The sequence below is a fragment of the Lepidochelys olivacea genome (assembly GCF_965140295.1).
Source record: "Lepidochelys olivacea isolate rLepOli2 genome assembly, chromosome: 7".
In the NCBI taxonomy this organism is placed as follows: Eukaryota; Metazoa; Chordata; order Testudines; family Cheloniidae; genus Lepidochelys; species Lepidochelys olivacea.
The window spans coordinates 15,590,075-16,166,790 of record NC_140417.1 but is presented as its reverse complement, the minus strand read 5'-3'; the positions used below and the strand labels follow the sequence as shown (position 1 = coordinate 16,166,790).

The 576,716-nt window shown below is 42.5% G+C and overlaps 4 protein-coding genes and 1 long non-coding RNA gene across 5 annotated transcripts; 1 reads left to right on the top strand and 4 right to left on the bottom strand.

The window, feature by feature from the left end:
- Window positions 1-130,681: 130,681 nt before the first annotated feature.
- Window positions 130,682-159,898, bottom strand: EDEM1 (ER degradation enhancing alpha-mannosidase like protein 1). The gene is made up of 12 exons (XM_084634204.1): window positions 158,082-159,898; window positions 153,000-153,072; window positions 147,133-147,236; window positions 144,513-144,684; window positions 141,608-141,791; window positions 140,788-140,962; window positions 140,023-140,143; window positions 138,914-139,084; window positions 138,168-138,241; window positions 136,836-136,932; window positions 135,174-135,362; window positions 130,682-134,245 (listed from the first exon to the last, which is right to left on the bottom strand). Exons 1-12 carry the CDS (start codon window positions 158,516-158,518, stop codon window positions 134,156-134,158), a joined length of 1,887 nt encoding a protein of 628 aa, XP_084490330.1. The 5' UTR covers window positions 158,519-159,898; the 3' UTR covers window positions 130,682-134,155.
- Window positions 159,899-172,137: 12,239 nt separating this feature from the next.
- On the bottom strand, window positions 172,138-205,785 carry ARL8B (ARF like GTPase 8B). The gene is made up of 7 exons (XM_084634572.1): window positions 205,516-205,785; window positions 185,427-185,507; window positions 182,011-182,084; window positions 181,433-181,526; window positions 176,320-176,387; window positions 175,974-176,044; window positions 172,138-174,149 (listed from the first exon to the last, which is right to left on the bottom strand). Exons 1-7 carry the CDS (start codon window positions 205,771-205,773, stop codon window positions 174,100-174,102), a joined length of 696 nt encoding a protein of 231 aa, XP_084490698.1. The 5' UTR covers window positions 205,774-205,785; the 3' UTR covers window positions 172,138-174,099.
- Window positions 205,786-243,765: 37,980 nt separating this feature from the next.
- BHLHE40 (basic helix-loop-helix family member e40) lies at window positions 243,766-249,710 on the bottom strand. Its single transcript, XM_084634720.1, has 5 exons — window positions 249,539-249,710; window positions 249,271-249,340; window positions 248,496-248,603; window positions 247,323-247,446; window positions 243,766-246,275 (listed from the first exon to the last, which is right to left on the bottom strand). Exons 1-5 carry the CDS (start codon window positions 249,616-249,618, stop codon window positions 245,422-245,424), a joined length of 1,236 nt encoding a protein of 411 aa, XP_084490846.1. The 5' UTR covers window positions 249,619-249,710; the 3' UTR covers window positions 243,766-245,421.
- Window positions 249,711-258,699: 8,989 nt separating this feature from the next.
- On the top strand, window positions 258,700-263,180 carry LOC311524023. The gene is made up of 3 exons (XR_014712467.1): window positions 258,700-258,900; window positions 259,630-259,703; window positions 262,345-263,180. It is a non-coding gene; the product is annotated as an uncharacterized lncRNA (long non-coding RNA).
- Window positions 263,181-317,221: 54,041 nt separating this feature from the next.
- Window positions 317,222-575,953, bottom strand: ITPR1 (inositol 1,4,5-trisphosphate receptor type 1). The gene is made up of 61 exons (XM_084635131.1): window positions 575,802-575,953; window positions 557,136-557,243; window positions 553,247-553,317; window positions 495,883-495,998; window positions 492,538-492,624; window positions 490,109-490,267; window positions 488,527-488,625; window positions 486,724-486,807; window positions 486,483-486,629; window positions 486,123-486,218; window positions 484,392-484,436; window positions 480,742-480,896; window positions 476,950-477,049; window positions 476,328-476,488; window positions 471,421-471,562; window positions 470,762-470,920; window positions 470,344-470,516; window positions 469,958-470,077; window positions 467,582-467,776; window positions 465,447-465,698; window positions 463,692-463,833; window positions 462,089-462,242; window positions 461,550-461,737; window positions 458,983-459,121; window positions 456,916-456,968; window positions 455,650-455,817; window positions 455,384-455,554; window positions 450,373-450,438; window positions 449,612-449,749; window positions 446,240-446,365; window positions 445,687-445,887; window positions 443,061-443,312; window positions 442,082-442,207; window positions 441,289-441,417; window positions 436,510-436,630; window positions 435,565-435,749; window positions 433,064-433,212; window positions 432,172-432,283; window positions 425,423-425,455; window positions 415,633-415,668; window positions 413,913-413,960; window positions 406,924-407,056; window positions 404,683-404,873; window positions 378,605-378,785; window positions 377,716-377,969; window positions 370,950-371,150; window positions 368,337-368,447; window positions 366,990-367,085; window positions 365,855-365,977; window positions 364,516-364,620; window positions 363,458-363,650; window positions 358,694-358,816; window positions 349,074-349,249; window positions 347,619-347,783; window positions 345,133-345,328; window positions 343,606-343,707; window positions 341,638-341,780; window positions 338,248-338,413; window positions 337,131-337,291; window positions 326,186-326,347; window positions 317,222-318,579 (listed from the first exon to the last, which is right to left on the bottom strand). Exons 2-61 carry the CDS (start codon window positions 557,225-557,227, stop codon window positions 318,493-318,495), a joined length of 8,259 nt encoding a protein of 2,752 aa, XP_084491257.1. The 5' UTR covers window positions 557,228-557,243; window positions 575,802-575,953; the 3' UTR covers window positions 317,222-318,492.
- Between the last annotated feature and the right edge of the window lie 763 nt (window positions 575,954-576,716).

The following is a 576,716-nucleotide window of genomic DNA, read 5'->3' as shown; positions in this document are numbered from 1 at the left end:
GATCAGTCTACCAATCGAGGGCACCAACCCTTTGTCAAAACTGCTAATTATTCGCCTCATGGTCATGAATGGTATCTATTCTCTGAATGGGAGGGCAGAATGCTGTTTAGAGACGAAGAACAATAAGTGCCTTTAACCAGAGCAGATTAATGTATCCTCAAGTTCACAGTTTTGTAACGTTAACATATTTTTCCATGTTATTGCTCTTTAATGGGTCCTTCATAGTACCCATCCTCACACTGCTACAGGTATTTGCATATTACTCTAACAAAGTAGTTATATCATCATAAGAAAAGAAACAAACTTAATAATAAAACATACTTCATTCTTGTCTAAAAGAATAAAATAATAGACTTGTCATATTTGGTAATACAGACAGGCCTACCAGAAGTCTGGGAGAGGACACTGAAGCAAACATTTAAGGGTTTGGAGAGAACATAATGACACTTTGGAATCTTCCAGCAACAAAAATCAGCTGAGTGACTGGAATGAAAGCATAAGCATAAGTATTTACATATTGTGGGGATTCCTTCCCTCATCCTCTATATGCTTCTGCGGTAGTATAAGGGGACCAGAACAACCTATTAGGGTACTGTGGGGAGAATTCTCCTGGCACAAGTACTGTGCAAGGATGCCATAAACATGTTTATGTCGGACTCTTTGCAAGCCCCGGCATATGGAGCACACGGGGGGAGGTCTGAGGCAGGAAAAGAAGGTCGGAGTCACAAAGCATACTACCACTGCAGAGAGTATGGGTGGTGGAGCCACCCATTGGCAGCTGGACGCAGATTGCTATAATTTAGGCCACTCCCCTGCATTGCCTATCCTATGCTAAGGAACCATACTAGCCCACAGAACAGCCCAAAGGTGCAAGGTGACAAAGCTCAGGCTATGTCTGTGTGTACTGCACCTCCCAGAGGCACAGCTCAGTCTCATCCACTATATACAGTCCAACCTTACCCTTTACTAGGGGTTGCATTTACTAATAACTCCAATAATTAAACATAAAACTTCAGCCTAAACTCTCTCCACCAAGCCTGGCTGTTCCTTCCTAGGCTCACCCTGTAATCTCCTTTGTGCCAACACTTAGTTCCCCCTGCCTCAGAGTGACAATTCAACCCCTCTCAGGGCTGCACTGTGCAGAATGCTCTGGCCGTGATCCAGCAACACACACAAGCTCACTGTTAATTTCAAACACTTGGTAGTCGCATTAAAGTTAGGCACTTGCTTAAATGCTTTGCTGGATTGGAATCAGCACCTGGCATGATCAGACCTATCTATTCTGGCTGGAGCTAAAGGGATCAATTTATTGGAATGCAAGTGCATTCCAACTCCATGATGAGTTCTAATACCTGACCTAAGGCTCAACACAGGAAACCTGTGTTCCTATGTGTGGACCTGGAACTTGCCTCCCTATTAGAGAAAGTACAAATAGTCCACTATAAACTGTAGCCCAGTGGAATCCTCCTATTTTAAAATCCTTTGCGCTATTTAAGCCTCACATAAACTTCTAACATTAAGTGGCACAGAGACCCTCATGTGGCCCATCTGGGCTGGGGAGAATTTTGTTGCATAAAGCAGAAGTTCAGGATAATCAGAAGTGAAATTTACCAATTGCTGCGCATCGCAACATCCCAGGACTTTCATTCTATAGGACTATATTAATGGAGTTTTACTAAATCCAAGGTTATTCCTACCAGGTTTCACTGGGCACATTATGAAGTAGCCAAGCTCCACTGTGAAATATAACTTCATATTATATGGAGATCTATATGGATTTAATTAACATTACATCACAATTTGATTAAACAAGAACAGAATAAAGACAGTGCTTTTTGATTATCCTAAATCATAGACAATGAGTCATTCTCAAGACAGTAAATGAGAAAGTTTTGCAGCATGATGAGAAAGTGAGTCTCCTATAGTGTGGGTGGAAATGTTTCATTCTTTAGTAGCAGCTACTGAATAAACGGGGAACAGGTCAATTTGAAGGTAGTTGCATTTGTCATTAAGACCAATAAAAGAGTTTGCACAAGGTACAGACTTTAAGGAAAATAATGGGGGGGAAATGTGCTGCAGAAAGACTAAATGGCTGATCCAATGTCCAGTTTCTTTAGGAGTCCTAATTTAAGACTCAAATTAAAACAATTCCATGTAAACCAATATAAAACATTTTTCACTGTTCATTTCAGCTCTGATCTGAGCACTATATTGGCCATAAATGCAAACCTGCGTAAACCTGCAACACCAGTGCCTCATTTAACCTTCATCTAAGATAGGAAAACTTCAACTTTTAGACCATTAAATTAAACTCATTAGTGCCATTGCTGACCAGTGACATTTCCTTTGTCGGCAACCTTTTCATCAGAATGAAAATAAGAACTAAGCAAAGATGTCGTAACAGTCAATGACCACTGCTGACATACCATAATAACAGCTCTTTGGAAGCAGTCTTTTAAAGTTTACAATTCACAAAATATAATTTGCGGCTAATTGGAGCAGATCTGTCCTGGTTTTTGGGGGGGAGGAGGGACTATTTCTAAGTGATGCTCTAAGAGCCAAATTCTTGCATGAATTCACATCCTATGTCATTCAGCTGAGGTCAGCTGGAAGTTACAAGGTACAAGTACTTGCAAAATGTGACTGATTCCTTTCCTATTTCTGTTATCCAAGCCCCTCTCTCAGAAAAAATGAATCAAATATTTATTAGTAATGACTGCAAATCTAAATTAGTGTATGAAGTGATGAAAGATTGATAGTTTGTAGAATTTTCTTTAAAATACTATGTAAATATTTGTATGAACATTTTCATAATGAGATTGTTCTATGCAAATGAGACAGAAAATGCTATAGCGGTGGTTCTCAAACTTTAGCAACCCGAGGACCCTCATTTTGACTTAAATTTTTTTGCCAACCCCCAAGCCCGCTGCTCAGCCTCAGGCCCCACCCCCACCCCACCCCACCCCTGCCCTTCCTCTTCCCTGCCTCTTTCTGCCCTTTCCCCCCCAAGCGTGCCCCATCCCTACTCCTCCCCGCGCCTCCTGCACACCTCTGAACAGCTGTTCCCCAGCGTGCAGGAGGCAATGGAAGGGGGAGGAGCTGATCAGCGGGGCCTGCAGACCCTGTGGGATACCCCAGTTTGAGAAACGCTGTACTATAGCAAGCCTTAAATTCTCAATGATGGTGTTGGGAGGCCAATGGGGCAATGAGATGAGGGAAGTACCTCTTGCACTCTATCCATGACTGATGCATTATACCTCCAGAGACACTTATTACCAGTACGTACTGCACCAAGCGTTCAGGCATCAGACCCCCTTTGTGTTGGTACTATGAGTACATAGAATAAGAAGCCCCACACAGCTTATACTTTGAACACATGGCACTGGAGGAAGCGTGATGAGAAGCAGAACCTATTATGCCTTTTAAAAAACAAACACACACACACACCCCCTAGACTCTGTGCCGCCCTGCTGGCTCTGTCACACCCTCACCCAGACATACCCCTTCGGAGGCATTTAGCAGTGCCAATAACACTAGCCCCTAACCTTTACATTCCCAAATGCAAGCAATCACAGTATGTCTGCTTCTTGCATGTTCGTAAAAGCCACATCCACTCAGTCTGATGCTCTGTCCCTGTTTAGTAGGGCTGGGCTACTTCTGAGCCTTCTACAGCTTTGGCTAACAAAGCTGGTTCTTTTACCTCAGGAAGTAGAAGTTCATGCTTTAAATCCAAAGGTCCCAGTTTCCATCCCTGCTGCCGAGAACCGACTCGGGGGGTTGGCATTACAGATGCATCTTGGGGGAGGGAGGTAGGATGCTCCCTCTCTCGTATAATAGTATTAACTGCTAGCTCTTAGTGCATCAGTGAAGGTAGAGCCATAAATTTGACCCTTTTAGTTGGGCATCTGTTTAATATTAGATGTTTGGTTTCAAAGAAAATATAATCCTCCTAAATTATTCATCTTTATAGCCTAGCACTGGGGATTGTAGAGGGGTTCTGAGGCTAAAGCTTGGATTTCTACATGACAGCATTGTTTTAGGCCTGAATGTTTGTATATATTTGTTGGCTGAAATCAGCCAATCCCAGCAAACAAATATCTATATATAGACAGGAAAAACTATTCATAGGGACTCCCAACCAATAAGGATTCAGTTCCTTTTACCAAAAATACTCAATAGATCATGTTCTGTTATTCTGTGCAGTCAAATTATCCTAAACAGAAACTGATTATTAAAGTAGGTTGTTAATCTCCTGCTGAAAACGCATACACATTTGGCACAGCTGAAGAGGTGCACTGCCCACAACAGAACATTTGTTTTTCCATTTTCAATCTTACTTGGACATAGGATGAAATCTTGGCACCACTGAAGTCACTAGGTGTTTTGCAAAAGCATCCAGTTTATATTTTTTCAATTACTTAAGATTTACCAGTTCCTGCAACTCCACATTAACGTGGTTACACGGGAATTGCCATACTAGATGAGAGCAGTGGTCCGTCTATCTAGTCCAGAAGTGGGCAAACTACAGCCCGTGGGCCACATCTGGCCCATGGGACCATCCTGCCTGGCCCTTGAGCTCCTGGCCAGGGTGGCTGGTCCCCGGCACCTCCCCTGCTGTCCCCCCTCCCCCGCAGCCACACCGCCACACGGGCAGTGAGCTCCTGCCGCTCTGAGCAGCATGGTAAGCGAGTGACAGCGGCACATGGTGGTGCGGGGGTTGGGTAGGTGGTCCTAGGGGGTAGTCAGGAGGTGGGGGGACAGATAGGGGCTGGGGGGGCAGTCAGGGGACAGGGGAGTTGGACAGGGGATGGGATCCCGAGGGTGAGAGGTTTGGGGCAGGGGGTCCTGGGAGAAGGCAGTCAGGGGACAAGGAGCGGAGCGGGGGTTGGATGGGGTGGGGGTTCTGAGATGGGCAGTCAGAGGGCGGGAGCCAGGCTGTTTGGGGGGCACAGCCTTCCCTACCCAGCCCTCCATACAGTTTTGCACCCCGATGTGGCCCTTGAGCCAAAAAGTTTGCCCACCCTGATCTAGTCTGTTTCTGACAGTGATTGGTAGCAGCTGCTTCATAGGAGGGAGCAAGAAATACTTGCAACAAGTACTTATGGACTAACCTGCCCACATGGAAAAAAATTCCTTCCACCCGTATTAGAAGTTGGCTTATGCTCTGAAGCATGAGAGTTGATATCCTTTCCCAAACTTGCATCTACTACAACAACTCTAGATATTTTTGCCTATTTAAATCCAAACTTTGTTTGACTCTTGTTCGACTCTTGGCCTCATCATTGGACCATGAGAATATCCAGAAAAAAAAATCATAATAAAACTTGAAATGATGCAGGGTTTAATTGTTTGAATATCCCCATGAAAGCAACAGTAAAGAGCACATATGCCAGGGTTTAGTAAAGCACCACTACTGCACAGGAGCAATTAAATAAATAATAAAGTGCATCAGATCCCCCTTAAATTCTCATGTCCGTGTTTTTTAATGTCCTTTCATTGTTTATTACCAATATGTATATTTGTAGCATAAACAGCAGCGTCTCCCTTGTCATCAGGCTTTCCTGATTCATTCAGCGATGCCACAGGCGAGTGAGCGCGTCTGGTATAATCATTCTTCTTGTAGCAAGACACGATCTTACAAAGACAGACTTTTGACTAACGTTAAGCAAACTCTTCCAATAGGCCACCCTAACTAATGCACTCTATCAGATCCAGTCTCGGAGGCTGTCAGCAAGGCAGCAGTTCAGTTAGCAGGTCGGGTTCTACAGAATTTGAAAAAGACAGGGGGAAGGGGAGGCGAACTGCTGCACCTTAGCCCCAACGGGGCTCAGATTCCTGTGCAAACTTTCCACAGAGTGTTTGTTTTCATCCCCCTGGCCGTATAGTCCTGCAAAGTGCTGAGCAGCTCTTGAGAGATGCTGAGCACCTTTAGCTGCCATTGACTGCAGTAGGAGTTGAAGATGCTCAGCACCTCATGGCAGTAGGGCCTAAATGAGGCTCTGATCTAGCCGAACACTTAAACATGTGATTAAGTCTCTCTCTAGCCAGCAAAGCACTTAAGCATGGACATGGATGGAAACAGACTAACATTTTCAAAATAAAACAACAATATCACCTACCTTATGCAGCACTTTTCATGAGTAGCTCTCAAAGCACTTGAAAAGGGAGGTCAGTAGCATCATCTCCATTTTACAGATGGAGAAACTGAGGCACACAGAGGTTAAAATGAATTGCCCAAGGTCACCCAGCAGACAAGTGGCCGAGCTGGAAATAAAACCCAGGTCTCCCAAGTCCCAGTCCAGTGCTGTAGCCATTAGACAACACTGCCTCAAAGCACCTAAGTCCCAATATGAAAAGTGACTTAGTCACTTCGGTGCCTAAGTGCTATCAGCTTTCAATAAGACTTAGGCTCTTAAATGCCTAAATCTATTTGGAAAGTGGGACTTAGGCTCTCTTGACAATTTTGCCTTTAAGCACATGCTGAAAGTTACACACATGCCCTTGTGCTTTCTTGAATCGGGGCATTGATCAGGAGGAGCGGGAGGAGGCTGATTATAAAGACGCACACGAACATACCTTGATCATCAAAAGAGTTGGGAAAGGACATGCAGAAAGACTACATAGCATAAGAGGGTTTAAGTACAATGTTTTATAACGTTACTTGAGTGTGGTAGTGGAGCTTTAAATCTGTAAAATCAGCAAACAGATTATCTCATGTAAAATAATCCAATGTGCCAAGGAGACCATAAAATTATACTGTGCTAATCTTCAGCAATTACCAATGGATGCAGCTGACAGAACATTAACAATTGAATCAGACACCAAGATCATCTATTTGTAAAACGAGAAAGTTTTATCTAAGAGAGTCACACTATTAATATTCTCAAAGAAAAATCAGTTTGAAGGGTGGGGTCATAGGTGCCGACTTCCCCGCTTTTCCCTGGGTGCTCGACCTCGCTTCTGCCCCTGGCCCCGCCCCCACATCACCCCTTCCATAGGGCCCCGCCCCACCTCTTCCCACCCCTGCTCTGCCCCCATTCCAACCCCTTCCCCTAAGTCCCTGCCCCTACTCCACCCCCTCCCTACCCCATTCCAACTCCTTCCCCAAATCCCCTCCCGGCCGGGCGGGAAACGCTGGGAGGTAGGTGGAGGAGCGGGGACGTGGCATGCTCAGGGGAGTAGGCCATGGAGGAGTTGCGGCGGGGGGTGAGGGGAGCTTGGCTGCCAGTGGGTGCATTTTTCCCCATGGGTGCTCCAGCCCCAGAGCACTCACGGAGTCGGCGCTTATGGCTCGGGTCTAGGTTGGGAGATGGAGATAGAAAACAACAGATAAAAAGAGAACTCCAGCCTAACAAAGGGGGGAAGGGACGGGGGAGGGAAAAAAAAAAAAAAAAAAACACCTTTCCAGTTCCTCCTCTCCGGAACTCAGAAGATAACTTTGCAAGTGGCTTAATGTCTTTTTCTTTAGGTTTTTTTGTATTTGCATATGAATAAAAAGGAATTTTTAAAAAAATCAAATAAAAGCTTCATGGTTAACAGTCTTTTTATAAAAACAAAGAGTTTGGAGGCACCTTAAAGACTTAACAGATTTATTTGGGCATAAGCTTTCGTGGGTAAAAAACCCGCTTCTTCAGATATGCATTCTTCTTGCATCTGAAGAAGTGGGTTTTTTACCCACGAAAGCTTATGCCCAAATAAATCTGTTAAGTCTTTAAGGTGCCACCGGACTCCTTGTTGTTTTTGTGGACACAGACTAACATGGCTACCCCCTGATACTAGTCTTTTTATAGAAACAAAGGCCCAAGAGGTCTTATTTAAGCAATTATTCTAAGCCAAAGAAGCAGTCATTTCAAATAAATGTATCACAGCCTCCAAATTATCAGTGATGAAATCTTGTGTCATCTAATGATGACAGTGATGATGACTGAAACAGTGATTTAAAATACAACAGTTGTGTAGGGCCTAATTTAAGAAATACAGGTTATTTATTTACACCTCTACAGACTGAAAGAGTGTGATTTGCCTAGGTATATATTTTTAGAATTTTGAAAGTTTATTTCTTAGGCATCAATAAAGGTTATAGAAATTATATTAAATTCTCTTTGTGGTAAACTGCTGACTAATTAATCATTTTAATAGGCAGGAGATTTATAAGCATCACTCTGAATTAAAGAGATAGGATGCTTGTGGGGAAGAAATATAGAATCCAGGAAACAGCTCTCCTTTGGCAGAGAGTCCACCAAGTGAATTTGCTCATTAAGCAACAACACAACCACTCTTTGCTCATTCTGTCTATCCTGGAGGCAGGGGGAGGAGAGGCGGGTTTAATTTTAAGTATTGCTCAGAAAGATCTTTTTCACTGAAGAAAAATTCAGTATTAGGCACCCTTTGGAGAGGATGGGGGAAATTCTAAGAGGTGCAGCACAGAACTTGCAGCCCAGGGGGACATGAGGCTAACATGGATTTTAGCCACTCTTGTGCCCCCCTGATTCTGAGTTGATCTGGAGGGCAGAGCAGCCTCCAGCGTAATCTGCACAGCCCAAGAGGCCTGTGTAAATTACAGCAGCCTATGGGCCGCATGGTCCAGAGTCTCTGCACGGCAAGTACATGAGTACTAATAAGCCATTACGGATGGTGGGGCTAACTCACTTGCTAAGTATGTTTCAACACCATTGTAAATAATCGTTCCACACCTCACAGTAATGCAAATAACTGCAACCCTCACACAATCGTACGGGCCAACCTATGGGCCAGCTTGCATTGTGAGACTAAGGAGCAAGCGGGCATAAGGCAGCCCCTACTTTGCCCTGGTCTACACTAGGACTTTAGGTCGAATTTAGCAGTGTTAAATCGATGTAAACCTGCACCCGTCCACACGATGAAGCCCTTTATTTCAACTTAAAGGGCTCTTAAAATCGATTTCCTTACTCCACCTCTGACAAATGGATTAGCGCTTAAATCGGCCTTGACGGCTCGAATTTGGGGTACTGTGGACACAATTCGACGGTATTGGCCTCCGGGAGCTATCCCAGAGTGCTCCATTGTGACCGCTCTGGACAGCACTCTCAACTCAGATGCACTGACCAGGTAGACAGGAAAAGAACCGCGAACTTTTGAATCTCATTTCCTGTTTGACCAGCGTGGCAAGCTGCAGGTGACCATGCAGAGCTCATCAGCAGAGGTGACCATGATGGAGTCCCAGAATCGCAAAAGAGCTCCCGCATGGACCGAACGGGAGGTACGGGATCTGATCGCTGTTTGGGGAGAGGAATCCGTGCTATCAGAACTCCATTCCAGTTTTCGAAATGCCAAAACCTTTGTCAAAATCTCCCACGGCATGAAGGACAGAGACCATAATAGGGACCCGAAGCAGTGCCGCATGAAACTGAAGGAGCTGAGGAAAGCCTACCAGAAAACCAGAGAGGCGAACGGCCGCTCCGGGTCAGAGCCCCAAACATGCCGCTTCTATGATGAGCTGCATGCCATTTTAGGGGGTTCAGCCACCACTACCCCAGCCGTGTTATTTGACTCCTTCAATGGAGAGGGAGGCAACACGGAAGCAGGTTTTGGGGACGAAGAAGATGATGATGATGAGGTTGTACATAGCTCACAGCAAGCAAGCGGAGAAACCGGTTTTCCCGACAGCCAGGAACTGTTTCTCACCCTGGACCTGGAGCCAGTACCCCCTGAACCCACCCAAGGCTGCTTCCTGGACCCGGCAGGCGGAGAAGGGACCTCCGGTGAGTGTACCTTTTAAAATACTATGGTTTAAAAGCAAGCATGTGAAAGGATTACTTTGCCCTGGCATTCGTGGCTCTCCTGGATGTACTCCCAAAGCCTTTGCAAAAGGTTTCTGGGGAGGGCAGCCTTATTGCGTCCTTCATGGTAGGACACTTTACCACTCCAGGCCAGTAACACGTACTCGGGAATCATTGTACAACAAAGCATTGCAGTGTATGTTTGCTGGCGTTCAAACAACACCCGTTCTTTATCTCTCTGTGTTATCCTCAGAAGAGTGAGATATAATTCATGGTCACCTGGTTGAAATAGAGTGCTTTTCTTCAGGGGACACTCAGAGGAGCCCGTTCCTGCTGGGCTGTTTGCCTGTGGCTAAACAGAAATGTTCCCCGCTGTTAGCCACAGGGAGGTAGGAGGGTTGAGGGAGTAGCCACGCGGTGGGGGGAGGCAAAATGAGACCTTGTAACGAAAGCACATGTGCTATGTATGTAATGTTAACAGCAAGGTATACCCTGAAAGAGTGTAGCCACTGTTTTATAAAATGTGTCTTTTTAAATACCGCTGTCCCTTTTTTTTTTCTCCACCAGCTGCATGTGTTTCAATGATCACAGGATCTTCTCCTTCCCAGAGGCTAGTGAAGATTAGAAAGAAAAAAAAACGCACTCGAGATGAAGTGTTCTCCGAGCTCATGCTGTCCTCCCGCACTGACAGAGCACAGACAAATGCATGGAGGCAAATAATGTCAGAGTGCAGGAAAGCACAAAATGACCGGGAGGAAAGGTGGCATGCTGAAGAGAGTAAGTGGCGGGCTGAAAACAGGGCTGAAGCTCAAATGTGGTGGGATCATGATGAGAGGAGGCAGGATTCAATGCTGAGGCTGCTGGAGGACCAAACCAGTATGCTCCAGTGTATGGCTGAGCTGCAGCAAAGGCAGCTGGAGCACAGACTGCCACTACAGCCCCTGTGTATCCAACTGCCCTCCTCCCCAAGTTTCATAGCCTCCACACCCAGATGCCCAAGAACGCGGTGGGGAGGCCACCAGCCAACCAGCCACTCCGCCACAGAGGATTGCCCCCAAAAACAAAGGCTGGCATTCAATAAATTTTAAGGTTGTAAACTTTTAAAGTGCTGTGTGGCATTTTCCTTCCCTCCTCCACCACCCCTCCTGGGCTACCTTGGTAGTCATCCCCCTATTTGTATGATGAATGAATAAAGAATGCATGAATGTGAAGCAACAATGACTTTATTGTCTCTGCAAGCAGTGATCGAAGGGAGGAGGGGAGGGTGGTTAGCTTACAGGGAAGTAGAGTGAACCAAGGGGCGGGGGGTTTCATCAAGGAGAAACAAACAGAAGTTCACACCGTAGCCTGGACAGTCATGAAACTGGTTTTCAAAGCTTCTCTGATGCGTACCGCGCCCTCCTGTGCTCTTCTAACCGCCCTGGTGTCTGGCTGCGCGTAACCAGCAGCTAGGCGATTTGCCTCAACCTCCCACCCCGCCATAAACGTCTCCCCCTTACTCTCACAGATATTGTGGAGCACACAGCAAGCAGTAATAACAGTTGGAATATTGGTTTCGCTGAGGTCTAAGCGAGTCAGTAAACTGCGCCAGCGCGCCTTTAAACGTCCAAATGCACATTCTACCACCATTCTGCACTTGCTCAGCCTGTAGTTGAACAGCTCCTGACTACTGTCCAGGCTGCCTGTGTATGGCTTCATGAGCCATGGCATTAAGGGGTAGGCTGGGTCCCCAAGGATACATATAGGCATTGCAACATCCCCAACAGTTATTTTCTGGTCTGGGAAGAAAGTCCCTTCCTGCAGCTTTTGAAACAGACCAGAGTTCCTGAAGATGCGAGCGTCATGTACCTTTCCCGGCCATCCCACGTTGATGTTGGTGAAACATCCCTTGTGATCCACCAGAGCTTGCAGCACTATTGAAAAGTACCCCTTGCGGTTTATGTACTCACCGGCTTGGTGCTCCGGCGCCAAGATAGGGATATGGGTTCCGTCTATGGCCCCACCACAGTTAGGGAATCCCATTGCAGCAAAGCCATCCACTATGACCTGCACATTTCCCAGGATCACTACCCTTGATATCAGCAGATCTTTGATTGCGTGGGCTACTTGCATCACAGCAGCCCCAACAGTAGATTTGCCCACTCCAAATTGATTCCCAACTGACCGGTAGCTGTCTGGCGTTGCAAGCTTCCACAGGGCTATCGCCACTTGCTTCTCAACTGTGAGGGATGCTCTCATCTTGGTATTCATGCGCTTCAGGGCAGGGGAAAGCAAGTCACAAAGTTCCATGAAAGTGCCCTTACGCATGCGAAAGTTTCGCAGCCACTGGGAATCGTCCCAGACCTGCAACACTATGCGGTCCCACCAGTCTGTGCTTGTTTCCCGAGCCCAGAATCAGCGTTCCACAGCATGAACCTGCCCCATTAGCACCATGATGCATGCATTGGCAGGGCCCATGCTTTCAGAGAAATCTGTGTCCATGTCCTGATCACTCATGTGACTGCGCTGACGTCGTCTCCTCGCCCGGTATTGCTTTGCCAGGTTCTGGTGCTGCATATACTGCTGGATAATGCGTGTGGTGTTGAATGTGCTCCTAATTGCCAAAGTGAGCTGAGCGGCCTCCATGCTTGCCTTGGTATGGTGTCCACACAGAAAAAAGGCGCGGAACAATTGTCTGCTGTTGCTCTGACGAAGGGAGGGGTGACTGACAACATGGCTTACAGGGTTGGCTTCAGGGAGCTAAAATCAACAAAGGGGGTGGCTTTACATCAAGGAGTATTTCAGGCAGGACTTCACAGAGGGTTCCAATAAGAAATGGTGCACCTAAGTTATTGTTCTTACTGGAACAAGGAGGTTAGTCTGGCCTCTGATTGATACATGGCTAGATTTACCTCGCTGCACCTTCTCTGTGAGTGACTACAGTGTGACCTAGAGGAATGAGTCCCCTCGACAGGGGAGGGGGAGAAGCAAACGAGTACAAAACAAATCTGGTCTATTTCTTGTTTTGATCCACTCCATCTATCTTTTACATCTTTGGCTGGCAGCAGACGGTGCAGAAGGACTGCATGCCATCCACATCTCATGGCTGCCCGGCAGAAGATGATGCAATACGACTGCTAGCCATCCTCATCTCTTGCCTGCCCGGCAGAAGATGGTACAGTACGACTGCTAGCAATCCGTATCGCCTGCCTGCTCACCATAAGACAGTTCAATAGGACTGACTGCAGGACTAAAGAGAATGACCTGGTCAAGTCACTCCAAATTTAGTCCCTGCGCCCATGTCTGCCCAGGCGCTCCCAGCCGACGTGGCCAGGAGCACCTCGGACACGACGATGACGGCTACCAGTCGTATTGCACCATCTGCTGCCACAAGGCAAGGGGTTGCTGCTTCTGTGTAGCAATGCCATACCGCGTCTGCCAGCACCCAGGAGACATACGGTGATGGTTACCTGAGCGGGCTCCATGCTTGCCGTGGTATGGCGTCTGCACAGGTAACTCAGGAAAAAAGGCGCGAAACGATTGTCTGCCCTTGGTTTCACGGAGGGAGGGAGGGAACGGGGGCCTGATGATATGTACCCAGAACCACCCGCAACAATGTTTTAGCCCCATCAGGCATTGGGATCTCAACCCAGAATTCCAATGGGCAGCGGAGACTGCGGGAACTATGGGATAGCTACTCACAGTGCAACGCTCCGCAAGTCGACTCTAGCCTCGGTACTGTGGAAGCACTCTGCCGAGTTAATGCACTTAGAGCATTTTCTGTGGGGACACACACACTCGAATATATAAAAACGATTTCTAAAAAACTGACTTCTATAAATTCGACCTTATTCCGTAGTGTAGACATGCCCTTTGTTTGTATTGGCAACCCGGATTACAGCAGGCAGCAGTGCAGGAGGGGAAAGCAGCCCTCCCCTTGTGCAGATGGGCTGCAAGGATTGGGGATGGGCAAAGCTTTGATTCTATCTCCCAAGATATCTAGCTGGCATATCAGGGAACACATACTGCACTAAGCATGGAATGGGTTGCACCAGAAGCAGCAACAGCAACACACTGCTTCCCTACTCTGGATGGGTCATTAAGTCACAATCTAGCCTTATTCCTAATCCTTACTACACAATATGGCATTAAGGTCCTTAGGACCTGATCCTACACTCAGTGAAGTCTCTCGAGCCTAGTCAGTGAGCTCAGTGGACATTGGATCAGGACCTTAGTACTCAAAGAGCTGTTTTAAAGGGGCCAAAACTTTCCAAGAGCAAAAGTGGTTAACACGCATTGTGAAGAACGTGCTGCCCATTTTCTGTTTTAACGGGATGCATAAAACAGCATGAAAGGCCAGACAAATTACCCCTCGTCATGAACAAGCAGAAATTGCAGTCAGACAATCACTTCAGGCTGACTTCAAAAGGTCAGATCTCTGACAATTCTAAATAATCCCATGTCCTTTGTATTAATAATAGTATTTGTAAACTCACAGCGCTTCCGGTGTGAAATGATATGGTTTTATCCATTTGGCTTTCTCAAGCAATTTATTCCAACCTTTTGCAGTCAACTGATAAATTAGGTGACTGTTAATAGCTCTCATTTTATACACAGAAAAGGCACATTTTGATTAAAGTTTCTCCCCCACACACACTTTTGACAAAATTAGGACAGACATTTCTAACGTAGGGCATTAAAAGGCCTGACCTTCAGCCTACAGAAGTTATGGGAAATAGCTCTATTGTCCTCAATACATTCAAGTTCCCAAATCTCTATATATTGGGGGTCATTTTTCTGCTGTTTTTCAACATACCAAAAATAATGAATGACAAAGAAGGAAACTTGAAATCCCTTTTTATAATCCATGCAGAAATAACCATGTCAAAAAAATTAAGAACCAGCTACAATTGTTCTATTATGAATTCTTAAACTCACTCCCTTAATCTTTGAAACAGACATGACTTTGAAAACAGGCTAACCAAAAAAAAAAATAATCAAATCTTCTACTCTTCCTCATTAACGTACTATAAATTTAAGCCACTAATGAAATCACAAAGATTTATACCAACAGCGGGCTATGTTCCTTATGAGCTGAAGTTGTGATTATGGGGAAGTGTAATAGAGTTTTTGAACTGTTTGTTTCCAATATGTCACATTGCAGAAAGAAAAACTCATTTCTGTGGATTAAAAAAGGTAGTACAATCTGCCAGTAATGACTAGCTTCTAAATACTGCCATTTGCCTACTCTTCAAAATGCTCTTGATTATTCTCCCTCTGTAGAACAGAAAGTTCAAGGTGTCTTCCGACGATAGTTCTCTCACTGTCTTCATACAAATAACTGGCCCAATCCTGCAATGCTTACTCATATAATTAGCCTTTACTGCCACAAAAATGTCCTATTTATATCAATAGGACTATTCATTTGAGTAAGGACCACTCAAGTAAGTAAGAGTTTGCAGGATCTAATTGCATGAGATAGCTTTTCAATTACAAAGATTTCAGAACTGATTTCCTCCTCCCTCCCTCGCACCAATAAGTACAGATGACATGAGAGAGAAGGCATTTAAGAGTAGTAATAATAATAAGTAATAATATTTTGCCATGAAGTTTCTGGTTTCTATGTGTCCTGAAAACATTTTAATATGTAAATATGGCATTTTAATTATTCTGTTTTCTTTCTAAATTTGTTTGTATGAAACATGTTGATTTGACAGCTTGGGAGACCAAAACTCTCAGTTTAACCGTAACACATAAAGCAGCTATGCAAGCATCCCCACAATGCTCGAACAATAGATATCAACCCTGTTCAAATAGGAACGGGGCTGGATTCAAACCAGGGACCTAATGGTTTAAAAAAACAAAACAAAACAGTGCCCTGAGGTATCCAATTGTATCCTATTGTATTATGCAGACAGATTTTCCATTTAGAGATTATTAAACAGTTATTTTACAACTATAGTTTCAGGACTAGAGCCATGATCTAGCCTCAGTGGGGAACCCCAGCAGCACGTCTATAAAGTAGAATACATAACATTTTGTATTTATATTTTAAAAATATTAGTCAAATGTTTGAAGGCAATGGCGGGGTCTGGGTGCTCAGTACTTTTGAAAAATCAGGCCACTTACTCATGAGCCTAACTTTAGACTCCTGTTTCTGAAAATCTTAGCCTTAGAGTTCAAGTAGATTCCTGGACAAATCCATCTGAACTGGGGAATTGACCCATTCCTCATCATGACACTTCTGGTATAGTAGTTTGTGGACATTCTTTGGTCTCTGATGTAAAAGAACTAGTATTTCACATTTTTTAAAAAATGAAGAAATATACCACCCCCATTTTCAGACAGAAATGTATTTACCTGTAATGGGAGAGTTCATGCAATAAAAAGAGACTTTCTTTCATCATCAGGGGTATGAGCAATGTTCTTTCATCCAAAGCAGAGTTCCGTCTAACATTAACCATCACAAATGTGTTCTGGTCACTAACTAAATTATACATTGTGAATAATACACTCAGTTCTGCAGACAAGTTAGCAAAATTGACCTTCCTTTGCCCCTTGGTGTTCACATTGATCGTGCTTTCTCTACTATCATCCAAAGCACGCTTGAGGAGAAATAGAGGAGATAATGGAATAAATGTTCAAAAGTTTATTCCAATCTAATCTATTCTAATCTTTCTCTTGATCCAAGTGGAGTCATGGTTATGCTTTCACCTGCATCTTTGCTCTAGCTCAGTATTTTTCCCTGTATATTGTTATGGAAGTAAATGCCCAAGCTATGCTCACCCTGAAACTAGAATTAGAAAAACCATCCACCCAGCTTTTCAATGTTCTTCTCAGAGCTAGCCTGCAAGGGGTACTAGAGAACTGTATAGACTGAGTCTTCCCATGCATCAAGTTATTAGTAAGGTGGTCCCGCCACCCCCACCCCCACCATCACCACCACACACACACACACAGCAGTTCATATGCTGGACATAAATATAGGACAGTGGAACACAATTAGCACACATGTGCTGCAAAATAACTCCCAAATAAGTTCTAAAATGTTTCCAACTGCTCCAACTCACACCAAATGTAAATGACTGTACCATAAACAGCAAGCAAGCACCATATGGCAAACAACTGCAATACAGTTGCATCCCACATCTTTAGCCTTTAAGTTCAACAACGTGATTAACAAGGGAACCCACTTAGATTTTTCATTGGGCTATGCACGACAATGTAACAGAGCACAAGTACACCAACAGGTAGGCAAGCAACATCAGATAGATGTTGACCAGTTATAACATGAGACTAAAAATTAGTAATGTTATCAATTGACGGTTTAGTCACAGTTTGGCTGAATACATTTTGAATATACATGTTCAGTCAATCAGTCAAATTCCCAGAAGCCAAATATTAGTTGTATGGGCCTCATTCCAGTAGTAAATCACTCTCTCAGCCACACACAACTGAGAGATTTAAAAATACCTCTGAGCTCAAGGAAACAACAAGGTCAATGGACATGAACCAGAATCAAAAGATTTTTGCAGGACTAAAGGTATACGTCATCTGTGTAAAATTAATAATAAAGAAAAAACCTCTGAAAGATAATACAGGGATTCGAGTGAATTATTAATGGAACAGACGAAACTACTATGTAAGTGGCTGTATAAAGAAAGAATCTGAACTCTAAAGCAAAACTCTGATGGAGAAAAAGCTGTTATACTTAACAACAAAAATCAGTTGACACCTCACTGAGGGAGGCTGGGGAAGGGGGTAGTTTGTTTTAGTGCCTTCCCGTAGGTTGTGATCCAACTCCCAGTGACTTGAAGGAGCATCACCAGGGTAATTTTATGACTATGTTCTAAGCAAATTCAGACTTACAAGTCTGTCAGAAATGCCTCCGGGGCAACAAGCTGGCCATTGATTTCACGCAGGAGATGAGGTACAATAGCTATTATTGCGCTTCTGAGAAGCACAATAAGAATAAGTTCTCTTGTAAAACTTATTAGCAATACGCTAGAGCATTGCACAGCAATTGCATGCTCCTCTCACGATGGCCCTGCCAATGCATTTTTAAATTCATATTTAAAAACAGTTATTCACAGGAATGCATCTGTATCGGAAAACCACTCTTTCCAGTCACCTTAATGCTGTGACTCGAAGTGTACTCATTGTAGCTTTTGAACCAATTTCCGACAAATAACTAGCTCAGAATAAGCACCAGTAATAAAACCTTTTGTATATTTGTGTGTCTACATAAACAAATGTTTTCATGCAGCTTTATAATGATGAACATTTCTCTTTTGCATGTGCAGATGTGCTGTTGGTAATCTGCATGCTATGCATGATGGGACATGTTTAAGTACCAGTAGCAGCTATGATAAGACTGACAATCAGTTTCATGAACTCTAATGTCAATATATAAATAATGTAACCTCTGGAGAGATCAGAAGGGTCAGACTAATGATTTCCTGTATTTTATTGCTGATCATTTTCCAACTATTAGACATATAAATAAGAGCACCATAAGTGAAGAAAGGAACCTCATTCTTCCCAGGCTTCCAGGGTGCATGGGAGACAGATTGTCACATTTACAACACTGTCTGTCTGATGTCCAATTTTTCATTTGTATTTCCTTATACACAGAAGACCAGGAACATCTGAGTATTTAGTTCCATACTGCATGCCTGCCTTGTGCAGATAAGTTAGTCTTCAATACAAAATGCATATTTTAATATGTTTAAATAAACATATTAAAATAAATTAGCAAATAAAACTAAGCATTCTATATAATGTGGGAATTAGAACACTAGGGTTTTCTGGGGAAACCACAGTTTTTCAGACACTTTTAAGGGCCTTAAAGAAGCTAGTTCTGCTGGCAAATTTTATAGTGAAACAATAAAGCTAGAGGAATTGGAATATTGCTCCCTATGAGACCATTTGTCTCACTGAGTGATAAATCTGTCACTTTTAAGTAGCTGGGACATTGTTACATTTGGTTAAATGGGTGTACATTATCAGATCCTTAACTTGGTTGTTTCTAGTTAGAGTGCTATTAGCTATAGAGAGATAAGGCAAAAAGCCAGAAACAGTGTGTGTACTTCTGTGTACGTTATCCCAGATTGCAAAAGCAATCGTGTGTGAGTGTGTGTGTTCTGGTTGACAGTAACAGAGTTACTACTGAAGCAGTATTTAGACTGAGAAAATTAATACTTCCTTTTTCAATACTGATTCAAAAACTTAATCACCTGGGGAATACCAGAGCACCAAGGATATGAGCCAATGTATAATTAAACTGTGGAACTTCCTGCCACAGGAAGTCATTGACGCCAAGAATTTAACAAGATTCAGAAGGATATTGGGCATTTACATGGTTATCAAGACTACCTAGAGTAATCATAATTAACAACAAATGTTGTGGAAGATATTATTAAACTTCATGCTTCAGGTTTTAATCCAGTCTTCCACTATTAGAGATCAGGATGAGACTTAACGTAGGGGGCAGATTACCCAACATCTACCTGCTGGGGGGGCAGTTCTTATACCTTCCTCTCAAGCGTCTGGTGGTGATCACAGTCAGACAAGATATTGGACTAGATAGACCTTGGTCTGAGTCAGTGTTGCTCTTTCTAGCCTATATTCTTAACTGGCATTAACCTCTAGCAGATGTTGTGGATATCGACTCGTACATTTAGGGTAATTTATTTTTGGCAGGTAGTGTGTAAAAAAAATCCAAAACAAATGGTTAGCTCTAAAATACCTGCAACATGCCAGTAAAATATTCAGCAATGGAAAATTCTCCCTGTCCCAAAAAGCTGAAGAACATCTGAAGTCGCTACCTTTTTTATTCTTGAATGCCATTCAAGGTCTGCTGTTCTAATTTCTGAAGCAGTGCACCTATAGCCCTAAGCAGATTATTTTCCCAGTGGTTATTAGGTATGTTTTATTCATTATAATGCTGCCAAATGGAAATTATTTTCCCCTGTTAACAGGTGGTATTAATATGAGCCTTCAGAAAAAATCCCAGTCTGTGGAGGAGCCAGAAAGTATTAACTAACAACCAACCTTGCCTCCCACCCCAGAAAACAAACTATTTCGCCAAACAGAAGAGTTGTCACATAGAATAGCTAGTAGTTTGTTTCACTGAAGGAAATAACCATTCCATCCCAAGCTTATGATTCCACCTAACCTTATTATGTATCCTGGCTGGTTATCAAACAACTTCTGATGATCTCAAGGATGCGCCACCACGCATGTGTGCCTTCCCAGTTGTTTTCACGGGTGCATTAGTTGGCTCCTAACCTGAATTTTTTAATTTTATTTTATTTTTGCACTCTTGGCCACTGGGAAGCTGGGAGCCCTGGCTGGGTATGTCTGTGCAGTCCCTGCCAGAGAGCCTCTCAGCTCAGATTGCCAGACTCATAGGCTAGTTGGACTCATGCTAGGACTCGAAAAATAACTGTGTAGACAGCACTGTGAAGTTGCAATGTCAATATCAAACCCCATCAGTACGATTACAGTGCATCTGTTGCTAAAAGAAAGGAATGGTGCTTTAGCATTATTAGTGAGAATAGCAACAGTTATTTCCCAGTAGTGATGCTTTACATACGGTACCTTCTCCAACATTCCGCACAAAGGGCATCAAACTGATTTTAAAAAAGAGAACAAAAGCCTTGCATGTACTTTTATAATACAGGATGTGGTGGGTGAATGGCATAGCATTACTAATAGATGCTGGTGAGAGGGCTCTGCATTTGTGCTGCCAAGGACTGATGCAGCAATCATGGGCACATGTAGTTTTCCTTTTTGGGACTCAGTGTGAGGTCGCTGCTGTTTCAGACAGAACAAGTGTCATTCTCTTGGAGAAGCAGGTAATTATGGGTGCATTTACTGCCAGGAAGTTGTAACTTGAAAAGGCGGGGGGGGGGGAATTGGCGGACTAGTTTTTGAAGACCATAAGCGAGCGCCCATGATGCAAAGGTCAACCTAGCTCCCGTCTGCTTTAATGGCAATTTGTGCATTGCTGTGCTAATCCGGGGTGTGCTTGAAAGATGTTCACTTTCTGGGTGTTAGCCTAGGCTCATTATCTGATATGTTAACAAAAGTCAATCTATGTTAATGATGTTTAGAGGCTATTTAAACCTGGGAAACGAGTGAGCTGCATAAACTTCTTGGAGCTTAAAGGAGGCCTTGGGAGTTCATTTTGCCTGGGATATGGTTATTATCCTGTAAGCAGCAGGCACCCTCAGGTTATATCTATTATCTGGGTGTGAAAATTACTTGTATAATATCCTTTAAGTAATTATCAAAGCCTTGTTTATGTTGATCAAATGTGTTTTGTTTGCACCTGATCCAAAGTCCCATGAAGTTAACTGACTAACTCTCATTGACTTTAGTGGACTTTGGATCTGGCCCTAAATGTGCATGTTCTTGCTGTCCTTAAGGGTAATTGAACATATCAACATGGCACAAATTAAGAGCTTTTTGCATTGGAGTCATATAGTCTTTTTCTGTGCTTTTCTATAATCCCACACCTTTGGTAAAGGAAGGAAGTGGTAAATCTGATGGACTGTACAATGACACATGAATACACTAAAACTTCAGTATCTTCCTAAAATAGTTTGATTTAGGGTATGCTTTGTGTTAAGAGAACTCTAGGGATTGGACACAAAAATGAGTGACGATGGACTCTGAATCATAGAATCATAGAATATCAGGGTTGGAAGGGACCTCAGGAGGTCATCTAGTCCAACGCCCTGCTCAAAGCAGGACCAATCCCCAACTAAATCATCCCAGCCAGGGCTTTGTCAAGCCTGACCTTAAAAACTTCTAAGGAAGGAGATTCCACCACCTCCCTAGGTAACGCATTCCAGTGGTTCACCACTCTCCTACTGAAAAAGGTTTTCCTAATATCTAACCTAAATCTCCCCCACTGCAACTTGAGACCATTACTCCTTGTTCTGTCATCTGCTACCACTGAGAACAGTCTAGAACCATCCTCTCTGGAACCCGCTTCAGGTAGTTGAAAGCAGCTATCAAATCCCCCCTCATTCTTCTCTTCCGCAGACTAAACAATCCCAGTTCCCTCAGCCTCTCCTCATAAGTCATGTGTTCCAGTCCCCTAATCATTTTTGTTGCCCTCTGCTGGACATTTTCCAATTTTTCCACATCCTTCTTGTAGTGTGGGGCCCAAAACTGGACACAGTACTCCAGATGAGGCCTCACCAATGTCAAATAGAAGGGAACGATCACATCCCTCGATCTGCTGGCAATGCCCCTACTTATACATCCCCAAATGCCATTGGCCTTCTTGGCAACAACGGCACACTGTTGATTCTCACACTGCTGCGTAGCCATTCGGTCCCTAGTCTGTAGCGGTGCACTGGATTCTTCCGTCCTAAGTGCAGGACTCTGCACTTGTCCTTGTTGAACCTCATCAGATTTCTTTTGGCCCAATCCTCCAATTGGTCTAGGTCCCTCTGTATCCTATCCCTATCCTCCGGCGTATCTTCCTCTCCTCCCAGTTTAGTGTCAAACTTGCTGAGGGTGCAATCCACACCATCCTCCAGATCATTTATGAAGATATTGAACAAAACCAGCCTGAGGACCGACCCTTGGGGCACTCCACTTGATACCAGCTGCCAACTAGACATGGAGCCAATGATCACTACCCACTGAGCCCGAAGATCTAGCCAACTTTCTATCCACCTTATAGTCCATTCATCCATCCCATACTTCTTTAACTTGTTGGCAAGAATACTGTGGGAGACCATGCCAAAAGCTTTGCTAAAGTCAAGGAACAACACGTCCACCGCTTTCCGCTCATCCACAGAGCCAGTTATCTCGTCATAGAAGGCAATTAGATTAGTCAGGCATGACTTGCCCTTGGTGAATCCATGCTGACTGTTCCTGATCACTTTCCTCTCCTCTAAGTGCTTCAGAATTGATTCCTTGAGGACCTGCTCCATGATTTTTCCAGGGACTGAGGTGAGGCTGACTGGCCTGTAGTTCCCAGGATCCTCCTTCGTCCCCTTTTTTAAGATGGGCACTACATTAGCCTTTTTCCAGTCATCTGGGACTTCCCCCGATCGCCATGAGTTTTCAAAGATAATGGCCAATGGCTCTGCAATCACATCTGCCAATTCCTTTAGCACTCTTGGATGCAGCGCATCTGGCCTCATGGACCTGTGCTCCTCCAGCTTTTCTAAATAGTCCCGAACCACTTCTTTCCCTGGTCACCTCCTCCCCATGCTGTGCTGCCCAGTGCAGTAGTCTGGGAGCTGACCTTGTTCGTGAAGTAAGAGGCAAAAAAAGTATTGAGTACATTAGCTTTTTCCACATCCACTGTCACTAGGTTGCCTCCCTCATTCAGTAAGGGGCCCACACTTTCCTTGACTTTCTTCTTGTTGCTAACATACCTGAAGAAACCCTTCTTGTTACTCTTAACATCTCTTGCTAGCTGCAAGTCCAGGTGTGATTTGGCCTTCCTGATTTCACTCCTGCATGCCCGAGCAATATTTTTATACTCTTCCCTGGTCATTTGTCCAATCTTCCACTTCTTGTAAGCCTCTTTTTTGTGTTTAAGATCAGCAAGGATTTCAATGTGAAGCCAAGCTGGTCGCCTGCCATATTTACTATTCTTTCTACACATCGGGATGGTTTGTCCCTGTAACCGCAATAAGGATTCTTTAAAATACTGCCAGCTCTCCTGGACACCTTTCCCCCTCGTGTTATTCTCCCAGGGGATCCTACCCATCAGTTCCCTGAGGGATTCAAAGTCTGCTTTTCTGAAGTCCAGGGTCCATATTCTGCTGCTCTCCTTTCTTCCCTGTGTCAGGATCCCGAACTCGACCATCTCATGGTCACTGCCTCCCAGGTTCCCATCCACTTTTGCTTCCCCTACTAATTCTTCCTGGTTTGTGAGCAGCAGATCAAGAAGAGCTCTGCCCCTAGGTGGTTCCTCCAGCACTTGCACCAGGAAATTGTCCCCTACACTTTCCAAAAACTTCCTGGATTGTCTGTGCACCGCTGTATTGCTCTCCCAGCAGATATCAGGGTGACTGACGTCTCCCATGAGAACCAGGGCCTGCGATCTAGTAACTTCCGTGAGTTGCCGGAAGAAAGCCTCGTCCACCTCATCCCCCTGGTCCGGTGATCTATAGCAGACTCCCACCACGACATCACCCTTGTTGCTCACACTTCTAAACTTAATCCAGAGACTATCAGGTTTTTCTGCAGTTTCATACTTGAGCTCTGAGCAGTCATACTGCTCCCTTACATATAATGCAACTCCCCGCCCTTTTCTGCCCTGCCTGTCCTTCCTGAACAGTTTATATCCATCCATGACAGTACTCCAGTCATGTGAGTTATCCCACCAAGTCTCTGTTATTCCAATCACATCATAATTCCTTGACTGTGCCAGGACTTCCAGTTCTCCCTGCTTGTTTCCCAAGCTTCTTGCATTTGTGTATAGGCACTTGAGATAACTCGCTGATCGTCCTTCTTTCTCAGTATGAGGCAGGAGCCCTCCCCTCTCACACACTCCTGCTCATGCTTCCTCCCGGTATCCCACTTCCCCACTTACCTGAGGGCTTTGGTCTCCTTCCCCCGGTGAACCTAGTTTAAAGCCCTCCTCACTAGGTTAGCCAGCCTGCTTGCGAAGATGCTCTTCCCTCTCTTCGTTAGCTGGAGCCCGTCTCTGCCTAGCACTCCTCCTTCTTGGAACACCATCCCATGGTCAAAGAATCCAAAGCCTTCTCTCCGACACCACCTGTGTAGCCATTCGTTGACTTCCACGATTCGACGGTCTCTACCCAGGCCTTTTCCTCCCTCGGGGAGGATGGATGGGAACACCACTTGCACCTCCAACTCCTTTATCCTTCTTCCCAGAGCCACGTAGACTGCAGTGATCTGCTCAAGGTCGTTCTTGGCAGTATCTTTGGTGCTCACGTGGGGAGGCAGGAAGGGGTAGCGATCCAAGGGCTTGATGAGTCTCGGCAGTCTCTCCGTCACATCGTGAATCCTAGCTCCTGGCAAGCAGCAGACTTCTCTGTTTTCCCAGTCTGACATTGTTTTGAACAATCTGAGTATGTTACAAGTGCAATACTTGGGATTGTGGTAAGAGATTGGCTCTCTTTGCTCATCAATCTCCTTATCCTAAGTGGTATTTTGTGCTACAGGATCACATTCTACTAAGGAGCTTATTGTCTTCTACTCTCTGTTTGTATAGCATCTATCACATGGGGCCCTGCCCTTGAGGGAAGGGCTCTAGGAATTACCATAATACAAAGAGTAAATAATAAAGTTAATATTGCTATGCCCATACTTATGTCACTAGCAGGTTTTAGATTAAACAGTAATGCCATTTTTAACATAATTCACAGAATAGAAAATACAAGTAGGAGACGGGAAAGGCTGTGGTCTGTTCCAGTACATGTTGGGACACCCCAACTGGATCACTGCTCTTTGCTGTAGGTGGCTGATCCAACATTTTTTTCCCTGCTATCCTTTCCCATATTCAAAAATTACCCAGCTAACTCATGCAGCCTACTAACAGAACCCTGTTAAAACTCAAAATATTCCCCACACTCAGGGGTGAAAGTAACAAAGGACTTACCAGTACTCTGGAATCCTGAGCAGGGGCGTGGCCTTGATGCCGCTACCCCAGGGGCTCCGGCAGCGGGGTTTGGGTGGCGCTTTAAAGGGCCCAGGGCTCTGGCCGCTGCGGGGAGTCCAGGACCCTTTAAAGCGCCAGCCTGGGGAAGCCGGTCCGGTCCAGGTTACTTTCACCTCTGCCCACACTATTATTTCTTTCTAAGGGTTTTGTTCGGGTGTTTCGTTTTGTTCTTACACTTGCACTTGGCTTCAATAATTCCCATTATTTTTGGAGGCAGCATCCCTGTCTGGCAATCAACTGCTGATACACTCCAGCCTGCCTTGGTGAGTCCCTGGACAGGACTGGCCAGCTAATTCTCGAACCCTAAATCCCATCCCTATTGTGCTTACCTTGAGAAAAGTTTGTATTTGTTCTGGAGAAAGGGTTAATGTTCAGAAAGATCGAGTTTCTTTTAACTGTCCCAAGTTTACAGTTAGCTAAATTATTTTTCATGGCATCCTATTTCCTCTCCACAGAAACTGTTACCAACTAACTAAGATAATTACCATGGGGGGGGAGGGGAAATAGAAGAGCGTGAGTGAAAAGAGAGTCATAAAAACTTGCATAGTACAATTGTATTATTGCCAGGAGTAAGAAAAAAAAGACAGTCAGTATGGACAAATAAGATTAACACGCAAGTCCCTGAACATTTAGAACAGTTGTCCTTATACAAAATTCATCAGATATTCCCAAATGTCAGCACCAGACAAATTTCACCATCTGGTCAACAAGATAAAGCCTATTAACAAAAACTTTGCAGATTAGAGGCTCTTGTCCATAAAAACAAGAGGCATGCAGGTGGGGCTATGATTTTCCATCAAGCCTTTCAGACAGCAATCAAGAAGAATTTGATATATTTGATTCAGCAGCCAAACTGATCTCTTTGTGGATTCAGAAAACAGCACAGGGCTGGAATTTAAGGGGAAATGGAAAAGTCATTGTGTAGACAAAGCAAAAACAGCCATGAGGCAACAAAGGATTGAGCTTAATCTTTTATCCAATTTTCCAGACCCACAATTAGCTGCTGATCTACTTTAATATTTCTTTGCTCCATTCCCACATGTGGTGGCATGGCTTTCATATCCCTCTATAGATTTTCAGATGATTTTGGTCATTGCCTCAAGTATGGAAATAAATAGTATCACATCACTTAAGTATTTTCTGTTTATAAAAAGACAGATACAGAAGCTGTCCAGAGACAAAGTCACTGACTGAGAAGGAGAATATCAAGTGGATGAAACTGAATTTGACCATTTCTTCTTTTAGTGGCAAGCAAATGACTTATTAAGCATGGCAGTTAAGTCTTAAGCATCAATTCATCTAGCTAGTTAACAAACAATAATACTCTTATACAGCACTTTTTCATCGGAAGATATTAACATGCTTTACAAAGGAGATCAGTATCACTATCCTCAGTTTACAACCCCAGCTCTCCTGAATTCTACTCCAGTGCTCAGTCTACTAGGCCACACTGCTCTCAGTACGGCTTAAGTATGTGCCAATAAGCTACTAACATGCTTAAAGACAGGCACGTGCTTGATGTACCTACGCTACAGTACCTTGCTAAACTGATGCTTTCATGATCTCCCGTATAGGAAAACAAATAACGGAATGCCACAAACAATAAAAAGAAAGATTCTTAGAACAAAGGTAGGTTGTGATTATTTTTCTTCTAGTAGTTCCCATATACCTTAATATTTCTTGCTTAACTTTTCTATGTCATTATGGAAGTGCTTTTAGAAACTCAGCTACAGCAGTGAAGTTGAGTGAAGCTTGTGTTGAATTTCAGGTCCCGCTGAGCACTGTGGATCCGATAACTCTTTTAAGTGCCAGATCCACAAATGCAATCATTTGGATATGCTAAAATAGGTAACCTGGAGTTTGGTAAGCCTAATAGCACATTGAGGTCTGCCAGGTTTTGCCTTTGTACATACAGGTTGGAAGAAAGCCCTAGATTCATAGATTTTTGAGGCTAGAAGGGATCATTGTGATTATATAATCTGACCTCCTGCATAACACAGAATGGAGAATCTCACCCAGTGATTCCTACATCAAGCCTAACTACCTGAGGGTGAAGGAAAGGCTGTTTACTCAAAAATATATAATTTTTCTGTGAAATTAAGCAAGTGTGAAAAGAATTTCAGTTGATCAAACTTGTTTTCATTTTTGAGTGACAGAGCAAGTGTCAGAATTTCATGCCTTTCTCTCCAAAGCAAGACTTGAAACACTTGCATTCTGGGAAAGACCCTTAAGGACAAGAGACAGTGACTCCTCCTCCTATATCTGGAATTTCTTTAACTTGAAAGCACATACTCTCCTTTTGGGCAAACACCTCTAGATTCTCCTATGAAGCGAGCAACCTACATGGGGACGGGGATGCACACACTTGAGAATGGGGACCCAATTAGTTCTGTTCTGCTGTCTCCTAAGTCTTTGTCCTTCTGAGAATCTAGGTCCTGCCCTGGAAGATGGTACTAAGGCTCTTGGCCCCACAACACTAAGGGGAAGGAATACTATGGAGATATTGTGCTGCAGTGGTTCCCTTATCTGATGCTGAAGGCAAAGGAGAGAGCAGCTGGCTATCCTACTTTCACCCCCTGCTTTGCAGTTGCTCCTCTCTGTCCCAAATCTCTCTGGGGCCTCGCCCAGGGAAATCGTACTGGGGCTTTCACTTCACTGTCAATGGGAGTTTTCCCCATGTGCATAAAAAGCAGGATCTGGCCCTTTCAAAGAATTGTTCAGAACTCTGTATTTATGACAGTTAAGGTAGTATATTAACTATATCAAATAACTTTGTCAGCAAAATTTAGATTGCAAGTAGGGGTCAGATTTGGACTGGCTGGATCACGGGCTAGGCTACAGTCTACAGTGGACATGTCTCCTTCACAATAGGAACCCTCATTGTGACTCAGGGATCCATGGTGCCAACTGGCAGAGGACACAGGTTGTGCACAGGGTTTTACAGGAATCCCTTAGGTCGGATATACACAAAATAGTTCAAAGGGTGGCATATAAGGTCTCTACCAAGAACCAGTAGCCTACTGGTCATCATAATCATTGTGAAATGTACAGACAGTTAGGTTTTAGTATAACCCCTTAAACGTTATGTCCTTAGCGTCTTGGTCTTAAAGTAGGTCACAAGAAGGTATATCACATTCCTCAGCAATGTTCGTTTCAGAGAGGAGATAGTAAACATCTGTATCATTGTCTAGCCATTTGTGGATTGTATGCCTCACAATGTACGCCTACTTGCATACTGAGCTAGGGGCTAAATAGATATCTACAAGAGAAGAAGTCTACAGAATGAAAGATAGCAGGAGGGTGCCTGGTTTGTCAATTAAGACGAAGGATTTTTCTGGTATATCTTGAAATGCAAAGGAACACTCTGGATCCTTCACCTAGGAGGCAAGCTCATGAAAGGAGGGTCACAACCAACCTGATTAAAGCACTGCAGAGATTTTGGTTGACCATGACTCTACAAGACATGGGAGTACCTAATTAATTAAATCTAGGCTCTAGAATGTGGGACGATGTTATTTCACATGTAACCATTTGTTTCCAATACTTCTGCTTGCTACTACTTGAATCTTTACGCTTCATTAAATAAACATATTTGATGTCACTATAAACATACGTAAGTGCTGTGTGTTGATCAGAGCAGTGATCTGAGGTGTAACCGGTGAGCTGGGATATACTGTTTCTTTGGAAGCAGCGCATCTGAATACTACAAGTGCCCAGTGGATGATGGACCAAACACTCCAAGGAGATGCTCGCAGGGCTCAAGTGCTACAGTGTGCCTAATCCTAACCCACAGAGAGATGGTGGGGCCTGCATAGGCTGAGAGGGGAGTACTTGTGCTGCCTGGAGTGGAGTTGGGGAGCTGACCCCCAGCACGTACAGAGAAGGCTTCCTCATGCTAAGGGGAGGTAGTAGCAAGGTGCCTCGCAACCCTGGGTACCTCTGGGAAGCAACATCCCTGCCACTCTCCTAGGACCTGATCCAACTGAAGGCTATGGTCTTTCCATTGACTTTAATGGGAATTGGATTTGGCCACTGGTGCAGAATGCTACTGGCCTCTTCACATCACATGACAGGTAAGTACCCTGTACTTTTGACTGCCTGCCCATAGCAAAAAGAGCAAATTGTGTCCAACCAGACACAAATGCACGACATTTACCAGGGAGACCAGGATGCCTTCAACAACCCAAACTGCAGTTGCACACAAGGTGGTTAAATTACCCAGTTCATTCAGAAAAGAGTGAAAGCTAACATCATTTAATAATGTCTATGAGGTAGTACCATGAATACGTGGAATGAAAAACAAATTATTTAATAAATACTAAATTGGAAGTTATTTATTTTTAAAGGCTGTTGTATGTCAAATTACATGTTCAGAAATAGCATAGATTTAATTAGTACTTCTTATAAAGTAGTAATTCCCTTGATAATGTTGTGAAAACAGAACATCTGGAGACCGTTTCCCCCTCAAAAAAGCCCTAAAAAAAAAATGTATACACCGCTGTCCATTTAAAACAGAATAAGAACACAGTCAATTATCATCATAGTTTAGTAAATACTCACTGAGTGTCCTGTTATTCCAACATTTTATATATAGTTGCCTTTTTTTAATCTGTTTAATACAAGTTTTAAAAAAATCAGACAAGCAAGGTACATTGTAAATCAAATCTATTTTCTCCTGTAATTCGTCATATCAGCAAATATCCATCTGTGCTACTAATAAGATATTCCAGGCTGATATCTGGAACTCTTACTGCAGAAAGTTATTTTGAAATATCCATAATGCAATAACAAAAGTCTGTATCTCTATAGACACACTGCATATATCCTAGTTTCTATATTCTGAAGCATCTTATTAATTTATTTGTTGAATGTCATCAACATACTCAGCACTGGACAACTGAAGACATTAAAATATATATACGAGATGGAAAATGGAAATGGCTACTGGGGTCCTAGAGAAATTATACATCTTGGAGCTTGTTTGTACTTGTTAATATAGGACCTTAACTTTCCAGCACATAATAAACAGATGCTGTAATTTTTATTGATGTGCCTTAGTGTTTGTGGGCATCAGGAAATACATGATGTTTAAAGAGGCATTGGATAGGAGAAAGGTAAGGAATCTGGTACTCTGAGATTTCCTGGCATGGGAGAAGTTGTGGAAATGAGAATTACACCATTAGTGTCATTATCCTCAGTACAACTATTCACTGAATTACTGTGAACAAAAACAAACCAAAAAAAAACAAAAAGATTTTTCAGTATGAAACAAGAAAGTTTACATAAGGAAGAATTTACAATACCAGTCTAACCAAATCTCCATTAGAGACAATCCTGCAATGGCTTTCACATGTCGCTATGGGTGCAGGGAAGAACAATCAGAGGAAATGCTGGACATCTCTTTTCACCAAAAGCATTTGCTGTTGTCTGTATTTTTCCCTATTGCACAAAATTGTTTGAAGAGGAAAAAGTGGTTTGAAAACTGCACATGTTAAAACTCGCAGAATTTTGGAAGTATTCAATAGGGCTGGCTTGGCAGCCTGACAAATGGGCAACATCTAAAGTTCTGAGGTGTTCAGATTATAAATAGACCCAAACCAACACCCTGTCTCTGAAGGCTGAGAAACAAAAAGCCCCTAGTAATATGACCAAGAGGAAACTCCACCCTGACCCTAAATCTGGCAACCAGTTAAACTGCTAAACTTAAAGTGAAGAGACTTATTCAGTTTCATGCTCTGGATGAAATGTAACAGTATGCCAATAATAAATGGCAAGTAACTAGAAGAATGAAAATAGAAAAATCAAACTTTATCAGAAGCAGGTATCTGGAGTAAATCCATTCATATTTACACCAGCGATGAAGTTGATCTGTGATGCCCAGAGTTTGCGACTCAAATGTCTCTTACTGCTTTGTGGGTTCCAAGTGCTCGTATTAGCATCTCAAATTCCAATTCATGACTATATGTCAACAATCATCTAGCCACACTGAGTTCCTTTTTTTGTTTTTCTCTACACTCTGCCTATAATCATCCCCAAGGTCTCTAGAAGTGTAAAGGTTCTTGGCAGGAAAGATAAAAACTATTTATGGTACTAACCTTTCTGATTGATACATAAAAACAGGTATAAAATCAATTTTATTAGGTGAACAAAATGACTTGCAAGGCAATGAAGGGCGCTTGGATCTTTATCAAAATCTTTTGTGGGAACATAATCCTCCAAGGTAAAATTTCTTTGGGTACAACTCGAGGAACAAGGAGTGCATAAATAACTTTGGTGTTAACCTACAATTAAGGCAAGAATCAGCACAGAGATATTAGAAGGAGCTAATCATTAGAATCATAGAATATCAGGGTTGGAAGGGACCTTAGGAGGTCATCTAGTCCAAACCCCTGCTCAAAGCAGGACCAACCCCCAATTTTTGCCCCAGATCCCTAAAATGGCCCCCTCAAAGATTGAACTCACAACCCTGGGTTTAGCAGGCCAATGCTCAAACCACTGAGCTATCCCTGCCCCCCATTTTACATGTTACATGTGTTTGATATGGAGGACAAGCATGGAGAATGGAGGCCAACAAAGACATGCCCATACTGTGAACAACTTAGATCAGTCTACTCAGTCCCTCACTTTTTAAGAGAAATTCAGTTCACATGGAGAGAACAGAAGGCCTCTGCTTAGCGAGCAGTACATCAGGGTCTTTACTTTAGCTCCTCCCAACAAGACTTTAGCAGCAAGTTTAATTTTTTAAGGTCACACCAAAGAAAATATGAAAGTGCAGCAAAATTATTCTTCTCTGAATTACTCTAACTACTGCTACTGCAAAAGACATTTTACTAAGACTTTAGGAAGCAGCTGTTTTCACTGGAATTGTTTTGAGTTTCTCTCTGTTCTAACAACTAGTTAGAAACTTTACACTGATTTAAATAATATCACCGATTATATTTAATAGAGCAGAACACACAGTCCAGCATTCCCTTTTTGCCATGATGTCATGGGATAATGCACTATCCTTTGAATCAAATTTGGGTCGCATCTACCTTATGCTAATATTGGTGGAAACAATTTAGTCATTAGTGAATATACGAACTCTGGACCATATTTTCAGCTGCAGCCTCCAGTATGGTTTAGTGGCAACACCAGCTAATGTCTCCACCTTTTGTGTACAAAACCTATTGTTCAAATGAGTTTTCATCATGAAAATTCTGCCATCTGCAGTTGGAGGTGTTTGAGTCTTTCAGTTGAGCCCAAAGCAGGCATACCCTAAAAAGAGGTCAAGCGAACCTGCAAAATACTCGAAATACATATTGAAATCAATGTAAGGCCTTCTACTGACTTTTATGGAAGTTGGATCAAGCCCTTAGTGACCATCTTGTACCTAGATTTTGTAGTTGCATTTGTATAAGACTTTTGATAACTTCAAAAATTAAAACTTAAATGTTTATTATTATTATAAATTATTTAGTACTCAGTACCTAAAACAGCTATCTAGCCTTCTTGTCTCAGATTGTGGATAGAAATAAAACAAAGTTGAAAGGAATATATAGGAAACAGCCTTAAGTAAAAGAGTAGCTTACATATGATGCATATGCAAGCTGAAGTTCTGTGCTGGCAGAGTTCATGCTTTAAGCAATAAAACATAGGCACAGAGGAGTCTCATATTGAATACTGTACTCTGAAGACCAAAGTCCAATTTATGACATGTGTACATCTTAGTATGGATCTTATTTTCTGCATTTGGTCATGCCAGTTGAGAGAGATGAATGAGCTGAGGCAATGGAGTGAATAGTGGCTTTGTTTCATGAGAGGATATGTTGGATAGTAATCCAGGGAAATGTGCATCATTTTGATCCACAAAGACACCCATACCCAATGATGTTCTGAGAAGTCTTTACAATGCTCCAAAGAACCTATGGCAATGCACAACCTACATTACTGCCAGCCAAAAATGTCTATGAACTGCATTTCTTCTTCTGCCACTGCTAAAAGATTCTTAGCATCCGATGAAGTGAGCTGTAGCTCACGAAAGCTTATGCTCAAATAAATTGGTTAGTCTCTAAGGTGCCACTAGTACTCCTTTTCTTTTAGTTAGCACACACGCTCACCCAACATAACTGACTTGATTAAGGAAACAAGTGGTGTAAACGCATATGCTGTCAAGGAGAAGAAAATATCCACTAAAGAGATGCAAGAAAAGGAGTGGAATTTACCTTCACATTTAACCAAACTTTACATGGTAAAGAGAATCTCTGAGCTCCCACAGAACTACAACAAAACTCTCCAATAGGGTACCAGATGATAACTTCACATTCAGCCAGCAACAACTGCCAAGTTAAGAAGTTCTCATCAGAAATAACTCTCATTCCCTCAAAAGCTGAGGGAATAGACACTGTTTTAAGCAGCTTCTTTCAATTAACTGCTTCATGGGTGCCTTAAACCAATCAGCAGGGTATAAAAACTTTGTTACCTCTAAAAGTTACTCAGAAGTAAAACCTCTAAACTGAAGAAAAAAAAAGTAACAAATGTAAAGTATAGCTGTAATGTAGATTAAAAAATTTTTACTGAAGCATGTTAAATTCTCTAAGTAACTGGAAAAGCCTTTGTCAGAAATTTAATTGCTTCCAGATTGAGTGCTTCATGATTATGAGTGAAAACATACAATCCTCTTTGAGTGTGAGGAGTTTTTACAAACTGAAATCATTTAAAAAGATTTTAGGGTTGGTTTATTTTTTTAAAGGTATCCCTTTAACAACATTTTTAGGAACAATATGTCTGAAATTTCAGGCTGTCACTTTGTCATAAGAAAGCTAGGAACATTTTTTGACAGAAGGCTGCAAAGGCCAGTTATGCTACACAATATTCTTTCTTCTTGATGCCTGTCAAACTCCTTCTAAAAACTGCAGCATTTATACTACAGTACTCATCAGCACATGATATGAAATACAAAGATGGAGGGATGTTTGACGGATCATAAAAATGGTTCGTGAGTTTAGAGATTTCAGAAACCGCCACTCAGAACACCACAAATACATCATTCCTCTTCAGAACTTTTACCCAATTTTAGAAACCTAGCTGTGTGAGAAATATGGTTTTTAGATGCTATCCTACTGGAATTTAGTTATTTCACTAACATTGCTACAGATTAAATCCTTCACTTCCACAGTGGAGAGGTGAGGGGCAAACCAGAAAGAGGACAGAGCCCTGAAAGCCAAGAGAGGATAGGGTGTCAAGGGCGGGGGAGGTCATTGCTATTGGGGGCTGCAGAGGGAAAAAAAAGGGGGATGAGGGAAACTCCTCCCTCCCTCAACTTGGCCAGGAAGAGACTGTTGGAAATCTTGAAGGGCATCTGTGAAGCGGTGTACCTAGCCTTCATAGCCCCCTGCTTCAGGCACTACAGCTCTGCTACACTCCAGCCCGCCCCAGGAAAAGGTAAGGTGAGAGGAAAAGAGCAGCAAAGGAGAGTCCTACAGTCCTAGGGAGGCCTCATTGGAGTCGCCATTTTGGAAACTCCAGAGGCCTGCTTCTCTAAGGGCTAGAAGGGTAGCATCAGCCAGTCAGTGCCCAGAAGGCTCAGATAAAAGGGGCTGCCTGGGCTTAGTAGGTCAGTCCCTCACTGGGACCAGAGGAGGGAACAAGGGGGCTCCTCTCTGGCATAAGCAGCCCACAAGTGCCCAGAGTTTGTGGCTGGCTGAACTTACACAGCCACCTGAAGACACTAGCCCTGCAATGGAGCTGGAGATAAAGGGCCTGGTAGAAAAAGGTCCATGGAAAGAACAGTGAAGGATTGGAGTGGGCAGTATGTGGCTGCTGCGTATAGGGTCCCTGGGCTGGAACCCAGAGTCGTGTGCAGGCTGACTGGCCACAGGTCAAGTGGCATAAACCCCAAGAAGGGGACAGGGCTCATTTGGGATCCTGAACAAAAAGCTGCATTTAAAGGGCCCAGATCTGGGACTCAAGACTTTAGCAAGGGCAAGTAGACCGGTTATTGGACCCCTGGAAGGGGTCATTTGCACTTTGTCACTTCATGGTAGGACCAAGTCACTGAAGACCTACCAGCCTCAGCCAGCCAACAGCCTGCAGAGGGTACCGGGCGTGAGAAGGGGACTGTAACACCACACCCAGCTGCTTGGAGGTGCTCACAATATGAATGCCCCTTTACAGCATCCTAGAGAGGATGCAGACTCCTCCACATACCTAAAATCAGGGGAGGTTCATGGCACAATGAACATGTGCCTCATCTCTGTTCTCGGCAGCCCTCTGCCCTTGGAGCCATTTCCAATTCGTACCAACTGAGTGGCACAATTATAACTGCTTTTAAGATCATTCTTCACCAGCCTCAATGCATAATGTCAAATAAGTCTCCGAGACAAACAGCAGGAACACCCAAGGAAAAGGTTAAGAAGCTTGGAAGTTTGGAGCTCTGTTCCTTTTCCAAGAAAACCTTTGAGTTAATTATCAGAGGGCAGCCATGTTAATCTGTATCCACAAAAACAACAAGGAGTCCGGTGGCACCTCAAAGACTAACAGATTTATTTGGGCATAAGCTTTCGTGGGTAAAAAACTAGTTATCTGAAGAAGTGGTTTTTTACCCACGAAAGCTTATGCCCAAATAAATCTGTTAGTCTTTGAGGTGCCACCAGACTCCTTGTTGTCTTTGAGTTAATAATATTCACACACTATCAAGGAAGACAATTTGTAGTAGAAAGTAGGGTATCCCAATGTAAATACAACCTGAATATTGAACTAAGGTGCAGAATGGTCCCAGAGGAACAGGCAGAGGCTTTGAAGACAGGAGTGTCTGGGTTCTAATCATGGCTTAGCCACTTAGTATGTCCTTGAACTAGCTAATTCAGCCCTGCCCCAGTTTCCTTAACTATAAAAAGATAATAATACCCAACTAAGAGGGCAGAAAGTTAGTATTTTACACAAATTTCCACAAGTATCAATAGAGTGCTTTGTAGTATTATTCAGAGCCATATATATAATTTCAATGACTAATCCTTGTCAAAGATTCCTTTCCGTTTATTTGGATTCTTCAGGATCATCCCTCCCTTGTGAATTAAATGGGTAACACTGAAACAGTTAAGTCTGTCCTCTTCTCCAGGACTAATTTTTCAATTTGAACATTACTTATGCCAGGGCTGAATTTGGTCTACTGAGAAAAGGCTATATTTTGCCACTGATTTGTCCCATATAGTTACAAAACTCTCACAAACTGGATGCATCCCAAAGAGAACAGACACTGATAGCTGCAGCATGTCTGATACTCTGGTCAGAGACAGACAAAAAGTTCCAGCTTTGACCTGGACACTCATTATCACAATTAAAACCAAAGCTTGACTGACAAAGTCTTAAAACAAAACCTACTGGGGCTTATGTACATTATTAAAGACAGGGTTGGGCATAAGATATCTACCTAGCTAGACCTTCACAGGTAACTCAAAAGCATTGCTCAGCTAGATGTAATGGGCCGGTTTTACAAAAGTGCTTAGCACCCACAATCCGTACCGTATTTTCAGAAAAGCCCAGTTTCCATTTAAGTACCAAAAAGCGTGGTTAGATTTTTCAGAAGAGCTCAGTGCAGTGTGTGCTTTAAAACATCTGGCAACAAGTGTCACAATGGGAGGTTGCTGCTAGGTGATGAGCATTCCTCAAAATCTTGCCTTCATTACAGTCACTGAGCATATGGAAATCTGGCCCTGGGCTCTTTTAAAATATGGCCCTATGTCAGGCTTCATTATGAGTCCCTCTTTTTAAAGATTTAAGACTCAAAGCTGATTATATTTAGGAAAATATCAAGACTCCCACTGACTTAAATGGGAGCAGCACAGACCCTTATATGCAGTCAGAGGATAAAAATTCTGTTTGGGCCCATGGCTGACACACAAACTACAGCCTCCTGGCATAGATTTCAAATTGAGGGGTGAAATTCATTCGCCAGTGTTTGAACTGGGTGATGGGAATTAAGATATCACACATTCTATTTTACACCAAAGATACACCTCCATCCAGAAAGCAATAGTGTTCGCTCAGGGAAAACTCCCAAGGACTACATGATTAAGCCCTCATGGTATTAGAGCTTCCCTTGAAAAAGGCATGCATTTATTTCTATTTGGGTCTTGTTAAAAAATAAAAGGTTCCTCTCTTTACTCTAAGCAACTTTGGCATCATTTTAAAATAATAACGCAGCTAAAAAACAACGGCTACCCCCAGCAAAATTAACCACTAGCCCAAATGCTCAGCATGAGGTACTCCCTTCCCCATAAACGTGCCTCGCCTCTTCCCCCCCACACACACTAGGTCCATCCCTCCTTGAAAGACTACTTTAAAAGCTAGGTCTGGTAGTGTGCCCTGAAAGTCAACAAACCCAGGCTATGTCAGAGCCAGGGTGAAAGCTCACAGCACGTGTTCTACCCTCAGCTCTTTTAAATCAAAGGGAATCCACCCCAAGCACGTCTGCTGATCACCACTGCAGCAGTATGGCATGGGGATAGATGCAGTCTCTCAAGCAAGTATGTCCCAAGCCATTTTGTGGGCTGTCCATGGCTGTCTTCACCAGCTGACACCATCTTGCAGCTGTGCAGGGTGTTGCACCAAGCCTGATTCAGTTTCCCCCCATCCTGCCAATCATTTTGTTCTGTGTCTGCTGGTTTCCTGTTATGACATCACCTGGGCTGTTAACAGTCTCTCCCCTTCCGGGGTAATAAAAAGTCTGGTGACCCTAAAGAAGGATTGAGAGTTGCAGGCCCCTGTGGGATCCTGACTCCTTTGCTCCAAAGTCCTTACTCTCCCCTTTTGCTGGGCATGGTAGGGAACCCAGGCTCACTCTGCCGTCTAGATTCCAGCCCATGAAGCAGCTGAAAATGGTTATTTCTGTCCCATTCTGCTTTCCTGGCCTGTTTCCTACCTCACCTCCTCTTTGGGCTTTTCCCAGACTCATGTTCTGATTCTCCCACACTGGAAGTCCAACTTTGTGGGTGGCTTCTTGCTAGTCTGTTGCTGAAGAAATTCACTCCCAATAGTCTCTCTATCAGCCACACCTGTCCTCTGATCTGCAATCTTTTTATCCCTCCAACTGTTACAAGCCCAGCAATTAGCCACAACTGAGGAGACAGTCTCCCTGCTAACCCCATAGTGGCTGGAATAGCATGAGCCTACATACCCCCTGACATGAGCTGAAACCAGTTTATAGTGGTGCATCTTTGGCACACAGAAACATAGGAATTGCCATGCTGAAATCAGACCCCAGGTCCATCCATGCTATCTAGGGGTGCTGGAACAATTTGTATAGCAGGGGTACTGAGCGCTATTGAACCAAACTGTAAACCCTGTATATGATGGAAACCACTTCAAGCCAGGGGGTGCAGCAGCGCTCCCAGTTCCGGCACCTATAACCCTGTCTTCAACAGTGGTCAGCACTAGATGCTGTACAAGAAGGTGCAAGAACCCAACAGACAGATGTGGGATAATCTGCCCCCCAAATAGGTCTCCTCCTAATAATAAAATAATAGTTTGGCTTAAAAGCTGAAGCACATGGTTTAATATCCCTTTTCCAAAATCAGTTGTCGTTAATTATGATGGCTCTGGACGTTCTTGATAGTATGGATTTATTCCTAATTTACCCCAGCAGAATCTGGACCATTGCTTTTGAAAGGCTCTTGGGTTACATATAAAATGAAACAAGTAAATATGTTTGAATCTATTGAAAGTTGATAATTGTTTTGGAGCTAAATACTTTTCTAATAAACTGTCTGCAACACATGGAGAAAAATAAAAATCACTTTTTATGCAGCACTGAGCCTGACTTTAAAATGTTAATTTGTACTAGCTTTATTCATCTCTGAGAACTTAATATGCATGCCTTAATTATTCAGAGAGCTGAATGCCTATAAAAATGTGGGCAAATCATCTAATGGTTATTATAAGTTACTTTTTATTACTGCTTCAATAACTACAAACTTCATCTAGTAACAACAATTATATTAATATAAGCATCCAAAGTTTACTCATTATAATTAAAACTTCTAAACAGCCAGTTTAAGAAGCATGCCATATTTTTATGCTAGGCAATGCTAAGCTTCCTTGTTTTCTCTCCAGACAGTCAGTCTGCTTTACTTAAAACAATGAGGAAAAGAACTCCAAGAACTCTATGAAAGCAATGGTTCTGAGAGAGACATTCATGTTGAGTACCCAGCCCCAGAACTCCCTGAAAATATTCTGAACAATACAGAGTCAACAGAAAAATTGCAAATGACTACTTGGCATGTTGTGAAGTCAGTTTAAAGCCCCAGACAGGGCATGTCAGTATAAAAAGGGGTTAAATGAGCAAAATGGATCAAGTTCTGCTCTCGGTTAAACCCATGCATCCCCATTGGTTATGAATGGACCGAGTTATTCCATTCCTATCAAAGTCAGTGAGAGTCTTTCCATTGGTTTTAAAAGGAATTGGACTGGGACTAATTTTATTTTCATTGCTTCCATTTCTTGTCTTTCTATAACAAACTATTACAAAGAAAACAAAGGTTGTTAGGAGTTGTTAGGCTCAGACCTAGCTTGGATGACTTAGGCAATATGCACACTTCCCTTCTTGCCAATAATTCTTCAGTTCATCTCAATCTTGTTCTACAGCAAGATTACTCTCAGAATTGGAGACCAGAGCCCTTCTCTCAGCAGATTTTATACTAATTTTGCAAACATGAAACCACCAAACTCATGCCACCTGTGATCTAAGCCAGATTCCAACAACTGTATCCAAAGGCAAAAGGCTAGTGTTTCAACTTCACTGCACAACATCCTCCTGCAAGTATTTTATGTACCAAAAATTAGCTCATTCTGTGTAACTGCTCTGCTCGACACATTTTAGCAACAACACACCTAGAGAACTCTGTTCATGAGGCACATATCAGCCTATAGACTTTAAGGGTCAACATGCTTTTTTAGCAACATTTCCTGAAATCCCATTTAAAATGTTTCAAGCATTTGACAAAAATATAATCAAGATCCCAGCAGTGAGCGTTGTTTGGACACTCAGAAATGTGCATAGCTTTCTCTTAATGGCAAGCCTAGGAAAATATTGAGAGATTTGTAAATTTCAGCTTTTATAGCATGTTCCGTCTTACCAAGCACCCACTGAGTGCTGTTAAACTTAACATAATTTTGCTGTGAAATAAAATCAGAGCAGCACTGGATGAACATTAATAATACGTTAATGCAAAATAAAAAATCATTAGGTCACTACCTGAAGATGTACAAGAATCATAATATGTGGCACAAAACATGTATTCTACAGAATTTTTGAGGAGTATCCCTTGATTCCACTACACCTGTTTTAAGTATTTTTCTAGATTAAAAATAGAAACGGGTATGGAAAGAGTAGGGAAAGGATACAGGTAAATATTATGCACTATATATAGCCATGTGAAAACATTAAAACATAAATTAAAAAAATTAGGATATTTCACAATTAAACACAAAACATCTACTAGTGCAGCCATAATATCACACAAAATAAAAAGGCAGACAAAAAAAGTTAACAGTAATATTAACCTGATCAATGCCAACTTTTTCAAGAGCCTAGGTCCATGTCCTGCAAACACTAGGAGGTGTTGGACTTAATACCATGAGCAGTAGGCTGGGAGGGTTGTTTGTTTTTTGTTAAACTAAGACATAAGTCTGAGGTTTGCGGTTAACAATTCACCCAGCTTTATTTTTCAGTCTCCAAACAAGACACAGAAAACTGGAACAGAGTTCCTGTGCTGGCTGGGTCTGTGAGTGTGGACAGGGCCCCGGATCCAGAGTAACCCTTACAAGAAGATCAAGGAGAGGGTGCTTCCTGCCTGGCGAAAGCAAAATGGTTTTAGGGAGTGACTCAGCAGCAGGAGGAGGAGAGCTGCCTCTCTCCCCTCTTCCAGTAATAAACACGTTCTGATATTATGGAACTCATGCCTGTGTTATCATTTCAGGGACACTGCTAACCCCCCAAGGAGGAGACTGCAAGGTCACACAGCAAAATATTTTCTGCTGACCTTTCTCGGTAGTGCACTGTCTTTCAGAGGAGCAAAGTGGTATCAAGATAAACTATTTATGATGAAAGGTTTCAGAGTAACAGCCGTGTTAGTCTGTACTGGCAAAAAGAAAAGGAGTACTAGTGGCACCTTAGAGACTAACCAATTTATTTGAGCATAAGCTTTTGTGAGCTACAGCATCTGATGAAATGAGCTGTAGCTCACGAAAGCTTATGCTCAAATAAATTGGTTAGTCTCTAAGGTGCCACTAGTACTCCTTTTCTATTTATGATGAAAAAGAACTAGGTCCAGAAATTAGGTAACAAACGTTCTGTTATTCTTTGTAGCGGCAGCCTGCCACTGCCCTGTCCTGGGCTTTTTTGCTTCTGCCCTAGCGGGAAGTTTGTCTTAGAAAACTAAAGACTTCATAAACAGTGAAGACATATGAAGCATAGCATTTCTACACTTCTTGAAAGACTTAGGGCTTGTCTACATTACCCACTGCAATGATGGGCAGCGATCAATCCAGCAGGGGTCGATTTATCGCGTCTAGTCTAGATGCGATAAATCGACCGCCAAGTGCGCTCCCGTCAACTCCGGTACTCCACCACGGTGAGAGGCATAGGTGGAGTCGACGGGACAGCGGCAGCCATCAACTTACTGCAGTGAAGGCACCACAATAGCTAACATTATTCACGTAGCTGAAGTTGCATAAATTTAGATCAATCCCCCCTCCCCCATGTAGACCAGGCCTAATTCTATGGCACATCTCTTTTGTAGATCTTTTTCTTAATTTCTGGAATGCATTAAAACACTATTAAGTCAGTTATTGTATTTGTTAAAGTTGTTGGTTTAACAACCCTCCAGGTTACTTTAACACAATGACATCTTGATCAGCATCTGAGGGCACTTCAGCAAACTTTCCAATCTGCTGTATTGCAACCCTCTTTAGTCAAATCCTTGTCCATAACAGATTGTTTGGTCTCCAGGTCAGTAACAGGGCCACTTTGTGAATTGTTTTCAACTTGCATGTCTGCTTTCACTTCATTTGTGTTAGCCATGTTGTCAGGTACCTTGAGCAAATGCTCATGATTCCCTTGTAAGATTTTGTCATAGTCTGTGAGTGATCACCGAGTATGAGCAAAGTGACTCTTCTCAGATCACTATAGCTTTGACTGGCCAGTACCCATCTTGCCAAAAAACAAAGACTTGGTGAGAATTTAACTGTAGAAGATGTCTTGCTCCTTTATTATATTTTGTCTGTACTTTCTCAGTCTTTTCTTCACTATCACAGACTCCTTAGTCATCACTGGTTTTTGTCGCATGTCTGGTAATTATTTATACATTTGTTGTAGAGTAGCTGAACAGGTGACTTTGCAGTAGTGTAGCTCAATAGTTGAGTAGTGCTAACTAGGAACCTTCTCCTGCATCCATTGTTTTTTGAGCAAGTTCTTCGCTATAGGTATTCCACATTCAGGTAATCTGTTCGCTTGAAGATATCTGGGACTAGATGTCTCATGATGAAAGTCGTACATTTCAGCAATGTCTAAGAATTCCCTGTGCTTGAACCATAGTCCCTGTGTCAGTTTTTATTGTTCTTGGAATTCCAGGATGTGCAAATACAGATTTAATGTGCCTGACAACTACTGCTGCTGTGGTATCTTCAAGTGTGACAACATCTGGGAAATTGGTAAAGTAGTCCCATTATAACCAGATGACCACGTCTTCCCAGGTTGAACATGTCAATTCCCACTTGGTTCCATCGAACTGCATGTTGCTTATGTGGTATCATGGATTCTTTGTGCTGGGAATCTCTGTACTTCTGACACATGCCAGACCTGCTCACCATTTTTTCAATGTCACTATTCACCTGTGCCAGAATGCAACTTCTCTAGCTCTCCTTTTTGATTTGATCATTCCTCGGTGCCCTTTGTGTATTCATTTCATTACTTTCCTGCTCATAAGTGTGGGAACCACGATTTGTGTTCCCGTCAAGAGCTCTCCTGAGATCATTGAGAGCTTATTTTTATAGGGGGAATGTGCATGTGGGAAGTGTTGATATTCTCCTCCTTTACTTATCGCTTGTATCACTGCTTGAAGCATTTTATCTTTAGCTGTTTCTGTCTCCAATTCATCTCAGACACCTGGAGATAGGACACATGACACTTATCTTATTCACGTGCATGTTTACTACTTGTTCCAGATCATCAGGATGTGATGATATGCACTTGAGAGTGTGTCTGCCTTTGCTACATGGTATCCAGCTTGGAATTCCAGGGTCACATCACACTACTGAATTTTCAGAAGTAGTCACTGTGTCCATGACAATGCTTTTCCAAATCTCTTTTGGGTATTGCAATCAGTGATTTGTGATCAGTTTCTGCTTTGAAGCTACGACCATAGAGAAAGCCATGAAATCTTGTATATCCATATGTCAGACTTAGAGTCTCTAGTTTTCAATTTGAGCATACATCTTCTGTGTGGCTGTCAGAGCCCTAGATGCATATGGGAACCAGTCCATTCCATGACAATGTAATAGCACTGCTCCCAGTCCTTCTTTCAAGGTATTTGCAGAGAGATTGCTTTTCTATGCGTAAAACAAATTGGAGCTCAGGAGCTGATGTCACAATATGCTTTAAATTGTTGAACTCTCTTTTCATGCTTTACCATCCATGCCCATTTGGTGACCTTGTGGAGGGGATCTCTTGGCTGAGTTGTAAGAGCTGTGTAGTTAGACAGGAATTTGCAGATATAATTCAACATGCCTAGAATCCTTAAAATTCACTTTTTATCTTCTGGTCTTGGCATGTTGAATTATGTCCAGTTTTAATTGTATGTATCTTACTGGGATTGTAAAGAGCTTTCACTGGTTCTTTGAGCAATAACAAGTATTATGGATTGCAGTGGAACCAACAAGGGCTCTTTATACTAAGACACCTGGAGACATCCCAGACTGAAATTCACTTTCCTTAGTTATATTGGAATTGGAAAAGGTTCAGAAAAGGGCAACAAAAATTATTAGGGGTATGAAACGGCTTCCATATGAGGAGAGATTAATAAAACATGGACTTTTCAGCTTGGAAAAAAGAGACAGCTAAGGGGAGATATGATTGAGGTCTATAAAATCATGACTGGTGTAGAGAAAGTCGATAAGGAAGTGTTGTTTACTACTTCTCATAACACAAGAGCTAGGTGTCACCAAATGAAATTAATAATAGCAGGTTTAAAACAAATAAAAGGAAGTATTTCTTCACATAGCACAGTCAACCTGTGCAACTCCTTGCCAGAAGATGTTGTGAAAGCCAAGACCATAACAGGGTTCAAAAATAGATAAATTCATGGAGGATAGGTCCATCAATGGCTATTAGCCAGGATGGGTGGGAATGGTGGCCCTAGCCTCTGTTTGCCAGAAGCTGGGAATGAGCGACAGAGGATGGATCACTTGATGATTATCTGTTCTGTTCATTCCCTCTGGGGCGCCTGGCACTGGCCAATCGGAAGACAAGATACTGGGCTAGATGGACCTTTGGTCTGACCCAGTAGGGCCATTCTTGTGTTCTTATGTTATGTTCTTATCTTTAAGGAAGTCCTCATGAAAGTAAGTTACACTTTTCTCCAATTAGGGAACTGAAACAAAATCATGTGTCCAATTGCAACTAACCAACCTGGATGAGTATCAGACTCATAGCAACCTGTTCTAGATCATTGCCAGAAAGATAATTAACCCAAACATTTGCCAAAGAAAGTCAATGAGTAATTTTGAATAAAGAATAAAACCTAGACAATCACAACAATTGTCTTGCAAGAGATTATATGAGCAGAAAATAGGCACGTAGCAGATGTTTACATAGACCCTCCCTAGGCGTGAGAGCCAGAGCTCCAGCCTGAGCCACAACTTCAAAGGGCTGTCTACACAGCTATTCTTAGAGCACTAATGCAAGCCCTGCTAGCCCAAGCCAGTTGACCCGGGCTGTGTAGACATGGCAAATAACTTAAATTTAGCTTGAGTTATTCATTCTATTCTTGGTTGCAGTTAACAGAATATAATTTAGTTGTACATACTGTTTTCATTCTCTTAAAGAATTAGATTAATATATATGGCTCAATGCAATGCCCACTAAGGTCACTAGGAGCCCTCTCAAAGAATATAACAGGAGTTGAACTAGGCCCATATTGCAATGACTGTGTAGGCAACCAATCCTGCATTTCTTGTGCACCCAAAACACCAGACGGATTCAAAAGTTTTATGTGTACCAGTAACGCAGGATTAGATAACCAGCATTTGCTCACACAACCTCTCCGTGGAGACTGGAACATGTTTTACTGAAAGACAAAGTATGGAGGGGTATTTTTTGTTTTGTTTTTTTAACTCTTTGTGCAAAATGCTGTGGGATTTTTCACTTGCACTTGGACAACTTCCAGAGACAAGCAGAAGGAACCGTGATATGACTCTCACATAGAAGCCAGCTCCAGGAGCAGTTCAACACTTCCCCCTAACACTGTATGGCACTGTCCCAACTGAATAAGACCCCAGTCTTGCTGTGGGGTTTAAGAATAATATGTAATTGTATTGCCTAATAAATCAGATAAGTAAGTAATAAGAATAATATATCTGCTGCTATAATAAGAATTGCTGAGTGAGCAGCATGGACAGTACAATTCTGTAGAAGTGCACTATACATTTTTTTACAATGTATTTGTACTACATAAGTCACAACGTAACAAATGGGATGCATACGCCATTGGTTTCAGTGGGATTTTTCATATTGATGTTGGGCAGGAGGATTCTGCTAATAGGAATATTGTGCTTACTGGTGCATCACGTGATGAGCTTCATTCTGTGAGCAATCTCAAGACCAATTTCATTATACAACAGAGTTTTATAAAAGATTCCTTTTGTACATAGTCAAAAAAAGTCACGTGTCAGATGCTGGCTGAGGGGGGCCATGTATAAAGGCATTGATCAGATGACTAATACAGCTAATTTAAAGAAAGAAACAACATTCTGGGGAGTTCAGTTATTTGGTTTGGAGTACATTCAGCCCTATCCATGGGTGAGGTTAGCCTCATTAAGTTTTGTTACAGTGTGTATGGTAACACCCATTGTTTCATGTTCACTGTGTATATAAATCTCCCCACTGTATTTTCCCCACTGCATGCGTCCGATGAAGTGAGCTGTAGCTCACGAAAGCTTATGCTCAAATAAATTGGTCAGTCTCTAAGGTGCCACAAGTACTCCTTTTCTTTTTGCGGATACAGACTAACACGGCTACTACTCTGAAACCTGTCATTATGCAAGGCACTGAATTTAGCCGTATGGAGTGGAAATCTGTCAACTTAATGAAAAAACTCGTACAGATACAGATAGACATCATCTTCCTTTCCAAATGCAAACAGATGGACATCGTACCAAAAGGACTGAAGGTAAAAAATCCATTACAATCTACATACCACACAGACTATGCTGACAGCTTGTGCCACACGCTCTCAAAGAAACTGCGGAACCACCTGATCAACATCTTCTACAGCAAACAGGGAAAGATTAAGAATGAGCTCTCAAAACTGGATACTCTCATAAAAAAACAACCTTCCACACAAACTTCCTTGTGGCTGGACTTTACAAAAACTAGACAAGCCATTTACAACACACACTTTGCTTCTCTACAAAAGAAAAAGGACATTCAACTCTCTAAACTACTACATGCCACAAGGGGCCACAACAGTGGTTCCCTTAACCCACCCAGCAATATTGTTAATCTATCCAAGTATACTCTTAGCCCAGCAGAAGAATCTGTCCTATCTCGGGGCCTCTCCTTCTGACCCTCCACCCTGCAAAAACATGATACAGTTCTGTGGTGACCTAGAATCCCATTTCGACATCTCCAACTCAAGGAAGATTTCCAACACACCTCTGAACAACATACTAACCCACAGATACCTTCCTACCTAGACTACAAAAAGAAGGATTCTGGGTGGACTCCTCCTGAAGGTCGAAACAACAGACTGGACTTCTACATAGAGTGCTTCCGCTGACGTGCACGGGCTGAAATTGTGGAAAAGCAGCATCACTTGCCCCATAACCTCAGGCGTGCAGAACACAATGCCATCCACAGCCTCAGAAACAGCTCTGACACCATAATCAAAAAGGCTGACAAAGGAGGTGCTGTCGTCATCATGAATAGGTCGAAATATGAACAAGAGGCTGTTAGGCAGCTCTCCAACACCACTTTCTACAAGCCATTACCCTCGGATTCCACTGAGGGTTACCAAAAGAAATTACAGCATTTGCTCAAGATACTCCCTGAAAAAGCACAAGAACAAATCCACACAGACGCACCCCTGGAACCCCGACCTGGGGTATTCTATCTGCTACCCAAGATCCATAAACCTGGAAATCCTGGATGCCCCATCATCTCAGGCATTGGCACCCGACAGCAGGATTGTCTGGCTATGTAGACTCCCTCCTCAGGCCCTACACTACCAGCACTCCCAGCTATCTTCGAGACACTACTGACTTCCTGAGGAAACTACAATCCATCAGTGATCTTCCTGAAAACACCATCCTAGCCACTATGGATGTAGAAGCCCTCTACACCAACCTTCCACACAAAGATGGACCACAAGCCATCAGACAGAGACAAACACCTACAAGTTCTCTATCAAGCGTTCTTACAACTACAGTACCCACCTGCTGAAGTGAAGAAACAGATTGACAGAGCCAGAAAAGTACCCAGAAGTCACCTACTACAGGACAGGCCCAACAAAGAAAATAACAGAACGCCACTAGCCATCACCTTCAGCCCCCAACTAAAACCTCTCCAACGCATCATCAAGGATCTACAACCTATCCTGAAGAACGACCCATCACTCTCACCGATCTTGGGAGACAGGCCAGTCCTTGCTTACATACAGCCGCCCAACCTGAAGCAAATACTCACCAGCAACCACACGCCACACAACAGAACCACTAACCCAGGAACCTATCCTTGCAACAAAGCCTGTTGCCAACTGTGTCCACATATCTATTCAGGGGACACCATCACAGGGCCTAATCACATCAGTCACACTATCAGAGGCTCGTTCACCTGCACATCTACCAATGTGATATATGCCATCATGTGCCAGCAATGCCCCTCTGCCAGGTACGTTGGCCAAACTGGACAGTCTCTATGTAAAAATAAATGGACACAAATCAGATGTCAAGAATTAAAACATTCAAAAACCAGTTGGAGAACACTTCAATCTCTTTGGTCACTCGATTACAGACCTAAAAGTGGCAATTCTTCAACAAAAAAAACTTCAGAACCAGACTCCAACGAGAGACTTCTGAATTGGAATTAATTTGCAAACTGGATACAATTAACTGAGGCTTGAATAAAGACTGGGAGTGGATGGGTCATTACACAAAGTAAAACTATTTCCCCATGTTTATTCCCCCCGTCCCCCGCCTCCCCCCCCCCCCCACTGTTCCTCAGACGTTCTCGTCAACTGCTGGAAATGGCCCACCTTGATTATCGCTACAAAAGGTTTTTTTTTCCCCCCACTCTCCTGCTGGTAATAGCTCACCTTACCTGATCACTCTTGTTACAGTGTGTATTGGAACACCCATTGTTTCATGTTCTCTGTGTATATAAATCTCCCCACTGTATTTTCCACTGAATGCATCCGATGAAGTGAGCTGTAGCTCACGAAAGCTTATGCTCAGATAAGTCTCTAAGGTGCCACAAGTACTTCTTTTCTTTCAAACTTTAGACCTGTGATTAGTCCCCACTGAAGTCACACTTAGAGTTTACACAGGGTTAAGTGCTTTGTTGGATCACTGCCTGTAAATTCCACATTAAGCTTCAAAGTGTTATCAGAGATATTTTATTCAAGAAATCCATGTGATTCCCTTGTGACAGATATGGCAATTTCCTGGAATATCCTTGAAAACCCTCCTTGTATTAAATGTATGTACTATTAGCTGGGATTGTAAACTCTCTGGGGGGGTGGGGATGTGATGTAAGGGGGGTCCAGGAGTTCGAAGGACTATACTGAAAGTATGCCATACAAGAATGGATTTTGAAACAATAAAAGTGTGAAATGGATTTCCTGGGGAATACTTAGGGAGAGGTTAATGCAAATTCCCCACCTCCACTTAGGCAAAAAACTTTTGACGCTACACCCTGAGGAGTGGGTCATTGTCTGCTGATAACCTGTTCCTGGAGACTGGAGATAAAAGGCCTGAGCTGTACAAAGAAATGGCTGAACTTCCCAGGCAGGTTCTGGTGTGGAATATGAGATTTATGAATTTGTAATCCTGGGGAAATCCCAGCTGTAGGCTTTGAAGGACTGACACCTACCAGAGCCCAAGATTGGAATTGGGAGTGACCTCTGCTAAACTCTCTACCATGCATATAACGTAAACAATACATTAGCCATAGCCTCTGGAGAGAAAGCAAAGCACAGACGCTGCTTTTTAGGCAGTCTGGCTTGGGGGATGTCACAGTGTAGGCATGGAACTGTAAAGTCTTAGAAAATCTTAGAAATCTTAGTCTTAGAAATCTCCAGTCAGGAGGAACTGGGACACAGGTCTCTGCTCAACAGAGGTGATGGCTGCGAGATGGAAACCTTTTAGTGAGTACCCTTAAGGGACACAGACGGGGAATACAGGTGCAATTACCCTGAAACTGTGACATCCCTAATGCCTGAAAGATCAGAAGTCATGGAGATTTTGGGGCCACAGACCAACTCAGCATTCAGGATTATAGATAAGGCACAAAATCTAATGTCTCCCGTTCCTGTACTTGGGACTGAAACACAGGGGGAAAGGAAAAGGTGGGTTAAAGCCCAGCCTCTGGTGTAAATCAGGGTAGGGTTAGGTTTGTGCTTTGTTTCCCAAAGTACATTATGGACCTGAGGCAGCAGAGAATAGCCATAGCCTAGTGAATTCTGGCCACGCCCACACTATGTTGGTGGTTGAAACAGGGCTAGTGTAGAAACTTTATGCCAGCTCTATGCTGGCCAAGGAGGCCTCCCAACACAAGAAATGTTATAGAGAGCCCAATTTTTCCATCAATGGAGTATAAATGGGACACAGTGGATCCACTGTGTCCTTTTTTCTCCTTCTAAAAAGGGAACATAAGACACCATCGAAGTGTGTAGTAATGCCCTATTTTTTTTATCCCAGTGCCAACTACCAAGATACACATTCAGCTAAAAACTTTGTTACTTCTCAGTTTCGTTACAATGGCAACCACTCTCTCCAGCAGCGTTCCCTGCCCTCTTCCACCCACCTCCTTAGGGCACGCTGAGAATCCACAGCAGATCAGAAGGTGTTTGTTATAGTTACAGCCCAAGTTCCATGACCCTGCTAAAGGAGAAGAATCAACTGGTTTAGGAAATTTATTTTGAAACATCTTATCAACCTGGGCAGTCTTTGCCAACGGCATCCTGCTTGAGCTTTTGGCTTAATTGCTGTGTTACACAGTGAAACCCTGTAATGGGTCTGGAGATGAAAAAGCAGGTTCAGGCAGCTCATTTGCTTCTCTAATGTGTTTGAAAGGCAAAAAACACTCCTGACAGGGTCATAGAATGTCTAATCAATTTAGCTTCCCTCCTCATCTCTACTGTCTCCTCCATGTGGTCTCCAGAATAGTAATCTAAAAATCACACCACTTACTACTTACACAGCACCTTTATGCCAGAATTTCAAGGCAATTTTTGAACATTAATTAAGCCTCACAAAGTCCCTGCAAGGAACTAGATATTATTGGCCATTTTAAAGATGTGTAAACTAAGACTTAGGTTCAGATTTTTAAAGGCATTTAGATGTTGCTCCACTCAGCCTTGCCATGCCTATCTGATTTAGGAGCCTAGCTCAAAAATGCCTACGTCACATTTGAAAATGAAACTAAGAGCTTGTGTACACGGGGCATTATTCTGGAATAGCTCTTCCTGATTAACTCCAGGTGTGGATGCTCTTATTCCAGACTAAGGTTGCCTTATTCCAGACCAAGGTTGCCTTATTCCAGACCAAGGTTGCCTTATTCCAGACCAAGGTTGCCTTATTCCAGACCAGCCTTAGAGGAAGGCAAGGAGGGTGGTCACACTGAGTGCCAACTTCAGGGCAGATGCCATTCTCTCTGCCACTAAGCCTCATGGTTGCAAGGAAGTGCTTGAAAATATAAATATTAAAAAAGCCAACACCAGAAGACAAAGAGAACACAAACGTGCATTTTTTAAAAGGAATTGGCTTAAAAATAATTATACATGTTGGGGGGGGCTGACTCATGATTTTTGAATGCTGGGTGCTGACTGTACTGACATTAATCGGGTGGCGTGGTGGGCAGCATTATAATTATCCTCTGAGACAATCTATGGCTATGGAACAGGTGTCAGTCCTCATGTTTTTAAGGGCTAATCATTATCTCCCCCAAACACTATTGATCAGGAAAAAAAACTTTTCCCAGGAGTATCAGAGATAATACTATAACTAATCTTACTGCTTACCCCTGACCACCCACCAAGCAGCAGTTTATAGAACTGGACCAAAACCACAAAAGTAGTTTTACCCAAAATTTAAATTTTGCTTTCATTTCAAAGGATTCAAATCGGAAAGATTGTTTAAAAAAAATAAACCTATTTTTTAATTATCAAAAATGTTTTTAAAAATCCAAAAAACCTGGTTTTCGGTAAGTGGAAATTTTAATGGCCATTTTGAGAACATTTCCAGTACTAATTCTGAGTTTTAAAAATTAAAATTTATTTTAAGAGCTGCAGAAAATTTTGCCAAAATGTCAACATTTTTTGCCTGAACTTTCATTTTAGGGATAAAAGGCCAATAAAAAGAAAAACCCTTTCTGGTAGTTATTCCTGGATGTCCCCTGTCCTTCTGTTCCCTTTGGCCTTTCCGGTGTGTTTTGCACAGGGGCGGATGGATGCACAGGGTACATTTGTCCATTCCACGTGCTAATGTTCATTGCCTGCAACATGGTCCAGCCATCCCCTGAATTGTCAAAAAGCTTCACAGACTGCATGCCATGATAGCAAGGAGGAGACTCGGTGCATGGGGCAGGAGCAAGAGCTGAAGGTGACACTAGAGACTGCAGCCTCCTAGCCATGAGCTCAAGTACTCACTCAAACAACTTTTGGTCACCTTCCATGAATCTCTCTGACAATGTCTCCTCATGCTGTGCAGCCTGTCTCTTTCTACCCTTCTTTCCTTGTCCTTTTGATACTCCATGTGATCCTTCTGCAACTCTGTCTGCCAATTAGTTTTATCTACCAGCTCCCCATCAGTTCATCTTAGACTCTTTCTCCTCACTCGCTGTAGGCTGGTCTGCACTCTCAGGCACCGAGTGCTGTGTGTTTGCCCTGTAGAGGCAGAAGGGCGTTGAAAGGAGAAAGAGCAAGCAAATTATGGTCTGACCATGATAAAAAAAAATCACATTTTCCACTCTATGAAAGGGGCTGCTTTAATTCAAGGTGAAAAAAAATGATACTTTTGAATCAATGGGCTATATTTTATTCACACAAAAACCGCACACATCCTTTGGAGCAGCACTGAAAACCAAGCAGACATCATGGTAAGATACATATACAAAATTCAAATGAAATTATTTCTATATCCCCTTTATTCTTTCTGGTGAGGGGGAGATTTATGAGTGATCTAGTCCCTAACGATGATTTTTTCAATCCTGTCAGATAGGGCAAGCTCTGGAAGACTCTGAGTAAAAGTGCAAACTTCTGTTCCAGGCCAGTGGAAGACATCTACCTGTGTATGCTAAGTCTGCCTCACCCCAGAATGTAACAGAGGGTCTGCAGTTCCTATTCCGTGAGAAGTTTGCTTTCATCATCGCTAGCCTCCAATGGGTGAAAGTCTGTGATAAAATCAACAAGAGGCTGATTTAGCATGGAGACATGGTGCACCCTCCTTACAAGCACCCTGCATCCATGCACAGACCTGACTGACTGCCATGGGGACTGTTAACACAGACAGACTGACAACATCTGTTGTAATTTGGACCCATATTAATGCCAGCAATGAACCAAATACGCACTCCGGTTTTGCTTGGGCTCATAACCGGCAGGGTTTTTGGGACTCAGTTTACAAGCAGTCTGGGACAGTGCAGGCACGGCCTATTTATAAGGTGTGCTATATGAGACAGGAGGGTTACATGAGGGTATTAATTGCAAAGCCACAAACCATTCTTATAACAATCAGCAAGTAACTAGTAAAAATTTTATATCTGCTACTTTAACTTTCTCTTTTCACATTTTGAATCCCACATGGTGTCAAGAGGGAGGGGCGCACGAGGGAAATGGCATAGGTTCTGCCCTCAACAGAAGCACAATAAAACCCCAGCTTGTATTAATCACTTAAAAGGCCCGTAAACTGGAAAGCCCTCCCATACATATATTAACTATAAGAAAAAATGGCAGCAGAAACGTACCAGGCTCTGACGCTGGTTCTGCAGCATCCTGCTCTAAGTAGAGACCCAGGATGTGCCGTGCCAGCAGCATAGCCTCTTCGATTACCAGCCTCAGCACCAAGGTCAGTTCTTGCCCTTCATCCAGGGGCTGCCTCTTTTCTGACAGTGCCTGTGACCGGGTGGGGTGTACTATCAGGGTTCCATCCCAACTCAGAAGATTGTCATGTACCACTGTAGGGTCAGTGCTCACTACAGTTTCCAGTATCTGGTTGAATGCTTCATAAGAGACGCAAGAAGATGGGGAGTTAGCATCCTTGACTTTGCAGTATTCGGTCTTCAGCCACTGCATTCGCTCTCTGCATTGTTCTGCTGTCCAGTCGATCCCCCAAACCACCAGCAGCTGGGATATAGTTTTGCAGACAGAATCATTTCCTGTGCTCTTGCTGAAGTTAAACATCATGATTCTCTCACACCAGAGGTTAACCAGAGGTGTTCCTCTAGCAGGCTAACAACGCGCTTGATGCAGGACCTCTTCTTAGTACTGGCCATGCTAATACTCATGAGCATTAATTGTGTTTCCAGTTGAGCAGTCGATGTGGAAATGAAGGGTTAAATGCTGAGCAGCTACATTTGAACCAGGAGGTTGTTTCCAGTTCCTGAGAAGCAAGTGGGAAGTTTGGGGATTTCAGGGCTAGGAAGCACAGCCCATAGGACTGTGGGATAGTGTTGGCAGGCTCTCCAGACCTAAGTCTGGCCACCCAGACTTGAGCAGCATCCTCAGTGCTAAAGGCCTGGGCTTTGACCTGCATCACAGCAGCACTTGGGCTCTGAGCCACTGCCCTAGCAGGGTCTATGGGCCCATGTCCAGAGTGGTATGTGGCCCAAGTAAGACGAATTTCTGTGTGCACAGAACCTGAGTCAGAGCCCGGGCTTAGTGCGCTATGTAGACATACACTTGGCCTCTCTGAGCTTCATTTCCCCCGTGTGAAATGGGATAATAGTGCTTTTCTACCTTACAGGAGTATTGGGAGGATAAATATATTAAATATCGTGAGGTGCTCAGATACTTGCCAGACCCGAACAGCTACCTTATGTGCATTTGTCTTATTAGTCAGGATCACTTTCTTTAATATCTGAGACTTTCCCTGGAAAAGAACATTAATGGGGGTCAAAGCCTGCAGTCCTCACTCAGACAAAACTCCCATTGACTTCACCAGAAGTTAGCCTGAATGCAGATTGCAGGACTTGGTAGTAATACAAAACCAAGGCAGTTGCATTATCTGAGCAGAATGATTGTTTTGCTTCTCATGACATGTGATGGCATGTGTCCTTTCCATCAATCCTCTGATTTATTCCTGCATGTTAGAATGACTCACAGAATGTTTATACAAGTTTGGCTGTATGCTGTGAATAATTATTTCAGAATAATAAAAGTGAGTTAGAGACTACCAAACCCACCCACCCAAACGTGATTCTACACATGCCAGCTTATCTGTCCACTTCCTTCACTGTCCATCTCCTGAGAATACAAGAAGCAGGGCACCACTCTCTAAACACATTAAAGATCATTGTTCAGTAACCTTGCTAGACACCAGTCTGCCTAAATGATCCCTTCCTACATCTTAGAAGAGTGCCACCCCAAATTACAAGACAATGCACTAAGGGGACACGGATGCCATTTTTTACCAGTTCATTTACCATAGAAATCTTTGGACTTCCAAATACCTAATACAAAATCTCTGTAAATTGCATTGAATCAGCTTGATTAAATTGTCCTTTACAGGAAATGAGCAGAATGCTCTCTGTGCCTGTAGTTAGCGTCTCTTGCAGACACTGTCACCAGTAAGTAAGAAAAAACATCAAATAAGGTTTCAATTTCATTTTGCCACCCGTATTTTAGTCTGACGCTACCTCATTTTAGCCCTATCCTTGGTTTTTTTCTTTAAGGCGGTAGCTCCACCTACCGGCTCAAGCAGCTGTGATCTCATTTCACAGAGTGCTTGGGAGCTTTCTGAATGGTGAAAATATTAAAGGGTGAGATCAATCTATGTCAGCTCATATGAAATTCCTGTTGAACATTTTAAATTGCCAGCTTCATCTTCTTTTCAACTAAAAAAAAAATGCACATTTTCCTCCCACAATATTAATAAATAATAATAATAAAAAACTTTAAAAAATATGGCAGGAGGGGTGGGAATCACTCTCCTGGGGGATTAGAAATGTTCAGTGCAATTCCCCATGGGGCAATGATTTCATGATAACCTCACTCCCTCTCATGCACTATTGCTCGGCAGTGGAAATTGCTTTATGAAACTATCACTCAGCTTAAGTTACCAAATTTATTAGCACTCAGTACCACTGTTTAAGATCATTTGGAATAGCGTTTTTCCAGTAATTTAATATTTGCTTCTGACTGGTGGCCGTGAAGGCATGCCAAGCATGCAAAAACAAGCAGCCCTAAGTCACAGCAGAAGCAGGAATGGGCAGCAAATATCTTCAGTTCTCTGTATGGCCTGGGGATTCAACTCATACCAACAGTGCTTGACAAGCAACACTTTTGGCTGTTGGCTGAGACAAATGTAAACTGAGTCACAGTCCTCTCTGTTCTCCTCACTGCCTTTCGGGAAAGTGGTCAGTTCACTTTCTTCCACAGCAAGATGTACAGGAATCAGTCTGTTAAGTAAATGAATAATGAATATTTTTGACTTGGTTTTGTGACATACCTGGACACACTCACTTTAGACACTGAAATAGAAATCAGCAACCTGATGAAAGCAATATGGGTGGGTAGGATATTGTGGGACTGGTAAATGGCACATCCCGTACTGGGACAATTATGTTATGATGATGATTCATATTGCTGTAGTACCTTGGACCCCATTGTGCTAGGAACATTGCCATTCATTTGTGGGGGGGGGGTTAAAAAAACACCAATGGCAGCACCCACCATTTATGACTTCCAACAGCTGGCACCGGCATTTAATATTAAGTACATGGTTATTATTATTCACTGATCACTGTACTATAATGACTATATTATAGTAAAAGAAGGTTCAATACAAAACGCAGAGTACTGTAGGCAAGTACCCAAGAGTGACTTGAGAAAGTTCTAAGAGATAGAGGAGCACTAAATTGCCCTATCATAAAATTATAATTCCGATAGAATGATGGTTTAAGCCATGACCTTCTTTGCCTGTACCAGAGTCAATAATCATTAACCATTGCTAATGAAACAGGTGAGCAATTCCATCACACAATGTTACAGATTTCAATGTTTGATGCCTAGACACAACTTGCTGGTCACATCGGTTTGGGATTAGATAGTACAATGAATGGAAACCTCAGTTACAGCATTAATCAATGTACAGATGTTGAAGACATGAACATTTTTTTTGTTCTTTCTTGCTTAATCAGTCTGTATGAGGGCCCAGACCAGTTGAAGGGAAAGCAATTGCTATGTAGCAGCAATAGTGGTCAATGGCCCTACATTTGCTTTTAATTTTCAAATGAATCCCATCAGTACATCAGAATCAGGAGACTCCACAGAACCACCTCTCTGATTCATTCCAGATTGTTCTCTCCAGACCAAGTCCTGAGGTTCACTTGACATCTATGCAGTCCTTCCTATGGCAAACTCCTACCTACAGCAGGGTCAGGACTATGGACGATGCAAGGACCAGCGGTAAGGACAATGCTCAGATAAGGACATTTATTTTTGGCCCCTATAATTTCTTGAAATTTGCTTTAAATAGTCAATACGTAAGTAGTTGTATAATATATTCAGCTCTACAAGTGGGTTGTGATGTAGCAAACCAAGGTTTAGAAGAGGGAAAATTCCATCTTTTCTCCAGAATCTTTCAGTAGAAGGGTTTTCTTTCTACAGCTCCCATACCAGCCATCAAATGCTCAAGACATAAACGACCCAAATGTCTGTTACCATATAGCTGCTTTGCCCTACTACAGTAGCCACCAGGGAAAATCTTTGTAAAGGGCCTAAGAGAAGCCCAGAGAAAGTGTGCCTGTTGTAAATTCAAATTGTAAAAAAAAAAAAAAAAAGTTTCTTCTCTCCCCGCTTTTTTTTTTTTTTTGTTTGAAATAAAAAATAAATAAAATAAAAAAAATAAAAAATGTTTATGCATGTCAAAAGTTTGAACGAACGGGACTCAGAGACCAAACTCTGCATGGTAATCACCAGCTTTTTTGAGACGGATTACTTGAATTTCATTGACTAGGTCCTTGTCCCCACTCAGCCAGTGAACTCTTTATTCCTAGCATAAAACCCTCCACCTAGCGTCAGTGTTAGCATGTAGAAACACCCACTCTTCCCTATGGCTGTTCAGACTAACATAGTGTACACCCAACTTTTGACCCATGCTAGTCCTTAGAACTCTCTACAAGTTCTGTCAGGGTCTCAAGAGAGTGTACTCCAAAGGCAATTCTCTTCCAGCACTTGATTCTCCACTGGCTTGTGTAGTCATTCATGCCCTATGCAAAGGGATTGTGAAAGAATATCATTCTGATTGTGCAGCATTTTGCACCCACTTTGCACAGTCACACAAGATGCAGGGCATTAGAGAGTGAGGCCCACTATCTTTAAGAAGCACATCAGTTCATTTGGGACTTACTCCACAGTAAATTGCATCTATTGTTATTTGACAATCTCCTTCAATAGATACAAAAATGTGTAACACATCCATATTTAATCATTTCTAGCCCAGACCCATGTGATGCAACTTATTTTATATTAAAATACATAGAACTGCACAGAAGAGACAGGAGTCCTAAGAGAAAGGAATCTAACCTGATGCTTTGGGAATACAAAGGAAATCTAGCTAAGACACCATGTCATCAATTTGCTCACAATCCCTTGATAAGATATGGATGCTCCAATCACCAGATAAGTGCATGTTCTACTGATCTCTCCCTCAGGGGTTTTTCACTGAATTCCTTAGCATGCCATAAATTAGAATACATTCTTCTGCCATACATTGACTCTTGATGGTGGCTCAAGACACATATGTTGAGTGATTCCATTACAGAGGCTCAAATGTAAAGCAGCAGTGAATCAGCCAATCATCAATCTCTGCCAAGTTGCTTAGAAGAGTACTTTTTTTCTAATTTATAGGGACGGTCTCCTAAGTCAAATGGGATGCGTTGTTGCAGAGGAGGAAAAACTGATCTCTACACCACAAGCTTTTACAGGGAGGAACTTGCCCCATTTCTCAGGGACATAAATCACCTACTGTACAATACCAGGCTAAGTGCAGACAGGAATTCCAATACTATGAATGTTGCAATGTTAAACTTTTAAGGATTCAACATTAACCCTTATATGCAGGATTCAGGGACAGTGTTCCCAGGAGAACTTATTTGATCCTCACCGCAGTATTTCCTGGGAGGAAATCAGTCCATAGGAGGACATCCTGCAGTCACAGACGGGCTTAAAGGAAGGAATCTTGTGAGGAAGGGCCACAAAGATTTTGAGTAAGAGTAATTTTGAGTCAGATTTTGAGTAATCTGAAAAGTAGACACACTCTTAGGAATCAGTAACTGCTATTGTAATGTTATCCTAAAAAGAAAATAAAACTGCCAATGATCACCTGAGGGCATAGGTGCTGGAACTAGGGTGCAGCAGGGTGCTGCCGTACCCCCTCGCTTGAAGTGGTTTCCATCAGATACAGGGTTTACAGTTCGGTTCAATGGCTCTCAGCACCCCCACTATAGAGATTGTTCCAGCGCCCCTGCTGAGGTGAGAGCAGACAATATATCAGATGTGAGTTTTCAATATGATTTGAGGCTGTAGATGCAAGGGCATTATGTTGCAAAGCAGGGAGGTCCAGTCCCATGGTTGCAGGCATTGGTGAGACCACACCTCAGGTACAGTGTTCAGCTGTAGGCACCTCATTACCAGAAAGACGCAGATAAGCTGTGGGGAGGTCAGAGAAGAGCCGCTAAAAATGATTAAGTAGCTGGAGGGATTGATATAAAAAGGGAAGATTGAAAGAACTAAATGGGTACAGCTTAGCAAAGCACCAATTAAAGGGGCTGAGTAACCTTCCAGAAATATCTGAAGGACACACACACATGAAAGAGAAGGAGGAGACAGAATGACAGGGCTGGCAAGAAGATGCAACTAGAGTAATTAGATTAAATTAAAAGACAGGAACAGCCCAAGATTTATGAGACTGTGGAAAAATATCCCAAGTGAATAAGCAGAGTTCCAACCAAATCTGGGCAAACTATTCCTAGCAAACAAACAAATATAGTCCTTTCACAAAATTATCTAGTTTTGATTTTTATCCAAACACTTCATGAGAATGATTTTTAGCCTAGAAGTTGTGAACAACTACCTGTTTCCACTATGTGGAGTGACTATTTGCTATTCATTATTCATGGTGTGCGATTGGTCACTTAAGTCACATGGCATAGAGTCTGTACCCTGAAACTTTATAAATGGAGGAGACAAGCATTTCCACCAATTCCAGCCTGAAGTGCTCATGTAAAAGAGTAGAATCTGTAGATTACTGACGTATGTTGTATCTGTGGGAAGACTTTAAAAATCCAGTAAATGATGGTTTGAAATGTTCAAAATGATACCAGCAAGGCCTTGCTTTATCACAGAGCCAGCTCCTAATGCTTCTGGCTTTATCATCAGCCTAGCACAAAAACACAAGCATTTACAAGCATTACAAGAAAAAACAAACAATACAAAAAAGTATCTATGAACCGCTACTTCATAGCTTAATTTCTCAATTTATGTGTCCTTGTCTTCTCTTCTTGGAACACTAAACTTTCTTTTTTTGCATGCTGAGCCCAAACAGAAACTAGGGACTGCAAAAATCCAGGCATGAGAGAAACACAAGAAACTGATTTAAATAATGACAACTCACCAGCCACATTATTCTTTTCTGTGGGATGAAGATGGAGCTTAAATCACATCTAATGGGTGAATAACAAAGCACAACCATACACCTATTCAAATGTAGTTGTTCATGATGTATCCAAGTACTGCAGAGTTATAATCAACGTAAGAGGCATGACGTTAGAAAAGCTAACATTCTTTTTGTAAAAGAACAGCAAAAGAAAGAAAAGCATTAAATCGTGGTAGAATGCAATGAAAAGGTAATGCTGATTTGTTAAATATAATTTCTCCAAAAGTAACTTCAGCCTCTAGCATGGATAGATGGTAATAACCCTCTTTTATGAGAAAGTTCCCAACAATTAATTTCCTTGTCAAAAGTGATCTAATATTTGTTACCCACTATTATTCTCATTTTTCATGTTCCATTTCTGCACATAGCTATGGCCATAAACAACAACAGGGATTTTTATGGTCACGATTCACAGCTCTTCTTTTTTGTTTGTGTGTTTTTATATTGCAAATGTAAACTGCATCGCACTAAATTCACTTGAGAACTACAAAAAACTTCCAAATTCCTGGAATTTGGGCTAGGCTCCTAAACAGTTTTAAGCAAGGGTAGGAAAATAGTTCAGATGATGCAGTAAGAACAAATATGAGCTTTTGCTCAAAACCTGAACAAACAAGAGCAATCCCAATTCCCTGAAATTAAATAGGACCATATCCTCTGGCAGTGTAAATTGGCATAGCTCCAATGAAGGCAACAGATTCTGCAGAATTGCAACAGCTGAAGATCTGGCCCACTGTTTCCATGTGTAAAGCATGCATCATTATAGATCTACTTTTCTGACAGTAAATATCCCAGGGTAATATATTGCCCAACTTCTGCAAACCTGTAGGTATTTAGTTTATTAATTATTTAATATCGTATGTTTAATGATCCTTGGCAATTCATGGCAGTTCAAAGCTTTTAATGGGAATGTATTGGTTTCAATAAAACTTTAATGGGAAAGTTTCTCCAGTCCAGGATGGAATTTCTGGAGAGGGGTGACAGACACACTATAGCCCAGTGGTTATGGCACTGGGATATTTCAGCACCAGGTTCAAATAATGAATGTCTAATTATTTATACAGAGTGGAACAGCTCCAACAGGAGAGTTTTAGAGATACAGACTCCATAGCCTCTAGTCTCCCAGATGAGAGCCCTTGCCATAAGTTTAAGTCCCTGCTCTGTGTCATTTGGAGCACAGTCTTGAAGCATCTCCCCCATGTCCCAGCTAAGTGCTTCAGCCACTTGGCTACTCTGGGGTCTCTTCCTCTTGAAAAATTTTGAAAGGTCTCAGGTATGTCCCAGTGTGGAATGGGAAAACTTTGAAATATTGAAAACTTTCATGGGACAGGAAGACTCTATTCTGCTCAAGTCTAGCCCTGAAATACATCAACAACACAGAGTTAAAAGCCCACAGAAGATAATGTTGATAAGGTCAGTATTATTGTCCACAAAGAAATCCCCGTAGGGTTGTAGCGTGAGAACAATACCATGGAAAAAACACACACTCTTGGACCCAACATCCATCCTGTCCTATTCTTTTCCTTAGCACTGTTCCCTACAACGATGGAACCCTCACCCAACGCAGTAGAGACAAAGATGCTTCCATGGGATGGAGGAGTGGTGTGAGGTGGCTGCCGTTCTTTTCCACTGTCTGTTTTCCATCAGCTTTCGCTCCCCTCAGCTAGGAGCGTATAACCCTGCTGGATTATTGCTGAGGGCACAGCCCTGAGCACAATGTGAAATACATTTTGCATCACCCAAGCAGTAGTCCTGGGAGGCACCAGGACTCAGACTACCCTGAGACACAATCCCTCTTCCACCGACCTATTTGCTCAGAGAAGGTAGTAATTGGCTGCTTGCCTTTATCAACTCACCTCCCTCCTGGTACTGCCTCACCTGTGCTGGCCAGTGGTTAGGAGAGCTGAGCCCAGTTTGTGCCTTTTCTCTACCTATCCCCACCCATTATGAGTGCAAGGTCTGTTTCACCCTTTGCATCCAGACCCAAAGTCCATATAATCCACACAGGGATGCAAGGACGGGCCCTTTACCCCCTCTTACCTCCTTGTTCAAATATGAAATCCAAGTCACAATCCAGCACTTGGGTTCTGTGAAAAGTTAAAATAGTCACCCCTTAAGATGTCAGCATTCGCCAGCAGGTACCACACAGTTTTCCTCTATCCTTTTAATATACAAGAAGGGCACAATCCACTTTAAATGGGAGTTGAGTTAGGATGGGGCCCCAAACTGCATCTCAGATTTCACTGTGTGATAACTGCTGGTATATGTTGCCTTTTTCATAGATTTTATGGCCAGAAGGGACCACTATGGTCCTCTAGGTTGACCTCCTACATAAAGCAGGCCAAAGAACCTCACCCAGTTATTTCTGCCTCAAGCCCATAATTTCTATTTGGCCTACAACATGTCTTTAGAAAACATCCATTCTTGATTTGAAGACTTCAAATAATGGAGAATTTACCACATCCCTCAGTAAATTATTCCAATGATTAATTAGCCTCTCTGTTTTAAAAAGTGCCTTATTTCTAGTCTGAATTTGTGTAGGTTCAGCTTCCAGCCACTGGATCTCGTTGTGCCCTTTTCGCAGGGCGGGCTCTAGGCACCAGCAAAACAAGCAAGTGCTTGGGGTGGCACATTTCTAGGGGCGGCAGTCCGGCGCCGGCCATGCAGCCCCGAGGAAAGTGTCCCCACAGCCCCAGCTCCACCTCTGCTCCGACTCCGCCAGCTCCCCTGAGCGCTCCGCTTCTCCTCCCTCCCTCCCAGGCTTGCCGCCCGTGAAACAGCTGTTCTGTGGGGCAAGCCTGGGAAGGAGGGAGGAGAAGTCGAGCAGCAGCGCGCTCGGGGGAGGTGGTGGTGGGGAGCAGGTAGAGCAGAGGTGAGCTGGGTGGGAAATGTGGCACGCCCGGGGGAAGAGGCAGGGCCGGGGATTTGGGGAAGAGGTTGGGAAGGGGCGGAGAGGCCAAAACATTTTTTGCTTGGGGCGGCAAAAATCCTAGAGCCGGCCCTGTTTTTTTCGGCTAGATTAAAAAGTCATCTACTACTACTTTGCACAGCAACCATTGCACTTAGATAGATGAGCATAAGATGTACACTCCATTTTTGTGGAAAAATTGGTAATGACACATTTCTTTGTCTAACCAGGATTCACTATAAGATTTCGCTGACATAAAAACAAGTTAAGTTCATGTACAAGACCCAAATAAGTACACAGCTAAGCCTTGCTGAATTACACTAACTATTGGGAGACACACTAAAAATTACAGAGTTTTGTAAATGACAGAGTGAGTGATCAAGCCACCAGAGACAAAGACAATGCATCAGAAAATGTACTCTGTTATGGTGACACCATTTTTGTCCCTGTTTATTTAAGTAGAAAAGAAATATTACACAGTGGTACACTTGCTAATGAGCACTCCAATAATCTGCACACCCTATAATTCACAGATAAATCCTAACAGTCTCTCCCCACTTTTCAGCAAGTATTTAATAGCAGAGGGAATTAGTGAGTGAAGTAATAAGATTTCATTACTGTACAAAGTATATTTCAGCACACTTACCAGTTTAGGAGGTTAATTTGATAAAAGTAGTTTAAAATTATTTATGATACCACTCCAGAGTGCATTTTGTGATGCATTATCTCATTGCTTGATCACACACACACCAATTCACAAAACTCTGCGATTTTCACTGTGCCTATAGACCCAGTATTACTACCACTGGCAATGGTGGAAGGAATAACAGACAAAAAGGAAGAAACACATGTGAAGGTCAAAGCCTACTATGACAGGTAAGCTAAAAACTTCCCAGAATTACAACCCAGAGGCCTTGTTGGGATCAAACTATTTCGTAGGGACAAACCATGCATTAGAAAGCAAGCTATATGGTGTTAGCAGCTAAAAGTTTCAGGTTCAAAGGTGGAGGGGTTCTTCTTAAAATTCACAAACACCAGAAGCTCAAGTCCCTACCCAGAAATCCGGTAAAAACAAAATACCTCCCCTGGGCCTACTTAGCAGGCATTGCTTCCCTCTCACAAGCACGGAGTCAAAAGAAGCAAAGAAAGTTAGTTAACGGGAAAAGGAACAGAGCATTAATCCGGAAAAACATATCAACAATAAACCATCCATATGTTTATATGAATAATAAGTAAAACACCCACTCTAGAGTATGTTCAGAAGTAGTTCTTTGCCTCAGTTTCCCCACCTCCTAGTATGAACATCTGACAGACACATATCACTTCAACACACAACTTTCACCATTTTCCTTCCATTGCACCCCACTCACAGTTTGGTGTCAGTGGTTAGTTAAGTCCCAGAATCCAGGAATACATGTGGGCAAGTACATCTCCGCTCCACACATGCTGCCTGGCTTCTGTCAAGAGACTTCTTGCTGCCACCTCTATGTTTTCTCTTGTTGATATGGCGTCTCCTTAGCCAGCCATGCAAGACTGAGGCTTCCATTAGGGTGACTTTTCATTCAGGGCATATATTAAGTTCAGTTCTATTGCCCATTTTTTCACACAGATTAGGATAACAACATTTCATTACCCATACACCAAAATCTGAAACAAAAACTACCAAAATTTTCACACTAGTATTGTGCATAACAAAATATGCAAATAAGGTCTTATTTGGTCTCTTCCCCTGGTTCACTAAGATGGCAGCAGAGAGCTCCTTCCCTCTAGAGCAGTAGTGGGCAACCTGCAGCCCGTCAGGGTAATCTGCTGGCGGGCCACAAGACAGTTTGTTTACATTGACCAGCCGCAGGCACAGCCGCCTGCAGCTCCTAGTGGCCGCGTGCTCAGGACACAAATCCACTCAATCCCCAGAGACAGGGAGCACCATAGATTGTCTACAACTCTCTAGCCATTTTAAAGGTAGAGAAGGCAGAGTAGGTGTAATGTAAACATACTATTGTACAGGTTTTACTGAAATAACTTTACATCATTTTTATTAACATGTGGGTGGACATTAATTAGAGTGCTTTTCTTGTCCCCTCTTGGTGATGTAAAGGTGTGGCCTGAATCTCTAGAGCAGTGGTGGTCAACATGTGGCCTATGGACAGCCCACGGCCTGTCAGGGTACTCCTGGCAGGCTGCAAGATAGCTGGCAGGCCACAAGACAGTTGGTTTATATTGACTGTCCACAGGCACGGCTGCCCGCAGCTCCCAGAGAAACATCACAATTCAAGTTGGAAGCTGACCCAGAAAAAGTTGCATTGCTCAGCTCCAGGATGTAGGATTGGGAAATTTATAACCCGCTAGGGTTCATCCCATAACCTGCTGCTCTTTAATTAAATAAGCCTGATCTTCACTACCAGAATCTGCCTGGCTACAAAGGGGGTAGATCATTATCAGTGGAATACTTGGTAAATCTTGGCCACGTGAACACCACAGATATTATGCAGAAGACCAGTAAACAGAGTGACAATAATCAGATGATCCTTTTGTTTATAAAGGCGGCACAGAAGTGTTCTGCTTTGTGCATAATTTGGGGTGTCAGCTATCAGGGTTCCAACAATTGCCTAATAAAGGTGGTCTCTCCTATAGGTTGACCATATATAACAACATCAGTTACAGAAAGAACTGTAGAAGTAAGGACGTTTTTGATTCATCAAAAAGGAATATTAGCCGCTTTTATGCTAATAGAAATAATACAAACTTTAATAAATAAAAAGATGTAACAGTTTAAACAACAAAAGTCTTTAATCATAAAGTCACTTGCCTTTCAGATATGACAGGTCGACAAGTACATTCGTAGTCCAACCTGCTTTTACCTATCAAAGGAGTAGGTGCTGATCGCTCAGCCTGAATCTTTCAGCAAATACCACTGAGTAAAAAGGGGGGGGGGAGCCCTTTGTGTAAAGCTTTGTAAAAAGCAACTTAAAAGTAATTTGTTTCCAAGGCGGCTTGTTTAACCATGGAGTTCACAAATTAACCCTTTCTATATGTGGTCTATTACTGGGGATGAGGTCATGGAAAGAAGGGACAATCTTTTATGGAACATATCCCCACGATAAGCTTGGGTTTTTTCTTAGATATAACTGTTTTAACCTTCCTTAAACAGTTATGAGAACATTAGCCAAATACCGAGTTCCATATTAAACCAGTTTAGGAATCAACGGAACTCAATAGGTTAGTTCAGGTTAAGCTGCTTGCGGCTGGAAGTTCTTTATTCTCAGCCTTCTCAGCGACTGTTATACTTTAGCTCTAATGCAGCAATGCAAATTGAGCTTTTTGCTCATAAATTATTCATGGGTGATGCCTCAATTTGAAGTCGATGGTGGATTTCTCTATACCTTCCCATCACTGTCTAGACCAAACACTTTCTGACTTGCCACCCCACTGAAGTCGTATGGGGTTGTTGTACAAACCAAAGGAAGTCATAAGTCTCATGAAGACTTCTAACAAGTTAAGACTTGAGAGAAAGAAGCTGAAGAGCTCTGTGTAAGTGCCACAGCTGGTCTCTCTCACCAACAGAAGTTGGTCCTAGAATAGATATTACCTCGCCCACCCGGTCTCCGTTTCCCATTAGCATTCGTTGTGTGACTAAGAATACACCAGCCAAAACTGTATATTCTTGCAGCATCATGCATTGTAACTACCCTCCTTATGACAATACTTCTAACTACAACTGTGCTGTAATTAAAGCCATTGACTATATAGCAGATTGCTAAGTACCATCATTAAAACCACAGTGTTTTATAACTATTGCTATTTATAGTGTTTCCTTGCTATTGAAGCATCAGAATGCCTGGCTAATTAATTCACTCCCCACCTCTGTTTTGTCAAAGGTTTCCTTAGCTACAGCCTTTATTGATATGATGGGGTAGAATTTTTTTAAACTGACCCACAGATTCATGTACTAATATTCCCTTAACAATTATAAGTATCTTCCATGAGCTACAGGGAAAACAGTCTCTGATCAATTATTTTTCATAATGATATCGTACATATTTAAGGGCCAGATTTTGAATCCCTCACTCACATTGGTAAACAGAAATGGAGGACTTGTGGCACCTTAGAGACTAACAAATTTATTTGAGCATAAGCTTTTGTGAGCTACAGCTCACTTCACTTAATGCATCCTTATGCTCAAATAAATTTGTTAGTCTCAGGTGCCACAAGTACTCCTTTTCTTTTTGGGGATACAGACTAACACGGCTGCTACTCTGAAACCTGTCATTGGTCAACAGTTATTTACATCAGTAGTCTGACTGATCATGGGAGTAACTGCTCACCACTGTGATTAAAGGGTTTGTAAGCTGGCATTAAGTCAGATTATTAATGAACTTGGCTCTCCAACTCTATCATGGCAGAGCAAGTTCTGCCACTAAAACCAATGCCTAAGATGTTCACCTTGAGCCATCGTGGGCCTAGTTTTCAGAAGTTCTGAGCACCTGCAGCTCCCTTGAACTTCAACTGGAGGTATGGGTGCTCAGTACTGCATGGAAATTGGGCCCAGCAGATCAAATTAAGACTCTCAGAAATCAGCGCCATGTCAGAAGAAATCAGTTTCTTCTCTCTATTGGATTATGAAGTAACAAATTTTCCTTTGTCCTGTAGTGCATACAATATACTATTAAAATATGCCTGCTCTTGAATTTGTTTACCTTCTGAGAATGGTCAAAAGACAACAGAAGTGCACATAATAAATAATAATATTTTTGCTCTAACATAACACTTTTTATCAAAGTGCTTTACAATTAAATGGCCCTGTAAATCAGGTAAGTAATTGTATGCCCACTTTTCAGATGGATAAACTGAAGTATACAGAGCAACTTCATGGCAGAGCTCCTGACTCCCTGTTATAACTATTTCTCCTAGTATAAAACAAGGATAAACCTCGCTATCTAAGCATTTTTACAGCTGTCCATCACCACAATATCTGAGTGGCGAGGGAATAAACATGGGGAAATAGTTTTACTTTGTGTGATGACACATCCACGCCTAATCTTTATTCAAGCCCAAGTTAATTGTATCCAGTTTGCAAATTAATTCCCATTCAGAAGTCTCTCATTGGAGTCTGTTTCTGAAGTTTTTTTGTTGAAGAATTGCCACTTTTAGGTTTGTAATCGAGTGACCAAAGAGATTGAAGTGTTCTCCGACTGGTTTTTGAATGTCGGAATTCTTGATGTCTGATTTGTGTCCATTTATTCTTTTACATACAGACTGTCCAGTCTGGCCAATGTACCTGGCAGAGGGGCATTGCTGGCACATGATGACATATATCACGTTGGTAGATGTGCAGGTGAACGAGCCTCTGATAGTGTGACTGATGTGATTAGGCCCTAGGATGGTGTCCCCTGAATAGATATGTGGACACAGTTGGCAACAGGCTTTGTTGCAAGGATAGGTTCCTGGGTTAGTGGTGGTGTGTGGTTGCTGGTGAGTATTTGCTTCAGGTTGGGCGGCTGTCTGTAAGCAAGGACTGGCCTGTCTCCCAAGTTCTGTGAGAGCAATGGGTCGTCCTTCAGGATAGGTTGTAGATCCTTGATGATGCGTTGGAGAGGTTTTAGTTGGGGGCTGAAGGTGATGGCTAGTGGCGTTCTGTTATTTTCTTTGCTGGGCCTGTCCTGTAGTAGGTAACCTCTGAGTCCACTTCTGTCTCTGTCAATCTGTTTCTTCACTTCAACAGGTGGGTATTGTAGTTGTAAGAATGCTTGATCGAGATCTTGTAGGTGTTTGTCTCTGTCTGAGGGGTTGGAGCAAATATGGTTGTATCGTAGAGCTTGGCTGCAGACAATGGATCATGTGGTGTGATCTGGATGAAAGCTGGAGGCATATAGGTAGGCATAGTGGTCAGTAGGTCTCCGGTATATGGTGGCGTTTATGTGACCATTGCTTATTAGCACCGTAGTGTCCAGGAAGTGGATCTCTTGTGTGGACTGGTCCAGGCTGAGGTTGATGGTGGGATGGAAATTGTTAAAATCATGGTGGAATTCCTCAAGGGCTTCTTTTCCATGGGTCCAGACGATGAAGATGTCATCAATGTTGCGCAAGTAGAATAGGGGCATTAGGAGATGAGAGCTGAGGAAGCGTTGTTCTAAGTCAGCCATAAAAATGTTGGCATACTGTGGGGCCATGCGGGTACCCATAGCAATGCCACTGATCTGAAGGTATACACTGTCCCCAAATGTGAAATAGTTATGGGTGAGGACAAAGTCCAGCCACCAGGTTTGTCATGACATCATCGGGGATACTGTTCCTGATCTTTGTGTGGAATGTAGGTGTAGAGGGCTTCTACATCCATAGTGGCTAGGATGGTGTTTTCAGGGAGATCACCGATGTATTGTAGTTTCCTCAGGCTTGAATAAAGACTGGGAGTGGATGGGTCATTACACAAAGTAAAACTATTTTCCCCATGTTTATTCCCCACCCCCCACCGTTCCTCAGACGTTCTTGTCAACTGCTGGAAATGGCCCACCTTGATTATCACTACAAAAGCTTTTCTCTCCCCCCACCCCCCGCTCTCCTGCTGGTAATAGCTCACCTTACCTGATCACTGTCATTACAGTGTGTATGGTAACACCCATTGCTTCATGTTCTCTGTGTATATAAATCTCCCCACTATATTTTCCACTGACTGCATCCGATGAAGTGAGCTTATGCTCAAATAAATTTGTTAGTCTCTAAAGTGCCACAAGTCCTCCTTTTCTTTTTGCAGATGAAAATGTTATTTTCACACTCACTTTGCCCAGATGTAAATGAGAATCCAGAGTGCAAGGCATTAAGAATCAGGCTCAAAAACGAAGTTAAAAGGCAAACATATCAGATGAAATTCTGGCTCCATTGAAGTCATTGGCAAAACTCCCATTGACTTCAATGGAGCCAGGATTTCACCCCATGTGTTTTATTTATGGTAAACTGTGCCAACCAGTTACTGGGAGCCAAGTTTTGCAGTTCATACTCAGATTATCAAGTTCAAAAGCAGCTTCAACTAAGGACTGCAGAACTTGGGCCTGATGATTATCGTATCGTTACAAAATAAACACATGGCAGGAAAATTAGAAAATATGAAATGCCTAACACATTTGTCAGCCCAAAATGGTGGTGAATCAGGCTAAATGCTGTGCATCAGTCTGGATGTTAACATTTACAAATATGATTTGGCATATAGAATAACCACAACTGACACCTGACCTTCTGATTACCCATCAGCACATGACAAGTTCAAAATTCAAGTCTCCCTTTCTCACATTAGCAGTAAATTTCCAAGAATGCTTGGATTTCTGCAAAGAAGGAGCATTTCGGAAGCAGTCCATTTTAAACAAGCAGGAGTCTTAGCATTCAGAAAAACAATAGTTCTGTCAGGCAAATTGAATGCCATCAATAGCACTCCATTTTCGATTGTAAAAGTAGTCTCTGAAGAATTCTCCATTTGTATAATGAACAGTCTACTCCAAAATAGTCCCCCTATGGAGGAATGACTAAAGAAGTCAGTCTTTTAAAGTGTTGTTGCCATGGGTTCATCTCTCACATTGGAAATTCTCTAACTGCAGTTGATCCCCTCAGATCACAATGGAATGTACCCTTGTGAGGGGAATGGAAAAGAACAAATCAGAAATCTTCCATAGTTCTGCCCATCCTGGAATGCAGAGTGAAGATTTGTGAGTGACAGAAAAGCGGGAGCGGATGCCTCTTAAATGTTGCTGGTTGTCACTGAGAAACAGGTATAATTTAGCAAAACTGGATCAAGCATCTATCCCCTACCCAGCTGAACAGAGACTCAGCTCCTTAGCTGATGTAAATTAGCGTAACTCTCCCAACTTCATGGAGCTATGCAGACCTGCAGCCGCTGATGATCTGGCCTAGAGGAAGTTGGCCACTGTAAGACAACTGGATCAAAAAGACTTAAAAGAACTATGCCTTTAAGATGTTACAACAATTGTAAAGGAGTTTCTCAAAAGGGACAGTGTCCAGATCACACACAACCACAGCCACAGCTGATGGTCTCAGGAGAATGGAAGGAATGGAAACTGAAGCTCCCTCTTATCCCAAGAATTGTTTTCAGCATGTCATGGTAGAGTCTCATTACTGAGGCAGTGCAAGCAAGATCGCATGGCCACACCTTACAATCACATCTGTTTTGTGATCAGAGGGGAGTAATACCTTATTCCATGAGTAATCCCATTGAAATCAATAACCCTAATCACAGATTAAGATCCTGTTTATTAAGAGTAAGATCCTACTCAGTGAGAGTAAGAGCAACAGAATCTGTCCTACCTTACTATACTGAATCCAATGTACTGTTTAATTTTAGACCATGGGTGGAATCTTCCATCAACAGGACTTATAACCTTAAATATATGACCTCTTGAAATGCCCATCCTAAATTGTTACCGTAAATTGTTTTCAAAAGTGCTTATGTCACTTAAAAACCTAAATCTTACTGAAAGTTAAAGGGACTTAGGGTCCCAGCTCACATAGGTACCCCCCTGGTAGAAGAGAGATAACTTTACAAAAGGAAAAACACAAAAACTAAAATAATTGTCTAAAGAAAAGTTAGCCAGTTTCTTTGTACAGATATAAAAACAAAGCAGACGATAAGAGAGAAAAAGAAAGTCATGAAAAATAAGTCTTCAAGGATTGTGCTGTGACTATAAAAGCAACAGGAATTATTTTGTGTTGACAGTTTTGGATTATTTAGAAAAAATATTGCCACTACTTAAACTAATATCTACAAGAGACGCAACAATAAATATGTTGCCTTTCTAGAGGTTAGAGCATTGCAGGGAGATAATTTTTTTATAAAGTTACTCTGCTTCAGATGTGATTTATGCAACACAACAAAACAAAACAATACAAGTTTTCTTGAAATACACAATAGACTAGAGCCAACCATAGCACTAGTTCTAACAGGAACCAGATGTGGGAAATGCAATACAATAAATAAAAACTAATACTTATCACTTACATAGCTATTACATTTTCAATATGCTTTACAAACATAACTAATTCATGGGTGATTTATAATCCAGAATAATGACTAGCTGTGTTACCCTTGCCCTGTAACCTGGGGTGCCCTTTACAATGCATTGGTGCTTATAGCCTCTAACCTGGACTGCTCACAAACAGCGTCCAACATGTAAGTCACTTCCAGCACGTGTACGTGTGTGTGTGTGTGTACACACCAGCCTGGGTCATGCTACAGGGTGATCCCAGCACACCCCTAGTCCCAGATCTTCCCCCAGAAATGTATGTCCTGTACTGCCCAACCCTCTCCTGGACAGTACAAATATGTTAAGTCTGTTATTCCTTTAAGGAAACAATATGCACACAACTTGTTACCCCAAATAGAGTTACCCAGACACTTTAACTTGAACACAATGGATTAGGTAAAATAGTAAAACAAAAGTTTATTAACTATAAAGGATAGATTTTAAGTGAGTACAAGTAATGAGGCATAAAAGTCAGAAATAGTTACAATAAAATTAAATATAAAGGGCTTACTGGTACCTAACTTAGGGCATGTCTACACTAACCTCTGGAGCAATCGATCCAGCGGCAGTTGATCATGTCTCGTGAAGACGCGATAAATCAATAGCCGCGCATTCTCCCGTCGACGCTGGTACTCCACCGGAGCGAGAAGGGCAGGCGGAGTCTATGGGGAAGCATCAGCAGTCAACCTACCACAGTGAAGACACCGCGGTAAGTAGATATAAGTACACTGACTTTAGCTATGTTATTCACATAGCTGAAGTTGTGTAACTTAGATCGATCCACCCCCGTAGTGTAGACTAGGCCTTAAACTTTATTGGATTCAAAACAGTCTTCTCACCACATGCTTTCAGCAGTCTTACTGACCAAAATCTTGAGATCAGGACCCCTCCCCCGGAGTCCAACAGCTGCTTGCTTTGTCTCTTCAGGCGCAGTGAATGTAATGAGCAGGGAGGAGGAGGGGTCCTTTGGTGTGTTTGTCCCTGCTTTTTATAGTTTCAGTTCCCCCCTTAAAAACCTGGCTCCTAGTTATCAGTTGGAAAGAGAGTCTATCTGGAAGGATATTCCTGGCTGTTTTTTTCACCTGTTTGAACTTCCTTTGCCTTCCTTTCCTGCTTGATGATTTTGTTTACTGCTTAAATGCAAATTAAGAAAGCACACATTCCTTTATTTAGGACAACCTGTTTGCCAACTTCTGTTTGGGCAGGGCTGTGGGGTTGGGAACATGTGTTACCACCACCACCATATAGGGGAATCTTATAACATCACATACAATGTTGCCATACAAATTTTACCAGATTACTACTGACCAGAAAATGATGAGTTTTTAAGATGCTTTATACTGGTACAGTCTTTCCCCTTCCCATATGTGAACGGAGATACTAATAAGTACATTTATAGTGGTATAACCACATCTCCCATTCCTTGGTGGATCTCTCGAGAATCACTCTGCCCTGAGAGGGTGACGTGTACTCGATGTTTGGGGACAGAGTGTATCTCAGGAGAGTGTCTGGGAGCAGAATTTGCCCTCATGCAAACCTCATGTAAGCATGGTAGTGCTAAAGGGCCAGCAAACACATTTCTGAAGAGATAGGTGGGTAACCATCCACTTCCCAGTCTCTTGTAACAATTTTACTTGTCCTTAAGATCATTCTATTACATTCTTTTGCAAAAGCAAGCTTGACCCTTTCTATAGAATTTAGAGTTAATTTATTTCATATTTTAAATTCATAATGTGATCAAAAGGGATAACAGCAAGATGACCTGGAGATGAGCTCAAGACATGAGATATAATCCTTTCCTTAATTAAATTAGTTTTACACTCTATTTATATAGATGATGTGTAAAATTGAGGTCGTGACAATTTGTGGTCATTAGAGCTCCCCTGGCAGTTATTGGAAGAGTAAGGGAGTTAACCTCTCTGTTCTGGACACATTCCAGCTGTGGTAATTATAATCTGCCTATCTAAATCCCCTGCAGTTGCAATTGGATATTATATTCTTCTTCCCTTTCTGTTCTCAACAGCTGTGTATTATTGGTATGTGTTGTTAAATAGTTGTTGCATCTTACCCCAGAGATGGCTGTATTGACCATCACATTCCTAACAATTAATTCTCTATAAAGTTTTTCCTTTATGGGGGTTTTTTTGTGGGGGGCGAGGGTGTCAAAATGAGCAATGAGGTGTATAATTCCAGGTAGTATTTAAAGATAACTCCCTTAAAGGGGTAGGTCTTAGAAAGTAGCTCCAAAGCTCAGTGTTCCAAAGTTCACCTTTGCTTATAGATGGTTGTAGCATCCAACCAATTGCTCATAACCATGGCTTAGAGACATCCATAACTTCTTCTGATGTGTTTATATCTATAACTCAGCATTCAAGTCCATAACATGCCTACAGCTTCTATAATTAATTAACCATTTATTAATCATTCATTAACCCATTATAAGCTTTTTATAAAAGTGGAAACTTAATATAAAATGTGACCAAGAAAGGTAATGTTAGGGAAGCATTTTAACATGTAAAAAAGGAAAGTTGGCATGTTCCCTTATTTGTTACAGAAGGGTCCTATTAATTTAAATACCTATATTTCATAGCATATTATGATTCTGCCTTACATTAGGGTTTGTTAACGATACTTCACTTCTTTACTTTTGCACTCCTAATTACAGAAGAAGGAAGAGTGAGGGACCAGGAATGAAACATGGATTTGCAAACATGTATGCAGAGAATTGTCATCCAGCCAGCCCTGAACTCTCAGAGGGTAAGTTCTAGGCTCTTTCTGAAAGCCACTCCCCTTTATGGTGTCTCAAATTGAGCACCCAAAAAATGTAGGACCTCAAAAATCATAGTAACTTTTGAAAATTTAGCTCAATGGCCAGAACATAAAAGGACAGAGGCGTTCCATGAGGTGCAACATTAACCATAAAATGTGGAATGAATAATAGATATTTGATGCAACACATAGGAATTGATATTGGCTGAACAATCTGGGCTTAATCCTACATACCTACCAGTTTGAACAGTTTACTCTTGTGTTTAATGCTCTGAGAAGTTACAAGTTCATTCTCACCCTTAGCCCAGGGTAGGAGCCAGGTCTTTGGACAAACTAAGGAAACTCCACATGGAAAGTAGGAGAGAGGCTAGAGTAAGAACTAAGGATGAGGCACTTTAAAAAACACAAGTCAATACAGATTTGGAGACTTAGCTGTTTTGTAGAATTCTCACAAATGGAGATCTTGTTCATTTTCATTTTTGACCGTTTACGAAAGGCTGGACTCTGCCTTCCATGGGACCAGATTCTGCCAACCTCTCTCACAGTAAGTTACCCCTTTGAAACCAATGGGATTACTTGCCAAGTGAGGTACTACCGAGAGCAAAAGGAGTTAGAATCTTGCCAGCCTTAGTCATGCTGAGAAGTTCCTTACCCTAGTGAAATCAATGGAATCTCTCGTGGTCTAAAGTGCTTCCCAACATGAATAAAGATACCAGAATCTGGCCGGAAAAGGAAGAGACAGGAATGCAGGAGGGGGAAAAAAATCTGACAAGTGCTAACATGCAAATATACATAGCTATCAAAACACACACACACTCCACAGCTTGCCACTTTGAGTCTTTCATTTACACTTGTTTGATGCTGCTCAGTTGCTTTGGTTAAAGAAAGATTTAGATTTTCCCTCAAAGTGTATTATTTTAAAAAGCCAAAGCATTATAGCATTTGCCTTGGCTGTTTCACAAAAGTAAAAATGAAAAACAAAAACCGCTAGCTTCAGGCCCACATAAAACAGCCCCAGCAGGTAGATCAAGTGTTCTTTTATTTCTGTAATGACAGCCAGAGTCCCATTGTGAACTTGGCAGTATAATCCTCTCTCAATCTAGGCTAAGAAATTGAATTTCCCACTGTAATTATCTCAGGCATCTCTAGGCAGGCTGATGAAATTTGACATATAATCTATATTGCACAGCCAGAACATAAAGTCATTATTTCCAAGCTTAAAAAAAATTTTTTTTAAATGGTCATTTAGCCTGAAGCAGGAAAAAACAAAAAAGTATTTGTATAATGGTGTTTGTGGAGAGGAAAGTAATCACCCCAATTAAAGTTGCTGGCATTAGTTGAATATCATCTGTCAAATATTAGGGAGAGGAGATAGGTGAGATAATATTTTTTTATTGGACCAACTTCTGTTGGGGAAACCGAAATGCTCATCTGTCTCACCAACAGAAGGTGGTCCAATAAAAAAATATAACCTCACCCACCTCTAACATTCTGGGACCAATTCAGCTAGAACAACACTGCATACATCTTTCAAATATATCAGTTATTATAACAAGCTAAATCTGTGCCACAGGTGTCTCAAAGTCCTATCACTTTCCATCCTTTCTGGGCTCCCCTTGTTTAATCACTGGTTTTCCTTTGGTTCTTACATGCATCAAAAATTAGCCTGTAAGCAAGAACTGAGTCCTCCTGGGCATTTGTACAGCACCTAGCACCAATGGGGTCCGTGATCTTGGTTCTGTTTTTTTAATGCTTCTGCAATAATAATTTGGTTATTAATCCTTACATAATCTTGCAATGGCCATTCCATGCCAGCTGAAACAAACAGAACAGTAAACTAGATGATTGCCTAGTACTTATGCAGCCAGTAGCATAAAAAAAAAAAAGAGTTGGTTTCATATAGGACAGACACACCTCTGACCCCACGTGCATTAGCTAGTGCCAGTCACATTGAATTCAGAAACTTAATATTGACAAATGAGGTTACGATTCTTAATCTGGCAACTCACACCTTTCACAGACGGATAGCTTCTAGAATAAGCACTCATAAATGCCCCTGTGACACAGAAGCCCATTGGTGGTTCACTACTCTGGGTCAGCAGCTCTTATTCAGGCCTGACATACTCCGCGTACCCAAACACACTGTTGTCATGATATATACCCAAAAGGTGGCATGCAATACATCACACAAGAATATTATTGATCTGTGATATATGTATGGGAAACCCAAAAGGACTGTCTAGATATGTGCTGCAAATAGGCTCTTAAAATGTATTTGGTAAGCAGTGCTTAAGCCATGTCTGTTCTAGTCAAAAGAATAAGATTCCGCCTGCTTTAATGTGTCTCTAATGTAAGTTAGTCCAGGTGTGAGCAAAGTAAAAGGCTGTCAGAGACCACAAGTCTTGAACCCTGATCCAACAGGCTCTTAGGCACAAGTAAATTCTAAGCTTCTACCTGTGACCCACTGATAGATGTCAGAACTTGAAGCTGAGCTCGGATAGTGGACTCCAATCCTGGGATCTGACTGACAGAACTCCGGGGGTCCTGATTGGTTCCCTGCTTCTATTTAAAATGAGCTCAGGACCAAGAAGTTGTCTATGTGTGACATTCCCCAGGGTGCAACCTGAACTGGGATGCCTTTTATACTGCTTTACTGTCAGAACAGCAACCCCTCCAAGCTCTAGTCACTCACAGTCACTAGCATGTAGAGTCACTCCCAGCTGAATACATGAATGCTCACTCAGCCATCCATGAATAGATACAGGGTGACACTTGCACATCCCTCAGTCCCAGCCTTACCCCCCAGAAATATGCATCTTTTACTGTTCAGTAGCCCACTGGACCATACATGCTCATAATAAGTCCATCATTCCAACAATGGATAATGAATACGCACCAGGATGGAAAGTGATAGGACTTTGAATACACACCAGCCCTGTTGACCTGAGTAGACATATCCCAAACACTTCAATCAAACACACTGGTTTAGATAAACCAATAAAGCAAGTTCATTAACTAGAGAAAGATACATTTTAAGTGATTATAAGTGGTCAGGCCTAAAAGTCAGAATTGGTTACAAAACTAATTAAAAGATAAACATGCAAGCTAATTCTTAAACTTTCCCAAGCTAAGTGATCTTGAAAAACAAGAAAAACAAAAGGTTTTTTTCCTCATCCAACAGCTTACAACAGTCTGTGCTCAATGGAACGCCTTCCAGCTAGGACCCTTTGCCCTGATTCCAAAAGCTTCCTTTATTCTTTCAAGCATTGTTGCTACCGTGAGCCGAGATGGGGGGGAAAGAAGTAATTTGTGTGTTGTGAGTTCTCCATTTTTATACCTTTTTCCCCTCTTTGAGGATTACCTGTAATTGGGGTACAGACAAAACAGTCCCCTGTGTATGTGAGATTTTACATTTCACCTGAAAGATGTTTAACTGTCTTTGAGCCATCTCAGAGATGACAAATAAATTCTTTATTTTCAGTCTCCCCTGCTGGCAAATGTTTGCTTCAGTGTTAATAGTTTTATAATACCTATGGTCAGTCTATGGTTGTCTCTGTGGAGCTAGTCTGTGAGTGTTCCCCAGAATTACAACATATTTCAGTAACAAGCTCCATATACAATGTTGATACACACATTTTAACAGGACAATGATGTTCAGTAGATTATGCATTTTAAAGGATACCTCACAAGGGATACTTTGTACAAAATATCTCACAAGATTATAAAAGTGGTGAATATGCAGTACAGGGTGTCACATAGGGTACAGGATATCACACTGTACAACTGGGTTTCCACTACTTAGGAGTGCTTCCCTTGTGCTTCCTGATTCTGATCTCCTGGTATCTGTCCCAGCCGGACTTCTGCTCTAAGCACTAGTTCAGACCACCCACATCCTGGTCCTGTCAAAGAAGAGCACATTTACATGCAAGATAAACAAAGCCATCTGGAGAGAAAGTGGGGAAAGGGAGATGGAGACTGCACCCCCAGGAAGACTTCCTGCCTCTTGAATTTGGGTCAATGAACTTTGGGAAGACAGCATGGTGTTTACAGTCCAGCAGGAAAGAGAAGTTTGGGGCCTCTTTTTCAAAGATTACATTTCAAAGGTTTACTGGATTATGAAAAGAAAGGGAAAAGAACCCCATAGTTTTCCATCACTGGCCAGATACAAGAGTCCAGAGTTCTTGTACATCTGAGGAAAGTGGATCCTTAAGCCAAGGGGTTTGAAGTCTCTGGGACCTGAATATAGGTGAGAAGCCTGCTTAAGCAAAGATGGTATGGTTGCCAGGTATCCAATTTTCGACCAGAACGCCCAGTCGAAAAGGGACACTGGTGGCACCAGTCAGCGCTGCTGACCGGGCTGTTAAAAGCCCAGTAAGTGGTGCAGCAGGGCAAAAGCAGGCTCCCTGTTTGCCATGGCTCTGCATGGCTCCTGGAAGCAGCGGCATGTCCCCCCAACCCGGCTCCTACACATGGGAGCAGTCGGTGCTCCACACAATGCACCCACCCCAAGCACAGCTCTCCAGCTCCCATTGGCCAGGGCCCACAGCCAATGGGAGCTGCAGGTGTGGCATCTGCAGACAGGGCAGCATGCAGAGCCACCTGGCCACGCCTCCGTGTAGGAGCCGGAGGGGGAACATGCCGCTGCTTCTGGGAGCTGCTTGAGGTAAGCACTGCCCGGAGCCTGCACCCCTGATCCCCTTCTGCACCCCAACCCCCTGCCCCAACCCTGATCCCCCTCCTGCACTCCAAACCCCTCAGTCTCAGCCCAGAGCATCCTCCTACACCCCAAACCTCTCATCCCCAACCCCATCCCAGAGCACGCACCCCCAGCCAGAGCCCTCACCACCACCCCGTGCCCATACCCCTGCCGGAGCCCTGATTCCCCTCCTACCCTCTGAACCCCTCGGTCCCAGCCCAGAGCACCCTCCTGCACCGCAAATCTCTCATCCCCAACCACACACCAGAGCTTGCACCCTCAGCCAGAGCCCTCAGACACACCCCACACAAACCCCAGCACCCAGCCCCAGGCCAGAACCCCTTCCTTCACCCTGAACCCCTCATTTCCAAACCCCTCATTTCAACCCCTCCGAATCCCTCGGCTCCACCCCCAGTCCTCTCCTGCACCCCAAACCCTTCATCCCTTGCCTCACCCCAGAGCCTGCACCCCCAGACAGAGCTCTTACCCGCTCCTGCTCCCGCTGCCTCATCCTGGAGCCCCCTCCTGCACCCTAAACTCATTTCTGACCCCATCCCAGAGCCCACACCCTGAGCCCTCGCCTCCTACCATACTCCAACCCCCTGAGCCAGCCCTGTGAAAATGAGGGAGGGAGGGAGGGTGGGGAGAGTGAGCGACAGAGGGAGAGGGGATGGAGCCTCAGAGGAGGGATGGGGCAAGGGTGTTTGGTTTTGTGCGAGTAGAAAGTTGGGAACCCTAAAATATTGTAACTTGCTGAAGTTAAATTTTAGACTTTAGAAGCAGGTTTTTACTTGATTTGTTTGTAACCAGTTCTATCTTTACTCCTTACATGTGGTATCACTGAAACTGATGACTTTTTGTTTAATAAAACTTGTTTTACTATAAACCAACACAGTGCTGTGATTGAAATATTTTGTCTGTCAAACCATAGTTAAATTAATGAGCTACTGTTTACTATCTCTTTAAAGGAGCAGAAAACTTAACTTCTATAAGTGTTCAGCAAGAGAGCTTGACACTACAGGGCAAATAACTTTGGAGAAATGAGGAACTGGGAGGATTCTGGGATCACTCTGCAAAAGGTAACGGGGCACTGAAAGTCAGGGTGCGACCTGCATGCTTGTATTCTATCTGTTGGTGTCCAGCTGTGAGTCACAACAGCATAGCATTTAAGGCACCCAGGGTTGCAGGGCAGATGGTAACACAATCTCTTCCTGGTCTGGATTGAACCCCAAAGTGTCATAGCCCTACTCCCTGATTTTTGTACACATTTTGACAAACATTTTATCCATAAATTTTGGGTTTTTGTCGCCAACTTTTTTTTTCTTCTTTTTAGCGTGGGGTCAGACAGTCACTGCAAGCAGCTTATCTTTAACCTGGCATATCTCTTAATCACGTCCACACTGGCAAATACACATAGTAATAGGCAATCTGTCCTAGAACAATTCCCAGTGACAACCTGAGTTACAAATGCACTGGAAGCGACTTCCTTTAATTCTGTGTCTGAAGATGTAAGCTTCAAAAGAGTTCTGCTATGATTGTGAATAGCCATGAATTGATGACAGTTATTCGGCTCCTTGAAAGGAACTGACTTTTATTGACCAGATGTTCCAACACTTGAGCTCCCAACTCAGAGCCACAGAAGATAAGGTCTCCGCTCTGGGTGTTACAGCGGGAGATGACAGGACTATTGTGTATGGATTGATACCACAGAGTTTGATCAGGCATTCCTGAACTGTTCAAACCCCTACTGACTCCTATTTTGAACTTCCAGCAGAGTTCACTAGGAGTTTTGCTTGTATAAAGAGTCCAGAATATACACATTAGTAGGTAACCAGCTGAGCATCTTCTTCACAGCCCAGAGATAAAGAAAGTGGTGGCAGTTCTGATGCAATTCCTATTGTCACTAAAGGAAAATTGAAGTGTTTTTTATTCTAGGACAGAGTGCTATTACTATGGAGCACTTCTCCAAGCACCCTGAAATAGTCTACCCAAAAGAGTGGTCTTTTTTCCCTTAGAAAAGTTTGTAACCCATTCTTTCGGGGAATGCTTTCGGAGAGGCACACTTATTCTGTAGAACAAATGGTGCTTAATTTCCCTACTTGGCAGATGTAATACTCTGGTTTATCTCATTCATTGAGATGCTGCTATGGTTTAAAAATGTGTGGGAGAGGGAAGAAAAAAGGGAAAGTTTTTGAAGAATCCCATGCCAGTCTTTTTCTATTCTGTGACCCTATAGGAGAACATCCAAAAGCATCATGAAGTTTTTTATATATTCTGCGATTTTAAAGCAAAGTGTTAACATTCTGTAAATGCCGAGAATATTGTTGAGACTCATCTAAGGAGTATCTCTCTCCACTGCATTGTTCCATATTTTTTTATGGAGCCTGCACTGAATGTCTCTGACTGAAAGATAGGACAAGAATGCTATTTGCACACTCTACACTGATATTACATTTGTATCAGTTCATAGAAGATTGCACCTTGTCCATGGGGCTCAACACAGGTCCCTCCATAAGCTAGATAGAGAAATTGGTCAGAGTTTATATTAAGGTGCTATTTATAAAGAGTTAATAAAAAAATAGATGTTAAACATGTTACAGACATGAATAATATATATTATAGATGGCTATAAGCCCACCAGTGGAAGGTATTACAGACTTTATAAGCAACCTACTAACCTGTTGAAATCTTTAACAAAACTATAGCAATTAATTTATTAGCCCATTATAAATGGTACCTTAACTTAAAGTGTAACCACAAAATAGTTGACCAAAACCACTTTAAAAACATAAAAAGGGGGATAATTAAAAATGAATTCTAATCAACATCAATATATTATCTTCCAATATAAGTTTGTAACAAAAATCAAGAATAAGATGATGAAATTAAAATGAACATACAAATTTTCTCTTGTATATGCCTGATTCCAATCTCACACTGACAGAAAACAGGAGTAACTCCCCAGAAATAAATGGATTTACACCAGTGTAAATGAGATCAGACTCAGGCCCACTGGATTTAAAACAGAGCACATGAACCTGTTAAACAGGACACTACAGAGTGAGAACACGAACAGGAGCCTGAAGAATCTGAAGTGAAGGGAGTGCTAAGAGGTGGTAGCCAGGTGCAAGAGTGATCCAGAAGAGGAATCAGAACAGCACTTATAGACGGTACTAGTGCCATAAAGGGAAGAGGATCCCATCTTGCCGTAAAGGAGGATGCTAAAAGGAAGTGACTATCAAATCGTCATTAAAAGCATGTCAGAGACTGATACAAGATGGAACAGTTTCTAACTACCCTTTTTTTTAATTATTAAGAGAAAGCACAACACAAAAGGTCAGCATCAGAGAGCATGTACCGAGAGTGCTAAGCAATATATAACAATATTGGCCCAATGAACAGTAGCCAAGAAAGAAGCTACAGTATTTCAGCTGTTCATGGCAGTTCAGTAGATACACTGCAGTATCTCTTTGGAAACCAGATATTGCCTCACGTCTTTTTTGTTTCCATGGTACTGCCAGCCAATGGAGCAGCTACATTTATAAATGCATCTGATAATATATTAGCAATTATTTGTAAACAGGGATTTATTCAAGAACAGTCCAGATTCTCAGCTGGTGTTAATCACTCTGGCTTCACTGATTCAGATCAGCTGAGAATCTGGCCTAGTACATACAGGCAGGTGATTGTGTGTGTGTGTGTGTGTGTGTGTGTGTGTGTGACATATGGTTGGTAGAGAACTGCATACATGGATCAAATAGATTGTGATCTATATACATTTATCTACAGTATATTCAATGTTTATGGTCACATGCATTTTTGTCAATTTTTTCCAGCCAAATCATAGGTTTATGAGCAGCCTGACAGATTTATAGACACAAAGACATATTACACATGCACACCCACACAGGCTAATGAACCATTCAGACAGAAAACAAAAAGATCATATCATTTCTAACTGGGCAAATGGCTCAGTATAGAGAAATAATAAACCTGGAGGCAAAGAACAAAGAGGGATGAATATCAGCTAAATTAAATAGGTTCAGATAATTATTGTCCAAAAATCCCCAAAGCCTTCAGCTAAATGAGAGCTTGAGTAAAGGAAGATAAAGTTGAAGGAGCAAACAAGATTCTAAGGTGTAAATACTGGAGCGACACATTATAAATCAAATGAAAACGTTAGATTTCCCCTCTAGTACTTTATCCAGTAGTGTTCACATACATTGAGGAAATAATTGCTTTGGAACACTTCAATGTAGAGCAATCAAAAGCATATTAAATAATGTAAACTACGATAAAATCTGAAGTAACATTGATACAGTTGGAGATACTGCCTCTGGACAAGAGATAACTTCATTAGCCCTTGATTAACATGATCAGTTTTTAAAATGGGGAAGACAGCTGTTTTAAATATAAACAGGAAATAAACTAAGGAAACTGGCTGGCTCAGCAGTAGGGTTGCCTATTGCAGAACAGTAGCTCACACGTGGGAGCAATGTGAGCCGGTGGAGCTGAGATACCCTGCAGCACTATGGGGAAGATGCTGCCTCTTCACTGCACTGGTTCTCTACCATCTAAAAGAGACTCTATAGGGCTCAGAGGGGGCTATTCACTCCGGGCTCACTCTGGCATAGTGAAGCAGGAGCAGGACCTCATTTACCACTCAGTTTCAAAGTTTCTGCCTTCAGCAGACCTTAACTGGCTATCTAGTCCACCACCTAAGATTGATCGTTCCCCATGTGGGAGTGTAGAAGCGACATAAGCATATTTAGGGTTGTTTTGAAAACAGCAGTTAAGGTTGCCACTTTTTTCTACTTTGGTTCAAATACATATAGTTAAACCCTTTTACTGCTCCCCTTTTCTTTTTGTAAATTGGCTGGTTTTATACATATGAAGGCCAACATTTTCAAAGTTAGCCACCTAATTCCCTATTTCACCTAAACAAAGTGGCCCGATTTTCAAAGAGCTAAGCACCCACATCCATAAATGAGAGCTACTGGTGCTTATACCCCTCTCTCTGGAACTTATATAGTCCCCACTGCTGTAGTATCTGAGCATCTCAAAATCATCCATGGATTATACTCTCACAACACCTCTGCAAAGGAAGGAAGCACTATCCCTAGAACCCTGTAAATCTGTGGATATCCACAGACCATGTTTGCAGATTGTGGATCGGATGCTGATACAAATTTTGAATCAGCACATGGCTCGAATTGTCTCCATTGTACAGATAAAGGTATAGAGACACAGGGTACATTAAGTAACTTGGCCAAGTTCACATAGGAAGTCTATGGTGAGCATGAAATCCAGAGTGTCAGTCCAGTGGTCTAACCACTAGATAGTCCTGATTACCTTTGAGAATCAGGCCACTTATTTCAATGGCTAAAATGGTATCGATTTAGATGCCTAACTTTAAGCACTAAGGTCTGAAAATGTTGCCCTAAACGTTTAATATGGACGTGGATATGTACAGCACTAGATTTGTAAAGAACATTGATTTTATTCTCGCTTGCTCTTAGTTGGGAAATACAAAGATATTTTTAAAACGTCGTCCAATTGGAACTATAGTTCTTCCTACTAAGGTACCAGCGCTCCCCAAACATCCTATGGATTTAAAATGTAAGAGTGATCACCTTAGATAAGCTATTACCAACAGGAGAGTGGGTTTCTTGGGGGAGGGGGGGAGAAAACCTGGATTTGTGCTGGAAATGGCCCACCTTGATTATCATACACATTGTAAGGAGAGTGATCACTTTAGATAAGCTATTACCAGCAGGAGAGTAGGGTGGGGGGAGAGAAAACCTTTTGTAGTGATAAACACCCATTTTTTCATGGTTTGTGTGTATAAAAACATCTTCTATATTTTCCACAGTATGCATCCGATGAAGTGAGCTGCAGCTCACAAAACCTTATGCTCAAATAAATTAGTTAGTCTCTAAGGTGCCACAAGTACTCTTTTTCTTTTTACGAATACAGACTAAGACTGCTGTTACTCTGAAACCTGTCAAAATGAACAGTGAAATCCTAATTTGAAGATAGCAAAATCCTGTTATAAAAATAGGTTTGGCTATTTCCCATTTTGTTCATTATATCTGAATGACCAATTCAGATGTAATCCACAAAGAAGGAACTCCTCCAATCTTACGTACACAAAATCTCTTTCTTGCAAGAACTGAGCAAGTATTTTAGTTACTAATTTTTTTATTCAAGAAAAGCACCATAATTAACAGTAAATGTTCTTTTCTTCCATAGACACAAGGTGGTTGAATTTGGTCCAATAAAAGACATTGCCTCATCCATGTTGTCTCTCTAATATCCTGGAACTGACACAGCTACAACACTGCATACAACTGGTCTTCCATACGCAAAAAGAAGCCTCACAAACACAGGGTGCTGTTTGTTGATGGTAACTAACTATATGTGCTATTATAAAACATAGCTCCTTTTGGTTTTTTAGCTTGTTCATCACCTAGGCCCATTTTTCCTGAAGCAGTTCCTCTATGCCAATCGTTAACGTACCACAGGAAGTCAGTCATTCTCTTACAGCCAGCTAAAGATCAAATGAATGAAGAGTAACTTGCACTGCTACGTGTTACAACACTGTCTACCTGCAACTGAATGGCACGCAGAGAGGATCAAACTGGAGAAATTTCCGACTTTCTTTTCAAACAAAGTAAGAGTCAGTTCCTGCCCTGACAAAATCAGTTATGTGGTCATGACAAGTGATGATCACTATGGAACTTTAGCGCCCCCAGGGCCAAGATGGCGTCTGCTCTGCTGGCACCTTTGGCCAAGGGAAGATGCACGCAGGAATAATCCCTTCCACCCCAGAGGCATCTGTTCCAACCCCCGCAGAGTGAACACACACACACAGAAAAGTACAATGGATACAAGAAAGGGAAATATTTATTTACAGAGGGATGAGAGAGAAAAACAACAAGGGGAAATACAGGGGGAGCAGTAGGACAGGGTTGCATTTAAACCAAGGCCCCACAGGCCCAGTGGTAGCACAGTCTGAAAGGGCAGACATCGAGCAATGTGTCTGCACACAGACTTCAGGAGTCCTGAGCAAAGTTTCAATTCAGTGATGAGTCTTGTTGGGTGCTTCTGGTCATCTTTGGCGCCAGTGAACTTTTCCCAACAAACCCCCCCAGTGCCTGTTTTTGCCACTCTCTGCAAAGCCACACAGAGCAACCACCTCCCCAGTTAACTAGCTAGCAGCCTTTCTCCTTATTTTTAATGCAGAGTTACAAGCCCCAGTACTCACAGCCCCATGCAGCTTTGGGCAGCAGTGACACTGGGTCCAGCTTTGGCCTGTTCTTTTTGGGCGATGGCTCCCTGACACAAGTGCTCCTTCTGGCTTCTGTCCTGGGGTGTCCCCGACTGACTGCCCTGTCCTTCCCAGGCGTCAGGCAGGTTTTCTGCTGCTTTTACTGTGGGCTGCAGCCCTTCTTTTTCCTGGGCTCCAGGGCCACACCCTGAAGTTTCCCTCCTTTTTCTCACTGCTCCCCTGTTAGGAAAAAGATTTAAAGGGGCCATGCTTTTTAAACCCCAAAGGGGTTACAATTAAAATAAAATTCCACCATATATGCTATACTAGAAATATGGTGGGACCAATCCACACGCAGGGATTTAAAGCAAAACCCCAATCTTGCAAGCTATACATATGCTTAAGTTTACTGCAGTGGCCCAATTCGAAAGAGTAAAGCATGTTTAGGCACATACAAGTTCGCAGAATCAGAGTCTAAGTTTGGCCCAGTATTTATAAAATCACAAGAAATTTTTTCACCTGATTTGAATGGTCCCTTGCTAAAATATAAGCTTTACCATAGTATTTTCTAGACATATCAAATAGCTTAGTGCACTGTCACCAATCATTTAGATTAAGCAAGTTCTCTGGCTCCATGGAAGGTCTAACTCTAGCTAAGTTTGCCAAAACATAAGCTCCTTCATTGAGCTCCTCATCTGATTTTAAACAATTTCCATAGAAACTGGAAAGGTTCCCTAAACCAACAGAGACTTCCTTACTTCCAGCAATTATCTTAATTGCATTTTAAATGTCACCTGTATAAATTAAAACTGTTTACTGCTAACACTATTATTCTGATTCGTGGCAGTAGCCACCAAAGCTTGCTTTTATTTAAATAAATAAATAAAATTTAAAAAAAAAATCCTTACTAGAAAAGATGCCACCTGGAATATAGACAGGGAATGTTTCCCTCAGAACCCAGTGCTTGCCTTAATATATTACAGCTTTCCTACAAGAGAATGGACTACTTTAAGTGTTTTCACGTTAATCTTGGCAACAACAACTGTCCTGCTGGTAATAGCTTATCTCAAGTGATCATCAGGTGGGCCATTTCCAGCACAAATCCAGGTTTTCTCACCCTCCACCCCCCCACACAAATTCACTCTCCTGCTGGTGATAGCCCATCCAAAGTGACAACTCTTTACACAATGTGCATGATAATCAAGTTGGGCTATTTCCTGCACAAATCCAGGTTCTCTCACATCCCCTCCACCCCCCCACACACAAATTCACTCTCCTGCTGGTGATAGCCCATCCAAAGTGACAACTCTTTACACAATTAATTTAGACTTAAATAGAGACTGGGAGTGGCTAAGTCATTATGCAAGGTAGCCTGTTTCCTCTTGTTTTTTTCTACCCTCCCCCTCAGATGTTCTGGTTTAACTTGGATTTAAACTTGGAGAGTGGTCAGTTTGGATGAGCTATTACCAGCAGGAGAGTGAGTTTGTGTGTGTATGGGGGTGGGGGGGATGTGAGAGAACCTGGATTTGTGCAGGAAATAGCCCAACTTGATTATCATGCACATTGTGTAAAGAGTTGTCACTTTGGATGGGCTATCACCAGCAGGAGAGTGAATTTGTGTGGGGGGGTGGAGGGTGAGAAAACCTGGATTTGTGCTGGAAATGGCCCACCTGATGATCACTTGAGATAAGCTATTACCAGCAGGACAGTGGGGTGGGAGGAGGTATTGTTTCATATTCTCTGTGTATATATAAAGTCTGCTGCAGTTTCCACGGTATGCATCCGATGAAGTGAGCTGTAGCTCACGAAAGCTCATGCTCAAATAAATTGGTTCGTCTCTAAGGTGCCACAAGTACTCCTTTTCTTTTTGCGCATACTGGACACTCTCACACCCCTTCTCTCCCCTCTAGCACCATTCTGGGCACTGATTCAGTACCTGACCTTCAGAGAAAAGCACTTGAACTGCCAGGTACACTTTCTGTAGTATTTAGCTCAAAATGTGTACACTGGAAACAGTGTTTAATGCCATTCACTTCACGGTTACAGCTTTACTTCCTGACAGAGATCAGTGCAATTAACTTATGCCACCTCTGTAGTTTGATATCTCAAAGACAAAATCTATAGTACTGTAAAATCAGTCAGGAAATTTCACACTCTGCTTCATAAACACACTGTGTACAATGTATAAATGTCAATTTCTCATTCAACTACTGTTGAAATACAGCGTTGGCCTGATAATGCTGTATATAAATGGTGACATAGTCATTAAAGTTTAACTGGCACTACAGTGCATTATCAAATTAATTGAGCTGAGGTATTTCTCAGGAAACAAAGATATAATTAACTTTTCCCACATCAGTTTTAATGGTTTAAAATAAAAGTAAAATCCTTACATGTGTTACTCTTAAGTAATTGTTCCTTGTTCTGCTTTCTTATCTAAAAATGGGAAGTTATTCTCCACTCACAGCTTTGTCACTTCTTTCATTTTGCTGTTTTATGAGGCTGGTCCAAAGGCCCACTGAAGTTAATGGGAAAACTCCCACTGGCTCCAGTAAGATTTGCATTAAGCCCTGTATTTGTAGTAGCCTCCCGCTCTCCATGCACTTTCCCTCTCCTCTGTACAACCCTTTTAGGGCCAAATTCAGCCCTGGTGCAATTCCACTAACTTCACTGAGTTAGTGTGATGAATTTGGCCTTTCACAAAGCCATAGTCTGGTGCTCCTCCTCATGGTCTCTGTTCCCCATCTGCTGCTTTGTGGTTTAGACTACTGTCCCATGACTTATTTTTGTCAGTTGTAATGTCCTTTGTAAAGGACGCTGTATGCTTTTGGGGCTCTGTATATCATGATAATGTCCAACACTGTACCGCAGTGATCCGTCCTTAGGTGGGGAAAAAAACTATGAAGCAGACAACAGCCAAAACCTAGGGAACATCTATAGTATCTGATCATGAAGTTGGTTTCTGAAGCACGAAGCACAGCATTCTACATGCAGCAGGAGAACTGAAATTATGCTTGGGACCTGGGCATCCTCTCTTCTTGACATCTCCATAGCTTTTATCACTCCACTGGGGATGATGATGCTCAGCACCTCATAGATCACAGACTGAATTATACTTTAACAATCTCTGTTGCCAACATTTACAATATTTGGTGTGGATTTTTTTCCTCCTTAAAGCCCCAACACCTGAAGTGAAGTGATTACAGGAGAATATCTGCTTTTTCTGTTTTTTTTTTCTAGCGCTCCTTGTTGTGTAGAAAATCTTGAAAATGTGACCTGAATGTAACCTGAAAGAACTACCACCAAATGTATAATTTTTAAAAAATTCTAATGATTTCTAAGTCATGATTTTTTGAGGGGGCGGCCTGGCTCATGTTTTACTACTCTAGTTGTTGAGAGATCCAGGTTCAATTCCCTGCTCTGCCACAGACTTCCTGTGTGACGTGGGCCAAGTCACTTAGTGTCTCTGTGCTTCTGTTTCCCATCTGTAAAATGGAGATAACGCTTCACCTCACCAGCGTGTTATGAAGATAAATTCACTTTGAGATCTACTGATGAGAAGCACTAGGTGGTATTATGACTATTATTATTTTTGAAAACTTGGGGTTGGCAATTGGTTTTTCAGGTCAACAGAGGCCATCACCAACCAGTAGTGTTCTGTTGCTGAAAATTAACTTCATCTGCTCATCTACCCCATCAGAACTTGTTGTACTTAACACGTACAGATGCTTTAGCACTGCCAGGCAAGTGAGGTGGTTTTTTGTTTTGTTTTTAAAAAAGGCAAGCTTTAATCTGATCTAGTTTCCAGTGGGTACTATACTGCCTCACATTTAATTTGAATTTAATGCTTCAGGTGGTAATTTTCCTATTGGATACAGTAAGCTGGACAGTGTTGAGTGTCTAAGTCCTAAAGCAATTGTTCAAGTATTCCTGACAGGATGTTCATGTACTTGGAGGGTACTGATGAATGGAATAGTCCTCTTTAAGTGATGTTTTCATATTACAAGATTCTTAAGGTCTGAGTCAGATCAGACCTTAAATAATATCTCCTTCTGGCCTCCTCTCATGGCCACTTTTAAAAATTTCTGCAGTGAAAGAAAACTGAATGGTTGCATGATGTGTAATGTGATGTGATCTGAAGTCTAGAAAATAGAAATAAAGAGGTGTGATTAATGCATATAAAGCCCACATGTTGGGCTCAATCCAAGGCCCATTTCAATCAGGAGAGATACAACCTTTGACTTCTTTGGGTTTTGGATCAGGTTCATCGGCCCCAGTCCTCCCCAGGGCTCCACTTGAGCAGCAATTGTGCCTGCATGGATTCCTGTGAACTTACAACAGGCCTTCAGGTGGTCACAGGGCCCTGCCTGCATGGAGCTCACTGCAAGATGAGGACCTTGGTATATCCTTAGTATTAATTAGAGCTCACATGTAGTGAGAAATGAAGGGTGCTGAGGACCTCTGAAGGTTTTGACAAACTATGCTGAACTTGGATGGTGGCTTTTCACCAAGTAAACATAACGTAAACATCTGTTGAAAACTTCTCAGTGGGGCTTCTGCTTGGCAACTGCCCCTTCTGCAGCTGAGATTAAATAAATGACAAAGTGATACTAGTGTGGACAACTAAAGGGGGAAGTTGTACCAGGGCACAGTATATGCAGAGAAAGCAGCTGGGATGAGGCAGGCCTTCTGGTAGTGCCTAAACACCTGTAAGTTTCTCAAAGGCTCACCTCCCTGTTTGGCTGCCCCATATCTGATTTCCCTGTTTTCCATGTACTGTCTCTAAACAAAAAGAAAAGGAGGACTTGTGGCACCTTAGAAACTAACACATTTAGTTGAGCATAAGCTTTCGCGAGCTACAGCTCACTTCATCGGATGCATTCAGTGGAAAATACAGTGGGGAGATTTATATACATAGAGAACATGAAACAATGGGTGTTACCATACACACTATAATGAGAGTGATCACTTAAGGTGAGCTATTACCAGCTGGAGAGCGGGGCTGGGGGGCGGGGGGGGGGAGGACAGGACAGAACCTTTGTAGTGATAATCAAGGTGGGCCATTTCCAGCAGTTGACAAGAACGTCTGAGGAACAGTGGGGGGGGGGGAGGGAGGAGGGGGGAATAAACAAGGGGAAATAGTTTTACTTTGTGTAATGACCCATCCACTCCCAGTCTCTATTCAAGCCTAGGTTAATTGTATCCAGTTTGCAAATACAAATTTGCACTGACTGGCTGTGTGACCCTGGGCATGTCACTTAATCTCTCTGCTTTTCTTTCACTTACTGCCCATTGTCAGACCAGTCTATTCAGACTAAGTTCTTCAAGGCAGGGACAGTCTCTCATTATGTGTTTCAGTCCCATTGTACTAGGCACTGTACAGTCTCAACTGGGGTCTTTAGGCATTAGTGTAACAATAATTAATAACAAGGTGCAGAAAACCATAAATCAGGCCCTGTGTTGTTAAAACTTTTAATAAAGATTGAATATTAAGACGAGGGAATATAAAAATTATTCTTAAAATAAGAATCAGTTATGCCAGGGAATGAAAACAGGCTTCTTGAATTTGCCTGCCTCATGGTTACATTAATATGAAGCATTAATCATTTGGGAGGAAAAAATGAGTTCACCTGAGCTGATCTCGAAGTTGAGCTGGAAAGTTGGGCAAACTAATCATTCTGCAAACTTTCTTTCAGAGTGATCATTTTCCTGAACAATTGGCTGCCGGGCACTGGTTAGTCATGAGAACTACAGAAGCTGGCTTATGCTACTATACACGTAACGTTGATGAGAGTGTGTGGGTTTTTTGGGGTGTGTGTATGTGATTTTTTTTTTCATGTGTGTTTTACCTTAGGCCTGGTCTACACTAGAAAAATTAGGTCAGTTTAACTACATCAGTCAGTGGTGTGAAAAATTCACCCCCCCTAAACAGTATAGTTAAGCCGATCTAAATCCCCACAGAGACTGGGCTAGATTAATGGAAGAAATCTTCAATTGAACTAGCTACCACCTCTCGGGGAAGTAGATTACCTGAGCTGATGGGAGAACCCCTCCCGTCAGCATAGGTCAGTGGTTTTCAACTTTTTTTTTTTTCATTTGTGGACCCCTAAAAAATTTTGAATGGAGATGCGGATCCTTTTGGAAATTTTAGACCTAGTCTGCAGATCCCTAGGGGTCTGCGGACCACAGGTTGAAAACCACTGGCGTAGGTAGGTTCTACACTGAAGCGCTACAACGACACAGCTGTAGTGGCTCCGTTGTGCCATTGTAGTTTTAAGTGGGGACAGCCTTCAAAAATATCACATGTCCCCTGGTTTTGCTGGCGGATTCGGTGAGGTCTCTGAGATGCATACTGGAAGCTCTCGGACTCCTTAACTGAAGGATGTGGCTGTCAAATCTTAAACAAAGATGAACTTTCTTTCTTTCCAAATTTTTTACTCCAAAGTCTAATAAATCCCCAAACTTTTTACCTCACGCTTCTAAGCATTTCCAATAACTGCAGCTCCATTGTACAATCTGTATGAGATTTTGTTAATAGCAATTTAAAAGTATATCTAAAGAACTGTTTTCAGAAAACCTGGATTTGTGCTGGAAATGGCCCACCTGATGATCACTTTAGATAAGCTATTACCAGCAGGACAGTGGGGTGGGAGGAGGTATTGTTTCATGGTCTCTGTGTGTATATAAAGTCTGCTGCAGTTTCCACGGTATGCATCCGATGAAGTGAGCTGTAGCTCACGAAAGCTCATGCTCAAATAAATTGGTTAGTCTCTAAGGTGCCACAAGTCCTCCTTTTCTTTTTGCGAATACAGACTAACACAGCTGTTACTCTGAAAAGTGTCCAGTATATCATCTTTCAGATTAGACATTGTAACCATGGACTGTCTTTAATCTGTGTGAACACAATACCTCTCTCAATGGGGGCCAAATCCCAATTTGGTGGCTTTAGGCGCTACCAGAGTAAAATAAATAATAGAGCAAGAGTAGGACTTCATAGTAGGTTTTGTAAAACCTATATTTTTCTTAAATAACCAAAACGTTGAGCCTAATACAAAGTTAACTATCCCTTGAAATATTTTATAACTTAGTTTGCTTAATTTTTTAAAATCAAGCAACCTGTCATCTCTCCCAGCAATAACTCTATTATTCTCACAGCAAACTGTGAAACTGCTATTAACATTAAACACAAGTGGTACTCACACCAGCTGATGGGAATAGGAGTCTCTCTCACTCCTAACACTGCAGCTCCAATCAGTCAAAAAAAATGCTCCTTAGAATTTTTTTTGCAGCCGAAACTCTGCATTGTATCACTCCTTTCAGTATCAATACAGCTAGGAGGTTCCTGTCTTCTGATGCTGATCTTAAATATTGAACAAGTGTTTGTATTGCAGTAGTGCCTAGGTGCCCTACATCCAACCCTGCAAGTGGCCCGTGCTCCATGCTGCAGAGGAAGGAGAAAAACCCCCGAGGTCTCTACCAATCTGACTGGAGGGAAAAATTCCTTCCTGCCTCAAATACGGTGATCAGTTAGACCCCGGGCATGTTGGTAAATCCCACCAGCCAGACACATGGGGAAGAATTCACTGTAATAACTCAGAGCCCTCTCCCCATCTAGTCTCCCATCTCAGGCCATTGGGAATACTTGCTATTGGCAGTCGAAGATGGGCCACATGCCATTGTAGGAAATCTCATCATACCATCCTTTCCATAAACTTATCAAGCTCAGTCTTGAAACCACTTAGGTTTTGTGCCCCACTGCTCCCTTTGGAAGGCTGTTTGGTGATTAGAAACCTTCATCTAATTTCAAGCCTAAACTTGTTGGTGGCCAGTTTATACCCATTTGTTCTAGTGTCAACATTGGCCCGTAACTTAAATAACTCCTCTCCATCCCTGACATTTATCCCCCTAATGTATTTGTAGAGTGCATTCATATCTCCCTTCAGGCTTTGTTTTGTTAAGCTGAACAAGCCGAACTCCTTAAATTTCCTCTCATAAGGTAGGTTCTCCATTCTCTGATCATCCTAGTAGCCCTTCTCGGCACCTGTTCCACTTTGAATTTATCTTTCTTAAACATGGGTGACCAGATTTTCACACAATATTCCAAGTAAAGTCTCACCAGTACCTTGTATAATTCTAATAACACTTCCCTATCTCTACTGGTTTCTACTTCCCTATCTCTACTGTTAGTCTGTATTCGCAAAAAGAAAAAGGAGGACTAGTGGCACCTTAGAGACTAACAAATTTATTTGAGCATAAGCTTTCGTGAGCTACAGCTCACTTCTCACCTGATGCACCCTAGGACTGTATTTCCCCTTTTTCACAGCTGCATCACATTGGTCATCCTGGAATCAAACAATACACCCAGATCTTCTTCCTCCTCCATCGCTTCCAACTGATACGTCCCAGCTTATAGCAGAAATCCTTGTAAAGAATAGCAAAAATACCATGAAAAATATTTTTTAATAAATTCATCTTGTTCCTTTAAGTAAATTCAGTGTCCTAAATTAGCCTTTGAAGGATTGGATTTTTATTGGTAAATGTCAGTAAACAACAGTTTCACTGTACACACAAAAATGGATGAAAAAATGTTCCCATGGATGATAACTGAAATTTACAGATAGGCACAGGAAGTAAAATGCTGCTTGAGAACAGCAGTTTGATTTACGGCTATTTATTTTGTATACTTGGATGTTGACAATCTGTGTTTTAACAGTTATAAAGCTTTAGCTTTTTGAATCTCAATGTCCATGGTCATTAAATGATTGTCTGAGCCCCCTCTAATTTCCCACAGCTGTGAACATGTAAAAATCGATACAAATCAAAAAATGCCTAAAAATAATAATTAAATATTATCCACTGGAAATGATAAAAAATAAAAAATCGAATTCTGCAAGGCCGAACAACAGTTCATACCTTCATTATCGGCCTTAGAATACAAACTGCTCTGAGGAATGGCAACTTTTTATGTTATTACACTGCCCTCTAGAGGCAGTTTCTGGCCACGGACTTTATGCACGGCTGACTACTATTAAACCTACCACAAAGTCCATCAAAATCTTGGTCCTTCCTGTGAATGCAAAGCTTATTGTGATTTCACTGGACCTAGCTGCCCCCACTCAAACATACAGGGAAGTACATGAACAGGGTCATCAATATTTTTACTCGGCAAAAAGTACTTTAAATTCCTTTCCTAATTATCTTGCAAAAACTTTCATTTTTTAGAGCTGTCTTCATCAGCTGTTTCTGTTCTGATTTAGAAAATCATCATGCAGAAGGTGAAACTTTACATTTTGCTTCAGCATTATCCTGGGTAGTTTGAAAAAGTTAACAATTCCAATTATAATCAGAGCTGTTCATTAGTTTTATACCTTTATTATCAGAGCATTTTAAATAATCCATTTTTTAAAAATTGCTTACAGATAGAAACAGGAGTTTCCCTTTTCACTGGAAGTTCCTCAAGCAGATCTATTTTTAAGCATCTGCATCCTGGAAGGACAATGTGTGTATATCTAGGTTTTTTGCACCATGGCATAGTAAACTTGTACTGCTGATGTCCACGCTGTAACTGATCGGCACTTTAACAGAGCATGTCACCCCACAGATCTGTTAACCTGTCCCCTTTCACCAGCACTAAACTCAATTAAACCAGTGTTTGTATTTCCATCACAGTTTCCTAATAAAATTGAACCCCATCTACAAAGGAACACTCAAGATAAACCTAATTCCATCCATCTTAACAATGCCCTAGTTTTCACCCATTCCAACAACTTATCAGTCCCAAGTTTATTACTATTATTATGGTAGCAATTAGAGGTCCCATGCAAAACTGAGGCCCCAGTATGTGAGGCACTGAACAATATCATAGTAAGAAACAGCTCCTGCCCCAATGTGCTTACAGCCTAAATAGACAAGGCAGGACAACTTTCCTTTCTACCACCTATTTTACTAATGAAGAACCAAGTCAGAGAAAGACTTGACAAAGGTCAAACAGAAAAATCTGTGACACAGCCGGGACCTGAATTCAGAATCCAAATGTTCTGAATCCCAGTCCAGCCCCTTAATCATAGGGCCATCCTTCAATAGAGTAAATCATGAGCTTTGTAGCGAGGTAAACAGCTACAATAAACCTGGTATTGCAAATTGGAGATGTTTGCTGGAGTCTCAGAAATTTCTGTGAACCACTTTTGGTATGGGAAGGAGAAGAGAATTGGGTTTGCACCCACCGAGCTTCACTTTGAGATTTTTAAACCCTCAAAACAAAGCTCATCAGCATTTGGGTTAAATTGATCATTGCAAAAATCATGTGTAATTACAAACCTGCACAGATGGTCACCTAAACAATCTGTTCATCAGTTTCCACCTATTAGGAAATAGCTAACCAAAGCATTCACAGGTTGAGGCAAAGAGCGGCGGTCTAGCTAGCCAGTCATAAGGATCAGCAAGTGAGTCAGTGGTGGAGAGGAGCAAGGGAGAAAGCCTTCACTTAGGATTAAAATTCAAAATGTAGTTAGATGCTTTTAGTGGACACATTAATCCACACTATTCAGCTGGATGAGCAGGGGGAACTAACCAAAATTCATTAATATTCATCAGAATTTTAAAGTGCCAAATTTTATCCCAATTCAAATTTCTCATCCACAAACTAGCTCATCATCTTTGAAGTTGTTAGAAATCCGAAGGCCAGATCCTCTGCTTACCAAAAGCGGTATGAACTCCACTCTGAGAGGCAGCATTGCCTAGGGAATAGGGCGCTGTCCTGGGAGTCTCAAGAGCTGGGTTGTATTCCCAGCTCATCTACTTATCTACTGTGTGAACTAGGGCAAGTCACTTCACCTCTGTTTTCCCTCCCATCTTTGCTCTGTCTTGTCCAATTAGACTGTAACCACTTTAGGGCAGGGATTGTCTCTTACTAATGTACGTTCAGTGCCCAGGATGATGGGGACCAAATCTTGGTTGGGGACTCTAGGCGCTACCATGATGCAGATATCAATAATCAACTGGTTTGTACCAGTTGAGGATCAGGCCCCAAACCTGGTTCAAAATCCTAATCCAGATTTTTCCAGTGGTCAATTTACAGGTTGCAGAGGCCTTAACTGATTTCCAGGAAACAAACGGTTAAACTCCTGTTTGGACCTTACACAGGGGTTCAGCTGAAATAGGGCTGGAGGACAGAAGGCTACATCAGGCTCTCATGGGAAATGCAAAAATTCAAGCCAATGAGGTTATTGTATGGTATGTAAAGCCGTGCTAAATTTGGTCAAGTTTAGCTGGTATCTTACTACTAGTAGCTAAAAACCCAATATTAAGACAGTTGGGCCAAAAAAAATAAAAATAAAAATAAATCCACATCTGTGCAGTCACCCTCATGCAACCAGAGAAATGGTGTCGCATGTACATTAGCTGTCGAGTAAGGGCAGTGACTGGCTGGAGTTACCCCACACAGTGGTCTAGGACTCTTGGCATGGCATAAATACATGCCTTGCTGTAGCACAGCTGTAATTCATAAAGTCAAAACGGCTCAGAATTTAAAAATTGATGGTAGCAGACCGTGAAACCCAGTAATAATTCAGCCTGGTACTCTTCTGAACAAAAAGAGTTACAACCAATGCTTGTAACGGTTTCCATCGTTTCACACGGACTCTGACATTCTAAGCTTCAGAGTGACACACAGAGGGGTGACAATCCTGGAATCTGATTATATAAGATTACTGCCTAGTTGAAAGACCATGCCAGTCCCTCTAGTGCTAGTTCAGTGAGGCTTGGATGACCATTTTCTTAAGTTTCTGTTAGAGGGAGTTGAACAGAATGAGAGACTTCTCACTCCGAGTTTTGTTATTAGCTTTGGGTTTGAACCAACCGAAAAGAACACTCACCCCAAACGAAAAAAAACAAGGAGTACTTGTGGCACCTTAGAGACTAACAAATTTATTTGAGCATAAGGTGCCATAAGTACTCCTCGTTCTTTTTGCTAATACAGTCTAACACGGCTACCACTCTGAAACCTGTCACCCCAAACACGAAGTTCTGCCTTATTTCCTGTGAAAGTCCCCTCTCCCCCCTCCCACACAAATAAAACAAAACAGTTTTTAATGGTTTCCATCTGACACCATAAATCAATCCCTGGGTTTATGTAAAACAGGTCGCAGGATTGCATCAGTGTCTACAAATCTTTCAGCCAGACTGCTTTGCCTTGCAGATTTGAGAGGAACCCAAAAGCTAGGTGAGTTTCAGTTGGTTTTAGGCTTAGCTTTAAAAGTTCTAAACCATGGCATGAAGCAGCCAGATTGTCAGGAATGCTGGGAATGACGGTGTGGAGACAGAACAGTAGCAGGCAGTGAGGACTGCTCAGGAAGAGTAAGTCTTCTCACTACCAAAAAAGAGCAACAAATGCCAACTTCCCTCACCCAGGAAGCTAGAGTCAGGAGCCCTGTCTTCCCCAAAATATTCTCCTTTTCCCTCTGCAAAGTGGTCTGAAAAAAGTGTGGAGGTCTATCACTGCTGGAAGCAGTAGCTTTAGTAAAACAATATTTAAAGTGTTCCTCCCAGCCATTCAGATCTTCTTTTGGGGAGGAAGGGCCTGGATCTGCCACCTCCTTCTCTCCACACGCTTTTCTGTCTCTCCAACAGTCCTTCCGCTTGCCCTTTTTAACTTCTTCTGTCAGCTAATGAAATATGAAGCTGAAGCAGCCATGTTTTTGAAGGCACGTGGTGTCTAAAGTTCTGTGCTGCAGCAAATCAGAGTGCCTACAGTTCCATAATGCAGAAACTAATCCCAGATTGCAGCCAGTCCAAGTAAAGGACTTGCATACTAGAAGGCATTAATATTACCCTCTTTCAGAATAATGTGTGTTAATATGCTTCTGTTTATTTTCACTTTCATATGTATAGATATTTAATATGTCATGTAACTTTCACAGTTGCACATTTGTTACTGTTCAGATTATCCCCCTGGGGAATTATATTGCAATATCCAAGTGCCAAAGCAAAGTCCTAAATTGTAATTACAGTATCTGGTTCAATAATACAATAGCTTTGAAATTACAACAGAAAAGTTTAATACGGTAAAGGCCCACTGCTACCCTCATTAAACTCAGTAAGAACAGGATCAAGCCCTAACTTCTCAGTAGCTGAGCAATAACAATGTGCTAATGTCCAAATAGATGTCAAATGTGATCCTGTGGATCACACATTAAAAAAATATTGTCTAATTAAAAAGTGGAAATGGGGAAGGGGTCTGGGTGCTTGCTAGGTTGAATGTTCACAGCTAGGGTTATAGTTTTTCCCTCTGCCCAGCAAAGAGCTTTAGAAGGCTAAACAGACAATTTGCAGAGAAGTATTTGCTCCAGAACTTTCCTAATTTGTACCAACATTTCCTGGTGACGTAACTCAACATAACTGCAGATCCATCCATTTTACAATGAGCTTTGTAAACTCTGAATGCGGTTTCCTAGCACAACATGCCACACATTTTTAAAATTCATTTGGTTGTGAAGCATTGCTACTGCCAGAAAGGACAGGGTTGGTCAGGACCTAGCAAATGTCCCAGGATCACCATTAGCAGAAAATGAATGCAAGTGGTTTAGCACATGAAACCCCATAAATTTAGCCCTAAAGTCTTTGCAGGTGACATCCCAGAAAACAAAAGTTCTGCCTTTAGATTATATTTTGCATTTACGATGCAAAAAATAAAATAAAATAAATAAAAAACTCCCCAAACTCAAATGTAAGTGATATAATTCAAGGATGTAAGATTAATGCAGAGCTAGCTGCTATGTTATAAACTTCATCGTTGGGAGCAAGAGTAAGAAGCAGAAGCGTGAAAGCCAGTGTCTCTGAGGGCGTACACTGGCTTTCTTCTATTGCCCAGTCTCTGGTGAATGGGCAATAGAAGAAAGTGCATAATAATGCTTTCCGATATCTTATCATAGAATAGATAGAATATCAGGGTTGGAAGGGACCTCAGGAGGTCAACTAGTCCAACCCCCTGCTCAAAGCAGGACCAATCCCCAATTTTTACCCCAGATCCCTAAATGGCCCCCTCAAGGACTGAGCTCACAACCCTGGGTTTAGCAGGCCAATGCTCAAACCGCTGAGCTATCCCTCCTCCACAAAAGGATATCAGGGTTGGAAGGGACCTCAGGAGGTCATCTAATCCAACCCCCTGCTCAGAGCAGGACCAATCCCCAATTTTTGCCCCAGATCCCTAAATGGCCCCCTCAAGGATTGAGCTTACAACCCTGGGTTTAGCAGGCCAATGCTCAAACCACTGAGCTATCCCTCTCCCCTAAACCCCAATCTTTGCCCCAGATCTCTAAAATGGCCCCCTCAAAAATTGAACTTATAACCCTGGGTTTAGCAGGCCAATGCTCAAACCGCTGAGCTATCCCTCCTCCACAAAAGGATATCAGGGTTGGAAGGGACCTCAGGAGGTCATCTAATCCAACCCCCTGCTAAGAGCAGGACCAATCCCCAATTTTTGCCCCAGATCCCTAAATGGCCCCCTCAAGGATTGAGCTTACAACCCTGGGTTTAGCAGGCCAATGTTCAAACCACCCAAAGAAGATGATCAGTAAAAAGGTTCCCTGGTCACAGACCTTGGAGAAGTCCTAAATCTAATAAGAAGTTGTAGAATAGCTTTTAAAAATCATAACCTCAAAATTAAAAAAGCAAACCTCCTCTATTGATTAAAAACCCACAAGCTTTATCACCAGATAATTACTTCATGATCTGTTTTTTCAATAGCACAAGCATAGACATTTCTGAATAAGAAATTTTAATTTCAAGATACCACTATAATTTATTGTGCCTGTTACTGTTATATTAGAAAAGCGAATGCAATCTCTCTGCAGGCATGACATTTTTCTACTCCGCTTCAGTTCAATTTATTCCCTAATTTCAACTTAAAACCGATAGTTTTTGAATCTATAGTGCACCCTTGTTTTTATACTGTTCCTCCTTCAGGGGGAAACTGAAAAAAGCAGATAATAAAATAAAAGGTGAAGGGGAATGCTTTGCCAACAGACAGAACTCACAGTAGGGTGTTAGAAGGGAGCTACCGTGGTAATGAATGGGAGCATGCTTGCTGTGCTAAAAGCAATGGCAACCCCATTCCGTATTGAAAGTTACCTAGATAGAAATTGTTCATTCAATGTTTGATGGAAGCCAAAGTTCCCACCAAAGTAATGCTTGAATAAGAGATGTACACTACTATATGCTACGTTCCTGACATTTCAGCAGCTCAGTCCCATTGACTGTTGCCGCAGTTCAAGTCACACTGAATTCTTGCATCAGTAGGTCTACACTGTAATCAGAAGTGTGTAGACAAAGCTAAGCTAGCTTTGATCTAGCTACTCAAGGGTAGTCAACAGGTGGACAGTAGGCCAAATCCGGACCGCCAGATGCTTTTGAATGCACTGTGATGTCTATTTACTTACTTATCAGTATTGTTATTGGTTTTATATTGTTTTTTCTGGAGTCTGGACCTTGACAATCCCTAGACCAAGGGATTTGGACCTTGACAAAAAATAATTGGTTACCCCTGTGCAAGATCAAAGCTAACCTGAGCAATAATAGCAGGGAAGCCACAGCAACGCAGGGAGCAGCTTCTGAAATATGCACCCGGGGTCCTAGGTCAGCTGGGCTAGCCCATGCAGCCACAGCTTCACTGCTGTTGTTACTTGAGCTAGCTTGACATACCCTAAGGGCCTGACCCAATTCCCACTGAAGACAATGGGGGAGGGACTTTCTATCAACTTCACTGGGAGCCGGATCAGGCTGTAATTGGAATGCTAGTTTGGTCCAAATGTAAAACTGCATAGTAGTTGCTGTAGTGACACCCAGGAGGGAATTCATTGCTGCACAGGAACTGAGGCCAACGCAAGGTGCAAGGGGAAGAACTCATGTCCCTGAGCCTGGGATGCTGAGGGGTTCCTGGTGCAGCTGAGAGCACTTGAAGTATTCCCAATTGCTCATTTAAAACTCAGACCATGGGCTACCTAAATGCCCAGAACTGATCTGATTTTCATTCTAAATACATCTTATAAATGGACTAGATGACCTAATGGGGGGGGGGGGAGAGGGTTATACCTCTAATTTGTTTTGTGTGTGTGCACACAAAGATTCACAGGCAAAAATAATACATGAAGATGTGGATAAAGATGGGAGTATGCATCAGTAACCTAAGGGTAAAAATTAAAAAAATTACAGTGATGTTGTGATTATATCAAAAGCAAACATTATAAACTCAGGATATTCAGAGTGAAGGATCTATCTAAAAGAAGATATCCTACCAAACAGCTAAAGCACATAAACAAGATTAACTCTATCATGTAAGGGTACCATGCAATAACCATCCAGTTGTGATTATGGCATTTGTTTGTGGTACCAGATTAGATTAAGCTGTTTTTTAAAACCTCTCTCTTCCCTCTCCCTCCCCCCCCATATTTTGTCTTCTCATAGCGTCTCTACAGGACAAAGCTAAGGTTGTTTGGTGCCTTAATTGTGCATTTCCCTAATTTAAAAGAAAACCAAATATGTTAAGTGTAACCTTCACTTTGTATGCCCTGGATTTAGTAAGCCTTGGTTTTGGGATAATTACATCTTCTCTATTGTCCCTTCACCTCTTTGCCTCAGTTTTCCCATCTATAAAACGACAGCCTGGGTAAGATTATCAGAGTCTGACCCTAGATTTCTGACATTTTTAAAATTCTATGTTGTGTTCTTTGTAAGGTGCTTTGAGATCTATGGATGAAACGTGTTACATCAAATATAAGTATTGTGGTTATTAATGAATAATAATTATTATTCAAGCACGGGTGTAGCTAAAGTATGATATTTATAGACACACATTCGCACCCCAGTTTACCAGCAATATCCTGTGGTGAACATTAACAAATGGAGTTAATTTTCTAAGCGCAATGCTGCTAAAGTAAACAGTATGTGCCCTGGCATTTATGACATACATCTATTCCAGGGCTCTCAAACAAGCGTTATACCATCTACAGATGTGGTATCCCAGACCTGAGCCACCTCTTGCACTGACCCACAGTTATTTTGGCAAATTTAAGGCCTGTGAATCAAAGGACTCACATGAGACATCCGATTTTGAGCAACAAGATATCATCCCATTCACAAACTTGAAACAGCTTTTAACATATTCTGGTGTAGTGTCCCAGTGCTTTCAAATTTTACTGTTTGCTCTGGCATTCTGTGAGGTATAAAACAGCATTTCCCAAAATTAACTTTTTTAGTATCATATTTTTATTGTGATGGTGATCAAATGACTAATTATGAATACTTTTGAGTTGTTTAATCTTTAAATTACAGCCATTTACTTAAAAACAAAAACAAACAAACAAAAACCCCTTAGAGAAGGCTATCTGCAAAGACTGATTGACTGGGGGAATGTCAAGCTGCTTAATAACTTTGTTATTACTCCCATAATTCTTTTTCTCCACACACACACACACACACACACCCATCCCTAAAGGCCTGATCCAAAGTCCAGTGAAGTCAAGGGAAAAACTCTCACTGACTTGAGAGGGCTTTTTCAGGCCCTAAAACTTCATGCATAATTTAAATCAATATTATTTTCCTGCAGCAATCATACAGCACATTGCATCACTAAACTAAACTAAACCTTTTTTTCTTACAGATCAGAAAAACGATCTCACTCTTGCAAGTGGTAGCATTAAATTATGCAATAGCATGCAATTTCAAAAGCATCTCTAACTGAGCTCTGAGGTTTCAAACACTTTCCCACCCCTTTGCCAACAGACATTTTTTGCATTTTCTGAGGACAGTAATCACAGAAAGTAACGAGACAGAAGATGTAACCAGCTTGATACTGTGAAATTCACAGTATTTTTAACTCAGTGCACCGTAAGAACTAAAGCTTTTAGTTTTAACTAAAAGGCTTTATGATTGAAAAGGATCAACAAATAGGACTTTAATAAGCACAACTCTATCTTATCGTGATGATGGGTCAGATTCCAATGCCCTTCATCTTGATAAGTAGCATCTACTTCAGGAGTTGTCCCACTGTCTTCAGTGGAACTGCTCAAAGAATTGGGTGCTACTGTAGTAGTAGGATTTTATGTTTGTATTCGAATAAAGGATAAGGAAGAATAATGTAGCAGGTATTAAATGTACTGGTGTATGATTTGATTATATCCTGCCAGCCACCCTTTTTGAGTAGCAGAAAGGAATGGCCTAATGGGCCATTTGGTAAAGATGCATAAGCCAGAATCTGTGTCTGAGCTGATTTCAAGGCAGTAACAGACCTTTTAGAGTCACCACTTTGTTGTAGGTTTAGCATTTTAAAAGAAGTAAAAACACAATAATTGCTTTTCTCTTGCATTGCAATTTAATGTTTCTTTTCAAGTGTTCTGTGTAAATCAATTCTGTTTTGTGTGTGCATGAGGAACGTATGTGTTAGAAGAGAAGTGTGAAGGCCATCACCGAACCAGATGTTCTAGGGAGGAACTGAAGACCGACGCAAGGGCGCCAGAGGGTTGCAACTATTGAAATGTCAGAGAAGGGCAGATTGACGACTCTAAAGATGAGACAGGCACCTATGAATGGGAACAATATAGTTGTGATCAAAACCAGCATGGGGTAACTCCCTGAGAGACAAGATAAAGAACAACAAGGACAATTAAAGAAAACAAGCACTTGTCAAACAACAATTACAGCATGACGGTGCAAAACTCATTGGTCCCAATGAGGGAAAATCACTATATAAACAGGGGGCCTGGCCATGAACCTTTGGGTTCGTCCTGCAAAGATTTCCCCGGAGCATCGTGTTGTGACCGACAGAACCCGGCTCCTACCTACCCATGGTCAACCTAGCTAGCCACTAAATTGATCTGGACTCTGGAATGGTAACTATAACATCAACTGGCAGGACAGAGTAAGTGAGTGAGTGTGTGTGATCTCAAATGCATATGCTAATTGTTGTATCCTCAAAAAACACAGTGCATTGCCTTTTCCCCTGATAAAGATCCCGTGTGCTTCTTACAAGCATAACACTACCCAGTGTTCAGTTATCAGAAGGTATGTCTGTGCTGCAAAAAAAGGTGTGGCCATAACCCATGTTAGCTAACTCTGGTTAAAATAGCAGTGAAAACAGGGCATCTAGGGTTAGCAGATCAAGTAAAAGCTTCTAGCGGAGCATGGGATTGAACTTGAGCTGCTGACCCGAATTAAAAGTCGAGTTGCTGTGTCTTCACTGCTATTTTAACCAGAATTAGTTAACCCGGGCACAGACGCCAGCTTCCTCTGGGCCCCGGGAGTGCTCAACCCCCCACTCTGCCACCAGCCCTGCCCCCTCCCAACCCCTTTCCCCAAGCCCCTCCCACCCCACCTCTTCCCACCCCCGCTGACCCAGGCTCCACCCCTACCCCCTCAAGCCTCTACCCCTGCCCAGTTCCACCCACTCCTCGCCCCTCCTGCATGCCGTGGAACAGCTGATCACAGCAGGTGGGAGGCACTGGGAGAGAGGGGGAGGAGTTGATTGGCAGGGCCAGCGGCAGATGGGAGGCACTGCGGGGGGGAGCATGCCCTGGAGCACCCATGGAGTCAGCGCCTACAAACAAGGGTTAGCTACCCTGAATTAAGAACAAAACTTTTTTTTTTTGCAGTATAGATTTAAAACTCCATGCTACTGTCAAAAGAAAGAAAGAAAGAGAAAGAAAGAAAGAAAGAAAGAAAGAAAGAAAGAAAGAAAGAAAGAAAAAGAAAGAAAAAGAAAGAAAGAAAGAAAGAAAGAAAAAGAAAGAAAGAAAAAGAAAGAAAGAAAGAAAAAGAAAGAAAGAAAGAAAGAAAGAAAGAAAGAAAAAGAAAGAAAGAAAGAAAGAAAGAAAGAAAAAGAAAGAAAGAAAAAGAAAGAAAGAAAGAAAGAAAGAAAGAAAGAAAGAAAGAAAGAAAGAAAAAGAAAGAAAGAAAGAAAAAGAAAGAAAGAAAGAACTCAGTGCTTGCACAGTTGGAGAAGCAACACAAATGGAAAATTAATGTTATTGTTGTGATCAATACAGATATGGTGACTGGGTTACACCACATCCAAAGACATTGTGAGTGTTTGTTCTGATCACATTTTTATAAAATAGAAGAGAAGAAGGAAGTATGATCCCTGGGGGGTGCATTGTTCCCCAAAGTTTAGTGTATAATAGCTCGTATCTGTGGACGCTAATGATTTCCCATAAGGTGAAGATGATGTGCAAGTATATGGGCTCTGTAAGTCAAGCATTGGTTCATTCCTAGCTGGAGGAGAAAATCTTTAGAATCAATTTTCTCTCTACTGCTTCCAGGAAAATCAGATTACAGACTTACTTGTATCTATTATTGTTAGTGTACTACTCTAAAATGGTCATTCAGGACAGCTGTAGACTGAGACAAAAGCAATGAAGATTTGCTTCATCTAATTATTATACATGATTTGCATTTTAACTCATTTTAAAATAATTAAAAATCAATTTAGAATGGATGGACTTTGCAACTTTCACTCAAAGTAGTAACTCACTCAGAGTTATCCCATTGAAATCAATGGACTGTTGGACCCAATTCAGCAAAGCACTTGGAGATGGATTCACAAAGGGATTTAGGAGCTGTATGATTGAGATTGACCATTTATATCATTAATATTGCCACTGTTAGACAATTGCAACAAATCCTGTACAAAAGTACATAATGAAAGGTGTCAATGGAAAAGTTATGATTTGCTAAGTATGTTTATATCCATATATCATCACTCTGTCGGAAGTTATGAATATTGGCTATGTAGATCTGTATTTCAAAATGTGTTTGCTCCTGGGATAACACCCACAAGGGCACTTACATCCAGTCTGGCCAGCACATTTGTGAATGAACTATTCTAGTTGATGGCCCATTAAAGAACACTTAACTCTCAAAATTTGCCATAGAAGAACCTTGTCCCTGCCCAGTGAGCCTTCCTGTGGACACTTTAGCCAGAATATGGGTAATGGCTGCTCCTATGAGTCATCAAGCCATGTAAGGGCATGTGACTTACTCATGTGACCCTGGACTCCATCTTATGCCTGTAATTTTCCACAGACTGTGCTGTGAGTTTTGCCATGTGCCGGAGGGTCTCTTTTTCAAAGAGAGGATATAAAAGACCTTTAGATCATCTCCATGTTGCCTCTTTCCTGCTCTGATCTCTGGACTTACACTAAAAGGAGTGCATTGACTATGGACTGAGGACCTTCCAATCTTTTGGAAGTTACCAGAGACTTTACAAGCCAGTAGTCTGTACCATCACTGCTACAAACCTGATCCAGGAACTTTGCAATGTTTGTATGCATATGATTTCTTTGACCATTTTAACTTTCTCCTTCTTCTTTTCTCTTATAAATAAACAGTTCAATATTAGATATTATAGGATTGGCAACAAGCATGATTATTAGGTAAGATCGGAGTTATATATTGACCTGGCTATGTGTCTGATCTTTTGATATCAGAAGAACCCTTTGTTTGAGAAGATCAGTTTTCAATAACCACTGATCATCAAGTCTAGTGTCTGGGTGGTGAAACAAGGGCTGGGATGCCTAAGGAGACTGTGTTTTGGACTTCTTGTTAACCAGTGTGGTAAGACAGAAGTATACTTGTGTCTGGCTTGGTATTAGAATAATAGAATAGAACAATAATAACAGAATAATCACCAGTTTGGGGTGAGTCTGCCCTATTTCTCATCCGTTTGTCCTGAATCTGGCATCTTTTTAGCTACAACCCACTGAGGCACGGTGACAGGAACCTAAAGAGGAAGTTAGGTGCCTAGTGGAATTTACGAGAGTACCTGAATGTGTTTGATTGAAATTCAGTGGGTGAGGCATCTAACCTGCTTTCATGTTTTGTAAATCCCACTAGATGCCTAGCTGCATCTTTAGGTGCCTAAATCCCTTTGCACCTCTGGCCCTCAAGGGGCCATGTCTAACTTTGGCCACAACTAAACTAGTCATGTGTTTAACTTTAAACACATGCATGAGGGTTTTGATGGATTCGGGCCTAACCAGCAAACACCTAAAAACTCCCCACATTTTCCAACCATTTTTATAAAGGTTTTGAAACCAGAGGAAGGAAAAATATTCCTCCAAAAAAAAAAAAAAAAACATATCCATCTGTTCTGTAAATCCTCTGGGTTCTTTTAGTTATATGCCCTGGAAACTTGGCCTGGAGTGATTTTGCTGAACTTTTACCATGAAGAATCCCAGTGAAATCCATAGTCTTTGAAAGCAAAAACAAAATAATTAAATCCATTAATCAGAAAACAAAAACAAACCACTGTTTTATCATATCCCCAAGCTAACACATGCAAATTAATGTCTGATAGAATGAATTTCAGTAACAGTTACTTGTAGATCTACAAAGCGAATCTCTTCTCCAGGACCAAAGGGACTTTAGGATTTATGAATTAGACTAAAAGAAAAAAATAAGTTAAAGCTTGCAGACTGTGCAAGATGCTTAGAAAAGTTTGAATTATTTGCTGTGTGTGTTAGCTACTGATCCATTGGCTTAGTTATTACACTCCCAGGGCCTTTAATTTACATCCACTCAATCCCATCGGCTTCAATTTTGCACAAGTATAATTTACATCAGAATATGGTTTCTGTTATCTAACACCTTGCCTCGAGCTACCTTGAGACAGTACATAGGGTGCTATAGCAAAGGCGATCTAAAGCCCATCTAGTGGTGTGGCTGCAACAAAATACTGCAAACCATTGTTTCCTCCTATTTCCCCATACTGGTATTGCTTCTGGCGTGGTTGGCTGAAGCTCAGTCCAGACTGGTCTCATTGGAGACCCTATCTACCTCCAGGCACTATAATGGGAAAGCAAAGAAACTGTATTTTCTTGGGTCTGATGATGGCAATGAAGCCAGTCTCTCTTGCTTTTTCCATGTTCAGTAGCAGGGTTAGCGGAATACAAAATGGCAGAACATTGCATGAACGCACCCTCGCGGCAGAGGAACGACAGCTCAATTCTGCCCTTTGAAGTCAATGAGAGCTTGGCCATTGACTTCAATGAGAGCAGGATCAGACTCCAATTGCTCAGCATCACTACCTGTAAGCTGTGCTGCGAGCTGAAGTTGATGGCAAATCAGAAGAGGATAAAAATTAATCATAATACTGTATTTGGCCAGTGATAATGTGGTTCTTTTTCTACAGTGCTTTTCCCTTAGAGAAGTGTGGAACCCATCTTGGTCCATCAATTTCTTCAGGGAGAAAATTAGCTTCATTGCCCCAAACAGTGTAAAAATGGGCCCTTACCTCTGCTTAAAGGAGGTGACAGTCAGAGGATTAATTAAGGGATAGCATCTGGCCTCCAAACCCAACCCCAAACTGAATTCCAGAGTATGCAAACCAATATGTATTGAGATGGGAACCATCTGGTTGTTGCAGTGGCTATATGAATCTGACCAACCTTCTGGAGTCGTTATAGCGTTCCTGGTCAAATCCCACAAGGGCCACCCAAAATCTGAAGGGTATGGAGACTGCATGAATACCACTTGATTTCTAGGTTAAACTTATAGTGCATACCCTTCTGGTGCTGGCATATTGTATGCAAAATATACATCACACATACATTCTCTGTCTATATAAACATATCCTGTATCTCTCTCATCGGAACGAAATCTTTAGAACTGGAGAATTCACTCAGCACATCCTTTTTGTCCTCCTTTTATTTTCCCTTATTTTTTAAGAAAATCTTCTTGCTTAATGCCAGGATAATTTTTGCTCAGTGGGTGAGGAATGTATGAGTTAAGGGGTTAATTAGTATAGCTGTTTTAAACAGCTAACAACTGAGTTGTATTAAATTAATGTATGTTGTTGGTCAGGTTTTAAAGAATAAGGTAATAAAACCCACCCCAGAAAAACCTGAATGCAAGTTAATGAAATCCATGGATCTACTTATAAAGCGTTAAAATGTTTCTCCCTTTAGTTTTTTTTAAAATCATTAAACTCTGTTCAGGTTCTTTGTATGGTTTCCCCATCAGTAAAGAGCTTTGTTTCTTCATTGCATTGTGCAAACCAAGAACTCTGATATTATCAAACTAGGTCTGACTCTTCCGGCATAATAAATATAATAACAGTAAAATCAATTTGATCTAGGCAGTTTTGTTTTAGCATTAAAAAAAAAATCGGACACGGAATATGCCAGTTTACAGAGTTTATCAGGCCCATTAACAGAGAGGAATTGTATACTACAATGATTGGAGAGTGTTAACACTCAGGGAGGAAGTAGCAGTCTGCTATGTTTTAGAGATGCTTGTCGTTTGTAAATCCCTTTTAATAAGGTAAGGAAGCAAGTGAGCCCTCATCTCTATGCATAGCATGCACTGCTATGATGACGATCACGTTTGAAAACCAACAACATAATTCTTACCTTCATTCCCTGTAGCTGGGATCACTTACAGGCAGCAAGATCCACCCTGGGGAAGGGAGGTGCATTTAGTTCTGTGGGCAAAAGGCTGTGAAATAAATATCTAAGAAACAAAATTGAGGGGGGAAATGAATTGCTTTTGACTGGCTCTAGCATTGAGTTACTTTTGAGCAGTGTTTTTCAGTTACCTTGGGAGCTGCCTTCAGCCTCGGTTAGCAGGAAGGTTACTCGAACGTAGGGCCTTTATGGATGTGGGAAAGTGGATAAGAAAAAAGGTGGGATCTGTAAGGAAACCAAAAATTAAGGTGCATGGTAAATGGACCTGAAAATGGACGTGGCTAGCTTTGCATTGTCTCTCTAGGGTTACTGTGTGCTAGTCCTCAACACTTCACAGGGTAGGGTCATATACTAGAAAATAGTTCAGTAAGCATTTGAACCAAGTTTTAAAACAGATTTGAGACACGGCTACATTATTAGTGTAGCCCAGAATTTAAATCCCACACTTTAAGTTTTCCCTGCTCCTAGAGCCCAGTCCATCTCCTATTAAGTCAATGGAGAGACTCCAACTGACTTCATTGGGAGTTGGATGTAGCCCACTACTGTATTTGCTGCTTCACTTCCTCTGGTCAAGGATGTCTGTGCGTGGCTCACTCTTAAGATTTTAATGACGTAGTGAGCTGGGGATCACTACATAGCAACATAAGGTGTATTCCCAGCCTAAATGGCTTGAAAATGAGGGGGAGAGAGAGAGAGAGAGAGAGACTCTCTCTGAAAGTCTATATAGCATTTGAGAGTCAAAAGTCCTAGTCTGCCTTCTTTCAGAGACGTTTGCTAGAATACGACAGCAGGCTGCCTCCTAACATCAATGGGAGTCCAACGACTAACCTTCACTGAGTGTTTGTCTATGTGGGAAAACTGACCAGCATAGCTAGAGCGCAATAACATTTGGAAATGGAGTAATTATTCCAGAATAAAGTGTCCACACAGGGGAGTTATTACTGGCATAGCTATAACAGCATAATAATAAATAAATAAATAATAATAATTAAATATATACACTACTCAATTTCCTGTATAGACAAGCTTTGAATCCTCTCAGTGGTTCTTGGTCCTTCCTGCCATTCATGCTTGCTTTGCTGAGCCCATATTATGGAGTTGCCCTGGTGCTTTAATATTGCCCCAGCACTCGAGCAACCACATTTACGCCAAGTGAATAAATAAATCAGCCTCCAAAACCTGAAGCAAAACATTTCATCTGCTTTCAAGTCTCCAGGGATTTTGTTAATAAAAAAAAAAAAAGAGGCAATGCATGGGCATATTGAGGAGTGTCTAAGTATTGCGTTGGCTTCCATTCTCTGACTGATAGGTCCTACAAAGAGATCTGCACAGATACTTGTTTTTCTAACTGTTCTACATCCGGAGTATAAATGTGCACTCAGTTAATGAACCACCAGTATCAAATTACAGCACAGGTCAGCCATAAAATTGCAGTTGTATTTTTTTAGGGCCATTGTATGCTAACAGACAAGACCTATTTGTTTTTCTTTACCACAGTATTGAATTCCTAAATTGCTTCCTTGGTTCAAAAAGTTCTGATGCCATTTATGTTGTGCCAGTAGCAAAACAAATTCAGGTACAGTCATCCTCCAAAAATCTAATAATTGTGTGTCAACAGAAGAGGAAGACTGCATTTTTCACATTATAAATAATATATTTTTAATATCATTTTCATTACTCAAGTCCAAAACCTACCATTTGAAAGCCCTCTTCAATTATATTATTCTTTCTTGGGCTTTATTTGCTTGTTTGGTTTATGTTTTGGTACAAAAGAAGTCTGTGAAGTATGCAGAAATCAACATGGTTCTGAAATTCAGAAGACTCTGCATGCTTAGCATGATTACTTACCATCATGCGTTAACCTCTTTAGCCTCAATGAATCTCAAGTTCACAGCACAGAATACTGTTCTTCCCTTTCCCCCTACTGATTGAAATCGTACTATTAATCAATCAGTTCCAGATGTTGGCTTTTTTTAGTTGTTTGGGCAAAACCTGAAGAGCCACACTACCCTTGATCAAAACTTCCTCTACCATGAGATGCTTGATAGTATCACTGCACTCTAATTGTATCTCATATTAATCACCTTTGGAGGTTCAAGAGAACTTTGAAGGTTGCATTCATTCTACCTATGCTTTGATTCCATCAGATCTTCAAGCTAAGTAGGGCCTGGGTCAATACTTAGATGCAAATTTTCTAAGGTAAAGCCCACTTGGTATCATTTGATAGCTTGGACTCTTCCCACGGAGTCAGAACTGAGCCACTATGCCACTAGAATTAACATCTTTTGGAGGAAATGTAAAACTGATGTTGGGAGCTCTTGCAGTCATTAAAGATCTTGTGGCACTCAACATCCATACTCTCTCATGGGAAAAGCACTGTGTCTTGACCAAATTCCAGTTCAGAGAGTTACATTCTGCTATTTTAACTGGAAACAAAACAACACAACACATTATTCACTTCTTATCCTAATTGTTCTGTAAAGCCGAGTGCGATTCAGCAGCTGCATTTCACTGACCGATGACACGATCCCCGTATTTTGTTTTTGTATTACTTTCTTAACTTGGCCAAGTGTTTGGGGAGGCCTGCAGATGAAAGGCACTGTGACCCAGATCCTCAAAAGGTTTTTAAGCACTTATGTAAATTCCAGGACAAAAAACAAACAACCCTAAGTTACAATGGAGTTAAGGGTGAGGGTACATCTCAGAAACTTAAGGGCAAAAGGCATTATAAGGTTGCAACAATTATTCCATAACTAAGCATTACAAATCCAGAACATATTAGCATATGGAAATGTACTGTCAAAGCACTCAGACAACAACATTAACTCTGTTCTGTAGTGATGCTTGTAATAACAAAACGATGATTAAAGCATTTTAAGTTTCATACCAGATGCAAATTAGTTTTAAAGACAGAAAAGTGCAAGTAACTACCATTAAATGAGTCTTAGGCCTGATCTACACTTAAAAAAAAAAACCAAACACACACACACAACTTACTTCAACCTAGCTATTTCACTCAGAAATATGAGAAATCCACCCCTCTTCAAGAGGCAGATAAGCTGACCTAAGCACTGGGATAGACACTGCTAAGGTTGACAGAAGCTGGGCCGCTTTAGCACTTGTAGTGAAGACATACCCATCGATGAAAAAACAATCCCAGCCCTTGTTAAAGTCAATAGCTGTGCCTTTCGGGCTCAACAGAAGGAGCAACCAAGCCCCTTTAATGTAGTAAAAATAGACAATGGCTGGGAGCTACCACCTGAGCCATTAGACTGCATGGCAGGTCAGAACAAAGCCACGTGAACAGGGGGCATTTCCTGGTTAGGCGTCTCAGGCTAGGAGCGCTGAAGGCAGAAAGTTAGGAGAAGCAGTTGTGAGTTTGACCCTTAGAGGAAGCAGAAAAAAAATGGAGCTTCTTAGGCATAGAACTTGCTGGAGGGTTTCAGATTTCCGAGCAAGGAATTGCCTGCTCTTGTTCATTTGTACTGCATTCAGGGAAACGGGACTTGGTGCACATTTTTTGTAAATAAACAAGCTTACGCCAAGCATATACCTGAATCATATCGCCAGCTTCTCATTCTAACAGAAACAGCCCTGCAAGCATGGATTCTCCAGCTAGCTTGCAACCACAGAAACTTTACAGTTCAGTGACCATTGGGCCAAGTAATGAACCAGTGAAAACTCTTAATACATGTGTTCAGTCTTCCTCTGACCCTTGTCTCACTACGACCAATCGAACTGTGGTATGCAAATTAGCAGCCGCAGAATGATCATGACTGTGACAGTCACATCACTCAATGGCCCTACTTAAGTTAACCTGAGCTGTAGACCTGACCCTGTTTGTAGCCTTAATAATCACAGCAATGAGATAAAAATTTCCCTTAACAACTTAATTAAAAACAAATTTATTTAAATATAATCTAGGCACAACATTTCAATTCTGAAGTAGGCTTGAAGTGTCTAAATTATTACATTTTTAAGATAATTTGGGACAAAAAACTGACAGATACTAAATTCCTTAAAGAACCCAGTTTCATTCATTTGAACTCAATTAACAGGTCTGCTTTCAAATTCTCAGAAAAATATGCTCAAAGAGTGACTGCTGTAAGATTGGGGAGAATATGCTATTTTTTTTAATACATAATGAAGAGGCTGAATCTGTGTTTTCAGTACAAAATAGAACTCAGGTTTAACTATAGAGTTGCAAGTGACCAATGCCTCCACAGAAACGTCATCATTAAAGTCAAGTGCTAGTGAGTATATTCAACTTCTGCTCAAAGAAATAAACAACTGAGGAGCAGTACAACCTGCAACTGGGAAAGCTGGAGAGTGAGGGTCATTTTTCATTGGAAATGTGGATAGTCAATGCATTCATGCTTCCACAAAAACATGATTTACACCGAGTTTTCTTAATGAGATATCTGGAGCGGTACGAGCATCCTTCTGACGAATCCAATATGACCGTTAGCAAGGACTTCGCCCAGCTATAGTATAACTTAAAAGAATGATAGCAAACATGGTCATCGCTCATCACCTCCCAAGAGGCTGTATGAGGGGAACCTAGGTAAAAAACATTCCTCAGACAGCAGATCAAATTTATTATTTCTTTTGCTGTAGTATGTGCTCTTTAAACTGAGGTGAAAGTCTCAATGGTTGAACTATTTTATATATAAAATATGGATTTAGTGAAGTAAAATATGGACTTAGTTTTTACTGTAGCTACTTTCACAGGTACATTGTGAGGGTTAATTAGTTAATGTTTGTGTAAACCAAAAAAAGACCTTTGATGAAAAGTGCTAAAGTAACAAATTGTTATTAATAAGGACAAAACTAGTATCCCAATTCAGAAAGGGAAACAGAGGCGGAAAGGTTAAGTCACCTAAAGTCACTCAGAGACTGTGGGGATTCTGCCATTCGGGGAAAGTGAAGCCAACGCAGAAAAAGAAAAATCAGAAAATAAAATCAAACCTAAATTATTTACTGTCAACCCAATTCTATGCTCCATTCCCACCTGCTATCTTTACCGATTGGCTGTGCAGTTTAATTAAGGGTGAACATGGAAGCACCTGCTCCAGTGCCCCTGAATGTATGCTGCACATTCCAGTCTTACCAGCTAGCCTAGCCAAAGTGCCAACAGCTTTATCAAACAGCCAAGCAACCAAAGCAGAGGACTGAGCTGTATTTGCAAAAGTAGTCTTAATTCATAAGCACAGGTGCAGCTAAGTTAGACTGGTATTCATGTGGCACACTATGTCTGTGTTGGTATTAGAACTCAGGAGTTTTTCCATTTTCCAATGTTTGCAATATCTTTTCAATAGCTTGGAAATAGGAAAACGTACATATGTTTACCCAAGGTTTCTTTTCTTTTTCTTTTTTTTTTTTTCTGGTCCCCAGCCTGCTTGCAGTTTTCATGGCAAGCTACAGACTGTGCATGTTAAGAAAGCTCTCCCTCTAGCAGTGACTTTGAGAGAACCATGGAAGGGCAGTGTCGATATGAGGTGCTCGTCTTACCCTTTCTTATTGAGCAGGTGGCAGCTCACCAGAGCAGATGGCATTGGAAGAGTCTATCACACACTTTCATAAACCAACCTAAAGTGGACTGCGAAAACAGCGCAGACTATGCTATAAGCAGACATACTTGGGGCCCCAGTAGGAAAACTGCCATTGACTTCAAAGTGGGGAAAAGCTCAGGCCCTTGGAGGCTAAAAGTATCATTTTTATGTTGTCACCACCCTCATCAGCCCAAGAGACCCTCATTGGGTACCTTCCAACCCCCAAACTGCAATAGGCTTTTGGTCTGACATCTCAGGTGTCCAAGGGGTTCCAAAATGTCAAATTCTTCAGTGCTGAAGCTGCTCTTGTCTCACTTCTTCTAGGGCCCAATCCAACTCCCACTGCAGTAAACAGCAATCTTTCCATTAACTTCAGTGGGCATTGGATTCGGCCCCTAGAGCATATTGCAATGTCCCCCTCTTTGTACAGGTCTTTCCACAATGTGGAGATTTCGACAAGGCTGCGGAGACTTTCTTTCCACCAAAACCTGTCTTTGAAAAGGTCCACAGGCGTACATCATAACTGAGGGAAGCTAACACGCTGCCAGATGACTCTCTTCTCCTCTGGGTGGAGCATAGATACTATGGGGAGAGGCACATGAGAAACACAGAGAGAAAAACAGAAATATATTATTTAAAGTTGACATATGCCTGCTTTATGGAGGGCTGGAGTGAAACATCTCAGAGTGGTAAATGAAGTGCGAGGCTCCAGTTAGTTGTCCTTGTTGGGCTTGACTTAATCATTGTACAGTGTCCTACACATGAATTCCTAAACCATAACCCAGCACATTAGGAGTGTATTCACATTTCAGATTATCTCATATATGTGGGTTGAATTCACTACCTAATGAACAGCTTGTGTTATATCCCTGAGGCATTAATGAAGAGGAGCTGGTTTACTTCAGCAATAGATAAGGTTCTCTTACTGTTTCCATAATACATCCTTTTTAAAAAAATAGGATTTCTTATATGAGAATCATAATAGATTGGCTTCAGGCTGAAACTTGGCCTACAAATTCTCTTCCCACCCCCCACCCCCTAATTTTCACCAAATCATCAAAAAAATCCTCAAGTTATTGAGTTACCACTGAGCAACCTCAATATTCCTTACAGAGATCTGAGGAGTTCCCTGTTATAATCTCATACTCACGCATACATACCTAGCACCTGATATCACCTTGAGGGGCAGGACAGAACTTCTCTAGACCATTAGCTAGCCAGGGCTTGCTGCTAATCTTGGTTTAGCCTCATTGCCTTTGATTCTACTTAAGTAATAGGAATCTATTTCAAGTTAGAGGCGATTTATTTATGTAATTGTTCAGGGACATGTCATTTTGCATCAGGGAAAAATAGTTTATTTCCTTATTTTTTACCCCCTTATTTTCTTTCATAGAAGCAACAACAACAAAAAATCAAAATGTTTTAAAAACAGAACGTGGCTCTAAAGTGGTAACACCCAGGAAATTCAGAGTTAAGATTTAATTACTCCCCCCTCACAAACTTTGCTAGAGCTGTGTGTTGGCCCTTACAATCTCCATTCATGCTCCTCACTCTTTTCATACATAATTACTGGCCACTTCTTTGCCAGGCACTGGGTTTCCTTGAGGTAAATTCTTACATATCCTGAGAAAAGTTACAAGATGGACTTCATCCTGGTAACTTGCTGCTTATAGAGGTCCAAGACAAGGGTGGGGAGTGAGAAAGGTGGTATTAACATACATGCACAAGCCATTACAGCAGCCAGGGGTTACCCACTTACTCAGAAGGAACAATGAGTTAGCAGCCACAATGGCTCCTAGAAGCCACCTTCGGATTCCCCTGAGCAGGATGAAATTCTTGTGGGCTTGGATCTGCTGGTTTTACAGATGATTTACACTGTCAGAGCAATACAAAATAACCAGGATAGGACTCTTAATCTAGCCCAGGCTTTGTGGAACCTCTTCCAATAAACCTTGGTCTAATCTTAGGGGGCGAGTATAGAATTTGTCCCAAACAGCTGCACGTAGATGATTAGTTTAAAAACTTCTCATCTCTACCTCGCCCCAACCTCTTCAACAGAATCTCAGTTCTAGCAATCTCGGGCAGCAGCTACCATATTTTGGTGATCCGGTGAACATAACCCCCCCTCAAAATGTCACTTGCTATAACACCTCTTAATGCCATGCAACATGCTCAGCCCTTAAATGCAGCAAAGAACTCAGATGTACCCATCGTATAATCAGGTGGGAAAGACTGGTTTATAAAGCAAAAAAGTCACCATTAAAAAAAATCTGTTTAGAGAAATTGTATTGATCTGGTTTTGCCTCTGCTAATTTATGAGTTAATTATTGTTATTGTCCTTTGCTCTACAAAGGGTCATATTATTTAATAAAAAGACAAAAGGTCTGTTCCTCTGTGAGAGGGATGGAAAGAATTAAGGACAAATACAAGCCTGGCTGTCACATAGTTATACTACACTGAGCTGTGCAGATGGAGGTAAAATAATAAGAATGTTTGACAGAGAATAATTATTGTGAAGAAAAAAATCAATAGCTATTGTATAATTTGTTTTTCATTTAGATGCATCTCAAAGTATGGGGACTGTTTGTTCTATTAAAAATGCTTATTTTAAATCTCCTTTTGGAGTAAAAATAAAGTCCTCCCCCGCGCCCCAAGCCTGATTTAAAAATCAATCTCTGCTGTAAAAGGAGCAAAAAACTGGAAAGATTTTTCAAACCCTCTGTTTTTTTATTCCACTTGAGGTTAAACAAATGCAGTTCTTTGACACAAACATGGAATGCCACATTGCCACAGCTGCTGTTACATGATGAAGGTAATTGATTCTAGAACATGGTACTTTTCAAGAACTATTAGTGTTAAGAAAACCAAATTACAATAAATGAACATTATGAAAAATTAATGGCATCCAGCTTGCAAGTATTGTAAAACCCTTTGGGCCTTAAGATGGAGATAATTTTTATTATTTAAAAAATAATAAGGAAGATCTTGATTATTTTCTAACTGCTTTTTAAGGTTGTATGCTGGTCTGCTACGGTAGGTAAACGGCTTGTTTTTAATCTATTGTCATATGGCTCCAGAAACGTATAACAATGTTCTCAAAAGATAAGTTTGCAAACAGGTATGTCAATATTTTCTCTCACACACATTATTAGAGTTTTCCATGCAGACTTTAATTGCTCTTTTTGCAGACTGAAATATAGCACTTAATAGCAATAGATTTAGTATGCTTCTTTATTATTTTTTTATTTAAAATGTTGGCTTAAATGACTTTGTTTTAAATATCCTTTCGGTTTATAGTTATAGCTAAGGTTGCAATGTAGAGATGGACTATATCTCAGTGCTGTTCATAATAGGAGACTACACCAAGCTGTTGAAAGGAATGATGCTGACCCATTATTTTATAAAAAATGGGAAAACTATGGAGTTTTCCAGTGCTCTCAGTGTTGGCCTAACTCTTCTCCCATTTAAGTCAATGGAAGGAAGTATGGTCCAATGGTTAGAACGAGGTTTAATTCCCTGCTCCACCATATATTTTCTGCCTGACCTTGGGCAGGTCACGCAATCTCTCAGGCCCAGATAGTCATAGATAGTTAAGTACCTAAGTACCTATGAAGGTCTGGGTCTCAGTTCCCCACATCTGTAAATGGGGATAATAGCATTTCCCTACCTCACAGGGTGATGTTGAGCAAAAATACACGAAGACGACAATGAAGTGCTCAGATATTATGGCAATGGGGGCTAGATAAGGACCTGAGAGAAAGATTTTACAGTGTATGAACTCATTTTGAACAGGTTGGATGGCAAGCCACTGCCCTGCCACAAAGAAAGTTTGAGACTCAAGACAACCAGCAATAGTACCTCAAAGCACTCACGGTGCTGAGAGACCACTTCAGGCACAGGACAATTAAAAAGTACAAATACAAGATCAAAAATCCAAAGGGATCAGATTGAAATGGGTGAGTTGGGAAAGATTCCTACACTGGAGCCAACCGTGTTCAAGTGAGCCACCACACACACCCTGGACAGTTCATTAATGCTTTTATTAAGCTTGGAGTAGTTTTCTAGGTCAGCTCAGGTGGCTTTGAGAGTAGTACCTCACACAAGCCCTTTTGTATGAATGAGGCTGGTATTTCCTCCCAGAGGCAGACATATTGTTTGAAACCCACCCGAGTATTAACCACATTTAGTGACACCGCTGCAGACTCAGTCCATGTCTACACTACAGGCCTTTGTCAGAAACAATAAACCTCTCTAGTGAGTCCAGCTGTGCTTCAGTGGAAGTAGGCCCACTGAAACAAATGGGAGTCCTTCAATTGACTTCCGCAGCCTTTGGATCAGGCCCTGTATTCACCTTGCAGTGATAACTCATGCAGCCACCTGGGCAAGCCATTCAAAAGAGGAGGTGGATGGCACACACCATCACTTGCAAAATTCAGATTGAAATAGCCAGTGATTACTTTCCTGATTTCCTGGGGAAGAATGGAACTGCTGAAATAGCCAGTGATTACTTTCCTGATTTCCTGGGGAAGAAGGTACTGCTGGATCAGAGAAGACACTGCAATTTCACCTGGATCTTGTTTCCATCATGGCACTTTATATGCCAGGAGCTCATGAGGAAACTTGGTGATAAAGGAGTTTGTTTTATTGTATTCGGTTGTATTGCTGCCGATGCAAGAGGGATTACTAGCAATAAGCTACTGAAATGGAAGGCTGAGCTGTATGCTGCTGAAATCCTTATTTAATGTACAGACAGCGGTGAGCTGGAGCCGGTTCGCGCGAACCAGTTGTTAAATTTTGAAGCCGGTTTAGAACCGGTTGTTAAAGGGGTGGGCAAACTCCAGCCCGCGGGACCGTCCCATCTGGCTTGCCTGAGCTCTCAGCTGGGGAGGTTCCCCTGAGAATCCCTTTTTAATTTTTACTCACCCGGCAGCACTTCGGCGGCGGGTCCTTCAGTGCCGCCGAAGACCCGGAGCGACTGAAGGAGCCGGTTCTTCAGCTTTTGGCAGCTCATCAGTGATTACAGATAATTTGTTCTTCTGACATTTTATATATAATTTGATGTAGGTCACATGACATACGTATCGTGGATATAGTCATGGAGGTTGGCCGAGGAAAGCTCAATTCCCCATACATCAGTGCTCCTTAATTTCTAATCCCCTCCCCAGTCATACACACACCATTTAATTCCAGCTCCAGACCCCTGCAGTCTCATAAAAAACATACACAGGTAATCATGAGAAGCCCCTGGATTGAGGCAGATAGTACCACTTGTTGCTAGCAGGGTCCCTTCATTCTAGCTATAACACATTTCTGAAGCCACTAAAGAGAATTAAGGTCACACAGAGAAACAGATTCTCCCCTTCCATATTAAAAGCTGCCATCAGGTGGCTTGAATTGGGTTCACCAAGGCATCTATTAAACAGCAGACGATGACATCTGTCTGGGGCAGTCATAAAGCTGTCTGGACAGTGATCACTTCTATTTCTGGAAGGGATGCCTTTCAGTTTCAGAAATTGTAACAATGAGTCAGAGTGACAGAAATATTACATGTGTTCTCTCTTGAATGAGTCAGACTGACATTTCTAATTTCTCTTTCCTCTAATGGCTGTCAGACCTCAACTCTTTCATTTATGCAGTTACACTAAAACACAACAGCAGCAATCCAAATCTCTCTATTCTCGTCTACAGTTAAATCCCATTAATGTCACAAACTCAGGTCTATCTTTTATGTCAAATGTAAAGGTGGTGTTTGGGATGGATGAAACTCTGAACCAGCAACTCTCCCCCAGCCATTAAATAATCACCTGGGTTCAGATCAGAGAGAATCAGGTCCTATTGACACCACAACGGATGATGCCTTGATGACATCCTCAGGGGCTCCTGGGTCCTGTTAAGGTGGATTAGAAAAAGGAAAAAAGGAAAAAAACCTGACTCCCAGAGAAGTAACTGATCTCAACAATATGGGAGGGGGCTCGGATAATATTGTAAATTCACCAGTGAAGAAAGGTGGTCTGTTGTTGGCACTTGCAGCTCTGGAAATTCCAGGACAGGTGAAATGTTGCCGTACAGCAGTGTACTCTATTGCATCAAACGCCTCAGAGCTCTATTATCTATTAGCAATCCCGGTATAGTTGCAAAACATAATGAAGTATCCTTCACTGCTCATTGTAAATAAATCCATCCTTGGATTAAGCCATGGCCTGTCGGCTCTTTCATATGTCACAAGTGAGGCTTCCTGATGTCTGGATAAAAGTGCACTGGAGATGCCATATGGTTTTATGGACTCCTCGGCTTCAAGCTTGCCCTCTACAGAGCATTGCGATTCTCACATAGGCCTCAGCATATGCAAGGTAGCATTTCAAGTGGCCTCTCTTTAGTTCTGATGAGAACTCCACGGCCGCTTTTGCACAAAATCAGCTGATCTCTCTGGGTGTTGTATTTACAACAATTAAATGCTTGCTTACTTTCACTCAATAATAATTATACTTAACCCTTATGCATGTAATCCTCCCTCCTGCAGCACCAACACAAACCTACCACCTTCAAAGAGGCGAGGAAGCCCTGAATAGCAGGTAATAAAAGGAGTTTCAACTCTTACTGGGCTCTTTATCCTTCCTTTAAGACTGTGCCTTCACTAGTAAAAAAAGTGATAGCAATAGTCCCCGTTTAGCTAAAGAGGATTTGGCTCACCTCAGCTGAGAGGCCTTCGTGATCATATGAGTAATAGGGGAACTGAATCAGCAGGAGAGGAAGACACTACTCATTGGGCCAGAGAATGAGACAGCGAGAGCGACTCTGCAATCCAACGGTTAGGGTGAAGTGCTCTAACCAGTGGGCTAAAATGTCTAAGGTTAGCGGCACCAGCATCGTTACCACCACCTGCTGGCAGGCTTTGAATGGGCCCAGATTCAGTCGGCAACTTCTGAACACATCTACCAGGCTGGGCCCCACAAGGGGTGCAGGTGATTGAATGCCTCTCTTCCCCTACTGTGGATCGCTCTGGGGTTTAGGCATGAGATTGAGGTCTCACTCTAGCTGTCGGAACACCGATGACCGTGCCCAAAGGCAGAAACTTAGGCATTAAGGGAACTTTTTCCCTGAAAATGTAGGCACCAAGTGAATTTAGGCATCTACAGTGTTCAACAGAAGATCACAGTGGAGCCTCAAACTGTGATTTAGGCACCTAAATCACAGACACAGGTGCCCAAGTACCTTTGTGGCTAGGGACCGGTCATCTTGTACAAGGTTAATGCATTTGACTTGCATCCACCTCCCATTAAGCCAAGGTATCTCAGCCAATTACAGTTGGTATAGAAAGGTACAGTATGCACCCAACACTTTGACTGACAGTAAATGAATGTGCCTGAGGCAAAAAATCTGCCAGAACCCCACCGACTTTTTGAGGGCTTGGCGTAAATGCTCTGCTATTAGCATTTTTCCATAGAATGATGGTTTTGACAGGCACAGGCAATTCCCTCCCCCCCACTTTACTCCAGCTGAGATTTACAAGCCAGGCTCCCATGAGCAGCTCTAACAGACTGCAATTATAATCCACGTTAGCAGAATTACTAACGCTAGGGATGACATTTTATTTGAAACATTCATCAGCACTAACAGCCACGTCCTTCAGCTTGCCTAGTATTTTGACATACATAGAACCCATTTGAATCATTTCTACAGTGGCTTCAATCTATTTAATCAATTATATCTCCTCCCCACAAATTGCTTCTTAGACTACAGCAGCGCGTGCGAGTACATAAGAAGAATGACCTACAATCATCCAGATATAGCCTCACCTTGCTGTAGGGGTCAGTTTCAGCAACCTCCATTTTGATAGTTATAGTTGCTACCTCCTAGTCCATAGAACAGCAAACTCCTCAATCAGACCCATCAACAGATTCAGTTAGCTTAATTTTTCCACTGACACCAAGGTAAAGCAGGAGTAACTCTACTGAAGTCAGTGGACTTATGCTCCCTTAAAACGGGTGTGAAACCCTCATGTCTCCCATCTTGCAAAGAGAAATTGAGTTATGTTAAGTATCTCATTGCCAAGGCATGTCAATAAGGTTATAATGGATTCCAGTGCGCATGCCCACAAGTTGCAATATTCTTTACCTGTAACCAAGTGACATTCAAGGCAGCAAAATTCCCTTACCTTTGAAAACAGATGTTATTCCGATCTGATCTTTACAACCAAATGCCCCTCTGATCAGTTTAAGTGATGAACAAGCCAAAGAGCAGCAATAGGAAACAGCTTTTGGAGAATAGTTTCTGATCTCTCTTTAGATAAAACACTGTTACCAATTAAGGGGAGCAATCTTTCATATAGCTATAGGGCCAAATCCTCCAGTGAGACCACATGGCTCGCAGTCTGCCAACAGCTGAATATTTACGTTTTAGCTTTTGTCAGTCATCTTTCCATTAAGATTTTGCAGCTCCTTGCACAGACCCACTTGGTGGAAAAGAAAGGTTCATGAAAACCATGAAATTACGCTTCCAAACACTCAGCTTAAAAGATATTATTACAATCGGTCCCCCCCCCCCCATGTCTGAAGCACAGCAAGGTTTCAAACAGTGAAGCAAGAGTGGTCTCTTGTGGAAGCACATCACATCTACAACATTAATGCTAAATGTAATAGACTAGAACAGAGGCCACCTGAAAAATCTTACCCCTTTTCTGTATTTGCTCTGATTCTATTGGCTCATAATGGGGATAGTTTGAGAAAATATTCACTCAACGCTCCCAAAGCGTTAGAGGTTTTCTCTCATGTTGTAAGGCTTTAAGGTCCAGATTTTAAAATCATTTAGGCATTGCTGGGCTCATCATTGCCTAAATTATTTTCAAAATGTATTTAAGCACTTTGGAGCCAGAATTTCATCAACTGTCAATGGGATTTTGGCTCATAAGTACCTAAATCCATTTTGAAAATGACATTTAGGCTCCTAAAGCAATTAGGTGTTGCAATGCTGAGCACAGCAATGCCTAAATACGTCTAAAAGTCTGGGCCAAACTCCTTTACTACATGTGGCCTTCATTTTCTCCAGTCTCCAAGAAATTGCAAGCTAGAAAACCAGCTTTTCTTTCTTATGTTTTTTCCTAAATAGCGGAAATATTAACAGGAGCTATATTCAATAAACTCAGCCTTCTTACAAAGCTATACAGTTTGACAAATAAATTACTTTCAAAACACAGATTTTTTTAAAAAGGATAAGGAAAAGAAGTGGGGTGTTGGGAGGGGGCATGAACAAGTGCTTCTTTCCTGGGCAACTGATAGGTGAGCAACCTATCTGAAGGATGTCAGACCAGGGTTAGTGTTCTTTTCTTCAAGCTGACAAAATTTTGGCCCTGCTAAATTCAGTTTGGAAGTGGATCTGAAGTGAGATCTAGTTGTCTAAAGTAAGAAGCAATGGTATTAGATGAGCAGGCAAAGACAAAATCCTGGACCATCGAAGGTACATTGCAAAATCCCAGTGCAATGGTCTGAGGTTTGATAGACTTTATGTTCAATAGATCTGGAACCTGGGGCCTCATCCGAAGCCCACTGAAGCTAATGGAAAGTTCCCCATTGATTTCAGTGGGATTTGGGTCAGGTCCACAGCGCAGATAATAAAAAGTAGAGAAGGCTACAGAGTGAACAAACAAAAAGTAAAGACCAAGCCTTGCTTCAAGACTACTCTGAATCTTACATTTCTGAGACCATGGGCAATGCCCCAGGCTGTTCACAACAGCCCTTTCCAATCACCGTAACCCAGACTAAAGGACTCAAACAGTCTGGGAACACGGCAACAAAGTCCAGTTTTGAAAGCTAAATTCCCTGCATGCGCTAGGCTCTGCTTAGGAAACTTTGGGTAAGTGATTTCAGGTTTCACTGGAAACAAACAAGCGAGAGTACTCACCCTGGTTATGTTCTCAACACTGTCCTGGGCCTCCAATAGTACACTGCCACCCCTGGCCAAGCCACTCTCCAGCCCCACCCACTGCTGCCTCTCGGGATAGAGCAGTAGCCTGGAGTTCTTCACGACCAACTAGAAAACAGCAGCCCGGGCTGCAACAAGGGAAGGTCCAGACCCCTACCCTGGTCAGGAGCAACAGCAACTGCTGGTCAGTCAGGAGTCTGTAGAAGCAGGGGCAGCTGCTGCTCATTCTCTCCTCCCATAGTTAATGGTGCCAGGTGATTCTACCGCTCCAGGAGCTACAACAGCTGCCTGAGATGAAGCTTTAATACCCCAGGTCAGCAGCTGCACTTTTGAGTAGAACATCTCTAGCTATCACCGAAGGAAGGTGACAGGGCAAGGTAGCTGGTGCACTGGAGCGGTACCAATGGGCATATGGTGTGTATCAGCCCAGTTTGAGCCCTGATTTTTCCAGAATTCAGCCTCAAAGCAGCTGTAGTCTGTCAAGCTACTTATATGACCCCATGACATTTCCCCCTCCCTCCCTCCCTCTCATAAAAATATTTACAAATATTTAGGTCCCTTCTTAAGAGGAAACAGCTTGATTGGTTTAATAGGGCTTTTTAGTTGATTATGTTTGTACGAGCAAGTGACTTGCTGTGGGGTGGGTATAGCAAATAAGGAAAGCTACATCAAAGAAATAGGTTTTATCTTTAGGTCTGAATGCTACAAAAGAAAATGGTTATTCTTAGCTCTTGCAGAAGCAAGTTCCACAGTGTAGATCCAGCACCTGGGAAAATCCTGTCACCTGCACTCACAGGATTCCTGTTGTCAAAAGTGTTTCATGGCTCCAGTGGAAGGTCAGGGTTGTGAAATGTTATGGCATTCTTTCCTATAAGCTTGATGAATCCCATAGAGGCTTTGAATATCAGACAGACCTGGAACTGGACTCTATTCAGTAGGGAGAAAGCACAGAGAGCAGAATGTGGGTGGGGAGAAGTGCAAACAGCAGCCTGACTTGCTAAGCTTTTTCAGGTTGCACGGTTTTAGGCCTAGATAAGCTGTGATGAAAAGAGCCTGAAGGTCACAAATACAGGGGTCACCATGACCAGCTCTGTGTCTAGGGGGATAAGATGCAGTCTTCAGGACAGGTAGGAGGGAGAAAAAACAGCATCACTACAGAAACCCCACCCACTTGCATTCATTCTCTCTCTTCCCAGCTATCATGGTTGCGAGCTGTCCCATATCTTCAGTAATAGCCTGCTGCCAGGACAAGAAAGGTGCACTCATTAAAGGGCCTACAACTAACAACATAAGAATGGCCATACTGGAAGAGCAAAGGTCCATTGAGCCCAGTATCCTGCCTCCCGACAGTGGCCAATGCCAGGTGTCCCAGAGGGGATGAACAGAACAGGTAACCATCAAGTGATCCATCCTGTCACCCCTTCCCCGCTTCTGGCAAACAGAGGCTAGGGACACCATCCCTGCCTGTTCTGGCTACTAGCCATTGATGGACCTATCTCCATGAACTCAACTAGTTTTTTTTTAACCCGGTTATAGTCTTGTCCTTCACAACATCCTCTGGAAAGGAGTTCCTCAGGTTGCCTGTACAGTGTGTGAAATACTTCGTTTGTTTTAAACCTGCTGCCTACTAAACTATTCAGAGCAACAGCCCTGTAAGACATAGAAGGGCTCCTCTGCCAACACACCCTACTATAGTTTTGCATTGGGACCCAACCATAGCAACTGATAGAAAAGTGAGGCAAGGGAGGCGGAGAATGCAGGAGGGACAGCACACCAAAGCAGTGGAAGCAAAGTATAGCCTAGGAAAGAAAGGCAAGCAGGGACATGCAGAAAAGGCTGCCTTTTCCCATAGGCAAATGGAAGTTACAAGATTTGGTTTAAGCCACTCCCTTTCCCCAGAGAAACTCAGGTCTCAATGCACTCAGCTTGTTGAGAAAGCAAGGATGACAGCTGGCTCTTTGGCTGTAGGAGGGCAGAACACTGGCCAGGGATTAGATGGTTGCAGTTTCATGGCAGACTAAAGAGACTGGATCTGTAGTTAAATTTACAGTATGAAACAATTCCTTAAACATACTTCTCTCCCACCCCCAACATGAATCCCATATGGGACAGGAAGAATATGCTCATTATTGGCATTTTTATACCTGAGAGGCTACAGCTGGTAACACTAGTTCAGACACCTGGCAAGCTAAGGGAAACTGTGCAATATAGAAAAAAAATATTTTTTCCTAAATTTTTCCTCCGTACTGTGAGAACTTTCACAAGCTTTTCATTTTTCCCCAACACTGTTGGTAGCAGAAATAGCCGTCCTGTGCTTCCCTTTGTTCATATTGTCTAAGAGGGTGTGAATGCTGTCACAGGAGACTGTAAGAAGACCTACAGCTCTCCCTGTATGGGGGCTTTTAGTTCTATTGATTTTACCTGTATCACAGATCCACCGGATCAGGGCTATGGCCCCAGCTTTCAAAGTCTCTAGGAAGAACCCCTTCAATGTGCCAGACCCCAGCCCAAGGGGTGTTACGCTCTTCCTTCACTGGGTAAAGCATATAGCCTCATCACTTCCTTAGACGATCTCTAGGGCTTCAGCACTCCTCAGCTTCACACTGTGAGCTCTGTTCAGCAAGGCCCGATAAGACAGACTCCTGGTAGAGACTCATACACTCTTCAGAGAGTAAAGTACCTCACCAAGCATTTGCAGTGATATTCAAATAGCATTGTCAAAAGTGTCGGGTTTATTAGTCAATTGAAACACAGCCTAGGAAGTCCTTGGGTTAGCACAGAGAATTGAAGGTTAAAGTATAGCCCAAGTCCCTCCTGCAACCAACTCTTATCCCCCTCCGACCTCACATCATCCCAGTTGTTTGTTCTCTGACACCTAACAACCAATGCCCAGTGCCCTGGAGATTGGATTTGCCATGGTCTTCTCAAATTCTCCACTGAAAAAAGACTGGCTGAGACCTTCCTTGTATCAATGATCCATTCAAGCTCAGACAGCTAGTAAACATTCACATCTATTTCTCTTACCCTGTCCTGAGAGCAAACTGTCCTTTACCTAATGCCCTCCCTGCCCACTGGGTAGCCTTGTGAAATATAGGAGAAACTGAGGCATACATCGGCTTAATAAAAATATTACAGAAAACTCCCACTTCATAACCTAGTCCAGCCTTCTCAGCCAACAACTAAGCAAGACTTTTGGAAAGTGTACAGGATGGGGGGGGGGTGTGAAATGTACAGACTACATAGTCCATGAAAGAAATGAAGATGTGTAATCTGAAAACTGCACCATGGTACTCCCAAAGTTACATCCCTCTTCAGAGGAAGGGGGGGGGGGGGGAAAAACCAAACAGAAAGGTCAAAGATAGCCTTTTAATACAAATTTGTAAAACCTTACTTTAAGCAATTTTGACAAAATTTCTTAGGACATTTATAAAAGAACATTTGATCCTTTTACAAGTCTTTCCCCTCCCCCAGTTAAATACATTTTACAACAATTAAACATACATACAATGCAATTTTAATTAGAAAAATTATATTGCACATTACACTGAGACGTACAACATTATAAGTATAAGCAAGTCATCTCAGCAGTGTTTTCAACTTGGCTCTAATACTTAATTAAAAATAGATTTTCACACTAGTGCACCAAACATAAGACATGGCCTGTGTTTTGACATGTTTTATTTCAAAATTACTTTTAAGAAGGGGAGGTGCAAGGAGAGGGAGAAATTGGATTGTTTGAGGAGACTGTGTCTTTCACCTTCAGGTCACCAGATTAAATCCAGTACCACAGCAACCCAAGTTTATTACTATGGGATGATGGCTATTAGGTGATTATGAAAAGCAAATTGGTGACTTCAGCCCTGTTTCTAGCAGACAGGTGACTACATCCCATTTGGCATTGTGGCTAGTGCTCTGAGACAACAAGCACTGAAAAGTCCTGGAGAGCCAACTCTTCTCAGTACTAGATATAAATTTATTCATCTAATTCAAGGCTGAGGCACACCAGCTGGACAGAGCAGAGAAGCCTGCACTGCCGCTGCCCACACTGGCCCAATTCCACAACTCAAGAAGGTCAGTCTAATTTTGGCAATTCACATAAAAATTAAGAAAAGTATAATCCTAAAATTAAAAACTTGAGAAAAATAAAAATTGTACAGCCTGGTTAAACCAACTGGTCTTTTGAGAATTACCCAAATTTAACATATACTTTTACTTAACCTCCATCCGGAACTTGCATTTCGGCTCAATTTGTCAGAAGGCACAAACACTACTGTAAGTAGCAGGGCATATAATGGGTGTTCAAAGGGCTCAGCTGAGGATCGGGGAGGTTTTGCTGTCAGCAGAAGAAGTCACCAGGATACCTGTCGGCATGAACTAATTGCTTACAATAAAATTGTAAGCTGCACATTTTGGAGGCTCTATGTAGGTTTCTTTTCACATTACTAACTTTAATAAAGTTTCTCACTTCAAATCACTGGCAGGTAAGAGACTTCGCCCAGGTAGCAGCATCTCTGAATGCCCAGATATTTTTGCTTATGCCTTCCCCAGTAGACAGAATAGGCTTCTTCCATAATACCCTTTGCACTTAAATTAGCAACTGAGGCTGACTGGCATCCCCAGTTAAGACTGTGTCACCTGCATTCCCTTAATACATCTTTGGATCATAACACCTTGGAAGCATGTTTTGCTTTAAAATAGGCACTGAAGTGACTATGAAATATTCCAGTAATAGTTTTGAACAATTAAGAAAAAATACTTTTTAGCTCAAGGTGTATCTAACTTCAAAAAGGCACCAGACCCTTATACAGGTATGTTTTGGGAACTTTATATCTGCTACCTGTCATAAGTCGCCCCCTCCTCCCCCATCCTCAAAAGTTACCAGGTAAAAATAGGAAGACAAGATTTTGATTCCTGAATACATGATAAATCTGTTAGCAAGAACAGAGAAGTCTAGTTGGAGGTCCCTGAGATGCATCTGTATACTAAGTTAAGCATGCGCCTCAAATACATGGACTTCATTATGTTTGTTAGAAATGTTTTATGAAAGCAACATATGGCTTATGAAGAACTGGATTTCTGTCAGAAGACTAAGATGATCTGTATATACACACACACATTAAGTTTGGCTCTGTTACTTTGAAATTCCTATTTAAGTTTTAGCTCTACTTAAAAGTAGGAAACAATGTGTTAGCTGAATACATTTTAACTGCAGTCTAAAAGAGATTTTAAAATACAGATTTAACTGATGAGAAGCACTAAAAATAGTAACCCTTAAAATAAGTTTTGTTTCAGTCTCAGTTGAAGGAATTTTTTTCCCCTCCATGACAAACTGTCCCAAATTCACTTGCTTTCTTCCCAAGTATTCACACTGTGTAATCCTCAAGCATGCCTGAGCTGCACCTGGTGCAGCTGAGGGGCAGGTGGCAACCAGCTCGTTTTCCACTCTTCCCTCCCCCTACCGCCACTTATCATGGAGGCTCAAAAGGGACTTCCACAGACAAGATTGAGCTCAGTGTTACTAGCCACTATGGGCCTGACCTGTGAAGTGCTGTGTACCTCCTGAAAGTTGATGAATGCACTCCACTGCTACTGTTTTCGATAGAGGGATCTCAGCATGCTGTAGGCTTTGTATGAATTCCTCAACCATGGCAACACACATCAGCACATACAGTACAATATTTGACTGAATTCACAGAAAAAAGGTGTAAAGAATTCAACATTCTTTGGGATATGCATAATAGGCAACATCCTTCCAGTATTTAAAATACCAACTTCATTTTCTTTGGGACTCAACACTGTATGACCAAGGCACTCCAAAAGTAACTGATTCAATTTAACAAAAATATATTCCGACTCAAAGAAAAGCTCAGGTTTTTTCATGAGGGAAGGTAAGCTTATTAAGGCACTAACCCCAAAAGCACTACCAACAGTATAATTACTTTGTTTTCATATTGTCAGATAATTGTATACTTCTTCAGGATCTCTTTACAAAAGGCATTAGATTCGGTACATGACAGAAAGAACCTAAAGAATATTTTGAACATCTGTTCAACTAAGCAATACAAGGTGAGCAGCTCAGAGAGTTCAGAGTGGCTTGTGCATTTCCCCTACAAACAAAGGCACCTTGTTCTTAAATTATTGGTTTCTATAGCTAGTCTGCTTTTGTGAACGTGCAAATTCATGTTAAGAACACTGTTTTAAACATCTCATGACGGTACTGAGAACTTTTCTTTTATGACTAGGAGTTGCCTCTCAAAGCTGTTATTCTAAACAAAGCTTTGTTTCAACCAAAACCCACTACAAATATTTCTACCTGAGGAACAAATAGCATTGTTATTGCTAGTCTGAACAATCCAAATGATTAAATTTGGTGATAAAATTGCACATTCCCTTTCCTTTCCATCAAAACTCCAAACATTTTCAACTTAGATACTAAACTTTTTCCAGAGGAACATCATTTACAATACAGCTACAAAAAGGTAGCAAAATGATTTTCATGGCACATGCCAGTTGCTTTTTTAAATTAAAAAAAAAAATTGTACTCCAAGATTATCCAGCCTTCATTTGCAATACAAGCTTTACTGTATGAAATTTTATCAGGACAGAACTCTGATCAAATTGTATTCAGAGTTCCCTTTGCTTTATAACATTTCACTTTAGAAGACTATTATAGTTTATAGTTAAATCCTTAAGAAACATAGTGGCTATTTAAGTGACTCAGTGTATGTAAGGACGCATCGCAGGTGTACAGTTGTAGATATTTGTATCAGAATCAGAGTCCACGTTCCTCCTTGCATATTATGAAGCATTACTCTGAAGAACAAATTCAGATCAAACCCACCATCTGATCAATCTGTCTCATGTAAATACTCTTCAGCGGCAACAAATATCTTCTCTCATCAGGAACCCTATTGCACTGCGAACAAAGCAACAAATCATATAATTCAAAAGCCTGTATAATCAATCATGTACATTCTCCGTACTACAGTGTTACAATCTCAGGCACTAACCCTGCAAACACTAACAAGTGTAGAGCTTAGCATCAGATGCAGTGGTCTCACTGACCAGCAGGACTACTTGTGGCAGTAAGTACTGCTGTGCCTTGTAGCGTTCAGGGCCTCACTCTCCCGCCCTTCTGAACCTTGATTAGTACCCCGCACATTCTGTCTTAGGCAAACTTCACAACAAGTAGTGTTCTCTTGGTTTGTATTTGGAGCTTCTCACATGCTGCAGCATGGAGGAGTAAAGGTCACTTGCAAGTTTGAACTAGAGCAAGTTACTGAGAATCCACCATTTAAAGTCTTTAAATCATGACTTGAGGACTTCAGTAAATCAGTCAGAAGTTAGAGGGTCTATGACAGGAGTGGATGGGTGAGGTTCTGTGGCCTACAACGTGCAAGAGGTCAGACTAGATAATCAGGATGGTCCCTTCTGGCTTTAAAGTCTGAGTCTGAGCTGGCGGTTGGGCAATGCACAAAGCTGACCTCTAGGAAATGAATGGAGGGCACCAATTTACTCTGGGCACATCCCCTAACAATCAGATGACAATTACTTTCAATTACTATGAAAGAGAGGACAGTTGGAGCAAGGGACCTACAATTTGACAGGTTGTGCAATTTCCTGTATTCCAAGCCATCCAGACCCATTCCGAGAGGCAGTCACTCTAATTTTCAAATTCTTGAGATGGTTCAGGATTTTTTAAACATCTGAATATAGGTTTGCTGAACAAAGTTCATTAGTTACCACTTCAAAGTTGCTTTCCTCTCCCCGATCTCTCAAGGTGTAATATTTCACCACCCCTTTTCTCCAACCACACAGCCGGAGACACTTTATACACTGCTTACGTTAGAACTGGAGTTCATGGCTTTTAATTCGTTAGGCTTTAGTTTTTCTGCATTCCTTTCCTCTTCTTCAGGGAAGGTATCTTGCCAGAGCGAGTCACGAAAACGTTTATCCACAGACACAATGTGCCCCTCAGTAGTAAACATATATTTATTTCCAGATTTGTGCACTGGATTCTCTTCATCAAACAACTAAACAAGAGGCAGGGAAAAAGAGAGAAAGCATGACGCTATCCATCTAATGAAACTCATGTTTGTTATCAGGACATTCATCAAATGCATGTGCAATAATTCAACATGACACTAAACAAGTCAGTACACCAAACAATCTTGTTAGATTTTTTTGAGATTGGAGGCACAGATTTCCATTAGAGTAAAAGGAAACTATAATTTTGGGGGTGGGGAGGGTTGTTTTTGTTTTTAATTCTAAAAGCAGAAAAATTGGTGGTAGTTAGAAGGGGACTACTCAGTACGAGAGCTGAATACTTTAAGCATTCATTTTGCACTAAAGTAAGTGCTTACATGAAGTGTGCAGACAAAAGATATTTTTCTGAGGAATTCATAAGTTTATAACATGAATCATTATGGCAGCCAGCCTTTCCCTTCCCCTCCAGCATTGTGCAAGCTAGGCCACTGGACATTCTTACGAACAGGTTAGACAAGCAGCTGTCAGAGATGGTCTAGGACAGTGGTCTCCAACCTTTTAACACCCAAGATCACTTTTGGAATGTAAGGGCAACCCAGGATCCACTCCGTGGCTGCCCCACTTCCCCAAAGCCCCTCCCCGCTCACTCCATTCCCCACCCCACCCCCCCAGTCACTCGCTCTCCCCCACCCTCACTCACTCATTTTCACTAGGCTGGGGTAGACTGGGGTTTGGGAGAGGGTGCGGGTTCTGGGCTGGGGCCGAGGGGTTCGCAGTGTGGGAGGGGGTTCCGGGCTGAGGCAGAGTACTGGGGCCCTGGAGGGGGTATGGGGCGCTGGCTCTGGGAGGTGGTCAGGGCTGGGGCAGAGTATTTGGATGCAGGAGGAAGTGTGGGGTGCTGGCTCCGGGAGGAGGTTCCGGGTGGGGCTTGGGGTGCAGGAGGGGGTATGGGGTGCTGGCTCTGGGAGGGGGCTCAGGGCTGGGGTACGGCCTCCTGCTGGGCAGCACTTACCTCTGGCGGCTCCCGGTCGGCGCAGCGAGGCTAAGGCAGGCTCCCTCCCTACCCCGGTCCCACACTGCCCCCAGAAGAGGCCAACGCACCCCTGCAGCACCTCTCTGCAAGCACCACCCCCGCAGCTCTCCCGGCCAATGGGAGCTCTGGGGGCGGTGCCTGCAGGCAGGAGCAGCACACAGAAGGAGACGCCCACCCTCAGGGCCGTGCTGGCCACTTCCGGGAGTGGCGTGGGCCCAGGGTAGGGAGTCTGCCTTAGTAGCAGCCATGCTACACCACCGGCAATCGCAATCAACTGGTTGGTGACCACTGGTCCAAGAATACTTAATCCTGCCTCAGCAAGGGAGAGAGGAAGGGGGATAGGTTTCATGGCCTCTTAAGGGCCCTTCCAGTCCTGCATTTCTATTATTATTATTGTTGCTTGCCTGCAGTCCCTACAAAGAAGCTTCTTCCTTTTAATATAAAGTTCCCAAGTTTTTTGGTGGTGGTGATAAAAGTAAATACATACCAGAAATAAATATTTACATGTTTCACTGAGAAAGAAGCTCTCCATCCGGTCCTCTTTTGACTTCTCTATGACATGATGCAATGTAGCATAGCCACACCTAAAATTAAATTTAGTTTGGATTTATTTCCATCACATTTGACATTAAGGAACAAAACACATTCATAACTTCATTCAGACCAAATGCCAAACATGGGTTGAAGTAAAAATTAAAATAAGATGACACATCTCACACTTTAAAAAGATAGATGTTTGCCAGTACTGTTATTTATGAACTAAACCACAAATTTCGTTATACAGTACTACCCTAAAACACATGTATTGGAATAACCAGTGCAATATAATATACGGTACTTGTAGCAAGAATCCAGATTGTATGGCCATTCTCTGACCAGAGTCCTGATCTATGACTTCACAGTTTAACAACTTCTGGTAAACTGAGGAGGGCTGCCAACAATCTCTTGGTCTTCCTTATAGCCACAACTTGACAAATCATTAGAAATACATAAAGGCAGTTGTCATTCAGCCTATTACTCTAGCTGCAGTTATATTTTACAAGTTTTGAACAAATATTTGGTGGTTAGATGACTTTTCAAAAGTAATAAAGAACAAATTCTGTGCCTAAAAATGTGCAAGTGAAAGATAATCTAGGGTCATTGTGCAACACAGAGAAGCTACATTTCACAGTGTTTTATTTGGCATCACTGTATTTATTTTAGCAGATAGGTCTAAAACCTTATTACCTGAAGTTTCCTGTATGAGTCCTGCAATAATATTAGTAAAATAGGTACCAAGCCCATACTCTAAAATCAATGGCAACATTTAAAAGTAACTTTTGTTTTGACAAGGAGGTAGTCTCAAACCAAAATGCTAGATCAGAGAACACTTAAATTTTGATTAAGTCCAAACTTAAACTGGAGATTGGTTTGAGGGTAGGAATATTCCTCTTACGAGAACTTAAGCAAATCGGTTTCCTCCCATTTGCCAAAAACTGACCCAATTCTCAGAAAAAAATAGTATTAAGACAAAAAGACATTACTGAAAGGATTTTTTGTTTAAAATAAATAAAATTTAGAAAGCATTCAAAAAACACCCTGCATATTTCTTCCCAGTTGAAGATGCAGATTTTTACCTGAAGACAAGCCAGTTACATCACATGTATATGCTGACTCAAAGAAGAAACCTCCAGAATTTATTATTAAATGCAACTTAAGTACTTTGTCATCTTTCTGAAAAAATATTGATCACCTCTTTACATTTTCAGATAATTTAGAGTCTTTAACAAACAAATACACACTGACAGGAGACAGAAGGGTAAGGACTTTGAAAACTGACTTGTCTTTTGCATATTTTTCCAGACTCTGAAGAATATCCATGCCTACATGAAGGTAATAAGGATTCTTTGTGGCCTGTGTAGAGAAAGAAAAGAAAGAAAAAAAAAGTCAGGAATTCAAAATATTGTCAAGCTGGTATTTATTATGGTGGGGGTTTATTGGAGCACATTCTCAAGACAGACATTGCTAGGCAAGCTATTCAGTGCCCCCACTGTTTCCTGGGGCTTTTCATAACTTGCCCCAGTGGAAAGGTCCTGCCGGGCCTGTCCTCTGGAAGAACAGATGCAGGAAACTTTTCTGGCAGAGAGAAGCTGATGGTTTAAAAGAAGTATTATTGCTGCCTTTGGACTAAATCAGAAACTGTGCCAGTGAGCCTGAGAGGAGGGGTGGTACCTGCCCTGGCACAGATCCTGCTTCACTGCAACAGCTGCCACACCAAGTTTAAACATTATTTCTGCCATATAAGTATTTGTTCAAGGATCTGCTACATAGGACATCTGAAAGGCGGCATTTTGAGTGTGTTAGAGACGAGTTATAGCACAGCGTCTTTTCAAAGCAAGCAGCACATACTGTTTTACATGTCTAAAACACAGCTAGCCAGGGACACTTCTGTATAAAAGAATATTTTTTATGGACTGGCATGAGGTTTGCTGCCTGACCATTACCAAATACATAACAGAAAAAGCAGAGGTGCATTCCGAAATCACAACATTTATATAGGCCATATCCTCAGAGAATGAGAAGTACCTGGTAAAGAAGATAGGTAGATTCCACCAACTCTGGCCTCAGTGGATAGAAGAGGACATCTGGTGCCTGTAACTGCCAGTTGTATCTCTCTGGAAGAGCTCCATATCGTTTCCATATGGCATAATAGAAGGCATGGAGACAAATAGCATCTTCCACATCTCCTATTAAAACCTAGAAATAATTAACAGCTATAAACATGTGCATGTAATAAATACTGTGCTCACATTATGCAAAGACAGAGTAGCAGCCGTGTTAGTCTGTATTCGCAGAAAGAAAAGGAGGACTTGTGGCACCTTAGAAACTAACCAATTGATTTGAGCATAAGCTTTCATGAGCTACAGCTCACTTCACTGGATGCAAAGACAGTAATTCACTTTTCATCCCACATATTGCATTGGATGCCCAGATGTAACATAAGCCTCAAGAGGGAAGAGGCCTGAATAAAAGCAGAATCATACGGTTACTTCATTCACACCACAAACATTGGCACGAGGGAGCTCACATCAACACATCACAGATCCCTAAATGGTAAGATTAGCATCAGAATTAATTCTTGAAAATTGGGGAATAGTTTAAGTCTAGTGAAGTGCAAGCCAAGTTTCTCAGCACCGCTTTGTGGATGCAGTTCAGTCTTAGGCAGAGTGTTACCCTACTATCTAGTCTTGGCCCTCTCTTTTGCAGACAGTCAGCCATGACAAACTGGTTGCTGGGTTTGCAGGGGACTCTAGGATACGTTCAGCCCAAAGGCATCAACTCCGTGGGTGCTCCAGCCCTGGAGCACCCATTGAAAAAAAATTAGTGGGTGTTTAGCACCCACTGGCAGTCAGTTCCACCTTTCCCTTCCTGCCCACTGGTGGCCCCAACCATCAACCTTCCCTCCCCCCCGACTCCCCAGCACCTCCTGCTCGCCACGTATCAGCTATTCTGCAGCATGCAGGAGGAGGGGGAGTGGGGGCGGGGCAGGGGCTGAGCACCCCCAGGGAAAGGAAGAAGCTGGTACCTGTTGTTCAGACTCTCACTTGGCGCCAGAACTAGCATTAGAACGAACATCTCTAATAAACCAACCCACTGTACTACCTAGTCTCCAAAAGACTGAAAATTGAGATTACCTGTAGTCCAGGAAAAAAGGCTTGCAGGGAATCAATCCAGGTGTTCATCAGCTGCCCACTGAACATATTTACGTTAACATAGAGAGGAGGGTCTCCTTCACCTTCATTACAGGCTTCCCGTCTGCAAAGCAACACCACCACCACCACACGAATGTTTCATTTTCAGGAGAGCACAAAGCACATTAATGCTAAATTCTTACAACATTGCCATAATTTACAACTATCACAGAAACAGTGAGTTCTACAGATGTGGGGATGCAATATTTTTTTGAGCCTATGTTATTATACCTTATTAGGAAAACAGGGTTAATCCCAGATAATATTAATTATTTATATAAATTCAGGACCTAATCCTACTCTCACCACATCAATGGGAGCCTTACCACTGACAACAGGGGTAAGACTGGGCCCGAAACGAGCATGTATAGTACTGTTTCTCTCTCTCGCACTCACCCAAACACCCTTCCCTCTCTCTGGGATGGTTTGTCTTTTTTCACTACTGTCCCAAGTAGTAAATACTGGTTTAAATGTACAGTGATTTACCATTTCTCTTCTCCTCTCCCCCATCAATTGATCTATATAAGAGTACTTATTGGTGCAAATTTCAAACCAATTTAAAAACAACAGTTGCCAGATAATTCCACCAAGGAAAATTTTTCTTTGAGAGCACATCTTCTCCAAAGAGAGCAACTGACACTATACAACTCATCACCCAGCACTGGAGCGTTTGTAAATTTAAGAAAATGATAGCTATGGGAAACATACCCTCTTCTTAAGTAGTTCTGAATACTTCGATATGCATCATTGAACATCTCTAGGTCTTCCTTTTCTCCAAAAAGGATGTAAGACTTCAATAGATACTCAAAGAATGAGTCCAAACCCGCTCCTAAGCCACTTTGTTTTCCAACCCAGTGGCCAGTTTGAATATTCACGACATTTCCTTCAGGGATAGACAGACAGAAAGACAAAGATTTATGTCTAAAACATTTCCTGGTGCATATTTTAGTTGGAAGCACAAGCAACAACTCATTTTTAAAGTTCCAATCCTTGATCTGCACATATTCAAGTTACAAAATAACTTTAAGGAAAAAGTATTGCCAAGAAGTTAATGTTTGTTTGCTCAGGGAACTAATTATCATCAAGCTTAGTACTCTCATGCAGTTATTCGAAGACTGAAGGTCCTATCCTGCAGCCTTTACTCACATGCTATTTTAATTTATGTTAATAGGGCCTACACATGTAGGAACTTCAAGTTTGTGCCATACTCAAACTGATTTCACAATTGTGGGTTTTTTTTGAAAAATCCAACCATCAGGGGTTTGTGTCCTCGATCTCTATGATGCTTTCCCTGTACATCCACAGAATATCACAGACAGATAAAAAGCGTACATATGTAGAGAGCCCACAATATCAAAGTCAGATAGAAGATAAGTGGTGCCCTTTATATACTGGAGAATGTGTGAAGCACTACTGTGCAAGAAGTCGGGTATCTAAAAATAGAAGGATGGGAGACAAGACAGTTAATACATCCTGTTCTGGCTGAAGTGACTAAGACATCTGGAAATCACATGGGAGCATTGACTACCTAATAGTCCAGTGTCATTGCTCCTAAGACTCCACAGTGCTTTAACAGCTCGCCGTGCCACCCATTCAAATGTGGAATCTCCAAGCAGCCGGCTAAGAATGCCAAACTCCACCAACAAAGAGCCAGCTCCTGCAGTACAGGTCTCATTATTGCTGTCAGGAGGGACTCCCTTCTTTAGATTCACCTGTGAAACAGATACAAGGAGCTTCAGTTGCATGACACGTTGAGCAACGAGTGCTACAATGTTCTAAGTTCCACTCTTAGCTGTATTAAAGACGCCATGGTTTTTTAATGGAGTGTGCATTAGTTACATAAAGCAAGAAGAGATCAACTTCCCACCACTTGAAGCAAGAGCTGAATGTATTGCAATCCAAGTTCAAACTTTGGTCCCTAAAATTAGATGCCTAAGTGGGATTCATATGCCTAAGTAAAGAGCCCCTAATTTTCAGAAGTGCTCAGCGCACAACTACTAAACTGCAAGTGCTCAGCACCTATGCAATTCAGGTGCTTAATTTTGTGCATTTAGGTTTGTAAACTGTGAATTACAGCTTTAATCTTCAGTGCACCTGAACTTGTTCCCTTGTTCCTGGGAATGAAAGGACACTGGCAATCTCTTTATACTACATACATTGTTATGTACACGCCCATACTACATGCAGTAGATGCAAACATAACAGCTCGAAAAATAATTACAATAATCCTTTAAAATTAATTTGGTTGTTGTGAAGAAGAGAAATACATCCCAATAAAGAGGGCTCAGCCAGGACACCACATTTCAGCTGCAGAATAGGTGCGCCATTCTGAAGTTGCAACGTTGTAGCTAGAAATAATTGCCTAAATGATGAGCTAATCTTCTGCCATGAATGCATCATCTTTCACAGGAAAATCATCTTACTGCAGTATCCACATTTGAGTCCATGACTACTTTATGGCAGAGATAATGTTCTCATTCTCAAAGCACAATTTAGTGGGAATCTCATAATTCTGCACAAGAAATTAGCTTTCACACTCGAATAAGGAATCTCAATGGCAGCGATAACTTAAACCTGCAGCAGCTGCAAGAGGCCCTCACAAATGGCTTACAGTTTTATCTGCACAAGAGAGCCAAGAAACAAATGGCCATCAAGATAGGATTGCCATCTCCGCCCTATAAGAATTCTCTCCAGAAAAAGAAACCCATTAGCTAGAGGGCACTATGGGGTAATCCTGGGCTCCTGCTACCCACCATACTGCATTCATTCTGCAAAACAGTCAGTGCAGCACTATTAACAAGTACTAAATTCCAGGCCTTGAAAATGTACTTGATACCTGCAAGCCCAAGGACTAAGCTTAATAGCCAGAGTGAAAGACAACTGACCGGCCATAGTTTCGCACACGCGCGCACACACAGTGTAAAGAAACAGCTGTTCTGTTCATGCACCATTAAATTAATCTTATTGAACAGGACGTTAACTGGCAATAAGTTATTTTTTAAAAAACCCACAAACCTCTTGTTCATGCCCTACTCATTAACCTTTCTTGGCTTCAGTCCACCTCTTCATGTCTATCACAAGATAAATTTACCTGTGCGGTCTTCAGTTCCTACCCCCACTCCCTCATTTCCTGGCTGCCATGATGGTGGTGGAGACTCAAGGGGTATCTCCTCTACTCTTCTCCTCTCCCAGCCTTCACTCAGGAGTGCTTCCTCTGGGGAAGCTCCTGAGCAGCATTATATGGATGTACTGGACTTTCCCAAGAGCAACCCATCAGAGTGAAACGGTCCCAAATCCTTGTCAATTTCATTTGCTGTTCACAATGTTCTGAACAGCAAAAACTAACAAGACACTTGTCAGACAGGCTGGAACAAGGTGAAAGTGAAAACTGACAACAGATCTGGTTGCAAAAAGTGTAATAAGAATTCTTCCCTTGCTCCAGAATTTTAAGAATGTCAATATTCAGAAAGTTCTGAACAGCTATATAATTGGCCAAAACATGGGAGTAAGTTTCCACAAAAAAAATCAAAGTTTTTCGTGTTCTTTCCTTAGCCTCCATCCCAGTTTCAAACAGATGAACCTGGCAAAAATGTCAATTTGCAGACTCAGGGGAAAAAAAGAGACTGCATTGATTTACTATTCAGCATTGGAATGTTTCCTTTGCAACACTGAAGACTAGAAACATTTTAAGCAAAAGTCTGGATTCTGCAGATGTTGATGGCACTTGCCCCATAAGCCCTTCAACTTGCCACAGGTGAGTAGATTTTTCTAACTCAGCTAAGTTCATTTAAGTGATATATATATATATATATATATATATATAAAAGGAAGTAAGTATGTCAGTGGTAAGCCAACTGCCACGCATTACCTCTCATTTTAGAATGTTGATATAATACATAATAATGTAAACTAATTTAATGTCCAGGTTTCTATTCTGGATGTGCATTATTTTGGTATTAATTCACTGATGCTACTGAAGTAACTCTACAGACATGCCTCCCTGCATGATAACAGTTAATTTTAGTTGAGACCTTCTGTCTGTATCAGTAACTTAAGATATTTAATGTATACAGTACTTTAAAGTCAACACGTAGCACCTTGAGTAATGAGGAAGAGTTAGAAATAAGTCTGTACGGTTTGGCTAGAGTAAAGGAGAAGGTAACTACCTACTCTACATTCTCTGAACAAAAAAAGTTTAGGCATATCAGAGAAGTTTTTAATCTTTAGCCTGGCATCTACAGAGTGGAAAAGTGGGCTCAAAACAAATCGGCATAGTACTGGAAAATATAGTAAGTCACATTTGATGCCAAAAGCTGTACCTTTTAGACAAAAGAAAAAGTTCATTACTGTAAAAAGTAGAAGTTGCAGTTCCTTACAAAGACAAGAAGAAGGAAGTTACCCCCGTATATCAATATAGATTGTATCACACCTACCCGAGGATAGGGAATTCCTGTTTTGGTGTTCTCAAAGGCAGGTAGCAGCCTCACTGCCAGGTCACGAGCCATATGTAAGAGTTCATCATCATAATCTTTAATGGTCATGTCACCAAAGGGTTGCTTGGTATCTGTAATTATTATGTGGGCAGAAAGCAGACTTCCCAAAACCCTATTGGAAAAGAGATTGCAGAACCTTAAAAAAAAAAAATCTACAGAATTCGCAATATGACCTCTAATATCCTGCCTCTTGCAGTGTGGCCAATACCTAATGCTCCAAAAAACACTGGTAAAACTCCATCGGTCTGAAGGTCCTACCATAGCTGTCTTATTGAATTTCAGTTAGCTAAGACTGGATGCAGTTATCTCAACATCTCCATTCACAATACGTGAATTTTCTCTTTAGTTTTACTATACCAACAGATTTAGTTAAACTGGGAGAACATTTATAAGAATCTTGGCACATAGTGCCTTTTAATAAGCTTCAAAAAGGAAGCATCAGTGAGAGAGGTGAAGGACTATTACATATGTTGAAAAAGAGGAGTGATTCAGAGAGGACGTAACCCACTGCAAAGCTGTAATGAGTTGGGGGGAAGAAGGTGGCATCCTTTCTCTCTCACACGCATACACACAACCCACCCGCCCCCCCCCCACATTCCTGCACCATTAAAGTCAAAGTATACAGTGCAGAAGGAAAAAGGAATAACTTCAGTCCTGGGCTGCAGAGCCTCATTTGGGATTCACAGACCAAGCATAAGGAATGGAGAGCTTGCACTCTTGGAAAGAGCCCTAGAACTCCCTCCCTCAGAATTTGATTAGGTAGGGACTTTTGCTCTTCTGTTAGTACAGCTCCACCTTGATACAGTGTCAACATCTGCAAGATCAAATGAAACAGGGCTATGCACCACATCAAAAGTTTTTTTTTAAAAGATTTTTTAAAAGCAGGTTAGAGAGCAGAATGTGTCTTCCCACAACGTTAATTCACTCAAGAGAAGACACAATAAAATGAGATTGTAATGGAATTATAAATGAGGACAAAAATATCCAAACTTAACCCATGTGAGACCTTGCCTGAAATACCAGTTATACCAAAATTAATTTTTATTCTGATTTTGTGTAAGATAGTAGTCAATATCAATCCATTGGTCCCAACTAGGTAATACTTAGGACATCCTGCACAGCACATATTTTTCAAATGTCTGGGAGAAGAAACAAAACGAGAGAAGAGAGGAATTGTAGCGTTGGGAAATGTCAAGGTTCCTTCCCCACTCTGAACTCTAGGGTACAGATGTGGGGACCTGCACGAAAACCTCCTAAGCTTACTTTTACCAGCTTAAGTTAAAACTTCCCCAAGGTACAAACTATTTTACCTTTTGCCCCTGGACTTTCGCTGCCACCACCACCACCAAACGTCTAACCCGTTTTATTTTCTAGGAAAGAGCCCATTTGGAAACATCTTTCCCCCCAAAATCTTCACCAAAACCTTGCACCCCCCTTCCTAGGGAAGGTTTGATAAAAATCCTCACCAATTTGCATAGGTGACTACAGACCCAAACCCTTGGATCTTAACAATGAAAAAGCATTCAGTTTCTTAAAAAGAAGAATTTTAATAGAAGAAAAAGTAAAAAGAATCACTTCTGTAAAATCAGGATGGTAAATACCTTACAGGGTAATTAGATTCAAAACAGAGAATCCCTCCAGGCAAAACCTTAAGTTACAAAAAAAACACAAAAAGATAGGACTATCCATTCCATTCAGCACAGCTTATTTTATCAGCCATTTAAACAAACAGAATCTAACACATATCTAGCTAGATTACTTACTAAGTTCTAAGACTCCATTCCTGTTCTGTCCCTCGCAAAAGCATCACACAGACAGACCCAGCCCCTTTGTTTCTCCCCCACTCCAGCTTTGAAAGTATCTTGTCTCCTCATTGGTCATTTTGGTCAGGTGCCAGCGAGGTTACCTTTAGCTTCTTAACCCTTTACAGGTGAAAGGGTTTTTCCTCTGCCCAGGAGGGATTTTAAAGGGGTTTACCCGTCCCTTTATATTTATGACAGGAAATTATTTTTCTTTTCATTTGCACGGTTTGCAGATTATAGATTACAGCAAATGGCACTGCTGAACTTCAGTTATACTGGAGTGTTACTTTGATGTGGGGATTTCAGTTATGCCAAGCCTGTCTACAGTATATTGACAGGAACCCCTTTTTAGGGAGCGCAACAACATATTTTATATCAATACACTGAATAAACTCTCCAAAAAAGTGTTCAGCTCTCCAAATAGTGTCTTGCAGTTTGAAATGACTAAGCAAGCAGCATTAAAAGTTATTCAATAAGAAGAAAAGTTAAAAGAAAGACTACCTTAAAAAGTGATCTCCACAGCACACCTGCCTTTTGTTTTACCCCTGACACTTAAAGAAACAATAGCGTCACTTGAAAGATAGTTCACTGAGTACACCTTCTAGTCACTCTGAGACTAAGGATGCCTAGTGAACAATTAGGAAGCAATGAAGTTTTTGGGACCAGTAAGTTTCTTCTTGAGCAAAGAAACCTCTCTGAATCATTCCCACACACATGTAAAACCTCGGTTACTTAATCAGATATTTATGACCACATACCTGATTGTTGCCTCAAAGACTTGAACTGTAGAGTCTGTGTCAAATGAGACTGTGTCAATCACTAACTTCACCGCCTTCTGGAACTCTGAAGAATTTCCCATTACCTTTAACATTGAAGAATAATATTAAAGAACATAGAGGGGTCTATCAGCTTATTGCACAGAGGAAAAAAGAATTCATGCAGTTTTTATTTTAAGCCACAAAGGTCAGTCATCTGGGTAGAGAATAGTGGCTTTGATATTCATAGTCAGTGTTTCTATTTATAAACACTAACTTGTCCCCTTTCCCCTGTACAACACCTTTTTGAAACTTATCTCATTACACAAGCCAAGAATACTTCATTAAGTAGTTGTAGTGCTGGAAGTACGAAAGGGTATCTAGAACACATTTTGGCCCTTTTTAAAAATTTTATTAAGATAATGCTGAAATAAGAAATAGTACAGAGTTCAAGCATAGAAGTTTCTGATTGTCAGGGGATAAAGTACAGATTATCAAGGGGTGCGAAATTCGATTTAGGAGCTGATGGAGTAAGGATTACATAATAATCTGCCATCTCCCCGACTGGAGGTAAAAGTTTAACCGGTCAGAGTACAGACATTGAGATATGGGGGTAAGTTATCCACATAACGGCTATGTTCAGGTGCGGAGTATAGTGAGTGGATACGATGGTGTGGATGGGTCTACCCTCATTTGGTGGGATTTAATGCTCAGTGGGTTTATGGTTCCAGTTCATACGGTCCAATGGGGAAAGTCTCTCAGTCTTTTTCCCACAGTGGGTGCACAATGTTGTACCGGCTCACTCCTCCTGGTACTGTCGATGGCTGGTGATGTGCTCGATGTAGATGTCCCTGGACCATCGGATGGTGTCCGAGACCATGAGGCGCCGCATGAGCGTGCGTAGCGTCTACCAATCCCGCTGGTCCACAGCACATGCTCATTGCAGGGGTCCCAAGCGCTCAGGACTCCAACGATCAGGGCGTCCAGCTGCACCGCGTAGCCCTTCGCTCTCAGGGTGTTGGCCAGAGGGGCGTATTTTTCCAGTTTCCGAGCTCAGGCTTCTCGGAAGGCCGGGGTCCTGTTCTCGAAGGGGACCATGATGTCGACGAGAATGATCTTTTTCTGGGCCTCGTCAGTGACAACCACGTCGGGTCGCAGCGGGCTGTCGGTACCGGGGATGGCGCAGTTCACAGCGACCTCCCCCAGGTGCGGTGCGATGGCTTTCACCAGGCGGTTCTGGATGGCGTTGTGGCGCAGCTGCCAGGCTCTGGAGTGGGGCTTGCAGCTGCACAGGACGTGGGGCAGGGTCTCGTTGGAGTAGCTGCACTTCCTGCAACGCTTGTCTCGGTTCCCATGGCAGACGGCTCCGTTGAGCGGGCCGCAGTTGAGCCGGGCGCGGTGGCTGAACCGCCAGTCAGTGAAGTGGGTGAAGCCGCCCCCAGCGAGGAAGTGGTTGCTGGCGTCCCACTTGCTGGTCAGTTCGAAGGCTTTTCCCTGGTCCGGCTTATGCTTCAGGGCTTCTATGTACAGCGAGTGGATGGCTGCTTTCAGGGTCCTCTCCAGCAGGCCCCTGGCGCTCGGGGTGACGATGGTGTTGTCCTCAGACCTGATCTGCGGCACCAGGACTCCCAGCTCTTGGTGCTCCTCGCACCACTCCCAGTGGCAGCCGATGCGCTTCCCCAGGCGACGCGTGGCATTGCGGGCGCGGCACCACAGTGAAGCGATGTTGCCCCCGTCTCGGCCAAATTCGCCATCCAGAGAACCGCTCAGGAAGCTGGCGGTGTCTTGGCTGGAGGGGGCTCTACCGATCCACTTTTGTGTTGCATCATGGAGGGCTTTTGCTGCGATGCTCCTTACCATGGTGTCGGGACACGTCAGCAGGCGGAAGGCGTGGGTGATCACCACGATGTCACACAGGTCACCCATGCGGGGGACATTGGCACCGCCATGCCTGTGGGTGATATAGACCAGCTCGTTGCTGGCTCTCTGGGGAAGGAATAACCACTTCTTCACCAGCTGCCTGATGATCTTGTCTGCCTTGTTGAGGGGTACCTTTGCCACGGCGGATCCCCTTAGGACGAACGAGATGCGGGGGATCAGGAAGGTGTTCAGGGCGTTTATCTTTTGCCACAGTGTTAGCAGTGAGGTGTCGATCTTGGCAGCATCCTGTAGGATCTCTTGGATGGTGTCCTCGGGTGTCTGTCGGACACGGAAACCCGTCAGTGTGCCGAGGTGTCGGTAGGCCTGCCCCTCCGCCAGGGGGATGACGGGCTCGCCCTGGATCTGGAATTCTGTCGCCTGCACTGAGATTTACTGCACCGTTTTGTTCATTTACGCTCATGTGTGTTGATGCTCATATGCCTTCGTTTAGTTTTTAAGGATCCGTTATGCATTTCTTACAGTTTGCATAATACAATACAAGCAATGCTTGGCTTACTTTACCCAATGCTAGCAAGATCTGTGCTAACTACACCTGCAAGTAGATGTAGATATATTGCTGGTTTCAACAACATTAGTGACAGGAAGTTAGAGGAATTTTTTCTATGTAGAAGGAAACATAAAAACAGCCACATTTCCTGCAGAAGCTCAAGAGTCGACAAAACATATAAAATAAAGTTCTTTCAGCCACAACCATGTACACTGACACCAAGAGTTTTAAAACCAAATTCTCACACTGGTGTAACTCCATTAAGATCATGGAAGTTACTCCAGATGTATTCCAGGGCGAGAGGTGAATTCAGCCCTTCCATGAAGCCTCAAGTCCAGCTCAGAACTTGTTTTCTATGAAGATAAACAGAGCTTGTTTTCCTCCCTCCCCCACTTAACTTCCAGCTTCACACATGTAGCTCTAGAACCTGCTCCTTTAAAAAAAGAAGAAAGGAGTGTCATAGGTTCTGTTAGGGAAGTACCCAATGCGTTATTTGGGGTGTTCTTGACCCCAGTCAAAAGGTGCTGACAACCAAAGGCGTGTTTGACTAAGGACTCAGAAAATCTGTCTTACACGTATCACAGACTGCAGCAACTGCATTTTTAATATATTAATGCTGCCATTAGAGGCTACTGCGAACCACTAGCAGGATGAGGAAGGGGACATCCACATACTCCACTTCCTTAACACAGCTGCATTAGTGTTGTGACAGCGACATGGGATCTATTTTAGCAGCTGTGCCACCCTGTGGGGCCCTTGGAATAGATATTTTAGAAACAGAATATGGTTTGTGTTTAGTAATCGTATTGATTTATATTTGTTATGATATATTTTTGTTAATGGTGCAATAAATTATGTAATAAGAGAAATGGGAGCTGCCCCTTCAAGAATAGCACGTGGGCACGAGTGAGTTACAGTGGGGCTAGCCCAGGGGTGGGCAAACTTTTTGGACCGAGGGCCACATTGCAGTGCGAAAGTGTATGGAGAGCCAGGTAGGGAAGGCTGTGCCCCCCAAACAGCCGGGCCCCTGTCCCTTATCCGCCCCCACCCACTTCCCGCCCCCCTCAGAGCCCCCAACCCATCTAACCCCCCTGCTCCCTGACTGCCCCACCCCTTATCCACACCCCCACCCTCTGACAGGCCCCCTGGGACCCCCCATCCAACCCCCCTCCCCCCCGGTTCCCCGACTGCCCCCAGAACCTCTGCCCCATCCAACCGCTCCCTGTCCCCTGACTGCTCCCCAGGACCCTCAGGACCCCCTACCCCGCCACCCCCTTACCATGCCACTCAGAGCGACAGGAGCTCACAGCCCCGCTGCCCAGACGCAGCCAGCTGCACCTGCGTGGCGGCATCACTGTGGGGGAGGGCCTGGGGACTAGCCTCTCCAGACAGGAGCTCAGAGGCCAGGCAGGATGGCCCCGCGGGCCGGATGTGGCCCGCGGGCTGTAGATTGCCCACCTCTGGACTAGCCAGTATTCAGAATGAGTGCTGCTACTGCATGAGGAGGCTGGCTTGTAGCTGTGCATTGAGGAAGTCTCTGTCTTCAAGAACCGCCGAAAGGAAAAGGTTTGAATCTCAGAAGAAAGCAGAGTCTTGTGAATAAGGGTGTAACATGATATTTCAAGTTAAGCAGGCTTAGTAGTTGGTTGAAGACCTCAACGGGAAAACGGCCTACAGGTGCTACGGAAAAAACCCATGGATATTCAGTAGGTGGCACTCTTCTACCAGTATTGAGCCAATGCTCTAGTGTGGCCCTGAACAGCAATATACTGCTGGAAATGAGAGGAAACTAAAAACACAAGTGGACCTGGGGCCATTAAATATGCCGTAACACTTTATGTTTAAAACCAAAATCAGAAATGTCAACATTCATTTTTTTGAAAGCCAGATTCAAGCTTTGGTAAGTGCACTTTAAGGTCCCCTCCACCATTTCAGTTAAAAAACATTTTTCACCTCATTTCCTGCTTTAAGTTCTCTAAACCATTGCTGTGTTCCATCAGACAGCTGCAGTTTTTCACCACAGAGATACGTATGCATTTTAGTGATGAGGAAGTGCTTTAGTTTTCAAAAATACATTGTGATCTTTCAGGAAAGAAAGTATATAGAAGAAAACCATGCAACTGTAGAATTCATTTGCAGAAGACATTGTCCACCCAATAGCTGTAGACAAATGGTAATTATCTGACTGCGTTCCAAGGCATCCAGTTTAAAACAACCAACCTGATCTTGCAATGCAAAAAATGAGACTATGGAAAGGCTATTTAAAATTGTATCAAATCAGCAAAGTACTCTTCCTTCTGTACTCAGGACTTCATAAAGTTTGAAAACTCTTCACAGAAGTAAATATAAAATTTTGGTTAAGAGAAAAAGCCTACCACGTAAAAGTGTAGCCTGTTGTCCAAGAAGGTACACAGAACACAATCACGTATTATATTTAAACAAAGGAAGGGTGGGAAGAGGGGGGAAAAGGTATGTGCAAGTGGTCAACATGTAACAATGTTTCTTACATTCAAGCAGATATAGAATGAGGCCATGTCTACATTGTGGGTCATACTGTGGCAGAGCAACAGCACCGTAGCACCATAGCATAGAGGCTTTCTACAGCAATGGAAGGGGTTTTTCTGTTTCCGAGAGGTCAACTAGGTCAACGGAAGAATTCTGGATTTTTCACACCCCTGAACAGCATAGCTATGTTGACCTAACTTTTAAGGGTAGAGTAGGCCTGATATAGGAGTCAATGGAAGAGGAGACATACAAAAAGTGATCCAAACTTATTGGATCAAGGCCCAGGAGCTTGGGATAGTGAAGGAACCAAGCCAGGAAGAGAACCATGTATTCCAAGAGTGTCTTGAGTCTCTCTCCCCTCAAGCCTCCTCCCCAACTGATTTTACTCTTTTTCAGGCAGTCCCTCTGACCCCAGTTAAGACACTGCCATCAGGTTTTAATTAGCAAAGAGACTCATCATTGACAACACTACCCAGATGCATTAAAACAAATTTAACTCAATTTGCAAAATTCAGTTTGTTCTTTTCAATTTCCTATGTTGCCCTTTTCTCTCCTGGTGATTTCCATCTATTTAGGTTGATTCAAAAAACTGCAATTTTAAAAATTATAGAGCTTTGTCCATTTAACATATGTACAGTGTCTGCACAGCTTGAGAATGCTTTACAGCACTATTGCAATCAAAAATTACCTCTAACACAATCAACAACTGCGGCCTGGACAAGAGCTTAAAGATTCCGTTCATCTCCTTTAGACTTTTCCATAATGAGCGTGCTAGCCTCTCCACCCTGCCACTTGCCTGCCTCCCTCCCTCCCTCCAAAAAGCAACTCCAGTCACCATCCATGTCCTCTTGGAAAATACTTAAGCCACTGCAATTTGTGGATTCTTACCTTCTGCTAATAATTTGAAGATATTTACTTTTATATTTTGACAACTCACCGCTAGGGTATCCAGTGCATCTATCAGAGTTAGAGAGTAGTTTCCCAAGACATCATTGATATTCAGATTTGAACTGAAACAAATACAGTTAAATGTTACTTGATAGAATTATCTAGTTACAATCACCATACTAGAAGATAAATCTTAAAAACATTTAACCAGGCACCACCCTCTGTTAATAAAGTCTGAGAATAAGCTGCCAATCTAAGTACTATCATATGTATTTGGGTATTTAATTATTTCCACGCATATAAAACATTACCTTGGGGGAGTGTAAGGGTCTGATGCTGCTAAGGAGTTTGCTTTGGATTCCCATGGGGGTAAAACTGAGCCCTATGACCCTGTCTTGACTGGCAAAAAAGTACTTTTCAACAGGTTACAAAGGCCTCTTACTCCTCTTCAGGACTCAAGCCAATACATTTGAAGGTGCTTCTGATGCATTATTGTAGCCTAGGCTCTCTCCAGGCTACAATACAGTGAATTTACTCAACTTTTTTCTTTTTTTGTGCCAAGGGCCTAGAGAAAGTCATGATGGAGTTCAAACTGTTTTTTCAAGTCTAGCATGTCACTTCCATCTTCTCTATTGACTTCAAGTGTAAATGTCTTTTTTTTTTTAAATAGTGTATTCATTGTGCAGCCTTTTCACAGTGAACTATTTGTTCTATTAAAATAAACATGGGCGACAGGATTAGTTTGTTGCCGCCATCCATTTCACTTAACTTAGATAATTTTTTCACTTCAAGAGAAAACAGACAAGGTTTTCATCTCGAGGCCAAAAGACTACTTACACTTGATCTGAGCTCCTTACACCTATAAAAAGTAGCTTGCTTGTGACAGCCAGGTAGAGGGGCAGTTGAGAATAGTTCATATTTATTTTAATAAAACAAACTTCATCAACTGTTTTCTTAAGTTATATATAAAAAATTATATATATATATATATATATAATTTTAAAAAGATACTGTCTGTGCAGAAAGTATGTCAGACGTGAGCAGAACCATAAATTATATACAGGTCAGATGGACACATTTGTTATATCTTTATCAAATCTGGAATTGTTATTTTAAATAAAAAAAGTGGGGGCTGGAGTGGGGAAGTATTGCATTCGAGACCAAATGTTCAGCTTATGTAATGAAGAAGAATTAAATGCAGGCCTGTTATACTAGTAAAACCTCTACCACGTAAACAGGTAACACACATACACTTACCCAAACAACTTCATTTCAACTGTGTATCTGTTGCAACTACAAATGTGTCTATTCATTATAAAGAATGACAAGTCTCTAAAGTTATTTCTTTAAAAATTTATCAGCTTTCTTTTTAAAAGACTACAATTCTTAAGAGTCCAGACTTCAATGGGCTTTCAATCAGGCAGCTAATCTAAAGTGTGACATCATTCCAGGGTTTTAAATCAACAGTAGGAACTGAGACTTTACAGAGCACATTGCACACATTTGCTATTTGCTGTGCATACAAGAAAGCATACAGGCATGCAAACATCTACAAGCTGAGAAACTACAAAAGTACCAGAAAGAAACCTGCACAAAGCTGGTGAACAGAGGCTTTCCTTCATCCAGAGAGGATCTCTGACATAGTAATAGCAACAGTAAAACATCCATGGCTATCTTGCTACTGAAAATCTGAACGTGATTCTTGCCCCGAGCAGTCCTAAATATTCTATGTATTTTTCATAGCACAGCTGCTTTAGCTCTTTTCTGCCATCAGTGAATAGCTATTTCAAAAGAAAAATATGTCCAATTGAACACCGCTCTCTCTAGAATAAGAGAATGTTAATTTGTTCTCATTTCTCAAAGCTAGAACTCAATGACAATTCTAAGCAATGGTCTAGGTTTATGTTTTTAAGGTATTCGCTGAAGTGGCTCTTTGGGATTATCCATTGATGACCTGTGACTGCCATTCTTCAAGACAAAAGCTAAGAGCTTTTATATAGTTTTATATAAGGTTGATTTGGTTATCATATGTAGAGCAAGGATGTTGCATATTTTGCTCTGCAATTTACTTGACAGGCTGACCTTTTTTTGACTTCTTTTTGTTTTTTAAGTTGGCCAAATGTCTCTGGGCAGTGGATGCCAGTAAGTTATACATATAGTTGTAAATCTATACTTGCTAATAAAAATATCCTGCACCAAAAAAACCCCTACTTTCAGCTTCAAAAATGTACAGAGATGAACTTTCATGTACCCAAGTGCTTCCTGTGGCTTTACCTTCATGTTTGTTTCAACACTCAATGCTACTAAAATGCAGTATCAAAAAGGAGACTACCGATGTCTGTAGAGGAGAAGAGCATTTAAAAAAAAAAAATCCTTTCTGGTAGTACACTTGCCTCACTTCAGGTCTAATAGGTCAAATTCCGCACTCATTCTCAATTCAAATCCCCCTCTCCCCCCACATAGAAAAATCCTAACAAAAACAGACTTTGCCATTTACAGCATGAAAGTTAGAAAATTTAATTGAAAAAGAAGTCTCACTTTTTTAAGGCTGCTTTTAAGGGAACTGAAACAATAACATCTAATGTTAACTCAACAACATAAGCATTTGCAGTATTACCAGCTAGTGCTGCTAAAGTGTACATTCTGCTTGCAAAAACTAATAATGTCCTTACAAGCACACATCTGAGAGTGGAAACAATGCTGAAAGCCAAGCCATTTCTCTACATATATCACAAGATACCTGGACCATGATATAATTCTATTTGGATTCACAATAGTTGAGGATTTTTTTTTTTTAATCAAGACCACATATACAAGTTCATTCAACTACATTAAAAGAAGGAAATTATTGTCCAAGTCACTAGCCTTAAAAACAGGTGAACCAAACCTCACTATTACATAAGAAGGACCATGCTGGGTCGGACCAAAGGTCCATCTTGCCCAGTCTTCCAACAATGGCCAATGCTAGGTGCCCCAGATGAAATGAACAGAACATAAACAACGAGGAGTCCTTGTGGCACCTTAGAGACTAACAAATTAATCCTGGCATAAGCTTTCGTGGGCTAAAACTCACTTCATCAGATGCATGGAGTGAAAAATACAGTAAGCACTATATAGATATCACAGCCCATAAAAATATTGGAGTTGCCTTACCAAGTGGGGGGGTCAGTGCTCATGAGGCCAATTCAATTAAAGTGGAAGTAGCCTATTCTCAATAGTTGACAAGGATGAATATCAAGAGAGGGGAAATTACTTTTTGCAGTGGATGGATGGGTCACTACAAAAAGTAATTTCCCCTCTCCTGATATTCACCCTTCTTGTCAACTATTGAGAATAGGCCACTTCCACCTTAATTGAATTGGCTTCGTTAGCCATGACCCCCTCCCCCCCCAACTTGGTAAGGCAACTCCCATCTTTTCATGGGCTGTGATATATATTAGTGCTTACTGTATTTTTCACTTCATGCATCTGATGAAGTGGGCTTTAGCCCACGAAAGCTTATGCCCAAATTAATTTGTTAGTCTCTAAGGTGCCACAAGGACTCGTTGTTTTTGCTGATACAGATTAACAAGGCTACCACTCTGAAACCTGAACAGAGCATGTAATCAAGTGATCCGCTCACTTCCATACACACAAAAGTAATGTACACCGAGGTAAAGGACTTGGGTCAGAAATTACCTAGAAGTATTTTTCTATATTACTGAATTATTGCTCTTTAACATTCTAACATGGTATTGGGTGGAGAAGGGAAATACAAAGCTGAAAAGATGCCATTTATCATAACTTGACTGGACACAAGATTTTTAAAAGTTATAGTTTCCTCTTTGGCAGTTATAGCAATGCTTGCTGTGTTTTCTTAGAGAAAGCTGAACATATGTGACTCAAGAGGCATAATCCTAGAATTTAAAAGCATTATTAGGGGATTTAGCTGTCCTATGCCCATGATAGTCAATGCAAGTCACACACAGTTCCCTATAAAAGTTTAGGAGCTGGGTACTTCACTTCTCTGCCCTGCCAACTTTAATTTCTACAATCAATTCTCTGATTACAACTATTCTTTAAAACAGACGGGATAGAATTAATGCTCACCTCCTGAACAACCTGCAGATAGGTGTAAAGGGGAGGGTGGCCTTGGACTTCGACTGGTTTAACACTAAACACTTCCTGGAGTTACTGGGGCGTCTAGTTAAACTACATAGGCTGGCAGGCTGCTACTGTACACGTCTTCATCTACAGATATACACTAGGAGAGACAGAGATACCACAACAGGAACATACATATTAGAGCAACAATAAGAATATGAAGAAATGCACAGAGAAACAGAGGATGCTCTTCAGTAGTTACTGATAGGTGCAACTAGAGCAAGGAGCCATAGTAGAGAAGTTAGCTTGTTGCACTGCTCTGCACTCTGGAGCTACCGCCATGCTGCACCCCAGAGATGGCTGCATGTCCATGAGCAATGAAGCAATGCTTGGGTACAGTTTGTAAAGGGACTGCAATTCTTCAACACAAAAGACACCACGTAAAGATGACAGTATCCTTAGGCTCTGCATGTTTCGGGCAGAGGGTGTGCATGACCCAGCTGGGCCCTAGGCAGCCACACCCACCAAGGGCCAGGGAAATGAACCAGGTATCCATGGCCAGGTCTCTCCAAGCAGCTCCCTCTCCCTCACCTCTAGACAGGCTCTGCTGCTCCCCAAAGCCCCACCTGCCACCATCTTGACAGTCCCCTGCTCCTCACCAAGCCCCTATCCTGCCAGTAACGCACAGCAAACCCCCTCCCATCCAAACCACCTCCCTGCCAGCCCCCCTACTCCCCCAACCCCCATCTTAAAGCCCCCACCTTGTCACCAAATCCCCATCCTGCCAGTCCCCCTCTTCCCTCCCTCACCCCATCTTAAAGCCCCCACGCCTCCTCACCAACCCCCCCCATCCTGCCAGCCCCCTCCCACCCTCGCCCTCTCTTCCCTCCCCTAACCACCCACCTCCACACCAAGCCCCCACCCTGCCAGCAACCCGCACCAACGCCCCCAGCCAAACCACCCCCCTGCCAGCCCCCCTGCTCCCCCAACCACATCTTTCCTCTCCCCCAGCCCCCCACCTCGTCACCGAACCCGCCCCGCCACTCACGGGTCGGCGCGGTCGGGGCCCCGGCCGCGGCAGTGCACGGGGTTCAGCTCGTCCTGCGGGAACGCGTGCCGCATGTAGTTGTCGTAGCCGAAGGCGAACATGCCGCGCGCCGCGTCGCGGAGCTGGGCCCGCAGCTGCGGGGGGAAGGCGCCGCTGTAGCGCTTCTCGTACTCATCGCCCCCGGCCGGGCCGCCGCCGCCGCCGCCTCCCCGGAGCAGGCAGCCCCAGTGGGCGCGCCCGCAGCGCCCCGCGGCCCGCGCCTCCCCGCCGGCGGCCCGCGCGAGCCAGGGCGGGTCCGGGGCCCCGCGCGGCGGGAGGGCGAAGGGGAAGCGGTGGTGGAAGCCCAGGCCGGGCCCCAGCGCGGACACCAGCCACAGCAGCCCGTGGAGCCCCAGCCTCAGCAGCAGCAGGCCCAGCACCAGCGACCGCCATTGCATGGTCGCGCGCTGCCCACGCTCATCGTTTAAAGGGACCCCGCCGCCAGCCCGCCAGCCAAAGGCGAACCCCGACTCTCCCCTGCAGCACAACAACCAGCCGGCGGGCCCTTTAAGGGAACGGACATATTGTGACCCGGGGGTCAATCCGGCCGCCCCGTGCCGGCTCCTGGTTGGTCAGCGTCGCCCTCTACGTCCCCTGCCTGTAGCAGCCCTCTCCGCTCATAGGCTGCCGCGGGATGTCAATCAAATGGAGGGGCCTTTCCCCCCACTCTGAGGATGCGGCCGCACGCACGCACAGCGCCGCGGGGCGGGGCCGAGGCCGGCGAGCTGTCGTGGCAAGCTGTGACGGCGGCGCGCCCGGTCCAGTTCCCTCCCTATCTCGGCCCGCTCCGGGCTGCCGCCCGCGGCTCGGGGCGGGGGTAGACGTGGGGAGCTGGAGTCTTGGCCTCCGCAGCGTCCGGTCCGGTTGTGAAGGGCCCACACCGGAGCGTCCGCCGCGGCAAGTGGCCCCGCGCGCTGGGGCCGGCTCCGCTCCCCGGCTGGCTGGCGGTGGGCTCGAACCTGCGCGGCTGGGCCCCTTGCAGCCTCTGCTCGCAGGGCTGGGGGCTGTAGCCGGGTGAAAAGCGCGTCGAGTCCGCAGGTGCGGTTCAGCCAGGGTGCTGCACGTTGCTATCCTGCGACCGGCTCCTGCTCGGCTCCTTGACTCCCAGAAAGGAGCGCTTCGCCGGGTTTGTTTTTTTTTTAAGGAAGCCGCTAACCTCCCCCCGTATCAAGTGGCTAAAGCAGGATGGATGATGCTCCCACTGTGGGGGGGGGGATGCTGACCCTGGGGGCTGGGAAAGCCTTGCGGGGTAGGAGTTGCAGAGCGAGCTTGCCTCACACTCACCCTGCAGCCTCAAATCCCTGCTCTGGGCATTACTGCCTGACCCCACTGCCTGGGGTGGCAGTCCCACTCACTCGAATTTGGCCTGATCACCCAATTTGAATGATCAGCGCTGCAACCCCATGCACCAGGTCCCTATGCCTTCAATTAAGGAGTTGAGCTTAGCCAGCCCCCTAGGACAGGAGGTTCTTCAATGTGGACAGGGGATTGTGTAGGTCAAAGTGGGACAGTCATGTAAAACCAAGGGCTTTTGGGAGGTCTGTAGGCCACGTCAAAAGTCAGGCCGGAAGTCCAAAAATATAGATTATATAAGTTAGAGATGTGGAAGATCTGTTAGTTTCTAGAGTCCAACATTTCTCTACAAATGCAGGATGTATTCTTCCACAGAGACAGCACTGTCAAATATTTAGACTATACTGCACTTGTCCTTGGACAAAAGGCTCACCAGAGAAGCAAAACAAAACCATAAAATATAATACACACAGCCTGTTTTTAAATCTGGGTATGGAAAATACTCCTGATTCTAATTATATAACTTGTATTTAAATCTGCTAACCATTTACTAATTTTTAAAATAACTACTTTTTGTAGGAACAATAAAAACATGACCTCATCAAGAGTTAACTAACAAATGTTGCTCCCTGAAGTGTGTTTGACATTGTCAGGTTTTTGGGATGGAATATCTTGAAATTAGACAAAAATTAGTCATATAAAACATGGCAAATGTGGGGAGAAATGAGTGTTGATCAAAAAAAAAAGGGGGGGGGGGACACCAGCAAGGAAAACATTGCTTAGAAGGCTCCAAAAATATTGAAATATATATATAAACTATGAAAAAATAACTTGATTATCTTCAAAATACCATTAAGTATGGTTCTGTCTGAAACTAATAAGGTCAGGAATTTCAGATTTAAGCCTAAAATTCCAGCCCTCACCAAATTGGATATGCCTAGGTTTCAAAACAATGGGTGCATAGGCATACAACTTATGTTGAAATATACTACATAGGCACAAAAGAAAAGGGTAAAGTTCTGAAATTTCTGCCGTTTGGGTGTCTAATTTCAGGGTTTATATTTAAGTTGGAGCCACAAACTCAGTTCCTTTAATTAAAGCATAGATTACTATGTGGCTCATTAATAGTGGCAGAATAGAACAGGAATGCACTTTTTTTTTTTATTAGAGATAGCATCACTGTCATTTGAACATCACTCTAGTTAGCTAGTGCTGAATGTGGCGGTCCATTTACTGAGTGTCTCTCTTGGTGCACATCAAATTTGCATTAAAAATTACACAAGGTTCCAGTTCATTTCTGGGTGAAATCAAAGGGGATGGGGATTTTGATCAACAGAACTCTATTGGCTTTTCAGTCCTGGATAAATTAAGGACTGTTTCACTTCCTCCAGCTCCAGCCCCGCTTCCCTCCCTTCCCCCTGCCTTACCTCAGCTGCTGAGGTCGGTTGGAATGCGTCAACTGACAGTTCACGGTCTCCTGACCATCTAGTCCTATCTACACACATGGATCCTATTGCAAATTTATATATTTTGAGAGTAGAAGTAGGGTGTTCCATTCTGGATTTCATTCTGTCTTTTGGTATGACAGAGAAGCATACTTACTTCCAGAGCAAGCTATTTACACAGGTATCACTGAGGAGGTACTAGGCTTTTTGGATTTGCTTTAGTTAATATAGAGGAGCTGTTGTATTGTCTCATTTTTAATTTTTATGTTGTAAAGATCTCTAGAGCCTTGTGATAGGCACATCTAATAACAATAAAATCCTGTTCAAGTTACGTCAATAATAAAAGGGTAATATAATATATTCTGTTTTATATTAAGTTGCTTTGGTTGGTTGGTTATTTGTGGGGGAGGGAATTTAAACTGCAGTACAGTTTTAAATAAGCTCATCTTTCATCAGCACTTAGTATAAATGTTCAGTTTCCTTATAGTCTGGACTTCCTAATGGGTTGTTGTTTTAACTGCTACATATATAAATAAAAGGATGTGATCTGACCTGTACAAAACCATTCATTAGAAAACCCAAAATCATATTAAACACACATGGTCTGAGGTTCTCCTGCAAACTCCCAATTCAAGCAAAGAAAGAATTCATGAAGTCCTCAAACTTGGGCTACTTTATTATTGTGTGACAATAATGTGTAATGTGCCCAGTGTTGAATGGCTCCTACTTGAAACCACATGAGAACTAATGCTGTTAACGGAGTTTCAGTTCAACTATTCAAACCCCAAACTTTAGAGGGAGGGGCACTAATCCACATAGAAAATAAAGAACAGATTCAGCTGAACTTTTGGGATCAGAAACCACTTAGTCTCATACAGAGCTACAAGGACCCTACACTGCATCTACATTATCTCTAGGGAAAACACTCATAGTTTGAATCAAAGCTTTCTTTCCTCTGTAAGACTGGTGACATCCCCATGTTGATTAGTATGAATTATAGTTGTGATCCAGAACTGATTCCACGCCGTGTAGTGAAGGACTCCTGAATGTAGAGCTGGTGTAGAGCCCTGTCTGTGGAATGTGGGGTTATTTTAGAAAAATACAAATAGCTTAACTTTTGCTTAAGAAACTGTGCAGATTATTTGGCATTTCCAGCTTTGGGAAACAGTAGCTTTGCTACATTTTAAAGATCAGGATTCCATATTTAGGCTTTTGTAGGCTGAGAATCATATGATTCATATCATTGTGCACTGAGGGGAGGAAGATAGGAAGCGCTGGAAGTCATGGTAGGATTTGCCAGAAGTCCCTGCCTCTGGTAGTGACCACTACGTGATGGTGCGTAATTGAACAATGCTGTACTTCAGAGAAATATTTCTTTTCTGACCTTTGTAAGACATCCATTTAGTTTCTGCAGCATGAAATTTATTTTAGCATACATACTAACAAATATTGGGCCGAACCCAGCTACAGCAGAACTCCAATTGACTCCCCCCAATTTCACTTAAAACCTCTACATTTGTTCAAGGGATATTCATTGATTTTTAAAGACAATCACTGCAATGTGTTACCAATAGGGAAGTATCCTGGTTGAGTCCATCCCATCGGAATGTTATCAAAGGTGAACATAATAAGTTTTTAACAGAAGGTGAGTGGTAGTAGAACATTCTCACTATAGTTACTTTTTCATTTAGAATGCAATTAATAATGCCTCAAAGAATTTCTACTACTTTGCCAATCTCATTTTTAACCTCAGAAGCACAGATCTTTGCAAAATATGTGCTTTTATACTGTGAGCTGTCAGAGACTGTAATGCATAAACTTCTGACCCCATTTCCTGACAACTTCCAGCACAACTCCAGCCACACTCTGAGTAATATCTCCAGCCCGAAACTTGGAATTCTCTAATTAAAAATAAATTAAGTGAATTGATTCAGAAAGATAATGTAGTCTAGTGGGACAGAGAGTCAGGAACTCAGAGTTCTAATTCTATTTTTGCTACTCCATTCACTGTGCAGTGTTGAAGAGAAGTCCTTAGGGTAAAAAATTTCAAAACCAGCTAAGACTCAGATTCCCAAAAGTATTGAGGAAAGGTAATAAATGAAAATCTGTGGGAGTTAGACACCTAAATACCTTTGAGGATCTAGGTCTAATTTAATTAAGAGCCTAAATCCCATTTTCAAAAGGGGGCTTCCAAGCCTAACTCTCATTTTAAAAAAAAAAAAAGTCAACAAGGCTTGCACTTGCCTAGTTACTTTTGAAAAATGGGACCAGGGCTCCTACATCATATGGGTATTTTTTGAAACTCTTACCCCCACCCAACTCCTCCCGCAATCTGTAAAATAGGCCCTTAAGGTCCCTTTCAGCCCTACATTTGTAGGATTTCTAGAGTAATGCTGCCTTGTACAGTCCATCACTTCTGAAAAGATATATATTTGAATATTTATTTTGATTTAAACATGTCACACTTATCCTAAGATATCACTGTATAAATCTCCCTTGAGAAAACCGTCCCCGACTACTTTAGATTTCCTGAAGCCTTTTCTTCCTTTGTTTGAGTGACAGTCTTGGCAATGTAAGACTTGTATATATCTGTAGAAATAGTACAATCAGCAGAAGTGCCTACCCTGCCATGCCAACATGTTTCAGCCCTAATTCAAGGTGAGAAGCTAGTTCGCCCCTTCAACACAACTGCCCCCATCTGCATAATTGGGGTGATGGTTCACGTGAGGTGTACACTAGCCCCTGAGGAACTGCAGTGAAATGATCCTGTATGAAAACCTAGATAGATTTCACTGTGACCACAGAACTGGTATATGAAACATGCTGTACCTAGATCCCAAAACCAATCGCTTGAGCCTTGCTCTTCTGTAAAGCACTGGTATGACATGTATCGGTTCAGGACTTTGTACACACATCTATCACCGTAGTGTAACCCTTACTGTATAAAACATTTTACTGCAATTTTAATCACAGTCAGAAAAAAGAAAAGCAAACCTTATGCCTCAGTACCTCTGTAGAGAATATCCAATTATGAAAAACTGAAAGCATCCCTTCCCTTAGCGATGTATTTTTTGTACTAAAGTGAATTTGCTTCAGTCGTTTTCCTTTTATTGCCTTAAACAGTCAAGTTTTGCTTTGAATACATACTAATTACAATAGCTTGCTGTTTCCCTGGTCATTTATTTACTTTAACTTGCTAAGTAATGTGATCTATGAAATCCTCCCTGGTAATGATGCTCATTTTTTATCTCCTAGAAATTTGAAATGCAAGAAAGCTTATGTTTCAGGGCTTAAACTAACTGAAATAAATAGGTATCAGGAAGGGCAAAGTTTCATCAAACACAGGGGTGTGCATAAGTGGGGGCGGGGGTTGGGGGGAAAGCAGCTCCTCTGGCCCGGAGGTCAGCGTGGAGGCACAGAACATGGTGCTCCAAAAGCGGTGAAATTTAAATTCCTGCACCCATCCCTGATCAAACACTAAACCAAGAAATTGCTCTGTTTTGACCTGGCGTTGACAGTCACTGATAGCTTTCAAAATTCAGCTCTCAAGTTACAGGGATGTTACTACTGTTGATTTCAGTGGGAATCACACCTATGAAATGGAGTTTGTAATAACCACTACTTTGGTGCTGGGCCAGGATGCAACCAAACTTCAGAGTGATGAAAGAAGAAGAGCTTGTTCAGTGTAGTAAGCAACAAGGTACTTCTCAATGACTGGCACCCATTGTTCACCATATTGTACAAGGTGTTTAAATGTGTTATGAAAGTACATACAGAGGTCTAGCCTATGGTTTCTTCAATTTTCAGCAATGGGACTGCCACCTACCCAACTATGAGCCAACAGAAACAAAAAGATAGAGAACTTGAAAATTAGTCAGACTAATTTTCAAATGTTATAACTATAATTTTTAACATTTGAAAATTAGTCATTGCCTCATTTGTCAATTTAATACTTATAACTATAATTTTTAACATTTAAAAATCATGGCTTAATAATTACATCAGTATCTAGAAGGAGCTAGTTTTTCTATGCACATACACAAGACGATATATGAAAATGTATATGTAGATAACGTGCGGGAGCGATAGTACTTAGTGTTTTTCACTGTTAAAAGTTACCTGGTTTTCTCCATTTTTCACATAGGGAGACTGAGCCGCAAGAATGAATAAGAAGGTGAAGTGACTTACATAAGGTCACACAGCAAGTCAGTTTTAGAGCTGGAAACAGAAGCCATATCTCAACTTCTAGTTCTGTGCTTTATATACTAGGCATATCACCTGTTGCTTGTTATTGCAAGAGGCATCCATAAAAGTATAGGGGGAACTGGCAGTAACCCTGATATTTAGCCTACCAAGCACTACAGAAGATTCATGTGACACTTTTGCAAAGCACTAAAACTTGCACTTAGAAATTCAACAGGGACAAAGCCTTTGGGCTAGAGAGCTGCCTTTTCCTTGCACATACATGGCATCCAGTGCATGGACTGGGGATAGGGAGCAGATTGACATTTCAAATAGTGCATGAAAACATCTATTCTAAGAGCAGCCACACTTCCACATAGATGACTAAGCAAGAGTATTTTGACCCTTAAAAAAAAAATAAGTATGCATACACACCCTTGCAGAGTGAATGTATGTGTTAGTCACTTTTTAAGTGACTCAAAAATAGTGTATTACTAGGGCATATACGTATTACCACTTGGCATCCCTAAGCTTATAGCAGCATATAGTAAAAATTTATTGTGGTTTAGTGAGGCCAGTCAGTCTTCAAAAAGCTAGCATTTTGGGGACAAAAAAAATTTTCTAATAGATGGATTTTTTCTGTTTAGTCTCTTAACTAATACACACTTTAAAGCAAGCCAGTTAGTTAAAATTGCTTGCTTAAGAACTGGATCTCATTTCCCTTACCACCTACATTTATATTTCTACTATTATCTTTTTACACGTTTGAGCTGAGTGCAAAGTAAAATAGAGCCAGTAGGGAGCAGAGTTGAGGCATACCACCTGTGAAGAAATGGTATTCTTATACTAATTAGGCACAGGAATTTTAAAAAATGGCTAGAAATCAAATAGTGCAGCGTAACATGAGACAGCCACAGCAAATGGCCAATATATTAGAAGTTAGTGATCTTGTAGCTCGTAGTAGGATACACACTCTACTTCAGCAAAATATCAGAGAGTATTAAAGCATGTGTACGTACACACACACACACTGAATTTGTAGGGAGAGTTGCTCTGTGTATCTACTAGGATATATTCATTAAGGCTGACAGTGGGAACTATACAGCACTTTTAAATTTCATTCAGATGAAATACCAACCCAGACAAGAGTTTCTCAAATCAACTGATGTGGGAGATTCACACCTCTCAACTTTAAGTTTCACATGGCCAAAGTTCTCTGGGTGTGCACATGCAAACATTTCTCCTAAAACCAGTCTACAGACACCCTGCTCTATGATCAGTAACATCCAGAGATGAATCCTAGTGCCAGACTAGGAGATTTCTGACAAATTATACTTTAAAGGACTCAAATACCCATCAGCTCTAAATTATCAGGATACCATACAAACACTAGAAGGCCACCAGGAAATAATGAAAGCAAGATTGATGCCCCACATTAATTAAATGCATAGTTATATTAGGAGTTTACTTCTCTGGCTCTGTATTTTACCTCTAGGAGACCCGATTTTCTTAAATGAATACTCAAATAGTAAGACCCAACATGTACATTTTGTTCAGAAAAGGGTTTCAGAACCTATGGCAAAAAAAAGAAAAGGGGGGGAGGGAGGAACAAAAACAAAATGCCACACACTTTTCATGCATTCAAGAAGAAGGTAAATATTCCTCAGAAGCGTTCACAACTGCATCATTTATTAGCCTAAGAAAATTAGAGGCTGAAACTAATCAGCTTTTACAATTAAAGTAGAATATAAACACCTGAGCCAAGTGGATTACTATCCATAATGGGACCCTTGAAATTTCAGGTTAAAGTCATTTTATTTAATTGCCTGTTAATAAAAAGGCAGATCACAGAGCATAAAACGGACAGAGTAGGAGATGGGATAAATAATACTGGGAAACAAGTGTTCTAACTGGCCCTCCCGTTAATAGGCAAAGTACACCTTCAAAAAAATAAAGAGCAATGCAAGTTACCTCCCAGACACATTCAGTGTATCAAACCAATGTTAGATTAGGCCACTCATATACATTATTTTCCAGGAAGAGTTGTGGGCAGGACAGAGTACTGAAACTTTCAAAATGTTGGGATAAAGAGACTTGAGCAAATTTTATACTCTTTTTGCCTGATTTTCTGATTAGCTAAATTGGTTGTGTTATGAAGACATGCTTGTGGGTGGAACACAGTGCAGATGCAACATCTGAGGTACCACTGTAACATGCACTACTGACACCCATCTCACCTTATTCTTTCTTCCCCAAACTTATTACAACTGAAGGGCATGGAGCCTTAGATCTGAACTGTACCAGATACAAGTTAAGAGTTCTATTAAATCCAACACTGAATTCTAGAGCAGTGGGGAAGTAATCACATACTGCTTGTGAAACTTTCACTTTGAATATCACATATGGAGTTTTCTGATGCCAATAATCCAGGACTCTTCCCAGTTTGAAGGCTGTAATCAGCCTAGGACTGTGCTCAAAGGCATCTCTTCTTCTGCAGAGACCTGACTAGTCAACTTTGGATAGGCCCATTTTACATGTGCATTTTAGAAAGCAAACTGGATCAGAGGTAAAGGTTTCAAGGCAAAAACAGTAGTTTTAAAAAAGATTTAATGGTTTTTTCTCATTATGCAGATTTGTTTTTTTAGATTCCTGTGGAACAAGTCATTGTGAACCACCCTTCCTTTTTTTAAATCTAGTATGGCCTTCTTGATTGTGGCTTTTGGAGCATCTAGTAAAGTGTTCATCAATCACATGTTTCTGGTGAAATTCTTCCTCTCATGTTATTTCTCAATTGTTTTCAGATTTGTGAAATGGGCCCTTAAAGCTCATTCATATTTAATAGGAGGAAGTCTTGACTGACTCAATTTGTATGCATCCCTGCCTACAGCAATTTGCCTTAGCCTTGTGAAAATGTGAGTTCGAGCATCTAGCTTACTATACACATCTATTTTGATTAGTGCAATTTTTCCTTTCAATATGCTATAATTTCAGGAACTAATTTTTTAATTATAAAAGAGATCGCTAAGAACAGAAGAGTGGATATATTTACTCTTCAAAACAAGAGGCCGTGATTAAGGCATTAACAAGCTTACCTTACAGTACCTACCATCTGCCCAGCAAAACTACTCATACAGCCCATCTCTGCCTCTTAATATGAATGCTTTCCGTCCCCTAAAACTAGTGGTTTTAGCATGCCTAAGAAGGGCTAAACTGGACACCACTGAAGACAAGTCTTGATAAGTAGAACCAGTATTGCATGGTAGCAGCAAACTGAGTACTCTCAGCACTCATTTGCCTTAACTGGTTTAGAGCAAGCAGGTATAAAGGTGACATAATGCAGCCTTACTCCGGGGGTTGACACCCAGTGAAGTTGTTAACTTGGCCCTAAACCACTTGGTAAGGATGCCCATAGTAATGCGGGTACATAAGGGTATTTGGTGATGTGTGGCCCATCACTTTAATTGACAGAGGTCATGGAACAGGAACTGTAGCTTGTCCCACTAAAGAAGCCTATAAATAAGAAGGGCAAGACACGTACAGGGTCAGAACTAAATTGATATGTGCCTCAAGTCAGAAGCAATTGACATGTGAACCAAAATTCTATCACCTTACATTTTTAGGCTGGTTGAGAGATATGCCTGATCTAGACAACGGTCACTTTGAGCAATGGTTCCTTCCACAGCTCTTGTGGAGATACATGGAGACAGAACATAAGTAGAAATATGGGGCAAATGAGTACTATAGACAGGAGTTCACTCAGCTGTACATAGGCTTTTGAAGTCTACAGGTAAGGATCCAGTGGTAACAGTTCATATCGGCACTAATGATATACTGTCACAGTGTAGTTCACAGATAATAAATTTCAGAGACCTCCAAAGCATGCTCATCAAGAAGATCACTTGGACAGCGGTCATTCCTGTCCCACAACCCAAGGAAGAGAGAAGGCAGAAGATTCTGGAAGCTAACTGCTGGATAGGTAAGTGATGTCGGGTTTTGGTTTTGTGGAACATTAGTCCACCTTCTCTGGGGAAATAGGAGCTGTATAGTTTGGATGGCCTCTACCTCAGCAGAAGAGGAAGTAAGCTTGTTGGGCCAAGCTGGCTAGAGTAGTCAGAGGGTGTTAAACTAATCACAAAAGGGGGAGGATGAAGAGGGAAGATATGCGCACTCCACATAGAAAAATTTTCAACATCTTAAGAAACCAGAAAGACACTAAGAAGAAATAATTTAATTGCCTATACACCGATGCTGGAAGTCTGGGTAACAAAACAGGAAGATTTGGAGTTGTTCATTTATGAGCATAAATTTGATCTAGTTGGTATTATGGAAAGATTGTGGGATGATGCCCATGATTGTAATGTTAAAAATCAATGACCATAACCTGTGTAGGAATAATTGACTGTGCAAAAGGGAAGGGGGGGGGGGAAAAACAGCAGTAGCACTCTACATCAAAAATGGTATTAGCTGTTTGAGTCACCGATAACTCAGCATAAAATGATCTTGAATGCTTCTGGATCAAAGTCCTAGCAGATAAAGCAAAAAGGGGTATTAGTTGGCATCTCCATACACTTTCAAGCCACACTAGGGAACAAGGATGACCAGCTCCTTCTGCACCTCTTTATAGCAAGTGGGGGGGGGGGAGGGTCTGTGCAACTATGGGGGACTTCAATTTGAATGATGTACACTGGAGGTCATATGCTGCCAGTATTAAAACATCCTTGGAATTTTCTAAGGACTACAGTTGACAACGTCCTAACTCAAAAAAAAAAAAAAAAAAAAAAAAAAAAAAAGAAGTGTTGCATCCAACATCAGGGAATTCTGTATTAGACCTTGTCTTGACATATAAAGAGGAATTGGATCACAGAACTAAAAGTTAATAATGGTAGATAGAAGTGATCACATTTATAATGTACAAACAGAATAAAGTCTAGACTGGTGATCATATGCTTGGTGCTTTCTAAGGGCTAATTTCACAAATTTGACAATTATGAGACAATTCACACAGGAGGAAGAATTTAAATCAGAAACATGTGAATGATAATTGGGCATTGTTTAAAGAATACTTCACTAGATGCCCAAAAAGCCACAATCAGGAAGGCCATAATGGACACAAAATCTAACTTGAGAGAGAGAGAGAGAGAGAGAGAACAAAAACAAAACAAAAAGTGAAGTTCAAAGCTAGGAATTGAAGAAAATTTATAAGGAAAGCAAAAGGGATACAAGGAGAAACCTATGGCTAGAGCCCTGCAAATCCACGGATATCTGCTTTGTCGATATCTACAGACCATTTTTTGAAGCTTGAGGATTGGATGCGGATACAAAATTTGTATCCGCACAGGGCTCTATTGATGGCCAGCAGAGTTAAAGGACAATAAAAGAGCTTTTAAAGTATATAAGGAACAAATAATCCTAACGATGGTATTAGTCTGTCACTAGATGGAAATGGTAGAATTAGTAATATAATGCAGAAAAGGCAGAAGTGTTTAATAAATATTTGTTCTGTAACTGGAGGAGAGGTAGTCACAACACTTGTTCCATTCCACTAGTACCTCAGGATGATGTGAAAAAGCAGCTATTGAAGATAGACATTTTTAAAATCAGTAGCTCCAGATAGCCCTTTTAAAAAACTCTTGGATGCAAGTTGAGGAGCCCACTGGACCTTTAATGTTGATCATCAATAAGTCTTGGAACACCAGGGAAGTTCCAGAAGAAAGCCAATGTTGTGTCAATATTTAAAAAGGGTGAACCGGATGGCCTGGGTGGTCATAGACCCATCAGTCTGACATCACTTCTGAACAAGATAATGTAGTGCCTGATACAGAACTTAATAATTAAGGAGGGTAAACGATGCCAGTCAGCATCAGTTTATGGAAAATAGATCATATCAAACTAATCTGATACTTTTTGATGAGATTACAGGTTTAGCTGACACAGGGAACAGCATTGATATAATATACTTAGAGTTCTATAAGGCATTTGACTTGCTACTGCATGACGTTTTGATGAAACACTAGAAAGAGAAAATTAACATGGTACACAAATGGATTAAAAGCTGGCTGACTGCAGTTACATATTGAGACCTAATAGGGAATCATTCAAAGGGTGTGTTTCTCGTGGAGTCGCATAGGGCTCAGTTCTTAGCCCTACACTATTTAAAATATTTATTAATGATCTGGAGGAAAACAAAAATCAAAGTTTTTGCAGATGAGAAAAATTGGGGGAATAGTAAATAATGAAGAGGACAGGTCACCAATACTGTGGCCAAAAGGGCTAATGTAATCCTTGAATGTCTAAACAAGAAAATCTTGAATAGAAATAAAAAGGTTATTTTAATCTTTATATTTGGCACTGGTGCAACTGCTGCTGGAAAACTATCCCGTTCTAGTGTCCACAATTCAAGGATGTTGATAAATTGAAGAGGGTTCAGAGAAGAGCCAGGAGAACGATTAGAGGATTGAAAAAAAAAAAGAAAAAGAAAAGAGTCCTTATAGTGATAGTCAAGGAGCTCAACCTATTTAGCTTAACAAAGAGAATGTAAGGGCAACTGGATGACAGTCTAAGTACCTACATGAGGAACAAATGTTTAATAATGGGCTCTTCAATCTAGCAGAGAAAGTTATAACATGATCCAATGGTTGGAAGTTAAACTAGACAAAAATTTACACCTTTTTTCCAGACTGAATCTAACTGTGAGGGCAATTAACCACTGGAACAATTTACCCAAGGTCATGGTAGATTCTCCAACGGACAATTTTTAAATCAACACTGGACATTATTCTAAGATATGCTCTAGGAATAATTTCAAGGAAGTTCTATGGCCTGCTCTGTGTTAGATGGGTCAGACCAGATGATCACAACAGTCCACTCTGTTTTCTTCCAGGATCCAAGCATGCAATTATGAGTTCTATGTGCAAGGAAGAGGTGAGTAGGGCAAGTTTCAGATGGACCAGCCATTCCTTCTGTGAAACACTGTATGTTGTCCAATCACTATTCTAAAATTAAACAGGAAGTCAAAATAGAAGTCAGAATACAGTTAATATTCACCCGTGGCCCACAGAAAGACATTAAGCCAGACTATAACTGAGGAGTCAGTAAGGTAAGTGTCAATATAACCCTCAAAATGTAAGTTTATTGAATAAAGCTGAAGAGCAGTAAACCAACAATATGCATCCAAATAAAAAAAATTCACTTATTTACAAAGTTCAGTAATTATTTAAATTGTTCACATGCAGAGATTAATGCACAGGTTAATAGTTGGTAGTAAGTAGTGTTTGGATGCCATAAATTCTAAAAGCAGTCAAGTAGATACACACCAAACACACCAAGTTCAGCTATAGGCCAGTTAACTAAACAGTGACCTGGTCCCCACACAGAAAGATTCACACATTCTAGTTCAGTTTCCTTATTTTAGGCACAAGCAAAGTTGCTAAACAAAGTAACTGTAGCAGTCCAGGGTGAACTAGTGACTACAGTAGCAAGTTAATATACCCCTCTCCACAGTACCAACACTACTATGGGATTAATTGAAACCATGCTTCAGAGAATGAAAGGACAAACTAAAATACAAGCTGGGTTTATGAATGGAGACAACATGTAGTGTGCGCACAGTGCAGTAGTTGACACAGAACAGTAAGGCCATAGCAATCTAAATTAAAACTGGTTTGTCTTAATTACGTGATGGACGAAAGTGTTCACAACTGAAGGCTCTGAAAGTGCACCATCTGAATCTATGTTTAGGTGCTGCTTAAAAGAATCACACACAGTGTGAGGCAACATGAGCAGGTGTATCATAGTTGTATACACTACAGTGGGCTACATTAACATTACTATATGAACAAACCAGTCTTGATGAGTCTGTCCCTTTAAATATACTGAAGTCACTGAGAAAGTATAGCTATAAAGACATGTTACAATCTTTAGTTTATACATATTTCTCCATACTGTAGAAGCTAATCAAGAAACAGGATCAATTCATTGGCTCTTGTGCTTTGAGACACAATAAAATATTTCAACTTACAACCTGTAGACTTTGCACATGATTACATTGAGCAAGCAGGCAGGTCTAGAGTTGTCACAATAGCTAGATATTCCATAGCACCAGATGAAACTGTGCCCAGCTATTCCATGAATAAGAGACACTGACTATACAGTAACACAGGTGCAGTGCTGAAAGTCAGCAGTATCACTGATTACCAAACTAAAGTAAAAGTAATTTGAGTATCATGCAGCAACTCAGATTTGTTCTGGTGTTTCAGATAAAGACCATTTAAAGCATCTGGAGACAGAAAAATGCATTTGTGAGCAAAGCGATGCTCTTAGCAAATTTGTTTAGTCTCCTAGAATACTCCAACTGTTGAAAGCGGTTAGTAAAATATTCCATTTCCATCCCCATAAAACAAAGAAGGAAGATACAAGTAATGATCTAGACAAATACAAGATTTGGCTTTTCTAATTCATCAGAAAAGTGGTGTCTAGAAGTGACTACATAAAGTCCCATCTGTAGAATTAGTGATGCTGACCTAGTGCTTCCCTATGCAGACAGTTTCCATTTCTAAATCTTACAATATGCACCTCACATGCATTTGTGAGATTAAAATGAAGTTAACCTTTAAGTGTGATGTGGGATGCTTTCTAAATGCCCTATATGGCACTAGAATCTTAATGCTGTGCAGTGACAGCATCTTCAAGCCACTAAACACTAGAAATAAAATATGAACATTTTCTGAAAATCAAATATAAAAATCTGGCCCAGAAAGACCAGAACAGAAATGTACTCTGATTTAATATGGTACAGATAATTTTAAAAAGCCCCCAGCCACCCACACACACACACACTCTTTAGACAGCTGAAAAATAAACCCTTTTTGTGCTGACTTATCATGACAACTCTAGTTGATTCTTTGTGATAGAAAGAGGAATATAGGTCTTCAGCAGTGCACATGAGAAATGAACTGAAAAAGGCCATTTCTTGGATACAAGAGGACTATTGGGTTGTAATTCATCATGGAGGGAGTGGACAATTCTGAGATTATGGCCAGCTGGGAGATTCCAGGAAGACTTCAGCTTCTTCTAGATTTTGAATGCTGAATAAGCCACTGAAGCGTGATATCTAAAGGAAAAACAAAAGATGCACTTGTGTAAGGTTTTTACATATAGCTAAAGATTTAAGTTACCCCCTCCCCCTCAAAAATTATATTTATATATATATATTAAGTTTTCCAGTATATGTTATAGAAGTTCTTCCAGGATGCTGTTCTCAGTACACAGCTGAGAGGAACCTTCAATATTGTCACAGGCTGGAGAAATTTCACCTCCCCTCTACACCCCCAAAGGAGTCTGTATTGGAAGTTAAAACATGTCTCACTGGTACCTGGTCCTACTGCCCCCTCCTACACCCTCAGAAGTGCCACATAAAATCAGCAAAATTTCAACAGCACCTAATATGAAACTGTAAAGAAGCCAGTGGAAGGAATACCTGGGCACATCTGAGGGCTCCAGCATTAGACAAATCCCAAAAACAAGCTACATAAAATTAAAGAGAAAGAACTGAAGCCAGAGACTTGTCTTATTCCACACACATATTGGATCTTATTAGCTATACAATACCATGTTCTGGGGAAGCTAACTTTAGTCAGATACATAAGCCTCAAGCACACTAGCCTGGGAATCAGATGACCATCCTACTCTTAGTTCAGATGCTAATTAACTGTGACTGAGCTAGTATTCTCAGTTTACCCATCTGTACTCTGATGGGTACCCTTCTAGCTTTGATTATTTAGACAGGTGATGTTTTAGGTACGTGTGCTGTCACCGGTCCAATGTTGTAAGCAGGGAGTGTAATGAAAATACAGAGATTCTTACCCAGGTCAATTTCCTGAGCAATCACAAGACTGTTGAAGCACAGGAAGATACATGAACAGCCAGAAATACAAAGCCAGGACACCAAGTTTATTGGTTTGACACCCTGCAGATAATCTACAATAACATCCTTATGTCTGAATCTTGGTTTGGAAGCACGGATTCCAGAAAATGCGGTTTGAAGATAAGTGTTAGCTATATCCACTCGAAGTGATAACTTAATTTCATATTATAAAAAGGCAATGATAAAGAACATCTTTTTATATACTGGCCATCTGTTACCCAGAATGGTTAAATGAGATAGATATGGTCAAGTCACCATATCACAATCTAGCTTCCCCCAGATCTTGGCAATGCAACAGCCTTGTCTGAGTTGCAGCATTAGTCATTTAAGGTCATGTAACAGCCTCAACCAGCTGGCCTTCTTATACCTATAGAGTAGGTGGAGCACCTAACATTTTGTTACCTAGCAAAGTAGATTGCACACTTCTCCCTCCAGATTTTTGTCCAAGCTCCCTCTGATGCATCTAGCCCAGAAGTAAAAAACAGAATACCCACTACTGCACCAAACAAATGAGATTTGTTATGCAATAAGGAATTGGAGCCTTTATGCATTCATATACTTTATTTCCTCCGATTAAATCATGGATGAGTGTCCAGGAAACTGGTTTCCTGAACACTAGAACCTAGCTACAGTTCTTTTCATAAGCTTCAAATCTAAAAGAGTTGAAGATGTGAACTATTTTATTTTAAGCTAAATTTGCTATTTCTAGCTTGCAGCTCATAACTAGAGACTAGCTGAAGTAATACAATAAACTTCATTTCACTGACTGGATACAAGTATTGTAAAGGCTTCAAGTTCAGTGCTTCTTAACTCCTCCAAAGTGGCATAAAATTATTTGTACTAAAATGACACTGAGGAAGTTACTATAATGAATGTATACTGTACAGAACTTTGAAAATGGCTCAGACTCATTGCTTATGTCGAACACAGACAAGAGGTTAGAGTGTGTGTACCTCCAGTTCAAGAAAGGTATTTTTCTCAAATTGGCATTTCTGGGTTAAGTTATATTACCTATATTATCCTTTTCTTTGCAAGAAATTGAATAGCAGCAAATTTCTCTGTCCTGAATAGCAGCCAGATTCCTGAAAGAGAGGAGACATGTAGTAACATTTGGTGTTAACAAAGTGGGATCTCATTTCGACATTAGTCACTTAACCGTTTCCTAGACACTATCACTTAATCTACTGCATGCAAGCTTGTTTCTCTACAGTCTTTCAAGCCATCAGCTATAAATAAGACGACATGAGAGCAGTAAGCTGAAATTTGCTCATTTTGTATGACTTAGACATATCTACAAGAATTTAGCTAATTAAAATTTTAGTAGACTCTCTCAAATCACATTTTCTTTGAGACTTACATCTTTTCAATTAGCTGCTTCTCATCCAGAGCATTAGGAAGGTCTCTCTTGTTTCCAAGTACTAGAACCTAAAACAGTAGATATTAGCAACAGTGAGAAACAGAACATTGCTCACAAACACAGGCAGTCATCAAGTAGGGATGTATATTTTACTTTGAGTACAGGGAGACAAAAAAAACATTGGTCTGTGTCACTTTCAAGCCCTTGTAGAAAGATGATTTAATAAGTTGGATTTGAGTATTTGCACCTCCCCCTCAGTCTATTTTATCAATTATGTCTCAGCTGTTAGACTACTAAGGTCAAAACAGAATCCTCAAGACCAGATTATGAAAGCCCCTTCCAGAGGTCTGCTCAAGTCCTTGATGGTGGTCTTTAGAACAATCAGCAGGTCTTATTTCAGTTTCCTGTGCTTTAGAGCTCCTCTTTCTTGGAGGTCTGCTATTCCTCCACCTGTTGCCCTCCATTTTTGGACTGAACAATGGATTCTTCTCAGAGCTTGCCTCTGTGGTTACTGGGTTTACCTTTGTACCAAGTTTCCCAGATCTCTGTGTTTCTAAAATTTAAAGTGTGGATTATGCTTTGCACTATGATTGTAATTTATTGACTATTGTGTTATGGTAACATTTAGAGGCTTGAGCCAGATCAAGGCCCCATTGTGTTAGGCATTGTACACAGTAAACCTGTCCCTGCCCTAAATGATTTACTTGCAGTAGGTGCTGAACAAAACAATTCAAACAGCATCGAGCAAGATGTGCCTAAAGCATGGGATAGCTGCATTATAAAAATGCAAAGTAAAATAGAACAGGCATGGTAGGTGATAAGTGTTTGCACAAGCTAACTTTACCATGAAGAACCAACCTTATATGCTTAATGATTTCTAAGAGTTAACCTACAAATTTGCATAAAACTTACATTTCGTTTGAAGTTGCATACAAATCTGCGTGAGACTGAATATGTTTGCAGTGTTGTAACTGTTGGTCCCAGGATGAGAGAGACAAGGTACGTGATGTAGTATTTTTTTATTGGACCAATGTCTGTTAGTGGAAAGTACAAGCTTTTGACCTACACAGAACTCTTCTCCAGGTCTGGGGAAGGAAGCAGAGCGTCTGAGGTAAATACAAGCTGGGACAGACTGTTAAGCAGAAGGCCTACAATTTGTTTTTAAACCATCACTTGAAATGAAGAGGGCAATTAAGGACAGCAGGCAGTGTGGTGTGTTTCAAATTGTTGAAATGAGGCATAAAACCAGTGTCTCTGTTAAGTCCATATTTTTTGTTGTCTAGCAGACTTACAGTTAAGTTCCCAAGCTCACCTTCTGAGTATGTTGTGCAGGTTTTCTTTGAGGACAATTATTGAAAGATCAGATCTGAGATGATCACTTTGTGTGGGGGGGGGGGGGGAAAGGGGGGGAAGAAGAAAAAAGATCACAGCTGATACAGTGTTTTGGTCTTTTATCATTTTTCCTGAGTGAGATCATCCGAGAGCATAGTGATTGTCTGGTTTCCCCTACATAGTTGTGATTGGAGCATTTAATGCACTGGATGAGGCACAGCATGTTGTGATAGGCACATGTCAGATTCATGACTCTTGAAAAGGTACTAATCATTGTAGCAGTGGAGATACGTCTGAAGGTTTTGCAAAGTCCCTGAATCCTAACCAGCAGATAGAGATCAAACTTGCAGACAGAGCAGATGCTATCATAGCACTTCATCATAACTACGTCAACAAGACCAACAGACGCCACCTATAAAGAACACACCACAACTTAATATACCATCAAATCCTTGCCCCAAAAAACTCCAAGAAAAACTCTACAAACTCATCCCTCACAAACCCACCACAGAATTGTTCTACGTGCTTCAAGAGACACAAAACAGGGGAACCCAGGCAGACCCATTGTATCTGGCCACAGCACTCTTATTGAGAGAGTATCAGGACTAATAGAAACCATCCTTAGGTCACTCACCACACAAAAGGGTCTGCTTCCTCCAGAAACTCCCCACCATGAACAATCTCGCCCAGACCTCCATGGTGGCAAGGATGGTGTTCACCTCCCTCACAATGATACCATCGTAGTCTGCCTCATGCATACAAAATAATGCCTACAAATTAATGTACAATACTCAAATCCACCCTAAACACATCACTAAGCTCATCCATTTCATTTTCACCCATAATTTCACATTTAACGAACACTTAGTCCAAACCATGGAAAAACAGCCACAGGTACTACGATGGCTCCCCAATATGCAAGCCTCTTCGAGGACCACCTTGAGGAAGAATTTCTGGAAAAATGCACCATGAAGTCAATGATATACCTGAAATTTCAATTCTATTTTCATCCTCTAGACTGAACACCTAAACTTCCTCAGATTTCCCACCACAACTTCAACCACCACCATGCATCTATCAAACTCTCTCCAGAATACTCCCACATCAAGATCACTTCCTGGACACCATAATTTGCTCAAACAATGGAGGCCTACAAACAGCTGTAAACCCAAGTAACCAACTGATCACCACACTTACCTTCCTAGATCCAGCAACCACTCCAAACACCCCAAGAAGTCTTAGCTACAGCCAGGCACTCAGACACCACAAAATATGCTCCAAGGAGAAAATCTGGGATATACACCTTAAAACACTTAAAACCACCTTCACCAAAACAAGGATACTTCAGAGAAGTGGATCACATCATGGTAAGGATCACCCAAATACCCCAGGGGAAACCTGCTTCAATACAGGAAAAAACCCTTCAGACAACAAACTTAGTTGTCAGCTAACATCCCACACTGGAAACCATATTGAATATTGTTCAAGCTGTCTAGAATGGCTCATGACCATGAGTGCCAATCTCAAGGCAGACTTAAAAAAACAGGGCAAAAATCCCAAACTGGTTGTGTTGTCTATACCTAGATTTCACCAACCAAGTATCAAGTGTGAACTCCGCAAACACGACAACCGCCTCAACATGCGGTCTGACAGCCCCCCTTGGCTACTCTGGTTTATCTTGCCACCTAGGCAACTTGCCTTGTGATAGATGGTCCCTTACACCAAAAGGTCACAATATTCAGGTTACTCTCAGTCCTAAAGGACCAGTCACTTACCCCAGTCAACTGTACCTTAGATCTCTCAAAGGCAATACTTGTGGCCAATTCTATAAACTAACTTAATTTCTTTTTCTTGGCTAACAGATCTTTAGAGTTATTTAGAAGGTTACAACAAGTAAACACATAAATAAGTTACAGTTTCAGGTTTCAAAAGGTAATAGAAGCTGCTGTAAGAGGCACTCTATATGTTCTTTAGGGCTAACACAAGCTAAGCAGCTTGGGGATCACTTGCTTAAAAACTTACAAATATTGCCCTCTCCAAATTCCAAGCAGTATAGTGATGCAATTCCTTCTGTGATGGTAGAAATGGCAGCACCTACCTCCTCTGCGGGGGGGGGGGGGGGGGGGGAGGAGGAGGGGTGTTGGCCTCAACCAACAAAGTCCTTGTCCTTTGCTGTTTCATAGTGGTTTGATTTCCATAGGCCTTCTTGTGTGAAGGACCAGCACTTCACATTAATTAATGCTTCTTTCCCGAGTTACACAATTACAGATGTTTAAAATGCACACATTATAACATCTGTGGCCCATAGTGAAAGTTATAACAGATCAAAACATGCAGCAGCCTACAAGCCTTTCATCATGTGTAAACACTAACACATTCTTGTCAACTTCTGTTTTAATAATGCTAACACACAGGTGGGACCAGATTGGTCTCCAGCTATGCATTTGTCAGTCAGTGTTCAGTGAGGCTGTCATAAATATAAAGGGAAGGGTAAACACCTTTAAAATCCCTCCTGGCCAGAGGAAAAACCCTTTCACCTGTAAAGGGTTAAGGAGCTAGGATAACCTCGCTGGCACCTGACCAAAAATGACCAATGAGGAGACAAGATACTTTCAAGGGGGGATGGGGGAACAAAGGTTTGCTCCGTCTGTGTCGTTTTGCCAGGAACAGAAAAGGAATGGAGTCTTAGAACTTAGTAAGTAATCTAGCTAGATATGCGAGAGATTCTGTTTTGTTTAAATGGCTGATAAAATAAGCTGTGCTGAATGGAATGTATATTCCTGTTTTTGTATCTTTTTGTAACTTAAGGTTTTGAATCCTATTACCCTGTAAGGTAGTTACCATCCTGATTTTACAGAGGTGATTTTTACTTTCTTCAATTAAAAAAATTCTTTTAAGAACCTGATTGCTTTTTCATTGTTCTTAAGATCCAAGGGTTTGGGTCTGTGTTCACCTATGCAAATGGGTGAGGATTTTTATCAAGCCTTCCCCAGGAAAGGGGGTGTAGGGTTTGGGGAGGATTTTTTTTTGGGGGGGGGGGAGGAGAATGACATTTCCCCATTATATAATTTTTTAGATGCTTGGTGATGGCAGCAATAAAGTCCAAGGGCAAAAAGGTAAAAAATATTTTGTACCTTGGGGAAGTTTTAACCTAAGCTGGTAAAAATAAGCTTAGGGGGTTTTTCATGCAGGTCCCCACATCTGTACCCGAGAGTTCAGGGTGGGGAAGGAATCTTGACAGAGGCCTAGGGCCCTTGGCATAAGCTGGCACCTAGTCTGCCAGCATCACATTATGAAACAATTACAGCCAGTATTTGATGGGAACCACATCCTGAAATAAATTTTTCCTAAACCCCCTCTTCTGGTATTCAAACAATCCCCCAACCTTGCCACGTTCATCATCAGAAGCAAGCGCCCCACAGACCAGGACACACCAACTCAAAGCAGACCCTGGCAGAATAGATGCAAAATCTGTAGACATATCTCCCCTGCTACCATCATGAATACCCACCTTTCAAAATTCCTGGGTCTACACAAGTGGTGTACCTCATCCAGTGCATTAAATGCCCCAACAACTATGTTAACCCTTCTGCTTAACAATCTGTCCCAACATGTATTTATTTCAGATTCTCTGCTTTCTTCCTCAGACCTGAAGAGCAGCTGGGTAGCTCGAAAGCTTGTAGCTTCCACCAACAGGAGCTGATCCAATAAAAGATATTACCACACCTACCTTTTTGCTGATACCAAGCATGCAATGTTAGAGCCAGAATATACTACTTACAGGGATTCCTTGTAACTGTGGTTTGTCTAGAAGGTTATGTAGCTCATTTCGAGAGGCTTCTATCTTTTCACGATCAGCAGCATCTACCATATATCTTTAAAAAGATATTGTAAATTTAGTTATTCAGTAACTTAAGCAGGTTTATAAGCTTCAGAAACTAGATGTACTAGCACATGTACTGAGTTTCAGGACTATCTGTTTGAACAAATTTACAAGTCTTGCAGAGGGGGCAACTGTCCCAAATACTAGTCAGCCAAGTAGAGCTTGATAAACTCTCCCATTTAAAATGTACTTGGAGTTGAGGCAGTCAAGCTACAGACTGTCTCACAAAGGTCGTGCAGATGATTTCAGATGTCAAGAAGTTAATATATTAGATCAGAAGTTACATAAACAATAGCTAAAAAGAAATCAAGCCTTAGTTCTTCCCAACACCATTCAAAAGCTAGTTTAGAGGGGCTACAACCGAATTTTAAAGTAAAACAGAACACTAGTTTGCAAATTGAAGGCTTATTTCTCAGCTGCAAAGAAGAAGAAAAATCTACAGCTGATGAGAGCAGCCTGACACAGTCTTTACTTACACAATAGCATTAACGCCTCTGCAATATCGCTCCCACATGCTTCGGAATCGTGGCTGCCCTCCTATATCCCAGATCTTAAAGGAAAAGCAAGTTTAGCAAGGCACTAGGTTAAGTCTAAATTTAAACATCACAAAGCACAGTATAAAAGAACTATTAACAGGTGAAGTGAAGTGCTTGAAAGTATTTGATCCTTATGTCTTCTCAGTAGTTTTCACACAAAGGCTATTTCCACTATAATGGTATGGTTCTAGTCAGCAGGGTCATCTATCCACACTCTCCCCTACTTTAAGACATTAAGTAAAAATATAGATGCTTGTATCTGAAAGCTTGACACCTAAAAAATTCACAGAAGTTACAGAACTTCTGTATTACCCAGCACACAGCAAAACAAGAAGATGCATGTCGTTCTAAAACAAAGACAGCGTAAGAGTATGCAACTTTGCACTCAGCATACACGCTGAAGTCAGCTATTTGCATGGAGCGTCTCACTGGAGGACTGACAAAAGGAACTCTGGCACATCAAGGGGAAAGGTTATGTTTAACTTGCGCCTCCAGAGAAAGTCTCTTTACAGCAGAATATGTAGGAAAAAGTCCTACACTTAAACTCAAACTCAAGTTATTGAACTTTACAAATCTACAGAGCAGTTTACAAGAATTTCACAGCATGATCCAGTTAAAAGTTACCTATTTATTAGACCCTTGAACAATGCAGACTGAAAACTGAGGTAACAATAGTTTTGTTGTGTTATTTCACTGCAGGTTTCCATAGTTGAGAATTTCTGATTAAGCAGAATGCAGCAATATTTGTGCGCTAGCCTATTAGGGCAAGTGCCTGTAAATGTAACAATATTAATACAAGAAGTTGAAGAACCTCAAGTCATCCATATTTCAAATGAGTGTTGGGTTCTACACCACATATACCAGTGGTGGGCAACCTGAGGCCCAACAGGGTAATCTGCTGGCAGACTGCCAGGCAGTTTACATTTGCACAGCTGCCCGGAGCTCCTAGTGGCCACAGTTTGCCATTCCTAGCCAACAGGAGCTGGGGGAAGTGGTGTGGGCCACAGGGACGTGCTTGCCGCCGCTTTCTCCAGCTCCCATTGGCCAAGAATGGCAAACTGCGGCCACTGGGAGCTGCGGGCGGCTGTGCAAATGTAAACAAACTGTCTGGCGGTCTGCCAGTGGATTACCCTGATGGGCAGTGTGCAGCCCAGAGGCTGCAGGTTGCCCACCACTCATGTATACCTTCAAACAGGGGCCACTTCATCCATGAATCTGTACAATGATGATCGCATAAATCTGAGGGCAAAACTGGGCTTTGCAATAGAGTGTTCTGATTTAAGGTTAACTCTTGCATTTCCTGAATTAGTTTTAAGGTGTCATGGTAGTGTATCAATGCCAGAAAACAGACCTGTTAAGTTCACTTCTTGCAGTATAAGCAGCCAGCATAACTTGTGGTATGAGGTTGTGGATCATTTGAACAATTAGCTGCAATTGAAAAAACCTGCTTTGAAGTTTCTTAAGAAATTGGGGCACATGGAAGAGTCAGAGCACCAAAAAGGAGAGTGGAAGGCTAAGTCAGGATTGTAAATCAGAATGTATTAAGTGTAGTCAGTCAGTTGTCAGTGAGGGGGTTTTTTGATCCAAAAGATACTAGCTAGAATACCTTTGTGGGTACTGTATGTTTCTGCAATAAGCTAAGTGTACATAGGAAGGGTCATAAGCCACACACTGTTATGGGGGGAAAATATATATATATATTTATTTCAGCCCTATACTACATACTTGGTGTTTTTGGGGGTTGAGGAAATGGGATCAGGACATTATATTAAGGCGCGCAGAAGCCCCGACCCTCTGAAAGCTGGGAGCCATGTTAATCCAAGTGAGTCTAGTATTCTTGGATTTCTGCTCCACTGGCAGAATTGACAACTTACTATAAGGTAATTTCAGAGCTTCTAATTAGTTGACAGTGTGTTTCCTGTACAGTGCTGTAGATGAACAGCAGACTTTACAATTTGTTAATTATGTAAAAGCAACATCCTTGCCCAAAACTAGAAGTCATTTTAATTTTTAAAGTTACAGCTTTACTCTAGGTACCATAGCAGTGGCATGGGTAAGGGAAGTGGGAAAGGTTGTAGACAAATATTTATTAAGTTTGGGAAGTCCCACTGGACACAAGTCATGAGCAGAGAGCCTGAATACATAAATGAATTGTATGGCCCATATGTTATCTGGAGTCACAGCTTTTGATGTAACCATAGCCTTTCATAATAAGTATCTTGATGCTGTTATCTGTAAATGGGAGGACTAGGGCAGATCAGAATTCTGTCAGTTCTAGATGGTATCCAGCAAAAACAGTAGCGACCCTCAGGAGTGTGGATAATAACTTTAAAAAAAAAAAAAAGGCGAGAGCCACATATGCCATAGTATTCTAGATGCAAGACAACAGAAACATAGCAGCAGCATAGCGGGGCACTCATCATGCCACTTCGGATAGGGAGAAGGGAGATCTAGACCAGTCTGTCATATGGAGCATTCTGAGTAACTTTTCCGTGGTATAATTTTCCTTGAAATTGGATAAGTCGCCCATTTTCTGCTAGCTTGAGAACCCATTATGCTACTGTTCCCAAGTGTGAAGATTCAAGGGACTTCTCCCTTCCTTTGCCCATTTGAGGAGCTAGTGCCATTTTTTGTTCATAATCCCAAATTCCTGTCTCAGAAGGGAATAAACTGAAATTTGATTCCTATTCGACACAAGAGATTATTTAAGCTCCCATTTTAAACTTGGTTTTCCAGAGAACGAAGAGGTTCTGTTGTTTAGCCTGTACGTTTCTGGTATATTTCTCATTTAATACAGAGTTGAATGCTGCCTGGAGAGAAGCCAGAATTTAATGTTCTTACACAGATAAGAATTTAAGAGTTATTCCTACTGATCCACTGGAAATAGCTGAATATAGTCATAACAGAACATGCCAGTCGAACATTCCATTTTAACACAGAAGGGCTCTTATGCATGAAGAAGTTTAACCAAAGCTTCTGGTTTGATTATTCCATGCATTTTTAAATGCTTCAGGAAGAAAAATTGAATTAGAAATTCCCCTGCTGTGTGTTTGCAACTCAGACAAGCAGCATTATACTAGTGACTAAGAACCGGCAAGCAAAACAGGCTTGTCTTGGTTGTTTGTTTTTTGTTTTGTTTTTTTTTGGGGGGGGGGGGGAGAAAGGAGGAGAGAGAAGAGAAGGAAGACACCTGACTGATGGCAAGACAAAACAAAGCTGGACTGATGAAAGGTCAATTTAGCTTTCTCAAGTCAATCTATGGAGTTCATTTCAGACAGTGACCTAATCTGAGAGCATCCCTTTAAAAGCTATTGAACACTTTTGCCCCAATAAGGAGCAAAATGTTCTTGACATACCTTTATCGTCACATTGCCCTTCGTAACTTTCCTCATATTGAAGCCCACTGTAGGAATCATATCTTCACTGAATTGACCTGACTGAATAGAAGAGAGTTTGTATTAGATCTTGTCACAGTAAGCAGAGAATGTTTCAGCACAGAATCATGTATATGCATGATTGACAGGGTTTACAGTACATGGCTATTTAAAAGAAAAATACACAAAAAAACCGTGTCCTCAGTAAGGAGAGGATTTTCTAGTTGAAGTGCCAGGAAACATAGGTGATGCAACTAATTTTTGTATGGAGGCCTATTAATTCTCATTTCCAACCACGATTTCCCTCAGGCCTATCCAGAAATATTTCATTCGAAATCAAAAAGAATGAATATCTAGTGAGCAAGTACTGTGCATGAAGCTAAACCAGAGGAAAAATGATTTGCTTACGTTAAGCTATGTGAAGTAACTCAATCTCTTGGTTATACAGAGCTCTAAAAGAACAAAGATGCAAGTCCTTCTTGTGATGGAGCTTAGTATTCCAGCTGTGTGCTATGGGAACCTCACTATCACTCTGGAATAGGTATTTTTTCTGAGTCTTACATAGCTTAATTGGGCAACATGTACAGAGGGTGTCAACTCCAGTGGGACTGGCTTTCAACACACACAAAAAAAAGCTATGCTTCAACTCCCTAGGGCAATAAGATGGCAACTGGAAAAACTTGCACAGCCTCTGAGCCTCCTGAGAAACAAAACTGGCATCTCAATTTGCACAAATTTCAACAGTACTCAGAAAAGTGGGAGTGGGGTGTGTCCTGTAGACAGGAAGGTGAGGATTTCAGGGTGACTGAAGGTTTGAGAGAATGTTCATGCTATTGTGCATTACTATTTAGTATTAAAGATTAGTTATGGATCATGGTCTTACAAGATGTATAAACTGGTACTTCCTTTCATAGTAATGGTATGGTTCCTACTTTTATCTGTAGTGTTAGCTTACATTGGCCAAAGGAGGCCTTTTACATGGTACTGGAAACCAGGGGCTTTTTTTTGTGTGTGTGTGTGTGGGGGGGGGCCCTAAACAAACAGGTACTGGTAACAATAGTACAGATTTCTCCCAGGCTATTCTGCCTTAACTTTAAGTTTGCCTCTGCAAAAGTAAACGCTTTCTTCCAGACTCAGGTCTCTGCTGAAGTAGTATTGGCTGTAGTAGGTTTGTGAAATGGGTCAGTGTCCACTATAATCAAACTGAATCAGGTGACTCTTGGGACATCTCAGATGTGAGAGCTCTCTCATTACTCTAAGCTATCCCATCTCTCCAACAGCATATTGCCACAAGACAAGACCTTGCACACATCTTTCCATAACCTGACTCATTAAGTAGCTAAACTGTCCTGTAAATTACTTAGGACTTCTGCATAAAGCAGCAGAGTTACAACTGCTTTAAAGACAGGTTTCAATGTAGCAGCCGTGTTAGTCTGTATCCACAAAAAGAAAAGGAGTATTTGTGGCACCTTAGAGACTAACAAATTTATCTGAGCATAAGCTTTCGTGAGCTACAGCTCACTTCACTGGATGCATGTACTCCTTTTCTAACTGCTTTAAACATGGTTCATAAGGTAATATCCAGAGATCATGATCAACTTGTAACATCAGGCCTTGCGCCATTCTATTTCCTGGTTACAAAGTTATGCTCCTTCTACAGTTCAGTTGCCCTTTAACTCTCCACTGCATTTACCCATTACTGAACCAATGAATAAAGGCAACTGGATGCCTCAAATACAGATTTGCATACAAGTCTAGAAACTGATAAATACAGACTGTTCTGTAAATTGATATTTAAACAGAGATTATTGCAAATTCACCTTTGCTCATCTGACTGATTATATATAAAGACTTCTGCAGTTATAAAAGTGTGTTGTATGTTGACTTTACTACTGAACTCTGAAATGCAGAGGAAGAGATCAACCTCTAAAGTAAGATACAGTTTAAGTGACAGATGAATGAGTGGGCAACTTGGGTAAATTTACAGATTCTATTTATACTGCAGGAGGTCTTTTAGGAGTTAAGATATGGCCAGAGAAGCCAATGGCCTTTTTACAGTGTAATTCTGAAGCTATTTTTACTTTAGTTTGTAGATAGTTGTAACTAGCAATTAAAAGTGAACCTAAGAAAATTTTGTCTCTAAGATGCCCTGGCAGTGGAGGTTCAAGTTGCTAATTTTTCAAGCCATTGATAGTTCATGTTTTCATTCTCACTGACAGGGCTTTTGTTGTGTCGGTGGCTTAGAAAAAGGTGAGACTTCACTGACCTACTTACACAGTACCTCAAAACTATAAGAGAAGTTCCATTTCGTTATTCCAGATGCTTCTCACTTGACAGGTTATTTGGTACTTATTTTGTAATACATCAAAAAAATCTTACTAGCCATTCTGCATACTTTGATATCTAGTTTTCAGAGCATCCTCAGCATTTTGCAAAATGTTAGACTCTGAAGGCCTCTCAGTTGAGCACCCAGAAAATTCTACCCATTTTTTGAAGGTGATGGCCAGGGCTTCAGAAATTTATTCAAGCCATTCAGGTGAACACCTCTGTCCCCCAAAGCCACATTGTGGCCAAGCCACACCACACAGTTCCTTCAAGAACTAAGCAGCTCTACTTTAACATCAACTTGATAACATCTCTAAAAGTACTTGCTTTGTTAGACTGTACCTTTCCCTTTTAGGTTTCAGGCCTACTCCCCACTCTTTCCTATACAGGATTGTGGATGGCTTGTGCGCGTGTAGTGATCTTCTGGTTAAGTTTTTCCTCTTCCTCCCACCCCTTATGACCCTTTCCCCCCCTGCACTGTGCAGTCTGTTTCACTTCTCCCCAGAGATCCCTTTACCCTACTTGCTACTATGTAAAGCAGTGGTCCCCAAACTTTTCAGGGTCATGCCCCTCCTAAGCCATGTCCCCCTCTGCCACCGCAGGAGCAGAGGCCAGAGCTGGGCCACAGCTCTGGGGCGGGGGAACGCAAGAGGGGCATGGACAGGGATAAGGCTGGGGGGCGGAAGCAGAAGCTACAGCCAGGCATGGAGTCACAGCCGGGAGTGGGGGCTGGAGCAGAGCTGGATGGTGCTCTGGCCCCACCCCCATGGGGGCTGACCTGGTCCCTGCCACCCCCAAAAAAAACCAAAAAACCAACAACAACAACTTTGCTCTGGGGGTGTGCCCCACAGTTTTGGGACCTCTGATCTAAAGAGTCTCTCTAACACCACTACCCACACAGGACAGAATCAGGCCTAATCTTTAGATTAAGGTGTACTCTACCGGTTCACACAACAAGAAGCCAATCACCTAAAAAAAAAAATCTATGAAATACAACTAAGACCTCATTTATTAAGTATATTCAGAATGTGATTGGACGCTTTAAGCAAGGTAAGCAAAAACAGCCTCAATATATTCGTAAAAAGTTGTTTGACAACACATCTGGTGCAGAAAATTTACAAGCAGTAATATTCTGTTTGTCAGGCAAAAGCTGCCTGAAACAGCAATGTCCGTCTTCTCTGAAGGCAGCAAGCAATGTGGTCTTGTGACCATGCACAAGGTTCCTGCTTTTATCCTGATCACTTGGCTTTCAACTTTGCTCAACTCAACTCTTTTTCCTGCTCTTTATGTCATCTGTGCCTTCTTCCAGGCTGCTCCTTACATCTGAAACTCCCTCCCTCAAAAACACAGGTGACCATTTCTCCTTAATATGGCTCACTTCTGTAGAACCTAGCCAAGTTAATCAAATGATCAATTTTGAAGTCATACAGTGCAACGTGTGCAGGGCCCTGTATTTTAGGGGACAATGTATGCAGGTAAATTGATGCATAAATGCCCTTCTAGTAGCACAAACTAAGGTTTCATTTTAAAGAAGCCAAAAGACATTCCATTTCAAAAGAAGACTACTTCAAAAATGTGAAACCAATCCAAAGTTGAAGATATTTGCCAAGTCTACAGGTAGTTAAGCCAACAGCTCATAAAGGTGATGAGTTACATCTAACCATTGAGTGATATTTACAGTTTCACTGCCAACCATTTTAGCACAATCAAGTTCAGGGGATACTCTGATGGCTATAGTGACAGATATTAGGATGGGCAACCAACAACAATAAAGATTGGCTGAGGTGACAAATGAAATTCTAAACCCTAAAAATCAAATTGCTACCAATTTTACCCTTAAACTAAGAGAAAGGAGATAGATCCCCTCCAATAATCAAGAGCTTCATCTATTCCCTATTCAGCTGAAAGCTTTTCATCCTTGCATTCAAGGCTCTGCACAACTCCACCCCATTCCAATACCTCAATTCCTAGAAGCCTTATCCTCCACCCAACCTTCTCATGACTGCTCCCTTAGGCTCTTGCACTCTGTGCTATTTCACGATCCCTTTCATGCTTGGAAAGTTCTAGTTAGTCTCCCTCTCCTCATCCAAGATGCTTCTCAATACATTCCTATTCCATCAAGCATTTCAGCCATTAGACTACACTATCTTTTACTTGTGCCTTTAGGTTGTAGGCTCTTCCAGGTTGTGACTCATTTGTCCAGCACTGTATAGGTAAGCGTACACCAGCAGCACTCTTGAAGTTTCCAAAGGAATTATTATACACTACATGTCACTAGTCTGAGTCTCTAAACCAAAACTAGGGTACAAATTTGTTTTACAGGATAGGACTTGTTTAGGCAAGTCACAAGTATCAGTGCAGGTGATTCATTTCTAACTTGAATTTCAGCATTTTATAATTTGCCTTACGGGCTACAGAAGGTTGTTTCACTTTAATTCTGAACAACCTTATTTCCTAGCTTTTCCACTACCACCCTTCCCACAAGTTTCACCATCACCCACAGTTACCATCACATCTGGTTAACTGTTAGATTTAAGGATTCTTCTTCAGTCTGCTTAGAATCAATTCTACTATGCAGGACAGAGTAAGATTAGTTATTCTGCTGAAAATATTTTTGGTTTAAACCAAAGAGAAAGTCATTGTTTTAAACCCTTGTGACACAACATCCCTGGCAACAGTGTCTTCCTACAAAGCAAACCGTTGAAGTATTTCACACTATAGTTGCGCCCTCCAAGGAGCTGCAGAGACTAAGTACTTCTAACCAGCAGAAATGGCTGTTTTGAGTTTATTGCTAAAGATGACAGTTGCAAAATCCAGCATGTAAGGCAGATGTTGAATGAAGTACCATTTTGTCAAGACAGCACTTTAGCAATGAGATTAAATCTTCAGATAGTCCTTACTTTCAGTACAGTTGCTTCTTTACTATGACCATCCAACATCTTGACAGATGAAAGGAAATACCATGAAGTCAGTCAATGGTGTGGGAGAAGAACCCATATGTGAGTGGCAGAACTTCCTACAGTGGGTACAGGTCCACTCACCAGATGGAGGTTGGAGCATACTCTGTGCTTCTTGGCTTGCTTGTGGGCTTCAGCCTGGGCTCTCTAATGGGTCTCCACGATGACTGCACCAGCCTTGGCCAAGCTTCTCCAGACTGAGCGGTTGTGGGCAGCATTCCCACTGACAAATGGGAGAAGGCTGAATTTCTAGAGACCTTGCAGTAGTGGAGCTGTGGCCTACCTGTGTGGTGTGGGTTGTTCTTAAGTTGGCCATACAGCACAGCCTTTGGCAGATGATCTTAAGGCATGCACTTCACATGTCCCCCCAGCGAAGCCTGCAAGCATCCAGCATAGTCTGCTTAGACTGTAGGCTGGTTCTCTGAAGGATCTTGTTAGTGATCCGTTGGTTTTAAGTGTCTCAGAAAAATTAGAGAAGTCAGGGAAGGTGGAAGCTAGTCAATCTCTGCTCCTGCTTGGGGGTACATGACCCAGCTTTCACAGCCATTAAGGAGGGTACTGAGGACACAAGCCTGGTAAGTGGACACCTTTGTGTTCAGGTTAGCAGCTTGTTGTTTCCAGACACATGAGATAACTTTGCCAAAAGCGGTAGAGGCTTTGCATCAACAAATCCCACACCATAGATCACTGGTTCATTTTCCACAGAAGTGGTAGTTTACTTCTATCTAGTGATCCAGTTTCCAAAAGTCTCATCTCACTGAGGATTGCAATATCAACACTTAGTTGATGCAGTTCTCTATCAATTATGGCTGTTTTCTGAAGTTCATGGTCTTTCAGTTCGAGTATGGTTAATGCAGTGTTAACACCCCAACAAGCAATGATTAATTTAGAGCCAGGAAAGAAGAAATCGGATGGGAGCTCTTCTTAGTCCATCTTTTCTAGGGCCTTCCCCAAACTGGGGTAAGCAGGCCACCCCTAAATAGGGCTGCTTGGATATCTGAGCTGCTGCCAATGCCTGGGTCCTTCCCACCAAGACAAGTGACCATCAAGACGATTGGTAGAGATTTGCTGCAACTTCTAGACAAAGCACCACTCCAAGTTGAAGGAAGCACCTGCCTTATTGTGTCAGCAACTGTGCCTTTTCTAAATGGGTGTGGTCTCAGGAGCGTCGATACTGTTGGCCAACAGGATTCTGGCTCATTGCTTTTCTGGGGATATTTTCTTCACCCAGGGAGTTCCACTACCACCTTGGGCACTCTTAGGGCTTCCCAAGGGGAAAAAGGTTTATTGACCGGTGCCTGTCACATTGCTGGTTGCACAGTCTATGCATCCAGTGGCAAATCCTGGAGAAACTGGCTAGACAGTATTGCTACTTTACAGCAAGGTAAAAATAAACTAGCTTTAGTATTTCCATAAATTAAGATTTCATTTCAAGCAATGGTCAGCAACTTTATTTAGCATTAGAACTACTTTGAGGGCAAGTCATGTTGTCCACTCTTCTAGGTACAATATAATGCATCCTATTAACAAGCTACTACAGCCACCCATTAGAATAATATCTGCCTACTGAACAGATGGTACACATATTTAATGCTATAAGCTTATAATATAGAATTGTATAATAAAATCAGCACAGTCATCTTAGGTAAAATTCTGCAACCTTGGAGCATGGAAGAAGTTAAATTCATTGCTAGACAAAAGATTCCATCTGTTTCTAGTGTCTTTTCCCCATTCCCCAGACCCCTCAGAAGGCAATTTTAACAGCTCTTGTACAGATTCCATTTTTCAGTTACAGCTCAGACAGGTGAAAGTCATAAACACCATTCCATTAATTTCTAGCTTCTGAAGAAGCCATCTGCAAGAATTACAGCTTCCTTGATGAACAAAAAGCTCAAAAAACTGCTGACAAATCTTTCTCCAGAGTATCCATTCTACTGGAAGAACGGTAAATAGTTTAGTTCATAGGCCAGGCATTCAGCAGAACAACTCTTGCAGGCTGCCCATCAATGACCTCAACCATTTTTTAGGACCCAGTCCAACAGAATTCTAGTTGTCTGGCTTTAAACATACTTTCATGAATCTATGTAGTCTGAGAAACAACTATTTTGCAGGCAGATGTGGAGTAAGTTAGCACAAAATATGTTGCATTTGGTTGAGGCAACTTTTAAGCCGTCATGAAGAAGTGGAAGGGAAGGCCAGTACCAGCTGCTACAGAAAAAGGTGTAGAAAGCCCTGCAAGAAAGCATTATGAATAGCCTGCCAGGAATTTCTTAGCTACACCTCCTTAGAGGCTGGGTTATGTCACAAAGCTTGCAGGTTTATATGACTCAAGAGTGGAAGCGAGCTGCAGAGCCCTCAACCTCTATCTGTAGCACTGGGATAAAACCAGCCAGGTATGCTGCTTCTTTCCAAGACTTTAAGTACTTTAGAAGCACTAAAAGTTATTCAGCCTGCTTAGTGTCATTCCCACTCCTGCATGGGACAGGATCGCATCAACAAAATATGCCATCTGTAACTCAAATGCCTTTACTTCATATTGAAGTAGAGTGAATTTTGTTTAGTTTAGAGTAGAGAAGTAGTTTTAATTGGCAAGTTCACTTCCTTAACCCATAATACATTGCAGACACCATGTTCTGCTATGTCTGACCTAGGGTTTCAGTCTTGAGGCAGGAGTTTGGCTGCTGCATAATCTGTCAATTATATAGCCTGATGAATGCTGTATCACTTTGAGGACAGCAAGCACAGTATGCGGACTCGAGTCGAATGCTAGTGTTTGTTTTCAGTGCTCATTAATACCACACTCAGACATCTTGTACTTCAGTAAGGCCTCCTGAAAGATCACTCTTACTCACTTATAGTAAACATCCAGTTAAACAAGCTTCTCCAAAACAAAAACTACAGTATTCTAGAACAGGTTTTTAACTAAACCAGAACTGAAAGAGAAACATCTACAGAGAGCACGAGAAGTACCCTGCCGTTTCAATTTCTGGCCCGATCTTGCTGTCTGTGTGGCTCTCAATGAGATACAGAAAAAACAGTTTTCTGATTGGGAACTGGCAAGCAACAAAGACATCAAAAGGAAATTCACATTTTTAGACGTATTGGGGGGTAGCTGTGTTAGTCTGTATCCACAAAAACAATGAGGAGTCCAGTGGCACCTTAAAGGCTAACAGATTTATTTGGGCATAAGCTTTCATACGGCACTGAATTTAGTTGTATGAAGTGGAAATCCATCAACTTCATGAAAAAAACTTGCAGATACATTTTTAGAACAATTTTTTTAAATTTTATTTTCCTGAAAATTGGGACTTTGAGGTACTCCTCACTTCAGCGAGGAAAGTCTGAAGAACGTTTGCTTAACGACTCAGACACTGAAGTTTGGTTTATTCTCTTATTTTATCAGCAACATTAATTGCTATTAGAGATGTGTGTTATTTGCAGGGCTCTTCCAAATTCACAGCCATAAAAACAACACATGAAATCTGATCTTGTGTGCTTTTACTGTATAGCCCCCGATTTCATGGGGGAGACAGGGTCACAGGGTTATTTTAGGAGGGATTGGGGTATTGAGACTCATTTCTTCACAGCTGGGCGGGTGGAGGCCAACAGCAACACAGAAGTAAGATTAGCAATACCATACCATGCCACCCTTACTTCTACACGGCTGCCTTCAGAGCTGGCAGCTCTAAATTAACAGGATACCACACAAACATTAGAAGTCCACCAGGAAATAATTAAATGCATAGTTCTATCTGGAGTTTACTTCTCTGGCGCTATATTTTACCTTTCAGAGACCCAATTTTCTTAAAGGAATACTCTAATATTAAGACCCAACACATACTTTTTTGTTTTAGAAAAGGGTTTCAGAACCTATGGCAAAAAAACACCCCAGAACACCCTTTCATCCATTCAAAAAGAAAGTGAAAAATTTAGAGGTAAATATTCCTTGGAAGCATTTACAACCGCATCATTTGATTAGCCTAAAAGAATTAGAGGCTGAAACTAATCAATTTTCATTGTAAAAGCTGAATATGGCACCTGAGCCAAGGGGATTACAATCCCTAATAATAAGGGGACCCTTTAAAATGACTTTAAGATGAAATTTCTTTAAGTGCCAGTTAATAAAAAGGCAGACCACAGAACATAAAGGGGACTGTCAAGGTTCCTTCCCCACTCTGAACTCTAGGGTACAGATGTGGGGACCTGCATGAAAGACCCCCTAATCTTATTCTTACCAGCTTATGTTAAAAACTTCCCCAAGGTACAAACTTTGCCTTGTCCTTGAACCGTATGCTGCCACCACCAAGCGTTTTAAACGAAGAACAGGGAAAGAGCCCACTTGGAGACGTCTTCCCCAAATCTACACCCCCTTTCCTGGGGAAGGCTTGATAAGAATCCTCACCAATTTGTAGAGGTGAACACAGACCCAAACCCTTGGATCTTAACAACAATGAAAAATCAATTAGGTTCTTAAAAGAATTTTAATTAAAGAAAAGGTAAAAATCACTTCTGTAAAATCAGGATGGTAAGTACCTTACAGGGTAATCAGATTCAGAACAGAGAATCCCACTAGGCAAAACCTTAAGTTACAAAAAGGCACAAAAACATTCCATCCAGCACAGTTTATTTTACCAGCCATTACACAAAAGGAAATCTAACGCATTTCTAGCTAGCTTACTTATTAACTTGACAGGAGTTGTAAGGCTGCATTCTTGATCTGTTCCCAGCAAAAGCATCACACAGACAGACCAACCCTTTGTGTCCGTCCCCCCCCTTCCAGATTTGAAAGTATCTTTTCCTCTCATTGGAGATTTTGGGTCAGGTGCCAGCTAGGTTACCTTAGCTTCTTAAGCTTTTACAGGTGAAAGGGTTTTGCCTCTGGCCAGGAGGGATTTTATAGCACTGTATACAGAAAGGTGGTTACCCTTCCCTTTATATTTATGACAGGGACAGAGTAAGAGATGGGATAAATAATACCGGGAAACAGGTGTTCTAACTGGCTCTCACGTTAATAGGCAAAGTACACCTTCAAAATAAAGGACAATTTAAATTACCTCCCAGACACATTCAGTGCATCAAACCAGATTAGGCCACTCATATACATTATTTTCCAGGAAGAGTTGTGGGCAGGACAGAGTCCTGAAACTTTCATAATGTTGGAGTAAAAAGACTTGAGCAAATTTTAGACTCTTCTTTTTGCCTGATTTTCTGATTAGCTAAATGGGTTGTGTTATGAAGACATGCTTGTGGGTGGAACAAAATGCAGATGCAACATCTGAGGTACCACTGTAACATGCACTACTGACAACCATCTAACTTTATTCTTTCCCCAAACTTATTACAACTAAAGGGTGCTGGGCCTTAGATCTGAACTGTACCAGATACAAGTTAAGAGTTCTATTAACTTGTATATCTCCAGCCACCCAGCTCTGTAGGCAGTACAGAAGCAAGCGTTGCAATACCACGATCCCCCACTAAAATAACCCTGTGACCCCCTGCATCTCCCTTTTGGGTCAGGACCCCCAATTTGAGAAACTCTGGTCTCCCTCATGAAATTGAGGGTACAGGGTAAAAGTACACAAGATCAGTAGTTAAGCCAGCAGCGGCATAGAAATAAGATTAGGAATACCATACTATGCCACCCGTACTTTGGCACTGCTGCTTTCAGAGCTGGGCAGCTGGAGAGTGGCGGCTGCCGACTGAGGGCCCAGCTCTGCAGGCAGCAGTGCCCAAGTAAGGGTGGCAATGCCATACCATGCCCTCTTATCTTTACTTCTGCACTGCTGCTGGCGGCAGCTCTGCCAAATCAGAGCTGGGATCCTGGCCAGCAGTCACTGCTCTCCAGCTACCCAACTCTGAAAGCAGTGCCACCATCCGCAGCAGCACAGAAGTAAGGGTAGCAGTACCACCACCACCCACCCACTATAACCCCCCGCCCCCCAACTCCTACAATTACAACACCGTGACATTTCAGAGTTAAATAGCTGAAATAATGAAATTTACTATTTTAAAAATCTTATGACCATGAAATTGACCTAAATGGACCGTGAATTTGTAATACCACTATAGTACTTTTACACTTGAGAGTTCCACAGGTAGTAAAGTTTAATCTTACCTACTTTGTTTAAAGTGGGATAGTTACAAGTCACTGTTGTAATGAATGAATTTAAGCCAACAACTAACAGGTCTCATTTTAACACAAAGTCACAGTTATAAAAAGCTTGTATGCATGCAGTTTGGGAACCGCTCTCTTCAACTCTTTCTTACAATGTCCTTGGACCACAGGATATTCTTTATTAAGAATGTTATACCTGAGATATCTGAACATAAACTATTTAGACATTTGCCTAATACAAGCCTTGCTGGCAACACTAGGTTGTTGCCCAATATTTACTATACAGATCTTAGTCCAAAAGAAATGCTTCATGTTCAGTTGTATTTGAGACACTGCATGTGTCTCAAATACCGGCAGCCGGTATCAAGTGGAGTGCCCCAAGGGTCGGTCCTGGGGCCGGTTTTATTCAATATCTTCATAAATGATCTGGAGGATGGTGTGGATTGCACTCTCAGCAAATTTGCGGATGATACTAAACTGGGAGGAGTGGTAGATACGCTGGAGCGGAGGGATAGGATACAGAAGGACCTAGACCAATTGGAAGATTGGGCCAAAAGGAATCTGATGAGGTTCAATAAGGATAAGTGCAGGGTCCTGCACTTAGGACGGAAGAACCCAATGCACAGCTACAGACTAGGGCCCGAATGGCTAGGCAGCAGTTCTGCGGAAAAGGACCTAGGGGTGACAGTGGACGAGAAGCTGGATATGAGTCAGCAGTGTGCCCTTGTTGCCAAGAAGGCCAATGGCATTTTGGGATGTATAAGTAGGGGCATAGCGAGCAGATCGAGGGACGTGATCCTTCCCCTCTATTCGACATTGGTGAGGCCTCATCTGGAGTACTGTGTCCAGTTTTGGGCCCCACACTACAAGAAGGATGTGGATAAATTGGAGAGAGTCCAGCGAAGGGCAACAAAAATGATTAGGGGACTGGAACACATGAGTTATGAGGAGAGGCTGAGGCAACTGGGATTGTTTAGCCTGCAGAAGAGAAGAATGAGGGGGGATTTGATAGCTGCTTTCAACTACCTGAAAGGGGGTTCCAAAGAGGATGGCTCTAGACTGTTCTCAGTGGTAGCAGATGACAGAATGAGGAGTAATGGTCTCAAGTTGCAGTGGGGGAGGTTTAGATTGGATATTCGGAAAAACTTTTTCACTAAGAGGGTGGTGAAACACTGGAATGCGTTACCTAGGGAGGTGGTAGAATCTCCTTCCTTAGAGGTTTTTCAGGTCAGGCTTGACAAAGCCCTGGCTGGGATGATTTAACTGGGAATTGGTCCTGCTTTGAGCAGGGGGTTGGACTAGATGACCTTCTGGGGTCCCTTCCAACCCTGATATTCTATGATTCTATGTGTAAAGCAAGCTGCTTACTGAACACTTCCATCTCCAGTTGAAGTGTTGCAAGCCTCCACAATATGCAGAGTGGTGTAGCTACAGAATGATAGGCAGCAGACTGCAGTCAGAACACTGGCTTCCTGTTAGCTGTGCTGGCGTTTTGTCTGAAGACCAGTTTGGTATGTAAAGTGAAACTCCAACATATGATCTTAATGGTTAGAACTCTAGAGCTGCTACTCCTTGCATCTGCATCAACAATTCATTTCAATTTTCAGCATGGGATCTGTAGTATTAGACGCAATAGACAAAATAAAGTTGATCTACAATATTTGTGTTCAAGTTTGAAGCAATGTTTCTTTGCCACAGTCAATCTTCAAACATTTTTACTGTACATTATGAACTATTGAAACTTAAATCAATAGATCTCTAATGGTAATGCCATTACACAGTTTATCATAGCCTTTTTAAAGTAACCCAAATATAAGTTTAAGTACTACTAATTGGAATAAATTTAAAGAAATCCTGAATGCCTGACAAGTATCAGCTAATAGACTTAGTGACAGTATGCACAAGACCTACATTTCAGATATTTGGATATGTTACTGTAGCTGCCACATGCTTAAGTGCGTAAGTTTGCTTCAAGTCTGGGGAACAGTTGGTTCTGAAGTGAAACTACTACACTGTTCAGACTCTGAAGGAAGGTTAACATTAGGCCAATGCTAAGACCGTTTTTTCCCTGCTTTGGTCATTTTCTGATATTTAGGACTCAGCCTACAAGTTTCCGCCTCTATTCAAAAGAAAAGAGTACAACCCCCTCCCCAGCAAACACTTGACAGGTGAGCTTTACCCCAAGCCCTAGAAATCGCACTTGGCATTGAGGATGAACTGACTTTTACCATTGAGAGAAGGGAGTACAGTGCAGAGATTAGATTTGTGGCTTAATATTTGAGCATTGCTGCAGAGCAGCTCCTTAAAATGAAGGACAGGCAAAAACCTCCACCTTTAGTTTCCCAAGGGATTCAGAAAGTGACACATCACCAAAGCTTTGCCATTGCACAAGACAGATTCTTATCTACTAGTCAGCCCAACTTGCTCATGACTTGTCTTCTAGACAAATATAAAGGTATGTCTATGCTGACCTGGAGGCAAGCCTCCTACCCTCGGTCCACAGACTCTGAATTGGGATGGTGGGCTTCAGGGCCCCTGTTCCAGCCCAAACAGGGTCAAAACAGTCTACCCTGATATTTTTAGTGCCCTAATCCAAACCCTGCTACCACAAATCTGTGAACCCAGGCCAGGAGACTCACTCCCCAATACAGAACCCTATGAGGATATAACTTTATAGCTCAATTACCTTTACGATGCCATGCACATGCATATCCAATATGGATCATCCTGAGATGGTTTATCTGTCCCTCTCAGCACAACTGGGCTTGAACATCCTTCCTCTGGGGAAAAATTCTACCAGTATTTTTATTACAGTAGCATCTAGAGGTTCCAAATAAGGATCAGGGGACACTGTGCTAGGTACCACACAAACCCAGAAGAGAAAAATAATCCCTGCCCTAAGGAGTTTACAGTCTGTTAGTTCATCCATTTTAGAAATGGAATTTAATGTACTGTAAAATGCAGTTTCACGTTGCAGACACTGTAAGTGAATGTATATATTGAAAAATAAATCAGTCATTTATAGAATGTTTGCAGAGGTACCCTTGATATAAATGGGAGGAGAAATTTATGAGTGTGATTGTATGATGCGGTTGCTTATGATGGTAGTGGGCAGGGCTCAGCAGTCCTGAGGCTCACTTCTGGTTTATATCTTCTGTTCCTGAAGCGTAAGCTTTTAGAGTTTCAGCTGGCCACCTGCAGGGTTCAGGAAGCAATTCTTCCCATGCAAATATATTCTGGTTGTTTTGTTTCATCTCCTCACTGACACATCAGGGAGGGCCATGGCTTGAGATTGGACACCAGATGGGGCAGGCCATCTCAGGTGGGACTAAGCATTCTCCCTCAGGTACTTGGCTAGCTGGTTCTTGCTCACATGCTCAGGGTCTAATTTATCACTATGTGGGGTAAGGAAGAAATGTTCCTCATGTCAGATTGCAGTGACCGTAGGGGATTTTCACCTCCTGCGCAGCATGTGGATGTGGATCACTTACCAGGATTATCTTGGTGTCTTTCACTTAATCATTTCCCTGCCATGATGGTGGCCTGAGGCACTAGTGCAGGGGTTCGCAGGACAAAATTTTTGATGGCCTCAGAATGCCGCCACCAACTCTTGCTGGTGGCTGCTCTCACACTTTTTCCTAAAATACTTAATTAGCTTTAGGAAAACCAAATAAATATGCACATATACATATCCAAATCATTGTAAATTTATTTATTTATAGCTAGTAAGTCTGTTGTGAAAAGTGATATTAAACACATAGGTCCAGAAACTGAAACCTCAAAATTTTCATTAAAGGAACACTGTCTTATAAATTTAAAACCCTCTTACAAACATAAATGTTGGTCTTAATATAGGTTTAGACTTTTTTAAAGTTCAGTTTAAAATTTCTCCATAATGCTGCTGTATTTTGGATGCAACACAAAAGAAGAAGAATGGGTCACTCTGTTTAATAGTCTTCATTCCACTTTGACACAGTTGAAACAGTATGAGTGAAAGGGTTTTTTTTAATGTCTGGTTAACAGTGCATTTTAAAGGTATATTATAAGTGCAGTTTAAAGTGTTAGATTTTAGAGGAGTACATGCTTTCATTAACAGTTGATTACTATTAAGCGAGGGGACCAGAACATTTGGCAAATATGTTTGGTATTAACAAGCTGGATCATATATCAGGCAGCCAGGCATCAGATAGAGTTTTACAATAAAAATCAGTCAAATATAATGTATGAAGTGGCTTTCAGAAGCTGAAGTTCAAATGTAGAACCAATTTACCAAAACTAGTTCAAAACTTTTAGGCTTTGTGCAACAAGAATCTATCAGCTCACTTGAAATATTTGTGTTTCAATTGTGTTACATGATGAAGGAGATTGGTTGCCCACTCGGTTATAGAAAGAATATGACTTGCAGCTTTCAGACAGTATGCCTGATGAAAGACTGTTGACAAACACACACTTGCTGCAGAGATGCAGGTCAGCAGAAGTTACTTAGTGCAAAAGAGGTTTCAGAGTCTATGAACAGGGAACACTAGAAGTCCTCAATTAAAATCCAGGACAAATTCACTTAGATTACATCTGTTTACCCTGCAGCAAAAAATGTTAAATCTAAAAGCCATAGGCCTCTTCACATTCTGGAAAGTATGGCCCATGATGGAATGATATCCTCCCTTGTGAGCAGCTTTACTCATACACAAGGAAAACTATATTCATTATGGTAGTATTTAATTAAAGGGACAGTGACTAAAGTGGAACCTTCAAAGATGGTGTCTACTTAGCTAGATTTTCTGCCTCACATGGTAGCTAAGTTGAATGGGGGAGGTGGGGGGGGGGGAAGAGGAGAAGGACACACCACTTATCTACAAGAGTTTATAACTAGACTCTACTATAAACAGGTTAAGTAAGTAAATTGGGATTTAACAAGGAAGATCTTTGGCAGCACATATACTAAAATTGGAACAGTACAGAGAAGATTAGCATGGCCCCTGCGCAAGGATGACATGCAAATTCGTGAAGTGTTCCATAAAAAAAAAGGAAGATCTAATAAGCCATGATAGTTAAAGACTAAGTAGTACAGAAGGAAGCTGTTAACTATAGGAAAAGGAGGGACATTTCCATTATTTGGAACAGGACCTATTTTATTTGGTGCACTTTCCAGGTTAAGAGTCATCAGCAGTTGGCATAAGCTGATGAGTAATTGGCATTAAACATTTCACCTGATGAAATCAGATACAAGTCATTACAGGAAACTGCTTGGTATGAGAAACCTTCATGCTGTGTCTACACTATAAAAAGAGTTGCGAGGGACATGGTTATGACATGATCATTTTTGTAGAGAACATGGAAGACGTGTTCCACACACACCATACAAAATCACTGCACATGTAATCAGTACTAAGACCTTGTATCTATCCTACAAAACTGAAACCACAGATTGCAAGATTCTGCTTGTATTTTAGACCGTGGCTTTACCTTAGCATCCCAAAGGAGTCAAGAAAGCTGTCCAAATGCTTCAAACCTATCTACTGCTGACCCATCTCAAACCTGTTACATGTGTGGCACAGCTGCACTACCCAATCAGATAAAGATGGAAACATGCTGCAGTTCTGGCATGGGCCAACTGTTACTGACACACACAGTACTCAAACAGTTTTGCAAGTATATATGTTTTTAATAATAGTGTTCACCCATATAAGTTTCAGTGCTTTAATGCCAAAGACTAAGCAATTGTTAGTAAGATTTACAATCTTTTGATCTTCAAACAGTAGACACGGAGTTCACCCTTCTGCCCCGGAGGATGGAAGAAGTGTTTAGTTAGCATCTCTTCTCCCAGTAAGTGGTACTTCTACTACTTCAGCCAGTTACACACTACATGTTTTCATCCATAGTGAACTCCTAGTACAGTACATTTAGAGTACTAGGTTTTTCATGGGATTGTTCTTTTCCAAAGAACGTGGGAGAGAAAGAACATTACAAGTGTCACTGACCAGCTTGGTAGCCAGAATAGGCTCAAATAAAACTACCAATAAGTAGAGAGAGTCTATTCCCTCTCCTGTCCAGCTGAGACGTACAGGACATTTTGATTCCAATTGTTGCTGGCATCCCACCATTTCCCCCGTTCTTCACCACTAAAGTCAGTCTTAGCTGTAAAAGACTAGAGGCAGCCCCAGATTACTAGTGCTGGCTAAGAACAGACAGAGCTGAGGGCTCTACCTGACAGGCCAGACAGCTCCCGAAGTCAACAAGCTATCAGGGTTGTGAGGTTAATCCTGTTGCTCAAAGTTCGGTTGTTCTGGCCATCTAGAGAGAGGATCCTGAAGCACAGCATTGCAGGGCCTGCCTTAAGTCTGTTCAATAATTTTAAAACCTCTGCTTTCAGAAGGCTGAGCTAGAGAGCTTAATTTTGAGGACCACCACACTACCTTCCCCTAAAAGGGCCTGTTTCCCAAACATTAATAGCTTAGTCCTGCAGATATGCTTAGGCAAGCAGACAGTAGAGGCTTACTTTATAGAGGAAGTGTTACCCAATGACTAGAGTGTCCTTGTTACACTGTATAAGCATGACACCAAGATAGAGTGACTTTCTTGATTAGGCAATACAACTGTCAGAACACGAGAAAGTCAGTTACATTTACTGAGCAAGACCTAAATTCAACATCTGCAAGTTGAAAACTTAGTAAATAAAGTTTCCTTTCCAACATGTTAGTCAAATAAAACTTTGATCGGGGTGGCATGTACACAGAGCAAAATATGAACACTGATCTGAGCAGGGCTTACCCTTCACAATCAGTAAACTGCAAACAAGCTTTGAAATGCAACAGGACTGTCCAAGTGCCCAACAGTTGTATTAAGCCTTGCACACATTCAGGGACAGTCTGATCTACGGGACCATGCTATCTGAAAGTCCTAATTTAAAAAAAAAAAAAGCCACCCCCCACACAGCTACAGGACAGTATTGAATACATTAAAATGCTTTTTGGCAGAAAGATGACATAAGTAGTTTCTTAAGTAGCGAGGACTAGCCATGCTTAACAGAACACACAAAATGTAAAATCTGTGCGGCTGTACAAGAATCATACTGTTCCTAGTCTTATGCAGCCAAAAAGTTGGTCTGTCGCTCTAAGGTAAGCTTCTTATCCAACTTACACCCAAGAATTCAGTGCATCAAGTGACTGTCAGGTCCACCCTAGACTAAAACTAGTTTAATGCCTCAGTTTCCCTGTAAGTACCTTGGACTATCAGTTAAGCCCTTTACTGCATGTGAACAAAAACACCAAGTCATATGCATCCTTCTTCAACTGCAGTATTGGGTACCAACAGCAGAGCCAGAGGAAACATATGCAGTTTAGTGGTCCAGACAAGTCGTTCAATTTGTTTCCTGTTCAGTGAGGGTCAAGCTATGCTGTAAGCAGTATTATGGCTGTCAGTGGAGAGTCTGCATACACATGTCAAGCAAACTATGCTACATTTGTTAGTACAGAAAGCACCATTCTGTAGCTATAGTTCTAGTGAGGCCACCTCAACTCATCAGTCTTAGTTTTAAGGAAACAGGTTTCAGAGTGGTAGCCATGTTAGCCTGTAAAACAATGAGGAGTCCTTGTGGCACCTTAGAGACTAACAGAGGTATTTGGGCATAAGCTTTCTTGGGCTAAAACCCTGATGAAGTGGGTTTTAGCCCAAGAAAGCTTATGCCCAAATACCTCTGTTAGTCTCTAAGGTGCCACAAGGACTCATTGTTTTAATGAAAGTGCGTGATGGATCATCAGCTATACAGAGAGAAAGTGATTACAGCCAGTATTTTAGCCCACAAAACTCAATACACAGAATGTAAGTTTTATTCTAGTCAACTGTACTTCTATGTTCCAGTTGCACAGATGCTATGTAGGATACTGTGCCAGGAACTGTAAAATGCAACAAGATCTTCATATTAGAGATTTGAGAGATCAGTAGATTATGGCTAATTACAAACCAAATTAAAGCTCAGACAACTGGGTACCTAATCCCGCTCAAAAGGCATACCAACCCCTCATTACTAAATAATGGAGTTACAGTGAGGCCTGGAGGAGCAGCTGGTAGGAAGCAGTTGTCTCCCTACCAGACTGGGTAGATTTCCATTGGCATCAGTGCAGTGCCAGGACTGCTAGCCTGCTGCAACCTCCTGTTTTGAGAGCTGGGTCTTCAGACCTGCCCTAAGATTGCTCAAAGAGATGCCCAAAAATCCACCATTCCCCTATACAGAGCCAAGAATCACCCCCCCCCCCCCAACTACTACCAGAAACCTCCTCCAGCCATACCCCGCGCTGCCTAAAGGCTAGGAGAGGAGAGGAGAGAGCAGCCTGTCCCAACCCCCCACCCCAACAGCCCCCCACAGAGACAGGCCTGCTTACACCCCCTCCAGCCCAGTGGGGGCCAGGCCAAGGCACTCGGACTCCCTCCTACACCGTCCCCGTCCCCCCCCATTACCCCCAAGGGGAGAGACGCCAAGAGACCTGGATCACGCCTACCCCCGCCCCGCAGTACCCACCCCCCAAGACACAGAGAGCGCGCCCCCCCCCACCCCACCCGGCCTAATGGGAGATGGACCAATGGGCCTGGATCACTCCTACCCCCCCGCCCCCCGCGGCGGTTACACCCTCCCCCCCCCCCCCGGCGGGAGCGGGAGCGGGAGCGGGCGCGAGCTCACCGCGATGACGTTGACGAAGGTGGTCTTGCCCGAGTACTGCAGCCCCACCAGGGTGAGCTCCATCTCCTCCTTCCAGAAGAGCGAGCGGAACCAGTCCAGCAGCCGGGACAGCAGCGCCAGCATCGCGGCGGCGAAGCGGGCCGAGACCCTCCGGCACGAGCGCGAGCTCCGGCCCCTCGGGGACTGGCGGCGGCGGCGACTCGCGGGCTGCGGCTCCGGCCAAGGCCAACGCTGCCCTGCTCGCCGCGCCGCGGTCATATGACGGCTCCCCACGCCGGCCTGGGGAGCAAGAGCGGCCCGGCCGGCAGCAGCCGCAAACCCAGCCTGCGGCGCCCCCTGCCGGCGAGGTGTCCGCCCGGCGCCCGGGGAGGACTCACTCTCGCGTACCTGCCCTGCCAGCGCCACCCAGCGGCCAACTGGAGGGCTGGGGTTGGGGCAGGGATAGGGACTGGGGCAAGTGCTGGGACTGGGACAAACAAGGTCAAACGTAGGGGCAGGGATAGGGACTGGAGCAGAAATAGGGGGCAAGCATAGGGGCTGGGGCAGGGATATAGGGACTGGGGCTGGTGCACAAATAGGGGTTGGGACACGTGCAAGGTGAGCTGTGCCGTTTCTGCACCCCACTGCCACCCTCTTCCCCTTCTACTCTCACCCTGCTATCCCCCCAAAGCACCCCCAGGCCTCCTCCTCCAATAGCTCTACTGCCCCCATCCCACTCCCTAATACCTCATATTTAGGGTTGGAAGGATTAGATTGGTCAGTCAATTTCACTGTATGTACAACAAATATTTCCATGGATAATAGTGGAAATTTACAGATAGGCAAGGTAAGAAACATGCTGCTTGAGAACTTATGAGAGTTTGGTTTAGGGACATTTACTTTGGGTTTTTGACTATTAGTGCTTTAATGGCTATAAAGCTTTAACTTTTTGAATCTCACTGGCTCTTGTCATTAAATAATTATTGTCTGACACTCCCATTATCTGACAACTGCCCCATAATTTCCCACAATTGTGCAAATTTAAATCAATTTAAAAAAATGTCATGCTGAAAAATGAACATCCATATTAGCAGCTGAAATTCTAAGAATATAAACATTGCATTCCACCTCACCTATTCCAAATGTTCAGAAATTTTGAGTCATCCCCACCTCTCCCCAAAAAATCATGCAACTGGCTTAAAAATCATGAGATTTTGAAAAATAAAATATTAATAGTAGGTTAGTTTTATTTGTCTTCTGCTTTCTGTGCCTTTAGGGTGCACTTGGGTCACATTTTCCAGCTTTTTTCCAGAGTCATTAGGGTTAGAAACTTTTTTTTTTTTTCAAAATGAAAGCTAAGATTTTCACACGGTCACTTGCCTCCAGGAATCAGGGCTTTAAACATAAAATATTGCAAGCTTTATGATAAATCATGAGAATTGGCAACATGGGCCACCGCTTGCTATGCCACACAGCTACCCACCCAATACCCAATACTGCTTCCCCCTATACTGTCCTGGATACCCTGATATTCCGCTGCTTCTGATACCCCATCACCTTCTGATATCCTGTCTACTCTCCACTGCTACCTTGATGCCTTCACTGCTAGCCCTCCACCCTGTAATGACCCCTCTTAAACCTGTCGCACCATTAGCCCTGTGCTGCCCCTGAAACCCCCACTGCCCCACACTGTCCCAATACCTCTATTGCTCCCAACCCCACTGCCCTCTGCTCTCCCACATTGCTCCCTATATTTCCACTTTCCCTTCTCCCATCCCACTGCCCTGTATTACACCCCACTCACACAGTGAACCCTTTGATGCTACCTCTTATATCTGCTGCTCTTATATATTCCCCGCCCTGACTTCCCCTTTCTACCAGCCCCCTGCCTGCTGCAACACCCGAGCCATCCACCCTTTGGAAACAGGTGGCTTATTACACTGAAATGTAGTTACCCTTGGAGCCCTGTGCTAGTGTTTGAGAATGAAAAAGAGAAATTGATCAGCCTGGTTTCCCTCTTCAAAATGAGTGAAGTACATAAAGGAAGCAAATGGTGTCAATGGGGAAAAGTAGATTAACTGTTTAAAGAGGTTTCAGAGTAGCAGCCGTGTTAGTCTCCACGATATGCATCTGAGGAAGTGAGCTGTAGCTCACGAAAGCTTATGCTCTAATAAATTGGTTAGTCTCTAAGGTGCCACAAGTCCTCCTTTTCTTTTAACTGTTTAAAGTTAGCAAGGAGTCCGGTGGCACCTTAAAGACTAACAGATTTATTTGGGCATAAGCTTTCATGGGTAAAAAACCACTTCTTCATATGCATGGAGTGAAAATTACAGATGCAGATATTATATAATGACACATAAAGAGAAGGGAGTTACCTCACAAGTGGAGAGCCAGTGCTGACAGGGCCAATTCGATCAGGCTGGATGTAGTCCCTATAATAGATGAGGAGATGTCAATTCCAGGAGCTGCTTTTGTAATGAGCCAGCGACCTCCAGTCCCTATTCTAGCCCAAATTGATGGTGTTAAATTTGCAAATGAATTTTAGTTCTGCTGTTTCTCTTTGAAGTCTGTTTCTGAAGTTTTTTTGTTCAAGTATAGCTACTTTTAAATCTGTTATAGAATGTCCAGGAAGATTGAAGTGTTCTCCTACTGGCTTTTTTATGTTACTATTCCTGATGTCCGATTTGTGTCCCTTTATTCTTTTACACAGGGACTGTTCCGTTTGGCCAATGTACATGGCAGAGGGGCATTGCTGGCACATGATGGCATATATCACATTAGTAGACATGCAGGTGAATGAGCCTCTGATGGTGTGGCTGATGTGGTTGGGTCCTCTGACGGTGTCGCTAGAGTGGATATGGGAACAGAGTAGGCAACGAGGTTTGCAACAGGGATAGGTTCCAGGGTTAGCGTTTCTGTGGTGTGGTGTATAGTTGCTGGTGTATAGTTGCTGGTGAATATTTGCTTCAGGCTGGGGGACTGTCTGTTTAAAGTTAGGTTGGCTTCAGTGTATAGGTCTGGGCAGAGATCAACAGTTTGACTCATAGAATTTTAATAAATGTGAAAAGAACAGGGTCTGGAGGCAAAGTGTTTTCAAGGAGGGACCTTCGGCTTCGGAACCTGCTCCCCACACCTCCCATTGATCCAAAGTAGCTCATCTGTTGAACTTCGCAGTTCAAAGGCATAGCTATTTATTTACTTGGTCCTTGGGGGAGGCAGGGACCTGCAATGGGCTGAGGTTGGTAGTTCTCTGATAGGTCAAGTTTTGTTGGGGGCTGTTAGCTGCTAGTTCCAGCTGATTTGATTTTTGTAATTTATGTCAGTTATCAAGAGCGCTAGGTAGGTACCTTTTGTGTACCTTCATGAATAGCCATATATTTTGCATGATTTCAATATACAACCATGAACTGACCCCACCCAGGTACCATCAAAAGGTATCACGAATCTACTTTTTGATTCAAGATTGGGACAAAATATCAAATGAAGGGAGTCCCTCCTGGCATTGGGATTCACTGTATTTCACAGGGTAATTGTAACATTGTTTCCTTTTAAAATATATGATTTTTCACAAGTTAAGCCCCATCCTGCAACTACTTCCACACAAGTGCATCCCAGGGGTCTGTCTCCATAAATGTAATTGCAGGACTGGGGTTTAAGTAATAATAATCATCATCATATCATTTGGTATATACTATATTCTATACTGCAATAAAATATTACGTAAAACACACCGCTAATATACTATTAATTGTGGAAATTTCACACTGATAAAGTGTGTCCTAAAGCCATTTAAAAAAAAAAGAAAAGGGTTCTTGAGTTCAGTTATCAGTCTCTATAATGTTCTGATAATCCAAGTGTATTGCACCTAGAAGGGAGTTTACACTAGACCTTCCTGTTGTTGTGCCAGTCTTGTAACAGATTGAGCCTGGGTCTCCTCTCGTTGGCACCACTCTATCTCCATTGCCTTCACAGGAATTAGTCCTAATTAACATGAGTCAGAACTCCTATTCTTAAAAGATGTACAGTATTTTATTGATTTAGCTGTTAGCACAATGTGATGAATAAGAGATAGTTGCATATTACAATCTGCTCTTTCTCCATGCTCAAGGGAAATGGGCCCAATTTCATCCTTGATGTCACTCCATTGACCTTAGTGGAGTTACGCCAGGGATGTGTGTGGCTCATAGAGTTTTAAAGTTCCCACAAGCAAAGACATTGACAGAGCAGATAGGGGCTTACAGTGACCCTAACTTAAAAGAAAAGCAGAAAAAAAAGCAGACCATAATATTTTATTAAAAGCCAGAAATGACATGAGTGATTGCCAGAGATTCCCAAGCCCCAGTCACAGTGCCAATTACAAAATAAGTTACACACTTTCTTTAAACAATTTATCTTTTCTTCAGGGAGACATCTTTGAGGCTCCAAATGTATTTTTCTTTCCTAAAATCATCTAGTGCTAGCCCTCCGTGTGCTTAAACTGTGACATTTGCTGTGCCAGACCCAGAGAGGAGGGCCATTAGCTGAGCAACTGAGGATGTAGTTTAAAAAAAAAAATGTGTGTAGACTAACAGGTGCCCATATAATTTTGTTAGTTATATGCAATGTGGTGGTTTGAAAATAATTAGTATTTTGTACTTATCCTTGTTTTCAGGGGTCTCACAACACTTTATATTTTATAAATATTTGGAGCCTGAGCCACTGTAGTATGAGGAGTGGAACTGAAAAAAAGAGGGTCAGATTTCCTGAGGGAACCAGTCACAATGGGGATGAAAGGTTATGAATAAGCATTACAGCATTGGAAGCCCCCTGACTCAGCCAGAATTCCTCAGGGCAACCCATACAAGGAGGAGCTCTGGCATCCTTCGAAAGAGTGAAGCATGCATTCCCCATTGCACTGGGTCAGCTCTGTGTGGAATGGAATAGGCTGATAGCCCTGTCCTCACTCCATGCCTTCCCACCCTTTATGGGGAAGCTACCAGCTTTGCTAGCCTAGTGCCTGACCCTGCTCCCATCAAAATCAATGGGGACGTCAGTAGAAGCAGGATTAACATTTAGTGGTCTTGCCTGTACACCTGACTAGATTGGGCAGATCCCTATGCAGGGGCTTCCACTGTAGAGAGAGTACGGTTTCTTAAGCCTTTTTGTCTGTTGTATCCTAAGCCAGTCACATGCAGGCCCTTAATTCATTAACACTGCTGTCAGCTAGGCTGTATACCCATTGCACAGGTGAAATCACAAAGGCAAAGAGAGGTTCTGTGATTGCTGTAGGTGCAAGCCATTGTTCAGAACCCACATCCTGAGTTTCCCATTTGGCAGGCCAGCTCCCCACACTCCCCACTGCTCCTACCAGTGACTAAATGACACATGTTGATCGTGAACATACAATGAGAATACTGTATCACATATTTCAGCTCCACACACTTCCTCTATAGACACATTGATTCTCTGGGCTCCAATTTCTGTAAGTCTTCCTCCAAGGTTTGCAGCCTCTCAACTTTTTGTTTGAGCTTCTGTCTCTCCTGCATTGCTAATTAAATACCATAGCAGTACTTGATAGAGCATTTTCATACCTGTGTATCACAAGACACTTCACAGATCTAATAGAGATACATGATTTTATTTATTTCTATAATGTTTAGTATATTCCTAATAAGATAATAATCATCATCATCATCATCATCATCATCATAATTAATAGGCCTGATCTTAAGATGCACTAACCACCTGCAGCTCCCACTGCAGTCACTGTGAATTGGGAATACTCTGCACTTCCCAGGATCAGGCAAATGAGGCTTAATGTTCTGATACTGTACACTTCATCCAAGGCTCTTGAAGCAAATAACATAGCAAATTAATTATTTATTGGTTGGCATTCCGTCCTGGATCTCAGAAGAATATATACAGCAATACCCTTCTGCTTTGTGATTTGTGTATGAACACTGAACAAGATTTCTCAAGAGCCAAAAGCAACAGTACAGCCTGTGCATACAGAAACTCACATTTTATGACATGGGGGAGCTGATCTCAGGATCATTTCCCTCTGTCGCTATAGATCATTACTAGATTGATAAACAATTTACTAAGATATATGTCTTTTTGTACAAGATGAAAACAGACAAGAATACACACCATTGCACAGATTTCCCCTCTCCCCCCCCCCCAAATCACTAATGGACATTTTGTTTCTGGGAGCAAGTAAAATTTGCTAACTTAACCACGCAAGTAAAAAAAGAGTCAAAGGTACAGGGCATTATGTACTGGAAAACAACCACATTAATACTTGGAAGAACACAAAATTCCCCTCATTTTCTTGGAATTGTAAAAGCTTCACAAAGGCTTTCCACATGGATAAGAAATGCCCTGATCCATGATTTCCAGGCAATAGGCTTGGGGATGGAGTACAAGCTGCTTCCAGTATATGGGGTGGCGATGATACGACTTCTCTCTTAAGCTTAGTACCACAAAAGAGTACCACAGACTTTAACAGCTTCTCCAATGTTCCTGTTTGAAAACTGTGAATATTTCTATTAATAAAATCCTGTTGTAAAGCTTTATCTGATGGCCAACATAGCAGGATTGACCACACTGATTTAACTCGACTATTAAAGCTCATTATATCCCCTTAATAGTACAGCTTAATAGTACATGCTCTCAGCTTATAGTGTATCCAAAAGGCCTGTAACTGCGGTAGGAAAGGCAGACCTGGACAATAACCTAGATAAACAATTTAATTGACTTTTCAACAGACTAACAGTGGTTCTTAGCAGTACAGGGTTTACCATGGCACCGCGGGCGCCATGGCACTGGGCCCAGAGTCAGAAGGGGCCCCGGGCAGCCCGATCCCCCGGCCAGCTGATCCGGCCAGGAAAGCTGCCTCCGCCCCAGCCCCGCCCCCGCTTCACCCCTTCCCCTGAGCTCTGCGGCCTGGGGGGCTGCAGCAGGGGTGGGGCGCGCCCTGCACGCACCAGGCGGCGGGAGGGGAGCGACCTGGCCCCAGCCCGCTTCTGCTCCGCCGGCTCCCAGCCGCGCTGCCGGTGAGTGCTGGGGGGCGGTTTCTCCCCTGCCCCTCCAGCCTGGGGAGGAGAGGGAGCGGTGGGGAAGGGGCATGGGATGGGGAAGCGGGGACAAAGGGGGTGGGGGGGAGATGGGACAGTGGGGAAGGGGCATGGGATGGGAAAGAGAAGGGGATAGTGGAAGCGAGGGCGGGTGGAAGGAAGGGGGTGGAGTGGGGAGCAGATGGAGTGGTGGGGAAGGGGCATGTACAGGAGGGGAAGCAGGGGCGGGGGGAAAGGCAGTGGGGACGAAGGGGGTGGGGAGGAGATGGGACAGTGGGGAAGGGACATGGGATGGGGAAGAGAAAGGGGTGGGATGGGGAGGAGGTGGGACAGTGGGAAAGGGGCATGGGATGGGGAAGAGAATGGGGCAGGGGAAGCAGGGGCGGGGGGAAAGGCAGTGGGGATGAAGGGGGTGGGGAGGAGATGGGACAATGGGGAAGGGGCATGGGATGGGGAAGAGAAGGGATTAGGGGAAGCGAGGGTGGGGTGGAAAGTAGGGGGTGGAGTGGGGAGGAGATGGAACGGTGGGGAAGGGGCATGGGATGGGGGAAGAAAAAGAGTGGGATGGGGAGGAGATGGAGCGGTGGGGAAGGGGCATGGGATGGGGGAAGAAAAAGGGTGGGATGGGGAGGAGATGGAGCAGTGGGGAAGGGGCATGGGATGGGGGAAGAAAAAGGGTGGGATGGGGAGGAGATGGAGCGGTGGGGAAGGGGCATGGGATGGGGGAAGAAAAAGGGTGGGATGGGGAGGAGATGGAGCGGTGGGGAAGGGGCATGGGATGGGGGAAGAAAAAGGGTGGGATGGGGAGGAGATGGAGCGGTGGGGAAGGGGCATGGGATGTGGGAAGAAAAAGGGTGGGATGGGGAGGAGATGGAGCGGTGGGGAAGGGGCATGGGATGGGGGAAAAAAGGGGTGTGATGGGGAGGAGATGGAGCAGTGGGGAAGGGGCATGGGATGGGGGAAGAAAAAGGGTGGGATGGGGAGGAGATGGAGCAGTGGGGAAGGGGCATGGGATGGGGAAGAGAAGGGAACAGGTCAGAAGGGGGAATCTGGAGCCTTGGCAGAATCTTGGCAGAAGTTGGGGCTCCCCTGTTAAGCAGACCCATCGAACCCTCACCCTGACAAGCCCCAGCTCCCCTGCATCTGTACCACCTCGATGAGCCCTGCCAAACACCCTCCCCAGTGAGCCCCAACCACCTGCACCCCCCACCCAAATGAACCCCACTTCCCCTGCATCTAGACGTGCCCCTGCTGAGCCCCAAGTACCTGCACCTGGATCCCCTGCAGAGTCCCATTGTCCCTGCACCTGGAACCCCCCAATGAGCATCTGTGCATCCAGATCTCCCACTGAGCCACGTACACCCAGATTGCCCCACAGAGAATTCTCGTACTCCCACCTGGATCTCCCCACACTAAGACCCTCTGCACTTGGATCCTGCTGCTGGAATGAGCCTGCTCACCCACGCCTGGTGCACCTGGCACGGGGGGCAGGGCCCCAGGGTGTTTTGGGGCAGGCCTGGCCCTTGCACTGTGTCAGGGTTGGATGCAGCCTCACTGCCAAGTCCCTGTCCCGGGGTGGGATGTGGGAAAGCTGCAGGGTGATCTCCCACCTCCATGCAACCAGCGGCCTGTGCTCCCCACTGCAATGTTAGAGCCTTCACATTTATTTACTGACAAATAAAATTTGCAGAATTTTAAAATATTGTGCACAGAATTTTTAATTTTTTGGTGCAGAATCCCCTCAGGAATACGGGGTGCTGGGCATCTGTGATAGTGGGACTGTGAAGAAGTTGGTGGGCAGTGGGGAGGTCGATGGGCAGGGGGTGCTGGGCGAGCAGTGTGGTGTGCAGGGTGCTGTGCAGTTGTGGTGGGTACCGCTGGTCTAGAACACTTAGCTTTGGTTTAAGTCTATTAAGCCCATTGTATTGCTAAATCCCAGTAATCACATGGCACAGGGTATTACTGTAATATTCTTAGCTTGAACATACAAGTCCATACAGCATTTGGAGATAGTAGAAATTCCTTATTAAGGGCCAGTGCCTGAGGTCTTTATGCTCTGCTTATTCCGAGGAATACCCATTGACATTACTAGCTCAGGTAACAAAGAAGGCTAAAATAAGTATTATTGGGCCCTAGATTATTATAATCCGCAAATGACCAGTACATATAAAAAGTGGGGGAGTGGGAGCATTTAGGCCACCAGGTAAACAGATGGTTGCACTAATCATTTAGAGCAAGATCTGCAGTGGTTTTTCACCAGGCCTCTAACCAGCCCACCCTGACTCGTACCCCATACTAACACTTCGGTAGTGTTAGTCTAGGCCAGGGGTTCTCAAAATTCATTGCACTGCATCCCTGTCCGACAACAAAAGTTACTGCATGACCCTGGGAGTTACTGCATGACCCTGGGAGTGGGGACTGAAGCCTGAGCCTGCCCAAGCCCCTCCGCCCCAGGTGGAGGGCAGGGGCCGCCAAAGCCCAAGCTCTGCTGCCCTGGGCGGGGGGAAGCCGAAGCCCAAGGTCTTCAGCCCTGAAGGGGGGGCCTATAACCTGAGCCCTGCCGCTCAGAGCCAAAGCCCTTGGGCTTCAGCACTGGGCGGTGGGGTTCAAGCTTAGGCTTCGGCCCTGGTAAGTCTAACGCCAGCCCTGGTGGCCCCATTAAAATGAGGTCACGACCCACTTTTGGGGTCCCAGCCCACAGTTTGAGAACCACTGGTCCAGGCTTTCATTTAAAAAAATTACCAGCCCCAGTTCTGCATTGGTGTGTTGTAGCTCAGCCAACATAAAGGGACCACAAAGCCTGCTCAATCAGACCGCCAGAATACCCTAGTGTTTTTGGGGGGCTGGGGTTCTCCAGGCATCATAAGACTGGGTAGCAATGGTCAGCCAGTGCTGCCATCCGCCCTCTGCATCGTCCCAGAGGAAGGAGGGAATATGGCCAACACTCTCTGCATTCCAGCTCTTCCGGGCTGGCAGGATGGACCATAGGGAGTTGTTCAAAGCCACCATAATTTGGACCGTGGGCCCAGAATCTGGGAGGTGCAAATGCGGCTTGCTCTCCCTACTAAGCAGTGGAGCTTGAGCTTTGCCTCCTGAGAGAGAACACACAAAATCAAGGTGTGGGTTACTCCTGTTCTTCTTATTTGAACTGTACTCTTCAGGGGGGGAGTGGATAGGCAGGGAATGTTTTCATTTGTGATTCCAATCCTGCTTTGATGGCTAGTTTCGATAGGCTCCTAAATTTGTAAAGTGTCAGGTAAATTATAGTGCTGTATATAGTGCTGCATTCTGGCTGGCAGGCAGGCCAAGCAGAGCAGGGGAGGTACTAGCTGAGCAGTCTTTGTGGCCACCATCCTTTTCCATCAACAGAGAAGTGGATGACCTGCTGTGAAGCTAAATGAACAATTGTATTTGAAAAAAGAACAGGAGTACTTGTGGCACTTTAGAGACTAACAAATTTATTTGAGCATAAGCTTTCATGGGCTACTGCCCACTTCATCGGAGGCATAGAATGGAACATATAGTAAGAAGATATATATATAGATATATAGATATATACATACATACATACAGAGAACATGAAAAGGTGGAGTAAGAGGCTAATTAATTAAGATGAGCTATTATCAGCAGGAGAAAAAAACTTTTGTAGAGATAATCAAGATGGCTCATTTAGACAGTTGACAAGGTGTGAGGATACTTAACGTGGGGAAATAGGTTCAATATGTGTAATGACCCAGCCACTCCCAGTCTCTATTCAAACCCAAGTTAATGATATCTAGTTTGCATTTTAATTCAAGCTCAGCAGTTTCTCATTGGAGTCTGTTTTTGAAGCTTTTCTATGGCAAAATTGCCACCTTTAAATCTGTTACTGAGTGGCCAGAGAGGTTGAAGTGTTCTCCTACCGGTTTTTGAATGTTATGATTCCTGATGTCAGATTTGTGTCCATTTATTCTTTTGCATAGAGACTGTCCGGTTTGGCCGAAGTACATGGCAGAGGGGCATTGCTGGCACATGATAGCATATATCACATTGATAGATATGTAGGTGAACGAGCCCCTGATGGCATGGTTAATGTGATTATGTTCTATGATGGTGTCACTTGAATAAATATGTGGACAGAGTTGGCATCGGGCTTTGTTGCAAGGATAGGTTCCTGGGGTAGTGTTTTTCGTGTGTGGTCTGTGGTTGCTGGAGAGTATTTGCTTCAGGTTGGAGGGCTGTCTGTAAGCAAGAACTGGTCTGTCTCCCAAGATCTGTGAGAGTGAGGGATCATTTTTCAGGATAGGTTGTAGATCCTTGATGATGCGCTGGAGAGGTTTTAGTTGGGGGGCTGAAGGTGATAGCTAGTGGCTTCTGTTATTTTCTTTGTTGGGCCTGTCCTGTGGTAGGTGACTTCTGGGTACTCTTCTGGCTCTGTCAATCTGTTTCTTCACTTCAGCAGGTGGGTATTGTAGTTTTAAGAATGCTTGATAGAGATCTTGTAGGCGTTTGTCTCTGTCTGAGGGATTGGAGCAAATGTGGTTGTATCTTAGAGCTTGGCTGTAGACAGTGGATTGTGTGGTGTGTCCTGGATGCATGTAGGTAAGTATAGCGGTCAGTAGGTTTCTGGTATAGGGTGGTGTTTATGTGACCGTCGCTTATTAGCACAGTAGTATCCAGGAAATGGACTCTCCATCCCCCTCAGTAGCTGATCCACCAGGTGCTGGAAGGTGGCCAGCGCTCCCTTTAAGCCGAAAGGCAGGGTCAAAAACTCATAGAGCCCCAGAGGGGTAATAAAGGCAGATTTCAGCCTGGCATCTTCATTCAGTGGTACTTGCCAGTAACCCTTTGTAAGATTCATAGTGGTAAGGTAACAAGCTCCTCCCAGCTTGTCTAGGAGCTCATCAGGCCTGGGCATGAGGTAGGCATCAGATACAGTGATGGCACTGAGCTTCCGATAGTCCACACAGAACCAGATCGACCTGTCCTTTTTGGGGACCAGCACCACCAGCAAGGCCCAAGGGCTGGAAGATGGCTGGATCACTCCCAAAGCCAGCATGTCATTTACCTCTCTTTCCAGGTCCTGAGCAGTTTTCCCTGTGACTCGGAAGGGGGAGCATCTTATAGGCGGGTAGGATCCTGTCTGCACCTGGTGGACAGTCAGATTAGTGCGTCCAGGCTGGTTGGAAAACAGCTGTTGGTACAGATGCAGCACCCCTCTGAACTCAGCTTGCTGGGCAGGGGTTAGCCGATCAGAGAGAGGAATTGTTTCCTGGGAGGACCCAGCTCCTGTCTCAGGGAATAGATCTACTAGAGGGTCACCTCCCTGCTCCTCCCAATGTCCACACACGGCCAGCACCACATTCCTCCTGTCATAATATGGCTTCATCATATTCACATGGTACACCCGGCGGTGGTGCGCCCAGTTAGACAGCTCCACCACATAGTTTACCTCATTTTAATTGCTTGACCACCTTAAAAGGGCCTTCCCAAGCGGCCTGTAGTTTGTTTTTTCTCATGGGGATGAGAACCATCACCTGGTCCCCGGTGGCATAGGCACGAGCCCGCGCCGTGCAGTCATACCAGACTTTCTGCTTCCTCTGGGCTCTGGCCAGATTCTCCTTGGCCAGGCCCATTCAAGGTGCCTGTGGTGAGGATACATCTGAAATGGGGGCCAGAGGGGGGGAGGGCCCCAAGGATGTGGGGGTGCACCACCATTTGCCCACTGAGGTGTTGATGTGGGGGGACCTAGAGGACTGGCCCAGCAATCCCCAGGGTGCCCTGGTCATGACCTGTAGCTAGAGCCAGCGAGGGGCACTGCACCCTGACCTTGGAGAGGGTACCTTGCCAGAGGTGTGGGACCCTACCCCGGAGGGGAGGGAGCGTCGAGGGACACGGCTCAGAGAGGCTGCGGCCTCAGACCCAGCTGGCGAAAGGGAGCAGGTCCCCATCCCTTCCCCGACAGCTGAGTTCCAGACCGAGTTACAGAAAGATCCCTCCTTGCAGAAGCTCAGGGACCTGGCCGACCTCAGTGCAGTGCAGACCATGGTGAGAGGTTGCCAGGAGAGATCCCTGTGGGAGAAGGGATTCCTGTACCGAGAATGGGCTCCCCCAAGGGAAATGGAATCATGGGGGATCAGGAAGCAGCTGGTGATCCCCAAGAGGTATCGCCGCAAGTTACTGTACCTGGCCCATGACATTCCTCTCTCAGGACACCAAGGAGTCCGGTGCACCAGGCAGAGGCTGCTACAGAACTTTTACTGGTCTGGGGTCTTTACTACTGTACAACAGTATTGCCGATCCTGTGACCCCTGTCAGAGGGTGGGGAAGGCTCAGGACAGGGGGAAAAGCGGCTTTGAGACCTTTGCCCATCATAGAGGAGCTTTCCAGAAGGTGGCTATGGACATAGTGGGAACTCTCAGCAAGATGACCTGGTCGGGGAAGAAATACATTCTGATGGTGGTAGATTTTGCCACCCGCTACCCCGAGGCAGTGCCCTTATCTTCTATTGAAGCAGACACTGTGGCAGATGCGCTGCTGACCATTTTCAGATGAGTGGGCTTCCCCAAGGAAGTCTTGACAGACCAAGGATCCAACTTCATGTCGGCCCTGCTCCGGTGCTTGTGGGAGAAATGTGCGGTCTGGCACAGCTGGGCCTCAGCGTATCACCCCCAATCCAATGGGCTGGTGGAGAGGTTCGATAGAACCCTAAAAATGATGCTGAAAACATTTATGAACCAGCACCCGCAGGATTGGGACAAGTACTTAAAATAAATTTGTTAGTCTCTAAGATGCCACAAATACTCATGTTCTTTTTGCGGATACAGACTAACACGGCTGCTACTCTGAAATTGTATTTGAATGTGTGATTTGTCCCTTGATGAGGGAAATTACTTCTCATGGCCAGCAGATGGCATCCATATCCAAATTCACAATTGCAATCCAGAGCTCAAAGAGCTATCTTTTTCCTTTTGATAACAGTGGCTTACACTAGATAACTCCTTTACTACATTTTCTAATGAAGTGTTCTAACTTCCACAGGGACGCTGAAATGGTGACAAGAAGGTCTGATGTTCATGATTGCCTACCCCCTAGGTCACAGCTCAAAACAAGATGCAGCACCAATCTGAGCTCAACAGATGTGTGATTCCTGATCAGGCAAATCACTCCTCCACCTACAACTCCTGGCAAGCCACGCTAACTTAAGCTACTACGTGGCCCCAAATTTAGGTTTCCAAATCTTTTTCCTCCTGTGATTTCATGATGCTCAGATCACCACTGGGGACCCAAGGCAAAACAAAGCCAACCATATACTTTCCCTTCCTCACTCTGCACGCATTTACTAGAGGTAGGTATTGTTCTCCTGCCTTTAGCTGGGAAGAGCCAAGAGTTTGTTTTTCTTCCCACACCGCCTCCCATCACCAAAGATGATATCTAAGAGTTTAGGAGTGGTGGATAGGGAGGAAGCAGTGGTAGGATGACACTTGAAACTAACACATCACAAGTAACACCCTGCTTTTCCTAGGCACAGCTCAGGGCAGAGACCATGTCTTCCTATGAGTTTGTACAGAGCCTAGTGCAACAGGGATACTATCATCAGTAGTGACATCTAGCCACTATCACAATATAAACACACACTACCAGTAAGGACAGATGGATTTCATTGTGTTCTTTCTTAAATTCTTGTGTTCGGCTGAGGTTTCTCTACTGTCAAGATGTATTCCTTTAACCTTGAAACACAGGCTTTGAAAACTAGAACTCTGTAATTCTCCTCTCAGAGACGATTGCACACAGCTAGGTACTCTTCTAAAATGAAGATGGGATTCACGCAAAGACTCCTGGATTTGGGAGATTATGCCACTGTTTGTGTACATATCTAGGTGAGGGGCTGGTGAAGCAGGCAGGTGCATATTACACTGTGTGTTTTCCAGTCCTGGAAAGAGACTATAGCTCTGTCTCAGAGGAGCCCACTTGGGAATCACCAAGTTATGATATTGAAGTAGGTGCCACACTAGACTTCTCTAGGTGAAATTACTTCTCCTAGAATATAGGGCAATGCCTTCACCTCCTAGTCATCTAAGAGGTTTTTATATTTGGCAAGCTATAAGGTTAGCTACCACTTGACAGTGAGAATACAAATCAGCAAAACACTTGAGTATTTTGTTCAGGAGACCTTCAGCAGGCACTTTTCAATGTGACTCGATGCAGCCAAGTGTCCCACAGGCCACCAGCAACACTGCTGCTTTCCTCCTAAGGCAAGGTAGTAGGAACATGAATCAGCAGAGCAGACAAAAAAAATTGATGTAAAGAAAAGGTGCTATTGTGAGCATAAATAAAAACACCTTCATCCCAAACCTGAGCTGGATTCCCTAGCACAGACCTCTGTACTTGGGTAGGGCTCAACAGAGGGAAAAGTCCTGGCTTGCAGATTTATTACAGGATCAGAGCCTTTGTCAGTTCATTTCCTTCATCGGTACTTGTACCAGGGACATACCCAGTCCAGCTTCTAGCCCATCTAATGCCTCAGTTTCCCCTGTCAGGTGGGAAACCACCCTGCTCATCTTCCAGCCCCAAAACAGTTAAGTCAGGGGTACCTGAGTCCTACAGCTAAGTCTCAAAGTCCCACCCATTCCAGAGTTTAATCAGAGTCCAAAAGGAAACAAACCTATTCTCCTACCCCAGACTCTCACCAGGCGCAGACCCTTCTCTCAGGGTTGATTCTCTTCCTCAACAGAGTTTAACTCTTTGCTTTGGTTCAGCTTCCAACTTGCTTGTGCTCTGACCAGTTCAGTGGTTCTCAATCTATTTACCATTGTGGACCATGTATGCAGCTCTCTATGTGTTATGTGGGCCACAGCCACACAATATATATGCTACCTGTATTGCCCTGAGGATGTCACATGGGCCTCAGCTGTGTGCTGATTGGGCCACAAGCAGCCCATGGATTGAGAACCACTGGATCAGTTCCTTCTTCCCCCACAAGGATAGGGATGTTTGGACAACCTCCCAGGCAACAGCAGAGAGGGAAAAACTCACACTTACTTTTTACTGGAAGTTCCCTGCCCCGGAACCATAAACAGTCAGGCTATCTGTCCCATACCAAATTGCCCTAACTTATTAGTTATTTATCTTACCATAGCATCTAGGAGCCCCAGTCACAGACCAGGACCCCATTGTGGTAGGCACTTACAAACACGGAGATTATTTAAAAAAAAAAAAGCCCTTGTTCTACATGGCTTCCAATCTAAATCTTCCCAGGACATCTTCTTATATATCATGCCTAGGAACTCACAATTCCTCACCCTAAAACCTCCCCTCTATCTGTCAGCAGGCCTAGTTCTTAGTCACCTGGCTCCTGTCACCTGACCATTATATTCATTCCCTCTCCACCTGGGCAGGAGAACTAAGCCTGACACAGGTGAAACTGAGTCCCAGCTCCCTTAAAGGGCCAGCTCACCCTGTGACAGTGTTTAAGGTTGAGTTCACTAACCACGACTGGGGAATGAGACTATATAATATATAAACTTCACATAGAATAAAGATTATTTTCATTAGGTTGATGTTTTCAGGACTTTCTCCAGTATTAATATTTTCCTATAGACTATAGGGAACCGGTTTTGATTTATTCTCTTTACATCTTTACTCCTTCCCCACTTCCTTTTCTTTGGCTAATTACTCTGTTACTTACTCGACTGGTTTTGTTTCTGCATGGGTTGTACAGCAGAGGGGGCTGCAGTCCCATCACACCTTCCCTCCACCCTGGCTTATAAACAAACCGCCTCATCCTCATCCGGAAACGTGGTTCACTCGTGACTTTGGGTCTCCCGAGCTACCAGTGCAATGTACTGCTGTGTGATGCTGTGCCAGCACGTGCTTGAGCAAATCTTATCTTTTAATGCATATAATAAATGCAAAGCAAATTATTTGATCAACAAAGGAGGAATGAATACAACGGTGATGTTTTGTCTACGTGTCAATTCCAACCTCCTCAGCGTGACCTTTTTTTTTTCTTTGAAAAAGTGGGGAGATAACTGGAGAAAATGATTGTTGCTTTGACACAAGGAGAAGAAACAGGGACATTTATTCCACACGCCACTAGATTTATAGTTTATATTAAGCTCTTATACAGCACTTTTTATCAGTAGGTCTCACAATGCTTTACAAAGGAGGTTTCATTATCTTTGTTGTACAGAGGAGGAAAATAAGGCTCAGTGACTTGCCTGAGGTCGCTCGGCAGGCTAGTAGCAGAGCTGCTCTTCTGATTTGTAGCCCATTGCTCTAGCTGCTAGGCCACAAGAAGAGGTGTTACACAACGCTGAATGCAAGGAAATGTCACTCGTTGCTCAGCTATCACAGAGGAAAGGTCTGTCTGTGTATCGAAGTATTTATAACATCGTCTCATGCAAAGCCAAAGGTGGATTGTTGGCCTATAACCCCAATATAAATATACTGTTTATTACAGGTATGAGCCTTGCTTCAGGTGTGAGGCCCATGGCTCAGGTGATCCCACCTGTACATAGTTTGGGAATGAAACTAATAAGGGGGAAATGTAGGTTGAACATCAGGGAAAACTTCCTGACCATGAGATGTATTACTTTATGGACTAGCTTCTCAAGGGAAAAGCACATGGGGCTATTAAAAGTAAACAATGGACTAATGGATCCATCCCATGGCCAGATTCTCTACTGTGACCATGCACAAAGGATCTGGATTCTAGCCATAAATGTCCAGCAGATAATTTGCCTTGTGGAGAGGAACTCTCCATTGGCATAAACCAAGCAGAGGCAGTTACTGCACCAGCCACCGCTGCCTACATAAGAGGGGGTGGTAGAGTTGATTTGCGCTCCGTCAATCCTTCCCTGAGCTAAGATTCCTTAGGCTGTTCCAAGTGAGGGTAGAGCCAGTGACCAGCTCCTTGATGCTGCCCCCCTCCACCTTGTACCACAGCCTACATTACAGATATGAACGTTCTGGGCCAAAAGCCTCAGCTGTGTAAATCTGCCTTGCTCCATGGTAGTATAGGCAATGGAGCTACACTAATTTGCACCAATCAAAGATCTGGACCACTGTCTCAGACCCAACCTGTACCCCACACTGTGTGAACAGCATTCTTGTAGGAACATGCCTAATATCTGAGGCTGCCCATGAAACCATTCCCTCTGGGGAACCATCTTTAGGAGGAAGTTTCTAATCTCTGATTCTTTGTGGCATGTAGCCTACCAGCAGGTCCTCAGTACCTTTGTGTTCCTAGTTCTTCTTTCACAGCGGGCAGTCTTCCCAGGAAGCAAGGAGCTGCACCACACCATTTTGAACGATCCATTTTTTTAGTGGAGAATTGCACCTTAACGCTAAAATCTGCTTTCATGGCAAATGATTATTCCTCCATTTATACAACTCTCTTCTCCTTGGCTGAATCAACTGAGAATAGAGGCCATCTCACTGACATTCTGGTTCTTCTTGCTGCATATGCTGTGTCAGCACAATGACATCGGATCTTGCTGTGTACTTACAAACACAAAGAGCAGCCATATACTTTCAGTCTGATTAATTTTTATTCTTGATTAATAAAAACAATAAAAGAAGAAAGAACAAAAGTAAAGTCTCTGAAACAGCATAGCATGTACCTGCTTTATACCATGCTGCATCAACTCTCCTCACAAATGTTATCCACCAAGGTACTTATATGGCCCTAATCGCCATAGTATCTGAGCCCCTCTCACTCGTTACTAGTTTTATTCTTCCCCAGGCTCCCATGAGATAGCATTTTGCTATCTTCATTTTACAGATAAGGAACAGGATAGATAAAGTACTCGGCCAAGGTCACACAGGAAGCCTGTAACCAAAGTGGGAATTGAACCTGTGCATTGGAATCACTTGGGTTGCAAATAATGGGGTTGTAAACAAGAGCACAGTTTGATCCATTATTCCTTGTTATCACAGGCTGCAAGGTAGACCCACTGATTCAGAACTGCACATGCACTTGTGTCTACCTCACATGGGTCCACAGTTACTATCTAATTACTCTGTGCCACATGCAGTCACAGTATTGGCACATTCCACTGGCTAGTTATTCATTGAGTTGGTTGCCTGCATGTGCAGCTACTAAGATGTGGCCTGCAAAGTAGAATGATAGTTTTGAAAACACCTGGGCCGCATTATTTTGTGTAGATATTTATTTATTTAGATTGTTGTCTTAAACAAATTCCATCCCTAAAGGGGTCCATCCAGAGCTCAACATACATTTTAAACGACAAGCACATAGGAGGGACAAAGTAAAAATCATCCTTAGCAGCAGCATTCCTTCCTCCCACTCCGCCACACATCAGCTGATCACCAGGCATATGACCCACACAGCTTAAAACCCCAACACCACATTTTCTCATCAGACGCACCCTACCTGATTCATCTTTAACATAAAGGTACTAGTAAAACTGAATGCTTCCCTTTGAGTATAGTTCATATAAACAACAGCAGACTAATCCCTCTACCAGAGCCACTTTCCAGTGCCTCAGTTAGCAGCTCCCATCAGCAGTTCCTGATTTTCCCCCTGACAGCTTGTAATTCTCTCTTCCTTTTGGGGAATGGTGAGGGGTGAGTTTCTAGACACCTGTCAGAATTTGTCTTTATAACTCTACTTCCACAACATGTAGTGATCCCATCTTACAGGAGGAATATGTAGGGCCTGGAACCTGTGTCAACAAATTAAACAGCAGGCTAATTAGTACTTAGCTTTACTAGTTAGGAAGGTTCATTTGGCTGACCTGCTCCAATCAAATACATGTTTGCTCAGTCCACCCTATCCCTGCGACATTTGATTAGCTACAAGGGAAAGTGAGGATTACGCAGATCTAAACTGTTCTCATAGTTTCTTCAGCTGAAGTCTCTAGCCTGACCCACCCTTCACCCCAGTATAGCAGGGGGTGAAGTCCAGAAGTCTGATGAAAGAGAAAGGAAGTAAGAGGCAGTGTTAAGACAGCATTTAATTTGTATGAGATAAGCACCTTCCTTTCAGAGCATGTAGTAACTAGAAACCAAGAGTAATTGACGTAAGTAAGGAGACTGGTGTCTTTTGTTACCCAAGGCACAATGCGGCTGTTTGATGGGATCAAAACAAGCCCAGCTCTACTGTTCACAAATATTGCCAACTGGAGTAACCATGTTCTACCTCCTATTTCTCTGGAGGGAGGAAGGAAGGAGGGACACATGAAGACAAAAACAGCTATAAATGACCCACACTTTTCCTGTAACCCTTCTGGCCTTACTAACAGGAACTGCAATTTTAGACTGAAAATAAGACAAGATGCCTCTTTAACTGTTGCAGAGGGGTGTTTCTAACAAAATTTCATCATTTTTAGCCCCCCTTTTATATGCAGTGGGGCACTGCAGAAAAGCATATGGCTCTGCACTTGCTATATTTACACCTCAATGTGTTAGAGAGACAAGGTGGGTGAGATTCTTACACAGAGCTCTTCTTCAGGTCTGGGAGGAAGAAAAGTTCTCTGTAAGCTTGTTTCTGTCAACAACAGTAGCTGCTTCAATAAAAGATACCCCCCTATGTATCTCTAATATCCTGGAACCAACAGAGCTACAACAACTCTGCATATTAGTTTTTTATCAGAGGAACTGGACTTGCCAGGGGATTTGAAATAGGATCCACTGAGCCTTTCAGCCCTTGATCACTAGTTCAGATGTGGCTCAGGTCCATAGTGACTGTTGGAAAGAGTGGGGTCCCTCAGGGATCGGTTCTGGGTCCGGTTCTGTTCAATTTCTTCATCAATGAAGCTACAGTTATTTACGTTTATGGATTTAGATAATGGCATCAAGAGTATACTTATAAAGTTTGTGGATGATACAAAGCTGGGAGGGGTTGCAAGTGCTTTGGAGGATAGGATTAAAATTCAAAATGATCTCGACAAACTGGAGAAATGCTCTGAAGTAAATAGGATGAAATTCAATAAGGACCAATGCAAAGTACTCCACTGAGGAAGGAACAATCAGTTGCACACATACGAAATGTGAAATGACTGCCTAGGAAGGAGTGCTGCAGAAAGGGATCTGGGGGTCATAGTGGATCACAAACTAAATATGAGTCAACAGTGTAACGCTGTCGCAAGAAAAGCAAACATCATGCTGGGATGTATTAGCAGGAGTGTTGTAAGCAAGACACGAGAAGTCATTCTTCTGCTCTACTCCACACTGATTAGGCCTCAACCAGAGTATTGTGTCCAGTTCTGGGCACCACATTTCAGGAAAGATGCGGACAAATTGGAGAAAGTTCAGAGAAGAGCAACAAAAATAATTAAAGGTCTAGAAAACATGACCCTTGAGGGAAGATTGAAAAAATTGGGTTTGTTTAGTCTGGCGAAGAGAAGACTGAAAGGGGACATGATAACAGTTTTCAAGTACATAAAAGGTCATTACAAGGAGGAGGGAGAAAAATTGTTCTTAATCTCTGAGGCTAGGACAAGAAGCAATGGGCTTAAATTGCAGCATGGACGGTTTAGGTTGGACATTTGGAAAAACTTCCTAACTGTCAGGGTGGTTAAGCACTGGAATAAATTGCCAAGGGAGGTGGTGGAATCTCCATCACTGGAGATTTTTAAGAACAGGTTGGACAAACACCTGTCAGGTATGGCCTAGATAATACTTAGTCCTGCCATGAGTGCAGGGCACTGGACTAGATGACTTCTCGAGGTCCCTTCCAGTTCTATGATTCTATGTTTGCCTGTTTGATGGCCTCTATGCACTCAACAGGTGGCCTCGGGTCAGTTCCTGATGAACTGGTGTCTATATCACTGAAGTTGCTTGTGCAGTCCATTTTAGACAGATCAATGACTGAATTGGCATGAGGACTTGAACTACTCTCTCATTCTCGGAGGTCCCTCCAGAAAAAGTTTGAGACACGTTGCTGAAGAATGGTTGAGGAAGCACCTGCCTCTGCTCCTGCTGTGTAGAGAGGAATTAATTCTGGGGATAGAGAAGATGAATTCTGGATCCAGAGCTGTCATTTTAGGGTTTTCCTACGCTCTTTATTTTTCATCTTTAAAAAAAACCAAAAACTCACCTGCTATCAAGAATATTTCAGGGTGGTTACAAATGGTGCGTGAGTGGAGTGGAGGATAGGATGTCTTCAGAACTAGAAGGCAGAGCAGAACTAGTAATGTGGGCATGACCCCGTCAGTGCTTCTCAACAGATGGTCCCAGGACCACCCATGGTCTATCTTGTGAGCCCTAGGACAGAGAGAAAATGTTGTGCAGATGATGGGGAATCTGGAGATTGAATAATCCCTACTTGGTTCTCTCTTAAGAAGTGATCCACAGGATAAAAGAATTGGCAAACCACTGACCTATATGCTTCCAAAGTATTATGCGTGATGCTCTGCCTACAGCACCACCTTGAATTTAAATCCCTTCCTTCATTCTGAGTGTAGCTGCCAAGCACTCAGCCCTGTGTATGTCACTCCACCTTGATTTAAAACTGCTTCAACTTGTGCTGGGAGTGGTTTCCAAGCATTCAGCTCACCCGTATCTTATCCACGCTGACTTCCCTTATGGGCTGCGCCCAATGCAGGTCCAGAGCACAAATGCACACCCAAACAAGAAACTTGTTAGTCCTCCCATTCCCATCGGGCTTGTCTGGAATGGGGGTGGAGAATGAGTCAGGAGTGCCGTAAAGGAAAGTGAAATGGATCCACCCTGGGTGTAAGATAGGTGCAGGGGCAGATTGGTAGCCTTGCATCAGATTCAGGGGTTGTCATAAGTCTTTAATCTTTGCAAAGTCCTAAAGACTCCCTCCCTTTCACCCTGTCTCACATGCACACACACAAGGCATGACTAACTAGCTTTGCGTGGGGATGGCTTTGATTTGCTAAATAAAACAATAAAGCTGTTGTCTGTTCCTTACACGTGAGAAGCTTCCTGTAGGGCGAGCACAACTGCTGCAAGCTGTCTCCGGATGCTACGAGTGGACTGGGGGTCACACTCCAAGCCATCTAAGTGATTGCTGAGTATTTCCTTTCTGATTTTCAGCTCACATGGTCACACTGTTAAGCACTTGGTGACTTATTTTGGTAGAGTGAGAACTAAAGCAACCACACTTCCCACTTTGTTTCTTACTCCATGTTGACAGCATGAGTTGCCATGCAGTCACTATTTATTATTACTTGTATTTGCTAAGCACTGATGTTGTGCTTGGCACATGTAATTTAGTTACCAGAATTTCCAGCGGCATTGCCAATTATTCACCAGTGGCCAGTCATCCTTTGCCGGAAGCCTGGGGAGGTCTGTGGTAAGAAGGTCTGGGGATAAGCCGGCTGAACCCCTCTGTTCTTCTAAGAACACTCAATAACATCTGAGTAAGACCACCTAATTCAGTAGCTCCTGCCTGGTGGCCCCCAAAAGCAGTTAATTGGTTATGGATGGGGAAGATGCCATGATCATACCTTCCTTTCCTCTTTCTAATCTTCTGCTGAGATGCTTTTGCTCAGCCACTTACAACTGACCTTACTTAGATGCCAAGAGTATCCCATAAACCACTGTGCCTGTTCCTGTGGATACTCCTTTGAAGTGCTGAGAATTCTCCTGCACCTCCTATGCATTGCCACCACTAGGCGCAAGGAATTCAGGGGTACATGGTGTCACAGGGTACATGGTGTCACAGGGTGTCACTTTTGTGCCTGCACCCTGTGTTTAGGCTGGTATAATAAAGAGTCCCACCACCTTCTCCAATGGTTTCACCTGTGTGTCTTTATTTACAGTGTTCTTGTGCAGTCCCAATTCCCCCAACCACACACCCCTCCCAGTGTCTTCTAGCCCTTGAGATTCCTTCCAGTAGGTCCATAAGGGTGCAAGCTAAGAAGACAGAGCAATAGTCCTCCTATCTCCTCCCCAGCCACCCTCCACTGAGGTTTTCCCAGGTCTTTTATAGCCCTCCCAGTCTTTAGCCCAGCTGTTCCCACTCAGCCCAGCTTGTTGCTCTGAGCTAGCCCTCATTAGGGCTTACAGCTGGGCTCCCTGCTGCATACCCATGTCTCTCTACTTGGCCTTTTGACCAGAGAGCTGTCTGCAGCCAGCATTTTAGCAGGGCTTTAAAGCGGGTTTTACCCCTGCCCTGCCACACATGGATAAAGGCTGAGAAGCCGTGACCTAGTTTTGGTCTCATTGCTCTGGTCTCAGACTGTTAGGAGACAAGGATGTGGTTTAGTGGTCAGAGCAGAGGAGAGCGAGTGAAAAAAAATCCTTTGGTCTGATCCCGACTCTACAGTCATTCTGCCTGTGCCTAAGGGGGAACCACACAGGGGGAAATCCTGCCCTGACTTGCACAGCGTGCCGGTGGAGAAGAGGAAGAGGGCACAGGTAGCCTTGATCATTGCTGTGCGCCCCACTCTGGAGCAGGCTAATGACAGAGTAGAACACAGGCTACGCCCTTCCAAGGGCAGTGTAATGTGTACACTTCTCCTGTGCAGCTCCAAACAGCCTCCTGTGAGGGCCTGTGTCTTACTGGCCTTTGCTGGCTTCGTACACAATTTTCACTCAATTCTGACTGCGCGGGAAGACTGGTTAAGAAGCACACGACACAAAATACTCCCTCAGCATTATTTAAGCATCAGAGGTGGTGCAATGTCACAAGAGGGACTTCGGCAAACACAATGAAAATGTCCTGTTAGATCAGAAATAGAAGGTTCATAGCAGGATTAGGCCTGGGTTTAGGTTGACGTTCAGTGGCATAAACCTATGGAAAACTTTCAGCTTGGTTTCCATGGAAGAAAAAAAATCTCACTCTATATATAACTATTTCAGTAAAATATTTTTCAATTAGAAATTTCCACGTGTGAGGCATTAGACTGCAAGTGGTATCAGGCAGCCAAATGATTTTGCTGATTATGGGCTGGTTGGTATTGCCTGTTGGCTACTGGCTGTAGTAATCTTAGGAATTTATAGTCATCTTCCTTTCAACCTACTTCTGAATCTGCAAAAAGAGCCAACTCACCTTCAGGTCTTTTAAAATACCTTTGACTTAGGCAGACCTACGTCCAGCTTCTTTGTACGCTGCAGGTATGGTTGGCTGTTCTCTAGAGTTGTTGCTCTAGCTTAGGGGTCAGCAACCTATGGCACGATTTTTAATGGCACGCTGCTGCCTGCCGGGTCCCAGCCGCCAGCTCCGCTCAGCCCGCTGCCGAACCCAGGCCAGGAACCAGGGAGGCAGTAGCAGCATGCCATTAGAAATCCTGCCCGCCCCGGCCTGCTCTTCTCCGGCCCCCCACGAGGGCAGGGTGAAGAAGCTTGGTCCTGCCAGCTGCTGCTGTAGGGCAGGCAAGTTTCCGCTCCCCAGCCTCTTCCTCCAGCGTGCTGGGTTCCTGCCCCTCCTCCTCTCTCTCCTTGCCACCAATCGGCTGATGGCCCTTGTGGGGAGGGAGAAGCGGAGCCACAGCGCACTCGCTGCTCTGGGGAGGAGGCGGAGAAGAGGTGGGGACGGGGCCTTGGGGAAGGGGGGAGTGGAATCAGGGCATACCCCCTCCAGCCCCCTGCCCTGAGCCGCTCTGGGCAGGGGGCTGGGAGCATCCCCATGACCCTAGCCCACACCCCCAGCCCCGACCCCTGCACCCCCCTTACACACCTCACACCCCAGCCCCCCACAACACCCCACCCCTCTGCCCTGACCCCTGCACCCCCTCACACACACACACCCTGCTCTGCCCTGACCCCTGCACCCCCTCACACCCCAGCCTCCTGCCTTGACTCCAGCACACCCCCACACCCCAGCCCTGACCCCTGCACCCCCCCACACCCCAGCATCCTGCCCTGACCCCTGCACCCCCCCACAACCTCAGCCCGACTCCAGCACCCCCCCCACACAGCCCTCTGCCCTGACCCCTGCACCTCCCCACACACCCCAGCCTTCTGTCCTGACCCCTGCACCCCCTCACACACACCCAGCCCTCTGCCCTGACCCCTGCACCTCCCCACACACCCCAGCCTTCTGTCCTGACCCCTGCACCCCCTCACACACACCCAGCCCTCTGCCCTGACCCCCACACACAATCCTAGCCCTGACTCCAGCACCGCTCACACATGCCCCCAGCCCTCTGCCCTGACTCCTGCACCATCCTCACACACCCCCAGCCCCCCACACCCCATGCCCTAACTCTTGCACCCCCCCCCACATTCCCACCCCCACCCTGAGCACCAAATGGGAGCTCCTGCACCCACCCCCCCGGCACATTGCCACCTGCACCCCTCACACCAAATGGGAGCTGCCCACACCCAAAGCACTCCACACCCAAATATCCTGCCCCAACCCTGAGCCCCCTCACTCATTCTAGCTCCTGGCCAGACCCTGCACTCCAACCCCTAGCCTGCTCCTTCACCCCCAGCCCTGGGCCCAGTTCACTCCCACCCTCAGCTCAGTGCAGAGAGAGAGGACAAGAATGGGCTAGAACCAGGGAGAAGGTAGGTACCCACTCTATGTGGGCAGGGCCGGGATCCCAGACCGGCAGCGGGCTGAGCAGGGCCGGCAGCCGGGACCCTGGCTGGCAGGAGCCAGTGGACGGAACCCCAAACCGGCAGTGGGCTGAGTGGCAGCAGGATGAACTACTCAGCCCACTGCTGATCTGGGGTTCCAGCCACTGGCCCCGCTCCACTGGCTGCCGGTCTGTCGTTCTGGCTACCAGCCCCTTGCCAGCCGGGGTCCCGGCCGCAGACCCCACTCAGCCTGCTGCCAGCCATGGTGAACGGAACCCCAGGCTGGCAGCGGGCTGGCGGCGTAAGATCAGCATTTTCATTTAAAATTAAATGAAGCTTCTTAAACATTTTAAAAAATCTCGTTTACTTTAAGACAATAGTTTAGTTATATAATATATAGACCTATAGAGAGAGACCTTCTAAAAACGTTAAAATGCATTACTGGCACGCAAAACCTTAAATTAAAGTGAATAAATGAAGACTCGGAACACCACTTCTGAAAGGTTGCCAACCTCTGCTCTAGCTGGAAAACCCCTCTGTGATTAATGCCTCACCAGCAAATAACAACCCAGGCTTGTAATTGTCACATGCAAAGTAGTCTTTGGGTTCAGACTGAACAAATGCACTGCTGACCCCTAAAAGACCTCTTGCAATTCCAAGCCTGAGGTTTTGTTTCCCCCTCCCCCTTTCCCAAGGCAGTCAGCTCTTTCCCACCCTGTGATTAACTCTGCCCACTCAGGGAGGCCCATGTTGAAGACCACATCCTCCCAGCCAGGGAGGAATAGGCGGGCCTCCCTTTGGGGGCCTCATTGTTGAGCAAGATTAGGCACTCCTTCCTCCTCCTCAGGGACTGGGTGTGCTGAGTCCGCAGCACTCTCTGGGCCAGGAACAAGAAACGAGAGGTCTGATTCTCCTCTCACTTACACCAGTGGGAAGTCCTCACCCTGTGTGCCTTAGTGTAGCTCCACTGACTTCCCTGGAGGTCCTTTTTTGTGATTTATACCAGTGTGAAAGAAGAAGCAGGCCCTAGGACTCCAGCTTGCCTCGCAGATGGCAGGGCAGAGCACAGTGCGCAGGAAGGAGAAAGACACGGTTCTGCAGTCCAGCTGCCATCTGTGCCTCCATGCCAGCCACACCCACGTTCTAATGTGTGCACTGGGTGGGGAGGCGGCCGTGCAGAAGCAGGGTGGTGGTAGGGAGCAGTCACTCGGCACCGCAGCTATTCATAACCCTGAGGCAAACTTCTGCTTAGGTTAACACTGCTCACTGTAGCATTAACTCTCTCGGTGGCTTTTCCCACCCTCAGAGAAGGAAGCAAAGCACTGATCTGATTGGGAAGCCAATAGCAGCACTGCAGTGAGCCATCTGTGCTGCCACAAGACTGGGCAGGGTCTCCCCACAGAAGTACTCTGATGCATAGGTTTGGGGCTACATGCAGTTGGACCTGACCTAACCCTCTGCTCTTGCTAGACCACTGCCAATCCCTTCCATAAGGTGTGGGGAGACAGGAGGCAATACAGACCCCATGCCAGCAGGCTACTGCAATTTGTGATGTACCCACCCCACTTTCTGTGGGTTTTCTAGGGGGGGAATTTCCCCCAGAGTGACTATTCTTCTTCCTGTAACACGTAGAACACTTCCAGACCTCTCCAAAGATATAAATGCCATCAGTTGCGTCTCTCAGCAAGCACTGAGTGTGTAAATGCAGGTCAAAGCCAGCTGCTCTAGCCCTCAGAGATATAGGGCTGGCTTTGTAATTAAAGCCCAGGGTCGGGAGTCAGTAGAGATGGGTTTTGGTTCTGCCAGACTTCCCCTAGGGCCACTTAGGTACATGTTAAAAGGTCATCATTAATTTTGGGTGTGTTTATTTTTGTGATACCTAAAATAAGCCCCCCTGGCATGATTTTCAGAGCTGCTGAGTACCTGCAATTCCCCTCTGAGTCCATGAGCGTGTCAGGTGCTCAGCACATCTGAAAATCATACCTCAAATTGGGCATCCAAAAAACAGAGCACACCGTTTTGAAAAAGTTGGCCTCGGCCTCTCTATCTGCAAAGGATTGGTAACAATTGTGAGGCTCAGGTGGGTTTGTTAGGCACTCCGTTTTGATAAACAGATGCAGTTGTTTATTTCACTTCCTTCTAGGGATTCCCATGGTGCTCATTGCTCTAGTAACTGAATGGCTCATACTGGAGGTGGCTCTGTTTTCTGGATGCCCAGTGTGATGCATGATTCTCAGATGTGCTGAGCTCCTAAAGCTCTGACTGACTTTGCGTGGAATTGCATGGATAGTTTTGATCTCACACATAACGCAGGGGTAGTGAGTGGAAGCCTGAGGGCTTGGCTTCACAAACAGCGTTACCGTGGCGCTGTAGTGCTTTAGTGAGGACGCTCCTACACAGATGAGAGAGCTTCTCCCATCAGTGTATTTCATTCAACTCCCCAAGAGGTGGTAACTATGTCAGTGGGAGAAGCTCTCCCATTGACATAGCACTGTCTACAGGAGGGGTTAAGGTTGGCATAATTGCGTCATTCGGGGTGTGGATTTTTCACACCCCTGAGTGACATAGTTATATCGATATAGGTCTGTAGGGTAGACCCGGTCTGATTCTCTACCGCCTTCAATGTCTGCGCAAAGAGGATGTGAAATGCTACCATTCTGAACTGGTAGCACTTTGCACCGGTGCGAACATGAAGTGCAAGGCAGCAAAGCCCCACGCAGGCCCTAGGAAGCACTAGCAGTTACATTGGTTATGAAACATCTCATCACATGGAGCTGAGTACCCAGCAGCTGCATTTGTTTGAAAGGGTTTGCAGGGGGAATCACAGTCTCAGTAACTAATACATGAGGTGGAATTCCCTTACCCCTCTGAGCACAGCATGCTGCACACTTTCTCAGAGATGCATTTCAAGAGCACTTTCGGCTCCCTAGAGACAGGAACAGTGTAATACTAGACGGCCTGACAGGGCTCCTTGCTCAAATTACCACCAAACCTCCCCTGGCGCAGTTAAGCTCTTTTCAGTGCTGTTGTACCAATGCCCAATAGTCACTTCTTCTCTTGTTGTCCTAATGAAACAACATTCTGCAGCTAATAAGGTACCCATTGTTGTAATTAGATTCAGACATGATTTTAGGGGTTAAATAGTTTTTACTTTTAGAGTAGCAGTTCTCTCCTAATGGGTCCAGATTCCCCAAAGCGCTGCCAGCAGTTGTCTTAGGCACCGTGTGGGGAGATCTTCAAACTTTTCCTGCAGTGGTTTGACTCAGGCATTTAGTAGCATTTTACACCCACTTTGTTCTGGTGCAAGACGTAGGGCAGGAGCCTGATTCCCTATGGCCTGTAGGTAATCAGTGAAAAGTGGGGGGCAAAACGCTGCCATTCTGATATATCCTTTGCACAGGTGCAAATATTTACACAAGAGGCTAGATCCTCCACTGTGCTGAGCTCAGGTGCAGTGTGTGTGTATATATATATATATATATATATGTATAGATATGTGTGTGTGTGAGAGAGAGAGAGACAGACATTCATTCATTGCTCTTTGATTCTCAGCTGCCTGGCCCTAATATAAGGGCCCTCAGGAACTTTGGATCAGTGGGCAACTGGCTGCAGTGGAGCGTTGTGCTGCTCTGCCCCTGTGTTTCAGCCTTTGACATCAGGCAGTGCAATTCTGGTATGGGAGGAGGTCTAGGAAGCAAAGGCACCAGCTTTATGCCAGTAGAGGTTTGCCCTGCCCCTTTTGGGGATATCTGCAGCTATTATATTTGTTAGGCCCAAAACTCTGGCACAGGGTGCAAGGTAACAGAGAATTGGGCCTTCAGGGATCACAGCTTCCCTAGCCCTGATTCTGCTCCTCTCACATACCAGTGAAAATCAGGAGTAACTCCCCTGAAGTAAATGAACATTTGCGGTTATCACATTGCTGTGATAGGAGAATCAGGCCTATTGTATCCCAGAAAGGAGGACACAGTGGCATGGCTGAGGCCAATGAAAGCTCTCCCACGGACATTATCTTAGAAAGCTGCTCTTCGGAGTCACAGGGATTCAAGGGGAAATCTTGGAAACAGTCATCTTGGTAAGTTTCCATTTGAATGACCACAAAGACCAGTTTTTCCATGATAGATTGTTTCAGTTCCCGAGCAGAACCCAGAGGGGTCATCGCCTTTTCTCCTCACCATACTTCCTGAAAGAAGTCCTTGAGTCATCCTGGCTTCAGCCAGATGAAGGGTTACAGTCAGATGCCCTGGAGACAAACAATGAGAGCTGGCCTAGCTGCTGAGGTACATCAAGAGATCTTGCTAACATGAAAGGAAGAATCCAGCCATTTCAGGCTAGATGTGACTTTTCCACCAGCCTCCTGTGTACTAAATACTCCACATGTTGAGACTGCAAGGCGGTCTACACTGAAATCATTCTACTTGGATTGTGGTTTAAATGCTTGTTTGATTATGGGTGAAATTCAACTCCAGCTTTAGGAACATCACAAATCTTCCCCATGCTGCTCCCTCCCAGCAGATTCTCCTAGACTGTGAATTCTGGTCAAGGTTTTCAGCTCTTAGGAGCTTCAAATTAGGCTCTTACATTTATATTTAGGGTCTTGAATAAGTGACTTGGATTTCAAATGTGCTGAAGTCAGTGGGTCTTGCTGGACAGATGCTCAGCGTTTTTGGAACTCTGCCCACTTATTTATCCATCTAGGATCTGTCAAAGTGCTGTTACATATGCCTGTGGGTCACATCTAATACCAAATGACACTAATTTCACAATTACTTATATATTTTGTACAATAATCACTTATGATGAGTGTCATTGTGGACCATTTATAATACTCTAAATCAATATCTTAAGTGAAAAGTAGACTGTCCCGTTTCTAAACTCTAGATGTAGCAATTTGAAAACACCTTTAATATAAACACAACCTAATTAAGGATTAGATGTCTGGAATAGAAGTGCTAAATCTTTTAAAAGATTCTCAGATACATGTTAGCATCACATACATTCTCAGACCAAAGTGCAAATAGCAGTCACTGATATGACAATGTAACCTAAGCACATCTGGATTCTCCGTAACAAGGATACATAATATTTCAGCTCTCATCATCATCAGTCGCTTTCAAACTAGAACAAATCATTCTTTGTCTATATTTGGCACTCTACCAGAGCCAATGATAACTAAGTTTAAATTCTTGAACTTAGTAAAGGAAATGGTTGCAAGATCTTCAACAATGTCATATGCTGAGACCCATTCCTAAAGGAAAGACAAAATTGGATCACACAGGGAATAATATTTATTCACTGTAGTTAATAAGAGGTCAAAGGCCACAAATACTAGGCATTCTTTTTGTCACCATTTTTGCCTGGAGCTGTTGTTTGGAAAATGATAAAATGTCAGGTTATGCATCATTTACTGAATAATGAAATGGGAAGTGATGGTCAGGGAAGGTTGATAAAATTCATGGTATTAAACCTTTCCCAGCAATCCAAATTCTGCAAGATTTAGGGCCTGAGTCTCCAGTGTTTTTCACCAGAGGCATTTTTATCAGTGCAAAGGGAGTGGATTCTGATGCGGTAGCCTGCTACACCCATTTTGCAGAGGTGTGTGTGATTTCAAAAAGTCCAGGGCAAACAAACAATCCTCAGACTGATCCAAATGATCTAGAAGTTCAATAGATTCTGGAGGAAAAGATAGACAGACCAGCTCTAACTTTAACAAGGAGCATAGCGTAAGACTCTCGGCAGCCTAGATCCTGGACAGAATGTTAGTTCATCAAGCTGATTAAGGATTATGCTGCTTTGGTTATAAATTCAAAAAGCTGCAGTCTCTTTTTTAGGAAAACACTTGTAGTTGCTTATGGCAAGCTAGCCCTAAAGGCCTTGCTTTTCCATCAGCCAGCCTGTGCTGCTAAATCCTTCCTAGCTTGCCTCCTTTTTTTGCAATTCCTTTTTTAATAAAGCTGATATCTACAAGTACTGTTATGTGTCAGACTTTCCAAACGTATTGTGTCTACGTGTACTAGCTGGCTCTGTGGAGTGACAGGAAGCAAAATGCACCCAAGAAAAGAAACAAAAAGGAAGAAACAAAAGCAAAAAGGAATAGTACTCCTTGTTTTCTTAGAAGGTAAACAGGAATGTAACACCCCTAAAAAGTGCTGGCTTGACAGCCATAAAAACTGAAAGGCTGCATTAACCCACAGAACAGGTATATTGGGTAGACAGCTGCAGTACATGCTTCCTCTCTCTGCTCTAATCAACGTGCTTCAACGCTGAGCTTTAAGCGTGAGGGGGTTGATCAGGCTCTACACCCGTTTGGTGGTTTTACTCAGGCAGTTGCCCCTCATTGAGAATTACTCAGGCACTATGATAAAAAGTGTGATTAAAACAACTACAGAGTGAGATTAGCTAGTTAAAGCTGGCCTGTGATAAAGGTATAAAACACAGGTGGGCTGGTAATAGAGAGATTTCTTGGCTCCAGTCACATGACATGAGTCAGCATTACAAAAAGTTAATATCCTGTGTCACGTGGCTGGGGGTCCACTGAATCCAACAGCTACTGTTACATGGCCTGGGACCAACAAACTAACTTCATATAAGTCACTCAACAGCCCAGAGATGGTGACAGTTTTCTGTCACAACTGTTCAGGGCTAGATTTGAACTGGCAGTATATAATAAAAGGATAAAAGGTCTTACACACACTCATACATATTTCCAGGGCATGCCTCTCCCCCTGGATGGTTAAAGTTAGAATAGCCCCATAAGAGTCTTAAGGGGAAAAAGGCTTGCTGCACGACCCACCATTCTTTATACAATGAAACAGCTAAAGCAGAAACAGCAATTATCTGGTTCAGTCTAGTGCTGCTGGCCTGGAACATGCCATGACAACGTGCTTCTTGTTTCAAAGCCGCTTGTACTAGGACACAGTTCAAGGGATCTTGCAATGCCTTGCATTTGTAAACACATGCAACGACACGCTTCACAGACGAAAGAGAGGACAAAGCAGAAGGGTGCTGCAGTGTCCATGCCACAGCCTGTGGGGGAAGAGAAATCCCCCCACCACAGTGTAAGAAAGAGACAGAGATGCTGATTCTGGGGACAAGGGGCTTGTTTACTATTCAACGTGCATATTCCTGAAAAGTCACAGCAGATTTTAAAAAACCTGAATTCTAAAAAATCGCAGCAAAAAAATGTGCATCGTTGCAGATTATTTTAGGCTGAGGCCCATGCACGATGCGAAGTATAAGCAGTTCCCAGAGTACATGCCTCTAAAAACCATCCAGGCCCATAGCATTCAGTTATAGTAGCTTTCCAAACAGGTGGTGAAAAGCTAAAATTATGAGTCTCTCAATTACCCCAGCTTGCTCTGGATTGGAATACATCTCCTTTTCAGGAAGATTACTGGTTTACCTTTACAAAGCTGTTAGGGTAAAATGTTACCAGGACATTTATAAAATTCTACGTGATTTACTTCCTTTTTTAACACCAAAGAGATAATCCTACAGTTATATTTATCAGATCAGGTTCTGTATCTCTGCAGGTTCCTTCTAACACTTTAATCCTGGCTTATTCGCTTTTTATGCACTCTGATTTTATTTGATTTATTTTTTAAATCCTTGTTCACGTCTTGCTGCGCTTCAAGGAGTTTGCTTGGGAAGCCTTATTTATGGGTTGAAATGCTGCTGAAAGAGTTATTGCTGTGTTATTCAGCTGCTGTGCCAAGCCTGCATGAGGATCGGGTTTCTACTGAAAGGGTGCCAGGCACGTCTGTTTCCAGGAACCAGCAGCCGTATTTAGCCTCAGGCTGCACATGAAAGACTGCAGTCGGAAACGTGACATTGTGTCAACATTTGAGGCAGGTCAGAGCTGGGTGAGACCATGAAAACAAGTCAGGGGAACTCAACACACCCTGTCTGAACAGTGTGAGTGCAGAGACTTGAGCAAAGCACCCCATCACAGTCTGGTAGCCTCAGTTTCAGTATTCCCTTGCTTGCTCTAGGATTTTCTTCCATTAAAATTGAATGTTGTAGGGTTTGGGGTTTTTTAAATGGAAATGAAACATAATGAAATGTCTGCTTCTATCGTCAGGGCACCTTGGATGAATGATGCAGCAAAGTGAAGGATGCTCTAAGGCAATACACATACAGGAGCTCTAAGGCAATCTAGCTTATACATTTGAGTTGTAAGTTACATAACGCTTTTCACATTCACAGGGTCTCCAAGCACTTGATAAACATCAGCCACGCGCAACGCCTCTTTTCTGAGGGAGGTCAGTATTATCACCTCCATTTTACAGACAGAGGAACCGGCACAGCTGAAGTGATTTGCCCAAGATCATATAGAAAATCAGTGGCAGGGACAGGAACTGAAGCCAGGAGAGCTAACTCTAAGTCACCTTTGTTATTATTATAAGAGTAATGCCCAGAGGCACAGATCAGGACCATGGCCCCATTGTACTAGATGATTTACTGCCAGAGAGGCAGACATAATCCCTGCCCTGAAGTGCTTACAGTCTAAGGACTTTCCACTAGGCCACACTCTTGCACCTTCCACCACCAATGGAAAGTCACCCCTTCAGTTTTGCTTTTTTGGCTTTGACCTGTACCACGAGGGAAACTTCCCCACAACAGCCATGTCCTTGCTATCAAAGGGCATATCCTGCACCTATGTTTATACTCATATGTGTGCCAGTTTCCTGCAGAGAAAGTCTCTGTGTGTCCTGCTACCAGCAAAGGGTAAAGATGGTGGAAAAGGCTAAGCTCGAAGTGATAGCCTTGTAAATCTACCAACAACTTGAAGTGTTGAGAATTTAGTATATTGGGGGTCAAACCTTGGTCCCACTTAAATCAGTAGGACTTTTGCCAGTGACTACAATAGGAGCAGGATTTGTCTCTAATTAAAATAAATAAACATCGTGGAGAGTGTGAGTTCCCCAGATAAATAAAGAGGAACCGCCATAATATACCTGACTGTTCACCTTTAGGGCCTGTACTGTTCGGGTTGGTGATGCTGTGAGATACTGTTGTTACGCACTACCCCAGTTTGGGGCCTTCACAAATCCACCTTCTAACCAGCCTTCCTGGGCCTCCTGCATGGTAAGGATCTTAAAAATACAACACAATTGTCATTTAGTCATGAATGTTAATGTGCCAGTTCACCATTTACACACACACACACATTCATTTCAGAGTAAATTATTAAAGATTTCCTGCAACAATGAATGGCATGGCATGCCACAAACCCATTAGAGAAATTGGGCCAGCTCATCCGCCAGTGTAAATTGACATAGCACCGTTGATTGTGCCAGCTGATGGGCTAGCCCACTGTTTCCAATGTTCACAAAGTAATTAAGGACAGACAATAAATGATCTATCTCGGGGTCCCATACTCTACATTAATACATGTACTTTCCGCCTTTCAGCCACCCCTTCCCCTCCCCCCTGAACAAACCTTTAGTGCAAAACCCATCTGCTTTCTTCAACAATTTGCCTTTGGAAAAGGCTTGGTGTCATCTTCACTTTGCAAAAAAACCCAAAGCTTCTATATTGTTACCTGTGGCTGATCTGCTATGAGATGTAAACAAAAGGTGCAGGTTTTAAATAAATAAATTTGACTGCCCAGACTTATTTGGTGATATTAGAAAATACTCATCAGATTTTTCAGCGTTAGCTACAAAGGTAGTTCAAACAACAGTGAAACTCTTGGCAGAATTAAGCAGGTGCCTCCTCCTTTTGGGGTTCAGGTCCAGCCTGGGCCCCAGGCAAAGGAGGGACAGGGTTATGGGTGTAGCAGCCACAAACCAAGCACAGGCAGCCTAGGGTGAGATTTGCGCAGCCAGCCAGAATCCCTCCATAGCACATCAGCAGATTCACCCAACTAATACGCTGGGGGCATGCACCACGACCTGAGGGAGGGGCATGGAAAATGGGCCGGGCTAGTTCCCGAGCCAGCACACGTGTATACGACCCTTCGCACGACCAAGGGGCCAACCCAACACCCATTTAAGTCAAAGGGAGTTTTGCCATTGACATCCAACGGCAGCAGGATCAGTCCCCACGTGAGCAACTAGCACTTACCGAAAAGAGCAGCTGCCTGCCATATGTGCTACGTGAATAGCCCAGACACTAAAAGCTACAGTGGCTCACACCAATGCTACAGAGCGCTTTCATTTTTAACATAGGGGTCCCTTGGAGCATTAGCTTGGCCAGCATGGGAAATCCCTGCAACAAAACTCCTGGTGAAGTACAAACACCAGAGTGTGTCTCTTCTTCCTTTCATGGGGCAGGCTGTGGTATGTTTCTTTTCTTTGTGAAGCTCCAAACACAGAGCTAAGGCTAGTTCTAATTAGAAAGGTAAACTTAGCAGCTTGCTATATTCTAATGAGAGGCTTAAGGTCCCCTACAAAGGGGTTGTTTAAAATTTGAGCTATGCCCTTTTTTGGCTTCTTGACAATAGATAAAGGTCCAAGGAGCGGTGGGGATTTTTTTCTTGTTTAGCTTAGAAATATCACACGTGTCAAGTCTGGCCTGCCTGGTTTTGGGGAGGGCTTCTGGTATGTCTTAGAGAGGTTTGTTGTGATATCCCACACACTAATTGAAGGGGTTGTTGAATCTTTAACAGAACCATCCTTCTCTCATGTAGTTGTTAAGGCCTAGAGCACCCCTTTCCCACAGAAAAACCCATTTGAGGGGACTTGAGGTGAGAAATCTCCTTGAGGATCCCCTTGGAGAGATTCTGCCTTGCATCATCCCATTGAGAAGCTGGGGTTTGCCTCCTATGGCAAAGACCACAGTGCCTGGCCGCAAACCTGATTAATTCCCCAGGGACCTGTAGAGGCCTAGAGCCATCTGCATGTAGGCCTAGTGCCTCCACAATAGCTTTAGACCATCCCCTCAGTAGGTCCTCAACCCAGCAATTCTCTGGCCATACAGCTCCATTGCATGCCCCACTGGCTACAGCTACTCCTGGGATCCCAGAGGATGGAGGATAGAAAATAAAGCCCCAGACTGAATTATTTCCATTGGGCTGCAGTAGGGAAACCTGTACCCACCTCTGCCCACACTCCTGACCCAGACAGTCCTCATCAAAAGCCGACGCAGTCTTTCCTTCGGCACAGACTGGAGAGATTCCTACACTGCATCCAGGTGAAGGGCAAGGGGATCTGGAGGTGGCTGAGGGCGTGTTTCAGACGGAAGGGGGAGATTCACACACAGAAGATTCCCCTCTTTGCCTGGATCTTCAGTGAAGATGTGGCCCTTGTGATTAGCAACATTCTATGGCAGCTAGAGAGCTATTGTAGAGCAGACAAGACCTGAATTTCTAATGGAACAAAAAGCACAGGAATCCTCTCTCTTCCTGTGTGTGTGTGTGTGTGTGTGTGTGTGTGTGTAATATATAAAACCCAAAGCTTTTCAGACTTTCTAGATACATCACAAAGAAACAAACCTAAATGAAGTAAAGGTACAAACCCAACATGGTCTCCCTTACAGGCCACTCTTTAAAGTTGAAAAGATCAAGAGGTAAAAATAAAAATGAAATAAATTAAATGAAAAATCCCACACTACAATAATAATGGACCACATTTTTCCCTTGGCTGACTTTGGGCATTGATTCCAGCAAGGTTGTACCAGCGATAACTAAGACCCTGATTCCGCAACTTCTTCCCCACAGGCAGAGTGCTAAGCCCACATGGCATGCCATTTTGATTGCTGGATCAGGTCACATGGAACGACATTGATCAAGTATTTCAAAGAACAAGAGGCAAAGCCTTATCTTCCACAGGAAAATAATTATTTTATTCAGTATTTTAAAAACAACTACTTAACATTTACTCAAGATAAAAATATTTACAACACCCCACCTTTGAGAAGGCTCCAAAATATAAACACTGTATCCCTCCCTAGAGAACAAAACAAAACAAAACCTCTTCAAAAAACAAAAACCCCAAATCAGGAATACATTCATATTTCTCACTTCTTTATGCTCAAGTAGTTATACAAATAATAGACCTCTGAAACTCTTTGATATATTTATATAATATATATATTTTATATATACAGATATATTTATAACAAGATTTTACAAATAAAGGCAACAACTGTATACCAAAAAAAACAACCCACAACAATAAAATAAACATGAGAACAATCTGCAATCAAGCACAGTGCATCTTAACAACTGGTGCAATGGTAGAATGAAATGAGAATCTATATGACATTTACTCTGGAAACAATTTCTCAAAATTAATACAGAAAAAAAACCACACTGCTTATTGCAGTTAGTTTCTTTTAAAGCCTAACTGGACACAGTGTTCATCACTGAAGCAACTGCACAGGCCCGAATAGTTCTAAGATTTGTTAACAGGGAAATTGTCACAAATTCTAACTCTATTTAAAATAGCAATTTGGACCAGGGTTTTCAGAGGATCCTAAGAGATTTGGGCACCCAAATCCCACTGGGATTAGGTTCCTTTGAAAAACAAAACAAAACAGTTTTGAATTCTCAAAGGCACTCAAGGGGGCCAATTCAGTGGGTGTAACTCGGTTGACTCCAATTGAATCTCACCCTGTTACAAGAGCTCTGGATTTGGCCCAGGAGTGAAACAGTCAGCTGCTGGCTATTCCCCCATTGATGTGGCTTTTTAACCATTTTGCTTTCAGATACACTAGACCCAGAGACACCTGTACAGTAGCAGTAAAAGAGTGGTCTACAGTTAGGTGCAACAAGCAAAGGGATCCATGGGGATATTTTCACCTTCCCCTGCCCCAACTAGCAGCTTGCATTACAGAAAGGGATGCATGTTAATTTATTAATTAGAAGTACACCATGTAAAGCTTCTAAGCAGCATCTACATTTTATTCATTTTGTTTTTTAAACGTTCAGCAGAGGTGTGGAAACTTGTCTTCAATCTCCCTGAACCACTGACTGTGCATCACCAACCAGTGATTGCTACTCTGAATCTTTTTAGTGGGACTAACACCAATGCTTCAACTGCGGTGCATGTGTGTATCATTTCAAATGCTGGCAAATGGGTGGGGCAACAAATCTGGCAGTGGGTCTTTGCTTTGAAAAGCCCTCATAAGAAGTACCATATTTTTATATTCACAGACCCTAAAACCTAAATCTGCCTAATGGAATATTTTTCACAGCTTTGAAATATAATCCTCACTGACTAAGTCAGCTGTTGCTCTGTAGATGGGGAGGGTAAAGCACAAAGAAAACGTTTTTTTTTGTTTTTTTTTCCTTTAAACTCCCCCGAATGGCTAACCTGGGTGCTTCCTTCATCCTTTCCCACGCTATCTGACAAGTCAGAGAAAAGTGGATTTCGCTTCCTAGTCTCAGTGAACCTTATCCCCACACCTCAGTCCAGCCGGTATATGAAACTGAAAGAGTCTCAAACGTAAAAGAAAAGAAAAGAAAAAGAAAATGGTCACACTGTGCTTAGTCTTTGGTTTCCAGGTTCAAAGGAGGAATCTGCTTCAAAGCTTGAAGCAGAGCTGAGGAGTCCATAGGGGAATGGACTGGTAGTGGAGAAGGAAGTCTCTGAGGCATGAGGAGAGATGGAGAGATTTTATCTGGGCTCATTAACCCTGAAAGTGCTGCAGTAGAGGCTGGGAGACTTGGGTACAAGACGGGCATGGAAGTCGGGTACCAACACTTCTCCAGCATAGGCAGATAGGCAGTTGCGGATGGTGGGATCAAATAAAAAGGCAGGCACAAAGGAGGTGGGTGAGGGCCCAAAAAGCTACTTGAAGAGCCAATCAGATCACTGCTAAAATGGCCTTCGTCTTCTGAAGTTTCCATCCTGGTCCTTTTGGCTGGTGGGTCCTCAGTCTCTTGCTTAATAGAGCTTATTCTCTCTTGCATGGCATAGTTGAGTCCCGTATCCTTTTGAAAATACTGTTGATCGGCGTTTGAGTCACTTTTCTCCAGCTCTCCTCCATACCCACTGTCTGTGTCTGTGTCGCTCCCACTCTGCTCTCCACTGGAATGTGCGAAAGTCCTCTGTATAACAGGCACACAGTTCTTGCCGTAACCCTCAGCAGTTTTGGGCAAAGAGCCAGACTTCTCCTTCAAGTCCACTGTTTTCGGGGGCGCATCTCCACATTTTCGGCTGGCTCCGCCCTGGAGGACCTCAGAGGCCATTCGGTGCAGATGACTGACCAGCTGGGAAGATTTCAGATCCCTGGTGTTTTCATGCTTTCCCAGGTATTGCAGCACTTCCTTGGCACACATCTGGAAACCAGATCGAAACATTTCCTGGCTGGTATCAAGATTTCTTGATGACAAGTCACCTGAGGAAACATTAACAGAAAGAAATTAAAAATTAACAGAGAGCTAAATAGTTTCATTAATATCATTAAGGTGCACTGGGGAGAGGAAGAAATTTTATCTCCACATTAAGTATCTGTTACAAAACAGCTAGACAAATGAATTCTACTGTACAACACAGTCACTTTAAACACCCATTTTTATAACCTCCCTCTAACAGTGAGTCTTTAAACACATTTTTGATCTTATACTCGTTATACGTGGCAACCACAACAGACACTAGAGTTTAAGGAGAAAACAGAAAAAGGCAGCACAGCGAATCAACCCTGGCATCTCCTCTGAAAGACATCAGTTCCAAAGTCATCTTGCAAATCTGGCTCCACTGCAGCTAATGAAAATTGGGTATGAAGGGTCCAATTTATCCCTCATTAACTGCATACACCAAGGGGGATTTGGTCTAAACTTTGGGAAGTGACATTGGGTTTGGTTGTGTAATTCTACTGCATATCGAGTGGCTGTTAAAGCAGTAGCAGCCTTTTTAGAAAAGCTGGTTTTAGCCTGCCAGACTCAAGTAAATGTCACAAAGAGAGGGGAAGGAGGAAACAGATGTAAAACACTGTGGGCCTTTAGATAGTTCCTACCCATGCTGAAAAGCATGCACTAACTGGCTTACGGAGAAACCAAAAAGAGCATGTAAGAGAGATGTTTTCATATTTAAGGATGAAAAAAAATCAGGGCCTGATCTAAACCCCACTGGCTTTGGATCAGGCCCTCACAGCAAAATTGTACTATAAAATAAAATAGCTAGAATCAAGTTGAATTTAAAACTATATTAAAATAACAGCTAGTTATAAATTAACTAAATAGAGGGATGAAAGGCATCTTTTTCATAAATTCACATGCACATAAAGCGAGGTATGCGTGCTAAATAAAAATGAAAAAAGACAAACTTACTCCTACCACCTCCCAAACTAAGTGTCATAAGAAGCCAGTATTTCAAAGATATTGAAAGTAAGATCATGAGACAGTCTAGGGTTCTCACATGATACAAGCATGACTTGAACACTCACCAGCTTGTAAACCATTCTGTAAAGCAATTATTTTCTGTTGCTGCTGCTCAATGAGATTAGTTAGTGCTTTCACATGCTTCAAGGTAAGTTCAAGAACTACAGCCTTCTCCAAGTGACCTAAAGTCTGGAAACAAATGGGCAGGTTAGTACTTATCCTAGAGTCGGTCACGCTTCAAGGAATCTTAAAAAGTTTTCTAATTCCTTGTGAAATGAAAAAAGAAAAAACAGTTGCAATTTGGGAGACAGGGTTAAAAATGGTGTCTTTATTCAATGACATTTCTCTGACTGATTTTGAGCAAAAATCGTAACATTTGGAATCTGATCCACATATTATGTAAACTAAATTTTTTTTAAAGGGAAGGTTGCAGAGAAGGATACAGTTACATCCTATGGGTATTTTAGGACCAACTGCATAGCTCTCAGACAAGTATTTTATTTTATCTGTTCTGCTGCCCCTGCTGGCATCATGACCTTAACACAGGGGAATCCAGTCAAAGGGTTTCTTTTGAATGGTGACAGGAGAGGGGAGTCCTGCAGGATGTCAGCCAAAGCGGCTTTCCCCATAAACTTCTGCAGGTATTTTTTCTTTTAATTTTAATCAAGCACCTAAGCCTTTATTCTTTTTAAAACAAAGCACCTCACACACACTAGAGAAGCAGAAGTTGCAGTCCTTAACATCTGTCGCAAAACAAGAACGCAGAGAATCCTTTCAAATACCAAAAACAGGTAGCATGGAAACAACTCTAAAAGGACTTGACTCTCAGATAATTAGGGATCAACTTATAAATGGAACCCAGTAAAACTTCACAAAGAGCAACATGGAACTTTTTCAGTGGCTCAAATGGAAAATCCCAAATCCCTCACATTCAAATCAAGCCCACAATAATCACTTTTACATGAGGGTTTATTTTCACATTGCAGCAGTTCAATTCATATCACCCCACCACCACCACCGACATGCACTGTTTAGAAATTCACAGTATCTGGAAAGAAATCCAATAGTAATAGACTGATCCAAGTGGCAAACCTGCCCAAATCGCAGTCTTTTCCACTGTGATCTGCAGTGCTCAGAAGAAACCTCTAGATGGCACATCTACCTGCACAGAAATCCATTAACCAACACCCATCCCCAAAACGAAGAGGAGTTTGGATATTAGCCAGATTTTCACTTACTGTAAGTTTGAGATGTTCTGGTAAGAGATCTTTCAGTTGGGCAATGCACTCATTAATCCTATCACGTCTCTTCTTCTCTATCAGTCTGTGGGGCAATTTATAGGTCTCCTGGAAGCCAAAGGAAAGGAGCAAATCAGACAAGACACATGACATCCTAGCACCATGGATAGACACACAGGTAAAAGGAGATCTAGAAATAAAACTAGAACTCAAGCTGTTGGGTACCCAAAATGTATTATGTGTAGCAGCTACTAACTGAATGATTTTCTGTCATAAGAATTATTAAATTAATGAAAAAATATATTTCCCCTCCCACCTTCTGAGCCTCAGATTCATGGACAAGAGGTACAAGTACAACAGTCTCAGAGCAAAAAAAAAACAAAAACAAAAAACAAAACCCCAACAACTTTGATTCAGACTGTCTGCTGTTAAAACAGCCCCTCCTAAATCCCACAGCAAATTTTATAAAGGTTAACCAATTTTATTTGAGCATAAGCTTTCGTGAGCTACAGCTCACTTCATCGGAAGCTCAAGAAAGCTTATGCTCAAATAAATTGGTTAGTCTCTAAGGTGCCACAAGTCCTTCTTTTCTTTTTGTGAATACAGACTAACACGGCTGCTACTCTGAAACCTGTCCTTATAAAGGTTAAATCTTAGTTGAGCTTTATGGAAAAGCAGATTTAAAACAAATCAGAACAGACACAAACGCATACAACTTTTTTTAATGGCCAGGTGTTAACTAAGAATGCAAAGGTTCCGCAAGTCCTCCATTTACCTTATTGTCTTCACTTCTTTTTAACCCTCTCCTGGGCTTGTACACTTGATACATGTGAGAAAAGGCCAGCCTGCACAAATGACATAAAAATGCGATGGGTTATTATTATTTCCTCCACACCGAGAGAGACACGCGCGACACATGCGTATGCCAGCGATCCCCACAGGCACAGTGAAGGAGCCGAAGCTCCAGCCAAATCCAGCGGCCGTGGATTTGGTGGGGAGGGCGCACTGGCCCCAAGAAGCGCACCGCTGAGGAGGCGTCTTACCCGGGCATCTCGGTGCTCTCCAGCGCAGGCAGCTTGCCCAGGCAGGCAGGAGGGGGCTGGGCGCTGGGGATCATTTCCATTGCAGCTTGGGAGGCTTTGTGCAAAAGGGGGGGGGGGTGGGCTGGGGAGCTCTGCTGAAACTTAATTCTCGCCGAAAGCGGCGAAATCAGCCAGCGCCGGGTGCGCGGCCGGCTCCTGGGGAGAACCCCGCGGGTGGTGGGGACCCTGCGAAAGCCGCTGGCGTCGGGACCGGCGTCGGGCGGCTCAGGACGCGCTGCTCATCTCCGCGCAGCACACCGGGGCAGGGCGCGAGCTGAGGCGCCGCTGGGAGGCGGCCGGCTGGGTTAAATGGGAGCGAGTGGGTGGCGGGCGCGACGTGTTCCACCCTGTGACTCCCGGCACGTCTGGCGGTGCCGGGGCGGGAGAGCCCTGCCTTCCCCCATCACATGAGCCTCACGTGTCGGACAACGCGCTGGCCTCCCCCGCCCCTTCCCCCTCCGGCCACACGGGCGGGCGGGCGGTGGCGGCTGCAGCCGGAACGTGCTGGGGCGACACCTCCGCCCGGCCGGGCTCTCCCGCAGCGGCTGGCGCGTGGGCCCGGCGAGGAGGAGGAGGAGGAATCTCCCCTCACGCGCCCCCGGGCGCTGCCCAGTCCCCAGCGGCGCGCGGAGCTGGCCCGGGACGCGCCGGAGGAGCTCGTGGGCCGCCGCCGCCGCCGCGCTCTCCGGCCCGCCTCTGCGGGGGGGTCAGTCCGGTCACCCTCCACCCCCCTCCGCAGGGACCCGGCCTCTCCTCTCCTCTCCCTCGCTCCCCTGTTCCCCCAGCCAGGCTCCGCTGGCCGGGCTGGGCTCGCTCGGGATTTGCACAGGCAGAAGGGAAGAGGAGTCAGGCGGGTTGTGTGACCCACCCCTGGGGATTTCACAGGTCGCTGGGACTGGGCGCGGCGGGCGGGGGGGTCGCTCCCAGCGGGTCTGAGGGACACAAGCGGGGTGCCAGGGGCTGGTGCCCCCACGGTGCAGAACTGCGGAGAGCTCACAGAGGAGGGTGGTGTGGCTGGGCTCGGGGCGTGATGGGAACCAGGCTTTCCTGTCCCTCCCAATGGCTTGCCCTATTCAGAAGGCAACTTCTTTGGCCTCGGGCACGTCCTTTCTCTCCTGAGCTTCGGCTTCCCCCTCTGTAAAAAGGGGTGGTAATAAGGTAACCCTAAATTACCTACGTCACAGGGGTGTTTTGGTTTAATTCGTTGGTACGTGACAGCGCCCTCTGAAGCAGTGTTCTTCCCAGCCGTGTGGGCAGCGCTCCAGGTTCATGGAAACCAGCAGAGGCAGAGCATGCCGGCTGCACCTGACTGCAGCGTGTCTAGCTGATTCTCCATGCTCAGTAGGATAAAACGGGGGAGGTATTCATAAGATGAAATGCCAAAAATGCTGCTTCTGAGTGCTTTTGACTGAAAATCCCTGCAAGCAGCAGGGGGGTGACTGGCATGGGGCCCCGGTGCCATCCCAGGCAAATGCTTTGCCACCTCCTGAAAGAGGCTGGCTACCGCAGCTGAGCCATTACATAATAATGGCAGCTTTCCAGTAGGAATAGACACAGAACATGCCATGTGTCGTCAGGTAATTTAGCTGGTTTCTTTAAAAAGTCTGTATTTTGTAGTAATCCAGTGGCTAATGGCTTGATAAAATGCAGCCTAGAATCTGACACAAACCGCACTATCTTCCATGTGCGTTTCTACAGTCTGTGGGGAATACCCAGCCCAAATGTCAAGGCTTGGGAATGCCACCGAGAGTAACTGGTATTAGGAGTGCAGAGCTTTATGTGAACTGTAGCCATGAGCAGAGTAGCACCCAGGCATGATATGGGCTGAGGGGACTACAGCTGAGCCAAGGGCAAAGGCAGAGTAGCCAACAACCAGATTTAGTGGTGTGCCCCATTGGGGCAGTTGTCGAGGTCAGTGGCTGATTTAAGACAACTGGTAATGTGAGAGGGAAGCAGAGTGTAAATTACAGGGCTGAGGCTGCTGTAATTTAGGCCTGATCTACATTTAAAAAGTTTTACCAGCATAACTATGTATGATTTTTGTACTGACATATTTATGCCAATAAAAGCCCTAGTGTGGACCCATTGTAAGGCACTTACCTGTGTAGCTGATTTCACTTTGCTGAATCAGAATAAGCATAGTTAAAGCAGCAACACTTATGTATAAACGAGGCCTTAAACAGGGAACCAGGAATGCCCTGTGCAGCCTCTGAATTCCCCCAGAGCAGGAACAGAATAACTGGGAACTAGGACCAGCTATGAAACAGTTACATTCTTACCTATCTCATAGGTGTCTGGGGAAGTTTAATTCTTTGATCTTTATTAAGCAGTTGAGACTCTTGGCTTCCAGCTGTTCTGCAAAGGCTAAGGATGATTATATTGAAGTGTAACTGCTAAAGCAAACCTTTTGTTTGGGGAAGGGGGAGGTATGTGGTCATTTCCTCTGCTACATTACTGAACAAGGAGAGGCCAAAGCACCAAATAGAAGGTATATTTACCTAGATAAGGTAATAACAGAACTTTAGCACCCAGGGTTTGTCAAAGATTTCCCTATCTCCTCTGAGAGTCCTGTGTCAGTCACTGTGGCTAGGAGCCTGAGGTCAGCAAGTACTTTTCGGGAGACTGGAGATGGCATCTTTGCTAGAGAAGGTGGCATGTTCATTTCCGGATAGACCGTCATTTGAATGCATGTGTGGTGGCAGAAGTGCTAAAAGGGTTTAGAGTTGTAGACTTGTTACAGTAGAAGGTGACTCAGTTAATGAAACTCTGTCAGGCCAATGTAGGCCCAAAAGGAGGTTTCGTAAAAATCTTATTTGTAAGAAAGAAAAATTCCCCTGCGGTGTCTGCACCCCAAACAGTACAATATAGCTCCTGACCGAGAACCGCAAATTGAAGCTAACTATTCTCTCACTGAGTATAGTCTCATCTGTGTTTTACAGCCCAACCCTGCAGTTTCTACCAAGCATTGCATTCACTATCATGATCAAGCCACTGATTTCAAGTGTCTGCAGGGTTGGGCTCTTCAGCCATGATCATGCAAACTTAAGTATATGAGTAGTCCCATTGACTTCAAAGGGACTACTCATGTGCCTAAAAAGTAAAGCATGTGCAAAAGCATTTGCAGGATCAGGGCCTTAGATCAAAAGCTCTTCAGAGCAGGAATTGTTTTTATTAATGTTAGCTACAGTGGGTACTTAAATAAATTCAATAACAATTATTACAAAAGTGAAATTAACTTTGTTGTTAATTTAAAAGCAGAGATTTGTAAAGCAAACATAGCATAAAAAGTGGAAAAATAAATTAGGCATTTAAAATCCTTCATTTTAAAGCTCTAAGCTGTTATTTGTACCACAGTTAAGGGAATTTAAAAATCATATATAGATATAGCTATATAATTTTTAGCTGCTAGTGTACTTTCATTTATTCCCCTCTCCATGCTTCTCTTTATCAAACAATAGAAATAATTAGGGTTATGGTAGGGGATTGCTAATGGAAAATTCTAACCTTCTGGTTCAGGGCCAAATACTTTTCACCTCCTCTAAGTTTTAAGTACAAATATATGTGGACAAGTTCATGCCCACTTGTTGTTTGACTCTTGCATGTTCTTTGAGACAGTACATTCCTGCAATGGATGGTGAGCTAGAAATCAGGATCAGAGGTAATCCCCCATTATTTAGCCTTTTTACTATTGGTATGTTTGCCAAACAATGCTCCGTGTCAGATTTCACTGATGACCTTAAGGGTGGTTGCCAAGGATTTTGGATTCCCCCCTAAACAGAGAGTCCCAATGAAGTTATTACATTCTTGGGCATCAAGTTAGATTGAGGGAGAATTAAATTACACTTTCCTGAGGTGCCTGGCACAGCTTTCACAGGCTGATGCAATCATTAATTTGTCACCTTGATTTTGTTTGCAGAGCCATTTCTCCATGACAGATTTTTTTACAATGCCCGATTGAACCTATAATGAAATGTTAAAAGTAATGGCATTATTTTCTAGAGCTATTAAGGGAGAATCTGGCATTTCCAATCATAGTTGTAGAGCATTTGATGTCATAGGATAACAACAACTTGTGTCCAACAGGGATTTGTAGTTATTTACAGATACCTTAGCAGGAAAGGATTTGGCTTTTGTTGTCCCAGGTGTGCAGACGTCTGGCTAACAACGTTGAGTTAATGAAGCTATATCCCTGGAACATTTTCCCCCATAATTATGGCAATGGTAATTTTGGGTGAAAAGTTCTTCAAATCATTGGCGCTGATATCTCATTTAAGAATATGTAGGGAGTCCAGGGAGTTAACAGATGGGCAGTGGATTCAGGCCTGCGATAAGGTTACTGAGCGAGGTTTTGTTTTAAAATGTCTCTTACTTAATATACCCATGAAGGCCAGGCATGTGCCCATGGGCTGTAATCAAATAACCGACTCTCCCTCTCTCGTTTCCAGCAGTCTTGTTTCAGGTTACTGGCACCGGAGGTTAAAGAACAGCCACGTCAAATACCAAAAGCCCTTTGGTAGCTAACGGTATCCAGACTAGGAGGAGGGGAATGGAAGTGGCTAGCTCTCAGCACATGATAGATCTAGTCTAAGGACCTGTATAATTAACATACATTACTTTCTGCAGGAGTAAAGGTTTATATGGGATCTGGTTAATTCTAACATAACAGGTAGTCCTATCTGTGTTACACAGAAATGGCGGAAGCTAGGCTTATTCCCTGGCTGGTCTTTTGTCAGTAGGTGGGGTAGTTCTTTTCCCAAGGCAGGCAGGTCCCAGATCTCAGCTCCAGTGTTTTCAGTGAGAAGAATGTTAAAGGGGTAAGGGAGGCAACAGGGAGTTGTCAGCTAGACAGCACAACATCATTCATCAAGTACTGACAGTTTTACTGGAAACCAAAGTGTGCAATAGTTACACTCCTTGGAAAATGTAGCATTCATTATGTCATTTTTAGGAGTGTTCAGGATCAGTGACTCAGTTGGTCTCTCAAAACGAGACCTAGGAATTTATTTCTCAATATTGTCATGGATGAGTCTATGAGAATCCACATTCATCAGTCTACAAGATGGATGTAAACGGTTGCAGTACATGGGTTAACTACATAGAACATTGGATACAGTTCTTCATCAAGTTCTGCTTGATACATCTTTGGGTACTTACCAAGGTTTGGATTTAACCCAGCCAAGTAGGTCACGTTTCAATTCATTTATACGTGGATCACCACCTCAATAGCACAGCTGAGTGTGACAGAATATAGAATCAAAAGATTCATCCAAAAAGTTTGTCATTTTATTTATGTATAAGGATTGCCTTGGCACTGATCACTGTCGTAACTAATTTGTGGTTTGGATACAATGAGATTGTTCTAGCAGTTACCACTGAGATATTTGTGTTCTTTGATAAAATACTGAAAAAATAATCCAATGAGGTTTAGATCCGTGGCTACTCTGATGTCCTAGGTCAAGATCCTTCCCACAGAAGGACCCGTGGATTGCTGCTGGTGATGTATGGGCTGGAGGATTCCAAGCTGAAATCATTTAGTAAAACACATGAAGTGGAATCAAGTGAAAGTTGTTCTTCTCTTTGTCTGAAGATGTTTGCCAGCATTGAATGTGCTAGTGGGAGGTGACATGGGAGGAAACTATTTGGAATTGGCAAAATTTGTGGATGCTACAATTCATAATAAGAGACTTTTGCCCACTTTGAGACTGTTTAACAAAACAGTATGGCCAGCCTGGTGCCAAAAAGGCCAATCAATACAGCAAAGAAACAATGGAGATCCACAGAGCTTGTTCTATTTAACCATTTCTTTGCTGACTGTCTGTACTGTCTTGTGAGAAGTAAATCCAGTTCATACACACACACGCACATTTTATTGGCAGTGTTTCAACAACTGGCTTCACGCTGTAACTTCTCATGCACCACTGTCTTATTGTAGTAGAACAAGGGTAGCCAAACCATGGCTCGTTAGCCACATGTGGCTCTTTTACAATTAAAGTGCAGCTCTCAGAGCGCCCCTATTCTCCGCCTACCAGACTGCTTGGGAGAGCTTGGGGCTTCTGGGCTGCAGTGGGATGGTGGGGCTAGGAGCTTCTGCCCAGCAGGGAGGGGGTCTCGGGGCTTCGGCCCTGCAGAAGGCACCTGCTGGCACTTGGGACTTCAGCAGGAGCAGGGCTAAAGCCTCGTGCCCCAGCCAGTGCACCCCAAGGGGCAGAAGCCCTGAGACCCCGTCCCCTCCCCTGACCCTGCAGGGCAGAAACCCTGAGGACCCCTCCCCCCCAACCCTGCAGGGCAAAAACCCCAAGCACGGGCTCTCGAACTTCTGATGATTATTGTATGCAGTTCGGAGGGTCAGTACATTTGGCCATACCTGTGCTAGAATTACCAGAATTGGAGAACCATAGTCTCAAGCATCAAAGTATTACCCCCTGTACTACCCTTGCTGCGATGGCCCATTCATATTTCAAAGAAAGCAATGGAATGCTATGACTTACCTGGGTCATTCTTCAGTATTCAAGCAGGGAAGGCTCTAGGTGGGAGGAGCAGTAATCTTAGGCAGGTGCGGCTGCGAATGTTGTCCTGCTCTGGAGAATGAGTTCTTTTCCCCACTGAGAGACAGAGTGGTCTAGTGAATAGGCCATATACTGGGAGTCAGGAGATCTGGATCACATTCCTGGTTCTGCCACTACCTCCCTCTTTGATGTTAGGCAAAGTCACTTAAACATCTCCTTGTCTCAGTTTCTCTATCTGTAAAACAGAAATGATGATACTTTGTAAAGTGCTTTGAGATCTATGGATAAACATAGGACCTCATTTCTTACTATTTTTAGTCTTTCTATTTTAGTAGCATCCAAATGCCCTAATCAGGATTGAGGCCCCATAAGGCACGGATACTGTCTCAGAGTGTTTTTTATTATTTCCACTTCACATAGGTAAGCACAACTGCAGTCCCAGTTTGTGTAACAGTTTGGTTAGGTTATAGCATTGAAGCAAGCCTTTCAAACATGCTACTTGTGTGTATGTGTGTGTATACCCAATAAGGAACAAGTAGAGCTGTACAATGTGTTTGCCTTCCAGTTAATGCCAGGGTAGGGGGGCATGGATCAGCGTTCATGTCACGCTCCCCGTTGATACCCGGTCTGAGCCGGGGAAGCTAATGATCTAACCAGGGGACCCAATTAGGTGATAAACCCTACTCATGTGCCACCTTGCACATACGCTAAGAAGAAGAAGAATGCCAGGGCACAGGTCACTCGTACCTTGCCCTCCTGACCTCAGACACCACCTCCTGAGCAAAGTGAGGGATGACTGCTCAGTAGTTCAGTGGAACTTGCCTGTACTGTGAATATCATTAACATCAAGGACACATTAAGGACTATTTGTAATAGTTTGTCACCAAGGTAAACAGAGAAGCAGATTTGTGAATGAAGCTGATTGGATCGAACTATGGGGTGCTGCAAGAATAGAGACATTTTGGAGATGTTACTGGAGGACAGGGAATAGAATTCTAGAATAGTATTGATATGAACTTGTTTAACATTCCATGCTGTTTGTAGGTGTGTACGTGGGGTGTCTGTGTTCTCTCCGTAAGAGGATTTCTGGACTATATGTCCCTTATAAAAGATTTTATAAATGAAGGCTGCAACTATTTGGATGTGCTGGGAACTATTTCTAAGCATGCACATGGATGGCTGATTTATATGTGCTGTCTGTGCACTGGAAGAGGAAAGAAAGATTTGCTGGTATTTAGCATAACTGTTGCAGGAAGAAAAAAGCAGCGGATAAAAGTGTGGCAGTTGTGTTATCTGTCTGTGCTTAGTAATGCATGGCCTCCTTCCTGCGAACATTTAGGTCAGACAAACTACACACACAATTATGTTTCCTGGTCACTCCAACAACAAAATAAATCTGGATCTGAACACACCAGCATCACTGAAGTAGCTTGGATTTGTATCTAAGACAGTATCACAGGTCATTTTCTCTATAACAAACCAAACCCCTGGATCAGAACCCCCTTGAATTTTCAGCATGGCCCATCTGTATCCTGAACAAGATGTGTCTCATGATGTGGAGACGGCGTAAGTGTTTCTGTAAATTCCTCTGGAATAAACATTAAATGAACCTAAATGGAGTATGCAGTTTTCATGGTAGGTTTGTGTGTAATCAAAATTATATGCAGTTTTGTTCACCATATTCCTTAGATTTGAAACAATATCATTTGTAATATTGAGATGCAGATATAGCTGAAGTCCTGCAGTCATGTTTTCTAATAAGAGAATAATCTAACTACCAACTATAGGAGAAGAGATCCATAATTAAGTAGAAATTACAACCAATTGAAATTGGGGGTGGAGAGAGAACAAAATAAACCTAATACCCAGTTTCCTTAAGAAAAGGACTCATGGGTGACAAATGTCACCCATGATGCCCCTCACACTTTATGTAATGGAGTTTTAGAATAGTTTGGCCATAACTATATTAGCAGCTAAATTATTTTAACCTCTTTTTGAGTGGAACAATCCCTGACCCAAGGATCTTAATGCATCTGCAACTGGTACTGATGTACCATCTACAGAGCAAAAGTCCCAACATGAATTCTCACCTAATGCCAAAATGGAGAACAGATGTTTCATTTTACAAGCATTGAGCAAAGATGGCATCAGGTGCCTCGGGTCAGATATGAAAATGATTGTTTGATTTAAGAATGTAACAATGAGCAACCAACTGGTAAGAAACAGCTAAGGACCAATATCTAACTGAGGCCATATGGTGTCCAGAGTTTTTACGTATTAAATCAATTAGCCTCTGCATCAGTAATTCTCTGTTCCCACCCTGTCAGGTTTTGGAACAAATGCTGTACTAGTCCCATGAATCTCCAGGTGTTGAGTATGTGTCCCGTAGTTAAACAGTCTTTGTCTAGTGATGATTTTGTCTTTATCTCTTTTTAAACTCTGCTTTTAGATTCTGTTCTCTGGCTTTTCGTGCTTGGAACTTACTCGTATAATTGTGAGCCAGCGAGAACACAATAAAAGACATCATAAATTCAGGATCACATGGCATCTAGGTCTGATGTTCCTTTTTTTTTTTTTACCATTATTAAGAAGATAATAAGCATGTTTACATTTATATAATAATTTTGCACTATGCATAGATGACCTAATTCTCTGTTGTGCTTAAGCCCCTTCATGTTGTTCTGGTAGCATAAAGGATCCTTAAACCAGAGGGCAGCAATCACTTCCAGGGACTGCCTGCGGTGTGAGAAGATTCCCTGGCCAGCTAGAGCTGTCAGAAGGACATACACCAAGCTCCTCCCTGGTCCCCAGTGCAGGGTGTGTCAGAGGGGAAGGGCTGTGCCTTTAAGGGATCATATTTGGACCAAATATAAGTTTGAGCTGCTAAGCATCCATCAGTCCTTCTTAAGTCAATGGGAACTCTGAGTGCCCAGTACATCTGCAAATCAGGCCACTGCATTAGAAAGAAGATTTTTCAAAGGCACACATGGAAGTGAAGCACCCAGCTTCCCCTGACTTTTACTGGGAGCTGGGCAGCTAACTGCGCTTCCTATCTTTGAAAATCTCCCTCTGGAGCCAAAATATGTATTTAGGAGCCCTTTGAACAGTTTGCCTTAAATATTTGAGACTAAATTTCTAACCTAGGCAAAATGCATTCCAACCTAATTTCTGCAATGCTGAATACTGGCTCCTCTTACTCACAGTGCTAAGCTTCACTGATAGTATTGCATCTGAAGCCACCAACTTACAATTATGTAACAGTAGCGTGGTTTAAAAGATGCCGTCCTTGTAATAGGATACTTGAGGGTGGACATTAACATTTGTCTGAGTGTGCTACCAAACTTTAGAGCTGACAAACAGCTGTTTTCCTGCCTCAGGAAGCTAGTTAATGCAGAATTCAGACAGACAATTAGCTATTATGATCATTCAAATCTAATCTTGGTTTTTTTGAGCCCCCCCCCCTTTTTTAAATATTTAAAGGTGTGGCTCAGTAGCCCACGCTGTGTTTGCCAAGCTGTGTATTTACACTTATTTACTTCTTTGCAGAATTTAAAGTGAGTAGGGAAAAATGGAAGAATTCATACTGCAGGATCGGTCTGAACAAAGAGGAGCAGAGCATGGTATGTTGCAGTTACATGCTGGAAGGGCCTCTCTGACAGAGCACTCTTCTCCTCTGCATCCGTCTAAGTCACCTTCACCAAAGACAAACTATCAAAATAGTCCTAAAGAGAAACTATTTTGCCCTAAGAATGAGCACGCTTGTACTAAATGGCAGATATGCTAAACACCAGTACTGGGACAGGCTACATCTTACGTCCCCTAATAAAAATGTTGCCCCATATGCCTTTTCAACTTCTACAACTTAATCTTCCCCATTGTCAATAGGGCAGATCTTCAGCTGGGGTAAATCAGTGTAGCTATACTGAAGTCAGCAGAGCTATGCCAGTTTACAGCAGTTCAGATTCTGGCCCAATATTTTCAGTATAGCTTTCAGAACAGAAGTATAAACATCTCTAGTGACACGCGACTTCATATCAGTTAGTCATCTCCTTAAGGTTTTTATGATTGAGAAAGTTTTTCTATTTAAATAAATTCCTCATTCTCTCTTTATTTTTTACAAACACATGTTCACATACTCTTCAAGCACATGCATCCCTAGTACATTGGATTTGGTATGGGCTAGAAGGGGAAAATCTTTGTTAGAGCCCTACGCTGCACAACATTTAAGGGATAAGGTAGAAATCAGAAATGTAGCACACATACCTGATCCCAGGGCCAGGCTCTCAGGTGGTGTAAATTGGCATAAATCACTAAAGGCAGTGGAAATATGCTTATGTACATCAGTTGAAGATCTGGCTCCAGTGCTGGATTAAAGAATCATGATGGAGGAGTGTGCTGTGTGCTGCTCAGGCCAAACCTGAGCAGCACACAGTATTCTAGCTCTGCTTCAACTGCTGCCAGCTTTGTGTGGCATGAACAGGGGCCACACAGCAAAGTACCCCGACCTCATACATACTTCAGCCAACACACAGACGTACTAATGCCTATTCCACTCTGCGTATACCTCAAAGACCCTCCACTGGCCCCCACTTATCCTGACACTCCCCCTACACACATCCTGCCTATCACAGACCCAACCCCTCAGCCCCACCATCAACAGCCCCCAACATTCCTGCCCCCATCCCCACTTTCTCCCAATGGCCCCACTTGCCTTCCATCCCACAGTCTTCCAAGACTTCCTACTCACCCCATAGTTCACCAGCTTGCCCCAGTCCCTCATCCACTGCTCTCAGGTCCATCCTAGCCACTGATCAATGCCCCCCTGGCTCAGAGTTCCGCTCCCATCCCAGGCTAGGGCAGCTCCTCCTGACCCTGGTTGCCCAGCAGCTCCGTTCACTCCCATTACCAAGCCCACGTTCACACAGCAAAGGCCAAAGTTCAGTGAGTGGCATTGCCACCTCACAATGTCACTCACTCAAATTTGGCCCAGTCAGCCCCGCTCCCTCCACACACACATACTGCCCTGGGCCAAACCTGAGTGGCACTGGAATCCCCCCACACCATGTCACAATGCTACTCACTCAGATTTGGTGGGGGAGGTGGTTGAATGTGTAGCATTGCTACCTAGCACATGGGGTCACAGCGCCACTCAGGTTTAGCCTGTTGCAACGCCACCCTCCCAAATCCAGTGGTCTGGGTTCCCTCTGACATGGGGACTCTGTGCACATTCGTTAATCTGGGCCTGCTGGCTCTCGGACATAGTCTCATTCATTCCCCTCTGCAATAGGCTTGGGAAGATGTGGGGTAGCTGGCTTAGAGGGTGCATTAAGTGAAACCTGTAGACCGTGCTCCCCGGCACTAGACCCTGACCAGAGCCATGGAGATTTTGCTGGATGTAAATCTCTCATCCTGGTGATGTGGGGGTAGGTGGCACAAAGGTTGCCTTTCAGGGCTCCCCTCCCAGACAGCACTTTTTCATTGCACACCTAAGCACAGGCTAAGGTTGAGCTTTGGCTCCAAGTCTTTGCATTATTTCTTTCCTTGTTCAAGAGCCAGTTAAAGATTTTCTTTGCTTTCCCTTCAGAAGTGCAGGGACTTGGCTTCTGCTGGAAAGAAAATGCAAAAGGTGAAGCTCCTGCTCCCTGTGAGCTCTGCTGCCTTGCATTGCTTTCATATTTATGTTAGCGGGGAGACTCTCATTATACTGCTTGCTGCTGCTGTTTTTGGAAAGTACATGTTCCAGTTGCAGTTTCCTATGGAACATCTTTACAAATGAAGAGACCATCAGGATCTAACTGCTGTGTCTGGAAACCCTTGGGGGAAGGGAGCGGGGGAGGGCACATTTCAAGCTTGTCATTCTGCTTAGACGAGATTGGAGGCTTATTACCGAATTAGAAGATTATAAACATAACAACACTCAGCTAAATATCAGGTTTCCAAAGCTATTCTTCATGACTTCTCCCCCCTCCCCGCCCAGTAGACTGCAGCCCCTTTGTCAGATAAACTTTCTAAAGAACGGCACTGAACAGGAAGGCAGGAGGGAAGGACCAGCAGAGTGAAGTGATTAGAAAATGGAACAGGTTCTCATTAGGGTGCAGAGTATGTACTAATTAGTTGAGAAGACATTATGGATGACAGGCCTCATTTCATCCTGGATCCCACAGTGACTGTAAACTTGCTCATCCGTGCATTTGTTACAGACCTGGAATATTTTATAGTTAAAGTTACCCTAAGCACCATTATTTCTCCATTTTCCTCAAGGCGGCTCTGGAATGGACACCTGAACAAGAAGGCCACTGGACCCATTTATCCTTCATGCTGGAACTGCCTGTTATCGCTGGCTTGAGGAATGGGTGGTAGACTGCAGAGCTGTAAGGTTTCAGAGTAGCAGCCATGTTAGTCTGTATTCGCAAAAAGAAAAGGAGGACTTGTGGCACCTTAGAGACTAACAAATTTATTTGAGCATAAGCTTTCATGAGCTACAGCTCACTTCATCGGATGCATTCAGTGGAAAATACAGTAGGGAGATTTATATACATAGAGAACATGAAACAATGGGTGTTACCATACACACTGTAACGAGAGTGATCACTTAAGGAAAGCTTATGCTCAAATAAATTTGTTAGTCTCTAAGGTGCCACAAATACTCCTTCTCTTTTTACAGAGCTGTAAGTCACTTGTTCAGCTGTAACAGCATTCAGCATGCATAAAAGTTGGTGAACTATAAGAATGGAATGGATCCGCTATCTACAGTATTTTTTTTATACCACACTAATCACTGTGCTACCCAAACTCCTAATGGCAAGAACTGCAAAAACAAACCAAAATGTGCTATTACAGGTTGTACTGCTTTAGTACCCTTACCCATTGAACAAACATGGAGACTCAGTTATCCTCCTACCCGTATGGACGTTTGCTCCAGGACAGAGCTTTGGAGTAGCATGGGAGAAGCTGTTGTTGCTGATGTCCATGCCACACCCATTCCACAAATAGACAGAGTACTTCCGTCTGCTGCATTAATTCACTTATTTTTTTAAGGAATGTAAAAGAATATGTATGTATGTGTATAAATATAAATAAAACATTACCCATTTCAAGTTACTTTGAGACAGATTAGGAGTTGGCTGGCTGTAGCCAAAGTTGTGACTAGCATTTTGGGGAAAATACCTTATTGTATCAAAACAGGTCAAGTGTAACGTATGAAATGCATGGCTAGGGTGTGCAGAGGTGTAGTGCGGCAGGACTGTGGGGTTTTCCTCTTTTAAACCAAGTTTCTGTTTTCCCTGAAAGGAGAACCAAAGTCATTTAATTTCTTAACATAAAAAGACACAGAAGGAAAACTTCCTTCTTTGCCTCTTTCAGGTTGTGGCATTTCTAGAAAGCTGCTGAATCACGTCCTTATGATACATTGTCATGGAAATGGGCCCCCTCAGATTTCAGTCGTGGAAACAGCATCCTATTTACTCACATTTCATAGATGGTTAAGTCCAGAAGAGACCATTATGATAATCTAATATGACCTCCTGCACAACACAGGCCATAACCCCTGCTTGAACTAGAGAGAATTTCTTTTCACCAGTACTCCCTACTATAATATGAAACTAAATTATTTCTAAATTTCCCTTTAGCAAGTAAGAGTGTGTGTGTATAAGCATGCACACTTGCATCTAACCCCCCCACCCAAATTAGATTCAGGCCTGGGTGTGATGCAAATATTACTCTTGGGGGAATTCTGTGTCATTGCATGTGCACAGAATTTATGTCCCCCACAGATTTCTTTATTTCCCCACAGAAAAATGACTTCTGACAAGGAAGCAAAGGGAAGCCCCAAGAACGGTCACACGCCCCTCCCTGGCAGTGTAGGAAGGTTGGTTCAGGCACCTGGAGCAGCTGGTTGAAACATAAATAACCACTCAGGGGGTGGTTGGGCAGTCATGCGTAGGAGAGAGAGAGAGAGAGAGATTGAGATTCTGTCCCTCTCGCTCACTATTGCAGCATGCTTGGTGTCGAAGGGCAGGGCTTGGGATGTTTCTGAGGAAGTAGGCATAGGGCAGGGTCTGGCCCTTCTGGCAGAGCAGAATGTAGCAGCCTGCCTGCTTAGTGAATTGTTCCCATTGTCTTTGTGAATTCCCCCAGGAATATAAAACAGATGTAAAAGTTGTAAGGCTCCTTTACATTGCCAGAGTGGTGAAAAGGACAGTATGGCCTCATACATGCTTATGGTGCTTTAAGGATTAAAACTGGTCTAAATTTTTGAACTGAAAATTTTCCTATCAAAATATGCTCCATGAACTGTTTGCTACTGACCTTTATGGAGATGGTCAATAGCCACTATAAATTATGAGTTTGATACCCCAGCCCTCACTTGCTCTTCAGTTGCCCATCGTGTAACTCTGAGCATATGGCTGCATATATTTGTTGACTAAATAGCTAGAAATAAAAAGGGTCAAACCTAGCTACATTGCTGTTAGACAAGGGGACTCCCCACTCCCATTTTCCATACATTGTATTGTAGTTTAAATAAATTACTGAAATAATTGAAACCATAGTGATTACCGGTATATTGCATTATTTTGACAAACATGCAGAATTTTAAAACACTGTGCACAGAATTTTTAAATTTTTGTGCAGAATACTCCAGGAGTAATATCTCCAGCTACATACAGTTCATGTTTAGAAAGGAATTATGCCTTCACAGCCAGACCTAAATTATGTTAGCAGGAATTAAAATATGTTCTTCTTCGAGTGATTGCTCATGTGTATTCCACAATAGGTGTGCGTGCTCGCCCCGTGCACCGGTGCCGGAAGTTTTTCCCCTAGCAGTACCTGTAGGGGGGAGCGCCTCGCCACGGCACCAGCCTGGCTTGGTATAAAGGGGCTGTGCTCCCCCCACCCTCAGTTCCTTCTTGCCGCCAGTGAAGGTGCGTCGGAACTGCTCAGCTCCAGCTTTGCTGCAGCTTGTCCCCAGAACTCTTAGTTTGTTCAGTAGTACCTGTAGTCAGTTAGCTAATTCAGTTAGTTTAGTTAGTCATTGAGCCCAGGCCGGTGCATGCCCCGCGCCCCAGGCTTTAAGTCATGCGGCTCTTGTAAGCACTCTATGCCAAGGAGCGACCCGCACGAGGATGGTCTGCGCTTCTTGGGAGAAACCCATATCAGCGAAAGGTGCAAGATCTGCAAGTCTTTCAAGCCCCGAACTAAAAAAGAAAGGGACATTAGGCTCCGGCCTATCCTGATGGAGTTGGTGCTGGCCCCAACCCCAGCATGCGGCTCCAAACCAGTACCTGGCCCCGCGGCATCGTATGCAGAGACCCTCCGGTACCATCGTCCACTCGGCGCTGCTCCCCATCCATGGGGCATGCCAAGAGGACTGGAAAGACTCCCTCTTCACAACGGCACCGAGGGAAGTCTAGGACAGAGGCTAGGCCCATGTTGGGTAGTCCTCGATCCCCATCGGGCCCTAGGCCTCCGACTCACGTTGAGTGGAGTAGCCCGGCCCCTTCGGAGCGGGCCTCTCCAGATGTCCAGATGCCATCTACGCCCAAAGCTCTCCAGGCAGCCAAGGACGTCATGTCCATTCCGGTGCCTGGAGCTCCGCCGATGTTGGCCCCACGCTCCAGAGGTAAGCTGCCACCAGGATCACCACAGTCGCCACCGGCCCGGTACCAGTCTCAGTCAAGGGAACGTTCCCGACACTGCTCACCGCCCAGTGACCATTCAGGGCTCAGTCCATGTGGATTCCCCTTGACGCCAGCCAGACTGTCTGGATGGGTGCTGTCTGACCGGGACTCCCGGCACCGCTCATCTTCGTGAAGCGAATATCGACGGGATTGTGGCAGACATCGCCAACAGTCCTCGTCTTGCAGGAGATACCGCAGTCAGTCGTGACACGACCGTCGACACCGTTCCCGCTCAGACTCCTGTTCCAAGTCTCGGCCAAAGCACCGTAGCCCCGGGAGTTGATCGCCAGCATCTCGCCAAAGCGGGTCCACCTGTTGAGGCCGTTCGTGGAGCAGCTACTACCATCAGTGCTGCTCCTCTGGGTCGAGGTGGCGGTCCCATGGCAGATGTAGATCTCGGCACCACTGATACGCCCCGTCCAGAGGCAGCAGCGGATCATACGCCAGCCCGGCCGCCCCACACAGCTGCCCGTCTACCAGCCAAGCTAGCCAGCCCGAACTGCCAGCCCCGCCTCAGCAAGCGCAATGGCACCAGGCATCGTGGCCATCCCAGTGGTACCAGTGGGCACCATGACCTCTGGCGTAGCCCCCAGTGGGGGCTTGCTCAGTGGCTGGGGCCTCAGAACCACCGTTGGTGTCCATCTCCAGCTCCCGCCCAGGCTGCCTCCCAAAGTACAAGGCTGCCCACAAAAAGCAGCGGGACTATCGAAAGCGCCTGCAACAGCAATCCTGGCCTGCTCCCCAGCCTGGGTCTTCTAAGGTCAAGCAGGCGGGCAAAAGGTGTTTTTGACAGGATGCTCGGGGGTACCCCACCAGTTCTCAGCAGGGACATACCCCCAGTAAAGCTCCCTTCCTCCAATCGGTTGTGTGCTTTCCTCCCAGGATGGTTGCAGCTCACCTCGGACCGATGGGTCCTCAATACCATTGCCCAAGGTTACACCCTTCAGTTTAACTCCTCCCCGGCCAACTGCCCTCTGCCCCTGTCCCTCCTGCTCGAGCAGGATGTGGGGCGGCTCCTGGACCTAGGAGCTATAGAGGCAGTGCCCAAGGAGTTCCTGGGCAAGGGGTATTACTCCCGGTATTTCCTTATCCCGAAGGCCAAAGGGGGCTCAGGCCCATCATGGACCTGCGAGGCCTGAACCACTGCATGGTGAAACTCAAGTTCCGCATGGTTTCCCTGGCCTCCATCATCCCCTCCCTGGATTCCGGGGGCTAGTATGCTGCTCTCGATTTATGGGACGCTTACTTCCACATCCACATATTCGAGGGGCAGACGCTTCCTCCATTTCGTGGTGGGACAGAGTCACTACCAATTCACGGTCCTACCGTTTGGTCTGTCCACTGCCCCCAGGGTCTTTACAAAGTGTATGGCAGTGGTAGTGGCCCACCTCAGACGCCAGGGGGTCCAGATATTCCCATACCTGGATGACTGGCTAGTCAAAGGCACCTCCCGTTCTCAGGTGAGGGATCATGTGGCGCTCCTCCTGTCCACATATACTGCCCTGGGCCTGTAGATAAACAACGCCAAGTCCACATTAATCCCAGTCCAACACAGAGTTTATCGGGGTGCTACTGGATGCAATGTCAGCCAGGACCTCTCTCCCACCAGACAGGTTCGAGACCCTGAAAGGGCTCATCGACTTGGTCACAAGGTTCCCAGTGATGGCAGCCAGGGCTTGCCTGCAACGGCTGGGTCACATATCTGCGTGCACATATGTGGTCCATCACGCCAGACTCAGAATGAGGTCCCGCCAGCTCTGGCTGGCCTCGCAGTTCTCCCAGGCCACGGACAGAATGGACAAAGTCCTCACCATGCCGAACTCGGTGATCACCTCCCTGCGGTGGTGGTCCACCCCAAACAACATGCTCCCAGGGGTCCCGTTCAGGAACAGGGCCCCGTCGTTGGAGCAGGTGTCTGACATGTGGGACCTGGGTTGGGGGGGCCCCATGTGGGGAACTTTCAGACCCAAGGCCTGTAGTCTCTACAAGACCTACCCCTTCATATAAACATAAAGGAACTCAGAGCGGTGCAACTGGTATGTGTGTCTGTGTGTATGGCCTTCCGCTTGCACCTGGAGGGCAAGGTAGTCAGGGTCCTCACAGACAACACGGCCTCGATGTTCTATATTCTATATAATAGGCAGGGTGGGGCCCGATCCTCTGCCATGAAGCCCTCAGTCAGTGGGACTTCTGTATAGCCCATGACATCTACCTAAAAGCCTTCCACGTGCTGTGCGCCCGGAACGTGAGGGTGGATCGCTTGAGCAGGGATTTTTCCTCTCAGCATGAGTTGTCTCTACACCCGGGAGTGGCTCACCAGTTCTTCCGAAGATGGGGTACTCCCCAGGTGGACCTATTTGCGACCCAGCAGAACCAATGATGCCCCCGGTTCTGCTCCAGGGGGTGCCTAGGGAGGGGCGCTATCTCCAGTGCCTTTACCCTGTCCTGGTCAGGCTAGCTCCTCTACGCCTTTTCTCCGTTCCCTCTGATCAGCAGGGCCCTGGAGAAAATAAAGATGGACAAAGCCAGGGTCCTCCTCATTGCCCCGGCATGGCCCAGGCAGCACTGGTACAGGACCCTCTCGGGGCTGGTGGTAGCTCTGCCATGGCAGTTGCCACTCTGCTTGGACCTGGTCTCTCAGAACCAGGGCCACCTCCTTCATCTCAGCCTAGCAACGCTTCACCTCATGGCGTGGCTGCTCAGTGGCTAGGAAAGGACATGCTCGGAATAGGTTCACCATGTCCTCCTCGAAAGTAGACGACCCTCCACTCGCCGCTCCTATGTGGGTTTTCGAGGTGGGCGGCAGGCCAGGGTGTTTCCCCGACGGCCACCCCGATCCAGCTTATCCTTGATTACCTCCTCCACCTGAGGGCCCAGGGACTGGCGTTCTCATCAGTCAGGGTACATTTGGTGGCCATATCGGCCTTTCATCCTCCAGTGCAAGGGCACATGGTGTTTTTCCATGCTATGACTGGCCAGTTCCTTAAGGGTCTGGACAGTCTCTACTCATATTCCAAGCCCCTGGTTCCACGGTGGGACCTAAACCTGCTGCTGGCTCTGCTCACGGGGGCCCCATTTGAACCACTGGCCATGTGTTCCTGGTCTCACCTCTTGTGGAAGGTGGCCTTCCTGGTAGCTATCACATTGGCCAGGCGGGTCTTGGAGCTCAGGGCCCTAACCTCCAAACCACCGTATACGGTTTTTCATAAGGACAAGGTCCAGCTCCGCCTACACCCCGCGTTCCTCCCGAAGGAGATCTCTGCCTACCACATGGGTCAGGACATTTTTCTGCCAGTCCTCTGCCGCAAGCCTCATGCGACTAGTGAGGAAAGCTGTCTCCACACGCTCAACATGAGGCGAGCTCTGGCTTTCTACCTCAAGCAGACCAAGCCATTCAGAAAGTCTTCGCAACTGTTCGTCACCTTGGCTGAGCGTGTGAAGGGTCAGCCGATTTCCACTCAGAGGCTTTCCAATTGGATCACTTCATGCATCTATACCTGCTATGAGCTGGTGGGGGTTCCCCCGCCGCCCATTGTGAAGGCGCACTCAACTCGTCAGCTGACTTTGTGGCCCACGTCCCCATCCAGAACATTTGTAGGGCTGCCACGTGGTCTTCAGTTCACATGTTCACCTCACACTATGTGATTGTCTCCCAGGCCAGGGATGATTCCGGGTTCGGCAGGGTGGTACTCTGTCCTGAGAACTTGTGAACTCCTATCCACCTCCAACAGATATAGCTGTGGAATACACATGAGCAATCACTCAAAGAAGAAAAGACTGTTACCTTTTCCGTAATTGGTGTTCTTCGAGATGTGTTGTTCATGTCTATTCCACATCCCACCCTCCTTCCCTTCTGTCGGAGTTGTCTGGCAAGAAGGATCTGAGGGTGAGGGAAGCGCAGCTCCCCCTTATACTGTGCCAGGCAGGCACTGCTCCAGGGGTCGCGGGAGGGCACTCCCCTCTACGGGTACTACTAGGGGAAAAACTTCCGGCACTGGTGCACGTGGCGAGCATGCACACCTATTGTGGAATTGACATGAGCAACATGTCTCAAAGAACACCAGTTACGGAAAAGGTAACTGTCTTTTATACTGCAGTGAAACATTTATCTGCTGTAACTTACTAACTAAAATGGGTACAGGATATGGCACTTAGTTAGATCGACTTTGATTAATTATATAAATGTCTAAGCTGGTTCCAAAAGATCTGCAAGCTGTTTGTGCCATGTATGTTTATTCAGTAACTATGCAAACATGGTACGAAAGGCCACACACTGATATCAAAAGGCATCTGATCTCAGATCCACAATGGCAGACCCTTGTGCCCATGCAAATCCAATTGCAGGACTGAAGTCTGAACCATTATTTTCCGTTTATAGTAAAAATATTATGGCACCCTGTTTTTAAAAAAAATGAGCAATAATAGTTTACTTTACATAGCCCCAAATTTTCAAAAATGACTAATGCTTTTAGGGAGTACTCAACTTGACAATTGAGAAGAGCCAGACTTTCAGAAGGTGGGTGCTCAGTACTTTCTGGAAATCAGGCCCTTATAAAGTACCTCAGTTTGAGTCCCTAAAAACTTTTGAACTAGCAATTTGAAAATTTAAGCCATCATCCAGAAGAATCTCAAAGGATAATTCACACCACTTTGTTTCATCCACTGCAGCAATGCAGCCACTCAGGCCCATATTGTTGGTGTCATTCTTCTAATCGGATCTCTCTCTCAGTCCTCACATACCGGTTATGTCTGCATCTTGCCAATTCTTTTTGCAAAGCAGCTCTAAGATACGGCCTTTCCTATTCATCCACACCACTAAAACTCTCATCCTGATTCGCATCATCTCACGTCTCACTTATTGCAACAGCCTTTTCTCTGACCTTGACAAATGCAATCTTGTCCTGCTCATACCCATTCAGAGCGATGCTGCAAAGATATTTTCCTAGCCTGTCACTTTGACCACGTCACCCCCACTCTTTACATCTCCCCACTGGTTCCCCCTTCTCTATCACTTCAAATACAAGCTACTTGTCTTCACTTTTAAGGGCCTTCATGGCCCATCCCCACCCTACCTGATTTAGTATCAAAGTGTCAACCCCTGCCTCCGATAGGCCCATGCCTCCGATAGGCCTCAGCCTCCATTGACCACTAGTCAATTTTCAGACAAGAGCTTTTGTGCTTTCTCCCATGCTGAACCTTCACGTTTGGGAGGAGCTCCCAGTGAACAGCTACCTCATTATCCTCCTTAAAACTCTCCTTTGCCCTGATGCTAACCAATATTGTCTCATTGTTTTCTTGTATTCCTCCATCCGTTTGTCTGTACCCATCTCTTTTTTCTCTTGTCCTAGACTTAGATTGTAAGCTCTTTGGGGCAGGCACTGTCTTGTTCTATGTTTGTACTGCACCTAGCACAATGGGGTCCTGGTCCATAACTCGGGTTTCTAGGCCTTATGGTAATTCACATAATTAAATAATAATTATTATTATTAAATTTCTGTTAGCTACATAAATATTTTAAGTTCATGTCTTTCATTTTTTAAGGCATGCCCCTTACAATCTTCAGAGGGAAGACAAAAGTTCAGTGACTTTATTAGCTATCCAAGAGGGGCAACTTTTGCTGTAGCTGCCTGGAGTTTGGGTTGGTCAGGATGTTCAGAGTTTTACTAACCCAGTTTTGCTGACACTAACCACTGCCAAGCTGGATATTCTGTGGTGCTTGGCCTTGCTATAAGATTCATACCCTCCCCCCCCCCCCCCGGGATGAATACAAATAAAAGCAACTCCTGGAGTCCAGTCCATGGATGAACTTCAGCAGTGCTACCACCTAAAGAAGGGGTTGTTCTACAGATTATCTTCACAGATATTTGTTAAGGAAATATACCACAGACTATCCTAGGAACACCTCACCTCAGCAGAGATTACGCCTTTAGTCATTTTGGCTGCCACCCAGTAGTCCATATCAACACCAGAATTAGAGTGGTTCGAGGATAGCTTTATTTATTTATTTTTTTTTAAATATAAGGATGTCACATTGTGACTAGATACACTGTTGAAATTCAGCTGCCGGAACTATGGAGGTGGGAGACCTTTATTTAGCCTGATCTTCCATCATGAAACCTCCTCCAGATTTCTAGCACAACCGCTGTCACGGCATATGTTAGACTGATGACTAATGGGGTCAGTTCAGTTGATCCTGATGACCCCTTCACTGCTATTTAGTTGCAGTTGTCACATGATCGGCTCTTACATTATGATGTTTTATTCTGAATTAGGGGGATGTTGAAAAAGCCTCCATAGAATTGTGAAAAATTGAAAATTTGTGCTTTAGAGATTTTTTCCCCCTTTTTTTTGGGTGTGAAAAATGCATTCTGTTCTGTTTGGCTAGATAACAGAGATTTCATATAGAGTAAAATCTTGGATGTGTGACATTGTGCCAATCTCCATGGCTATTTGCTCCTTCAAAACACATACATTGTTGCATGTTTTCAATGCAAAACCATATTTATAACCAGAATTGATCCATATTTCACTCAGAATATTATTGTACTTTACAGGATGTTTTTAAAAAAACATTTGGTTTGTCACGAAAAGTGAAGAAACAACCACACCATGATTTTGAAGTAATATTTGCATTTCTGTCAGAATATTTTGTACATCTGTCTCAGAAGCATCTTGAATGGTCATTTTGTTCATCGTGGAGCAATATCTAAAAGTATGACATTCCACAGCACCAGAGATTACCGCACCCATTACCAAAAAATCACACACAATTGTCTATGCAGAAAAAGGGGTTTATATGAAAACTTCCGACATTTCACTCATGCTATTCAAAAATTCACAATTTGGGAGGGAAATTCCCTGGCAGGAGCTTGTGTTTCTGTTTTGTGTTTTAATCAGAAAAGCGTCAGAGGAAGTTTCATGAAAGCAGCTGCACATCCTGCTTTAGTATACATGGAAGTGCTGGACCAGTCCCTAAATTATACAGGTAAGACATTAAACCTGCCCCCCTTCTTTGTACCTAACCTCAACAAACGTTAAAGCCAAGATGATGGTGATGACCTTTTCTAGCTGTTTATTGCTGACTAGTCCAATTAAAATGAATAATGTTATACTGATTGCCTGAATGATAATGCTGATGATGCCTTTTGTCCCATTAACATAGGGTAATGGGCACTACAGAAGCTCTTTTTACTGAGTCTCTTCCATTTCCTGGTTTGTGGATGATGGGAGAAGCTCCTACCCTCCAGCAACACAAGGGTCTTGTTTTTGGCAGGGAGAAAGATACACATAACCAGCCAAGCAGTCTAAAAGGGAAGTAGCGGGTAACAGCTCTCTAGCCAAGCTAATGCTTTCCCATCTCCTGGCCTGTCTTTGATTGCAGAGCTGACATTCCAGCCTACCAGCCTGACAGACAGCAAGAGGACCCTCCATCCTAGATTCTCTGTTGCCAACCTGGGGCCAAACTCACATCTGGTGGGACATCACCTTGGTTGCCCAACCTGGCCTCATCCACCAGGGTCAGAGTGTGCATGTGCATCACTCCCCAAACCCAGAAAGGGGAAGCCCTGGTCAGTCTGAGGCTCCAACTGCACCCCCAAAGCAAGAAGCAAGTGAATGAAAACAGGCAGGATGGGCCCCATCTAAGCACCAGCTCTGAAGCAGAATAAAGTTCATTCCCTTGGGGTGAGTTTAGCAGCGGTTCTATCAGCTGATCTCTCAGCCAAGGCCTGGGAAAAATTGTGACACAGCCCAGGAGACTTGAGAGGTATCTCAGCAGCTTTGTACTGATGCACGCAGATTTCCTCCGAACAGTTCATCTTGCACCTAGTGCCCTCCTGTACACAGGGAGCATGTATGAGACATGCCCACCCCCAGCTTCCCTCGCCCCCGTCCAGGGTTCCCCCTCTGACCACAGATATTTCAGCCTGTCAGAACTGGTTTCCAGAACCCGATTCTGGCAGCTGCATTTGCAGTCCACTAAATGCAATTTGCATCACGATACCATTGAGAGCTAGTCAGCAGGTTTCAACTGCTGCCTGGGGTTTTCTGATCACTTCCTACCACTGCAACACCTGGTACCAAAAGAGAAGGTAGCTAACACACATATCCACATCGACATATTCACAATCTCATCTCTGAGTTGTCATTCTGGATTAAGGCGTTCACCACTGGCTATTCACACACCACATGTTTGTTTTAGTTCTACACTCAGGGGGAAAAAAAGCCTTGAATCATGTTACCAACATTCTCCAAAATCCATGGTGATGCAGAATTATTTCAACATTTGCTAATTACCTTACTTTTAAAATATTTTGATTCTTACAGTCAATCACATATTTAGAGAGAAGCAAACAGCCATGGCTGGTTCGTGCTAAAAGCTATCGGTGTCCTATTCCTAAGCAGCTTTTTTCCCCAATCCTGACAGGTGCTGAGCACTCATGACTTCCAGCGGCTTCAGGCCCTTGGAGCGTGAAGAAGGGAGGAAAGAAAAACGAGGAGAAAAGTTAGTATTGTGAGCACAGGGAAGGACAGTAGAAACTCTCACAACACACAGTTGTTTGGTATTAATTGTAGGTGCCTCTAAGGGGAGATAACCTTTCTTTACTGCCTCAGAGGCTGCCGTGAGGTTGTAGATAGTGGTAATGGTGAGGGATATGCATATGCAGTAGGGATATTGACCTTCACCTTTTAGTGTCTTGCTACCAGGACCCTTGTCTTTCTCCTGAACGCCAGTCACTGTGAATGTGAGAGTCTCACAGAGGAAGGTTAGCAGGTGACCGTTTAATGAGAGGAAGTGACTCACCGGCTTGCGTGGAGGAGAGTTCCCGGCCATGAGGGCAGGATGAGTGAAAGAGCAAACTCTTCACCCCAACTGTGGGGAGTAGCAAAGAGAGGAAGTGAAAATTAGGGAAGTGGAGTCAACTGGCAGAGGACGATGTGATTACAAGGTCAGAGAAGTGGGGCGGAGTAATTTATGTGCTTATTCTGAGATGAGATATAAAAACAAGCTCTTGTTCCCATACCCCTCTTGGCAGGAGGAGGGGTATTAGCACTGACATCTCGGCCAAATTCCAATTTGGGTAATTATATTATGCCCATCTAAATGAGTCCCAATGTTTCAATTGGATATGAGATTCTTCTTCACTTCCTATTGCCTGGTACTGTCTTGTTTCATCCTGTTTTTAGTTTTTTACATTGGCTTTAGTTGGTAAAGTGCTTAGATTTTTTTTAATGAGGAAAGACACAGTGTAAGTTTAAGATTATTATCCTCTCAGTGACATTAAAATTAACACAGAGCTAACATAATCCCTTCAGTTCTGAAAGCTCAGCATGGCCCAGGGTTTAATTTTTTTCCTGTCATTGTTCGAGTACATTCTTGCATTCCACCAAAATGTCTTAACAACTGCCCTCAAGTGAATACAATGCTGTAATTTTTATTGCTGTTGAACAGCTGTTGATTGATTTATGTTCAGTATTTGGAAAGAGAGAAAGAAAAAAAAAGTAGCTATTAGTTTTATTGAAAAGACCTATTGTTTAGCGAGACTACACTTCCCATCATGCCTCATAAAAGCGGATTTATTTTCACCAGCCTGCAATGGTTCATCAGTTAAATGTTTGATTATGGCTGGTCATGCCCTAAGCAACACAGCAATACAAAGTCAGTGTGGCTCACCAACCTCCCAAACTGCCTCAGGAAAATAATTAGAAACTGTGAAAGTGAAAAATCAAGGGGCTGAAATTAAAAACAAAAACAAAAAAAAAAAACCATCACAAGACTAAGGGCTTAACAGCCATGTGCATTTCAGACAGACAAAATGACAAATGCCCCTAAAGCAAAACTACTGTTCAAAGCACTGACTGCACTTACAAGTCAGCGGAGCAACGAAGAGGATTTCTGTAGTGCCATGAGAATAATTGGCAAACTCTATACCTGTCTGTATTGGAAGGCCTGTGTAAAATTATGCCCAACACCAAAGGAAAATATGACAGTTGCGATCAGCTACACAAATCTTACACATCAAGATGGCTGACATTTTTCACTTGAGTCTTTAATTTGATTAAAAATGGCCTTTTCTTTTTTTTTTTTTTTAAATTTACTGCAAAATTTTTTTCAAAATGTTCCAATTTTTCAACTAAAACAATGGAAATGCAAAATGCTTTTTCAGTGTGAGTATCTTCGCCCCCCTCTCCACTATTTTTTCCTTTTTGCCATTGAAAGAGGGGAAGGGAGAGGCAGAGAAAATACAGAGGGAACAAAATTTGAAAAAACAAAAACTGACAAATTTTGGTGCCTCATTTAAAAACAACACTTTTTTACTGAAAAATTTAAATCTTTTTCATTAAAATTTGCCTCCCAAAATACAATTTAAAAAAAAATTGTTGTGTGTGAAACACCAGCAAAACATCAAGCTCACCAAGCCACTGGGCAGTTAGTTAACCAGAGGTAAAAACACACCTTTAAAAAAAAAAAAAAGCTTAAAGCCAGTCTTATTCCATCCTGTCATCACAATACCTAGCATCCACACGCTGCACAAACACAGTGAGAAAGGCAGCATTATCACCCCCTAATCAAATGCCCATATTTTAGACTCCAACTAAGTATCAACTGCATTTGAGTTTTTCACCTGTAGATTTAACTAAACCCATTAATTCAACAAGAATTGTATAAAAAACATGTTAAGGGTGTAAGAGAGACAAGGTGGGTGAGCTAGTATCTTTTATTGGACAAGCTTCTGTTGGCGACAGAGACAAGCTTTTGAGCCCCATAGCGTTGGTCCAATAAAAGAGATTACTTACCCACAATTGCCTCTCTCATATCCTGGGACCAACATGGCTACAGCAACACTGCAAATGCTAAGAGTGTGATGGAAGACTGTCTTTGCTCTTCTCTGAGGCCTTCTGCCTTAGGATCTCAGAATACATCACTGACTTTGGGGAATTAAACCTTACAACAATCCAGATCTTCTGACTCCTAGTCCTGTGCCTTCATCACAAGACCATCTTGAAACTTATGTCTTCAGACACCTAGCAGAACAGGCAGGCTCCACTTACACCAGTGAAGCCAAACTCCAGTGAAGCCAAAGAAATTATATAACTGATGTAAGAGCCAGATCAAAGTCAGTGAGGTACCTGCTTAACAATTCTGATCAGAACATGATCCACTAAAGTTTTTACCACCACGGTGTTCATAATTCCAACCTCCCAAAGCATGAAATCAGGCATGCAATAAAACAGGAAACTTACATACTGAGAGACTGGGAGCTATTTCACCATATGCAGTTTTTGTTAATTTCTCAGGGAAAAAAGGTAACTCCCTGGCAACTAAACAACTTCCTGCATTCATTCTTTTTCTAAGGCAAAAACATTCTTAAGAGACCTGATCTAACTCCACTTATAGCTATTGGGAGCCCTCCTATTGTTGTAAATGGACTTGGATTTAGCTTTCCTTGTGTTAGAATCAATGTTTAACTGTGTGTATCTTTATGAAGTGACAAGCCTGAGGATGACCTCTCTTCCACTCATGCTGTTTCTGCTTTCTGAGGCTGATCGAAAGCTCATTAGGATACTTTTCATTGACTACAGTGAGCTTTGACTCAGGGTCCACATGCACAGACTGGCCAGACATCCTTATGTGACCTTGGTCAAGTCACTTAAGTTTCTTAGTGAATCAGTTCTTATCAATAAAATGAGATACTATCATTTCCCTAGCACACATGGGTGCTGTGAGACTAAATAAATAAAAACTTGCAAGGAGCTCAGATACGAGTGTAATGAGTGCCATAGAAGTACCTTAGATAGAGGTGCTCATTGCTGAGGCTTATGTCTGAGATTTTTCTATTTAAAATAAAGTTAAAGATAAGACAAAAACAAAGAAGCAATCATTAAGAGTTTTGCTGCCCCCTAATATTTTCCTCTATGGGGCAACTGCCTTGGATGCCTGTATTTGTATCCTTTTGGGGTGACCGTCTCCCTTTGGGAACAGTACTCCTATGGAGCTAATGTTTCTTACATACCGTAAAGCTTGCACCACTAAGTTCTGGTCTTAAAAATTAGCTTGACCTAGCTATGTTGCTCAGGGCTGTGAAAAATTTAGCACCCTGAGTGCTGTAGTTAGGTCAGTGTAGCTCCCATTATAGACACAGCTAGTTCAACAGAATTCTTCCATGGACCTATCTACCCCCTCTGGGAGAGGCGGATTAACTACATCGATGGGAAACCCTCTTCTGGCGGTGTAGGAAGTATCTTCACTCCAGTGCCACATCTGCAGCCCCAGAGATGTGCCGCTGTAGCATAGACAGGGCGCAATGCTTTCATTAGTCAACTGACTTTGTCATTTACTAATCAATACTGGCCCAATACATGAACCAGCTAATGAGAAAGAAAAGGTATTTACTGAGCATGATTTTGACTGATCTGAACAGACTGGTCTTTCATAGGGAAGTAGATAGGGTAGCTTTTCATTACCATTCTCTCTCTTGCTTGGCTTGACCTGTTCTTGGATATATTTTTTTCCTTTGCCAACTGAATCAACTCCTGGAACTAACCTTTAAGGGTTTCTTAGTCTTTATTGTGTTCCTGTTAACCTTCTGTTTCTCTGGATAATTCTGCAGCCAAGAGTAGGTGTGACTCCCACGTTATATGTCTAGCTGTGCTGTTGACTCATGTGCTGTGCTCACAAAGCCAGATCCCAGTAATGGGAATGCTTGTGCAATGTAGCAAGGTCTCCCAGAACATATGCTCTTACTAGAATTCTGAGACTTCAGTTTGTTCCCTCTGTTAATTGAGGCTGAAGAGGATGGAGAGCAGTATAGGAGGTGCACACTAGTGATCAAGCCTTTGCTATGTCCTGAAAATATAAATTAATTCAAGATTCTCCTACATACCCCAGCTAAAACATACTTTAGGGCAGATTTACTACCCTACCCAGAAAGGGAGAAATGTAGGGAGCTGGTTGTGTTCCCTGATCCCGAGCCATCTGGACCAGGAGCAAGCTAGAGCTGCAGAGAAGTAGCAGAAGATTACACCAGTGGAGGGTTGTCCTAGCTCTGGCTCAGCCCTTCTCCCTTCATCCCCCCAACCCCCAGGCCGAATTGCACAGGGGGAATTCTCCTCTGGCCACTTAATATCCACTTTGTGCCGCATTAATGGTACAAAGAGGACTTAGACTGGAGAATCTAACCCTTTATGTTCAAGAGCTCTTATATCTGTAGGTTTCAGAGTAGCAGCCGTGTTAGTCTGTATTCGCAAAAAGAAAAGGAGTACTTGTGGCACCTTAGAGACTAACAAATTTATTTGAGCATAACCATAAGCTTCATCCAATGAAGTGAGCTGTGAACGAAAGCTTATGTTCAAATAAATTTGTTAGTCTCTATGGTGCCACAAGTACTCCTTTTCTTTTTGCTTATATCTGTAGTAGTCCTTGGGGAGGGGTAACAAACAAAACAATTATATTGTTAAGAATGTCCTATGGAATTTATATATTTTCTCTTAAATCTAGCCTTCTGTTACCAAGACATTAAACAAGACGCAGCCACCATTTTGGTGACAGTAACCGGACAGAAACCTGGCCACATTCTGTCCTTATTGGGTTATACTTATGCTGCAAACCCTTTTTTTAACCTCACGTAAGTGGGAGCAGAATTTGGGCCAGTGGTTGCAGAATTCCATGCATTCCTGTTTACATATCCCGTGATACAGATACACAGGGAAGTGAGCAAAGGCTGGTTTCTCTGCACTACCTGTTCACTTCTGGAGACCAGGTTAAGTCCTAACCTAGGTAAGGAGTGAGAATGAGGCGGTTGGCCTGCCCCATATGTAAATGAGAAAACTACCATACAGCTCTGTGTGATTGGCATGAGTTTCTGTAGATGCTCAGGACTGCAATAGCAGGGGTTACTGAATCTCAGGATTAAGGTGTGTTGATAGAGTAGAGGAAACTTTCATGATGCCTGCCTAGAGCGATTACTATCCAATCCATAAACTGACAGCATTTTATATAAATAAATAAAACTAATTAGAAGTTCTGTTGTAGACAATATTTCTTATAACATTAAAATATAAGGGATTTTATATCTGAAAAGTCAGATTTCCCCACAACAGGCATTAAAACCCCCCCCAAGGAAACGGTAAAGAGAATCATTTTCAAGATGTGACTTTTCAGTGATACTGTCAGTGCACCCCTTCACCGAGGAAAGCAAACTGAAATATTAATCTGAGGGTCACTGAAATGCTCCCTGTGGCACTTTCCCAAAAGGAGATAAAACCATACAGCTGCTATGAAAACCAACTGTTTGAACTGCAATGCACTTACGTATGCTAATAGCATAAAGTGACTGACTCCTGCAAACGTGATGCAGGAAATGACTAAACATTTAGAGCTTGTTATTTACCAGTATTCCTGGAGACACGTAGGTGGTGTGGACAGCATGGTATGTGCATTAAAGTGCAATTTAGGTCAATGATTCTTTGAAAGGATCATTGTCCCCACCAGTGGCAGACATTGTTAAAAGATTAACTGTTTGGAAAGGATAGCCAAGAAAAGTTATTGACAGCACAAAATTAAACAAATGGGGGGGGGGGGCGCGGAGATGAGACTCATCAGGTACAAAAAAGATCATACATCTAAAAAAAAATAGGAGAAAAATTTAACACTTTAGGATATTAAAGAAATTCTACATAGGCTAAGCAGTACATGGGAGGATATGCGTTTGCATGCAAACAATCATTTATTAATGGGCTTTCTGTGATTCTGACTCTGCAATAGGGGAACTGCCAAACTAAAATGAAAAGTAAGCCCAGAAATGGGTGCCAAATTCAGGCTGATCAGAAGGCACTCAGCACAGTAGTTAGATTCAATTGACCTTTTTTGGAATTCTGCTTCCTCCTCTCTGTGAATTCCCAATGGCTCACTACAGATGTCCAAGAATGCACCACCGTGTGTCAATATTGGTACCATTAGTCCTCTAGGTTGCATAATAGGATAATTCTTGCACCCTCTTTGGGGGATATGGAGAGTTGAAAACATTAACAAAAATTGGAAAACAATTCCCTCCGCCCCACCCCTTATGCTACTGCCCTAGGGGGAGGGGAGTCTGTTCTGGGGATCTTGCATTGTGCACATCTGTGTGCCACAGAGTGCAGCTCCCTGCATAACAAGGGTCAGCAGCAAGGGAGGGACATACAATGGGGGGGGGGGATCAGTGCATCTATTGCCGTGTTTCTCCACCCTCTCCTCAAGAAATGCCCAACAATGTAGCATAGATGCTCAAACTGTAAGATGGAGACCAAATTTGGATCCAATTTTTCCTGAGTCTAGGGCCACTGTTAGTGTTCCAGAATCAGACCTTCTGTGATGTCTTTAGTGAAGGCGTGTGGAACTGAACAGAAAAAAAATTATGCCTTTTCTGAATGCCCGTCCCCCCTTCCCCAGTCTGGTTAGTGGACCCAGTCAGCACATACCTCTGGGCGTCATTGCGCATCCAGGTTTAGCTCCAGAATTCACTCTAACCTAGATGAGATCTACTGATAAAGAAATACATCAGAGCTAGGTATTATCTAAGTAACACCCTACTTAACTTGCAATATTGCAGATTCGGCAATATTAAGCTTCCTCCACAATTTTGACAGTGGGAGCACCAGCTACCCCAGGCGGACGACAGAGAAAAATTATGGAAAAGCAATAATGGACTTTACTACCACACATAATAAGGTCCATTATTACTTTTCCACAGTTTTCCATGGCTTGTCCGCAACTCAGGTGCTATTTTTTGACAATCATCCCTCAATTCAAGTAGGACCTTATACCTAAGGTAATTAAATGGCTCCCATCACAGTATCTGAGTGCTTCACAAGTTTTTTAATGCATTTTTCCTCCCAACACCCCTGGGAGGTAGGGAAGTGCTAAAGCCCCATTTTACTGATGGGGAACTGAGCACAGAGGGACCAAGTGACTTTTCCATTGCCACACCGAAGTTTGTGGCAGAGCTGAATCTGGATCTCATGTTCCAAGCAAGCACCCTAACCACTAGACCATCCTTCCTCTCCAGGACAAAACCAATCTCTTCATTAAATAGATATTCAAGTATGATTCTGAAAGATAAAATATTGTGTTTAGGTGAAGCAAAGAATATTCTAAATAAACTCTAAACAATTATTATCTTAATTTATTATAATTAGTTTATATAAAATATGCTGCTATTAATACTAATTGCATTGAAATCAACAGGGGCTGATGGCACACTGCCCTTCTGGGAGGCACTCAGAACCTCAGGCTGGGAGGAAGAGGAGAGGGATAGGTTGCCCTAGATATGTGAGTTACTCTGGATTATACATTTGCCAGTATAATGGGTGCAGGATTAGGACTAAACTCTCACCGATAGCGTTTTTGTTGTCTTCAGTAGGGGAATTTGCTACTGATGTCAATAGAAAGACTCCAGTTGGCATCAGAGTTGGATGAAGCCCTAGGTTATTGGCCTGAGGGGGATTTCTTGATACAGCTTTTAAAGTGAAGGTATCAGTAAAGAAACTGGACTTTTTGCTCTTGCTAAAGAGAACACGGATTTATTTATTTATTTATTTATTTTTGACTAAAGCATATGTGTGGCAATATGAAGTTACAGAAGAGCTGGTCCAAAAAAGAGTGATTGTGTAGAACAGGGGTGGCCAAATGAGTCCGAGCCACATACAACAATTTTCAGAAGTTCGAGAGCCAGGGCACGCTATCTAGGACTCAGGACTCCAGCCCTGTGGGAGGTGCCTTCCAGGGCTCAGGGCTTCAGCCATGCTCCTGCCAAAGCCATGAGCCCAGCAGGTGTGACCTGCTGGGCAGACACTCCTACCCCAGCACCCTGCTGAAAGGCAGAGGTCCTGAGCTCCCTGCCCCCAGTCTGGTAGGTGGAGAATGGACAGGGAGGAGGCTGGGGGGCTCTGTGAGCCACACTCAAATGGTAAAAGAGCTGCATGTGCCTTGCAAGCCACAGCTTGGCCACCCCTGGTGTAGAATTTCATCCACTTATCAAAGTGTCCATGTTTTCCCTCTCAGAGCAAGCTAAGCCATAATAAATACTGAAGAAAGTTACTATGTATCCATTTAAAAAACTTATTTTGTACATTGAGAGAATGAAGTTATTACCAAACACCACCTTCCCCAAAGAAACAAATTTGATGTCCCACAAATAGCTGTCATATCCATGGTATCTCAAAGAACTTTTGGATAAGGAGACCAATTAAATACAGAGAATGCAGTGACAGTGTAGGCAAACATGATGGCCATGACATGCTTGCCATAGCTGTCACACAAGTTTGGATATTAAAACTAGTTTTTACTCAGAGAGGGAAAGTCGTCCAGGACACCAAGGTTTCTCCTACTTTCTTCACAAAGCATCATGGGTTCTATAGCTGCCATCTGGACGAGCACAAAGGATAGTCAGAAATGTGGTCAGTTGATTGTTATAGGTGCTATCCTTGGGAAAAGACAGTCTCATGCCCTGCGTTTGAATCCATAACCTTTTGATCCAAAGGGAATATTGCTACAAGCTGAATCATCTCGGCATTTAACAGTGCCAACTTGTTGGCTATTGCTAACTTTTGTTGAAACAGGAGAGGGATAACTACAATTTAAGGTCTAAATAATTTTTAAAAGCCTATTACTCTTCTTTAATGGGCTTGTTGTGTGTGCATGCATCTGTGTAACTCTATTTTTCTCACACACACACCACGAACTAAACAGCTATTTTGCAATCATTATACTTTATGCCATTAACTTCAGCCAGTCTGCACTTCTGTATCAGCCACACTTTTAAGAGAACAAGTCTTCAAATGAGTGGAAAGCTCAGATGAACCTAGTTTGTACAGCCTCTCTGAAGGTTTATATCACATGGGCAGTACCTACCTTGGCCAGGCAGTCATGAAGGGTCCAATCCATAGTAGCAATGTTGTGCTTCCATATGAGCCACACTTTTAACACAGTATTTCTTCAAGTCAAAAGAATGTTAAGATGTATCTGGTGTGAATCTCACTAAAAAGAGTCCACAGCAGGCTGAAAATCAGAACTAAAATGCAGGCACCCTTAAATAAATTGTATTTAGGGCCATTTTTTTGTATGTATGTTTGATATTTTCTTTTCCCTTATTTTTATTTACTAGGGACACTTCCTGGAAATTGTCATGTTTATTTCTTAAGATTTTATTGCTCATTTGAGGTCAGACTCAGTGGTTGATGACATCATGAGTTTCTCCATGGCAACTAATCATTGTGGCAAATTGGCCAATATGATCTGATGTTCAGGATTGCTCTGTTTCAGACACAAAAACTTTTTAAAAAGGGAGCTAAAATGGAAATGCTCTCAGGCCTGGTGCCAAGGAACAGGCAAATACACAAATACAGTACCATCAGGAGTGTCAATTATTGGCATCTTTGCTGGAAATCTCAGCGGATGAACCAAGGATTGAATGCATCACAAAGATCAAACAATTCTCCCAAACCTAGAGAAGTCCCTCATGGTAAGAGGAGAGGATTGTGAATCAGACCCTTAAAAAAAATAATAAGTGACTTCAGTGTCCAGTGATGTCAGTTTCAGGAGCACTGGAGACAGACACACTGAAATCAAAGATGGATAATTTAGATGGTTGTTGGCACCAACAGAATACGAAAGGATGCATTCCAATGGGTGTATTTCCTCTCTTGTTTTACTTAATCCATTGAAAGGATCTTAAGGTGAAAAAACTGAAGTAGGTTGGGAAGAAAAGAGGCAAAAGCATGTATAGATATTCATTTACGATCACTAAAATATGAACAGAAACACAGTTGGAGAAGAGAACTCTTCCATCGCTGCTGATCCGAGAGGAGAGAGGCCATTATTAATCACTACACAGTTCCTCTCACCACAGTTCCTTGACCCAGTTTCTTCATGACAGCAGGAGAAATGTTCAGTCATTTGTTCTATAACCATCCTGACATGTCCTGATTCGCTGTTCACTCTCTCACCTTTCAATGTCTTATACTTTTCACTCCAGACACTTTCCTTGGAGCAGCTATTACTCACAGCACTAATTATTTACCTCTCTCAACAAGGGACAAAGATTTCTGTCAAGCATCTAGGACGTCTACTAAACAAGACACATGACAATCAGGGTCCTCTTTTCAGTAAAGATAATTACCCTGGGCATGTGAACAGGGACATACATTTATTATATATTTGGAGGGGTGTGTGTGTATACACACACAAATAATTTTCCCTTTGGGGGACAAAGTTTTCCTTCCCCATGAAAACAAGAATGAAATCATACGTATTTTCTTCTGCTGTTATGCCAAGAAAATATTTTGCACCCTGACTTCAACCATCAGCTGCTCAAAGTTAACGACAATGCTCAAGTCATTCTTTTGAAACACACTTATTAAGGAGAGGGTGTGTGTGTGCGTGCGTGATTATGAATAGTGCAATTTTCACTTGGGTGTGGATCTCACCGTGGATGCAATCACTATGCCCTAAACATATTGCTAAGCAACACTATCCAACATGCATCCCACATCCTCCAGCTCCTGTTTGATGTTTGGTTCATGGACCTTCACTTTCATCTCAGAAGCATAACAACATGGGTGGGATTTGTTTATAATGGGTGGCAGTATGGCTTAAAGCCAAACCGATAACAGTGAGAGTTAGGAACTGGCAGAAAGGGCAACAGCTGGTATGATGCAAAAGTACATATTTATTCGAAGACGCTGGCTAGTAATTCATTGGAGAAATCCAGTCGGATTCATGTTTTTCACCCTTGCCAGATGACATCAAGGACAACAGCACGCCAGCTTCCTTCCAAAACATGGACTGAACCCAGGTGACATATGCCAATTCCCTTCCCAGTGCATGGCTTGAATGGAGAGGACAGTTAGATATGGGATCATCTTTATGAGGCCAATGACATAGGGAGTGTGTAGTTTCCCCTTCAAGAAATAAAATATACAACTTGTCTCTTGGAAAAGAGAAATGTTCTTATGCTAATATTGTTTTATCATCATATGCATTTTTATTGTTCAATATACGTCAGCTCAATAAAGGCATTAAAGCCTGGTGTTACATTACAAACAACTGCTGATGGACACCCCCAAGAAACCAGCCCAAAAATAGCCCTCCCCTGTTTTGCACCCACAAATTACCAGGTTCTCTAATGAACTATCTAAAATGAAGAATGAAGGTTGAAGGCTGGAATGCCTGTGGTACAAATCCCTCTTATAACTTAGTTTATGAACAGGTCGAGGCCCATCTGCTGACATATGCTTTAGCAAACAAACAAAAAACAAACAAACAAACAAAGCTCTCTTGGTGTGAGGTTATCTGATTAAATATGACCATGTAAATCAATGTTGCTACCACTGTTATATAATTGTAACAAATATTGTACAAAATGTGGCATATAGGAGGTCTATGGAAAGGTTATGATTCACTGAATATGATTAAGTTTACTTTTGTTGCTGGTTTGGTATATCTTAAGATGCCAGTTTTGGGGTGTATCTGCCCAATTTCTCAGCTGTTTGTCCTGAATTTGGTATTCTCAGTTGTGACCCACAAAAGGCACGGTTACATTTGGACACATCCATTAACTGCTCCAAGCAGTAAAACTAGCTAATTGACCTAGATCATCTAAACCCAAGCTTCACCCCATGCAAAAACCCCTCTTTTTGCTTCTTGGACCAAAAAAACAAAAACAAACCCAAAACAATAGAGGGGTGCTTTCTGTGTCTCCGAGATACAGAAAGCGCTGCCAGAACTGGAAGCAATGCCCATCCAATCAGCCTTGTTGGAGTGTGGGCTAGTCATCCACACAGAAACCATCAGAGCTATGACGAATGTCCATCTTATCAGCTGCAAAAGTTACCTCTGCCTCTCATGGCTGGTAAAGTCTAGCCAAGAATCCCCACAATAACTGAAATCCTCAGTGCCTCCTTCAAAGAAAGCAATCTATCACCTACCGTAGAGAATGCAACTTGGCAATTTTGAAGAAGCCCTTTGGGCCAATGACCTTACCAATAGCTGCCCAGTTTCCAATCTCTGAGAATTTGGTGGTATCAAGACTCTTCCACCATCTCGGATCTTTCACAGTCATATTTCACGTGAGACCACAGCACAAAAAGAACCCTTCGGAGTTGGACAGGGAACATACTTTATGCTTATATTGCTTTATCTGGCCAGGAAACTACACCCTCTCCTGTCAGACAACAACCTAGCTATTGTGAGTCATGCTGCCATCAGCCCCAGTTTAGATTGTTGCAACTCGCTCTAACTAAGCTTGAGTGTAACCACCACATAAAGGCTTCCACTCATGCAGCACTCAGCAGCCCACCTCATAAGTAACACAGGCTGATGTGAACATGTCACATCACATCATGATCTCCATTGGCTCAGTGTTTGTTTCAGGGGGAAAACTCTTGGTCTTCTTAATCAACAAGGTTTTTAATAGGTTCAGAGGCTGCCTCATCACCCTCAGGCATCCGCTCGCTCACAAAAATCATGTTCCTAAGGAGCAACACAGCTAGAAAGAGACCAGGGATAAAACATTCAAGCACAGAGGGACAGAGATTTCTCAGCAGAGGGACCACAATTAGGAGATGCCACGTGAAAGGCTGAAATGTTAAAGCACTCCTCTTTGATAAAAGACTTTCCTCAGCAACGGCTCCGTTTTAAAAATAGCCATATGCCCTCCCTACAGCATTGGGAAAGAAGATAGGAAAACTCTTCTTTGCACTTTGGGTTTCTGATTATACTGTATTCATATTTTTCGGCTTCATATATACTTCATATTCTTAATATTACTCATTTTGGCATTTATGTGCCAAGGTGATAGGTGTTCTAAAAATATCGTAGATTAGATTAAAATTAGATTAGATAAAGAGGAAAGGTTAAACCTGAAGATACCTTCTTTTGTCACATAAACAGTTTTTCTGTCAGGATGTTCAATACTGGGTTATTGGGTAAATATAATCAGTAAGGTCTGTTGAAAATTTTCCAATTATGATGCTTCCCCCCCCCCCCAACACTCAGAAGTATAAATTGTGATGAAAAAAATGGGATAAAGTTTTTCTGGAAATTTTAATCTTATTTTTCAACTAATCAGCATTCTGATATCTCACCATTCCGATCATAAATTTTCTCTGGGTAAGTCTCCTGATTGCAGCCAACTCTATTAGGACCAAATTCTGATCCCAGTTATACCACTATAAATCCAGAGTCACTGCACCGACTTCAGTACTCCACTGACCTAATTCGCCTCCAGACCCAGCTGATTTTATTTGGGCCCTATATGTTCAGATGAGATGTTACATAACTGAGACCTTCAGTGAAAAAGGAAACCTGGATGATCTGCATTATGGTAAGCTTCTTCCGCATACATATGGTCGCAGTCCAGGTACTTTTTAAATCTTGATATTTGTTTTGTAAAGTTAATTTGTCCATAGTTAAGATAAATCAGATTCTATGAATCCACTCCCTGTCACTTGGAAGTGCGCTTCTTTTATGGGTTCACTCATGCACATTCCTGACAGTCTGATTATACATTATTATGATTATTATACATGGCATTGTAGTAACTCTGCTGATACAGACATCTTAGGGGAAAGTCCGGAAGCAAGATTGCAGAAGTCAGCAGGGGTTCTACTCCTATCACTTTGGGCACTGTTTGAAGGGTGAGAGTGAATGTGGGTGTACTGAAACCTTCCCTAACATACTAGAAGTGATAGTCTCCGTGCATAGTTCATTTCCTTTTCATTTCTTTAATGTGTGGGGGGGCAGAGACAGGTGTGAGGAGGGACCTGGTCATGGTCTTTCCATCTTCCCCGTGACACTACTGGGACAAACTCCTCCCCTTTACTCCACAATGCTGCTCTCAAGAGCATATCCTGCTTTGTTCTATTGACATCAAGGGGAGGACTCTGTGTGCGTGCATGTATGTGTGTAAAATATGCAAGCACTATGCAAAAGGCATTGTGGGCAACAGCCATAGTACTGATCCGAGAAGAGAATTTTGCCCCAAGGTTGCATTCCTAAGGAATCCTCATTTCCTCATAGTTAGGATTTGGGTTCAGTCTAAATGGGGTCCTGAGGCTTTTGCTGCCATTTTTCTACTGTGTAGCCTTTCCTTTTCTTCTTAGTATAACAAGACCTCTATTCACAGTAATGTCTACAGATTTATTTATCCAGCCAGAAACTGAAGTCTGATCGTTAACTAAACTGCACACAGTAAAAACATCAGCTGATGATCCCAGAACCTTCCAGTCCACAGAGCACAAAATAGGGTGGGACAGAGCCAACCCCTTCAACAAGTTAACCTCTTATAACCGCATTGCCTATATTACAGAGTTTGCCAGTGCAGACTTGTATAGTCTGCTCTACAGCTAACCCCTGCCCCCCCCCAATAATTCTTTATAGCCATGCATATATTACTCTATAACTCGCTGATGTAAGGAGCTGCTGCTTGAACAATGATGGAGTCCCAGAGAATAAAAGAAAAGTAGTCCCAGTCAGCCATAAGAGTAAAAGTCCCACAATCACATGCAAACCTTGGCTTCCTGCAGGGAGCAATCAATATTATCCCCTGGGCCTAGGCCAGTGTTAGAGTTTTCATTATATATAATGAAATATATATAATTTTAGTGTTTTCAGTACATATACCATATGCACACAAAGGACCTGATCCAGCAAGGAGCTAAGCAATTCTTGCAAACTGCTGAGCATCCTCCTGGATTCATTGCTCCAACCTACCCCACACTACATGAGGACGTCTTGGAGAAATAAAGCTCCTATACATCATAAAGATCCGGGGATGTGTTAGTGGGTTATGCTAAATGATTTTTCCCAGTGAGGTGTGGTACTGTGTCCCCCATGAAATGGTACAGGAGTAGGTCCACTCCCTTTGCTCACCAAGAAACTAGGGATGGAAATCTACCTTCCTGTGGCAGAACTCCCCCTACAGGGCAGCGGCACCTCATACTGCCCCAGCATTGGCTGTGTGTAAACGACACAATCCTGGATTAACTGCTTTGCAGGCAAAAGCTGTTGTTCTCCCAAGCTCTAGTAAGAACTACAAAAATGGCAGCAGGCTTTACGCATCATAAAGACTGAGCATTACAGCACCCTGGGTACCCATCTGATTCTAGTCATAATCTCCTAAGCAGCCATGCAAGCTGATATTGCAGACTCATGCGTTGACGTTAATGGGCGTTCCACGTGCAGGACAAGTGCAGAACATGCCTCAGAGTCAGTGGATGACAACGAGTAAGTCACTGTGGGTAGGCTGCTCTCTTTCTGCAATGGTTGGGAGCGATCCCCTAGAACGTGCTGGCTGCAGGCTAGCTCCCAAGGAGGAAATCAAACACCTGTGTACCATTCGACATCTGCACCCTCTTCAGAACACACCATGGGGCATTTTAACAAACTTCATCAGAAAAAGAGTCCACTGGACAATTACAAAATAAAAGGCTTTCCCTGCTTTTGTCTTCCTGCTCTCATGTTTCTGATGGTATTTTTTCTCTCCGTTAACTTTAAAATCTCTCCTGGCTTGGGCTCACAAAGTAGAAAAAAGAAGAGTGATCTTCCTTGGTGCACTGATTTCTTGACACTCTCACCACTCTAAGAATTGCTTACTCCAAATTTAGTTTTGCATTTACTCATTCGGTGTTTCAGGCGAGTAACAAATACAACCATTTTGTAACAAATGAGGCATGCAGCTGCTCGGTGAAGAAGCCTGCTAGCCACCACTGCCTGCAGAGCAGTGAATGTCTCCTGCTCTGTTAGTACAGTAGCATTCTGCCACAGGGCCAAAGGAGTGACCTCATAGACAGTGGTGTAATATCCTAGCAGATGGGGCACCTGTATTTGGGAGGAATCCCCTCACTAAGGATCAGGTTCTGCCACCCTTCCTTATTTTGAATTGTGCTTCCTCAACAAGCAGCCCCACTGGGCTGGATTCTGCCACTCTTACTCCCTCAGAGTAGTACCCTTCACTACAAGAAGCTCCATTGATTTCAGTGGGGCTACTCATAGAGTAGGTCGTAAAAGAAGCGAGTGAGGTGAGGGTGGCAGAATATTGACACATTCAGTCTGAATCCATGGGCCTACTTGTACAAGAACGTATGCCTTAACGACCCTGATTCTCCACTAAGGCCAAACTGTGCTCAGCCATAGTGAGAGCAACTGCCACAGGGAACTAGTAGTAGCTCTCTAATCCTCATCTGCCTGTCCCAGTGAATCTCCTACCCCAGAATTTAGCCTGCATTCTCCATCTACTGAGTCTTATTCTCTGCAATGCCCAGTTGCACTCTGGCCCCTGCAGCATATGCTTCTTTCTGCTTAATTTCTAGCAGGTGATACCAATCTGACAACAGCTGCAGGAGATAGACACAGAACCAACTTCTGCTGTCAGTGCCACCCATAAAACTTCTACCTCATTAAACTCACAGGGATTCAGGAGTGCGAGAACAATTTTTATAGTGGGGCCACTGAAGGCAGAAACCATGTATTGGGTTATTACTACTTCAAGCCCAGGGATGCAACAGAACCCACAGCACCCCTAGTTCCAGCACCTATGGGATTGCCTCTGAAAGTTAGCTATGGAAAATCAGAGCAAGCAAGTAGGATGTAGGAGACTTTGCCAAGGAAGGTAACATGACAGCTCTGCTCAGACCCCTGTTTTTGCACATGATAGTAAAGACTCTAATAAGGGCTCCATTGCAAATAATTTACTCTGGAGTGTTCCTAACCAATGTGGTAGAATTGGGATTATTTATTCTCCAAGGAAGTTTTCTGTACTCCCAGCTGCAAGATGAGGATTGAGTTTGTGGCTGTTGCAAGGGATGGATAATGAAATAAAAAAGCCATCCAAGATTAGCTTCCTCTGCTTGTGTCTGTGCACCTGGTTTGAAATGGAAAGTTAAAGAAGCCTAGTCTTTACATATCTTAGAAAAATGGGCTATATTAGCATCAACGTGATTAAAATTCCTCACAAACATTCTATGAGATTAGCTCAGTGATCAATGGATGGTCACGAATCTCCTTAAGCAGAAGGGTTTGTGATTAAGAAACTATAGCATTAGGATAAAGAGCACATTCTAATTGACTCAATAGGAGCAGCAAACACTTTGGTTGAAAAATAGTTCATTTTGTCCAATGATTTTTTTAAAGATCAAACTAATCTGAGATTTACAGTAAAATATGGCATTAGATTACGTAAAAAATGCAACTGAAAACACAATCATTGCAAATGTCAGATTCTTCCCCTCCTAAATAACTTGGCTATGATAGCATCAGCAAAAAGAGAAGTGTGGACCTTATGAATGAAGATTCTTCATCCTACAGCTTATGGATTGAAAAGAGTAAAAGAAAACACCTGTATTTCACTGTTACCAAACCTGGATATTCAGTCAGAGTCAGCCCCCCTCACCTCCAATTGTGAGATGCCTTAAAAATAATGCATTGTGGATTCCTTGTATTTCCCTATAGGCTTTTGAGACTTTAGGGTGCACTTGGGTCATGTTTTTAATCTCTTCTCAGCAACCAGGAGGGCTACAAACTTACTTTATTTTCAAACAAAGGCTGAGATTCTCAAGTAATTACATAACTCTAGGAACAAGGTCTTTAAAAGAATAACAACACACCAAATATTGCAAGACTCACCTAAGAAATGGCAAACTGGTATAACAAGCATTGTGTAGCAAGATACATATGCATTAAAATACCATCTGAAATTAATAAATATTAGATGAGAAATACTCATGTAAATTTTAACTTCTCTACAGTTGTGGGTGGTGTTGGCTTTTTATCTTGCAAACTGACATATTGTGACTCAGAGAAGTTTAGAATATCACTTCTTATCAGATTCCTCACTGTGCTCTTCTAGACACAGTCCCACTAGCTGGCTACTGGGGACCATGCCCCTATCCAAGGGACTATTCAGGAGCCTTGTAAACCCCACCAATGTTGTGGCAGACTTGGATGCTTGCCAAGAACGGCAGGGAAAGATGAGGTGGAAGGAAGAGCAGACAGAAGGTCTGAATACTGGATTCAAGGAGGGAAGCTGGGGGAAGACCCAGAGTCTTACAACATAAAGATCCAGGGATGCGGTCAGGCTGGGCTAGTAGCTGGAACCCAAGTGCAGGCTACAGGGAGAACTGTGGCTGTTTGATCCAGCTGCTATTGAGACTCAGAGGGATTCTATCCTCAGAGCAACACTAGCATGCATGGCTCCTGCACTAAGTCTTTTGGCCAGTGGATCCCCAAGTAGTTGCAGGTGCACTGGCCACTACACCACACCTGCCCCAGCTGTCTGCAGAACCACACCTGTATAGTGGTGCAGAGTAAAGATCTGTAGCATGCAGAGGAAGCAGTTCCCCTTGTGCCACTTCTCTGGGCTGGATAGCCTCCTCTCCCCCCAGACTAGGGTTGGTTCTTGTGTGCCTAACCAACGTGGTAGAATTGGGATAATTTATTATATTCTTTTGTCTCTCTCACTCCTATCTAGTTTTTCCTCCCATGGCATCAGGTTTGAAATTAGTTTGTCAGCTCCACAGGAAAGGGATCATGTTTTTTATCTGTCTTTGGAAGCTCCTAGCACAATCTTAGATGCTATAAAATTATAAGTAAATAAATAATTGTATGAGGGTTTTGTTTTTATTTCAGTAGGAAACAAAGAACAAAAGTACAACAACTGCTATAAAAACTGCTATATTTAAATCTCATTAAGGGTCTGCCTGGAACTGAAGAAGAGCCAGGATTTGCACATTTAAGAATGAACCTGTAATTTTAGCTTGTTCCATTGCAAGGGAAGTGTGTGTGAATCAGAAATGATTGTGCAACGTTACATAACACACTGTATGTGCTGCAGGTCTTAGAAACAGGGAGCTGAAGGGAGGATAGAGTCTGAGCCTTCCCTCTGAATTTCCGGGCATTGTCATTTCAAGACAAACCCTTTACATTATTTAAATGCAGGGTTTTTTATTTAATTAGAAACAGCAGTAGGCTGGTTATATAACATCATTAATTGCAGTATTAGAGGTAAAAAAAATATAGGGCATACCGATCTTAAACATTCACATGCAAAGTCATGTGTGGGAGTGAAAGAGACAAGGGTGAAATGCAAGACTTATCTATTTGATTATGTACTTTTGATGGGGCAGTGATTTATTCCCTGTGTAATTTAATCAGAGTAATGAGCAGGAAGCTAAAGAAAAAGGAGCAAACACACATCTATGAGTATGGCACCCCCCAATTTATGGCTGTGAAAAACACATCATTGACAGTGAAATCTGATCTCCCTCATGAAATGTGGTCTCCTCTGTGAAATCTGGATAGTGTACTGCTGGGTGCTCCTACAGGGCTCCAGGTCAAGAGTGCATAGGTGCTCTCACATCCTATCGTAAGCACTCAAAGAAGAACTTGTCTGTCCTTCTGGCCTCACTGGGAAGTTATCAGAAGACTATTAACACTTGAGTGGTTTAGCCTGTGTTCCCCCTGCAGAATGGGAGAGCTACCAGCCCAAATGAAAGCACCAAAAGTTTTGGCCAATACCCCCAGATGGGCCAGCTGGCTTGGATGCAAATCACCACCAAAACTGGCTCAGACGTTTGTGTGTGTGTGGATGAGAGCCAGGTTAGGTGCAACTGAATAAAAGTCTGAGTTAACTGCAGTCAGGACATGCCCTTGTTGGTCTCAGTCTAGTTCCTAATGAGCTTCCTTGTTGGCAACCATGGGGAGAAACCAAGAACTGAGTGAGCATGAAGACTAATGCACTCTCTTGACAGTTAGAGATATCTGTCCAGAATAAAAGCAAAGACATTTACACTACTACTACCCATGTGTGGCTTCAGTTTCTATAACTGTCAAGCCAGCATCTTCCATAAACACCAAAACTAACGCAAAAATATTTTAAATATGCTTACCTCAACATTCCTATCTTAGTTCTTATTTGATAGCTGTACTAATATGAAAAGCATCATATAAGTCATAACAGGAAAATAGACTTGAACTGGCTTTTAAGCTGTGTACTACATGTAGTAACTTTGAATTATGGTTTAAAAGTAGAGAGATGCCTTAAACAGGTTTCCTCTTTCATAGAGAGTGGGAATTGGCTAATGAAACTCATGCCATGTGGTACATGGAGTCAGAACATTCCCCAGTCCCTCCGCATACATCTTATGTATTTCCAGAGCACTCCTCCCTATAGTACTGTACCTAAGCACTGTATTGGAATTCATTTGCAAATTGGATACTATTAATTTAGGCTTAAATAGAGACTGGGAGTGGCTAAGTCATTATGCAAGGTAGCCTATTTCCTCTTGTTTTTTCCTACTCCCCTCCCCCCAGATGTTCTGGTTTAACTTGGATTTAAACTTGGAGAGTGGTCAGTTTGGATGAGCTATTACCAGCAGGAGAGTGAGTTTGTGTGTGTATGGGGGTGGGGGGGATGTGAGAAAACCTGGATTTGTGCTGGAAATGGCCCACCTTAATTATGCACATTGTAGGGAGAATGGTCACTTTGGATGAGCTATTACCAGCAGGATAGTGAGTTTGTGTGTGTGGTTTTTGGGAGGGGGGTGAGAGAACCTGGATTTGTGCAGGAAATGGCCCAACTTTATTATCATGCACATTGTGTAAAGAGTTGTCACTTTGGATGGGCTATCACCAGCAGGAGAGTGAATTTGTGTGGGGGGGTAGAGGGTGAGAAAACCTGGATTTGTGCTGGAAATGGCCCACCTGATGATCACTTGAGATAAGCTATTACCAGCAGGACAGTGGGGTGGGAGGAGGTATTTTTTCATATTCTCTGTGTATAAATAAAGTCTGCTGCAGTTTCCACGGCATGCATCCGATGAAGTGAGCTGTAGCTCACGAAAGCTCATGCTCAAATAAATTGGTTAGTCTCTAAGGTGCCACAAGTACTCCTTTTCTTTTTGCGAATACAGACTAACACGGCTGTTACTCTGAAACCTGTATACACTTTGATATACTTATCATTTTGCCTCATCTGTCCTGATACAGAAAGCATGCATCATTTTAATACGGCTGCTTCATTATTCATTACTTAATTGTAGATACTGGGCCAAATCCTGAAGACCGTACTCCATCTTTACTCAGGTAAAACTTCCATTGGAACCAGTGCAAGTTTTCCCTGAGTAAGAATTTGCCCAGAACTTGTAATCCATGCCAAAGAAAAACACGTAGGATTTGTCACTTCTGTAGCAATGTATATGCTAATAATTCTCACAAAATCAAGGCTAAAACAATTAGGAACAAACTAAAATCAAGGACACCTCTATTAAATCTCATTAAAAATCACCCTTTGTATCATTTCCCATCGCAGCACCCAAAGTCTCAGAAATACAGCAATCTAATGAGAGTGCAGAGGTTTTTCCCCCCAATATTTTTCTGTTCTATACTTAGCAAATGTCATAGTTTAATTAAGGGATGTCAAAGGAATAGAAAACTGCCCTAAGATAATCACCGCCTGCTGCTAGATATATACTGAGGTGAAGACAAGTGAGCAGGTCTATCATGCAAACAAGAGACTATACAGAGGGGACAGAGTTCAAAAATACAACTGACAGAACTTATTTATAGGGGTGGGCTGACACAGCTCTCTGTGTCGCCCTTTGCAGATGAACTCCTCGCTCCCTGTCTCTCCTTTGCAAGTGTTCCTGGGCTTTCTGGCATCTGCCATGCCTACGCTCAGACCCATATTGTCCTTTGAAGGGAGTTCACGCCTACACACATATTTCTCTTACAGGCATCTCAAAGCTTCTAGCACAGGGGTGGGCAAACTTTCTGGCCAGAGGGCCACATCTGGGTGGGGAAATTGCATGCAGGGCCATGAATGTAAGGTTGGGGCAGAGGAGGGATGTGGGGTGTACGAGGGGGCTCAGGAAAGGGGGTTGGGGTGCAGGAGGCGGTGCGGAGTGTGGGGGGGGCTCAGGGCAAGGGTGCAGGGAGTGTGGGAGGGGGATCAGGGCAGGGAGTTGGGGTGCAGGAGGGGTCTGGGATGCAGCAGGGGGCTCAGGGCAGGAGGTTGGGGTGCAGGAGGGGTGCAGGGTGCAGGAGGGGGCTCAGGGCAGGGGGTTGAGGTGCAGGAAGGGTTTGGGGTGTGGGCTCTGGCCTGGCGCCACTTACCTGGAGCGGCTCTGGGGTGGCAGCAGCTTGCACCGGGGCCAAGGCAGGCTCCCTGCCTGCCTGCCCTGGCCCCGCACCACTCCTGGAAGCGGCTAGCACCACGTCCCTGCAGCCCCGGTAGAGGGGGGCAGAGGGCTCCATACGCTGCCCTCACCTGTGGGTACCTTCCCTGAAGCTCCCATTGGCTGTGGTTCCCCGTTCCCGGCCAATAGGAGCTGCAGGGGGAAGTACCCACAGTGAGGGCAGCGCATGGGGCCCTCTGCCCCCCAGCCCCAGGGGCCGCAGGGACGTAGTGTTGACATGGTTGCCCTCTTAGCGAACCAGGATGTTATGTTAAATAATTTCTATATGATCCAATAACTAATGTACACATCCTAAGAATATTTTAACCGCTGGTACCAGCCGCATTATGGATACCAGTCTAATCACCAAATAACTGACCCTTTACAACATGCTCACAAAAGGCCTGATCCAAAGCCACTGGAAGTCAGAGGAAAGGCTTGTGCAAACTTAAATGAGCTTTGGTTCAGGACAATACTGAGGTTCTCCTCTTAATCTCGCCTTCCCAGCTGCACATGTGACAGTTGGCACCTCTTTATTTGTACAATAAAAATCAGAGTTCCAGGCCCTTCCAACTTTAGTATCCTCAGTTTCTAAGACCCTTTCTGGTTCCTGCTATGTTATTTGTTTTTCTCCTTAAAAAGCAACCTGATCTTATTTTATTCTCCACAACGGCTGCCTAGTACTACTGATTTCTCTGCCTTCTCTCACTTGGGAGAAAGAAGAAGCTTATCTCAGTCCTCTTTTACACATTCTCATTTACAAAATGAGCCAGAGGTGTTTTCCTTTCTTTATAAAAATATAGTACCTTCAAACAGGTCTGCACACGGCCAGATGTCCCCATCTATTATGGCAAGAACAACTGCTCTGCTGTATTTGCACTCTCTGTCTTTGCTCCCAGGAATCCACCGCAGAAGTTTACAATTACCTAATAGGATGCTGGAGGTAGTCTATGGATTCTGCCACCAAACTTGAGATCCAATTAGTCCGATTTCCCAGTCATTGTAAGGAGGTGACCCAACACAACCCATGGGGTTCTTCTGACTTTCCATACCCAAATAATATGGTACTTCTGCAACATGCCTGCCTGCGTTTTCTTTCTGTGGAAAACCCTGCAGAAGAAACTATTAATTGAACTCCTTACAGAACTTATTGTATAGCTCTCCAATGAGGGAAGTTCAGGAGATTGCAAGAGGAACAGGGAGTGAGGCCTAGAAACTCAGTGGAGCATGAGACACTGCAGAGAAAGTAGACTTTGTCCCTGTGGAACCATGATACCTTTGCAGAAATTTCATTATGCCCTTTTCAGCAAGGGTTCATCTGGTATCACTGCCTAAGGACAACTGCAGGTATGGAGGCCCGAGGATTTCCACAGTTCATCCAGTAAAGTAGGATGTATCATTTTTGTCTGATGAGGCTGACAGAGCAGAGTACCCATTTGTCACTGCACTACTATTAAATAGTTACATTTTGAATGGTCAAAGAAATAATCTTGCTGTGTATTCTATCGGACCCAGGGTTTCACTTGCAAGATCTGTAAAAGGGAGAAAACATGCATAGTTCTTTGAAGCAAATATTTCACAACATATTTAGCAGAAGATAATGTGAAACACAGAAACTATACTGGGAGGGGGCTGACATAAATGCATTCTTTCACTCTTGAAAACCTAGTGAACATTTTGAGCTAGGGAATAGGTTTAGAAGAAGTAGGGCTTTCTCTGGTTTTCCCCCTACAAATACATCACTGAATATTTTTACAGAGAAATGCTTCTCATAAGCTGTTTTTTTTAAATCATGTTACTTAATTGTTTTTATTATCAAGCTGATTGGCTGACAGATTTCTTTTGTTATGTCAAACACACTAAAGAGAATGTGCATTTTTTTTAATTCATACCTATGATTATCATTAAAATATGGACTTTTGAAGGGTAAATATGGACTTTTTAAAGAGAAAATTTATCATAGCTGCACACAGAAATAGAGAGCTGTCTATGCGATCTTAAAAGATATTGCTGTATAAACATAAGCTCGAGAGTATCCAGCATACTCCAGAACATGCCTCCTTCATCCTCCAACACATTTATAGAGCTGCTCAAGTGACCTGAGGTAAACCTGGGGCGGGAGATTGAGATTGGGAGGCAGTGGGGAAGGGGAACATGGGTGAGGAAGGGGGCAACTGAAAGCCAAGATGGGAGAGAGAGATTCGATGAGGAGCTGGGGGTAGGGAACTGGGACTGGCTAGGCAAGGAGACTGCGGCTGGAAGTCCAATGGGCTGAGACTAGGACTTGTGAACCATGAAACTGGGATTGGGACGAGAAGCCTAAAGAGCGGAGACTGGGACTGGGTAGGTAAGGAGAATGGGGACTGAGACGATGAGCTAGGGGTGGGGAAGAGACAGGACTGGGATAGGGACAGAGCAGAAGGGGTCACACTTGGGGGAAACGGACAGAAGAGCGTGTAACTACTACAGCACACTCTCCATCAAGAACCTGTAATGTAACTAAGGAGTGTGGAGTCTCATAATTTTTCTTCTGTTAGCAACTATTTGTGAAACCCAATGGCAAGGCATCTCATCCCCCTCTGGTGATGGTCCATGTCAGAGGTCCTGTATAAAAATAGTATATGATCATATAATTGAAGACTATATCATAAGACCACAAGCAGTCCAAATTACGGTTGCAGGGCCAACCTTAATTGTGGCATTTCCTAACTTTTGAGTAGTTAACTTTGCAATCTTATGTGTTCTTTTAACATTTTGTGTGTGTAACTTCTTGCACTTTTAAAAAAGCAAACTGAAAAAAACATTCGATCATATGCCATCATGTTAATACTCACATGGGTCATCAGCAGATTTGGAGCCTTTGAATCCACCACACAGACCTCTTAATCTTCCTTCCCCCAAGCACTCTCTGCTGCCTTCTTTCTCAATCACTGTGGACAACATCACCATCCTGTCACTCAGACCTGTAACCTGGGTGTTTTATTTAACTCAGACCTATCTCTAGATCCTTACATCCAGGCTACCTGCAGATTCTTTCTGAATAGCATTCCTAAACTACAGCCTTTCCTACCTATCCACACAGCTTAAACCCTTATCTAGGTATTCATATCAGTGCCTCAATTATTGCAATGTCATTTTCTCTGGTTTTGAGAAATGTGATCGTGCCCTGCTCACACCCATTCAGACTGTTGCTACAAACATTGTTTGCTTAGCCCATTCCTTTGACCAAGTCACCCCTTTCTTTGCATCCCTCCTCTATTACAGCAAACATAAGGTCCTTGTGTTCACTTTTAAGACCCATCACTGCCTAGCCTCACCCTACCTAGCATCTCTCATTCACTATCAAAATGTCTACTCCTGCCTCCATGCTGCCAGCCTCCATCGCCCACTAGCCAAATTTTCCAACGTGTTTTTTTTTGCTTTCTCCCATGCTGCCCCTCAACACTCACAGGGAGCTCCTATATACGGCTACAAAGCTACCTCATTATCCCCTTCAAACCCCAGCTTAAAACTATCTTTGCAACTGTTACACCACTGTGTGCTGAGACCACTGCCTACCATGCAGACCAATCTTGTCTTATTGTTTCCTTGTACCCGTCTGTCTGGCACTACCCATCTCATCTCTTACATAGATTGTAAGCACTTTGGGGAAAGAATCATCTGCTTTTTGTTCTTTGTACAGGTTTTAAATGTTTTGTGGGCCCTTTGTGGTGAAGAGCACGATATAAACACAAGATATTAATTTACTTCAAAGCATACAAAAAAAATCTACTTTAGAAGATGTGGCTGCCAGAAGACGACTAAGCACAGACACCGCCAATCCTGCTCAGACTGTTGTCTCTGTGTATTTAAATTGTAACCTCTGTAAAACTCACTTTTCAAACACCTTGCAGTTGTAACAGCAAATAATAAGAACAGGAGTACTTGTGGCGCCTTAGAGACTAACAAATTTATTAGAGCATAAGCTTTCGTGAGCTACAGCTCACTTCATCGGATGCACAGAATGGAACATGGAATGTTGTTCCATTCTATGCATCTGATGAAGTGGGTTTTGGCCCACGAAAGCTTATGCTCAAATAAATTTGTTAGTCTCTAAAGTGCCACAAGTACTCCTATTCTTTTTGCAGATACAGACTAACACAGCTGCTACTCTGAAACCAGGAAATGATAAGTAGCCTGACCATTTTTTTCTCAGCAGTAACCTGGTTCCCAAGGGGATGAACTTGTAGCCTGAAGGCCAAGTGGTTTGTCAGGAGGGACCAAGATTACTGCAGAGAAAAACAGTGTGAGGTGACTATAAATAACACCTGGCTAGAAGCCAGCCAACCCAAGCCATTTCATGGTTATTAATTTTTCTGTCAAGTGGGCCATCACTAACTTCACATTCAAACTGTGACACTGATCCAGCTGGAGGCATTGGTGCTCAGGGGGCTTAACAGGAACATCGGCAGAGACGAGCAACGGCTGGAGCCAGGACCCACCCGGCTGTTTTTGTTGAGTTTGTAATTTATTGCCGGTCTCTAAAGCGTGGCTGTCAATAAAACGAAAATCAGCGAAACCCCCAGCAGGCTGCACGAAGTCAGGCAGCCAGCACAGGCGCTGGGTGGCTGGGTCAGGAGCCAGGGCTGGCTGCAGGGTGGATCAGGCAGCTGGCTGGGTCAGGAGCCAGGGCTGGCTGGGGTCAGGCCGGGAGCTGGCGGCTCGCCCGTGGGAAGTCAAAGCCAGACAATTACGCGTCAGCAGGGCCCGACGTGCCGCCCTGCCCGGCTTCCCATTGGTGCCTGAGCGAGTGGCTGACGGTGGGCCCGGGCGGGCCGGCCCTGGGTGCGCCCCCCGGGGCCTGGCGAGCGTCGCTGGCTCGTTCGCCCCCTGCCGCGCCGGCCGGCCGGCCCGCGGCGGGTGGGCGCTGGGCAGGGCGGGAAGGAGCCGGGGCGAGCCGCGCAGGGAGCAGCGTGCGGCCCGGCCTGGCTGGCGGCGCCCGAGCCCAGGCGGAGAGGAACGTGAGCCGGGCGGGCGCCGCTCGAGCCCCGCCAGGCACTGGGCTCCCGTGCGGGGGCGCCGCAGGCTCCGGCCTCTCCCAGCCGCCCGGGCTAGCGCGGGGCAGCTCCCAGGTCCAGGCGGGGGCGGCGCGCACGGGGCCCGCCGGGCAATTCCCGAGCCCGGCCTCCGCCACACCTGTGGGCGGCCGGCCCGGAGCCAAGCCCGCCTCCCTAGGCTCAGCCCGGGGCCTGGTCTGCTGCCCCGCCCCTTCCCGTGTGGGGCTCCCCAGTCCCCGTCCCCCTGAGTGTGCCCCCTCCACGCGCCCCTTCCTGTGGGGGCCCCCCAATCTGTGTCCCCCGAGTGTGTGCTCCAAGCACCCCTTCCTGTGTGGGGCCCCCCAGTCCCTGTCCCCCTCAGTGTGTCCCCTCCACGCACCCCTTCCTGTGGGGCCCCCGTCTCCAGTGTGTCCCCTCCACGCACCCCTTCCTATGGCCCCCCCATCTCCAGTGTGTCCCCTCCATGTGCCCCTTCCTGTGTGGGGCCCCCCAGTCTGTGTCCCCCGAGTGTGTCCTGCACGTATCCCTTCCTGTGGGCCCCCCCTGTTTCCAATATGTCCCCTCCACATGCCCCTTCCTGTGTGGGGCACCCCAGTCTGTGTCCCCCGAGTGTGTCCTGCACGTATCCCTTCCTGTGGGCCCCCCCGTTTCCAATATGTCCCCTCCACATGCCCCTTCCTGTGTGGGGCACCCCAGTCTGTGTCCCCCTGAGTGTGTCCTCCAAGCATCCCTGTCTGTGTGGGGCCCCCCCGTGTCCAGTGTGTCCCCTCCACATGTCCCTCCATGCACCCCTTCCTATGTGGGACTCCCCCAGTCCATTTCTCCCTGAGTGTGCCCTCCATGCACCCCTTCCTCTGTGTGTCCCCTCCATGCACCCCTTTGTGTGGGGCCTCCGTCTCCAGTGTGTCCCCTCCATGCACCCCTTCCGATGTGGGCCCCCCCAGTCTGTGTCCCCCGAGTGTGTCTCCTCCATACACGCCTTCCTGGGTCGGGCCCCCCACTTCCAGTGTGTCCCTTCCATGTGCCCCCTCCTGTGGGGGCCCCCTTGTCTTCTGTGTGTCCCCTCCATGCACCCCTTCCTGTGTGTGGGCCCCCCCATCTCCAGTGTGTCGCCTGCATGTGCCTCTTCCTGTGTGGGGGCCCCATCTCCAGTGTGTCCCCCATGTCCCACTTCCTGTGTATGTGGGGGCCAATCTTTTGGCCCCCTGTGCCCTTTCCTGTTTGGGGATCTATTCATTTTCTTCTCTTCCTCAGTGCATATGTGACTTCCCCTTTCCAGTGTCTCCCCTACTCCGGTGTCTCTGTCTTTTTCCCATGCTCTCCTTCCTCAGGGTTCCCATTTCTTCCCAACCCCAATGAGGACTTGGAACTCACCCTCCCAGATGCTGTCTGGGGATTTTCCAGGTTCCCTGAGCACCACCACCAATATGCTCTGACAGGGAAAATATGTTTCCGCGTACACTGACTCCCCTGTGTCCAACTTGAAGGCACTGAGAGCAGCTCCAGTGCAGAATTGGGCTTGCCTTTCTGGCTGCATTGAGTCATTTTTGGTTCTAGCAGACTAAGTAAACTAGGGGTGAGTCCGCTTCCCCCCATAATCGTATGACCTCTCCCCATGAAAGAGTGGGAAAAATATGGAAAGTATGGGATATATCATCATAATCCTAAAACTAAAAGTGGATCATCTTCTCAAGACCATTGCGCTAACCAGAGAGACCATGGTTGATAGCATTGAACTAAGCATCGTAGAGTGATGTTCCCAGATCTGGCTCGATCCTGCAAATCCAGGATTGAGCCTGCAAAAATACGCCATGGGAGACTTAAAATTGTTTTATAATTAGGAACGCTGCATCTATGAAACACTGTAGGTTCTCCAGGCACAATAATTATCTCCCTTCATTGTTTTTTTTTTCCCAATGTCATTTTAAAATAAGAAGGCACAAGCATTTCTGATAGCTTGCTCTTGAATTTATGTAATTTATGTAGTACTGTATATTAAAATCCGTGCGACTTTCCATGCTACTTTTTCTGGCAGAACACATTGACAGATACAATATGGTGGGTTCCAGTCATGCCTTCCATCCTGTTGTACAAAGTCCATGGATTTTTATTTTATTTTGAATTTGAATTTTATTTTGAATAATGGAACTCTTCATTTAGTTCAATTATTGACTGGGAAAGAAATGAGTGCTATGTAATAACTATGTTGAACGCATGGTGTATATGTGCTGTTCTCACCTGCTGTAACCTCAGGTCTTCATTCCTTGACTACTAATGTTGTCTGTTAAACTGCAGTGGGAGTTCTGAGTGTGTAACCCATGCACCTTCTGGGTGGTGTTCTGTCCCATCTAGTGGCACCGAGACCACTTCGAGGGAGTTAAGTGAGTCTGCTCTACAGCCTTAGCTAAGAGCCTGTTGGCTTTTAGCTCATGTTGTAGAGGCTCATGCACTAAGCTCCAGAAGCCCCAGGTTTGATGCTGCCTGGTGACGACATGGGTCTGTCGGCGTTAAAGTGAACACACAATGCAAGATTGGGCCACAAACAGCCTCTTTGGAGGTTATTCCTGTGAAATATTTTTTAAAAATATGTTTAATGCACTCTTTTTGCTTCCTTATGCCTAGAGGAAAAGTCTGTGTGCATTCGCGGACCAAAACCTCACTTTACCAGTCACTGTTTTCAAAGCTTAATGTAGGAACTTACTGCAAATTCAGTGTAATAGTAGAGAAAGCGGACCACACCCAGGCACTTGCACAGTGTTGTGTAAATCAAACTTCTGTTATCTGGAAAAAGTCATAGGGCCAGTTCAAGTGCAGAGTCAGAAAAAACAGCTGGACTGACAGCAAGTTTGTGTGTACTGTCCGTTTATCAAACATTTGTTGTGCCAGGATGTGGTTAGCCTTTGTAGCAAAGAATCACAAACAAATTTCAGATGACCTTTTGCAAACAGACTGTTTTTTGTGAGAAACTAAGCAGGTAACTTTACATTAGAACTGACTTCTCGGGCTGCTTTAATAGGTTTTTCTATTGGTTGATCTTTTAGCATTAGTTAAAAAAAAATAAAGCTGAACTCAGAATTGTACAGTGAGTTACACTATAGAATGGCCTTACCAAAAGTGTAAAGAGATAGAAGTGTCTGGTTGTGACTTTGTTAAACCAGCACATCCAGCAACAAGCTCTGTGAGTGCATGTTATATACAGAGTAGTAAACAAAAGTCCAGTTTTAATTCATAATATTCTGAGCACAACTGAGGGAGATGGGTTATTTTATAATATATGGTATTCCTAAAAAAATGTTTTAGAACTGTTTAGGCCATCTGTTGCTAAACAAATTAAGCATAAATTTCAAGAAGCACATCCAACATTTCAAGTAGACAGGCCCTTGTTCTTTCCGAATGCCCCAAGCATCATGTATTTGCATAATATACAAATGTTATGACCACTATGATGCAGACTGTCATATTTTATTGTTCACATAAAAAAAAGTTAAAACTCAAAAGTTGGCCATTCACACTGTAAAGTTTGCAATACTTAAAAAAAAAACAAAAACAAAACCCTCCTTAAATTTATGGGAAAAGTAACAAGTGCCGTTATTTAGGCCTCTCTCCAGCACTTCCTTTTATGCTGCTGCACCTACCTGGCATGTCATTGACTTACAATGGCTTTGTACAGCACATAGCCCACTTGGGGATTTTTGTGCACTACTACAATATAACAACAAGGAGACCAGCTTCCATTAGATACAATCCATACTAGTCATAAATATTTGCCCCAGTTGCTGGAGTAACTTAGTTTAATAGAAATAGTCATGCATCCAATGAAGTGAGCTGTAGCTCACGAAAGCTTATGCTCAAATAAATTGGTTAGTCTCTAAGGTGCCACAAGTACTCCTTTTCTTTTTGCGAATACAGACTAACACGGCTGCTACTTTGAAACCAGTCATAATTTAATACCAGTGCATTATCAATGTCTTTTTTTTTCTTTTTGAAAGAAAAGAACAAATGCCTTTGCTTCACTGCCACAGTTCTGTAAGTATCTTGGCCATCTCAGCATTATCCTGTGTCAAAGTCTGTTTAATCTTTTATGTAAATACAAATAGGTACAGATCACGTGATTAATTTTCCTGCAGCACTGACAGTGCAGGATAAAACAAACGTCAGTCCTAGAAACTAATGTTATGCCTTGTATTTTAAACATGCTCTTGTTTGGTGTTTCAATAGTGAGGGAAAGGTGGTAGGCAGTACAAATCAAATGAAATAACTAGCAATGTCATTGGCCATACCGTAACTCAAGCATATACTTTGCCAGGTCAAAAGGGGAGAGATTCCCACCCACACCCCCTCGCTTAGACTTTTTCACATGATTACATCAAGGGAGTTTGAGAGTGGGGTCATTTTCCCCATTCCAAATAATTATTAAGAGTTATTAAAGCTGGTTTTCCAATGGGTGGGTTTACCTTGTCAACTCAATAAAGGAAGGAACTTTGAGGGGACTGACCTTTGGGGTTCTTTCGAACATCGTTTCATCTGTGGGAATAGCTGGCCCTGTTGTGTACTCCTGGGGGGGGTTCTGCTTGACTGCGCGCCCCCAGAAAATGCTCCCCTGCCCCGCAGAATTCCTGTGTTTCCCTGCGGAAAATGGCAGGGAAGCAAAGGGGGATGACTATGGGTGCAGTTTTTTGGGGGGATTGCCCCCATCCAAACAGAGGTTAGGCGTGGGGGGGGTACACTGGGTTACGTGCCACTGCCGCACCTCCCTGCCCTCCAATTTCTGCAGGCAGAGAGCTGCCCAACTGAAGAAGGCTGCCTTGTGTCGGCTTGCTTGCTAACGCTCCTCCTATGTCCTTGTGCCCGTTGGGCTCCCCTTCTATGGGCTGAGAACCTTCGAGTTTTTTGTGCAACAGTGAGTGCCAGGTAGGGTGAGCAGATGTCCCGGTTTTATAAGGATAGGCCGATTTTGGGGTCTTTCTTATATAGGCTCCTATTACCCCCCCGCCCCATCCCCGTCCCTGTTTTTCACACTTGCTGTCTGGTCACCCTAGTGCTGGTGGTGGGGCTTGGTAAAGGGAGGGTGGGGTTGTGGGTGGGGGGAGGCAGTGGGGAAGGAGATGGGGTGGAATAGGACAGGGGAAGGGGAATGTGGGAGTGAGGGGACGGGGATGAAGAAGAAAGGGATAGGGGAATCGCAGGGGGAAGCGAGAGCTGGGCATGCGGCTTCCTGGCAGCAGCAGCTGGGGCTCCCCTGTTAAGCAGCCATCGAACCCTCACCCTGACAAGCCCTACCCTGTACAGCTGGACCCCTCTGATGAGGCCCCCACATCCAGACCCCCACCCTACTGATCCCCAAGCAGCTGCACCTAGACCCCACCCCTGCAAGCCCCACGCCCCCAGCACCTGGACCCACCACACCCAGACCTCCCCACTAAGCCCCATCTTCCTACACCCAGACCCCCCCCTGCTGAGCCCTAACTGCCTTTATCTGGATCCCCTGCAAAGTCCCATTGCCCCTGCACCCGGAACCCCACAACAAGCCCCTGTGCAGCCAGATCTCCCACTGAGCTGCCCGCACCCAGATTGCCCCACCCAGAAACCTCTTACCCCACCTCTGGATCCCCCACACTAAGCCCCTCCACGATTGGATCCTGCTGGGTTGAGCCTGCCCACCCACACCTGGTGCACGTGGCACAGAGGAGCAGGGCCCCGGGCTGTTTCTGGGGCAGGCCCAACCCTTGCACTGTGTCAGGGTCAGGTGCAGCGTCATTGCCAAGCTTCTGCACTGGGGGAGGTGGCGGTTTCAGGGTGATCTCCCACCTCAATGCAGCCAGTGGCCTGTGCTCCTCACTGCCATGCAGAATTTCCTCAGGAGTAGCTGTGGGAGAGCCAATTCTTTAAGTTGCTACTTAGCATTGCATTAGCCTATATAAAAACCTGTTTGTCCCATTTAAAAATACAAGAATGAATAAACTAAATACAGCTGGTAAAGTTGCAATCAGTTTGGTTTTTACCCGTGATATTAGAGGCTTTTTAAAAATTTGTATATAATTAAGCTAGTTTAGGGCGGAATGTTTTGTTTTGAATGCTTCATCAGTGTCTAAAAACTTCAAGGCTCTTGACACAATACTAAAAAATAGAAGCTTTGTGGGGCATGAGAGTTCTAACTTTAGAATTGTTTTCTTTTAAAAATTTTCAGTACAGTAATCACATAACATCAGTGGATCTTTTTACATGAATTTAAGTTTCTTGGTATTAATTTAATTCCTCCTGCCAGCAACCTTCACACATTAACTATGTTTTCTCAAACTACAATTGGCAGCTTATGTGATAGTGGCTCACCCAAGAGGAAGAGAAGCTAACTACATAGTTTTGCTGGAACGACTCGTTGAAATTCAACACGAGCTTTGTGTGCGCACACCTTTGTGTGAGTAACCCTCGCCCCTCCATCATCTTCCAGATGAGTTAAAATACGAATAAAGAACAACACTAAGAAAAGTTAGAATATAAAAATTCAGTGTATGTAAAAATGCACATGAGTATGAAGCTTTCTCTCTAGGGGCTGTTCACTTTTATAAACATTAGTTGGTTAAACCATATATAGCCAGAAAGAGGATCAGCAAGATATCTGTATGGTTTGCAGGGAGATTTGTTTCTCGCACATGGGACAGTTCCAAATAATGAAAGGGTTGAGATGGTGACTATAATGTGGAAATATGACAGATGTTAATATGACCAAATATCCTAGACCAGGATCATTCTGTCCCACTAAAATACATGCAGAAAGGAATCTGGATACGGAGGAGTGCATAATGAAAGTAACTCCACAATGAGTGACCATTCCAGTTTAAACAGTTTTTAAGCAACTTATATGCAAATGGCAGACTAATGCAAATTAACACTGCTGAGTTATAGCTAGAGTGGAAAAAAGTTAACTTTAAATGTCACCTGCAAATAGACATGAGAAAAAACAACAAAAACACCCAACAGCTTTTGAATTGCATGTGGAATGTCACACACAATGCAGATTGAGGATGGCCTGTACAGGTGAGATTTTAATTTAGAAGAAACACTTGTATACTTTTCTCATTTAAAATTTTTATATATGGTTTCAGAAATTACTGTGACAAATATCAAGTCAAGAAAATAAATATAATATTCATAATCACATGGCAACTTCCAAGATCTTGTGAAAGTTAAAAAAAACAAACACCAAATGTACAACTTTTTAAGAATTAAAGTTGCAACAAAACGTAGAGTACAAAACTCTAAACGTTAGGAAAGGAGAGTAGCAACATTTGGTTTCTTATGTAGAACTCCCTCCCAATTTAAAATAAGACAGTGCTGAGTTAAATTGTTCTGTTTTTCTAAAAAATGTTATTTTCTGTTCTACAGAGTTCATTTTTTAAAACTGAAAAGTAACATATACATTACATACATATAGGAGATAGGGTTTCCCTTACTCCTTTGATCAACTCCTGAATAATAACACTTTTCATTTTTAAAGTCATTTACAAATATTAATTAATTCATCCTCTCAACACCACAGAAAGGCAAGTAAATATTACTGACTTTGTTTTCCAAAAGGGGAGATAGAGACAGAGCTCAAGATCATGCCTAGAGTACAGGTTAGGATCAGCAATCCAGTCCTGTGCTCAAGTCACTAGATCGTGCTGCTCTCAATCTGTTGTTGCAGTCAGCTTCCAAAAGAGGTGTGAAGTTGTCCTTGCTGGGCCATGATACTGTGATCTTCACAGGCTGTGGATGTCATGGGGCTCAAATGGGAGAGGGAGTTGGAGAAGTATAAGAAGCTGGAGGGAAGGCCTTGTGCCATTGAAGTCAATGGGAGTTCTGCCATTGTCTTCAAAGGGACCAGGATGTCACCCCTGTTTTTCAGAGGTGTGTCTGCATCTCCCATTAGTTTTAATGAGAGTTGGGAGTGGTCAGCATCTCTGAAGAACCAGGTTTTAAGCTTAAAATCCAGTAACTTCAGAACTGTGTATTGCTGAAAGCACCAAAATAACGAAGATAAAAGTTTAAGAGTATATTTTCAAATCGTCTTCAACTATGCTGGTATTTCTATACCCTAAACTCCTCTCCCCCTCTCCACAAGGATAGATTTTCTGACAGTTTGATTTCCTCCCCTCCCACCAAATTAGGAGTGCTAAACTAGGTTGAGTTTTGACTCAGTATAGAACAAAATGTTTGAAAAGTCAGGTATACCTAACAGAAGGCTAACAAGGATTTGTGACTCCATAAGTAACAATGAGCACCAGAAAAAAAACACTGAGCATTCCAGGTAAGGATTGGAGTTTATGTTGCACTGGTTGTGGGACTTTTTGTTGTTTCCTGTCTGTTTCTCAGTAGCATGTGTAGTAGTGGTTCTAAAATGACTGGCATTTATCTGATCCAGAAGTGACACACATTACTTCATTGCCATGGGGTCAGTGACAATTAGTCTCCAAAGACCAGCCAGACAGTGCCCCTGGGTACAATGGTCTGGTGGCAGACTTTACGTTGATGGGCTGTGTTCTGACAGGGAGGCAACCTCATGAACACCTTAGCAGCATGTTACAGCTTCACAGCCTTGAACAGAGCACAAAAGGCCTTTTCCTTTATTGGATAGAGGAATGCTCATACAGTACCAGCATGTGCGTTAAAAGATCGTCACATGTTTCTTGAAGCAGGACAAGGCTAATGACTTGCAGTTGTTTCCACCTTGATTTTTAGTGGCATTTCACAAAGTACATTCCAGAGATGATGTAACATATGACCCTAATATAATTAAGCATAGCAAGAGTCATATGTATCAGTTGTCCAGCAGTTATAGTACAGTAATGATGTACACAGATTAAGTTAACTATCAGTCAGGTCACCAGCTGTGCACAGCATAGCCTATTCTGCAGGAAGAGGCTGCTGAATTTAACATATAAATAGAGATAGTAAATGTAATGTCTTGAGGGCTGAGGAGCTGTCTTTTTCTGAGTATCAAGTAACGGTTGACCTCCATCATTTTGTTGGCCAACCTCGGAGAACTAGTTTTTAAATGATAGTGGGTGTTTTTGTTTTCAGGAGATGGTAATACCTGGTTTTCAGGAGAGAGCTCCGACTCATACCTGATGCATGTGAGACATAGGTCTGTCCTGTGGAAATCTATCCAATGTAACTGAAGGGCCTAGATTAGAAGTAGTTAACACCAGGTTATATTTTAGCCTATTTAATATTCATTTCAGTTAAGATTGAGCCCAAGGGAAGGTCCAGCAGATGAGGACTTTGGCCATATGCTTTGTAGTAGTGGTTAGTTACTGATTTATGTATTTTCAGACAGGTGGGGGTATGATACTACTGGATACACTTTAATGTAGTTCTTCGCAACCATGGTATATACAGAATGGGACTTTCCTCCAAGTTAGTACCAGTTGTGCTGATTAATGTTGTCTACCTGTGTCTCTCTGCCACTGTTCCATGTACTACATCTCCTCATTTAGGGCTGGACAATTTAAGTTGTTGCCTATTTATTTTTCCACTTTATAACACCTATTCAGAGACCCATACAAGGATTTAATCAGTGTTAACATATTGTCATTAGCTCCTCTAAAATCTGCCCCTCCACAGCTCTTGTTAGAGACAGTGTGTGATAATCCTACAGTTTTCTAGTTATTTTAAAATCAGCTCATCTTTTATCACAACTCAGGCTACACATACTTCGGGTGTTTAATTCAGGAGAGAGCATGTCCTTTCTGTAGAGTATTGTTTAGATGAATATTTTATTTTATATAACCAAATTGTTTGCCCAAGGGGACACAGCCTAAATTGTTTTATATAAAATACTGTACTTCCTCAGAGAGAAGATCTTTGATACTTGACGTTAGTCTAGCAGACAAATGCATAATGAGATTCAGTGGCTGGAAGTTGGTTAGAAAAATTCAGATGGGAAATAAGACATACATTTTTAACAGTGAGTTCAATTGACTGTTGAAACAGAGTACAAAGGATTGTAGTAAATTCTCTACCACGTGGAATTGTTAAACCAAAATTGGATATCTTTCTGAAAGGTATGGGATGGTTCAATTACTGGTAATCAGGCTTGATGCAGGAATCATTAGGTGACATTCTATGGCTTGTATTATGCAGAAAGTTACTCTAGATGATCATAATGGTCCCTTAAAATGTATGAATTGCATGTTGATTAAATCTGTATGATGTCTAAATAAAACTACATTTATGAACTTGTCAGCCACAATAGAACCCTGAGAGAGATCATTTTCTGCAGTATGATTTGTGAGTACATTGTTACTTCTGTCATTCATACTATACATAAATAGTTTCCTATAGAGATAATGGATTATATTTCAGCAAGTCTCATCTAAAGACAGTGATGTAAAAACAAATGGGAAAACACAAAGGTTAATGGAATTCACAACTATATTATTTCCACTACATTAGATTCACACTGCAATGTAAGCTATAGACACTGTACTTTGTTTAAAAAAATTAATACATAGAAGATTGGGATGGTTAGTTAACGTTTGTTGCCCTGTATATTTATTTATATAGCACCACAGGAGGAAACAGACAAGACGACAAAAATCTCTGCAGCAAGGAGTTAACAATCAAAGGGCCTGGATTCTGCACTGTTTCCTTAGCAGAGAGTAGCACTTACCCGTGCAAGTGGTCCCATTGCCAATGAGTGAGTAAGTACTACTCAACATGTGGGAATGGTGCAGAGTCAATCCCTCACTGAGATCGAGGCACTAAACATTTTTTTCCTAAACAAGAAAAAAAAAATGGACCAGGTGCCAGAGTGGGAGCAGATAGCATCAGAGAGAGAATGGGTGATGGAACACTAAAGAGGTAGGAGTGAATTTTCAGGAGGGATCTGACAGATGATGGCTGTTCAAATGTAAAAGCTGGTTTGAACTAAGTTCTGGTGTTCTTGCTTCTATGGTGGTGTTTTTTGGGGGGGTGGGGAGGGGAACATACTTCTATAGAGATGTTACCAGTTGTCAGCTTGTTTCCACACATACAATAGCTGCATCCTTGGATTGTGACTGCATTTAAATTGCTTGAGACTTCCTTTGATTTGGCATAATTATTCAAGTGGTTTTAGTTTTCTTTTTCCTTACAGTGTGATGTAATTTCACTTCCAAGCATCAGTGTGTAGTCATACTCAAGTGCTCAGATACTACAGAGAAAAGTGCCACAGGTACCCATGAGAACATCATAAAAGTAGGATAAATAAATTAATGCAACTATTTGGTATGGTGCCACTTATACACATATCACAGTTTTAATCTTACATAACTAAGCATGTTTGAAGTGCCATTTGATTGCAGCTTTAGTATCACTTCCATACTTGACTTTCCTTTCTAAGTTTATCTCACTGTTGGTTATGGGTCTGAAAAAAAGGGGTTTATACTCCAAGTGCTGACATGATGAGTACTGTGTATAGCAAGAGGGTTATGTGGCTAATGTTGTAGACTATGTTGGAAAGATATTTGTCACTATAGATTTTGCTTGTCATATGCAGAGATGACATGCAGATCTCCCCTTTGAAAGACTGATAGTCATTCTGAGATCCATCCACCCACAAAAACCACAAACATGCTGCTTTACTCAAGTCTTTACTTTAACCACTACTTTGTGATGCAAAACTGGTGGAGTTTTTGGTACTTTTTGTTTAAAATGAAATCTTTGTAGGGGTTTTCCAGCATCTTTGCTCGTTGCTAAAAACAAATCAGCTTTGTACTATGGCATGGGACAAGAACACAGTTCAGTTTACTTTTACACATGTTTGACATTTATTGAATTACAATATTGAGTCTGAAGAAAACTGGATAAGGTAGTTAAAAAATATCAGACTCAAAGATCTCTCACCACCCTGCAATATTTAGCACTTATTTCACCAACACAAATGTCAACTTCACATTTGTACTATTTCTACTCTAAGAATCATTCTATCATGATTTAGTATCAGTCATATCTTTAAAAGATTAACATGGTTATTTCATTTGTAAATGCAAATACTTGATGTTAAGCATTAAGGCTGCACAGTTAAGTCCTTAAACGTCGGAAAATACACAAGTTAAGGTGTATACACTGCAGAGTTTAGGAAACCAGTCCCATGATGATCAACAATCTCATTTAAAAAAATAAATTCAGTGTTAGAATCTTCCAAGTTTCCATGTGTCATACTGCTGCAGCTACTTTTAATGATCACTTTGGACATTTTTGCAGGTGATACATTTTGTGCATTAGTCTTTTTATGTACCATTTTAGGCATGTTATAAGTGTCTGCAAAAATTAAAGAATTGTTAGTAGGACCATGGAACAGAGAAAACACAAGGCAGTGTCTTCAGATGCTTATATCTTTTAAACGTAAAAGGAAAAGTACTCCAAATATGTTTCTCTTGTTCAAAAATACAATAGGCAATTTTAAAAAAACCTATTAAGTATGTGTGTAGGAGCATTTCCCAGTCTTGGAGACAAGCTGAATTGTTATGTGGAGCTATATTGTGACTTGACTGACAAAGTATCAATCAAGACTCCATTATATAACAAGGTATCCATCACACAAGTTCTATTGAGAGTCCCTGCCGTTAGCACACAGACCGTAATCCAAGTTTCTTTGTCCTGTTCTGTGCCAATTTGCTGTAAAATGATGACAAGTCTAGACAGTCTTTGTAGCAATCATAGGACCACTGCATTACAACTATATTTTCTAAACATTTTTGCATTGTCTTGATTACCATGTCACCTGCTTCATTAGTGAAGAAAATTCTCAGTCAGCAATTCAGCCATTGATGCAAAGTGAAAAATAATTGGAGATACTTCCCCTCTATAACTTTCCATTATTAGTGAAACTAGCCGATTCTTTGTTCCTCTTCAGAAGGACACATTCAGGTTAGCCACGGACAAAGTTATTTTAAGACAAATAATTATACCCCCAAACTTTAAAATATGGGAACCTCATTTTACAAGTCCTGTGAATCTGAGAAATGTGGTGTGCATGTAGGGCTGGGAGGCAGATTAGAATTTGAGAGTTTTTAATTCTTTAACTAACTCCCCTTGGTAAGCTGCATCAAGTTACTTACTTTTCAGCTATGGAAAGTGAAGTAGAGAGATTAATACTTGCTTCTCACAGAGGTTGAGGGAAGTAGGTTTCACCTTCTTCTTGGTTTTCCCTCATTAAGTTGTTCACACCCAAACAAAATGGAACTCCTATAAAACTAGTCCAGTTATTTCTCCTATAGATTGAGTAAGGGGGAGAAGTTTATTTTTTTTATATGTTTGAAAAATACTTGGGAGGTACTTAGGAAGTCTGGTGTCATCTAATGTCCAAAATAAAATATATATAACTGCTATAGAAATATTTAAAGTTTTAAACAGCATATCCCTTCTCCCTCTCCCAATTACCTACCAGTCAATGAGATGCAAACTAAGTTGTGGGGCTCATATTATTTTACTCATTGAGGAGAAACATTAGGCTTGGCCTTATACACATCAAGAAGGAAGGCCGAGTCTCTGTCCTTTACTTCTGTACTCATGTTAGGGCTGTGGTTTGACAGTAGTAGTTTTGTTCCTGGAAGTTACCTTTTGCTGTTAAGTTATTCCACTGAGTTAAAAAATTACATGCCAACTCCACACATTTTCCAGGATTTCATATACTGGATATTGGTTCATTTCAGAGCTGTCTTTAGGAAGGTTTATCATACTGTTAGAAAAAAATTTACGAGTTAGACAATAAGAGTCTCGAATGTCTTCTAAAGTATAGACGTGTAAGAGTCTTGAAGTTGTCACTCCCCCTCTTGGATCCCAACACTGAATCCTGGACTAAATATATGATCAAACATCTTGGGTTAAAAGCATTGATGGCACCTGTTTTTAGAGCTGGAGGAATTTTTCCTGATCATTTATAGTCCATGATATGCAAATAGGGCGTTAGCTCTTCTCTAGTAAGTTGCACAATCAGCTTTTGTTGGATACAAAAGATTAACAGCACATAAATGTTGCACTTAAATAAAGGTTCTCAATTTGTCTCTTTATGAAGTACAGGTAGGCATGATCTGCAACGTTTGAATCAGGAGTCGGAATCCCCTTACACTTGTCTGTGATCGGAGATGGGAGGTTTTTTTGGTCCGATTTCTATTATTTATTTGTACTGTGGTAATGCGTAGAAGCCCCAGTCATTGTTATGGCCAGGATCCAGCACCACTGAAGTCAATGGAAATTTTGCCACTGACTTCAAGGAGGGACCTTTTCCCTTCTCTTTTATTCCCCCACCTGGGAGAAGTGTGAGAATAAGGAACACACGCCACAAAGAAATTCAGGAGAGGAAGACTAACTTGATTCTTTCATTGATTGACAAATATTACTGGATGGACTATCCACTAGAGCAATAAATACCAAAGTACCAAAAGACTTGGTACATACCAAGGGCTCATTTCCAAAACTAAACATTACAAGAAAATAGTTTTAGTATGACAGTGTTAATTCGGGGGGGGAGGAGGGGGGCGGAGAAGGGAGAACGACGGGCAGAAAGTAAAACAAAGCTGTTGGCATACTTGAGAAATTAAAAAAATTCAAGTTATAAAAATATTTCTGGTTACAGTGGTATTAATCAGGATTCCCCCCCACCCCGTTCATTGCAAATTATCTGACATTTCATTCTGATCTTGAGCAGTGGTTCCTACCCTTTGCAGACAATTGTACCTTTTTACCACATTAAGAACCTATTAACTGTACCACAGCTAGTTTCTGCTGCCTCCCAGTCAAGTGTGTGCACTCTGATCTGTAGTGATCGCTCTTGAGAGCGCAGTGCGTGGGTCTGGAGTGTGTTTTAAGCTCTGTTGCAGGTTTCAGCTTGCACGGGGTGGGCAGAACAATTGGTGGGACATCGGCTCCCTATCCTTGCTCTGATGAAGAGCCTCTGAGCTAAGGTATCGATCATAAAAGCTTGAGAACCATCCCTAGAGAGATTTATAGAACACTGTAGTTTCCACTGTCAAAGGTCAATTATTTGCTCTGTTAATAAAAGATCACCCCCTCAATGGCTCATTTCAGCATTCTAAGAAAATCCTTGCCTTTTAAAGTATTCTAGCTACTCAGTCATGTGGTTTTCAAGTAGAGGAAGGTTAGCCTAATAAAAGGAACATGGATTAGGACAGCAGGTAAAACTAATACAATTTCATGGGAAGGGAACAAACTAACAGCAGTCTGTCAACTGTACAGTATTATTCTGCATCATTTATTTAAATACTTCTGTTTATGCATTTACAAACTTTCGTAGCTCTCCATCCATAACTCTGCTGGGTTTTTTTAGACACTATTGCAGAGTAATTTTAGCTACTGTAAAATGAGGTCCATGTACAAAACTAGGTGACAGATATAAAAAAAGAGGTTCCTTTCATATTTTTCATACCAGGAACAAAAGTGACCAAATGGAGGGAAAACACAAACTCAACCCCAAAGAAGAGTCTCTTTCATAAGTACTACCTACGTCAGTGCTCAACTACAAGTCCTAAAATAGGATAGTTCATACTTTAATGGTGCAATGCATGTCTGTTAAAACTCCTGGCTGGGAATGTGCATCTCTAATGAACAAACAAAAGAAGAAAAGGCTACATGGGGAATGTTAAGTTCAGAAACCATCTAAATGGTATGGCACAAAACTCTAAGAAATTACACTGATTTACTAGCAGTGTATTTTCATCCCAAACTTAATTTTGCATAAAAAGTTCCCTTTAAGAAATCTGTTGAATTCTTCAAAAACTAACATTTGAGCTTCTGTGGTCTCCTATATTTAAGAAATAATCATTTGAAACACACCTCAATCTGGAGGCTTCCAAAGAATATTTAAGAACCAAATTTTCTTTTTTTTAAATGTATACCAATTTAACAGCTCAGATTCCCAATGTTAACCCTAGGAGGAAGAGGCAGCCAGATATGGCATTTCAGGATATTTACACGCATGGTACAAAAATGCCCAGGGGTATGAAACACCAGGAACACAGTTTGGCAGCACCCTCATTTACACCTGTAATTTTGAACTATTTATTACATTGTACTAACACACCAGATTCAAAGATGTGTACTCCCTTTAGGATGTTTAGGAGTTACCAGTATATTGTGATTGCATATTTAATATTGCACAATTGTATAAAAACATAAATACTAGCTATTCTAGTTTTTAAATACAAAATACAAGTCACATACTTTTTAGTCAATCCTTTTCAAGTGCAATTCAAGGGGTCTCTATGGTCCTTCCAATAAAAGGCAATTTTCATACTTTTGGCACAAGTATAACCCCCAATCACATGCCAACAAGATCTAATTACAATACATATGCCCAGATTTTTATAGTAGCAGTCATATACATACATATAAAAACAGGGTATTTACAAATGAACTAATCATACATAGAAGCAGCCTTAGTGGTTGAATCTGAACTCTTGTTTAGCGTTATTCATGTTGTTTTGAGAGGGATATGCGACCCTTTTGATTTATGCTGGTTGCTGTGGGTTCACATTCACGGGAGGAGGATGTCCTAGGAGACCAATACGCTGTTTCTGCTTCCTCTGTTCTGTCATCTGGAAAATTAAAAAGTTTGCTCATTAGACCGAGACACTTCCTGTACGTCAGCTCACAGAATGAACCATCGCTGTATTTGTGGTTAGGTTTTATTCTGAAACCCACTTTCTACAAATAATGCACTTCCGGCTGCTAAACATGAATAGATTAAAAAGGTCAATCATATCCCCTGTTTTGTGAACCCAGCAGGGATATCTGTGAACCTGCTCATGTGACTAAGTATTCAGAGATGACGGATGCTGTTTTGCAAAAAACTGTTCTGTGAAGGCCACATTACTGGCATGAAATTAACCTAGATGATAGCTTTCAAAAACTTCCTGTGTTGATAATTCTCTGTAGACTTCCCACTATTTCCACAACTTATTTGGGGAAAGTAGGGGTACTGTGTGTTGGGAGACTTCATCTCAGTCTGAAAATATCAACTGTTTGTAGAAATTCACTCTTGGGTCACAAGAATGCAAACATTCCTCCTGATTTGCCAAAGCTGAGATAGGAGGCAATAATGCAAAATAAGGGACACAGGAGCAAAACTACATATTTTTCCACAAAACATTTTCTGTAACCTCAGTCCCAAAATTCTGGATGTTTGCCAATAATAATTTACATCAAATGTAATACCACCACCAAATTTGAGAGGGAAGAAGGTATACGAGCTAAAGAGAGTGACACTCCTAATAGAGAAGCATATCCTTTCATTATTGTGATCCAGAGCACAGCAAAGCAGCCATCATCGATGTTTCTTTGCGTTCAACCCTTCCCAACACCTTGTTAGAAATCTGCTAAGGTCTGAAAGCCTGAGACAACCAACACACCAGTTTAATCAGTAACACTGGCATTTCTGTGGTCCCCATCATCCTAGTATATGAGCATTTCATGAACATTAATGAATTTGTCCTCACATCACCCCTGAAGAAGGTAAGTATCTCCATTCTACAGAAACTGACGCAGAAGGAGATATAGGGTGTGTTTACACTGCAATTAAAAACCCACAGCTCGCTGTGTCGGCTGACTTGGGCTTGCAGGATTCGGGTTCAGGCCGAACATCTACACTGCAATTACACAGACCCCTTGGCCTGAGCCCTGCGAGCCTGAGTCAGCTGACACAGGCCAGCCGTCGATTTTTATTGCAGTGTAGACATACTCATAGGGCCTGATTTTCATAGGGTCTGAAGAGTAGGCCTGAAGTGACTGACCCGAAGTCACGCAGGAAATCTTTGGCAGGGAGTAGAACTCAGGCTCCCTAACTCCAGCCTAACACCAAATGATTCTTCCTTGGATAACATGGGTACTGTTCAGCCTCCATCACATTACCATCACAATGGCTGCAAATTCCAAGACTTACATAAAAGTGCTGAGACCCAACCTTCTTACTGCTCATCCCCCATGGCATTACTTGGTCAACACACAAAAGGACCACAATCTTGTTCCATTTTTATTTCTTCTTCCCCTGGACTGAGCATACTGAGACTTAATAAAAATAAATGGAGCCAGGCTACCATGCATCTGTCAAGATACTTAGAGTTTTTTAATCAATACTCCTTCCTGTTCTGTTTTAGGAGTTACTTTAATATAATAAACATTTACACTGAATAGCAAGTTGTAAGAAACCAGTCTCTAGATATTGTTCCCACTCTACCAAAATTTAGCATCCAAACCAGATACAGCTTATACAATAATTTTTCATTAAAAAGTTGAGCTACAATGTGAATTTCCACCATTTTTCATATCATATGAATTGTTATTGGCCCTTGTTTTGGCTTGGAATTCATTTGAACCAAATAGTGCTTTTTCTATCATGTCTATATTCATGCAGGTTACTAATCTGTGTAATTGTTCGTTTTTGGGACATTTCACTCCAAATACTGACTAATATAATTGATAGGGACAGTAAATCAATGCCAAGATAACAGATAGCCTGTTTGCATTTTCAGCTCTCTACCAGTAAACACACTTGAGCAGATTTACATAAAATCTATACGTTGAGAGACCGAATAAATTCTCCCTTTCTAAGGTCAGGCATTGAATAATTAAAGTATGGAGTTTGCCACGGCAAGATGACTCAACCAGACTGGACTGCCGTGAACAATCTTCAGAATTATCCTTTTGCTACTACCTTTCATTAGAGGACTGAAAAGCATTTTAAACACCATTAATTAATCTAATCACCTCTATGATGTACATATCTGTAAATATGCTCCTTTAACCAATAGGTAAAGGTCACAATCTAACTTTCATAGAAGGAGACTTTTTCAAATGGAGCTGAATCAGGTTGTGTCTTTCTCAAAGTCACACCAAAGGAGTGGAGCAGCACTCAGGTCCTAGCTCAGTTCCCCTACTCTAACCCTTAGATTTCCTAATGCTATATGGGGTTTGAAGTGTGTGTTATTTTTTAAAATATAATTAACTACTTAATACAAACAGAGAAAACCTATTTGTAGGTTTTATTTCCATTATTCTATTATTTCCACTGGACAAATTAATAAAACATATGCTTTCAGAGGGGACAAGGTTGTGAGTAGCAATTGGATTCAAACAATTAGATATGAAGGAGGCACGCAAAATGGTAGAAGAATGAGGGAAGGACAGTAGTTAAACAGAATGCTAAATTTTGATACAAGTTTAGTTAACAGGAGGAATTAATTTTTTTTTAAGGAAAGCATAAGCTGACTAAATGCAAGTTGAAAACAAAATGAAACCTAGATGCAGAATCACATTGTTCTAGTATGGCGTTTGGAAGCGTCAAAGACCCCATGGAGCAATTTTTGTCTTGATCTGGAGAGTGAGTTACTTAACTGGAGAGGGAGTTACTTTTGTAACTTGTTGCTTTAATGCCTTTTGCAAGTGCTTCATACTCATTTACAGTAATGAATTAAAAATGGTCAGATTTTCAATAGTTCATGGTGCATTTTTATTTTATTTCAAAGGCATTTTCAAAGTGGACACTCAGAATTTCAGTTTTAAATGACACTTACAATCCCCAGAAACTTGTAGGATCAGCCAGATCACAAAGCAAACAAATGAAAGATTTGCCCTTTATTTGATTCAGAACAATCCCTGAGCTAGCTCCTCTTCCTGGAGACAGTTCTTCCTAATATGATGGAGAGATGTACTAGTTTTGTCTCATAATTGGAGCATCCTGCAACTTAAGCAGGGTTATCTCAGTGACAGTACTTAGGGGAATTCCTAAGAGCTATCACATTAATGAAGCTGGTTTCCTCTTCTGCCTTTGCAGTGAAGTAGCTATCTATTTTCACAAAGAACAAGGGAAGGTTCTTTGTGCTTGGGCAGTAGAAAGTTGCAAGCTTTAGAAATAAATACATCTGGGGCATGATCCAAGGCCTGATTGAAATTGATGGAAAGAATCCCATTGACTGCAGTGGATATGAGTCAGACCCTCTAACAGGAAGACCTACGTCACATGTTTAAGATAACTGTTTCCAGGCAAAGTGGCATGACAGTGACCCAATGAGTATATTAAGGCATAGATAAGAGAGGATTTGGTTTGGAGAGAAACATTATGGAAAGTAGCAAAATTCTGGAGCTCCAGACAAGATAACTGCAGTTATAGAAAGAAAAGGAGTACCAGTGGCACCTTAGAGACTAACCAATTTATTTGACCATAAGCTTTTGTGAGCTACAGCTCACTTCATCGGATGTTATTTACAGAAGTTATTTATGAGGGCTTCTGCAGTGCCATAAGAACTGGTGAAAAACTAAGCAACTCAGTCAAGTCAAAGTGTGGCATAAGACCAGGGGGCACGGAATCACCATCACTTTTCATCATGTTCTGAAACTGGACACTAAATGTCAGACGAGTGGGAGGGCTGGAGATTGGATGATCTAGAGTTAAATTTGTAAACCTATGCAGATGATGTTGTGCAACTGGCAGACACATTTGAACGGATAATATTCTTTGCTACCTTGAAAAACTGTTGCAGTCAACTTGGACTTACAATAAATACTCGTATGAAAAAGTGATTGCATCTTGGAAAAGGGATAATAGATGAAGTTTCGATAGAACAAGTAGAATCTTATGTGTATCTAGGAAGTCTGATCAGTGCCAATGGTTCCATCAAGCACGAGGTTAAAAGGAGATGTGACTTAGCCACAAAATTATTGACTGATGAAAATATATATTTGGCACAAAGTGAAAATTGATTAGATTACTGTACTACAAGTATTACTGTATGGTAATACTGTGACAAAGCGGGGCTGTTCTTAATGTTTCCTCTGAATATTGTGGGGGTGCCTCAGTTTCCCCTATCCAGTTCTTAAGTATCTAGGTGGTAGGATAAGGGTGTATGATCGTTGCAGAGCCCTAAAGGGCAGGTGTGTGCAGGGGTCTGGACACAGAGAATGGCCAACACCCTGTTTCCTGGCAACTGATGACCTGGCCCTTCCCCTCTGCAAGGTGAGAGCTAAAGGGTTGAAGACAAAGAGATCAGGTGACCTCCTGGCCCAGGAAAGGGACAAAGCCCAGAGGAGGAGGGGCTGGAGAGAGTTTCAGTTTGGGGCTGACTGGGGACATGGAGTGAAGTGCACATGTGGTTGTCTAGCTAACTGCCCCCCAAAATGGACCCGGCTGAGGGGTCCTGTTCTCTGCACCTACAAGCTCTGTTTTAGACCATGTTCCTGTCATCTAATAAACCTTCTGTTTTACTGGCTGGCTGAGAGTCATGTCTGACTGCGAAGTTGGGGTGCAGGACCCTCTGGCTTCCCCAGGAGCCTGCCTGGGCGGACTCGCTGTGGGAAGCGCACAGAAGGGCAGAGGCTGCTGAATGCTCCGAGGTCAGACCCAGGAAGGTGGAAGTTGTGTGAGCTGTCTCCTTAAGACAGTCTGCTCACAGAAAGGAGACTTCCCCCGAGTCCTGACTGGCTTCGTAGGGAGCAGTTCCAGAGCATTGCCCGGGGACTCCGTGACAAATACATTCAAAAGCAACTGGCAGTCTGGATTTGGCCCAGGTCCACCTATTGACTACCCCTGCATTAACCTGACTGATTCTCACCATCAGAAGAGCAGAGCACGTAGTGGAAAAAAAGGACAGTGAGCATCTCAGCCAATATTCTCTTGCAAAGACTAACTACTTTATCAATAAAAAGAAAAGGAGTACTTGTGGCACCTTAGAGACTAACCAATTTATCTGAGCATAAGCTTTCGTGAGCTACACGAAAGCTTATGCTCAGATAAATTGGTTAGTCTCTAAGGTGCCACAAGTACTCCTTTTCTTTTTGAGAATACAGACTAACATGGCTGTTACTCTGAAACCTACTTTATCAATGTAAATTTCCTATCCAGAAAATGCACTCCTGAGAGTAGATTCCTTGGCTGGGTTTTCCTATCCTGCTTGCACAGTGTACTGTTCTGAAACTGCAAAGCAAGCGTATAATAAAATAGTTCAGTTAAAAACCAGCAACATTTTAATTCACTTCATACTCTGTGCTCAGTTACACATATTTTTCCTAGCCAGCCTGCTGGCAAGATTATGTCCCATGCACCATAAAACCTTCAGCTGTAACTCTAACAGCAGTACATGGAGACCTGAACAACAGGAATTTTGCCAGTTAGGAAGCATGGTGCAAATTATAGATTTGTGCCAGACAGGTAGTATTTGTCTTTAGTGAACTATTATCTCCTGACAGATAACAGTCTGTTTCTACTATAGATTAAGTTTGGATTGTAATAGTGGCTACCTGCAGCATGGTGCATCTCATTTAATTCAAAGTGGAACTAATCCCAGTTTAAAATGGGAATTACAATAATAGAAACACCCCTAGGAAGAGGCTCAGTGGCAACAACCAATCAGTTTAGAGAAAGTTGTCAACCATTTTACAGTAGGAAAAATCAAACGTTGAAGAGATAATGAGCCAAATTCAGTGACTACTTGTGGCCTGTACAACTCCATCAACTGCTCTGGGATTCCATGATGTGCAAGTTAGCAAAGAATTTTACCCAATGCCTACATCTATAAACTCAATTAATTAAGGTGTTGGTGTGTTCTTCTGGTTCAGGTTATTGTTCAAAGCTGCATAACTAGTAATTTTGTGCTATATAAAATTTCAGACAAGCCACAGCATTTCTCCCTTTATCTTCAGTTGGACACTTCAAGCACAAAATGGAAAAGGGTTTTGGCACTTGAGCTTTCTTGGGGAGGCCCATCTCTGAGATGAATATGGTCCAAAAGAACCTGCCCCAAGCTGCTTCCGCTGTTAATAGCAAATAGTAAAGAAGCACCTACGATTGAACCGTATTGATCTCCTGACAGCAGTGGCTCCAGGTGGTATCCCCACAAAACATGGATTTTTGCCAAGTGGGCCAAGATTTCCCATTTGTAGGCCGACAGGAAGTATTGTGTAAAAAGGGAAGAGACATGGTCTAAATAACTATTTAAAGGGTTCTTTGAGGGTCTGTGTCCATTTAAACAGAGGAAAATGGGAACAGAGAACCAAGAACTGTGTTGCTTGGGACACTCCTTCAGTTTTTCTTCACAGGGATGTTGCTGTTGAAAACTGAATAAAAGCAATTTCAGGGCAATATTCGCCGGTACAGGGTAAATTACCAGACTCCCTTTTTGGATGCCTGTGGTTAAGTGCTGGAGCTGCCTTCTTTGCTGTCACACATGTATGGATGATGTAGCCACAAGTACCTCGAGTATGTAACAATAAGAGAGTGGTCACTAGGTTGCATAAGAGTTTGCGCATATTTCTGCATATTCTGGGATTTAGCAGTGTACAGACTTCCAGCAAAACACACACATACGAAGACCAGAATACAATAAAATTCACTAGAGTAAAAATTTCATGAAGGGTAACTTTTTATACAACTTGCATTTCACCTTGGGATGTCATCCATAATAAAATATTCATAGTTTGCCAGGCCACACAGTCACAGGAAAGAGATTTCTAAAAGAAATCTATCCTTAAATGTTTAAGAACCATTGCAATAACTATGTAAAGGAAGGATCTAGAACAAAAGTTAATGTTCAAATCCTTGAGTTCTCACTCTAATGTTATTGTCAATTAGAAGTCAGTGTATTACAACCAAGTCTGCTGAGTAACATTGACCCATAACTGAAGTTGCAGTTGGTAATCTTTACTATACAAGGCAATAGGCAGTGTCATACAAGATATTTTCATGATTTAGGGGGATTACTCTATACTCTCAGGATAAGAAATCATTATATACACAGCTCACAATAGGAATTTGATTTGGTTTTTAGAACAAGTTTTACTTTTTAAAAGATGGGTAAATTGGAAAATGTTCAGTTCTGTTAGAACTGGACAGTTCGGTTGGCTGTATGACTGGAATTTGGATTGGAGATTCTTCTAAACTTGTGAATTTGTTGTGGCAGCAGTGAACAAGGAGTTCTGCACATTGTTTGTATAGTCAGTTAAATTGTAAACATCCAATTCCCAATACAGATCAATCCAGATTTTACAAAACTCTTTAATCCAAAATGCCTTTCTATCCCCAGCTTTACAGCAAGTGATTGCAAATTCCCCTAATTTTCCAAATGTTCGGGGAGGTTCCAGTACTCTCCATCCAATTGAAGTTTATCAGTAGCTAATCCCCCTCACTGCAACTGTGTTTTGCTAGAACTTCCTTACCTGATCTTTAAGCTCTGACAGCTGGCCAGAGAGGTTGGTTACCAGCTTCATGGTAGATTCTAGCTTTTCCTGCAAGTTCCTGAGTTCATTCTGTTCTCCTTCAGAATCGCTGCTTACAAGGGACATGGCGCGCATCCTAGGGAACCAATCAAGGTTTCTTTCCTGGAATTCAGACACAAGGACATGATTATTGCTAGACAAGGACAAAACTGTGCGTGTGGCTGTGTGCGCGCAAATCTTCAGCACACGACGATATTATTCAGTCACAAGCTCTCAATAGTTCAAACTTTCAGTTTTATTTGCACCCTGTTGGGAGATTTCTAGAACTGCCTCACCACAGAATTTCATCACTGGAGAGACAGGACAGCACTGCAGAGTAAGAGGGATAAAGGTTTTGTAGCCTACGTTTCTCCTTTCCTGCCAATGTACTCCTTCAGCCTTAAGAACAGGTATATTCCACCATAACATACGAGTCCTCTACTACGAACTGGCCATAGTTAATACTTGAAGATGCATTAACCAGTGTTAGAAATCAGCAGTCAGAATTCTGGAGCCTACTGCCATCCAGCCTCCTATCCACAGATATACAGGGGTTCTTCCTTGAACTGCTATAGCTGAGATCTAAATTGGCTGCTTAATCCAAACCTGCTTCACAAGGGAAAAAATAAAGAATTTAAATAGTGCTTTGCAAAGACATCCATAGCAATCCCGTTGGCTTCCTTATTGCTACAGTCTCCCATTTTGAGACACACCTTTTCAAAGCACATAGTCAAGATGAACATGCTAGATGTGCCCTTGAACAGACATGTTTGAGAATTAGGGCTGTGGAAAATTTTGTCAAAACTATTTATTTGACAGGAAAAAAATTACTTATCACAAAGTGCTTGCTTTCTGGAGAAATTTTTTTCTAGTGAAAACACCCAAATACTGCCCCAGCTGAAAATCAAAAAATGTTGGTTGAAATTTTTTGCGGTATAAGCAATTACTCTAGTTGCAATGGGGGTGTAATTTGATAATTAGGGAACAGGGAAGTGGTCTGCGGGATCACAAATAGGTAGAAAAACCGATCCAAGAGACACACACAGGATGAGAGAGTTGCCAACTCTCACGATTTTATCAAAAGTCTTGTGATATTTGGTGGTTTTCTTAAAGCCCCAACTCCTGGAGACAAGTAAACAGCACAAGAATTTCAGGTTTCATTCACCAAAATAATAATAATAATAATAATAAAAAAAATCTCTAGCCCTCATAGTTGTGGAGAAGGCCTGAAAACGTGACCTCCAGGCATCCTAATCGATCACTCAGAAAACAGGCAGCAAATAAAAAGAATCCAAAATATATCATTTTTGGAAGATATCTTGAGTTTGGGGGATATGGCATTTTAACAACTTGGGGTTGACGGTACTGGTATTATGGTGGTTCAGAGCTGCCACTGGCCTGCTGGGTGACCTTGGGCAAGTCACATCACCTCTGTGCCTCAGTTTCCCCTCAACGGTAAAAGGGGATAATGCTATTGATTCCATTTGTACAGTGTTTTGAGATCTGTGGAGAAGAGCACTCTATACGAGCTGGGTACTGTTAGTAATTATTATGAAAAAGTTTAAAAATCTCTGCTAAGGGTTAACAGGCTGTGTAGGAATTTTGTTTATGGAGGTATTTTTACCACAAGACGGTATGTACCGCATGTTGCCAATCAATTTTAGATAGCTTAATCACTTCACTGCTGCTTCATTATACACGGCTTGTATGTCTGGCCAACACTCAAAGTTTATCTGGTAACATCCAGCTGTAACTGAACCGAAATGCCCAGTCAAATAACAAGTCTGGCTGAAGGGGTGGGCAGGTATCAAGCAGGGAAGGATTAAAGGGACAAAATAATGCAGTAAAGCACAGTGATTGCAAGTTGGATGGGCCCCCTTTACTTACAACCCCCGCCCCCCAAACACCTTTTTTTTAACCCAATATAATTGCCTAGACCCCTTTACTAAAATAAAGAGCTAAAGGCATAATAGTCAATATGTGTACACACATACACAGTTCTAACCTCCTCCATTCCACCTGAAGAGAAAACAAACAGTTAGTTTAATTTTGTTTTTAAAAACACAACCAGCACCACAAAAAGAAGCAAGGGAAAAAGGACAGTTTCATCTAGAATTTTGTCCCAATTTTTTTTTCTGTGAAACAAACACACTAAAACCTTAAAACTAAGATGATGAAAAATGAATCAAAAACGAAAAGGGGAATGTTTAAAGGTCATTTGCTGGCAAGCCTGCTGGGTCTGTAAGTTCTGCAGTCTACCTCTGTGTCATGGATCCCAAAGCCTGCGCGTCTCCCAGGAGGATCCCGTTCGCACAGAAAAATTCTATTCAAGGTTGAAGAAAAGGTTTATCGTGATGATCTAGTTTCTGTTGAACTTTAAGCAAAGCACCAAGGTCTCTTTAAAGACATAGCCGTACATCTTTTGGTCACAAGCTTTGGTATTTTTTTTGAATACACTAAGTGAGCCATAAACTTGAAGCTCCACTCCTAATCTGTTTTCCTGCCTCCACCCCCCCCCCCACTAGTTACTACTGGCATCCTGCATACCAATGTTGTTATGTACTGTCTGCTGTGGTCCTCCTACAAGCCGAAGCAGCACGATCCTGGCTGTGCAGTCAGCTCCCTCTTCCCGTCACAGTAGCAGCTTCCTCTGTTTAAACAGACGAACTGACTAAAGCCACTGACGGAAGTTGGCTAACCACAGTGCTGGGTTTCGGATTAGCTCTTTTCTAGGTAAAGTTGGAAAAGTCCCTGTAAAGCAAATATCATTACAATCTCAGACATGGGGGCGATGTTGACCAGCCTCTTAAAATGTCCATGCTTGGAAATGTAAAAAAAAAAAAAAAAAAAAAAAAAAAAAGAGGAAACCGTCGTGCATGATGCAGATGTGATGCATTCTGAGAAGGGGTTGCTTTTCCCTGCTTCCACTGAAAGTCTGTTCTAAGAAAGGTTTCTAATGCAACCTCAGTTAAAAACATGTCCAGTGGTTAAAATGGGCAGAAAGAAGGTACCCTTTGATAAATTACAGATGGACTAACCATGTTCCTCAAGAATCACATTTTCAAAAGCAAGCACGATATAGAGGCACAAATCTGGGTTCTAACCTCAGCTCTGCCACTGAAGTGCCATGTGGCCTTGGGTGAAGTCATTACTACTATGCTGGGCCTCTGTTTACTCATCTGAATATTGAAAATGAAAAGCATGAAAATGAAAATCATGATGCCTAGGGGTTTTTTTGAGGCGAGATGAATGAAAGAGAATCCCACTGGTTTCTTTCTCCACCTCACATCAAGCTAACTTTTCCTTCAGTAATGGGCTAGATACAACTCTCTCCACTTGGAGTTCACATTCCTCCCCTTTTTGAAAAGGCAGACAATGTGCCCCCACTTCCTCACACTTAGCCTGTCTGTGAAAACAGACTAGTGGTTTTAAAAACCTAACTTTTCATTGTTCCTGTAGGTTTGTAATTAGTTACCTTTTCCATTCACATGAAGAAAGCAACTAGAGATAACTCAATATATGGACACCATTTCCAGAGGCAGAGTAAGACAGCATTTGAATATAAAATAATGACCACTGCTGTATCTTCTAAACAGTCCAAAGGCTGACAATTGTTGTCACAGGTGAGAGAATTTCGTTACAGACAAACACTACGCAGTGTTAATAATCATGATGAAGGGCTGCTGTAGGATTACCCAAAGAAGGTTCCCTTGTTCCTTCAGAAATTACAGCACCACCCTTTCCGTCCACCTAGTTCTAGTTGTTTCATTGTAAATTATTTAAGTAAACCGGGACACGTTATATCATGAACAGCTGGGCTGGATGGAAGACTTAATTGGTCGAAGAGTGTGCGAACAGTTGCCCTTGGATGATCACGTTAGAACAATAATCATCAATGTGCTAATAGTAACGAAACCCACCTAGTTCTTGTGAAATGTACCCAGTGAGAGAGATCAGCCGGTCTCTGAAGTGATGCTGGGTCAAGTGGGATATGGTCATTTTGTGGACTGGAGGAAGTGGTACTGGTGACTCAGCAGGTTGCTCTCTAGCCTCAGATTTAGGCTGGTAGGAAGAGCACTGCAAATAGTAGGCCACATCCTCAGCTGGTGTGCATCCCCAGCAGAGGACCTACCCCAACAGACTTGGAACCAGTGCCTCAGCAGAGCATTAGGTACTGTGCTGCCAAATTTGTACATGGGATACAAACCAGATATGGTCATTAAAATCCATGGCACTATTCCCAACAAGAGGGATGTTAGTCCTGGAGTTCAACAAATTCCAAATCAAGTAGCTTATTTTTCTTACCTAAATTCTCCCACCGGTTTCAAATTCAAAACAATGTTATTCTTCCCCACTTCCTCCTGAGCTACTGTTCAAACACTCACTGTTAAAGAGCTGCTGTCAACTTTCCCTGAGGTGGCTGCATTTCAGCACTAGAATATGTTGCTCCTGTATAGAACACACACCCAGTCTGAAAAGTGCTTTGGGGTCCATCAGTATTTAGGGTACTATAAAAAAACGTAACCCTTTACATTGACTTGAATTTAGGTTTCCGCCCCCCCCATTCCCCTCACACCTCTTTTCCTGTCAAAAAATGGGCATGTATTTGGCAGAGGTGAAGCCCAGGGTTTATTGTTTGAGATGTTAAAGCGTGGCAATCTCAAATGCCTCCAACAGGCTGATTCTTGCAGGGGCAATGATTGCTGAGCCCTTCTATAAAAAAATAATAATAATAAAAAAATAGGATGAGAGAGTGAAAGAGGAAGCAGAGAGGAATAAAAAGGACCCACACCTGGAGAGTGAGTGGGGTGGAGGGAGAATATTGGGAGAAAATAAAACTCACACTGACATCTTTGTTCTGCTAAACAAAATGATCGGTAAAGGGAAGAGGATCATAGTTGTATTTCCCCTTGACTAGGATTGCTTTGGAGATGTTCTATAATATAACACAGAGCTGTAAGGAAGGCTCCCTTCTTCTAATTACCACCCCTATTCCTCTTTTGTGTTCCCTCCAACAAAGAAGCAGAATCACTGCAAAACCTATCCCTGTTGAAACCCAGGCCTAAATGATCGACCACACAAAGCAGAAAAAAAATCAGTTGGGATAAGCCAAGTGCTGGCAAAACAAGCCAACCTGTAGTTCCATCAGAAGCACTCTGAAGGGCACATACTGTTTTTATCTCCTAGAGGGCAGGATGTATTAGTCTTCTGTGGGGATGATTAGGCCGAGCAATTGCTTCCCTCCATAGCAGTTGCTGATGTGCACCCAAGCTCTTAAATTAATGATGGAACAAACAGCTTAACTAGCTAAATCCAAAGCTCAAGACCAGTGTGCTTGCAACACACTGTTTACAGCAGCCAGTGGCCTTCTGCCAAACATATCTTTTATCTCCTAACTTCCACGGCTATTAGTTATTATCTAACAATGTAATTACATTAGCTAACTCTCTAAAGCATCTTGGGATACGTTTTGCATGGAAGACTCCACCACAAAACTAATTCAAATGCCAGCCTTCCTTTTGTGACTGGACATTAAATTGCTACTGTAACACTTAGCCAAACTGAGGCTCAGAACTCTCAAGTTATAGGTGAACAATTGCATCTGCATAATCTGCATGGGCAGCTTCCCCAATTCTGTGCACAAATAGCTAGTTAGATGTTAGACTGGCCGTTTCTATATACAGTTATGTTGATTGTGCAACTGCATTATCTCCAGGTAGAAATAATGTATGAGCACAGTTTTAAAAGTAATATTAGTTGTTGGGTTTCAGAAAGGTAATTTCAGTCACTCAAAAATGCAGGATTTAGGGAGTCAAATTCTAAATATGCTGGTCATGATTCACCAGTATATTATCTAATTTTTCTTTTTTGCTCGTGTTACTTCATTGTCCCAGTGAAACACTGGGGTAATGCAGTGGTGACACAAGCCCATTATTGTGTAGTCACAAGATTGGTTTGATTCTGACTACCCACCTCTACCACTGTCTCCCCTGAAGCGTATACCCTGTTCCTCAGCCCACTTTGGATATGTCTACACTTCAAGGTGGGGGTGGAATTCCCAGCTGGGAACAAATATCCGCGCTAGTTCTGATCAAGCTAGTGTGCGAATAGGAAAGTGGAACCTTAGCAGCATGACCAACAGGAGGGGCTAGCTGCCGAAGTGCAGGTTTAGCATCTCAGACGGGTACATACTTGGGGTGGTTAGCCCCTCCTGCTGCTGTCAGTACACTATTTTTAGCATGCTGGCTCGATCACTTCTATTTGTGAATGGCTTACTTCTGGATGGACAGGGCACCGTACAAGGAGTCAAGAGTCCTGGTTCTATCCCTGGTCGTTCCACTGACCTGCTCTGTGATCTTGGTTCAGTTCAGTTGAATTATGCATCCTTCTGTCAAGGAGGTGATAATGAAACCTACTTTTCTTGGTACAGTGCTTTGACATCTATGGATGGAAAATGCTATTCAAGTGATAAGCATTATTTAGGGAAGCTTTGTAGGCAAAATACTCAAACGGAGGCCCTTTAAAAAAAAAGGGCATCTGTGTGTACATAGCACTCTCTTTCTCTCTCTCTTTCTCACACACACACACTTGTTCACAGTAATCAAATATGTATTTGAAGGGTTATATGCGTAAGTTCATTTGTGCATGGAAAAAGAGAGCAAAGGAATACACCAAATATTTGCACATATAAGTGACAGTGCACTAAAGTTGCACAAAGTGGTTTGTGCGCACACAAATGAAGACAGTAAAAATGAAAAGTGAAAATTTGGCTCTACATACCTCAAACTCCAGAGCAAGGCAAATTTGTACAGACTAGTTATAAATGCCTGCAAACAGCAGTTTGTGACAGATGTTGACTGACACACAAAAAAGATAGCTATACTAATGGGGCTAGTATTAATGAGACTGCTAGAGTAACTAGAGGCAAAAGCAACAACCAAATTCTCAAGGCTAAGAGAATGGGTAGATAAGACAATCTGTAAGGAGTTGCACCAAGTCTGTATTAGTCATTTGGGTGTGGAATGGATGCCAGTGTCTGGCCAATATGAGAAGTGGACACTCCCTTACCCCATCCCTATTATTCAGACATCACCTGATCTTCCTTGATGACTATAAAGCAATACAGTGAGTGAACTAAGTCTTAGTTCCAGGGAAACACAAGGAGCACTGGACTATTTGCCTTGTTGCACAATTAGCATACTTTCCGGATAAAAATGCTTTTGAAGAGTCAATGATCTAACTTAAAAGTCTATCTTTAACAAACATCTGCAGTGATTTAGCCAGATGCACAGAAGTTAGATCTTTGGGAGCAGCGGGGGTGGAGTAGGGCTTATAACAGCTTACAATTCATGTCCATTTGGAGCACTGCTAACCTTTTTCTCATTGTTTTATGGTAATTTCTGCACTATTAAATATTTATCCTTAAAACAATTCAAGAATGCACTCACAAGGCGGTCTGTTCCATACCACGTTTCCTTCATTGTGTGCTGACTCCTGAAGTCTATAACAAGCCTTTACTTAGGTAAAACTCGTCACCTTCAGCGCTCACATAACGACTTCAGGGAACCAGATGATTTATTTATACATCAAAGAGAACAAGCAATTCCATTTTCCAGTTTGTACTTCTCTGGCAGCTTCTATCCGAGGATCTCAAAATGCTTTATAACCATTACGCTGGATCTCACAACCCCATTGCTGAGGTAGAGGATCATTTTTCCCATTTTACAGATGAGCAAACAGACAGTGAGCTCACACAAGAAGTTTACACCAACGATGGGCCTGGAACCCAGGACTCCTAACACATAATCCCGATTTTTAGCTACCAGACCAATCAAACTACCACACAGAATCATAGCATATGGATGAACAGCTCAGAACTCCAGCACCACTTTTTCTAAACCTGGGCATTAACAAATAATGGAAAAAGACCTATCTTGGAGATTTGAACAACCTTATGAAAGCAATTAGAGACTAAAGTTAAAAAAATATTGCAATGAACCGAACTTCATAATCCATCAACTCACTGGGTTTGATTAAAAATTAATATGGTACATCTGATATATATTTGTGCAGGGCTGTTTATATTCTAAATCCTTTTAAGTCTTTGGTTTTCTAAGTATAACTGCTGACTTTTTTCTCCACATTGCGTAGTAAATGAATTAGTCTTTACACATGAAACTATGTAGTACTACATCTATTCAGTGTGCTTTATAGATTTGTTCTCAATTAGGATGGGATTTTTTTTTTTTTTTTTTGGTTAAACACTGGTTCAAATTCCTGCAGGCTACAAGAGAGGTTATAGAACCAAGATTTAACTCCTTGGTATCACGTACAGTGTGTAGCATCAAAATTGCCATTCACACCGAGATTATTTTTAGTTAAGAACACATCAAGAGATGAGATCATCCTTAAAAGAACTAAGTTGTCTGAATATACAGTAACTGGCATAAAGTTCATGATGCTTAAATGCACTCACTATATGTTAAAGCCAACCAGCATCAGACTTGACTGAAAAGTTGGTAGCATATATAATTCCAAGGTAGTAGATTCACAACAGTATTTGTAATGTCCTGTGCACACCTCTAGTGCTGAAGAAATAAACATACTAAATTGCAGGTGCAAAATTTAACTCTTGCTGAAAGACAAAAACTCAAGAACTGTCCAAGCTATTCTGTTGGGACTCAGGGCAGGAGAGTGAAACATCTTTGAGGTAGATTAGCATCTGTAGTCTCAATATATTTTTGAGCATATCCCTGCTTTCTCTTCAAGCTAATATAGCTGAGTACATATTGCTATTGCACATTGATACTACATTGAAACCTATGGAAATAAAAGTACCCAGTTTGTGTCACTAGCAAAGATGTTAGAGTTCCACCTTCAGTCTGTTTACATTGGGGGGGGACGACCCTATAAATCTGTCAGTGAAATTAGCAGAGACTTCTGAAGAGCTTGTGCCTGCTGCAGACATTGAGCAATCTCAGATTGTCACCCGCTCCCAATACAAACGACAAAAATAAATCAGCCTCTCCAACAGGATCAATTGAAACCTTGGAATCAGTGGCATGTTGCAAAGGCTTCCCCCATTGCCACTCCTAAATTTGTTTCTGTGATGATGAAAACAAAGAAGTTTGGTGTTAAACAAAACATGCACCCCCCCAGTCATTCCTACACACACCTCAACTATCTCTTACTGAAATATTTAAATAAGACTGAGGCAGCAATACATTCAGAGAGTTCCACTTTTCTTTTTTTCAGGGGGGAGAGGGAAGCAGCAGGGAAAGAGGACAAGGGAAGCTCTCTTGCTTCTGGGTTATCAAACTGAACTTCACCACAACTGCCTTATTGCCACTACTGGTTGAGTTTAGTAAGTTTTGATTTAAAAAGCAGTGATTAAACAGCAAATCCTAGGCTTCTAAAACGGTCCAGCTACTCCCAAACTGTACCTACAACTGCTTCCTGAGGTGTGCAGATTCCACGCACATGTCAGTGCAGTATGTTGAAAACAAATCGCTGCCACCATTTTGACAACTGGAGCTTAAACGCTGGAATTTTGCCAAATGACCCGTGCAGCTTCTCAGCAACTGGTGCGATCAGATGTAAGGACTTTTTAATAATGTTAACAACCCCTAAACAATATTAACACACTCCTTTATGACCAGAAAAATTAAAAGGAACACTATCTTAAAGTACTAGACATTGTAGTAAGCTAAATGAAGGGAACAATATATTCAAGGCAGCCTTCTGACAGCTGCAGTGATGTGCTCTGCTGTCTCACTGTGCTAATCCTCTATCAGGTGATTGCTCACAAGATTTCTTTAAGCCCTCATTACCGAGACAGAAATCCAGAAGTAGCACGTAGACTTCAGTGACCCCGAAGCAACACATACCATCTCAGAGAGACCTTGGTGGGATTTCTATTTAAAGGCATATTGTACATTTTCAGAAAAAGGACTGTAAAAATAAATGAGACCACAGGTCACACGGCACTGTCTATCCACAAAAATAATTCATGAAGGTGAAGACAAGTAAAGAAATATAACTAACTGTACTCTTAGAAATCTGCAAGAGCTCTTGCTAACCAGTTAAGAGCAGGGAGACAAATCAGTAATTAGAATTTAGAGGCAGAGGGCACAGTTCCAGGGGCTCTGAACCTGCAGTTTGGCAAAGACAAGGCATTTAATTTGCTCATCTAAAGGCTTTGCAAATGAGCGGACATTAATATTGGTTTATTACTTTAATAACTAAATTCAGAAGACAACAAGTCTTAGAGGTCAGTTCAGGATACTTTACTATGAGACAGGTTTTACATGCATGTTACATTACAGACAGTTCTCCCAACCTGAGGTGAAAATGTTCTTTTAAACTATGGTACATTAATTTTCAAAACAGAATGGTCTTCCCTTCAACCTAGGCAACTGGTCTAAACCACAGAGACGAGGTAGACTTTACTATTTACATCTATCCACTTGGCCCTCATGTGAATATTTTAGAGGCTTAGAAACCAGAGGTATAAAGATGCAAACTATTCTGTAACTACTGCACTGCAGTTCACACACATCCAGAAATCCAGAAGCCTTGCTGCCTGCACAATTTTAGTACTAACTATCAATTTACCACACATGGATTGAAACCTGCAATGAGATGCAGTCAGTAGTCCATTCAGCAAAACCTTTATCTGGACTTAATCCTCTTACAAAAATCTCTATCTTTATCTTATGCTTCAGGTATATTCTCTGGTTAAGGGGACATTTCCAGAAGTTACAATACTGCATTACGGTAGTCTGTTTTGGTAAGATAAGTCTTCTGTTCCTCAAATTCTTACACGAATATGCAGAATATATATATTTACTAAACAAATATAGACTATATAAATTAACCTGATTTGGGGAAAGTGCTTCAAGCTCACCTTGATCATTTCTGCCACGTAACTTTCTGGTCCAGTATACTCTGTCGAATCTTTTACTTTTACTAAGACGATAAAGCACAAGTAATGCCACATATTGTGCTCTTCTTTAATATGCTCTTCAAACGTGACTGTCTTATTATCAAACTTGTCTCTTTCCAAACCTAAAAGAGAGATCGCACATCCCTATTAGTGTCTAGCAACTCTTGTATAACGTGAGTTCTGAGTAGAAACAAACACACAGTTTGGGGCATTTATGCATTAACAATTAAATATATTCTTGAATAAACAGTGTCACAGGGATTAACTCCCTAGAAAGGGCATTATATGGGAAAACAATGCTCACAGGACTTGTACCACTTCTATTTATTACACAGACTAGAAAAAAGTCATGGTGAAGCTGGCTAGCTATGATATGCAATGAACAGTTTTTGCTACATCTCATTAAAATAGCCTCTTTTTGAAATAAAGTTATGCAAAGCACAGCATCTAATTTGCAACAAACTTCTAAGTGATACTTGTACGTCACTATATACGTTTATGTAACTTATGTATTGCCATGTAATTTAACCACTGTGGCCCCACAGCCTCAATAGTTTAACTTTTCACTTCAGTGCATTCAAAACCAGGTGCTTTACAGAAACCATCCAGCATCTTTGGAAACATGATCCATTTTAGTTTATTTAATGCTCCAACATAAAACTGTTGTCTAAAACACAGGTGAAACATGGAACAAGCCAGATGAAGTAAACTTAAGAAGAGTGGTATATAAACAGCCTACTCCTATTCCTAATCCCTTTTCCTTATGCCAAGTTCCTCAAACTCTCCAAGCAATATAAAGTCTCCTCCCAATAGCAAAGACAACACAGAAGATGCTCTCAAACAGGAGTCTCTACTTTAAGAAGAGATAATGATGAGCTCTTAGCAGATCCTGAAAAGAGGAAGTAGGTGTAGTAGCTGAGAATGACAGGTAGTTGAAGAATGCTGTGTAGGGTCTACCAACACTGTAGGATTCCTGTTTCCCAAAGCCTTATAACTTCCTGGGGAAGCTAGCCTGCAGCTACCTTTGGGTTAGGATGGATCAGCTGCTAGCTCTAAAGCAAACACTTCAAATGCTTACCACAAATAAAGCAAGTTGTTTTTAAAATTTCTTCTTTCTTCTGCTTTTCACTCCTTAGATCAGCAAAAGTGTCAATGATAACACCAAAAATCAGATTAAGGACAATAATGATCACCATGAAGAAGAACAGGAGATCGTATATCACTCTAGCAGCAAAGAGTGGTTCCTGCAAGACAAATATTTTAAAAAGTTAACCCTGACACTTACCATGACTGTTCTCTCTTTCAGAACACCACTCTGTGAAGTCTTCCAATGATTAAATTTAATATTTTAAATTCTCTATTATCATAAAACAAAAATCCTAAATTACTAACAAGAAAAACATCAAACTAGTCAGTGATAGGATACAATCTCCCAGGGATCAGTTCTCCCCTACCTGTTATCTGCAAGTCTCTTTTCCCTCTTTGTTATCTACCCTATACTCATTGAAGTCTTGCCATTTATTTCTTCTATTCCTGATCACCTCGACATTCCTTTGAGAGGTTGTTTTCATTATACATACTAGTAACCACATATATTCTCTTAATTAGCTAAAGCAAGAAACAAAGTTTTGTTAGGCTCCCCAGTGCCTGTTTTACTACTGATGAAGAATAAAATGTTCAAAAGCATCTAAGGGTAAGTCTATACTGTGATAAAAAAAAACGAAGGCACAGAGTCTCAGAGGCGGGTCTCCCCTGGCAGCGGGGTCCTGGAGCCCAGGTACTAGCCCAAGCCTGCATGACTGCACCACAATTTGATAGCCTCGCAGCCCCAGCCTGAGGTAGCTGACCTGGGACAGACATGGCCATGACACAGGTCTTTTGTTGTAGGGCAGATGTACTCTATGGGTTTGTCTACAAGGGGACACTCAGGGAAGTTAACCCAAAGGCACAGATTTAAAGTGGGTTAGTTAAACCGCATTAAAACCTGGTGTGGTTGCTCTGATTCAGAATTGAAGTGGCCTTAATTCAGCTAAGTTTAATTCACTTGGAATTTAATTAAGCTAACCTGAACTCTGACACCACCTAATAAAGAACTCAAAGATGACCCCGCACCACAGGTTACCCAGGAATTTAAGGGTATCATCAAATCCTTCCCCAAGCAACTCCAAGAAAAACTCTGCAACCTCATCCCTTCTACATGCTTCCCAAGATACACAAACAGGGGAACCCAGGCAGCCCGTTGTATCTGGCTCCCACACTCTTACTGAAGGAATATTCATGGAAATCATCCTCATACCACTCAGCACACCAAGGACCATCAGCTTCCTCCAGGACACAACCAACTTCCTCCACCTATTCTGCAACATTAACAACCTCCCTCAGAACACCGTCCTTGCCACCATAGATGTCACTTTCCTCTGTACCAATATCCTCACAATGACAACATCACTGCCTGCCTCAGATATCTACAAGACATGGACAACAGTCAACTATCCACCCGTAACATATTGCCAAACTCATCTATTTCATCCTCACCCGTAACAGTTTTACATTCAACAACAAGCACTTTATCCAAATCATGGGAACATCCATGGGTACTAGGCTGGTTCCTCAGTATGCCAACCTCTTCATGGGCCACCTTGAGGAAGAATTTCTGGACAAATGCACCACAAAAATCAATAATATACCTGAGATACATTAATGATATTTTCATTCTCTGGACAGATGATAAACTCCTTCACAGATTTCCACCACAACTTCAACAACCATCACCTCTTCTAGCCTTCAAACAGACGCCTATCTCACATTTTAAAAACATAAGAACGGCTATACTGGGTTAGACCAAAGGTTCACCTAGCCCAATATCCTGTCTTCGGACAGTGACCAATGCCAGGTGCTTCAGAGGGAATGAAGAGAACAGGTAATCATCAAGTGATCCATCCGCTGTCGCCCATTCCCAGCGTCTGGCAAACGGAGGCTAGGGACACCATCCCTGCACATCCTGGCTAATAGCCATTGATGGACCTATTCTCCATGAACTTATCTAGTTCTTTTTTGAACCCTGCTATAGTCTTGGACTTCACAACATCCTCTGGCAGAGAGTTCCACAGGTTGACTGTGTTATCTGAAGAAATACTTCCTTTTGTTTGTTTTAAACCTGCTGTCCATTAATTTCATTTGGAGACCCCTAGTTCTTGTGTTAAATAACACTTCCTTTTTTATTTTTTCCACACCAGTCATGATTTTATAGACATCTGTCATATCCCCCCTCAGTCGTCTCTTTTCCAAGCTGAAAAGTTCCAGTCTTATTAATCTCTCCTCACATGGAAGTTGTTCCATACCCCTAATATTTTTGTTGCCCTTTTCTGTACCTTTTCCAGTTCCAATATATATTTTTAGAGATGGGGCGACCAGATCTGCATGCAGTACTTGAGATGTGGGCATATCATGGATTTAGAGAGAGGGAATATGATATTTTCTGTTTTATTATCTGTCCCTTTCTTAATGATTCTCAACATTATGTTAGCTTTTTTGACTGCTGCTGCACATTGAAATGATGTTTTCAGAGAATTATCCATAAAACTAAAACTATATATATAGTTAAGATTATGTTTCCCAATGTGCATTACTTTGCATTTATCAACAATGAATTTCATCTGCCATTTTCTTGATCTGTCTCACAGTTTTGTGAGATCCCTTTGTAACTCTTCACACACTGCTTTGGACTTAACTATCTTGAATAATTTTGTATCATCTTCAGTTCTGATTGGACTTTCTGTGCCCTGTGTTGATTGGCTCTTTCTGTAAGGGCAGGAGAGGGAAAGCATTAGCCTTGGAGCTCCCCTGCCTCTTCTACCTTCTTTTCTTTCTGCTCTGTCCCATAGAATCATAGAAGATTAGGGTTGGAAGAGACCTCAGGCGGTCATCTAGTCCAACCCCCTGCTCAAAGCAGGACAAACCTGCAACTAAATCACCCCATACAATCATAGAAGATGATTCTCCACCCTTTTCTTTCAATTTAGCTAACAGCCCCCCCGCAAAACAACCATGGAACTAACATAACTTTTGCTGCCATCACACTGTTCACTCTGGTTGTGGGTTCCACATTTTCCTCCTGAATCTGTCTTGTCTATTGAAATTGTAAGCTCTTCGGGGAAGGAACTTTCTGCTACTCTATGTTTGTACTGCCCCTAGACAATGGGGCTCCATTTTTGGTTGGTCTTTAGGCACTACCCTAAAGTATGATTAATCATCATCATCATCATCATCATAATGCAGATCAAATAGGTGGAAGCTCATTTCAGATGTGCCATTGCTTGACTTACTGGTTATGGCAGAGATTTAACCATATTAAAATGGAAAGGAACTGGGATCCCCTCTATTTAGTAACATATGCATAATATGTTTAAAACATTCTCTTCACTAAAACTAGATCTCCCTTTTCCTCCCCCATGCCGTGTTAATTTACCTCTTTGGATGGTTTCCTGAGCACATCTCCTACTCCACCCCCACTCCTGAGCCCATGACTCAGTACAGTAACAATGCACATCAGCAATGTCTCGCACGTATGCTCTTTATCCTCTTCCTCAATTTCTTCTTTAGATATCAGCTCTATTAACATAGGAAGCAAAGACAGGTTTAAAAGGCAAGAAGATGTGGTTTAAATAATTCTCTTCATTCTTTGAATGGTCTCTTGTTGGGAATTTTCTTCTCTCCCTTTAAAAACAATCATATGACTCTAACGATGTGTATCTAATAAACCATGTAGATCACCACAGCAGCGCTTGTTAGCTAAGAACAGAACAGCTGTTTGGCTGGTCTCCATTGTTGGCTCAGTTGTGTCTCTTCTCTTCCCACCACCAAAAATTCTGTTTCTAGTTTCGTGCTGAGTTGGCTAAATTCTCTTTCCTGTTCTGTTACCATGCACAACTTTAGCTTACCAGATACCTGTTTATATAGAATCAGGGCTTTTTGACTGTTTTGAGGGCAAAGTGTTTGTTCATATGGATCTCCTGGTATCTGACAGAGGAATGATTGGACAGGTCTTGAGCTATGCTCTGAAAGGAGAGCTTTGTCTCTTGCACTTCAAATGGCTACGGTGCCATTGACAACTATGGAAATCATATTTTACTTGAAAGGAACAGATGTCTTTTCCCACCAACTTTTACCAGTTTAGCTATAACTTCAGAGTTTGCTCTTTGCATTCCTAATTCATGCATTTTGATTCTGGAAGCTCCAGAACTAATTACGAGTATTCTGCAAAAATAGACTATTAAAAAAAACTCTCCGTGTCTTTCCTCTGATAATAAAAATGCATGTGCATTTATTGCAATATTAAACGTTAAAGATGGGTCTGAATCAAAATGTTGTGTTCAGACATCTCCAAACATTAGGGAGGTGATCAGAGATTTGTGCATCACATCCATCTCTGGCTGTAGACAAGCATTGACATAAATAGATATCAGCCTGACCTCTGACATTATCACGTTTCCTGTGTCTTTTTGCAAATAAAGTATGTGAAGACCACCAAAATCCTCCCCTGCCTCCTACAGCCAGGAAAGGATGGAAGGAACTGTTTTTGTATCTGTGCCATTGCTCAATTTATCATAGGGCACACTGGTGCAAACAGACATTTCCTCTTTAGAAGATGGGCTCTTGGCCATCATTGACCTTTGAAACATAAATACTTTATTTGAATGAAAAATACCAACATTGTATCTCCCAGTCAACACCATTAATCTCCGCAAGGAAGTAAATGTAACATGTAGGAAATAAGACAAAATATTTCACTATTCAACTTAAGGCTGATCATTGTACTACACACATTTGGACAAACATACTGCTATATTTCATGCCCAACATATTTATTTTTTCTTGTTTTTTTTTTTAAACCCATTTCATGTGTTTATTCTGTTTATTATTTCTTAATACTCCAGAACAATATTAAAAACTGATTCCTTCACTAATTAGTTAGAATACTGTCATCACCAACGCATTTATATTTGACTGCATCTTTCCACAATAACATTGGAAGATGCTTGTACCTTCAGAGACCAACTTATGAGGTCAGAATTGTTGATCTGCTGTTGCAAGGTTCAGGATTTTACAAAGAGGACTAGCTGCATCACTTTACCCCTCTCAAATTCATAAGGAAAGGCATTTCAAAACACAACATGTTTCAATTCAGTTCAGTACTAAGCAATCCCATTGAATAAAATAAGTATTTCTAGTCTCCATACAGTATTTCACGTACCAAAACATATTTACGCTATTGAGAAGGTGGGATAAGTTAATCTGCCCTCAAACCAGATGTGTCCCTGATATCTTTATTCTGCCTGGTTTAATTACACACTTTTTTAAAAATGTAAGATACTTGGCTAGAACAAAGTGAAAATTAAAGCTACGCTGTAAGAGTTCAGTCATGAAAGACACCTACCTTGTGAAGGAATGTCTGAAGAACAGTTTTCCCCACTACCGGCTCTACATACATCTGAATACAGGAACTCCCCAGTCATGGTATCACCAGCTTCTGTATGGTCTACAAAAATGCAAGTTGTGGCATCAAAAAAGGTCATTTAACATTGCTTCAGTTTTTACATAACTGATTCACAGGTGTTAACACACACTGTAATATGAACGGAGTCTGCACTAAGTAACATGCGTATATTCCTGGGAAAGATTTTTCCACTGATATTTGAAGGTTAGAGGCCAATTAAAGTCTTGCATCTCGTTATTTAACAATGTTTAAATGAAGGACAAAATAAAATGCTTTCCATTTCTGTGCACTAGGACCCAACACCATACAATTATTGTACACAGCACTCAGCCCCAAAGTTCATGAAGTAGTTGAAATTGATACACTACGTTGTATACACTACGTTCAGATGACATGCTTTCAACGTGCCTCAAAAACTTGCATTCATCATGCAGTGCAAGTTTATCAGGTGTTAAAGATAATCAGATGTCCCTGGCACTGAGATCAACTGTGTGGAAAAGTTGAAGCGAAGTGTCATTTGGTTCTTGACCTCTAGTTTGGTAAATGGTAGAAATTAATCTCTGGTAGCAAGATGACCAAGCAAAGCTTTTCTGAACAGTTTAAGATTTGGAGAAAAAAAAATGAAATGCCTGGTTAATAAGGTTATCTGCTGTTCTTTCTGTACTCCTCAATCACTAAGCTGACTGTTTAATGGAAAGCAGCATTTTACTTGCAATGACCAAAAAAACCCAACAACTTGCTATTGAGCCTAAAAAAGCAACTATTTGGTGGCTGTTAATATTCTGAATGCAAACTGAGGAAAAGTATAAAGCTTGAGCTCACAGGAGCACCTCCACACTCCCTTTTATTTGTATTTATTTTGTTATTGATGTTTCTACTTTGATTGTTGTAGAATTAAACCCACCATTAAAAGCAAAAATAACTGCCCAAATCCCACAAGTTAACCTGCAGGCTCTCCCAGCATTTGCAACCAGCTACCTCACCAGTTAAAGCCTGAGAGAACGAGTGGGCTTTAGGCTCTGCCTAACCAAGGCAGGATGTAAACTTCACAGATGGAGGGATATGACAGTCGAGATAATCCAATTCAGCTAAACACAGCTTCTGCCCTGCCTCTAGTATGCTTGCAAATAAGTCAGGGCTGAAGCTACCTTTAGCTGAATTGGATTATCTCGACTGTCATATCACGCACTGTAAGAAATCTCTAATGTATGCAAAAAGGAAAGTTTAAACACTGTCTCCATTTTTGAGTAGGGACAGGGGTCTTGGCGTTAGTTTACACAACATTAGAAGCGCCATTTGCATCAGTCAATTTCTCGTTTGGAAAGCATCTTTTACCGGAATTACATTTGTACTCAACCCTATCAGGTGTCAAGTACCCCCTGCAAGCTGTGCAGGGCGCGAGGCACCTCACAGGATCAAGCCCTTTATGCTTTTGAACCTTGCACAGTTAAAATGTCCCATACCAACCTGGCAATAACGTTTCATTAGGCAGCTTATCTACTTCCAGGATAAAGTCATCTTTGAAGAACAGGTACCCCACTATCGAGAACAGGTAAACCAAGATAAGAGCAAGAACAGCAGTCAAGATGATGGAACGTCCATTGCGAGTGACACTTTTAATGACATTCAGCAAGGTCTCTTCTCTGTACACCAAGTCAAAAAGCTGGAAAAAAGGGGCAGGTCAAGCCGTTTCACAAGTTTACTGCTAACGGAACTGGTGGCATGTTACATTTTGGGGCAAGGCAGAGTAGGACGTAAATAATCTAATTCCAATGTTTTAAGGTTTGCCCTTTGTTAAGCAGATAGTTAATTTAGAATTCTGGAGCATCACCTAATAACTAAATGGAATAGCACAACCACCCAACTGATTTTACATTACCCCTTCCCGATATACCTCCCCCCCACCCCACCAACTCCCTTGAAGTAACCATCTAATTGATGATGTGTTAAGGATTAGAGGAGTTGGAGGTCAGAAGACTTTGGTGGTAATCCTGACTGTGCTAGTGACTTGTACAAAGGTACCTGGCCTCTTTGTACCTCTTTCCTCTGCTGCAAAATGGGGATACTTCTATTTCAGTGACCACATAGGTGTGCTAAGCAGCTATGTGGATTAATGTTAGTAAAATGCTTAGGGATCTTTGACTGGTTAAGTGCTATCAACTTACCAAGCATTCTTGTACTGTACTGAGTATTTAGCACACTAGATAACGTGCGCTCTCTTTTCTCAAACATTATCTCTGCTTCACATTCTCTCTTTTCAGCACCAAACTGAAAAGTATAACCTACTTCAGAAGTTAAAGTTGGCAGGTCTTTTTAAACTTCAATTAAAAAAAATAAAGAAAGATGACATGCTTAAAATAAGGGGTTTTTTTTGGAAAAGGTGGATTTGTGGTGGTGGGTTAATCTTTTCTGGGTTTTGTCTTTGTTCCCTTATAGACATAAATACTTCTTTCACTTCCCATTCTTCTAAATCTATCCTATCGCCAACTTGATATGGACCAGTCAGTTATCAAATGATGGGACAAAATAAATGTTAAAATATGAGATGGCAAAAAAACCTAACTCCAGCTCCCACTCTCCACCCGCTTACCCTATGCATATCCCTTTAAAGAACTCTGAATAGAGGTCATATGAGGTCTGCAGGAAGCTATTGCCCCTTTCCTATATTTCCTTGTCATCAGATTGCAGATTTGTATGCTAGAAGAGTAAACGGTCATACATCGATGACACATTTGTGGCAGTAAAACTGCATTTCCCAATTTTTCCATAATGGAATAAAGGAAACAATTGAAAACAGATACACAATGATGTAGCAAGCAGCAACCAAGTAGAGGGTTGCTTAGAAATTGACACCCACCTGCTATAGACATACTTTTTCATGACACACTTTGAATAGTATTGCGTCATGCATTGTAGGTTCCGCACCTAATGGGAAAGCTTAGGAAAGGGATCTTGGTCACTCTCCCAAGGCCTGGAATCATGGTCAGAGATTAAAAAAAAGGCTCCCAAATATTCTAAGCACCCAAACTCACTGTAAGTCACTGGTACAGCTTCTGACACTGGGGAAGCATCACTTGCCTTTCAGAACAATCTGCCTCTCATTCCTGCCAGGATTTCTCCTGAAGTAACTACCATTTACGTGCTATCTGTGCCAGATTTTGTAGCGAGTTTTCTGATCTGGGTAGTGTCCATTGGTGACTTAGCTGAGACTTGGATACTTCACCTGGTATCAATGTTACTTTAAGGATATTTTAAGCCAATTTATTATCGAATCTTAAAACCAGAGACAAATTATATAGTCTAGGCAAGCTAAGAAATGGCACAAAGGAATCTGCTTTTATCCTTCCCCCAATACCTTAGCTGTCTGGGAATGGGGCCTGAAATGGGGAAATTCTTGTAAATTAGTCCTCTTTGCAATTTGTACACATTCATAAATCCCACATTTTAATTACAACAAAGCAATGTGTAATGCTTGTGTACGGTACTGGAGTAGAAGAAATTACAAGTCTTCCATTTATCTATGAGGTAAGGAGGCCAGGAGTAGCACAGGGGCAGAGCAAGTCCCCCCCAGTAAACTCTCAAGCTAAAACAGCATGAGTTTTGGCTCCTGACAAGGACTACACCTCTACCCCGATATAACGCAGTAAAGCAGCGCTCCGGGGAGGGGGGGGGGTGGACTGCGTGCTCGGGTGGAGCAAAGCAAGTTCAATATAACGCGGTTTCACCTATAACACGGTAAGATTTTTTGGCTCCCGAGGACAGCGTTATATTGGGGTAGAGGTGTACCACTAAAAAACGACCCCACCAAGGACAGCAGCCACACTGGAAGTGGAGAACCTAGGTTCTATTTTTGGGTAGATTGTACAGTGACACATTTATGTCTTTTGGATATTACTGTGATGATGGCTTTAAAAAAAACAGACAACGTTTCAAAAGAGAAGATGAATACCTACCAACAAACTATAGAAAAATTCATGTACGAAGAGCCCCATAGCACAAATAAGAAGGTATAGCAGATGATAAAGGAATTCCACGTCCAGGATCATTGCCTTGTATCCTCTAGTGAATGTGCCACAGTTACCCACAAAACTCATCAAGAAAATTATTTTATTACAAACCTAAAGAGATAATTACAGTCAAGGTTAGCTATAGTGTGCAACACATGCCTGACAATTGCAGACTCTAAGTCAGTAGCAATTCAGCAACATCTTTCGATCAACAACTGCAATAAGGACTTGTAGAATGTTTGAGCAATTTATACATTTGGGTCAGACTCTGCCCTCAGTTACATCTATTTATGCAGCCCAATCTAAACTGACCCAAGAGCAAAAAATCGGCCCTTATAAAAAGGACGTACAAAATCTTTTCAATTGTGACTGAATACGTCTACATATTTGAGATTGCAAAAAACACTCACTCAGTTGGAAGAGGTAAGACTTTTAAAAAAAAAATAGAAAAACTAACTAAAAAAGTAAAACTAACTTTTCACTCAAAATGCATCGGCCTCAAACAAATAGCTCCTTGGAACAGAGGCACTTAAATTTCTGAGACATCCCCAGTAACGTGTTAATAAGAAAATAAATACAGGTTCCCATCACCCAGCTATTTTTAGCTTGTGTAGCAGGACACAAAAATGCCAATATCAATGGTTCCTCAACCACAAGTGGAGCTGTTAATCATTACCACAGCAAATAATGATGATACGACTGACTAGCATATTGGCATATATGTGGCACTGAGAACATATTTAGATAACAAGACGTGTAATTCAATTGCCTACTGTAAGGTAATTATATAATATATACACAAAAAGACATCCAGGAGATACGACCTTTGCACAGCTCCTATTGGCTTAGTCAAAGAGAAGCTTCCATTTGGCTCACTTGGTAGACCCCTTCTGCCTGCAGACCACAAACGTTTGAATTTGAGTCTTACTGAAGTTCTTTCTGGTGGCTGAACTTGCACGTTTGCCCTGCAGCAAACTGCTCAATGTCCTACTTTTGACTGGCAGATAAGCTACAAGCATTTGGGACATCTATTGTTTGATACATCTTACAAACTCCCACCTTCCGTAGCTCAGCGACTGAAGAAGAGAAGCATTTGAGCAAACAACTCAAAGTACTGTAGGGTCACCGAGATTTCTTAACGTTTCTAGCTGAGCTCGGAGCTGTCACTAGACTGTGACAAAGCAGGGAGACACATTGGAGCTCTTAAACTTCCAACTGAAGCACAGCACAGCAAATCTATTTTTAAAGAAAAGCCCCAATCCAATTAGGGAATTACTTTTTACACCAATTACTCTACAATGTTCTCAATTGAGTATTTAGAGTCTGATATTTTCATGAGTGGTTAAGAAATTCTTATGTAAAATGCAAGAGAATTTAAATGAAAACCTACATGATACTTACATTGAATGCACCGAGAAGAAATAAAGTAGGCTGCAAACCTACTGAAAATATTAGTCGCAATATCGTAGAAGCTATTAAAGCTCGGATACCATGCGGCTTAGGAAGAGCTATAACTATGGCCAAAGATATCAGCATAGCTGTCCAGAGTAAGCCCGACAAGTGGGGCTCCAGTGTACCTAGGATGGAAAAAATAAAAGAAGATTCAATATTCCTAACTACCAAATATAACAAAGCCAAGATTAGCCAGATAAATGCCATTTTAATGTTATTACTGTGCAATATCACTAACCCACCTGTTCAGCCATTACAGATTGATAAGTGGTGAAGCTGAGTAACAACATCCTGGGTACATTTTAATTAAGTATATTACTTGAACACATAAAGCATTGTGTGTCAAGCATCATCATTAAAGGGAGTCTTCATTTTGTTGTGCGTTACTTAGACACATTATCATTTGAAAACATAGAAGACCGATTTTCTAATGCACTCAGTAGCTTCCCTGAATGGGAGGGTGAAGAGTGACCACATAAGTACCCTGGGCCTAACCTTCCTATCATACCCGTCCATTACACTTTTTTAAAAAAATAAACTGAAAGCTTTACCAGTTTTTGCCATTTCCTGGTATTTTTAGTTCTCTTTGGAGAGTCCCATGCGCCTGGCTGGTTATATAACATCAGCCAGCCTGGCTAAATACACTTCAGTTAAAGAGCCATAAAAAACCCAGCCTACAACACTAGCAAACTGTGGGGCTACTTCAAACATGAACAAGCATCCCTTTCATGACAAAGGCCACATATAAAAAGAGTTGCATGTTTCCAAACCATTTGTATCTCAGCAGGAACCAGATCAGAGGGAGAGATTCCCTAAATTTTGTAGCATTCTGCAGCTCCTGTGCCAGAACAGAGGGGACTGTTCCATCTCAGTAAGCATGTCAACACATGCACAATGAAGGCTTTTTCAAACAAGACTGGGAGGGGAGAGAAGGAGAGTTATGCTCTTCCATGTACGAAGAACAACCGTATACTTTCAGTCTGAACTACTTATTTTAGATTAATGAAAAACAACAGAAGAATGAACAAAAGCCATGTCCCCCAGAGACGGCACAGTGTGTTCAGAAACTTTGGACAAAAGGGCTGCCACGGCAGAGCCCAAACGAACAAAGGTGCAATGCTCAAAACAGAGGCATCAGATTTGAAAGTGACATATGCCACAGGGAGGGAAAAGCAGAGAGAAGGTACAAAAGACCATTTAAGAAGTGAATATACTCAGCATCGGAATTCCAGGGAGAGGGGAGAATGCACTTTTAAAGGATCTAGCCACTTGTTTAAGTGTTGATATTCTGACAGTTATAATAAAATCTAAAACATTAATATATTCTCTCTCTTCAGTTTCAGCCATTCACAGCAGGCCTGCAAATCTAGCTAGAATTAAAGACACCTTCAAGGTTGCCTGCAGTACCTGCTTTTGAAAAGCCACACCACAGGCTGCTCATCAGCATTAGAATAAGTGGAATGGAATGCTGTTATTAAAGGGAACTTTTAAGACTGCCCCAGCAGCATATTCTGCTGCCTTCTCAAAGTGGGAGGTGTGGGAATAGAAAAGAGATTAGAGTTCAGGTCACAAACTCATTCCTCGCTGCTGGGGACAGTAGGGGGCTGGGAGCATAGTGGAAGTAATGTTTTAGCCCCTGGAAAACAGAGTTCCAGTTGGGAATGACCAATCTGTGGCCAAAGCTGAATCTCAGTTAAGACATGTATGCTCCTAATCAGAAGAGGTGTGTCAGAAGTCTGTTGCACATCTGCTCGCAGAAAGACATGTCCGTTTTCAGAAGTGCTATGCACCTGCAGAGATCAATGGAAGATTCTCGGCATCTTGGAAACCCCAGACACTTATTTAGAAGCCTAAATATGGATTTAGGTACCTAATTGTAGGCATTCAAGTTTGCAAATTTTGGCGTTCTACACTGTGGTAAATCTCACAGTATTATGCACTTAGCAGCTCAGAGTCCAGCTGGCCTGAACCATGTAGAGACACCATAAGAATGGCCATACAAGGTTGAAACAATGGTCCATCTAGCCCAGTATCCTGTCTCTGTGCCAGATGCTTCAGAGGGAACAAACAGAATAGGGCAACTTCGAATGAACCATCCCCTGTCATTCAATTCTAGCTTCTGGCAGTTGGAGGTTTAGGGACTGTGACAAAGTTCCTCCTCTACCTTGGTGAGTCTTGCGCTTATTGGTGGATTTGCTCGCCTTGGAGCTTCAAGAAAGCCCTCAGCTTGGCCGTTTTTCTGAACCCACAGTCCAGGTCGATGACTCCTGTGTCTGACCAGGAGTTGGAAAGTTTGAGGGGAACCCGGGCCCGCCCTCTACTCCGGGTTCCAGCCCAGGGCCCTGTGGCAGGCAGCTGTCTAGAGTGCCTCCTGGAGCAGCTAGGCGACAGCTACAACTCCCTGGCCTCCTCCCAACACCTTCTTTATTCTCACCATAGGACTTTCCTCTTTTAAACCCAGGTGCCCTGATTAGCCTGCGTTAATTGATTCTAACAGCTTCTTGATTGGCTGCAGGTGTTCTAATCAGCCTGTCTGTCTTAATTGTCTCCAGAAGGTTCCTGATTGTTCTGGAACCTTCCCTGTTACCTTACAAAGGGAAAAGGGACTTACTTAACCTGGGGCTAATATATGTGCCTTTTATTACTCTCCTGGAGCCATCTGGCCCGACCCTGTCACAGGACATTCAGAGCTTGAGGTTGCGTCCTTTATCATCTTGGCCAATAGCCATTGATTGATCTGTCCTCCATGAACTCATCTAATTCTTTTTTGAATCCAGTTGTACTTTTGGCCTTCACAACTTCCCATGGCAACAAGTACCACAGATTGACTGTGCAGTGTGTGAAGAAGTACTTCCTTATGTTTGTTTTAAACCTGCTGCCTATTAATTTCATCTGGTGATCCTTGGTTTTTGTGTTAGTGAAGGGGTAAATAACACTTCCCTAATCACTTTCTCCACACCATTCATGATTTTGTAGCCCTCTATCATATTCCCTCTTAGTCATCTCTTTTCTTAACTGAACAGTCCTAGTCATTTTTAATCTGTCTTCATATGGAAGCTGTTCTGTACCCCTAATCAATTTTGTTGCCCTTCTCCGGACCTTTTCCAATTCTAATATATCTTTTTTGAGATGAGGTGATAAGAACTGCATGCAGGATTCAAGTTGTTGGCGTACCATGGATTTATATAGCAGCATTATGATATTTTCTGTCTGATCTATCCCTTTCCTAATGGTTTCTTGCATTCTGTTAGCTTTTTCACTGCTGCTGCTCATTGAGCAGATGTTTTCAGGATGACTCCATGCTCCTTCTTAAGTAGTAACAGCTAATTTGGGAAAAATGAGAGTTTTCCCCTAAATGATCGATTTTGAAAGGCTTATTGCTGTTTAACTAATCAAGGGTTTAAAATGATTTTATATAAATAACAAAGCATTAGATGGTTCATGAGGTGTTGAGAATCTGCAAGATGAAGTCCCTAAAAGTTATAAGGCCAAAAAAATGGTTACCTATCTTTTCATAACACTTGTTCTTCAAGGTGTGTTGCTCACGTCCATTCCTTTCTAGGTGTGTGTGTGCCCACGCGCACAGTTATTGGAGATGTTTGCTGTAGCAGTATTCATAGGTTCAGCTATAGCGCCCTCTTGGGTATTGCACCCATGCGTTGCTATATTAAGCGCTGCCAACCCCATGCCCTCTCAGTTCCTTCTTGCCGGCAACTCCAACAGAGGGGTAGGAGGGTGGGTAATGGAATGGACATGAGCTACACATCTCAAAGAACAGCAGCTACAAAAAGGTAGGTAACCGTTTTCCCTTCTTTGAGTGCGTGCTCATGTCGATTCCATTCTAGATGACTCACAAGCAGTATCCTTGAAGGTGGGCTCAGAGTTCACAGTCTAGCGGCTTATAACACTGCTCTAATGAAGCCAGGATCATCCCAGGCCTGCTGGGTAAGTGTGTAATGGGACGTGAACATTTGGACGGACAACCAGGTGGCCGCCCTACAGATATCCTGGATAGGCACTTGTGCTAGGAAAGCTGCTGAGGAGACTTGCGCTCTGGTTGAACGGGTGGTTACGACTGCCGGAGGTGGCACCTTTGCCTGATTTTAACAGCAGTGAACGCAGGCAGTGATTCAAGAAGAAATTCTTTGAGTGGACACTGGACGACCTTTCATCCTGTTGGCCACCACGACAAACAATTGTGTCAGCTTGCGGAATGGTTTGATCCTTTTAATGTAGAAACCTAGCACCTTCCTGACATCTAGGGAATGCAAGCTATGCTGCTCCTCCTCCAACTTTTGTGGCTTTGGAAAAAAGACAGGTAAGTAAATGTTGTGGCCCATATGAAACTGCGAGACCACATTGGGGAGGAAAGCCTGGTGTGGCTGCAGCCGGATCTCGTCTTTGTAGAAGACTTTATAGGGCAGTTCTGAGGTAAGTGCCCTCATCTCGGAGACCCAGCAGGTGGATGTTATCATAGCTAGGAGCGCGATGACCTTCCAGGACAGCAGAAGGAGAGAGCAGGAAGCCAGAGGCTCAAAGGGGAGTCCCGTGAGCTGTGACAGCACAAGTTGCAGATCCATGGTGCAGGTAGAGGCACGCGATGCCCTTGAGGAACCAGGCAGTCATGTCCTGGGCGAAAACCGACCTACCCTCAGGTGACAGACAGAAGGTTTAAATAGTGGACACGCATTGGAGCTTGAGATGCAGAAGGTAGTCCAGGATCAATTGCAGCGAGGCCCGCTCAGCCTGAATACCTTTATCTGAGGTCCAACAAGCAAAACGCTTCCATTTGGCCAGGTAGGTCACTCTGGTGGAGGGCTTTCTGCTGGTCCCAAAAGGACCTGCTGGAGGAGAGCATAACATTAAAGAGGTTGTCGGACTCCTCCACTAGCTCCTTGATCTCCAAGTTCGGTTTGGCAGCCAACCTCTTGAGCAGAGCCTGGTACTCCTTCAAGTCATTGGAGGGGAGGGGGGGGGCTCCTCAGCAACTCCGGGGTGGGCACGTAGCCTGAGACACCACTTCTTCATCCGGAGATGACAAAGATGACTACACAGCAAGGGGAGGGGCGGCTTCCCTTTGCTCATCCGGGAACAGTTCCTTGGGCACTGGGGCCTGCTGTGTCACCCCCGCATTGGATTCGGCACCATGCTCCGACTCAGGTGCTGGCTGCGCTGGGGGCAGCTTGTCCGATGCGACCTGGGAGGAACCGGGGGAGTACAGGACCAGCATAACAGGTACACCCCACGGGTTCCAGTACTGCCACTGAGTGGGCCATTACCCCTGCCTCCATACTACTGCCACAGGAGCCATGCTGGTCTCGCAGGCCTGTGGTGATTCGGATTTTCTAGATGAGGGCTGAACTCCCCTTCAGGCTCGGACCATTGCCCTTCTGGTGACCAGGGCGGAGCTGAATCTGTTGGCTGACCCTCGTCAGCGACTTGTAAGGAGGGGGCTAGGACCAGCACCTGCCTGAAGAGCGATACTTGGGAGCCAGAGACCAGTGCCGTGACTGGTAACGATCCCGCAACAGGAGGGAATCGATGCCTGGGAGAACGCCTCGGTGATGGTGATCTGTGCCGTGGTGAACTCTGGCAGTGATACCACGGGTACGGGGATCGGCGTCATGACTCAGGTGTCCCATGCATTGCAGGCAGAGACCTTGGCGTCAGGTACATGAGTCTTCTAACTGGGGACCAAGGCTGTGGTGCCGGGATCCGAGGCCACGGTGATGGGGACCAACACCTGTGATCCAGAGATGCTCTGCTGCATTAGGGGGCGGTCCCATAACCGGTTTGCCCAGAGATGCTGGGGCCTTGGCTGGGTCCGTTGCCTGGCTTGACGTCTGCGGTGCCAGTTGGTCTGCTTGCTCTTTGGCCACTGGGCCTGCTTGAGGCACAGATGACCCTAGTAGGGGCCGGGATCCCTTGCCATTCCCAGGAGTCGAAGGTGGGTCCCTGGCTGGAATAGGAGTTCCAACCACAGCGGTACCCCTCAGCAACTCTGGGGTGGGCACGTAGCCTGAGACAGGTCCTTTGCCTGAAGTCCCTGTTTTCTGTGGTGCCGGTGGGCCTGTCAACTTCGACCTCTTCTTAAGTACCAGGGAGAGGGAACGGTGCTGGGAGAGTTCTGGTGCTGGGACTGCGCTGCGCACGAATGCCAAGGTACCAGGTGTGGAGTCCGATCAAGAGGGCTCTGAGATAGGATGAAGAGCAGCCTCCATGAGGAGGACTCTCAAGCAGATATCCTGCTCCTTCTGAGTTTGAGGGCACAAGTTTTTGCAGATCCTGCACTTATCCTTTCTGTGGGACTCCCCCAAACACTTGAAATAGCTCCCGTGCTCACTAATGGGCATCAGCCGGCTGCACGATGAACATGACAAAGCCTGGGGAATGGGGCATGCTTCGCTCCGAGGCAAAGTCCCAGCCGTGACTAACTCCTAAACAATTACTCTGAGGGCATGGCTGCACTTGCAGATGTAGAGCACTTTGAGTTAAACCAGCCTTCGTAGAGCGCAGTAGGGAAAGCACGACAGTCTGTTCACACTGACCGCTTCAAGCGCATGGTCGTGGCCACATTTGCGGCACTTGCAGCGGCATTGGGCGCAGTGCATTACGGGCAGCTATCCCAGCATGTAAGTGACTGCAACGTGCTTTTCAAATGGGGGTGGTGGTGGAGTGTGACAGGGAGTGTGTTGTGTGTATGTGGGGGGAGAGACAGTAGGTTTTTAGGGGGCTGAGAGAATGTCAGCATGCTGTCTTGTAAGTTCAGACAGCAGTAGGCCACCCTTGTCCCCCCACCTCTCTCTCTCTCTCTCTCTCACACACACAGCATTCCACACTAATGGTTGCTTTGTCTCAGAACAGATAAGCAGCCCGAAACGGAGTCAGAAGCAGTCAGAAACGGAGCTTTCAAAGGGCATATCCGCATTCCTACAGTGATTCAAAAACAATGACAAGAGTGGCCACTTGACTTAAGGGGATTATGGGACATCTCCGGAGGCTGATCAGAGTGCAATAATGCAACACCTCATTCACACCGACGCTGTGGTGCTCCAGCAGGGGCGCAGCAAACGTTATTCCACTCGCCGAAGTGGAGTACCAGCAGAGTTGTAGCCGCAGAGTCAGAGCGCTCTACGTGCCTGACCAGTGTGGGCGGGTAGTGAGCTAGTGCGCCCGGGGCTCCTTTACTGCGCTGTAACTTGCAAGTGTAGCCAAGTCCTAACACTTAACTTAAAGGTCTAGCTAAGTACCTATCAACTAACAAAGGAGGCAGAACAATGGACTGTAAGAACTACTAATGCTGTTGCAATGCAAGAAAAGGCGCTCTGACCAACCATCACGGGCCGTAAGAAGGAACTGAGAGGGCGTAAGGTCAGCATCACCTAACATACCAACGCATGAGCGAGGCACTCAAGAGAGCGCTACAGCCAACCCTCCAGATACTGCTAAGGCAAAAATGTCCGAGGACTGTGCATGTGGGCGCACACACGCCTAGAATGGAATCAACATGAGCAAGCACTTGAAGAAGAATGATTATTTCTTTTCCCATCTTACTCAGAACACTGAGGTCCTTTCCATTAGACTCAAAAGGTGTAACTCATAATCCCACATAAGCTGTTTATTAGACATTATGCTAACAGCCATAAAAATCTGACTTAAAATTTTACTTCTGATCTTTGAAACTAGACATAGAAATTTGGGGACTGTTTGCTTGCACTTACTAAATCTTTCCAACCACCGGTGAGACCAGTACCCAGATAATTGCACATTTTACTGTATCTTGTGGCAGAAGAGAAAATTCCTGCAGAAACAAGAATCCTACACATTCCAGAATTTAATCCAGCTCCACCCTCCCAAACAACCCTCTCACCAGAATGTCAGAGATCTTGGTCTAACATGAGACATACTGTCTCAACGCCCTCATTGGAAAAGACGGACATCGTTTTAGATCCCCATTTAACTTATCTGCGCTGATCTGCCTCTACGCCACTGCTCCTGTAGCTCAGCATCAAATACTAAATTGATAAATTAAGGCCCTCTTAAATTCACCTTGTTCCTTTACTATTTTTGTGGCATTCTTTCTGGTGGCTTTCATTTCACACGAAGGGCTCACTGGATTTTGGGCTTTAGTTGAGCTATGGTTGAGATGTTGAAGCTTTGAAACATGCAACCCACCACACCACCAGTAGGAGATCTGAGGAGTGGCAAGCTGGATTAGAAAGGAGAGAGCATATGTCTGCCTGTTACCTAGATGCATTTCATATGTACATTATGCCTTGGATATTGCAGCAGGGCCAGTGTCAGAATGATGAAAGAAAGAGAAGCAGAAGTTTGCTCATCAATCACCCTCTCCTGGATGAGGTTTTATTTCTGGGGTTCTGTAGGGTGAGGTGAACGAGAAGTGTGGTAAAAGCCTCTAGGTGCACATTTCTTCCATACAGTTTTACAAGCAGCAAACTCTACATATAAAATATAAACACCCAGCATGGCACCTTCAGTTTCCCCATAGCTTCCAGTTGTGTGTTCTGGCTAACATGATCCCATGTGTGTCTTCCCCTTGGGGAGTAACCCACTCCTCTAAGGTGTTGAGCCCAAGTATGGTCAGCTGAATCCAATTAAGCCCCAGCTAGAAGTATCTCCCTGAACTGGCTCTGAACCCTAGCTAGAAATGATCACCCCAAGCATAGGTCACTGTTTGATTCAGCAGGGACTACACAATCCCATCAAGATCTGCATACCTCATCACTAGTTTCTTCTATAGCAGTGATCTTAAGGACAACTTTTAAAAGTTCTGTGAAGTGAGCTGAATGACAGGTTGTTGCAGACTAAAGTAGCATGGTTGGCAAGCTCTTCCTCAATCCTCTGGGCAACTTCTCGACTACAGTATGTTGAAGAGGATGGGGCAAAAGAATGGCATACAGAAGTCCTAAGCTCTAGTTCTGGGTCTTCCACTGTCATATTATATGGTATTGGGCAATTCACTTCTCTGTGCCTTACTTTCCCCACCTGTAAAAATGGATAATGTTGATCGCCCACCTTTGTACAGTACTGAGAGCTACTGCAGGGCTATTTTGAAAGAACTTTATTAAGATGTGAGCTAAAGGAAAGTAAAAAATAAATGCTCTTCATATTGTTTAGCAAAATACACAGTTATGAAATAAAACTTGAAAGCAGCACAGTCACATAATTATTGCGGATTTCTTTCTTGGGTAATTTTTCCACTTAGACAGAAATTAGACCCAATATTTTGCTAGCAAACATTTCCGAAGTAGGTTGTACTAAATAGAAAACACTGCAATTCAATCCTGCTCCAACCCCCACCATTTTGCCCTTGCAAGCATTATTTAAAGCAATATTAATGGAGCAATAAAATTGTACAAGAGAAAAAAAAACTATCAGAATTTTAACAAGTCCTCCCACCCCCCAAAAGCCAATTTCTACCCTCATTTACACCCAAGTATTCTCACTGAAGTTAACAGGGTTACACAGGTGTAAGTAAGGGAAGAATTTGATGCATTGCATCTAATCTGTTCACTTTTTTTTTTTTAAAATGTCTCAAATATTAGTACCTCCTCGGACTCCTTTGAATGGATAGAAAAATGCTACAAGTAGGTTCATAAGGACCGCAAGATTAAATGAAATACTGCTCCAGAAGGACATGTTGCGAGAGCACCAGTACAATACAGGTTGAGCTGCAAAGGAAGAGAAAAAAGTGAGTCTTTCAAAGACATCCAAGGCTTGTGGAAAGACACTATACCTCCATCAACGCCCTCTTTATTTACACTTTGCAGAGAAGCACAAGAGCAACTGCAGTAAAAACCACCACTTGTTCTGAAGTTTATTTGATTGACCTTTCAGACAAAGGACCAAATGTTAAAACAGACACTAGCTTTCGGAATACAAATTATTTTAGCAGCAGCATGAGAATGACTTCAAAGAACAGGTTGTCTCCCAAGAAATCCCTGTGCACACAGAAAATAGTTAAGTTTTCCCCCATTATAATTTGCACTCAGTAGATCCAAAACCCTCGAGGTGATTAGGAGAGTGAAAGTTGGTATGCGTTAGCAAGGGTGAGAAGATTCTGGCTGCATCACTCTTTGCTGTGCAGTTCTACCGGCTATCATTGACAGGCTTGTCTACACGAGACTTTCTACCATTCTTAAATATTCCCCTCTATTGCAGCAAGCTGGGTAGCAACTGTAGGACTGCCTGTATAGACTGGCTGTTGGCGTTTTAGTCACTGTGTAATCTAGCTCTGAATTAATGTGCAAAATATAGGATGTCCACATTACAGTAAGACAAAAAATTTAGCCAAGATGTTAAATACTTAAAACAGCTTCATAGTATGCCAGTAATAACACCATGGTACCCCATAAACATGAGACAACAGCCAATTGGGCTTCTAATTTAGTACACTACTGTAAGCCAAGGATGCAAACGCTTTCTCCCAGAAATGTAGCTACATAGTACAATGCTGGTAACTCAACAGCTGCACCTTTTAAAACTCTTATTTAAGAATGTGTACAAAACACTAAAAACAACTCCCGCCCCCCTCCCCCAAAAAACCCCCCAACAACCTCAATCCTAATTATAATAATCTCTACAGCCAGAATTAAGAAGCACAGATCAGAGCTAAAGGATTCATTTTCTGAAATGGTCATGGACCAGTTAAGATGAAAAGGAGAGCACTCCGAGAAGCTATCTTACAGTAAACCCAGTGGTGAGCTGGAGCTGGTTCCCACCGGTTGTTAAATTTACAAGCTCTTTTAGAACCGGTGGTTCCACGAGGGACAACCAGTTCTAAAAGGGCTTCTAAATTTAACTGGCCAAAAGTGGCGCCTTGGGCGCCGACTCCACAGATGCTCCAGGGCTGGAGTACCCAAGGGGAAAATTTGGAAAATCTGGAGCACCCACCGGCAGCTCCCCGCCCCGCCCCCCCCGGCTTCAGCTCACCTCCGCTTTGCCTCCTCCCCTGAACGCACCGCCCCGCCCTGCTTCTTCGCCTCCGCCCCCCCGTCCCCCAGCTTCCTGCGAATCAGCTGTTCGCACGGGAATCTGGGGCAGGCTGAGAAGCAGGCCGCAGCTTCCCGCTCAGGCCCTGGGAGGCAGAGGTGAGCTGGGGTGGGGGGGCGCAAGGAGGGCCGCCCACGCCGCAGCAGGTAACCCGAGGGGGGGCGCACAGGGGAACCGCTCCTCGCCCCAGCGCACCTCCGCCACACTCGGCCTGAGTGTGAGGCCGCTGCCTGCTTCACAGCCCTCCCAGGCTTCCCACTGAACAGCTGATTCACGGGAAGCCGGGGGGGGGGCGGAGAAGCAGGGCAGAGCGGTGCTTTCAGGGGCGGATGCGGAGGGGAGGAGAGCTGCCAGTGGGCACTCTGCACCCACCAAATTTTCCCCTGGAGCACCCACGAAGTTGGTGTCTAAGGCGCTACTTTTGATGTGATCAGTGGGGGGAGCGGCTGCTCTCCCCCAGCTATGCTCTCCCGCCCCAAGGAGCCAGAGGGACCTGCCGGATGCTTCCTGGGAGCTGCTCCAGGTATGCACCTCTGGGACTCCCCACCTCACCCCCCGGCAGGTCCCTCTGGCTCTTAGGGGTGGGGTGGGCACTCACGGTGGCCCACAAGACCCTCCTGCCCGGTTCTGGGGGCAGTCAGGAGACAGGGATGGATGCGGCAGGGGTCCTGGGGCGGGGCATCAAGGAACACGGGAGGGTTGGATGGGGCAAGAGTCCCGGGGGGCGGGGGTGGGCAACGACCCCCTCGTGGGGTGAGGAGGGAACCAGTTGTTAAGATTTTGGCAGCTCATCACTGAGTAAAACCATCTGCATCAAATTAAAATCCCCTGGAATTTAACTACTGCAGGCATACTGCATGATGGTGGGTGCTCTGCAGAAGTCGGTAGTTCTTGCAATCATTAAAGGGAAGCATATCAAGCATCCTCCTGCCAAAAAGGAAAAGTACATACATAGAGATGTCATGGTGCAGTGAAAGGAAAGGAGCTCACAGCAAAGTTGAGGGAAGAGACTTTAAAAAAGCATAACTCATGAGTTACATATGAGGATAAATTAATGAATGCAAAGCCCCAGAGTCTCACAACATCTCTCTCTCCCTGAGCCCTAACAAATCATTCTCCTTCTTAACAGGTATTCTCAACGTTATTAAGAGGCTAAATATGAGTAAAAAAATTATATAATGCCTCATTATACATTGAACTGAAAGGCACATAAAAGGCAAACGTGTTGATGAGCCAAATGCTAAGGAATGGCAAATACTAAGGTATGCAGTCATCATAAAAATACCAAACTTCATTGCATCTAAACCTAGACACATGCAAGACCTCACTGAAATTATATGCATCAACGCTTTGGGCATATGATGCATTGTTCTCCATGTTCTTTTTTGTTTTTAATATGGCTTGAAACTGAAGGCATTTGTGACCAGCTGGAAACCTGTTTGTGCGGAATTAAATTCAGTACGGAGGGTCCACACAGAGCCACAAACACTACCTTGCACCTGCATTCAGAATGTGGCACAGGCTCTCTGCCCTGTGGAGAATCTCACCCTGGTTTCGGTAGGCTTGCCTGAGTGTTCACTGAATCTAGCATGGGAGACTTGCAAATATGCTAGTAACTGGCTACCTGACCATAGGGAGAAAACAGATGCTTTGCCATCAATGATTTTGAAATCTATTGCAAAACTGAATGTACTGCAAGCTAATGCCCTGTAGTACCAGTTCATATTGGGACACATCTTACTATTCCAGAAAGAGTAGAACACTGAGCAGTGCCTACCTTCCCTGGACCACACCAGCATACCGACAACTAAGGTGTATATGCCATTCTAAAAGATCAGAAGGCAGATCTAAGTCTCTCAGGCCATGTCTACACTTACTGGGATCGACGCTGCTGGGATCGATGTAGTGGGGGTTGAAAATTGACCCCACAGTGCTCTCTGGTCGACTCCAGTACTCCACCAGAACGAGAGGAGTAAGGTAAGACGATGGGAGAGCATCTCCCGTCGACGCAGCACGGTGTAGATACTGCAGTAAGTTGACCTAAGCTACCTTATTTACATAGCTGGAGTAGTGTAATTTAGGTCGACTTACCCCAGTAGTGTAGACAAGGCCTCAGAAGCCTGGAATTACAATTTTAATGAAACTCTTTAGTTGGAAACCTAGAGTTAAGTTTCAACCAGACAAGAAACAAAACACAACCAACTTTATTTGAATGATTATGTCAATAAATATAGTTGACCACTTCCCCAAAGTGTTTCATAGCATGCATTGCTAACTATATTATTACACAAAATTCTGATTCTATCAAAAATATAATGCTATTGTTAATGTTGAAATAGCTAGCCACTCCATTCAGTATTCACCAGACAGGTCAAATATACTTCAGGGGAGTTGCATAAGTTTTAGATTGTATCTGATCCACACATAACTTTCCTGCTTTAAAGTAATGGGATTATAGTTTATTTTTATCTATTAGAAAAATCACTTTTCTAAGTTTATCCCAGCAGCTGGAGCCATATATTCAGTTTTCATTAGTCCTTTAGGGCTTAAGATGCTCAACTTCCCTTGACTCCATTGAGAGCTCTGCACATAAGTCTGAAGGCAAGTTCTGGCTGTTAATGTCAAGAGAAAGTCTTGCAAAGCAATTGTTGTCACATTAGTTTAACTGGCTTGGGTCTCTCTGGAGTTGTACAACTTATACTACAAACAATTTCACTGTCTATGCTTACTATAGGAAATGTAGAATTGCATAGGCAGTGGAATTGTTTCGTATTTCATTTAGAAGGGCACTCTGGGGCATTCTAAGCAAGTGCATTAATAACTAGAGTCCAGGAGGGCAACATTTGCCAACAGATACCACAGTTATTCCCAGCACATAGATAGGAAATAACCGCATTCTCTGACACTGACAAAGTGTCATTGTTGGCAAATGCTGACTTTTTAATGGTGACAACTGTACAAGAGCCTCAGACAGAAATGCAGGTTTGTTTTAGATAATCCAAATAGAAATATTAGTTTAGAATTTTAAAATATTGAGGCAGAAAACACAGATTATGTTCTAGTCTTGTAGGAAAATCACAGAGTAAAACTCACCTCAGTGCAACTGTGAAATATCTCTACTTGAGAATACTTGCTTTTTAATCATTATTGAGTCTCAACATAATGTTACAGTGCAGATGAGCTGGGTTGTCAAATACAATTCAGTGTCATTACCACACTGGGAAAAGATTCGCTATGAAATCAAGGTTTAGTATTCTGAAGACCTTTTATTATAAAACACAACTTTTCTTCAGCCTGAGACATTAGTATTTCCAACCTACCTCTCAATTTCTTTTGCCAGTTCATTTCATTGAAGAGGTCTTCTGATCTCAAGAAGAAATCATTGATCTTACTGCCTTGTTCATCTCTTTCTGTGGTGTAGTATATCCGTAGTTTAGATTCCTTGGTGAGGAATTCACATACACTTGGCACAGGGAAGACTATTTGCTCCATCGTACGGTCCAATCTAACAATCTAGACAATACAGATTTTTGAGTTGGCAGGGTTGTTTTTTGTGCGTTGTTTCAAAATAACAGGAATGTGGTAATGTCAGATACTTTTTAAATGTACTGAAATTCTACAATTTAAATCTCAAAACCATTGGATCAGTGGTTTATTAGAACATTATGACAGTAATTTACTACTTACTTTACACTGACCTTGCATTACAATATCTTTTATACTCTTAACATGGCATTACTCTTCTAAGCTAGGATTTTTAGAATTCTCAACTCTTTTGAATTTCAATGGAATTTGGGTGTCTAACTTAGTCACCATAGAAAATACCAACACACTCACAGAGTACAAGCAAAATCAACAACTGTTTTATATATAGGAGCTACTTATGATTGCTGTTATCTTACATGTTACACAAGCTTCTAAAAATCACCCCATGACATCCAGTTGAGTTTTCAAAAACACTCTAATTTGGCTTAATGTCTGGTCAAATCTCATTTAGTAGGAAAAAAGTGTTATAAATATGCTCTAACTTGCCCTATGGATTCAGTGATCGTATTGGCCAAACCATATTCTCTTGATTCAAGTCGCACTTCAATTTGCAAGTAGGCTTCTCTGTAGTTCTGCCTATAAAACTGAGCCAGAGTCAGGGTATCCACTCAGACAGTTCAAAAATAGTTCCTCCAGGAAAAAAGCCATATACTCACATGGAAGACAGAATAATCCACATCTAGGTAGCTACTTTAAGACAAGCACCAGAATCAAAATGCACTTAACAGAGAAACTGTTTTTAACAGGAGTCTTCCTCCCAGGAAAGTGATTTTTTGCATCCTTAGGGACACCCAATCCAGCATGAACTGGCATTCACTATTTCCTTCTTTACCTCGATCTGTGCTGTGTGCTTGGCATAGAACTCCAGAGCTTCATCTCCTTCTATCTGACCTCCAGGCTTCAGCATATTCTGCAGCTCTTTGTTATGACGAGCCAACTAAAATAAAGCACGACAAAGGGAGTGGAAGACACAAGATGTCTCTCTAACATTAATTTCTAATTTTTGATGAAAAAAAGAAACAGTGCACAGAAGTTGGCAGAAGGTTGGTTATATTTCAACCAGGCACCATTTAGATCTATTTTGGGAGAGAGAATGTGACCAGAGGAGTTGGCTTTTTTGTTTGATATCCATGCTGTATTCCTCCCTTCGCAAGTTCTCCACTATCCTGTCTGACTTGAGAAAGGTTCTCTGGGGATTCTGGTACAATCCACCCTTCCACACACGTCAGCTCTCAAGTTGTGTACAGCTCTTAGGTAGGACTCTAATAATTCAAGTACCTAAAGGAAGGATGGTGGAAGATTTTGCTTCTACTAATAGTAGTGGCAATAATAGTGAGATGGTACTACAAAGCTTTAAACTCCGACCATTTTAAAAGTGGCAGAATGGTGGTTTGATCTACTCATGGGCAACACCAACAAGGAATTCCTACTGGACATATCCAATATACTACGAGCTCTTGCTTACTCCTTCCATGGTCTTGTATTGATGTTTGGAAAGTACAACAGGATTAACAAATATGTTTGGACCAGGCTCCAGTAGAGTGGATGGGGACAGAGCAGTACTGGATGGTACCACGGCAGAGACTAGCCTGTGTAATGTTTTTAAAGACAACAACACAAATTCAAGGAAGTGGCTCAATTGCGCCAACAGTTCAGATAGCAGTGGCTGTGGACATTAGAAGCAGGGATGGAATTCCGTTGCCTAATTTAAATACTGTATTAGTGACAAGAATTTCATATGGGACATAAAACTGAAGCACTGGATGTAAATGATAAATAAGTAAGACGTATTATCCCAGTGCCTTCAAGATCTTGAAACATGTACTATTGGAAATGTCATCAGTAAGGACAAAGAAGCTGGCAATTCCCCATTATAAAAGAACAAAGTCCTTAGCTCCTCCTCTCATTGTTATACATGTGCAGAATTTCCATTTTTGAATGTGTTAGGGTAAAGATTAGGTTTGACTCCCATTGGGAATTATGGGGATATAGAAAGAAGAGATAAGGATACTGTGTTCAGTTCCACCATGCACCTCTTGAAGAAGAATTCTCTCCTAACTACAAAGGCATCAGTTGGGCAATTAAAGCAAATCTTGATAAAAACTAGATTACTTACTAATCTTCACTCTTGTACTCATTAGACACTGCCATAGCTATAAATGCAGTTATACCTGATGAGCTAGTATGTAAATGTTGTGCCCCACGTTCCTAGGAGATGCTGCAAGATCTTCACCGTTCTCTCCATCCTCAAACTCTACCTCACCTTGCATATATGCCTTCTTTATTACTTCCACCTAGGAAGAAAAAGTGAGAAAGACACAGGTCTCTGAGATTTAATAATAACTCCGATTTTCAGGTTAAATTCTGCCAATAGCTCTGCATTCAGAACTCCCACTGAAGTCAATGGACACTTCAAATACACATTCAAGAGCTCAGGGTCTGGCCATCAAGCATAAAGCAGGAAGCCAAGACTCAAAGCAGGAGACTGATGAACTCTTCTTCGTATTCTTAGACCCTCTCAATCTCTGAAGGGTAAATTAACTGCTTTAAAGGAATTTTAGATCTCCTCCCATTTGCATGTAATATATTCTGGTTGGTACAAGCGATACAAGATTTTTACAGCTGACATCTGCTGTCAAGTTTTGCCTATATCAGATCCATTTGACTCAGTGGAAGGAAAACCAAAGTAAAGACTGAAACTTTATCCTCAACTCACCCCATTGTTCCTGGATAATACAGCGATCGCACTATGTTGTGTCATGCTCTGATCTCTGGCTCCTGCTATTAACTATGCAAAACGGGGTGAGTTAACAGTCTCAGCTGTACTTTGAATTTTCTGGCTTGTTTTTGTCTGTTAATATATAAACAGCCCTGGGAGATTGCTAGAGTTTACTGAGCAGCTTTTATACCATCATAAAATTCTAATTCTTTGACATTCTCTTAGTCATATGGTTTACAGCAGTAAATTTCCTGGAATAAAAGATTCATATGGTCCTTCCCTTTCATTTTACACTGATGAAGTTATTGCTCTCTCTGCAGTAGTCAGTGTGGCCTCCTTAACCACTTCTGCTACTGGCAAACTAAATGGGCCTGTGAACCAATAGCTATCCTTTCCATCAAATCCTGGAAAGCTCTTCCAAATTGTTAGCGGCCTATGGCACAGACCACTTGTTACTGACCTACAGTACAAGTTCTAAAGTTTGCCCTGTAATCTTAATCAACAACCTGGCACTACAATGGGTTCCTGCTATGCTTCCAAACTAGTTTATGGACATCTGATGCTTAGGAGTGGCATAAGGAACTTACCAGTTCTTTTGGTCTCATATTGTAAAGTATTCTCTCCGCGTTCTCGCTGTCATGCCTGCTCTCCATGATTGCCAACAGTAATTTGGATGCATTGTTCTGGTGGAAGGAAAGAAGAAAAACGCCAGTCACTGTCTGGTGACAAAAACTCAGCAAATGCCATCTGAACTCTAAAATAGAGTCCTTTGAGACCAGTAAGGTGAACAGCACCAATACAGTTAAAACCCTGCCCAACACAGAATATTTACAGTACTCGCTGTGAAGAGAAGTCAAAGGAACTCAGTAAAGCTTTTGGCTTGAGTTTCCTAACATTTTTAGAACTGCAGAGTTGTTTTCTTTTAAAGTGACTGTAGCATTAGTAGATTGTACTACTCATGAGCACTGGGCTCACATTTAGGCAGGATGCTGTAGGTTAAGACAAAAGACAACCAGATTGAAGATTAGATCTACATTACTGCTTTTTAACTGAATATCATTTTGAAACCTGGTCATGCCAAGTGATACAGGGAGGAAATAAGAAAATACCACAAGGCATCAGACTACTTGAATATGAACAATTAAGACTAAAATCCATCACAGTTGAGATTAAAAAACAACATTGCAATAAAGGTATTTAATTTTAAAGAATAATGTAAAATTGATTCTAAATTTCAAGTCTTTTTTATTTAGAAGAAGAAAAAAACCCATGGTACCCATAATAATGCCATGAGTCCACAAAGAAAAGAACTAGAACTAGCATTATAAAAGAGGGGCCACAAGTAAAACAGGAAATATTGCAGAAATGTGTTGATGTAGAGCTACTGTGTATCTATAGCAGCCTTAAGGTAAACTTCATAGCACACTTTGATCCAATGAGTGGTTAATTATTTCAGCATTAAGTCTGAACTGCCTATGAATGACATTCATGATCAAGAATGATTCAGACTAAGCACCAATATAACTTGTATCAATAGGAACAAAGCATTCAGAACCTAAACATGTAGCAGGGGGATGGCATTTTCATTATACCTGTGGCAATCTGACAGAAAGTTAGTATGGTATTTATCAACAGTATCGTATTTCTAATATGGGAATTAGCTTAAGCTGTCTCGACTAGGAAAACATTTTGCAGATTTAGGGGGTTTATACTGGACATTGCACTGGTATTACTGAAAGGGTTAAACAAACATCTGTCTCTTAAAACTCATCTTCTTTATTTTTTCCGTTCAGTTGTCAGGCAGAATCCCACAACTCAATTTTGTAACAGATATGACCACAGTGAGATATTAAAAAAAACCCATCTGGCTTCAGCTATCGGCTCTTGCTTCATCTCATTAGCAACATACAGCTCACTGGAGAATATCCACTTGCCTTTAGTTCTAATACAAGGTCCATCCTCTTTTTCCCCAGAGGGTTGATGTCATTGAGAATTAATGCTGTGATGATATCAATACCGTTGGATTCATGAGTAGCAATGCAGTTCTGTGCAGAGAAAATCCTCATGGTAAACCACAGTGAAAAGTAAGCTAGCTAAACAATCATTTTAAACACAGTTTACCCAGCTATCCCTAACCAAAGAGAAAAGAGAGTCACCTTTTTCTCATCTCCCCTCAGACAGGTCAGATGGCTGAATGGAATTTTTCAATTCAGTAAATGGATTCAATATAAAAGACTAAAAATATCTGGCTTCAAATGTGCCTACAAACATCTGTGTGATGACCTACCAAAAATGACTGGGCTGAAAAAGAAAAAGCCCCACAGTAAAACGCCTGAGGAACTAACAGCCAGCAAGCACACTTTGGCATGAACGCAGAGCTTACTGCTTAGGGAGAATACACTGTTTTAATAAAGGTATGGGAGGGTTTGTGGTTTTTAAAACCCCTATATTCCAAGTTCTTTTCAAACAGCTAATACATGTTTCCATAATTTCCAGGCTTGCTCTTGAAATTTTGTGCGTCTTACTCATATAGATTTTTAAACTTGGCAACCTGCTTGCTGGATCCACAATTTTTAATCTGTTTTGGTGTCTATTTTCAGTTGCAAAGATGTACAAAGATAATTATTCCACCTGATATGCAGTCTGTTCTGCAGAGACATAGTTTCCTATTATGATTAACTTACATCTATAGCTCCATGAATGCTTTCCCATAGCTGAGATTTTGTTTTATTGTTGAATTATCCCTCAGTATGTTTTGTTTAGCTTTACTGTGAATTTGATTTAAGTGCAAAAAATGATATAGTATATTATTAAAGTGACAGCCTTCCACTTAATCATGGTCAATTCAGCTTCTATTTTTAATGGCCTTTTACATATGTTCATGAAAAGAGAATAAGAAGTATCCGGTTGTACTGAACAAAAGCATCTTCATTAAACTACCCCCTGCTATGCTCTCAGCATAGCTGCAATTATCCGTCATCATATGGTGTATTATTTTAATAGCATACAGTGCACACTTAAAGAGGAGTATTTAAAAGGCCATATTTCTTTCCTATACAATTTGAGATGGCATATACATCCTGATGGATCATTCTGCAGTGTGCATACAAGAGGCTTCAATAAGATTTAAGTTGGAAAAGGAAGCAGACATCCACATTTGTATTTAAAGATCTTGTTTTCTAAGCCAGTTGAATCCACAGCTGGACAACTGGTCTGGTATAATATGACACCCAGCAACATACGTTTTGTTGGTAACGTGTATTTAAAAGCACTATTTGTTAGTGCATACTACAGAGCTGGAGGGGTTTGAAATATTTTGCCTTCCCTGGCTAACTCAGTCAGCATCCACCTACAGCAGCTATCCATTTAGCATGGATAAACCCAGACTTTTACCCCTGATCCTGTTCACTGAAACTGTTCACAAGAACCATGTTTAGATCAGGGTGAGGGATGGGGCTGCTCTGTAGCTTGGTTTTAATAAATAGTTGTGCCATATATAAGGAGATGGATATCCAGGTGGTGAACTGGCGCAGCAGAGCTACGAGATATATTTATCATTCACTTTTGACTACATCACCTACCCTCTGTCCACTAATGTGTGCCCCTGGAACACATTTTATTATCTCTATCCCTGAATAGCTTCAAACACCTGCAATTTAACCAAACAAAATCAAGCTAACAGAGAAATCTTTCCTCCTCCTCCACCCAAAATTATCTTAACTCAGAGGCACCAGACAAGCAAGGTTTTGTCCTGGGTCATGAATGAACACACACACACACACACTTTACTGCGATGGAATGACTGAAATAACTCACTTATGGCTTCACCCTACCAGATGCTTGTCTAGAACTTTACCTCATCTATTACCTGTGTATATGTAATGTGACTATAACGAGCCCATGTGTCAATGAGGCAGAACCTAGGACACATATAACCCATTAGACAGCAGCAATAGTAGCAAGCACTTATCTTCAGCCAATAGAGGGGGACATAGCACACTTAGGCAGCTTGTCACACAAATCTGTCACAGAAAACTTCTGAAATCCACAGGAGTTCAAATCCTCACATGGTTACTATTTCCACAACAAATCTACTGCTCATCAGTGGGGATAAACCCGGGACTTTCAGCACCAAAGCACAAGCCTCTCCCCAACTTGTGCGGGAGGGCGCCTGCTTTCTTTCCCCACAATCTGTGATAGGTGTTTGTTACACCAACAGCTTGGCTAGAAGAAGGATTCAGGTTGCCCAGTTTGCCTGAATATCCTATATAAGGCAACACAAATCCTAATCTACTACAAGGATGCTAACTGAGTTTTATTTTTATTTTATTTGTAGGGAGGAGGAGAAGACAGTGAGCCCTGTACATAGAGAAATAAATCTCGATAAGGTCATAGTTAAATATCACCATGGTCAGGTGAGCAATATGGACGGCATCACAATGGAATGTATAGCCCATGTAATGGATTTGGGGGCATAAGTGCTGCAGCACAAACATCACATGCGTGTGGAGGATGGGTCATTCTTTCTGTGGCTGTGGCCACATTACCTGGTTTTCATGGCATGGTCCCTGACAGTACTCGGTCAAACTTTCCAGTGTCTGGTTGATCAGTGCTACGTTTTTCTCATTTATATACAGACCAAGAAGCCCAAGTCCTCCAGTCGTGCTTCCACAGATACAGTCCAGAAACTGCAGAGTCTCACACACCAAGTTATAGTTAGTTTTGTTGTTTTGACAGCGTAGGAAGTTCTGTAGTTAAGTGTCAAAGAAGAAAAACAACAACATATAAAAAACTTTAGAGTGTAATATTTTACTAGATTCATTGGATTTAAGTTTACACCTTGTGCTGTCAATGCTAATTTTTAGTATAGTTGCATAACAGAAATGCCTCTCAGAAAAAGCTATCTTTTAGGATTTAAAGATAGCTTTGTTTCTTGTACAATTGTACAACTTCTTTCACTTTCTTTGAATGCACTGCTCTCGCTCACTTTCTCTCTCATGGCCTGCTGGCAATACAGTAATGTGTGATGTGCTAGAAGAGAATGCAGAATGTTGGATACACTTGATTCTATGGACCATACAGATCTAAGAAAACTGTCATTCATCGTCATATTTCCCCCACAAACAATCAGAGAAGAATCTCTCTCCACACAAAAGACCATAGCTCAGTGGTTTGAGCATTGGCCTGCTAAACCCAGGGTTGTGAGTTCAATCCTTGAGGGGGCCATTTAGCGATTTGGGGCAAAAATTGGGGATTGCTCCTGCTTTGAGCAAGGGGTTGGACTAGATGACCTCCTGAGGTCCCTTCCAACCCTGATATTCTATGATTCTATGAGTGGAGAGAAAGCAATTCTCTAGTTCTGGGTTTCATATCACCATATGCAAGTGTCAAAGAGACACCTGACTGCAACTCCTGGAGAAAGGCAACTTCAAATATAATTTTCTCAGTTCCACTTCTTCCAATGTAATTATAGCTTGAAACTGTAGGAACAGTTCTTGCAACGACATGTCACATGTCGTTAACAGCATGGGTTAAATATGCTTGATCTTTTATGTATTCCAAGGCTTCCCCCTTGGAAATACTTGATTGAAGAGGATCAATTACTGAAAAATAATTTCCCAGTGACGCAACAGTATTTGTCAGTACATTCCCAGTGGCATTCTGTAAAGAGGAACTGACAACCCCACTGTTTTTTCCTAGAAGTTTCAGCATGACACTTCCCATCTAGCCTGCTTCTAATGAGTTATACAACACCTGACTTCAAAGGCCAACCTCCCCCACACCCCTGCAAAAAAGGTATTAGAGGAACAGAACATATTGGACTTTGGAACACGCAAGGTCTCTTGTCTACAAGCTTGCAGAGCACTGTTGCCAACTGACTTCTTCTAGTGATTGTCTGATGACTTTCTTTTTAAGGCAAAGAGACTGAAATGTTGCCAGATTCAATAGAAGGCTAAGCTAAAAAGGAAAGCACTGAAGATGAATGAGGATTAAAAGTGACAATGATTCAGTGTACTTCACCTGATTGCTCATTTAATATCTTGACTTTTGATTAGTTTTCCAGGCAGTGAAAAAAGGTTGGAGGCTACAGAGATCAGAGCTTCCAAAAAGAAAAAAAAAGCAGCTCTGAAACAAATACTTCCACTGGCAGGAAAATCTCTCAGGGGAAGGGGATTTAATCCTTCCATTTTCTAGAAGCTGCGAATAGCATTAGAATGTCTCTACAAGATTTTTAGCCCAGAGACAGCAAGAGTAATAGGAACAAAAGAGAAAACAATATATGATTATACAGGTTGAATGCAAACTTATGGAAGACTAAACTCCTATGGCCATAGTGGCATATTGCCTGATCAAGAAATCTCCACTGAAGTCTCAGTCAAGCTATAGGCCAAGGTCTTTAACCTAGGAGCTAAAATAGGTGGCAGAATACAAGAAGTGGGGGACACAACTCTTGGGTTAGTGAAGATGTTAACAGAAACTGTTAGACAGTAAGGATGAGACTAGGCTCAAGTCCACAGGACTACGCAGCTAGAAAAGGCTATGAAAGAGACCCAGAATCATTTGCAGAACACTTAGAAAACCAAAGGACAACGACCACAACAACAAAAAAGAAAAAAAGAATATTCTTCCTGTCAGGCTACCTGAAGATATGGACAGCAAAGATCTGGTCTTCTTCAGAGACATGGATCCAAACCACCTTAAAAATTTACTCATGAACATTTAACACAGAATAAGCACACTAGATAACTTGGTCCATGGCAGGAAGCCAAAAGCAAAAATAATTAGATCCCACAACTACCAAGGCCAGCAGGGAATGCCGCAAGCCATGCAGAAGATGGGCACCTTTAAATATTAGAAGAGGGGATTTCTATGTTCCTCTGGGAATTCAACAGCAATGGATCTTGTTTTTCCATCTTACCCCTCATCACTCCTCTCCCAGAACTAACCACTGAAGGCTTACCTAGTTCTACAACTGGATGTTTGGTCTTAATTGATTTTATTACACATTTTATGCAGCATCATTTACACCAGTTTTGGAACAGATATCTAGATAGAGATGGGTAGCTGCAATGTGGATTGGCTAAGCTGTGTCTGCATGGAATTGCCTCCAAACATCTCATAAATGTATACCAGGATGTCAGAGATCTTGTTTGTAAATACAGATCTCTTAATCAAGATGGGACCTGACCTGGAGAAACAGTAAAAAAGCCAAGCTCAGCTATTTTCAGAGTATTGGGGTGAGAATTATTCCCTCTGAGCTAGGATGAATAAAGCCCGTTGCACACTGAGGGCACCATAGCTTTTGAAGCTTCCAAATTTAGGGCAACCTCCAGGATGTGTGTATACACACATAGCAGCTGATCTCTGAAGGACAAACTTCATAATGGGAAAATACAGAAGGAAAAAGACTATTCCTAGGAAGGGCACCCTTTGAAATGAGTCTTCTCTGCTAGCAATCAGATCTGAAAGTCGCAGTTCTTCATGTGATACAGACAACTGCTTTCAATCTATCAAATAAAAGTTAATCCTAATATACACCTATAAAATCCCTCATGGTAGCGGTTCTCTACTTGCTTTACCTGTAAAGGGTTAAAAAGTCTAACTGCATGCATAGGTAAAAGGAAGTGAGTGGGCACCTGGCCAAATGAGCCAATGGGAAGGCTAGAACTTTTTAAAATTGAAACAAGACTCCCCTTTTGTCTGTCTAGCAATAGTCCAAGTTCCAGACGTATTTTATTTCTTTTTGTTTTTAATACAATTTACCTTTTGAGAACAGGATTGGGTTTTTGTGTCCTAAGAGGTTTGTGCATATGTTGTTTAATTAGCTGGTGGCAACAGCTGATTTCCTTTGTTTTCTTCCCCGAAGAGGGGGGTGAAAGGGCTTGAAGGTACCATACAGGGAAGAATTCCCAAGTGCGCCTTCCTGGGTTTAAAGGGGTTTTATTTGCACTTGGGTGGTGGCAGCATCTACCCACCCAAGGTCCGAAAAAAACTGTAATCTTGGGAGTTTAATACCAGCCTGGAGTGGCCAGTATTAATGTTTAGAATTGTTGTGGGCCCCCATCTTCTGCACTGAAAGTACCAGAGTGGGGAATCAGCCTTGACAGCCTCCTAGATACGCTCTAGGAATTATTCAGGGGAAGTTCGATGACCTGTCGTATATAAGAGATCAGACTAGATGATCACAATGGTGCCTTATTGCTTTTGGAACCTATGAATCTATATGCTCTTGTAGCATCTTATTGTTCAAATTTATTGCATTACTATCCTGCAGCATGTGTAACTTATAATGAATAATCAGTTCCTATGGTATGCCTCCTAGGATTCGGAATGAGTAAGAAAATAAAGATATTGGGGGGAAAACATGATTATTCCTGCTTTTTGTGAAAAAGCAACATTCAATCTATGGACTCAGACCCTCTCTGAGTGTGGCTCTCCAGAGAAAACAATTAACGCAATATTTAAATCTCCCAGGAGAGAAACACCTGACTTGGTAACAGGAAAATGGATAGGGGTAATAATATATTTCCCTCAATATGATGTTTCTATACCTATCTGCTGAAATCTAAAGATTGTATATGATGATAGATCAGCCTGTCTGCACAGAAGCAAAGGATTCTTCCCTTTCCTTAATGGGCCACCAACCCTGGTGATCTTCACTTTTGAGAGTATGCCCATTTCTTTTGTTTATAGTCAGAAGTTTCCTGAATGATTTTTTTGTTCATATTGTCACTGTGTTCATCTTATGAAAGTAATTATAAGTAGCAGTTTTATGCAGGATGAGAAAATATAGGAAAGACGTATGAAGGAAATTCCACTGACTTCCACCTTCCCTCCATAATGTGGGCCATGATAATTGTATCTAGCATGTTATGTAATCTTTCAATAAAGAATCTTTGCCCAAAAAAACCACCAAAAAACAGGGGGAGGAGGGTGATGGGATGGCTTAATAGAGGACACTTACAATATAGGGATATGGGAAGTAGTTAAAACATCTTTACATTTTCAACTTCAGCAAAAATATATAAATTAACAGATGCACAGGATATAGCAGGGACTCCTCACTGCTGAGCTACCCTTACAATAAAATTGAATGATACAGTCTTGATCTTGAGCCAAAGACAGATTACAGACTGCCTACAGTCAGCTCAGCAATTCAAAGCTATTCCAACTTTGTTTAAAAGGCAGAGCTCTTATAACTGGCACAGTGATATACCAAAAAGAACTGGTCTAATTGGAAATCTAGAGTAAATCTTAGAAGTGTGTCAATAACTTTGGAGTGCAGAAAGAAAAATGGAGAGAAATGAGAAGTAATCCAAAGCATGCCACAGGCAACCAAGTCCTGCAGGGTCTTAAATGGATAGCAAGGCCATGCTAAATATATATTCAATTAATAGTTCCTCCCTCATTGTTGTGAATAGAACAATACAGATGGATTCAATAGATGTACCTTCAAGAGTGTACAAGTGGAAGAGACTAAATATAGACAATTTGGTGCAATCTGCAATTTTATTTCAGAAACTAGGAGTAGACTGATAAGTGACTGAGCAGCGTTGGGATCCCATAGATCATTTTGCAAGGGTTTCCTCCTAATTTGAAGAGCATACTCTTCTATAGAGCCTTACAGCAATGCATCATCTTAAGTCACAAAGGATGACAACAACAACAGCAGCAGTGACTCGCAAGTTCCTATATTTGCTCATCGTCAAATGAGCACTCAGTTGTTAAGGGCTTGTAAAAATGTTTGGTAGATACCTGCTGGATGTAAAGCTGTAAGTATTAAAACTCAAAGGCTCCATGCAAATTGATTTATGGCAAACTGGAAGACACGAGATCCTTGTTACTCTTCCTGTAAAGAGCCATCCAGCTGGCAATATTAGTAGGGAGTCATGTTATGGCCTTCTGTCAATATTCTATATTTGTGACAGTTCTTAAAGCTAGACCAGCATAAACTACCCCTTTGGGACCATGGGAGAAAGGGGACTATTGGGGCAGCTAACAAGTAATAGGATTATATTTGAAATAGTGCTTTTCTCACCTCTAATTTAATTCCCTCTCCTGTAGCAGAATGCAACAACCTGCTGCTCATGGAATTCAATTGTTCAGGATGGTGAGCAGTGTAGGCAGCACCATCCAAAAAGTTTCTGTATTGGCTCACAGTCAATTTCTCTTCGATAGCTTTAAGTGCCTAGTGGAAGACTGTAGCACAAAAGAGATCCTGTGTGTGGGCTGGATTATTACCCCATAAAACTGCCACCCTACTTATCCCCAAGGATGCTAAAGGTATGAAAATTGTTTTACAAGACAAAGCTGGAGTAGTCTGGGGAAAAAATAAGAAACAGCCCAGTATATAAGTAGCCACTATAATTACAAAATGTTCAAGGATAGCAGGCTCACATCACAGAATATTAACAAACAGATTTGATTTAAAATATTGCCAGCAACCAGGCATTCAAGTTCAACGGAATTGATTCGGCAGGTCTAAAAAGCACTCGTGCAAGGTCTTACAGTTCTAGAATAGAGAATAATAATGCAATTAAGGCAATTATTCCTCCTTTATGAAGACAATTAGTATATACTATACCCTGATTTACATTCAATTCTAAGCCACTAGCTGTAGTAATGCTGAACAAGAATCATGTTAATTACAGTCAGTCAATCTGTAAACAAGAACCGTCTCTCTGTAGGACTAGATGCACTGGATAAGATTACTAAGGTACACATTTCAGACCCACTCCAGCTAATTACTCAGTCACATGCTCAACTTTAAGCGCATGAATAATTCCATTGGAGTCGATGAGATTACTCAAATACTGAAAATTAAGCACATGCTTGAGTAATATGCTGGATCGGGGTTTCAATAGTCTAATTGCTCTCCTGGATGCACATCTCCCCATTACATTTCTCCCGCCTCTCATAAAAAGAGCAATAAACCCTGACCTAGAATCAGTGCTTGCTCTGTTTAAATACATATTCTAAATTTTACACAAGATGGTTATTTTTTGAATGAATTTCAAGGCTGCTGTTCCTTAAACCAGTGAATGTTGGACACTAGGAGTTGGGGCCAGGACAGAGCCAGGGAGAGAGGAGAAAGTGCCTTCTCGCCATAGGTGGCGGCCATGGACAGACTTCATTGCAGCACAGTTTGTGTCAAGCAATCCACAAAACAGCCCGTTGGTTGGGATTTGAAAGAGACTAGGACATGCATGGTTCTCTTAGGTCAACTGAGGCTGTCCTGGGAAAGTGGCACAGACTAGAGAGGTTGATGTGATAACAATGACTTAACTCAACATGCACATCTGCCTATGGTACCTGCAGATCCCGGTTGTGGTTTTCACAGAGTAGCTGTAAGAAACGAAGAATGGGCTGCATTATTGTAATCACAGCGCTCATTTCCAAGTCATCTTTGTTCTTGTCTGGTGCAGGCTGGGCTCCATCCGCAGCTGAATAATGGTCATCAGGATCAGCGTCCCGCCTGTACGTATTATAAGCCTTTCTTGTAGCAGAAGAGGCCTCTAGCAACTGATCCCGGACCTCCTCTGTAATTTGGGTTGTGGGCTCTTTCACTAGAATACATGAGAATGGAACATATGAAAGACCTTCCACCTGGTAATCTGAACAAAAGAATTAGGGAAAAAAAATCCATTCACACATTTCCTATTAAAGTTTCGCACCCAGACCAGCTAACCATCTTCAGATCCTTTTCAACAAGTATATTTAGTACAATGCAAGAGGCTGGGGTTAGCATGATAGCCTGTTACCCTTTTCACACTTTTCAACAAATCACAGTGAAGTTTTTAATCCTTATATTAGCCTGTTAGGGAACAGGTCACAAGCGTATAACACCATTAGGAGTTTTAGAAGACCTGTTGTGTAAGAAGCTATTTTTCCAGTCCTGGGCTACTGTTAGAAAGGCACTGACCATAACCTACAGGGTCATTACTATCAATCAGATTTAGGCACCATCTCAGGCTAGACAAGTTGGAAGAGTCCCATCTCAAATACATTTAATCATTTCAATAGTACAATCTCACAAATGGATGGAGAGAGAATGCTGCTCTTGAAATCCCAAGGCAGGATGTCACTGATCTCTTAACTTTGCTCTGTGGATCAGAGCATTACTGCATCAGTCACAAGGAGTTCAATAAAGACAGTGCCTTGCTCCCATGTCACTTTTCAAAGCAAAAAATTGGAGATTTACCTCTTTTCCTAACTGGTGCATCTCTGTCTGAGTCCTCATCTTTCTTTTTATTTCCCAAGTCACTGGTGTTTACTGTGACTGTAGCCTTGATTTCTTGTTGTGCCACCTTCATGCGGTCATAGAAAACCTTAAAGAACTTTTCAGATTTCTTATCTTCTGTTAGTCGGCAGAAGAACGAATGCTACCAAAGAAATGGAACAAGTATATATTTTATACAGAGACTTGAGTCAAGAAATTATTTCACCTGCCCTTATATCCTGTGCACTATGGATTGAAGGACTAAAAATTTAATTAGTTTTCAGCACAGACAGAACCCTAGAGGAACGAAGACTAGATCTTCTAGTTAAGGAGTCCAAGAATGTATCTCAGTTACATTAGCTTTGTTATTAATATTTCCAAATATACTTTTAAAAAAGATAGTGCAATTGATCATGTTATCCCCTGTACATTTATATGGCACACTTCTCCTTGTACCTTCCAGGTAAGCACAATGGGATATCTTTATACATATTTGGGTCTCAGCTCATAGAAGCCAAACATTAGCAATGAAATATACAGATAACACTATGCTTCCTGCTCTCCCTGTTGAGTCAAAATGATCATGACTCATAGGTTTAACATTCAACACTAATCTCAGATCCCTAAAATGTACAAACAGGACAAAGTTTTTTTTTTCTCCCCAATTTGGAGTTTCTGTGCTTCGACCTGTCTGCTGCAGACCGATTTAAAATAGATTATATATATATAACATAACTTTAGAAGCAACAAAAAAGTTCAAAGTATTAACCAGTTTTTAATATTTGTTGTTCATGTGTTTTTCTGTCCATACATGTAGACGGACAATTTTTTCCCTGAGACTGAGAATGCAAATCATATACAGCTCACAAGGTGCCAACACAGTGAGTGATCAGACAATTTCTGATGAAAGGTTACATAAATCAGGATCAGAGCTTACACACGACTGGAGGATGAACTTGTAAGTGGGTCACCTTATGCAGGAGTATTATGAAATTAGTTAGCATTCTGTAGCGGCTCATGATCCAAAAGCTTCCCTTGATGAATAGGGACGAAGTCCAATTTATTGAAAAGACAAATTAAAAATGGGAATGGCAATATATCTTGCATGCTGCTCTGAGAAACAGACTACACAAGGCAATCCTTGGAACATCTGTCTTTGATCACTCCCTCCCTGGCAGTTCTGGTTAGAACAGTAGCAGAGGGACTTACTTTGAAAGACGAATAATGTTACCTCTTTGATTACCGTGGGAGTGCTACTATTGAAACCCGGTGGCTGATACCTACATGAGACCCCAGGAAATTTGGAGCAGTCTCTACCAAACCAGGAAGGCCTTAATTTCCTCTAGTTGGAGGGAATTAGTTGGCCGAGAAAAAACAGAACAAAGTAATTTTAAAAATGGATAAAACAACAAAACCACCTCCACAAAATCTTAGTTTACCAGGCAGATTTTATACTCAACTATAACCAATAGGTCTGTCAAATAATTGCTAGAAGGGGACAAATAAGAAACTAAGATAATATTGACTTCATTACACTGAATTAATCTACCAGGAATACAGGACAATACAGACCATCCCACACAGAAGCAAACCTCTGGGAGAAATTGTGAACTACATTCTGAAAACCAGTTAAACCAGTTGCCACAGACAATTAACTTCAGTAACACATAGGAATGTTTTTAACCTACAGATAATTTTTTTTAAAAGCCATTTATGGAGAAGATAGTCAAGGACTGAGCTGTGGTTTTCTTTTTTAAAATGCTGTCCTTGAGCATACGCATAGTATATTACAGTATATACTGGTGTTAAACACCTCTGTTAGACAGGCTTTGCTTTGAAAGTATTGTTTCCCTTCTTTACATATGTCCATTCAGATTTGGTGTTAAGTGCCAAGAGGCTGAATAGAAATTTGAACACCTAATTAGTAGCAGTAACTTTGCTGGGGATAGGGTTTAACTTATCTAAAATATGAAGGGAGGACTAGGGATGGGGACAGGAAGTGGAAAGTTGCAGAACCATTACCACAGTGTCTTAGGCTGAGTAACCGGACATAAACAAAGGGAAAGATGAACAGCCAATTTTAAAACTTGGGGCTGCACATGGAAAAATCAGGTAACCACAGGGTCTGGTCTTAGGTTCCATCCTATTTAAGATGTATTCCCTTTCCAGATCATTAGCAAACAGCTCAACATGTTCATGATATTTGCAAATTACATTATTATAGAAGGTGTTAAGTATAAGTAAGTCAAGATTAATCAACAGGCCCCTAAAGAGATTAGAAATAGGGGGGAAATGGAGATTCAGCCTGGAAAAAAGCATGCTAATCTCTCTGGGGAAAAAATATTCAAAGAAAGATCCTAGGTACTCAATGGCAGGGAGAAACATGGAAAGCAGTAATGAGGAGAAAGTCTATAAGTGATGGTGAGCAGAGGATTTGATACAAGTGACCACCACACTTCTAGTATCTAGTGACATTGAGAGGTACACATTGTTCCAGAGGCACTGTGATGAGCCCAGGGTCAGCATGTGAATTGTTTTGGGATCCTTTGGAATGGCAAGATTTATACATATTTTGATATTATTTCTGAATGTGCTGTTTTTGATAGGAACAGCATTAATTGACACATGAACCCAAACGATATTTCCAGAATGATTCACTGACCAAAAGCCATTTATTAAATGTTAAGTTAAAGACTTTAAAGCTACCCCTTCCCTGCCCTCCACTGGACATATACCTAGACTGTGTGTTTAAAAGAAGAGGTATTTATGTAGATAACATTAATTTTAGATGGGGTATTTTAGACTAACCAATCAGATTGGTCTGCTTGATGGGACCAGTTAAAATGACAATGAAGACCTGCCTCACAATGATTTTTGGACTTGTCCAAGATACAAAGAATACTATACCTTAGTCTTGATTATTTGGACTGTAAACTCTTGAAGCAGGCACTGTCTCTTACTAGGTGTCTGTAGGTGCCTAGCACAGAAGAACTTTGATCTTTGTTGGGGGCTCTACTTGCTACTTTAATACAAATAAGCAAGAATCAGACCTAGAAAATACTAATGAAATTTTAAAAGCAATAAAAGTATCAGTTTTAGAAAGGGTGACTGTTGCCTACAAAATTTGTTTGAGGAATAAGAGTTTCTGCCTCTCACGCTGGTGTTTCGTGTTAGTTGATTGCATGTAGAAAGCACCTTCTACTTCAGAAAAAGCCTCTTCAACACAAAGGAGCGATGAAGGAAAAGTTTCTTCTCTGTAAACTGCCTGGTAAGTATTTTGCATGTTGGTAATGGTTATTTGCTGACAGATTCCGAAGTGTTGCTTTTTTTCTTCGGGTGCTTTAACAGACTTTCCATTGCATGTCAGAGAAAAACTAGCCAAGTGAACATTTCCAATAAAGCATTTTTTGCATGTCATGGGTGCGTTTAATGGCTGTCACAAAATGATTGGTTCTATCTACGATAGAATACCTATCACCTTCACACATGAGTCAACCCCAAGCCAGCTGAGCTACCAAGATTCTGTATTTTAAGAGGTGTGATTTTGCAAGTTGTGCTGGAGCAGGTAGTTGTAGGTGATAATTTTAACAGAGAGAATCTAAAACTCGTTCACAGAAGTTTGGGACCATATATGTTAGAAAGTTAACATTGTTATGGAAACACCTCTGAAAGAAATGAAGGTTTCCTTCAGGTGATACAGAGCACCAGGATTCTGACTTGCAAACAGGACTGACTGACTGTTGGCTAGACAAATGCATTCAGGCACAATGCTCTGAGATAAGAAACAATGAATTGTCACCCTGAGGGTCATAAAAGCGCCACTAGCTTTGGCTGTGATGGGATCCATCTGTGTTTTCTCCAGCCAAGGTGAGGGAAAGTTTAGCCCTGGTTGCCCAACTTAGGGCCACATAGGCAACTTGCTGTGAGCCCAAGGGCTGCATTTAATTTGCATAAATGGGAACGAACTGCACCCAACCTCATCTATGATAGGACTGGACAGCACACAAACTACAGTTCTCAGCATGTAACAGTCCACCTTGAGCAGTCAGCCAGACTATTCAGCATGAGACAGGATTTTAAAGTTGGGACCTGTAGACTCTTGCATATTGATTGAAAAATAGGGTGGGTAGCTGTGATCCACAGTATGGAGCTCAGTGGACTTTACTGTATTATTGCCTTCCTCATTAAAAGGGAGCGTATTCCAGTAGGATATTCTGGAACTCCGGGGACAAAGTGGGAATGAGAAGCTCAGTCACAATTGGTAACCTGGACACTTATGTCAGGATGACCCATGTCTGCACAAGTGTAACACATGGTAGATTATTTAGGCAGTCCACACATCTGCAGAAACGTGAGCTCACTGGGTCCATATCACCCCTGGCCTGTGCTGTTCACATGCCCAACTATCAAAGGGCAGAGCAGCTGGCACCTGCTGGATTTCAAAAACCGTAACAGTACAACTACATTAGACTTCCTTTGTGAGATTTTTCTTGACTCATATCTACATTCGCACCCCGCCTGCTGTTTAGGAATTCCATTACTGTATCTTATATTGGCAGGTGACTGTCTTGTAGCATTTGGCACCTAGATCTTAAGGTGATGAGCACATCTGAATGGCTGAGACAAGCAGGTTTCAGAGTAGCAGCCGTGTTAGTCTGTATTCGCAAAAAGAAAAGGAGTACTTGTGGCACCTTGGAGACTAACAAATTTATTTGAGCATAAGCTTTTGTGAGCTACAAGCAGCTGTGCATTTGAGTTTGACCTTAGAGTGCCCCTTTCATACCTATATCAACCCACCTCTCTCTCATATTGATGAAAGCTCCTCATCCTGTCCCATTTTAAGATAGGCTCTGTTTGCTTCCCTTGACACTTCCTCCTTCTGTCCATTTCTAGCAGGGGTCCCCATCAATTGGTTGGTTTTATTTCAAATTTCAACTAGGCTTTTTAAAAAGCACATTTGCTGTTTTTAACCATGTTGCACAAGCATCCCAAGCCCTTCAGTAGGAGCAGCTCCTTAAAAAATAAAATATTCAAGCCAAGCATGTTGCAAGAATATGCTCCATCACAAGGATTGGGTCTGTTACCAAACCTGCATATTGACACTGGATCAGCTGTCCGTTTTTGCAGAATTCAGTGATGATCAGACAGTATTCTGTTTCATAATAGTCATTTACCATCAAATAAGAAATATCATCTGACACAAGGGTGGTGGGTCATGTGGTTTGATTCATGAATGTTGGATTCAGTAAACAGGCTTAGAAGCACATTTACATCAGTGAAATGCAACATCCCCAAAATGCAGCCACTCATGGCCAAACAATTAATTGAATCATGACTCCTTTCTGACACCAAAGGCAACCTGATTGTGATTAACTGCTATAGCCACAGAATGAATAAGAAACCCAGCACATTTATATACTGCGTACATTTAACATCCACAACGTGAGCTATTCAGCTGCACCACACAAGACAATGGAGAGACTTTCCTTTAAGCATTTGCCACAAACCATTCATAATTAATTTTCAAAGTTTATTGAGCCAAGTGAAAAGTTAGACACACACAAGGAGAAGGAAAATCCCATTTTTCCCCCTGTATGGTTTGAAGGTAAAGGTTTTCACAAGTCCAAACTCCTGCAGTGAACTGAGGAAAATCTGCATTTCCGCAGTAGATGGTTTCCATACAGGTATCAGAGCTGAGCAAGCCACACAGAACACAGCAACTTTCAGCTGTCTCCATGGTATACTGCACTTTGACACATAGCAAGGGGCTGAGTTAGTTTCAAGGGGATTGGAAAGGAGAGGAATTCAGCACAGGTCACCGTCCTTATTCAAAGAGAATCAGCCTGATAGATTCGTCTGAAACTAATGCAAATAGTCTACATAAAACGGTCACAGGGGAAAGTGTTCCATAAATCTTTGCTAAAATCTGTGAAATCTTTGCTAAAAGCATAGTTTCTCCTTGCTTTTGCGAGCCACTTACCCCTCTTCAAGAAGAAACAAGGAACCCACTGACCAAATAGGAACCTACCTTCACTTTTACCCTATTAGTGGAAATTATATTTGGTGAAAATAGGCTTGGATTACATAGCTACTGAATAGTTTAACACTGAATGGGTTAAAAGAACAGTGGTTCCCCTCCCCCCACACAACTATCTATAGAATGTTCTATCAAACATTTTGCAGGCGAAAGGGACTAAAGCCACATCCAAATGACTTAACATACTAGCACAATAGGATCCTGCCTGGCTCATGACTTCCCCTCCTAGGTGCTACTGGAGTACAAATAATTCATAGGATTTTAAGACCAGAAGCGTCCATTATATCATCTAGTTTAACCACCTGTATAACACAGGCCATCACATGGGTAACTGTGTGAAATGTACTGAGCCCAATAATTCATATTTGGCTGAAGTATAACTTCCAGAAAGGAATCCAATATTGACCTGACAACCAACATCAAGAGATGGAGAATCCACCACTTGCCTTGGTAGTTTGTTTCAGTGGTTAATCACACGCTCTGTTAAAAAAATTGTGCCTAATTTCTAATTTGAATTTGTCTGGCTTCAGCTTCCAGCAACTGGATTTTTGTTGTACCTTTCTCTGCTCCATTAAAGAACCCTTGATACTTGGTATCTTCTCCCCAAGGAAGTACTTATACACTAAGTCTCCTCTCAATTTTCTTTTTGATAAACTAAACCAACTGAGCTCTTTAGTCTTTCACTATAAAGCATTTTCTTCCACCCTCAAATAGTTTTTGTGGCTCTTTTTTGCACCCTCTCCAATTTTTTACCATTCTTTTTAAAATGTGGACATCAGAATTGAATAATAATAATAAAAAAAAACACTCAGAATGATTCACCTAGTGTGTAACAAGCCAACAACTAAAACCGAACAACCCAACCCCACTCTCCTCCCCACAACTCTCACAACTTCATAGGTTGATTCAATATCAGGGACCTTGAAGAGAGGAGAAACTTAGATGCATCTTAGGGCCTGATGGATTTTCTGGAATTTAACAGTACAAAATGCAGCTGGCCAAAATGGAAGAAGCTTAGACAGATGGAATTACAGAGCTAGGGTAACTGCAACAGTGTTTACAAGTGGTTCTTAATAGGTTTCATGCCTCAGCAATGGGTAGCAAGCACGTTAGTTAACAATTTAAACCAACTATCTGCCCTTTGCAGACTACCCCAGAATCACATGGCAGGTCGTAAACTTTACTGACTGATGTCTTATTTTAGAGCCAACAGAAGAACTACAGCATCACAAAGGGAAGTAAAGACTCAGTCAACTTAAACATAATAACCTGCTTAACTACATGTGGGCCTGTGCACACTGAATCAGCACAAAGGATTGCCAAGTGGAAAAACCTAGAATGCCAGGGACCAGCTGAAGGCAGTTTGTGTCTGGTTCTCACTTTTCAAAGGCTTATCAGGTTTTGCTCACGTCTTTATGTGTGTGTTTGTCACTCTTTCTGGGAACACATTAATCTATTCAGTTAACTGTTAACCAGACTTGCCCTAAAGTCACAGCTGTTCGTATTGTTAACCAAGAAACTGGAAAGATGAACATTCGTGCTTCTCACATCAAATAGTTTGGCTTCTGTTCCTAGACTTGATAATTATAGGTTCTATTATATGCTCTGTTTGCACGCTCATGTAGTAAGAGGTATAATCAAAACCTTTATAACAAACACTGTATGCAAAGTGTGTCGGTTCAAACTCACTCTCCTTTCTGAAGGAAGGGTGATCGGATTTAAGAAAGCCATGGGTGAAGATCCAAATAAGGCAGTGTCTTTGGCATTAAAAGGACAGAATATTTTCTGGACCACACCCTTAAAGTACAGTTTTGACAGTCCTCCTCAGGTAAACTTATAAACTCCAGGAAATCCCATTAGTTAGTAGAGTGAGAATCTCTCAGGAAAACATGAGTCATGGTTTAACCACCACCAAACAGTTAATTTAAAGTAAACCTGGCAAAAACTCAAAGGCTTATGTTGAGCTGGTAAAAACTAATTCTCCCCTCCATATAGAGCTAAATGTCAATCAATGAAGATGAGTTTCATAAGAAATTGTTCAACAATGAACTTGACTAAACAGGGATGTTTCCAAAAGGAAAGTCCCTTCAGCTACTGAGAAAAAGATGACCTCTCTGGCCTGGAACCAGCAGATCTTTTACTCCCAATGTCAGAGAGAAATGACTATGGGAAAGTTAGCTTCTCTTGGTTATCCCTGGTGGGCTACCACTATGATAGGGTGACCAGACAGCAAGTGTGAAAAATCAGGACAAGGGGTGGGGGGTAATGGGAGCCTATATAAGAAAAAGACTCAAAATCGGGACTGTTCCTATAAAATTGGGACATCTTGTCACCCTACACTATGAACTATTATGAAACTCCTGCACTAGTTTTATGAAGGTGTACTTGCAAAAAAGCTCACCCCTACCTCATCTAGCCAGACCGTACTTCAAGGCAGCTTTTAAAAATAAACTGCAAAGCTAACATAAGCACTGAGTCTAGTACAGAAACAAACCCTTTATGCTCCCCCTAGCCAGGCTGCAAGGGGTTTCAGCACAGAAGAAAGTTAACTTAAAAAAAAAAAAAATTCTGATACTTCTAAGAAATCCTTTGGTATTTCCTTGTCTGCTAAAATTCCATCATTCTGTGTCCTTAGTAATACCGTTAGTCCCATGGAACCTAAAATTTGTTAGTTAAAGTATTTCTGAGTTGAACATGTTCTGCAGCCTGAATTAAGCCCATAAGGAATATCTGCTGAATGCCCCAACAAGCCATTTTTCAGTGTCGCTTTACACTTCACCTTTAACCACTGCAAGTGCAGAGGGAACACCATCACAGTACAATCCTAGCTACATATTCTGCAAACACTCACGCACACGGAGAGCACACTTATATTATTGATGCTCCCCTGTAGGGCTATACTCTGAACTGGAAACATTGTGCCCTAACAAATCTGATTAAGGAGACTCTTGGGGACGGACCTAACTGCTTAGTGACAGAGCCCCGTAACAGTATTCTTCCCCCACAAACAATACAATGAAAACAGGTGGGAGAGCTAAGCCACTTGTTTCTGGAAGAGCCCTTGTATTAGACACACATTCCCAAATGCGGGATTTAAAAGCCTGATGATCTCCAATTTAAACTGGCAAATAATTCACAAGAGACACTAAAGTAAAGAGAAGCAAAGGGGCAACGAGGTGAACCGAGATGACGGGGAAGCCAACAAGGCAACAATGGTGACTCATCGGTAGGCATGTGCCTGTTCAGTTTGGGGGGTAAAATTCCTGAAAACATGGAGCAGATGGCTCTAAAAGCGTGGGAGACTTGGGGCTCTGACTTGTTGTTGACACAGGGCTTTTAATTGAGTTCCTCTCCACACGCATAAGAGCGTGCACCCATGCACACAACAGGTCACATATGTGATCCATGTAAAGCTCTTGTATGGAAAAGCATGCATCCCACTTCCTTAGAGAGCCATGAGGAGGTGTGAGAAACATGGAAGTCCACAGACTCCAAAGAAGGTGTAAGATCTTCTTGAGAGACAGGGAAATTAAAGAAAACCATAGCAACAAGTCAGTCCACCTACCCAACCACCCACCCACCACCAGTTTCATTTGCTGACGCACTTCAAAAACAAGCTGGCTCCTACCAGCTCTGGAAGGTGAGCAAGCCCTGAGAGCTCATTAAATTCCCTTCTCAGCTACTCTTGTATGCCTGCAGCTAGTGAGCAAGTAGGATATAAATAGAAGTTATATAACATCTCTTTGTTGATGCCTGTGCTTACCAAAAAAAAAAAAAAAAAAAAAAACCCACCCAACAACCCTGCAGCATGACCTTGTTTTTCTGAATAGCTTGCCTCTGTCTGCTTGCTGAGGACTTTAATCCTGTTAGGGATCATCCTAGAAGTTTAAACAGGATATAGATTTCACAGACAGAGAAATACAGACAATATATTAAGCATTAGTGAGTTATTTTCTATATTCCTTATAATTTTAGAATGACATCTACTGACTGTTTAACTGACCCAGGGCTTCTCCAAGTAAGATATATGAGAACATGCAGTTCTAAATAATACAGTATATAGATCTACAGAGATCATACCATGGTGAAGAGATTTAACATTCAGACTCTGATATAGTTCCCTGTCCTCATTTTTCACTCATATAAATGCTATATTACAAAGGGCCAGTGATGCGAGGCTCCAGCAAGCTGCTGTCTTGATTACTGTTGCTTGATTACTTGCAAAACACAATATATCAATAACAGAGTGGAAAGAGTTCACAGGTTCAATACTCTCTTCCATTACTACACTGCCTTCTTACCCACCCTGTTCACAACCTGAGCACTCCTCTCTGGTAGCTTTATCTCGTCCAGCGAAAAAGAAATTATTTTAATCAAACAAGACCAGCTATTCGATCTCCAGTTCCCAGCACAATAATGTTATCAGTTATCATTTATACTATAGTGGTGTCTTAAGGCCCAGTGTGATAGATGGTATGTGTACAGACACACATACATACTTATACATATATGATAGTCCCTGCCCCAGAGAGCTTGCACTGAAAAATCTCCTTGCCCACATGATAATCAGGGATATGTTGCAACGTGTTGACTTATTGACGATTTACAGTGTGACCAGATCAACTGGGATACATCCTGCAACATTTACACAGTACATAGATCATTAATATAGTACCCAATGGCATAAGAGACGTATTACAGACAAAGAAGAGGACAAGACGGCTGCCCGAGAGAGATTACAATTGATGACAAGGATGTTTGCAGAGAATTATGCTACCTCTCTTTGTAGGGAAAGTTTTGAAGCAGCAGTTTTGTTTGGAGCATCACCAACGCTAACTTTGACATTCTTTGGAGTACTGTACCTGGGAAAAGTTTCTAATAGTTTCATGATGAAAGATGCAGATGACCAGCCCGTACGCTGTTGGACAATAACACAGGATGATTGTATTAGTTTTCTAAACAGATGTTACATCTGTCTTGAGAATATTACTTTTCAGATTTAACCCTATACCAAAAAAATATTGGTTATTGATTTCTATAAATACCCCCACATGCACATTTTATTTACACGCACACAAATGCGAAGCCAAATGTACAGCACACATATGAAGAAAGAAAAACAGTTTTTCTACAGTTCAAGCATTAGGGATCCTGAACGGTTGGTCAGAAAGAAAAATTTGACAATTCCTACTTGCAAGAGCTTAGTGGCCCAGAAAGCATTTGTAGTGGTCCACCGACACACTTCATCTGAGAACTTTCAAGACACTGGACCACAAAGCAGTTGGTATCACCCAGATATTTTGTGTGTGCAGATACAAAACTATTCAACATTCAACTACAATAGTAGCTTTTAAACACATGAAATACATCTTCCATATTTTAATAAACTGGACAATGCCCATTTTTAAAAAATCCACATCACTCTGATTAGTACTCCTGAGTCAGGAGGTACAGAACAGGTGGCTGCTGGGGGTAGCAAAATATTAAGGGGCAGCAAACTAGTCACTGTGGACTGGGAAGGGATGGCAGTTTGCTAGCTTGCCTAAGGCACTAGAAACCCTAGAAAGGTCCTGATTTTGCCTATCCCTTCACTGCCTGATCTCTGACCAATTTTCAGGGTTAATTTCAAATCACCTGGTGTGCACTCTGAAGCAAGGTTGACCTCAATTCTGCAACCAAGGCATCTGGCTCCTGCAGCGTTCCAGTGCGGCTGTCTAGAGATTCTACCACTACTTCAAGTACATTTAGATGAGGGAATTTTTCATTAACGTATATATGAAAGATTAACCTTATAAATAGGTTACTAAACTCAACTTTGCACTACCACTTGATTTTGTACATTTCAATGTGCCGCAGAATTTTATATTGAAAAGAAACAGTAATTATGATAGCTGTGAAGCGGAGGGTTTTGACAGTTGGGTAGGACACAGTTGGAGGTTCTGGTACTAAGGAAAGTGAAGGGAGGGGAGTGGTTTAGTAGCACAGAGTAAGTAGATTTCTGACATTTCATTTCAAAGTTATTCATCCCAGTGGGAGGAATGGTGCAGTTCACATCTCTCGGAGTTACTGTTTCAGGTTGTCTGCAGACTCAGGGACCACACCTGTTTATGTCTGCAAGGGGCACTGCCAATATCTCACTGACCACTAGAGTTAGCGATCTGAAAGGAGCTACGACTCTCCACCCAACAAATGCTATTGATAGCTAGGATGCCCATATCCTTTTGGGTATAGATTTAGCAGCCCTGGTTGGCTGCTGTCCTGAGAAGGCAGATTAGAACTGAAGGAGCAATAGACTGGAAAGGCAATGTAGTAGATCAGAATGGTGTATTTTTAAATGGTATGCCTCCTAGCTTATCTAGATAATGATGTTTGAACTCTTGGGTAATTACAACATCAGATGACTTTTGAATTTGGCACCTGTGATTTTTCAAGGTTACCACTGGTTCTTTTTAGCACTGATCCAGGACATGAAATGTTTTTCTTCTCTTAATACCAACTACAGTATGTCAAAATGGCACCTTTTTACTTAGCAGATCTGCTCCCCTTGTGCAGTCAAAGTCCTTGCTACTTTAATGTCACAAACATTTTCTCTTTAAATGTTTTTTTTTTACACCTGTGCACAGCCAACACAGCTGAGAAAGAATGATCTCAACTACTTCTTGTGCATCAATTACAATTTTTTACTAAGCTTCTATCCATTGCCTTTGAAGGCAATGGGATACACCAGGGTCAAAAACCATAATCTGTCGTGAAGGATCTTTCTTACTAGTGTGGATGTATAAGAAGGAAAGAAGCCAACAAGTCTCTCAAGTCCCAGATAATTCTGCAGGGCTGGCACATATAATTAGCACCTTTTATGTGTATAATGAGCTGATGTGATATGAAATTAAGACACAAATATGGAACACCACAATGCCATTTTTACAGTCACATTTCAGAGAAGAATCACACTTATGCTGTAAGCTCCAGACCTTGGCCCAGAGCAGTTTTTTATTCTTGCTGCTTCATTAACTTTTGCCTGCATGCTGTAATCATAATTGTGGCACTGGCTCCCAGGGCTAGTATTATGGTGCTTACAGCACATGCTCTTCAGGGTGCTGTTGCTAGAGGATATTCCCTGCTCTTCTCTTTCCAGATCTGGCTTTCACATCTCCACCAAAGAGTTCCGCTGCAAGATGACTTCTTGATCCCCTGAAAGCAGTTCCATACATGACAGGGTCAGAGAAGGACCCTCTTTCCCCTCTCTTAAGCAGCCTCAGTTCCACCCCCTCCTATTCCAAAAGCAAGCAGCCACTGAGAAATGAGTAGTAGGGAGCAGGCACTAATGGAAATTAAAAGTAATATTCAGAGTGCGAGCTTTAATGCAGGTGGGGAATCAATTTTTCATCTGCATATAATTAACTTTAGTTTGATTATCAATCCCCTTTGCCATGTAATTTTTATTTGCACCCTTACCAGGAGCGCTATAGCTGAGGAAAGAAGAATTATGGTTTGGGGTTTCAGAGTAACAGCTGTGTTAGTCTGTCTTTGCAGAAAGAAAAGGAGTACTTGTGGCACCTTAGAGACTAACCAATTTATTTGAGCATGAGCTTTCGTGAGCTACAGCTCACTTCATCGGATGCATACCGTGGAAACTGCAGTAGACATTATATACACACAGAGACCATGAAACAATACCCCCTCCCACCCCACTGTCCTGCTGGTAATAGCTTATCTAAAGTGATCATCAAGTTGGGCCATTTCCAGCACAAATCCAGGTTTTCTCACCCTCCGCCCCCCCCCCCCCACACACAAACTCACTCTCCTGCTGGTAATAGCCCATCCAAAGAGACCACTCTCTTCACCTGTAAGAGTATATCAATAAGACAGAGATATACTAGTCCTGAGGACTGGTACCATATTAAGCTCTTGTGGGATTTTAGTACATACTTCAACAAAATGAAGTCAGTCTCATCACTTTATTTGATCTTGACAACACTACTTGGGAGGGGTCGAGGGAAACCTATTTTTCATGTAATCTAACTTTTGAGAAGATCCCTAATTAAGTGAGCAGACCAAACTCACCATGGAGAAGAGGAAGTTATGTAAGGGAGTTTACTCATCATTAACTTTCACAGATCCAGGAAACCTGAAACTCCAGGAGGTGAAACAGCATATATGGTGCACATAATTTTATTTGGCAGATGAGAGACGTGCTATAGGAGAAGTCTTTAGCAATTCCTTTCATTGTCATTCACTTGCCGAGTTTATGTTAACTGAAGCAAATTCAGTGTTGAGGTTTATATATGCAACAGACTACCCTCTGATCTGCTTTAAAGGAGAGAAGTATGCTCTAAATTAAGCTTACCTACAAGCAAAATCATGCAAAGCAAGCCAAAGAAAAAAATTTATGTAGCAACAGGTGCCACGCACAGGCCAGCAGCACTACAGAAACAGTGTGAATGACTGGTCTTTTACATAACACAGCTCTGAAGGTGATTTCTGAAACCGCATCTATCCACACATTGCTCAGGCGTTTTTGCTATCTCTCGGAAAGGACAAGGGGAGAATGACTGGTTCCAGCTTTCTGTGGGTAGACACACTAGGAGTTACATAAAATATAAGGGAGCTTATATAATTTTCAGTTCCGTGAGCAGTAACGTTTGCCAAGTTAATGTATTTTCTTTTCTGACCCTTCGATTCAAACTCGTCTGTGCTATTATAAATGGCCAGGGTGCTAAATCAGGGGTGAGCTTCCATAGCAAATTTGACCTCTCACACCAATAGGAACAATAAGCTAATCTCAGAAATAAACAGTTCCTTAGAAATTTCTATTAGCTTGCTTGGCAGTAGAAATATTTAAAATGCTCACGTGTATTCTACAAAATAGAACTAACCGAATCTGGATTAGGAAATTCCATGTTGATCGTTTAATGCTTCAATGAAACAGAAAGTCATTTCCACAGTTAAAACAACCTATCTTTCTATTAGAATAATAATGAAATAATTAACACTCAGTCACATTCATCACCAGTATAAAACATGCAGCAACGCCGAAGCGAGTGTGCTCGAATATCTACTAACACAGATTTAGCAGCAACAACTATTCATGTTATCCTTGTCCAGTGACACAGTGATCTCTTCGCCCATTAAGGCACATGGGAGTTACCCGGGAACTCCCATTATTAACTTTAACAGGAGCATCATCACGCAAGTCTGTGTGTGTCAGTGGAAACTTTTTGCTTCAGCACACTGTGCTCATTTCCCATGTGAAAACCTATGGTAAGAAAATACCATGCGAGAACGAAGCATTTCAGATCTCATTGCCAAGAAAGTCATTTTGCGTAACCCGCCGGTATCCCAATAGTTTCCTCATTCTCAAAAGGCCGTATACGGAAACAATTTGAATGCAGTAAAACCATACACAGAGTGTAGTGTGAGCTTGTTGAGAATACTATAATTAAATAAGAGCTGCTAAGGGAAAGTTACTCACCTTGCAGTAACTGAAGTTCTTTGAGATGCGTGTCCCTGTGGGTGCTCCACTTTAGGTGTCGGTGTGTCCCAGTGCCTCCCAGTGGAGATTTTTGGAAGCAGTGCCTGGTCGGGATGCACGTGCTCAGTTGGTATCTCCCATTTTGTTGGAATCTTCCTGAGCGCGTGCATCCCACACCCTCCTCAGTTTCTTCTATACCGTGGAGAACTCATACTAGTGCTCCAAAGTAGAGGGGAGGAGGGCGGGGAGTGGAGCACCCACAGAGAGACACATCTTGAAGAACTTCAGCTACTGCAAGGTGAGTAACTTTCTTTCCTTCTTCGAGTGCTGTCCTTGTGGGTGCTCCACTCTAGATGAATGTGTAGCAGTACCCACTGTGGTTGGTGGGACTTTGGAGATGTGGCAGTGAGTACTGTATGGCCTACTATGGTGTCTGCCGTGGTATCTTGCGTGATAGCATAGTGTTTGGCAAACATGTGTTCAGATGACCATGTAGCTGCTTTACAGATGTCAAGAATGGGTATGTTATGTCGACATAGCTCGAGTGGAATGAGTTCTAATGCCTTCGGGCGGTTGAATATTTTGAGTGAGGTAACAGGATCTGACGCAATTAGAGATCCACTTGGACAGATGTTGTTTAGAGATAGCCGTACCTTTCTATCTTTCAGTCATGGAGACAAAGAGTCACTGGGACTTACGAAATGGCTTAGTCCTGTCTAAATAAAAGGCGTTTGCTCGCCTGACGTTGAGAGTATGCAGGGTTGCCTCATGCGGAGTCTTGTGAGGTTTGGGATAGCAAGTAGGTAAGTATATTGGTTGGTTAAGGTGGAAGGTGGATACCACCTTAGGGAGAAATTTAGGATGTGGTCTCAGAGTGACTTTGTCTTTGGAGAAGATTGTGTAGGGAGGATAGGCCATCAGGGCGCTTATTTCTCCTACTCTCCTTGCTGATGTTATTGCAACTAAGAAAACTACCTTCATGTACATATGAAGAAGAGATAAGGTAGCCAAGGGCTCAAATGGAGGTTTCATAAGACCGTGAAGAACGAGGTTAAGATTCCATGTAGCTGCCGTTGGGTAAATTTCAGGGTAGAGACCCGTGAGAAATCGTTTTATGGTGGGGTGGGTAAAGAGTGAGTAACCTTCTAACAAGTCATGGAAGGTAGTAAGCGCTGCCAGATGGGAATCGGTCCTGCTTCGAGCAGGGGGTTGGACTAGATGACCTTCTGGGGTCCCTTCCAACCCTGATATTCTATGATTCTATGTACTTTGATGGAGTTGAGCAAGAGTCCATCCTGTTTTAATTGCAGAAGGTAGCCCAGGATGTTAGGGAGGGTCACCGTATTGGGTGTTAAGTGATTACATGAGCACCAGAGGGCGAAACACTTCCACTTCTGCAGGTAAGATTTACGAGTGGAGTCTTTTCTACTATGCAGGAGGACGTATCGGACCTGCTTGGAACAGGCTAGTTCATGGGTTTGCAACCATGAAGGAACCACGCTGTCAGGTGGAGCTTTTGGAGCTGAGGGTGAAGGACCCATCTGTTGTCCTGGGAAAGGAGATTTGGCCTGCTGGGGACAGCTCGTGGATGACGGGAGGACAGGCGGAGCAGGTCTCGGCCAATCTGGGGCAATAAGTATGACCTGGGCCTTGTCGTCGATGATCTTCCGAAGAACGCTGTGTAGCAAACAGATTGGTGGGAAGGTGTACAGGAGAGAGGTGTTCCACGCGATGAGGTACGCGTCTTCTAGGGATGCAGTCCCGAGTCCCTCTCTGGAGCAAAATAGGCGACATTTTCGATTCTGGATTGTGGCAAAGAGGTCTATTGACAGGGTGCCCCAGAGGGAGAAGAGCTGTTGAAGTATTGCGGGGTGCAGTTCCCATTCATGTTCTGTTGAGAAGAGCCTGCTGAGTGCATCGGCAGTAGTGTTGTGGCAGCCAGGTAGGTAGGAAGCAATGATTTGTATTTGATGTTGTTTGCACCAATTTCATACTCGGGTGGCTTCCATGCATAGGGAATGTGATCAGGCTCCCCCTTGTCTGTTGATGTAGAACATACATGCTATGTTATCTGTTAAGACCTGAATAGATTTGTTCTTTATGAGGGGAAGAAAGTGAAGGCATGCTCGCCTCACTGCTCTGAGCTCTAAGAGATTTATGTGTAGGTGCGTCTCTGATGTGGACCATCAGCCTTGTGCCCTGTGTCCGCCTAGATGCGCTCCCCAACTGATTAGGGAAGCGTCCATGGTGAGCATGAGCATTGGGGATCATTGCTGGAAGGAAACACCTGTGCAGAGGTTTTCTGGTCTTGTCCACCAATGTAGGGAAGCTAGAATATTGGGAGGAGGAGTTAGCAGCACTGAAGACATCTCCTGTGTAGCCTGGCATACTGGACCATGAAGGTGGTGGCCGCCATGTGACCAAGGAGCTATCGACAGATTCTTGCCTGTGTCCTGGGACGAACAGAGAGCGTGCATATAAGCTGTGTGATAGTGAGGAATCTGATTTGGGAGCGAGACTCCGCTTTGGATTGAGTCCAGATGAGCTCCAATGAACTCGATCTGTTGTGTAGGAGACAGGGTGGATTTTTGGATGTTTATTTGGAGGCCTAGGCTGTGAAAGAGGGAGATGGCGAAATGGGTAGTTTGAAGTGTCTCGCCATAGGCGTTGCCCTTGATGAGGCAATCGTCCAGGTAGGGGAAAAGCGAAATCCCATGGCTGTGGAGGTGAGCCACAACCACGGCTAGAGTCTTGGAAAAGACTCTCGGCGCTGTGGAGAGTCTGAAAGGAAGAACTCTGTATTGAAAATGGTTGTGACCGATTGTGAATCGTAGGAACCATCTGTGAGCTGGACGAATTGATATATGAAAATAAGCGTCCTGTAGGTCAAGGGCTGTGAACCAGTCTCCTTGATCCAGTGCAGGAATTATTGTGCCCAGTGTGACCATCTTGAATTTTTGTATCCTCACGAATTTGTTCAGTCGGCGTAGTCTAGTATAGACCTCCATCCCCCGGTCTTTTTCTGGGTCAGGAAGTAATGGGAGTAGAACCCTTTCCCTCGATGTTGTGTTGGCACATGTTCCACTGCGCCTAGTTGTGCGCCACTTCTGCGCGAAGTAAGTGTTCATGAGAGTGGTCCTTGAAGAGGGATGGGGAAGGGTAGGAGGGTAGGATATAAATGGGATAGAGTAACCAGACTGAACTATTTTGATTACACAGCGGTCCTGTGTAATCCACTGCCAGGCATGTTGGAAACTCTGGAGGCGGTGGCCAAATGGGCAAGTAGGTGGTGGAATCAAGGGGTGGCCGTGCAGTCCCTCAACCAACCTTTCAAAATTGTTGTTTATTCCCCCATGGGTGGGGGGTGGTTGCTTGAGCTTGATTTTGTTTGCACTTAGGGGGTCGAGCGCGATTCCTAGTTATGTCATATGGTTTGGGTTGAGGCCGATAATACTGTTGTGTGTGGGGTCTTTGGTAGGGTTGGTATCAGTGTCTCCTGGGAAGTGATGGGTGAATGCCCAGGGTGCCTAGTGTTGCTCTAGAATCTTTCATGATGTCAAGGAGTTCATCGGTTTTTGTGGAAAAAAGTTTATCTTTATCAAAGGGGAGGTCCTCCACTTTGGTCTGCAGATCTTTAGGGATGCCGGATGCAGAGAGCCATGAAGATCTGCACATAATCACAGCAGTTGCAGTAGTATGGGCTGCTGCGTCCGCCATGTCCAGAGATGCTTGTAGGGCCGCTCTGGAAATCAGTTGGCCCTCAATCAGGATCGATCTGAAGTCTGCTCTCCTATCCTCTGGAATGTAGGAGGCAAATTCAAAAAGTTTATTGTAATTATCAAAGTCGTAGCTGGCAAGGAGGACAGAATAGTTTGCAATTCTGAATTGTAGAGTGGAGGACGAATAACCTTGCGACCCAAGACATCAAGGCGTTTAAGGTCCTTGTCTTGCGGCGTGGGCTCATATTGTGGCTGTTTCATCCTTTGTGGGACTGCATCCATGACAAGAGAGTTCGCTGGTGGATGAGAAAATAGGAAGTCAGCGTCCTTAGCAGGAACATAGTATTTACGTTTGGTCTTTTTGCAAGTTGGTAATAAAGAAGCTGGGAGTTTGCCAGAGTGTGTCAGCTGGTTCTAGGAGTGCTTCGTTTATGGGGAGTGCGATCTTTGAGGGTGCAGATGGTTGAAGGATTCTGAGGAGTCCGTGTTGTGTCTCCTGAACCTCTTCTAAGGGGATATCTTGACTGAATGCCACCCTCCTGAAAAGTTCTTGAAATTGTTTATAGTCGTCCATGTTCTGTGGAGGCAGAGGAAAGAGGGCTCCATCTGGAGCTGATGGAGAGTTAGGAGTCGGTGAGTCAGGATATGGTGCGTAGCTAACATTCTCAGGAGGGGGTTCAGGTACTCTAGAAGTGGACGGAGCTGGAGATCGAGGCACAGAAGGAGATAGTGGTTTGGGGGAAGAGGTCTGAGAATGAGTAGGAGGATGTGGCCAAGGGCACCATGGAGGGGTGAGAACCCAGGTGCCGCCCATGGGGGGGTGAAGTAGGGAAACTGAGGCTGGTGGCTGTGAGCCATGACCTGATGTGGAAGAGGTTCCAGTAGAGGAGGAGAGGCATGTGGGAAGAACTTGGCCTGCTGCTGCATATTGAGTTCGCTGTCAGTAAAGGTAGCCTGTTCAGGTGGGGAGAGCAGCTGTTCAAAAAGTGAGCCCTGCGTATCCAGGAGCAGGGAGTTAGGCTCAGGTGGCACTGAGAGGTCACATTGAGTGAAAAACTATTGCTCCTGCTCCCTGGGCTGCGCCGAGCCTGCTCTGTGCTTTAGTGCGTTATCAAGTGAAAGTCAGCGGTGCTGCGGAGTGCTTGGAGGTGCCCTGCAGGGGGTCCGCTGCCGGTGCTGATGTTCTTCTCGGCACCGGGGTAGAGTGTGCTGTTGGCACCGCATCTATTTTCAGTGCCGAGGGGACCAGTGCCACGGAAACCTTCCTCGCGCGGGAGGTTGGGTCCCTGCTTCTGTGCGAGCCGCGGCTGAGGTGTTAGAAAAGGCTGAGATACAGCACAGAGGGTAAGGATCTCACGGGAGACCCTTTACCCTTGTTAAAGTCTCTCCTTTGAGACTGTGGTGCTTCTTGCCTCTGCTCCAGTGAGGGTGAAGCAATGCTCCCACCTGGTTCGGATCTGGCCGGGGAGCGTGTGGGAGCGGGTTTAACTTTCCCCGTCTCCGAAAGCGGCTGCAGGGATTTTTCCATTAGAAGCATTTTAAGCCACAGGTCCCTGTCGCGCCAAGCTCTTGACTTGAGGCTCGTACAATGGAGGCACTTTGCGGGGATGTGAGTTTCCCCGAGGCACTTCACACAACATGAGTGCCCACCTGACCATGGCATGGAGTCCTCACAGAAAACGCACTTTTTGAATCCTGAAGCCCCTGGCATTATGAATTAGAAATGGCAGAGGAGAGCGTCTCAGCGGCAGACAAGCCTGAAGCGAAAAAGTTTTTTTGTTTTTTTTTAAACTAAGTAACTAACTGTGTAACTACACTAAAGGAAGGGAAACAACTGGGATGTAACTAATAACTATTTCTATGTTCTTTGTTACTGTTTCCTACAGAGACCAGGGAAGAAAAGTAGTACTGGCCCCAAGTCCCGTCTTCAGCCGAGGACGGTTGAGAAGAAACTGAGGAAGGTGTGGGATGAACGCGCTCAGGAAGATTCCAGCGAGATAGGATATACCAACTGAGCTTGTGCGTCCCGACCAGGCACTGCTACCAAAAATCTCCGCTCAACGGCACTGGGACGCACCAACACCTAGAGTGGAGCACCCAGAGGGACAGAACTCGAAGAAGAATAAATACACATGTGCCATGAATGAAGATAATCAATTTGCGTAGAATTCCAAAGCAAAGAATTTCGGTAGGTGGAGTTTCTGAAAGTTAAAATTAGAAATACATGTGCACCGATAATCTGTGATACAAGATTAACAAAACTCAGAGTAACTATTCTGATGGCAGTTTGTTAAAATTACAGTAGGATCTCAGTAAATCCACACTAAAGACTGGGAGACCTATTGTGAAGTTCTCACTAATTTGCAAAATTGAAGAAGTGAATAAAAATGCAGAGGGAGGAAAAGATAGTGCATCCAAAATGTATTTTGTTCATTTTGACAAGTGTATCTGGGTTTTCATAATACCTCCTAATAGACTAGTAATGTTCCACAGCATGTTTTGTAGAAGTAATGAAGATTTAGCAATAGGAAACTTCACACTGCCGTAATCTTTTATTAAATCTTATTAAATCTTTCCTATGCAGAAGGGAGAGATACTTTTTAAAAATGTGAATTGAAAGCAGTGTGGATGAATGGACTACCGAATGCAGTCCTTCTGTAACAGTCTCCAGTAGCTTCAGTTCACCTGCTCACCACCTTAACCTTCTAGTTTTCTAGGCAACTAGATACAACGTTGTCCCCAGGTGCAAAGGGGAAGCATGGTTATACTACCCTCACCCAGAAAGGAGACCAATTTAACTGAGCCATAATTTAGTAATTACTTTGTGGGAGGGAGAAGTGAAATCATGAGTTTACTACATCAACCTTCAAGTTCATTTTGATTTGTAAATTCTGAGCCAGCTGTTCTCCCAGAAATTAAGCTCTGTCGTCAGCATTTTTCTATATTAAATTTGTATGCTTTATTTTTAATGACTCAAGTGGTGCTGAAAGATTAGAAAGAGCTGAAGTACAGCTGTTCTTTATTTATACTGAAGCGGCACCTTGAGGCCCTGATCAGAGAGCCCCATTGTGCTAGACCGTGAGCAAGGCAAGAACACTCCCTGCCCCACAGAGCTCACAATCCAGGATTATAACAAGATGAAACAGATAGATAAACAAACAAGTGGGGGTGGGAGGGAACTGCCAAGGTGGGGACCTTTGCATGCATTGCCACATTTTTCACTTTGGCACTTTGCCTTTTGGGCTGTGGGAATCCTTGAGGAGTAGTTCATCTGTGGCACAACTACTTCACAGGGTACGTTCAGCATAGTCCCATTCATAGTTTGGGTGCATGAGTAATAGTTCTTGGGTGTGCCTGTGACCTTGCATTCTGTACAGCAGGAACTGTAGGTTGCAGTGAATGATTTGGTGCATAAAACCTCAGTGTAATTCTGTACTTAGAATCAACTCATCTGAACTAAAAAAAACCCCCAAAAGCCAAACCGCACCCCCCACTTAGAGGAGATATTTTCTATGGTTGCATTAGTGCACGTAGACACACATATGCTCACTCTCTCTCGTTCTCTCCCTGAACCACTGTTGGCTACAAAGATCATTTTCCTAAAGGTAGGGACACTCCCTGAGCACTTACCCGTGAAGCTGGAGAGGATGGAAAAAGTTATTCTAGTTTGCTGGAAGTAGCATCTTAAAAGGCAAGATCACGACAGAAATTGGCAGAGCTGTAAGGTACGGATGTGAAAGTGCTATGAGGTTTACTAAAACTGTTCCACACCAACAACTTCTTCCTCAGCAAATACTTAATTTACAATCCCCCCCACATGTGCAGTGAGACACATGAAATGGAAACTAGAGTCTTCGTTTTTGGTTAAAAATGTCTCCATGGAGATGGATGGAAGATTTCCCTACTATATGTAAATCAGAGTTAGAAAGGGATCCCTTGGGTCATATAGTCAAAATAAACTGAGATGTAGCCCTATTCAGTCCATTAGCTTCAAATTCCAGAATAAGCTAAGGAATATAGATTTATCCTTGCTGGACTGGAACAGAATTTGATTTACCCATCAATCTGACATAGGAAGATACCTGTGCATTGCTAGGAAGATGAAGGCTCAGGTTTAACACTTGAGAAGATAAATTTCACTCTGCAATAGTAATGGTTTATTAAAAATTTAAGTTGGTGTGGGGCTCTTTATCCTTTGTCTCAGGCAGAGTCAGCTAAACGTTGATCACAAGAGCGCACTCCATGTCCTCTTGCTCATACATATAGCAACAAAAAAAGAGTGCTGAGTGTGGAGTCTGAAATTTGGAAGGAGCCACGCAGGTTCTCCCCATACTACTAGAATATACTATATTAGAAGGTGATGTTGCTGCGAGCTACTGAATCAGTGTGGTTTCTTGACACTGCACAGTGACGTTGTGTATAACGATGCTGGCTGAGTATCACACTGTGAGGTAACCTCACAAAGCAACATCAGTTCGTCACACTGAGTTGGGGGTCTCTGACTCAATACAATGATGGATATAACTATTAGTTCTTCAGGATTTAATACAACTGTTAACACCCAGACACCAGTGCCCTTCAGAGCCCTTTATTCTAGTTCTTTTCCTGCCAGAGCATATGGTGTAACAATTCTTTTTATTAATAAAAATGGAAATAAACACTTTTTTGACTGATGTCTACTGCACAGCTTCAGAGCTTGTGGCTTTTAGCAAAGCCTGATATTTCCCCCCCCCCCTTGCAAAAATCTGAGCTAGATTAATCTTGATATAATTCCACTGATTTCAAATGAATTATATGAAAATTTATGCATGAATTATAACAAGTAAGCTTGTCTATCATCATCATGATGCATTAGTTAAAGAAGTGGTGAAAGGGCCCCAATCAGAATCAGGGCCCCATTGTGCTGGGCATTGTGCAAACACACAGAAAAAATATTCCCTGTCCTGGAAATTTCACAATCTATAAGACAGACAGACAAAAGGTTGGGGGAGTGGATGTAAAGTACTGGAGATAATATTTCTAAAAATCAATGCACTACAGCTGTGACATTAAGCTAGAAACCTAAACATGTCAATTACCTAAAGAGTTGAGAAATATTTAATTTTCTAAAAGAAAAAAGTAAACAACTGTTTAAAAATAACTGCACGACCAAGTTACTGATAGTTTTATTTGGACACAGAATAGAAAGAAATTAAATTATTGTACTGTGACAAAGTTCCCCCTCTGCCTTGGTGGGTCCTGCGCTTATTGGCAGATTTGCTCACTTCAGAGGTTCATGGGAGCCCTCAGTTTGGCCACTTAAGTGGCTCAAATCTGCCATTCACTCAGTCTCATCACTGGCTAGCATGGGGAAAAGGAAGAACAATCCCCGCAGTCTCTGCTGATCCACCTAGTGGATTGGGGAACAGGCCAGAAACCTTCTTCTCTGGTGGAACCCACAGCCCAGTTCAACTCCTCCGGTAACAAGTAGGGAGTGGGGGATGGGGAGAACCTGGGCCCGCCCTCTACTCCGGGTTCCAGCCCATAGCCCTGTGGATTGCAGCTGTCTACAGTGGCTCCTGTAACAGCTGTGTGACAGCTATAACTCCCTGGGCTACTTCTCCATGGCCTCCTCCCAACACCTTCTTTATTCTCACCATAGGACCTTCCTCCTGATGTCTGCTAATGCTTGTATTTCTCAGTCTTCCAGTAGTATGCCTTCTCACTTTCAGCTTCTTGCGCCTCTTGCTCCCAGCTCCGCGCACCACAAACTGAAGTGAGCGCCTTTTTAAACCCAGGTGCCCTGATTAGCCTGCATTAATTAATTCTAGCAGCTTCTTGATTGGCTGCAGGTCTAATCGGCCTGTCTGTCTTGATTGTTTCCAGAAAGTTCCTGATTGTTCTGGAACGTTCCCTGTTACCTTACCCAGGGAAAAAGGGACCTACTTTTCCTGGGGCTAATATATCTGCCTTCTATCACTCTCCTGTAGCCATCTGGCCTGACCCTGTCATAGTACATATTGGGAAAAACCCACTCTATTTATACAATATACACATGTACCAATCTCTCTCAAAAAACTCTGCACTTTCCAAGCAATTTTCAGGAGCCCAAACACAGGTGCATTAAATCCTACACAGACTAATTCTGCTTAAAGTATATAGAGTCAATGATAAGGCATCACATATTCTAGGATAGTCTTTGCAGGCTCATTTAGCCACAGCAATGCTTTGGTTCATGTGTGGAAGAACAAAACAAAACAAATCGTGCTTCTGACACATGGCTTTTTTATTTAATGCCCATCAAACCACACACAAATCCTAGACTGGTAGGTCTAGTCAGCTGGCACACACTTCTAATTCAGTCAATGAAACCAAACTAAATATAAAGACATGTAAGTCAATGAGAGCAACACTGCCAGAGAACTAACTACAACCTGGGGCTTATCGCAAAGTAAAGTGTCTTCTGATTTTAAGCCAGATAAAAACAAAAGCTTAGTTCTGCAAACTCTTACACGCTGGCTTAATTTTACTCAGGCGAGTAGTCCCACTAACTACTGCATCCTGCTAGACTGCCTTAACAACCTCAAATCCAAGCTTCCACACAAAGCCAATGTTTAGAAGTCAGTGATACCTAGCTACTTTTAAGTTAAAGTGCCTGGGTAAAGACCAGCCTTGAAATATTGCAATACTCAAAAATACACAATACACAGTGAGCACTGACACTTCCCAGTACTTCAGGCCTAAGATTATCTCGTCACAGCTCAAAGCAACAGTCAATTTCTAGGGATTTTAGAAAGAGAATTCCAATTGATGATGTTTTTAGTAATCAGCTCATTGTTATCCATTTCCTTACCTGTATAGTAGTGTTGCCACCTTCCAGAAGGGCAATGGCTAGCAGAATACTTTCATGAAAAACTCTATCACTGGTGGCATTCATGATGAGGTCTATGACGAGGTTGGATGCGCCTTCCTTATCCAGATGACACTGGACATCGGCCAAACTCATTTCACCTCGACTCATTGAACTGGATCCGGAGCTTCCTCCTAGAAAGGTAAATCACAATGAATAGCCTGAGACTCACTCATCCCTTCATTCTATCCAGGTGATAGAACTCATTCTATAATAAAGAAGAGTAAAATGTTATATCCTAATAAATTAACACCATGAATAAATTTAAGTGCCAATCAGGTGTTTAACTCTGTACAAGAGATAATGACAAGTTCTCTCATGAAGAGCTTATACAGTCTAGAAAAGGGGTTCTCAAACTGTGGGTTGGGACCCCAAAGTGGGTCGCAACCCCGGTTTAATTGGGTTGTCAGGGCTGGTGTTAAGACTTGCTGGGGCCAGCGGCTGAAGCCCAGGGCCTGCGCCCCACCGTCCGGGGCCCAAGCCAAAGCCCAAGGGCTTCAGCCCTGGGCAGCAGGGCTCAGGTTACATGCCCCCTGCCCATGACTGAAGCCCTTGGGCTTGGGCTTTGCCCCCACCCTGTCTGGGGCAGTGGGGCTTCAGCTTTGGGCCTCCCCAACCCAGGGCAGCAAGCTCAGGCTTCAGTTCCCACTCCTGGGGTCATGTAGTAACTTTTGTTGTCAGAAGGGGGTTGTGATACAATGAAATTTGAGAACCACTGGTCTAGAACATAAACAAAGATAACATGCATTGGCAGACCCAAAGGAAACCATGTCCTACTTTCAATGTGAGTTTGAGAAAATGGTGTCATGAAGGAAAACTGTTTGACACGAATTAGTATTTGCAGCTGTGTGGAAGAAAGAAGCTTTTAGCAGTGACTTGAAAGTGGAGAGGATGGAAAGGGGCTATGTACAGGAAGGTAATTCCATGTACAAGATACAGCACGGAAGATGGCAGGAAGATGACAGTGGAAAGCAGGACACAAGGATGTGCAGGATTTGCATCACTAGTGGAGCGAAGGGGAAAAGGCAAGACATAAGATCCAAGAGATCATAAGATCAAGAGAGACCAGGGAAACATGGTGCAGAACCTTAAACACCAAGGGAAAGTAGTTTAGACTTGATACACTCGGCAAATGGGTGCCCGTGGAAGGGAGAGAGAAAGGAACTGGGTCTAGTCAATGAAAAAGATAAATACTGGGATTATGCATGGATAGATGTAAAGTATATTGGTTTCAGAAAGACCAGAGAAGAGTAGGCTGTATATTATGAGGCAAGAAATACAGAAAGCATGAACACATTTTTAATGAGGACACTGGCATTTTATTTATCTTAAAGAATAAAACTACTGAATCATGTTTTGACAAAAAGCCCACTAATATCAGGCAGAATTTAACAAAAAGCCAGAACTAAATGTATTTGCCTTTACTGTGGTTCCCATCAACTTTGACAGCACACCTTTAGGCAGAAATGAGATTTGAGTTGTTTTAGAGATGGTTAATCAGACTGTCCTCATGAGTATTTTTCCATTATTCATGAAAATGTGAGAATGAATTACAGCAAAAATTACTATGCAAAATGTACTAAGGAAATTTAATCAAAGCAAAGTTCTGAGATACAACAAAAGCAACCCTGTTTTAATAGGGTCGCCAGGGCAGGCATTAGACTTGCTGGGGCCTGGGGCCGAAGCCCGCGCCCCACCGCCCAGGGCCCATAAGTTAGGTGACTCTCAACTCAGAAAAAAGTTAAGTTCATTTATACATTTAATTTTAACCTATTCTCTTTCAACAACAGCATTTGTTTTTGTAGATTAGAAGTTTGCTGACTTCTGCAAGAATCCATATGAATAAAAACATCAAATGATCAAACAGGCAAACGCCGCTCTTCTTTACAGTGTGAAGTGAAAACAATCCAGAGGAGCTCAAAAAAAAAAAATTAGGAGGATTTCTGAAACCAACATTAAAAAGGCAAATCCGTAGAACTCCTTCCCAATCCTATTGTTGAGGGATAGAAATAATTTGTCCTTTTCTGTGCAACTGACAGAAAGTCATGGGGGTGGGGGAAGTCTCAAAGGAAAAAAGAAGCTGCTTCACCTGTAAAATTTTCAGTTGGTTATGCAGAAACAAGCATAGACAATATGGCAGGCTAGAGTCATACAAATCACTCATTAGCAGGCAGCACATCCTACCTCCTCCCCCAGCTTTGCAAGTGCCTCCAGGAGACAACGGGCCATTGCCAAAGCTTGTAAGGCTCTCTCTTCTTCCTGCAGGTCTGACGTTGCCATAGTAACGGTTGACCAAAACTTGCCTGAGTGCTTCACCCTTAATTCAAACAGGGTAATGAAATCAGTATTTGAATTTAATGCATAAATGAACGAACAACACTCAAGAGAAGCAGGAGTGTCTTATAATTGGCCTAATTTCACCAGAGGTGGTGGGGGAAGGAAAGACTGAAACCGTGAATGTTTCAAAACAAAACTTCATTGAACATCCTACGATATTTTCAGACCAACCTAGTCACTATATAACCATCCCATAAGCCTCGACTGAGGCCATGGGTACCAAATACCAGCAATAGTTAAAGTTCACATGCCACACTAAAAAATTCTAGCTTGTGTAATATTGAGATTTTATTCCAAAGGTGCATTTTTACTGGTGTCCATTGAAAAGGACCAGGGCTCAACTTTAAAACAGACATGGAATTTGAGTGACACACACACAAAAAAACCCAACCACACAAAGTGGGGATTGGATAAGGGGATGGTTAGAACTCTGGCAAAGGGCACGAAGAGAGAAAGAGGATGAAGTCATGGTTTAAGATAACATCTTATGAGAATAATCCCACCTCTTCATACTCCATTTTGTGAACATTAAAGAGCTGAAACACCCTCCCATCCCCAAATAATTAATGTTAGTTGACGGTACCCATCTGTGTATAATCTCAGCTCCGTTAATAGTTTACTGGTTTCCAACTCTTTAGTAAATACAGAGTTGGAAAGCAGTAAACTTTCCAACTCTGCAGCAAATACAGATGGGTCATTATGATCAGCCAGCATCCTAGCACGTGAGATCTTGCATGTTGCAGGACACCAGTCCTCCAATAACCTGTAGCCTCTCAACTATATTCAAAGCCAGAAGCCCACAAGCAACGTTCTACTCTGGGTAAGAAGCCCGGAACACATGCAGCTCACCAGTGGAAGATGAGAGCCTGTCATACCTCTCAGAATCTGAACCACCATTAATAGGCCCAATGCTGCTCCCACTGTTGTCAGTAAGAACACACCTGGGATCACAATTGAGCACTATGTCTGCAAGCGGCATGCTTATTTTGGTAACACAAAAGTTGGCAGCATGCCAAGCAATGACCAGGTATAGCAGGTATTTTGAGAGTTTTTTAAGACCTTTGTAGGTAAAGACAGAGACAAGTAACTAAAAATATTGATCAGGGACTATATTTCAATTAAATACATGGGGTTTTGAAGAGACTTAAGAAAAAAATGACTTTAGGAAGAGAGAAAAAAATCCAAGCTGGAACAAAACTAAGTATCTTATTGACCTTGAACTACACTGGCAAAATTCATCCTGCACATTGTATTATAGTTCATATGCCAAGTAATGTACTTTGCCAGATCCATCCAAAATGTCCCTAACAACGTAGCTTGACATCATCTGCTGTACAAGTTAAGCCTTTGTTTAAAAACTTCAGAAGTGACTTTTAAAACACAGACAAAAAATAATGAAATAAATCCATTAAAATACACAGCGTAAAAAGAGGAGTGATTTGTACTTTGGATGAGTAACACTTTACACTGGGCTCTCTTCAACAAGTGATGGGGGCAGCTTACCTGAAAGTTAAAAATCCTGAAACATCTTTTGGAAAGTTACAGGCTATCCCCGGTGTGCTGGAGAACAATGCCTCCTTTCCTAAGAGAATTCCTATGTTGAATGCATAATGGTAACACCCTTTGCCTTAGTCTTTGTGCATCTAGCCTCAGACTTCAAAATTATCCCCACATACGATTAGTAGGGCCCTACCAAAGTCATGGTCCATTCTGGTAAATTTTACAGTCATAGGATTTTAAACATCTTACATTTCATGCATTCAGAAATGTATATCTTAAACGTAATGGTGGTGTAACCGTGGGGGTCCCAACCCAAAAGGCAGATTGTGGGCGCTCACGGCTGGTCATGGCACCGCCATCCTTTCTTCTGCCCTGCTGCTGGCGGTAGCACTGCCTTCAGAGCTGGGTGGCCAGAGTGGCTGCTGCTCTCAGCAGTGCAGAAATAAGGGTGGCAATACCATACCATGCCACCCACACTTCTGCCCTGCTGCTGGCGGTAGCACTGCCTTCAGAGCTGGGCTCCCAGCCAGCAGCCACGGAGCTTCCTGCAGCTGGGGGAAATTCCCGGAGGTGGGTCTGACCCAGCCCCAGGAGCAGCCTGTGCAGGGGAAGAGGTAGTCTTGTCCCTCCCCAGCCCGGCTAGGACTAGCAGCTGGAGCCCGGCACATGGTAGGAGCCCCCAGCTGGGATGCCTCCAGGTCCTGCTGCTCCCCAGCTCCAGAGCTTGGACGTTAAAGGGGGTGGGTGTGTGTGGGTGTGCGTGTGGAGGGGTGACCACGGAGCCCCCTGATCACGACACCCTGGGCAGTCACCCACCTGTAAGGCTGGACCTGCCCCCACAAAAGTGATGACCCCTCCCATACCAGGCCACCCTCACTTCTGCACTGCTGCTGGCGGTAACAATGCCTTCAGAGCTGGGTGCCTGGCCTGCAGCCGCCGCTCGCCGGCTTCCCAGCTCCGAAGGCAGCACAGAAATAAGGTTGGCAATACTGTGACCCCCCACTGCCCCACAACAACCCAGATTTCACGGTACCCAGGGTTGGTGCAAGGATATTTTGCATCCTAGGCAAAACTTCCACCTTGTTGCCCCCACCCGCCGGCACATTGGTTCATTGAGGGGCAAATCCTAACAAGCCTTTATAGACCCCGGGGCCAGCCGTGCCCAGGGGCTGCTCCCGACCAGGTTTCCCCCTCCCCGCCCCCTGAACTCCCCTGGAGAGTGCACAGTCCCCGCCCCTCCCAGGAGCCCTCCCCACCCCGGCGGCCCCCGCCCCGAGTCCACTCACTGGCTTTGCCAGGGTCAATTTCATTCCCCATGCACCTCTGCAACGACCATCCCATAGGCACTTGCAGAGCTGGTGTAAAAGCTGTGACAAGCTGGCTGCAGTCACATACATTACACTCCACACACCACAGCAGCTGCAACAGTCACACACACTCCCCATTTGTACACAAAAAAACCCAGGCCACAGCCACAACCAAACCTCACACAGCCTGAATCTGTTAACTGGCCACTTCACCTTGAATGGTCCCTGGAAATGCATGTTAACTGCTTATGCTAAACAATCTGCTCCACTTTGTATTTAGCAGTGACTGAGTATATTTCCCAGAGGGAAGAAGAGCTCTGCGTGGCTTGGAAGCTCATCTCTCTCACTAACAGAAGTTGGCCCAATAAAAGATATTACCTTGTCCCACAACCACACCCACCAGCTTCAGCCACAGACGGTCACCTCTCCCTGCTGCCGGCAGTGCCCCACACACATGAAAGCTTAACGTTGCGCAGCTGACTTGGCCACAGCCAAAAGTTCCTGGAACTCATGTGAGACATTTGGGATGGGAGATCCAGTTTTTAATCCCTCCCTTATCTCAATGGTACGGAAGAGATGGCCCTTTCTTTTGCCACACGAGACATTCGAGTTCCTGAATCCATGTTTTTCAGCAGACCCAGGATTGAGCTCCAAATAAACATCCTGAATTTTGGTGCTCGCCAGAGTGTCCTAAGGTGCACGCAGTGCTATCAGATATATCAGCTCTGCTGCTAATCCTCTGAGCATTCACACAGGCAGAGACACACTCCCCCCAGGCCACATGTGATGCATCACACACACAAGGATACAGGTCACACACATCGCACATAGAGGGACACAGACAGACACGTCCCATGGACAGACATGTCACTCAGAGACGCACACAAACTGACATGTCAAACAGATGGACACACATCAGACACAGAGATGCCCATTGACGCAAAACAGATGCACAGAGACCTCACGCACACAGGGACCTCTCTCTATCTCTCACACTCCACACAGCCTCAAAGCAGGGGCATAAATTCAGCACTTATGTGAATTCCCAAGTCAGGCCTGTTTCTGAGGTCCTTCATGCAGCACTGTTTGTGTACCCAGGACTGAGCCCAGTTGATATGCCAGAGGTTAAAGCAGAACCAGGCCCCGAATGGTGTATTCTCAGCACCTTCCCCCTGGACACTCCTGGCTGCTGCCTCAGCTGGTTCCTCTCCCCTGCTTGGCTGCTCCTCGGCACTTGCACCAGCAATTCGGAGATCATTAGGCAGCACTCATCCCTGCATGTGAGGAGCCACTGCCGCCGGGGCGCGGGGCCCTGAGTCTGCTCTGGGAGAGGGAGCGGCAGTTTACACACCCAGGAGCTGCAGAACCTGAGCACAGTGAGGGGGGGAGCCGGGGGCGCGCCCCCCACTCCCAGGGGCTCCTGCAGCGGAGGCAGGCGGCAGCGGCCCCAGTGCGCCCCTGGCTCCCCCCTCGCCGCATTCAGGCTCTGTGGCTCCCGGGAGTGTGAGCCACCGCCGCCCCTGCTGGAGCTGGCTCAGGGCCCCGTGCCCTGGCGGCCGCTCACACTCCCGGGAGCCACAGAGCCCGAGCACGGAGAGAGGGGAGCCGGGGGGGCGCACAGGGGCCACCGCTTGCATGCATCTGCTGCAGCCTGCAGGAGCCCACCCCCTCCCCCCGCCGTGGGGGGAAGGGTGCCGGGCAGCAGCCTGGGCAGGAGGGCGGGGGGCGCGGCTGCTCCCCGCTAGTGGTGCCACCGCCTTTGCAGGGCTGCTGCCCCCCCCAGGGCCGCGCCAGCTCCTCCATGGCTGGGGCTCGCCGCCCGTGCAATCCGGAAGGCAGCTCCTCCCTGCCGAGCGAGGGCACCGCTTTTAGGCGCCCCCAACCACTTGCACCAGCCCTGACGGTCCCTGATGCATTTTTCACAGCTGTGAATTTGGTAGAGCCCTAACTATTGGCATGAAAGATGCTAGATAGTATCCATATTTTATTCTTCTGCAATCAGCTTCAGATGAGGGGTAAGATTCAAAATAAACCTTTAAAAAAGGCCTTGCCAGCAATGTGCTCCCAAAATTATAACAAAAGGCTCACAGGGGCACTCCTCCCACAAATCACTTAGCAAAATGATACTAGGAAAAGATCATTACTCCTAAGGTGCCTGTATTTCCGAACATTGATTGGGATGGTCTGTGAAAATATAAGAGAGGCGGGGACTAGTTCTAAACACACACACACACACCTTCCCCCCCCCCCCCACACGCACAACCCCAGACTGTGTGTGAGCTATTTTGATGGACAATGACAAGATACTATTCTAGTACATGCTGCAGTGATTTATACCATTCCTGCTGCTCTCAGCTTTGCAGGCGGTGAAGGGTGCATGACAGAACAAGGTCAGATCAGGCGAAAAAACAAACTATGCTGTCTTCTGCATGTGCACTCATTAGAAGGAAAACTTGACATTTATACACCCTTTATGCCAAAACTAAGTTACAATGGGGTTTTCACATTACCACTTTTTCTTCTGTTAAATTAACTAGCAGTTGCCACAGCAACTGGCATTTAAAATGGTACTTTTTACTACTGACGAAAGATTTTTAAAACACATTTACTATGAATATCATTGTTCAATACACTTCTCCCCACCCTCCCATCTTCTAAAGGTTAATGATTGTTCTTTGGATTATAGGTCGTTTGCCTTTATTTCTACTCAATAGGAAAAAAAAAATCTGATGAAGAAAGTTTAGTGGTCAAAATATTTCAGGCAAGAGAAAAGCTCAAGTGGAATTTATGAGTATGCCTGTTGTGGTACCACCATCTTCTTGCTATTGTTGGACTACATCTAAAATAGCGACACTCATAAAAGAGCATGATAGCAAGAGAAAGCAGATGAGATCATATGTCAAGTGATTCCAATTTCTGGTAAAATGCTCATCCAGAGTTGCACAAGCTTGGAGATGTGCTTTCATGTTTAATACCACTTGGAGCTGCAGTTCAAAACAATGGGAAGGAAAACCTCATCATTTTCTTGATGTAATAATTAAAAAGCACTGACAAGCAGATGAGAATGTAATCTGAATAAAAGAGGAGAGAAAATAATTTCCCAAATACTGTCATTAATTCAGCTGTAACAATGGGCTTGAGAACACTTCTTTAACTATAATGTTAGTATTATACAGCACTTCAATGCTTACAATATGCAAACAAATATCAGATGTTTGGCTGTATTAAGAAATATGAAACATGCTACCTAGAAAAGTTCAATGACATTCAGTCTCTGTATTTAGCATCCAGTCAAGCTATTGGTAAGCAGTAGATAAGTGGTATACAAATATTATTGTAGTCAACAGCATAGTATAGATGAACTGGGTATTGTGTGTATATTAGAAAGTGTTTTCTATTGGATGAAAACCTTTAGGCAGTAAGACATTGTGCATTTCCATACACCCTTCAATTAAAATGCAAGATTAAGACAGTAATACAGTTAAGAAGCAAGTACCACAACAACAGCAGCTTAACTAGAGGAGCAGGCAAAAGTGGGAAGCACCACAATGAACTACATGCAGTGCTGATTTTGAAGACTGCTTAGTTGTCAAAGCTAAGAGGCACTTTTTGGCCAGGCAAGTCAACTCTGTGGGCCTGATTATCCTTTCACATTGGCTTTACAATGGTGTGACATCACCAGCGTCAAGGGAGTTCCTCCCCAACTACAGTAGCATGAAAGAAAAAAAAAAAAAAAACACCAGCCCTTGCGGTGGAGATTTCCAAAGCAACCGAGGAAACACACACACTTTCCATTTAATTTTAATTGAAGACGTGTCTTACATGACTTCAACTACTTTACAGTTGAAACTGGTAGAAATACAAGTTTGAAAATCTCAAAGACAATTGACGATAAGTTCCCTTTTAAAAACAGCCAAATACATTTTTCACATGAACTTTTCTGCCTGCATATACTGTTTAAGAAAAAAGGAGAGGCGGAAGGAAGTGTAATGGTAATTAGCAGTAAATATATCAGACTACTATACATACCCTTTTATGATCTTCCAGCTGCCTCTGTAGTAGACTTTGATCAAGCTCCTGCTGAGCATGCAGAAATTCTGTTGTAAAGTATAATACTAAAGAGGCACTAATATCTTCAGCATCAATAACTAAACAGTAGAAAAATTCAAGAAAGTCATACAACTGAGAGCAATGCGGGAGGGAAGGTAGGTCGACCAAAAAACTTAGAGTTTCAGGGCTTATCTACACTTAACTGGTCACCTTTGATGCGCTCCATCAAACTACACAGGGCATGCACGTTTGCTAGATGTTTGTATATATTTAAAAGTAAAAGTAACACAAAGTTTCCATCTAGTTTCACAGTAGTTCATAATACAAAACAGAAAAAAAAAGGCCAGGTTCTTGGCAATTCACGCATGCATTACATCCATGCATACACACTTTTACAAACACACAAACACACACCATTTCTGGAGGAAATGTCATTATTTTTACACACCTCACTCTGGCCAATTAGGAAGTCCGGTCTCTTGCAAATGTGGAAGACATTTGGCACAGAATGCCAATGTCAGTGCCTCAGTTCTGTTTGAGGCTTTCAACGTATTTTTGTTCGGCTGTGCAGAGTAAATACTATGGCGGGTTTATAATGCTGAAAGCCAAATGGCCCTTCTCTTTGAACGAGGCAGATTTTCAGAACAGAATAATGTCTCATACTGTTGATGGCTTCGAAAGCATTTGGATCATTCATGACAATCATTTTTCAGGGACCGATTTAACTCTAAGAGGCTATTTCCCACATGTCTCATTGAAGTCATTCTGTAACCAATGAGCACTTAGACACTTAAACACTACTCCACAAATGCTACTTATGATAAAGTTCCAAAGTACTGAAAACTACATTTTTTTCTTCATCACTTACAACAAACCCAGAATACTGCTTAGCCACATAAAATTCTTTACATAGCCTAGGCAATTGAAAACAAGCTAGACTTAAGCTTTCATATAGCTTTAATCAAGAGTAAAGCTGATCGGGTAGGCAATGGTACATTCTGTGCCAACCGCATCATTGGTTGCTTCATTAGTTCCAAAATAATTCAAGCTTTCATAAATGCATAAATAAATAAAAGTTTAGTCCTAAATGTTTTTGGTGGATAAATTGTTGAATATGAACTGATTCATCCTAATGGGTGTTAATCCTGTAATGTAATGATGGCAATTGAAAGCCCAACGTTAGTATTTCACAGAATCTTTTTAAAAACAGGAATATTCAACTATTCTGGATTTGTGGAACTTGGGTAAAAGTTCCACTATTTTCTCACCCCTCACATCCCAACCTCTTGTTTTTAACATACAGGATAAAAGGATTCCGGATCTTTGATCTCCCCGAGAAGTGAGAGGAATGAAGCCTAGTTCTTAACACAAGGGATCTGAGCTGAGACTTTCAATGTAGTGCCTCCATTAAAGATGGGTGGCTGAATTACCCACACCGCTTTGAAAGTTTCAGTCTTTGCTCTTAATGGTACTATATGAGAACAAGTTTTGAATTGGTAAGAGACCTATTTTTTTCCCCATTGGCGAGAATATTTTTATATATTGGATTGAACCATTTCAGCAGAGCTGCATACGTCCCTCTGCCTACATCACTGGCTAAAACAACACCACAGATTTGACCAACAAGAAAGACATTTAACCATGACTACTTTAAAACACCAATATTTGTGTGTTTTACAAATATAGGTGGGTGACACACCTCTACAGAGCTTTCCGTTTCTGGAGGTTGCGGCAGCTGGTTGAAAGTAAAATGCAGATAATTAGTCATAGTTCAGAAATGTTTCATCTAAAACAGAAATCTAATGGTCAACACTTAGGGAGAGGGGAATTTCAAAACCAACCAAAACAAAAACACAAAAAACTTTCCATGGATTTTCTGCCGCTCATTTGACCTTAGCTGCATCAGCTCGCTGAATTATGGCATAATTGTGGTTTCTACACATACTGAAAGAATGCTTACATGTATAGTGCTGATAAGGGACCACGTTCTCCAAAGCATACCTGCTAAAGTTGCATGTCCCCAACTTGCTCACATGAACTACCAATGCAGAAGAACACGCCCTTTCCAAAATCTGTCCCCAAACATATACACTGACAGATATGGTGAATAACACATTTTATTGTAGTGGCTTAATCCCCAGTGGGGGTAAATCATTGTCTGAATACCACTTGCAGCAGACATCTGTTTTAGGATATGGATTCTGAAAGGAAATTTTCAGTGGACTGTTGTTCATAAGACAAACATTCTTTTTCTGAAATAAAAGAACAATGTGATTATAGTATTGGACATAAGCAACCAAGGGGGATCCTAAAGGGGGCAATGAATAGATTTTCCATTTAAAATGTGATGCAGCATGTTAACACAAATTAAGAGGAGTCTACCCGTATCACTTAGTAAAATTTACAGACTTTCAATACAGACATATGAGACCTATAAAGCCTTTTTAACATGGGTAATTCATTTAATTTCTCTGAAACAGACACCCTAAGAACTAATTATTACTATTTATGAAATAAGAGCATTTAGAGATGCCAAACAAGGTCAGCAACCTGCTGTGGTAGGTGCTGTATACTCTCGTAACACTCATTCTCTGCCCCAAAGAGCTTACAACCTACACAGACAAATGAGACCATGAGTAGGAGAAAGGAGGCATCACACTAATTTTAAATACGAAAAACAGGCACGAGCAGATTAAGTCTGGTGTGCCTAAGGTCACACCAGATACCTGTACTAGAACTAGGATTTGAACCCAGATCTCCCAAGGGCCAGTCCAGAGCCTTAACTGCAAGACCGACCACGCACACACACACACACAGCGACCTAGTAGTAGAGTGATTGTGGTGAATCAGTTTTCAGAATATCAGCAACAGAGTAGGAAAAAACAGGCAGGGAAAGAGAGGAAGGCAACCAAACTGAGGAAGTGTGAGGTGGAGAGGTTCCACTGCTAAGGGAAGAGGCAGAGGGACTGACTTTTTCCAACTTGGCATTCAGTGGGGAGGGATTCCACGATCAGGAAAAGCCGTTCTCCTTATTTCTTCTAATCAACTTTCCTCCTGGCTGATTCACATGTCTCTTGGGTACATTATTTCCTTGCATTGTCATTCCTATGTATTCTGGAAATTTAACAAGCATATAAGCCACTGAAGTCTTGGTCAAATGGGAGTTTAGAGTATTTAAGCTTGGAGAACAAAAGTTAAAGAGGAAGAACCTCATTTATGCAGGAAATTTGTCTTCATCTACCTAGTACTCATGACCAAGCACACTCCCATTGCTCAACAAATAATATTGGAATTGCCATTTCCAGACCATTAGTCAGTCTGAGCCCCTTATCCAGACCACACCAGCACCCAGTACACAACTTGCCTCAGAGCAAAGTGAAAAAGCCCTCTTATTACTACAGTAATAATCAGTCTCCTTACCGATAACACAAGCTCAACTGCACACACCTCTGTTAAGGGAATTAATGTTTGTCTTCTTTTCAAAGATTGAGAAACTGAACCAGAAAGGTTAAGTGTCCTGACCCAGGCTACGGAGGGTGTCAGAGTCTGAACTAGAATGCCCTGGTCTTGTGCTCTTACCACACACTGACCAAGCAGATATGTTCATGTTTTAGGACTGAAAGTTGCCAGAGCTACAAAGAATCCAAAAGAAGTTAATTTGATCCCATAGAACAAAGTGATTTACAGGGATTAGGAAGAGGAAGTATATGACATAGAAAAGTCCCAATGTTTTCCAAATTAAACAGGAAACGGCATATAGGGCTTTAGGGCTCAATCTTATAAAGTGAACTGCTTGGGGAAACCCTTGCTTCTGGAAAGGTTTCAGTAACTTCAAATGATGGGAGCTTGATGCAGTCCTAAGAGTCAGTTCGCCTGTAACACTGCAACTGTAACAGGGCTTTAGCAATCAATCAGTAAGACTAAAAGCTGAATAATGAGTTTGACTGGATTGTTTTAATCAGAACTGGTTAAAAGTAGCAAAGAAATGTTGAGTTAAGAGTGTCATGCTATCCTTAGCAGGGTAAACAAATTATTAGCAATAGGCTTCAGAGAATGATGGTCCAATGGTTAAAAAGTGTTAACCTGGGAGCCAGCTGCAATTCCCTGCTCTGCCATAGGTTTCCTGTATGACCTTGGATTATGACAATCTCGCTTTGCCTCAGGTTCTCTCATCTATAAAACGGAGGAAATGAGGATAAGTGCATTCCAGATGATAAAATACTACGATATTGCAGTACTGGGTGCCATATAAGCACCAGAGATAAAGCATTCAGCTTCAAAATGTTAAACTAAAATGGAATGGATGGCAAGGTCGGAGAAGAGCATAGAAAATTTCCTTTCTACTAACAATAAGGAAAGTGCCATTCAACTTACTGTACAAGAACAGCCTACTTTGAAGCCGCTCCTGCCTAAAAGTCTGACAAATAAACCTTTGTTATTAGCCTTACCAGAATTATTATTATTTTGACCTATTGTTGACCTGAACGATTCTAACAGTTCTCATTTGTTATGTAATAGGTATCTCCCCCAAAGCAACTCATCTGACTCAAGAGTAGATGAACCCATTTCAGCAGTTGGTACAACCAATTAACTGTGTAAGCGTGCACTTATTACATCACTTTAAAGCTGACCTAAAAGGGAAACGTTTGAATTTTTGTCCTCTTTTGCCTTTATGTTTTATGAAGAAGACCTAAAAGTTTAAGGTTTTTATCGGATTGATTTTTTTACATGAGAAGCTGAGAATTTGTCTATTCTGTTTTTCCTGAAGACTACAGACACTGGGGGAAACTAGCAAGTGATTGATATTGTAGATAAAAATGAAGATAGAATTGCACAAGAGAGGAAAAGATTTTTTTTTCCCCCAGACTTGAAAACTCTGGAGTTCTTTACTTTTTTGCTAACTATGTTATTTAGCTCAAATACCTAGCAAACAGCTAGAACAAAAGATCTCTATTAAACATTTGTGACTCTTTCAAACAAAGAGCCGAGAGAGCTTCCAGTTAATTTCACTGGGTCCTGAAATGGATGCCCTCAGCAAAATACGGGAGAGAAGACCGGATATTCTTGACATTTCTAAGGTAGAAAAACAACAGGTGAAAAACATTTTTTTTTAAATGAGAAAGAGAGGGGGGGAGAGAGAGAGAGGGGGGGAGAGAAAAGAGAACATTTCAGGCTTTTGCAATGAAAAGAAATGGGACATATTTGTAATAAAAATGTGATCCTTTCCCCTCTCTCCCCCACACTGAATTTTGACATTTTGATGAAAAAGTCAAAATTACAAGTTTCAAAAGATGTTCAGTCTTGGCTATAGAGAAGCAAAAAATAAAGCCAAATCCATTTTGTCCTCCTCAGGTCACCTCTGATTATACAGGTTTCACAGTGGTAGCTGTGTTAGTCTGTATCAGCAAAAACAACGAGGAGTCCTTGTGGCACCTTAGAGACTAACAAATGTATTTGGGCATAAGCTTTGAAGTGGGTTTTAGCCCACAAAAGCTAATGCCCAAATAAATGTGTTAGTCTCTAAGGTGCCACAAGGACTCCTCGTTGTTTTTGATCAGACAGTACATTCAGAAGAAGGTGTAACCTAGCTGGTACACTTCTTGGTGTTCAGCTTCCCCATGCCTATACTGGCTTATTCCATCTTCTTCACAACACTATTTAGCCATAGGATTAGAACCTTTTTCACGCCTGACACAATACCCAAAGATTTCCACAATCCTGCTTCCATCTCCCTAAGGTCAGTTCCATGTGCATGTCTCTGAGGCCTCTCCAATGAACCTGCTTAAAAAACAGACCAGAAACCAGAGACTTAATTTCTTCTACTTGAGACATAATTCAAACACTGATTGTGTCATGAGATCTCTCTAGGAGGGAAATAATTTCATCTTTAAAAGTGCATCTAACTAGCATTTATCTTATTATCCATCTCCTATCTTAGATCTGGAAAAGAACACATTCTGAACTTATCCAGTTGTTGCAAAGTAGTTTTACAGCTTATCATTGATACACATCGCTGCAGAGGTTATTGCAGCCAATCCCTTTTAATCAAGGATTTCAGTTCCCTTTTCACCTACTTGAAACCTCAAAAACAAAAAAAAAAAAAACAAAAACCCCACCCACACTGAATGTGTTTGCTGGTGTATTTCTCTGGAGCTTGCTTATCAACCACATAAAGAGAACAAATCCTTCTTTTTATTGAACTGAAGTCAACATTTTACTAGAAGTTACTTTAATTCACCTGCTTAATGCCTTCAATACCCACTAATGTCAAGGCAAGTTGAGGGTGCTTAGCTGTTTGTTGGATCTGGTCCCTTTCTGCTTTGCTAACGATGTGCAAGGAAAGAGTGGCTGGGGATGTGTGTTGAATAGGGGGTTCATAATTTATGTGCAAATACTCTTGGACATATAAAGATCAGCTTTACTGACCAATGATAGAGAAATTCACAGAACTTCGCTGAACCTCTTTCAAATACACAGCCTACCTGAATAATAAGATACTGGATCTAACCATTTTGGAGCAACGTTACTGTAAAAAGAAATAGCAACTGTATAGCTGATGCAACTGCTTCTGTAGCCTCGGACACTGGCAGACAGAGTGCAGACTGAACTAACAGTAAACAGTTCCACCACATGTATTGGCAATTACTGCTGAAGGTCACACATCAGCAATGAGCATGAATTCCAGGAAAAAAAGCTGCTCTTATGTAACTGCTGCTTGAATGTTGGCAGGTGCCCAATGGAGCAGTTCACCACAATATGGGAGGAGGGGGAAAAAAAAGAAAAAAAAAAAAAAAGTAGGACATCTCTCAGTTACATTCAGCATCATCAGATTGCCCCCTTAAGGTGAAGTTTAACAGTTCTCTCCTCTTTCATGCTCTTCTCCTTCCATACATAGTAATTTGTTCTGGGATTTATAAATCCCTTACCTAGCATCTCACTACTTCCATTGAAGCTCTTATCTTCTCATATCAATGCAGGTTGCTTTGTCTCTAGCACCTGTTAAAATCCAGTGACAGACTGCAATGGGGGCTTGAAATTAAACAGCTTCTGAAAGCACTTTGCCAATACTTTAACCCCCTTAATCACAGTGTACCCGAGATTCAAGTATTCACCCAGACCTACATTTTTCACGTAGCAGCTCTGATCATGTATGGTACCTGGGCTACAATGGGAGGGGTGGAATTTAGCTTAAAAAACCCCAAGCTATTTCATACTTTTTCACTGAACTACTGCAGTCTGTTTCGTACGATCACAAGAGGTAAGATTTCCTTGATGCCTCAAATAACTGTACACAGAAGGCCCAATTCTCTTCTCATGCTGGTGCAAATTGGGAGCAACTCCACTTAAATCAATGGAGTTACACCAATGCAAGACAGTGCAAATACAGTCAATGGTAAGAATCAGGCCCACAGCAGCTTCTTGGGAGAACTCTTGTCAGTGTCTCATGTTGGGGTTTTCCACTTTTTTTTTTTTTTATTACTAGAAACATTTGCATAGGGCCCGTGTTTAAAAGTCCATACTTGTCAGTTTATTCTCCACCTAGCAAGTCATAACCTTCAACTCGTGACATTAATCTGGTGCTGTGCAAAGGTTTGCAAAGATCAACAACTACTTCAGGAAGGCACCAAAGAGCAAGAACAGAAATGCTGAACAGATCTGTGAACTAACTCATATTACTACCGCTAGTCATAGTCGTCGTCGTAGTAGTACACATTCCCTTTTAACAAAAAAAACCCGTAACAAAACAAGAAATGACATGGACTATAGCTCTCTTTAGAAATCAAGCTTTCCCTCAGTCTTTCAAGACACGTCTGCTGGTCTTCATTTACATTTTGGTTCGATAAGAACTCCCTCCAAAGGGGCACCCATTCAAAGCTCTGGGCACCCTCAACATACAGAAGAGCACAGGGAGAGACAAAGTAAAACTTGACCATAACAGCACCACCTCTTCCTTCCACCCAACCACACATCATCTGACCAATACTGCTTGAAACCCTCCATTATTATACTTTTGGCCTTAGACCTTGGGCCTCAGTCTTTCGCTCACTCAAAGAGGTGAGCTTCGCAGCACATCCGGAAAGTCAACACATTCGAATTACATTAGACCTTACGGAGAAAGCAATCCTGAGGAAAGGGATCCTTATAAGAGGGCAGAAGGTTCCCTTTAAATGAAGAGGGATGAGCTTAAAGATTTCTGCTGTTCACCACAATGGCAGTAAGGCAAGGGAAGAGAAGTGGTCCCAGGCAGACAGGTCCCAAGCCCTTTGTAGATCAAAACCAGCCCCTTAATGACACTTTGGTGTCATTCGTTCTCTAGTTTTCAAGGATGTGTGTGTCATGTAAGACTTACTGGTCTAAAGTTCTAATGCATCTAATTCTAGTACTGTACACTTATTTTGATGGGATTTCTTGCACATAAAAAAAAAAGTTCTACCACAAATATACTGGATTCTGTGCAACACACAACACTGCAGCATTATGAATTCTCTCCCTTGGAAGTAAAGCATTTTTTACTGAACCCAGATACGATATTGGTGGTTGCACAGCAGTTTATGTAAAAACCCTTAACATTCCATTCGCACGTCTAGTTCAAAATGGATCATGGACCAAGGACGATATTAACGGAGTGTTTAAAAAACCGCAAACAACCCAACACCACCACTCTCCTACCCTCCACTCCTTGCAGATGGTGACCCCACCACAGTTGTCAAAGTAAATCCATAAACGCAAAAACCAAATGAACCAGATCAATGTAAAGAAATTGGGTAGAAGTCACTACTCTGTTCTTAATTCACACCACAGATCCTTGAGATTACAAAAGTCTCAGAACAATAATCTGGCAGGCTGATCAACACACAACGGGTCTGTGCCATAACAGTTGGGCACAGCCAGAACAGTTATGACCACACAATTATGGCCCTTTATAATTCTTCCTGTTATGCAGGGGATTTCCTACTCAACAGGGTGAATTCCAGCATTGTTCACTGAGTAACAAAGGCACTCCCTTTCCACAGGACAGAAAGGATTTTAAGAGAGACTCCACTGACTTTGGTTTAGATTTTCCTCATTATTGAAAGTGTAAGAAATAATGGTGTGGCTGTGGCATTTACGGTCCCCCCTCCCCTTTTTTTTTTTAAACAAATGAAAGACAAGATTTTGAACCTATCCTTTGCCAAAAGTATCTTACAGTAGCTACTTAGAATGCCAGAAAGACTGTGAAATTAGCTCTAAATTAGGTCATAATACGATAACAATATTACCTCGCCAACAGCAGGTCTACTCTGAGGGGCAGGAGTGAGTGGAAAACCATTTCAGCCATTCAGAAAAACTAGACTGTTCAGAGCTTAGCAGCTGGAGAAACTAAAACTGAATTCTGTTTTCTTTGACCCTAACTTTTACAGATGCCAGCAGAAGCTACGATGGGAAACATCACAGCTTCCTTTGAGAATTCTCAAAAAATCCTAACCACTGCCAGCATCTCTCTTTATAAACAGACACTGTTCATTTCCTGTGTGTTTATAAACACACCTGCTCCATCCATGGAATTGTTCCATAAGGAAGCAGTAAAGCTCTTATTTGCAGCCAGAAGACTAAGTTCTAAATTGGGTTTGCAGTCTCTAACTGATTTATTGAGGAATGAGATGGAACATTATGGCAAGAGACTAAGAGGAAAGAGAGAGGGAGTTTCACTTTATGACTTTAATTTGCAATTAAACAATCTCAAGTTCTGTCTGAAGTTTCTCCAAGATAAATTATACATACCATTTGGGGAAGCTGCACCCGAACGGAAACAAAAGGGTCTAGCACCTGATTGAAATGTTAATGTGTTATAAATTAACTTCTCAAAAACAGAGCTCATTTCCAGTGGAGCAGTCTAGGTTAGAGAGAAATCTTAATTAGTAAGAAAAAAAACAAATCACATCCAAGGTTTGACACTAAACTCTGCTGCCAACTATTTTAAGCTCCCCTGTGAAGCCTGGAAAGATATAGTGCCTGAGTCTCCTCATATTAGTGTAAGGTGAGGAGTAACTCTCCTGGAGTAAAGGGACTTTAATAGCGTGAAATGAGTAACAGGAAAATCATCCTCATTCTCTAAATATATCATACGCAGTTTCCATTAATATATGCACTAAGTGAATATAACTACAAACAAAGACCGCTCAGTTCAAGATAAGAGCATTATGAGATGGATAGGTAGGATTCCAAATCTATTTTGGCAAGCAGGTTCCCAAAATGTTATATTTATTCCTCAAAACAATGGATGTTCCAACAAAATAATAATTGAGATCATTGCTAGACTAGGGTTAAAAGGAAAAAAGTTTCAGAGGAAGCCAGTTTAGAATATTTTTTTAATTTGAAAAAAATAGCTAGTATAGTTCTGTGTTTTACATTTTAAAGGGATCAGTTTTGCCCCAGACAGAAGATTGGAACAACACAGAGGAAACAAAGCAAGGGCAGAAGAACTTTTTTAAAGAAGCTCTTAAATAAGTAAAATACTTGCTGGGCAACAGATATACTGTACAAATATACAGAAAAACAATCAGCCTCTGAATTTGGGCCCACATTTTTGGGGCATATAGGATGGTTGGTGCATAGAACAGTGACAGCATTTGAACATTTAGCTACCTCAACTGGAAGATCTCATTCAAACATGGCCCTCTGCCTTTAACGTAGGTATGCTGCATTCAGTGTAAACACCCTATCTTAGGCTGCTGCTTTGCCAGGCAAAGATTAGACACAGATTTACCACCAAGTAGCTTTCACAATATACACCTACATTTTCCCACATATTCACAGGCCAAAGCCGAATAGGAAGAAACAGTGACCACACCTATATATTCTGCTGAACTCAACAGTCATCAAGTTACTTTCTTTGTAGGAAAGAACGCCACACAGTTCCTATGCAAGGGCCCATCCCCTTCTATTCTCTCAGTGTGCTACACAAATACATTGTTATGAGCAATCACTCTCACTAGCTAGTAAGCAAAGACAGTTCATTTAGGGTCTCCTCCAATTGGCATCTCTCATTCTTTCCCATCAAGTATAAATGGGTGCCATTAAAACTTAGTATTAACCTTTCCAGATATTTAGGTTAACCACCCTACCTTCCAAATTGCGAGTTAAGCAATACAGTGGTACAATAATTACTGTGGAATGATAAATGCTAACATTTTAATGGTACTCACTGCAGCTAGTACTAACAGCACTCAGCTCTGATCCTAAGCAGTATGCATACTATTATGCCACCAGATGATTGCAGCTTGCCAAACCTACAACTACATTTGGGATAATACTTGGGGATACTGACAGACAGAATTAGTTATGGTAACTACCAACGTAGACACATAGCGGACTAAACTCAACTAATTCACTAACAGGTGCAGGAGTCAGAACGCTCAACACTGGAAAGACAGCATGACAGATCACATTGCTACTCATAAAACAAACATCACAGAAACACTGCCATGGAAGAAAAATAAAATTAAGACCTCAGCATTATCCAATTCATCAATGGTGATCAACTGGAAAAGAAAAAGGAGAGAAGAAGAGAGGTTGAAAGTAAACATTAGTAAGTGAAATTACAAATAAATCCTGCATTAGGAACTTTGATACCATTTACCATTTCAGTGCTCTGGTTTGGTATTCTAAAAATATTATGAGAGGCATTAAAGGCTAGAGCAGGGCTCTATGATACTGTCATCATCTTAGCTGACATCTGCTCTACTGGAAATATTCTGCCACAGAACTGAACAGACAGGATGCACTCATGCTTTGTTCACATACCAACTGTCAATCCATACAGATTGGTTACACAAGCACCAAGAACTTCAACCTTGGGAATAATAGTAGGCTCCAGTGTGTGAGCGGTCAGCAACACAAGATACCCATCTCAGAATCTTTACAGAGAGTTGGGGAGAATGGCAGCAAGAAGAGAGAGAAGCTGGATTGCAAGTTAAGTCTCAAAATCTGGGTTACCAGAGTTTGTACAATTGGCCCTAACAGACCTGCCACTCATGCAGAAAACATTTGTACGAGCAAGGTGTTTCAGTGGAAGTCACAGTCTGGGCCGATTCTATGCTACTAACGTGGTATGGCTTTCAGCTCATTAGGAATACCACAGCGTACTACTGATCATTGAGAAAACTGAGCAAATGCCAAGATTTAAGGAATTTAGTTGTAGCTGTGTCAGTCCCAGGATATTAGACAGACAAGGTGGGTGAGGTAATATCTTTTATTGGATCAGCTTCTGTGGGTGAGAGAGCGTGAGAGCTCGTCTCTCTCACCCACAGAAGTTGGTCCAATAAAAGATAATACTTCACCCGCCTTATCGCTCTAAGAAATCTCTTCAGTCATACGTAAAGTTTCAAGCATTCCACAAACGTAAACTGAATTTTTTTTTTTTTAAATTCAGATCAAGGGAAAAATCCAGGAAGTCACATGGGAGAACTATGAAATGATGGGAAAAGAGGAGTGGGAGGAGTGTGTGCACAGCTCTCCATGCTAATTCATAGCACATTGAAAAGGTCAACCTTTGAAGTGAAAAACCATAACTCTTGTAACAAATGCTTTGTTGCATGAGAGGAGGAAGAATCACAGACATTCGGCATTACACTGTGGCCACTCCCTCAGTCAAATGGAAGCACAAGAGGCTAGCATCTGGGAAAAAGCGTTGAGTATTGAGCTTGGCTCTTCAGTCCACAGGCCAGCAGCCAACATTTCTCCCACTGCATCTTAGCAGTAGCATCTGGGCTCTGATCAAGTCCTTTGCATGTTGCACCGGAATCACAGCAGCACTGTGGGCTGTCAGGGATGGAACCAAAAGTCATGTACAGCCTTTGACAAAGGGCTTGGCTGCTGGAGCCAGACAATCTTCTATTTTCTCTACATGTCCCTTTGGTGGGAGGGAGACTGAGTGAAAATACAAGTCCACAGGTAATACAATGATGGTGTGTCTGGTTTTTAGTGGGGAGGAGAGGAGGTCAGGCATGTTTATAGGGAGGGAATGCCTCTAGAAAACAGACTGGTTATCTATTACTAGACTCACTGGGTCTCAACTAATATACAGTATACTATGCAGTATAGAATATAACAAGATCAGACACTACACGGAAACTTTCCTTACACTTCTTTTGCTAAATTGTACTTCAGGTCTGACCTGCAGCTCTCAATTCCACAGTAGACAACTACCAGCTCCAGTAGACTATAGTGGCAGAGAGGTAAACAAATGCCTACTAGGGATTAAGATAATAGCGATTCAAAGTCATTTAGAATGGAGACCTCCAAAAGCCATAGGAGATGACAAATCACATGGTTAAAGTGGGGATGAGCACTGGGCAGAGGACTAGACTTTTGCTGAATAGCATAAGTGAAGTCCTACCCATAATGGAACTAAAAAGAACTTTGGCTCTGCCAAATAAACTTTTCTCATACTTGAGCAAAGCAAAAGCTGGGGTAAAGTTTTACAACAGAGTGCGGGGAAATGAACAGGCACTCATAACTGTACATGCATGCAGAAGTCAGGGCCCTAAACTTTGTCATAACCATTTTAAATTTATTTCAATCATAACCTGACGTGGAGCTACTGGTTTAGCAAGTTCAGAGATAGTTTATAAAAATGGGGTATGAAGTCTTTAACCATATATAAGAAACGGAAGCAGAAGTGGTAAACAGAGTGGTCTAAGTAGCCTCTCTTTGTTGCTAAAATTTCTTACAATATGTAGAAGTATCAAGAAGAAAATAAGTAGCTATTAGCATTCACAATATATTCTAGTATAAATTATTTTAATGCCCTTATCTGCAGTAGTACTGCTCACACTTCTCAGATTGGTTTACAATAAATTAGGAGTTCTCCTGAACAAATGCAACCCTTTCTATCTTGAGTATCTTCAAGAACCCTAAATTCAACAAGGGTAGCACAAGATTACTTTTACTCCAGAATAGCTTTTAAAGAAATGCGTGTTGCCTTTAAGTGGTGAATAAATCCAGTTAGGAGTAGTCACCAGGTAGAAAATGAATCATTCTACTGCTTGAGGCCAGACAGTCAAAGCTTATCTACAACTAGCAGCTGATAGTTGGCAAACAGCTTTTCCCCTTACTGAAATCTGCTTCATGGGCTATTCTATTCTTGTACTGCATGCATTATGTAACTGATCAACTATGGCAGAAGTTGATGGGTTTCATCTCTGCTTTTCTTTAACTTGGAAGATCTTTAGAATTTTGTAGAGCTTTACAGGTCAATTGTGGAGACAACATAATTTAGCTTGGTTTCAGTGTTTTAAAATTATTTTCAGTATGTTCTCTGGCAGTATCTGCAGCCCCAATTTTACCAAAAACCCTGGCAAAGCTCTGATAAATGAAGTTTGCTTGAAGCAAAATTTCCAGTAGTATCAGTGTCACTATACACCATGGAGGGAACAGATTTGTTTATTTATTTATTTTAAAAGACCAGTTTGGTTCAGTTGATTTCAAGATATGCTACAGCCAATTTCATTTTACATTCCTTAGGCTAGACATGATCAGGGATGTCCTTACACTGGTTTTAATGGAAAAACTCGGGATGAACATGCTCCAAAGAGTTTAGTAGCCAACTGTACAAACCAGGGGTCTCAAACGACCATGAGGGCCACATGAGGATGAGTACATTGGCCCGAGGGCCGCACTACTGACCCCCGCCCCTCACTGCCCCGGCCTCACCCCCACTCCACCCCTTCCGTGCGGCCCCGCCCCTGCCCCTCCTCTTCTCACCCCTTCCCTGCCCCCATTCCAACCCCTTCCCTGAAATCCCCACCACAACTCCGCCCCCAGGAGGTGCAGGAGGGGTGCAGGGTGTGGCAGGCGGCTCAAGGCAGGGGGTCAGGGTGCAGGAGGGGTGCGGCAGGGGCTGGGGTGCAGGAGGTCGGGTGCAGGGTGTGGCAGGGGCTGGGGTGCAGGAGGGGTGTGGGGTGCGGAGTGGGGCAGGGGGCTCAGGGCAAGGGGTTGGGGTGCAGGAGGGGTGTAGCAGGGGGCTTAGGGCAGGGGGTTGGGTGCAGGAGGGGGCTCAGGGCAGGGGGTTCAGCTGCAGGAGGGGTTCGGGGGGTGGGTCAGCAGCGGGGAGGTACTTGGAAGAGCAGCCAGGGCAACACACAGACCCCTTTTCCCTCCTCCCCCAGGTCCCGGCCGCTTCCTGGAGTGGCGCAGGGGTAGGGCAGGCAGGCAGGGAGCCTGCCCTGCTCCCGGTGCATGCTGGGCCGGAGCCACTCTCGGTAAACGCTGGGGGGGCAGGGGGACCGTGGGGAGCTGGTGGGCCACAGAAAATAACCCCACAGGCCGCGTGTTTGAGACCCCGGTATCAATCCTGAGGTACCAGTAGTTTATTTGTAATGCCAAGTACACTAGAAGCTGGCTCTTGAGTAGTGGCAGATACCACCTCTCAGTCATGAAGTCAACATTTATGTTAATCGGAGGCGGATTGTGGCTTGGGTGAACATACCTTGCTAGCTTTAATCTAGCTAGCATGGTTAAAAATAGTGACTACACAGCGGCACAAATCCCAGCATGGTCTAGCAATACAAGTAGGTACCCAATTCAGGGTCCAGGTGGGCTTGTACAGCCCATGCTCCCACATCTTCCCTGCTATTTTCAGCTGTGCTAACTAGATTAAAGCTAGGTTTCAGAGGGGTAGCCATGCTTATCTGAATCAGCAAAAACAATGAGGAGTTCTTGTGGCACCTTAGAGATTAACAAGTTGATCTGGGCCTAAGCTTTCGTGGGCTAGCACCCACTTCATCAAGTGCATGGAGTGAAAAATACAGTAAGTAGGTATAAATATATAGCATATGGAAAGATGGGAGTTGCCTTACCAAGTGGTGGGGTCAGTGCTAACAAGGCCAATTCAGTCAGGGTGGATGTGGCCCATTCCCAACAGTTGACAAGAAGGGGTGAATATCAACAGAGGGAAAACTACTTCTTGTAGTGCTAACAGGGCCAATTCAATCAGGGTGGATGTGGCCCATTTCCAGAATAGTGCAGGTAGGCCTATCTGAGCTGCAATCACATCTCTAACTGCAGTGCGGACACATCTTCAGAAATGAGGCATGGCTACGAAGGACCATCAAAGCCCTTTGCAAGAGCAGCGTTATCTTTTTTTACAGGTTTTGCCTAGTTGACTTCTATATTAGGCTAGAAAGCATGTAAAAAGTAAATAACCTAGAGACAGAGAGAAGTTGAAGGCTCCCAAACAGCAGCAGGTTAGAGCGATATTCAGCACAAATTACTGTCAGCTTGTCAAGACTGGAAGGCAGGTTTAAAACATATACATGCAGGATGGTGCCAACACCCCAATGCTACTTCCAGGGGGTTAGGGCATTCCACGCAGTTATTGTTACTTTATTTAAAAGAACTATTACTGCTGCTTGCAAGCAAGGCTTAATAGCAAGCAACCTCACAGAGCTAGGCAAAAGGTGCTGAGTTGGGCTGGATCACTGACAGGGGTGGAAGTTGTGACACACAGAAGCGGGAAGCAGCATTCCCAGATCAAGACAGGGAGTGCAGCATTGCCCATCCCCACCTCCGGGATATTTTCCTGGGAGTCTCCTGCTCATTTACGGTATTGCGTGGGCACACAGCTAGGGCATGTGGCTGGCAATAAGCAACATGCTCATGGCATATTGGAGAAGGATTCTCATTGCTTTGCCTGGTTTATCTTCGAGATTGTTGCACTCGTGGGTTTCGCAAGCCTGCTGTTTGCCAAGCGGGGAGCGACATGCCTCATATCCAGCTAACCTTGGAGTGGGCTGAGGCTGCCTGCATCACCCTCAGCCTGGCAAACTTGAACTAGCTCAGCTTTGTGGTTTCTCCACTTTCCACTGCCTACATCAAACAGCACTCCTCATCCTCCCCGGAAGGGACAGCCTTAGACAAGGGTCTGTAAATAAGCTGTCCAATCTCTCAATTTTTGCCTCAAACTAATGGGCTACCATCATCTAAGACTGACCAACTTAGCACTTTGTCATGACTTCAAACCCAGCTTGCAATTTGCTTCTAATTAGAGAGCCTCATTTGTATCACTTAGTAAAACTATTCAATTGTCCATCTGCATAAAAACTCTAAACAAACTGCTCACAGTTACAGATTACCTTTTCTAACAACTCTGTTCAACCACTCAGTTGCTTCCTTCCCTGCTTTGTAATTGTTGCCTCTTACGTGCTCATGGGCAGTTGTTTCTGTGCACTACAGAGCTATGATTCCGTTTGTCGGGTACCGCAGCTTTAAGTGTAAGAGTCCCATCTGTCTACGAGCAGGCAAGACCATGAGGCATTTCACGCTGGAGACTCTCAAGTTAGAGACACTCTACTTTCTCTCACAGAGATTTTCCCTTTGCTCTTTCTTTGCTTGCTGTTTTCCTGAATTTAAAATGAAAGCCATCCAGATTCAAAGCACATTTGAGACTGTTTATGGAAAACATTATGGTTCTTCTCTTTGTAGCTCTCCCTAAGATGTTCGGTACCTGTTAAACTCCTTTCATCCATCAAAGGTCATGCTCTAATCTTTTCATCGATTGTCACCCTGCTTTGGGTTCTTTTATTTTCCATGTCTTCATAAAGAGACTATGGAAGCCATGCTCCAAAGGTGGGATACCTATCCCAGTGTCAATACAGTTAAATCAAATTGAATATGCATCAATATATCTAAGAGTAAAAGTGTGAGAGATACACACACTGTTTGAACAAAGGAGAGATCTATAGCTCCAGAAAGACTCCCTCTTGATGGGAAAAAGGAATAGTATGTTGATGGAAAAACTATTATAGTTGTATACCAACCAATTTATAATTCAAATTCCTCAGTACCACAATAGAGAGAAGCTAACTCAGCCATATACAAGTCAAAATTAAGTTATCAAAAGAATCCTCTTATTGACAGATCCCATGACGGCATGGACAAGTCTCCTCTAAGTAGCTATAACATATGGTTCTCTCTTCTGTAATGACAACCAAAGGGAACAGATTCTACATTGCTGATCAGGATGCAAACTATTGCAGAAATTAGACAAACCTGATATTCTAAAACAAGAAGCCAGAGTAATTACATAACTTTCAATTTAATTTCATGATCTTGAAAGCAATTAGTTGTTGACTAGAAAGGTTTTATCCTTAACCCAAGATATAAATACAAATTTAAAGGCCTAGAAGCGTATTTTCTCTCTCTGAATACGAAAGACAGTGTTGAACAAAAGCAAAATGATAAATTGTAAATTAAGTACCTTCTCTCCATAGCCTCTATCTTTGGTCATCATTTCCCTGAGTGTCTGTAATACCTTAATACATAGTTTCTCCTCATTCTCCTCCAGCAGCTGTTTAGTGTGTTTTATTAACCTGAAAACAACCAATTGATCATAGTTTGTTTTAGTACTAAATTTTGTAAAAATTAGGACAGGCATTTGTGGCTCTCTTATCTCAATGGTCAAAGCTACAACCATGAAGTTAATTAAAATGTGGTTGTATTAGGACCAGTATATAGTGAGCTGGCGAGTACCCTCTTAATAGTAACACTTGCTGAGTTATCATGAATACCAGTGAAGCTATGAAGGGAACTCCAGCACTCCCACCTGAATAATAGCCAGGCAAAAATAAATCTATATATAGGGATCAAGGAATTATATAGAAGTGAGGGAAATTAAAAATTGAAGGTCCACTATGAAAAACCAGTAACATTAAACGAGACTCTAAATACTGCATATATTTCCTCATTAAAGAAAAAAGAATGTAGACCTTGGATAAGGCAACTGGAAACCATACAATGACACAGACTTCGACTTTGACTCATTACCCCAATGGTAAGAGGTATAAAGGGAAGTGTTTTGTTGACACACTCTAGGGACTAGAGTCAACTGGCCCCAATCTCACTAATAAAGATTAACTCTAAAAATGTGTGTAGTCATTTGTATTACAGTACACCATGGCCTTACACTGCTCCAGAATTTGTAAGCATCAGCTGCAAGGACAGATTGACCAATATGGACAGCTGTTGTCACCTTCTTTCTGAAGACAAATGACTTTATTTTCCTGAGGACAAGTTGTGTTTAATACAACACAACATAGGGTACTGCTCTGCAAGGAACTAACTCCTGCATAGAGCATAAGGAAACAACTTACTTGCAAATGAAGCCTCCGCTTTCACATTTTCTCCTTGCATCTGTGTTCTCTGGGAAGAGCAGCTCCGGCCTATGAAGAACATCTACCAGTACTGACAATTCAGCCTGCACTAGGGGGCGTAAGCGATCTTCCAATGCCGATACTATGTCCTAGGAAACAATAACAATCAGGTTTTGTCAATCCCAAGCAATATTTTTGGGGACCATATTGTAGAACGTTTATGAATAGTTTATGTATCACTGCGTGCCAGGGGCTGTATACAACTCCAGAGGAAAGGAGTATCACAGCTCCTCCAAGAACCAAAAACAGTGTGTGTGTGTGTGTGTGGGGGGGGTGATTAAAGTGAGACACTTAGATTGTAAACATCTCCAGAGAGACACCAGCCCCAGGGAGGCTTGCATATACTGGCTCAGATGAGGTTCTCAGAGACCAACACATAAAGAAATGGCTTTGGATATGAAAAGGGCTGGGCTTAAAGGGACTCAGGGCCTTCCTTCAGATCCATCAAATGGACAGAACCTTCTGTCCAAGACGGACCCCAATCCTTGAAGAAAGGTTGGAAAGATTTCGGCCCATTAGGGTCTCAGTAAGACTGATGGGTGACTCCTGGTTTGTTTAAATCTGTGTATTGTTTTTACTCTGTTTTCTCTGGAATACTTTTCTCCGTAAGAATAAAGCTTAGAGAGGGTAGTATAGTAACTTGTAACCTGACAGCAATATGCTGTGCATAGCCCTCTGACAGAAAACATCACACAAGCGCTAGCTCTTACAGTGTGATATCCCCAACAAGCTAGTCTGTCTAAGGCAAGGGGTGGTCGCACTTTCAAACCCCTGGCCCTAAGGAAGTGGGTCAAGGATCCCTACTCAGAGGCAGGCGATGGCTGGAGACCATGAAATCTGACCATGCACTCCTGAAGTGGACCATCGGGGCAGGCGGGGACGGGGGGGAAGATACAGGTGCAATTTCCATGAAACTGTCACAACTGTATCCTAGAAAACAGCATTCAGAAGTTATACTCAAATCTGAAATGTTCTGACAGACTAGCGAAGACTTCCTTGTTTAAAAACCCCACCAGATTACAAAACACTAGCATTTGTCTAACAGATTCCCATTTTATTAGCCACTGAATGTTACAACTAGTGCCACCATTTTCAGCGACTCCTCAGATTACTTAGTATTTTCCCATTTCTGTAGGTGGCTCTCGCCTATAAGGAGTAAAAAACCAGTGAAAATGCAGATTCTCTGTTATACTATAAACACTACGCTTCATAATTATCTGGACCAACAAATGAATACAACTGATTGACATCAGGCAAAAAAAAAAAAAAAAAAAATCCATGATTTCCCCCCCTTTTCAACCATTCTTACAAATGAATATTCTGCAGAAAATATATTCTAGAGAGATTCACCCCAATCTCATTGAACAGAAGTTACAGAACTGCAGAAAAAGTTACTGAGAGAATGCTTAGTCAAATTGACATGCGTAAGTGGACAGGGGACTATAGGAATTGAACGGTCTTTATTGGACAAAAAGAAAAGGAGGACTTGTGGCACCTTAGAGACTAACAAATTTATTTAAGCTTAAGCTTTCGTGAGCTACACCTCACTTCATCGGATGCATTATTTCGACTTAGATCCAATTTAGGCACAAGCAATTTAAATCAAGATTGCACACCAGGAAAACATTTTCCTCCACAGAACCAGTCTTTATGGATAAAGGTATAATCTAAAGCACCAAATTTTATTCAGTATCAAAAGTAAAGTGCCTTATTACTGAATACTTAATCATCCTCAGGTCTTGATATTAGTACCAAGTAAAGATGTAATTAAAACATTTCCAGTCTAAGCCCTGATCTGACTTGGTCTGCCAGCATCACAAGTAGTCAGAATACATTGTTTAAAATTTCTTTTGAGTAGAAATCAGTATGAAATTGTACATGTAGCATTGCTTTAGACAGTTTATTTTGTTCATTTGAGGAAGCAACAACTTTGGGGTCATTAAGAGTCAATCTATCAGACAAACAGTAAACTTTGCAACAATTCCCAGACTGTGGTCTATGGAGCCTTTTATCACATTAAATGTTTCGATAACCAAGTAGTGAAGTATTGGAGGGACTTGAAAGTACGCAACAAATTAGAGGATCCCCCTCTCTCTCTCAAGGAGCAGTTGAAATGAAACCACTGGTACTGGCAGAATGAAAATGTTGGGAGAACCACAGAACTGGACAAATGTGCTTTGAAGTATCTTCTTCTCCAAGGGCCATTAAACTTCCACAAGCTTTAGCTGTGCATGTTCCATTCCCTATTTCAATAAATGGTTTACATTTGATTTTACATACAGTATTAAATTAGCTTTGGCTGTGGTTATCACATGTGGCATTTTTACTTTGACTCATAACTCCCAAATTGAAGTAGTAAGTTTGTCTTTTTGTGCTGAAATGTAAATATATGGCTATCAAGATGGCTGAAGTAAGTTGTTAATGCAGCACTCTGTATTCACCTGCAATCTTTCAATGATGTTTCGATAGTCCCTGGAAGCAGCTAGCACGGAGTCTCTGCGGGCAGCATTCCTTGCCGTCATTCTCCAGTTCATTGCAGTTTTCTGTACTATGTTGTGTGATTTTAGGAAGAGGTTGTTGACTTGGCTGTCCAAATCCACAGGTATTGCAATTGCTCGACTTTTCGCTGCAACAGGCAAAAGGTAATAAGAATGGACTCCTTTAGCCCCTACATGCAATCAATAAGGGAACAAGGGGGAATCCCAAGCTGCGCTTCTTTCATATTCTTTTCTGAATATTTTAAATACACTTTCTGTGATGCTGTTTTCAATCCGCAGTGCAATGAATCTGACACCCTTGTGGCAGTCATAATACCTTAAGTTTAACACAGCTTTTTCCTAACTTCAGAATGTACGAGCAAGACCATGCCCTCACATACACCTTCATAACTCCCACTAAAGTTAAGAGGATGTGCACATCCATCTTATAGAACAATTTGGCCCTATGTCCTACGTTCATGAGGCTCACTGTCCTCGCCACTAATATGCAGCAACTTCTGGGAAGGAATGCGGCAGCCATCTAGCTGCACAAATCAGCAGTTCATTGTTGAAGATTGGAGTACAACTGTCACATTCAACAGAAACCACAAAGCGAATTTAGGTCAGCAAAAACCCATTGTTTCAGATGCCAACATGTACTTTCAGAACTTCTGCCCCTAATTAGTCAAACAGTTTACAGTTTCACCTCACATTTACATTGAAAACATTTGTTGTGCAACCATAGAACAGGACTTTAGCTATGAAGGAAATGCTTGATTTGCTCCATGCCTTAGCTCTGAGTTAGCTACCTCCTACCATCTACTGGAGGTAGAATACATCTTGCTTTTGGGATAGAAGGGTGAAACATTGGACAGAAGTATTTTGTGCATGTTAAATCTAACTTCTTACCTACATCAGACAGCACCCTAATGCAGCTTTCCACCGATGCTTTTTGGCTTGGCATTAGCCAGTTGCAGTGGTATACCCTGAACACTCCTTGCAACAGTTGTACAAACACAGGCTGGCGAGTCTAGAACATATGAAAATAACCAGATCAAAATCATCATCTCATGTTTGAGATTAGATTGTCCACTACTTCGATACTACATCAGCCATTATTCTTTGCAGACTGACTGCATGTTAGCAGTCCACATCCACTTGTAAGGCAACATTTATATTCTGGGCAGCATGTCTACTACACAAGCAGCAGTTTAACAGAAGAGGGAGTATCAGGACAGATAGGGAAATGTCAACTTGATGGCTCCTAGAGCATGAAGTCCCACTAAATGCACTATCACTAAGCAAAGGAAATAGGCAGTAATCTTTAGTTTGTATGAGGGAGGGTTTTCAGCAGCCCAAAATACAGAGATTGCTCATTTGGGATTGACCAGAGGGTGGCTCGGCACTCAATAGGAAAACTGGGCTTTGCTCTTGCTAAACTACAACTCAGCTCCATAATTATCAACTGGTCCTTTTCTGAAGTTTGTTGGCTTCTAATTCACAGATACGTGTTTTGAACAGCTGTAATTTTGAACATGAGTTGCAGTTAGTTTATAAACACTGCAGCTGCCATGGATCAGTCAAAAAAAGTCAACTATATTGCCTTTTGCAAGATTTTCCACTATAAATAAGCCAATATCCCCACCTCAAAGAGGTAAAAGACTCACATATGAGTACTCTGCTATCTCTGCAAATACATCTAAACAGTTTCAAAACCAAATCACTATTTTGCTTTATGTAAGCAGTTTTTAGTGCAGGAATTTATTTTTTTAAACTGTCCTGATAAACTTGTTTCAACACTAAAAAGCCCACCTATAGTGAGAGGCAACACCCATGTGTCTGTTTCTATTTGGTACATAATGCTTAGTTTAAGCAAACCACACCTCAGTGCAAAGCTCACAGTGGATTTAGGAACTACTGGAAAATATCTCTGTTAGTCTGGTCAAGACTGATGTCTGTTATAAGGGGGCGGGGAGGGGGAAGAAGAAGAAGCTGGAATTAGAGAAAAGGAAATATTTTTTCTTTAATTTTAACCAAATTGTGAAATAACTCCATGTGCTGGCAATGGGGAACAGAGTTTACTTAGAGTAACACAATAGCTAACGCCCATCAGCCTTTCCAGCAACGCAGCCAAATGTCAAAATATTGTAGACACTGGTCTAAATACATTGAAACTATCTATGTTTCTGGACTCTAGCCACTCACACATTCCTTTCAAACCATGTTTAAAGACTTATCTGTCTGAAAACTTCAGTGATGTTTCATTTGCTTAAACTAGGTCCATAAATCAAAACCACTCTAAATTTTGTAAAATAAGGTTTGGGTCAGTAGCGCCCATAGGAGGCAAGAAAGTCAAGATAAATACAGTAAAGAGGCAGTTATTTGGAGAGTTTTTGCTTGGAAAGGAATCAGTATATTACCCTAAGATTAAGGGGTGACTTGATTAGTCTGTAAGGACCTAGATGGGGAACAAATATTTGGTAATGGATTCTTCAGTCTAGCAAAGAAAGATGCAAGATGGCTACAAGTTGATGCTAGAGACATTCAGACTGGAAAAAAAGACAAGTTTTTTTTTTTAACTGTGAGGCTTATTAACCATTGGAACAATTTACCAAGGGGCATGGTGGATTTTTTAATCACAATTGGATGTTTTCCCTAAAAAGATAAAGTCTAAGGGTTTTAGGGGGAGGGAAGTTCTATGGCTTGTGTTGCACAGCAGGTTAGCCTAGATGATCACAACGGTCCCTTTTGGCCTTGGAATCTGTGAATCTAATTTTGTATTATGTACATGGACACACAGGGCAGGTCCCTGCCCCAAGGAAAGTAGAATTTAAGTCATGGTACAGGAGGAGAGGACATCAGGGAAGGAGGGGAAGGAGTGGGCTGAAATTTACACAGTGCAAGTGTAGGAGTAAGCATGGAGACATTAGGGGAGAATACAGAACGGAGTCGGGAAGCAAGGCATATGGACCTGAGAGGGGCAGTGGTGGGAGATTAGATGTAGGAAGCTGCAGAGCTCTGCAGAGCACTGAAAGGGAAGACAAAACCTGAGTTTGATGCAAGAGATGCAAAGGCACTGAAGAGATAGAAGTGTGTGTTTGTGTAGGGGAAGGAGGGGTTCACATGCCATCAGAGACTTGAATCATTTTCACAGCAGCAATTCACATAGGCTGGAGGGGCGCGAAGCAGGAATTCGGTCAGCCAAAGGGAGGCTACAAATTACTTAAGAGTCCAAGGATATGGACAAGGGTTTCAACAGACATAACAGATAGATAGTGGAGATGAGAAACAGGAAGAAAGAAGATCTGGCAACAGAGTGGATGTGAGGGGCTGAGGAGAGAGGAGTCTAGCACAACCCAGAGGATTGTGGAACCATCACCCCCATGATGGAGAAGGGAGGATGAAATGAGATGCTTTGTCTTGCTATGTTTAGATAGGCTTTGAGATGCTGGAAGGAGAACTGCAGATGCATGAATTAGCAGATAGGGAAAGTCTTGAGGTAAAGAAGTAGATTCAAAAGTTGCCAGCACAAAGTGAGCAATTACAGGCATGACAAGCACTGAGGTCACACAGTGATAAGGTACAGAGGGAACTGAAGACAGGGCAAAGGACAGAGCCATACAGGACAGGGTTAATTATTAGTCATACTTATTTTTTTGCACAATAAGGTTTTGACAGATTTGCATGCAAACTGGTATTAAAACAACAACTTTCACTTCAAAGTCACATGAGAAGCAGATCAAACAGTATTAGGCAGTGAACATTAACGTTTACAGCTGATTACTCAATACTGCGCTTGTGTGGGTTAAGGTTCAGGCCCCTAATCAGGCCAATTACAGTGCAGATAGCTGCCACAGTTACCTCATAGGCAATACACACAGATGGCAAGTTCACCCTATCTGAACTGATCCTGCAAGCCCTTTAACTCATGAAAGTATCCCTAGTATGACTACTTTCTTGCCTGAATAAGGATTGCTTGCCTCAGTAAGCATTACAGAAGCAAGTCCATTGTTTAATATAGGCTTAGGTCCACAACTGGTCATTCTTCCAGACTCAAGGAGGGCAGGCTCCCTCCTAATGATAGGAACGTGAATAGAGCGGATCTAACCCAGCAGTGTGTGAGGGCTACTGCTTATGTTCAGTGAGAAGGGGGAACTAATTGGACTACTCAGAATTTTAAGCCTTTACGGACTGCAAGGTCAGGCAGCGGGCTGTTGTACATAATACTTTTCTTGGAGTGGGACATGCTATAGCAAGCTAGTTAGCATACCACAATGATTAGTATAAGTTCCCCAAAGAGGGGCTGAAAAGGCAAATTCCCAGATGCCCTTAATTGCCACCGTTGGAAACCAGCTGCTTCCTAACCTGCTGCCAGCTGTGTTTAATTACACACAATTGTTTTTTCTGCTTACCTGAGTTTGCACTGAGTTTCAATGAAAAACTATATCCAAGCTCCTCACGACATATTCGGACCCCTGACCACCCCTCCCACACGTCCCCAAAAGGCTATTGAAAACTTTCATAACGATAATTATTTAAGAGGCTGCCTCCACTATCATGGTGTCACTGCAGCAGTGACCAAGATATTATCCTGGCAGGCTTCTTGGCGCTGCGGTTAGTGCCGTTGTCCTGCTACTCTTGCCTCGTGTCCTGTAAGGAAGAGACTGGGAGAACCCGGGGAATTGAAGAGGAGAACAGCTGCCTCCTTTTCACTTTACAAAGGTATTGAATCTCATGCTCCCACTTTCCCCAAGTCCACACAGGTCCAGAGATTTAATCGGGATGACAGAAGAAAACAGGTGGAAGCATTTTTAAAATGTGAGATTGCTTTCATTTCTCTAAAACGAAAGTGTCCTTAAAATGCAGTTTGTCTGAAGCAAGGTTTGAACCCAACTGGCCCATGGTGCCGGCTTTTATCATCCACCTATTAAAGTTTCAGACATGCACCTTTGTGCTTTCTCCCATAAAAAACCTACAAAGCCTCCTCACTGTACCTTTCATGCCCTTCTCAGAACTCTTATTGTGATGCCTACAAAATACTAGACAACGGTTAGGGTGCTGTTGTGTTGAGACCACAGGCTATCATCTGACCAATGCTGTCCGACTGTTCCCTTGTACTAGGTCTTTCTCCATCTGTGGTCCCATCTTATACTTAGTAGTATATGCAGTAGGTGTCTTCTTGTTCTGGTCATACATTATCTAGCACAGTGGGGTCTTGGCAGATGTCTGGGGCTAATAAGCACTACTGCAATACAAATTAAAAATCATCATCATCATGAACCAACCCCTGCCCCATCTCTCTACTTCCAGGATAGCTCCACTCTGCCAGAGCACCAGCAATGCTGTTTACCATTTCCCTAAAGAAAGCCTAACGTGGAACGACAGGAACAGCACTGAGCACCTATATCATGGAGTTAGTGTCATTTTACAATTGAGCGTCTATAGAACCTGTTGAAAAGAATTCTGTACATGTAGAGCACAGTGTCCCCTCTACAGGAAAGGGAGTGTTCAACTGTAATGTACTAGGAGGAAATATTTATACTTCTGTGCTATTTTGAATATCTATTCTCTCTCTCACCCTCCCCCGCCAACCCCCCAGCCTCGACTTGTTTCTTTTTATCCTGTCCGATTACTGTGGTTTCATGAATAAAGCAGCTTATTTCTTTAACCTGTTGTACCATTTCCTACCTGCAGAGTGGTGCTCTGATCAGAGAATGGGGAGCTGAAGAAGGTGGTGACTATACTCATCACAATTTCTGTGACATACTTCTCCAGGATGGAGTCAGCGTGCTTTCGGTCACTGGTGTTGTTACAGGTCTACAAAATAATTCATTCTTTTAGAACACATCAGTTAAACTGATAAATATGAACATTTAACTCCTGTGATTTGGAGCATTAATTCTGAATGGACTATCTGCCACAGTATGCGGTATAGACCAAAATCACTCATATAGCTAGGACACACAATGTGTGTGTGTGTGTGTGCAAAAAATTGGATACCTCAGAGCAAAGAATGCAGTATTATAAGTAGGAATGAGATGTAATATTTTCCTATGGGGAAATACTTGGTATACCAGGCACAAAGCCACTTGGAAAAATAAATGCCAAGCACAGGAAAATTACTCTAAACTTGCTAAAATATATCAAATATGGTTGGGGAAGGAGCCATACAACCTGGCCACAGTGAACAAGCCAGTGGCAGAATAAAGAGAGACATGTGAAGCAGAAAAAAGGGGCTCGCTTTGTTTGTTTTGTTTTAAGAAAGAAAGAAAGAAATCACTGTGTTCCATGGAACATAACTAAAAGTCCACAATCGCCTAAATGGAGAAGCAGACAAATATAAATTTGAAATGAGAGGAACCAGTAAAGAGCTTCCTGACTTGTGCTTTAAAATGCACTGTTCCAAACCTCTGCTAATTGTCACCACAACTATGTCCGTTTGCTCTTTTAGATTTACATTTCTAGGTATAGAAATCCTTACCCGACAGATGTCAACCAGGAAGTTCTCAAACAGTTTCCACATGTGATTACTGGTGTAAATCTCTTTCATTTCCACTTCTGTGTCCACATAGCAATGATTTAGGAAGTTTATATAGGCAATTTTAACCTACAAATGGATAAATCAAAATGGTTAATTAAAAAAATAATTAAATGGGCATTTTTAGTCAATGCAAAGTCATCACATTAAAACTGCTTTAAAAATTTGTAGCTGAATTTACAGAATCTATTGTTTTTATTTAAATATTGGTGAAATCCAATCTCATAAATAGCAAGACATCTGCAACGATGCCCATATGCTCAGGGTTTAGCTGATCGCCATATTTGGGGTCGGGAAGGACTTTTCCTCCAGGGCAGATTGGAAGAGGCCCTGGAGGTTTTTCGCCTTCCTCTGTGGCATGGGGCACGGGTCACTTGCTGGAGGATTCTCTGCTCCTTGAAGTCTTTAAACTACGATCTGAGGACTTCAATAGCACAGATATAGGTGTGAGGTTTTTTGCAGGAGTGGGTGGGTGAAATTCTGTGGCCTGCGTTGTGCAGGAGGTCAGACTCGATGATCATAATGGTCCCTTCTGACCTAAATATCTATGAAAAAGCCAGAAATACTGCAGCCACAATTCAGCATAATGTTAATAATTTGCACTTCTATTCAAGATTGGCAATGTACCTTACATATATCAATGTGTTCAGCCTCAAACACTCCTGGGAAGTAGGCACATTCAGAGTAACCATCCCCATTTTAAAAAATGGGGGGGGGGGGATTTACACACACACACACACACACACACACACACACACACTTACTTCTCCCAGCTCATAGTCTTGCTGCTTACCCACAGGCCATTCTTTCCAGGCCAAACCAGGCCATTCTTTCCAGGCCAAACAGAGTGATTAAAAACAAACCTCACTCCACTAACTTTAATACATTACATAGGTACGCAATGTTTAATATCAGACCTCACCTCAGGTATGCAATCCTCATGAGTTACTACTCTAACGATGTCATCTAATGGGAGGAGCGAGTTGCACTTGATTTCTGTGTAGACATTTTTGCCCTCTGTGCATACAGCAAGCAGTTCTACTAAATGGATATGGTACATCAGAGGGCTGTTTTCATCCATCCTGTCCCGCTCCGATCTCATCATTTGGACCAAGGTCTGGAAAGAGGCTCGGTCGTTGTAGAACACAAGGACATCTTCTCCCGCATTGACTAGCTACAAAAAAAGAACAGCTTCCTTTTGGGTTCCATTCTGTTATGTCTCCCCTTAGAGATTCCACAGGAATCAGACCATTTCTGGAAGGTACACATGCATGTGTACCTTCTTCCACTTACCCAGCACTTTTCTTCAGAGGACCTCAAACCTCATCCTCTAAACATTTCACTAACAGGCTGAAGAGTCCCCCCTTTATCTAAAGCTATATATTATCTGTGTACTGGAATGTTACGCTCTTTGTCAGTTTTGCAATTACTTGTGAGTTCAATAAAACTGCAGCCTGCCAGATCCATCTGAGGCTCTGTACCTTGCACTCTCTTTCCACAGTTATAAATGATCTCTCTGAAGTATGACGTCTTCCCCTAGACCTCTGTTCTGAGTAGGTTATGCCCTAGAAATCTACCACTTTTAAAATCTTTAACATCAAAGCCAGTTCAACTGGCTCCTCATTAGTTCGATAAATGTTCTTTCAAGAAGCTTCTGACTTTTTTGTGGTTATGTCATGAAGATTGCCTCAGCTGATCCGTCTGTAGTGTTAGCTTGGGGCACACGATTCTGCTCAGAGCTAAGTCCTTCAAGAACTCTGGGTGGTAGGACCTCAAGGCTGGGTAATTCCCCATTCCTTACACAATGATTTTCAACAAACAGTTAGAGGCATGATTAAGTCCCATAAGGCAGACTTCTATCAACATTACATTTTTTTGGGGGGAGGCACATTTTCAGAACAGCTCAGCACTCCACCCGTCTCTATCGAGAGCAGAAGGATGGACAGCAACTGAGAAGAAAGGGAGCTGCTGAGCACTGTTAAAAATCTGCCCTACAGATTTCAGACACATCTAGACATCTATCTCAAACACAATGCACAGAGCAAAACTCACATGCAAAGCCATACTTCACAGGGCTGGACTCTGCAACGGGCAGAGCTCCCTCAACTCACTGACTTCAACAGGAAAGAGGGTTGCTCAGCACTTTGCAGGACTAAGTCCACACGGAACAGCTGACGCTCTGTTTAAGTTTAACTACAGCATGGGGAACAAGATCCAGAGTCAAACTTCCCAGTGAAATTGATGCATTAAGGCCAGAACCTTACTGGAGAAAGACAGTCCTTCCTTTGACTCAATCCCATTTGTGACAGGTTGGGGAACCTATGTACAACCTATGAATTCCGTTTTTATGAATTCGGCTTTATGAATTTGCTGCATCATTGAATGCCTCAGTGTATGTGGAAAAGCCCATCAGGGCTGGTAACATGTGTCTCCCAAACCAGGGACAATGGAGAGTTATTAACCTGAATGGCTCTCATTTGAACAGGTGCACCTTCTAACAGTGGGATGGCTGAGCCCTAGGAGGCCCAGTTCAACCCAGCTTGGCTGTCGGGAATGAGGAGAGGAGCAACGGAATTCCCCTAAAAGGAGAACAAAGAGACAGAGGTGTTGGTACAGCCCTTTCAAAACACAGAGGGACTCAGAGAGAGGGGAACAAAAAGGGACAGGCTTTAGGAAGGCGATGGGACCTATGGACTGTGGGACCAGACAAAGCTGAACGAAGCTGATTGCACAGGTCAGAGAGAATCAATGATTCAGAGAAGCAGCCATAAGCTGGAGAAGTGCAGCCCAGCAGAGGGACTTAGAACCCTGAAAGGACATGGACCCATATCCTAAAGAACACTCAGGAGTGGTGACATAACTGAGGCAGGGAACAGCATCTAAGTGTTTCTTGCAGATGTCTGTATATGTCGTGCATTCTAAAATAAAGAGCGACTGTCCTTAGAAATCCTTCTGTAAAGTCTGTTTCTATTTGCTTCAAGTATCACATGCCCCTAAAGGGGTAAACTATAAATCAGAGTGCCCAGGAGGGAATTCTGGGAAATAGCACCACTGAAGTGTTTTGGGGGTCAGCGTTGGTCCTGGGGATTTAGGACAACTGAACTACAGGGTCCCTCTTTCAGAAGGGTATCAGACAAATTCTGTGCCCAAAAATTTTGCAGTGAGACCATGGCCAGAGACAGTGCTGGAGCCTATCCAGGCCAAGGGATGTGTAAAAGTACATGGGCCCAGCTTGAGGGTGCAAACACAACAGCCTGGTGAGTGTGCAGCAGGGGGAGCTTGACTAGGGCTGTGACACAAGTACCCTTTTTTTGTGGCACCAGAGAGGATAACTTTTGAGATACACTAAAGGTCATCCTTCCCACCCAAGGGGGGAGAGCGTGATGAAGCAGCTTGTGCCCATAATAAAACTTTGTGCGGTGTGATAGCTGCACATCACTTCTATATTGTCCCAGTTGAGAACGTCACTTTCTCAGCATCCTTTCACTTTCTACTGAATGCCAGTTGTTTTTTTTGCTCAGGAGCTTACAGAAACATGCATCTCTCACCTCCGCCATAACCATATCTTGGCACTTCTTAATGAACTTTCCTTCCGCCTTCACAATTGTCTGCAGGAACTTTATGTACTGGACATTTCTGCCATGAGTTTCAATACAGTGGACAAAGTGCTGAACGACTCGCTCATTAATCTCACTGCATAGCTGGAAATTGTTCATGAAAATATGTTGCATTGTTACTGCCTCCAGGATCTAATGAGATGGGGAGAAAAAAAAAAGAAAAAAAAATCACATACACAAGTCAGGACAACATCAATGAATTTTCAGGGAACATGACAGTACAAAGAAGGAACTTCTCAGAGGAATCAGCATTTCAGTACAGAGACTTGTATCCATCAGGGATACTCTTCTCCATCCACCTCCACCCCTTGCATTATAACTGAGTGCACTAACCAGATGCTGCTCCTGCCAACATTAATGAGAACAAAGTGCTATCCATTTAACTAGTCTTGCATGAGAACTGGTCCAGAGGCCTTTACAGAGGTCAGGTTATTCCACTTTCTTACTACAAAAAAACATGGTATTAAGTTAAATCACTTCTTACCCCTGGGTTAAGGAACAGGTTTATGTGCTTGTGCAGCAATGCTTGGTTCTGTTGGTTCCCAGCACAGAAATTCTGTAAAAATGCATGTGCAAGTTTCATTATCTCCTGCATCCTTGTATCTTCTGCCTGTGATTGCATGACACAAATAAGATGGAATTAAAAACAACCCAAAAGTTCACTTTTTTGGGTGGACCACAATACCACCTGTTCAACAGAATTTTCAGAGTCACATCTCTCTCAATAGAAAAACAAATCTCTGTCCACTACAGACCTCCAACCAAATTAATCCACTGATACTAGATAAGAACTTGGCCCCTTTTATGATTTTAAAAGTTGTGGAGAACAAAAACACAAATATAAATAAGTAATGTCTTTCAGATCTGAATATGCAACATTCAAGCTTGCCAATAATGCATTTCAACCCCTCGAGTGCTACCGAACATACCTATATATATATATATATCAGAGGGATAAATACTGGAGAGGGAGAGGAATTATTTAAGCTCAGTACCAATGTGGACACAAGAACAAATGGATATAAACTGGCCACCAGGAAGTTTAGACTTGAAATTAGACAAAGGTTTCTAACCATCAGAGGAGTGAAGTTTTGGAATAGCCTTCCAAGGGAAGCAGTGGGAGCAAAAGATCTATCTGGCTTTAAGATTAAACTCGATAAGTTTATGGAGGAGATGGTATGATGGGATAACATGATTTTGGTAATTAATTGATCTTTAAATATTCATAGTAAATAGGCCTAATGGCCTGTGATGGGATGTTAGATGGGGTGGGATCTGAGTTACCCAGGAAAGAATTTTCTGTAGTATCTGGCTGGTGAATCTTGCCCATATGCTCAGGGTTTAGCTGATTGCCATATTTGGGGTCGGGAAGGAATTTTCCTCCAGGGCAGATTGGAAGAGGCCCTGGAGGTTTTTCGCCTTCCTCTGTAGCATGGGGCACAGGTCACTTGCCAGAGGATTCTCTGCTCCTTGAAGTCTTTAAACTACGATTTGAGGACTTTAATAGCTCAGACATAAGTGAGAGGTTTTTCGCAGGAGTGGGTGGGTGAAATTCTGTGGCCTACATTGTGCAGAAGGCCAGACTAGATGATCATAATGGTCCCTTCTGACCTCAGTATCTATGAATCTATATAGGGCAAACCACACATCAGATTCTTTCCCATACTTTTGGACTTCATAGGAAGACTGCCATGAGATCCATTACAATGGAATTCCGTATTGAGGGGCTTAAACTTGATGGTGAAGAGGAGACAGGAAGATATTGACGCAGCAACAAAAATTCAGCTTCTGTTCACAGGAGTAAGTACTCTCTCTGTCTGTGACTTAAGTCAGAGCAGCGGAATAGCTGAGAAGGTACAACCATGTCTCTGACTTAACTGACACATAAATGCATCTCAGCTGGGAGTAACAGACAGTCAATGCTATAAAATGAGCCATCTTTCTTTCATAAAAGCATTTGGCACTCAACAGTTGGTCAGTGCCCTGCTTGAAATGTTTGTGGTTCGAGGTAATTCTGCAGTTCATCTCACAAAATCCAATCAGCATAAACGGCAGGCTCAGCAGAGAGGCCAAGGAGACCAACTTACTTCCACAGCCAGGTTGAGCACTAGTACATTTCTATGGTTCTATGACAGTAGGGAAACTTTCATGCAAGTGCTCATGCTGCTTCTGAGTACAGGGGATTTCATCCCCTATACTTTTCATTCTCCAGCATGTTTCACAAGTAACAGAGTTAATGCCCAATTAATTTTTCCAAGGCAAAATGTAAAAAAACAACCCCCACCCCACCCCACATCAAACCAATTTGGGGCTTCACACTAGATAATCTGTTCTGTTTTCAAACTGGGCAAGATTTTCAAGATCACTCCCGTTCTATATCTCCTGTCTCTCAGAAGCCATTCACCTCACTCTCTGGCAACTTACTACCCTCCAATACCTAGAATGCCTCAAACCATGGCATTAATTCCTGTCATACCTCCAGTGACCAGGGCGAGCCAGGAAAAAGATTCTAGCCAGCAGTTGAGTGGAGTGGCTGCATGTGACAGAAAGTCACAGTATTAATGAGGCTAAGAACACTGTAAATAAAACTCCAGTCACCTGCTCAATAGTGCAGAGCACTCCCTGAGGGCAGTTTCCACGATATGCATCTGAGGAAGTGAGCTGTAGCTCACGAAAGCTTATGCTCTAATAAATTGGTTAGTCTCTAAGGTGCCACAAGTCCTCCTTTTCTTTTTGCGAATACAGACTAACACGGCTGCTACTCTGAAACATCTCTATACTCAGTCACTGTTTCGCTAGAAAGCAGATATTTATCATGTGTGCTTAAAGTATTTGTACTGTTTTAGGGAATAGTTTACAATTCTGAGGTTACGCCTTTACTACTAAAGAGGTGTTTGGTTTTTTACCATGTGATAACTACCTTTTGTTAGCTATCCTGCTGTAAATCTTGCTGGCGAGAAGTTGCTGTTGTTTTTACTGCAAGGTAGCTAGAAGAGACTATACATAAGAACGGCCCCACTGGGTCAGACCGAAGGTCCATCTAGCCCAGTATCCTGTCTTTTGACAGTGACCAATGCCAGGTGCTTCACAGGGAATGAACATAACAGATGATCATCAAGTGATCCACCCCCTGTTGCCCGTTCCCAGCTACTAGCAAACTGTGTGGGACAGTGGGAATCTAATGGATCTTAGTTACCCTGAAGTAAACACATACCTGGTTTTGGCAATGAGGTCAAAGCTTCAGGGCTTGGCTATCGGGGAACAGTAAGGAAAATTAATCCAAATTAACTGAAGGTGTGAATTGAAAGTGGATTAGTTAAACTGCATTAACCCGTCATTCAGAATTAAAGATAAACTAAATTAAGACCACTGTAATTCTGAATGAGTGTGTCGACACAATGACAGGTTTCAGAGTAGCAGCCGTGCTCCACGAAAGCTTATGCTCCAATAAATTTGTCAGTCTCTAAGGTGCCACAAGTACTCCTATTCTTTATGTGTCCACACAAGGGTTTAATGCATTTTAACTAATCCACTTTTAATTCACACCTTTAGTTAATCTGAATGAACTTTCTTAAATGCCCCAGTACAGACAAGCTCTTGATCTGATGAACTACAATGGACGAAGTTGGTGCTTCAGCAATTAGCTTAGAATATTGTCTGTTGTCATCAGAAGTTTCACATTTAACCAAATACTTCTATAAACCATAAATTTTTCCTGAAGAGGCATGAATATTTACAATAGCTTCTTTGATGCCAAAGGTAACTGAAAGAACTAAGGTTTAAGGAGATCTCAGGGAGCTATTTATATTGGTCAGCAAAACTGTAAAGTAAGGGAATAGCTGTGTGCAAAACCCACCTTCTCATATGGAATCTGCAGCAGCTCCAGAACCACAGTGTGAGCTCCCATGTTCCGCAGCAATCTCTGCTGCTGTTTCCGGCTTTTCCTGACCGAAGCACTTTCCTGAACACAGAGCTTGCTAAGCCGAAGCAAAATCTGGGAGAAGAAAATTGCTTTAGAACTTGCAATTTTTTGTTTTGGTTTAAATTATGTTAAGATAGAAACTTCCCTGACCTAAGCAACTCACAGTCTAATGACAGACAAGCAGACAGAAATGGGAAATGGCAAATGGGAAAAAGACATGAAAAAATCCATTTAAAACTAATTCAGGCATTTGCCAGCTCAGAGTCAAACCTAGAATCTTCTAACACTTACAAGCCACCACAGACAGGTTTCTTGTTGTACGTTAGTTTTAAAAGTATTAGACGGTACAATGGAGCACAAGTCCCTAAAGAAAGAGGGCAGATTTAAATGAGCTTCCAGACTTTCCTGCTTCTTTTATATCCTTTATAATCATAAAAATTTGGGTTTCCATTGAAATAAGCGGCATTAATGCTACATTTTGGAATAATCTGTTTTTGTGGAAAATACGTACTCCGAATGTTGGCTATATTCTAGATGTCTCATTGGAGTTGGGATATTTTACTACTCAGCAAATTAGAATTCAGCAAGTAATTTTCACAGTGTAAATGTGACTCAGTTTCCTGCTTTTTAAATTCAGACTAAAATCGGAGTTGCACCATTAGTTTATACTTCAATTTAAAGAAACCAAGTCTTACCTCCTTCACCACCCGGTAATTATAGCTGCTAGTACTTTCATGTTTTTGTGACTTGCTGTGGCTTTCCTAGGGGCAAAACCAATAATCTATTAATCGATTAGAGTATTTTCTTTGATAGCTCCTATGGCTGAGAAATATGGGTATTAAACTGAATCTACAAAGACCAAAATTGTCAGTTGTCACCTTACAGTTTTATGACAAGATTGAGGGTACTAACAGGATGAATAAAAATAAATGATTTTAAAAAAAATTTAAAAAAATCAGGATTTCTTTTTATTTAAAATCAGATTTTTTTGATAAAATGCTTTCTGAGGGAAAATAAACACTATTTAAAGATACATTATAACTCAAAGATATCTCATCATGAAATAGGGATTATAAATTCTAATTCTATAGTATGAGACAATATATTCATGTAATATTTAAGAAAAGTTCTGTAAATGAGTTCCAATAGTTCATAGATTACGGACCCAATTTTATGGGGTGCCAGAGGCTTCTGTATAGATTATTTAGGTTAATCTTTCTATCTACGCAATGGGACTCAGTGTTCAGTCTAGAAGATACCATAAGAGATGCTTAGTTTTGCAGTTCTCAAACTGTGGATTTGTGCCTCCAGAGATAACATGCTTGTTAACAGCAAAAATGTTTTTAAACAAAGAAATAACAGAGGTGAGAAATAACAGACCACAACCCTATTGTCCCTCTGCAAATTTGTGTACACAGAGTCAATCCCTTACCTCTCTCTAAGAGTGTAAAGTTTCAAAAAGTTCAATGAATAGAAGATTGCTGGGGGCGGAATGGATCTGGACAAGGAGAAGAAGTCTGGAGATAAATGTGAGATGGGAGGGACAGGCAGTAGAAACAAAAGTGAAACTGTTTTGAGAAGCATATTCCAGAAGTCTTGAGGTCTTTCTGAGTGTAGCCTTCATAGATTTGAGATCTACCATACCATTCTCTCACTAGAAGGGAAAACCTATAATGGCAGCAGGCCATAAAAGAGACCCAGTTTGGGAATATCTTAATGAAGTTCCTCTACCTGTGGGTAAGACAGGCATGAGTGCAAAATGCAAACAGTGCAACAAAGAAATGCACGACCTAGTGCCCCAAATGAAACAACATCACGAGAAGTGTTCCTTCTCAGGAGGAAGCTGGGTTGAAGATAATGAAAGGAACACGTCTGAACATGCAGGATCTTCAGGTTGGTAAACTTTTTTTATTTCATACTTCTTTCGTAAGGACTGACTGTCCTCCTGGACTATTCTTGAAGTCTCATGTTTGAGCAAAAAATATAATTGTTACTCTATGGTACTATCATTTTAGATGCAGTTGTGATAAAAAAATAAATAGCTGAAATAGGCAGATCTTCCTTTTACAATTGACCTTGAAAGTAGTACTGAGTGTCAGTGAATGCAATGAGTAATACCAAATGACCAATATGGTAATAATAATTAAATAACTGCATCGATTTATTTTGTTTAGGAGAATCTATCTTCAACATACAGGATTCTGAAGACTATCCAACTTCAAGATCACCATCATTTTCTATAGTTTCAGAGTTATCTGCCAATGATAGTGTGTCAGTCACATCATGTATGTCACATGACCACAAAAAGAAAAGGAGTACTTGTGGCACCTTAGAGACTAACAAATTTATTTGAGCATAAGCCTTTGTGAGCTACAGCTCACTTCATCGGATACATTCAGTGGAAAATACAGTGGGGAGATTTATACACAGAAAGAACATGAAACAATGGGTGTTATCATACACACTGTAAGGAGAGTGATCACTTAAGATGAGCTAATCCCGGGGGGGTGGGGAGAAGGGGGGAGAGAAAACCTTTTGTAGTGATAATCAAGGTGGGCCATTTCCAGCAGTTGACAAGAACGTCTGAGGAACAGTAAAAAGAAAAGGAGCTAAAGCTCACTTCATCAGATGCTGTAGCTCACGAAAGCTTATGCTCAAATAGATTGGTTAGTCTCTAAGGTGCCACAAGTACTCCTTTTCTTTTTGCGAATACAGACTAACACGGCTGCTACTCTGAAACATAGCCACAGTATATCACCTGTAGCAAAAAGAAAAAAACACAACTCCATCATCCAGAAACAACCATAGAAAAATTTGTGATAAGAACCAGCAGATTACAAAAAGAGGTAACTGATGAAAAAATTGCCCAGTTTGTTTATGCAACAAACTCTCCTCTCCGTATCATTGAGAGCCCACACTTCATTAACATGGTTCAGTCATTAAGACCAGGATACAGTCCACCCAACAGAGCCGATATCACAAGCAAATTGCTGGATAAAATGTATGAAAGAGAAATTGAGCAGTGTGCAAAAGGCCTAGAGGATAAAATTGTTAACCTGAGTCTTGATGGGTGGAGCAATGGCCACAATGATCCTGTTGTATGTGCTTGTGTGACAACAGAAGAAGGGAATGTCTTCCTTACAGAAACAATTGATATATCTGGAAATGCACACAGCAGAATACTTACAAGAAGTAGCAGTAAAAGCTATAACAAACTGAAAAAAAATTCAAAATGTCTAGTACACAGCTTGGTCACAGACAATGTCTGCAAATCCAAGATGAGAAGAAATTTTTAGAATAGAGTGAAGAGAGTCCCAAGCTAAAAACATATGGTTCCAGTACTCATTTGATGCACCTCCTAGCCAAAGACTTCAGTGTTCCCGAAATAAAGGCTAATGTTGAAATTTCAAAATACTTCCATAACAACCACTTTGCAGCAGCTGCTCTGAAAAAAGTGGGAGGAACCAAGCTAACACTCCCACAACGGGCGATGGAACTCAGTAATGGACTGTTTTGAACACGGTATAAAGAACTGGCTTAATCTGATGTCAGTTTGTGAACAAAATAGTGAAAAAATAGATAGCATTTTTCTCAAAATTGGGCTTCAGAGAAATGTTGAACGCATGCTGAGTACCCTAAAGCCTATTTCTGTAGCCTTGAACAAAATGCAAGGCAATAGCTGATTTATTGCTGACGCTGCTGAAATTTGGAAGGAACTGAGTGAGATCTTAAAAAGAGAAATATGCAACGACAGAGTTAAATTACAAGCATTAAAAAAAGGAATGGGTCAAGCACTACCTCACAGCTCATTTTCTTGCAAATATTCTCAATACTTGGTACTAGGGTGAAACCTTAACTGATGAAGAAGAGGAGTTGGCTATGACATGGACATCCAGCAATCATCCCTCCAGAATGACAACTATAATAAACTTCAGAGCTAAGGGTGAACCGTTCAAGAAATATATGTTTGCTGATGACGTTTTAAAGAAAGTCACACCAGTGAACTGGTGGAAGTCACTTAAGCACTTGGATTCAGAGACTGTTGAAGTGACAATCTCACTTTTAACAGCAGTAATTTCTTCTGCCGGTGTAGAAAGAATATTTTCTTCCTTTGGACTAATTCATTCCAAATTGAGAAATCCTGAAAAAGCAGGAAAGCTTGTTTTTCTTTTCCAGATTATGAACAAACAGGAAAATGAAGGTGAAGACAACTGAGTTAGCTGCAGAAGCCAATATTTTAAGTTTCTCATGTTGACCTGGCTGACAGAGTCAATTTAATTTTTTTTTAAATATTTCATTTAACTATTTTAGTTAACAATTTTAACCAAAACAAACCTGATTTTAAAAAACTTGAATGTTTAACTAAATTCAAAAATTCATATGCTTGTTTTGTTAAAATATTATATATGTTTGCTGATGAAGAAAAAAATCCAGAATACATAACATTGTTGTTTTAGTTAAATAAGACAATTTAAATGTCTGCTGATGTTTTCCTCCTAATACAGCATGGTAAGAAAAACCTCCAAATATTAATGATTAACATGTTAATTTGTAGATATTTATGAAGTCATTGGGAGGTGAACTATCTGCTTCAATTACCTTTGGTAAATGAAATAACCAAACAATTGTTCATTTTCTGATATAGCTGTAAAACTAAATTTGAAAAGTTTTCAAAATAAATCATTTAAAAATGCATAGTGTGTACCTTCTAAAAATGAAACCTACATCTATCTCTGAGTTGTGAAGAATACGTATTAAGGTTGTAACAACCAACAAGAATGCACTTTTATGTAGAAATCCATGATTAAAGCGAGTCTTCCTGACTAGTGATTTAAATTAAATCCACCCTGGATATTAAAAAGTGTTTTTGTGTTAAATCACACTAATCCCTCTGCCAGAATACAAGGGTAGAGTGTTTTTACAAAAAGTAACATCCTATCCCTCTTTATCAGTTGTCACATTCTGTCTGTAATCAGTCATTCCCCGCAATAATACCTCTCTCCACTGTTATTCAACAGTAATTATATTAATTCTGTAAAGCATAATTTGGGTTCTATCAGTATGAAAGGCAATAAGTAACTTATTCTTATCGACCAAGAACAATAACGGTATGTGGATGTGAATAGCTAACTCCCATCACCACCTACCTCAGCCTTACATTCGACTGAATCTCTTGCTTGCTGTACACAACGGAGTTAGGTCGACATAAAACAGCTTATAAAATCGACCTAACTATGACAGTGTCTACACTATAGCCTTGCTCCCACTGACGTAAATGCCCTACTACACGGACATAACTCCACTTCCACGAGAGATGCAGGGCTTACATCGGTGTAGGTAGGGTGATGCAGTGTCCGTGTAGATGCTGCCTTACTTACATCAGCTGTTGGCTGTCTTGTCAATTTCACAGCTCCACTGAAAAACTGGGTTCCCAGCTCCGCAGCCAGGCAGCTGACTGGACTCCAGGTGTGAATTTTCTCACCAGAGGCAAGAAGCCCTGAGTGCCCACCCCCACCCCACACTCCCAGCTGGGAGCGGAGAGACAAGAGCCAGGGTGCAGCTGGGCTCACATCAGGGAGCTGTGCGGAGCTGAGAACCCTGGTTCTCAGCACCCCCACTACTTCTTAAATATGGTACAGGCATTATTTACCCAAATAGATATTCCAATAGTTCATATACATTGACTACCAAGATGCACGTGCTTACCTCCTTTTTCTTGTGTTCATTTTCACCTGGCGCTCCATCCATAGTCTCATCAGGACCCTGGCCTTTGTAAACCCAAAGTTCTGATTTTTCCACAATAGACCTCAGTTGGTCCAAATCTTGTTTTATCTGCTTGTAGTTGTCAACATCTTGGCTGGTAACAAGCAGTTGAACCTTATATGAATGCAATCCATTAGTTGCACAGAGATTTTAAAAACTTGCAACACTTGCATGCAGAAAGCAGACATACACATAATAGCCACACATACCTGTTTAAAAGCTTGAAGGACTTCTTGTCTCTGACTAAAATGCCTGAATAGTAGCTGAAGTGCCCCAGATACCAGTGGAGGGTAATCATGCATGGTTAAATGGAGCAAAACTCTCAGGAAAGTCCTGCCACCATGATCATCCAAATCTAATGGGGTGTTCTCGTCACTGAAAAGAAAGAAAAAAAGGCAGAGTAAACTAACTTCTCCCCCACCTTAATAAAACAACCAACTTTTTGCATACAGAAAATGATTGCAGCTGCATTTATAATTTTGCTATGGAAACCATATAAAAAATTAGAGAAATCTGGGGCTCTCATTCGCTGCTGGCTTTGAACAAGTTAGGGACAACAGTGCTTTGTGTAGCACTATCCTTGGTTGGATCTGCTCAAATGTTCCAGTTTGTCACTGATCTGCCCTCCAGTGGCAGGAGGCTTGAAGTGAGGATATAAGGAACACTACTAGTCCCTGCTAAATGGAACACAAGGTCCTAGACTCCTGCGTATTCTGTGCTGAATGATGTGTGTATGCAGTTAGGTGAGCACAGCCAAAATATCAGTAGAACCAGAAGTCTCACACTCAAGATTTGAGAGATTCATCTAGGCTGTAAGTAAAATTCTCCTTAGATTTACACATCAATACTCAGCACTCTCTCTCTCGCATTCATGCACAGAGCAGGATAATAAAGTGATTACACTCGCATGAGAATCTTCTAGTTGGAGAAATCCCTGCTTTTTTATTTCTTTGCTTTCCTAGCTTGAAGAAAGGCTTTAACTCTTTTCTTGGCTTTTAATCCTAAGGGACATTACTGTTTAATTGAGACAGCACCTTTATATCCAATGGATTTTTGTACCCCCCAGGTTTAAAAAGGTGACCGGAACACTCATTCTGTTACTGGGGACACGAAGCTACAAAACCTTAAACTTTATTCTGTTGTGTATGCTGGCACTTAAATTCCAGGCTATATAACAAACAGAAGAGCCTCACGTCTAAGAAAACAGGTCACAGGAAAGTGAGTTGGGTAGGTCACATATAGGAAACAAGTATGATTACTTTGAGAGTCTGGTAGATTTCCAGAACACACTAAGCCTAAATGCAATAAAAAATGTATAAAACAGAAATTTAAAATGTTTACTTCTATTGGTGAACAATTACATTTAAAAATTCCTCTTTGGAGAAGAGTCTTAAATTCCATCAAAGATATTCTGTCAAAACAAAAGTTTTTGAGCAACTATGTCCATAGACGTACTAAAGAAGAGATACTTTCCTTCCACCAAAGATCCCTTCAGCTTGTTCTTCAATATGTTCAAAGTCTAGAGCTCCTGGAAAGTAGAAATATGCAGGTAAGATTATTGCATCAGAGATACAAACTGTAGCTGTTTTGGTAGCCTAAAGAGATCTTAAGTTGTAAGTGGTAACACAAATGTAGCAGAATGGACCAATATGAGCTGAAAAGTATGTTGAGAATTGATGGATGCTGTCTGAGAAACTAATGTAGGGTGTTTCTTAAAGTTCTCTATTTGCCAATTAAACTTCAGAACCACGTCACAGATATCCATGTTTCTTCCTCCATCACCGATTTTTAGCTTATACTTTCAATAACTGCTTCAGAGCAAAGCATTGATGGGAATTAGTGTCTGACTTGAAGGGCCATCATCGACCCCAGGAAATGCCCTGCATTTCCGTTATTAATTGACAGCTTTAAGCAACTAACCCCTTGATGATAGGAATCACTTTCTATCACCACCAAGGCCTTTGCCCTTCACAGCAGGAGGTATGTGCCAGCAGGTTAACAATAATGACTATTCTAGAATAAAAAGATACAAGGCAAACGATTTCTGCCATATTCTTAGAAAGTTTCCCAATTGAACACTGCTTCTTGGGAAATAACCCTCTGCTATTCCCCGATCTCACTTTTTCTGACTGGGAATACCGAGAAAGCTTAGTCAGGTCTAGGTCCTATTGTGCTAGTCATGGTACAGACACAGAGTAAATGGCAGTCCCTGCTTTTTGGCAGGGAAAGAACTAAAATGTTTTAGCTAGAATCTTAGTAATTAGAGGAGATGTCAATTAGATCACCTAGCTCACCCCACTGTCTGCAGAGGCTGGTGAAGCCTCATCTCAGGTAACCATTTTGCTTGCACAGGGCTGGATTTATTAGGTGCTAAGTATTAACAACTCTCATTGAAGTCAGTGGGAGCTGAAGGAACTCTGCATCTTGCAAAACAGGGTCCTTGACTTGTTACTTTAATTCTGGCCCCCAGATTTATGTTCTGCATTACAACAGGGACCCGAATCAATCTCTCTTGTGAGCAGTGGGGACAGCAAGGGGAAGATACATCTGTCTGAGAACTATTTACGCTCTTTCACTTTAAATTCACATTGAGTACGACAAGTACATAGATCTGCACTGGTTCCACTCTAGGGGAATTCTAAGCACCCTGACTCCAAAGGCCCAGATCAAAAGCCTGTCATTCCACCCTCCAGTCCAAGAACAAGAGACATTACAGACCCACATTGGAATGGAAACTAAAATATTTGTTCTCGAGGTGCGGAGAAGTTACACATCTAAAACCCTTCTGGCATCTAGAGAACAGATCCTCAAGTTGATTAAAAAAAATCCTATTTTCAGCACAAGTAACACAGATCAAATATAAATACTTTAGTTTAGGACTTCAAGCCCTAAATGTTTCAGATCCTGGCTACAGGACATCACCTCTCTCCTTAGCAGATATCTCAGCAGTTAGCAACATCCGAGGGGGCACAAGTTTTCAGCATCGTGGTTTTAATCAGAAGAGACCCGGGGAGAGGGGCGGGGCGGACTTCGCTGTATAACTTCTTTCCCTCTTTGGTCCACCAAAATTCAGATTTAGAGACCTCCAGGAAAATCTGCAAGACTCACCTGTTTTCCCAGGATTTGTTTTGGGAGGAAGTAGATTGGGTTGGAGGCTACTTTGCTGGGGCAATGGTCAGGTAGATTGTGGGTCACTTTAACTTTGTTTGAAAATAACAAGGCAAGTCCTTGTTTGGGGCCATGATAAATCAATTTTCAAAATGCATTTTAAATGGATTTTGTAATGCTCCTTGAGACTGAGATGGGTCAATTACTTAATTCATGGTAATAAGAGGGAGTGACAACAATTCTAGTTTTTGCTCTATGTGGAAAAGTTAGTCAATGTAATTGTCACACTTAGACCCTGATTTAGCAATGTTCTGGACTTCAGTGGGGCCCCTCATGTGCCTCAAGTCAAGCATGAGCTTGAGTACATTGCTGAATCAGTACTTCAGCCATTAAGGAACTCCCTTCTTTAAAAAACTCTTTATGAAATAACTCACCTGGTACATTAGTTGGGGCCTCTTGGTTACTGCTTCCAGTAGGTGATTCAGAGGTCTGTGCATTGCTTTCATCAAACTCGCATTTAAATATACACAGTAGGCACGAGATTCTGTAATCCAACCTCACATTCAAAATAAACTGATGATTCAAAGTTTTAAGAAAATGGAAATAGACATGTTATTTTTACATCACGTCTCTATATCTCTCAAGACTGTAACACTGCACTCTGTGTAAACTAACAGCTGAGATCCACATACTCCGAAAACTGCAGATTTTACCATGAAGGGAGGGGAATGCAAAATCTCCTTTTTAAGTAATCCAAAATTCAGTACTTTGAGGTATTTTTATTTTAAAAGATTCTACTACAAGCATAACCACATGTATGAGGCCAATTTAAAGAACCATGAATGCAAAAATATCTAAAAGATTTAATGGGTACTTCTATGTCCCCCCAATCCCCAGTCCATTACTAGAGTACCTGAGTGCTTGACAATCTAATGTATTTATCTTCACAACACACCTGTGATGCATAGGGATTGATTTCAATCCCATCAACAGTCAACGGAATTCAGACTCAAAAGTGCCAAAATCCCTTCTGAAAATTAGATGTAGGCTCCTAAATCAGTTAGGCATTCTGACATGGAGCACAATGACACTGAAATAGCTTTAAAAATCTGGGCCTAATCAAATTGCAAAAAGGTCACGCAGGAAGCTTAAGACAGAGCAGGGAATCAAACCCAGTTCTTCTGACACTCAGGATAGTGCCCTAATCAACGTACCATACTTCCTTTGTAGATGTGTCCAAGGGTTTAAATAAAACATGTAGTATAAACCAATCACTGGTTAAGAGTTCAGTCAGTACTAATGGAAACATGCAAACATGAACTTTGATATCCTGTTTTACAAAATTAACATCTTACTACTCCCTTGGGGAGAGATGTACCATCCAAAGAGTGTGTCGCATCATCCCAACTAAGAAGATATATTTACTTTCATCATTAATCATGTATTTTGGCAGGGATAAATATTGCTACATTTGCCCCATATTTAATACATTCTAGTTTTAAAACTTTAAATTTAATGTCTTCTCAACCGTTTAGTCATCAATAAATCTTTACAAGCATGGATACATTTTCCTTGATTTCCCCTCCCGCCCCTTTTAACAGTCTATACTTTAGGGAAAAGTAAGTGATAAACAAAGGACAAAGCCTCTCCTTATGCCTTTTTAAATATTTTAAACCCCTCAATCAGTTGATAGAATAATTTGATCTTAAAAAAAAAAAAAAAAAACAACCTTGAAAAATTATATCCCCCAAATTAATAGAACAACTTTGAGCCTGGACATCTAAACTTTCTACCTCAAGATGTGAATTAGAAGTAATCTACTTTCCTGTGTAAGCATATATTTTATTCAAGAATCCTATACAATTTTTATTAATTTAACTTATTTTCTAATTTCCCTATTCTATTATGACAGACTGCATCTTTCTGATCACGTCCAACATAGTGCTCTGCTTTAACAATTCCTGCAAAAATGGGGTCAAATTTTGTTACCCATGTTTTTCAATAATGTTGTCTAAACTAACAAGAGAATCTACCATTAATCACCTCATTCCAGCCCAGAGAAGTGATATTTATCTTTAATCAGCTTTATGAATTGTGATGTTTAATTTTATCCCACTACAAGCCTTCTGTATACACAGTTTGTTTCTTCCATATAAACACAAAGCCAGCCCCGCACCTTGCTACACAGAGGACCACTGGTGGCTCAAGCAAGCTCAATGAAAACTCCTTATGTGTAGCTTTACTGCTGTTTGGCATTCTTTTACCCAGCAGGGGGTACCAGCAGCATTTAGGCCTGTGTGAATTAGACTGTAAAATCACCATAAAGGGGACTGTTCTCCTTTCGGTCTATAAAGGGCCTCTGCTCACTTTTGGAGCATTATCATTACCACAACATGATATCTGGCGGAGGGGGGCTAAAATCACCCTTATGGCTTTCTGGTATCAGTGGCTTATAATCAAGACTATTAGGAAAATGTAGTGACCAGTCAAATGTGTTTTATTCTATACTCAGGACACTTCCCCTCCTGTAGAGTTATCAAACAAAGGCAGTTTACCTAGCCACCCCCAATAAGATGATCTTTTAATTTTCTAGAGTTTGACAGGGCAGGCCAGGGGAATATTAACTATCCTCTTAAGGCAGCCATCCCCGTAAAAAGTATTAACTGTTAAATAGCAAGATAAGTGAAAACCTGCTGTAACAGAAAGATGGAACTTTGACCTTTAGTTCAGTTATGAGTTACCCATGTGCACAACTGGTAACTCCCACCCAGAAGATAATCTCTGCCATAGGGGCATGCAAAAAGCGTTTCAAAGGGTTAAGTGTTTGCCTCAGCAACACCTTCTAAGCATGAGAAGACTATCCAGGCAGCAATGGACTGGAAGGGACCATCTCCTCCTATGCACTCCCTAACACCTAGTTAAAATATAGTGCCAGATGAAAGCACCACAACATAGGATTTGAGACCCCATCTAACTCTATATTCCACTGCAGCTCTAGTACCTGAAGTATTTCGATGATTTTCAGCTTGGTGTCCATTACCAGGATGTCTTCTTTTTCTGGTTCACTCTGTTTGACGTTACCCTCAGGAGCAGTAGCAAGTGGAGTAAGGGGCAAGAATCCACCACCTCTGAGTACAACCTGGGTCATCAGTTCACCAACCCCATGAATTGATCTCATCACATTGCTCCCTTCAGAGAGGCAGGTAAAAACACAGTAAGAGTAAGATAACTGCAATTTGAATGCACCAAGAGGATAAGTGACCTTTCACATCTCATGACAAAACAAACCGGCTTCATATGAAACGAGGGGAATATTTTCAAAAAGACACAAAGGACAGTGAGGCACCTAATCTCCTTTAGAAATCTTCCCCTTAGATTAGTCTCCCAATTACCGCTTAGCTTTTATAAGCAACCACCAAGAATTCAGTGGATAAAAGGGAAAATGTTGATGCCCATTTCATGTAGTCAGATAAAATTCATGTGGCCAAGAAATCCTCCACTCCCACTCAGGAGTTCCCCATATCATTTTTTCAGTCTTACCTTTACTTTCTTCTCCTTTTGCCATTTTGGTAACGGGGAAGATAGTAGCAATATGCACACAGTCTAATATAGCCAGGAGGATTTTGGTTAGCCTTAGGAGGTCACAGAAGTTGTAGAAACCAAAATATATCAGGTTTCTGGCTAAGTTCACAACCTATTAAAAATGAAAGTATTGATCAAAACCCTTTTTTTGCCACAAAAACTCAGTTTGTTTCTTGACTTTTAATTGCATTTATGACCTTAATTGACCATTTGTCTGACCCACTCTTTATAAGCAAATTCCATTATGTTTTATAGTTTTTTATTCTAGTAATCAAAATAAGTTTGCTACTATATATCGACAGGTATATTTTCATGTCCAGGATTGCAAGACTTCTGATACCTACTGTAGCTATTCTATACCAAAAAGCATGATGATATTTGTTGACGTGTGGCAGTAAATAAAGTAAGATAGAACTTCTTTGGGCTTGACCTATAAATGCACGTTTTACATAACAGTTATTACATCAATTGGTAACCACTAAACAAACTCTCACCAGAGGGAGTTTTCAGAGGAACACATATCTAGTCAAATCCTTAATACTACCAAGAACTGGAATTTCCCCACAAGACCCAAAAATATACTATTTCTTGAACGGTGCAAATCATTTTTACCAAATCATTTCTATGCCCAATGTAGCCTCTTTTTCTGCAAGTAGGAAGCGAATCTCTTGAATGTATTTGTTATTCAAAAATATTGAATGATTTTTCTTTGGCTATGGATTATTTACAAAACATTGTCCTGCATATTCATGACATGTTATTCAAGCTGTTTGTTGTAACTGGTAAGGTAAATTATATGACTGATATTCTACTGTTCTTTTACTGGATGACAGGTTTCAGAGTAACAGCTGTGTTAGTCTGTATTCGCAAAAAGAAAAGGAGGACTTGTGGCACCTTAGAGACTAACCAATTTATTTGAGCATGAGCTTTCGTGAGCTACAGCTCAATTCATCGGATGGAGGGTGAGAAAACCTGGATTTGTGCTGGAAATGGCCCACCTGATGATCACTTTAGATAAGCTATTACCAGCAGGACAGTGGGGTGGGAGGAGGTATTTTTTTCATATTCTCTGTGTATAAATAAAGCCTGCTGCAGTTTCCATGGCATGCATCCGATGAAGTGAGCTGTAGCTCACGAAAGCTCATGCTCAAATAAATTGGTTAGTCTCTAAGGTGCCACAAGTACTCCTTTTCTTTTTACTGGATGAGCGTACAACCACTTCGGGAACAAACACTTGTGCACGCAAACAAAGTTTGGGTTCCACAAACATTTGTGCCAGTAAAACTGGATCTTACAAATCAAAGAGGTCACAAAAGTGAACATAACAGCTGCAAATTATTTTTAAAATACAAGTGAGTATTTATTTATTCCACATTAGCACCTTTTCTTGCAAACAGTTACTGACTTCAATGGGTTGTTTACATGTATAACGATTACTCACAAGGAGAAGGGAGTTGCTGAAGGTTAGTACTCACATGGCACCTCCTCCAATTCACCTTGTATTAAAGGCAAAATTGTTTTTACTTTAGAAAGAGATTAAAAATAAAAATGGAATAATTACCTCAAAAGTGAGTTTATTTTTCTCTTTATCAGAGAAAGGGAACCTCTGACATACCACATCTCTTAAATACTCCTCCACAAATTCCATGGTTTGTGCAAATCTCTCCTTAATTTCATCTTTGGAAGTCCCACTGCTGTCATAGCTGGAGGGGAAAAAATTAAACGAATTTAAAATGCACATAAATAGAAAAAAAATTAATCCAAGTTTGTCAAGATCCAAATAAAGTTAAGCCTGTTAAACAATTTATCCCAAATCAAGGAGACAGGAAGCTGAGACCATAATTTCCTGGCATTTGCTGCTTTTTCCCATATGCTCACTTTGCCCTATTTTAAAGTATGTGAAAATGCAAGGTTTGTACCAATAGAAAGAAAGAAAGAAAGAAAGAAAGAAAGAAAGAAAGAAAGAAAGAAAGAAAGAAAGAAAGAAAGAAAGAAAGAAAGAAAGAAAGAAAGAAAGAAAGAAAGAAAGAAAGAAAGAAAGAAAGAAAGAAAGAAAGAAAGAAAGAAAGAAAGAAAGAAAGAAAGAAAGAAAGAAAGAAAGAAAGAAAGAAAGAAAGAAAGAAAGAAAGAAAGAAAGAAAGAAAGAAAGAAAGAAAGAAAGAAAGAAAGAAAGAAAGAAAGAAAGAAAGAAAGAAAGAAAGAAAGAAAGAAAGAAAGAAAGAAAGAAAGAAAGAAAGAAAGAAAGAAAGAAAGAAAGAAAGAAAGAAAGAAAGAAAGAAAGAAAGAAAGAAAGAAAGAAAGAAACATTTTTCTAATGGAAATGGTGACAAGTGACATACAGCAGCAAGAGAGCAGATGAGACCATGAAGTGCTAACTGAGTACAAGTGGAATTTTTTTCTGAAAGTAAAAACATTTAAATTATTTTATTTTTTTAAATACACATTCTAGATCAGTTTTTAAAGAAAAATCCACAGTTAGGAATATGGGTGGGAGTGGAAATCTTTTTTTAAAATTATGTATTATGGGAAATAGTTTGCCTGGCTTGAGCACTTATTTTTCCCTTTAGCTTTTAAATCTGAAGATGGTCTATTGGATTTCCTTCAGAAAATTAACCTAGGGGGAGGAAAGTTTAGCAGTGAAGTATTGCAATGAAGCAGTAGAGATTTAGAGACCCCAACTGAACAGAACGCGAAGTGCTTATTCCCTGGGACTGGAAAAAACTAATAAAAATCAAGTTAATTTTTATCTTTTAAAACATTATCTTGCTAGGAACACCTGAACACATTAAAGTATTTTAAAAATGATTTTTATTACAATAGTAACTAGAGGCCACAACCGAAAGACCAGAATCTCTCTTTGCTAGATTCTGTATCAAAAAGTAGTCCCCTGCCCTGGAGAGCTTACACGTTGATTAGACAAGGAGACACAAGATGTGAGGGGAAACAAAGGCACAAAGATTTTAAGTGACTTGCCTAGGTCACACAGCAAGTTACTGGTAAAGCCAGGAATAGAACACAGGTGTCTCAAATCCCAGCCCAGTGAACTATGCACAGGATTCTGTTGCCTCTTGGGGAAAATAAAATGCAGCAACCATTCAAAACAATTGAGCTTTTCTATTCAATGAAGTTCTTCTCCGCAAGTTTCTCCATAGACATGTTTTTAATACCACCAGGCTTCAATACCAATAATAGGCTGGGCAAGAAAGCATCAGTACAGAAGTGAAAAAGATGACATATTAGTTTAGGGTTTGTTTGTTTTTAAATTAAAAAATGATTTAATTTCCTTCTCTTTCATACCTCTCCATCAAGTACTTACTCATCAATAGCAATTTCAGAAGGTATCTCAGACCATAGGCGAGCATACTTCACCGGCGTTACTTGTTCTTGGGGATCACGGTCAACATGCATATGCAGCATCAACCGGCAGAACGATGCTCTTAGATCATATGGTAAGTTTTCATCAGACATACAACGAAGAATGAGATCCACATCCAACTGGCCAGATATTTCATTTATGGCCAAGTACTGTCGATCAAGGCACATTCTAGCAAAAAGATTGAGCTGGTACCTGAAGAGAAGAAACTTACACCTTAGTTTCCAGAAGTCAATATAAGGAAAGCACCTGAAAAGGTCAATAGTGTTTAGCAATTAATGTTTTAGTTAAAAAGAAATGTTACTGCTATTAATCAATAGGTACAGGATGTTCTAAAAATAGAACAAATCATTTCCCAACACAAATAAAAGGTAACAACTGGCATCTGAGGGTCAGGACAACAGCTTTCCAAAAGTCACCTAGTTTGTCACTGTATTGTATATTCTGAAGAATAAGCAGCACTCGGTTTTTCTTTGCTAATGCTATTTCTTATTAAATACAGAAAGATTGCAGCAGCCTCGTCGTTTTAGAAGTTGGCATACTTCTCACTGGCAGCTCTCAAGCTACTCTTGATTGCTTAGGCAATGGAGTCAATGAGGCTATTAAACTGATTAAAGTTGGACATATGCCTAAGTATCCTGGTGAACTGAGGTTTCAGTCTCCATACCAATTAGTCACAGGCAGATATAACAATTGAGTTCATGTACCTTCGTTTTTTTGCTCCCAAAAGATCTAGTCAACAAGAACAGAACAGGCACCTAGCACTGAAATTAATGCAAATACAACAGACTAATAATTAAACTTTTGTTGCTGGCTTATCATAAAGCACATGCAGAGTATGAGTGCTTATATAGTCCTTACTGACCTTAACTCTACAGAAGGTGGTTTTTCAATAAAAAGATTACAAGGAATTTAATTGAATTTTATTCCTTTGTATCCTAGTTCATGGAATTTTTCATTACAGAATTGCTTCCTACTCTCTTCATTATACATATATATACTCATTGGTTTGTTATTGAAAGGTTAGAAGAAATTACTGTTAAGAGCATTTAAACAACTCTTTTTGGGAAGAATTCATAAGAAGTGCATGGACTTTGCGAACAGATAAAGGGGAGAAAAAAACAGTTAGAACAGGTCCACTTTGGGCCTGAAACTCTTAAGTAGTCCAAATCCAAAACATCCATTCTAATCCCTTTTAACAAGTTTACCAGATGAACTATTTAAAGTTTTTCAACACAATATGCAAGGCCAAAGTGATAAGTAGTTAAAAAGGAATTCTGGTGGTACTTTTTGCACAACAATAGCCAATGGTCTGTCAAACTATTCTCAAAAGTTTATAGCCCAGACACAGGAATTTGGTCTGAGATGGAACTTGGAATTACAATGCGCCAAGAAACTGGTGTCTAGCCTAGCCAAGTCATCTGGAAGCACTGCCTCATATTAGAAGCATAGCTTAATAGTGCAAAAAGGCAAAAAAAAAAAAAAAATCATTAAACCAAACTTCTTGTGGGGTTTTTGCAAGTTCATACAGTGTCCCGGTGAGAACTTCAGGACATTTCTAAGTCTGGAGCTCACAAATAAAAAAAGTGATACAGAACTGTAATGACATCTTAGAAAAAGAGCTGTTTGCAGGTTACAACCCTTTCCTTTACTCTGAGTGCTGGCTCACCTTCCTTTCAACAACCTCTATTACAGCTTGGATTTTTCAAGTTAAAAAGTTAAGATCCTCATGAAGAAAATCAAATTATTGTGGAGAAAGCCTGACTCATGAGCATCTCCAGGAGGAGACTTACCACAGATATATGCTACCTTGTATGTAAATGCTACCAAACTCTTACACACTTTGAACCCCACTTTTTCTGTATTTACGCTTACATTTTCTCATTGATTACTTGACTTCTTTGGACATCAATCACAACTCTGTGCTTCTAGTGAATTTACTGTGCACAGAAAGCTTTACACCTTTTTCTATCGGGTACTGAGTCCAGCATTTTAAGTCTTTATTTGGAACTGATTATACTGAAAAGGCCTTCATCCATCCAGTGCTTATTACCCTATCAAAACCAACTACTGTTAACCTGTAATAGCTGAGTATATCCCGATCTTCCTTCTGTCCTTCCTTAGCATCCTGAGCCAACTCTCTGACACTCTTACTGCGGATTTCCTTGTTGCTGTCTCGCCAGAATAGCCAAACTTCTTCCTCATCTTCTCCAACCTCCAGAGTGTTTTCTCCACTTGATACCTCTTCAAACTCAAACCGAGAGAGAACCAACCTTGCAGAAAGAAAGGGATTAAACAACAAAATAATGCAGTCCATGATATGTTAAAATATGTTGTTTTAGGACAACTGCTGAGTTGCACAGGGGCACAGTAACAGTGATCTGCATAGTCGCTCCGGAGACTTGCATTCATGGTACTATACATAGCTTTTGTTTCTCAACATGGCCACACAAAAAATCCCAAATAATGTAGGTAAAATCGAAGAGACATTGCCTTATGCTACATGATGACCTTAGGTGTTCAGATACTATTGTTTGAGCATGGTATTAAAACCTAGTTAGAGCAAAGCGCTGAATATGCAATGTGAACAGTAATCCACATAGACATATGGTATATTTTTGATTGGTTCTAAAAGGGAATTTAATTTTGTGGTCATCTATGTGGCTGAAGAAACAAGGGTATCACCTAGGGCAAGACAAATTAATGTCCAAAAAGACTTCTATGTAGGAAGCATTGATTCAAAAAACATCTAGGAGGATATTATCAATCAGTTTATGTATTCACCCAAACTCTTTGATTGAGCAAGCAAACTTTGATCTATTCAATATCCCACAAATGAAAAATGGAACAGAACTTCATTCACTTTGGGTGTCAGAAACATAATTAAGTTAGAAGAATGACCTCAGACCTAAAATGGTAATCAGGGTTCTTAGAACCTGGCCAAAAGAAGGGTCACTAACTACATAAGCAAGAGGCACAAATTAAACAGATCAGCAAGAGACACTGAAACCTGGCAGAGTTCTGGTAGAGAGACAAACATTAAGACACAAGATTTTTAATCTTGTCCAGCCTGGAAATAGCACCTTCAAGTCTCTTCTGTTTACCTAGGTTTCATTTATTATCTAGCAAAGACAGATTTTACTCTTCTTGACCTCTTTTTTTCCCCAATATTAACCTTCTCTCAATTCCACATGCCAAGTAAACCCAGCTTTATCGAAGCTACTTGGAATTTGGTGCCCGTTATGGAAGCACATGCATCGTTTGGTTGTTCCCAAGAGATGAAAACTGAAATTTTGACCTGAGGTGGAATGGGCGACAATAAAAATACCAGCTTTTGCACTGCTGTGGGCATGTGCACAGCGGTCAGAGAGCTGGCTGAAAATTTCTCATCAGAATGATTCTTCCGATTAAAAATATGCTTTTCACGAGACTGAAATTTCCTGCGAAAAATTTCATTTTTGGCACGCACACACAAAAAAATATCAGATTTTTCTTGAGGAAAACCAAAATGATGGCTCCCCACCTGACAGGCTCTTGTCAATTTCACAATCCCTATGTGAAATAGATAAAACCTTTCCTGGAGAACTTCTAAGGTTGAGCACCAGGATGCTCTTCCTCCCCTGGGAAATGGGAAGCTGAATGTCTGGGCTCTCTGCCTCTCCAGCTCCTGGATCTGCAAAAGGAGGCAGACTCTCTTCCTGACTGGCTCCTAGAGCTGCAGGTAGAGAATTAACAGCAAGGGTAGAAAGCTCTTTTAATTTCATTTGTGAAATTAACAAGAGCTTTCTGGGTGGACAGCAGGGAAGCCAAAAAAATTCCATTTCAATTCCCCCGAACTGGAATTTTTCTTAAAAACCTTTCCTGAGGAAGATGATGATGATGTTTTGATGCTTTTGATGTTTTGTCTTAGTTCAGCACAATTTTTTTATTCAAAAAAGTGAAAGTTTTCATGGGAAGAATTTTTCATTTTTCAGAGAGCTCTAAGTTCCTAAAGGTGCTGCTGACTGCAGTCAATCTGCCATGGCAAACCTAAGGGCCAGGAGAACAACCAGACTCATGGGATGTGGAACACCATCTTATACACGCCTGCTGCTACATAGCAAATCCCAGAATAACTGCTTATCCAGCTCAGATGAGAGAGCATTTTAGCACTTTTAAATTAAAATGGTTCAAGACTTAAAACATGTTACATAAGACTGCAGCTTCTCTTAGTGTTATCAAGCTTCCTGATGAAAATGTTAAATATCTGAAAGCTATTTAGAGTACACAGGGCTAGGAACCCATGTGGCAGTCATTTTGGTGCCTCCAACACTCCTCTATCGTGTACTTAGAAAGGCCCTCACACATTCTAAGTTTGGTACTCTCTGTTGTCTTGAGGCTCGTGTTCTCAACGCTCTGACCCACCTTCCTTATATGCCAATTAGAAAGCTATTCATAAATAAGTCTCAGCTTACTTTGTCTCTATGAGTATGTCTGCATTGGCTGGATTCAACACAGCTTTACAAATCAGTTCCTGTGTCACCGGAATAGACTTGTTCATGGAAACACACAGATCTGAGAGATAATCCAAAAACCTATTGGGAAATAAAAAGACAGAACACATTAAATCTCTGTCGAGGTTCTTCAGTTGACTCATTCTACATTTTATAAAGAGAAAACATTTGGAAAAACCAAGTTACGTTGCAAAACAAGTGAGGCCATTACCTTGGTGGAAAGTCATGGTCTGGGTCAGAGGCAAGAGTGGATTAAACATGCTTCCCAAATACAGAAACAAGTTGCCTGCAACAGATCTCAGAATAAGAGGAAAAGGTAACTTGGTCCCAATATCAATCCATCTTACCTGGGCTCCCTGTTTTTTCTCACAAGACTAACAAAAGTATCAATCTCAGCAGCCGTAATGTGCTTCTCCAGCAGTTTGCGATTGTTATGAAGCAACGCTGTAATAGTATCTTCCGCCAAAACGTCATAACCAATTTGTTTCTGCATGAAGCCGAACTGCTTGGCTATGTATTCCTGAGAAAGAAGGAGGAAAAGGTATTCTAATCTCACTTGAAATTTAAAGGAAAAATTGTTAGCTGTTTATATCAGTATCCTAAAGGAACAGCTTGGTTAGGTTCTATTGTTTCTATGATTTAGGACCACACTGAAAAGCAGGGAAAAAACATAACACAGAACAGCTTAAACTGTACCCAATCTTGGGTAAACAAACCCACCTACCCACACCACCAGCCTTTTAGACAGGTTAACACATAACTAACCTGATTCTTTCTGTAATCTTGCTGTGAGTGCCTCAGCACCCTGTAGCAGAGCCGGCAAATGTGTCTGAAAGGAGCATGACGCTGGTCCCCAAGCTCCTCCAGCCTCAACATTGGCCCATCTCCACAGTCTGTAAACGGTGCTTGTAACAGCTTGAAAATCTATGGGATTATTTTTGAAAATAAAGATTGATAAGTGCTACCTAAACTTAATGAAGGTCAGTGGGTGTACCTACACATGCCCATGCCCCCTTGTTGCTACTTTATGGCCTCTGTCTTGTCAGAACCAGAGCATAGTTTAAATCTTGCCTACACCACCACAGCCACATGTCAATTCTGGAAGCCATCAGTTTCTTTCACATGAACTTCCATAAAGCTTCTTATAGCTGCAAAGTCTGGACAAAGGAGCAGTCTCTGAAAAGGACGTGGCTGATCACTTATGTCCAACCCTAGATGCTTTTCCTTTTATCCTTTGGTTCTGCCCCTTGTGGTATCTTCCAGCAATGGGACACCCAGAGTTACACTTTGACCGACACCGCCAGAAGATTGCTCAAAGCTAATGAGGCAGAATTTGCCTTATCCCAACTAACTTGTACTGTTCCTGTATTCCGAGCACCTACTCTCTCCTCAGAATCTCTGTCACATGATGAAAACGATCTTACCTGCTTTAGGATATTTTGCTCTCTCATCAGCTTTTGCCGCTCACGATTTGGTTTAGAAAATACCACTTCAAGCACATCTTGCCCAGAATTAGTTCCACCCGTAACAAAGTAAACCAAATCTTCCAGCAGCTTGGTAACAGACCTATATAAAAAACAAAAGTGTCAACACAGAATTGGAACAGTCAGTTGTGAAAAGAATTAACAAAGACTGAAATGTTTCAAATGTTATGTTAAAACGATTTAACCAGGAGATAATCCAGAGGTAAGAGCACATGGGAGTGGAACAACAACTAACTGGAAACTAGTTTTCCTGGTTGATGTAGATTTATTGTTAAATAGCCACATTACAGAGGAAGTGGAAATGCCGTATCTTTAGTGCTCAATACACTGGCTATTGTGTTATTGTACGGCCAGATAATCAGATAGAGGGCCTCTTAACTCAAATAGAGGCCTACATTTTGGAAGTTTAAGGTCCTTATTTCTATGTACCAGGCTGTACACATTCATTACATGTAGTCACAAATTCTACAGACACTGCAAGGGGTGAGGGGGGGGGGGGGTTGCAAGAAGTCATGTGTTCAGCCCTTGAAGCAAGTTAAATTAGATGTTCCACATTCATTTTCCAGACTGTTTCAACATAGGCACGCAATGGACCATTCCTCCCAGCCCTACAATGAATACAGATTCATAGGCCAGAAGGGACCATAATGATCAGCTCTAGTCTGACCTCCTGCACTTTGCAGGCTACAGAACCTCACCTATCCATTCCTTTAGTAGGCCCATAACCTCTGGCTGAGTTACTGAGTTAAATCTTGATTTAAAGATTAAGTTACAAAGAATCCACTATTTACTCTAGTTTAAACCAGCAGGTGACCCATGCCCCATCGTGCAGAGGAAGGTGGAAAAAAACCAGTCTTTCTGCCAATCTGGCCTGCAAGAAAATTCCTTCCTGACCCCAAATATAGCAAATCAGTTAGACCCTGAACATGCCAGACACCTGGGAAAGAATCCTCCCCGTCTAGTGTCCCATGTCCAGCTGCTGGGGATATTTCAAATTAGCAGTTGCACATGGGCCATATGCCATTGTAGGCAGTCTCATCATACATCCCCTTTATTAAACTTACCAAGCTCAGTCTTGAAAGAAGTTAGGTTCCCCCCCCATACCCCTCTTGAAAGGCTGTTCCAGAACTTAACTCCTCAAAGATTAGAAACCTTTGTCTAATTTCAGATCTAAATGTACTCATGACCAGTTTATATCATTTGTTCTTGTGCCAACATTAGTCCTTAAGTAACTTCTCTTCCTCCCTGGTGCTTATATTTCTGATGTATTTGTGGAGAGCAATCATATCTCCCCTCAACCTTTGCTGTGTTAGGCTAAACAAGCCAAGTTCCTTAAGTTGGTTCTCCATTCCTCTGATCATCCTAGTAGCCCTTCTCGCTCCCTGTTCCATTTTGAATTCATCTTTCTTAAACATACATAGAAGATCAGAATTGCACACAGTATTAGAAATGAGGTCTCACCAGTGCCTTGTATAATGGTAATAATACTTTCTTAGCTCTACTGGAAATACCTCACCTGATGCATCCTAGGATTATATTAGCTTTTTTTCACGGTCGCATCACATTGGTAACTCTTAGTCATCCTCTGATCGACAAATACACCCAGATCTTTCTCCTTCTCTGTCACTTCAAAATGGGAAGTACTCAGTTTATAGTGAAAAGTCTTGTTAGTTTCTAAATGCATAACTATTAAATTTCATCCCATTTCTATTACTCTGGTTTTCAAGGTCATCCAAATCTTCTCATATGAGATTCTGGTTCTCCTCGGTCTTTGCAATTCATACCAAATTTGCATCATCTGCAAATTTTATTGGCACAGAAAGTGAGAGCGTGCTAAAGTCATTACTGAAAATGTTAAAGAAGATTGGTCCCAGAACTGATCCTCGAGGAACTCCGCTAGTAACCTCACTCCAGTCTGATAGTTCACCTTTCAACATAACCCACTGTAGTCTCCCTTTTAACCAGATCCTTACTGACCTTTTAATTCTTATATCAATCCCCATCTTCTCCCATTTAACTAATAATTTCCCATGTGGAACGGTATCAAATGCTTTACTGAAATCCAGGTAGATTAGATCAACTGCATTTCATTTATCTAGATAACTGGTTATCTTCTCAAAGAAATAGACCAGATCTACCTTACTCGATCTACCTTTTGTAAAATCACATTATACTTTATGACAATTACTGTTTACCTCTATGTTAACTGTGCTCTCTTTCAAAATTTGTTCTAAGTGCATACAGTTGAGGTCTAGTGTCTAGTTCAGGGATCTCAAACTCAAATCACCACGAGGGCCACATGAGGATTAGTACATTGGCCCGAGGGCCGCATCACTGACACCTTTTCACAGTGGCGGATTTAGAGTTAGTGGGGCCCTGTGCTCAGCTTCATTTTTGGGCCCCTGTGGGGGAGCACTCTCTTATCCCCCCCCCCCATTTTTTATTTTTTTTTCTCCATTCTCCTCCTGGGGCTCAGGGCTGGGGGGGAGTTAGGGTGTGTGAGGGGGCTCAGGGTGGGGGTGCAGGGTCTGGGCAGGAGTTAGGGTATGGGAGGAGGCTCAGGGTGGGGGTGCGGGGTCTGGGCAGGAGTTAGGGACTTAGGGTGTGGGAGGGGGCACAGGGCTGGGGCAGGCAAGGGGGGCAGAGCACTTACCTGGGGCAGCTCCTGTTTGGTGCAGGGGGGGTGCAGGTGGTTCCGCGCAGTGCGGCACCGCCCCCATGGCCGCGATTCTGGGAGCCGCCCGCCGCCAGGCAGAGCCGCCCAGATTGCAGGGACTGCAGGGCCCTGGGCTGCAGCTCTAAAGCCCCTTTTGGAATGTGGCCCTGCGAACATGGGCAGAGGACTCAGGAGGAGCAGGGGCAGCCGGAGAGAAGCAGCAGTTTCCCCTGCAAAGCGCCGCTTCTCTGCGGCCAGTTGTGCAGCTGTCCTGTCCTCCTCCTGAGTCCTCCAGCCTGCGTTCGCAGCGCTCCCGCCATCCACAACCCCCGCCTGCTGCCCTGAACATGCTGTGTCCCTCCCCCCTCCCTCCTGGAAAGTCCTAAGCATCACCAAACAGCTGTTTGGCGGCAGGCCGAGGAGCCAGGACTCAGCGTGCTGGGGGGGCAGAGGTGGGGGGTGAGGGGAACTATGGCAGGCCACAGGAAATAACTCTGGGGGCTGCATGTGGCCCGCGTGTTTGAGACCCTCAGTCTAGTTCCTAAGATATCAATTCTGCAAAAAATCAAGGAGGGCTTCAGGGAACAGAGACTGAGATCCTCTGATATCACAGAATCATAGAAATGTAAGGTAGATATCAATAATCAAATCCAACCCCTTGAGCTGTACCAATACCATGTAAACCTAGATCTCCCTGACAGATGTTTGTCCAACCTCTTTTTAAAAACCTCCAACGATAAGGTTTCCACAACCTCCCAGGGAAGCCTATTCCAGAGTGTAACTACCCCTGTAGTTAGAAAGTTTTTCTAATTTTTCTAGTTTTTCTAACCTAAATCTCCCTTGCTGCAGATTAAGTCCATTACTTCTTATCCTACCTTCAGTGGACATGGAGAACAACTGATCACTGTTCTCTTTATAACAGCCTTTAACTTATTTGAAGAGTGTTATCAAGTTCCCCCTCAGTCTTCTCTTTTCAAGACTAAACATGCTCAGCTTTTTAACCTTTCCTTCAAAGGCACATTTTCTAAACTTCTTCTCTTTTTTTTCTTTTTCTTCTGGACTATCTCCAATTTGTCCCCATCTTTCCTAAAACGTGGCACGCAGAACTGGACACAGTAATCCAGCTGATGCCTCACTAGTGCTGAGTAGAGCAGGACAATAACTTCCTATTTCTTACATATGACACTCCTGTTAATAAACCCCAGAATGATATTAGCCTTTTTCACAACTGTATCACATTGTTGACTCATTCAATTTACAATTCACTATAACCCCCAGATCCTTTTCAGAAGTACTACCATCTAGTCAGTTATTCCCCATTTTGTAGGTGTGCATTTGATTTTTCCTCCTTACGTGAAGTACTCTGCACTAGGGCCTAGGCTATTGAATTTCATCCTGTTGCATTCAGACCAATTCTCCAATCTGTCAAGGTCGCTTTGAATTCTAATCCTGTTTTCCAAAGATCTTGCAACCCCTCCCAGTTTGGTGTCACCTGCAAATGTTATAATGAAAATACTGAAAAGCATCGGATCCAGGACTGACCCCTGTGGGACCCTACTAGATACACCCTCCCAGTTTGACAGTTTTCAGGGTATAATGAACAGTCATGGATGGGGTCCACTGCTTTCTATATGCACGGGTTTTGGTCCATGTGATCTATATTGTGCCGGGATTCATTGGTGATGCTCCCCACAAGCCTATATTCATCCCCTCTGTGAAGGCATGTGGGGGAAGCAAACTTCTCCAGTAAGCAATTAGTAGTTGATAACTACTCTTTGAGCATGGTCTTTCAACCAGCTGTAAAGCCATTTTATAGTAATTTCATCTAGACCACATCTCCATAGTTTGCTTATGAGAATGTCATGTGGGATGGTGTCAAAAGACTTATTAAAATCAAGATATATCATATCTACTGCTTCCCTCCATCCACTAGGCCAGTAACCCTGTGAAAGATTTGTTCCTGACAAATCCATGCTAGCGATTACTTATAACCCCATCACCATCCATGTGCTTACAACATGATTTTTAATAATTTGTTCCACAGTCTTTCCAGTTATCGAAGTTAGGCTGACCGGTCTGTAATTCCCAAGGTTCTCTTTGTTCTTTCAAACACAAGGGTGGGGAATAAAACTAACTTCAGTAAAGGCAGCAGCCCTATTAGTACAAGAAGCTTGCTTCTTGAGCCTCCTACCTTCTTTCGTTCTGGGTGATCGTTCCCTTTTCCAACTTGCCAGCAATGGAACCCAACACTTTGCTTGCATCGTTTGCAAAGTCCAAGTCCCGAACTTCTGCAGGAGAAACTGGTACTATAGCAAAAGCTTCTTTGTCCTCTTTTACTGGAGAGGTACCAATCTAAAACCCAAGGCAATTTTAGTATCACACCAAGACAAAAAGGGGCAAAGCAGCAGTAAAGTAACTCAGTAATATTAAGACATGAAAGAAACCACAGTCCTAACAGTTGAGATTAGAAACAGCAGTACAAGATTTTTGATAGAATAAGTTTAACAACAAAACACTTCAATGCAAATCTATAGTTCTCCAATTCAAGACTTTTGCAGTCTCAAACCAGACAAACCACAAACACCCAAAAGACATGCTGTTCCTGATGATTACATTATAGAGAAAACTAAAAAGCCCAATCACTCAACTAATGTTAGTGCTTAATTTTTTCGTTACAATACTTAATATTGCACTGTTATTTGACTAACTCAGCAGAATAATAAGCCTCAAGGGCTCAACATTTTTAATATTGGAAGTATTTTTATGAAAACACAGAAGTCAAAAGAAGGATTTGTTAAAGTTACAGGACTTACTTTAAGCATCACAGGTTTCTCTTCTTCTTTATCAATTGGGATGTTGGTGCTATGAACCCAGGTGTTAGTACACAGGTGTCTAAGCCTGACATAGGAGTTCCTACAACACAGCCAATAGTTGTAACAATTAGACAGTTTCCAAGACACGTAATTGATCAGTAATCCTAGGTGTGTACAACTTCCAAGTCATTGGCAGGAACGACTAATCGGAGACAGATTATTTTCTGCTGGAAACAGGGTGTCCCATAATTAGAATAAAGCTTTTCAAATTAGCAACACAAGTTAAAACTCTTCAGTTTTTTCTGTATTGTGAACTCCACTCCAAAGTGCATCTATATCTTAACTTACTGCAGCTGAACTTCCAACAATTCCTGTGCATAAATGGGAAAGGAAAAGCTACCCGAAAGCAGTACTTATTCTTTGAAAACCATTTGGCCACTTACCATGCACAATCTATAACCTGTTCAAGCGTCACAGAAAGTAATAAAAAATTGTTCCCATAAAAAACAAAAAAGTTGCCACAGGGGACACTCACCTCACACACACACGCGCATGCACTCTCTGCGCCCGATATATTTATTTAATAGTATAAAGCAGCAAAGACTAGGGGACTGCTAGCAGTCCTTTCACCTCAGAAGACATTGGTTTAAATTTCTGTTAGGTCAAAATTTTCCACAAATTTGGTGGTCTCAACCTAAGCCACAGCTCAGATCAAAAACCACAACCAGGGGCATCATGTCAATCTACTGACAGACTAAGAACTAGAACAGCAGGGCAATCCAGGAAGGATTAAGCTAGCCGAGCATTGATTTGTGTGTGTAGGAAGCATGCACAGCACTCATGTAATCACAATTACACATGAACAGTTTTTTTGTTCCCTTGTTTTGGAGCTGGAATTTCAACTTAGCCACGAAATGTTACTTAAAACTCAAGCTCTGTTAAGGTGGCTCACCTTTAGTGACTAACACAAATATTCTGAAACAATTTGCAGTAAAACAAACAAGTTCAAGTTTACCCACACAAACGTGAAGGGTATGCCTACACCTTCTCAGCGGTGTGATTCCCAGCACGGGTAGGCAGACTTGCATGAGCTCCTCTTGAGCTAGCATGCTAATACCAGCGGTGTGGACATTGTGACATGGCAGCAGCTTGGGCTAGCCATCCAAGCTCAGACCCAGGGGATCAGGCTTGGACTCAGGTGGCTAGCCCAAGCTGCTGCCCATGTCACAATGCTATTTTAGTGCGCTAACTCAAGAGGAGCTTGAGCAAATCTGCTTGCCTGTGCTGGGACCCACACCTCCCAGTTACAGTGTAGACATACTCTAAAAGTTTTATGCCTAAAAGGTAGAGTCACATCAATAGTTTTTACATGGTCTCAAGAAACTTCCTAGTCACAGAGACCCTTAAGCCTAACTATACAAAAAAGCTGACACTCTTCAAGTTTTTAAGAACTGCTTATCTGTGACAACTGATGACCATCGTGGAATAATTTTATTCCTAGTGTTGGCTTCAGAAAGGCTTTGCTCCTATTGGTCTCCTCTAGATCTATGCTTTGCACTTACCAAAAAAGTACAATGCAAGAGAATGGCTACAAAGGAAGTATTAGCCACCACATATCTGCACCTGTACAACTGCTGAAAGCCATACAAGACACTCACTGAAAGGAACTCAATTTAGTTTACTAAATAGGACACATGGAGTTCATTGATTCTGACCTGGAGATCAATCAGTTTAGACAAAATGCAAATTATTTATATAAAAAGCAGATTACTTCATCTTTGGAGCATGCAATGTGTCTTAACTAAGTTTGTAATGCATGTAGTGAATAAATAGCGCCATTAAAATGTTTCATTAGTAGAAAATAACACTGTTGAGCATGAGGAGCAATATGCAGAATTCACACACCTAGAACATAAGAATGGCCCTACTAGGTCAGACCTTTGGTCCACCTAGCCCAGTATCCTGTCTTCCGACTGTGGCCGGTGCCAGGTGACCCAGAGGGAATGAACAGAATAGGTAATCATCAAGTGATCCATTCCCTGTCGCTCATTCCCAGCTTCTGGCAAACAGAGGATAGGGACACCATTCCTGCCCATCCCAGCTAATAGCCATTGATGGGCCTATCCCCCATGAATTTATCTAGTTCTTTTTTGAACCCTGTTACGGTCTTGGCCTTCACAACATCCTCTGGCAAGGTGTTCCACAGGTTGACTGTGCGTTGTGTGAAGAAATGCTTCCTTTTATTTGTTTCAAACCTGCTGCCTATTAATTTCATTTGGTGACCCCTAGTTCTTGTATTATGAGAAGTAGTAAAGAACACTTCCTTATCTACTTTCTCTATACCAGTCATGATTTAATAGACCTCAATCATATCTCCCCTTAGCTGTCTCTTTTCCAAGCTGAAAAGTCCCAGTCTTATTAATCTCTCCTCATATGGAAGCCATTCCATACCCCTAATCATTTTTGTTGTCTTTTTCTGAACCTTTTCCAATTCCAATATATCTTTTTTGAGATGGGGCGACCACGTCTTCACACAGTATTCAAGATGTGGGCATATCATCAATTTATATAGAGGTAACATGATATTTTCTGTCCTATTATCTATTCTTTAATTATTCCCAGCATTCTGTTCGCTTTTTTGACTGCCGCTGCACAGTGACTCCAAGATCTCTTTCTTGAGTGGTAACAGCTAATTTAGACCCCGTTGTTTTATATGTGTAGTTGGGACTATGCTTTCCAATGTGCATTACTTTGCATTTATCAACATTAAATTTCATCTGCCATTTTGTTGCCTAGTCACTCAATTTTGTGAGATCCTTTTGTAGCTCTTCTCAGTCTGCCTGGGTCTTAACTATCTTAAGTAATTTTGTATCTGTACATTTTGCCATCTCACTGTTGACCCCTTTTTCCAGATCATTTATGAATATGTTGAATAGGACTGGTCCCAGAACAGACCCCCTGGAGGACACCACTATTTACCTCTCTCCACTCTGAAAACTGACCATTTATACCTACCCTTTGTTTCCTATCTTTTAATCAGTTACCAATCCATGAGAGCACCTTCTTTCTTATCCCATGGCAGCTTACTTTGCGTAAGAGCTTTTGTCAAAGGCATTCTGAAAATCTAAGTACACTATATCCACTGGCTCCCCTTGGTCCACATGTTTGTTGACCCCCTCAAAGAATTCTAGTTGATTGGTGGGGCATGATTTCCCTTTACTAAAACCATGTTGACTCTTCCTCAACAAATTATGTTCAGCTATATGTCTGACAATATTGTTCTTGGTTATAGTTTCAACCAGTTTGCCCAGTACTAAAGTCAGGCTTTCAGGCCTATAATTGCTGGGATCACCTCTGGAGCCCCCCCCCCTTTTTTTTTTAACCTAACCCTTTAGCAATATAGATAGAGTGTGAACATGAATTCAGGAGACCTGAATCCTATCCCTGGCTTGCTGCAGGACCTTGGGCAAGTCACTTCCGCTCTGTGCCTCAGTTTCCCCCGCTGGAACGTGGGGAAAATGATATTGCCATCTCCTTTATAAATTTCTTGAAGATATATTGATGAAGTACTATATAACTGTCAGGTGTTACTACTAGTAATACCTTTAATTAACTTGAAAGAGAAACAGTGAAAAACTGTTCTGTAATCTTAAAAATAAATGCTGTAGTGTCGCCATCTTTCAGCATCCCGTGGTTCCAGTAGCAACATCATCCAAGGAGGATATTCAACTCAAACTGGGTACTGCTGTAAGCCTGTAAGAAGTGAGAACCTATTGAATTTAACCATCATACCTTGGGACAAGGCTATCTCCCCCTCGTAAAGTGGTGGGGTCCAGCTCAAAGATAGAGGAGATATCGTTTCCTTCAGGTACGGACACCAGAGAGTAAGCCATCTTCTCCTGAGCATTATGCAACCCTCTTCTGGATGCATCTTGGTCAGGATCTGTCTATGGAAAGAATCCAATCAAATGAAGTCAGAAATGCTATCCCAAGAACTGTCAGACCAGTGTGAAAAGCCAAGCATTATATCAGTGTGTTTTATAATTTGTGCACACAAATATCAACCTCTCCAAGCGCTGGTACTAGCAGAAGCTCCAGCTGTGCTTTAGAACAGAAATAAAACTGACAGACAATTAGCTGCTTTTGCCAAATACAGTTCTTCACTTTGTCTGCTGTTGGTAACTTTTGAACATCTCTGGGTTATAATGTAATAATTCCTAAGTAATGCTGTGTCTATGTCTTTTTACATTAAGTGCCAGAAAATACACTCAAATTGCCAAAACATTCACTTCACAACACACTGAAAACCCAGATTAGCTTCAGACTCTGCTGCAGATGATCCATGTCCGACAAAAGCCTTACCCTAGAGACTGCTGCTGAAGGGCTCCAGAAGTCTACTTGATAACTATAATTTTAAATAAATATTTTGTAAGCAGCAAAAATGACAGCTGGCAATTCTGTTTCCCAGTCACGTCAATATTAACGGTATCTAACGGATTCCAACAGCAGAAACGGAATTATAGTGGTCAGTCACTGACGAAACAATGAAAGGTAACCGAGAAGTTAGCCAGCTGGTAGTTTTCACCTCAGTTCACGGCATTTAGCCTTGCACATTCAAATGTGTCCAATGCACAACAGAAAAACAAGGCAACAACATCTGCTAGCACAATATTAAGTGTTGACCAGGTTAATACTTTCATTAATGAATTTAGCTTTATTAATGCATTGAGACGTGAAATCACCAACATTTCTTAAATGAACAAGAACTTGGATGACTACATTATCAAGTAGATAATGTTGTTTTTGCTGATACAAACTAACACGGCTACCACTCTGAAAAGTATAAAGTAGCAAAGTCAGAAAAACTGAAGCTCAAGGTGGGAAAATATGAGGAAAAGCTGTGGTTCACTCTTCCTTTAAGACCTTTCTTGGGAACATCAGCAGGAATCTCCAATCAGTAAGGTAAAGATGTTAGCAAGTGAGGCCAAGACTTTCAAAACACAGGGGCCCAAGGCCCATATTTAAACATGATTTTTAAAATGAGCTGAGAACCAACAACTCCAATGAACTTCAATGGGAAATGTTGGGATCTCAGTACTGGTGAACGTCAGGCCACTTAGTAAGGGACCTCAGCAGTGAATTAGGAGCCTAAACTTAAAACAATCTATTTCTGAAAATCTGAACTTGAGGAGTTCAAAGAGCTAGGATTGTATGAAAGCTATAGAATGCTTACAGTGTTATATATGTACTTCAGGATATTCTGTCATTATGACATTTGTAGCAAGTGAACTTGGCTGTGAAGTGGAGATATTTACAGTTTTGATTTGTCCTTCAGTAATAGGATGGTAAATATATGGACTAGACATGCAAATTGGTGATTTGCATTTTAAACAAATGCAGCTATATATTCAATCTACTCTACACTTGTACTGAATTCTCAAAACCTTCATTTGCCTTCAACAAACCTCTTGCTGATCTCCAAACATGGCAGCTGCTGAAAATTCATACAATTCACTATGTCTGGCAGCTGAGGCAATATCCTAGCCAATTCTAGAAATTATGGCAAAGCTACAAACCAGGGAGCAGCAAACAACAGGCAATAGAAAGTGAGAGATCTTAGATAAGATTATTACATCCACGCAGAACTAAAGTTTCACCTACAAAAGCATCATTGCAAAATTCACACAATGGATCCCCTGTAATGTTGAAGGGTGCAGTTTGGGACATATTATTCATGCTCATTCAAATCAAACCTCTGCACTGATCATTAATTGAGGGATAAGGAAAGAAAGCCAGGGCACATACTGTGCAGAGAGACTTGCAGTCTTGAGAATGATTTAGGCTTGAATAAAGTTACTGTACCCAAATAAGGTTAGGATGCTAACACCATTTCTAAGTTAAAGGAGTTTAAACCATATTTGTATGTTAGAGAGATTATGTGCTCTTGTCATTTGTTTATGGTCTATTTTCGCCACCTGGTGGTGAAGAAGTATAAGCAGAAAACCAGAAACCACTTAACAAAGGTTTCAGAGTAACAGCCGTGTTAGTCTGTATTCGCAAGTGAGCTGTAGCTCACAAAAGCTCATGCTCAAATAAATTGGTTAGTCTCTAAGGTGCCACAAGTACTCCTTTTCTTTTCACTTATCAAAGTTTACTCCAAGATTCCATCAACACCTGAACTCATTTTGGAATGAGGGACTTGTGTGTAATGACAGTGGCAAAAATGAAAGTCTTTTCTGATTTCCAAAGAGGTACTAGAAACCATTAGTGTTTTCCTAGAAAGTGAAGATAGAAGTTGGTTTTCACTATCCAGAATATGTACTAAATAGTGTCGCCAGGAGGGCAGCATTTTCTACAAAGCAGTACAGGAAAATGAGTTATAACGGGAAATAACTGGAGTAACTTTTGGGTATCTGGTGGCAAATGTTTTTTTTAATGGTTACCACTTTAGATGACTTTCATATGTAGACAAGGTGACAGGCCAACTAATACGCCTACAAAGAAAATTTGAGCTTTTCTCCCTTCCATGCATCAAGATACATTCTTCTCTTCTCCACGGAGACAAGCTTTTCTTCCTGATTTCTAAACAAAGCCATCTTCCCTTATGCAGGACATTGATTAGGAAATAGAGGTTATGGCATCATAAGCCTACAGTCTCATCCAAATGAAAAATACAATCCACAAGGGAAAGTGCTGTTCCAGTTATACCTGCTGTCACAAATAGTTTTGATTTGCAAATACAGTGGCCATACAGTATGTCTGCTTCCCTAGTCACATCAATAGGAGGCTTCTGGTAATTCATACTCTATCATGTAAATCAAACAGCATCTTGAGTAAGTGTGATGTAACTCCACAACATTTATTGGAAAGGACATCACACTCGCTTTTACTGGTCATTCAAAACAATGACATCAAAATTAACCACTGGTTGGGCACGGTTCTTGTTTTATAGCCTAATTATTTATCATGGTTTTCCTATGATAATTTAACAGATGAGAAATTGTTCCTTAGAGATGGCTTTCATTTGTGAAATCAACCACTTCATTTGGCCCCCGGGATAAAGGCAGCATTCGGGATATTTAGTAACAGATCTCATCTTGAGAAACTTGCTCTTCAGACTTGGAGAAAGAAAATGCATCGAAGAGGTGACGAGTTCAGCTTTCTGAGAAATGGTTCAGATGCTATCCTGAGAGGAGCTATTCAAGAATCACGATACCTAGAAGTGCATAGCTTTTCAACATCCTCTAAAGCCTACTACACCAATCTTCAGTAGTCAGCCTCAGGATAGAGCACTGCATGCAGTACCTTCCAGCCATGCTTAATTTCGACTTTCTTTCGTAGCAGAAATGCCTTGTATCATCTGTTCACTTGCCAATCAGACACCAAGGCTTGAGTCAAGCCTTCCTAATCAGGGGCAAAACTGTACTTTTGCCTATACTTACTGAGGATTGACACTCCTGGCCATCTTCCTCATAGTCAGGGTTTACCTGATGAAACAGAATCACAGGCAAGTCAACAGTTTAGTTTTCCAACCCCGAGTATAAAATTTCCTCAGGGAGATCTAGCTTATTCCATAGCAGATGCATCTTTTTCTACAGAAGTACACCATGTTGGGTTCTTCAGTCTAGCAGACAAAAGCATAACAAGATCCAATGGCTGGAAGTTGAAAGTAGACAAATTCAGACGGCAGATAAGGCAGACATTTTTAACAGTGAGGGCAATTAACCACTGGAACAATTTATTAAGGGTTGTGCTGGGTTGTCCATCACTGGCAATTTTTTAACCAAGATTGGATGTTTTTCTAGAAAATATGCTCTAGGAATTATTTTTGGGAAGTTCTGTAGCCTGTGTTATACATCAGCCTGTGTTATATTTCAGACTAGTTTACCATACTGGTCCCTTCAGGCCTCGGAATCTATAAACACATACAATGCGATCAACTTTTAAAAAGCAAAAACAAAAACAGACAAAAACGAACCAGGCAGTTGTGTAGCCAGGAACAGAATTAAGCAATCAGCAAACTTGCAAAAGAGACTCAACTAACCAGCTCAGGACATCACTAAAGCCGGGAAACAAGGAAATTTTGTGAAAATTTTGTCAAGCTTTTAAATTTTGAAATCACAATTAAATTTCAAAACATTTCAACCAGCTTTAGAAGTCGCTACAAGAAACATCTTGATCATGTCATCATTTGAAATGTTCCCTTGATAAAAACTATTTTTGCCATAATATGCACAAATTCATCAATTTCTCCCATTTCATCTTTGCATCAGTGTGTTTCCATGTTTTCACAGCTGATTAACCAGCCCAGGATTTGCTAAGCAACCTCTATAATCCACCAGTCCTGTTGATCCATTTTGTACTTGGCAAAATGCTACTAAGTGTTTTGGAATCTGCTTACTAGAAAAGCATAAAGCAGGATTATTTCAACTGAACTCTTGCGTTCACCATGATGGGCTATATTGCCTTTCTTTACTCCAACCTCCCTTGCATATCCCCAGCATCTTACTTTTACAAATATGCTTGTCTTCATTTACACAAGTGTGTTTCAAGATACACAGAGTCAGGCTAGTTTCAGTGAGTATTCACAGGTATTAACAGTTCACCTTTGAAAATGCTTGGATAGGTAAATGTTCATGACAATTCCTAGAAGGCTTCTATAACTCTTAACTTCTCTTTTATGAACAATTTTATGTTCTGTTTGGAAATAAAAAAAATCCAGAGGATCCAACAATGGGTTTAATTTATTTCCCCAAACATGTAGCGACAGGTTCTCCCCATTCACAGTACAATTCACTTTCCCACTAATGAGCTCATCTTGATGTTGATTGTTTACATAAAATTGTGACACTTATTGTCTAAACTTTTTAACAAAAAGAAGTCACCACCCATCCCTAACAAAAACAGTAGGGACCCATTGTCATTCTTATAGTGCAGTGTTTTTTCCAAGCATCTTTCAAGAAAATATCTTGTTTCATGGGTCTGGCACTTTGATACTCCCTATTCATGCATAATTTCATCCTTAGTAATACTAATCCTACATAGTGATCATTCACTAATATGTTTCCAATCCTCAATTAGTTAGGCAACCACAATTTTTCAGGAAGGGATAAAGGAAGACAGCACTGACAGGAGAAGAGGCAGAGTTTATGGGTCCTCCCCATGGTATTTACCTCTGCTGCTAAGTAGTGTCCAGTAGCAAGATGTTTGAACCGAAAAAGACTATTCCAGTATCCTGCACCACCTCGACAAGGGTCATGTTGCACCACCTGGAAAAAGAGAAAGAGGGGCCATATTCTGAATTTCAGTGGCTTGCCCCTCAGGTTAGTACTGTTGTATTTCACCTTCAGGCATGTAAGAACATAAGAACGGCCATACTGGGTCAGACCAAAGGTCCATCTAGCCCAGTATCTAGATGGAAATCTTACTTAAAAAAAAAATAACTAAATCAATCATGTGGAGCAAGGTTTTAAATAAAAGCACCAATCGTTACAATAAAACCACTTGTGCAGCCTCAGAGATGCCGTCCTTACCTCGACTTCCCACAGTGCTTTTGAACTAGTTGCCGAAGTGGCCGACTGTCTCCCCGTAGTTCTCAGGAAGACATGCTGCTTCTTTCTGTGCTCATCGCAAGTCAGAAATTTCTCCTGCTCCGCATGAAACAACCTTACCACATCTCCCTGTCAAAGCCAAGACAGAATGATCATCACAAACTAGACAATACAGACATCACACTATTAAAAAGCCAGCAGCAAGATGAATTTCCAAACTTACCCCTTTTAAAATATCATCTTTGTTATCACTCCATTTCATGAAAAGGACTATTTTCCAGCTCGTGTTGCAGTTCACAGAGTTGACCTAGAACAAAAACTAGTATCACTAGTCACACTAGCAGTATGTAAAACACTGCAAAGCACTGCCCTTTTCTTTACAGTGGAAAGAGAATTTGAACAGTATACTGCAATCCCTGTTTACTACTGAATGAAATGAAACACCAATCCAGAAAGACTATGGCCTGCACTCAATCCTGCAGAAAATCACAGTAACTATATTTAACGTTAGTACCTAACTCATTACGTGGATACCTCATCTCGCTATGTCAAGAATAGAGCTGGATGACACTTTTCACCAAAAAGGCAGTCTTGATTGACCCAAAACTATTCGTAAATCCGACACCAATTAACCAAATAATTTTGACCAGGAAAAAGAAAAATCAGGCTAGATTCACAGAAACACAGGATTGGATGTGGTTCACCAACAAAGTGGTGGTCCGCAGACCGGCCATCGGCTGCCGGTCTGCACGTGCATTGGAAAAAAAGATTGCTGGTCCCCCACATCAGATAGCTTGAGAAGCACTGGTCTAGGACACTTCCCTGGGATGTAGGAGACCCAGGTTCAAATCCTCGCTCTGGAGCAGAGATTTGAACCTTAATCTCTCCTTTCCCAGTTGAGTGCTTTGACCACCAGACTATAGGCCAGTGATCCCCAAACTTATCCTCTTGCACTCCCCTCCCCTTTACCAGTAGTAGAATGTGTCTGTGCCCCTCCCAGGCCGGGAGCCAAGAGCGGGGGGTCATAGGCCGAGGGCAGGGGCCCAAGCCAGGAGCAGGGCTGCGGCCAGGGCAGGGTGGGGCTGGGTGGCGCGCTCTCTCCCTGTCCCCTCGTGGGTGCTGGCCCAGGCCCCCCTGCACCCTTATGGGGGGTGCCCCACAGTTTGGGGACCACTGCTATAGGCTGTTCTCAGGTAGGTTTCTCAATCTGTCCCCTTGAACTGTTCTACTCTATGTAAGTAATTATTCATTAGAGCAACAACTTGAATTTGGGTCTCCCACATCCCAGGCAAGTGGCCTAACCATTCTCACTCTCTCTCTGACCCAGTGATTAGTAAACCAGCTTCAACAGGAGAGACTGAGAGAGACTTGACCTGACCCAGAATACCCTGGCTTGGTGGTTAGGGCACTCCTTGGATGTGGAAGACCCAGGCTTGTATCTCTGCTCTGAACAGGGATTTGAACCCAGGTCTCCGCTCTCAATGTTGTTTCAGATTGAATAAACAGGGTCATTTCACCAAAAACATTTCAGAATTTTCAGACTTTGTTCACCCGAAAACTATTTTTTTTTAATTTTTCAGAACTCCCACCAAACAAAAACAAACACTCGTTAGTTATTCACTCAGCTCTAGTCAGGAGGATGGTAGATTTTGCAGAAAAGTACATTTCAACTATCTCTGTTCTTACAGTCAAGCAGTTGGGCAGAATGGGCCACGCTCACTTCTTTGTTCCATATAGCCTGTTATTTACCTAACAGACCTGCTCTTACCAATCCCCGCCCAGCTGTTTACCCACCAGGAAGAAGGTGAGAAACACTGTCTCCAGAGTTAGTAGTATTGTTATTTCATGAACAGGATGGGACAGCAGTGTAGCATATGCTCTCCAGCATGGTAATCGGAAATTCCATAACATGCGTGCTCCTTAGTTTAGCCGAAAACTCCAAAGACCCTTCCAACTCTATTTACACCAAATTTCTGTGCCACCCACTGCACTAACAGGCCAAGCTTTTGATTTATTTTACACTTACCTCATTGCACCCAGGATTATCAACCAGTTGGTGACTACTGGCATGAAGGGGCTGACCAGCATTAACAGGATTCAGGACCACCTTGTCTCCAATGACAACCTGAAGAGAAGTACTTTGCAATCAGATTCAGAAATGGTCCCCAGAGTTACCTTTTTCTGGGTGTAAAGCAATGAGGTTAGGCCATTGGATTACAGTTTAGAGATATTTCATGCAAAGTAAATAGGAAAGACACTGGTATCTTTAAAAAAAAAAACCCAAAAACCCTGACAATTTCAGAAGAAAATGGATATTTAAAACATTCAGAGTTATTTAAGGCTTAAAGACACCTACACAACTGGGCTAAGTGGCATATAAAGGAAAACTAAAATTTCCACTGATTAAGTCTTTGTCTTCCATACAGTTATTTCTGTGTCTAACATCTAACAATTAATTCCTAAAACCAAAAGTCATCAGAAAGATTCTCCTCCCCCATTAGGAGTTTGTGTGTCTTAACCTACGCTGTTTACTCTCAATTAATGAGGTCCAATCACGTGTGGTAAGCTGAGTGTACTTTATCATGGAGGGTGAAGGTCCCACGTATCCTATACGTTCCTTCCAGGACAGTTTCTTGTCCAAAGCCTCCCAATCTTACTTTAAGACAAAAAAAAATATATATAAAAAAATATCCATAACAAAAATCTTAGTTGAGGGACTTGAACTCCCTTCAATACAGAGAAAGCAGAACATTAATGGAGTTTATATGAAGTTTCTTCTTTTTAAATTAACTGAACACAAACTACATTAATCTTCAAGGTGCTATTCCTATAATAAAGAAATAAAGACAAGGACATTCAGTTAAGGCTGTATTTCGCATAGTGGTGGGATAACTACATTGAAATGAACTGTCTAATCTACATGGATATGGATATGCTCTATTTCATGGAATCTACCCTGTTTGGGTGCCCTCTATCAGGTAGGGCTGCACTGCACAGCATACTGAAGTCCTTGGCTTCTCTTGAATATAGGCTGATGAGCCATGCCAAAGTCCATCATGGCTTTGTGAGGTAGAAAACCATTTACTTGGGATTATGACAACCACATTCATTCTCACTTATCCAACGTGGGAACACAACGGACATCTCCAGAGATTAAAAACTAGGGTATTAACTCAGAATCAACACCTCCCACAAGCAAGGCAACCATTTATTTAGTCTAATTCTGATAAAATTCTTGATACAGAAATTCATAACAGAACCTGAAAGACTCATAACTACAGCCCCATGAACCAACATACTAATTATATTTGTTCTAAATGACTTGACATTTCGTGCCATTTTGAACTTGGTGGGGATTTAGAAGGCTACTGTATTTAGATTCCTTATTCCTTCCAATCTTAATCGTTCCTTGTTTCCAAATCAGTAGTTACCATAGTGATTCTCCTCCCACACTGTTCAGCACAGGAAAAGGGCTGTGGCCATTAATATTACACGTTATAAAAGCCTGTACATTTAATGAGTCAAAAGTAAGGAAGCAATTGATACAAGCTCTTTGTATTTTACACCAAATCTTCTTGCATCTTCTTCTGATGTTCATCTGCACTTACACTGTCTCCTATGGAACGCAGTTTGTAGAAAGGCTGTATATAGAACCAGGAACCCTCGTTTCCAGCTTCATCCAGGGTCACCCTCATAGCATTCTTCTCTAGCAGAGCTGGAAGCCTCTTATTTACTGTCAAGTATTTGTTACTTTTTAAGTGCAGCAGCTAGAACAAAAATTACAATTTGTTTCTGTAAAGGCAGACATAGGTTTCCTTCGATAAACACGGACTAAAGGTTATATAATAGTCTGAGCGTCTGATCATAATACATGGAAATTAACTTCAATTGCGAAGACTGAATATTACACTGGCCATAACAAATCCAGAGACAATTGGACTTCTTGTTTTGAAGTCATTTTTTGTAGGCTTTAGACTGGTTCATGGCACTGAGCAGCTTCCGTTAGCGTAAATGTCCATATCATTCTGATGACAGACAACAGAAAACTGCTTTTGCCAATTATGCTCTATGTTTCAGCAGTCAGATACCAAGGACCAGGAGATATTGGTGACAAAACTCTTTTCCTTCATGGGGATGGGTGAGGCTTCTCTCAAGTGGCTGTGCTCATTCTGAAATGGGAGACTAATGAGGTTAGCTATAAACATTTCTTCTCTCCCCATGAGGTGCCGTTTTATCCTTTTGTTTCAATACACCATGCAACATCATATATAAACCTCACTGTACTGGTGATACATATCTATAGGATATAATGGACCATCTCATAGTAGCCCCATTGTCTAGCTCACACGTTCATTTGGATTAAACATAGCAGGGTTGAATCTTAATGAAAGCAAGACAATGCTTTTGGCTTTGGATGTTTTGCTGTCTGTTGGCTGTTTAAGCAGGCCCATTATTCACAGAAGACATCTGCCACTGAGAAGGCTCCTACAGAACTGGGGTATCCCTCATAACTAGGCTGGGCAGAATTTGAGATTTTTTTTTTTTAAATACATTTCAGTGGATAATAGCAATGTTTATTTTTAAGCATTTTCTTCTGTTTTTATCTATTTAAATTTTTACAGTGGGGGAAACTACGGGGCAGGACAGACAATAATTGTTTAATGGCAGCAGACACTGAGATTCAAAGAATGAAAGCTTTACAACCATTAAAGTTGTCAACATCACAGGTCAAAGCATACAAAGTGAATCGCCTTAAATCAAAATGGAGTAAATTCTCTAGCAGCTTTTTTCTTACTTTGCTTATCTGTAAATCTCAATTATCAAATGGAAATACATTTTGGTTGGTTTGGGTGTGTATGGTGAAGCCAATGTTTACCAACATTTACCGATACAAATCTAATCCTTCCTCGCCTACTGACAACTGCGCTTGGTACAGAGCAGTGACTGATTAGAAATGCTTATTGCAGTCTCTTGTTCACCTGACAAACTGACAGATCGCTCTCTCAGATGAGGACCATGCCACAAACTATTGACATTCCAATGTTACACTTGGGCTAGATTATTGTAGTGCCTTTTTTCAAAAGGCTTTTCTTGAAGTTGTTCCCAATGCTGTAATAGCTGCAGAACAGAACTGCTTGTCTTCTCCTTACAAGAGGGGAGAGAGGAACCTTTGCTCCCTGCAATCCTACTCTGGCTGATGGTATGGTCAGAGGATACAAATTAAAGTATTTGTATAGAAAGTCGTACATAATCTTAGATCCAAATGCTTACAGTTCTCTTCCTCTACACCTCCACCTGGCAGTTGTGATCAGATGAAGTGGGTTTGCTTTCAGTCCCCAGAGGGGATCAGAGAACCCTGAGTTGTTGAATGCTCAACCAGTGGAGTCCCCCATTTAAGGCTGCATTTAAGGCATGACAAGGCTTGTCCTTGATTATTATTAAAACACTTCCCCAGCATCTTGTTCTTGGTGTTTGTGACTCATTGCTATTCTTTGCATTCGCTGGGAATCCATCTTCATCAAGTGGGGCTGGCTTACCTGAGGTCTACTTCACCAAATCCCTTGTTCAGTGTGGACTATGATTGCATTGGTGGGTTGATTATTTTGGTTCTTCTGCTTTGCAGTGGGTTTACTATACAGTGCTGTACAGCACTTTGGGGATAAAATGAGAATAAAACGAAAGAAGTTCTACAGAATTGTACACTGCTGTGTATTTGCCATCTACCAGATGGCCAGGTCAAGGGTATGAAGGATATTCTAGTTTAAAGCATTCAGATGGTGCTCTGAAAAAGGCAACATTTATAGCAAGATAAAAATGCCTCCATTTTAAAATCTCACACAGCACACAGAACCATAAATGTAGTTCTTTCTTCAGAGTACCATGCTTCTGGATAACCCAGTCACAGCTTGCAAGACAACACACTCCGATCTCGGAATTCCTCTATTTTGAAGTATAATTGTACCTTGGGTGGTTCAAGTAGGACCCTACAGAGCTATGTCTTACAGAGTAGACAGTATGAACAGGGCCACAAGCATACCTGGATAACATTGCCATACTGGATAACCGTTCCCAGCAGTTTCCTGTTTTCAGTCTCATTCTGTTTCTTCTCCAAATCTGCTGCATGCTGAAATTTAAGAAGGAAAATTGTGGAGATAGAAAGTGTTGTTATAAACAGTGCTGGCAATTACTTACTGTAATAAAACATCAGCGTACTTCATACCGTTGGAACAAATGTAACCATTTGAAGCGGACAATCAGATTTCATCCTTTACAATTTTCAGGAAGGAAAATGATTGAATCTGTACTATTTGAACTATACTGAAGTGAAGCAGCAACTCTGAGGAGTCAATGTTTTGACTTCAAACTGACTGAAGCTTTCTGAATAAAACATGAGATGAAAAGTTTCAAAAGGAAACTGAGCCATGAGAAGATAGGTAAAAAGGAAAGATGGACAAAAGGGGGATTCAAGCTGGCAGCCCAATCTTCCACCTGCTCAACTTTAATATAAAATAAAGCACGAGGACTAAAGAACTGCAGGTTTGGTCCCCATGTCTCTAATCAGGCAGTTTCCAAAAACTTAGATTTTACTCTGCCAAGACAAATCGCCCCCTTCACTCTTCATCCATTAAACCTTTTCATGGTGACCATCGTCATCCTATTCATTAGATAGGCTTCTCTAGACATACAGCACTGGAAGAAGGGACTGTTTAGTTCTAAACTTCCCAATAAGGGAAAGTTCAGAGTTCATAAAAGAGATAGAATAGTACTTCCCCGAGTCAGACACAGCACAAAACTTCCCCAGACACGCTCTGCTGCAATGCCTTTCAATTTCAACCTGCTGTATACATGATGATCTAATCCAGGGTCTCTCTTTACCAGACAGACATTTCAACCACATGGAAGCATCCACAAGAAGATATGAGGAAACCAAACCTGATTTATAACCTACTCAGATAAGGATCTGAATTCTAATGCTACCTCCTTGTGAAAGCCCTAGTTTGTTACTCTTCCATATTTCTTTCCTCTTCATTTTCATTTTATTTTCAGACTTAAGCAACTTACCCCATGTTGTTTTCAAGACGCTTTGTTTTGTAAAGGTGTACTGGTTCACCTTACACCAAGGCCAGAGAAAAATACAGATTATAGGGAAGAATTCATTTAAATCTGATGTCAGAGCATGCTTTTAAACTAGATATCAGGCATTTAGAAAGTCTATGCATAAACTATTTTAGTTCTCAAAACTTCTGCAACCACCCTAGAACTCACTTGTGCTCAGTTACCTGTGGGTGATGCAATGTGAGACAATAGGCTTCAGCATATCAAAGAGCAAATAGTGAGTCATGTGTTGGTAGAAAATAATTTTGCTTTTTTACAACTCCATGTATCTTAAGTGACTTCTGTTAGAAGATATGCTGAGTAGGACAACTGGCTTTCTCCATGAGCATCTCAAGTGTAACTGTACATTTCAGTACAACCAATATAATGCAAGACAATTTAAAATGCTTAAAGATCTAACATTGGGACTGCTAGATTTCAGATTATTCTACAGTGAAAAGATTTCTTGAAATCTAATATTAATTTTGGGCCCAATTCTGCAAGGCCCTGAGAGCCCTCTACTCCCCAGGACAGCAGTGGAAGTTGAAGACATGTATCATGCAGAATTGGTCCCTACATTTGCTTTAATAGAGCTAAAGAATCCATTGCATATAGGTACAAATGAAGAAACAAGTTAAGTTCAAGTATATTCCAAAAGCTTAAAGAGAACAGACAACACTGCACAAGTCAACACACTGGAAAGAACAAATTTTATTTACTGACCACTAGATGTCAGCTTTTCAAACAGCACTGATGTTTGATACCAGTCAAAGTCAAGTGTCCCAGATTTCTAAATCCCTTAAATGGTATTAACTTAAAATAACCTGACCTCAGTATTGGGTGCTCCACAGTAGTTGATAATAAATTCCAACAGTGGACAACTACAAGCCAAAAATGGCAAGTGATTAAGTATAAATTGTGGGTCACTAATGTTTCATTAAAGATTACCATGAACTGATCAAAAAAACAGAGTGGGAAATGGAAGGCAGCAGTTGAACATAGATATTTTTTGCCCTGAACCAATATTAAGACATTAGGATTGTTCCAGTATCTTCTGTGTTATCAGTATATGTGTAAATTGACACAAGTGCCCATGAGTTTCATACAGTCGGGAGCTAACTAAGTTGTGGACTACGAATCACACATGCACACAGAACCAAATTCTACCCTTCAGTTAAATTGAGTGGGTTTAAAAGATGACAGTTTTGCACATACCCTGTACTTTACCCAGCATGTAACGGTGATGCAAACTGAGCTATTAAATCTTTCTTCATTTATATTGGAATAGTAAAATGTGGCTATTTACTGTGTAAATGCTTCTTCACTGTGACTAATCATTGAGAGACTACTCCAGTTCACTTGACAGGGGAATTGAGACTGACCACAAAGGGACTTCAGTCGGTTTCAAAGGAATAGAATCAGACCTTAATTATCTGAACTGACTGTATGAAAGAAAGAAAATCAATTATGGCAAAAAAGTGACAGCCCACTGTTGCCTAGCACCATTGCCAGGGTTCTTTTCTCCCTCTACACTACTGACAGTTTAGGACATACCATCTATTTGTTTACTTTGTGGGCTTTAGAAAAATAATCAGCAGCATTTGTTACTTTATACTTACAGCTGACTTCTGAGATTACAGTATTTAGTTTGGGAGTGGGGTGGGATACTTGTAAAGTATTAACTCTACAGACAACTTTACAAGCAAAAAGTTAAAATCATAGCTTTAAGATAAAATTGAGGCAAACACTAAGTCTTTGTGCAACAAAGGAGTAGGGCCACCACATGGCTTTCTTTAAGTGATATTTTCCTACAGGGGTGCTTTCTAGTTTAGAGTACCCGTAGGCTTAACATGGGCTTTGATAGACTAAAAATATTTGGACTTGTAATTTTAATGTGAAGTGCTTCAGCCATATAATTTTAAGGTAAATATAGTTTATTTAGCACTAAAGCGGATGCTGTCAACATGCAGTAGTTAAATTACTCAAAGCAATTTCTTAGAAATGTAAAACTGAAAACTGTTCTCTGACCAGGTTTTAATGCTGAATTCACATGCAAGCTTGGTTCAGTAAGGGCAGCCATCACAGATCACTAAAATTAGATAAAAGTTTGCAAACACATATGGGAGATGAAACCTGGGGCCTAACACCACAGGACTGGATCTCACTAATCTTCTGTAGCAATACCCACATGAGCAGTCCCACTCAGCTTAATGGGCCAGATCCTCAGGTGGTGTAAATTACCATAGCTCCATTGACTTCTCTGCAGCCTACCAACGTTAATACTTACATGTAGTTTATTGAGTAGCACTGCATCTGTGGTGCTGTTAGCTCCTGGCTTTGCTGCTTTCCAGAACTGCTTCTGTGCAGAGTACCGGTTCATAGGGCATAGCTTAAACAGGCAATCTACAAACATACAGGAAATAAACTGAGAGATTGCTTTAGCAATTCCGAATTATCCACTTTTTTCCCCTTTTACTTTTAATATTGTCCAAACATTTCAGCTACAGGGAAAGGTTTACAAAACAGATTCCAGGAAAACTCTAAATCTCAGACTGTGATGCTTTTTTGGGTGACAGCAATGTTGCCCCATGAATGGTTTAAAAACAACACACACACACACAAAAAACCCTGATGCTGCCAGACTTGTAAAGCAAGACCAGAGAAAGCTGAAACTTAACCAATTCCTGTCAAAAATGCTACCATGTGAAAAGGGGAATTTCAGTCAGTGGTTCAGTTAGGTAAAATTTCTCAAGCTTTTCCCATGCAAATAGGCAAACAAGATTTACCCAAGTCTTCAGAATCAACATATTTAAACATTCACAATTACAGCACTTCCTCTCTGTAACACAGGGCTTTTGATCCTTGGATCAAAAAAAGCTTTCCAACAGTGGATAAGTTTCATTTTCCATACTGCACAGCTCGGGCAACTGAGGCAAAAAGACAAGTAAAGTGACATTTCCAAGGTCACACAGCAGTCAGAGTAGAGCCAAGCAGACTCGGTCCCCTGCCTTGTCTTCTTGACCATGGCATGGAAAAAAGTGTGTCAGTATGGACATTCCTAGTGTAATATTCCTAGTGAAGCACCAGCACCTGGGCACCAAAGCAAGAAACTTGCAGATCATACAGGAGAAGTATCATCTTTTACTGATTTCCTAGACACTGTTTAGGAAACATTCTGCTTTGCAAAAACTGGGTATGACAGCTGATTAGCCATGTTACAAATAAGTTTCTATATTAATGAGATGCTCACTGATCAGTAAAAACTAAATTAGCTGCACTTTTTCCTCGTCAGTTGCTTAGCAACTGACAATGCAAAAATTAAATTAAGCTATTCAAATTTAGTGCCTGAAGTAAAGTAACAGAAGTTTAACAGCCAAACGCAAAGGCAGCTGTTCCAGGCACCTCTTTGGCAATTATTTGGAAATAAAATTTGAGGCTGTTAGTTACACAATGAATTTAAAGGCAACCATTGTATTCATACAGAAGAGTAATGGAATTGGAAAGCTAGATAGTTAAGGGAATACCCATTTCAGAGTCTGTTCTGTAGACTGTAGAGCCTTTTTCCACAGGGACACCTAATAGAATAGGTGAGCTAATCCCCTGGAGAAAGAAGATAAACCAACTGCAAGTCTAGTCATTTAACTTCATTGGAGATCTTTTATAGCCACTGCAGATACACCTGGATGAAATTAATAGGAAACTTCAAGAAACACAGAACTAGCAGCACAAGTGGATGGCAACACAATGAACCCAATTTTCAGAACTAGGATAGAACAAGGTACACACTAGGTGGCCAAATGGTGGTTCATTATAATAAGAAATGAAGTAGAGTCATATTGAGCTAATTTGGGGATATGCACTGATATGGGCAATAGAAAGGACTCAAGTACATCAGTTCATAGGGCCACTTAACTATTGATTCATAGCCTTCAGATGCATAACAGATGTGAGAAATGCAGCATGCACTAAGCTTTCAAGTTATGTTCTTTCCCAGAGAGTTGCATTTTTAATTTACATAAAAATGATTCATGGAGATTGACAGCAGAGAACAGGATTTAAAAGCCATTGTAAGTTGGTACTTTCAACTAAAACTATGCATTGTAAGCAACACACCTGTAATAAGAATTTCTATTTCTGCTTGAGCCATCAGTTCACACAGTGCCAGCAATTAACACACAGCATTGCACAGCAGAATTAATCACACACTGTCTTTAGTCACAGAGCAAGTGCATTTCCGAAGCCAGAAGTGTTGTATTTTGAAGTCAGGCTGAACTTTAAAATGGATGTCAGCAAAATAAATCCCTTGGTAGTGTTTTCTTATTCTTAAAAGAAACATTTGACCTTGACCACTCAAATGGAAACACATGATGTAATGGACGGGAAAATAATGCAAAATAGTTTGCCCACATTCTGTCTCTATTTAAAAAGCTAGAAATCTAAAGCGAACATTAAAAGCATTTGACCCTCCTATTTGAATATTTGTTTTGTGAAATCTAATTCTTACATGCTTGAGGTAAAACATAGCCTTATTTGTCAACCACCAGCCAAATACAAAATCATTCTAATATGGATGTATCTTATTCAGGGATTACACCCTGACCTTAATGGATTTTATGGCCCTGGGATCTCTAAACTGCATGAGCCTATGAACCTACTAATTTTATCTTTATCTCTGTCCTAGCTGTACATCAGTCATGGCTAACAGTACAGAAGAGCAGGTTTGATTGTGGCAGTGTTCAACACAATGCAATCCATTACAGTACAGGTGTTTGTGGAACAAAGATAACACCTGTCAACCATGAATTAAAAACTTCAACACTCCTGAAAGGTAGATGGTTACATCCATTTTAAAGGTCCACAAATGGAGGCACAAAGAGGCTCCGTCTACACTATGAGCTAAGGATAGGATTCCCAGCTCATGTAGATATATCCACGCTACTGCTCATCTGAGCGAGCATGCTAAAAACAGTACGGTAGCCATAGTAGCATGGGCAGTGGTGGGACGATGCAAGCCACCCTGAGTAAAAACCCACCTGAAGCCTATGGTACACACTGAGGGCTGAGAGCACCTGCCATTGCTGCTGCTGCTACGGCTACACCACTATTTTTAGCATGCAGGCTCACATCAAAGCTAACGTGAATATGTCTATGCAAGCTAGGAATCACGCCCCAGCTCCAGATGTGGATGTAGCCTGAGTTAATGACAGAAGTCAAAACAGAATCTTTAGCAGAAGTTCCCAGCTTCCCACCACAGGAAACCCTCTTTCCCCTTGGATAAATCTTTATCGTACTTTGAGTCATTCTGAAGAAAAAAAAATTCTTCTATTAAGTAACCTAACCTGATAGAATACTGCTTCCTGTGCTGGTGACTAAAACAAAGATTGTAATTGACTCAGTGGAAGGGGAGACCTAATTAAAGAGGTCGAAGCAGCAAGATTACAGTTTTCCAAGGACTGAGGGTGGAAATTCTCCATATCCAAAAATTTCTTCACAGTAGATATCAACACTGCAAGGGCAATGGGCGAGAGAGTTATGCTTGTTGCACTCTCTGGTGATGCTTTCCCCCGCGTTTAGCAATGTCCCCAGAAGATACCATGACCATTCCCTGATGTTTCCAATATTGATTCCCTCTCACTTGACTACTGTGCTGGCCTTGGTGATAAATATAAATACACACCAAAATTACATTAAAAGAGCAATAGGTTGCAAAATCAAACACTCAAAAGTTAGGAAATGCCAGAATTAAGATCACCTGTGCAACCCTTAATTCACCTCTCCCCTTTGTTCATATGTATCACAATAGTTTGAATTATGTGACCACATTCTGTTTTTCCCCGGGAGCCCTGCCTCATTCAGTGCTCAAAAAGGATAGCACTTATTTAATGAGCAGCTATTCAGTATTTTATTTTCTCCTTGTTTAATTTGTTGCTAAAATTTTAGGCATATTAATTCATGTCTGCTCTGAAAACAGAATAAATAATTTCCTAATGGGCTTTTCGGTAGCTTTTTGGAGAGGAGAGACAGAGAGATTAAGGTAAAAAAATATTCACTAAAAATGTAGATGTCCAATCTGAACTGATTTTTCAGAGTGAGTATTCAGCATTATATAGCACTTTATATGTTCGGAGAACAGCTCCCATTGATTTCAGTTGCAGTTGTGAGCATTCAGCACTTCTGCAAATCAGGCTCTAGAGTCTCAAGTCAGAAAATGAGGACCGTACAATTTGCAACTACCTCTGAAACAACTGGTTTAAGCAACCTGACTAGCATCATACAACAACTGTTTGTCAGCAGCAAGGATTGAATCCAGTTTCCCAGGACAGCATTCAACTCTCTTAACCAGGAGATCATCCTCTCTCTTCCTGCAGTCCCCTACTTCGTTCACTAGACATGTTCAAATCAGACCCTGGTGCACATCTAAATAGAGTGCATCAGATTGCAGCCCCTCCACCTGCACCTGTTACTGAGGTCCTGGCTGAACTTTTCCCACACCTCCTGATCCTGGCACACTCCATCCCTGGCCCCACAAAGTTGCAGGCCCTCCTTGTCAACCTCCTTCTGGCAATGGCCAGATGGCCATCCATCATACCAAGAGGAAGAAGTTGGATGGGAGGTTGAAGGGGTACTCTGCGACTGTGGGGCCGATTTCTATTCCCTTGCTCAGTCACATCTCCAAGCGGAGTTCCTCTGGGTGGTGTCCATTGACCCCCTTAGATGCCTTCGATGAACAGTGGACGCAGTCAGTGGTTCTCTGTTCCATGTCCCCTTCTGGTTACCTCATTTTCACCTTAAGACCTTTACTCCCATCCCTGTTTTTTCATTTGTTGTCCCCTGCAATTACTTGTGGCCTGGATTCACTGCCCAACTCCTTCAGTTAAGAGGAAGGGCCTTTAGCGATGAGCAGACTTAGGCTCATAATCTCCTGGAACCACAATAGGTACACCCGCCCTCAGATTCAGCAACAAATGAGGGAACGGTCCTACAGACCACAACAGTCTCCTTCGATACTCAACCGTGACATAGCCCAAGAGCAGGTCCATCCTGCACACTGAGTAAGGCAGGGGTCCAATGGGAAAAAATAGTACGTGATCATGTAATTGGAGGCTGTTTTAATGTATAGGCACAAAGAGAACAAAGTAAGGTTGCACAGGCAACCTTAATTCTGGCATTTCCTAACTTCTGAGTGCTTGACTTTGAGGCTTAATAATGTTCTTTAAAACAGAGGAATTTTTTGCACCTAGGGTTTTGAAAAAAAACAATGAAAACAAATTCAATCATAACACATCATACTGCCACCCACATGGCTCATCAGCAGGGTTGGAACCTTGGATCCACGATGTAGACCTCACCCACTTGAGCTAGGGTTGCCAATTGTCTAATCACACAAACCCAAACACCCTTGCCCGCACCCACTGCCCCAAGGCCCCACACCTTCTCCAAGGCCCCACCCCACTCACTCCATCCCCCTCCCTCCGTCGCTCGCTCTCCCCACCTTCACTCACTTTCACTGGGCTGGGGCAGGGGTGCGGGAGGGGGTGAGGGATGCAGGCTCTGGGAGGAAGTTTGGGTGTAGGAGGGGGATCTGGGCTGGAGTAGGGGTGCAGGAGAGGATGTAGGCTCCGGCCAGGAGGAGCATACCTCAGGCGGTGGTACTGCGGGGCTAAGGCAGGCCCCCTGTCTGCCCTGGCCCCATGCTGCTCCCAGAAGTGGCCAGCACATCCCTGCGGGAAGCAGGGGGTCTCCACACGCTGCCCGTGCCCACAAGTGCCGCCCTTGCAGTTCCCATTGGCCGCAGTTCCCGGCTAATGGGCGCTGCGGAGTCGGCGCTGCAGGCAGGGACAGTGTGCAGAGACCCTGTCCTCCCCAAGGGCCGCAGGGAAGTGCCGTCCACTTTGGAAGAGGCATGGATCCAGGACAGGCAGTGAAGGACCAGTCAGGTTTTAGTGCTACCAAATGACATGGATTCTGCTCCCCTGGGTTTCAGTCCATGTCCCTTCCATGAAGACTATGGAAATTTTTTTAGTTTGGCCCAGGCTCTATATTTACTACCTCGCTCACCATTTTTGCAAATGGACACAACTACTTTAGGTTTTTAAGGGGCCACCTCTACATATTTGTGTTAATTGTCCGCTTGATTATTTTGAAGTAGAGCACCCGGAACACTTTGACCAAGGCATAAGGAAAGTGCTTCGTAAAGATCCTTTATGTACCAATGGATACGCTCCAAAAACTACTGCAACTAAAAAACTATCCATCCCCCTAAAAAAAAAAAAAAAAAAAAAAAGCCTTTCAAACAGGAAATCTACAAAATATGAAATACTTGAGTAAGTCAGCTACAGAATTGCTGAGTATTTCATACAAACATAGCTGTTTCCTCATTTCTTGATAAAAATCAATTGAACTCTTATTATGGAGAGTTACTAAAATTAAAAGAAAATTAACAGTTCCCGAGTGAATTTTAACAGTTCCCTTCACCCTCTTCAGTTCCTGAGGCCAGAGTTTATTCAAACGAGCTCTTATTGAAAGAACTTTAAATTTGTCTTTTTAAGGCAAAAAAGAAGCTTTAAAAAGGAAGTAGAAAATTTAAGTTGACACATCAGAAAGCAACTGTAAGGTCTCAAAACTACATGCCTGTGAAATTATCATAACTTAAATATATACACAGCATATCAACAGATAAAAAAATCCATTTATGTTGAAAACTGAATGAAGATCTCTGAGTGAAAGCAAAGTCTTTTCAAGCAGTGGAGCATTAAGAACAATGATCAAAACTTATTCACCCGCAGATCAGTTCCATCTTCTCAAAAACCCGAGGTCTGATTACCACATTGTCTACTTCTATACCTCTGCCTTGCTAGACTTGAAATGATTCTATATCAGTCAAGGAGCTTCAGAAAATTTAGCATAAAATGGGCTGTAGAAAAATGCAGAGTATTAATCTTTTATGGATTTCCATGCAGAAAAAACATCTGCTTCCATTGAAAGAATTACGGTCTTTGTCAAGGGAAAACTTGCCTTTTCCCTTGCGGGTTCGGGTTGAGTGCCTGAAAACAAGTCTTCTATCAAGTAAGGTGGCATCAATACATTTCAAAAACGTTTTCTTCCTAGGAGGCATTAAAATAATAAATAAATAAAATAAATGTTCAGCATCCCAGCCCACTAATGGCAAGGCAATGACTGGAAAAATTTACGTATAGGCCAGTGGAAGCGTATTTATATTCTAAATGAGGACCTGCAGTTTAATTCCCTGTATCACTGCCAGATCACCCAACACTCAGAATTCAATATTGCTAGATTAATTACATGACAATATATATGGGGGGTTTATGCTGCTCTGAAAACCATGTTATTTAAGCGAAGTATCTTGCATGGCTTCAGAGCTTTCAACTTGATCTTTTAAAATAAATGAAGCCATTCAGTAATACATCTCACCAACATATACTCCTCTTCACCACAGTTCAACTAAAAGGCTGTATAAAGGATTCTTGGACACAGTTTAATTGTCTCGTACAACTAAGCCAGAGATAACCACCCCAGTGGATACCGAGGAGACACTAGGCAACCAGCCTTGTGCCATTTCTCCTCTGCCACAGTTTATGCTCACGGAAGCTGCTACCTACATTTTCAAAGTCTTACCAGTATAGAAGCCAGCATGGTTAGCATTAGCAACTTTGTTGGATGGTGTATTGGAGTTCAAATGAGAAAGGCAGCAGCAGAGTCAGTTCAAACCATAAGGAAATTTGACACAACTTGAAGATGGTTGGTAAGTGGTAAACTGTTAGTGATTACTAGATACTAGCACTACATAGCCTGGGATGCTCGTTAAGTTAGCTCAGCAAGACAGTGCTAGCAGAAGGCCTTGGCCGTAATCTGATTCCAACAAAAGAGACATCGGGAAATAACTACGAAAATAAACATCTACTGAAGAACCCAAGGCAGTTGAGTGCAGATCATAAGTAAATATTTTTATTTATGAACAAAGGCCAGGAGGCATACAAGCAGCAAGCTGGTTTCTGCTTTGACAAGACAGAGGATCATTTAGTAAGGTGAGAGAGATACAGCGTAAGGTGAGAGAGAACTCAAACCAGGCCCAAAAGAAAACATGGATAGAAAAAGGGAAAACAGCTGGAGTCCCATCACAAGAGAGGGATGGCAAATGAATGTGATTCGTTCAGCTTCAGACACAAGCAGATGCAAGGTCAACAGAAGGGAGAACAAGTACTGATCTAGTCATACTTGAAAAACTTGACAGAGAATCAGACTCAAGGGCAACCAGTTTTCAAGAGGTAACACCGAAAAGGCCACTGAGAAACAGAGCAAAGTTATCAGAGACTGGTGACTTCACAGTGAGGAACGTAAGCTATACAAAGAAACAAAAACACAGCATGTTGCTTGTTGAGAACGAGTACAAAGGATGTTATGATGAGTATGCCAGATACCCTTAAAAACAGACTATGAACAGTGGGAGTTATTTTACACAAAATCAAATTAGAACAGTCAAAGTGATTCAAGTTAACCCCCCAGCTTCAGGGATCTGTGAAGTCAACCAAAATACTTCCATAAATCCTTCTGATGCTCAAATGCAAGTGAGGAACAAAGATGGATATTAAAAACAAAAACCAAAAGACTAATTTACAATGACTAATTTGGCATTTCCGCCCCTCCACGAATTGCTCAAAAAACAACTTACAACTTTTGTGTTTGTTCACTAAGCTAAATTATTCACTGAAATACTGAATCGAAACATATCAACAATGCATGTTTTGGCAGAACACAAGGAATCGCATAGTAGGTGTTTCATGGACAGATTTCACAACTTCACGTAGTTTTAACGGACTTTCCTTGGTTTTCATCATCTGTCATCAGTTTAACTTTGCCATTTCACAATTCAGCTTGCCCTTCGTTACCTAGGCAGTCAAGAATGCAGCTCCTTAACTGTTTCCATAAACTAGGCTGTTCCAAGGCACAAGACACCTGTCTTAAATGTGAATCTTGGAACACTGGCTGGCCACAATGAAAGAAAGACAGAATGCAATGGATGTGATTTAATTATGCCACAGCTTTATTGGTTTAAAATATCTGGGAGTAACCAGCAATAAATGTTATGATGCAGGTCACCATCATTTCCATAACCATTTACACATAATCCCCAATCTGGTCCCAGCCATCCTGTTTTTAGGACCTCACCACCCTCCCCTTGCATCAAGGGAAAGGGGGCTATAAAAGGGGGTGGGTCGTCAGCTCCCTGCTGTTCCGGACGTAGGAGTTCCAACTTCCCCTTCCTCAACTCCCTTACAGGATGCTTTCCTTCAAATCTGTTTCCATTTCATTTTATCTAGCAATCGTATCCCCCACATAAGGAGAATATGCATGGGACATTATCATGAGTGTTACATGTTAAATTGTGATGCTTATAACCTAACCGCCCACCCCCCCAACCCCCACTCCACCCTACTGGGTTCCAGACCTGCTGTGGCAGGAAAATAAATACCAACCCACCTCACTCAAATAATCTGGCAGTGAGTGAAAAATTCCTTCCCAGCCTCCAAGGTAAAAGGGGACTCATGTAATGTCCACAGTAGTCATGAGGAAACCTGGTCCTTGTGTAAATTTTGAGGGTGGGTGGGTGCTGTTAGCCCAGTCCCTGTAAAAGAGGGCTTCTTGGGGGCTGTATAGGCTATAAATACAATGCCTCCATTCTTCTGGTCAGCAGGAAGGGCAATGAGCCTCCCCGACCTGGTGCCAGCTGCTTCCTGACCATCCCTACGAACTTCCGCCAAATCTCTCTTGTCTCATTGTATGTGGGGGGGGGGGGGCAGGAGAGACTTATAGGACAACACCCCTTTTCTTCTGGCCAATCAAATAAGGACCCTCCTGTATGGAGGCTATGGTGAGCACATGCTTTTCTCACCACCTTGGAGGTTTTTTGTTCAATCCATACTACAGAGTTGGAGATGCAGGGGGATTATTGACAGGGAGGGGCATTAGCCATTTAGTTTACTTATCTATTTCATTTTAAATTTTCACTATCTGGCCCCTTAGATTTCAGTCTCACCTTTCATTCTTTACTTTACTTCACTTCCTCCACTTTGCCTGCTCTTCTGGCACAGAGCTTTTGCTCACAAGTGCTGGCACTGAATTCTTTAATTAAAAAAGCATAGCACTAAAGCGGAAGGGTTTATCCTGGATGAGGAAAGGGGGGCTGTTACACAGAGGTTATAAGCACAACAAGAAAAAGTAGATCAAATCTCAATTGAAGCCTAATGGCATGTCCCTTTTAAGCAGTTTAAAGAGAGTCTGATTATGTTATGGACAGTCAGAGCTGAAGTGACTGAGCACAGGAATAAAAAATATGTCTATTTAAGAGTCCTTTATTGTGAGTCATAAGAAACTATGATGGGCCACCACAACTAAAAGAACAGTGGAAAACCAAAGGCCAATATTTCCAACCAGTAGCTTAATATTTTTATGTTTTTAAAATAAGAATTTGGCCACTACAACAAAATAAAAACAAACATAGAGGGAACTCAAAACACCTCATATCATTATGGAAATCAGAGTTAAAAAGGGGAATATCCTAAGAGATGAAGAAACTGAATCAGATGCATTAATAACTGGTAAGTCTAATGTGACTGTGGTGCACAATAACATCCATATGAGAACTTGTTTAAAGTGCCCTTCATTGTGTCCCAGAAAACAAAACATTCACCTCTCCATGGCTCTGCTGTCCCCCGCACTTGTGGCTTATGCCCTTCCTACTTCTTCTTTAAAGGTAACCAGATCACTTCTCCTGTACCACCACTTCTCCTCTCCTCCACAGCGCCCACAAAGGACTTTCAGTCATAAGAAGTGACACTACCAACACCACAGAGGGCACCTGGTGCTTCACAGGGTGGAGAATACAACATCCGGCAAGATATGTGTGCAGCACAGATGTCAACAAGTTAATGATAAAAAGATCTATCCTATAATTTTGGACAGAGTCAAGCAGCATCATTTGATAGATGCCAGCAGCGCAGAGGAGGGAATGTGCCAGATGTGGACAGTCTTGACTTAATTTTAGAAGATGACAGCCCGGAGGTGAGTGGAATACAATAATGCTGCTGAACTCTGCCATGTTGTGCGTCCATAGAAGGAGCAAAACTAGCACCTACAGTCTAAAATGAGCTGTGTTAGACTTGGGAAAGCAACAGGTAGAAAAAACAAAAAAGGAGTAAAGTTTTTCCTTTCACCCCACCCCGACCCCTAGCCCATTCTGTTTGAGGTTTCCACAGCCTTTATGGAAGCCCAACTATCTCTCTCAAAAAATCTCTCCAGCAACCAGCATTCTTTTGGCTGAGCACGAGAAAATACTCCTGCTGAAACGTATCAGATGCTGCTGCTCGGATCTGTCCAGTATCACTTAAGGGTGCAAGCCACTCCCCTTCTCAAGAACGCAGCACCCAAGAGTTCACTCGAGCATGCAAGTAACTAAAACTGGGCCAGCCCCCCCATTATGTAGTTTTAGAGCTTAAAAAAAAAATCTTGTGTTCCAAAGTGCACAAAGAAGTTTACATTAAAAAGTATTGACTGTAACCATCAGCCCTGCTGTGTGGTGTCAGCCTAAGTAACATGGTATATACTTAAAAGGTCTTCATACCAAGCACTCCTACAATCCACAGTACCCCAGGTTCACAGTGATGAAGAGTTAAATTCTGGCCTCGCTGCAGCTGAAATAAGTTCTATAGCTTTAGAGATCAAAAACGAAAGTGGAAAATAGTCCCTAAACTAGTTAAACAGCCCCTTCCAGGAACAGCTAAAAGCAATGCTTTACCAAATAAGGCAAGTGAAAGCTAAAAGCCAGGAAAAAAAAAAAAAACAGACCCATGTTGTATCTTTCAAAAAAGTCAGACAGCTGGATAACAAAAATGTGAGTGCGCCAGTTTTACTAAAGTGGATTGCAAATGGGAAGAACAAATGTTCAGAAACCATGAACGGAAGCAAGGGCTGCCAAGCAGAGGCCAGAAGGCATTCCTCCCAGGCTGCCGGAGCCTAAACCATGTTTTTAATAAAGTACAATTTTGAAAAAAAAAAAAACACGAAATATATCTCTAGATCAAACAAGAATTAATTCAGGGAAGGCCCATGGCCTGTGTCATACAAGAAGTCGGACTAGAGGACTACAGTGGTCCCTTCGAGTCTTATCAATCTAAACAATGCACCATCATCTTCTTATGTGGGCTATGAGGTTATCAGGGTCTCGCTCCTATAAGAAACAGCTAGCGGGTGCTCGGCATCCTAGACGAGGCACTCAGCACTTCACAGGAGTGAGCCCTAAAAGTCGAAGTTGCACTGTGCATCCTGGACTGCCATACATTGACACTGGTTCACAAGATGGTATAAATTCTATTGGACAAGGGAGGTGCAATATTAAGATAGAGTTACTTACCGATGGAAATAAATTCTTCCCATTTAAAAACAAGGGATTTATTGGGTTTTTGTTTGTTTAAACATTACAGCAGACTTCGATAACTCATTTTAGACTAGGTTCTACACCAGAGACCTCATAGCGGCACAGCTGTACCTATGCAGCTGTGCTGCTGTAAGATCTCTCGTATGTGGCTCTGTGCCGACAGGAGAGAGCTCTCCCACTGACATAATTAAACTACCTCAAACGAGCAGTGATAGCTAGGTCAGCAGAAGCAGCTCTCCCGCCAACATAGCGCTGTGCACACTACCACTTATGCCGGCGAAATTTATGTTGCTGGGGGGGGTTCCCCTACATCCCCGAGCAACATAGTTTTGCTGGTATAAGTGGTTGTGTAGATATAGCCTTAGTTTCTCTTTTCTCGTCTACAAAGGAAGAAGGGACAGAGAAGAAAGCTAAAAATGTAGTTTTGATACCTTCCCTATCTCAGAGAATAAACAAGAAGGTCGGCACCAATATTTTAATCATCAATGGCCCTGGACAGAATTTTCTTTTCTTTGCTGGCTTTGTTTCCACCTGCCTTGAAAGAGCAATTTGCAAGTGCTCAAACTACATTCCAAAACTGATCATTTCCCTCCCAATTTCTGGCCAACCCCATCACACAAATTTCAAGAGCTGCACTGTTTATGTACTCCTGCCTTTTGCAACTAACAGCACGGAGCATTAGATGTAAATTTGCTCCTAACACAGGAGACAATTCTGCTCCTTAACATTTTTTTCCTCCTGCTAACTGTAAGATCTTCTTACCAATGTACATCGCACAGTGCAGCTTCTTGGGTCCCTGGGCTTGTGATGGCTGAGTATGTGTTAATGAAAAACACATGGCATCATGCATCATTGTCCATGGCATCATGCAGCATGGATAGTATCATATGCAGAATTCAGATGTGTAGCAAAAGTCTAGAGGTAACTTGTAAGTTTCAGTCAATTTTCTTTTTGCTTCTTTGTCCAACTATCAAGTGGATAAAGTGCCAAATGGTTCCTCTGAGTGCAACAATTAATGTGACAATGCCTGCCTTATTTCCCTGAATCTTCTAGAGTTGAAACAGAAAGCCAAGAGCGAGTACTAGTGGATGGTAGCATATGAAGGAACAAGCAATAGACTAAGATCTTTGATCTATCAGAAGAACAGCATGTGCACAGAGCAAATCTCCTTTAGTGCACCATCAGGAATACACCGCCTTTTAAACCAAGATACAGTAATTCAGAGGAAAAATCTGTGGACACAAGCAAAGCAACTTCAACACATAAGTGTCCAGTTCTGAAGGCTGGTTAATGAATTTGCCTTCTAGAAGAACATAATGTTTGCTATCCTTTGAATTAAAAGCCTTATTTTTCGCTACCTTCTTACATGAAGTGAGTAATCCACATCAGGTTTATTCCCCCTTCCAGCAGAATTTCATACCTTTACACACCATCCTGGCCTTCAAACCCTTTTCTGCAGGCTGCAGAAATACAGTCACATTAGTGTGGTGTTTGAAATCCGTAAGTGGGATGCCACTCAACGGCAACGTTACACAGACAAACAGCCATGTACTGTTACTATCAGATACAAAAATAACCAAAGCTTTATGCCTCCCTTTTTCTTCATCTTGAAAAGCATAGTGGTGGGCAGGACTAAGTGAAAAACATATGGTTGTAACCAAAAAATCTGCTCTTTCAAGCTTTCTTGGTTGCGCTTTGTGCTGCAAAGTGTTACTCTAACGAAACAAAGATTACAACAAGATAGCACAGGACAATTGCATCCTCACGGGGCGTGGATGAGCGTTTATGTTGCGCTCCCTGTCAGTATCCGGCCCAGGCTGGGGAAGTGAATGATTCAACCAGCGGACCAAATTTGGTGATGAATCCTGGTCAGGTGCCACCTGAGGCACGTTGTGCATATGCTAAGAAGCAGCTGCATCCTCTGCAGAAAGCGACATAACTCAATGTACCTTACCCTTTGACCTTCAACATATTACCACTGTGATACACAGGTTTATATTTAGCCTCCAATACACTTGCATTTATGCACATTGGTAACTTATGTCCATTTCTTATAAACCTATAGAAGGTAGTGTTTACTCAAGTCACATCCACCTAAATTTATTTTTCATTTGACAAAGCTGGTTCCAACCATGTTTTCATCGTAGCCCCAATTTTACACAGAGAACAAGAATTAGCAATTTCCATTATTTAAAACGATCTTTCAGCTGCTCCACTGACATCATGGAAATGTGCCAAATGGTACGCAAGAGAACTGGATTCAGAAACTATGGATAGGCTGCTAAGAGACAGAAGAACTGTGCCAGCTGTACCGCTTTCTGAAAGCTTCCCCACCAGCACACTGGAGAAGCATTAACAGTGACAACCCCTTTGCACGGTGAAAGCCACCCTCCCAGGGAGGGCAGATGCACCAGTCATCTAATCATTCAGAGCAGCAAATGAACGTCTTTTTCAGCATCCAAAATACAGCGAGCTCTATTCTCCCCACCCCTTCATACAAATACCCTGCTCTTGTTCCATTTGCTCCAAATCACTGTATTCTATTTTTGGAATAGCAGCAAAGAGTCCTCTGGCACCTTGCAGACTAACTGACGTATTGGAGCATAAGCTTTCGTGGGTGAATACCCACTTCGTCTGATGCATGTAGAATGTAACTGCTTGAAAACTCAAGCCTGGGATGCTTCTCCTCCATCACCCCATCCTCTACCCCAAAATCCACATCAGGTTTATTCCACCTTCATAGAATTTCATACCTATACACAAGATCCTGGCCTTCGAAAACAGCTGGAGAGTCTAAATATGAGAGGACTGCATCCACTACCTATAGTACAACTGATTTACAAAGATCACCTTGCAGAATAAAACAGAGTGGCAATTCATTCAGACAAATGATTCCTCTTATACTGCAGCGTCATGACAGCCTGAAAGAGAGAATAACCCTGAAAGAGAAAGTAAGAGTTGGAAACAAAAAAACAAGATAAACGATACTCATGTACTAGGATTTGCCACCTCTGGTTTCTCAGAGTTAAAGCAGCAGTTTAAAAGTGATGGAGGCCCTCCTGTTTGCTTGTAAGCCTACTCAAAGTCCACCAGGACTAGATCAACAGTGACATCTGATAGATCATTTCACCCATGACTGTGCCAATTTCTGTTCTCTGCCATAAAAAAAAAGAATAGCTCTTGGCTTTGACAGCTAGTAGAATGTTAAATGCCTCCATCTGTTGTTAGCCCTCCCACAAAGGTTTGAAACAATGCTTTGAATATTCATGTCTCCACTTAAAAGACAAATGTCAAAATTACAGATCAGCATCTGACTCTCCCTCCCCACCCCCTTTTTTTTAAAATACCTACTTGTAGAGTCCACATGCTGGAATTTTGGCCTTTTACCCCTTCAGCGTCACTCTGCGCTTTTAAAGAAAAGAGAAAATGAAAGAAATGGAAGGAAAGCTTTTGCCAGTAACCCATTGCATTAATGAATAACACCTACACCATTACTGGACTAGGCATGTGATTATGGAAGATACAAAAAGCAAGAAATAAGTTGAAGCATCCTCAATGTTATTGCAGAAAGTAAGCCACTTTAAAGGTTAGGCACTACTTTGGGACAGTTACAAATTTTCAGAAAGGATCCTAATATTGAACTCAATCAGAACAGTATGAATATTTATACTGCCTGAAGAACCTGGGCCGGGTGGGGGTTGCAGGAGCAATAAGAGGCCTGGATACGATGTGCTCACTAACTGTGAAAGTGTAAACAGCTGCACAGTGAGAGCATGATGGAAGAAAGGGCAGTCACCGGAAGCAACGGCCTATACTTTTAACTCATTTTTCTCTTATTAATGCAAAAATCTATAAGCCATACCAAGAGCATGGTCTTTGCATGCATCCTAAAAGGGGCAACAACTGCCATTTTTCTTTTCCAAATAAGTTTCCTGCACATTAGAAATACTGAGGCGGCAGTTCCATGTTTTTTTGCTGTAGACGCTTCGGAGGACTAGAAACATCACATTAAGCTGAACTCTGAGCAGCTTTCCTAAAACAAGAGGGGACATCTAGTCATACACAAAAGATATTGTCTTGGTACAGCACACTCCAAGTCACTTTTTTCTTTATTGCTTATTTACTGTTTCACTGTACGTTTTTCCGGTCATTGGTATATCCGTTTTACACTTAAAACCTCAACCATAATGTTCTAATGAACTATTCTGGGCTTTTAATTCCACTAAAGGAAAAAAAAAAAAAGACAGGGCAAAAGAAAAAAAACAAAAAAGAGAATACAATATAAAACAATACTAGAAACATCAAATTATTTTATAAAATGGAGAGATTGCTTCAGTTAAAGAGTTAGAAAAGAAAACCCACTTGGGTCATACTTTGCCTTCTGATCTTATATTAGGCACACTCAAAATCTGTTTCACACTGAATTGTCACAGCAAGACAGATGTATTGTACATATTTACAACAGTTTATAGTAAGATGCTAAAGAACAAGGAAGTTTTTCAACTAAATACATCTTTGTACAAAATCTTTTCATAGGGATCCTAACTTTGCATGATTCAGCATTGTAAGAACTATTTCTGATGTGCAGACTTAAAAAAAAAACCCAACAACCCCACAGTATATCAGGCCTGACCATGGAAAATGGAGCCAGTCAGTCAAAGAGAATGCTTCATTTTTCTCTATTCACATCAATTCTGGCTGAGGTTTGTGCTTCAAACTCATCAACAGACAAACATAGCTTCTACAGGGTGAAGCACCATTTAAGGTATGGTTCAAAACATCAAAAGAGCTTAACATTTAGAAAAACAGATAAGCTAGTTACAGAAACTCCTACAGAGTTCCTATGCAATAGTCAGTGCTTTACAGCTGTAAGTTACTGTACAAGCTACCCCACGAGATGCAGATAATCACTCTTTTACAACATAGGATAACAAACTTAGTAAGGTTGAGTGACTTGGCCAAAAGTACATCACCAATAAAGTCAGGAATAGAAGTCTCGAGCTCCCAGAAACTAGCCCTGCACTCACCCCACTAGATGATCCCACCCATTGCTAGTTTCATTTCTTTCTGTTAGCACGGTTGTGCAAACAAACATTGACCACAATCCACATATTGTTGAAAATCAACATTATAAAAAAAAAAAGCTTCCTGTATTTGAAATAGTTCCTTCCACTTAAGATTTCAATGCCACTATCCATCTGGTCAGGTAGGAATTTCTTAGATTGCTTTGGGCTGGGGTACAACATAGCACCCTGAAGTTATACAAACCTTTATTCTACACTTGAAAATACTCTAGTTAGTGGGACAGTCACCTACCTCAAAAGATATCTTGTTCCACTGGATAAGATTTGCTTTCCTTATCATATTGTAGTTACACTAATGAAAATATCCAAACTGCTGCACAACTGTGTAAAAGATCTCTCGTGTTAACCAAGGTGTTGGCTGAGGTTGTACCAACATGCCTCAATGATTGCTGTATGATTTTTGAACAAAGACATATTGATCTACCAAACGTGGCATATACAGAGATGAGAGTAACATGATTCTTGCAATTCTAATAGGGACATTTATACATATTTAGTGTTGTGAGCTTTCATAAGGAGATTGGAGGCTCTTGGAAACCAGTGGGAGGAATGACCAAAAAAGAAGAGGTCTACATCTCAAGACTTGCAAATTTCCATTTATTATTTTCAATGGGCCGTGCAATGTGGAAAGGACACCTCTACTTTTCCTTCCTATTACCCCAGTTGGGGGATTTTCTGCTCTTACCAATGGGTATAAGAGGAGCGCATTTGGGACAGAATCCTTTGCTTGAACCTATGCTCAGTTATCCTGAGATCAGTTACACAGAAATTTTAAAAATATGAATTAACAAATGCAAAATCTGTGACTTGCAATACTGCAAACAGTACCTAGGCTCTTATGACACCCATCACTATGGCATCCAAACACTTCATGGTCATAGCTTGCTGTGCTGTAGTTCGGGTTTGATCAGCCGATAAATGTTTTTGTTTCCAAAGCTACACAGAATCTTATCCATGTACAGCACAGATAGCTACGTAAGAAAATGAGAGTGACAGGCACAGATAATTGAAGGTTCAAAAGACTAGACATGAGCAAATAAGTAATTAAATGAAGGAAGTGAGGTTTATACAGCTGGCCAAGTGGTAAGAACACTCCAATCAAAGGATTATCTAACTAACCTATTTCTCCTCTCAGTATCAATAAGTTTATTGTACTAACTCTGCCCAAATGTTTACAAAGCAATCTTAAAAAACCCAAAGCAGCTACAGAACACCTGCTACAGGAGCTATGTTATTAAAAGCAGTGTTTGTTTAAACTGCGCATAAAGGTTCACAAGATTGCCAAGGCTCTCTTGACTACAAACAAAGGCTCAGGGGTTGCAATGGGCAGAGGAGAGAGGGACAGTCATCTCTGCTTTCCTCTTCAAAGACTCACCCTTCCCCTGGTACCTTCAGAGCTATTCCGGGCGCCTGCACACAGAACCTGTCAATAAGGAAGCTCCCAAGCTTGTTTGTAGAGGACCCTAAAGCAGCCTCAAGCATTTTGTCCCTGCTTTCCATTATCCTCCTCTACCACCACCCCTTTCAGTCACTAACCCGCCATCATCATGTGCCCCCCTGCACCCTTGGCCAGCTCTCAGACTTGCCCTAAAGCAATTGGCTCCCGTCTAGTCTCCCCGTCCCTCCCGGACACACACTCTTCCTTGAAGCATCCCGTCTGGGTATCAGCAGGGAAGCACAGGGAATGGAGCATCAGAGTTGTCTCCCTGCCTCAATGCTACACCACAGTGGCCTCTGGTGGCCAAGAGTCACCACAGGGGAAACAGTGCTTAGGCTGGTCAATTTAGGAAGGTACCCGACAGACTTCCAGGTGGAGCTGGAACAAGCAGAAAGGGAATATCAAAGGAAAATCCAGACAGCCAATTGTATGTTCAGACTCCGAAAATAAGGTTAAGAAAAGACAAGAGAGTTTCAGTCCTCTCTAGGTGAGGCCTGGCCCTGTAGCTTTAAAACGCCTGTCCTAACCTATGGGCCTTTACCCCTTTACCAAGAGAGACAAGGTGGAGGAGGTAATATATTTTATTGGACCAACTTCCACTGGTAAGAGAAAGAAGCTTTCGAGCTTACACAGATCATAGAATCATAGAATATCAGGGTTGGAAGGGACCTCAGGAGGTCATCTAGTCCAACCCCCTGCTCAAAGCAGGACCAATCCCCAATTAAATCATCCCAGCCAGGGCTTTGTCAAGCCTGACCTTAAAAACTTCTAAGGAAGGAGATTCTACCACTTCCCTAGGTAATACATTACAGTGTTTCACCACCCTCCTAGTGAAGAAGTTATTCCTAATATCCAACCTAAACCTCCCCCACTGCAACTTAGATCTCTTCTTCAGGTCTGGGAAAGGTACTTAGAGCGAGACAGCTGAATATAAGATGGAACAGATGGTTTAGCACAAGCAGTTAGCAAATATTCTAAGAGACCATTCAAGGTAGAGTCCTTCAACGGTCCTTTAGGGCAGTGGTTCTCAGACTTTTTAGACTCAGGACCCATTTGTAAGTGTTTATGGCCTGTCATGACCCAGTAAATAGTCTGAGGGTGGAGACCCGGGGTGGTCAGGTCCCGCTCCCCAGAGAAGGGGTGGGGTGTTGGGTCTTGTTCAGCACTCACCCCACAGTTGCAGCTTCTGCAACTCCTATGCTGTAGGGCTGGCTGATCCTGGCTCTCCACCTCAGAGTCGCTCAGGTTTGGCCCCACCCCAACTGGACCAAAATTGTGAGAGTGGAGTTGTCACCTGGCTTATGGGGTTACAGTGCTACTCACTGAAATTTGGCCTACCCAGACTCCCATCATCTTGACGGCTGGGAGGTGATCCCACCCAGCCCCTATGGGTCCCCCATGGGACTGCAACCTTTGGGGTCCCAGCACCACGCAGGTTTGTTCCCCTCCTAAATCAGTCCCATGGCATTGGTGTTTCCTATAAAGGAGTCAGTAAATAAACAGAGCTTCCTAATCAGCCTGATTTATTCAGTAAGAGACTCTATCCATGGTCAACTCATCTCAGCATCCATTGGCAGTATTTGTTATACGCAGACAATGTCCTGAGGGCTGTACAGAACAAACAACAAGGCAGTCTGCCCCAAAGAGTTCACAGTATAAAAGACTGTGGGAGAACGAGAAGCAATTGCCTTAGTTTTTTCTTCAGATTCCTTAATCTGTTTTCATCTGGACCTCTCTAAAGAAGTGGAAGAATTTGAATGAGGGCTAGTAGACTAGGATAGGGCACCTGAAGCTACCAAGCACACCTCCCCACCCCCCAGACGAACTTAACTGTACTATGACCATTGATATAAATGTGTTAAATCCCCTTTCATCTTTACATTTGCCAATACTCAGTAACATTTGTCACTGGGCTTCCTTAAGAGTCCCATATTCAATTTGCAAAAGGAGCAAAGCCTCAATACCAACAGCCTTCAGAAGAGTTTAAAAAAAAAAAAAAGGTCAAAGTGTCCCCCGCAAACACTAACTGCTCACTAAAGGAAGAGATATTCAAAGTAGCCGGGTCATTGTGGGTTTCTAAAATAAACCTTTAACCATGTTTTCAGGAAAAGAGCACTGTGTGTCAGACAGATTTTAAGTCTGACAGATAAAAGTTACTTGGTTTTTAAGTACCTGACTGCAAACTTGTTTGAGACTGCCACGTCTCAAGTACTTGGTTGTCTAGCTACCAACGAAGTCAAAGGCTACTTAATTTGAATTCTCTACAGGAGGAAATTTAAATCCTGCACTGATATTTGCTCCAAGTAGAAATCAATCATCAATTCAATAACTCACAGAATACAAGCTCAAAAAGGTGTTACTGTGGTTTAGTACTCAAAAATTTCTTTTGAAACCCAATCACTAGAGATGGACTTGTGTGGTTGGTCTTTGTTTTTGGCAAACCCTCGGGTCAGCATATTTTGCCATCCACTTTAACTGTGGTTAAATTAAGAGTTTATTGTTATTATTAATTAGCGGTAGTAGTATTACAGTAGTGCTAGGGATCCTAATCAAGGATCAGAGGCCCCATTGTGCTAGGCGACGTACTGACAAGGAAGAGTCTCTGCCCCAGAGAGCTCATAATTGAGGATCAGGACAAAACACAACAAACAGGTAGGGAAAAACAAAAAAAGTTGGAGAATGAGGTAGGTTCACTTTGCATAATAAGCAGTATGTTCCAATTCACCACGTGCCTGGCAGTGTTTTAAGCATCATGGCAGAGATAAGTCTCCAGGAGGGATTTGAAAAAGGAAAAGATGGTAGCTTTTTACTTTTTTTTTTTCTTTTCTTTTTTTAAAAACAGGGATTGATCCCCATGCTGCCCATGTGAGCATGAAGCAGTAATTTCTAAGCCCTGGTCTATACTACAGGGTTAGGTCGAATTTAGCCGCTTTAGATTGATTTTAAAATGAATGTGTCTACACAACCAACCCCATTCCGTCGGCCTAAAGGGCTCTTAAAATCGACTTCTGTACTCCTCCCTGGCGAGGGGAGTAGCGCTAAAAATCGACCTTGCTGGGTCAAATTTGGGGTAGTGCAGATGCAATTCGATGGTATTGGCCTCCGGGAGCTATCCCAGAGTGCTCCAATGTGACCGCTCTGGAAGCACTTTCAACTCCGATGCACTAGCCAAGTACACAGGAAAAGCCCTGTGAAATTTTGAATTTAATTTCTTGTTTGGTCAGCGTGGCGAGCTCAGCAGCACAGGTGACCATGCAGTCCCCCCAGAATTGCAAACAAGCTCCAGCATGGACCGAAAGGGAGACACTGGATCTGATTGCTGTATGGGGAGAAGAATCTGTGCAGACAGAACTCCGATCAAAAAGAACAAATGCCAATACATATATGCCAAAATTGCATAGGGCATGATGGAGAGATGCTAGAACAGGGACACACCGCAGTGCTGCGTGAAAGTTAAGGAGCTCAGACAAGCCTACCAAAAGACAAAGGAGACAAACGGTCACTCTGGGTCAGAGCCCCATACGTGCCGCTTCTATGATCAGCTGCATGGCATTCTAGGGGGGGACCCTACCACTACTCCACACTGTCCGTGGACACACGCAAGAGGGAGGAGGATTTGGTGGATGAGGAAGAGAAGGAGGAGAATCGCAGCAAACAAGCGGCAAATCCTTTCTTCCTGGCAGCCAGGACCTATTCATCACCCTGGAGCCAATACCCTCCCAAGGCAGGATCCCCAACCCTGAAGCCAGAGAAGTCAGCTCTGGTGAGTGCACATTTGTAACTACAGTACAGGGCTTAAAAGCAATAGTGTTTAATGTTTGATTTGCCCTGAAGAATTGGGATGCATTTGCAGCCAGTACAGCTACTGGAAAAGTCTGTTAACGAGTCTGGGGATGGAGCGGGAATCCTCCAGCGAGATCTTCATGAAACTCTCCTGGAGGTACTCTGAAAGCCTTTGCAGAAGGTTTCTGGGGAGGGCTGCCTTATTTCATCCTCCATGGTAGGACACTTTACCACGCCAAGCCAGTAGCAAGTAGTCTGCAATCATTGCAGCACAAAGCATGGCAGCGAATGGTCCTGGGTTTTGGTTGCATTCAAGCAACATTTGAATCATAGAATCATAGAATATCAGGGTTGGAAGGGACCCCAGAAGGTCATCTAGTCCAACCCCCTGCTCAAAGCAGGACCAATTCCCAGTTAAATCATCCCAGCCAGGGCTTTGTCAAGCCTGACCTGAAAAACCTCTAAGGAAGGAGATTCTACCACCTCCCTAGGTAACGCATTCCAGTGTTTCACCACCCTCTTAGTGAAAAAGTTTTTCCTAATATCCAATCTAAACCTCCCCCACTGCAACTTGAGACCATTACTCCTCGTTCTGTCATCGAGAACAGTCTAGAGCCATCCTCTTTGGAACCCCCTTTCAGGTAGGTGAAAGCAGCTATCAAATCCCCCCTCATTCTTCTCTTCTGCAGGCTAAACAATCCCAGCTCCCTCAGCCACTCCTCATAACTCATGTGTTCCAGTCCCCTAATCATTTTTGTTGCCCTTCGCTGGACTCTCTCCAATTTATCCACATCCTTCTTGAAGTGTGGGGCCCAAAACTGGACACAGTACTCCAGATGAGGCCTCACCAATGTCGAATAGAGGGGGAACGATCACGTCCCTCGATCTGCTCGCTATGCCCCTACTTATACATCCCAAAATGCCATTGGCCTTCTTGGCAACAAGGGCACACTGCTGACTCATATCCAGCTTCTCGTCCACTGTCACCCCTAGGTCCTTTTCCGCAGAACTGCTGCCTAGCCATTCGGTCCCTAGTCTGTAGCTGTGCATTGGGTTCTTCCGTCCTAAGTGCAGGACCCTGCACTTATCCTTATTGAACCGCATCAGATTCCTTTTGGCCCAATCTTCCAATTGGTCTAGGTCCTTCTGTATCCTATCCCTCCCCTCCAGCGTATCTACCACTCCTCCCAGTTTAGTATCATCCGCAAATTTGCTGAGAGTGCAATCCACACCATCCTCCAGATCATTTATGAAGATATTGAATAAAACCGGCCCCAGGACCGACCCTTGGGGCACTCCACTTGATACCGGCTGCCAACTAGACATGGAGCCATTGATCACTACCCGTTGAGCCCAACAATCTAGCCAGCTTTCTACCCACCTTATAGTGCATTCATCCAGCCCATACTTCCTTAACTTGCTGACAAGAATACTATGGGAGACCGTGTCAAAAGCTTTGCTAAAGTCAAGAAACAATACATCCACTGCTTTCCCTTCATCCACAGAACCAGTAATCTCATCGTAAAAGGCGATTAGGTCTTTATCTTTCTGTGTTAGCCTCAGGAGAGGGATAATCATTCATGGTCACCTGGTTGAAATAGGGGAATTTTTGTAAGGGAACAGTAAAAGGACCCCATTCATGCTGGGTTGTTTGCGCTTGGCTAAAAGGGATCATCCCAGAGAATAGCCACGCGGTGGGGTGCAGGGAGGTGTGTGCTGCACATCCACCCAAAAACCGTAGCCCCTCCTTTTAAATGTGAAACCCAACCGGCATTGCTTGCTATGGGAAAGGATGCACTGCAGTTTGGAACCATTCCCACATGTTATGAAGGCATAAGAAGCCAACCCCACGTACCAAAAGGCTTACCATGACTGCCTGGAAAGCAAATTCTGTTGCCCAGCCGTTTGTGATATATGTCATCATACTGGCAGGCGCTTAATATAAAAGACAAAATGCAATCTTGTACCTAAAGCACATGTGCTGTCTGCTGTGAATTGCTTGATTCACTGTGAAAGAGTCTCCCTTTTGTTCTCAGAAATGTATCATCTTAAATTTTACTCTTCCTTTTTATCTCCCCACAGGTGCAAATGTTTCTATGCTCCCCCTATCATCTCCGTCCCCGAGGTTATCGCAGATTAGAAGGTGAAAAAAAACCACACTCGCGATGACATTTTCCGAGCTTATGCAGTCCTCCTGCACTGATAGGCCACAGCTTAATGCATGGAGGCATTCAGTGGCAGAGGCCAGGAAAGCATTAAGTGAGCACGAAGAGCAGAAGCAGGAGGCGATGCTGAGGCTAATAGGGGAGCAAACGGACATGATGAAGCATCCGTTGGAGCTGCAGGAAAGTTAACAAGAGCACAGACCCCTACTGCATCCATTGTATAACCGCCTGCCCTCCTCCTCAAGTTCCATATCCTCCTCACCCAGATGCCCAAGAATGCCGGGGGCGGGGGAGGCTCCGGGCACTCAGCCACTCCACTCCAGAGGATGGCCCAAGCAACAGAAGGCTGTCATTCAAACAGTTTGGATTTGTAGTGTGGCTAAAACAGGCAATGTGGCCTTGTCCTTCCTTCCTCCCGCACCGCACCCCACCCCACCCGGGCTACCTTGTCAGTTCTCACTTTTTTTTTTTAAATTAATAAAGAAAGAATGCATGGTTTCAAAACAATAGTTACTTTATTTCCTTTGCCAGCTGTGATCGAAGGGGGGAGGGTGGTTGGCTTACAGGGAATTAAAATCAACAAAGGGGGCCAGTTTGCAGCAAGGAGAAACACACACAACTGTCACACCATAGCCTGGCCAGTCTTGAAACTGGTTTTCAAAGCCTCTCCGACGTGCAGCGTGCCTAGCTATGCTCTTCTAATCACCCTGGTGTCTGGCTGCTCAAAATCCGTCTCCAGGCGATTTGCCTTAACCTCCCATCCCGCCATAAACATCTCCCCCTTACTCTCCCAGATATTATGGAGCACACAACAAGCAGCAATAACAGTGGGAATGTTGGTTGCGCTGAGGTTGAACCTAGTCAGCAAACGGAGCCAGCAAGCTTTTAAACATCCAAAGGCACATTCTACCACCATTCTGCGCTTGGTCAGCCTAGAGTTGAACTGCTCCTTACTACTGTCCAGGCTGCCTGTGTATGGCTTCATGAGCCATGGGAGCAAGGGGTAGGCTGGGTCCCCAAGGATAACTATTGGCATTTCAACATCCCCAATGGTAATTTTGTGGTCTGGAAAGTAAGTCCCTTCTTGCAACTGCTCCAACAGCCAGGAGTTCCTAAAGATGCTCAAGTCATGCACCTTTCCCGGCCATTCCACGTTGATGTCGGTGAAACGTCCCTTGTGATCCACCAGTGCTTGCAGCACCATTGAGAAGTACCCGTTGTGGCTTACGTACTGGTTGGCAAGGTGGTGTGGTGCCAAGATAGGGATATGTGTTCCGTCTAACGCCCCACCACAGTTAGGGAACCCCATTGCAACAAAGCCATCCAGTATGACCTGCACATTTCCCAGAGTCACTACCCTTGATAGAAGAACGTCAGTGATTGCACTGGCTACTTGGATCACAGCAGTCCCCACAGTAGATTTACCCACTCCAAATTGATTTTCGACTGACTGGTAGCAGTCAGGCGTTGCAAGCTTCCACAGGGCTATCGCCACTCGCTTCTCAACTGTCAGGGCAGCTCTCATGTTGGTATTCCTGCGCTTCAGGATGGGGGAAAGCAACTCACAAAGTTCAAGGAAAGTGGCCTTATGCATGAGAAAGTTTCGCAGCCACTGTGAATCATCCCATACCAGCAATACTATGCAGCCCCACCAGTCTGTGCTTGTTTGCCGGGCCCAGAATCGGCGTTCCACTGTATCAACCAGTCCTACTGCTGCCATGATGTCCCAACATCTGTGTCCATGTCCTGATCACAATCGTCCTTGTGCTGGCGTCTCTTAGCCCGGTTCTGCACATACTCCACGATAATGCGCAAGGTGTTTACAATGCTCACAACAGCAGCGGTGAGCTGAGCAGGCTCCATGCTTGCCAGGGTATAGTGTATGCACGAATAACCCAGGAAAAAAGGCGCAAAATGATTGTCTGCCATTGCTTTCACGGAGGGAAGAAAGGAGGGACGACTGACAACATGTACCCAAAACCACCTTCAACAATGTTTTTGCCCCATCAGGCTTTGGGAGCTTAACACAGAATTCCAATAGGCAGCAGAGACTGCGGGAACTACGGGATAGCTACCCACAGTGCGTCGCTCCGTAAGTTGATGCTAGCCATAGTATTGAGGACACACTCCACCAACTAAATAAATTTAGTGGGGACAAAGAATCAACTGTATAAAATAGATTTCTAAAAATCGACTTCTATAAAATCGACCTAATTTAGTAGTGTAGACACACTGAGTTTGCCCACAATGAGTTTCCCCATTCCCATGTGATATTATAAAGTTGAAATAATCCTTTGCTCTTCCCCCTTTAAATAGTTATAGCCCCGTTTCTAGGGCTATACAAGGAATAACATGCACAAACTCCCAGGTTCAATATTACAGTACCACTGACTGTATAGCAACATGCAGTAAGCCATCCCACACCTACATAAAGCCAAGGAGAATGTGGTCAACAAGCCCCTGTTCCCCAGTAAAATGCACTTGTTATCTGGGGTTCACTTCCAGCATTGTAGATTTAAAAGCATTCACAGATTCTACCTCAACACAGCAAATCCCATCTATGAATCATAGGACTGGAAGGGACCTTGAGAGGTCATCGAGCCCAGTCCCCTGCACTCATGGCAGGACTAAGACCATCCCTCACCCATAACCTGCTCTTAATCTCCAATGATGGAGATTCCACATCCTCCCTTGGCAATTTATTCCAGTGCTTAACCACCCTGACAGTTAGGAAGTTTTTCCTTAATGTCCAACCTAAATTGCAGCAAGGGAGAGGTTTAAGCCCTTTGCTTCTTGTCCTATCATCAGAGGTTAAGAAAAACAATTTTTCTCCCTCCTCCTTGTAACAATCTTTTACGTACTTGACAACTGTTATGTCCCCACTCAGTCTTCTCTTTTCCAGACTAAAGAAACCCAATTTTTTCAATCTTCCCCCATAGGTCATGTTTTCTAGACCTTTAATCATTTTTGTCTCTCTTCTCTGGATTCTCTCCAATTTGTCCACATCCTTCCTGAAATGTGGCACTCAGAACTGGACACAATACTCCAGTTGAGGCCTAATCAGCGCAGAAGAATTACTTCTTGTGTCTTGCTTACAATATTCCTGCTAATACATCCCAGAATGATGGTTCATTTTTTTGCAACAGCGTTACACCTTTGACTCATATTTAGCTTGTGGTTCACTATGACCCCCAGATCCCTTTCTGCAGTACTCCTTCCTAGGCAGTCATTTCCCATTTTGTACGTGTGCAATTGATTGTTCCTTCCTAAATGGAGTATTTTGCATTTGTCCTTGCTGAATTTAATCCTATTTACTTCAAACCACTTCTCCAGTTTGTCCAGATAGTTTTGAATTTTAATCCTGTCCTCCAGAGCACTTGCAACCCCTCCCAGCTTGGTAACGTCTGCAAACTTTGTAAGTGTACTTTCTATGCCATTATCTAAACCATTGATGAAGATATTGAACAGAACTGGACTCAGAACTGAAGCCTGCGGGACCCCACTCGTTATGTCCTTCCAGCATGACTGTGAACCACTGATAACTATTCTCTGGGAATGGTTTTCCAACCAATTTTGCACTCACCTTATAGTAGCTCCATCTAGGTTGCATTTCCCTAGTTTGTTTATGACAAGGTCATGTGAGACAGTATCAAAAGCTTTACTTACGTCAAGATATACCACACCTACCACTTCCCCCCATCCACAAGGCCTGTTATCCTGACAAAGAAAGCTATCAGGTTGGTTTGCACGATTTGTTTTTGACAAATCCATGCTGACTGTCACTTATCACCTTATTATTTTCTAGATGTTTGCAAACTGACTGCAAATTATTTGCTCCATTATCTTTCCGGGTACAGAAGTTAAGCTGACTGGTCTGTAATTCCCTGGGTTGTCTTTATTTCCATGAAGCATAGAAGCTCTAAAGCAGAGCAGGACAAAAAAAAATAAAATAAAATAAGTCTAAAATCAAAAGGTTTTTTTATTGCAAAGTGTCTGAAAACCATTGTGTGGTTTTTCTTCCATTTTCCAAATATTTTCCTGATTCCCCCCCTCCCAATTATTTTAATTAATTTATTTACCTGGCTTACAGTCAGTGAAAAATGTCAATACTACTTTGATAAATTAAAAAAAATATATTAGAAAAAGGCACTAATTTTTCCACAAGACCAAAAATCCTGGCGATTTTGTGAAAAAGTTGGGGGCAGGGGCATGCTATTGGTTTGTTTTTTCAAATCTTTTTTTATTAGTAGGGCAGTAGGGCTAAAGAAAATGGGGTTACTCGGTTCAGACAAGCTATCAGAAGTTCTGATTCTTATCTAAACTACTACAAAATGCACAGAGGCTTCAATCCAGCCCCACAAACCCCAAATCTTTCCTTTCAGCAGCCACCTCTGCTTCTCCCCTTGCATTACTCCATCCCCTCCTTTCAGAAGACTCAAGGGGACTTTCCCCCATTCTCTCAGCACTTTCCGAGACCTCATCCTTTCCCTCAGAGGTCCCAGCATCACACTCTCCCTCCCGCCGCAGACAAATACTACAGGGCTACAGGGAAAAAATCATTTCCAAGGAGGAGGTCGAATAGGAGGTGGTCTAAAACAATGGTCTAAAACGTCTTCAATAGGCATTCCATTTAATACATTTCGAGCTTTACCAGTTAATTTCGCAATCAGGTTAGGAACTCTTATCAGGGATTTCATCAATTATACACAGCCTTTCGAAGGTAGCCAGATATTCAGCAATATCATCTTCTTCACTGTATGCTGGACATAAAAGTGTTCCCATTTGTGGATTTTTGGAGTGATGGGAATTGTTGGGGTCGGGGGGGGGGGTGGTTTGGTTCTGCTTCTCTAGCAGGTCCGATTGGCATTTTTGCTCACTCTCTCTTTCTTCCATGGCCCTCTCTGGCTGACTCTTCCTTTTTCTTCTCTCTCTCTTTCTCTCTCATTTATCTCCAGTTCTTTCAATTGCAATAATCTCTGGTGCTCCCTTTCCTTATCTGCAAGCTGCAGCCTAAAAAGCTCCAACTTCGCAATCGCTTCACTGCTTTCACTCATTTTCCTGTTCTTACTTCCCTTTCCCGAAACAAACAGAAAATAAATAAAACTGTGACCTACTCCTGACTGTTCTTAGCCACTGCACTTAAGACTCACTTAAAATCACAAATATCAGTGCTTAAAGTGTGAATTTCGCTTGGAGTAACAAGCCGTACATACACCCTGCTCACTGCGCCACTGTGACGTTCCCCTCTGGTGTTATCTGGACCAGTGATCTGTTAGCTCACTCCAATCCTTGACTCCGGGAGCCAGCCTTATCCTCCTCTGCTGTGAGAGCCCCCACTCCTGGGCTGTTCACACAGTCTCTAGCATGTAAGCTGCTCCTTGAATTGTGCAACTGAATGACACTAGCCAATATCTCCGGTCCCAGACACAACCCTAGGAACCTCCGTCTTGCACTGTCCAGTTATGCCCGCTGGAAGCTTATAGGAGTTCATCAATTGAACAAAAAAATTGATATGTACCAGGCTTGTCATCCCAAGGGGAGCCTGTGACACACTTCAAACCAAATGCACTGCTTCAGGTACCAACAAACAAATTTATTAACTATAAAGATAGATTTAAGTGATTATAAGTCAAAACATAAAAGTCAGATTTGGTCAAATAAAAGAAAAGCAAAATGCATTCTACGCTGATCTTAATGCTTTCAATGCCCTTTGTGACAAAGTTCCTCCTCTTCCTTGGTGGGTCCTGTGCTAATTGGCAGATCTGCTTGGGTCAGACATTCACGGCAGCCCTCAGTTTGGCCCCTTTTGCTAGTGGCTCAAACCTGCCGTTCATTCAGCTACCCTCATCACTGGCCAGTATGGGGAAAAGGAAGGAGAACAATTCTCAGAGTCTCTGCTGATCCATCTAGTGGGTCGGGGGACAGACCAGGGACCTTCCTCCTAGTGGGACCCAGTCCAGGTCAACTCCTCTTATATCCAATAGTGGGGTGAGGGATGGGGCCGCCTGCTACTCTGGGTTCCAGCCCAGGGCCCTGTGAATCAGCTGTCTACAGTGTTTCTTGTAACAGCTGCATGAAAGCTACAACTCCCTGGGCTACTTCCCCATGGCCTCCTCCCAACATCTTCTTTATCCTCAACACAGGACCTTCCTCCTGATGCCAGATAGTGTTTGTACTCCTGAGTCCTCCAGCTGCATGCCCTCTCAACTCCTTGTGCGCGCTTCACTGACTGAAGTGAGGTCCTTTTTAAACCAGGTGCCCTGATTAGCTCACCTTAATTGATTCTAGCAGCTTCTTAATTGGCTCCAGGTGTCCTAATTAGCCTGCTTGCCTTAATTGGTTCCAGCAAGCTCCTGATTGTTCTGGAATCGCCTGTTACCTTACCCAGGAAAAAGGGACCTACTTAATCTGGGGCTAATATATCTGCCTTCGATCAATCTCCTGTAGCCATCTAGCCCAACCCTGTCACACCTTACAAACTTAGATGCTTCGCACCAAAGGCTGGCTGGTTGCTCTTCAGCCAGGCTCTCCCCTTTGATCACCACTTCAGTCACTTGGTGGTGTCTGTAGGTGTAGGTGGGAGAGAGAGAGAGAGCGAGCATGGCAAACCTCTCCCTTTTATCATGTCCTTTCTTCCCTCTTGGCTTTGCCCTCCGCCCTTCAGAGTCAGGTGAGCATTCCCTCATTGCAGTTCTAAACTGACCAAAGAAAGCGGGGTGACTCCCTCAAGAGTCTAACAGATTCTTTTGTTGCTGTCTAGGCCAGCGCCCTTTGTTCCTGTGAGGCTGGGGTGGGTTTGTCCCATCCATGCCCTGATGAGGTGTGAATTTCCCCTCTGCTTCTGAAGAGTTTCTGTCTGGACTTGCTTTAAGCCACAAAGATACATTTTCAGCCTCATAACTATATACATGAAGTGATAACCTACAACAGCACTATAACAACAATGCTCAGTACATCATGAGCCTTCCGAAGACACCCGACATGACAAACTTTGCATTGGATATCACACAATCATTTTATGAAGATGAACATCGGGGTGTGAAGTGTTCCCCCGAGGTACAGAGTGTCACAGCGGGGCAAGGAAGTTCAGTTTTCTGCAAAGAGAAAGTTGGCAACCCTACATGTTATACAACAAATAATTCTGCATTTGGATTAGAATGTGTGTCTGTAGAGACCTCCTTGGAATTTAGCAGTCTAACTGGTTTACTCGTCTTTGAATCATACCTGGAGTTGACTCGTTGTCTTCCAGGTAAGGAAATCATCACTCAAGCTAACCTTCCCAAAAATATTTATCTTAAATCACTGGAAAATAAAAACTATTGCCAAACAAAACAAAAAACAAAAATTACCAACTGAGGCTGTATGGAAAAAAAAATCAATATAAAACTAAATTTTTCAGTTTATATTTGAGATCTCTTCCCCCCCACTGCCATTCTTTAGTATCAAGAACACCCGCCTGACAAGCTACTCTTTAAGCATTTATGCCCTTCTTACTCTTGGTCTTCATCTCATCTGAATGATAACCAAGCATTATCATCTTAAAAATCTACCCTGCTGTCACAGCTGACCTTCCATCCCCTAAAGCATCTAAAAGAATAATTCCTCTGTAGGGTGTTGTCGTTGTGCTGATTTAGAGATTCTACTTTCCTTGCACCAGGCATAGCATCTTCTCTTATGCATCACACAGTATTGAGCACACTCAAAGCACACAGACAGTCCTCATCCAGTTAGTGAAGCCAAAAACCTCCTCAGCAACAAAAGGTGGGATACACCATGTGTACTTGCAAGCAAAGTAAGCCCACTTACTTTGGTAGTTAATGAGGTCACTAACACTTTTGAATTACTTGGATCCACCCTTCCACAACATTAAAATGTATATAATTTATCAAGGGGAGAAAAACAAAAAACAAACAGTGCCAAAAGTGTGGGGGGGTCAGATTGGTGTTACTCAAACTCCACCCACAACCCAAGCTCCACCCCGTTATGAGGCCAAAGATGAACTCTCAGGAAACAGCGCAGAACTTCATTATACAGCTTGGGGGGGCGGGGGGAGGCAAGAGGAATGTTGTGATCAGTTTTGAAACAGTTAACAGCCTATACATTTAGATTCCATTACTAGGGTTCAGAGTTAAAAACCCATTAAAATGAACAGGAACCTCTCAGAGATTTCTGTTTCAGACAGTATGCAGACATTTCTGCATCAGTTTACATTTCTCTATGTAACCCTAAGAGTTATGTTTATATGTGTGTGTGTGTATAGTTTTTCTTTCAAGTAAAAGCTTTGCTTGCTGATGGAACCAAGAGTATAGCAAGATTCAAAAATGATGGGATTCTGATACATTTAACAAGAATATCTAGAATTATAAACTAAAAAAGTTTCAGAAGAAAAAAATCTCGTGCTTGGGACTTAAACCATTCTCTGTTATGGGTTAGAAGGAGATTCTGCACAGGAAAGATTATCCTACAGCTGCCTACTGCAGGACTTCTTGCACCTTCCTGTGAAGCATCTGGTGCTGACCAATATCAGAGACTGGACTGGACAGATCATGGATCTGATCCAATATGGTAGGAACTGCCATACATTTCTATGGTCTTGTCCTAGGGGGGAAAAAAAAAAAAATAGATATAAGCTACAAGGAAAAGCAATGAATTCACAACCCAGCTCAATGGAATCCTGGCTTTTACAGTCCAAGCTGGAATTTTTCCCAAATACTCAGGTTCTAAGAATTCCAATCAGGAGACTTCTAGGGGGAGGAGTGAATGCATATGCATTCTTTCTACATGGTACTATGAAAAAGCAGATAACATCTTGTCTTTATCCTCAGCTTCTTCAAAAACAACAGCTTTAATTTAATGCACACTGAGCAGAGATGACTGGAATCACTAACAAGAACAGGTATAGTCTATCTCTCTGACCCCCTTTCCTCACCCTGGAGACTAGCAGATCAACTAAGGACTAACTCCCCTAATTCGCCACCCCAACTCTGCCTCCTCACTTGTTTCAAGTTTGCGGGTATTGGCTCGAGATCATGCACTGCTCTAAAGATTTCCGTAAATCTGGCCAAAATTATTTCCTCTTCAGGAGTGCTGCTCCCTCTCATCCAGTTTTCTGACTGCCTCATGCCTATGGCTCTGTGTTTATTTTTCCCCCTTGTATAATTTTTAACCTCAGCCAATCAAGGTTTCATTATTTACTAAATAAAAGATCTGTAAGTGCTACCAAAGTCCCTTGGCATAACAGCACTTTGAAATCGGAGAGATAATTTGTTCCAATTAAACCAGGAGAGAATCCTAATGGCATTCTAGAAACACTCAGTGATTTTGTATTTCTTTTGATGCCAAACTCTTTCCTACTGCTGTCAGCAGATCTAGGGGAAGACAAGTGCTTACTCTATGAAACTGATTGAAAGCTACAACAAACATTATAACTCAAAGTAAATACAAGAAGTCATATTTCTAATCAAGTTATTTACATTGTAAAGTCTAAGCAGAAGATAATTGCCCATGTTGAGAACTCTGCACTAATTACCTTCACATATGACTGATGTTTTACTCACTTCTGGTGCATATTAATTTGCAGATCTCTTATTTGACAGTGCCAGTTATATGCATTATATATGAAGACTTGCAGAAACACAGTGCTTATTATCACCGAGGTGACGCAACACTCTTTAATAGTCACTATTTGAAATGTTCATACAACACACTAGTTTATTACCTCTCAGAGCCAGGCTTTAACTTTCACCAAAAATTAACAACACTGAATATAAACAAGGGCTGGGCAAACTAGCTTGGAAGGAGATTTGACATAATTAAGCTAAGCTGAGTACAGCCAGATGGAAATGCAGATACACATGGCCCCAGCAAGAGCCCAGAGAAACCCTCCAGTTTAATTTAATCAGAAACTTCTCAAAACTTTAGAGTTGTTCATTTGTGTTTGATCCTTCGCTCTGACCAGTAAGTCTGGACTGAATCTTTATTTATGAACTGGATTGAAGTTAAAATGGTAAGTGCAATGCTTTAGGAATAACCTGCTAAAGATCCAAATAAAACCACGTAAAGACAATCTGTGTAAAATTTTAGTGAACCAATAATCAAGACCATTCATTTTTGGGTTTTATTATGTTTTTAAATTTCCCACAAATTAAATTGGTATTAAAATATGTGCAAAAAATTAACTTCCCCAGTTTTCTGGGTAAATATTGGGATCTGCGCAGATAACCAAGTCACTGTCCCTTCTGCCAGAGCAGTTCCAGAAGCAGAAGAAGTGGAAGAGGCAAGGGCACCATATCCTCATGCTGCCTCCTCTACCCCCTTCTGCTTCCAGTCCCACTCCAGACGAGGAGACGGCAGTTTAGTTACCTGGGCGACTCAAGTTACCAAGTCACCATCTTTCCTTCCAGAGTGGGGAGCCAGGTCTGGGGTCCCCTGAGGTCCACCCAGGTCACTGAGCCACCACCTTTTCCCTGCCAGAGTCGGGAGCTGGGATCAAGGGGTCTGCCCAGGTTACTGAGCTGGATCCACAATTCAGATTCGGGGAAGGGAGGGGGAAAGAAAATGTAAAAGAAAGGTAAATCTCCAGGCGAATGATAGAGCTTGTAAAAAAAAAACAAAAAACAAAAAAACAGGAATTTCTCAGCAAGAATAAAAATAAAATCAGTTAATACCAAAACGGAAGGGCCTTACAAATATGTTTTGCGAAAGAGCATTTGAGAAGCTCAGGGCTTGATGCTCAGAATAATTTTAGTTTTCTATAATGCGGTCTTGAAGAACTCACTGATATTCATAGGAGTGAACTGAGACTATCTTGTGTCCGTTTTCAAGTGACCTTCATAGGTAAAAGAACGAGCAAATAGAGGCCCCAAAGGTTCCTTTTTGGATTGCCAGACAGTGAAGGGATTACCAGTCATGAATCCTCAACAGCCCCTTCCCCCCCCCTTCTTTCTTTGTCCCCACCTAACAATTTAAAAATACTTCCAGCGATCAGCTGCGGAGAAGAACAGAAGGACTTGCATATATCCAGGACCCAAACCATCGTGGTTTACAGATTAATGCTGGCACCTTGACCTTTGCTCAGAAGCCAGTGAAGCACCCTGCACTTTGTCAGGTGCAAGTGATGCACCAACAATCAAAGGAGAAAATCAGTCCTAGACTCAGATGTTAGCAGATTAAATATCTTAGTTTACCTTGAAAAACCTAGTGAAATGGAACTGCCATACTCTCAAATTGAAAGGACAAAGGAGTCAGTTATTCACAGCAATATGTCAAATGCTGGAGCTCACAAGCCCCATAGACAGCTCATGAAAAAGAAGTGACAATGTTTTGCTGGGATGACAACACTATTTACATTGCTGGATCTATGTGCAGAATCATGCTTTGCTCCTTCTGCCTCTGGGCAGGAGTCCTGATCTTCTCAGGACTGTCTTCTCAGTCAGATATGAGGGGAAGTACTCTTGTGATTTGGTTTGTCTCGGCACAGGCAGAGGAGCAGACTACACATCCTTGCTCCAGGCAGAGTACGCTGAGCAAAATGTGTCCTGTGCATGACCCATGCTGAGTACCTACTCTGCTACAACCACTTCACACACATGTACAAGGGGGAACCCTCTCATTGAGGATTTAGCTTAAGGGGTGAAGACAAGGTGTTTTACAGCTTACTCCTAGGTTGAGTTTGCTTATGTAGACGGTAGAACCTCAGGGTTATGAGCACGTCGGGAATGGAAGTTGTTCATAACTCTGAAATATTTGTAACTGAACAAAATGTTAGGGTCGTTCTTTCAAAAGTTTACAACTGAACATTGACTTAATACAGCTTTAAAACTTTAAATTCAGATGGTTAAAAGCAGCATTTTTCTTCTGCACAGTAAATGAAACAAGCACAGAAACTGTTTCTTTACCTTGTCAACAAATTTTTAACTTTTTTTTTTTTAGTAGTTTATGTTTAACACAGTACTGTACAGTATTTGCTTGTCGTCCCCCCCGCTGCCTGATCACGTACTGCTGGTTCCAAATGAGCTGTGTGGTTGACTGGTCAGTTCGTAACTGCTGTTCATAACTCTGAGGAGATTCTACTGTATTTTTAAAAAAGATTTTTATTTGAGCTTTATGTCCTATAGACTTTACAAATACAAAGTTACAGGTGGTCCAAAATAACCTTTTAATGGGAGTTAGGTCTCTACTATAGAAAGGTTAAAAAGCACTACAGAACTGACTAGAGAATGAAATGTTTTCTATGGGATTTTAGAGTATTTAAAATCCTACTGCTTTTCTATAGAACCTATTGCTTTCATCCCTATTAAACAGGATTTTTCCCATAAAGGCCTAGATGGGAATCCTGTAAAAAATTAAGGCAAGGTGGAAGAAAGAAAGAAAATCATATCTCGTATTTGAGGATGGAGGAAAGGGAAAAAAAATCCACCCTAGAGGCAATTCTCTCCTCATCTTCCACCAAAGTGGAGTTTCCACCCTCATCCAATTCCACCCTCATCCCCACTGTCTATCCTGTAAGCTTCACCAGGTTGAAAGTAGACCACGAGATATACATGGGCTCTCATTCCTGACATGTGGAGGTGAATTGTCATTTTCTATTCAGAGCTCATAAATCAGAAGCCTGGTATAAAACTGCAGGATATGCACACAAATTTCACCATTTGTTTTATAGTCACGTTGAATTAACAGTATTTGTACTGGAATTGAATAGTGGATAGTTCACATCTTTTTGCAACTATGTGCTACTTAAGGAACTGCAAGCTGCATCTAGCAAAAGCAAAGCTAAGAAGGAGCCAATAGGAGCCATTTCTTGACAGCTGACTCATTTAAGTGTCAGAGAACATTGAGGATATTACAGGAGAATGTTTCTGGAGATAACAGCTGCTTTCCTTAGCACAGCCTACAATTTGTTATCCCCTGTGCTTCAAGGCACCACTGAATTACAGTTTTAACACATGATAAAGTTAAATTTCAGGGGACTGGTTAAACAGTGGACTTACTTCACATCCATATTTAGCCATTTAAAATGGTCAAGAACGATGAACTTGCCCTAACTGAAGAGTTCCACAGTGATCTGTGACTGATTCAGAAGTAGCCCAGACCATTTCCAAATGGAATCACCAAATGGAGGGTGTACATAGCAAAGAATTGGTCATGTGGGGTATTAATCAATCATATGGAGTAATCCCCTAACCACCCCAAAAAAAGTTTGCTATCTGTGATCTCCTATCAAAAAGCAAGCAGTCAGAAAGTATTACCTGGTGGGAGGGGGAATGTGCTACAGCAGATTGTCCTGAGCACCAAGTCTAGAAACCTAGGTTCGACTCCCTGTCCTGACACCAAGACCCTCCTTCCCAAAGTGACTGGATAATTTTGCCCCCAAGATGGTTCTTCTCAAGGTCAAGTTTGAGGCACATTACCTATGCTGTGCATTTTCTGTGCATACAGGGAGCTTCAAGTAGGGCTGCCAATCAGCACTGCTCTAGTCCTAAATGGGGGGAAAAAAAAAAAAAAAAACCAGAAATGCATAGGGATTCAGTAATGCTGAAGCAGAGATTTCAGTTGGGGAACAGAACACAGGAGCTAGAACAGGAATGAACAATGAGGAACAGGCCAAAATCAGCTCTTTCAAGGAGCTCTCCTTCAAGGAGAAGTCTCATTTTTTTTTTCCATTCTTTCAATCTTTGCATCTCATTTCCTGTTCAAGTGAAACATCAAGTCTTTAAATTCAGGAAAAAATAGCTCTGTTCTCATTTATTTTGGTCTCTGTCTGTCTCTTCCTCCTCTACTAAGCCCAAACACCCACACAAGATAGGGATGAGGGTTTCAAAGTTCACCTCGGGCTCCAGTAAGATTGATCTGTGTGTTCAAGACAGGTTCAAAACACATAACTTTCATGACTGCTAAAAGACTGGTCTTTCAGCTACCGTTTTCATGACCAGATGAAGATCTGAGTTAGAAATATATCCCATCCCAGGGTTGGTCAGTTAAGTAGGGGCTATCTCCCCAGAACACAATAGATGCATTAGCTTAAGTTATTCCATGTCAGACGGAGTTTTATGCATCTCAGAAGTCTGAAACATTTGGATAAGTTATTTTTAAAAATACCAAATGCAATATTTTAGCATACTAGGCACCTCTCTCCAGCTCCATTTTGTTTTCATATTTCTCAGCACTTTAGAGAATCAGGTTTGTAATTGGAGGCAGCATACCACACTGGTTAAAACAGACGTATAGAGTCTAACACCTAGAAGTTCTACTCCCATCTCTGCCAACAACCTCTGTATGGCCTTGGGCACTTAATTTCTCTCTGTCTCAGTATTTCCCCTCAACCTTTGCATATAAAATAGTGGTTATATCTACCCCTTCATGAAGAGCTTGAGACCCATTGATGAAGACCACTAAGTTTTTGTTTTCGGTTACTGTAGAACTGTTTGAAGTCCTCTGAAAAGTTTTATATTAATACTCCCAGTATGGATATGAACCAGCAGTTTTGATTCATCAGCATCCTTAGTAACTTTTCAGAAGGCTCAGGTGCCCCTATTCACTTGGGCAGAGTCTGAAAGCTTATTAAGGAAGAAAGTTAAGTGTGTTAGCGAGGAGGGCCAGCTGCAGAGGAGAACAGAACAATAGAATTACCTTAAAATAATAAGCAGGCCACAAACTACAAGAACTTTTGATTGTATTAAAAGGAGGATAGGCACTGATCTGGTCCCCCCTACCCCTAACAACTCATCAAGGCATTTCATTCCCCTGGGCTCTTGTAACTAAGTATAATATTTCATTAAATATCCTGTTCATACCAGCTTATGTACTAGGGAACACACTAATTTTAGAAAACTGATTAGCTAGTTCTTTCTAACCGAATGTTATTGTAGCGAAGGTCAGATTTTGCATTGAAACTATGGCAACAAAGCCACAGTATTCTTTTGTCTACAAGGTTGGGACTAGGTTTTAACCGTACTGTTCCACTTAACAGCTCAACTCTGGATTTTGGCAAGCCTTCCCTCAGTTCTACCTGAACTCTCCTGGACTTTCAGCAAGGAAAAAATGTTTAAATATATTTACAGTACCCAGATGATACAAAAAACATTTACATTAGTAAGCATTTCAGTTACTTCATTTTTAGTACCAAAGTACTTGTGAAGGCATTTCCCCCAACCACGTCACTAATATCAATTAATTTATTCTCTCAGCTTGCCTGTTAAGTAGGGGATTAGCCACATTTTTCAGATAGACAGTTGAGATGGAGGAAGTCACTTGATTTCTCTAAGCCACAGACTGAGTGTCACCAAGACAGAAACTCAGAAAAAGCAGGCTCTGAGTTCGTCTAGTCCTTTAGCCACAAGCCCAGTCTTCCTCCTGTGTAAAGTTCCAGTGTATATACATGCCCACTGTATATTCTGAGGACGTTTGCTCCATCATTTATAAAACTACATCTGTTTTCATTTATCTACGTGCAAAACATGAGCATGTCTAAAATGAAAAACAAAAAAACAGTTGGCTGAATGCTGCACGTTAACCACAATATTCCATCCTAGTGCAGATCAATGGGGGAGCTCAACCTGGCCAATCCACACACCATTCACATTGTATACCAGGGAGGTCTCTCTCTTTTTCCCCTCCCCCTACCTGTAAACTTTCCTGTGCAGGGAGACACATTAGAGAGTAGAGCCTGTCCACATCAATTTGTCTCTCCTGTACTTTCCTCAACACCACTGTCTTGGTGCTCCTTCTCCAGGAAATACAGCAACACCACTCCAGAGAGTCACAGTTAAGATATCCTACAAGCTAGGCAGCCATCTCAGCGAAGTACCCAAGTGTCAATAAGCTGGGAACCAAGGTACTGAATGTCACTCCCATTTCCAGGCGCACGGAAAGTCACCAAGCCAGCTACAGAATGCCAGCCTGCCTTAAGAAACAGGCCAATAGTGAATAAGCATCCACTTCTTCCCACAGAAGAGAATGGAAAAAAATCAAACTAATAAAAGTTGTTTCCCCCCCCCCCCCCAATACAAAATTCAAAGGTTCAAATAGATACTGGGAGCTTATGTGATTACCTAATGATAATAGTTAATGCTAATAAAGAGACATGTTGAGGAGGACATAAAACCTCATCCTTCAGGGGTCAAGTCAGACTAACTATTACAAACTGGGATAAGAGCTTCGTGGGAGGCAGATTATCCCACAATTGTTTATTGGGGGGTTTCCTTCAACCTTCCTCTAAAATATCTGGTGTGAGGCACCATTAAAGACAGTTTACTGGGCTAGGTGGACTTTGGGGCTCATTCAGTAAGAGAATTCCTTGGTTATGGTAAATTCTGCCCTCCGATGGCTGCATTCAAGTCTCATGCAAGTTAATTATCCCTGCATATCTTAGGCAGAATTTAGCTCCTAATATCTACGGAAGTTAGTATACAACCTCTACATTCCAACCATGTCTGTAAAGAAGGGGCAAAGTCCTCTCCTCTTCATTGCATGTTAAAACAAGCTAAAGACACTGGACATCATTCATTAGAACAGAATGTATCATGAGTTATGGCACAGAAGTATCTGAGGGACACCACTATTCATGTAACAAATGTAACTGCAGAGCTTGAGATACTTCTCTGGGGCAACCACAGTCAAATGTTGTTGTAAAGCTCAAGCACTGTACTGTTTTACCTACCATTTCTCTCCAAAAAAGCTCAGCCTATTGCATTTCACTGGTGTTTAATGAGTCCTTTTTGGCTTTTACCATATGTCCAGTGCAGCATTTTCACATTTGGGTGGGTATTAAAAAAAAATGCATTTCCGCTTTAGCTCACGAGAATATACTTTTGGAACCTTTAAGTTTGTTCGGCACTTCGACGCCAGAGTGATAAGTGCTATATAAAATTCTACCATGGATAGACAGATGGGTTGCATGTTGAGAGTTCAAAATTTCAGGAAGATGGTATGTATTTAAATTATGTATGCTACCAGCTGGAATGGTAGAACAAACCATTGTCGTTCCAGGATGGTCTAAAGTGATCAGCATTTTTGAAGATGCAATGTGCACTCACTCAGACTGTTCCATGGGCCCCTTCCTCTCACAGTCTAAGGCCTTTTTGGCACATCGTCTAATTTGCAAGTTGCAAAAAAGTGCAAAAGTCTTAAGCACCTAAATTTGTCATTGTTTAGTATAATGTTTTTCCCCAGTCCTGTGACCAGAACTCCATTCTTAAAAAGTTTCTTGGTTTAACAGAGACCACGACATCAGCATAGATGTTGTGAAGGACTAAGAGACAGCATTAAAGTGTTATAAGTCAGACAGTTAAGAAAAATCCAGTGTAATAAGCAGAGGTTTACAACTTCACCCTATTTAAACTTCAGATACTCAATGAGCACATCTCAATCTAACCCATGAATTTCAAAACTGAAATGGAGCCACATTGCCAGTATGATGAGAAAAGCATCTACTTTTCTTCTCCAAAACCACCACACTGACCATGAGCCCCCAGAAGAGTACTTTCCAAAAGTTACAGTATAGTAAACTCACGACTGAAATCATTTCTGTATACTGCATGCATAAAGTTTGTGCTATTAGTTTAATTTGTTAATTCATTGTCACCAAAATATATTTGAGCCACTACCAGATAAATTTAAATGGAAAGAAAAAAAAATCCCATGAGAGTTCTAGATACCCTGATAATTAATATGAACATTAAAACAATAACGCTCTCTACTCTCCATCATTCCAAGAACAATCTTCTGCCAAACTCCTATCAAAACAGATGCTCTTTGCAGCATAGCCAGATAATCACCAAGTGCAAGCTATTTTGGAGCAAAAGGTCATTTGCAGCAGCCCAAATTGCTCCGATTACTCTCATCCGAGTGGTGGTAGGAGGAAGAGAATCTATGCATAGATATGTGCAAGCACTGACATTTTCCACAACTCTTTTTAGGTGAAGCTAAACTGATATAAAATGGCCCACATTTCTGAGAACAGGTATACTACACTTGAACTAAAAGAGGAGTTCATTGTAGCTCTTAATTCTGAGCTATGAACAAGTCAGCAACAAAATATTCAGCATTCCAGTATGTGGGAACATACAATCAAGAAACGTGCAGCAGTGCTATAGTTTATGGAGTTAGACAACCTGTGTACATGGTGTGATCTGGTTCACATTAAACAAAGCATTTGGGTGCAAACTTTCGAGTCCTGATGGCACGTGTGAAACGTGCATCCTTAAGAATCCTCAACTCTGTATTAAAAAGATATATATTGATCTAACTGAACGCAGATCATAATGTAAAATAATCCCATCAAAACAGCCAGCATATACACTAGAAATTCACTCTACTATCCAGCTTCATTTCAAATACGCACTCTAGTTACAAAAAGACGGATTTGTTCAACATTAGCCTTAACACTACTAGATAAGCACAAGAAAATGCTTCATGATACCATTATTCAGAAACAACGTGGATTAGGATCCAACGAAGAAACAGAAATTCAACTTCTCATCTTTTGCTTCGCTATGAGGGCATTTTAAGTCAGAGATACGGGCTCATTCCTTGAACGTTTTGCCAAAAAGAAGTGTTGCCTAGCAACAGCTAAAACAATGTTCTGTGAAGGAGGTGGCAGCTGGATAAATTAACTGAACAAGCACATATTTTCCTGCACTACACTGCAGTGGAGTTATTACAAACTATCCAGTCCAGTCCATCCTGAGGTTGCAACAGGATCCATGTCCTGAATAAATATATTTGAGCAATAGAGGGCGGCTACTTGGCAAGCCCTGACGTCTTCCATCATGTTAGCATACAGGTTTACAGCACTGCTAAATTCTGACGGGAAACAAACACACCTATAAAGACTGCGAAAGCACATTAGGTCTGTACAGTATGAGCCAGGGGTTAAGCCACAAGACTCTCAAGATCCTACACGCAGGTTCTATCACCAGCTCTGCTACCCACCACCTGTGTGACCTTGGCCAAGTCACTTAGCCTCTCAGTGCCTCCCTTTCCTCCTCATCCGTAAAACAGAAATTCACCCCCCGAGAATCATGCAAGTTCCAAGCATTATCACTTTCATCCCTCTATCACCAGTAAGAGATTTGATTGCAATTCATTCGTAAGTTCTGCACAAACTTGTGCATATAAAAAGGTGTCATGGAAGAGTCTACAATGAGAGTCACAATCCTATTCAAACAGCCTTGATAGCATGAATAAAATGTGATCCCAGCTTTTTTAAAAAACACCTGTCAGCAGTTTTCAATCTTTCTGAGCGGAGCTCCCTCTTCGAGTTACAATTTTTGATTGCGCCTCCCCACCAAAACCCAGACAAAAAGAGGTGAGTCAGGGGGTGGAGGTGGTACTCCCTGCCCAAGCCCCACCGCACTGAACCCTGAGCCCCACCACAATGGGTTGAAGCTCGAGCTGCCTGGCATCACTGCTCGCCACCCTCCCTTGGGGGGGGCGGAGGGGGAGGGTACGCCCCACAGTTTGGAAACCTCTGGCCTAAGAGGATAGTTTTTACTATCCAAAAAATAGCACAGATTATGGATTTGTCTTATGTTTTAAGAATTGTGAAACTAGGATTTTATTGCTACAGATGTCATTTGTACCAAGAATATATTCAAGCTTGGTAAAGAAAATGCTGTTTCCGAAAGATATTTAAAATATCAGTCTTCCCACTTCATTTTTGTAGGTGAAGGATGTAAAGGCGTGCCAGCATTCAAAACATGAAAACTCTTGGCACTCCAAGTCACTGACAGTGGCTGAGGACCAATACAACTGAACTAACAACCTTCCTCAAAGCTCTGGGAAGCATGCAAGTTTCTTGCATCAGACACAAATTTCCATCTGATGTTTTAATTTATTGTGGCAGCACACTGAAGCTTCTTATCCTTTTTTTCAAAGCCCAGCAATATTCTGTCTAAGCCCACATCTCAGAAACTTCAGCTCTTATGTCATCCCCTCTTTCCACTGCACCATCTACTCTCCATTGCTCTCCCAACAAAACCAGTCCTGAGGCCCTCAAAACGGTACCCTTACAAGTTTACTTCTGACCACAGTAACTCAAAAGCTTAAATAAATTTCCTTCTTCCACTCCTATCTCCCCCTTGGGATGGAACTCCTTCTGTATCATGGGTCACCAAGGCACCATGCTCATCCAGTTCTTCCCTCACAACTCACCTCTAACATTGAACACAAGGACTGCATCATTAGTGGGCAAAATAATACAAGAACTATTCCTCTTCTCAGCTGCACAGAGAATCCTTCAAAAAAGGCAATTAGTTCTAACGGCCATTTTCAAGTAGTGAGTGTGTTGTTAGTGCTTAATGATACTTATAAGGTATTTATTATAAAAAGATTTGTGTGTGAAGTAGTTACATCAACAAACAGATTATACATGTAACTGAACCATTACACATATGGAAAGTGGAAGATATTCTAAAAGTTGTGAAGTAAAAGCTATGTATCAGAATATCAAAGGTAAAGTCGCCAAGTTGACAGTGGAGCTTTCAGAGCACACTACAGGCGACTAATTGTCCTCTACGCAACAAGACTTTTTAATCCTGAAATACTGATAGCTAAGTGAAAGCAGAAGGGCCAAATTTTGCCATTGGAAATATACGTATGCATTTTCCCTTTAATTCTATAAAGGTCATGCATGCTTATCAAAGCACAGAATTTGGCCTTAGGCATCTCTTTACCTTTACTGCTGTATTAAAAAGTTTACCTCTTACCACAGACGCTCAAGCAGGTTTCTGCACTTCTTATAAAGAGCATCAGCCATCAAAGTGAAATCCACAGTCATGTTTCTGACATCTCCCATTGAGAAGGTGAATTTTAGGTATTAACTGACATCTGCACAGCTGAAAGCACAGCTCATTTGAAAGCATATTCTCACAAAGATGTAAAGCAGATTACAACATGTAAACATTTTCTGTTCATGAAGACATGCTACCCGCTAAATCACTGGCCTTTGACTACCTGGGCGCCTACTCTAATGGGAAACCCAGAATGTAATTAACCACATTCACTTACTTATAGCAATGCTTTCTGAATGCCCCCACAAGTCAAGCTAAGATTAGACTTCAGCATATTCATATTCTCTCCTTTTAGGTCTCATGGAGAGCAGGCCTCATTACAGCCTCCCAGATCCCACCTAATGCTATGCTTCAGCAAGTACCATGTGAAATCACTGTCACACATTCAATTACAACATAGAACACAGAGTGTACATTGTTCACTTAATATTATTTTTATTACAAATATTTGCACTGTAAAAAAAGTATTATTTTTCAATTCACCTCCTACAAATACTGTCATGCAATCTATCACGAAAGTGCAATTTACAAATGTAGAATTATTTTTTTACATAACCGTACTCAAAAACAAAACCATGTAAAACTTTATAGCCTACAAGTTCACTCAGTCCTACTTCTTGTTCAGCCAATTGCTAAGACAAACAAGTTTTGTTTATTTTTTTACATTGCAAATGTGTAACAAAAATAATATAAAGAAAGGACTCCACACTTTGCTTTCTGCAATTTAAATCAATATATTTGAAGAGTAGGAAAAGCATCCAAAATATTTATTATTGTTTAACAGTGCAATTAAAACTGCAATTAAGAATGCTTAATTTTTTAAAGTCATTTGACAGCCCTAGTTTTAGAACATGTGAGAGACCAGAGACCTTGCTGGGGACTGGACCCAGCCCATAGGTTGAGGGTATCTGTGCTATCTACCTGTTTTAGTCCCAGTGCAAGTGATTTTGCAATATTTTAGCGAGAGGAAAATGCTGGAGGACAAAAGTTATGTTTACCCAAACTGCAAATCACATCCCTGAAGGCCTGTAGCCGCACCCACACTAACTGTAGTCTAGCTAGCTTGTTAAAAATAGCAGTAAGGATGCCACGGTGTAGTCCAGTGCCAGCCGCACAAGCAAGTACATATCAGTGGGATGGAGAGTGGCAAGCAGGCTTGTGCAGCCCACACTGCAGAGTCCTCACAGCTATTTTTAGTGAGCTAGCTAGAGTACAGCCAGCACGGATATGTCTAAATGAGCTGCCACCCGTACCAACTGCTGCAATGTAGACATAACTGTCACTCTAAGACCCTCTCAATGCCAATTGGCAGTGGGCCCACTGTTCTGTGAATTTCCATCAGACCGGACACACTTATAACACATAACTATCATAGTATTTATGTGTAATCTGTAAAGAGTGACATGTAGTATCAAATGAAAACTGGTGACACACCGGTCAAAAATATCATTGTGTGATGTATGTACAGACAGCATGTACAGAATTAGGTGTGTGTCCTGGAAATGTGTTCCTAAAGTGTGTTTTGGAGCAGACTTTATAAACACATTTGTCCTAGACAAAGCAATGTTGATTTGCATGTGTCTATAACGTAAATGGAACATGGGGATGTCAGAGACGATGGGCAATTCATTTGCATCGGAGGTAAACACCAGTTATCAGGAGGATGACTGCATGGCATCAGCACCCTGGAGACCACCACATGTTGAGCTCCAGGGGGTATAAAGGCAAAGAAAAAGGGCATCTTATGCGCCAACACTCTTTGCGCCTGTCACGGTTCCTCCCCCACTCTGAACTCTAGGGTACAGATGTGGGGACCTGCATGAAAAACCTCCTAAGCTTATCTTTACCAGCTTAGGTCAAAACTTCCCCAAGGTACAAAATATTACACCTTGGACAGGCCGCTACCACCACCAAACTAATACTGGTTACTGGGGAAGAGCTGTTTGGACGCGTCCTTCCCCCCAAAATACTTCCCAAAACCTTGCACCCCACTTCCTGGACAAGGTTTGGTAAAAAGCCTCACCAATTTGTCTAGGTGACTACAGACCCAGACCCTTGGATCTTAAGAACAATGAACAATCCTCCCAACACTTGCACCCCCCCTTTCCTGGGAAATGTTGGATAAAAAGCCTCACCAATTTGCATAGGTGACCACAAACCCAAACCCTTGGATCTGAGAACAATGAAAAAGCATTCAGTGTTTTACAAGAAGACTTTTAATAAAAAATAGAAGTAAATAGAAATAAAGAAATCCCCCCTGTAAAATCAGGATGGTATATATCTTACAGGGTAATTAGATTCAAAAACATAGAGAACCCCTCTAGGCAAAACCTTAAGTTACAAAAAAGATACACAGACAGAAATAGTTATTCTATTCAGCACAATTCTTTTCTCAGCCATTTAAAGAAATCATAATCTAACACATACCTAGCTAGATTACTTACTAAAAGTTCTAAGACTCCATTCCTGTTCTGTCCCCGGCCAAGACGACTACAGACAGACACAGACCCTTTGTTTCTCTCCCTCCTCCCAGCTTTTGAAAGTATCTTGTCTCCTCATTGGTCATTTTGGTCAGGTGCCAGCGAGGTTACCTTTAGCTTCTTAACCCTTTACAGGTGAGAGGAGCTTTCCCCTGGCCAGGAGGGATTTCAAAGGGGTTTACCCTTCCCTTTATATTTATGACACGCCCCCCAAATCTCAGCTAGGGTGAAACACTGGCTGGGATTTCTTCCTGGAGCTCTAGGAAAACAGAGTTAATAAGACACATGCATCTCTAAATATACTACCAAGTACATAAAGACTAACAATATTTTCCACATCTCAAGGACGATTTTAACCAGTTGATTCTGGGAAACTTTCACGGGAGAGTGCATCAGCCACTTTGTTAGAAGCTCCTGAGATGTGTTGGATGTCGAAATCAAAATCTTGGAGAGCTAAACTCCACCAAAGAAGTTTTTTGTTAGTTTCTTTGACGGTGTGAAGCCACTTTAGTGCAGCATGGTCGGTTTGCAGGTGGAAACGCCGTCCCCAAACATATGGGCGTAGCTTTTCCAGAGCGTAGACAATGGCATAACATTCTTTTTCAGTGACTGACCAGTTGCTTTCCCTCTCAGACAGTTTTTTGCTGAGAAACACTACAGGGTGGAATTCTTGATCAGGTCCTTTCTGCATTAAAACTGCTCCCACACCACGCTCGGATGCATCTGTGGTTACTAGGAACGGTTTGTCAAAGTCTGGGGCCCTTAGTACAGGGTCAGACATGAGTGTCGCTTTAAGCTTGTTAAAGGCCTTCTGACACTTTCCGGTCCACTGAACAGCATTTGGCTGTTTCTTTTTGGTTAGGTCTGTCAGTGGGGCAGCGATTTGGCTGTAGTGCGGTACAAATCGTCTGTAATAACCGGCCAAGCCTAAGAAGGATTGAACCTGTTTCTTTGACCTTGGGACAGGCCACTTTTGGATAGCATCCACTTTGGCCTGTAGGGGGCTGATAGTTCCTTGACCCACCTGGTGTCCAAGGTAAGTCACTCTGTTTAGGCCTATTTGACACTTCTTAGCCTTAACAGTTAGTCCTGCCTCCCTTATGCGCTCAAGGACTTTTTGTAGATGTTCCAGGTGGTCTGCCCAGGAATCCGAAAATATGGCCACATCGTCAAGGTAGGCGACTGCATATTCTCCTAATCCCGCTAGGAGACCATCTACAAGTCTTTGGAAAGTGGCGGGTGCATTTCGCAGCCCGAAAGGGAGTACATTAAATTCATACAGCCCGAGATGTGTGATGAAGGCTGACCTTTCCTTGGCAGATTCATCTAGCGGTACCTGCCAGTACCCCTTGGTTAAGTCCAAGGTAGAGATGAACTGGGCCCTTCCCAGTTTCTCTAATAGTTCATCTGTGCGTGGCATGGGATAGTTGTCTGGGCGAGTTACAGCATTTAGCTTACGATAGTCCACGCAAAAACGTATTTCCCCATCTGGTTTGGGAACTAGAACCACTGGAGATGCCCATGCACTTTCAGAGGGGCGGATTACACCCATCTGTAACATATCCTGGATCTCCCGTTCTATAGCAGTTTTAGCTTGAGGAGACACCCGGTAAGGTTGGACCCTAATTGGGTGAGCATTACCTGTGTCAATGGAGTGGTATGCCCGTTCAGTCAGTCCTGGGGTGGCTGAGAACGTTGGCGCGTAGCTAGTGCACAGCTCCTGGATCTGCTGTCGCTGCATACGCCCAAGGGTCATGGAGAGGTTCACCTCTTCCACACCACCAGCACATTTCCCTTCGTAGTAGACACCTTCAGGCCACTCAGCGTCGTCTCCTCCCTGGGCTGTAAACTGACAAACCTTTAATTCTCTGGAATAAAAGGGCTTTAGAGAATTAATATGATACACCTTAGGCTTTCGGTTGGAGGTGGGGAATGCTATGAGATAATTAACAGCTCCCAGGCGCTCCTGGACCACGAATGGCCCTTCCCACGATGCTTCCATTTTATGGGCCTGGAGTGCCTTTAAGACCATGACCTGGTCTCCTACTTTGAAGGAACGCTCTCTGGCATGTTTATCATACCAGGCTTTTTGCTCTTTTTGAGCATCCTGTAAGTTTTCTCTAGCAAGGGCTAAAGAGGTTCGGAGGGTGTTTTGTAGGTTGGTTACAAAGTCCAGAATGTTAGTTCCTGGAGAAGGTGTAAATCCCTCCCATTGCTGCTTCACCAACTGCAATGGCCCCTTAACCTCACGGCCATATACAAGTTCAAATGGGGAAAACCCTAAACTGGGATGTGGTACAGCTCTGTAGGCAAAGAGCAACTGCTGCAATACTAGGTCCCAATCATTGGAGTGCTCATTTACGAATTTACGTATCATGGACCCCAAAGTTCCATTAAACTTCTCCACCATGCCATTTGTTTGATGATGGTAAGGAGTGGCAACCAAGTGATTTACCCCATGAGCTTCCCAAAGGTTTTTCATAGTTCCTGCCAGGAAATTAGTCCCTGCATCTGTGAGGATGTCGGAGGGCCAACCTACCCTGGCAAAAATGTCTGCTAGTGCCTGGCACACACTTTTAGCCCTGGTGTTGCTTAGAGCTACTGCTTCCGGCCATCGGGTGGCAAAATCCATGAAAGTCAGTATGTACTGTTTTCCTCTGGGTGTCTTTTTCGGAAAAGGACCCAGAATATCCACAGCTACTCGCTGAAATGGAACTTCAATGATGGGGAGTGGCTGGAGAGGAGCTTTGACCTGGTCTTGGGGTTTTCCCACTCTTTGGCACACCTCACAAGACTGGACATAGGTAGAAACATCCTTGCCCATTTCCTCCCAGTGGAATGACCCCCCCAAACGGTCTTTGGTCCTGTTCACCCCAGCATGGCCACTAGGGTGATCATGGGCTAAGCTCAAGAGCTTGGCCCGGTATTTAGTTGGAACTACCAACTGTCTCTGAGGATGCCAGTCTTCCTGGTGTCCCCCAGAAAGAGTTTCCTTGTATAAAAGTCCTCTTTCTACAACAAACCTGGATCGATTAGAAGAGCTGAGAGGTGGTGGGTTGCTCCGTGCCGCCGTCCAAGCTCTCTGGAGGCTTTCATCTGCTTCCTGTTCGGTCTGGAACTGTTCCCTTGATGCTGGAGACATCAGTTCCTCATGGGATTGTGGACCTAGGCTTGGTCCCTCTGGAAGCGATATAGGGGATGGAGCTGTTTCTGTTGACTGTGAACCGCTCTCCGCTGGTGCACTATGTTGGGATTCAGGCTCCGGCTGAGCCTCTTGTGTAGGGTTATCGGCTGCTGCCAGTTCAGGTTCGGTGGGGCCCTCTGGTGTTGAGGTTGCAAGTACTGGATTCAGTGCTGACACGGGGTCTGGTGTTGGTTGTTCGGCTGGTTCCGGTTCTGGGACTGGTTCCGTCTGGGTCTCTGGGACTGGATCCACTACTGCTGTTGCAGACATTGGCCTGGGGTCCAGGTCCATCACCTCTGACTGGGTCCTGATAGAAGTTTCCGGAACAGAGCTAGGCCTCACGGCTTGTTTAGCCTGGTTGCGGGTGACCATTCCCACCCTCTTGGCCTGCTTCACATGATTGGCCAAGTCTTCCCCCAACAGCATGGGGATGGGATAATCATCATAGACTGCAAAAGTCCACATTCCTGACCAGCCCTTGTACTGGACAGGCAACTTGGCTGTAGGCAAATTGAAAGAGTTGGACTTGAAGGGTTGAATCGTCACTTGGATCTCTGGGTTGATTAAATTGGGGTCCACTAAGGAAGCATGGATAGCTGACACTTGTGCTCCGGTGTCCCTCCACGCGGTGACCTTCTTCCCGCCCACACTCACAGTTTCCCTCCGCTCCAAGGGTATCTGGGAGGTATCTGGGCCTGTGGACCTCGGGTGTGATTCCGGTGCAATGAACTGTAATCTGTTGGGGTTCTTGGGGCAGTTGGCCTTTACATGCCCCAGCTCGTTACATTTAAAACATCGTCCAGCTGACGGGTCACCGGGGCGAGGTGGGTTGCTGCAGAACGGGGTGGTGGGACGATAAGGGGTCTGGAGGGTTCTTTGGGAGGTAGGTGGGGCTTTGGGCAGCCCCCGGTAATAGGGTGTGGTCTGGGGTGGTCCCTTCTGGTCTCCGCTCCAACTGCGACCAGTTTTCTTCTTCTCTGCCACCTCCACCCATCTGGCTCCAATCTCTCCTGCCTCAATTACAGTTTTGGGTTTCCCATCTAGGATGTATCTTTCTATTTCCTCAGGAACACCCTCTAAGAATTGTTCCATTTGCATTAGGAAGGGCAAATTTACTGGAGATTCAACACTTGCTCCTGATATCCAGGCATCCCAATGTTTTACAATGTGGTAGGCATGTCGGGTAAATGACATGTCTGGTTTCCACCTTAGGGCTCTGAACCTCCGACGAGACTGCTCGGGTGTTATCCCCATTCTGACTCTCGCCTTGGATTTAAACAGTTCATACTTGTTCATGTGTTCTTTAGGCATTTCAGCTGCCACCTCAGCTAAGGGTCCACTGAGCTGCGGCCTCAGCTCTACCATGTATTGGTCAGTAGAGATGTTGTACCCAAGGCAGGCCCTTTCGAAGTTTTCTAAGAAGGCCTCAGTATCATCACCTGCCTTGTAGGTGGGGAACTTTCTGGGATGGGAAGTGGTACCTGGAGAAGGATTGCTAGGGTTTGTTGGTATATTCTGCTGGGCCTTTATCCTCTCCATCTCCTCCACATGCTTCCTCTCTTTTTCCTTCTCCTCCTCCTTCAGCCGCATGAGTTCTATCTGTCTTTCATGTTCCCTTTGTTTTTCCTCAGCCTGCAATTTGGCTAATTCCAGCTGTAGTCGAGCTGAGGATTTGGCCATTCTAACCTCTCTGTTTTTAACTAACTTTACACCCGAGGTTTAGAAATAAACAAACAAAACTTGGCTGTAAAATTTTGCTGTGCTGGAATAGAATACCTATTCTCTGATAGTGATTGTCAGCCTACAGAAAAAGACAATTCCCTTGTCTCTGCTCTGGGCCCAAATTAAAGCAAAAAACCTCCAACTACTTGGAAACCTGCTTACCCAGCCCAAAGAAGAAAAAAAATTTCTTTTCAAACCTGTGCTCCTTGTAAAACAAAAAAAAAATCAAAATCCTAAAAAAAACCCTGCCACTTTTGTCTCCAGGCAAATGGGTAGAGCACACACCCCCTATTTACTTTTAGGAAGAAAAGAAAAAAAAAAAACCTCTGGGTTGGAAGACTGTGAATTTCCCTGCAGGAGTTAAGTACCCTGCCTCCAGGCAAAGAAAACCTGCAATTCACAAGATAATCCCCTTTTGTCTCTGCTTGGCCACAAAGCAGAGAGAAACCAAGCTGCTTTCAGTTTCAAAGCTGCCTTCTGGACTTCCTAAAAATTCCTTTTTAAAATCTGTATTTCTAGTTCAAAAAATCTCAACTGGATCTCAAAATGATTTCAGGTTAATCCCACCACTGTGCCACCATGTCACGGTTCCTCCCCCACTCTGAACTCTAGGGTACAGATGTGGGGACCTGCATGAAAAACCTCCTAAGCTTATCTTTACCAGCTTAGGTCAAAACTTCCCCAAGGTACAAAATATTACACCTTGGACAGGCCGCTACCACCACCAAACTAATACTGGTTACTGGGGAAGAGCTGTTTGGACGCGTCCTTCCCCCCAAAATACTTCCCAAAACCTTGCACCCCACTTCCTGGACAAGGTTTGGTAAAAAGCCTCACCAATTTGTCTAGGTGACTACAGACCCAGACCCTTGGATCTTAAGAACAATGAACAATCCTCCCAACACTTGCACCCCCCCTTTCCTGGGAAATGTTGGATAAAAAGCCTCACCAATTTGCATAGGTGACCACAAACCCAAACCCTTGGATCTGAGAACAATGAAAAAGCATTCAGTGTTTTACAAGAAGACTTTTAATAAAAAATAGAAGTAAATAGAAATAAAGAAATCCCCCCTGTAAAATCAGGATGGTATATATCTTACAGGGTAATTAGATTCAAAAACATAGAGAACCCCTCTAGGCAAAACCTTAAGTTACAAAAAAGATACACAGACAGAAATAGTTATTCTATTCAGCACAATTCTTTTCTCAGCCATTTAAAGAAATCATAATCTAACACATACCTAGCTAGATTACTTACTAAAAGTTCTAAGACTCCATTCCTGTTCTGTCCCCGGCCAAGACGACTACAGACAGACACAGACCCTTTGTTTCTCTCCCTCCTCCCAGCTTTTGAAAGTATCTTGTCTCCTCATTGGTCATTTTGGTCAGGTGCCAGCGAGGTTACCTTTAGCTTCTTAACCCTTTACAGGTGAGAGGAGCTTTCCCCTGGCCAGGAGGGATTTCAAAGGGGTTTACCCTTCCCTTTATATTTATGACAGCGCCTATGACCGGTGGAGCCCCAACTCTTTGGGGTGGAGACGCTGAGAAGTAACTGGAGGTGAGAAAACTTTTAGACAAAGCTTGAAGCCTGCTAAGATTAGATGTAGTCTCTTAGAAGCATGTTCTACTTCTGTTTTATTTGTAACCAATTTCTATTACCTCTGCATAGTATCACTTAGAACTTATTTTTGCTTTATTATAAATCCATCTCTGTGCTATTATATTAAGTGAAGTGTGCACCCTTGGCTGAGCCAGCAGGCTGGTGTGTATTCTGTCTCTTTGGAGACAATGGACTTGGTAATTCTGTGAGCGCCCAGTGACAAGTCTGGATGCTGCAGGGGAACACTTTGGGAACTGAAGTGCACCAAGAGTTAACCTGCAAGGCAAAGTTAGGACTGACAGAGTCCTGAGGAGTTTGTTGGGCTGGCTAATGGACTGGACCATCAGGGAGCTGAAGAACACTTTAGCAGCAGCAGCAAATCTCTCTCACTGAGGCAGAGGAGTAACAAGGCAGCTTACAGTTCAGGATGATCTGAGAAAGTGTCACAGGACCCTAATCCTCAAGTTTGACCAGCCTAAACTCTGGGACCACATGGTGCCATTTGTGCAGAGTTCAGGAGAGCCCTTCTTTAGCGATGTTAAAATATATCAAATCACCTGCTATTTAAAGAACCTGTAAACTTTAGTGGTGTCTGTGCATCTTCAGCCAAAGTTTCCCCTGTTGTGCAACTACAGCCCTTAGTTTGCTGTTGCCTTCCACTCAAGAGGAGGTTGACTTTCTCTGGTGTCTGTGTACAGCGTAGGTTGTGAGGTATTGGTGTCCCCTGTGCTAGGATGCTCGCTCTTGTCATTAAGACACTGGACTGAGACTCAGGAGACCTGGATTGAACTCCTGGCACTGCCATAGAATTCTTGCATGACTGCAGACAAGTCACTTACTCTCTCTATGCCTCTATTTCCAATCTATAGATGAGGAAATACTTCCCTACCCCACAGAAGGTGGCAAAGTCAACCTGAAATGCTCCAACGTAGTTTTGATGGAGGCCATATAAAAATACATAGGCAAAGGGGTGTTACGCACTTTTAAGATCTTTTGGGGGAATTAACATATAAAAGACCATTGTGCTAAGGTTTTATACCTTCCATTGCCATTAACTGTTAAAGGAAAGAACATATAGGCTTCCCTGTGAAGTCTTGGATGAAGTTGCTTCTGCACAGGTTGAAATGGTTGTCCGATTATTCATTTCTCCTTTAATAATTTACAAGCAACCTCCAAACAGAATGTTTTATATGTTGGACAAATGTGTGGTAGGTACTTGTACCTAACTGTAGTCACTAAGCTACGTGAGCGAGAATTATGTCTTTTTCTATTCTTCCTCTCACCTTTCCTGGCTCTTCCTAGTCAAGTCTGTTTTTTTTCCTTCTTAGTCTTTTACACTAAGATCAAAATTTGTTTAGCATCACATATTCCAGTTCATGAGACAACATCCAGAACAGCAGCACTCTACTTTCCTTGGCAAATTTAACATTGAAACTAAAACTACTCTAGACCACTTCTTCAGCATCGTCAATTCATTGTGTATAAGTACACCAATTAGCCATTTAGTAACAAAGTGCCCAGGAAAAAAACGAGCACTTTACAGTGATCTAACAGCAATAACCCATTTATCCCAATTCCCTTTTTACAGGCTGTTTTTAATCAATGTGATCTCATCAGTGTTCTGAATTGTGAGGGAAGAAAAACTGCAGCCTTTCATAAAAGCAAGACCGCAATGGAGAGGGTGCATGACTTTTCTAAGGAGCTGATCACCTGCAGCTCTCAGATTTTCAATGGGATTGTTGGCACTCCACACGTCTCAAAAAATTTCATTCCAGACCTAAAGAAACAGGGTAGCAAACACAAACTGAAGGTAGTGTGCTGCAGAACATACCCATTGAAGAGATTTTACACACCCACTCTTTAACCAGCTAGTGCTCATTTTCTGTTTGTTAGGAAGCAATGCAAGATAAATGAATCTTTTATTCCGTTTCTTTGAACTTCAGGCACTAAAAATGAGTGGGGCACAGAGAAGGAATTTAAGAAACTAACTGAGAATGGACCCACATTCATTTCTTCCCTTCCCATTCAAAAATTAGTTTAACAAGGAGAAGTCACTCTGGTCTTCTTTTGACACTGCCTATCTAAGATCTGAAAGAGGAAGGTTTTTACCCCATGTGACCAAGCATATCTTTCATAGGGTTAATTTCCTGGTGCAGGGCAGGAGGGCAAACTTAAACTTATTAGAACGTGGGGAGGTCAAAACAGGAGCTGTTGTGTCGAATCAGGTTCACTCTCATTTTCTTTCCTAGGGTTACTTTCTGTCATTTTCAATTTCTGTCTATCCAATATTAAACCTATTTATGCTGTCTGTATGTCTTAAAGGAGCCAAATTACACATGGAGAAAAGGAAATGAAACAAACCTGTTTGCATCCTGTTTGCATCGATAAGAAAACCAGCCTAAACTAAACACACCCAAAATATGTTCTTAAACTTATGCAAGCCAACTATTTGTGAAATAGTTGCTCAATACATAAAACAGCAATGTGTCTCCACACCATGAAAGACATTGGGACTGAGTTTAAGTCATCACAAGTGGAAAAGACAGGTTCACAGGAAGATGCTAAATCACCCTACAGAAGGCCAGTAGCTCAAAGACTCTAAAACATGACATACGCCACCATCGTTGTGAACCAGAGATAAGGCATCTTTAAACTATTAGGGTAATAAGTACACCAGGACCCCATTGTGCTAGGCACTGCACAACACACAAAACAAAAAAGACAGTCCCTGCCCCAGAGAGCTTACTAAGTATAAGACAAGAGGCAGCAGGTGGATACAGACAGAGGGAGCAGTACAAGGAAACTATGAGACAATATTAGTCAGCATGATAGGCAGGGGGTTTCAGCCCACCAGCAACCTAACACTTATCAAGTTCATTTGCAGACATCACAGCAAAGGTGAATTTTAAGGAGAGATTTGACGCAGACGATTGTAAGTAAACTTATAATCTTACCTCTGAATTTTTTGGGTGGGTTATTAAGATCACCTGCTTCTGGCTGCACAACACATCTATCGTCCACAAGGCTGCAAAGAAATGAGCAACTCAGGTAAGACTTTTTGTTTGCAAGTGCTACTTCCTAGGTACCAGACACAAAGTGGGTTGCTTTCCAATAGTCAATCCTGTTGGCTGCTTCAATGGAGGACAGAAAATTCCCAGAAACCAACTCATGCCAAATCTTTCTACGAAGCATGCAGCCAATTTGTTTGTGTTGTCCAGAACCACACTGCTGGACAATCAGTAAGTTTATCACTCCTGCTCACTGCATCTTCCTCATGTCCCCTCCTGGGGGGACACATAGATTGGCCCATATTCTAATGAAACGAGCAAAGGCCATACAGCAAGTGTCACCTCTTGGACAGATACCACTATTTGAGAATATGTTATAAACACTCCCCCATTAAAGGGCAGCAAACTGGGGGAAAAAATGATGAATGCATCAGATCACATATTACCCCCAGTGGAGCCTCAGTTAATGTCCAAAAAGCCAGGAACATAAACTACGTTAGCACAGGGACAACACACTCCCGAAAGAGAGAGGAAGGCATAATTGATGCATCCTTGCTTACCGGTCATCAAAAGGTAAAGGTTTCACCTTGGAGCCAGATAGCCAAATATACATCACTGAAAAGAACCACCAGCGTCAGGTCAAAACTGGCTTAATTATGGAGGAGGAGGAGGTTTTTTGTTTGTTTTTTTAAATAGTCCAGTGAAGGTTGGTACCGACAGAAGATCAATCTAACCTCCTCCTGCTTTACCAGGAAGGGGGTAGAATTGGATAACTGCACCTGTAAGGCGTTCCATCAGAGAGTTCCAACAGAGAGCTTCTTCTCTGAGCGTGTACTGGCAAAGACATGGGGGCGTGTCTACTCCCAAGGAACGAAGGAAACAAGGTAAGTATATTGCTGTAACCTATCACAAGTCTTATGCCTTGGACATTTTATAGACCATCTGAAACACCTCTATTTTTCATATACAGTGAAAACGTCTCAGTAAACAAATTTTTTAAAGTATCTCGTTTGACCTTCTTGGCTCAAATTAAGACCTTTCCACTGACCTGTCAAAGAGGCCTTCTACATGCGTATAAAGCACAGTTCCCCACAATGTCCTGAAGGTTTGGGACACTCCATTCTCATATAGTAATAGCTGGGAAAGACAGCTTGAGATCTAGAATATGAGAACTGTTCTTTGCAGAGACTGGTTACGTGCAGGGAGTGTCTTTGAGACAACAATTATGGAAAATCGTGAAGTGCATAGAAGATTAATTGATTCAGAGCGGTTTACATGGACTTAAGAGAAGGTGAACTTCCTATCTATACTATGGTAGATTATCATAATAAAGAAAATAATTTTCTAGTGTGTGCGCGCAACATACAAGATGAGATTTATATACATAATAAAATAGTAATTAGAATAATCAGAATATTGAATTTGGAAAATAGCAAAAGGGAAGTTCTGATTAAGCAGTGAAAGCACATCACAGAAATATTAAACAAGAACACCCTTCAAGATAGATTTACTTGGATGGAACAGCATTAGGATTTATAACAGTATATGTTTTCCATCCTTCATTAACTGTATGCATACGCCGTCACACACAGCATAACATGTGTGTGTTTTGATAGCCTTATATCATAATAACTGAGTATGATTACATTGATTTTTTTCTGAGAGGCTTTAATTTTCTTCAGGTCAAACAGTAAGTGAACTATGGAACAAAGATAATTTGACTATGAAGGGATATTAAGATGCTAATGCATTTCACATAGCAATTGGGATTTCTATTTAAAATCTGGCTCAGAGTACACATGACCATTTTACAGTACAATTACCTTAAAATATTGCAAACGAATTTGAAGAAAATACTAATAGAAGTATCGAGCTGCCAAGGGAAACGTGTTGGCCAGGTCTTGAAAAATACATCCAATGTCTACATATTAACACAAGGACTAAATCTACTAGCCATGGTGAAAAATAGCTGCTCAGTAATGCCATCAAAGCCATAGCCAGTTTATTGTGGCACTGTATTTAATTAAAACATACGGTCAAATCAACTTCCTACTTTGTTTTTTAAAATGTTATTTACTCTTAGGGTTACTTTAACAGTAGAAAAATAGTCAAATATTTGTTTTTCAATTTACTTCACCAATGTTCAGCAAGTAGTATTTGGGCAGTTATACAGCTGGTCGAATGCTACGAAGAGTATGAATCATATTTGATGAGTACCTGGGAAATCTGTCAAATACGTTCACAAAATACTATTCGACCAACCCTACTTACTACATGCTTCGCTTTTATCATACTTTTTTTCCCTTCTGGCAGCATCCCAAATATTCCTCCTTTTCCTATAATAAATCACGGTGCTTTTTCACTGCCTGCTTCTTTTTCTCCCACTAATTTCTCTTTCCCCCTCAGTTGCATTCTCTACATCCACCAAGGTTTTCCTAACTCCTTTCTTCTGCATCCTTCCCACTGCCATATCTTCCTCCCCATAAAATACTTATCTTTTCAGTCATCTCCCTCCAACAGATGATTCCATGCACCCACTCATCCTCATACCTACTCAGAAAGTTTAGCAGCTATTCCAGAACCCTAACAGTTCAAGGACTAAATCTACCAGTCTGGGGCAACGTCCAGGTAAGATGCCAACCATCACTAGCTGCTGGGAAATGGGGAAGAGGGGACGCTGTCTCTTTCCCCTGCTCAAAAGCTTCATCTCTCACATGCATCTGGACATTAGGAACTGAATTTGCAGCCACTATAACTGCCTCACCCACCCCCAGGTCCCTCTGACTGGAAGGGAGCAGCAGTGGGTCTCTCTAGCCCTCATCCCACCAACCTTCCTGACTGCTACTTTACTGCTCATTCAGCTTCCTGGTTGCCATGGTAAACGGTCTACCAGTTACTCTGCCCTTCCTCAGCATTTTATCTGCTGTTACCCCTCTCCCAGACGTCACTGCTTTGTCCAGTGAATAGCTCCAGTGCCGGTCTCTGATGTGAACAGCTGTCCCCAGGCAGCAGGAGAGTGAAATTAAACAGGTTTGTGTTATTTTTTATTCAAAACTTAGATTCTCCTGGAGTTGATGACACTCACCATGGGAAAGCTTCCTTGCCCTAGAAGAGTGGCCACCTAACGCTTATTGATTAAGGAAGCGGCCTGGATTGGTTTCTGAGAAGAGTCGCTGAATGGCTAGTCTACCAGGGAGCACATAGTATGGTGTTTGTCAGGGTGGTCAGGCCACCGAAGAAAGTGCACCAAGCAACAGAAGCAAGCAAGGCAGGGCTACCGCTCCAGTTCTTGGCGATGCAGCCCAGCAGCAAAAAAAGTAAATACCCTAGAGTTGGAGAAGTGTGATGTTGTTTACATGAGAAATCTTAGGCACATCGGAAGAGGTAGGACCAGTCATTAGTGATAAATACTGGTGCAGATGCAATACGACCTACTCTTTTCCTTTAAAATATCTACCTAAGCTGCCTTCCATGCTCCATCAGCAGATTATACCTAGGGGCCTGCTCCTTCCCAAGCACGAAGCACACTTCCTTACTCACTTCCCTCCCGCTATAACTTAACCGTGGCAAGCTATTTGCCCATCCCATGGTAAAACCATACCATTTCCATTCCTAACCCCTCTGTCCTCTCAAGTGAAAGCTTTCTATCTGCTACGTTGCTTTGGGCTATTTTCAAAACATGACAAGTCTTTACAGAAGACTCCCCCAACTTATTCCATTATTTATGGGTACAGGAAACACCCAGATCCATTAGACTCAGGATTACTAGCTCAGCCTTGTCGGTCTTTTACACAGCTAAGGACATCTTTCAATGCAAGACAACAGCTGCCCTTACCCCAAGGTGCTGATAAATCCATTCGTTGAGCCCTCTGCATATAGAGAGCAAATGTCTCCAATATGAAGGAAGCTTGACATCTTGTCAGACATTTCCTGCTTGTTGGTCCTAGAAAAAAAGAGAAGATAGGGAAAAGGAGTGTTAGTGTATTTACTAGGTAAAATAATTCTCTGAGTAAGAGCCCCATAGACAACAAGCCAAAACACAAAAAAATTCAGAGTGAACACTTGATGCAATTCCAAGAAAGTGCTGAGGTTAAAATGATAAAAGCTTTTTTAAAAAAAAAAAAAAAAATCCACGAGTCTAGTCACCATCTGGCTAACTGAACAACTCCTTGATCCTGAGATTGATGTATTAGAGACAGGAAGTTTTGACTGTAGCTTCTACAGTTGCAAGAGTATTTCCCAGCCCATGGTGCAGTGAAAACTTAGATAGGTATCTCAGGGCAAAGACAATTTGAGCTCCACATTGTCCACATTCAATGATTTTTGTTTACCCAGTTTATCATACAGATGTTCACTTAAAAGATTCCATTCCAGGCACACATTCTCACCAGGTGGAGAATGGGCTTAAAGAAAAGGAAGAAAGGAGCAGATCCCCTTAATTTAAGGCATTTTACTTACAGTATTGTTCTAAACCAGGAAAGATTTCTCAGCGTAAGCCAGTTGTGCTAGTTCCAGATCAGACTTAGTGCATTCAGGAGCAATTTGAAAGTATTGGCCTTTTCTCACCCCGTTCCCGCTCCCCTGGTGCCCACCTTGCCCCGTTCCCGCTCCCGCTCCCCCCTGGGATATAATGAAATGATGGTCAAAGGAATTTTAATGAAAGATATTAGCATGGTTTGTAAGTATTTTTGTCAGCTGCTCCATCAATATATGTCAGTAGCTACCATCTTAACAGAAATACAGTATTAATGAAGACATTGTGGGAAATGTTATTGTAGATGTTTGGCAGCAGATTCTCCACGAAACAACCAAAAGACTCCTGGAAAACCACAACTGGAATTTAAGTGATTAAACCAGAGGTGGGCAAACTACAGCCCGCGGGCCACATCGAGCCCACGGGACCATCCTGCCCGGCCCCTGAGCTCCCAGCCGGGGAGTCTAGTCCCCAGCCGCTCCCCTGCTGTCTCCCCTCCCCCGCAGCCACGCAAGCATTGTTCTGGCCCGCCGCTCCTACCAGGCAGTGTGGGGAGCGTGTCTGGCTCCAGCCGAGCGGTGCAGCTCCAAGCTCCTGCTGCTCTGAGCAGCATGGTAAGGGGGTGGGGAGCAGGGGGGTTGGATAAAGGGGCAAGAGTCCCGGGGCGCAGTTACGGAGCAGTTGCATGGTGCAGAGGTCAGGGGATAGGGAAGAGGGAGGATTGGGAGTCAGAGTCCCGGGGGGGGGGTCCCAGGGGGCAGTTACAGGCAGAGGGTCCCGGAAGGGGGCAGTCAGGGGATGAGGAGCAGAAGGCGGTTGGATAGGGGTTGGGGGGGCAGTTAGGGGCAGAAGGTCCCGAGAGGGGGCGGTCAGGGGATGAGGAGTGGGGAAGGGTTTGGATGGGTTGGGGGTTTAGGGGGGGCAGTCAGGGGGCAGGAAGTGGGAGGGGGCAGAGGCCAGGCTGTTTGGGGAGGCAGAGCCTTCCCTACCCGGACCTCCATACAGTTTTGCAATCCCAATGTGGCCCCTCGGGCGAAAAAGTTTGTCCACCCCTGGATTAAACAGACTTTAAAATATACACTTAAAATGGAAGTCAACCCCCTGTGAAATGAAATTCAATTCTGTGCAGAAGTGCCAAAACCGTCACTCATTATTGCTGACTCTCACCATTTTAATCCCAAGCTTCAGCTAACTGGTGTTTTCTTCTTAAAGCCCAGGCTTCTGGATTCATGCCATTATGTGAGAGTCTGAGCTGTTACTTTAAAAAATGAAGGCACATTTCTAACCCTCATGGCATAGGAGCTGGACCTAGGAGTGCTGGGGATACTGCTGCACTCCCTATCTTGAAGTGGTTTCCATCATATACAGGGTTTACAGTTGGGTTCAATAGCCTTCAGCACCCTCACTATACAAATTGTTCCGGCACCCCCACCTCACGGTCACAGAAAAGAGTTTCAAAGTTCAAAAAGCAGAAGACAAATAAAAAGAACTCTGAATTTAATATTTGTTCAAATCTCATGAATTTTAGCCAGCATCACAGTTGTTGGGTGGTGCCTGACTCATGGTTTTTCAACAGTTGGGTCATTCTTGAATTAGTACCCTGAACAACAGATTTCAGAAAGAAGGTAGTAACAGCTCTGCTGATTTATATGCCCTTGGAGCCTGATCCTGCCCTCCGGAATGCAAATGGAGCTGTGCCCAAGTAAGGTGCTCAGGGCTGGACCTCAGTTTTAAAGGACAAATAAAAATACTCCCAACCCTCACTAACCAGCACTATTGTTCTTGAGAACTGACATGTAAGCGTCACACTAAAGTGATCCTCCATCAGGAGGGAGAATTAAATAGCAGGAAATTATACTTATTACAGAGCACAGCCTTGACATTGTGAGTGGGATAAGCATTCTCATTTCATTGAACATTAACTTGTTTACTGCCAGAGGTAGGGTTCAAATGTATTAAGTAAGGTCTGGGCTCAGCAAGCACAGAGTTAGGAACATTTGTTGGGGGTGGAGGGTTAGCAACTGCTGTGCATAATATGAAGCTGTGAATCTAGACTGCATTTTGTCTCCTAAAACACTGTAACCAACTATCCCTTTACCATGCTCCAAACCAAGGTTCTTGTGCCATGAAGATACACTGTGATTTGCAGAATTAAAAATCCAAGTCAAGAACAGCAAAAATCAATGGGCCAAGTTCATAACCGATGTAAATTGTTCAACTCCTCGGAAGTCAATAAAGCTATGCCTGCTTATGGCAGCAGTGTGCTGGCTTAAGGCTCCTTCAACAGCACTAATTCATACAGCCACAGTGTATACATGATGCTTGTTTCTCTTAGTAGATGAGGAGCTTAATACTATGATGTTTTAAAATAGATGCCCGAAAACATACATGATATGCAGAGTGATTGAATTAGCCTCAGGAGAAATATTATCTTTCCCTTTTCCTCAGTTGGATTTCAACTGCACACTTCAGCATTATGACAAGATTTCCAGATCTGGGTTCCTGAAGTCAGGCTCCCCAGTCCCTATGTGGGCATACACACATATGCTCATGCATGTTCAATGAGGATCACTTTAAATTTACCGAGCAAAACACTGAAGTCAGCGGGAGCTGCAGATACTCAGCACTACCGGGGTGTGTGGGGGGAAAACGGCCACATATTTCAGTCCTTAAATATGGATTTATTAGCCTGACTTCATGTAGTCAGGGTTGAAAAGACACAGCCTTACTGTCTTGTAGTTTTTGAGTATCCACACACACTAAAATTTTCAGTTATAAAAAAAACACAATGTCCAGAGAAGAGGAAGGACTTGGGTAGCAGGAACTTGGTAACACAGGATGCGAACTACTCTTCCCACAGCAGTGCACCAGTTATGTCCCTAGGGAAGAGGCCTTTAAGATCATTTAACTTTAGAAAAGGCATCGATGTTCACCACAGCTGTACGCTGGAAAATGTAGAGGTCAAAACTACTGACTTCCAACAGAGACGACAAGAATGTCTTTCTCGGACATCCAGAATATGAAAAATTGAAATCCCAGACACTCTGTCCAAAGCCAGGCTTAAGGACAGGACAGTAACTTTCAAACATGCCTCTGCAATTATTCAGTCTTCTATATCAAAGACAGTTTACATGTTTAAGGAAACTCAAATTTAACCAGATTTACCCTTGACAAATTAGGAAAAGTAACCCTGGAGAGGATTCAACGAGTCTCTATTACGAACAGAACTTTATCATCTGTCCCTTCATTGAAACTTTCATGAACTTTGCACACTAAATAATAAGGTCTTCACAACAGCCGAAATTTAACAGTGCAGGATCAGAGCCTCCCTATCAGTAAGGGGGAGAAGGTAGAAGCTGATGTAATTGAGCACTGTCTACCTATATTACACTCTTGTATACCTAAGGACTACCAAACAACGTGTATGACACTGAACTTAAACATGTGCTCAGAATTTATTAGATTGGACAGTACTTGGGAAGATGCTGAACTGGCAGGTAGAATGACAGACCAAATTATCCAACAGACCTTCCCATATCTAAGATTTACAGGCAATGAGAAAAAATTAGTGAGTGAGTTTAGCTTGCTTCCAGCTAGTTAGTTAGTTTCCCGATCTGACACAGGCTTATAAACACCTACAAAAAACAAGCATCTCCTGACTGATTAGGCATTTGTGTTTCAACAAAGCTGAAAATGTTTAGCTACCAGGAAATGAGCTCCCCCACCCCCTTGCATCAAGAGGCACACTTATATTTGGATTCACAGGACACAGGGGTTGTCAATTAAAAAAAAACCTGAAGCTCTTGGTCTGTTGCTTTGAATCATATCTTTGGTATTCAGTTGTATTTTACTTATGTTGGGGTATTTGGGGTCAAAACGTAAAGCCAAGATTTCCAAAGCCCGGACAGGAACTTTGGGTGACCAACTTGAGACATCTTAAAGTGGCCTTGATTTTCAGAAAGTGATGAACACTCACCCTCAGAGTAAGGCCTCTAAAAACTGTCTCAAATCAGCCACCCAGAAGTTGTGGCACTTAATCAATAATTGCTTTTGAAAGTCTTGGCACAGATTCAGATCACACTTAGGCTACACTGACTAACAGGAAGGTTTCCCTCTTGTGGCCAACATGTCCAATGTCTCAGGTGTCCTGTGTCCAGGTCCACAAGAAACCCCTTCCTCATCACATATAAATGGAATAATTCAAGATGAATACTAGACATCATAAAATACGATGTTTCTACAGTTCTATAAGGGGGACGGGGCGGGGGAGGACGGGAGAACTCCTACAAACATGAACAGTAACTAGTTTTTATGGTTAAAAGTATACATGCTTTTCAACTCAAAAAGCAATTAGGCTACTGTAAACAGAACAATTGCTAGGCAATTTGTTTATTTTAGATATGCAAGTGCCAACTTAAACCGAGTAGTCAACTGATGCTGTACACAAAAACGAGTAAAACAAAAACAAACTTCTCCTGAGAACAAGTGGAATCAGAGTCTTTTAACAGTGATCCCCCTCACACCATCATCACACCACAAAATTCTGGATAAGAGGAAAAAAAAAAAGTTACCTGAAAGACTTCAGATATCAGAAAAAGAACATGGCAGGTGCCAGGTCATGAAACAATGTATTCCTCTCAGTGTTTAAATGGAAGATTAAAATAAAGATTCTTTCTGAGAACAGCTACTAGATTTCAGTAATGAAACCCAATTATAAGGAGATACCAGCAGTTTGGCAGTTATAACTTTCAGAGCCCTGAGCCATGTTGAAAGCATCAAAGGCCACGAAGGAGCAAACATGATAGTAAGGTACAAACAAACAAAAATCCCATTTCCTCTGAACCTGCATTGACAGGCCTAACTCAAGATAGAAGCAACAACCGCAGCATCAATCTGGAACTTAAAAGATAAAGATGTTATTTTCCTCCTAATTGTAAGCATCTAATTTAGAGATAAATATTATATTTGGGCTGGGAGAAAGGAAGTTTTAAAGCTGAACTTTCTAGTTTTTAAAAGTTAGGCATGAAACATGGACATGGACTGTTAGGCAGAATATTTTTTTCAACACCCACATCCACAAAAATATAAAAAGTTTGTTTAACCTTTTATTCAAAAAAAATTCCTTAGCAACATTTCACTTAGGCCATGTCTACACTAGAACTTATGTCTGCAAAACTTTTGTCACTCAGGAGTGTGGGGGGGGGAAAAACAACAAACAAACAAACAAAAAACCACCCTCTGGCCAACCTAGCTACAGTCGCTCAGTGAGCTGTTTTTATTATGTTGACAGGAGAGCTCTCTCCCGTCAGCATAGAGCATTCCCGTAGCTGTGTTTACGGTGGCATAACTGTATCGGTACAGCTGTGCTGCTGTAAACCCATAAGTGTAGTCATGACCTTAAATATTATTAAAGTTATCAATTCAATTAAAAGTTTTGGACCTAAAAGCTTTACATGTCTCTTTAAATAGGTTTTATTTGAAATGTGTATTGTTCATTAGGCAAGAATTAATTTCACTCTCTTTGAGAAGTTGCCTTGAAATAATTAAATGCAGAAACCTGTTTCAGCCTCGTGAGAATTCCAAAGCACTGGTTTGCAGGTCATTTTGCAGTTCTATAGCATTATTGTTCTAAGGTAATGGATTTAGCTGAATCCAGACAGTGAATTAATCTGTACAGGAACTCTATGTTCTCCTGGAAGTTTCAGTACTTGCCCTTCTACCTGTCCCCTATAGGGTACATATCTGAACACCAGCCTGTAATGCACTGGTTCTCAAACTTTTGTACTGGTGACCCCTTTCACGCAGCAAGCCTCTGAGTGTGACCCCGCCACCTTACAAAATTATTTAAAAAAAAAAAAAACACACCAACCTCTTTTTTATATATTTAACACCATTATAAATGTGGGAGGCAAAGTGGGCTTTGCGGTGGAGGCTGACAGCTTGTGACCGGCCCCATGTAATAACCTCGTGACCCCCTGAGGGGTCCCGACCCCCAGTTTTAGAACCGCTGCTGTAATGCAAGGTGCAGGAGAGCGGAGCAGAGTGTGCTACATTCTTACTGAGTAGTGGGATAGTTATGGGACTGACCCTTCGTTTGTCAAAAAACAGCCTCTTAATAGTGGCGGAAAACTTCCTTGCCATTATTTGTCCAAACTTTCACCATTAAAGAGAGACATGGAGCACTTTCAACTGCTTATGCAAATGTTACTTATTACTTTGTGCATATTGTCACTATAGCCTGGCCTTTCTATACAAAGCTTAGAAGAACTGTAAAATTCATATGCAGGAATGATCATCCCTGAACACAAGGTTCAGCAAACAGGGTTAAACATTTAACTCTTGCATTGCCAATATCACCCCTATAACCTTGTGCAACTAAACGATGAAGCTCTCCCACGATCCCACTGGCTTCAATGAGATGTCTCATATGAAGGAGGACTGGACCTAAACATAGGATTCAAAGCAGGTCATAGCCCCTTGACCTCAAAAGACTGTAGGAAATTGAATATAAATCTGATACTTTGTAATTGAAGCTCTGCATGTTAAGAGGCTTTCACCCATCTTCCTATGCAAGTGCAATTCCTAACAACAATTGAACCAGAACAAACAATGCAGTGTGTGGGGCCCAAGTGACAAGTATCTGCTACCTTAACAAGATGTCTGCTTTAAAAAAAAAAAAAAATTAAGAAAAGGAGAAGCATTTGTACCATTTACTTATTCTGATTTTCACTCCTGTTTAGAAGACTCCGTTGTAAAAGCGATGGAGCCATCAAACTAGTGGTGAAAATTTGCTTGAAGAGGAGGAGGAGGAGTCTGGGCTGCTCCAAAGCCCCACATTGCTGGTGGTTTGCCATCCTCCTCCTCTAACAATTTAACACCAAAGGGCTTTTCACAGTATTTGACAGATGCCTGATCTCTCATGTTTACCTTGCATGGTATTTTAAATACTTGAACCTACATCAAAAAATCCTCTTCATAAAATAAATAAAGCCTCTTTGGTGGCAGTTTTATTTCCAGCAATTGGGCTGGATGGGGGGGGGGGCAGGGGGGAGAAAAAACACAGGAGCCTTAATCTTTGAAAGAGACAGTTCCAGCAATGTTTGTTTTGAGCTAAAAAGCTACTTGCTGTGCCTTGCATGCCAGTGATCCTTTCATTTCGCTATTATGATAATTGAGCAATAGAGCACATCGAAAGTAACTAGAAATTGGCAATTTTCGTTGCATCATTGCTGAAATAGGGGAAGCACTTCACGGAGCGTTTTTGCTGTCTTCTTCACTACTTACATAGTTTAACTAGATAAGATTAGAGTCCTAAACTATACTTAACTGCTGAGACTTTATTCCATTAGACAGGCCAAGTAATCTGGAGTGGAAGTTCATGTTTTACCTTTGTTTCTGATGGAAGAAAGTTTGAATTTCCATTTGGGAAAAAGAAAGGCAAAGTGAAAAATAGCTATAGCACTAAAATCACGCAACATCTAAAGGACGGATCATTGTCTGTGCCCAGAATCCTATAACTTGGCAATGATGAGGCTGTAACTCTGACCAAAGAAGCACCCAGGGCCTGATTCAAAGGCCAAAGTCAAAAGTAGTTTATAGATCTCTGTGATATCATCTTTGGATGAGTACCCAACATTCTGAATCAGTCCCTATGGCACATCTAGCTTTTCTGAAATGGACACGGAGAGCTGACATTTCTCATATTTGTTCTGAAAGAGTTGGTTCCTTCGCTCCCTCTCCGGCCAGGGGCTGTGAGAAAGAGATTAGTAAGAATTCCATTCTGCATTGAAAACAGCTAAGGAAAGGAGGGGTGAGGAAGAGGAGGGAGTGCTTATTTACCAGGGTTGTTTTTTTTTTTTTAATTTAAATTAACTACTCTTTGGGGGGGTGGCAGAACTCAAAAATTGTTTTATTTATAAACAAAAAGGTTTGGCACATGTGAAAACATTTTGTTCTTAAAGTTCAAAGATGCTTCACAAACACATGCGTTCTACATGGAAAGACTAAATGTGCAGAGCTCACGGTAACACAGTATAAGCCGATACCTCTTGACTGTCAAAATCATTTCCACGCACTGAGCAGCCATCCACAGACCCTTGACTTGAATCGTACTCAAAGTCCACATTAGAGTCAATGTTTGCACCAGCTCAAATACAAGCTCTCTTGGTAATATATGCAGAGCTGGCAGCATAAGGATACAACATTCCTGCAGGGTTAGGTCCTGCCACTGTCTACTACACACTTTCAAAGGGCATTAGAAGGGGCTAAGGGGTACTGTCAGCTTTTCTGATAAAGCTTTGGTACTGCAGAATCAGACAGATATTTGAGTGATTACACATTAAAGGGTATCAGCACCGGATAACTAACTATCTAGTGTAGGATTTCATCTTCCTCCTACTCCTCAGTCATCTCTGTCCAGGAGTCTGCTGACTGCAGAACAATTGCCATTTGGCAAGGCAGATTGTGAGAAAGAGACAATACAGTGCACCTTCAAGAATTACTTTTTTTCCTTATTATTTGCACTGAAGTAGGGGACTGTCCTGAAAAACCTCGCAATCTAACCCAACAAGACAGAGGATGTGAAGGGAAACAAAGGCACAGAGAAGGGATATGACTTGCTCAAGGTGACACAGCAGGTCAGTGTCAGAGCCAGGATTAAAAACCCAGGTCTCCTGACTCCCAGCCCAGTGCCCTGAGCTCTAGATCACACTGCCTTGACGTTTTTCATTAAGATAAAAGACAGCGTCCTTGAGGGCTTGTCTACGCCATGCAGCTTTTAGCAACAAGGCTGTGTCGAGACAGCCTTGTTGCTAAAAGTCAGCGTGTGCGAATGCTGTATTGGTACTTTGTCAACACTTTTGCCGACAAAATACTTCTAGCCCCGCAAGCAGCGTTAGCTTTGTCGGCAGGAGAACGCTCCTGCCAACATAGCCACATTCACACGGCCACTTGCGTCAGCAAAACTTTTGTCTTTTCCGGGGCTGGCGTTTTTAAGTACCCATGAAAGAAAAATGTTTTGTCGACAACTTCGCAGTGTAGACATACCCTCAGACTGGAACCTGTCAGTCAGCAGCTCTGTCTCACCCTTTTCTTGAAGCAAAGAAATTAAAAGCAAGAATCTAAGTAGATATGGGGATATGGCATTGGCAGGTATTTTTCATGCACAAAAGCGAGGAAGTTCCAGTATGCTGAATTCATGTAGTTTGTCAGTTAAAATATAATCAACTATTATACTTTACTGATGGTATCATACAGATGCTCAAGCGCTTTATAAAAAGAGATAAGACATTTAATCATCTTACTGACGTAAACCCAAACAAGTCATTAACACGGACAAGAAAACCTCTGCTACACCCTTTCCTTTTCTTTATCTGCACCCCTTTCCTGGTTTGCCAAGCCCAGCCTAGTCAGAAGGGATGTACAACATGTCAAATAGCAATGTGGATTATCTGTTCCTCTTGCAGAAAAATAAGGCTGAAAGTCAATCCATGGTAATGATGTGCTAAGTAGAAGTTATGCTTTGATAGGTTAGTTTGAATATCAATTTGGATGGCTACTGTAAGAAATGCAACTAGCAGATTTTATTGACAGACGTCTGTGGAAAACTCAAAGAAAAGAATCCCCATTAGAGGGACACCTATCAGGCTAAAAATAATTTTTAAAGGTTTCAGACCAAAGTGTGACAGTGTCTCTTTAATTCTATTAAGAGTAAGAAGTGCTTAGTAAAGTCAATACCTGCTGGCTCTAATACAGAAGGGAGAAAGCAGCTTAGATGCCTCAAAGCACACAGTGTTATCCAGAGTATTTTAATATAGTAAAAGGAGAGAGTTGGACTATGCCAAGGGAACCAGAGGCAGCCACTGTGGCAGGTGACAGCAAACCCGCTGTATATTGTCTATTGGAGCTTGGCCAAAGAAGAAAGCTGGCCAGGGAGCAAAAAGTAGTTTCTGATCTCACCTTCTCTACACAGCTAAACCTTCACCAGGAGTCTTTCCTCTTGACTCTCCCACATCCCCAAAATCCTGAGCTCATTTGCTACCTCACATGATCTAAGTGCTGTGGCAAATATGATACCTCCTGAATTTACACAACCTCTAACATCTAGAACATTTTCCTTTTCCCATAACAAATCCCACAATCCCTTATCCCCCCGCTTCAATTCATCTCACCCTACTTCCCAAAACTTCCATCATTCTCAGCTCCTACTCCTCCCTGCCCTGCTCCCCACTGCCTCCTTTCCCTTCAAATGCACCTCATTGTGAAAGCTCCGGTCCTTCTGGCTGCTCTTGGGTCTAGTTCTGGGATCTGGTCCAGCTGGACAGCTCCTTGCAGCTTTGGGTCCCCACTGGCAATGCACTTGACTCTTTCCTTCCACTAGCAGCTCTCTTCCTGCTGAAGGTTTTGTAGTCTTCTCGGTCTTCTCTAGCTGCAGCAGCCACTAGGAGGTGGTGAAATTTACTGCTGCTCTTTTATAGATGCTTCTGCAAGCATCCAGGTTCTGCAGTGAAGAGCCTCAATACCTGTTAGAAAGCCTGTAGAGGAGGAGCCGCTAGCACCATGTGACTACCACATGCTCTGCAGAGCACCACTGGTAGCCACTGAACCTACTTAAAGAATTGCTGATATAAAAATAGCAATACCAGTTGGACTCATTTACAGAGGAAGGCTCCGGTCCCTGGTCTGACTCGTACATGCTGGATTCCCACTGTACTCCAAGTTGTTGTTTTACAGAATGCAAGTCCGAGTTCTTCTTCTAAGCAAAGGTTCTTCCAGATACTGCACCAACGTAGCTCATAAAGAGCATTAGCAGCAGAATCTGCTTAACCTTTGCCGTCTGAATAGTGACCAAGCGCTGTCAAGTTATTTAAATAAAATAAGTTCAGGCATCTCTTTACGCCAAGAATCACTAGCCTATCACTAGCCCCACGCCTGCAACCAGAGCTATGCACCTTGGACTTCAACAGAACTGTGAAGGACATGCTTATACAAACCCAATGGCAGGTTCAGTGCTTTAGTCATCGCATCTCTGCTGAAATTCAGAGTTTTATCAAGTTGTAGACGCAATGGTGCAGGATCAAAAATCTACAGCAACAGCATTTTACTCGTACTTCTATTAAACTGCAGTAAAAGAAATCCCAGACACACACACACACACACACACACAAAAGGCAGCGGCTATTTCTTGGTATGCTGTAGTCATCTGTATTCCTCTAGATGCTCGCACACAAAAGTTACTTTGTTCTGGCTCCAGACATCTTGCACAAGGCTGGATGAAGAAGAGAAAAGGAATTGTTTAAGTTCTCACTCTAGTACTTACATGATTCTCCTGCTTTTGAAATAAACCAATTCCTTAATTCAGGCAGTGTCTTCATTTTGGCCCTCTTTCTCTTCTCAGAGCAGTTTACTATTCTTTGATGTTCTGTTCCATAAGATGGTCCATGAGGTATAAGCATTTCATTTTCTGCAACATTCTACATACTAATGTAGCTGCATCCTGGTCTATAACCACAACTAATGTGAGCTGTAAACAAGATAACTAGAACAACATTCTTTCAAAGCACAGTTTCTAATGCATTTGCATCTCGCACAAGAGAAACATTGCCTAGACCTGCAGTGACATCTTATTTGCAAAGCATTTGTTCATTGAAGATAAATTAGTTTGATTGTAACTTTTGATGGGCTCAAACCAAAACCACAGATCTGAAAATTCTGAATTACTGAAGTGTTCAGAATCCAGAGATGAATTTTGCAGCTTCATCCCAGCTTTAATTGCAGCTCCTGTATTTGCTTGTATTAGCTTCATTTTTCCCATATGAATTTGTCTCTTGAAAGACACTAGCTTGGCAGCCAAAGAGGATGAAGCTACAGAACAGGTGCAGCACACCTCCCCATGATGCCCTGACAAGATGCCTCAAACCTGAAAGAGAGGCAGCCACCCATAAAGTTGAGAAAGGAGTTCTGTCTCTATGCCCAGTCAATCCTCATACTCTGTGCTGAGACTGCAAACTAAGTGACAATTGTACTGGTGGTTTGTAGCATCCCCACCTGTCCACTGGGAACTAGACTAATGTCACTAAATATCCACTGTGGGTTACTGCTTTCCTAGACAGGATTTGACCTAGCCACCTAGAGGTAAGGTCCACTGATCTTCCCAATCCTCCATCTACCAAGTCCCAATTCAGTTAGTATGCAGCTAGCATATACTACACTGTACGCTACCATCTAAGACAGCTCTAGGCATTGGTCATGGACTCAGCCTCCATCTCCTCAGCCACGCATTATAAGTGACCCAACACAAGAGTACAGAAAAAGCTTCAGTCCAAAAGAATAATCAAAGCTAATGAGTTTGACAGCTCATTTCAGCAGCAACAAAAGCCAGCCAACCTTCTCTAAAGAATGGTCTTTAATACCCCATGTACAATAGGGACTCTTGCAAGGAAGATCTCATGAAACCAGATTAAAGTGTTGAGCATTAACATTGTGTCCATATAAAAACGATGGGAATGTTGAACTTTAGAAAATGATGGTGCCGTTGGCATGTTACGTAGCTGTAGGCCCCTCTGCTTTCCATAAGCTCATCTGGTGAAACGGCCTTTCCTCCCTCTCTCTCCCACACAGCCTTTAGAAACAAACAAACAGCAGCTGGAGTAGCTGACACAGTACAAGTACTAGCATTGCGCTATTTCCTATGGGGTCTCAAGATACCCCCTGCCCTTCAAATGTAGCCCAAGCAAGATTTACATTGATAGGACACCTTTCATCCCACAAAATCCCAGGGTGCTTTGCAAATCAGTACATCAATTACACCTACGAAGCTCATGTCACTCTGAGGTGCAGCCTCCTCTGGGGTGAGACTGAAGCCAGCATACAACACTGGATGCTAATTTTAGGCAGGAAAGGAAGAATATTGCATCCAACTGAAGCTGCTGTGGGAGACACTTTAGATATATGACAAGCAACATGATCTAGCAGATTGAATCCCAGTCGAATTCCCTGATTCTTGGATTTTATGACATCTGGCACGTCACTTTACTTATCCGTGCCTCCATTTCCCTTCCCACTCTGGTTTGTCAGCTCTTCAAGATAGGAATTGTTTCATATGTATGGTGCCTAGAAAAACTGTGCCCAAATCTCAGTTGGGGCCTCTAGATTCTATTTGCTTGTATTAGCTTCATTTTTCCCATATGAATTTGTCTCTTGAAAGACACTAGCTTGGCAGCCAAGGAGGATGAAGTTACAGAACAGGTGCAGCACACCTCCCCATGATGCCCTGACAAGATGCCTCAACCCTGAAAGAGAGGCAGCCACCCATAAAGTTGAGAAAGGAGTTCTGTCTTTATGCCCAGTCAATCCTCATACTCTGTGCTGAGACTGCAAACTAAGTGACAATTGTATACAAACAAATAATAAATAAAATAAAAATAAATAAATAACTAATAAGCAGCAGGTAGATCACCCAAGTTGGAATTGGGCTAGCACCCCTCCGCTTACAAGAAGTGACCATACGTGACTGGAACCTTGGTTTTCCATTTTATCTGAAAAAAGGCACTTCCATAGCTATTCCTCCCACATTCCCATTCTGTGAGATGGTTCAGGACCACCCTTATTTTTAAAAACAAAAAACAAAAACCCCACCCTACAATGTTAAACATCCTATCACACAACAGAGCGACTTCAGTGTCTGGGGTGATCACCCTAGAACATAGGTTCTCAACTTTTTTCTTTCTGAGGCCCCTCTCAACATGCTATAAAAACTCCATGGCCCACATGTGCCACAACAACTGTTTTTTCCTGCATATAACAGCCAGGGCCAGCGTTAGGGGTAGCAAACAGGGCAATTGCCTGGGGCTCACACGAAGCTACGTTGCTCAGGCTTCGACTTCAATCCCGGATGACGGGGCTCTGGGCTTCAGCTTTCTGCTCTGGACCCCAGTGAGTTTAATGTTGGCCCTGCTTGGCGGACCCTGCTAAAGCCTGCTCACAGCCCCTCAGGGAACCCTGGAGCCCTGGTTGAGAACCACTGCCCTAGAATACTATGGTATTTCTGAGGAGTCATAAAGTGAAGTGATGAATTCACTGCCAACATCACCTCCTATGCTCTTTTTGACTCTATAGATTCTTTGCAATACCCTACTTTGCTCATGGGATCTGAAAGGATCTTGAACCCAAGTGCTATTATAAGACTGGCAGATTCCTCCATGTTTATGCCCACAGGCCATAATTGCAAATCACAACTCTCTACTTACTAGTCTCAACGCACCCTTGCCATTGAATTGAGTTTGCCCAAGGACAGCATGACCTTGCCAACCAGAAGCAGGACACCCACTGACAAGGGGTTCATTACTTTAGAGCTCTCTTTCGCCCTCCATTGCTGGTATTTTTAAAAAGATGCCATTTCCCACACTTTGTCTCCTCTCCTGTTTCCAAGGCAAACACAAGCCAACCTTACTATTTACTTCATCAGCAAAGGGGTCAAGACAGCTCCGTGTTTCAATAGTTATTGACTCCTGTTGCACAGCCAGCAAAAAACAAACAATTTTTAATCTCAATGAAAGAACGGTGGATTTAACAGAAAAACAATGTTATTTTTCAAACTGGATTATTCACCCAAGAGAGAACCTATTAGAAATATGTCAGATTTTGAATGTAACCAACTTGATAGTCATCCTTTAATATCTTGTTCTGAACAGCATTTGAGTAGTTTTTTCTCAATCATAATCTTCCCCCCGTTTTCAATTTCACATGCATGGATTTCCACATACACAAACCCCCTTCCAAGCCCAGTTTTTCATTGAGCTGAACTTCTTTAATGTTGATATTTTCTTGGACAACAAGTGCAATTTACAGAATGCCTTGTCACGCCAAATCTTTCAATGGGAGCACCAATTGTCAGTAGCAGTCAGGCTAGTGTTAGGTCACCAGCTCTTCACTATGAGCACAACAGCCTAACACATTATCTGTCACATTAACAGAAGCAAAGAATTTATACGAGTAATAATGGTGTCATTTTAGACAATTTATTTAGAACCTGGAAGATGTTCTGTGTCTTGAAATTAGTTTAGAGCACAGTGGGGCCTTAACCAATGGACAAGCCCTCTTCAACGTATCCAAGAGACCCATAACCATAGTTCTAAGAGGTTAAACCTTAAGAGCCCAATCTTGTAACCTTTATTCACACAAGTATGCAAGATTGGGCATTTAGACTGTAGGCTCTTTGGGGCAGGAGTTATGCCATTTACTTGTCTGTGGAGTACACATTCATTCAGCTGTCTAAGCAAAAACAATCCAGGGGGGAGGAATAGAAGTTTGTTCAATATGTTCTGAGCAGAGGTCTAAGAGATCATGATGGAATACCAATATTTAAACAAATACGCTCGCTGTGCCAAACTACTGAAGCTGAGCAATGCCTGAATTTAGGGAGCAGCAGCTTTGTTGTGGTTGGGCTTGTATTAGAAGTTCCTCCTTTTCGGATTTGTTACTACACATATTGTGGTACATTCCACTCTAAATTGACTGCACAAATCCAGGCTGTTGGACTGTGTGACAAAAGATACGTTAGATGCAACAACTGGAACAGTTTTGTTTTCAACATTATTCCCACATAGAGCCAGATTCTATCCCCAAATATATAAAGACAAATCCCACAAAGATCAATAAGTGCACATATAGGTTTGCGCATGTACCAGAGGGAAGAGCCTGCCAGCTGAACCACAATTGCTGCACTAAGATGACTGTTACATACATTATATTTTATAGGAAAGGCCCCTTACTTCCTCCTCCTGTTAAACCACAAGCTATTGCATTATGCCAGCTGTAACATATTTACACATTCAAATGAATGAACTATAAGACAGACTTAAAAAACAACAAGCAACCATATTCAAAAATGTACACAGCAACTAGCAATAATTAGGCTTTTATCAACAGGATGCAAATAGCACAGAGCTGTGAAGCATTTAACTTTTTTTTTTTTAAATATAGTCCAGTTATTGTAGTCCAGGAAACAGCTAAATATTTAGACTGCTAGACTAGTTACCAAACCCTCAGAAATATCCACCCACAATTGCCCAGATTTTGACCATTTAAGAATAAGATCTATAGCCAAGTCTGCAACAGCAGTCACATGTATTTACATAATACAAACATCCCTGTAATTACGTCTCAAGTATTTTTTAAAAAATGGCTAAGAAAAGTTTAACTGACACACACCCACTCCTTAAACCATCATTGTAGAGGCCCAAGTGTCCCTCATATTTGAGTGACTTACAGAACAATTTAATGCTGTCTAATAACTTCCAGATTTCTCAGGTTGGTTTTAGAAGGAAAAATCCCCCAACAATCAGATGTAGCTTGCACATTTTAAACTAAACTCTGTTATTCAGAACAAATATTTAAATACAACTTGAAAGTAGCAATTGTTCAATCACATAAAATGGTTTTCCAGTATTCAGACACTGCAATTTTATGGGCTAATCAGGAGGCTGGGAAGCAGGAACTCTGAAGTTCCAAGCCTGTCTCTGCCACTGACTCCCTCTTCAGCCCTGTGCAAGTCACTTCACTTCTGTGCCTCAGTTTCAGCATTTATGAAATGCAGCTAGTAAATAATACAACACATCTGAGAGGTAAATCAGTGTGTTTTATATAAATGGTAAATAGTAAACAACAGATGCTTCCTTTCAACACTACATTCAATATAGCAGCATAATATTTTATAGGAAAGGCCCCTTACTTCCTCCTCCTGTTAAACCACAAGCTATTGCATTATGCCAGCTGTAAAGCATTCCAGATAAGTTGCTATTATAAAGCATGTATTTAAGTATTTTATTTTGGTTTGGTTTTTATGGGGTGATGCTCTAAGATTCTCAGGCACCCTGGCCCTCAACTGCTGCAATCTTTTCTCCAGCCTAAAAGGACTGGACACAGCAAGTCTCTATTGTCCATATGTGCTACTCCAAGCTCTAAACCAAGGGAAAACGTTACCTCTTGGGAGCAATGCACTCCCTTCTCTTCGGTGATGGGATTGTGTGAACTTTTTGGGACCATGTTGCCAAGTGCCCTTGCCCACCTGTCAGGTCAGGTTGAATGATCGGCCCTGCAGCACTCCGAAGGTGGGAAGCAAAGAACAGATATCATGACCAGAACTCTTAACCTCTGTGACAGATGGGTTAACTTGCTAAAAATTAAAGACATTAGTTTCAGGAAGATAAAACACATTTCCTTATGTTGCTACACATGAACAGAAGGCAATTTTCAGCCTGCAGCTGCTCCATCTGATTTTCAAAATACCAAAAGCAATTAGACTAATCACTTAACCTCTTAAACACATATTTTCCACAAGATTAGTTAAGAAGTTTGCTATCCAATGCCACCTTGCGTAAGGACCTGTAGCCACCAGAAAAATGTAATCTGAAGGTATTCCGATCTACTAGCTATTCCATTAAGCAGCCGTTTGCAAAACGCCACTCTATAGTTCAGACACCTGACTACACTGGTTTACACCTATTTCCCATTACTTCTTCTTTATTGCTACTCCCATTGCCACCCCTCTTTCCTCCACTTTTCTAAAGCTCCCTTTTAATGCTAGCTCTCCATGTATCTCTTTCATATATATATATATACATACATACACACACACACACACACACACAGTCTTCCCCCCCATCCCCGCCACTTTACATGCATCAGAAGACGCGAAGTTGGCCTCTTGTTCATTTAAACCGATCGTCTCCAAGGCAGACTGATTGATTGCTTTCCCCACCCCCAAAACTATTTCCTGCTGCTGCACGGTCCCAAACTTGGCGAGGGAGGGGCAGGGGTTGCTATCTGATCGGTCATTACTTCCATCCCAGCCCCCAGGCTGATCAGAGGACATGTAACACAGCGCAGGACTGAAGCCTGCCATGAAAGTGAGCCGGGGGGGGGGGGGGGGGGAGGAGGACATTACAAAGCTGCAGCCCTGGGTCTCCCACGAGAAAGTTCAGCTGCCCCCGGTCTAGGTCACTCCCCTGCAGCCTGCCCCTGGTTTACCTGGTTGCACAAGGGGCTCCGCCTGCCTGGACGCTGCAGCAAGGAGAGGGTTAGCAGCCGCTTTGTAATCCCATGTTCCCGAGGCAGCCCCGCTGCGTCCCGTTAGGGATGGAGGCTGACGAGGGTTAATCTCAGCCCACAGCTAGCTCAGCAGCACATCCACATGGTTACTGCACTTTAGAGTCGCTCCGTAGCTGCTTAAATACGCCCGAGCGGCGACCTGGGTAATGTAGTCCCCGGCGGGCTCAGGACGCCACCCAGCGCCGGGGACAGAGGCGGAAAAGCCGCACTACAACTCCCAGCATGCGCCCACGCCGCGCGGCTCCCGGAGACTTTGCAAGGGGAAAACGTTACTCTGTGTCAGATCAAAGGAATCTCTTGTAAATGCATGGTGGAGTCAAGAGCGCTTTCCTGAGCTGCCATTGGTTCAGCTGCCCCCCTCCAGCGTGTGGTCCAAAGACTCTCTCCCTGCCAAGGAAAGAAAATAAGGAATCCAATTTAGGCAATTCACCCTGAAAATACATGTTCCGGACCCTTGTTTCAGAGGGATGCTTCTACTAGAACTTGGTTCGGGGCTTTCTAGCATGGGGGTTTCTATTGGCTGTCACATCCCATTTGAACTCCCATCACGATAGCCAAGAATTTCAAAAATCTGTGACATAAAAATGCACTGTTGTGGGGAAAAGGATTAAGGCACAAAAAATATAGTTAAGTCCAAGGCTCTGCAGAGCTTTAGCTACAGGTTCACAGGGGGAAAGTATGTAATAACTGTTCCAAAGAATGGAATGATGGCAGAAAAACACTGATAGTCTAATAATGTTAGATCAGCCAAATAAACCACAAGAAAATCAGATGTGAGAAAAATAAATATGAAACAAATGCAAGGATTTAACAGATCCTGGAAAGAGTAAAGGA

What these genes read in the sequence shown, in the direction of transcription:
- ITPR1 (XM_084635131.1), bottom strand. Translation starts at nt 557,227, where the DNA reads ATGTCTGACAAGATGTCAAGCTTCCTTCATATTGGAGACATTTGCTCT. An exon ending in ATTACCGGGTGGTGAAGGAG is followed by an intron (nt 449,750 to 450,372) that starts GTAAGACTTGGT and finishes TTCTTCTCCCAG; the next exon opens with ATTTTGCTTCGGCTTAGCAA. An exon ending in TTGCAAAGCTGGGGGAGGAG is followed by an intron (nt 404,874 to 406,923) that starts GTAGGATGTGCT and finishes TTACCTTTCTAG; the next exon opens with GAGGAAGCTCCGGATCCAGT.
- ARL8B (XM_084634572.1), bottom strand. Translation starts at nt 205,773, where the DNA reads ATGACCGCGGCGCGGCGAGCAGGGCAGCGTTGGCCTTGGCCGGAGCCG. An exon ending in CACAGTTACAAGGAATCCCT is followed by an intron (nt 176,388 to 181,432) that starts GTAAGTAGTATA and finishes CTACTGTTTTAG; the next exon opens with GTTCTAGTACTTGGAAACAA. An exon ending in AAGCAGCTAATTGAAAAGAT is followed by an intron (nt 176,045 to 176,319) that starts GTAAGTCTCAAA and finishes CCTCTCTTTCAG; the next exon opens with GAATCTGGCTGCTATTCAGG.
- BHLHE40 (XM_084634720.1), bottom strand. Translation starts at nt 249,618, where the DNA reads ATGGAAATGATCCCCAGCGCCCAGCCCCCTCCTGCCTGCCTGGGCAAG. An exon ending in AAAGAAGTGAAGACAATAAG is followed by an intron (nt 248,604 to 249,270) that starts GTAAATGGAGGA and finishes TTTGGCTTCCAG; the next exon opens with GAGACCTATAAATTGCCCCA. An exon ending in ACAGAATGGTTTACAAGCTG is followed by an intron (nt 246,276 to 247,322) that starts GTGAGTGTTCAA and finishes ATGTTTCCTCAG; the next exon opens with GTGACTTGTCATCAAGAAAT.
- EDEM1 (XM_084634204.1), bottom strand. Translation starts at nt 158,518, where the DNA reads ATGCAATGGCGGTCGCTGGTGCTGGGCCTGCTGCTGCTGAGGCTGGGG. An exon ending in CAGAACTACTTAAGAAGAGG is followed by an intron (nt 140,144 to 140,787) that starts GTATGTTTCCCA and finishes GTTGCTTTGCAG; the next exon opens with ACGGGAAGCCTGTAATGAAG. An exon ending in CCTTTTTTCCTGGACTACAG is followed by an intron (nt 139,085 to 140,022) that starts GTAATCTCAATT and finishes AATTATTTCTAG; the next exon opens with GTTTTAATAGGAGATGTGGA.